Source organism: Pezoporus occidentalis, unplaced genomic scaffold (genome assembly GCF_034315485.1).
Source record: "Pezoporus occidentalis ecotype Australia unplaced genomic scaffold, CSIRO_AGI_Poc_V1 ctg31, whole genome shotgun sequence".
Classification (NCBI taxonomy): domain Eukaryota; kingdom Metazoa; phylum Chordata; class Aves; order Psittaciformes; family Psittacidae; genus Pezoporus; species Pezoporus occidentalis.
The window spans coordinates 2061718-2638433 of record NW_026915052.1 but is presented as its reverse complement, the minus strand read 5'-3'; the positions used below and the strand labels follow the sequence as shown (position 1 = coordinate 2638433).

At 40.6% G+C, this 576716-nt stretch overlaps 8 protein-coding genes and 3 long non-coding RNA genes across 37 annotated transcripts; 4 read left to right on the top strand and 7 right to left on the bottom strand.

Moving 5' to 3' along the window:
* Positions 1-19315: 19315 nt before the first annotated feature.
* LOC134168454 (uncharacterized) lies at positions 19316-28818 on the bottom strand. The gene is made up of 2 exons (XR_009966557.1): positions 28726-28818; positions 19316-19839 (listed from the first exon to the last, which is right to left on the bottom strand). It is a non-coding gene; the product is annotated as an uncharacterized LOC134168454 (long non-coding RNA).
* A 6071-nt stretch (positions 28819-34889) lies between these two features.
* Positions 34890-209055, top strand: BEGAIN (brain enriched guanylate kinase associated). Of its 11 annotated transcripts, XM_062627922.1 has the most exons (9): positions 34890-34998; positions 37660-37789; positions 82335-82363; positions 126104-126193; positions 139601-139762; positions 145916-145982; positions 200141-200248; positions 203667-203750; positions 206945-209055. In XM_062627922.1, the coding sequence occupies exons 2-9, from the start codon at positions 37742-37744 to the stop codon at positions 208319-208321; spliced, it is 1965 nt and encodes a 654-aa protein (XP_062483906.1). In that variant the 5' UTR covers positions 34890-34998; positions 37660-37741; the 3' UTR covers positions 208322-209055. The 11 variants fall into 11 exon arrangements, with proteins under 11 accessions (XP_062483906.1, XP_062483907.1, XP_062483909.1 ...); XM_062627923.1 differs by lacking the exon at positions 34890-34998 and having other exon boundaries at positions 37656-37789; XM_062627921.1 differs by lacking the exons at positions 34890-34998; positions 37660-37789 and adding an exon at positions 81867-81992.
* An 11410-nt stretch (positions 209056-220465) lies between these two features.
* Positions 220466-294425, bottom strand: WDR25 (WD repeat domain 25). Of its 3 annotated transcripts, XM_062627948.1 has the most exons (7): positions 294403-294425; positions 290879-291651; positions 261462-261609; positions 252044-252174; positions 239409-239579; positions 233320-233460; positions 231649-232932 (listed from the first exon to the last, which is right to left on the bottom strand). In XM_062627948.1, the coding sequence occupies exons 2-7, from the start codon at positions 291590-291592 to the stop codon at positions 232711-232713; spliced, it is 1527 nt and encodes a 508-aa protein (XP_062483932.1). In that variant the 5' UTR covers positions 291593-291651; positions 294403-294425; the 3' UTR covers positions 231649-232710. The 3 variants fall into 3 exon arrangements, with proteins under 3 accessions (XP_062483935.1, XP_062483932.1, XP_062483934.1); XM_062627951.1 differs by lacking the exons at positions 231649-232932; positions 294403-294425 and adding an exon at positions 220466-220520 and having other exon boundaries at positions 290879-294117; XM_062627950.1 differs by lacking the exon at positions 294403-294425 and having other exon boundaries at positions 233320-233364; positions 290879-294121.
* Positions 294426-294541: 116 nt separating this feature from the next.
* WARS1 (tryptophanyl-tRNA synthetase 1) lies at positions 294542-320212 on the top strand. 3 transcript variants are annotated; one of them, XM_062627958.1, is made up of 12 exons: positions 294542-294669; positions 296672-296727; positions 301433-301649; positions 302756-302963; positions 309099-309207; positions 310082-310201; positions 310618-310800; positions 312085-312185; positions 313453-313565; positions 314656-314829; positions 317707-317847; positions 319747-320212. In XM_062627958.1, the coding sequence occupies exons 3-12, from the start codon at positions 301536-301538 to the stop codon at positions 319903-319905; spliced, it is 1422 nt and encodes a 473-aa protein (XP_062483942.1). In that variant the 5' UTR covers positions 294542-294669; positions 296672-296727; positions 301433-301535; the 3' UTR covers positions 319906-320212. The 3 variants fall into 3 exon arrangements, with proteins under 3 accessions (XP_062483942.1, XP_062483941.1, XP_062483944.1); XM_062627957.1 differs by having other exon boundaries at positions 294669-294761; XM_062627960.1 differs by lacking the exons at positions 294542-294669; positions 296672-296727 and adding an exon at positions 294678-294761.
* Positions 320213-325504: 5292 nt separating this feature from the next.
* SLC25A47 (solute carrier family 25 member 47) lies at positions 325505-340970 on the bottom strand. 9 transcript variants are annotated; one of them, XM_062627971.1, is made up of 6 exons: positions 340949-340970; positions 328669-328712; positions 328302-328373; positions 328026-328044; positions 326552-326825; positions 325505-325804 (listed from the first exon to the last, which is right to left on the bottom strand). In XM_062627971.1, the coding sequence occupies exons 3-6, from the start codon at positions 328343-328345 to the stop codon at positions 325518-325520; spliced, it is 624 nt and encodes a 207-aa protein (XP_062483955.1). In that variant the 5' UTR covers positions 328346-328373; positions 328669-328712; positions 340949-340970; the 3' UTR covers positions 325505-325517. The 9 variants fall into 9 exon arrangements, with proteins under 9 accessions (XP_062483955.1, XP_062483953.1, XP_062483951.1 ...); XM_062627969.1 differs by lacking the exon at positions 340949-340970 and adding an exon at positions 334691-335013; XM_062627967.1 differs by lacking the exon at positions 340949-340970 and adding an exon at positions 334699-335012.
* Positions 340971-348306: 7336 nt separating this feature from the next.
* On the top strand, positions 348307-357443 carry SLC25A29 (solute carrier family 25 member 29). 2 transcript variants are annotated; one of them, XM_062627902.1, is made up of 5 exons: positions 348340-348425; positions 349949-349992; positions 351896-351930; positions 354432-354515; positions 355144-357443. In XM_062627902.1, exon 5 carries the CDS (start codon positions 355177-355179, stop codon positions 355885-355887), a length of 711 nt encoding a protein of 236 aa, XP_062483886.1. In that variant the 5' UTR covers positions 348340-348425; positions 349949-349992; positions 351896-351930; positions 354432-354515; positions 355144-355176; the 3' UTR covers positions 355888-357443. The 2 variants fall into 2 exon arrangements, with proteins under 2 accessions (XP_062483885.1, XP_062483886.1); XM_062627901.1 differs by lacking the exon at positions 351896-351930 and having other exon boundaries at positions 348307-348425.
* Positions 357444-360614: 3171 nt separating this feature from the next.
* Positions 360615-365054, bottom strand: LOC134168375 (uncharacterized). Its single transcript, XR_009966525.1, has 2 exons — positions 364094-365054; positions 360615-362770 (listed from the first exon to the last, which is right to left on the bottom strand). It is a non-coding gene; the product is annotated as an uncharacterized LOC134168375 (long non-coding RNA).
* Positions 365055-365778: 724 nt separating this feature from the next.
* On the bottom strand, positions 365779-389594 carry YY1 (YY1 transcription factor). The gene is made up of 5 exons (XM_062627961.1): positions 388517-389594; positions 378760-378922; positions 370024-370084; positions 367370-367528; positions 365779-366868 (listed from the first exon to the last, which is right to left on the bottom strand). The coding sequence occupies exons 1-5, from the start codon at positions 389211-389213 to the stop codon at positions 366686-366688; spliced, it is 1263 nt and encodes a 420-aa protein (XP_062483945.1). The 5' UTR covers positions 389214-389594; the 3' UTR covers positions 365779-366685.
* A 346-nt stretch (positions 389595-389940) lies between these two features.
* On the top strand, positions 389941-419073 carry DEGS2 (delta 4-desaturase, sphingolipid 2). Of its 3 annotated transcripts, XM_062627964.1 has the most exons (4): positions 389941-390557; positions 394345-394444; positions 409626-410368; positions 416756-419073. In XM_062627964.1, the coding sequence occupies exons 3-4, from the start codon at positions 409652-409654 to the stop codon at positions 416897-416899; spliced, it is 861 nt and encodes a 286-aa protein (XP_062483948.1). In that variant the 5' UTR covers positions 389941-390557; positions 394345-394444; positions 409626-409651; the 3' UTR covers positions 416900-419073. The 3 variants fall into 3 exon arrangements, with proteins under 3 accessions (XP_062483948.1, XP_062483946.1, XP_062483947.1); XM_062627962.1 differs by lacking the exons at positions 389941-390557; positions 394345-394444 and adding an exon at positions 396924-397787; XM_062627963.1 differs by lacking the exons at positions 389941-390557; positions 394345-394444 and adding an exon at positions 400120-400353.
* A 1763-nt stretch (positions 419074-420836) lies between these two features.
* Positions 420837-548308, bottom strand: EVL (Enah/Vasp-like). Of its 2 annotated transcripts, XM_062627975.1 has the most exons (16): positions 548092-548308; positions 544211-544321; positions 492501-492669; positions 484862-485039; positions 440752-440815; positions 437214-437275; positions 435054-435923; positions 432906-433135; positions 432128-432249; positions 428908-428968; positions 426812-426878; positions 425429-425495; positions 425263-425325; positions 422911-422977; positions 422476-422533; positions 420837-421444 (listed from the first exon to the last, which is right to left on the bottom strand). In XM_062627975.1, the coding sequence occupies exons 1-16, from the start codon at positions 548112-548114 to the stop codon at positions 421407-421409; spliced, it is 2250 nt and encodes a 749-aa protein (XP_062483959.1). In that variant the 5' UTR covers positions 548115-548308; the 3' UTR covers positions 420837-421406. The 2 variants fall into 2 exon arrangements, with proteins under 2 accessions (XP_062483959.1, XP_062483960.1); XM_062627976.1 differs by lacking the exons at positions 435054-435923; positions 544211-544321; positions 548092-548308 and adding an exon at positions 500818-500983.
* LOC134168376 (uncharacterized) lies at positions 440962-455523 on the bottom strand. Its single transcript, XR_009966526.1, has 2 exons — positions 455097-455523; positions 440962-441940 (listed from the first exon to the last, which is right to left on the bottom strand). It is a non-coding gene; the product is annotated as an uncharacterized LOC134168376 (long non-coding RNA).
* Positions 548309-576716: the final 28408 nt, after the last annotated feature.

Below are 576716 nucleotides of genomic sequence, written 5' to 3'. Positions count from 1 at the left end.
TCAGAGAATCATAATCTTTGGTGAAATGCATGTTATAATGTCCCTTGATGCATCATTAAGATGACGGACCACATCTAGTCACAATGGAAGGTAATATCAGATTACATTGTCTCGTTTAGGACAGAAAAAAACCAAAACCAAAACCAAACCAAACACAAACCAATCACAAAAAAAAAAACCAAAACCCCCAAAACAACCAAACCCCAAACAAACACAAAAACCCCAAACAAAACAAAATAAACCAAAGCTTTCCCAAGCTTTCTTCACTTTCTTCATGTGTTTCCCTGTTCGGCCTTTTTTTTTTTTTTATTTGGATATCTTAACTTGCATTGAAAAAAAAATAGAAAATAAAAATTCAAAATCATACACTTGGGGTTCTCAGTTGTTGAAACAAGGCTTGAACTGAACAGATACAACACCCAGCCTCAGAGAATGGGGAAGGAAAAACCCAGGCAGCTGACCCCCTTTTTCCACTGGCCACTGGATCCTTAAGAGTTGGAAGCCAGAGGAGATCAGAGAGGCAACAGCCCAGCAAAGAGCCATATATGTTATGTTGCATGGCAAGCCTTTCTACTGCCATCTCAGCACAAATGTGAGCTACCTGTGGAGGCAACATTAAAAGGCTGAGGAAATAAACAGGAAAAAAAAAAGACTTTTCCCTTCTGTCCTGGTTTCTATGTACCCTTTCTCCATGCTGCTTCTATTCATACATAAGCTAGAATTTCCCCTGAACTAATTAGGGTTTTTATTGGCAGAACCACAGAGCAGTACCCTTGGTAGAGTTTTCCATTAAAAATTTCTAATCTGCATGTTATCTGATTCTGAGCAACCTTCTTCTAAGTAGAATTCATGCATTCACTCTCCCTTTGAATGCCTCTTGAGACCAAATATATTACTATGTATAGCACTAATTCTCTTTTATTTCTCATTTATTAATAGAAAAAAAAAGCTTATATGTTTTTCCAAGTTGGATTCTTCGTAATGATTTCGATTAACTGCCTCAAAGCAGCACAGGAATACAGTGAGCAAAAGCGGCAAGAACAGCATGCTCATACAGAACATATTAGAAAAAAATATTGTATTTGCTTGGTTTAATATGCAATAAAATGACCACAGTGGGAAAAAGCCCTCAAGAAAACACAATTGTATGATGTTCAAAATGAAAATCAATCAACCAATCAATCAACTGGAAAAGAAAGTCTCACTACCTTCATAACAGAAGCTTCTTGTCATGTTTTTCTGTAATTTAGTGAACAAGTATTTACTTGGGTCATTTTCACACCATCTGGCTGGAAAAAAACATTTTTAGATCTCCCTGTAAAAAAAAAAACAACCCTGGGTTTTAAGGATATAATTATTATAGTAAGAAAAGAACAAAATTAATAAATCAAAAATCTTTTGAAAAACGCAGCCATGAATGTTGCAGCTGGAAGCCAAGGGGTGCTGAGTGCATTACATCTGAGCACAGCTTTGATGCCCAAGCACTGGAAATATGAGCTTGTGCCATTTTGGAGCTCTGGCTTTACTGGAATGGAGCCTAGAACCTTGTCTGGGAACAGTCTACACTGGATCACCTTCACAGCTCATCTTTCCTCCCAAGGAAAGCATTTGGCAGGAAGAGAAACGATTGGAAAAGCTGAATGAGTAGGTAGAGTAGGTAGAGAATTTGTGACTGGTCAGCTTTGACAGCTGTATAGAGGCTGTACGTTCAGTCATCTCTTTGGCTTTCCATCACCTTTTCAAAAACTTCAGATACAATCCATAATTTGTACTGACTATTGAAACCAATTTACTGCACATGGTGCTTCCACCTCATAGTTTTCAGCATCGAGCACTATGAAAAAGGTAACTGTATATTTGATCAGATCCCTGGGGCTTCTTGATGAAAACAAGAAACTCTGCTTTTGAGAAACAAAATTGACATGCGGTGATGTATTTCCATTAGGTGCTAGAAGTTGTCAAAACCCTGATTTTTGTCAAATTCTCTTGTGGAACAGTTCTTGTACAAAGAATTTACTTAGAAACAACAATTCAGGGACTCCGAATAAGGTCTCTTTAAATTAAAGGGCCATCACAGATTACAGGAAAAGAATGTGTCAGCTGCAGCTTCAGTCTTGCAGACTGAATTTAAGTCTCCTGAAGTTGGCTTGCACTTGGATCTCATGTAAGGCTGAATTTCTCTGTGCACCTTCCATTGGAAATCACACCGTTTACCAATGCCAGAGGCAAATTACATTAGCCAGAGTGAGGCAGTACTATTTGAGCGACTTATCAATTTCTTTTAGAATAAGAATCAAAATGATAAGTTTTGAATGCCTGTTGAAAGGATTTTTTACCCTTGAAAGCAGCGGTGTGTATGTGAACATGAGTAAAGGAACGGAAGATTGTGACTGAAAATATGGACCGAAAAGTTTAAGATACTTTAAAACACATTTATAAATGTTTCTCTGCTTGATCTAACAAGGAACACATCTCTCATGCTGATGCTAGAGCATGTGTTTCCAAACACCACATGGTCAAATTGTTTTGGCATTACTCAGATATTCAGCATGGCAATTGCCCCCTCTTTATTATCAAGCCCAAAGTAGTTTCTTAGTAAACCATCCCATGGGATAAGAAAACACCTTTCTAAGGGTGAGAAAGGTGTTAAAGGAAAGCTTATGAAGAAAAAGAAACCCTGATTGGTCATAACCATATTTATGTTACTGATAACTTGAACAACTGCAACATCCAGCAGGATCTCCAAGCACAAGAGACTTATTGCCCCTCTGAATAATGTACAACATTGTCAGCGATTTGACTCTATTATACTGGTTATAGCAGTCCTAAATTAGGACTAAAGTAACAAGACAGTCAGCTGACCACTGTCACTTCATCATTATGCTGCCTTATTCCCTCCTTTCACACTGCACAGTACCTGTCATTACTGCCGAGAAACTGCAGAGCGATTGTATCTCCTTTCAGACAGGCTACAAAGGATGCTTATTTAGCACATTCATGTAACTGCTTTTGACCTCATGCTGTACGAACTGTCCTTTCATGGATTTGGATTTTACAGATCCCTGATTATCTTCAGGGGAAAAAGAATTTAAATGCCTTTCTTTGGTTCACAGCCAAATGCTTTTCATACAACCTAAAAAACATCTTGCAGCTTCCTTCACAGCCCTGCCCCTTCCTCCTCCCCTCTTACATCTGCTGCTATAAGAAACAGCCTGTTCCATATTTCTAAAAACTGAAAACTAGATTTCTGAATCACTTCACCTTTGGTTGCCACTCAGTTTATTAATCCTTATATCATGAAGATTATGTAAGCAACTGTTATTTTAGTGTCTGACAGGCACAGGCTTCCTTCTCTGTCTGGTGACTTACTTACATTCCTTGTACACATTCCTGTATACTGGCTCACTACTGAAGCTTTCCCCAGCTCTCATTCAGACAAAATTTCCACTGAGATTTTAAAGGACCCCCTCGAATCTTCAGCATCGCTCTCATGTGTGCTACTCAGGATAACAGAACCTGAATCCAAGCCATTTGCACTAGTCCCTTGCTTGTTGCTTGTAGCATTCTACAGCTCCAGACAAGTGAAAATTTACCCTGATTGCTCTAAGAAGGAAACGATGCTGCCAAAGTCTTCCCAACACACTGCTTTTTTTTTTTTTTTCTTTTTTCCTGCCATATTCTGTATTTCCACAGTCCAAGATTACCCAGATTTGCCTCCTGGCAATCTCCAAACCAGAGTCTTTCCAGGGGTCACTGCAACAAGAATGACGTTTGACACTAGGGGTTGGACTCTCCTGCCCCTAATCAATATCCTTCTTGTCTAACAAGATGAAGATGACAGAAATGACCAGAAAATGAGTCACAGAGGGAGCCTACCTGCTTAGCACCCAAGGCCAGCACCTCTCTGATAGCACTGAAAGAAGGAGGCAGAACTGGCCTTGCTGGCACATCATCTGTGACCCCCAGCACCCTACAGTGCTTACCTTGCCAAAGTTACTCTGGCACACAGAGATTTTGCTGACCTGATTTCCACACAGAGGGACAAGTTGTCTAACAAAAAATGTCCACATGCAGCTCCAGGGAAGAGAGCAATGGAGGTAACTTTTGTTCCTCCACAACCAAAACTGAGTCAGTCCCTCACATCTTGCTTTGGAGCACTGTCCCACAGATATAAATATTTGAATGTCATTTTGTGCTAAGCACTGGAGCTAATTTTCCTATTCAGTGATTCTGTCATTTTGTAAAATGTCTACAACATGCAACATCATTTATTACAAAAACCAGAGAGTGCAAGATTAAAATTCTGACAGAGGAGTATTAGCTTTGCTTGGCAAAAGAAAAAACTTCATATGTTTGTGAATCATTCCTGAGATAATCATACTTATTTAAATGCCATAAAGAAAACAATGTTCATGTTTGTTCTCTAAAGCATCATGAATATTAATACAAGACAAATACAATTTGTCCATTTAGGAGAGTTACAAGGTTTTTTTCCTTCAAAAGATTTTGTAATGGCAGCATATAGATTTTGAAAGGCTAAAGACACTACTAATCTGAGACAGATTTGTGTGTGAACATTTGTACCATAAATCCGGCAGATATCACACTCAGTTTTAAAAATAAAGCCCAACTGGTAACTGTTTGAGTCACTTTGTATTCACCCCTCCTATGTGAGAAAGATGTAAAATTTTTGAGACAAGCTTATAGCAGCACACTGCCAATGAATACTTCGAGGAACTCTAAAGGTTTAGAACTTATTTTGAAGGAGGAAGGAAGAGTAGAAAGAGTATTTGTATTTAAAGAATTTTTCTTAACAGTAAGAGATGAGTCACATATAAGCAATGGACACTTTTTCAATAGAGACAGAGCCTTTCAGCTTATGGCATTCTCTATCAGCCACCTATGGCACAGCTGAAGCTTAATGTAAAACTCCAATGCCTTCCCCACTTCACTTTCCTGATCCTTCTTACTTGTAGTTGATGCACAGGATTGTGGAAACCTATGCTGAATTCTCATCTCCTCAGCAAAGTTTTATACAAATAGAGAATGTGTCATGTAACTTGTATTGTGGTTTTCTGACATCAACAGCAAGTTCAATGACACATTTATCAGTCACAAATATATTGAGAGATAAAAGAATTTTTTAAGGATGAAGAGAGAGTGTTTCTCTATACTTACAGCTGTCTTTAACAGTATAGTTGCTGAACAGACCTATGTAACAGGACAAAAGAATGCAAAAGAATTCAAAGATCAGGAATTATTCCTACCACTCACCAGAGAAGACTGCAGGGAAGAGTTTCAGGGAAATGGTCAAAAAAACCTTGTTAGGACACAAAAGCATCACAGATACACATGACAAGAAAATATTGATGATTAAGACATGGTTTACACTTAACACATTTACAAATGTCAAACTTGATCTGTGAACTTGGAAAAACTACTATGGATGCTTGCCTAATGACACCAGAATATAGGTTTCCTTCCATATCAGCCAGTTTTGATACAGAAGTACAAGATAGGTCACCATGTATCTTGCTGGTGGGAATCCCCCCTGCTGCTGCTGTAGACAATACAAAATTAAAGTCACAAGTACTACAGTTAGGTTATTGAGATAGTTGGAAAACAAAACAGAACAAAACAAAAGCAACCAAAATAGAAGAAGAAAACAAAATCCAAACTCCAAATGTTTCCTTCTTACATTATATCATGCATAATCATTTTTGAGAAAAAAGGAATGTGAAAGGGAAAAATGTCATCCTGGATATGGAAAGATTTCTAAACCATTGTATTCTGGTGACTACACAGAAAAGGAGGAAAGAGGGAACATGGCTGATTTTCTAACATCTGGAATTAAATACCACAACAAAGGGCCAGGGTGCTTGTTGATAAACTCTCATAAAGCAAAATCCAAATCATGGAGTAGAATTAATTAGACAGCCCAAAATGCAAAAGAAGAAAATTAAATAAAAACATCTCTCTCTCTTGCTTTTAAAAATGTAATCTAACACTTTGCCAAAAACACATTGAGCAAGTCTGAACCATTTGGAACTCATTCAGTATAGGGTGTATCAATCAACAGAGCCCACAATAGAGAAACAAAGCCCAAACACAGACAAGTGAATTCAATCAACTGAAGTTGCCCAACAGCTACCAAAAAAGAAAGCAGATAATTTGCACCATAGTATAGTTTTATGAAAGTCACATGGGTTGTTTCTCAGGAAGCATAGGGAAGGAGAACTGATATAAAACCAACCATTTTTTCCCACTGTGTTAACTGTAATGTTTAACTTGCTCACTGGAATTTTACAAATCCAAATGATAGTGCTGGAGAAAATATTGGTCAAAGACTCAGGATTTCCTTTAATTATAGGAGTTTCAAAATGATGAAAGAAAGCTTGGAAAAAAAATGCTGCAGGTTAAAAAAAAAAATCAGTTTATTGTGACCCAGAAGCGTCAATGGGAAATCTAAGATACTGAGAAAGCAACACCTAAGGCTCTAAAGGATAAATGTGGTTAAAGCCTTTAGTGATTATTAGCTTCTGGAATGATGATGTTGTACTGTTCTCAGGGAAAAACAAAATCTTATCTGTAAGTGTCTAGACGAAAAGCAAAATATTGTAAACCAAGTGGTTCCAAAGTGCCCTTTGGAAATGCTGAAGATTGAAGTTATAGACATGGAGAACTGCACAGGAGTATTAAGCTGATGTCTTTATCTTGGATCAAATAATGAAAAGCTATTCAAGGAGTTGAGCTGCTAGAACAGGAGGTTGTGACAATATAATCCATTCAGCTTCACAGGACCCCAGCTTTGTTTTGATTTAAGTTCAAGGACTGGAATAAGCCTGTTTCAAAAATAGAAGCACTAGCATCATGGCTTGATTACAGAAAGCTTCTTCTCCTTGCCTGTGAGCAGCTGTCAGGTATACCTCACCTTTGATCGGAGAGAGGGAAAATGAGTCCTTTTTTGCTGAGGAGCTGAGGTTTCTTGTCCTGTGACTCCTGCTTGTGCCAGGGAGCAACTGAGTATTGAAAGGAAAAGCCAGGCTCTTTCTGTGGTTATTACTGTGGAGGAGAGGTAGGCTTCTTCAAGAGGCAGGTTATGATAGGAGACCCAGAATTTATCTTTGGCTATATATTGTGGATATAGCTCTTTCCTACACGTTTGGCTGGAAGCACCATAGTGTTTATGCTGTAATGGAGATCATAAGGTGGCCAAGTAAACAGGTGTCGTGGTTTAAACCCAGTCAGGTAATTCGTTCGCTCACTTCCCCCCCTTTCTTGCCCTCCCCCTGCTCCCGGAGGGACGGAGAGGAGAATCGAAAAGAATGCAACTCCCACGGGTTGAGATAAGAACAGTTTAGTAACTAAGGTATAACACAGATCACTACTGCTACCACCAATGATAATAAAGGAAATAACAAGGGAAGAGAATACATCATCTCACCACCAGCCGACCGATAACTCGCCCCCCCCAGCCCGACCAAGCTCTGACCGATACCTCCTCCAACCCTGCAGTCTCCCAGCCCTTCCGGCTAACTCCCAGTTACATCCTGGGCATGACGTGCTGTGGTATGGAATACCTCTTTGGTCAGTTTGGGTCAGGTGTCCTGTCTCTGCTTCCTCCTGGCTTCCCCTCCTCCCTGGCAGAGCATGAGGCTCACAAAGTCCTTGGCCAAACCAAAACATCGCTTGTTATCAGCTCTGTTCCCGAGCTGAAAGTCAAAATATTGCACTGCACCAGCTACCAAGAAGGGGAAAAATGACTGCTACTGCTGAACCCATGACAACAGGTGAGGTTAATTCAAGCACAATTCAGGAGCAATCACCATTATAATAGCTTCTATAGCAGAGCAGCTGTATTACAGGACAGATTAACTTAACCACACTGGTTGTTAAAAGATTCTGGTGCAAGAAATAAATACTTGTCTATATGAACACCAAAATCACAAAGTCCAGTAGAAAATGTCAGAAATTGTTTCTGTGTTCCCTGGTATGCACATATATGATCATGAAATTAAAACCTGTGTCATAACACAGTTGCTTCATAGCACCTCTGCCACAATATATGTCTCATTTTCTGAGTATCCAGCTGGACACTGTAGGGTTGGATTTAAAGATGTATTTGATTGCTTGCAGATGTAGCTGAAATCAATAAAAGCTAAAACCTAAAGGGCTATCTTTATCTAAACATTCTTCAAGTTCTGACGTCTTAAGTAGGACATGGTAGAATAAGGCGGCACATTTTAATCTACCTCTGTCTCCTATTTTTATTTGTAAAATGCTTGATAATGTTTCTTCAAGATTCTCTTCCTTACATCAGCCTTCTCTTGCAAGCAGTTTATACCATGCCCCACTAACTCCATGTGTAAACTACACTTCTTTAGCTATCCTTAGCTATATCTGTGTTCTTAATTCTGTCTCTATGCAATCATTCCCTATCTGCTTCTTCATTTCCAGTTAATTTCTTTACCACTTCAGTTAACTCCTATTTCACTTAATTTCTTAATTATCTCACTGTCATAAGACTCTTTGTCCCCATCTTTCCATTTTGCAGTGCAGATTTTGTTCTCTCTACTTTTGCATCAGGTATTCTTCCTCTACCCCTTTCACCAGATGCAGGCACAGATGTCACAGAAGATGAGAAAAAGACAGAGAGCTTCCCTGCTCTATGCTTTAGTGCCCATGCTTCTGGTCCAGAACATCTATTACAGATGAAGTTCACATTATTTCTGCAGCCCGAGTCTGAATGTGTTCAATCATGATGGAATATTTGGACATTATCACCCAGTAAAACTGAAGTCTCTCTTGAGCTTATGCAAACTTCAATTACTTAAAGACTTGTATCTTGGCTAAATTCGTGCAGTATTTCAGGCACTGAAAAATACATTCTGACACAAAAGGAACTGCTACCAAATTTAAAATTACAGTTAAAGGGCTTAGAGGCACTATCAATGTTTTGCAAGTTTACCAGGATTATTTTTAAATTTAAGCTTGTTCTTATGAATGATTTCTTTTCCAAGATTGGCTTTAATAACTAGCACTTAACATTTAACCAAACTTCAATCTTATCTTCTCATTCCAAACAATTGAAAGCTTGATTAACTCTCAGAAGAGCCAGTGAACCAGCTCTGCCCATAAAGATTTCCAGTCAAAGAATTCTAGCTTTTAAGCAGATATTGTTTAGACTACGGTATATCAGATTAAAAGCTGTATTGGGCCACTACCATTTTTTCTGCCTTAAAATTACATCTAAATAACCAGACTGATTCTTCAAAATATATGCCTATATAAAACATCTGTTTTTTATAATCCCTCTGCCATGGCACTGCAATTACAGTCAAGTTAATTCAGATCAAATATTCCAGACTAATAAGGCTAAGGAAAGTACATAGTGCAATTTATTCTCTAATGATATTGTGTAAAGACAAACCTATCACTTGCTGCTAGTGTTGAAATGCATGGCCTTAAATGAATGAGGAAACATAAGTTAATTAAACACTAGAGGGTCAAGATTTCAATGACCCCCATCTACTGGGGAGCAGTGAATAGCTGAAATCTTTGAATAGCTGATTAGAACAACACTCATATACCAGTGATACTGTTTTAATTTAGTAGTTGGAGAGATGCTATGTTGGAAACGTAAGAATTCAGAGCAACGGCTCTTTTGCTTTACTACCCAGCAAATAACACATTGCACATAAAGTTTTTATAATTGATTGTGTATAAATTCATGTTTGCAGAATCTTCCACAGATCCAGACAGGTTAATTTTACAGAACCAGCTGCCTCCCTCCAGCTCTGATCGAAGGGAAAGCAGCAGTGGGTTAGCCAGCATGGAGCAGTCCAGCTACAAAGAGTGAAATGCAGATCTCCATTGGTCTGTAAGGAACACTGGCAGCAATTTTCCTCATCCAGCTAAAATGTCTGCACATCCAGGAATCCCTGGCTGGAACAATTATCTCATTCCAGTTACCTACAAAACAGTTGTTTCTTGCAGCCTGATCCACATGCTGCATCTCCATCTTCTGTTCTGTCATTGCTCTTACCTCTTTACTGAGGACAGGACACAATGCAGGCATTCTTCTCATTCCAGCATCCAGTTCACTGGCACAGCTCCCATGTTGCCCAGATGGCAACAAGGCTCTTCATGTCAAGCATGCACTCTTGAGTGCAAGTTGATGGTTCTAGGAATAGCAGTGTTTTCAGTCTGAGACACTTAATGTATTCATTTATGGAAAGCAGCATACTCAACAAACAATAGAGTTACATCTTCCAATTCAGTTTGAATAAGACATGTCAACTCTACTAGGAGGGCCAGCATCCCTAGAGGAAGTAAGAACAGCTGTCCCTTTCCTTTACTGCTCAAGTGGGACATGAGATACAGTTCTCTTTGATGATTCAGTGAGATGAGCCCAAACATCCTAACTACCAGCTTTCTCTAAGTAAGATGAAAAACAGTAGTTATTTGGGGATATACCTGCAATCCTTCTTTTTATGACCATAGCAAACAAGTCTCTGCTCTCAAATGCCTTCTGTACTAGTAAATAGGAAAACCCCATGAAGTACAGGGACAGAAGATACAGAAAATTATTGTTTCCTTCCATCTCTATAGTTACTTCCTATACTTAGTCCTGCTAGCCACCTTAAGAAGGAAGATACCAAGTAAAAGGACAAGCAATGTTGCCACACATGCAAGTGGAACTGTCTTCTCTACTTTTTGATTGGTCAAGGTCCGATTCAGGCAGTTATGGCTTTTAAAAGCTGCCTTAATTCCAATGAATTCCCATTCACAAGTCAACTTTACTATACTGCAGTCTCTTCATAGAATAGAATCATAGAATAGTTAGGCTTGGAAAGGACCTTAAGATCATCTAGTCCCAACACCCCTGCCATGGGCAGGGACGCCTCACACGAAACCATGTCACCCACGGCTTCGTCCAACCTGGCCTTGAACACCACCAGGGACAGAGCATTCACAACCTCCCTGGGCAACCCATTCCAGTGCCTCATCATTCTAACAGTAAAGAACTTCCTCCTTATATCCAATATAAACTTCCCCCTTTAAGTTTTAACCCGTTACCCCTTGGCCTGTCACTACACTCCCTAATGAAGAGTCCATCCCCAGCATCCCTATAGGCCCCCTTCAGATACTGGAAGGCTGCTACGAGGTCTCCACGCAGCCTTCTCTTCTCCAGGCTGAACAGCCCCAACTTCCTCAGCCTGTCTTCATACAGGAGGTGCTCCAGTCCCCTGATCATCCTCGTGGCCCTTCTCTGGACTTGTTCCAACAGTTCCGTGTCGTTTTTATGTTGAGGACACCAGAACTGCACACAATACTCCAGGTGAGGTCTCACAAGAGCAGAGTAGAGGGGCAGGATCACCTCCTTCGACATGCTGGTCACGCTCCTCTTGATGCAACCCAGGATACAGTTGGCATTCTGGGCTGCAAGCGCACACTGAAGCCAGCTCGTGTTAATTTTCTCATCAAGCAACACCCCCCAAGTCCTTCTCCGCAGGGCTGCTCTGAATCTCATCTTTGACCTACCTGTAGCTGTGCCTGGGATTGCTCTGACCCAGGTGTAGGACCTTGCACTTGTCATGGTTAAACTTCATAAGGCTGGCATCAGCCCACCTTACAAACGTATCAAGGTCCCTCTGGATGGCATTCCTTCACTCCAGTGAATCAACTGAACTACACAGTTTGGTGTCATCATCAAACTTGCTAAGGTGCACTCAATCCCACTGTCCATGTCACCGACAAAGAGATCTCTTATCTCCTGCTGTCATGGTGTAGACATCGGCACCATGTCACATTCCCTATCAGCATTTATACATGAAGCTCAATGGGCATAAGAATTATCCATGTTTGAAGTCAGGTGTTAGTCACCTGTTTTTCAGTATATAGCTAGTCTTGCTCACCAGTGAATAATCATATTCCCAAACACACTAAAAATGTTGCTGAATAAATACTGGAAGGAAGACAAGTTGTTTATTTGACAGTGATTTTAATCATGGAAGGCTCTTTTTCCTTCTTCCAAAGACACAAAACAGAAGAGTTTTACTATACTGCTAGTATTTCCTTGTCATACAGGAAGCCATATGTAGGCTTTTCATTCTGCACCTTTATTCTGCATTGTGTTTCAGAGAAAAATGGCAGGTTCATTCATAGGATACTCAAACTGCCTTATAGAAGGTTGCTTGGAGATTTGACATTGATGACCATGTTTATTGATAAATAGTATTTTGGAGCAACAGATTACAAGACACTGTAGATGAGATAAGGGTTTTATGTTTTCTGTAAAACTGAATTAGTAACGATCACATGGACAGAAAGCTGACAGCCAAGGGATTTTTTTTTGTCTTAGCTTAATATGAATGAATGATCAAAATATCCCACATTTTAGAAGGAAAAATTCTTTGATATCCAAGTAGTAGACTTCAGCCAGAACCTTAGTCTTGCATTATGAATAGTAACATTTAATAAAATGCTTGAGTATATGATAATGCATTAGTGACTCAGTGTACATCTCCAAACAGTGATTAAACTATTCATTATATCAAGTCAACATGATTGAGAGTCACTGGAAGTCACAAGCTGATTGACAGAGGTGCTTTGGGGAATGAAGCCTGAGCATGTTTTAGCAATTATGTAGTGAAGTTTTTTCTGCTGCAGTTTGCTCTGAGAATGCTTTTGCACTCTTTCTACAAAACATATTATTGTCAGATACCAGCCTGCTCAGATACAAGTCTGAATTAACGGCCAACTGTTAAAAACAGTGCCTTTCTTCAAGCCGTCTGGAAAGTTTCTTTCTAATCTGCCCTCCTCAAAAAGGAAATTAAAAGAACTCAGACAACTCTGAAAACTGGCTATTTCAGATGATGGTTCAGCATTCATAGCCCCTGATATTTCTGTTTTCTTATTTGTAAAAGAGAAACTCTTTGGGCGTCATACCAACTGATTTATGCAATGCAGTGGTGTATCAACAGCAGAGTGTATTCATGTGTTTCAGTTTCATTCCTCTCATACTGAACAGCATCTCTCAGTGTCTTCCTTGTTGTCTGCTCTCAGTGTGTCATAACTCTTTTACCTCATAGCTCATGGGGTCTTACAACTCCCCTGTAGTTCCTGGGCATTCCACTATCTGGCATGGTTCTTGTGAGGTAATTACATATTTAGAGAGAAATAACTGAGGTACTAAAGACTGACTGGCTCTCCCAAGCTCACACAGTAAGTAGTGGAAAGTGTGTACCCATTCTAAAGGCCATCTTATCTACCAAGCCACCTTTAATTTACACAGTTGCATCCTTTATTTTCATCTGACCCTGTCTTATCTCTTCTCCATTCTACCTTCTAAGCTTTGGAAAGGCTTTTCATTTAACCACATGAGAAATGCCTTTTCCCTTTTTCAGATCTTTTCAGTTCTTATCTCATTGCCAAAAGCATGCCCATAACTCTGAGCTTGTATTAGGCCAGTAATGATTCTTTATTTTTCCCAGATTCAGGAAAGAGTTCTTGCAAGAACAACACTGAAAATAAAGTAACTGTTAAAGGCAATTCTCCACCCTAGGTTTCCCAGAGAGGAGTCTCAGATATCCTATTCTTAGAAGAATAATTTAATAGAGTGGTACAGGAATAGGAACAGCTGGAGCTAGGTGCCTTCATGGAGACACTAAGAACAAAGAAATTCCTGGGTTTTATACCCTTACACTCTATGCACCTGACTACCACATGCTATTCATGCACCTTGCATGCACCTTTTGGTCCAGTGGTGAATTTTGGTTTGGGGTCTTTTCATCCAGTATTGGGTTCTTTCATTTTCTCAAGGTGGGCAGTAAATTTCTTCTTGGCTCTATGGCTGTTGCTTCCTGCTAAAGGATGCAACTCCTTTATCTTCCAATTTCCACTGGTCTCAAGGCCTTCATTTACATAACTAAGCACAGGTTGTAACTTCAGTTGGGCTTTAGGAGGGAGTTAGTCTTAGATTCTATTAACTTCCCATGCTAAGTGACTACTCATGCTAAATAAAACCACTTAGTTAAAAAAATACTCAGTTAAAGGAATTCAGCTAACTAATCTTTAACCGCAGAGAGACTTTTTTGAGATGTGTCTTTGGTGGCAACATTAAAATGGAAGCTTTCAATCAGCTGCAATGCTTTTCTTCACAGATCAGTTTGGTTTCATGTCAGCAATAATGGAAATTATGTTATTTTCTGTTTTCCAATAATACCTTTATAGCATAATGCTATTTTTCATTTTCAGATAATATTTGCAATGATAAGACAGAAATCAAGCCAAAGCAGGGAGACAACTTGATTGAAAGACGATTTCCCTTGCAGTGAATGAGTGACCTTTCTTAAAAAGTTTAGAACCTGTGCTGGAAAATCATTCATTCATTTTATCAAGTGATAAAAAAGTAGCTTCAACTTTGACTTGTTGCCAGCATCTCTGCTCCTCTCATTCAATTTTTGCATAATACATGAACTAACTATATTAGTTGATAAGAGCTGTTAGTGGTGTAAAATCAAACAACATACTTTGACAATTTCAGGATCTGGATATGAGAAAACTAATCCTGAGATATCTGAATCTTGTTGATTTTCCTCTGCACCCTTTTTTGGTGTCCTGGGTTCAGCAGTAGCAGTCATTTTTCTCCTTCTTGGTAGCTGGTGCAGTGCTGTGTTTTGACTTTCGGCCTGGGAACAGAACTGATAGCGATGTTTTGGTTTGGCCAAGGACTTTGTGAGCCTCATGCTCTGCCAGGGAGGAGGGGAAGCCAGGAGGAAGCAGAGACAGGACACCTGACCCAAACTGACCAAAGAGGTATTCCATACCACAGCACGTCATGCCCAGGATGCAACGGGGAGTTAGCCGGAAGGGCTGGGAGACTGCAGGGTTGGAGGAGGTATCGGTCGGTGCTTGGTTGGGCTGGGGGGGGCGAGTTATCAGTCAGCTGGTGGTGAGGTGATGTATTCTCTTCCCTTGTTATTTCCTTTATCATTGTTATTATTGGTAGTAGCAGCAGTGATTTGTGTTATACCTTAGTTACTAAACTGTTCTTATCTCAATCCGTGGGAGTTGCATTCTTTTTGACTCTCCTCTCCGCCCCTCCAGGAGTAGGGGGAGGGCAAGAAGGGGGCGGGGAAGTGAGTGAACGAGTCGTCTGGTTTGGTTTAAACCATGACAATTGGTCAATAGCAGTAAAAGAGATTAAAACAATTAGGAGTTTCCACAGCAAATGAAACTACTCTTCCATATGTCATTATAGCAGATGCATGCAAACTCTACAGTTTCTCCTTCTCCACCAACTTACTGAAACCCATCCAGATACACCCTTTGCAGTAGTTTGAACTTAAAGGAGGAAGGCAAAACAGGAAATACCAAAGTATAACCGCTAACCAAGGGCAGCCTTAGAAGAGCCATAGACAAAATTCCATTGTTCCCTTCCCCTTTCTTTACCCTTTCTACTCATTTTATCATACACAAGTACGCTGGTCCTCTCTTTCTTTAGTAAAAGATAAATCACTAGTTCTGTACCTCAGGGATGGATGCCATGGGTAATATTCTTCAAGACCTTCACTAATGAGCTGGATCACTGTATGGAGTGCATACTCAGCAAGTCTGTAGATGATAACAAAACTGGGAGGGGTGTTTAATACACTGAATGGTTGTGCTGCTATTTCGGGAGACCTTGACAGTCTGAAGAAATGGACAGATGGGAATGAAGTTCAAAAAAAGGCAGTGCAAAAGAATTCCTGCACTTGTGGAGGGATAACTCATGGTCTGGTAGAGGCTGGGTGTAATCAAGGTGGAAAGCAGATTTTCAAAGGAGCTGAAGCTCCTGGTAGACAAGATGTTGAACATGAGCCAGCAATGTGCTAAAGAAACTAATGTTCTCACAGAAGTGAAGGGGAAGGTCAACAGCATCCTCAGCTGCATTAGGATTACTGTTGCCAGCAGGTCAATGAAAGCAATTCTTTCTCTCTACTCAGCCCTGGTGACACACATGTGGGGAACTCTGGACTCCCCAGTACAAAGGAAGCTTACTAGAATTAGTTTGGTGAAGGGCAATGAGTATGATGAAAGGTTTAGAGCATATGTCCTATATAGAAAGCCTGGGTCAACTGGGATTGTTTAGAGAACAGTCTTAGGGTGGGGATCTTAGCTATCTGCATAAGAATCTGATGGAGAGGAGAAAAGAAGATGGAGCCAAACTCTTAGCGGTACAGTGACAGGATGAGAGACAATGGGTGCAAACTGAAATAAAGGAAATTCCCGTTAAACATAAGGAAAGATCTTATTGTGAAATTGGCTGAACACTCGCAAAACTGCCCCTGACAAGATGTCAGAACATGGCCTACCTCTGCACAGGCCTTGAATTGTTTTAAGTATTTCAGGATTTTCAAAGAAATGAGGCTTCTCCTTAGAATGTCTGATTCATTGATGTCAATGTGTCATCCTTCTGTGTCTAATAATCTCATCTAAATTAGAGTACTTTATACTGGCCTGACAATATTTTGGCATATATGTATTGGGGCAATTAATTTATTAATTTTCTTTATCTTTAGTTTGCAAGCTTTAAACAGATAATATATTTTTCTTACAATATGCTATATACCTCATTAGGCTCTTTCCCACAGAGGTGTGGACCAGATGATCTTTCAAGGTCCCTTCCAATCCGGCCTGTTCAATTCTATGATGCCACTTCCCCCTTCACCTTTTGAAAGCAGAAGCTGCTCCAGCAAACATTCTTTCCATTTCAACCCCCAAAACAGTATTTTTGAAGTGAAAATGAGAAACAAAGAACTTGACATAGCAACGTTCACTGCTGCCAAAAGATTGTAACGAAGGCAGCTTTCCATCTGAAACTAATTTTAATTAACACAGTTGAAACCATGGGTTTGAGATGTCTGAAATTCTTGAATGACCAATGCAATAACTGTAAGTACACACAGAACACCAAATTTAGTCCCTAATCTTCATAAGTCTTTATGCAACAAAAGGTATTATTGATGGGCTATTCACTTTGTTATGTAAGGATTTGTTATTATCATGGAGTATAGTGTAGCTCATAACACACATTCTTCAACTTTTCAACTATTTTGTGATATAATACGTTTTCCCAGTCAATAAGTCAACAAATAATTCCTGTAAGTTTCATTAAAAGTAGCTTAATAATAATTATGGCAAACTTTCTTTGGAAAAGTAATTTTCATACTAAATTTGGGGGGATTTAATTATCACCAGCAGTGAGAAGTTTACCTGGAGCAAGCTTATTCCTAGGCGTGGATTATATTTATATATTTATATATGGTGAGACAATATTCAAACTTAGATATCTAAAGGTGGAATTCCTAATCCATGCACTAAGGAAAAAAAGAAGAGCATGATGATTTTAAACTGTACTTGTTCTAAGCAGTGAACAGAACACATAAGTAGAAATACAGGTAGGGAGGTGGAGAGAAGAGGAATAGAAACCACAAGAAATTAAATTGTTGCTATTTCTGGGAAACCAGTATTATAGAACTGATGAATGCTGGTTAGGTAAAAGAAGCAGCTACTCAGGAGGACTTTCTGCATGGAACTCAGGAAAACACTGAGCTGAACCATTATGTTGCATTGAAGTTAATTAAAACAGCTAGGTATAAATAAAATAAAAGCAGCCCCAAAACACAGTGAGTGATTGTGACTCAAGCAGACAAAGAGCTCGCTAGATTACTCAATATCCAGAGATAATGATAATAGGTGCAGTAGCCTAGTTGTATGAAATAAAACAGCAGTAATATCAATGGTGTAATCTTACCTGAGTTTAGACAGCTGAAAACTGGGGAAGAAATAGAAATGTGGCAGAATAGAGCTCCTGTGGCTTTTTGATAAACATTTACAAGAAATGTAACTGTCTTGGTAGCCCAGACCTATGTTAGAGGGCAGTATGAAGAAACATTCCTAGGTAATACAAAACAATTGTCTATGCCACCATAATAACACATCTTTCACTCAAGATCTCAAGTCTTTTCCTAAATTATTCCTAGGAGGAGCCTAAGAATTGATACGGACAAAGGAACATAAAAAGAAAACATCTGCAAATAACTTTCCTATTTTGGAGGCTAAAAGAGATCAACAGTGTGGACAAAGTTATTCTGTGCCAGTTAGCCCCAGTGCTAGAGATGTTTAGTGTGTGGACACAATCTGTCTGATTTACAATAGTAGAGCCTGCAGCCCAAATCCCAGGTGTAGTTTGCTCATCGGTTTAGTGGGACCTCAAAATTGTTAGGCTGCAGTGGTCCAGAAAAAAAATCTAAAGAACTATTTTCTTTGATTATTTACAAGGGCTGTAAGTTATTTTTTGCTAAGATTAAGGTACAATGCACCTCTATTGTGCGTTCGAAAAAAAGGCTGTGCTTAGTTCAGTGAACTAGGTATTTCAAAACAGCAATGTTAATAGCAAAAAACATGGTGATTAAGCACGTTTAACATGGGACAGAGAGCTTGGCCCCTAAAGCGCTCCCTGAGAAACAGAACACTTTGCCTCATAAAGACACGTGACAAGTATAGAAGTGGAGGCTACATTGTACCGTAACTGTCAGCCAAATGTTTTGTTTGAGAAGCTACTAGGTAACCCATCCTGAGCAGAGCAGTGGGGCAGGCATTAATGGTAAAAGGCGTGATGCACGGCCAGTTGCTAACTTAAGTAAGGACTTCACAGTTAAAATTAGAACTGTCTTTTCTTTGAAACAAAGTGCACATTTGCACAGTGATGGCATTCAAGTAATGAATCCAGGAGAATCCATGCCATTTTATAAAATAAACTTTTTACATGGATAGCTTAACTCATCACTGACTGTAGGCACCTCAGGAAAGTCTGTAACAGCTACATAGCACAGTACTACATAAGCAGTTCTAGCTAAACAGCAGACAAAAGTAATATCTTTCTTAAATTGAAATTAAAGGGCAAGACTTATGAATGGAAAATTAAATTTCCCCAGTTGCACTTTGATAGTAGGTCTAGTCTAAATAAGCCTTGGTCAGAGTAAAACAGGAATCTGTCTTCCTGATACCATCTATTTCATGTATTAAGTATATTTTTCTGGAAAATGATACTTTAGATTTTATCAAAAAAGTGTAGATGAGACTCTAGTGACATAGTTTAGTGGTGGATTTGGCAGTCCTGGGGCAAAGGTTGGACTTGATAATCTCGAAGGTCTTTTGCAACCCAGTTGAGTCTAGGATTCTGTAACTAGGACTCAAGTCAAAATCTAATAAGGGTTTTTCACCTACATAAATATGAATTAACTAGATATTCTGTACTCCTGACAAATTCTGAATCTGCTGGTTCTGCATTTACTTATTTGCATTAGACAGGTAATTGCAAATACATTATTACCACAATCCAATCGTAGCAAGATACTATGCAGCATTTGGGAAAATATTTCACCTCCTTGTTTGCATCAACTGACTTGATAAAGTACCTCATATGCAGTCTTAGTATTTTATTGTAAGGTTATTAGCATGCTTGGTTACTAGGATATAGGATCTGAATATCTTCAACCGGAGAAAATATGTTCTAGGAAGTACTTTCCCTTCCTCTAAAGAAGCCTAATTTGATGTGGCACAAAGTTTCATGTGAGATATATGAAATTCTATTCACATAGGACATATAATTTTCCCCAAAGTTTCCTCTGGGGGCTGCGTCTTTGAATAGCTCTTTGTGGACCCACTAGAGCTGACTCTGTCATGTAGAGGCTCATGGAGCATTACTCAGATGATTCTGTCAGGCATTCAGCAAATTTCCTCTTGCTTCTTCTCTCTGAACGCATATCAAAACAACAATATTGTTCATATCTGGAAAAGACGGTAATAGATTTTACAAAAAAACTACTAGCCAAATTGGGTATCAGCAAAGGAGTGAGATGAAGGGATCTGAGATTATCACAGTGGCCCAGAAGCTCTCTGATACGCAACCACTCCTACAAGGCTGAGAAGGCCAAGTCTAAACACATTGCTAAAACAAGGACATCTACTGCCCCTGAGAAAACAGTTGACAATTCAGGGCAGCAAACACAACCAGGAAACAAGAGCCATCTTCCTCTGTGTACTAGTAGGTCTCAAAAAAATCCAGTGCTGACCACTTGGGTAGTACCATATTTAAATAGCAGGCATTTGATTGAATTTTCAATGACAATAGCACCAAACACTTATAGAATCATATAATCGTAGAATAGTTAGGGTTGGAAAGGACCTTAAGATCATCTAGTTCCAAACCCCCTGCCATGGGCAGGGACACCTCACACTAAATCACGTCACCCAAGGCTTCATCCAACCTGGTCTTGAACACTGCCAGGGATGGAGCATTCACAACCTCCCTGGGCAACCCATTCCAGTGCCTCATCATTCTAACAGTAAAGAATTTCTTCCTTACATACAATCTAAACTTCCCCTGTTTTAAGTTTGAACCCGTTACCCCTTGTCCTGTCAGTAAAGTTCCTAATGAAGAGCCCCTCCCCAGCATCCCTATAGGCCCTCTGCTGGTCACGCTCCTCTTGATGCAGCCCAGGATACACTTGGCTTTCTGGGTTATGAGCACACAGTGAAGCCGGCTCATGTTCATTTTCTCATCAACCAACACCCCCAAGTCCTTCTCTGCAGGGTTGCTCTGAATCTCTTCTCTGCCCAACCTGTAGCTGTGCCTGGGATTGCTCCGACCCAGGTGTAAGACCTTCTTATGGTTAAACTTCATGAGGTTGGCATCAGCCCACCTCACAAGCGTGTCAAAGTCCCTCTGGATGGCATTACTTCCCTTCAGCCTATCAACTGAACCACACAGTTTGGTGTCATCAGCAAACTTGCTGAGGGCGCACTCAATCCCACTGTCCATGTCACCAACAAAGATGTTAAACAAGACCGGTCCCAGCACTGATCCCTGAGGGAAACCACTAATTACTGGTCTCCAGCCGGACACTGAGCCATTGACCACAACACTTTGTGTGCAGCCATCTAACCAGTTCTTTATCCACCGAGTGGTCCACCTATCAAATTGATGTCTCTCCAATTTAGAGACAAGGGTGTCGTGTGGTACAGTGTTGAACGCTTCGCACAAGTCCAGGTAGATGACATCAACTGCTCTATAGCTGTCCATGCATTCCGTAGCCCCATCATAGAAGGCCACCAAATTGGTCAGGTGGGATTTCCCCTTAGTAAAGCCATGCTGGCTGTCACCAAGCACCTTGCTGTTTTTCATGTGCCTTAGCATGCCCTCCAGGAGAATCTGCTCCAAGATTTTGCCAAGATTTTTCACCTCTCACAGACGTGAGACTGACTGGTCTGTAATTCCCTGCGTCATCCATTATCCCCTTCTTGAAAATGGGGGTTATATTTCCCTTTTTCCAGTCATCGGGAACTTCACCTGACTGCCATGGTCTTTCAAATATGATGGCCAGTGTCTTAGCAACTTCATTTGCCAGCTCCTTCAGGACCCGCAGATGGATTTCATCAGGTCCCATGGACTTGTGTACATTCAGGTTTTTAAGATGGTCTTGAACCAGCTCCTCTCCTACAGTGGGCCCAAGGTCTTCATTCTCACAGTCCCTGCGTCTGCCTTCAAAGACTTGGGTGGTTTGGTCAGAGCCTTTGCCAGTGAAGACTGAGGCAAAGAAGTCATTCAGAACCTCAGCCTTCTCCAAATCCAGGGTAGCCAGGTAACCCCCAATAGCTTCCTGAGGGGCCTGCGTTGTCCCTAGTCTGTTTTTTATTTTCTACATACCTGTAGAATCCCTTTCTGTTTTCCTTAACATCCCTAGCCAAGTTTAATTCTAACTGAGCCTTAGCTTTCCTAACCTGGTCCCTAGCTTCTCGGACAACATCCCTGTACTCTTCCCAGGCCGCCTGTCCTTGCTTCCACTTATTATAAGCCTCTTTTTTCAACTGAATTTTCCTCAGGAGCTCCTTATCCATCCAAGCAGGTCTCTTGGCCCTCCTGCTGCACCTCCTTCTAGATGGGATGCAACACTCCTGAGCTTGCAGCAGGTGATAATTGAATATCAACCAACAGTCTTGGGGCCCCCCTGCCCTCTAGGGCTATGTCCCATGGAACCTTACTAAGCAGGCTCCTGAAGAGGGCAAAGTCTGCTCTCTTGAAGTCCAGTGCAGTGAGCTTGCTGCACGCTCCTCTCACTGGCCTGAGGATCTCGACTTCGACCATCTCATGATCGCTGCATCCAAGTCTGCCCTGGAGCGTCACATTTCCAACGAGCCCTTCCCTTTTGGTGAGCATGAGGTCAAGCATTGCACCTCTCCTTGTCGGCTCCTCTGTTACTTGCAGAAGGAAGTTGTCTTCTATACAACTGAGGAACCTCCTGGATTGCTTGTGCCGGGCCGTACCGTCATTCCAAGAGATGTCAGGGTGGTTGAAGTCACGCATGAGAACAAGGGCCTGCGAGCATGAGGCTTTTCCTATCTGTCTATGGAGTGCTTCATCCGCAGGTTCTCCTTGATCAGGTGGTCTGTAACAGATTCCCACAGTAATGTCTCCCATAGCTGTATTCCCTTTAACCCTGACCCACAAACTCTCTGTGGACTGCTCACCTGTCCCCAGACACAGTTCCATACTCTCCAGCCTATCATAAAGGGCAACTCCCCCTCCCCGCCTGCCAGGCCTGTCTTTCCTAAAGAGCCTGTAACCTTCCATCCCAACACTCCAGTCATAGGAGCCATCCCACCATGTTTCTGCGATGCCTATTATATCATACCCCCGTAGACGTGCACACATCTCTAATTCCTCTTCTTTGTTCCCCATGCTACAGGCATTTGTATAGAGGCATCTGATCCAAGTTCCATCTGAAGCCGGCTCATTGGCTGGAGCAGCTGGGATCTCTCTACATTGCTCCAAGCATTTATTATAGGTTCTGGCAACTGACTGGGTGTGTTGGAATGGAATGATGCTCCCCTCCCCCAACACATCTGGTTTAAAGCCTCCTTGACCAGTCTGGCAAGCCTCCTAACAAAACTGCTCTTTCCCTTCGCAGCAGCTCCACCAGCCCCCACTAGACCTGGCCTACAAGCTTGGGTCCCATGTTCAAGACACCCAAACCCCTGACTATGACACCACCCTTTTAACCAGTTATTAACCTGGCCAATCCTCCTAGCTCTTTTTAGGTACTCCCCTGTACCCTGGAGAATTGATGAAAAGACCACCTGAGCTCCAGAGCCCCTAACCACCTCTCCCAGGGCTCTGTAGTTCTTCTTTATGTTCCCCAGGGTACTACTATCTATATCCCTAGCACCCACATGTATCACCAGGAGTGGGTAATAGTCCGTGGGACTTACTAGAGCAGGCAGCCTCTCTGCCACATCCCTGATCCGGGCCCCTGGTAGGCAACACACCTCCCTTGAGACGGGGTCTGGCCAGCAGACGAGTGCTTCTTTCCTTTTCAGTGTACAGTCCCCTACTACTATGACCCACCGCTTTTTCCTAGCAGCACCAGTAGAGATCTTCTTTAGCAGTGCATCAGCCGGCTGTTTCTGCCTCGAGTGCTCTTCCTCATTAGCCCCCCGCAGGACCCCAAAGTGGCTCTGCGTGGAGACAGGGGATTTAGGGGGAAGCCCCTTGCATTTCACTGTCCTTTTCCTTCTTTTTGTTGTTTTTTTGTTTGGTTGGTTTGGGTTTTTTTTGTCAGTACTTCCCAGCTTCCCAGGTTAACGGCCTCCTTCTTTCCTTCATGAGCTAGAGGGGAAGCTTGAAGCCCCTACACAGTTTGGGCCTGGAGCAAGCATTCCTGCTTCCTCTCAGTTTCCCTGACATCTCGCAGTCTATTAACAGCATCCCGCAGCTCAGCCCGTGCAGCAGGACCTCCCCCAGGGAGCACCAAATGCAGCCCTGCCCATTGTGCACCCTCCCCTCACCAGACCAGTGCAGGCACTCTCTACACCCCGAGCTCTGCACTGCAGCCTCCCCTCTCATCGGCTCTGTCTGGGTGCCTACGCTGCCGCCTCCGGGGCAGCCCGAGCAGAGCTCCCGGACCGGGCCCCGGTCACAGGGCGAGCGCGCACCTCCCAGCACCAACTGCCGCACCGCGCTCCTGGTCCCTCCCGCTCCCTGGGCAGGTTTTTACCCAGTCAGGGCTGGTGCCGCTCCTCCTGGCTCCGCCCCCTGTGAGTCAGCTGCTCGTTCTCGTCAGCTGAGCTGCCGGCTCCTGGTCAGGAGCTGTCGAGGGCTCGAGGCTCCCTCGGTGGCTGTTGCTGCTCTGAGCTGAGGCTCCTGGATGCTGAGCTTCCCCCTGCTCCGGTGTTGAAGGCGTCCGCTCTTGAGCTACTCACCTCAGCAACTGACACTTCTGAAAACTGGCCTCCTCTAATGTCACGCAACTGTTTGAAATACTTAAGTTTGCATTCAGATCAGCAAAGCAACCTCATCCAAATTGCCCTGAAAACATCAGTATTTCTATATGATAAGTACACTAGACTAGATGAGAATTTAGCAATTTTCTCCATGAATCCACCCTTTCGGTCTTCCTTCTTTAACACAAAATTATAATACACATATGCTAATCTCTTTAAGCAGCTCCTTCTAGCTGCTAGATTGCCACTCTTAGCCTGTGGTCTACTATATTAGTTAAGGCAAGTTTTAGAAATTTTGAAGATAGATAGTTCATTTACAACCAGACAACCATTTCTGTTCATTCTAGGATTTGATATAGTGCTAGTCCATAGCTACTGTGTTCTTCAAGCACTACTATGTCTCAAGTAACATGCTTAGCCATACCTGGGAGCTCTGAAATGCTGCTCTAAACTTAATAGACATGTTAATATTCCTCAGCTTCCTCCTTCTCTCTCTTTTTCAAACTCAAAAATCACAATATATTCTGCAGGGAAAAAAAGGCCCCAAAGGTGCATATCCCACAAATTCTGTGTAAAATATAATTTTATCCAACCTTCTAACAATACAAGATTCATTTTACTTTTCTTAGTAGGAATGCAAGTAGAAATTGTTAGTCCTCAGAATCATAATATCATAGAATGGTATTAAGTATCATCTTTAGTATCATCTAGTTCCAACTAGGCTTTAAGTATCATCTAGTTCCAATCCCCCTGACGTGGGCAGGGACACCTCACACTAGACCAGGTTGCTCCAAGCCCTGTCCAACCTGACCTTAAACACTGCCAGGGATGCAGCATTCACAACTTCCTTGAGCAACCTGTGCCAGTGTCTCACCACCGTCACAGTAAAGAATTTCTTCCTTATATTTGACCTAAATTTCTCCTGTTTACTTTTGAGCAATCTTGGAGCAACATGCTATTATCAAAGTGAAAACTCAGCTTTCCCCATAAACAAATTTTCTCCTCTCAGAAACACTTTGATTCACAATTCTATCAATCAAAATAAACATTAATGCTCAAATTAAATACTCAAATACAAGCCCTATGATTGACAAGAGGGAAGGTAAGAGAAAGTATCCCATATAACGAAACAAACAAAAAAAAATGTAATAATGACAGTCACTGTTTTGTTGGTCCACTATCTATCATTATAATCCATCATCAATATCTGAATACTTTTACCAGACTGATTTTCAATTTCTATTCTGTATCTTTTAATGCAGCCTACTTCGTTATAATCCCCTTGACAGCACAGAAGTAAGAGATGATCTTTTTAGCTACCAGAAATGAAAGACATTTCAGCAGAAGAAAGCCTCTTTAAACAATATATTTCTTCAGGGAAATTCGTCGAGGACAGGAGCAGTAGCAAAGTAATTGTTCAGGAGTTGAGAAATGAAATATAGAGTGTAAAGTACAGCTTTGCTAAAATCCATGTGGAAGACTGAAATGCCACACCGTGTGGCAGACTTCTAATAAGGCACCAGGACAATCACAAATGGGAAATCTGTCAGTTCGATCACAAGTTCAGGCTAAATTTCTGAAGCTCCTTGAATTTTGTTGAAGATTGGAAATTGAAAATTAATCTGAACATTTCCATTTGGATGATGAAATTTTGAGTCTCCTCATTGCTACAAACATAATAAAGCTTATTAAAAGTATCTCAAGTATGTATGCACCTATAGGGGGTCACCTACAGTTTGCATTTTGGAGTTTAAGCATTTCTGCAGCAGATGCTACTACTTTTCCTCAGTAAAATAAAAACATGTTCAAGAGTGACTTGGTTTAGTCTAGATCAGCACTTTCAACACATTAAGTCTATCTGGAGCTGAATCATGGTTTTGAGGGGTTATGTTGTTTACACGGTATCCTGAAATACCTTTAAAGTATAAATTGCAATGTGGAAAAGACACCATTTCCAGCTAATGAAAACTAGTTTTATGAGTCAGGCATGACACTGATTAATTACAGTTTAAAATTAACATTGGATTTTTGTTTCAAGGTTTCATACTTCTATACCAGTTACAACATCTAGCAGTTATTCCTGATAAAGCACGGCTTCCTATTTTTATAAGTGAAATCCAAGAATCACATGATTCCATATCTGAAATTAAAATAAACTGTGGGGTATTTAAACTATAGAACATGTTAGAAGACTGAGAGATGAAGAAAATGGACTGGTTTACATGATAGGTGTATAAACATTTGAAAAATTCTTTTCTCTGTAAGAATTACCTGGGAGAAATCCCATGGGCAAGGCTGTTTGAAGGTAAAGGGGCCCAAGATAGTTGGTTGACATTCAAAGATTGCTTTTTCCGAGCTCAAGATCGGAGCATCCCGACGCGTAGGAAGTCAAGGAAGAGGACCAGGAGACCTGCGTGGCTAAATAGGGAATTGCTGGGTATGCTCAAGTGGAAGAGGAGAGTTTACAGGTCATGGAAGGAGGGGCTGGCCACTTGAGAGGAATATGAGGCTGCTGCTAGAGGATGTAGGAAGGCAGCTAGGATGACTAAGGAAGGCCTCCTTAGAATTAAACCTGGCGAGAAGGGTCAAGGACAGCAAAAAGAGCTTTTTCAAATACATGGCAGATAAAACTAACACCAGAGGCAATGTAGGCCCACTGATGAACGGGATGGGTGCCCTGGTGACAGAAGATACAGAGATGGCAGAGTTACTGAATGCGTTCTTTGTCTCTGTCTACTCTGCTGCAGGCAGTCCTGAAGAGCCCTGTACCCCTGAGACCTCAGATGAAGTCAGGTCAACAGAGCGGTTTGCCTTAGTCGATGAGGAATGGGTTAGAGATCAGTTGAGCAATCTGGACATCCATAAATCCATGGGTCCAGATGGGATGCACCCGCGGGTGCTGAGGGAACTGGCAGAAGTCATTGCTAGACCACTCTCCATCATCTTTGCCAAGTCTTGGGAAACGGGAGAGGTGCCTGAGGACTGGAGGAAGGCAAATGTCACTCCAGTCTTCAAAAAGGGCAAGAAGGAGGACCCGGGTAACTATAGACCGGTCAGCCTCACCTCCATCCCTGGGAAAGTGATGGAACACCTTATCCTTGGTGCCATCTTAAGGCATATCAAGGATAAGAGGGTTATGAGGGGCAGTCAACATGGCTTCACCAAGGGGAAATCATGCTTGACCAATCTCTTAGCCTTTTATGAGGAAATAACATGGTGGATGGATGATGGCAGAGCGGTGGATGTGGTCTACCTTGACTTCAGCAACGCATTTGACACAGTCTCCCACAGCATCCTCACAGCTAAAGTGAGGAAGTGTGGTCTGGATGATCAGGTAGTGAGGTGGACTGGCTGAAGGAGAGAAGCCAGAGAGTTGTAGTCTATGGGGCGGAGTCTAGTTGGAGGCCTGTAACTAGTGGAGTGCCTCAAGGGTCAGTACTGGGACCAGTATTATTTAATATATTCATCAATGATTTAGATGAGGGAATTGAGTGTACTATCAGCAAGTCTGCTGATGACACTAAGCTGGGAGGAGTGGCTGACACGCCAGAAGGCTGTGCTGCCATCCAGCGAGACCTGGACAGGCGGGAGAGTTGGGCAGGGAATAACTTGATGAACTATAACAAGGAAAAGTGTAGAGTCCTGCATCTGGGCAGGAACAACCCCAGGTTCCAGTATAGGTTGGGGAACGACCTGTTAGAGAGCAGTGTAGGGGAGAGGGACCTGGGGGTCCTAGTGGACGACAGGATGACCATGAGCCAACACTGTGCCCTTGTGGCCAAGAAGGCCAATGGCATCCTGGGGTGTATTAGAAGGGGGGTGGTTAGTAGGTCGAGAGAGGTTCTCCTTCCCCTCTACTCTGCCCTGATGAGACCTCATCTGGAATATTGTGTCCAGTTCTGGGCCCCTCAGTTCAAGAAGGACAGGGACCTGCTGGAGAGAGTCCAGCGCAGGGCAACTAAGATGATTAAGGGGGTGGAGCATCTCCCTTATGAGGAAAGACTGAGGGAGCTGGGTCTCTATAGTTTGGAGAAGAGGAGACTGAGGGGTGACCTTATTAGTGTATATAAATATATAAAGGGAGAGTGTCACGAGGATGGAGCCAGGCTCTACTCAGTGGCAAACAATGATAGGACAAGGGGTAATGGGTACAAACTGGAACACAAGAGGTTCCACTTAAACTTGAGAAGAAACTTCTTCTCCGTGAGGGTGACGGAACACTGGAACAGGCTGCCCAGGGAGGTTGTGGAGTCTCCTTCCCTGGAGGCATTCAAAACCCGCCTGGACACATTCCTGTGTAACCTTATCTAGGTGTTCCTGCTCCGGCAGGAGGATTGGACTAGATGATCTTTTGAGGTCCCTTCCAATCTCTAGCATACTGTGATACCGTGATACCTGAAGAATGTTGATCCTTAGTTGTTGCCATTTACATGGTGAGTAAGTATGGTGTTCTTTGTTGGCAGAAACAATCCATCAGTCAGTGAGAGACACTACATTTCAGCAAAGAAAATAGCCCACATTATTACCTGCAACTGTCATACTACCTGGTAGAGTGAGTTGTCATGTCCCAGTAGCAATATGTTAATGACACCTGCCCTGAAACAGAATTTTCATTTTTTCAGAGCTGATGGCTATACTTGGGTAACGGACAAGGTTAGGGTTCCATGGGGAACTTGGTGAGTTACAGCCCCTACAGATATCTGTTAGTTCTTCATATTCTCTTTTAAGGGAAAAACAGTTCAGGCTGTATATCAGGCTATAGAACACTAAACTTATTATGTCCTACGATGAAACACGCACCCTAAAACAATCAGTATTTCTTCAGGCATCCAAGCCAGCAAACATTATTTTGAAACTACTTGCTGATCAACTTCTTCATATCAGAGAGTGAGGATATTATGCCTAAATCACAAGTAATCTTTCCTACCTGTAATGCATTATAATACTGTACACAATTTAATTTTTATTCTTACTTTTGCTAAAGATTATAAAACACCAGTTAGAATAAGGCTAAAAAGGCAATTCTAAGAAGTAGCTTACATTCTCTGTCATTAGAAACAAGACAGATATTTATGGTTTGGAAGGCATTAGCTAGCATGATATAAAGCTGTAAAATCTCTCAGTCCTACCTTGAAGGGTCTGAAAAAGAGACTTATTTTCAAGTGAGTCAAATTTAACAATGTACAACAAACATACTTTGCGAAAAGATGGCTAAATAAAGCTTAACAGGCATTTGAATTTCTGCAAATCGATTTGGCATCTAGAGTCTGAATTTTCTATTTTGTCTTCCCTACACCTTCTTGAAGCAATTTTAGGAGAAAAAAGCAGAGAAGCAGTATTGACAACATATTAGAAAAATGTTGGTTACAGATGGTATAAAGAACACTACCTCATTGAAAATCCATGAAGACTCAAAGCAACAGACAAAAAGAATGGGATACAAAAATAGTTCTAGAAGCATTCAAGCTTAGTAACTTTATTTCCAGAGTTAATCAAATAATACACTTGAAATTTAAAGGTTAAGATTGCTAACAGGTCATGTTCTTAGCAATGCTGACCCAATGTTAAGTATTTTTTGCTCCAACCTGTATCAGAGTCAATAGCTTTAACAGGGTGTTATTATATCCCCTACATTTAATACCATTCTGAGGAGGCAAGTTTTACTGGAACACAAAATCTAGCCTACAAGTGTCCAGACCAACCATCTCCGAGTGAAAAAGCGATCTCCTCACAAACATACTTGTCCTGGGTTCAGTCATTTTTCTCCTTCTTAGTAGCTGGTGCAGTGCTGTGGTTTTGACTTGTGGCCTGAGAACAGCTGTCGTGGTTTAAACCCAGTCAGGTAACTCGTTCACTCACTTCCCCCCCCTTTCTTGCCCTCCCCCTGCTCTCGGAGGGACGGAGAGGAGAATCGAAAAGAATGCAACTCCCACGGGTTGAGATAAGAACAGTTTAGTAACTAAGGTATAACACAGATCACTACTGCTACCACCAATGATAATAATGATAAAGGAAATAACAAGGGAAGAGAATACATCATCTCACCACCAGCCGACCGATAACTCGCCCCCCCCAGCCCGACCAAGCTCTGACCGATACCTCCTCCAACCCTGCAGTCTCCCAGCCCTTCCGGCTAACTCCCAGTTACATCCTGGGCATGACGTGCTGTGTTATGGAATACCTCTTTGGTCAGTTTGGGTCAGGTGTCCTGTCTCTGCTTCCTCCTGGCTCCCCCTCCTCCCTGGCAGAGCATGAGGCTCACAAAGTCCTTGGCCAAACCAAAACATCGCTTGTTATCAGCTCTGTTCCCAAGCTGAAAGTCAAAACACTGCACTACACCAGCTACCAAGAAGGGGAAAAATGACTGCTACTGCTGAACCCAGGACAACAGCGCTGATAACACCGATGTTTTTAGTTGTTGTTAAGTCATGTTTACTCTGACCAAGGACTTTGTGAGTCTCATGCTCTACCAGGGAGGAGGGGAAGCCCGAGGAAGCAGAGACAGGACACCTGACCCAAACTGACCAAAGAGGTATTCCATACCACAGCACATCATGCCCAGGATGTAAACTGGGGGCAGTTACCTGGAAGGGTTAGATCACTGCTCGGTCGGGCTGGGTATTGGTCAGCAGGTGGTGAGCGGTTGTATTCTCTTCCCTTGTTATTTCCCTTATTGTTATTATTATTGGTGGTAGCAGTAGTGGTTTGTGTTATACCTTAGTTACTGGACTGTTCTTATCTCAACCCATGGGAGTTACATTCTTTCAATTCTCCTCCCCATCCCTCTGGGAGCAGGGAAAGCTGAAAATGGCTGATGTGCAAATAGCAGGCCATGTGTGGAGAATGGTAAACATGGTGGGAGAAAAGATCAGTGCACACATGAAAGGAAACCTGCTATATATTACCTGAATTTGCAGTACACCCCTTCTCTCAAGGTTATCTCACCTCTCCTCTCCCCATAGTTGATTACACTTGACAGAGTGATGAGTACTGCAGCCAGATGAGACATTGATTTGCTGAACAATCCCAGTGGATTTAGAAAGACAGAATAATCCCTCAGACAAGATACAGCTTAGGTCTTCAAGATACGAGCTGAGCATTTTTTGTTTTTTCTTTAAAAATGAAGGTTCAGAGCATCTGAGGTTATCTGTAGACTGAGGCCAAATTCAGCAAATAGCTTTAGCCAGATCTTCCATTTTAAAGGGATGACTTCTTGTTTGTCCAAAGTTCCTGCTGCACCAATGTAAACAATTTGTAGGATTATTCCTTTCTTCTGCTCCTAATGAGCCACTGCAGTCAACAACAGAATGACTTTCCCCAAGGCTGTTGAAGAGACATACACAGGGCAAACTACAGGGCAAACACAAGGCAATCACACTCCATAGTAGTTTGTCTGAGAGAAAGCTATTGTCTTTCACTTAAGAGTAATGCTTTATTTTGCATTGAATAGTTTTCTGGCTTCTAACTTTGGTTATCTTGTATCTAGATTTGAGGTGATGAGAGTATTTGTGACAATAGGGATTTAAAACATGACACTGAAAGAAGGTGAAACTGTAAGAAGGTGGCACTAATGGGTGCTAAGCTTTCCAAACCTTCTATTTCATCGTTCAAGTGTTGTTACTGTTTTCGCATGTATTATTTGAGATCGGTTGAAGATGCACTCTTTCTTCATAGGCACTTAGACAATACTTGGAAGTTACACAACAGTGTTTCTGTGGCAATCCCTGTTATTAATTCAAGTTGAGCTGAAATGTGTTGGAGGAGTTCTTATTTTGTTGGGTGGGATAAGAATTGTGTCATGTCCACATGAAACTACGAACAAATTAAGATATACAGCCATTGACCATCTGAACAATGGTATCAGTCTTTTACCTTTTGGAGTACCAACATTTAGAAATAAGTGCTTCACTGCATTCATTCTCTCATCCTTCTTCGACCTGCTCCCCTCACAGTGAATGAGTTTTAAAATACCCAGTTCATACCCCATAAAAGGGCAAGACCAAGGACACCAGCCATGTTACTGCAGAAATTCCAAGTTGATCCTTCTTTTCCTGCTGAAGGTATTGTTAGCAATTATTTTCCCTGAGAAGGGGGAGGTGGAAGAAAAGGAAAAAAGAAGAAAAAGAATGAGTGGTGAGATAGCAGCGTTCTGCATGATATACTTAGAATCAATCATATTACTGTTTTCTCAGCCAGGCTAGTCATCGTAAATTCTGTATCTTTCCCCAAGCTCAGTGGCTGTGCCAGCCATTCATTCTGAAATACTTCATATATCCTGTACAGGAATTCATAATAGGATTATGGATTCCAGAGGAAACTCTCCTCAAGGAGGAGCACGGAGTGAATGGAGACTTCTTTGGTACAGCACCGCATAACATGCAAAAGGAAAAGTAACCCAAGAAGATGGAGAAATGGAAAAGTATGTAGAAAATACAAGTTTATTTCTAGTTCATGTTGGGAATTTTCTTCAATGAGGAGTCTCCCTGAGCCGTATTACTTTCATTTGAAACTGGGACTGGAATTTTGTTGGGCCAGTTTGGAAGTGACCACTAACACCTGGAAATAACACTTTTATGCCTGGAAGACACAAAAGAAAAAAGGGTATACACACCAGGCTGGGCCATATTTTGTCTCTCTAACCTCCCAGCTCTAAGTATGGCAGTGGCAAAAGCAAAATCTGCAAATGAAAATATGTGTTTCCTCTCCTTTCATGTCAGAGCACAGGAAAAAAAAAATGCCATTTCTCATAAGAAATGCAATGTTCTTCCTCCCTTCCCCATACATGCCTTGGAGGTCCTGACACATAATTACTTACCATCTGTATTTGGCTTGAACTCAGCAATCTGTTCCTAATGTATAATGAAGCCTCAGCGGAAAGAATTTGCTACCCAAAAGATCTTATCATGCAAAAACCAGCTATAGAATTATGCAGTGGCCTTGGTGATCTGGAAAAATAAATAAATAGAATAAAGAGCAGCCAAACATTTTCCATGCCACCAGTGGTTAAAGCAAATGGGAACACAATCAGGGATGCAATTACTAGGTCCCATGGCTACATGAGAACCAATCTACTACTGAAGCTACCATGCACTGTAAGTTAGAAACTTTTGCTCTATGTCTGTATCTTGCAGCTATTAGAAACAATGAGTGCTGAAGTTCAGTGTCAGCCTAGAGGCATTTAAAGAATCAAGGTCTGTTGTTTTTTCTCTGGAGTAAGGGAGGTGCTGCAGTTGAGTTTGCCCCTAGGTTGCTGGGAAGATCTGCCTCGAACACCCAAGTCTGGGGCATTGTTCAATGTTCAAAATTCAGTGGGACCAATAAACCCAAATCTCCTGACAGCTCATGAGGACCAACTGTAAGGGGAAGCTCCTGAGCATGCCCACTATTTTCTGGGATGCAGGTAGAAATTCAACTGCATCAGTGCGATAACTTAACACAATGAATTATCATTCCCTTTTCCCAACACCTTTTTTTTTTTTTTAAGTCAAGGCACAGAGGTGTGGCTAACCACTGGTCACCTCCCACCTCAGGCTGGCAAGCTAATGATGCAGAATATGGGTGAAAACACAGTTCACCTCTGTCTTCACGTGGGAGATGAAAGGTCCAGTCTTTGGGACAAGCCAAATCAGGATAAGCCAAAATCTGACTACTCAGAGTACTTACCAATGGATAAACACATCAGAGATGTCTCCCTACCCAAAAGCATCCTTGGGGAAAAGACAATTTAAAGTAGAATGTTTCGAAATCCAGGGCTAAATTTAAAGAATGGTCTCTTCTCTGCAGTGGAATACTATAGAAATAATTGGCTATTGCACCATGATATACACATTTGCGTTGGGTTCTACACAGGCACAATTCTTAGAAAAATGTTTAAATACTTTAAATGGTGATATCACTAAAACTCCACAAGTGTGCATGGTTTTATTATTAAATATGTAGGTACATATGGGTGATTTTATAACAGTAATTGCATGCCTTTATAGTTGCAATTGTTTGTGTACATTCACAAATGTGATGCTTAAAATTTTGTATCCCAAATATCAGAGGGAAAACAGAATACTTAGTTTTTCACATTTGTGTGACCCTTTTTGGGGCAGAGCAGTTCTTTACATTCCTTTCTTGGGTCTGGAGCTCTAGAAGTAGTATGCAGCCACCAGAGTGGTGGAGAGTAGCAGGTACTGCATTTTGATTGTAATCAGAGCCTTTTCCCCTCTTAAGGGAATTCAGTGGGTGTTTCAGTTGAAAGATTTTGGCTCTACCCAGTTTTCTATTTATATTCACAACCAATACTGACTCAGTCATGTACACTTGAGATTGAGAGTGATTAACTAGTAATTTCTTGCATTTGTGACATACCATGACCCTCCTTGGTGCTGTTAAAGTTTATAACTACACAGTTAAGCACTGGTAAGTTGATAGTGAATGACCCTTGGTAAATTGTTCTGCCATTGCTTGACTTTGCTCTGCAAGTTTATGTTATCAAGCAACATGGACAGCATATCATTCTATGCTGGCTTCATTAAAAGAAAACGATCCCATGTTTCAGTTAAAAAAATAGAAAAGCTGTAACTGTTGAAGCAGCATGTACCTAATACACTACTTCTAAATCTGGCTCCCATCATTTCAATCTGTGGAGTAGCGGAACAGACCTTGCAGAATCTTTCTCAAGTAAGTATTGCTTTTTCTTAACTGCATGTTTGGTTTTTTATTTAAAATTGATAACAGGTAGTAAAGAAGTCTTCAGCATTGAATTACTGGTGCTGCAAGATGACAACTAAATGCCTGCTTTAAACATGAATTAACATGCTCTGTTGTTTCATTTGGCTGACATTACAGTCTTAAAAAGGAAATATTTAACACATCAAGGTACAAGACAGGAAATTATATAGACAAAGCTTCCAAAAGCTGCAGTGATAGAAAGCTAATGGAATGATTTATCATTTACTGTCACAATACATTCTTTTAAAATGAGTTATGCATCTTTTATTTCATAATACACATCATGGAACATGGATATCTGATCTCATCAGAATTGCAATATGTATTCCGAATATGCTACTGTCCATTAAGTATAAAATTAGCAAAATCATTTCTACTTTTAAGAAAGGAAAAAGTCAGATAGTGGCATTAATATTATTAATAAAGCTAATTGTGCACATTAAACCTACCTCAGGTTTGTATTAGATTCCGAAGGAAAATAGTTGTTATTGATGACCTCGTAGAATTACATAAAGTATTCATTAATCATTGTTAAACCCAGCAGAGTACATATGAAATAATTGTTTGCATGAGAAACAACATAAATGCATGCCATTTGCCAAAACAAACAAGACGTATTGTAGCATGCTTTCTGCAAGAGTATTTAAACAGCTTAGTTGAACATGTCTCTTTAATATAATAAAATGGGGTGGGGCTATGGGAGCTGAAGGGGAAAAAATAGCAGTATTTTGCTTTATGTTTTAATTGCAATTGTTATAGCAGAAGGAGTTCGGAACAAGCAGCCCACAGGGCTACCTTTACATTTGGTGTACAAACACATATCCATATGCAAAAAAACATTTTTTTTTTCTCATTTAGTCCTAGCTGCGTAGCAAAAATTTCCATGACATGCAACTCTGCAAACACGCAGGTTTACAGCATGCAGCAAAACTATATTGTAGCTGCATCTTAGACATTACAGCTTCGGTACTGATATCCTGGAAACTTTTAACACGAGTATGTCCTAAACCTTCAAATAACATAATTTCTTATGTAGGTAAAAAATACGCAGCAAAAGCTCAAATTGTTAGCTTCCACAGAATACTTTCCTCCTGCCCAAGTTATCCATCCCCCAGCCCATGACAACAGAAGTCAAGAAGTTACCAAAAAAATGAGAAGCCAATAAAGGAGAGGTTTAGCCTGACATCCCACAGCCCTTCCCCAAGTCTCAGGGAAACACAGGATAGTTATAACAAGGCCAGTAAGTAGTAAAACTTATGGGACCATCCCCACAAGACTAAAGAAGACATCAGTGAGTAGTAACACCACTAACAAGCTTTGATCGTTTCCACAGCTATTACTATTTAGCAACAAGAGGAAGCAGTCATTGGTAACTATTTTTGAGACAGAGTAGGAGGGGGAGGAGGGGGAAGAGGGCTGCATTTGGGAAGCCTCCAAGGGGAAAACAGAGACTTCATAATCAAGAAGACAGCATCGCCTAGATGAAAAGTCTCATTTCTTCCTTATCCTTTGTGATTTCCTAATTTTCCAAAAGAATGATCCTAATGAAATCCCAGAAACCTAGTCCAGGTCAATTGTTCTTACGGAAGTCAAGACCTCCAAGGGTTTGACTGCCTCTGAAGTATGAATTTCTGTATTACGCTCTCGAACAAATCAGTCTAACACAGAATTTCGTGATTTGGATAAGCTCACGAGACCAGGGTAAAAAAAAGAGAATATCATAGCAACATCTTATTCCTTTGTGGTTTATGCATTTGACAAAGACTTTCCTCCCGGTCTTAAACTGTCCTCTATGTTTAACATTTAATTAGTAGAATTACATATTCCTACAGATGTAAAAAAGATGACAAGAAAAATGCTGCTGTACTGAAAAATCTCTTCAAGACTCCTGGAAGCATCACTGGCATGGACTTTAGGTAGCCTTAATTCAAAAATAAGGTGGTATTACATCAAAAAGGGACATTATATGGCTTCTAAGACAGCAAAGCTTTGCAGACTGTGACATCCAGCATCAAAGTAGGAATGGAGAAGTAAAAGAAACTAAACTGGTGAAAAAAATATCATGAGTTTTAAAATAAAGCAGAATTCAGTGGATGAGAAATATTCTCATTCCACCTGGAGAAAAAGGAATTGTATTTTTATTTTTGTATTTGTGTGTATTTTATTTTTATTCCAAGTCTGATTTTGAATGAAAAACTAATTGCATTCTTTCACTCACTTTTTCTCTCTACGGTCTTAAATATTCTTATGATGGTCATAATAATAAAAATAATAATAATAATAATAATAATAATAATATAGGGGCTGGGAAATAGGAAGAGAGAAAAGGCAGTAAAATGATGAAAATGGTATACCTACTTTGGAAAGCCATATGACACTGCCATCCTACTTCAAAGAAGCACAGTTTTAAGAATAGAATCAATGGATTTGACACTTTCCTTAAAACACACATGTTCAAAGAGCAGTGAAAGAAACTACGACTCTGCATCTGTATATTCTCAGAAGGACCATTTATTTCACTGTCTTTTCACTAAGCGACTACAAAATGAAGTGGACCCAGAGTCAAATGCTAGTGTAATGCAATGACCTACAGCTCTACCCATCCTACAGCACGGCTACAAAGAAGGTACAGCATGAGAAGAAGAGCTCCTGGAGCAACTGGCTAAAGCAGAAGCTGAGCAAGAAAAAGCTGATGTTGGCAGAGGACAGAAGGCATTTTGAGGATTTATTCCCAGTCAAGGTATGCAGCTGCGGTCGGTCACAAAACACTAATCTGATAAATAAACTGTTATTTGCAGATGCTAACATTTTCCATTAGCTAGGAACTACATCTCTCTTCGATAAGGACAACAATTTCTCAGGCAGCTGGCATCATGAGCTTTTAGTGCTAAGAGGTTCTAACATGGAGAAAATGCTATAGTGCATTTGATCTGAAGTTCAGCCTAACTAGATCACAAATCAGCTCCCTACCTGTAGACCAGCCTCCATATCATTTTGCATTCCTCTCTTCAAGGCTGGTCGTTGTCTGAACTGTGGATAAATAAGAGATCTCTTAAAACCCTTGAAAAAATATCACATTCTGTGGCTTCATTTCTCTGGCTTTACTCAGCAAGTGTAAAATTTCTTTTCATGGAAGTCTGAAAAGGAGAAAGTCCCTTGGGAATGAGGGGTAACCAAATGTCATTTTCTAATGCTGCAAGTGCCTAGTATAATTTTTTTGGCAGCTTTAAAAATATACAGAACAACATGTGTCCACATTGCAATTTTCAGCAGATGACACAACAGTCAACAGCTTACAACTGATGCTAAATTGTCTGCTTGTTCAATAATAGAAGGTGCTCTGACAGTATGACACTGAAGGCAGTATGAACCTGTGACAAACAGATGGACTCTTTTGTTCTGTTGTATGAAAATAATTTAAAAATCAGTATATTAAAATATTTTGCATTTACATTTTCCTCTTCCCTTATTTCAATTCATATTTGAAGTCATAAATAAAGCTTGAATGTTAAATGGGTGGCTGGCTCAAGTTTTAGAATCATAGAATTATAGAATCATGGAATAGTTAGGGTTGGGAAGGACCTCAAGATCATCTAGTTCCAACACCCCTGCCGTGGGCAGGGACACCTCACACTAAACCATATCACCCAAGGCCTTGTCCAGTCTGGCCTTGAACACTGCCAGGGATGGAGCATTCACAACCTCCCTGGGCAACCCATTCCAGTGCCTCACCACCCTTACAGTAAAGAACTTCTTCCTTATATCCAATCTAAACTTCCCCCTTTAAGTTTGAACCCGTTAGCCCTTGTCCTATCACTACAGTCCCTAATGAATAGTCCCTCCCCAGCATCCTTATAGGCCCCCTTCAGATACTGGAAGGCTGCTATGAGGTCTCCACACAGCCTTCTCTTCTCCAGGCTGAACAGCCCCAACTTCCTCAGCCGGTCTTCATACAGGAGGTGCTCCAGGCCCCTGATCATCCTCGTGGCCCTTCTCTGGACTTGTTCCAACAGTTCCATGTCCTTTTTATGTTGAGGACACCAGAACTGCACACAATACTCCAGGTGAGGTCTCACAAGAGCAGAGTAGAGGGGCAGGATCACCTCCTTCGACCTGCTGGTCACGCTCCTTTTGATGCAGCCCAGGATACGGTTGGCTTTCTGGGCTGCCAGTGGACACTGAAGCCGGCTCATGTTCATTTTGTCATCAACCAACACCCCCAAGTCCTTCTCTGCAGTGCTGCTCTGAATCTCTTCTCTGACCAACCTGTAGCTGTGCCTGGGATTGCTCCAACCCAGGTGTTGGACCTTGCACTTGGCATGGTTAAACTTCATGAGGTTGGCATCAGCCCACCTTACAAGCATGTCGAGCACACTCTAGATGGCATTCTTCCCCTCCAGCATATCAATCAAACCACACGGCTTGGTGTCATCAGCAAACTTGCTGAGGGCACACTCAATCCCACTGTCCATGTCACCAACAAAGGTGTTGAGCAAGACCAGTCCCAACACCAATCGCTGAGGGACACCACTCATTACTGGTCTCCAGCCTGACATTGAGCCATTGACCATAACTCTTTGTGTGCGGCCATCCAGCCAGTTCTTTATCCACTGAGTGGTCCATCCATCAAATTGATGTCTCTCCAATTTAGAGACCAGGATGTCGTGTGGGACAGTGTCGAACGCTTTGCACAAGTCCAGGTAGATGACATCAACTGCTCTACCCCTGTCCATGAGTTCTGTAGCTCCATCATAGAAGGCCACCAAATTGGTCAGGCAGGATTTCTCCTTAGTGAAGCCATGCTGGCTGTCACCAAGCACCTTGTTGTTTTTCATGTGCCTTAGCATGCCTTCCAGGAGAATCTCCTCCAAGATTTTGCCAGGCACAGAGGTGAGACTGACTGCTCTGTAATTTCCTGTGTCAACTATTTTCCCCTTCTTGAAAATGGGGGTTATATTTCTCTTTTTCACCTGACTGCCATGATTTTTCAAATATGATGTACAGTGGCTTAGTAACTTCATTCACCAGCCCCTTGAGGACCCGTGGATGGATTTCATCAGGTCCCATGGACTTGTGTATGTTCAGGTTCTTAAGATGGTCTTGAACCAGATCCTCTCCTACAGTGGGCCCAGGGTCTTCATTCTCACAGTCCCTGCATCTGCCTTCCAAGACATGGGTCCTGTGGTCAGAGCATTTTACTGCAGATGTAGCATTTGTCAAAGAACAGGGAATGTTTTCAGGGTTGTGCAGTATTTATGCTATAAAACATCTCTCCTCTAATGCTCAGCACTTACATGTTTACCACAGCTCTGTCTAGTGTTCAGCTATAAATTAAACAAATCAGACTTGTGATTGTTTGCAAGAAATATGGCACAGTGATTTCTTGCATTATGTTTGGTCACCTTTTAGTTGTAAAACAGATAAATGTTTTCTTCATCATGGTGGAGAGGTAGATTTATGAGAATTTAAAGGAATTTAGATCCTTTAGATTTAGATTCAACGTCAGATGGAGACATTGTTCACCATGGAGATTCCTGCACAGAAGCATGAGTTTCCCCAGTGTCTCTGGTCTGTAAGACCATAGCACATTTTCATGTCCCTTTCATGCCAATAACACCTACTATTTGTAAAGAATCCAGATTGATTTAATGGTGACAATAATTGTCCAATTTTCTGTTTGTCATTATGTGATACTGTGCTACCAGCAACTGATAGAGAAAGGAAAAACTCATTTTAAGATTTTTATCTTGTTCCCATTAACAGTCACTGATTATAATAAAGGAACTGAACTTTCATTCTACTAGTCCTGACAACAGCTGGATCTTACAGAGTCAAAGCAAATATCTGCTGCAATTTTCCTTAGGACTGCAAGACTTTCAAGTGGAACCTAGTGAGGTAAAATGACTACAGGCAAACCTGGCTATATTTCCTGACCTTTTGAAATGATTTGTTCTGAAAAGAAAATTTAATTGTAAAACAGAAAGGTTCCATAAAACACTCCAAAATGAACTGAATTAAGTGCAAAGAGCACTAGATAATGTGTGACAAAATTTTTATTAAAAGCAGGAGGAAAGAATATACCTGCAAAATAATAGAGATTAGAAGAGTTAGGATATAGCTATTTTGAGAATGGACTATATGCTGAAGGATATACACATCCGTAGAGCAAACTGAGAACTTTGAAATGAAGTTCCTACTAGTTCCGGTGGGTTTGGCTCTGATGCTTAGGCAGTATTTCTGAGCAGCTGAAAGGCTGACTGAGAGGTAGAAACAAAATCGCTTACAGGAAATACACCTCATTATGATGGAAAAAAACTTACCCTTTGCTGCAACAAGAACAGCACAAACAGCATAATTATTGATCAAAAATCTTGGAGTCTACTCACTGACTACAAAAGGCTCTGGAACCAACCTTATTTGGAAATCATATAAACTCCAGTACTGTTTAAAATCAGATTTACACTTTTTTTCATTAATAAGCTAAAATTTTCTTATGAATTTCAAAATGTTGAAAACCCTTAGGCTTCTTTATTATTTTTAATGCACATAATCTGCTGGATATGTTATCATTAATATGGGGGTTGGACTGTATGACCATTGAAGGTCCCTTTCAACCCTAACTATTCTATGATTCTATGATTAATGTATCAAAAATTATAATTTTAGATATAGAAACTTTGCACACTTTTGTACTAGAACTGTTGAATGTTGTCTGCTTTGACCACAAAGTAATCATATCTTTCAGAGCTGTGTACAAAGAAACTTCCAGTTGTCATGACAACCTACTGCAGCAAATACAAGACGGCTTGTATTTGCTTTTGATACTATTAGCAAAATATTGAACTCTCCTGAAGTTGAAAACCCAGGGATATTATTTAAAAGGGAAGGGGGAACTAATATAACTTTCTTTTTCTTCTTAATTCCACAAAACCTCAGCTTTCAATTTTAGATCTTCAGATCTGGTCTATAGAGACATTACATAGCATCAAGTGATGTTTGCAGGTAAAGTAACTCTGTTAGGCTCCATTTTTACACAAAATATGTAGGTTTCTAATGACGTCTATGTAAAATGTCACTTTGAATATAAATAAGGTTAAAATAACCATTAGAAAAATTTTCATGTGTTTTCCTAAGTAACAAGTTTCTAAGACAAGTTCCTGAATGCTTCAATTTTGTCAAATGAAATACTGCATCATTATGAAAGTTCCACTTAAGCTGTGATCTTACCTATCATTCTGTTCTAAATGTTTCAGATTCAACGGTTAATTTGGCAGGGAAGAACCAGTAATGTTCTGTTTATATTATTATATTAATAATAAAATGAAATAGAACATCTATTCTGGGGTAACGGTTCAACTCTGTGATCTTAAATGTCTTTTCCAACCTAGCTGATCCTATGATTCTATCTTAGCCATTACACTAAAACTATACAAAATTACAAACTGGATTCACCTGAGTCTCTAGAAATCGTTCACTTCCAAATTATCACTATGGGAGCCTTAAAAGTATCAGGGGGTGGCACTTTGATCAAGGTCTTATTAAGAAAGATTGTGTACCAATGCAGAGAAAAAGACAGTCCTTCCCTAATTTTTTAAGGACAGTTAATGTTGACTACAGGAGAAAGTAATGGTGGAGCTGCTAAGAAAGGACATCTTATTTACAGTGAAGTCTGTCAGCTAGGTCAGACAGTTTTAAATTGATCTGCATGGGCATTTTTCCAATTATTCTTGTATTATTCCTGTATTATTCCACGAATTGCTTGTCCCCACCATTCTAAAGTAGAGCAAATTTAATGCATAAGTTTTTCTTTTATTTTAATGTTAATATGACAGTTTTGGAAGAACTTCGAAATCAGTCGAACATTCACTTAACAGAGGCATTTTAAAGCAAGAACTAGCAGAAGAATTTGTGATGTCTGAAGGTATTTATTCCAAGAGTACAGCCCAAACTACTGCAGTAACGCATTGCTATTCACAGACATACTTGCCTGCACTGGAAGGAGAAATTCTTTCAATCAGCAGTGTCTTCAAAGAGATTTAGATATACACGGTAAAATAACTGTAACACTTTAAAAAGTAAGTCTCAACATAATGGAAAATAAATCATGAACATCAAAAATTATGAAAGAATTCAGAGTCTCAAACATCCAGATTCTTAAGCACATTTTGGTTTGACATTCAGCTTCTCTATTTGAATATATGACTAGAGGAAATAATTTCTGTGATTCAGATAGTGTCTAGAGAATATTTTTGTGAATTTATTTAAACAAACCACTGAATAGTTAGTATAAACTTTGAAAACATCTATTCCGATAAAGACTGATGAAAATATGTGTATCATTCAGGTAAGATGATTTATTTATCATTTTGCAGCTATGGCTTAATTTCTTTTTCTTAATAATTTGATAGGTCTATGTCATTTGTCTAAAGTCATTAAAATCATCTGAAGAAATCATTTGAAGAAAGAGAAGCAGCAATATAAGCATTATAAAAAACCCACCGGTGCTATATACCTTACCTAGATTACCGATAATCTGCAACCTGTTGTATTTCCTGTTTTTTTTTTTTTAAATTACATTTGCCTGCTGCACAGATTACATAATTTCAGAATAAATAGGCTCATTCCTAACAATAGAAGAGAATGATATGAGCCACTTTTTTGGCTGTAACACTGACTTCTGTCAGATTCACATGTTAAAGTTTGCATATATGCAGTGGAGAGTTGAATTTGTGCTTCTAGTTAACACAGCTTTGTTCATGCACAAATGAACCCAATCTCTCATGAATAAAAAAGCTCTTCACCAAATATGTTCAAGCTATTACAGATTTTGGCTCAGCAATGACACTTGCTCTGTTTCTGAAACTGACATATTAATAAAGTTCATTAAAATTGCAGAATTCAGACTTTGCCAAGTGCTAATGGATCCTGGAAAGCAAAAGACTTAAGATGCATCAGCATATACCCCACCTATTTGGGGAATCCTGTTTGCTTCAATAAGTAACCATAAGTCTGCATTAGAATATACTGAAAAGCCCTAAATTCTGGTTTTACAAGAAGAGAGTAGTGTTGTATTGCTCCCTGACTGAATTGAAAAGGTCATGATAATCTTTGTGTTGACAATAGAAAGCATTAGCCAGTCCTTTAAACTGTCACCTTTCACATTCAAGTGACAGAGGAATAAATACATCTAAACCATCTAAAACAAGAGAGTGTGAACAGGATTTATTCATTTTAAGCCACTCTGTGATCAGGATAATGTTTGTAACATGCAATGGAATGGCACAGTCCCGTAGAAAATATGGAATAATTTCAGAAAGTAATTCCAGTAAAAGCAATTGATTTCTGATGTGTTAAAAGGATCTTCTTGTACCCCTGTTATTTGCAAAATTAATGCATTTACTATGTTAATTTCAGAGATTTGCAACACTTCAGCAGCTTTTATGAACTATGATTTAAATGAGTCCTGGAATTACCAACATGGAGACAATAAATTCTGTGCAGTGGGAAAAGTAAGTTTAACCAGGGACCTAAATACAATGTCTGCTTCAAAAGCTCATGGAACTGCATTTCAACCCAAGCTGCCAATGACCTGTAAGCTATGTACAATACAATTAAATGTGCTCTTCTATCAATTTCCCCCCCCCCCCCCCCCTTGCCACCTTCTCCTACTTCCTTGCTTGCTTCTCCTCACCTCAATCCCTTCTAGCAATCTTACTTAGGTCACCCCACCCCATTGTTTAAGGGAAGTCACTCAGGCTTCTGCTTTTGATTCTCTTTTCTTTCTTCTCCTGCTGCATTTCATCAGTCAGAAAACCATGGTGGTGGCAATGACAGTGATGAAAGCAGAGTCTGTTTCTCCAGACAAAAATGGTTAAGCAACTTACTTCACCCTTATGCTAAAGTAAGGAGGTGAAAAAAAAACAACTTTTGAGTTTCAGTCAATTCATTCTCTGATCAGTTTCTGTGCCAGCACATCATCAAGACACTCCAAACATTCATTTTGATTATAAATTCAGACTGTAGCCCTTAACCTCACTTAAACTAGCCTTCAGGTTCTCAAATATACAAAGCAAAAGTAGAAATTCTGCACTTCATAATTCAGACTTGCTTGTCTATAAAGGCAGCAAAGAATGGGAAGTGCTTCACATGCAAAGTACTGGAAGAACCCATCATTACTACTCCAGACTCATTTACAATGCTGAAATATTGCACCTCAGTTTGGATTCAAATATTATAAATTATTTTAGAATTATGATTATGGCAAGAATAAGCAGGTAGAAAGTGAGAACCACATTAGCTTTTGCCTCTTTGTGTCTACCAGATCTATCACTAAGCTTTCTAATAGAATAGCAAACACTAGTAACATTAGGAAATTTTAGTGTGACCTTCTCGACTATTGGATTTTAAAAAGCCCTGAAACAGAACTACTCCAGACTTTACTTAGTGAATATTGATCTACATCATGGTAGCTCGGTTTCCAGTTCAACAGACAGGAATGTATCATATGCTGCTTTGGATCAATGAAAGCCCATGCTCATCACTAAGCACTCAATACCCTGGAAAATCTTCGTGTCCTATAGATTTTGTTCATTAGTATGGCTAATTAAAATGATGAGAATGTGCTATTGATCTAATTATGAAACATATGCATAATTTGGGATGCATATGGGATAAATGTGTGGCTGCACTGTTATGCCTTTCAAAGCCATGGTTGTTGTCTTACAAGATAGAGAAGGATTTATGGGAATGCCACTTCCACTGATGCCAGCTGACATGCTGACACAAAAATAAATGGAGTCCCTGTCAAAGGGCTCCATTTCCCCTGTTAAGCCAGAGGGCACTGTGCCTGGAAGACCAGCAAAGCAACAGGGTGTTGGCAGGGTGACTGAAGAAAGGGCATGCAGTGCATCCACCACTCCATGTGTATCAAAAGTAGGAACTGATGCAGACAGGAAAGTTTCTGGAGATCTGACAATGAACAGTTACTCAAAACGCTGTAGCTCCAGTGAGGATAGCTTTGATTTACAGGGCAGTTCAAGGTCAGAAGGTAAAAGCTTTGTTAAAAGCAAAAATAAGGATGAAGGCTATCGACCCCATCGATCAAAGCCCTGTCAGAAAGGGAGTGAAAAACCCCATGGACTGGAACATTCTTCCCTATATCCAGCAGAAGTGGGAAATGCAAGCCAAAAGCTCCAGAAGCAGAAGACTCAGAAGAAAAGCAGTTCCTCCACATCTGATTTGAGCTTGGTGAGTCAAGGATCATCAAGTTCATTGTCTGTTGTAGAAGAGAAAATAGAAGCTAAACTCAAATTCTCTCAATTTATTAATGAAGTTACTTTCAGAGTGCTTGATCCCATGAGCCTGAGGGCATACCGAGCTGCTAAACTGAAAAATACCTTTCCATCCAGTGTGAGAAGTTTAGATGACTTGCATATTAAGATAAAGTCTCCTGAAATCTGGAAAGAGAACATTCTAGATGGGAAAACCCATGAAGAAGTAGAGAGTCTGAGAAGCGATGACATTGTGGCTGGAGCACAACCACGCAAATTAGAGAAATCTTTGTCCCTGGATACAAGCCCCTCTCTCAGGTCACTTGATAATGAAGCCTCATGCAGAAGATCTGGCCTACCTGTAGAAAGCATGATTTCCCAAAGCAAAGAAATGCCAGCCACAAAATCTGCATCTCTGCCTAGAAGTACAAGCATGGTGAGCTCTCTCTCAAATCATTTTTTCTGTGTGTGACAAGTACTTGCGCATTAATGTGACTATTTGAGAAGTGTTTCTGTCTTTCTGGGTGGGCTCTTACCATGTACCTAAATTTTTATCCAAGGTGGAAAAAATGTGGAGGGTTTTTTTAAGTAACTCAAGAAACCATCTCTAGAAAGCATGGGAAGAAGGAAAGATAGGATACAACTCCCTAGTCCTTTTAGTTGGGTGTCTAAAAGGAAGACTTTACGAGATCAAACAAGAAAGATATTCAGCCCTATAATGAAGCATATATAGAGAGAATCAGGACAGCTCAATATAAGCAGCCAAGGCACCCTCAGAAAAGAGTGAAGAGAGTACTGTGATAGACTATTCAGGTAGTTAAGCTCACTAGTTTAGAGCTTGCTCAGGTCTTTCTCTATTGAATGGGCATACTCAGTTAGTATGTTTAAGTAGCAGAGGGAGTTTTGACATCCTGAAAATGTTGCTAAGGTTTTTGTCCCTGAAGTTATTACATCTAGATTGATAATTTTATTACTGATTTTTCTGAACCCCTCTGCAGAAAAAAAAACAAAAAAAACAGCAAAAACAAAAGAAAAAAAACCCAAACAACAAAAAACCCCAAGCAAACAAACAGAAAACCCCAGCCAACCAACCGAACCTAAGAAATGAAAAAGAATAAAAAAAAAAAAAGACTGAAATTTTCTTCTATGGTCTGTTTACAAATATTTATGGTTTTAATTTTTTTCTTATCTTTTGGTTGGTTGAGGGAGAGGTATTTACACCTGTGGATTAAGGTAAAGAGAAATTTTTGTTCTTTTCCTGGCATTTTCAGAAATCCTGAGCTGCCAGACATTGAGCTGATACATTATGGTATTTTGTCTCCAGAGTAGTAGCTGTAATCTTGCTAAAACAATAAAGGTCCAGGAACTATTATATAAGACTATAGAAACGTACATAGATGTTGCTAAAATGGGAGCTGCTACAGCTGCATTATTCTTTTGAATGTCTATTCAAGTTTAAAAACATAGAAATGAAAAGTTGTCTATTTTCACAGAGGACTATAGCAAGGGGGAGAATATCACAGTCATAATAATTTCATTCAGTACTCAGCAACCCAAGCTTAGGATTTTATAGGATGTCCTTGGATGTTTTGATTATCACCTATCAAAGATGGCTGGAGGGAGAAGAAGTGAAAGATAATGAAACACTGAGAGAATTAGCACATTGTGTCATGTCACAGCTCCACAATGGAAGCTGTCCTGTAAAGGGGTCAGGAGGCTCCAGCGTAAATCCATGACAGGATACACTTTTTTTCACATTTCAATTAGCCATCTGTCAGACCATCTTTTCCAGTGGACTTGCTCATACTGTACAGATTGGAACATCCAACCGATTGAATCCTAAACGACTAAACACTGCCGAGTGCTCTGTAATTCCACTCAGTTAATATAAGAATCAGCCTACTCCCAATTTAAGCATCAGCCTGCTCTAAATCTAGTAATTTAAATTAAATGCATTAGTTACTAAGCACTTTAGCTCAACAAATAACGTCTCAGACTGAAGAGCTCAAGATGAGTGAAGAAAGGAGTGGCAGGGGAAAAAACAAAAGCAAAACACATTCAACCACATCTACAGATTCATGTTTCCTGCATGCAAAAATCTTTAATGCAGTTTGTTTTGTGCAAGTCCTTACCTAAAGCATGCTGAGTAAGAAGCAAAAGGGTAACTGCACAGTCTTGAGTGGCATTATTGTAAAGATTTAAAAAACACTTGGTTATGTAATGTTCCTTTGAATACACATATAGAACATTGCCTAAAGTTGTTTCATGTTAGGTTGTCAAGTTATTTTTCATATGCAGAAGATAATCTTTGGGAGAAAGAAATGGCTCTGGTTGCATTGACTTAAACATAAAACCAGGATAGCAGAGGTATCATCACACATCTGGAAGAGCATGAAAGAACATGCTTTGAGGTTAAGAAGGCTGAACCTAATCGAAAAATGTGACTTAGAAGAGAAATGATGTGACATTGGCTCCTGTCACATTTCCTGAAGAACCCTGAGATGTCCACAATTGTGTGCACTGCATTTGAGGATCTAGACCCACTAAAGTGATCTAGACTTTGAGGATCTAGACCCACTAAAGTGATTTTTCAACTTTCAGACTCCTGAGAAGTGGTCAGAATATTCAGGGACATTTCAGAAGCAAGTATTTATTAGTTTGCAAACAGCTGCCACTGAAATGAAATCTCACAGAGAAACCACTTTCACTGTAGATCTATACAGAGGAATTTCCAGATAGCAAGCAGGATCAAAAAGGACGCTCCATTTAGTGACTGAAGTTAAAGGGAATTCTTACAGGTATAAAGCAGTTACAAAGTACCATGAATATGACATTGCTATGGTCTAAATATTTTAGTAATCTAGCTAGCAGGTTGAAATTGTTTCTCATTTCTATGTATTGATCTAAATTTGGAGTCACTGGATAAATAATCAGGAAAGCAAATTGATTTAACTAGGTGAAAGCAATCCTCTGAACCTACACCAATGCAGAGCAGGGTGCATCACTTAAGACTATGTTATATTTTCAGCCTGAAATGGAAGGACCAGTTCAGAAGGCTGAAAAATGCATGTAAACAGTTGTACACGATGGAAAAATTCTCAGAACTAGGAAGACATGCTTGTCAGAATCTGTTAAAAGACGGATTGACACAGAGAAAAAGTGGATAGGGCTAAACAATACGTATTTTTTTCAGATCCAGGGTGTGTTTCAAAGAAAGCCAAGGATGAGAGGAGACTCACCTGTGTCTTTTGCATTACGTTTTATCCTAAATACATTCACTTCATGTAACCGATGCCTTCAGGAAAGGCTTTGATAGCGCTGCTATTGTTCCAGGAGGAAATATAGGTAAAAAATTAATTCTTAGATAAACATACAGGAGACTTGACTTCAGAACTGAGTATGTCTGAAACATCTTGAGATTTGAATCAACCTATTATATTTCAGCTAAATTTAGTCATGCGTGAATGAGGATCAACATTGCAACAAGTTCTCATCATTACATATCTACCTTTGCCTGCACAAGAGAACATATAACACAATATTAGACATCGATTTTTCTCAATCACAGGAAAGCAGTCCTGTATCTTTCTTAGAAGAGCTGTATCTTTCCATTTTATAAGAAACTATCAGTAGTAAATATTTTGTGTGCAAGAGATCTTAGAAGCACTTAATTACTGACCTCATCATTGCAATCATATGCAGACATATCCTAAGGAATTGTGCATTTGTCACCTAAGGCCATGCCTTTATCTCATCATGCAAAATAAGCAAGGTCAAGCCTGGTCAACACAAATGACTTGCTAAGCTGCAATATTCCCTCTGAGCTGCTAGAAATACAATATTCCAATTTGGTGCAGAGGATGTCTTAAAAAACAAAGTTGGATTGCTATAATGGTACTTCTACCAAACATTTTGGAAGTTAAGACTTCAGATGCTATAAAATATGCTGCCTGAAAGAGGCAGGTGGTGAGAGGGCAGAGACATGGCCTTGCTCCACAGAACTAACCATGCTTATGGAGCTGTGTCTAAGAATAATTTAGCCTCATCCACGTAAAACTGCACCAGTGAAGGTAAAGACAACAACAATTGCTTATTTCCTAAACAGCATCATTGTATGACCACAGACTCTTTCTGACCCCAGAGTGATGTGTCTGCATGGCAAAACAATAGGTGGGATTCTCAGCTTGGTTTGGCACCAGTTTCAAGGTTTCTTCTATATCTGCAGCTACCATGCTGACTGCATCCGTGCTTGTCTCACATCTCCATCTGTCCTTCGTCTCTCAAATGAATTGCACTAGTGTCATCACCTAGCTCAGGCTGATGCTAGAGCCACCTGTCTTGTCTCACCTGAAGAGTTACTGATGCAGTCATGATGCCTCCTGTGTTATTTAGTCCAAACTTTGGCTCTATATGAGCAATGCAATTTCCTCCAGTAAACTTAGCAAAACTATCTGAAAACAAAGTATTCATTCTTTCTCTGATTTAAAGCAACATATGCCTCAAAATATTTCATTTCTATGGTCCCCGCAGACAAGTGAAGCCCAAACTAGAATAACACCCTTTTTCATTTTGCACTAAAGAAATTAATATTACAATAACTGTTGTAAAGGAGAAATATGAACAGTGTAGACTTTTATATAGGATATCGAGAAGATTCAAATCCTGATGATGTATGTATCTAATCCAGATAGGCCATTTAATTCGTAAGGAACCCTATAGATATCCTGTTGAAGGGCCATAAACTTTAACTCAAATATGGATTGTAATACTAATTTTTGTTTTTTTCTGCTATCTGTCATGAATAAGAATTCTTGCTGTTCATTACAGGCTTTCTTGCAAGAAGACTGCATTAGGAGAGGCATCGTTAGAAACTATTGCTTCACAGACCTGAACTTTCCAGGCATGAAGGAACCTGTCCTGAAAAGGCTGTGGCAGAATGCCATTGCAGTAGAAAAAGCAACTAATCTTTCATTTTTAAAGAAACTCAGTTTCTAGGGCACATGAGTTCTAACAGAATATTGCTGAAAAAGCAGACAAGATGGTGATTTTTGTTGCTTTTGTTCAAAGTTCTTTTATACAATAAGGCTCTCAGTCGTCTTTCAGCACTTCTAGCTTGCTACCATGCTGTAAAAAAGGCAATTCCTTTGTTCTTGAATGGCTACCAAATCTTTAATTTCCATTTACAGCACAGTGATGTTTATAAGTAAGATCTGGGTTCAAATATATGATATTGAAAAGTATCATTTCACTGACTCACACATGAAATATGCAAAAAAAAAAAAAATAGTAAGAGGTGACACCAAAAGAAAAGTGCAGAGAGATGAAGTGAGTTGGCCACGTCAGTGATCAAGCCAGTAGCGCAACAAAGGCCTAAAAAGCCTTCCAGTGTCCTGTTTTCTGGTCTGCTCTTGCTCTTTCAAGCAGTCAGGACAATGTAGAACTACCTTCAATAGCAGAAATAATGAAGCTCAAGATAACCAGAGGAAGGTTAAGAAGAACTATATTAGATGCTTCGATTCTTTAGCAAATAACATATATGTGACACATTATATCGTTAAGGCCTTATATGAGTCTCATATAGGAATGGGAAATGCCACATGGCCACCTTTCCTGGCATCCTGGCGCCTCTCTTGGCATGCTACCCTGCTTGACATTGCTTTGATTTTGCTCCCCTCTGTTTTGCAAATTGAAGGTGACCATCAGGCTGTCAGTAATCTAAAAATGTTTTGTCAGAACAGATAGTAAATACATGACTTAGTTCCTTTACCAACGATTGGGATTTGATTGAAAGAAGATATCAGTCCCTTCTTTTCACTGTTTAGAGACATCACATAAACCCATCAATTTTAAGATTTACTAAACTTCTTATCATACACAATGAGCATAGCCACTGAGCAGCTAGCAACATAAAACATAACTTCTCTCTGATATTTTTTCTTCATCTGCACATCCCTGAAAGCAGGCTTTGTGTCTGGTAATACTGTATAAAATCACAGGTCAAAACAATTGAACTCGGGTATAGACACCCAGTGCTATATTTTTAGTCAACTGGGGTGCAGTTCCTCAGTATTTCCAAGGATTCTTGTTTCATCTCTATAACCTCTCTCTTTCTGATGCAAACAATGACTCTTTTTCTAACTTATACACCACTATTATGAAATTGTCACTCTGGGTACAGTAATAATAAGCACTATTGCAAATGTATGCAGACGTGTACACTTGGAACTTCCAGAGTAAGCAAATTAGCTTTCTAACACCTCATAGGTGTTAAGCAGCCACATACTCTAAGCTGTAAACTCTGATGGCTAAAAGAAATGGTAGCACTTTCTGACCTCACTACATCCAAAATCAAAGACAAACCTAATTTTCCACTGATGAAGCTATCATAAATATCTCCTCAATCATTTAATCCTCATGTTAAGTTTGAAGCATGCAGCAGGCAATCTGCGACAAGATGGAGCTCAGCAAAGACTAACAGTCTAAGTATTTACCCAGCTTCATCAGCTAAATACAGATAGCTGAATCCTTTCCTTCATTTTGTTTGTGACATTTATGTTACAGTCAAACGATATGGGAAGCGAAGAAGGCCATCTGCAATTTCATCTATAGTTAACACCTCTTGTCCCAGTAATCATAGAATCATAGAATAGTTAGGATTGGAAAGGACCATCTAGTTCCAACCCCCCTGCCATGGGCAGAGACACCTCAAACTAAACCATCTCACCCAAGGCTCTGTCCAACCTGGCCTTGAACACTGCCAGAGATGGAGCATTCACAACTTCCCTGGGCAACCCATGCCAGTGCCTCACCACACTCCCAGTAAAGAACTTCTTCCTTATATCCAACCTGAACTTCCCCTGTTTGAGTCTGAACCCATTACCCTTTGTCCTATCACTACAGTCCCTAATGAAGAGTCCCTCTCCAGCATCCTTGTAGGCCTCCTTCTGATATTGGAAAGCTGCTATGAGGTCTCCACGCAGCCTTCTATTTTCCATGCTAAATAACCCCAACTTTCTTAGCCTGTCTTTGTATGGGAGGTGCTCCAGCCCCTTATCATGTTCATGGACCTCCTCTGGACTTGCTCCAACAGCTCTATGTCTTTTTTATATTGAGAACACTAGAAACGCACACAGTACTCCAAATGGGGTCTCCTGAGAGCGGAGTAGAGGGGCACGGATCACCTCCTTTGAGCTGCTGGTCACGCTCCTTTTGATGCAGCCCAGGATATGGTTGGCTTTTTGGGCTGCCAGTGGACACTGAAGCTGGCTCATGTTCATTTTGTCATCAACCAACACCCCCAAGTCCTTCTCCGCAGGGCTGCTCTGAATCTCTTCTCTGCCCAACCTGTAGCTGTGCCTGGGATTGCTCTGACCCAGGTGTTGGACCTTGCACTTGGCATGGTTAAACTTCATGAGGTTGGCATCAGCCCACCTCACAAGTGTGTCAAGGTCCCTCTGGATGGCATTCCTTCCCTACAGCAGATCAACCAAACCACATAACTTAGTGTCATCAGCAAACTTGCTGAGGGTGCACTCAATCCCACTATCAGTGTAGCCAACAAGGATGTCGAACTGGATCTGTCCCAACACTGACCCAACCCCGAAGGACACCACTTGTTAAGTCTCCAGCTGGATATGGAGCCATTGACCCCAAGTCTCTTCATGTGGCCATCCAGGCAATTCTTTATCCACCGAGTGGTCCATCTATCAAATTGATGTCTCTCCAGTTTAGAGACATAATAATATAAATAAATAAATGGAGACATACTGTGGCATTGACTCCTTTTTCCACTGCTAAGAGGAGCGCGGCAGCCATGTGCTGTAGAAGATATCAGCCTAACATTTTTAGAATAGCAGATGTGGCATCACTTTACAAGCAGCAGTATGAGCAGATGGTGTTTAGAGAATTTTCCTTGCCTTCTCTAAAACACCTCCGTTGGGTCACTAATGGATCCTTCATCTAGTCAAACACAGTGAGTAAAGCTACAATGTTCCCAAGATGACGCATATGGTCATTTACAGCTTCTCAGCTCATCAAATACAAATTGGATCAAAATCTTTACAGTGCATAGACATCTATAAGCCAGTCTTAAAAGAGTAAGCTATTTATTCAAGACAGGATAAAATAAACATGGTCTGAGCTGCTTTGCAATAAAAAGAATGTGTTTTCAATGAAATTAGGCGCCTCACCATAAAGCCTGCAATTTTTGAAGCTAGGGTTTGTACTTGGATCATCTTCCTTCCCTGACCCCCCATTTATAGAGAAGAAGGGGAGCAGTAAGGGTGTCAGGAAGGAGATTTTGGATAAAGGAACAGACATTATCATAATAGTGAATTTCTGCACAGGATTCAGGGCTCCAATCAAAACACAAAACAACTTTCCAGCCAAATCTACTATTTGCCTTCAGAGGGGCAACTACTCAGTCAGAGAAAAATACTGAAAGAATACAATTCACATTGATTTTGATATCTCTTGGCACCAGCTACAGGAAAACAACCTATTGGCAACCAAAAATGTTTAGTGTTCCTTTTCCAGTGATTTTGTTAATATGACTTTTCTCCTTTGAGTTTGAAAATCACTTCTCAATTTCATTCTCCATCTTTGGTGCCTTTAGAAAGGAATGGTACTTTCAGAGTAATGGAAGCTACAACAGGCTTATAACAATTGTCATCAGCAGATATACCTAAAACTGCAGAGCCAGACAAGGGAAGTTAAAAAGCAAGAGATAGAAAAGATCAATAGCTCTTTTTCTCTGGCCCAGGTTTGGTCTGAAAGTCTTTCTGTATAATTTATGACAAAAGATTTAGAGGTGTTTCAACCCATTTTTCATTTCTTCCTTCAGCCAGCAGCCTGTGTTTGCCATGCTTATGATTTTTATTTTCTTCCCCCTGCCATAGCATGACTTTGCTGTATCACACAAGAAGACCTCAGCACACAAGAAGACTCTCTCACACAGATGTATGCAATAAGTAACTTAGATATTTTGTCTGGCCAACATAGCGAAAATCTTGGAATTCTACCAAAAGAAGGCTCAAGTGCAAGGCACTGCCCAGAGCCAGATGCTGCTCCGATTTATTTTTCATTGGTGACTCATATTTTTGCCCCCCTCATTCTAAGGTTTCAGCTCAAAATTCTGTTCACTGACGTACTTCATGCAATTAATAGAAATATAGATGTAACCTTATTCCCCTCCCCACCATGCTCTAATATCTGACCTGAGTAAAATAAAAGTTCAGTTCTTAATATGAACTTAGCACAGCATGCACTTTGCGAACAGAAAATAGGGAATCAGTATTACATTACTCCGCCAAAGTTGCACTTGAAATAGTGTTTTCTGTTTAGGCTTGGTGGTCTGTGGGTTTTAGTCCCACACCAGAAACTGCAGCATTAAAACTCTGAGACCAACAAATTTCAAGAACAGATAGTTTTATGAGTTACAGGATAGATTGGAGGAGTTTATACTAATTGTGGGCTTCAGAAATGAAGCCTACCTGCCCAAACATCATGACTCATGTTTCAGAATATTAGGAACCTCCAGCTTTGACCTCAGGTCTGATAAGGAGAAGCAGGACCCCATTTGGGAAGCTGTTTTATATTTATAAAATACGTATTTTTCCATAAAGCTCTAAAAAATTGTATTTTCACAGAGTAGCTCAGATATTTGTCTCCATAACTTCCTCTTTACAAAGGGGCTTAAATTTGACCTTCTCAGATGAAATTCTTCAGTGCCAGGAGTTTTAGATGACAGGAAAACACATTATGTGGATAAGGAAGAAGCAGCAGATGCCATAAATCTTGGCTTTAAAACAGTCTCCCATGATATTTCCATAAGCAAGCAAGAAAAATATGGGGAAAACCATTAAAAAGTAGAGGTAAAACTGATTGGAAATTCTTACTGAGAGGGTAGTTCATAATAGTCAGTTGAGACTGGGGTCTCAGGGGGACAAATACAATTTGGTATTAGGAAGCAGATGCATTTGTTTTAAGATGCCATTGCTGTTGAACTACAGAGAGTAAATAAAGGATAATTTACTCCTTTTTCTGATTTGGAAACTACAGTAGTGTATTTATGCACCTATGTAATACTCTTGAGAGGATGCTTGTGAAATTTCAAAAATGCTGACTTCCCAAGAATAAGTAGGCACAGATCAAGTTTAAATGAAGCTTTCCCATTTCTGAAAATCAGCCTTGGTGGAAAAGCCTTCAAGTCTTTTTTTCCATGTTGCACAAAACTTATTCAGTACCTAGAAAGGACAGAAGATTTTAGGAGCACAGCAGCCATGTGCTGTAGAAGATATCCATCTCGTCAGCAGGACAAGACGGCTATCTTGTCACTGCCACTGTGTCTCCCACCCCTGTGCCGCCCATCCCTGAAACTGATGCCCCTGTGTCTCCCATCCCTGAAACCACCACTGGATCTACAAGTAAATTTGTTTCATTTTCACTACCAAAAGTATATTCCAGAACTTGTTCAGACCTTAACATTAAAAAAACTCAAGTGAGCTGGATACAACAGCATTGGAATACCTATTGCTGAACAGCTAGCTCACAGACTATATTCTGTAAAGCCTTCTGTTCTGGTACTGTTGGCCAACAGTTCTTAATTTCTGACAGTAAATTCAATACCTGCAAAGACAAACTAAAATTATTCAAATGTGCATCTGTATCTGTTGAGCTTATGAGCTGTTTGCATTAATATTTGATGGTAGTTGGGCAAGAATAATCAGTGATATGGCAGTGTCTGCCTCCTGCTCCCTGCTTGGATAGCAAGAGCATTTTAAAAAAAGAAAATGAAGAATAAATACTAGGCCTGCTTGTACCGCAACACTTGTTCTGTTGAAAATAGAGACATTTCCCCCAAAGAACAGCTATTCCCCAGATAACTGTAGTAACAAAAACCTGCTGTTGGAACACGGTTAAAATGAGCAGCTATTGAGGATTCAAAAACTGGTTCACAACCACTTATTTCTACAGCAGCCAGCCAGACCTTTGCATGGCTTGCTATGCTGCGCTGCGCTGCTAGCTCACAGAAAGTACCAGACACATCCTATTTCTGGAAACTCAGAGCTGAATCATAGTCTTGCAACAAGGAAACTGGGACTGCCTGTAAGCTAGCAGATGAAACAAAACAGTGACAGCCGCTGGTGAGCAGTCACGGGCCAGGGGCACCATTAGTTCTTAATCGTCCTGACTACCTTAGGTGTCTCCTAACCTGTCTACAGCTCAGGTCCTGATGTCGGCCTCGGGTCCATCAGTGGACCCAGCAAGGCCACAACAGAGCAGGTCTCAGTTTCCCACGGTCTTGCCCTACCTGTAAAATGCAGTAAAATGCAGAAAAGCCCCTTCATTTGCTTTGATATGCTCATCTTTTCAGTATTTTGAGGTTTCCTCTTGTTTATTTTTTGTTATTGTAGTAAACCAAAATGGATGCTAAATCAGTCAGCAAAGTTAATGAGAGGAGTGTACAGTCAATTGCAATCAATGCAGTTAATTAAAAATTAAAACAGAGAGCAATGAGAATTGGAACACAATAAATGATTAAAGCAAAATTAGTTTGACTGCTTTGTTGAGCCACTCAGTCCCCAGTTAAACATAAATGGCTTTTACATCATTGACAGCTACAATAGCAGACCTTACGCAGGTCTAAGTTCTCCTTGCAGTGTTAGGGTGTAAGTAGAAAAGCCCCCCTTTCCCACTTTCTCCTTGCTCTCCTCTCCTTCTGCAGCCAGTCTGTGGAAATTCATATCCCAGCACTGCAATACTGGGAGCTGGACTTAGGAGCTGCAAATAACAGAGCAAGAAATAAGCATATGGTGGTAGAAAACAACAAAAAGCCTGTTAATTTCCCAACAAAATATGAAACAGCCCCCTGCAGCAGGGGGGAAGCTGTTGGCAAGTTATTATTTATCTGTTTATTTATGCTGGAAATAGGCAAGGGCAGAATGAAGTAAGATTGCTCCCCTCAAAAGCTACTGGTAGCATTTCTATGTCTTGCTTATAACCATTTTGGAGTATAGGAGCTAACAATGCAGGTAGCAACTTCGGAAGGGAAGACTCTGTTCTTCAAACACCAGGCCTTCAGAACAAATACTGGATACTAACACAGCTAACTGCTACATTTCTGAGCTCAGGTTTGTAGGAATCATTTTTACCGGTTATTGTGTCTCTGTCCAATATTACCACAGCAGTCTTACAGCTCTATAAATTGTGTATTGACAGCCATGGTTGGTCTCCTGTTTTTCCTGTATTCATTCACATCCTAAGTGTTCCTTCCCTCCTTGAAGGAAATACATGTCTCCCCTGCGTTGGCACATGTTAGTGACAAAGTGTAGGGTGCTGAGGAGAAAGTTTCATCTTTCACTTTACCATTGTATAACCTCTCCAGTTCTTTGAGAAGGAAGAAATAAATGAACACTTCTGGCTGAGTCACTATTCAATAACACAATAATTAGCTAAACATTATGACAGGTAGGGATTAAGTATTTTCCACTTTTATTGGACTTCTATCATTGGAAGAAAAACAACAGGTAACTCTTCTAGTAATTCAAAACAGTTATTTTGTACCACAGATTGATAGCTTGATTCTTGCATTTCTCAAAACTATGAAGCCTAATAGCTATAATAAGTATTAGAATGTGTCCTCTAAGCTGTAATGGAATTTTATGAAGGTGTATGTGAACTGCTGTAGTATATCAGGAAGAACTAACTAACAAATGTCTTTTCATAGAATCATAGAATAGAGTTGGAAAGGACCTTGAGATCATCTAGTTCCAACCCCCTGCCGTGGGCAGGGACACCTTACGCTAAATCATATCACCCAAGGTCTCGTCCAACCTGACCTTGAACGCTGCCAGGGATGAAAAATTTTATATCCTTACTTTCTGTTGAACAGCAACGGTTAACACCACAGCTGCTCCAGTGCTGATTTTTGTTTTGTCTTACTGACAACTATTTTCCAGATAAGCATTGCTGCAAAATGCAAGTAAAATTGAACATAGGTTTATAGGGTTTACCACTATGTCTGAGACTCTTCTATTAAATGTAGAAAATAATGGAAGCTCCTGAGACAGATGAAAGCTTTCCTGACATGGTCAAAGCATGGGAGGGCATAATACTGGCTTTTCTTACAATTACCTCCACTTGTTTGTTACATAACTTTGGTTAAAGGCCCATCTTGGCACTTCCTCAGTTTCTCCAGCTGTAAAATAAGAATGATTCTTAATCAGTTCTGTGTAGTGTTTCCAGATCCTCTCATAAAATGTGTATTTTGAAAAATATACTTTAGAAAGTTGAAGAAACTGAATCATAGAATGATCAATTAACTCCCTTATTTGCATAGTTTGAGGAGTCCTTATGCTATTGCATACTGAAGTTTTTCCTTTACCTATATAGTGCTTGCCAAATCTTAGGATTAGGAGAGTTTAGGAGCTCTTCTTTTCTTGCTATTCTTAAGTGTTTGTGGCTCACTGTGGGTTTTGTTAAAAACTTTTAAGATGCAGGCTGTTAATGAACTACACAATAGAAAGTTAAATTATGATTTAATTAGCGCTGGAATATCATCTAATCTTTATATCCGAGAGGAAATAACTTCAAGAACACTGTGCAGTCTGGTCAGCAATGTAAAGGTATACTGCTGCAAGATGCCTATTACGTGAAGGAATTATTTTAGTTTGATGGGAGCATAGGATAGACTTGCAAAAGGCACTAAGGGACAACTGAGGCCTGTGCTTCCTGTCACAATACCTCAAGATAAGGGCAACTGTTTATTTCAGTCCTCAGTTTCCCCAAATTATTTAAAATGAGCAGGCTTTATTCAATGGGCAGTTCTGCGTGTCACTCCCAGGTCCTTCTTTCAGCAACTAAATTAGCCACACATTCTCCATTCTCTGCAAACTTCTGTGCACCTTTCTTTTTTACCAGGTCAGGTTGATACTCAATTGTAACACTAATACCTTTTTGCTATTTCACACTTAATATAGCTTATGAACCTCCTAGTCATAACAGAATTTTACAAAAGCATGGGTATGTCCCTCTAGGATGACAGGAAGAAAAAACTAGGGAATGATTAACTTCAAGATTGCTTCAGTTTGTTGAAAGAAAAATTTCTGTATGGCAGTAAACTGTTCTTAGCTCCAGACCAGTAAGTCTGGTTCTTCCCAGGGTTACCTATAGCCTATTATCAAATCAAATCATTCTTTTTCTTCCAGATGAGGGCATCATCTCTGCAAACTTTAGTAACTGCATAAGTGTTATAATTTCTAGGGAGATCTCTTGGATATCAAATATAACTTAGCATTTTCCAATAACAAAGGTGTAAGATGTACACAAATATATCTCCAATACTGTCTTTACTGATGTTTTAAGGGCATTAAACTTATGAACACATGTGCCATCTAAATTTCTCTTGCTGGAGAAATTGTGTTTATGTAATTCCAGTTAGACTGTTTGTAGAAAAAAAAAAATAAATAAAGTCCACCTAAAAGGTTAGTGCACTGTCAAGCCCCTAAAAACTTTGATCTGTATGGAATGACTGCATAATGTGGACCATTAGATTTCCAGCAGTGGGTGCTGGTTTTGCCAGCCACAGCCCAGGACTCACAGACTCTGAACTGAGAGGCTGATGGAGTTCAGGCTTAGTTCAGTCACAGGCTTTCTATTTTTGCACTTTACATTTACAGCTCAAAGTTAAAAATATCGTATGTTTCTCTGTCAAGTACAGCACTCAAACCCCTATAATGCAGTTTTGATGTTAAATTACTTGGTCTGGATTAACTGTAAACTATTAACTTCAGTAAAAGTGCCGCAGAACTTGCTACTGTTAGATTCCCTCTGTTGTCCATTAGTTTCACAGACAATAGGTGCACCATCAAAATCTTTTCCGATTGTCTTCTGTATTTCCAGAAATATCAGATCTAGCAGACCTTGCACAGCTCTGCTTCTCTTTGAACTTTATGTATCTTTTATTTACAGCTGGTGCAATGGGTTGTTGCATGTTCGCTTTGGGGCTACAGAACTTCAAATAAATTCTCTTTTCAGTGATGCATTTCCACCTGTCTCCATTCAACAAAACACTTTAAAGTGACAGCCATGTTAGTGTTTTGTATTAACACCTTAACTCCCAAAACATGAAAAAGAGAAAACAAAAAAAAAAAGAATCCAGGAAAAAAAATATCCATTGCAAACAAGCTGTAGTTTTTCATGCACTTCTGGCATAAAATCCTGAAATGATCTATCACTGGGTTTTTATTTGTTTGTGGAAAAATATTATTTGAGGATTATGACAAATACTGTAAGTAGGAAAGTCTAATGATACTTGTGCTGCTATTAACAGTATATAATACATTATAGCTACTGTGGAACTGCTCATTACTGAGACGTGAAGTCAAAGGCAAATTGGTAGGATTTGGGAGCCTAATTTTGCAAACACTCACTGTGAGGCATTGCGCTTTCTAATGTGTTAGGCAATGAAAAGAATACAAGCAGACAGGCACTTGCATGTGCTTGGAGTCACCACTCTTCCTTATTCTTTGAGTTGTATATTAAAACTGGTTGAGAGGCATGTGACAGGTACTTCTTGGAGGTACGAGGGTAATAGCTTTAGGACTGATTCCCAAGAGGTAAATGGTGGTGCTTTCCCTAGGATCTCATCATATATGAGCTGGCCAGCTGGCAACCTGATAAGCCGGCAGCACCTCCCGTAAGTTTGTCTCTCCCACAGAGATATAGTCAGATCAGCCCAAATTCCTGCTCATCTTCCTGCTCAGAAGACACCTGCCTGCTGACCTCATCAGCGCTTGATGAGATGAGCACATCAGTCCTGAAATGTCTTAAAAACTGCCCAGTTACCATTCTAGTTGTGAAAATAAAGACATTTTATATAGGAATCAGAGAGAAGGGAACATGCTGTTGAGGCCACATGTATCTAAGCCTATAATTTCTTAATGGAAAAGGATGATTTCCATTCTGGAGCCACAGGAGAAAACCTGGCACTGCTAACAACCTTTGTAAACAACATGTTTTGGAGAATTTCACCTACAATTAGATGCTTTAATTTCTGATTATAAAGAAAGTTAAGAATTCCCTTTGGTTAAAAATAGCTTGCTTCTATTTGGTTATTAATAGTTTACCCAGCATTGATTTGAAACATTTTGATAAACGCTCGGAACTTCACAGCCTTATATTTGATCATTTATTTAACTAAACTACTTACTATAGAGATAAGAATGTCTCCAAAGCAGCAGCTTTTGCAAAACTCTTATCATAAAGGTATTGATTAGAAGTGGCTTGTAACTTTTTTATGGGTGGTCTAAAAAATGTTTTAAAAATATCTCTTGATTTAATATGAAATGAGTCTTTCTTTTAAAATATGGTTGGAGCTATATAATGGAAATAAATTAATTTTTTTGTGAATATAGATCTGACTAAATGCTCTCTAAAAGATTGTTTCAAAAGAAATCACTTTATAAGGATGTCAGAAATCAAGCCTAAGAATATTAAGATTTTTCAGTGGCCCTTGCCAAGAAACTTTTAAAATTATGATTAATTCATGGACAACACAAATATTCACAGTGTGGTAAGTACTAATGAGCAAAGAAAGTGACCTCACTTTTAATATTTTAAAAGAATATTAATATAGTCATAGTATCATAGAATCATAGAATCATAGAATAATTAGGCAATGATAAAATTATACATAGAAACATAAAATCATAGAATGGTTTGGGTTGGAAGGGACATCTAATTCCAACCTCCCTGCCATGGGAGGAACAACTTCCACAAGATCCAAAGCCCTATCCAACCTGGCCTTCAACAGTTCTAGGGATGGGGCAACCACAATTTCTCTGTGCAGTCTGTTCCAGTGTCTCACTACCCTCACAGTAAACAATTTCTTCCTAATGTCTAATCTAAATCTACCCTCTTTCAGTTTAAAGCCATTCTCCCCTGTCCTATTCCAATAGACCCTTGTATAAACTCCCTCCAGCCTTCTTATAGGCCCCTTCAGGTACTGGAAGGCTGGGACATCTAGGTGTAAGAAAGGAAGATCATACTTTCAGACTAGGGGACTGTAAAACATAATTTGTTGGGCGTCATGGAGTTCTGACTATATAGCTGAAAAGAAGCTAACATAAGCTTGGATTTAAAACTAGAAGGATAGGAATCTTACAGAGGTACCTTCAACTCTGTGAACAGAATAGGCAAGATTGATGTTAGAAAGACTGACAAAAAAAAAAATCAAGAGGGGGACTGAAAAGAGACCCAAGAATTACCCCACACCAGAACAAATCAATTTGCATGGAAGTGGATTCGAAGAGGATATGCTCCATGATCCTTTCAGTCACAGAGGTTTTGCTTGACTGGTGTGTAATTCCCCAACACTTCCTTTTCAAAGGTTTCTCAAAGTTCGTGTTCTCCAAGTCATTCCAGAAGATTGTATATGCTATATTTGCTAGGTCCTGGAGAGCTCTGTAGAGAAGAGGAGCTCCTATTAGCTGAATCAAGACAGGAAGTAGAGAGAAATAAAGTTTTGTTGTCATTCAAAACAAGCTAAGAAAAAGAAATTCTAAGACTAAATGGTCCAAAAAGTTAATGAAAGTTAAGGGTAATAATAGGTTAATACAGCAACTGGAGAGTCATACTTTAGCAATAATGTGGGAAAAACACACGAAAAGTGAAGGAAAAAATCCTTAAAGACAGCAGGCAATCAAGAGATGATAGATTGCAAGGAGAAGTAGCAGAGATAGATGAAAGTATAGCACAAGGGAAGACAAAATTCAATACTGACAAATCAAGTGTGCTTGCTGGCAAGAAATCTAAATTTACTGGGGGGGGGGGAGAGGGGGGAAGAAAGAAACAGAACAAAAAAACATCATAGGAAACTGAGTAGAAAGACTTGCTGAACACTACTGTAGTCAAAAAAATAGGTAGGAAAAAAACATTAATTTTGTGACTATATAACTCTTGTCTAGAGTACGGAAAAAAATTCTGATCTTCATCTTGCCAACACTATGCAGAAATAGAAAGATTTTGGGAAAGACAGATTAAAAGTATTTAGAAGACTTCTTTAGGAAAAGTCAGCAAAAATGGGTTACGATTAGGAAAAGCATACTAAACCACGGGTAGAAAACTGTCAGGTGTTCCAGTTTCTACCTTCGTAATGCAAGAATGAAAAACTCAGTGACGAGAAGGCAATAAATTCAAAACTGATCAAAAGAAGTGATTTTTAAGCAGAGTAAGTTTCATATGGAACTCATTTTCACAAAACAATCTGAAGATCTAAAAGATCAATAGGAATCAGAGTAAAGTTAGACACTTATCTGAAGGTATATAAATCCCCAGGCAGCAAGGTATAATACAAATTCTATCTGACAGGAATTAAAAAGTTAGTTCCTATGTATGGGCTATTGCATAATCACCCACTATGTCACTTCATACATTTTCTTGTGAAATATTAGGGATAAGACCTTTCATTTAGGTGCTAGGATACCAGGAGACAAAAATTTCAAAACTTCTGAGCAACTCTGCTGCGGGAGATTAGGGAAGAGGGGAATGTTTAGGTTATCACCAAGCTGAAGACAACAGCATAGAGTGGTAGCTAAGTATCAAATAATACACAACATCTATTTCATACACTTTTGCAGGAAGGGAAACAAAAAGGATGAAGCTTTCAAAATGTAAGGGTATAAATAGGCAGTGTATACAGGGCAAGAGAACTTCTATTAGGCCAAGTGATATAGCTGGGAAAAGAAAAAAACAAAGACTCTGCATAGTTTTAAGCATTTGTTTCTTCCAAATCGAATTTCAGGAACATCACAACTTTTCTGTTTGATTCTAAGAATGTACTAGTTGGTGTAATAAAATGTATTCATTCTCCCTAAATACTCATTTCACATGTGACAGTTATTGCTCTAAAGAGAAAAAAGCAGCTTTGTTTTTTTAAAGAATGACCTGACACCATTAAATACTTTTTTCTGAGGGTTCACTTGGCTCCACAACCGTAGCCAAGCTGCTAGACCTCACTGCAACCTAAAGGGGAAATGATTTTGACAGCCCTTTCTAGTGATGTCTGAAATGCAGGCTTACAGGAAAATCCTTGCTATCCCCTTTGGTTTAAACCAGAAATGGGTGACAACACCCCCTCCCTGATAAATAGTAATATCAAACTGGATGTTAAAGTGAATTCTCTACCCCAGAGGAATATGCCTGTTGAATGAAACTCTGGAAACAGTCAAACCAAATATCAAGAATCACAGAGGGATCAGTAGATGGAGAATTTCAGTCTATAAATTTAGTTCTTTTCCCAGTACAAAAAGGACATCAGAGGATGGGCTTTCTCTCACTGGTTCTGGCATTTTCCCACAGCGTATATGAAAAAAAGGATCATGGCATGTCAATTCTAATGGTGAAACCATATTAGTAACATATACTAAATTTTTTACTTTGACTGCTGAGCCTTTTGTTTTCTGTTTACTCCTAGATTTTCTAGATATGTCATTTTTAAACATTTTTACCCTAACCCTAACCCTTTCCTATTTTAGTTACTTATCTCACTCCCTTTTTTTTTATGCTTCATATGAATTTTTTGATTCAATGGATTCTGTATTCTGCCACAATGGTGACAATGCTACTTTCCTTGCCTCTCTTCCCTTAGTTCCTAACGTTTACACTGCTTAAAGAAGAAATGGACAACTGTGTAAGATGATAATACTCTACCTTGAGGTCTCACTGTGACTTTTTTTTTTTTGACATTCAGAAAGCTATTTTAAGAAAATACCCTTACGTAATTTGTAGTTATTTATGTGGTTTACTATTTATCAGTGCACCTCCCCCTCAGTTTATCAGGCTGATTAATTTCTCAAACAGATTTTCAGCCCTAAATTCCCATCCACTTTACTACAAAGCGTTTTACAAATGCATAGCCTCCCTTTGTTTATTTCTGCACAAGAGCAATTATTTCAATCTTGATATTCACAACTGTATTGTTACACCAAAGATCTCTACAAATATAAATGTGACTTCAGTTTAATTTATACTTAACAATGCCCCTTTTCCTTGCCATAGTCAGGCACAAGTGTTTTACAGATATGATTCTGCCTGTGATTTTTTCACTGAGTCCAGCTCCTTTTGTCTCTGAAAGAACTCCTCAGTTCTTTTCTTCTCCCTGCATATTTATGACATTGGAAAATGCAGCTTACAACCTTTGTTTTACAGGTATCAATACAGAGACACTAAATCTGTCTCCTGACTAGTCCCATTGTCACACAAAGACTGAGTTGAAAAGCAAGATTTGGGAAGCTAGATGAAATGGAGTCTTGAACCACAGAAACACCTTCCTTCTTCAATAGAAAAAAAAGAAATCTAAGTCAAAACCAAAACCTTTAACAGATACTAACTATATTTCAATTTACAGAGCTTAACAAGTTGAAGCTTTATTAGTCGTATATTCCTTGCTTTTTTTCATCAAAATCAATGCAGTAATAATAGTGATCTCCTAGCTGAAATATAATTAGGATAGCAACTGTCACTGCATGAATTGCTACATAAATATACAGGAAGAAACAGTGACATTTGTAATGCAGGTGCACTGTAAGTTATAGGATAGATGGAGCTTCCATATGTATACAGTTAACTATTTTTGCAATAGTAGGGTTCAAGAGGCTTACTGAAAAGGAAATGTATAGGAGATGAAGGAATTGAACCGAAGTTCCTAACACTCCCTTTTCCAGTTATAAACACTAGCTCCCTTTTTAGCTGACATCTTAAAGAAAGTCACTATGTCTTCATTTAACCTTGACTGGAAAGCCAGCATGTGGTGACACTACTACAAAGCACTGCTCATTAATTTATTAGGGTTCCACTCAGACATTCTTTGCTTCTCCAAACCTGTACAATATCCTCAAGTCTCTGCAAGTGACTGTCCTTGTTCATGTTTATATATTTGTCTTCCTGATGTCCAAACCTGCTGTTCTCCTACTAGTAGTGGACATAACACAGATTGAAAGATGCCCATCCCCTCTGAAAGAATAACTAAAAACCCCAACCCTCAAAACAGCAGTTCTGGTGGCAGTGGAAGAAATTCCCGTTGACTCTCTCTTTCGATTTGTACCTCCCCAGAAGCTCTTTGGAGTAATTAATATGGACATTCTGGCTGAAGTCACTTCAAAGTGGCCTTTTCAGTTCTTTCATTGCCACTTGGCAAGGGAGAACCTTCCCTGGCCTGTATGAAAAGATTTTCTTCTACAAGCACTGAGAGTCCAGTGACATTCTGTTGACCTCTGGTGAAAGACAGCCGTTCTGTAATGTCTGTGCAGCTTAGGAAAGGCCAGAACCAGTCTGTTCTCCACCTATCTTTGCCAGGTATACATCAGAAAACCATTAGCCTCGCAAAGTGCTGGAAGGCAATAATACTTCTACAAATTTCATCAGTGCAACATGACATGTTTGCAGGTATAAGCTGGCATTATTTGATAATAATTTGATAATAATTTGATAATAATTCTCCGCTCTATAGCCTTTTGTTAGGCTCTCCTTATATTTCGGTCCCTTTTTCTAGTCTCATTGGCAACCACCTGGGATGTAAACAGAAGACTGACTGACCTTGGTCAGTAGCTTTACATATGGTCAGTGGCTCAGAAATCCCTTAGAGTCACAAAGGAGGACAGTCTATATAATGTACCTACCATACCACAAGATATCAAACAACTTTCCTGTTCTGCTAAATTATGATGCAGGAATTATGAAAGAAATAAACTTGTTAAATAGAGAAAAAATTATTTCTTTACAGCTGTGAAATTCAGTCATTATTTTTTCCTAGATAAGGGGTTGAATAAAAAATGAAAAATATTTAGGCCTGCTTAAGATCTTGTTTTTTCACTTATAAACTCACTTATAGATAACAAGTTTTACTTTTGGACCATTGCAATATCTGACAGGTTATATCTCTGAATAGAACACACCAGAGAACTCACAGAAATTTCCTTGACTTCGCAGTAACTTCAGCAAGATACTGAATATACTGAATATCAAAACCCCATACAAACACACAGACATCTGCAATATTCCTGAGCAGTTTCAAAAATCTAGAAGAGCTAGAAGTACCTGTTTATAATTTCTCCAAAAAGGCCAGATTCCTCAATTAGAGAAGACTTCATTATCTGGAGGATCCTCCTCCTCTTTGCTGTAGCTTTGCTTACTGATTTCATGCATAGAAATTAGTAGCAGCTCTTTCTAATACACTACAAATAGAAGTGTTTTAAATAGAAGGAAAGTTCCCTTCCTTCTTGCACTCAGAACCTAGGCAGGACTGCTTTGGAGGAGACAAGCACAACACTGCCTCTCATATGCTTCACTTTTGTCATCTTTTTGTTCATTCTGACCAATTTTGTTCATTCTGACCAATTTTGTTTATTCATACCAATTGAGTAGTCTGACTACAAATGGTCATTTGTCCTTTGCCTATAAAAGCAATAGGGAGAGCCTTTTTATTCTTGGTAAAGCCTCTATAATGAATGTAATACAGACTGAACTAATAAGAAATGCTACCCTTTGTGTAATTATCACAACTGTCCTACAGACTTGTAGCAGCCTTATGTTCCATATAGCGCAGCTCCATATGGCAGGATCAAATTTTTGCTAATTTCAAGATTCCTGAGAACCTATTTCATAGTTTGCTCTTCTTTGAATTCTTTTGTCTCTTCATAAAGACATGGTTGAGGGTGAAGAATCCTTTTTAAAAAACACTTGTAAATTCTCTTCCTTATTTTTCAGAAATCTGGAATTTCAGTCCCTTCCAACAAGTTCTGCCTGGCGCTACGGTCCTTCCTGCTTCATTCATTAACAATAGCAATGCAGCAGCATGAATATATCCTTTGGGATTCTACAATAAATGCAGAGTCTTGCACCTCAGGCTGGCTTACATCTGTGTAGCCCTTTTGATGTCTCTTGGCACACAACTCCAGCTATCCCTCGTAGTAGGCATTTGAATTGATTAACACGTTTGCTCCTTTTTATTTTCCTCCTGCACTCAGGGCTGAACCCTGAGAGATTTACATACTTTGGAGGGGTGAGGCACTCTGGATGCTCTGAGGACAACATAATTGATGAATCAAAACCTCCCATGTGAATGTGAACTTCGAAATTTGCTTTCAAAGATTTAAATTCTCTATTTCTCAGCATATGTGTAACATTGTCAAAGAATAATCTCCTAATAAGATGCTTGTAGATAACCAGGAGGAGAGAAGCAGTTCTTTAAAATATTGTCTGCTAAAATTCAGACAGTAAATCTTTAGTCCTGCAAGTAATTAAACACATAAATAATCACATGAAATTCACTGGGACTACTAATGTTCAGTTATGTGTATAAGCATTTGCACAATTGGGATTTAATAATGAGAATCTAATTAAACAAAACAAAAAATGGTTAGCAACTCAAACTGGGTTGGGTCACTGTTGGCACTGTGCTACAGCTGCAGACTAGTGCATTGTTATTCTGTACTGAGAATATAAAATCAAAATTCCTTATTTCATTAGGTGTGGGTCCCAGTGTTCTATTTTGCAATATTTAGTGGCATTAACATATTTTAGGAACTATCAAAGAGAAGATTCTTAGAGGATCTTTGGTTGCTAGGAGACTGGTATTTCGTCCTGCAAATCTTCCGCATGGCAAAGAGCAAACTAGCAATAATCAGGTTTTCCTGACAGAGAGCACACAAACAATTGAAGTTTACAGCTTATTGTTTAAAAGTCATGATTTAACCTTAAATTTGTAGAACAGGAAAATTTAAGATTTTTGGATTTCTCCAGTAGGTATTTTATCTTGTATCTATAATATGTCACCCTTAAATCCTTTTTTAATCAGTAATGCCTTAGGTGTCTGATATCTAGAAACTTGATTTCAGTGTGCAGGAAGATTTCAGGCAGCATAGAAAGTGCTGAGCTCTTTTAAATCAGTTCACAGAAAGAGTTTTGCCACCTCCAACCTGCTATTTCCGTTTCTTTACATGCACAGCACCCCAAGCAGCTTCAAACCAGCACCTTTACCACCTGTGGCTCAATGCACCTTACAGCTCAATACCGCTTACAGCTGCAGCAACAGCAAGTGAACTTGTCTCCCTGGCACCTGAACATCTCAGGCTACACATACTCAGTGACAGGCATGCCATTATAGAGTTTGTGCCACACTGACCACATTTCCTAATTTTAACTTCATTAAAGGAAATATCCTGTATCTTCTAAATCAGAGTGCCTTTGTTACAGTGTCCGAGAGGCAAGAGTAAGAATCTTGAAAATCACTGAGGGCTATAATTTGGTGATCTTTAAAATTCTGTATTCTTCAGGACCAAGGAACTATGCTAAACATAAGAGAGCACTATTTTCAGTGAAATTACACTTGTGATCAGAACTGCATATGGGTTTTTTGCTTTGCTGGATGGTTGCCTTTAGTACTGTTTAAATAGGTATATGTTACAAAGGCATTCACCTGTGAAGAAATGTTGATTTTCTCATTCATGGCTTTTCAGCTGCTCAGTGTAACATCATAATATTAAGCCCCAGTCTGTAGCCCACTAGAGTCAGCCTTTTCTTGGACTTTGAACCTGATACAATTTAACTATAAATGCCTCAGTTTGGTAGCATCCACCAGAATAAGATAATGTTCTGATCTGATCCTTTACTTTCCTCTTCTAATACCACAGCCAAACTCTTCTCTTCTTCATGTAGCAGTGAAAGTATAAGAAGAAAGTGCCCATGGGGACATAAGGGGCAGGGGAGAGGGAAAAAGTGCAAAATCCTAGCTGTGGTCAAAGTGACCACAGTCAGTGTGGACTGACATTCCTTTCAGCAAAAATATAGCTTCCCCAGAGTCTTCTGGATAACCTTGTACTTATTCTGCAATGATTCAAACCTGGTTTGTAATTATATTTAAGCACTTCATCATTTCAATCTAAAACCTGACAGCTCCAAGCAATTCTATGTCCCAAATGTGGTATTTGTCCCCCTATGGTAAGATTATATAGTAATAGTAACAATGAACATGGCTGAATCATTGACAAATTCAACCTTAGCTGTCTTCTCTTGCTTTCCTTGACAACTAGACAATTGAATCCCAACAGGACGAAAATCTAAAAATAGCACCACATGAAGAAAGACTGTGAGCAAAGCCACCAGATAATACAGGCTCAATGCTCCTGTGAAATGTGACACGTGAAAAAGCCAGATGTAATTTTAACAATACAGCTTCCTTTTCGACAAAGGAATCTCCAGAGTCTGATTTAATGTCTCTACAGTAAAGCCTAACAATTCCACGTTTTATGTAGGAGTAAGAACAGACGTCTTTAAACTCACAGAAAAGGAATCCTTAGAAGAATGCTAATGCACTGCACAGTGAACATAAAAAGAAAAGACCTTTTATGACTCTGTAGAAATTAAGACACCATCCAAGACCAGTACAGAAGGCACCTAATACTTAAAATTATTTCAATTGCACAATTGGACTCAGCAATGCTGACAGAGACCAGTAACATTCTGGCTTTGCAGAAACCTAAATTGGTGCATCTTAGGAAATACTTTGTCTTACTTATTAGACAATATTGGAGTGAGAATCTGTCTGGCTCTTAAGCAGAAGTACAGAAAGCAGAAGGCAAAAGAAGCTTTTCTAACTTTCATATCCTGCATAAAAAGAGGCGAAAGACCTGGGATAGTAAGGTTCAAGTCTCTTCTACCTTTCAACATCACTGCCCAACCTTGGGAATCCCTTAAGGAACTCAAGCTCTCTGTAAAATAGATACCTTTCTAAGCCATATCTTACATCACAGATTAATTTGATGGTAATTAATATTCACCCTCTTGAGACTCTTAGTGAGTTATCCATATAAATAAATCTACATGTTGCATAAATATATGAATATAATATGAATATATAATGATCCCTCACCATTATTCATCCTCCAGGAAAAGAGCAGAAGAAACTTTATAACTGTGAAGGACTGGGGCATGCAACTTTTTAAGCCTGTTTTACAGATGCATTTTTTGCCTTTATCCTAACATTACTGAGGGCTCAGACACAGAGAATATGTCTTGCACTTGGTGTCATGTGGTGAAAAGAAAACCAGCATCAACTATCAACACTTCTAGATCTCTTTTCTTTCCCATACTTAGATTTTCCTGGTGTGTAAGCCGAAGTTCTGACTAGAAACAGTTCCTTTGATTCAAGTAACATCCTAATTCCCTTCTAGTCTGCTGTGGGTTTGGGGAGATATTTTTTTTTTAATCTCATCCATAATATTATTAGGAAGATCATATTCCTTTGGTGAAGAGACTGGTTTGAAGGAGGAAGATCAAAGATCTTCTTAATTTTATACTCTGGCCTCATTCTTCTATTGCTTAAGTAAAATTCTCTTAAACAATTACAGGCAGAAATCCAAATGATCTACCACAGGCCATGTTTTCTTATTCACTGGAATAACCATTGTTCCAGAAATAGATACAGACCCACTGGCATAACTTTGAAGCCAGCGTTGGTTGGAAATGGGATAACAAAAATAAGGTGAATCAATAGATACTGTTTTCCACCAGTGCTGTGTGACAGCAGAAGTGAAAGCTTTGAAGTTTAACTTTCTTTTCCAGAAAATATCTGTGACATTGTCTGTATGTTGCTACACCTTGTTAATTTTACTCTTCCCTGTCCACAGACAAGTTCATAAATGCTAAGGGCATGAACACAAATGTCTTGTTTTTAGGAGACTCACTTAACCTCCCAGTGCAGGGGTCCCAGAGAAGCAATTGGGCCTTAGGAACGGACTGATGGTGAAGGCAGTAAAGCATAGAGCAAATTCCATTTGTTGGAATAAATGTTTATGCTTGTTTATATTGTCCTTTCTTTGTGGGGGAGCAGGCATAGTCAGAAGAGTCAGAAAGGACTTTTAAAGGTGTCTAGTCTGTCTTCCCACCCCAAGGCTGTGAAGTTGGGTGTAAAGCCTTCTAAAATTTATGAGACATTACACAGCTATTATGGGCAATTTCTGTGACTAAAATAATCCCTTAACATTTTCTATAAATCTTTTGGCTTTACCTCGAGCATATTCTTTCCTATTCAATCCACACTGATCATAGAAAATGGTTTGTTTCTCTTTACAGCCATCTTTTCCTTGCATTAAAACAACTATCTTTACTTATTTGAGTCTTCATTTTACTAGGAGGATTTTTCTAGTTATTTTAGCATTCTGGTTGCCTACATTAGGGGTGGTGCTGAAAACAGGGCATGTGGGCACAAACCTAGTGACAACAATAGGGACAATAAAAAGTGACAAATTATTTAACAGAACAACAGGTGATTACTCTTATCACCTACATAGATGTAGATGTAGATGTAGATGTAGATATAATTAGAACAGAAAATGCATGTTTTGTAGCAAACAGTTCTACAAGTGTAGGATGTAGGAATTTTGAAGTTCTGCTCCCCCTCTCATCTTTCTCCCACTTCCCTTTGCCAACTTTCATAAACAAAACATCTCCAGTATGTAGAGGCATATATAGAGATATAAAGATGCAAGCACAGAAATGCATAGGATCAGCTATGTTAGAATTCATACATCATCTTGGGTCATGATGACTCAAGCTTTGATCCCACTCAGTATATGGCCATACTTAATGAGTCGGGGCAGCATACCAGTATAATGCGGTTACTCCTGACTGTCTCTGATATTACTTTATATTACCTATTGACAAACAGAAGCTTTTTAAAGGACAGCTGATGTGGCTAAATACTTTCATGCAGTGCATGTAACTACAGTGTCTGTAATATAGACACCCACACAAGTATACTGTCAATGTGCTGTCATTATTGCAATGTATTAGTTTAAAAGGCACAAGTTTGGTTAGTCAATTAGATTGCATTTTCCTCTGGGTCCTCAGTCTGTGCTCACGTATAATATTTACAGTTATACTATAGCTGGTGGGGTCACACTGGAGTCAAGCTAGCTGGAAGTGAAGCGTACAGAGGGTTAGTTGGAAAAGCAGTGTGGTTTCACCTCACTATTTTAACCTTTTGTAATTCTATGCCATCGTATGATGCTGAACAACTGTAAAGAAAACATGGTTAATCAAGCCACTCTCACATAAGTGCTGCTGTGTCTGTGCATTATAAAGGAAATGGAAATATTGCATGCATCTATTTTAGCTGGACAGGTTATCCAGGAAGGTCCTTCTTGTTCCTATGAGAAGTTTGTACAGCTCTTAGCACTACGGATCTTTATCTTTGCTGTCAGCTACAAGGACTACTTTAATACAAATGCATGATTTAAACACAGTAATTACATGCAAATTGTCTGATTGAGAAAAAGCATACTCAACAAGGAAAGTGCAGTCTGAACTCTCATTTTAAGGCAGAAACCCGCCTGTTTTCAATAGTCTTTGTTCAGGTTTCACTGGATGGTTTGCCAAGCGATGTAGAGAAGACATATGGGTTCTTTTGGGACTGTTTTTTGAGAGGGACTATGGCATTTCATGCTAGCTGAGAGTACTGGGTGTGACAGTGATGGGAATCAGCTTGACTCTCTGGAACAGCCAGTTAAGAGCAGACCCTCTAGTGGTATAAAGCAGCAGGGCTTGACTTCACTCGAGATCTGCTAATTTATCCCTATTGGGAATTTGGCTCTTGAGACTTCAGAGAGTGAAAATGAAACTAAAGAAGCAAAATAAAGATCCCAAAATATTCGGAAATAAAACAGTTTGAGAATGATATTTTTCCAAGTATGCAAAGAGAAGAATGTAGGTTACAGTTTCAATTTAATTTGTGGCTGTTTGATACGTGTTCAAGCATGTAGTATGTGCACAGAGGACCAAAAGGCTTGTCATGAGAAAAACACCCAAGATTTCTTTTTTCTTGTTTCTGTTGTGGTTACCCCCCAGTCTCTTTCAGCCAAAATTTCCATAAGGTAGGGCTTTATTAAGGATTTTTAAGAGACTAGTGCTAAAAGATCTGTTCATATGAACAGAAAAACAAAAGACCTAGTGTATGCTGAAGTTCAGCATAACAGAACTTCAGGATAACATAGATATGGTCCAATTATTAAAGGAATATTATGCCTCATCTTTCAGTAAGTATAGTGAACATGGGAATAATTGTAGGATATCCAGTTAAGAGTGAGCAAGGTTTAAAAGAAACACTACCATAATCATGGCAGTCAGGAGAAGTTCCTGATGACTGGAAAAAGGGAAATATAACCCCCATTTTCAAGAAGGGGAAAATGGATGACCCAGGGAATTACAGACCAGTCAGTCTCACCTCTATGCCTGGAAAAATCTTGGAGCAGATTCTCCTGGAAGACATGCTAAGGCACATGAAAAACAACAAGGTGCTTGGTGACAGCCAGCATGGCTTCACTAAGGGCAAATCCTGCCTGACCAATTTGGTGGCCCTCTATGATGGGGCTACAGAACTGATGGATGGGGTAGAGCAGCTGATGTCATCTACCTGGACTTGTGCAAAGCATTCGACACTGTCCCGCACAACATCCTGGTCTCTAAATTGGAGAGACATCACTTTGATGGATGGACCACTCAGTGGATAAAGAACTGGCTGGATGGCCGCACACAAAGAGTTGTGGTCAATGGCTCAATGTCAGGCTGGAGACCAGTACCAAGTGGTGGCCCTCAGCGATTGGTGTTGGGACTGGTCTTGCTCAACACCTTTGTTGGTGACATGGACAGTGGGATTGAGTGCGCCCTCAGCAAGTTTGCTGATGACACCAAGCTGTGTGGTTTGATTGATATGCTGGAGGGGAAGAATGCCATCTAGAGTGTGCTCGACAGGCTTGTAAGGTGGGCTGATGCCAACCTCATGAAGTTTAATCATGCCAAGTGCAAGATCCAACACCTGGGTTAGAGCAATCCCAGGCACAGCTACAGGTTGGGCAGAGAAGAGATTCAGATCAGCACTGCAGAGAAGGACTTGGGTGTGTTGGTTGATGAGAAAATGAACATGAGCCGGCTTCAGTGTCCACTGGCAGCCCAGAAAGCCAACTGTATCCTGGGCTGCATCAAGAGGAGCGTGACCAGCAGGTCGAAGGAGGTGATCCTGCCCCTCTACTCTGCTCTTGTGAGACCTCACCTGGAGTATTGTGTGCAGTTCCGGTGTCCTTAACATAAAAAGGACATGGAACTGTTGGAACAAGTCCAGAGAAGGGCCACGAGGATGATCAGGGGCCTGGAGCACCTCCCGTACCAAGATAGGCTGAGAAAGTTGGGGCTGTTCAGCCTGGAGAAGAGAAGGCTGCATGGAGACCTCATAGCAGCCTTCCAGTATCTGAAGGGGGCCTATAGGGATGCTGGGGATGGACTCTTCATTAGGGACTGTAGTGATAGGACAAGGGGCAAGGGGTTCAAACTTAAACAGGGGAAATTTAGATTGGATATAAGGAAGAAGTTCTTTACTGTAAGGGTGGTGAGGCACTGGTATGGGTTGCCCAGGGAGGTTGTGAATGCTCCATCCCTGGCAGTGTTCAAGGCCAGGTTGGACAGAGCCTTTGGTCACATGGTGTAGTGTGAGGTGTCCCTGCTCATGGCAGGGGGCGCTGCAACTAGATGATCTTAAGGTCCTTTCCAGTCCTAACTATTCTGTGATTCTATGAGTCTATAATTAAGGAAGGTTCAGATTGAGTCTATTCACCCTGTTGGTATCAGGAATCCTGTGATAATCCCCACAATCCTGATCAATTGACACATGAAGTATGAAGCGGTCAAGGAAAGCTTTTCACTCTGTGCATTGGTTCAAAAATTATATTCTAACTGGGAAAGAGAAAATATAACAGGAAGTGGATTGAAGCTGAGCAATCAAGGATACACAGAAGTGGTATAAAACACAACAGTTTTTAGCAAAAATAACTTTCTGCTAAGTGAACCGATTTCATACTTAAGGAACGTGTCTTGATTTATCTAGATTTGTATGAAGCAGTTCCTGAAGTGCTCAGCTGAGAATTACTGTCTAAAGCTGATATAATGGAGAGTAATTCAAGATTATTAACCAGAATGAAAATTGTATTTTAAAAAAAGTAGCATGTTAAAAAGGAATTCTGCCAGTTTAAAAAGAGGTTCTGGAATTTTGGAAGAAGTTTTTTGACACATCTAGTTACAAATACTTGTTAGTGATTTTGAGTCAATAAACAGTTTTGTCTAAATGATAAAGGCATTTGGAGGTATTGACAACAATTAGGAAGCTCATACAAGAACTGCTTTATTTATAAGCAGAATAGAAACAGGATGAAATTTAATGCAAAGACATCCATATAAAGATTTCATGTTGTGCAGCTCATCATTTGGAGGCAGCAGAGAAACAGAGAACTAGGTGTATTGTTGGACTGTAAAACAGCTACGAGCCTCCAATGTGACAGAACCATAGGAAATCTGAGACAAGCCTAAAATGCACTGCAGATATATTTTCTTTAGAATCACTGAAGCGTTCATATTATTATGCAAGGTACTGCCAAGGAGTACATGATATAGTGCTCTGTTTACCAACTTTCAAATCAGATTTGAGTAAATTTGGAATAGATATAGAGAAGGGATATGAAATAATTGAGGAAAGGGAGTATAATCTTCTAATGGCAGTTAAAGAATCATGTCTTGGTTTTCCTCTTAAATCAGGCATCTCTTCATACATGAATATGGGAATTTAAAAACAGGGTGCAAGTAATAAGTTTTAAACATAAAGTTGATATAAGATCAATCAGACATAAACTGATCATATAAAATCTAATATGGTTAAAAATACCCTCTGATTTCAATCAGTTTAGCAGTGTTTGGGAACACACAGGGAAAAAAAATTCCCACTCTTTCAAGACTGAACCCAGCATCCTTATGGACATCTCATAACAGACTAGTGGTGGTCTGGGGATGCACATTCAGGTGTGAAAATTTTGGATGCTCAACTTAGTCAACTGCTCTAAGAAATAAAAAGACAATTTATTTATTTCTGTACTGAGCTGAGTCCATTTATGCCATATCTTTCTTGTATGCAGTTAGTCACAAACATCTGATCTTCTATTTATCACCTAATTTCACTGTGGAGGATTTCTTCTTCCACCTTAAAAAGCATCAGATGTTGGCCCCAGACATGGAGGCAATGTTGGGTGCTGGGAAGGTGCAATGTTGACTATTTTGCCATTGTCTTGAGGTTGTTTGATTCATTAATCAAACATGGAAAGATAAAAAAATTAGGGGTTCACAGTATTTTTCATTTGCTCTGCTGACTTAAAAACAACTCAAGGTTGTCATACTGTCTGAAAAAGAGTAACCATATTCTAAAGGGAAAAAAGCCACAGTAAAATGCCTTGGGGTTTCCATTAACAGCATCCCTGCTTTCATTCAAGCCAATGAATGACTTTGTTCTCAAAGAATATCAACCTGTATCCTGGGTTCAGCTTAAACTATGACAACCTGCAATCTAAAATAGCTGAGAGAAGGAAGGGGGTAGACAAAAAAAAAAAAGGACAACTGATCTGCTTTTTGAATACCTGCTCCAAAATGGACTTTTAAATGCTCAGGGCTTCCAGAAAAAGAGTCTTGACAGTTGTTTTATACTTCTTCTCTTCAAATGCTTGGAAACAAGTCAAGTTTCTACTAGTACTCTTAGACATTGCCTGAAAGTGCTTCTAAGCAAAGTTGTCACACCAAGTACTTATGTAAAAAGGAAAATCTTCAGACTAGTCTTATTATTTTAAGTAGGAGACTGTATATGGAAATGTGGGGTATTGAATTACTGAGACTAAAGGTATTTTAAAAGAAAAAAATATTATTTTTAGGCTGATTAAATAAATTCTTATGTCACAATGCACTGATATTGTTTTAAAACCAGGTATTTAAATAACATCTGATTTTTCTGTAATTAAAGGCAATTACTGATACTGATCTTAATTAAAAGCAATTTATTTAAAAAAAATCTTGCTGCTTCAATTGCATTCCTCCATTCAGGCATCAAGAAGCACTTGAAATGAATCAACCCACTAGCAAGCAGCAACTTATGAATGAATGACAAACTGTAAAGGACACTCTTATACCAACCTTTACTTCAGGCCTTCTTCTTCAAATAGGTCCCACAAGACTTTCAAGACAAGGTTGTCCTAAAAATGGTCAATTCAGAGCTGTTTAGAATATATTTTAAAATCAGTTCAGTAGGATATTATGAAGACAGGAACCTTCATAGAGAGCAGTGGAAGAATGATGTAACTCTGAACTTCTACATCAGTGGTAGGGGCCTGGCTAAGAAATAGCAATTTTGTCTTAGTGAAAATATCACTTTACTGGATCAGAGCTGTTTCAGAAACCCATACTTTTTAAATAATTTTGAATTGTTAAGGTTTTTGAGGAAAACAGAAATGGAGAAAAAGTAAAAAAGGAAGAAGAGGAGGAAGAAGAAAAAGAAGAAGAAAAAAAAACAGGAAAAAGAAATGGATGAAAAAAGGATATTCTGAAAGAACATAGTTATCTGAAAAAAAATAAACTGCTCTGGATAAAAGCTAAATTTCTACAGCTAAATATCTTTGTTTTCACCATCTCAAGTTCCTATATGCTCATTAGACTCTCTAGACTGAAAGCGAGGACATTCCCCAAGGAACACAGACTCTATTAATTCTGTGTGCTCCTATATATTTACTAGAAGTGGATCCCCATCAAAAGAAGTAATGGAGCACTGCAGCCCAGAAAGGGCTCTGACCTGGGTCAGAGCAGCCTCTTCTCTTCAAGGAGAACTGAGCTGAACCCATTGCTCCCACATCAGAGAGGAGCTCTCTTTTTGCTGCACAAGCTGTGAGGGATAGGCAGAAGAGAACATTCCTAATGGTGCAAAGGAGAATTGGCCATGTTACACAAAATAAGCAGCTTTTACTGTGAGGAGGTAAAAAAAAAGCCCTACTATTACAGGAAACAAATAAAAGGGGGGGTGCGGGGGGAATAGTTCATAGGGAACTAATTGCAGATTTCTTTAGTTTTCTGGTTTCTTTTGGTGTCAGGCATTTGCTGAGCCTTTTTTCCCCACTAATTTCCTGTCAGGATTGGCAGCCAATGACTCACCTGCATTCACAGATGAGTACAGCCAGATAGCCAGCCTACAGATCCTCTTCTCCATCCTGTGCTTTAATCACACAAAACAACCCCCACCCCAACCCCATGAGTACAGCAATTCTCAAAGCACTAGGCAAAAGGAAGGACAAGTAGCTTTCCCTTATGTCTGTGGATATTGCCATAATAGAAGGACTGAAATCAGATATTCAAATTACTCTATCTTCATGGGTGACTCCCATAGCTTAAAGCAAAGCAATACCCCCTGGAGAAAACTATGTCCAGTCTCCTCAGAATGACAGGAACATGATGATTAAGGCAGTTTTTGAGAGTTCACCTCTGGAAAGCCAAACTGGCAAGTCCATGAGACTGCTAGTAGCTTCCCACACCAAGGGAGAAAGCCCCTGTGGTTCATTTTCTGGTCAGCAATGTTTATTTCCATCATACTGCGGAATGCACATGGATAGCTAGAAATCAGAGAAAGCAACTATGTGTCCCTAGGTTAGATTTTTTAATCTCAAAATCTGGAATCTATCATGGACAGCCTTGTGCTTCCAACAGGCATGCAGGGACCATGTAAACTTGTATAACATCTGTTACCAGGCAGTTGAGGAGGGCTTTTCCTGCACCTGGCCCCTAGTGTATCAAGTTATGGTGAATGCCTAAAATCCTTAGTGTATATCATCAGAAATTATCCTGAAAAAAAAAAACTCATCCAATAGGCGAATCAAAAGTTAATGAGAAGAAGGGAAAAGGGATGATCCAATGAAGAACCAACAATTTGTCATTTGGGATGATTTATTAGGCAGTTTGACAATTTTCCTGCTGTTTAACTGATTAGATTTCATTTCCCTATTTTTAATCTTATTTTATTTTTATGCTCAAACATGATTGTTAGTCATTAATCCGTAAGGTTTAAAGTGTTTGTAATTAATAGCAATACCTTCAGTATAAATAAGAGATTCTGTGATGCTGGGATTTATCTGGCTCTAGAGATTGCAGGACTGCTCTGAGTGGTCATTCCTTAGTTACAATAAAGTAGGGCCAGCCGGACTTAAGGGGTTCTGTGCCAGTGATGTGATAAAATGAAATGGAAGCAGATGTTAATGATCTGCACAGAATAACGAAAAAGAAAACAAAGGGTTAACAAGACTATGTTTTTGATATAAGTAATGGCAGAGAGATTAATGAGCGTCTATACTGTAGATAAGTAGGGATTTACAGCATCTCTTCAGTAAAAAGAAGTCAGGCAGGTTAATGAAATGACCGGGTATGTAAGAATTCAGTGTTACAGGAGCTCCAAGCTGCTGCCAGTGGATTAACGGGAGCCTGTCTGCAGCAGGGCAGAGGAGCCCAAAGAGTTACAAGCTGCAAGCTACAGCATGGAGGAGTATTGAAAGGGTTAACGAAAAGCCTCTCTGTATTGAGATGCTAATTGTCAAGATAGTGTATTACTTGAGGAAACTAATTTGATTACTCAAACTCCCAATAAGGAGGCAAGATTGTGCCCCTTCCATCTGCCAGGCTCCGCGAGAAATAATGAACTGAACTCGGAATTCACGTGTGATGAAGTCACTGTCGTTTTCCAGCCAGCAGAGCATTGCTGCCATGCCCACCGTGCAGAGGGTAGCTCAGCATTTCAACTTTTCCTCGGAAACCCAGGAGGCACAGTAACCTGTTACTTGCTGCTGCTTGCTTGCTTTTTTCCCTCCCCATTTTCTGCCTCAGCGCTACAACTGAGTCATTCTGTTGCCCATGGCTCGTGGGTATACAGTGCTCCTGCAGCGCGCTGCATTATTCCCCACTTCATCTGTCAACGTTATTTTCAGCTAATGCAGATGTGGGGTTGGCTTATCTTCGTTTTATAGACACTTGTCGAAAACCATTTGGAAAGCCTTAACTATGCATAAATCTGCAGAGTGAATGTTTTCTTTCATTCACTTGCTCCTATTATTTGATTTCTTGTAGGCCTCTGCGGCAGAGATGGAGAAAATAAGGTAAGTGAGACAGTTTATTTGCATCTCATTAGAGAGAAGAAATGTTCTGTTGCACAATGGACGATACAGGCACTTGGAAAATATTTTGCTTAGTACGATGTGTAAAATGCTGGATTGCATGATGATGCAAGGGAAGCTGTGTTTTAGAGACAAAAGAAAAGGAATGTGGTTATTCTAGTAAATCTTTTTTGCAGGGGTGTCTATTCAGAAAATATGTTTTAAACATAAACACTTTTTACTGCCAGATGCAGAGGATATGTGATTATATAAATGTTGTAGTCACTTGTCCATGTACTGCAAGAGCCTGCCATTCCTTTTAATGAGGAAAGTGGATCAATAATTCATGAAAAAGCTGAAGAAAATATAGGCTTGACTTCAAAGCATCAAATTACTGTAGTTTGTTTCAATATAATGCTGTAACATTGGTGTTCAATTTTTGGTTTATATTGTATACCAACCGGATAAATTTTGTCTCCTCTGTGTTTAAAATGTTGTCATACTGTACTAGTTTCTCAGTACATCTCTCTGCTTTAAGCAAATAGAGATGGCTTTTATAAACATAAGTTTTCCATCTCATGTCTGAGTACAAGTCTGCTTTGGGGGATACTGCTTTTGTGTATGTTGTTAAGACAGAAAAAGAAAGAAGAAAGCATTCTAGTCCTTTTTAAAAAATAAATTAAAAAATCCTGTCTATTAATATGATCTCCAGGTATTATCAAGGTGATAAGTAAAAGCTGAACTTCTTATTACCCTTTAAATACTTTATGGATCCTATTTTAATAACCCAAAACACTGGGCATGCTTTTATTTAGTTTTATTGGACAAGCCTGAATTCCTTCTCTGAACGTGGTGACTCAGTTTTGTAAGTGACAACTGTTGTCCAAGCACAACTTTTTAGATTCTTTGAGTTTGAAATGGCTATCCTGAGTTATTAGAAGTGCATTAAAGTTCTACAATTCTGTAAATAACTGGGAAAGAAGTGACAAATGTGAAAGAATGGAGATGGGACCGAGTGTTTAATGAATTCTGAGGTGGAAATAGAATCCTGTTTTTCATTTGAGAAGGAAGAGGTTAAGTCTCTTACAATGGACTTGAAGACGCATGTCAAAGTTTCTAATAGAATTTACTTATAAAGTGCTTCAGTTGTAAATTTTTTATACTTCTCATGATGATGAAAGGATTATAACTTACAAGCTGAAAAAAAAACAAAATCCAAACTCCTGTGCAGTGTACTATGGTTTTGCATTTATATAAGCAATATAATGTTAAAGCTGTGAGTTTTTCCTGAGTAATGACTGAGAAAGCACCAGGTATGTGGTCCTGTGTGTATTAAAAACTCCAAACAAGACCACCTATGGTATTTGCCTACTCACGTCATGAATTACTCTCTTAGAAAATGCAAGCAGATATATATTTACATGTTTGCTTGATAAAGATGCGAGCATAAACAGAACGCTATACAATATTTGTAGTATTTTCCTGAGCATGCCTTGGCCTCTGCTTTTAGAAGACAAGCTCTTTCCACATTTGCAATAACAGGCTGTAAATCCCAGGAGAATGAGCTCAGGAATGTACTGAAAAACAAATAATTTGCTATAACAAGAGCAAACAACCATAAAGCTTTATTGTCCTAGCACCCTAGTTTTGCAGGTGTGAGGCATCCATCGGCCCTCACCTCAGTACTCTTTGAGCACTATTGAGATCATAGAATCATAAAATCAGAGAATGACTTTGGTTGGAATGAACCTTAAAAGATAATCTAGTTCCAACCCCTCCTGCCACGGGCAGGGAGACCTTCCTCTAGACCAGGTTACTCAAAGCCCCAGCCAACCTGGCCGTCAACACTTCCAGGAATGCGGCAACCACAACTTCTCTGGGCAACCTGTGCCAATGTCTCACCACCCTCATAGTGAAGATTTTTTTTCTTAATACCTAACCTAAATCTAATCTAATCTATCTAAAGCCCACACTGTCCCACTGAAGGAAGTAGGAGTTTAATACTTAACTCCAACAAGCAAAGGGTCAGGTTGTGTTAGGAGTTTGTCAGTTAAGTTTTCTGTTTACAATTCTTATGTGTAAAGGTTGCTTCTGACAGACATTTGTCCCCATCACCTGACAGTGCAATGGCTCCCTGCACTGCTAAGCAGAGAATTGAGCTGGGTTTGGGGGAGGTTCAGCAGGACTGACGACAAAACCTGAGATGCTCCATCCCAGACTTTTCCAGGCTCCCTGTCTATAGTCATCATTATGGATGCAAGCTGACAGAAACAGTAATCAAATATGGAATTATTATTTTAAATACCTGGTGAATCCACAAGACCTGAAAGAATCAGATTTTTCCTGAACCTATTCAAGTCTGGCACCCAGGTCAAAAAGAAATTACCTTGTCTTTCAAGTACATTGGCTTTGAAGAGGCCATGAAGAGAATTAGCCTGAACCTCGGGGAAGGAAGAAAAAAAACCAAAGAGAGAACAGGGCAGGCCAGGAAGAAAGGTATTTTTGGTGGTTTGTCTTTTTTTTTGTTACAGGTAGAAACTAGTGTAATATCACAGGAAAAGCCGTTCCCACATAATACTTAGATTTGTTCTGCCCTATCCCCTGGGACTAGTTCCTTTCCCACTCTTTTTGCCACCAGCTGAGAATGTGCCATCCCATACCAGTTGGGATGGTATTGGCCCAAGGACTAGAGGGTGAAGCCTCATAAGCTGTGGAACTGGGCTGCACAGAGGGTATGAGACTCCTGCAAAAAAAAAGAGGAGAAGGGGGTCTGGAATTAGCAAAAGGGAAACAAACTAAAGCCTTGTTAAAGAAACAGGAGAAGAGGAGCAAGGTGGATAACCATAGGACAACCTACACAGCCACGCTGAAAACCCTCAGGGTTAGAAAAATCCAGGTTTGCATTCCACAATGCACTTCAAGATAAGAAAGTCTTTTCAATACAAAGAACAGGTGCAGAGATTCACAATTTTCAGAGGAACTGCTCCACACTAAGAGTCCTTGGGGGCTCCTAGGATGAAACACTTTAAGAAGGCAGCTCTGGAAGCCTTTGGGTGAGTTTTGCACATTCTCCAGCCCAGTGCATCTGAGGCACTCCCAGGGGCTGGAGTGGTCATGGCCATTCAGAGGGGCAAATGTAGGACCCTGCAAAATTGATCCACTGATCATTGATCCACATGACCCATGCTTTATTCGGCTCCAAATTCATTGAGCCAGGGCAGCACAAGAAATAGTACAGTGAACTAATACAGCTCTTACTCTTACATTCCTTCATTCAGAATCTAGCTGGAAATGCAATTCTTCTCACATAACAAAGTAATAATTCTCCTTGCAGACCAAGGAGCTGCTGTGATCTGCAATGTCACATCCTGTCCTTTTCAGCAGGAGTTTGTCATGACAGTGTTACAGGTGGAAAGAATAGTAGGAAGCAGAGGTAGGAGGTTATCGGTATTTAGCTTGGCACAGAGATGGACTTCCTCTAAAAGTGGAAACATGCTATTTTGTGCTAAAACTCCAACTAGACGAATCAGTTACTGCAATGAAGTTCTTAGTAGCACATAGTGTTTATAACACTGCAAGGTAGCAATATATTAGGCAGGAAGTAAGGCTAACTGCTAATCACAAACCTCTTGAGGACCTGCACTTATGTAGGTTGGCTGTGTATGGTTATACAGTCACTTTAAACATTAATTACTTCTGACTACAAGCTTTTAAACACAGTTTTTTAGATCTGGTTCTTTTTTGTGTCTATAAACAAGGGTTGAAAATGTTACTAAATTAAATGTCAAATATACCTGTACTATCTTATTTTGAAGTCTTTGCTGTATGTGTTCAAACTTACTTTTCTAAGCCCTTGCAGATCTGTACTCTGGAAGCTGCTCCTTTAAGTCAGATCGAATCCATATGATGTTTAGATGTGCAAATGACAGACCAGTTCCACCACATCTCCTGTACAAGCTCCTGGTAGCTTTTTGTTTGCTTCCATTTAATCCTACTTGAGATACAGGTTATAACATTTAATCTTTCAAGTCAAAATTACCTAAGGTTTGGCATAAGGAACCTCCATATATATATATATATATGTATATATATTTTTTTTTACACAACTATCGACCAAATTCTCAGTGTTTCTTGCACTGAAGAGGAGCTCACTCCATGGGAAATGTCATTTAAGGTGACAAATATTGTTCAATTGAAGTTTTTTCTGTCTTTAAATATGTTCCTAAAAATTTCAGTGGCAATTCAGAAACTCTATAAATCAGTGTTTTAGTTCTAAGCTTTCAAGACACACAATAGGCTGAACTGTGTATCCAAAAGCAAAGAAAACAGGACATTTCATCACCAGCATCAGCTGCCAGGCTCACATAATTAGTGTTTGTAAGGAAGCTGACTTTCTACTTTGCAATGTAACCATGATATTCTGCACCCGAGGATTAATTTATTTTGGTAGTGTCAATAGTGGCACTTTACCAGTCACCCAGGGATCTCTGAAAAAAATGATCCATGTCTCAAGGAACCTGTGAGGCAACATCTTCATTTGATTGTAGTCCTTGTTTCAGAACATATGAAAACAAAGTGATTTGTTTGTATACACAGCTAGTAGCAAGTCAGCAATTCAATCCAAGTCTTAAATTTTTGACTTGGACTTTTCTCAAGTATGTTTGAGTTCATCTGCAAGAATGAACTAAGTAATGCACTGAGGAAGGAGTATCGGTGTCTTCAAAAGAAAGATCAGAGGCATATGCAGTCCTAGGGAAAAGCTTCTGCAGCAGTTTATTGAAACTGTGAATACCTTCCAAAATGTCCAGTAGATCATGCTGCCTTTCTTGCACTTGGGCTCTTCATATGCTAATGAACACACTGCAATCTCCTGCTATCCCCACCTTGGTTTTGTTCCTTCACTCAGACCGTATCTACATTAATTTTACCATTGTTAGGTGAAGAGAAAGAGAAAGAGAGAATTATTTTTTTTTCCCCAGAAAGTCAACCAACAAACATGGCTTACTTCACCCTAGGTCTTGTCTTCACATCCAGAGCTGGTATGCTGGGATCCACTGCCTTATACAGTGGCACAATATCACAGGATAGCAGCTGGGCTGTGCAAGCAGCAGCTCCAGCATCTTCTCAGCAGTATCTGTAGGCTTTAGCTGATACTGGGGCTTGAAACCCTAACTGAGGACACAGGTAAAGAAAAGGCGAAGGGCAAGCTCAGAAGAAATAGAGCATAGGGAAATACTGGTGTGAAAGGTCCATAAACTTGAGGTCATTAAAAGTTATGGCAGAAAAGTCACCTAGCTGGGTGAATGCTGGGTCCATGTTGAAAGAGGGAGGGGGAAAAAAGAAAAGGAAAATAGAGCTGCCTAACATATTTAGACAAGCAAAGCAGGTTTTCATTTTATTCTGCTTTGCAAGATGTTTTCAACTCCCAGGCAGTGCCAGCAGCAGGACAGCTCTGCAGTGCCGTTTTCAGGGCATTTGGTTTGTTCATGCTGCCATCCAAGGGGTGACTGCAGCACAACTAAACCACACGTATCTCTCCCACTGAGACTATGCTCAGCTTTAAGTTTGGTGGTTGTCAGTGATAACCATGGGAGCAATGAACACATAAGGATATATTCACAGCCCCAGGGGAGCGATAGCCCTGGAACTGGGATCGACTGGGCTGCAGAGCTATGCTGATCTACTGATACTAGCACTTCTGAGAATGATATTAATGCTGTCAGGGGCACAATATGCTAGTGTAGCCCCTCCTAAAATCCATCACACTTCATGTCGACTATTACTGCTACCTGTGCTAGTCAGTCAAATCATGACTTCAGCTGAGGTAGGAGGGTTACTGTTATGTTGTCCTGTAACCCTGTGCACTGGACTGCTGTCTGCTGCTTGAAAGAAGGATCTATAAGGTAGTAATGCTACTATGGAAGGAATCATCTCCAGTCACCCACTGTAACCAGTATTGTGTTATAATATTTTTTAGCTCTGGATAAATATTCACTGGATACTGTGTCCAGCAAACAAGAAACATGACAGAAACAGGACAAAACAGATTGAATGAAACCAGGTATAGGTGTGTAAAGTGTCCTTCAGGGAAAAGTGGGAGCTGAGCAAACATCTGAAGAGACCAAGGAAGTGGGTAGGAGGAGATGAGCCATGCCATCGATTGTGAGCTGCAGTGAGTCACGGGGAAGAGGCTGGACCTGGGTGACACCAAGCTTACAAATAATGCTCTGCCTACCCCTTTCTTGCAAGGCAAAGTGCATCACTGACTAATACTATATGCTGCTCAAGAAAAAAATGGAGGGTGCATATTTGACAAATATTGAAAAATGAAAAAAAGAAGAAAAAAAGTGCATTTCTTACAGTGTTTGTAGTTATTTCAAAACTTTTTAGCTTCTAGAACAGTTTCTTTTGTTATTGTGCCTCCTCCTAAGTTGCAATGATCCTTGATGGTGAGGAAATTCAAAGGTGAGAAAATTGGATGCTCTCTGCCTCCCCCATTATTGCTAATAGAAGCTAGGCTTCAGTTAATGTAAGTGCTGTGACCAAAGCTACCGGGGGATATGGGCTGAACAGTGAAAGCAGCAACTTATACGTCAAACAGTGGCAATGAGTGCAGCAGTAACAAAACGATCTTCTAATCGGAAGATTATAAGAGGTTCCAAGCTGCAAACCCCAAATGGTTCAAGGGCAGTATAGTTTTTGAACCACACTTGAGTGTGCTCTGTTGTGAAATCAAATACAATTTGAATGCTTGCTGCTGCTACACTGCACAGACTGATGAAAGGAAGGAGATAACTTGTCTGCAAAACTTTATTACAGACTTCTGCAATTGCCAGCTCCGCTGCTGCTGGCATGGCTTAGGCAATTTAATTTAACAATCAATTCTTGATTTACATGCAAGTGACTTTGAAATGCTTTCAGATAAAAACTCTGTATCACCACATTTGATTCAATGTTCTTTAAAAATCAAAAGCATCTGAAATATACCCAAACTATTAAGTTTTTCACATTAAAAAAAATTGAAGGGATGAATAGTCTTAATGTTTTAGTGATAACCAAGAGCCAACTTAGCATGAAGAAAATATGCCAAAAAAATGGGCAGTAGAAAGTGAGCTATGATTGTGCTTTTAGGAATTCATTAATATGAAGGTTGTCTAATTTACAGAGCTCTTGAGTGGGATAGCAGGATCGTAAGTGCCTGTAGCTCCTTGCTGGATTTCCCTCATGTGCGTGACCATTCTTCCACTCATGTAAACTGTACAACTCTTGTTATTCAACTCTTCCAGGAGTAAAAAGATCCACCTCATTGAACAGTACACAGTGTCACTGCTCATTACTTGGTTGTAGTAAGGCTCATACTGGGCTAAAAAAGGCCTCCATTAGTATGCAGTTATATTGCCTCATGACTGCCTTCATATATGCATTTGTAAAACTCTGAAAAGCATTGAGAAATTGAGCTTTCATCCTGAATTTGCCCAGCTTTCACCTTGTCAGCAAAACCATAACTTAAGAAGTTGTGTGCAAGAACATATACACGCCTTATGCAGCAGATTTGCGTCTAGGAGGGCAAATAGTATTTCAGAGTAATATTGTTGGCAAAGCAGTAGTTGACTGACTTGCATGACATACTAGCACATCATGATTACAGAAAAGCTATTTAAGTTACTTGGAGCAAAATGCTTATTTTGACCACCTCACCTTGATTTTGCCCATTATTAAAAGAAGGAAAAGAAAGAGGTGGAGGGTTTCCTAGAAGAAAAGGGGCGCTTCAAACTTTTTCAGGAAGCTACTGGGCTCTTTAAGGAGTTCCTGCTATGCTACAAAACCCCTCATGTTCACAAGAAATTCTCATGACCCAAAACCTCCAAATTGCTGCCCTCTGTTCAACAAGACCAAGTTTCACATCCATGCCAGAGAAAAGACCTTTAACTCTGAAGTTTCTATACGAACCAAGTCAAACAAGCTCATTTTATGTTTTTGTTATCTGCAACTACTGTTTAGACAAGAGGATCAGTATAAGGAGCTGCTCTATTTTTAGGGCCTTCCAGGAGCTATACTGGAATTCCCAGCAATGAATGGCAACTTAATCTCTTCCCTTTACCGCTCCCCAAGAGATTCTTGCAGTAGGCAATTTGAAGAGATAAGCAATCAGCAGTGCTCTTTTCTGTGTGTTTCTCTTTAAAAAGTATTATATCTTTGTGCTGTTATTTAACTCAGGGATCCTGGCTCAACCAAGGTACTGCACAAATTAAGATAGTTTTCAGTGCTTTGTCTGTACAGAGTAGTATACAGATAGAAAAAGAAATTGTCTATATATCTGTATAATTGGTCTTACTGCCAAGAAGTCCTACAGATGTAGGTGCTTGAAATGACATTTAAATAGCAGTAACTTCATGGCAAATGACTTTGCACATGCATATTTAACTATGTTTGGAACTGCTGGGTCACTTGCCCTTTGAGATATTATTTCCTCATTGTATGAATTCCATCTCAGACCTGTAACAAGAAAGCAGTATTTCCAGGGAGTTAAACCAGAAACAGTCTCAAAAGACATGTACAAAATCTATTCCAAAACTTCATGCAGATTTATGAATTGCTTAAAAATAAATATTTTGCAGCTCTAACCAATATACTTAACTCAATGGGGAACTGATAACAAAGTACATTCACAGACAGAAGCACATCATGAGGAGAAAGGTACTGCTTTCTATAGGGAAATAAAGATTTTTAGACTTCATACAAACAATCTATAGCACTGAAACAGTTCTATTTAAATTCAAAATAAATTGTATGCTTAGTTTTGTCTCTCAGCTTGTGAATAGCATTGATGTTTTTTCTTGTATTTGCATTCCGATTTAGATTGATGAGGCACCACCAATTAAAGGTGAAAGATCAAGTGAGTCAAATACTCCAAAGATGCTATAAAAATGAGAAACCCAACAAACTGGGCGAAAGCAATGCAAGTAGAGTGGTGAAAGAGCAGCAATAATATTTAAGTAAATTTCTTGGAAAGCAATAGCATAGTTCAACACACATGAAACTTTGATTGTCCTAGTCAAAAAACAGAGCAAGACGCTTTCCTGCAAGTCCAAATGGGCCTTCAGTCCTATGCTTTTCTGGTGCTGAATTCATAGAAAAGCTCTAGCTAAAAGGGGTGCATGACTGGCCTGGCTTATTTTTGTCTGAATCTGCACAGCAGCTGGCCCTAGTCCTCCCACTCTGCCATCTTTTTGGAACCTCACAAACCCAGTGCCAGGCAGAGCCACACTGGGAAGCGCCTGCTTTCTTAACCCACATTGGCAGTGCAACCCTGCCAAATCTGAGCACCACCAGTTCCACTTCTTTCTGACCTCTCACAAGACTTTAGGAAAAGCAAAAATCTTCCTGGCTTATCCCTGTCTTTACTGTACCAATACCACCAAGTGCAATGGGCATGAGAGGCAGGCTTCTGAGAAGATTTTCAGCCCATTCTTTGAAATGTAATCTAGGATAGCCCAGTTAAAGCCAGTCTTTGCTCTAGAGCCCCAGATATTTGGCAAGCTTGCAGGGGCGGGCTGATAGAAAGCCCGGTCTGTCATTTATTTTGTTTCCATCTTCTCACTTGTGGAAATCAAAGCAGCACCTTTGCCCTGCAGCTAGAACTGACATGGTATATGCTGGAGACTCCTTGCTAAAATGACATCCCTAATTGTGGAGTCTTCTGAAGCATGTCTTCATGTTTCTTTAGTCCTTCACAAGAGGCCATCAGCTTGTGCCTTGGCTTTATGTCATTTATTGGCTTTATGTTATTTATTAAACTCGCTACAGCGAACAAAAAGCAGACAGGCTCTAGAAGATACAAAGCCCTCTCCAGTTCCATGTAAAGGAAGGGCCAAATTTGAGAGTCCTGGCTTTTCCATGAGGAAGGTTAATTAGCCCTTTGTATAACTCAAGGAGTAGCTTGGCAACAGAGCATACGGGCAGGAGAGGGAAGAAATGAGTCAGAGAAGTCTGACATGGTTTCTTTGGGCCAAATTTAGCTGACCTATACTGTTTGGTAACAAAGCAAATTCCCCGCCCCCTTTCCCTCCTTCTCAGTCTACAAGAGAAATCACATCCTAAAAGTCATGATTTCTTTTTTCTGACAAATTAAAAGTATAATAAATTATGGTACTAAACAAGTAGTCTGCTAAGAAATGTCAGTTTAGAAGAGTAAACCTGTGTTATCGACTGCACATGGTGCAAAATTTCTAGATAACGGGTAACTTACAACAACAGGAACATTTTTTTCTTTCTCTACCTTGACAAAGCTGCTGATGCAGATTTTTACAGTAACTGTAGACTTCAACTTGCTTTCCTTTAACCGTGCTATGCTTTCTAATTTGACAAAGCCTCAGCAGATTCAGATACTAGAACTGACGGATTTCACACGCTGTGAGCTTCTGGAGGGTTTTCTTTACAAACCAGGACTGAATATCATCTAAATGTAACAAAAAAAAAACCTCAGAGATGTCCCATTAATGCAAGCACAAAGCGCACTTGGAGCCAATTGAGAGAAACAGTGCTAATCTAACCAGTTTTGCTTAATATGCTTAGCTTTGAAGAACGTTTGTTCTCATCTGAAAGCTTTTTTGTTCTTTTTTTTTTTTTTTTTTTAATGCAGCAATAACCTTCCCACAGTCCACTGTGGAAAACAACTTTTATGATAACCTAGGAACATGTAGCAGATAAGTGACAGCTGCACATTACTTGGATTCAAGAATCATAGAAAGGTTCAGTAACAGTTTAGATAGTAAAATTCTAATGAATGCTTTGCTACTAATACAATGTGGACTGGAGTTTTCTACTGTGGGTATGCAGTTGCTTTGCATTCTCACCTCCAGCCTCTGAATTGCTCTCCAAATCCTATTGCACAGTAAAAACAAAGTTTACCAGGATTTTCATCTTGAGGTTCCTATGGCACTGAACTACTAATTATCATGGCACACAGAGCAGAAGTTCTGATTAAATTGCCAACCTAGATTTGTAGACCATCCCATCTCCTTATTCATCATCTCTATATACACAACATTGGGAAAGCATCTTAAGATATAAATAGGCATAGATATGGCTGCATGCTGAATTCTAAGTAACTGAATGAATCCATTACTGTATCCTTGAAGGATTCAAATTTTTCCCAGCACTACAACTCCTTTGTGAGTGTTATCTACCTCATTATGCATAGATTAGTTACATTACATATTGGTTTGCACAGACCACACTAGCTGAAAACAGTTGACTACAGTTTTGTAGAGAGATTAATAGAATCAGACACTTAAGAAAGCAACATATTCTTTTGTCTAAAGGGCAATGTTATTTATACTTTTATACATTCATGTGAAGAACAAAGCACTCGCGTGATACTCCTGTCACTCATATTTAGTGTTGCCTGCTACAAGTCTGCAGTAATTGGAAACATAGCTGGTGTATACCTGCAGCATGGATTAATGGCACAAAGCTACTAAACTATTTAAGGTTTCCAAAACCCACTTAGAACTTGTTTCCTTATACTTTTGCTATAAGACATTGAACTGAAGACTAGTTAACTACAGCTTTCACAGTGGCAGAAGGCATTGGTATTAATGGCAGAACTGGTATTAATTAATGGCAGATTGATATTAATGGCAGAATCTGTAAAAAGCAATGAAAACGGTTATCCTTTTACTAATGGTGGCTCTTTTGCAGAAAGCTGTTAGTTGCATTTTCTATTCTTACCCTGACTGTTTCCTTCAGCATTAGAAATTAGGACATTGGTTTGCAGAGTCATGCCCTGATTGCCAAAATTAAGGGCAATTATGCAATGGAAAGGCAAACTATAACAGGTCACAGATTACACATCTGCTTAAAATGCAGGTGGTGAAGGTGCTGCCATTACTTGGTTGAAAACATTGACTGAGGTTAAAGTTTTTGAAGCATCTGATGGTCTTACTATAGAGATAGGTTGCAGCCACAGCCATTCAGATTCTTTCTGAAGCACTGTCAAAGTTCAAAGAATTTTTTCTTCCCCCCCTCCCCCTTTTTTCTTTTTTTTGAGCACTAAGTCACAAACTTCTGTCTCCTCAGGGGAACCCTTTCTAGAGTAGAGCAATGAAGAGTTTCAGCTAGAAGCTGGCAATTTTTCATGGGCAATGTGCCAGACTATTTTTTGTTTCTAATTTAGAGTTTAAATATGTTGGTAGACAACACTGAGAAGCTGGGAGCCACTACCTCTCACAGATGCTTCTATCAAGATGCTATAGATCCCAAATCCCAGTTCTGTGCTCACTCTGTCAGACTTTGAGAAATCCCCTGATGTCTGCAGACTACTGGGAGCCCCTTAGAAGGAAAGTTTTATGAATGTGTAGAATACTGCCTTTTCTTTTTTTTTTTTTACTTTTATCCTGACTCACTCATTCTGCATCATTTGACATTTTAACATATTGCCATATTAGCCACCAAAAGTCTTATCTGTGAGCATGACTTCAAACCTGTATTTACAAGAGTAGAGAAGCAGCGGCATATGGACCACCAGCTGGTGAGAAGTAGGAATTGTACTTTGTGAAGTTTGAGTCACTAAGTGAATTAAAAGAGGGCGAAAAAAAAAAAAGGAACATCTTCTACACAGTCAAAAAGTTAGAGGGAAAATCTTGGCTCCTTAGAGCTGGAGTTGTTCTAAAGGACAACTACAACAAGGCCAGTTCTCAGAATGCACAAAATCTGGAAGTATTAAATAAACTAGAAACAATGTTGGTTATTATAAAAGGTATCTGCAAACAAGCTGTTTCCTGCTAAGGCCATAAGAGATAGTACCACAGAGGGAGTATGTAACACAGTAAAAAAAAAAAAAGAGTAACAGCAGTCTGTTTCTCTTAAACAGAAAGAATAAAAGTCACTTTGAGAGAGAGGGTGACGCTGGGGGAAGTGTCTTTTTATTGAGGTCATAATAGACTCAAATGCAAAATTCTCCAGCCTTTTTCCCCACCTCTCCCTAGCTTTATGCCTTTTTCTCAGGTATTTGACACCCCTTCACATTTTGGAGGGGTTCTCCTCGTTCCTCATCAAGAGCTTCACCACTTCCCAAATGATGACTTAGGTCTGCAGAATGTCAGCTTCAGATAATTCCCACCGAAGCAGGTGTGGGGATATTAATCACTCATTTAAGCTACCATCTTAAAGCTTAAACCTCCCACAAAGTGGTTGTATCCTCAGACTGTTTTTTTTCACCATTGTTACTCCAGGAACGTTTGAAAACTCCCTGCCTAAGGTCATGCAGCTGTAACAAAGATTAATTTTCATCAAACTTCAAAGACTGAGGTTCACTATATTCCTCAATGGCAGTCCATTTCATCAACCTTTTCATTTTACCTATTTCCCTGGAGGCCCACGTGAGTAGAAACCCAGACCTCCGAGGACAGTTCTGTGGTCTCAGTCTGCAGTGCTGCATACCACTGCTCTCCCTTCACTTGCACTCTCTTGCTAGTCCCACTTGTTCAGGAGCAATTCCTGTGTCTTTCTCAGAGAGATGCAAGAGGGAGCTTCCTGCAGCTCCATCAACACAGCTGCTAAGCAGAAGCGGTCTTTCAATAACTGGGATCTTTCTGGACAAAGTAGTAAACAAAAAAAAGAAAAACATTTGGCAAGAGGAGAGATTCATAGATAAACTTTTTTTTTTTTTAATGGGTGAAGGAGATACAGAAGGAAAGGCTCCTCCTTTCAAAAAATAGAATATTGTCTGGGGCCTATTAAGTAACAATACAACTAATTACCAAGATAATTATCTTCATGCTGGAACACCAAACGGCTGAAATACAGAAGCGGCTGAGAGCACTTACTATAGCAAATTACTCAAATGCTTCTCATGGTTTGTTCTGCTGAATTAGGGTACCAAAAGAAGTGTATTACATTATTTCTGTATTGACTCTTCCACATGTGATTATTTATTATTAGATTCATAAGTACAAATGAGACAGGAAGGTCAAGTTTCTAATGATTCTGAAGCCTCATCAGCTGTACAGCATTATCTACACTGTAAAGGTAGAGATATTGTTTACCTGCATAATGAGAGTGATGTGAATAATCATTAAAGTACTTGAATATCAGATACATAAAAAGAACCCCACTAGATCAGCATTAAAAATGTAAATGTTGTATTGAAGCTGTAACGTAAACAAAATATAAAGCATGCCTTTTTTGACTACCCTTCCTTGAACAAAGAGCAGAAGCATAGCAGAGAGATTGAAATCCAAAATCATTACTTTCTGCGTCTGCACTGTGTAGGTTTGTTTGGCCAATAAAGGAACACTTACACTTCTGGATGCTAACCATGTTTCAGAAACCCTCTGAGGCTCCTACAAGCATTACTGCCTTCTTAAAGGCAAGGCTAAGAATGGTTAAGCGACTTCTCCAAGTCCTTTGAGGGGCTTCTGTCAAAACCAAGAGAGTACATGCAAGTTATGGGGCACAAAACTTAGAGCAAGGGAACAAAGTTCTTGCTCCAGGAGCAGAATAACCATTTCTGGTATGAGTAGTTTTATCCAGCCAAGCAAGAGGAACAAGTTCCAAAGCATAGCATTCCTCAGCCAAATCAAAATACTCACAGTACTGCTGGCTTTTTCCCCATTACACAAATTATGTCAAAAATCATTTGTGACTGCTTTTCTTCTCATCACAATTTCATCTCCACAGCACAGTAACATAGAACCCTTATGAGGAAGGATCCAGATACACAGACTTGTCCTTAACTCATTCTCAAGCACAAATAATCTCAAAAAAAAATTGATGCTGTTCATTGCACAGACACCAGCTCTTAATATCACTTAGGGATACTGAATAAGAACTACTGCATACATTCTTGCAAGCCAAGTACCACCAGCAGTAGCTTTAAGAGCTAAATCCACCAGCAGTATGAGCAGACTCAACTGCATTCAGATGAAAATAGTTATTGCAGTTTCTATAGGTAATGTCTCTGATTTACACTGAGGTTTTCCTGCGCATTAAAAAAAAGGTCAGCCAATAAGGAATAAAACACGAAGTGCGAAATTAAGGCAATTAACATGACTTCCACTTTTAACAGTGGGGTTCCCCCCTCCCCTCTTCCTGACATCTCTCAGCTTCAGAGAGAGAAGCCCAACCCTAATGACCATTTCTGTATGCCATTTTCAACTTATGGCAATTGCTGTTGTGTATCATTGCAGTACTGGGGCTTCTGCCCTATCCTCCCCATTTTGCATAGGCAGCAGGAGGAGAATTTTCTTTTGATTTATTCTTCTAATAGCTTCAGTGATGTCAGAATATTAGAGCTGTCTGTTATCTAAATGTTTCACTGCAAAGTCACATTAAATGAAAATATAATTTTTCAGTCACTAAGGCACTGAAAGAAGTTGTGGTTAAAGGAGGAAATGGATGGTTCGGAAGCTTATCCATTACATTTAAAAACAAATTACAAGTGACAGAGGCTAGGTGAAACAGGCAGCAGAAGAAATCAGACTTTCAGATCCTTTTCTTCTTGCATAGACCACTAGAGGAGGCATTTAGAAGGATGTAACAAAGCGGAGAGTCTCTTCTACTATGTGGGAAAACCTGAGCCATTTTTGCTGCCCAGTCACTGAGGGTAATGCAAACTACATCTAGGCAGGAGGAGCAGGAGCGCAGTAGAGCTGTTGACAGAAAACAGCTGATGCCATAGGATACGCCATGCAGACAGACCCCTTACAGGCAAGGATTAAAGAAACCAAAGAAGGCTGTTTAGTATGAGGGACCATCGTACCTAAGCTCAAAGCATCTTTGCAGGAAGATTCTTGAAACAGGTAAGTTGAAGAAATTTACCTCTCAGAAACAGCAAATATGCAAATAGATAATGGAAACATCTCAGAGGGAATTCCAGATTCTAATGACTGTATGCACCTGACCTTTACATTTTCAGGCCTCAGTTTTCATCTGTAAAATAAGGATGATGGAGAACTTTTCTGGCCTAAAAGAACAACATTAATTAAGCCTGTACAAAACTATGGGGCAACTCCATTCAGTGGTTATCAAATTCAAATATATATTCAAATATATTATTAAAAAAAAACAGGTGATATAGGTAGGACATAGGAGTTTATTGATTAGTACTACACCAGAGGAAGATTCAGATCTGCAGATTGCATGAGTTAGTATTTGTTATCTGACTCTACATCATTATGTATACTTATGAGTTACTTCAGTCTTCATTAGATGAATATGGTATTGCAATACTGTCTATGTCGTTCTCCACATTTGAAGTTATATCCTTGCTTTGACTTGAAAAAAAAAACAAAGCAGTGTTCAAAGCCAGGTTGGACGAAGCCTTGGGTGGCATGCTTTAGTGTGAGGTGTCCCTGCCCATGGCAGGGGTGTTGGAACTAGATGATCTTAAGGTCCTTTCCAACCCTAACTATTCTATGATTCTATGATCTCTGTATCTTTTGCTCACATTCTCCAAAGTACTGTTTGGACTTCAAATTCTACATTAGAAATCGCATTCTTGATATGGATCTCCCATATTTAGGTGCTCTGATTGTTCAAAGAACTCTCCAGCTGGATAGCAAGACTATTTGAGTGCTAATACAGTGATTGTAAAGAATGGGACATCAGTTCCCATTTTAGAACATAAATCTTGGCAAGTTTGAATGGAGTATATTCAAATGGGAACAAATGGACATTTTAAGCATGTAATTTAAAACAAAACATTCAGCACTTACATGAAAAAGCTCAGCAACTGTAGTTTCCCTAGCCCAGCATCTAAGAGCCTATGGCTGTCAGTTCCAAGCTCATAGCCATTGGGCAGGCCATGAGAGCACCTGATCCTAGGGTTCAGCAACAGGAATCCTGCACTCCATGTTCCCTTTTCATAGCTGCAGCTTTCAGCTCTGATTTCTAAGGCACTCACCTTCCTTTCCTGTGTTCTAGACAGCCACCCCTAGCTTCTTGTGGTTTCCAAGAGGAAAACAGTCCTAGCTCTGCATCTATTCAAGTGTCAGGCTTGGGAAAATTGTAAATACACACTTGCTTATACACACACCCATTTCTAACTGCCACTGGATTCTCTCTAAAATATATTTAGAAAGTTCTTCCTAAAAATAATGTTAAGCCTGAGCTGCTTGCACTCTGCAATGCAGGCAGCAAGCCTCATCTTTCCAACAGAGAGAATGAGAGGGGAGAGGGGGAGAGAAAGAAGGAAAAACATCTGCGGAGTTCAAGGAAGTGACTTCCACATCGGGCTGCTTTTCTTCACAAGTGGGCACCTTGTCTGCTTGTGGCATTTTGCTGTAGCAGGGAAGGTGCCATGCATCCAATTTAAAAAAAAATCAAAGGAAGCAAGATTGGAATGAGAATGAATAAACACTGCAGCTGTACTCAGAAGAGTTGGCTAAAAAGCACAAAGCTGGGAGAAAGTGCCTTTGTGACCATTCCTGCAGTCACACCAGTGGCAATACTAAAGCACAAGAACAAAACTGGAATCAAATCCTCTTTTATTCTGTTCCTAAAATTTATTGGAAAATTTTGCGGAATCACTGGTTTGGCTTTGGTTTTGTTTTTCTTTAAATAGAATATTGCTTTTCTTGGTGTGCATTTTGTTCAGATTTAATTCTGCCTTTGGCAACAGCCTGACTAGACCACAGGGGAGAGGAAGAGTGATGTAGACTGCTTAAAGAAACTTTGAAATCTCCAGCCTTGAAGATTTTCAAAATATGACTTGCCAAGGCCCTAAGAATCCTGTTCTGACCAAATCTGCTTTGAACAGGAAGCTGGGCCACACGACATCCAGCAGCACCTTTCATCTAATTTATTCTATTGTTTTACCTACCCCCAGTCCACGTCTCTTATACACCGGAATTCCTATTGGAGGGAATTGGATTTTGAAGGGCAATATCTGTGTCAACTGCAGATGAATTTCATTTCAGTAGTTTTTCTTTTACATGGTTCAATGTAAGGGCATAAGTATTTCCTTTTTCTCCCCTGTGAAACATGCCATCCAGCAGAGTAATTTCTGATAAAACATCAAGCTCAATCAGTTATAATTATGTGTTTTTGCAACTCTATTTCATTTAAAGAAAAGCGTTTACCAAAAAGAGACAAAGTGTTTCTCTCCAGAAATGACTATGGCAAGTTTCCTATTTTCCTTTAGAAATTTCAGGTTGTGAACAGGTGTAGGCAGACATGAAGACACACACACACTTCTCATGTGTAGAAATACACATCATACCTTGTAGCTGTGGTCAGTTAGGTCACTCATTCCATGCCTGCACATACCAGTGTTAGATTTCTGTGTATCCTTATGCTCATGCATGAAATACCGTGCGCTGTTTTACCTGATGAGGTTCCTAATTATCACTGGAAAAATGAAGAGCTGAAAGTCTAACACTGGTAATGTAACTAGAGCCTTACTGAAGTCAATACAATGTAAGGATATAGTTGAAAGCCAGAGTACAAATACGGTAAATAAATACCAAAACACCTATAGAAAAATTTTCGTCTCCTGAGACATGAGAATATGGGTTGCTTGATAAAAACAATTATACAAAGTTATAACACAATTGAATGCCATCTGTTTGGAAGTATTCTGTCAATACTGTAGGAAACCAAAGGGAGGGGGCAAATGCACTTACATCTTAGTTTCATAGAACCATTTTAGTTTGGAAAAGACCCTTACGATCAAGTCAAACCCTAAACCTAACACTGCTATGTCCACTGCTAAACCATGTTTCGAAGTACCGTGTCTACATGTCTCTTAAATACCTCCAGGGATGGTAACTTCATCACTTTCCCGGGCAACGTGTTCCAGTGCCTGATGCCACTTTTGTTCATCTTATGCTAACTAATTAATGGGTGATAAGTTTCAAAATATATAGAAAAACCTTTTTGAAGCTTTTTTTGATCCAAAACTTGTCCCTCAAGGAAAAAACTCAAGAAAGCGCCCCTACAACTGCAGTTGAGGGAAAGAAGGTGCTTCAAATAACTTGATGGAGTATAGGGGTCAACATTTGTCCAGGACTATAGATGTATTATCTGACAAAATCTGAGGGCTGCTTTTTCATTTGGGGACTCAATCTAAGGGGCTTTAATGAGAACAGCAAGGAACAGAGTAGAGAACAGATGACAGGGTCAGACTTGGAGCCTCAGAAGGAAGGCTGCTGCAGCCAGTCAGTTTGGAGAGCACCTTAATCTGTGTCCTTCTATGCCAACCAAGGATGTGAAATGGTCACAACAGTAAATGCCCAAGAAGCTTTTGAAAGTCAAAAGTTCCATTTGCTCCTGCTCACCACAGTGACTCACAAGAACTCTTCTGTACCACCCCTGACAACACCATCTCTCGTAGTCCATTCCCAGTGTGCTTTCCATTCCCTAAGCACACTTCCTCAGAAAGCATTTATATGGGAGATTTAAAAAAAAATAAACCTAAACAAAACACCTAAATTTTAGAGCCTGTGCCCAGGGGAAAGTGCTTTTCCAGCTGCCAGAAAAGTGCACTCATTATATCACAGTTCCCAAAGACCCCAGTAAGCCAGGCCCCACATTTCCCATGAACATACAAAGTCCTTTCTCAGAGACTAAATAGAACAGGCTTGTAAAAGTCTCTTGTACAAAACACATCAGGATATGCATTCCAGCCCATAACACACCACTAAATACTTGCTGAAATGGCAGTTTGTACTGAATTGTACTGAATTATTTTCATTGAATATAATTACTCAACAGGAAGGAAAGAGCATAATTAATCTTAGTGTAGAACTCCATTTTAACTTAGTTGATCTAGTACTTCAGTATAATGTGGTTACTGTTTGATTAATTTTTGCTCTTCCATTTACGAAAGTGGATAGTCTGTATTTTCCCCAATTAGTTAAATAAACATCAGACACTTCTGAACACTGAATCTGAAAATGTCTAAATGTTGCAGTAATAGGTATGCTGGAAATACACAGATTAGCTACAGCTTAGAGCTAGAGAGAAAATTAATTGATGTATGACACACAGTTGTATAAAACTGGGTTTTGTTTGGAACTGAACAGTGGAATTCTTCATTCTTTTCCAATCACCCCTGCTAACACTGCTAAGGAACTGAACAGTGGAATTCTTCATTCTTTTCCAATCACCCCTGCTAACACTGCTAAGGAACTGCCATTACTACTAATAGATAGATGACTGTCATGTTTTACAACAGGGATGTGAATGGTGTGATTCCAGGCACAGTTATGTGCCTGATGCTGCAAAATAAAATAACAATAAAAGAAAATGCTACTAAGCTCTACACACCTACCTAGAAAAGATTATTACTTGTAGTACATGATGTTTCTTCAGTTCAATATTCCCTCAGAGCCCTTTGCTTTTATTCTATTACCCACATGTGCAGGCAAAAACCGCGCCAAGTCAGGGCTATAAAGCAGCCTGAGCAAAGTAGAAAATTATAAAACATGCTGGACTGGTTGCACTGCCCAATCAATAGGTCTTCCAGTATAGTGTAATCAGCCTGTTCATGACTATGCCTTCTTATCCTCCTCTCACTATAAGCTATTCATATAAATTTTAATTTATAAACACCACCTATTTTGAAAGCCAGGTGGTTTCAATCTCTTCCTAAAGAGACCTTACAGTAACCCATATTGATTTAGCATTGTGAGGAAATCTTTAAAATCCCTGCTCAAGATCCCATAAATCCATTCCAGCATATTCCAGGTTGCTCTGGAGGAGTAAAGTCTTTAAATTTTATTTTTTTTTTTTAATGAAGATTCCTGTACATTCTGTGACTCACAGAAATATTGTTTCCCCAACATGAAAAGTTGAACTTTTCCAGCCTATGAACACTACAATACTGCATTCAGCCTACAAGAGGAAAGAAGGTTACTTGGTTGTAGTACTACAAAACACCTGCCAAGAGGACTGTGTGTTGTTAAAACAAGCCATAACGAAGACCAGATTGCACCAAAAGTAAGAACAGTTGTGTCACTGAGTCAAGGAGTTGATGAGACTGCTCAGAGCAGCCAAATGCAACAACTTACTGCCAGAATTTTTAACCTTCATTTGGAGGACTTAATACTAACAAAGAAGGTGGTGTGGTTTAAGCCCAGCTGCTAATCATGTCTGAATAGGGTTTCCCTGTGCAGGATCGAATCCTGCTGAATGATGTGCTCTCGTACAGAAACCCCCTGTGGCAGTTTGGGTCAAGTGCTCTGTCTCTGCTTCCTCCCAGCTTCTTACGCCCCTCCTCACTGGCAGGGGATGAGGGACTGAAATGCCCTTGATAAGAGTAAGTAATAGCAACAACTCAAAAAGTTGGTGTATTATCAGCGTTGTTCTCAGACTAAAGTCAAAAACGCAGCACTGCACCAGTTACTGAGAAGGAGAAAAATGACTGCTACTGCTTAACCCAGGACAAAAGGTCATGAGACAAAAATTTTATTTGGAATTATTTTGTGCAGCTCACAGGAATACATGAGAAGATCAAAGTTTTTCCTTAGGACTGGAAGGGATTAAGTCACACAGAAAGTATATGCAAGGCAGAAAACAAACAAATAAATAAACAAATAAATAAATCTCAGAGTCTCCTTATCAGCTGCTCAGCCAAGATGCATTACTTGAACAAAAATATTTGAAGCCTGTGCTATAAACGACACAGCAAAATATGTGTGATTTGACATTTACAATACATGTGCTTCTGCCACAGAACAGGCTTGTTACTTGGAAGTGCTCTAGCTTAAGCCAAGGAATGGATTCTTCTCGGGGAAGCATGTAGCCTTGTTATGCAGGGAACATGTTACTGTTTCAGAGGAGTGATTCCTGATGAAACGTTTCTCATTTCACTGCGACCTCCCCAGGCCTGACTGCAAAGCACAGCAAAACCACAGACACGTGGGCAAAGGGTGCAGCACTGCGCACAGAATTCAGAGGCAAGATCTTACCTCCCCCACCGGCCCCGGCTCTGACACTGGGCTTTCAGCCCAGGTCTCCTTGGTTCAGTGCTGTCAAATTTGCCAGGAGAGACGATGCATTTAAAAACCTCACTGCATTGTTACTGTGATGATAGAAGTGCTCTGAAGTTGAGAGCAGTAAATGAACATCTATACCATTCAATCAGAGAACAGAGGAAGCAGGGTTTCAACAGCAGCAATCAGCAAGCCCTCTTTAAAAAAATTATCAAAATAACTATCTGATCTTTATGGATAAAACGAAACTGCTTTAGTAACAAAAGTAAATGGGATCCAGAGTTCACAGAAGAGAATGACTCTTCAGAAGAGATAGTCTTCTATAGAAGACTACCTATACAGAAGGGAAGAGATAGAAGAGGTCAGTCTTAAAGACTGAAACAGCAAGAGCGCTCTTGTCCTCACACAATCTTTGGTCAGTCCCTTTCCACCAGTGCCCTGCCTCAACTTGCTCAGTATACATTAACTATCCCCACGAGGTGTTAGGGTGCTCTTGCAGTTTTTCCTTACATTTCCCTTAGCTGGATTTCTGCAATTATTTTTTCATGGAGCCAAATCTCATGATCAGTTGATATACCTGTCTTAAACCAGCACTACCAGGAGGACAAAGGAGAACAAAATGTCCATCTCCAAATTCAAGAAATATCTCAACTACATGGACATGCCTTGTTAAACTTCAGTTATTCCCAAGTAACTCTTTTCACTGCCCTACTCCATCCCTCTCTTTCCCACCCACCTTAGAATCATAGAATAGTTAGGGTTGGAAAAGAACCTTAAGATCATCTAGTTCCAACTCCCCTGCCATGGGCAGGGACACCTCACACGAAACCATATCACCCAAGGCTCTGCCCAACCTGGCCTTGAACACTGCCAGGGATAGAGCATTCACAACCTCCCTGGGCAACCCATGCCAGTGCCTCACAACCCTAACAGGAAAGAATTTCCTCCTTATATCCAATCTAAACTTCCCCTGTTTCAGTTTTAAGCCGTTACCCCTTGTCCTATCACTACAGTCCCTAATGAATAGTCCCGCCCCAGAATCCTTATAGGCCCCCTTCAGATACTGGAAGGCTGCTATGAGGTCTCTACGCAGCCTTCTCTTCTCCAGGCTGAACAGCCCCAACTTTCTCAGGCTGTCTTCATACGGGAGGTGCTCCAGTCCCCTGGTCATCCTCGTGGCCCTTCTCTGAGCTTGTTCCAACAGTTCCATGTCCTTTTTATGTTGAGGACACCAGAACTGTACACAATACTCCAGGTGAGGTCTCACAAGAGCAGAGTAGAGGGGCAGGATCACCTCCTTCGACCTGCTGGTCATGCTCCTTTTGATGCAGCCCAGGATACGGTTGGCTTTCTGACTGCGAGCGCACACTGAAGTCAGCTCATGTTCATTTTCTCATCAACCAACACGCCCCAAGTCCTTCTCTGCAGGGCTGCTCTGAATCTCTTCTCTGCCCAACCTGTAGCTGTGCCTGGGATTGCTCCGACCCAGGTGTAGGACCTTGCACTTGTCACGGTTAAACTTTATGAGGTTGGCATCAGCCCACCTCACAAGTGTGTCAAGGTCCCTCTGGATGGCATTCCTTCCCTCCAGCATACCAAACCACACAGCTTGGTGTCTCCTTTACAAGTAGATAAAAGGTATGAATGAGCAGAGGGGGAGATAAATGCTTTAACCTGCAGGACAGCAAAAGTATTAAAAAAGAAAAATGAGCATGAACTGAGCAGGAATACATTCAGTCTTGCAGTTAAAATCTACTTGTAACCATAAAAATGGGGCTAAAGACTAAAACTAAATTTAAAAAAAATCCTCATCAACTGATTAAATGGATTATAGAACATGATAGTAGAGAGTACACCCTTGTGATCCAAGGTATTTATATCAGTCTTCAATTACTATAAAACCTGTGATACTTTTTTTAACTGTTTCTTTGTACGCTGTTTTCTGTTTAGATTGTCTGAGAGATCTGATTAGATGAGTAGCTGAAGAAAGAGAAACAGGGATATAAAAGGCAGAGGACAGATAATCTAGGAGAGAGGGAGATAAACTGTGTAGCCCACAGTGTATTCACACGACAAGATAAAAGGCAGATCTGATAAACCTTCAAGCATGAGCTTTCTTTACCCTGAACCGTAAGGGAGAGGGAGATTAGGGCAATAAGATATTTACCTTTATCACCGATAGCAGTAACAAAGTAATTGACCATTGAGTGTCCATTATACATTTATTGCTGTGGTTCACTCTCAGAAAACAACATGTCAGAAGGTACTCATAATTTAGGGTCCTCAGATTTGCTTTCCTTGCACCAGTTATATAATTTCAAAGCCTTATATTCACCAAGATGGTGGAGATTGGAAAATGAAGCACTCCTCTTGTATTCTGCAAATACTGCCTGTGATACTGTGTCTGGTTTGTGAAATACAAGAATTAAGCATAATACACAATACTATCATATATAAATGGCCATAATTTGCCCCTTACTGATCTTAAAACTGTTATGTTTGAAAAATGAAGCCACTGTGCTGCATTCATTTTTAATAACAGTAATGTACACATTCACTAGCCAACACAGCAGTGCTAATTTGGCCCACAGAATGTTTGCAGCCTGTTTGCTACAATGCATATCTGAAAGTGTTTCATGTAGCTTAGTTAGCATTTGCATAACCCTAAGTGCTTCAGGGCCAGGAGAGAAACACCAACACTGCATTTACATTGTTAAATATGGAGGTTTCCTTGCCAACTGTGTGACACAAACATACCTTCCATGGAAAGTGAGAAGAGCACATAAATTGAAAAACAAAACAAAAAAGTCCAGTAACTTTAAGTACATAACTTAAAACCTTCATGTCTGACATTTACCACAGGAAAAGTATTTTCAATCTGCCATCAACACTTCAGCATCAAAAGCACAGATCTTACCCAAGGTTCTTCAACATTACCCTAAACTTAAGCACACAAATTCTACCACAGTTTTACATCTAAAATGTCATACTGGAGTATTTCACACCAATGATGTTTCACTGTAGGGTTATTGTTCTAAGACTGCAGATACCTCAAATGTCTCTACCTCAGATTTTAACCAGCTCTCCCAGTCACACTAAATAAATGGTACGAGGAACAAAACCTAAAGTCATATTATAAACCTTATTTTTAAGTCAAACCAAAAGCTTACCTGGACTGTAGGTTCAATAACATCAGTCCTGTAAGCTGACAATTCAGCCTAAAGTTTCTCTGCAGGGAACCTTGGGTTTAGACTACTGGCTGTATTAGGCTCCACAAGGGTAGAAGTCTCTGCTTTAGGAGGGATGAAGTGTCTGATAAAGCTTACTTACTCCTCCTTTCCCAGGTTGCAGAGGACATATGAGGCTACAGCTGCCCCAGGCAAGACACCTCAGCTGTGGTGAATAAGGAGGCACAAATACCTAACAAATTGTTGGAGAACGAAGTGTGTTCTTTTTTTCTGTCTCCCATCTTTAACCTTTCTCCTTCAGTCCAAGCTTTCAAAATTGGGATTTCTCAACTCTTTCCCCATCATAGTTCATCTAGAGCAGCACAGACTGATGATAACCTTCTCAGGAGCTGTGTGTCAGGCACCTCTTTCTGCAGGCTTCCCAAATCCTAGTGGTATCTCAAGAACTTTTCATACAGTCCTCAGCAAATTCTGGAAGGATCCAGTGCTGGGAGCAACTCTCCTTTTTTTTTTTGAGTCAGTCCCCTTAGCCCACCTGCACAAGATAACCTGTAAGTCAAAGCCTTCCAACAAAGCATTCCTATGCCCCATTGCAGTCACCAGAGTCTGATGATTTGGTGGCCATGTATGGTGTAGGAAGCATACCCCAACACTCTTGGCCTGTATTCTACCTCCACAGCACTTGTGGTGGTTCACCGCCTGCTCCTTATTTGTCTTTAGTGGGGCTACCCATGTGTTTCCACCTTCTGAATTACTGGGACTGTCCATTTTAACTAAAAGCTGTTATATTTCATATTTATACTTCAATTTGCAGAGAAGAGAACAAGTTGTTCAGTATCTATTATTCTGTGCCACAGTAGACACTCTAATTTTAGAGTAAATCATTTTCATTAACACATAAGAAAGGTTTGTTTCTTTATTCATTTATGTGGGGCTTGACATATACTAGCAGGCCAGAACAGAAGGTATAGCTATAAAAATAAGAAAACATAATTTCAACACCATCAAGTGGGCTCAATAAATCCAGACAACTGCATTTTCTTTGCACCTACCTTTCCAGTTTCACATTTATTACTCATTTACTTTGTCGGGTCCAAATGATGGGAAAGGTGTTGGAATGCATACTACAAATTGCTGCCTACCATAAAAAAATGAATCTTAAAGTTATAGAAATTTAGACAGACCTTAATTTATTTTAAAGTCTTTTGCTGACTTGTACTGCCATCATTCAAGCTCATTTGAAGAAGGGAAATGGAAACGGAACATACTGTTAATTGTAATCAGTTTGACATCAACTTGCTAAGGATGCTATCAGGAAATTATTGTCCTGTAAAAAAGTGTAGAATTGGAAAGACTGAGTATCAGTGAAGACAAAAAAGCTATTAATATTTTTAGCATATCCATAGGAGCTGATGAGAGAGCAAGACTTGTCTGAAAGTCCTTTTCACACTGGAATGTAAAGCCCTTACAAATGGAAATAAAGTCTTCTTTTCCATAATGCTTAATGAAATATTTAGCAAAGGTTGAAATCATCACACAACTTGCTACAAGGTGCATAAAATCCACATTTATTTTAGTGTGCTATTCCCACACTTACTACTGATATTCAGTACACGAATTCTTTTAAAATCATACAATCATAGATTAGGGTTGGAAAAGGACCTTAAAATCATCTAGTTCCAACTCCCCTGCCATGGGCAGGGACATCTTACACTAAACCATGTCACCCAAGGCTCTGTCCAACCTGGCCTTGAACACTGCCAGGGATGGAGCAATTCACAACCTCCCTGGGCAACCCATGCCAGTGCCTCACCACCCTAACATGAAAGAACTTCCTCTTTATACCCAATCTAAACTTCCCCTGTTTAAGTTTGAGCCCCTTGCCCCTTGCCCTATCACTACAGTTCCTAATGAAGAGTCCCTCCCCAGCATCCCTATAAGGCCCCCTTCAGATACTGGAAGGCTGCCATGAGGTCTCCACGCAGCCTTCTCTTCTCCAGGCTGAACAGCCCCAACTTTCTCAGCCTATCTTGGTACGGGAGGTGCTCCAGTCCCTTGATCATCACATTTCCAACGAGCCCTTCCCTGTTGGTGAGCACGAGGTCAAGCATGGCACCTCTCCTTGTGGGCTCCTCTATTACTTGCAGAAGGAAGTTGTCTTCCGCACAATTGAGGAACCTCCTGGACTGCTTCTGTTGCATCATACCATCCCTCCAGCAGATATCAGGGTGGTAGAAGTCCCCCATGAGAAAAAGGGCCTGCAAGCATGAGGCTGTTCCTGTCTGTCTATAGAATACTTTATCCACAGAGTCCTGTTGATCAGGCAGTCTGTAACAGATTGTCCTGGGTTCAGCACTAGCAGTCATTTTTCTCCTTCTTAGCAGCTGGTACAGTGCTGTGTTTTTGATTTTCAGTGTGGGAACAGCACTGATAACACCGATGTTTTTAGTTGCTGCTCAGTAATGTTTAGCCTGAGCAAGGACTTTCTGAGTCTCATGCTCTGCCAGGGAGGAGGGGAAGCCGGGAGGAAGCAGAGACAGGACACCTGACCCAAACTAGCCAAAGAGGTATTCCATACCACAGCACGTCATGCCCACTATATAAACTGGGGGCAGTTACCCGGAAGGGCTGGATCACTGCTCAGGTTTGCTGGGTATTGGTCAGCAGGTGGTAAGCGGTTATATTCTCTTCCCTTGTTATTTCCCAAAAAGAGGAAGAGGACAATTAAAAGCAAGGGGCTTCCTCCTAAATCTGATGTCCCCACCCAGAGCCTCTTTGCAGTTCTGCAGGGGGCTAATGAGGAGACACACTCACACCAGAAACAGCTGGCTGCTGCACTGCTAAAGAAGATCACTACTGATGCTGCCAGGAAAAAGCGGTGGGTCATAGTAGTAGGGCACTCTACTTTGAAAGGAAGAGAGGCACCCATCTGTTGGCCTGACCCATTCTCAAGGGAGGTGTGTTGCCTACCAGAGCACAGATCAGGGATGGTGCAGAGAAGCTGCCTGGTCTAATAAATCCCACTGACACCCACTTATCTTCGTTACTATTTCCCAGCTTCCCAGGTTAATGGCCTCCTTCTTTCCTCCATGAGCTAGAGAGGAAGCTTGAAGCCCCTACACAGTTTGGGCCTGGAGCAAGCATTCCTGCTTCCTCTCAGCTTTCCTGACATCTCGCAGCCTATTGACAGCATCCCGCAGCTCAGCCCCTGCTGCAGGAGGACCTCCACCAGGGAGCACCGAGTGCAGCCCTGCCCATTGTGCACCCTTCCCTCACCAGACCAGTGCAGGCACTCTCTGCACCCCGAGCTCGGCCCTGCAGCCTCCCCTCTCACCGGCTCTGTCTGGGTGCCTACGCTGCCGCCTCCGGGGCAGCCCGAGCAGAGCTCCCGCACCGGGCCCCGGTCACAGGGCGAGCGCTCACCTCCCAGCACCAACCGCCGCACCTCGCTCCTGGTCCCTCCCGCTCCCTGGGCAGGTTTTTACCCAATCAGGGCTGGTGCCGCTCCTCCTGGCTCCGCCCCCTGTGAGTCAGCTGCTCGCTCTCGTCAGCTGAGCTGCCGGCTCCTGGTCAGGAGCTGTCGAGGACTCGAGGCTCCCTCGGTGGCTGTTGCTGCTCTGAGCTGAGGCTCCTGGATGCTGAGCTTCCCCCTGCTCCGGTGTTGAAGGCGTCCGCTCTTGAGCTACTCACCTCAGCAATTCAATTATCATGTTATAAACCAGAAATGCACAAAGCTAACTGAAGGTATCACTAGGTAATGTTTAAAATTTCCTTTTTCTCGCTCAGTTTCTCAATTCCGTAGCCTTATCTCAGATTACTTGTCCAAAGCAAATTATTTAGTTGAAATGTTGAAATGAGAAAGAAAAGCAATGAAAAGGGACAGCTCATTCTAATATGTGGAGGTTTTTGCAGACTCAGGTCTGATTAAGATGAACTAATCATCTTCCTGGATTAGTCTTCAGGAGTCAGAAAGCAACATGGTTCTGCCAGGATATAAATACGTAATCTATTAGTAGAACTAAGAGCATAAAGGTGTTCTCATATCATGAGATACAAGTGTTAAGTGTTAACTTTTGCCGCAGGTCTAGCTAGGAAACTCACCGGGAATCAGAGAAGAAACTCAAGTACAAATTCCCACTTCAATATTAACTTCAAAGGGAAGGAATTCATCCTTAAGTATTGAAATGTGCGTTTAAGACACATTCTATGAAAAAGAAATTGTGGATCTTCACTGCTACACCAGATGTTGGCTAGTGATGCAGGCAGAGGACCTGAGCCTCTACTCTTCCACCCTCTTGCTGTCCAAACAGTTTAACATGTCTGTATTCCCAGCAGTGCAGGAACTGCCATTTCTTTTGCACTTAACAGAGCAAGGGAGAAAGAGAGTAGAATTTTGCATTCTTCTTCCTTGTTCGTTTGAGGGTCCATAGGGAGCAAAGAAGCTGTAAGTCTTATCAGAAAAAGGCCAAGAAATACAGGTAGTGAGTATGCTTCAGCCCTCCTGCCAAGATGTCTAGAGCTCTTAAAAGTAAATTACATGAAAACAAGACAGGAACAGGATACTGGGCGTTAGACCGTGAAAGAATGTCACTTCTCAGCAAAGAGGTAGTTGCCAGTAAGTATGCTAAAATACACTTTGCAAAGGAGAGAGTCAGGAAGAAAAAATTTGTCAGAAGCCATAAGGACTTTAGCTGGATATTCCTGTGAGTACTCAAGAAGTACTCAAGATTGCTCATCTAAAGGTGTAAAACAGCTGCCAGGATCAAGCCTAAGCCTTCCACTAGCAATAGAAGTGTGCAGCTTCTTCCCAAAAGAAAATGGATAGATTGAAAGAGTGTCTAGCAGCTGTTGAAATAGCTAACAAGATTAACTGCTTAGCTATGCTCAGAAGCAGAGAAATGGGGAAAAATACATTGTAAAACACTCCTAAGTTCTAATACCAAGAGCTTGGATGTTCACTAGTTGCAGTGGTTAACAGTGAGCCAGAGCAGCCTCTGATGCTATCATCTGGTGATAGTCAAGATTGTCACCCTTTCTGCAGAATAGGTACTGCTGAGGCAGAATAGGTATTTCAATCTTTTCTGTGGTCTTGTGCTGTACATATGAAATATAAGGACATAGGAAAGTTAAACTTCTCTTTAATTTTATACTTTCGTTCTCATTATACAGAAGAAATCACAGGGGTGTTAGGAATGAGCAATGTACAAGCAAGACCAATGAAGTTGATGGAGGGTAGCCGTTCAGCTCCAGAAATTCTCTTTCTATATAGCAAAGTGAATATTTCACAGCAAAAAGAAAAGCTAAACTGTTCTGAATCAACTATCTAATAATTGTGGATTTACAGCTTTCATACCTGAGCTACCTTAAACATAGGCATAAGGTCATTCAACTTATTTAGGGCTTCTTTCTCCCACAGACACCTCTTCTCACATTCCCAGAGGTCCCTTTCAGACAATAATGTTATGAAGTAGTCACCAACTTCTGCAAGTACCACCCAGATTATGGGGGTTGAAGAGGACTATTTATCTGTTAATCAAGTGCTACCCATTTTCATTAGCTGAGTTGTGGTGTCTGTTTATCAGGCATGATGCTTTTCCCAGCTCAAAAGTAAAAAAAGAAAAAGCAGTTCTTTTACTTAGAGACAACCCCCCAATCTACCCTGGTTTAATCCAATACCTTCTACACTTGTAGGAGCCAAGAGGCTGCAGCTCTGGTCTGGAACTGGCAGGAAACTGCCAGTCTCTTTTGCAAAGAGACAAAACCCATTACCCAGCTACTAAGCAGTAACATATTTCTGCCAAAGGAGATGACACATTTTAGCAGAGACTGTGAGAAAGTTACAGGATCAGAAGTTACATGGAGTGAACAGAGTATATATAGTCTGCTATTCACAGGCATGCTTGACCTCACATCCCTAAAAAATTTGGCTAAATGGGCCACATGATACTTTTCCAGCTCCTTCAGGACTGACCTAGAGCCTCAGTATACATTAGGGAGGTATTATGATGCTATCCTTTGGCTGAGATGGGAATTTGATTCTAATTGCTTATGGGCAGTAAAGCTTGTACAAGTAGAAAACAGATTTCCATGTGTCTTGGCCCCACTATGATATGTAAATTCTTCCTCCCTGGCTTCCTGTACTTGTTTTTTGTTTTGTTTGAGGGGATCACGTACCAGATCAGACCTTCTGGTTTCCATGTTTGTACTGTAACAAGCTAACACTGTTACAAACCTCAGACCCAATTAGCCATCAGTTGCACTTTGCAACCAAATCCAAAAGAATGTATTAAAATGTCAATTATTTGCACAGCCTAGTTAGCATTAGCATACTGCACATAAGACATGCATGCTTGCTCTTCTGGTATGTGAGACAAATCATATTTTGGACACAAGGTACAAGCGCTGCACTTCCTCAAGGAGCAATTCCTGGATCTAGGGTGGTCTTTCAGATCACCTGAATAAGAGCTCTATATACTTAATCAGCTGAAGAGAAAAATATGATATTATCAAGGAAGCAAGAGCTACAGAACAGCTGTTTTTGTTTATTTGTTTGTTTCTCCTTTCTTGCTGGCTTCGTGACTTTGTGCTTCTAGTTATCCAGTGCCAGGTTTCAATGGAAGGCATGGAAATCTGTACCAATAGCCACCTAGCAACAGTATATTCTGTGAAAAGGTAGGAACAGGACTGAGGTCTTTCAAACTGAAACAAAGCAGTGTTCCCTGCACAAATCACCAGAAGTGTAGGATGTGTACTGTCACCACTGGGTACTTGCTAAAAAAAGAGATCACAGCTGCTGGGCTCTGTGCTAACTCTGTACTGCTTGTCCCTATGGGTTAGGTGGATTTGAAGCAGTGTGACTGGGTCAAGCTCCACTGCGGACCTATACCACTACCACAGTAGTGCTGGGGAATCCAGACACTTGGCCCAAGGCAGCTCAGTGCCTGTCCAACCTCCCAGGGCACTCCAGAATCGCAAATGTAGCTGTCTGTAAGACTGGTTAGAGAGAATAACTTTTCATGTCTTGAAAACAGGACCTGAACTTCAGCCAAATACTGATTCAGAGCCAGCTTCAGAGCCTGTCTTACCTTAAATCCTCTATATCCTCCCTTTGAAAGGTTTATTCCATGTCATTAAATTCTCACCATTACATATTCTGCATTTATATCTCTCTAATTTTAAAAGTATCCATTTGTTTGCTGTTATCATAGTTACACTTTGTCTATACTGAATAAAGCAGTCTTGTGCTCATGACTCACTGATGTACATCTGGATGAAGACTGAGTCTGTTTTTTGCAACACAGCCAGTTCTGGCAAAAGGAAGTATGAAGAAACACATGGCAGAACTTAGCCAAGCAGTAATAAGACTCACCTGAGTGTATACTTTTTTTAATTGCTAAATTAAATTTTAAGATAATTCATACCATTCATAATAGATTTAATTGTGCCTGATTGCACACCTGGCAATTTTGTTTTGCAATACTTATTTTTTCCCCCCAAAAGCACTTTCAAAGCATAGAATGGGCCTTGAGCCAGGTATAGTATATAATTCAAGCCCTGAAATGGAACGGGATTTGCAGAGCCAGCTCTTGATATAGACAAAGTATGCAGTTGCTGGGGCAGCTGCCTGTTTGCCTCTGCCAGAGACCTGCCACTGTTACTGCCAAAGGAAAGGATGCTGTGAGTAGACTGAAAACTCTTGCTCATCCCTCTTGCAGAGGCAGCACTCATGACCCCTTTTTCTGGCACAAGCAGGAACACCATTCCTGCTTCTTCATTCCAGTGCTACCATCTTTACCATCTTCCCTGGCAATTATCATTCACAGTCTGCTGAAATTGTGTATTTTCTTTACCTCTGAGCCTGCTCTGATTCTTGCATTATTCTGGATTCTGCCTTTTAATTGATATTTGTCTGGTTTAAAATGGTATTCAGGATAATGAAATATTTTTCAAAGCTTTCCTTTAGCTAATCTGAAATTTAACCCCAAAAAATTCTGATAGTATTGGGATGGTTTTCATGTATCTCAAGGACTGCCGTCCCTCAGATGTTCTCTTTCTAGCCTTTTCCTAGATTTCTCTAAAGGCCCTCCACTCAAGTGACCCCATCAGAATCTTCCTATCATTTTCTCTTTACTGTATCTCTTGAAGTCCCTCCTTGAAATAAGGATTCATTATACTGTATGTCACTCTCCCTAAATCCTAAGAGATTTCCTCTTCCTCAGTGAACTCATACTTTAAATGGATAAGAAAGGAAAAGGGTGGAAGAGCAAGCAGAGCGACAAAGAAGTGTGCTGATTTTCTCTACACTGAAAGTTATACTGTTTATTTGATGTATGGGAGAGACCAATGTAGCAGTCATGGATAGGTATCTTCAAAATTGATCTAGTATAACCTAAGACAACAAAAAATCATTTATAATAGAAGACACATAAAACAATTTCCGATAGCTCCAGAGTACAAGATGGAATGAGACAACATGATAATCATACAGGATTATCACAGAATCATAGAATCATAGAATGGTTTGAATTTAAAAGGACCTTACAGATCACCTGTCTCCAACCCCCCTGCTGTGGGCAAAGACACCTTCCACTAGATCAGGTTGCTCAAAGCCCCATCCAGCCTGGCCTTGAGCACTTCCAGGGATGGGGCAGTCACAGCTTTTCTGGGCAACCTGCATCAGGGTCTCACCACCCCCACTAGAATTTCTTCCCCACATCTAGTCTAAATCTACCCTCTCTCAGTTGAAAGTAATTACCCCTTGTCCTGTCACTACATTCCATTGTAAAAATTCCATCACCAGGTTTCTTGTAGGCCCGCTTTACGTACTGAAAGCTGCTCTAAGGTGTCCCCTGAGCTTTCTCTTCTCCAGGCTCAAAAACCCAAACTCTCTCAGCCTGTCTTCATAGGAGAGGTGTTCCAACCATCTGATCATCTTTATGGCCTTCCTCTGGACTTAGTCCAACAAGTCCATATTGGACTCATTTTGGAGGTCCTGGAGCCGAATACAGTACTGCAGGTGAGATGTCATAAGACTGGAGTAGAGGGGGAGAATCACCTCCCTCGACCTGCTGCTCATACTTATTTTGGTGCAGCCCAGGATACAGTTGTCTTTCTGGGCTGCAAGTGCACACTGCTGGCTCATTTTGAGCTTATTGTCAACCAACATCCTAGGTCCTACTCCTCAAGGCTACTCTTAATCCATCCTCCACCCAGCCTGTATTTGTGCTCAGGATTGCTGTGAGGTTCACACAGGCCCACCCCTCTAGCCTGTCAAGGTCCCTCTGGGTGGCATCCCTTCCCTTCAGCATGTCAAGCACTCCACACAGCATAGTGTCATTGGTGAACTTGCTGAGGGTAGTCTCAATCCCACTGTCCATGTTGCCAACACAAATGTTAAACAGCACTGGTCCCAGTACTGACCCTGAGGAGCACCACTCATCACTGGTCTCCACTTGGACATTGAGCCATTGACTTCAACTGTGTGATGTGATGATCCAGCCAAATCCTTATCCACTGAGTGGTCTGTCCATCAAATCAATGTCTCTCCCACTTAGAGACAAGGATGTCATGCGGGACAGTGTGAAATGCAAGGGATAAACTCCATGCCAACCAGCCCAGGCAATTCCACTGAATTATTTCATCAGAGGTACAGTCAGTGATGAATAACTTCTTCACTAAGAGACAATTTAGCAAAAGTAATCTAAATCTATGGTGAGAGGAGAGGAGGACTTGAGTAGGTTTCTGAGCAGACAGAAAAAAAAGAAACAATTTCTGAACTGAAATCTAGTCTCTTTTTTTTAATTCCTTCTTCTAACCTACCAAACCGTAACAGAAAAATAGCTCAGATTATACTCTGGGGCAGTTGTTGGCATATTTACCAATTCTGCAGTGAGCAGAATTCTGAAGAAGATCAATCAGTACTTAATTTTCTCAGCAAAATGAATGTAGAAATCTATCCACAGTGAACGCACCCATGCTCTTCAGACCAGAAGCCAGATCTGAAAAGATGTAGAATGCTCCTCATTTGTATTGATTTTAAGCTGCCTGAGAACATCTCCTGAGAATGTTTCTCTAGACATTATCTCTGTAATCATAGTATTCTCAATTGAAAATATAACTGCTCTGTTGCAGTGCGTTTGTATTGTAAACACATGAAAGTGTCAGACTGATAAATGCATTGCTAGTAGAGATAAAATGACAAATTCATTAGCTACATCAGGCTCTGAAAGGTAGAACTGGAGCTGGCTTTCTCAATGAGAATTCTTCCATTTCTGACTTCCCCCCGTTGACAACACTGAGCTGGTACCTAGTTCTATTCTCCCACAAGTACCAATTTACTTGAATATCACTGAACACTGAAGGGGATAAGATTTGGAAGGACTAATATCTATTTTTAATATAAATATACTGGCAATAACTTTTTTGTCCAAAAGCAGCATAGGAAAAAAGACATTTAGGAACCTGGATATTTTTTAATAGTTATCTGCAGTTACAGGCAAGTACGTTAATGCATCTTCTAAGTAGCTTTCTATCTCCTATTCTTATTGGTAGGCTGTTCCAGAATCATGTTGTTCTGTCATTAGAAGTCTTCTAATTCCCAGAAAAAAAATGTAATCGTGATCAGTTCAGTTCACTTTCTTCTTATGCCATCGCTTTTCTTTAGAGGAAATAATTTTCCCTCACTCCCTGTTGTATTTAAAATGGCAGATGTATCCCCACTTTGTTTTCTTGGACTGATCTAGACCAGCTTTGCTTTTGAGTTTGTTTTCTAACAAACATGACTCTTAAGTCTCATGAAAAGCCTTTTCTGTGCATCTCTGTGAGACTGAATCCCTCTCTTGAAAATGGGTGACAGGGATTCAGCATAGCATTCCCAGAGAAACATCACTGCCCTTTCCCTGGTATGACAGCCCTTCTCTTGCTGAAAAATCTCACACCATAGTTTATTGCAGCTGCTTAGAAAACAGATCTTTGCCTATGTACTCAGAGATTAAATGAAAGTTATTGAACTATAATTTAGTATATTTCTTTGGGGTAAAAGGAGTATATTTCAGTCTGAAGTGTTAGCTTTATTCTAGTTACCATGCAAAACGTGTCAATTTAAAGGGATGTCTTCTGATTATTGGTTCTTTCAGATTATCTGGAGGCAGCAGGCACGTAGTGCTGCAACCGTGCAAGCACAGACCAGTCTTTGCACAGAAGAGCTGATATTCTCAGTAAAGTTAATCCTATTCTGTATTCAGTATGATTTTGTTCACACATTTACATCCCTACTTAAAAACATCATACCAGATTTTGGAAAAGGTATGAAATACAAATACAAGCACAGTTAATGTCTGCAGTAAATACACCCATATACTTAGAAAAGTCCCTTACATAGTCCATTCCTAGATGACAAAATGAATCAGTGATTATCCTAAGCTCCCAAAATTAGAGGATCCAATAAAGGCTGTAGGAAAATGGGAAAAAGAGAGAATTACACTGGCAATAAAGGACTTAGAGGGTAGCTTTTAAGGTATTACTAGTTTATGCAGTGAATAGCTTAAGCATCGTAATATTCCATATTAGGAAATTAAAACATCTTTCCAAATTTGTCTCATTTAAATTGATAAAAATTCACTTTGAGACACAAAAGTCTCCTTGGCCACATACCTACTGACTGCTATCCTATAATGTTCTCCATGTTGAAACAAATCTTTGTTAAGTGCGCTCAGAGGGGGCAGATGGAGCTTTGTAAAGATTGCTTGAAGGCAAACCATAAAAAAGGGCAAAAAATGGAACTACTGCTGGGACACTGGAGCAAAGCATTTATGACAGAGGAAAAGTAGGGAGGAAATGATTCATGACAGCCTAATTACATTAGAAACAAGACTTATTCATCTATTTGAAGTAAAGAACCCAAGGGAAATGGAGGAAAGAACAGCACTTAGGTCAGTCTCATATTTGTACTCCTGCATGTGGAAAAGCATTCATGAAAACTGAGTTCTGCCATTATACAAAAATTCATAATCAAAATAAATGCCTCAGAGAAGCTGTTAGATGTTATCATTGCCAGCATTGGGGAGATGTTACTAATACTGAAAATTCATGAGAACTATAAAACATACAAGGAAGTGTACTTCCAATGGAAAATGTCTACAGACAACAGGTGTATTTTGGCACCTATGCAATGCATCTATAGCTATTGCTTCCCACAGGAAAAATTAAAATGCATTTAAACAGTATACAATCTGTAAGCCAACATTGAATTATATTGCAAAGATGATCTATAATCCTAAAGAGTGTGACTGGTTTTATTCTGTAGGAACAGTCTATAGGCTGCAAGACAGTAAAGCTAGCTAATGTTTTGCACAATATGCAGATGATCAGCTTCCCAAGTAGGAGACTCAAATGAAATGATATTAACAATTTATGATTATTTCCATGCAGATACTGAATGACTAATTCTTATCATATTTTTCTGTAGTTGCAGGAGGGAGTGTTTCTGCACCTGTTCCTCTTCCCCCAAATCCAGTCATCAGTAAAACTGTACTCAGCCAGCTGTTAAATTTCAGATCAGTTAGTATATTTCATGCATTTGTAGAATGACTAAATATGAAGTCATATAGCCACAATAAAATGCCACAGTGATACCAAGAGAAGTGATTGCAAAGCTTGCAAAGCTTTGCACAGTCTTGGATTTTGTTGTAACACATAACTAGATCCAAGCTAGTGGGGGATATTCATATGCAAACAAGGGTGCCCAGCTAATGAAATAAAGTTAGCAAAAGTTTGAAAAAATGCGGTCTTTTTCCATGGATTCGAGACCTTAAACTAATTGTTAATTATTAGAAATTTATCGAAGCTGATTAGCTCTTGTTGTCTCCCGTGCCATTATTCACAGAAGGTATGATGCCTTAGCATTTTGACAACAGAAAGTTCATTTATTCATTTAGTCATAAATCCTTACATTTTGTTGATACACAAAGGAATGGTACAGGCTCTTCAGGAAAAACAGGCAAGGGGAGATGAGGAGCGGGTGTTGTCCTCTATGTCAATGACCAGCTGGGGTGTGTGGAGCTCCACCCAGGAACGGATGAGAAACCAACCAAGAGTTTATGGGTCAGGATTAAAGGGAGCACAGGGACAAGTGACATTATACTGGGTGTCTGCCACAGGCCACCTGACCAGGAAGACTGAGCAGATGAGGCCCTCTGTAGAAAGATAGGAATAGCCTCATGTTCACAGCCCTGTTCCTCATGGGGGACTTCAGCCACCCTAATCTCTCTTGGAGGGTCAACACAACAGGGCGTAAGCAATCAAGGAGGTTCCTGGAATGCACTGATGATGACTTCTCCAAGTGACAAAGGAGCCAATGAGGAGAGATGTTATGCTGTACTCAGTTCTCACGAACAAGAAGGGGCTGAAGGGAAATGTGAAACTTGATGGACATTCCTAATCTCTTTATATTCCCAGATACTGCAGACCCAGATCTGTGTCTGCACTGTGGAGCTACTGGTCCAGTCCCTGCAGATTACCTCAAAAGGGGGATTGCACAGTTCCATAAGACTCTGTTTTTCAACTAGGGAATTATATTTAAAATATTTATTAAGATATACTGTTGCTGTCTTGCAGCAGTTTTACATTATTTAATGCTGAGGTCATAGACAGTTCTGGGTAACTCCAGGAATAGAGCTGCCACCCCCTCACAGAAAATGTATTCTTTGACATTTATATTAACTCCAGCCTTTGTTCCTTGGGGATGACAGCCACTTACCTACATTGGCACGACTGGTAGGAAAGTAGGTAGCAAGCACATCTGACAGCATCTTGCAAGTCTGTGATGCTATATCAGCATCTCTGCCATGTACCTCTTCAGTGAGGATGGGAGGCGGAGGTAGAGTCGTGACAGTATGTTCCAAGGTGTCCCGGTGGTTCTTCCACCTTGCTCTGTCAGTGTTTCATCTGGAGTTATTAGTGTTTATAAAAGCATAACCTTAAAATAGCTGCATGGTGTTAAAAGAAGAAAAAAAAAAAAGCAGCAGTTCTTGTGCTTCTTCATACTGGGGTAAAACAGGGCTAAATTGAGCAAGTATGGAAATCATAAATAGCACAATCCCATTAAAGGTGACTTTCCAATCTCCTTCAGATCTTAAAGAGCACTTAGTTAACCTAAATCAGAACAGGACACATTCTTTCTTGCTCTACAGAAAATCCTTTTCCCTTCAACACGTGTTAAGGTTTAGAGTGATTTTTGCTTCGAGACTGCTAAGGTCTATTCACCAAGTTCTCCACTTACAAGTGGAGCAACCATTAAATTCTCGAACTTCTGAAAGCCACATTATTTCAGAAGACTCATTCAGATTTGCATTGGCACTTGTAAAATAGCCATGTGTTTCCTGCTGTGGGTTGACCTTGACTGTGAGCTGGGTGCCAGATGCCTACCAAAGCTATTCTACCCCTCCCTTCTTCAGCTAGAAGGGGAGAGAAAATATAACAAAAGGCTCATAAGTCTAAGAACAGGGAGAAATCACTTGACAATTATCATCACAGGTAAAACAGACACGACTTGTGGAAATTAGTTTCGTTTATTACCTATCAAATTAGATTAGGATGAGAAATAATACCAAATCTTAAAAAAACAAACAAACAAACAAAAAAAACAACCAAAAAAAAAAACACAACAAAACACCAACACCAAACTTCTCTTCAGCCTTCCTTTCTTCCAAGGCTTAATTTTATTCCCAATTTTCTTTATCACTACCTGCACAGTGGCACAGACAGACAAGGAATGGGGGCTGCAGTCAGTTCATCACACTCTTGTCTCTACTGCTCCTTCCTTCTCAGTAGGAGGACTCCTAATGCTTTTCCCCTGTTCCAGCATGGGGTCCCTCCCATGGGGGACAGTTCTTCAGGAACTTCTCCAAAATGAGTGCTTCCTACTGGCTGAAGTTCTTCATGCACTGCTCCAGCATGGATCCCTTCCACGGGGAGTAGTCCTTGAGGAGCAGACTGCTCCAGTGTGGGTTCCCTGTGGGGTCATAACTCCTGCCAGCAAACCTGCTCCAGCGTGGGCTCCTCTCTCCACAGCCACAGGTCCTACAGGGGCTTCCCATGGAGTCACAGCCTCCTTCTTGCATCCCCTTGCTCCAACAAGGGGTCCTCCATGGGCTGCAGGTGGATATCAGCTCCACCATTGACCTCTATGGACTACAGGTGAATATTTGCATCACAATTAACCTCCATAGGTTGTAAGGGGACACATGGGCTCTAGAGAAATTTCTGCTCAGCTGCCTGAAGCACCTACTCCCCTTCTTCCTTACTGATCTTGGTGGCGTCTACAGAGGTGTCTCTCTAATATTCTCACTCCTCTGGCTACAGTTTCATGGGGGGGGGGGGGGGGCGTGGATTTTGCTCCCACTTCTTGACTATGCTATCCCAGAGGGACTACCGCTATTGTTGATGGGGTTGGCCAGCAGCAGTTCCAATTTGGAGCTACTGGCATTGGCTCATTCAGACATAGGGGAAATTTCTAATAGCTTCTCACAGAAGCCACCTCTGTAGCACCCCTGCTACCAGCACCTTCACATGCTGAGTACACCTACCATAAAAAGAGCAGTGGTTTTTGAGCAGCATGTGAATCAGGGATCTTTATACGTACCTGATGATGTAAATTATACTCACATATGAAATATGGAGAGGGGAGAGAACAGGAATTGTGTTTACTTTTTTTCAGTATTTCTTAAATAGGCAAAGCAGTCTCTATGAGTTTACTTCAGCCACAGTAAATCAATCACCATCTGCCTCCAAAACTGACAAATTGTTTCTTGCTCTTCTCTAGACATTGAAATAAAGTGTTGATCATGTTTAATTGAGAAATCAATGTTTTTCGAATCGGCTACAGGTCTGTAAATATTCTTTGTGGTTATTGTCACACAAGCCTCAGACAATATTTGAAGTAATGTACTGCATGTTCTTGGACAACACAAGGAAACCGAGACTACTACAGCAGTATGCCCAAATTCAAACCACTCTTGGCACTGGAGTCGGTCTCAATCACATTAGTGAGGGATAAGGGAAGCTCTGTAGGAAGAAGAAGAAAATTAGATACTTTGTCATGCTACAGCATCACAAAAAGCAATATTAAAATTTGATAATCTGAAATACTTTGTCATCACGGATTTTTGGACTGATATTTTTCCTGTAGTAAACTTCTATTTGTATACTTTATACAGTACTTTTTTTTAGATAGTTTTGTTCACTATTTTCAATACTTATAAGTTTCTTACAACTGTTATTTCAGAGGTGAAATAACACAGTAACAGAACTGTGAGCTTTTTCCATTTTGTTTCCTTTAAAATTTACAGCTGCTTTAAGCAAAAATGTTGGTTTGTTTTGCTGATTTCTTATTTTCCAATGATAAAACAATATACCACATAAATTGCAGAAACTGACAAATTATTTTTTGTGTTTGTAAATCAGGCAAATAAATAACTCTTACAGTTCCTAATTATTATCGGGCCTTGCACATGAGAATGTGATTAGACTGACTACAGCTGACACTTGTTGTCTGAGACATGACGTTAAGTCCCTTTGGGGAGCTATAGAATGACCACCACTTTTAGAGCAGAGAGATTTTCTCTGCTTTAGCTCATTTAAGAAGCAAATACATGGGACTTACTACCAAAAAGATGGCAGGAAAAACACTGAGCGAACAGCTGAAGTCGACTTTGCACACCTCCCCACTCTGTCAAAACATCTCAAAACCTTAAAGTGTTTTGCCAAGATTATCTATAGCAAAGCAATTTTTTATATATCAGGTAAAGGTATGAGATAGATTAAATCAAGACTACATGGAAGAATACTCACTGTATTTTCTCAAAATTAAGATTTCAAAGACCTTAGTTTTGTAAGCAGTTTACAATTTTGTACCTAAAAATATGCAGATGCAAAGTGGAGAGTCAGGTAGAGACCATTTTCAATTTCTGTAATCCTGCAATGAGCTGTTTTCCTGACACCCACAGTTGAGAACGAAATTACACAGTGAAGTACCACAGAACTGGTACGTATTAAATAAGTACACACCTATTGATGATGAGATTTGTAGTCTGAGATTGAGAACATCAGAAAAGATGTGAGAGATACATAATCTGAAGTGATACAGTTCGCTAAAGAGACGATAATACCAAGGAGTTACAGATTGCAGAGACTTATTCTCACCTCCACTTCAATTTTAAAGCTAATATCGCTGTAGGTGCATTTGATGACAACACCTAAACCTTGGGCCTCCTTACTTTTTCTGTTGTCTCTGGGTATCTTCACATACGTAATCCAAGTCTGGTATGGAATAATTTAAAAGATACTTAAATGTTCCTTCCTTATTCAATGAATAACTCTGTGGTACAAGTAATGTGCTGGAATTCACTTACTGCTTTTCCTCAGGGTGCTTTGAAGAGCATCATCTTGCTGCCAGTACTTCTTGACATGAAGCTGGTCCCAGGGTGGACTTAGAGCAGGGGCAAGAGTCTCCGCAGAGTTCTCCTTTCCCATAAACACTGAGATTCTCTGCTGCTCTCTGTAGCACAGTTCTGAAATGTGTCCTATATGTAAAGATGTGTTCATGGTCCAGGAGGTCCCTACTTTGCAGTACCCACTGGTAACTGATAGTGAAAACTGGAAGGTAGGATTTTCTGCATGTGCAGTGTTCACTGACCACAGGGAAAACTTCTGCAAAAACTCTGGTTCATAAATATGAATACATTTGAGTGAAGAAAAACTGATCTTTTATTGAGTTTGTCCTTCAAGGACACTGCATTTCTGCTATTGCAGAGGAACACAGCAATACAGTATGAGTTATTCAGCATGGCCAAATACTGTAGTCCTTACTCAGATTTTACTCAGGAAAAAACACCTTTGAATTGAGTGAGAATTTTCTTGACTAAGGACTGAACAGAGTGTTTTGAATCTTACCAGCATTGCTTGATGGTAATGTTGGGCAACAGTTCTCATTGCTAATTTGCCTGCCTTGGTGGCCTTCTCCTGGGTTCTGGATCTGCTTTTGCTGTGTGTTATTCATAGCTTATATTGCTAGTTCAGATTGCTTCTCTTTGTTCTTTTCATTTCCAGTAAATGTTTTGCAGCTATTGTTCTGCTGCTGGTAGATATGCATGGAACCCGGTATGTGGAAATTGAACCTCAGCCCAAATTTAATTAAAGCTGCTAAACATGTTCTCACTACTGTGCTCAGAAGGAATTTTGCTGACCCTCTATCAACAAAGGACAAATTTGTTTAATCTATCTGATGTGTTTAAAATGTAAAAATATAAGTGCTCGATTCACAAATCTTAATGCTTCTCCAGTAAAATAGATGGAGCAGCACCCATTTACAGCCATCATAAGGTCAATTATAAATGCTTATTCTGATCTACAATAATCATACAAGAAAATCACTAAATGTGTGCGCTGTAACATCACCTTGTTTTGTAGATTTAATACTGCTTTAAAGTAAGATATTCTGAATAATAATTAGTACCAAATTATGCCATAGCCTACTAATATGCAGCAAATCTAGCTAGGTTATCACTCGTATGTCTTATGAGCCATACCTAGCCATGGTTTATCCTCTATTCATGCTACAGGGTACGAAATTCCTGGGTGCCAACCTGCCTATGGCAACCTAGAATTCTCCAGGGCAGGCTCGCAAAATCTTCACCTACTCTCTGGGACAGGTAACTAATAAGTGATGTTTTGTGAAGTTATGCTTTCTTTCTAACTTTCTGATGTCCATAAAAATGTGTCATTTCTTCACGTCACTCTGTAGTCTCTCATCGTTCAGTTGCTCTATGTTTTCTGAACTAGGGGAATAGTAGTCTAGATGCTTGCTTCAGGCGAGCCTGTAATAATTGTTATTAAACAGATATAAAAACTGACTTTTTTTAAGAATCTAAAAAAGCTACAACTGACTACTACCTGTTATTTTTTTTTTTCTGGCTGAGTAGTTCTTATAATACAGATGCATTGCATTTTATGGTTGATGCTACAGTTACCCAGGCAGTTTACCCACCTTTTTTAACTGCTGGTATGTATGTATTTTCTCTCCTTTATCAGGTTTACATTAATTTTCTGTCTCCTGAACTAAGGATCTTTTCATGTTATAAGTACAGAGATGTCAAAAGGATGGAGGAGTTATGACTGATTCTAGTTTACACTCCTATGCAGCACATAGTAGAAGTTTAAGTAATTTTTCCATATTTTGCTTAGATTTTCTTCTGTTTTTCTCCTGAATATACTCTTTGTTCTTTGTCCTTTGACTTTGTTTCAAGTGGCAGGTATGTAGAAGAAATGTCATTCACTGATTACATAATTTTCAATGACATATGAAATATTGAAATATATTGCAAAGTAAGAAATTAATTAGATAAAAAGAAGTAAAGACAGGCTAAGCTTTAGATTGCCTTCTTGCAGTCTATTGATTTTCTTTGAATAATTAGTGTGACTTTTCAACTTAAGAGTGTTGCTGGTGTAAGGAAGAGGAAAGTGAGATTCTTCTGGATTTTTTTGGCACAGTCTACATTCTGTGGAGTGAAGAAAACAATAATGTTGGAAAAGTGTTTTGAATTCCTCTTTTTCAGTACCCTGGGGCTCTGTACATGCATTCTACTTTTATCTGGGTTTAGGTGAGCTTGATGCAAAAATAGCTTTGCTCTGCTGCTTGTCCTTGAAACCAGGAGATGACCAGTGAAGTGAAATATAATCAGGGAATATAAAACTGCCCTTCTGTAGGGCTCAGGGAAAAAAAAAAAAAAAAAAAAAATTCTTTTCCTACCTTCACTGTCCACTTCTAGTTCTTACGCTCAACAGAAAATAGGCTTACTCTTCTGGAGGAAAATATCAGTTTATCTCCACGTACACCAAAGATCAGGATATTTTGCAATTGCATAAAAAAACATAAACAGCCATTGAAAGATATTTTTCATTTCCCTCCCTGCATTTTAAAAGACCCACAATGATCTAAAATTTTAGGGAGATTTTAGTATTTCCTGAAAGCTTGTTTCTTTGCTGTTCATTAACTCACATTTTAGTCACACTGTTCCAAGATATCTAGATTTTAAAAATGTATCTGGAAACTTTCCTTCCAATTATATTAAAAAACATCAGCTTGCTGAAGGAACTAAAAAAAAACCAAACCAAAACAAAAACATTCATTTGTGAAAATGAAAGATAGTATTACAACTTTCACAACTGTTGGCACTTACAAAATTAGGATAGATTCTATTTCACCAAGCCTCATGCACCTTAGCTTTTAAGAAACTAAAGAGAAAGCAATAAAAATTTCAGCAGGAGTGTTAAAATAAGTCTCAATTCACAAAAAAACAAACAAAAAGAAACAAAAAAAGTGCCCTGTGTTTAGGTAATCCATATCTCAGGGCACAAGAGGAATTTTTGGCAAAGCCTATAGTAAGGGAGCTGCTTCTTCACTCTGGTTCATTAAGGTGGTGGTTCTGCAGGGTAGGTGAAATGAGAGGGCTCTTGGGTCCCCTCTGAAGAAGCATTTTGGGTATTGTTTTTCATATGAATAGTACAAGCATCTTTTCAGATTAATACCTGTTGCCTGATTTGTTCCCTCCAAGCTTGCATTTACTGGCTCAATCAAAAAACTACAAAAGAGCTAATGTCAAGGTTCTGGACTGCTAACCGGAGTTTGGAGGAATGCGGTCCTGTTCTCTCTCCATCCAGATACACCCACCAAAAAAAAAGACAACAAAACAGAGCCTTGCACTGAAAAGCCAGTTCAGCTAGGGGAGCAGGATGAAATAGACTTGACTGAACTAATAAATCATGACATAATGTTGGGAGGAAGATTGCACCAAATGATGACACAGCATGCTGAACAGTGGGCAACTTGCTAGAGGTGAACTCAATTATACTCTTCTGGAGTAGAGGAGTTCTCAGTTAACAAGTCCTAAAATAGTGTGCTGCAGTGTATAAAAACAAGGTAGGGCTTAAAATAATTAACCAAAGATGACAGATGGCAATTCCTTTATGGTTTTTCCCTTCTCTTCTTTTGCTGCAATATCAAGTTGATCAAAGAGCTGAGGATCATTTGTTATTGTAGGAAAACTAAAAATATCTTGAAATATTCAGGCAAAATAAGTTCATTCAGCTAGCAGCCAGTACCTCTCAATTGTTCCTGTTCAACATCTTATACACGTTTGTGTGTAGTAACAGTTTCCCTCAGAATCTGAAGAACAGCTGAGAATTTGGGTGTGTCCAGGCTAAGGACTATTACGTAATCAATTAATTAAATCGATTTATTAATGTATTTAATTTAATTATTTGCTTGTGTTAACAAATCACTGATCTATTCTACTGCCAGTAAACCTTCCAAAAAGTCCCTAGAGCTCACCTCTCTAGCATGTCACTTAAGTTATATCATGCAGCTGTTTGTGATGGCAGAATTAAATGATAAAGAACAGAGATTGCATTAGAACTGACACACCAATGGCTACTGAATGTGTCTGAGGGGTCAGTGCTGTGCCTCACTCTAACCAACAGCATCAATACCTCCCATGCTCTTTAGTAATAATATCTGGCAAGCATTGGCACTTTTTAAAAGTCACCTATGGATTCAAGTTAAGAGATAAAAGATGAGATCCTATCTTGTAGGTCTTCTGTCACAAAAGAAGATTAGAATGCAACTGACTAGATATAATTAAGAAGAAAATTCAGTCATTTCCTCAAAGAAGGAAATAAATGCTGCTTAGAAAGAAAAAAAGCAGCTACATCTGCAGTTCCTCCTACCCCCAGTCCCAGTCCCAGTAGTAATTCTGTCTGACTGGTCCTGAAGCCAAAAGAGTATATTTACTTTTTGCACCTGCTTAGCATAACCTTTCCAATGAGAAATGTTAAACCAGCCCACTAAAATGAGTCCCTTGAGCCAGACAAAGATCAATTTCAAATTAGAGGAAAGAGAAAAGGATTTGGAAAGCAAGGATATAGCTAAGCTGAGAACTTTGCCCATCTACCTATGTCTGTATGCTTTATGTCAAATGAAGCATGAATAAAATTCTTTCCCTACTACTAAAGCACATTCCTATAGTACTCCCTTATGCACCTCCAACCTCAGTCTTTTAATAGAAAGAGTAAGATACATTCCAGCTTGCTCCTGGGCAGTGGGTTTACTCATTCTCATTACATGTCCTATTGCAAATAAACAGCACAATTCAGTAGGAGCCACATACGTGTTCCAGCACAGCTTGATCCAGATGAATCAGGAAGGTAAAGAGACAAAAGCAAAACTGAGAAAGGTCTAATGACACAATTAAAATATAACTTTATAAGCTTGTGAGCTGATGTGGCAGGCTGCTTTCAGTAATTTCCAGGGGGAGTGCTTATCCATGACTACAAACCAAGACAATCTAGAAGCTGGCCACTCAAAGCTGTAAGGAGAGTTGCTGCAACTGAAGGCAGCTTGCTCAATTGCCTGGAGAGCTCTCTTTGGCTTTCAAATCATAAATTGAAGTCTACCTCTAATTTTGCTACCTCAATTTCTCAATACTTCATTCTTGGGTTTTTGATCCTTTCTCATCACTGCTTAGTAGTCTAAATTCCCTAGTGAGATGCTTGCAGACTGCCAGACATTAAAAAGCTGGCAACATCTGTTCAACAACTTTAAATCACTTTCTGTGTGAGACAGTTCCCCTGCCCCCCAATAGCCTTTGTTATAGAAAGAAGTATTTGTTGCAGTCAGCCTTTTCTCTCACTTTTCTTATCCTTTCGTACCCTGCAACTTTGCACTGTAACTTACCATTTCTTCTAACCAAACATCCTGGTTAGATATTGGCCTATGAAAAGACGGAAAACAGTGGCTCTTACAGAGATGAACCTTCTTCCAGAGTCATGTCAAGAGAAGTCTGGGCAGCAAGCAGTGTAAATATCCCTTCATCCCTAGGAAAAGAAAGTGTAGTTATGTCTTTACTCTCTTGTATAAATGCTGGCTGAAATTTGCCATACCAGAATTTAACTCTCCCAGCTTCACCAGCTGACTCATTACAGGTGTAGTTGACAGCACTAGGCAGCATTTGGATAATGCAGACAATTTGAAGTTAGGGCATGAACATGAGCAGACTCCTTCATTACCATGAGAAAATAAGTATACTCATCTTTAGAGTATGAGTCAGAAAACATGTATTCCTCCCTGAATTGCATGCTTTTTTTCTTCTGTTGTAACCTTATTTTTCACCTGTTCATCCCTTCATTTTCTAGAAACACAGAGAAACAAATTGAACAGAAGCAGCCTTTATTCAGACTTCTGTAGGATCACTTACTGAACTTAATGGTTTCCATTTAAGCCACTGACTATCTGCCAGAGCTGAAATCAGTTGGTCTGCACAGAGTTTAGGAAGATCCTAGCAGATGCATTGGAGGCAGCTTGAAACAAGGCAGAAATCATGACAGCTTCTGCTGCCTCTGCTTCAGTATGCTTTAGTCACTTTTGAATTTGGGCACAAGGCTCCTTCCTTTTCACTGTGCACTACATTTATTTCTCTCGTACAGCCAGCCTGACTACACTCCAGTATTTAACCCCAAAAGTGTCTCATAAACAAAAGCTGTCATCCATTAATGGGAAATAGAAATGTATTTTAAATACTCCAGGGCCAAATCAACTTAGCAGAAGTATTAAATCGGTCCTCATAGATCATGTGTCCTGGCTCAACTCTTCAGTCTCTATGGAGATCTCTATCAAGTACAGCGCTGGGCCAGCCAGTGCAGCTGCTTGTGCTGGATAGTGCACGTCCTGGTTTGTAGATCCACATTTTTCTGTCTCCATGAGCTGTTCTGTACCCTGGATTTCTTAGTGATCTGCACAATAACGTGCTCCCTTACATGCAGGTCTGGATTCTCACTGTTCATTTTCATTTGCCGTTTGCAGGTTTCAGCATGCTGGGGGAATCACAATAGCCTGCTGAAGAAACTTCATTTAAATCTATCAAAACACCTTTAGTTTCTGTTTCTCAAAGTTGTAATTTTATTCATGGTATTTCCATTCAATCCATTCAAAGCCTTAGGTTATGAATAGTACCTTTAAACAAAGGACAATTTGTATGTCTTTATTATGAGAATATTTAAAAAATCTTGATACATTCCACTGCCAATAATGGCATTCAGTTAAGACAACTCAGTGTTGAGAGCTGGTCCTCTAAGGGGATTTTGCATCTCAACATGTAACTGGATTTTCATATCTCAACTGCCTCACATTATGGTTAATATTGAACACTCTGTTGGATAGATGTGTCTGTGGGCTTCATATACTTGTTATAGAAGTCTTCCCTTCTGCAATAAAAGGCTGTCAGATCTGTATACCCAAAACATAATTAGCTTTTTTTTTTAACATAGTTGTCTCTTTTCTACCTCTTATGAAGAAGCCCAATAGAGTTTAGACATATTTATCATATAATATCTCTTGCTTGGTCTGAATTTTTAATTGTGCAAATTATGCAAGAGGCAGGTAGTCACATCCTAAGTGAAGAAAATCTACTTTCCAAACTCCAGCAGTATTTCTGTTTCAGGGTAGTTACATCAGCTCTCCAAGGTGCTGCAAATAAGCTCTCATATAAGGATCTGTCCCACAGCACTTTGGACATCAACTGCTAAACACCTCTTTTTCCCCACCTCCCCTCCAAATGACTCTATTGGTACTGATAAAGCATCCCTCCTCTCTGGTTTAGATTCTGACAGAATGCCTAGAACCTGAGAAAAGGACTCTGTTACTTGCTTTATGTTTCCATCAGTCATCTGGAAAATATCCGAGCTTCAGATTTGTATCACCCACACATTTGTTCCGAAACATATGTACAGGCCTTCTCTCTCGCAATCCAAACCCAGCTTCAGGTTGTTTATTTCGAAATGAGTACTGGAAAGAAAATTCAAATGGTTTAATACTTGCAAAAAAAAAATATCCCACACCAAAAACCACTCAGAAAGCTATCTATATATGTGTCTCTGTGTGTGTATATATATCTATAGGAAGGAAAGATATGCATGCAATTTGACAGGCAAACTGTTCATACTTCAAAGTTTCAAATATTTATAAAACTTCTTTGAAAGTAGTGGAGTAATTTGGTGGATGTGCTGTAGTGGAAAAAAAAAAGACAGTGAAAAGTTACAAAAAAGTAGGTGAGCTGAACAAAGTTTGTGTAAGCCTGAATTTATAGGAAAATACTTATTGTAGAACTTGGATACCCATTGCTGAGGCTTGTTTGGGTATTTGCTTGGGTACAAGAGGAGATGCTCAATAAAGAGCACAAGGAACTGCGATTTGTGGACTGGGCTCAGGGTCTAAGGTGCAGCAACACAATCTATTTCCCCGTAAAATTAATTTCAAGTCTGTGGCTGGAGTCTCAGAATCTAGATCTAGACTTTGTAATTTGATCCCATCCCTCTCCTAATCAGATGGAACAACTGTGAGGGTAGCCACAAAAACTGCTTTTTGAAATGGTGACCCCAATCATGTAACACGTAATCAAAACTTGATTAACATAGAAATCCAATTGCCACTTCATTAATGAACTTTCATTAACCTAGAAAACACTTGTAAAATGCTTGGGCTTAATTTCCCAACAACTAAAAATCTAAAAAATATTGCTGAGGGTTCAAATTTAGTGACACAACTACCACCTCAAAGCTATTCCTCCTAAGCCAAGGTTTGGGGTGCCTTTCATGCAGCACTTCTACCCAAGGCAGGATGCAGACATCATTTGACCCATGCCAGAGCCATGCCCTGTCACCAGCAGTAGGGCTGTGCTAGAATAAAAGGTCCTCAGTAATGCAGACCACTAGCCATGGATCAGCAGGAGTTGATGAAGTCAACATTCCCTGGTAGTCCCAAGATGAAGTTTGCAATGTAGTCCAGCTCTACTGAGCAGCAATGCAGTGGCACTAAGGACCTGTTGATATCTCTGCTAGATGAGAATGTCCCCAGACTCTCCATCCCTAGCTTTCTGCTCCCTCGGGTGTGAGCTACATGTCAAGAAGAGGTCCCTTGGGGCCTTGCCTCCTGCCTAGCTGACTGCTCTTGTCTCTGTGATGGTAGGCTCTATTCAAAGATCAGAAACAAAACCAGGGATGTGGCTGCTTGCACTCCTTTAGCTAAGCATCTCTTTTCAGAGGTCCACAGAAGTCTCAATCAGACATGTTGGGAAATTACTTCCAGACCAGAAAGTGCACAAACCTGGTCCCAGACTCTCTGGCTGCCCACCACACAGCCAGACTCCTGGCTGCCATTCGGTGGTGTAAATCAGCACAGTATGGCTGGATTCACAAGTGGTCCCTTGGCCTTTCCCAGATATTCTCTCCTGCTCTTCAGACTCTTTCACAGCATGTGAACAGTCACAGAGCTGACTGTTTTTTACTTTTCCCTAGATAAAATCACACAGTTTGGAAGAAGAAAAGATGCTTTTCAAAATTCTCTTTCAGAATGTAATTTTTAAATTTCCTTTAGTGTTCCCAAATTCCTGATCCTATGAAGTCCTTTTGCAGAATGTGACACATTGCAGACATGAAACAAATCTGATAAACACTTTGAAAGCATTTAGTTTGTTGTTTGGTTGTTTGTTGGGTTTTTTTTTTGGTGGGTTTCCACACAATCCAAACAAACAAGAAAGGGAATGCTATTACCTCATCTCATACACACAGTACTGAGTCAGGAAGAGGGAGAGTTATCTTATGAGATGCAGTTTTCTGTGTCTAAGCTATTTGACTAGATTCCCTTTGTAATTAATGGAAATGGGTACTTCCAGATTTGTGTCACCTCATCTAAAAGTAGTCTCCTAAAACAGATCAGATAAATTTCATCCTGATGATAGTGCCTGCTCATCACAGCTGACAAAGAATGGGAGCCAGAGCAGACCAGTAGTACTGACGTTTTTTCTGGTCAGGTCAGTCTTGCCATAATATACTTGACTGGAATAGCACCAGGCACACTTGTGAAAGCCAAGTACAAGACTCAGAGCCCCCAGACCGCAATCCCAGTCAATTGCTACTTACACATTCCCTCTTCCAAGGCAGGAAGTTTACCTGCGAAATGCTGTTAGTTTGAGTTAAGATTTCACAGCTGCATTAAAAGGTCTATTTCACTGCTCAGAAAGCAGAACTTTCAATATGCTTTTTTCAGTATATTTGATATGGGCATTTATGTTGCCATTGTTTTGCATTCCTTTCACTGCTAATTTCCTTTCTAATACCATTAATCATATTTTGGTTTACTCACTCCTAGAGCTACGAGAAGGAATGTAATCATTCAGGGAGAATTTCAATAGGTCAAAAAATGGGTTTAAACAACATCCCAGAACCATCTACAAATCAAAGCCCTGGAGTGGCAGACAGATGTGAAAGTGTTGCCGCTGAAGCAGTTTGACCAGCCAGGTGTAAATATGGGGTTTCCTGGACGCTGTAGCAATGGGGCAGAGCCATAGATATTTACTCTCAGGGAGTAACAGATCGGGGAGCACCCTCTTTGTGGACTGTCCAAAGATAACAATCTCTAGAAATCTTCTGGCCTCCAGGCAGCTGAACAGCCCCAACTTTGCATGCCAGCACTCCTCTGTCATCAGGCCACCTGCCAGGCAGATAAGCTGGCAGAAGATCAGACAGGTAACAGGTACAGCGAAAACTTGTTTGTATTCTTCAGAATAGGCTATCACCACACAGTACCTCAGCTTTGCCTGAAATGCTCTAATGGAAATATGTTCACCTGGAGCTTCCCCAGCCATCATCACACATGAATCCCGCCCAACAGCTGAAGGGTGATAGGTACATGTTGTCCATCTCCATTGCGCTCATCAACCTGCACACCTTTCCCTGGGGCTGAAGCTGTACAGAGTGAAACCAGTACTCACCTTAATATGCAGGCTAGCAGAAATATTTAGGGAAAATATTAACCATTTTGACGACTCACTGCCCTTTATGAACAGATGCCTACCGGAGAGGGAAAGGTAACACCAGGAATACAAACATCTCTGTTTCAACTTTTGTGCAAGCTGGGATGGCAAAATTTTAATGTTAGGAAAGTACTGAGAGTATTTGGTGGTATTTGAAATTGCCTGCACAGCCTTCTCACCTTCCTCCTGTAAAATAGACCTCTTTTCACTAAATGTAGAGCCTGAGCAGTACTAACTCCCACGTCATAATATCTCCCTTGAACAGCCCCTGAATTGTTGGTAAGGATCAACTCCAGCAATAGGATTCAATACTGAGGCTTGGAATTTCTCTGTAGGAACACTGTCTGAGGGAAGAGGGCTTTAAAGTGCCCTGCAAGGAGCAACTCCAGAATTTAAGCGTGTCAAGTATTGGCAGTGATAAAATACCTGGGATCACAAATTTCTCTGTCAACATATGTTTTCATATTTACTTTATATTTTTATGAGTATAAAAACAGCTAGTTGGTGAAAATATTACTTTAGAAAGTCTGAAGACCTGTTTTTAATAACCTTTAAAGTAGCTTCCCTTGAGAGGTTTTCTTTCATTAGTCTAAATATTTAATATTGTACTTACTGTTCTTGTTTTTTAGAAAAATGCTTTAATGAAGCAAAATGGCTAATGACTTGCAATCCACTGGTTGTACAGGAGCAGGACTTTAGAGCTTATTTAAAGGAATAGAGAACCACTTTTACAAAAGGTCCTACTCTACAGGTTTTTTGAACCCATTCTGTAATTCCACATTTCCTTCCAGCTGTCAAACTTTCTTCCTGAAACTTTGACCACTAAATACAGGATATGTGTTTTCTGAGACCTAGCACCAGATTTCCAGAGAACATTTTTTATTTGTGAAGTACTCTCCTTTCGACTGGCTATACTTTTTTCCATTTAATTATTTTCTTAGTTACATATATATATAACTATATATATATATATCTTCCTTCCTTCCTTCCTTCTTTCCTTCCTTCCTTCCTTCCTTCCTTCCTTCCTTCCTTCCCTCCCTCCCTTCTTCCTTCCTTCCTTCCTTCCTTCCATACCCATCTCCTTTCCCTTCTCTTTCTCCTTTTCTCCTTTTCTCCTTTTCCTTCTCCCTTTCTCCTTTTCTCCTTTTCCTTCTCCCTTTCCTTAAAGGTGGCTATAAATTTTCTGCTAATCAGCATGTTCATGTAAAAACATGATTTCATGGTTTCTAAAATTTTTATTTTCTGTTTAATAACTTGTATTTTAATAATTACTCACTGTTATCTACATACTACTACATCTTAAATAATCCTATCAATCATAAACCAAGTGTTACTGTTCTTGTCTCAAAGTAAAAAGTTCTCTCAAAAATAGCCAGCTGATTTTGTTTGTGTCAGATGAATCAAAGCAGACATTGAACAGGAGTTCTGCTATGTTTGGGATGGTATCAGGATGCCACCCCATCTTTCTAGCTTAGGTGGAAATGAGAAGAGCTTTTTCAGAATTATGGTTTGCTGAAGGAGAATAACTTTGATCTTTGAAGTTTCCTAACTTATGCCTTAACCTCTGGGGTTTTTTTCTTATTTTGTACAAAGTTACAGCTACGCTTTACTACCCAAAGCATTATGTGGAAGACTGCATGTATGTAAACTGTTTCAGTGAAACTTGTTAAAATAGGCTTAATTTTAATGGAATGAATAATCCCATTCTGAAAGTAAAAAAATCAAGGATACAAACTTTTCAAAGTGAACTTCAAGTGAAAAAAAGGCTGAGCCTGAGGTGAAGTATATCCTTCAAAAAATTTCTGAACTGGGACCCTAACAAAGTACTGCCTTCTACCTAAGGATCAAGATTTATCCAGAACTCAAGTTTTGAAGCCCAAATTTCCCCACATAGACAGGCCTAGGCACACAGGCATATGCAGAAGCAACTTCATTTCAGAAGTTGGGTGCTTTGTTCCTATCTAATCTTCACACAACTGAGACCCAAAGCAAAAAGGTACCTGCATGAGGAAGCAGAAGACAAAGTTATTGGAGGCCATTAACTTATCTCTTTTTCCTTTGTTAGACAGTTTCCAGCTATTACTGACTTCAACATGTCATTCCCAATATATTTGTACCCCTACAGCCCCTGTTCCCCCCAGAGGTCAAACTACCTGTGGCCAAAACTCCCCAGTGCATCAGGATGTTATAACCTCCCCTGAGATAGCTTAGCTTGCATTAACTGCACTTGCCTAGCATAAAGCAGCAGCCTTCTCATTTTTATCTGAAACTGTAGCTGGAGAATCTACTGTCTACTTTTAGTACAAATCCTAGTGGTTAGATTTTTAAAGCAGCAGACTTGAGATCAAATCTTTTTTTTCACTCTAAACAGTTTTGACACTGTAACTCCCACTTCACGGAAGAAAAACCAAGTTGCAAGGCTGCAGGAAAGAAAACTAACCACTATTCTTTCCCAAGATGAGCAGATGACTGGCAAAACCAAGCTAGAAGCAGAGCATGTGAAAGGCAGTATGATGTGGTAACATCATGAATGAGGACATGCAGAAATGAGCAGCATGGGTTCAGATTCTTACTTCCCTAGATAATCTGGGGGTTTAATTCACCAAGTGAAACATAAAAGCTAAATGACTACATTACCTGGAGCCGCATTGAATGTCTGCATTAGGTTATATTAAAAGAATATAACTACAAGTAGTAATCTAAGTATAACTGCAATCATGCAATATGTGTAATTGAAATAGAGCACTGTGTTGCCAAAACATTAGACTGTTTCCTGCCTCTAACCTGAATGGATCAAGTAAGCAGCAACTGTAAAGCTTTTGCATTAAGTTACTGAAACTCCTATCACAGCTTGTAGAGAAGGCAGTCACAATGAAGACAGCTAAGATAAGTGTTTCTTGAAGAATGGCATGTTCCCAAATCTCTTGTCTAATTAAAGACCCAAAATGTTATTCTACTGACAGCAGTACTCACTTGACATCAAAGGCAATCAAGATTTGCCATTCTTTTATGAAGAATTATTTTTATCATATGATTAAAAACAAGCAAGACAATTCACAATGCATCATATAGTAGCACTTTTGTCTGTGACAGCAGACTTCAGTTCCGTAAGTGTCTCAGAGGTCCCACCTGATGTCAAGAGATGAGCTCAGTACTGTAACTGCAGTATCTGAACCAAGTTACGGTCACCTCCAGAAAATACCAGCTCTGACCAGAACCCCGTCCTACTGTATAACTGGCAAACATGCTAGAAAACTTAGGAGCTTACAAACTAAATAAACAAGGATAAAAGGATTGTGCAGATAAGAAATGAGACAAGAGCAGACTGGCTTACCTGAAGTCACAAAGCCAAGCTTCAGTAAAGCACGGAAAGGAGCCTGAGGTTCATCGCTGAAAATCCAGAGGGATTATCTGGATGCAGATCACACTTTGACCTTCATGATAAAAATTTTGCTTGTATCTATCGCACAGCTTTATGCTATTTTATGTGACCTCTAAATGAAAGAGAAAAATAATAGTGAAAACTTCATTTCTCCAAATTCTGTGCCTAGCGTTTGTTTAGTCAAAATGTATGACTGAAGTTAGTTTACAAGCAGGGCATAAACTCTTTATTAGTGAAAGAACTGAGAAAAATTAAGGATCACACCTGTGTCATACTCTTTGCTCCCACAGAAGTGGGAAAATGGGGAAAGATCTATAACTTTAAAATTACTATAATATTAATTTATTACCATCTCCAGCAGCATTATGGCCAGGGATTAGGGTGGAAATTGAATCAGCTAAGACAATATTTTCTTTCTCCACAAAATATAACTTGTATTATTAGCAAGGAAATATTTTTGCACAGTTTATTTAGAAATACTTCTCTATAGATATCTGCTACTTCAGTCATGGTACATTAAGATAACTGTAAATAACAGGTCCTGTTTGAAACCAAACTCTACTGTATTTTATATTATAATGAGGATTCTTTTACAAAATATTAGTTAATGAGATATTAGCAACTAACGCACTGGAAAGGCCAGATGGGAAGATAGTCAACTGTCTAAATCAGATTTTCAGGGAAGTAAACAAATTACTAAGCACACTTATCTGGTTTAATGCCAACCTATACTCTAGGGAACTGATCAAAGAGTGGATCATGAAAAGCTTTTTGGGAGCAGCTAAATTCTACAGCTGTGGTCTTTGTTTTTCTAGTACTTTGCAAGAACAGAAGGGGGAATTACGAAAGCGTCTATCGTACACTACCCATAAACTGGAAATGCTTGAAACGGAATTTGATTCTACACGTCAGTATCTTGAAATAGAATTGAGACGTGCTCAGGAGGAACTTGAAAAAGTAACTGAAAAACTGAGAAGGTTAGTAACTTTTTGAAATGAACAGTCTTTAGGAATTTATAAGTGGCCGTGTTAAGATGTATGAATAAAAATATAATCATATAGTCTCAAACATACATATTATTCATTATGCATCATGCTTTCACATGGAATATACATGTTTCATTTATCCAAACATATATTACATACCACATTAAGTTATTTACGTGTGATATGTAAAATGTCTCTGTATTTATAGTAAATATGCATATAGAAATATACAAATATAAGTGCATATATGACACTTTATATGTAAATATACATGTGGATTAGTGCCACATTATGTTACACATACCAAGATTATAAGCATACTATATATATGTACTATATATATGTACAGATAAATCTTTTTTCATTAGTTTAGCTGCACATTTTCTGTTGTTACAGCATTGATACAACAGAATAGAATGTGGTCCTTCACAACGCAAAGCTGAGACTATGTACAATTCAAATGCTATTATGACATTTTCATTATGCTATAGCATATCATTCACTTTTTAGTCCCAAATAGATTGGAATAATACCAAAACCTATTATTATTTAAAATTGTTGAAGCTCTGGTACACAGCCATTGCAAATCGGGGGCCCAGTTAAAGTTAATGAAAAATTATATTACGCATGCACTGCTGACATTCCTGGTGCTGATTAAAATGGTCTGTAATCTAGCTTTAAATTTATCAGTGATTCTTATTATCAATTTTTTCATTGTTTGCAAAACTTCTGAACCTAAAATTATCCATTTATGCAGGAATGTATTTGCATTTCTTGTGAGATGTTTCTAAAATGATGTAGATGATTAAACTGTTTGATTTAGCTCATTGGATGAGTCAAAACAAAATTCAGAATGAATCATCCCAGGGCTTCATACCCAATTCATACCCAAAGAAATACCTTTTATTCCTTGCAGAAGTCAAAAATCAAACCAAAACAAAGCCATAAACCAACAACAAACTAAGTCAGTCAAATCGTGTGATCCAAATTTTAAAGAGAAGCCTTAAGACCTCAAATTAGGAAACAACCTAATGTGATCTTATAACTTAAACGCTTCCTTAACCAAGGACGCTTCTTGTGACAAGGCTAAAATCTACACACATGTATCAAGAGCAGTCTGGAGGTTGGTTTTTTGCCAACAGTGTATTTCCTATCACTTCACTGAGCTATGAAAAGGAACTTCACTCTTGACATAGGTTTGCTTCAGTACATTACAAGACAGGGATTGCTGGTACTCTTTTGAAGAATTATTTCAGACACAGTTGCCATAAATCAGCAGAGGTGCTGACCGCTCAACTTTTGTTAAAACAAAGGCGCTTCCTAGTCATTGGACACTGATGAGTTAAGCACCCTTCAAAACTCAGGCCAGGCAGTCTTCCTTTGCTCTAGGCAGAATCCAGACCAAACATCAGATTGGTAGAACTGACTTTCCAATCATCTAATGGGCCATTGTACCATATTACAAAGAAAACTTACATTAGAAATTATGTTTCAGGCAGGTGATTACTCCCCTAAAGACATATCATATTTGAAGCCCAAAATATTTTATGAGGTGAGCGTTAAAAAATGTTTCGATTGAGAATAGCAAGGCATACCACAAGTTGAACTAGATTTCCCAACCTAGAGAAGGATAACATCTAATACAAAACTGTCATCCAAATGCATGTCAGCAACATGTCACGAGGAAAATCAATGTGAGAAAAACAAGGAACTAGAATTAGTTTCAGTCATGTATCTCTTGCTTTATTCAAGAGCAACAAAGGGAGAGAAATTCACACACACAAACCCCAAAATAAATAAGCCCTGTGTACAGGATCCACTTGCATACTAGAGAACATTTCTGTTATTAAACTTCCACAACTAAGTGCAGAATTTTTCTGAGAGTCTGAATGGCCATCCACTTATATTCCTTTCTGAATGCCTTTAGTATCTTAATTTATGCAGAATTACCTATGTTGCTGCTAGGCCTCCCCTCTCTTAGCCAAACAAGGAGGTCACTTATGTGGCTTAATGGTCAAGTTTTTGACCTCTCTACAAAGGTTTAGAGGTGGCCTTTTTCTTTATTTCTGGTGGGAGCAAAAGCAGGACACTGCTGAGAAAGTTTGAATATATTAACTGTAAAGCGTAAGTTCAGCTTTGAAAAGTAACTGAAAAGAGATTGGGGATTTCATTTACCTCACAGTAGTCCCCTATCTGATGTGATCAGCATAACTCTTTTTTTTAGGATAAAATTAAAAAAAAAATCAAATACCAATCATGGAACCAAAACGGGACTCCAAATTTCATGCTGGCTTTCCTCCTTGAGACCCTACCTTGTACAACAACTTGGCCCTCATCATAGCTTTTACCAGAACACAAGAAATAAACCCATACAGAGATTCATACACACACACACACCAATTGTTTCACCAAAAAGCAAGGTATTTCATGGACAGGGTGTTCTGAACAGAAATCCTGTAGCTGTTTTAGTTTTGGAATAAGTGAAGGGAAAACTCCCTTGTTTTCGTGAGAAAGTCCAACTGGTGACAACAGAGAGAAGAAAGGTTTTTTGAACAAGAAGTTACTGTTTTAGCAGTCACTCTTCAAAGTTAAGCTGCACTTTGGGTGAAATTCTCTTCTTTCAAGGTCAGCTCAGGCCTGTGTTTTACTTTTAGATGTATTTCATGGCCTTAAGAGGGCTTGAGACTGAGTGGAAACAGAGGCTTTTGCAGACTTCTTCTTTAGTGGTGATCTGCAGTCTTAGAGAAGAGCGTGTTGTCTGCTGGGTTAGAACCCAGACATGTAATGTTCAATATGGTCCAAATATTTTTCATTTGACCCTAATTTGGTCAAGAATCTAAACATGCATTTAATACATGCCCATATATGCACCTGGAGGCGCATGGGTATCACCTAACAATACAAACAACAAAGCAAGCCATCAAAAAATGGTAATAGTTATTGATTCACAGGAGCTTATTCTTACAGCAGTTTCACAGGGTAGCAAAGCTGACCTACTGTTTGCTTTCATTACAAAGAAGCCTGATTTACAATGTTAAAATGTTTCATACAATTTTCAGGTTATCTGGGTGTATTTTTTCTGAAAACAAGGCTAAGTTACCATTTGTTTATCTGGTCATTTTCAAATTTGAATAGGTTTCCCAATATTTTTTTTTTTTTTTTACAGTGTTGCCCACAGATTAATTTAACTATTCTGTTCCTCCTTTATCCCTTTAAAACTTTCTTCCAAATATTTCTAGGTCCATTTCTCTCCTCACCACCTACATTTGCTGAAACTTCCTTTGGCACAGTGGATTTCCAGTTTGGGTTATATGCATATATGTGCATGTGTATGTGTACATGTGTTTCTTCTTATTTTGACTACCTTTGCATACTGTTCTCAATAGAAACACTTTTTGAAGTACAATTTCCTACTTAATGTGGATTTTTAAATTACACTGGATTTTATTTTACTGGGAGGTGGTCAGGTTTTTTCCATGTTACATTAATGTGTTAAAGAACCAGGGTTTGTGGCCTACTTTCTCCTAAACATACAACAGAGGAAAATTTGATGGTCAAAGAGAATAGAAATCAGAAGCAGAGAAGCAGACTGTGATAAGCTCTTGAAAAAATCCTTTATGGCATGGAAGTGTTGCCATCAAAGAGCAAATATGGTAACCAACCTTCCCATAATCTATATCAAGAGAAAAAGCGCCAACAGAAGCTGGGGAGGAAACCCAGTGCTGTATTGCCACCCTCACAAGCCAGATATGCAAGTGGCAATTAGCAGTTACTGCTGGTTTTATTAATGAACTCAAAGTTCTACACTGCAGAACAGACCGGAGTATGGAGACGCCTGAGCTAGAAAAGTCCTGAACCAGTATTTTTTTCCCCCTTTTCTTTCAGGAATTTATACAGATGGTTTTGAACTCATGCAAAATTTTAGGAGGTTGCAGGTGCTAAAATTTTCCATCAGTTTAACACTACCTCTAATTGAGCCACAAGCTGCCTGGGTGCAAACCAAGGTTAACCTTTTCTATTTTGCTTTATTAGAGAAAAACTGCAGACCATGACGCAGGAGATCAGACAGGCCTGGGGCACTTCAGGTCTCAGCCAGCAGGCCTTATCATACTTTTTAAATCCTTGTTCTCCACACCACGGTACACAGCCTTACCAGCAAAACATAACTATGTTTGTGCTGAGTAGCAGTTTGCAGGCAAAGCCAATCTAAGCCTTTTTACTTCCACTAATTTACCAAAATAATTTCTGATTTTGCTTGTGCCATGAAAAGCTGTGTACAAGGTACCCTGAGATTTCTCTCTGTTGTGTTGACAGCTAAATAGCCATGAAAATCCCAAGTATACCTAGATCTGCACAAATAAATGTCTATACAGAGGCTTAGTGGCAAATGCTGTGTTTAACTGGAGCACGGACAATGCGGAGATCCGTAAACTTCAATCAATCCTTTAAGTCACACAGATATTTACACAATGGCATTGTGAGAACTGGTGAGTAATGACCAAACCATAGGTTAGTTCAAGTCTCACAGATTTTCAGCCCATTTGGGTCACCACCTTAGCAAACACTGTACTGCAAATCCACCTTAGAGTGAGAAAATCTCCACTCTGTAGCTCTGTAAAATATACATAACACCGAAACTTCTCCCAGGCTCTCAGTGCACATTTGAAATGGATGGCCTGAGGCTGGGCTGACCCTTGAGACCCCAGGGAGATTCATCCATGGGGGTGTCATCATTTATGCCCGCAGAGCAGATGTCCTCTGTACAGAACTCCCCTTCCAGGTCTGTGGGGCAGATGTTACCATATTACTGGCAGCCTCAAGCCAGAGCACTGCATGCCTTTCGAGAGGTACCGTGAGCCACTGGCCTGTCCATGAATGGAGAATTTTTATCATTTAACTAGAAAGAAAATCTCCATGGCAACAGATACAGGGAGAGTCCTGAACCATCACATTGCTTCACTGCCACAAAGGGGCGAGTTGGACCCCTCAGTTTTCAATGGCATAATTCAAATGCAAATCTTCATTCCAGTTTTAAGAACCACTCCTAATCATACAATAAACCAAAGAGACTTCTTTAATCCCAGTCCCTTCCTGATCATCATGGAAGCTATACACAGATCCAGGCTTCTCAGAGCAGTGGCTTTCTGCTGAAAAAAAACATGCATTGAATCTGTGATCACTCGTACAGTGAACTAACCCTAACGCTTGCATTCTACCTAAAATCAACTCACTATTGAAAATATTTTGACCTGTTGACCTAAGATTCCCAGTACAAACATATAGATGTATTCAGACAAAGTTTTCACAGCTCAGCTTCCAGCAGCTGCTGAGGTGGTATGTACAAACATGACCATGGAGCTACCCTCCATACCTTCAATGAAGAGAAAAGGAAACCTCTCTCACACTTACCAAAATAATGATGCTTTTCCCACAGGCAGTGCAGCTTGTTGATTACAATACCAAGGTTACCATCTAAGCAGCCTAAAGATGTACAAATTGAAACTTTGGTGTATCTTTCTATAATAAGCAGGGAAGCCTCATTTTGTGAGTCCATTCAATCCCTTGGTGCTAATAAACTTTTTCCAGGCTAAGCTATCTGAATGTATGTCCTGGAGAAAGAGGATATGTTTAGCTCTTGAGAAGAGGCAATTCCTTGAACTTCTGTAAAAAGAAGGAATATTCTCTTTATATGGTGCTTTTGCTACAGTCATTAGGTTTCTGCTGCAATTTTCCTTATTAAGATTACCACACAATTTTTTTTCTGTACTAAAAGACACATAAGAAAGCATACAGCTCAAGCTTCCTCTCTAGCATATTACTCCTGAGCCTGATTTAAAGCTACAATATCTTTGTGCAAGTTCCCATGCTGTGATGCATGTCTGCACATAAGTGGAGAACAGCAAACATATTTTCACTTCCTGGTGGAATTTGCTGCTAATTATAGTAAGCAAACATGAAAAAAGAAGCTTGCTTAGGAAGTAGGTGGTAATTACATTTCAAAGGAACCAATGACTGGCAACAGGAGTGATAAAAAAGAAGATTTCAAGTACTGCAAGCCAAGGTTTTTTACTGATGTAAAAATTACAGGTAAAGAACAACATGAAAATCAATGCATTCAATTACCTTATATCATCTTTGTTTTAGGATACAAAACAATTACCTAGCCTTACAAAGAATTAATCAGGATCTGGAGGATAAACTTTACAGAATGGTAAGTTGTCATAAGTGAACTTTCCTTTTAAATTAGATGTGGTTTTATGGTTCTTAAATCATAGGACAAATGTATATGTAGCTGTGACAAAAAATAAACACCCTAATGCTCCAAACGTAGTATGCTTTAAAAAGATACTGACTTTATCAGTATCAGCTTTTAGAGCTAAAGCTGTGTGTGGTGGCATAAGTCTATCAGTTTAAACAGAAATTTCACTGGCTGATGATCTGTATGAAAAAATTGTACCTTCAAAATAATTCTGGTTAATTATTTAATAACTTCATGGGTTTTAAATATTTATGTTTTCATTAATGACAAATTTAAATAAGGTAATGCAAGGTTTTCTCATGCTTCTTAGATGCTTTAATACAGCTTTTGTTAAGGGATTTAATAGAGCTTGAATGGTCTGACTTTTATATGCTGTCATAACTCTCAGTCTCAGTGTATTAATTTCCAATCTGCATGTGTCTGCAACTGCAATGTCACTGTCACAGGCCAATTTATAACTCAGTGAAGAAATCACTGTGCCATTTATGGGCTTCACATCTAGGACTAGCATTGAAAGACACAGCTTCACTCATCCAAAATAGTATGAAGATGTTAAAAAGAAATAGTGCCCTGGCTCATTGTTAATGCTGTGGGGATATCAGACTTGCTGTTAGGAGAAAATCTATAGAGAAATAGATAGAGAAGGGTTTAAAGAGGAAATTTTTAAACTTCCAAAGATATAATTCCAAAGGTTGTAATTGTAGACTGACCTGCTTCCTCCTTTCCTGGGTCAGGATGATCAGTGGTCCTCTGTTCCACTTCCACACAGCCCAGACCTGGTGTGGCCCTAGAAAGCATAATGCATACATGTAAGCACACAGTTTATAGGTCCAGAGTCCTGATGTACAGCTACAAGGATAAGCCTGCATTTTACACAAGTATCATATGTAACATTTGCATAGGTGGGCAGCTTAGAATGAGTGGGACAGGTTATTGTGCTTTCACAGTAAATAGGGACTGTGGCAACATACTGGAGAGATACCAGCCTTTACTAAGAAATGTGAAACAAATCTTTGAAAATAACATCATTCTTATCTCGGCAGTCTGTTGAAATAGCTGACAATGAATAGAACATTGATGCCTTTGTAACTGGCTAACAACAGGGCAAAGTTACACCTGGGTTATAGCGATGTTTGTTCATAAATTTATACAAACACTGTGCAAGTATAAATAACTTTTTTCTCTTGTTTTTTTTTTCTTCCCTCTTCTTTTGTTAATTCTTTTTCCTTTGGGATTTTTTCTTGATCTGTGGCCTGAAATTTATTAGATGTGCATTACAAAAGTTAAATAAAGTAGAGGCATTCTGACCGGTAAATAAAATAAAAATATTACAAACATAGAAAGAAGGACTCTAGAAAATCCATGCTTTTTTATCAGGTATTTCAGATCAAAGCAAAGAACTTTTAACCTGCTGTTTAAGTATCCACTTAAAACCCTGAGAAATTATTTCAGAGCACAGTACAGAAAGAAAGAAGGCTGGTTGCATGGAACACTCTACCTTTTTATATCCCACTAATATGACAGTCATTGAAGGCAGCTTTAAAGGCTTGAAGATCAACCAGGGTCTGTACAGCACTTAACTCCAGACTGCTTTGCTGTCTGAAAAATTGAAACTGAAGACACAAAAGCAGACAGATGTCAAATTGAAATCCTATTGAAAGCAAAAAGATGAGGAACATACTACCATATTTGATTTAGATAAGACAAACCATTTGATTTTCTTGGGCACTTGAAAACCCCTCAATACTTCAGAGAAAGTTGGATTAAATAACAGCTGGTCTGGTTAATCAACAGCTTATGGTGGACAGAGCTATTGGATACCTTTCTCTCCTTTTCCTGCTTAGGAAGAACAGCCATGTATATTTGTTGTTTAAGTTACTCAGTTTGTCATCCCAGAGTCACAAGCCTTTGATTTCTCTACCTTTATACATATCCAAATATACAAACTATGTGTTTACATTCTCCCTCTGTCCCCCACCCCATCTCTTTATATACACACATACATTATGTGTATAAACACACACATATATGTACTCAGACTCGTACACAAGTTTTGACCATTTTATGTGTCCAAATGCAACAAGTAGGAACAAGAAGATCCCTGGGGCAGTGGTCTCTCACTCTCCCTGTCTGCAGATGACCTGGGATGCTCCCAAGAGACCATGTTCTCTCTGCCCTTACAACACCCCCTCTACCAGTGACTGGCACCAGCTCATCATAATTAATCTAGGACTTACCTTGGCCACCCTCTTCTAATTTTTTGGGGATCCTGAGTGTTAAAGTCTTTCATTTCTGCTCTTGGTATAAGGGATGTAAAAAATAATCATTAATTCCTTAGCAGTCACAGGAAAGAACCTGAAGTAGCTGTTATTTTTCTTCTAGGCTCTGCTTCCTTTTGAGTGCTAGTCTATAAAATATTAAAAAAATATTTGAGAGCACACTTCTGATCATGGCAAATTGTATCCAATTGAAACTTCTGTCACATCGACACTGGAAACAAAAATATAAAATATAAACCAGTCTGTGTTGGGAGAGTTTGCTCTATTAAACTGGGCAACACCTAACATATAGCACAGTAGAGGCAGATGTAGCACAGAACTAAAATTCTGCTGTCACTGCTCATAAAATTCTCGCTCTTACCACAGTCTGGGTCTTTAACTGGAGAAGATTTGTTTCACCTTGTAAGCACTGGTTAAATAGAGGAATATACAGGCTGTCTTCTTAAATATTTGAGCTTTCTATCTCTTTTTTTCCATTAAGATGTGGGGAAAGACTAAACAGATTCCTCAAATTTTGCACTGTGATTACATCACAGGACTGTTCAATTAAAGAACCTTTTATAATATCTAGTTCCAGTTGTCACAAGTCGTCTGCATTTTCCCTTACACTTGTCAGATTTTCCCAAGGATGCTCTGCCATGGTCTTGTTGCTCACAAATAGCAATTACAAGTAGATTATACAAGTCATTCCAACCACATGTTAATAAATCCTGTATAGGATCTCAGTCCAACAGTATTCCCCATATGATCATCACTGGAATTAAGCAATGTATTTTAAAAAGCTTTTGAAGTTCTACGGCTTTTGGTTGCAGTTAGTTCTGTAATTTTACCCTTAAAGCCAGATTTTTAGTGGTATCTACATTTGGGAAGAACCAATACCTAATAATAGCTGCTTAATAAACCTAATTGCTAATGAAAATCTCACCCATTTCTTCTCTCCCATCTGTATTTTGAATGTTGCTGAAAACTTTACCATGGAAATCCAGCTGCAAAAAGCTCATGAGACCTTATTCTCCAGAAACACCCTAAATTTTGTCTTTTGTAATTATAAAGCAACAGCTTGACAGACAGACAGCTTGATGGTATAAGCTCGCTTCTCATGCAAAGTCCTTCAAGAAGCCAAAATGTAAACCCCTGTTCAGTCTAAAATACGTGCTACCTGCAACTAATGCAAAAATACACAGGCAGCATTAGTGGTGAATATGGAAGGTGACAGCTGTATGGTTAGGAACAAAGCCCTCTGATGACCCGGGGAAGCAGCAGATAAATCAATGTACCCAGTTCATAAACCCTTACTCCCACATACCCCTTGGACTGCCAACTCATCTCCCTCAAGCATACTGCCAAACTCTGGTTCTTCAAAGTCCTGTTGGATTTGGTTGCTGTTTTTAAGGCAGGAAATTGTTTTTTTCTCCCTCAGCATCAGAGCAGGACCTTTCGGTAGCGTAGGCAATACTGAATGCTGTCAGACATCAGTGACATGACTGGACTCTTACGCTTTGTTGGGTAGGAGATGCTGCCCACTGGCTCCATCAGCCCTGCAAGGCTCCCCACTGTGGCCATAGCTACTGGCACTTTGGTTCCCTCCTCTGCAAAGCAAGCATCAGGCATTATACATTTTATCATCTGACAAGATGAAAACTGTTACATCACATTAGTGCCTGATTTTTCATTTACATTAAGCAGGCTAGAGGGTGTGACTCTGCCATAAATTTGGAAGTAATTATTATATAAGCCAACAGTAAAGGGGGATTTGTGTTAAGGATAATCATGTTTGAAACGCTTAACTATCTGAGCACTACACTGATTTTTATGCTGTTTCTTACTCTGAATATGAGCTCAAGGAGGAGTACAAGGTACAGCAAATAATTATGCTCTCTGCTGATTGATGAGAGTTATTTATCCAGTTCTTCAATATCTTTGGCTTTCTGGTCTGCTGGCCATAAGATATTCCTAAGCATCTCTATATGCGGAAATCCAAAGAATAATTATTATGAGTTGGACAATTTTAAGTGGTGCTCTAAGACTTTGCATCAGGGAAATGTTGTTTTAAAGGAAGCAGCTTGCTGGAAGTCCAGGCCATGAAGGTAAAGAATATGAACAGCTGTGAGGAATCTGATGAACAATTTCATTCAAGAATGAAAAGCATCTAATTAGCAGGGTGAACCCATCGCTTTGGCTTTGGAATTTAAACCAGTCACTAGATTGTACCTGAGTCTCCCAAGACAGCTACAAGACAGCTACCAGTCACCCTTCAGTGTGGTTTAAATCATATATGAAAGATGAAGGCAACGAAGAAAAAGCCCGTTTCTGACACAAACCTAACAAAAGCAGAAGCCCAACATGTTTATGTTTCAGCCTCATCCCTGGAAGTCTTCAAGGCCAGGTCGAATGCGGCTTTTGGCAGCCTTGTCTAGTGGAAGGTGTCCCTGCCCATAGCAGGGGGTTGGAACCAGATGATTGTCGTGGTTTAAACCCAGTCAGGTAACTCGTTCGCTCACTTCCCCCCCTTTTTCTTGCCCTCCCCCTGCTCTCGGAGGGACGGAGAGGAGAATCGAAAAGAATGCAACTCCCACGGGTTGAGATAAGAACAGTTTAGTAACTAAGGTATAACACAGATCACTACTGCTACCACCAATGATAATAATGATAAAGGAAATAACAAGGGAAGAGAATACATCATCTCACCACCAGCCGACCGATAACTCGCCCCCCCAGCCCGACCAAGCTCTGACCGATACCTCCTCCAACCCTGCCGTCTCCCAGCCCTTCCGGCTAACTCCCAATTACCTCCTGGGCATGACGTGCTGTGGTATGGAATACCTCTTTGGTCAGTTTGGGTCAGGTGTCCTGTCTCTGCTTCCTCCTGGCTTCCCCTCCTCCCTGGCAGAGCATGAGGCTCACAAAGTCCTTGGCCAAACCAAAACATCGCTTGTTATCAGCTCTGTTCCCGAGCTGAAAGTCAAAATATTGCACTGCACCAGCTACCAAGAAGGGGAAAAATGACTGCTACTGCTGAACCCAGGACATTATCCACCCCTTATTCCATACCATTCACGTCATGCTCAGATCCCACATTTTCAATATACCATCACTCTTATCTCAGTGCACTCTTATCTTAGTGCATGGACCAGTCCCTATAAAGCTGCTGCGTCCATCTGGTCCATGATGCCAGGCTCCATCTCTTGTAACAGTCTTCCAGAGCAGGAGAGACTGTGTGCAGTGTTCACACTCGTGAATAACCTGGGCAATAGTGTCCATTGCTAAGTCCACCCCTCGATCATGAGTCCATCTCTACGTTGCATCTCTGCTCTGATGGCCTGAAGTGCATTGGGCCCATCAGGCTCAAAATAATTCACTGTCCCCTTAAGCAGTTTCTGCAGCTTGTTGCTGGGGACTCCATACAGCTGCCTTCCATCTCCGATGCTTCCAAAGCACTGGAGGGGCCCAGTGGACTAGATACTTGCCCATACTGTCACACACACCCTGCCACTCCTGGCTGTCCAGCCTTGGAGAAAACCTCTTGGTCCCCCTGTATTGTTGTCTAACTGCAGACAAGACCCAAACCTGACTCTGCTTAACTTTTGAGATCAGACAAAATGGTTGTGGGTAGAACACAGCCTGTGTGTGTGCCAACATGCTGATCCCCATCACAATCAGCAGGCAGGTCCCAAGGATACCCAAAGGCCATTCGAAACCTTCAGAACTCTCAGTTGATGCTGCTGTACTTGTCGCTGGGGCTGGTGTAGCTGCTGTGCTTGTCACTGGGGCCGGTGTAGCTGCTGTGCTTGCCAGCTCTCCCACCGCCAGCTTCTCTTTTCCTGAGTCCAGCTCTTCCTCCTCTGCCTTGCTGGGAAATGCTGCGTGGTCTCCTGCGTCCTCCTGGGGCTCGGCGGGCGGCTTCCGGGGAATGCTCTCGGCCGTCGCGGGGCTGGGCTCGGCCGCGGGGCTCGGCTCCTCCGCGGGGCTCGGCTCCTCCGCCGCCTTCTCCCGCTGCTCGGCAGCCGCCTGCTTCTGCTCCTCGACTGCCCCGACCTCCTCCACCGGCAGCCGTCCCCTCGCGGCCTCCGGCCCCGCTCCCGCCGCCGCTTGGTCCCCGGGGCCGCTCTCCCGGGCCGCTTCAGCAGCCGCCGGCTCCCGGGGCCGCTCCCCCTCAGCTCCCCGCAGCCTCACGAAGATGGAGAGTAGGGTGAGGGCCAGGATGGTGAAGAGCAGCCGGACGGCCAGGTACAAGTCCACGGCCACGTCCGTCCCGCCCTGCTGCTGGAGCCCGCCCGTATTACAAGCCATTGCCATAAAGCACAGTGAGACAAGAACCTTAGCCCAAGCCCCATACTTGATAAACACTATCACAGCAAATACCGGCTCTACGTAAGTTACAACATTCTGAAGCTGTGAGATGAACAAGAACAACTCTGAGAGCCAATAAATCAGCATTGTGACAAGTGACTATTAATTCGGTCAGATCTGTTGTTATCTCAACCCTTCGTGCCCCACGTTGGGCGCCAAAAAGAACTGTCGTGGTTTAAACCCAGTCAGGTAACTCGTTCGCTCACTTCCCCCCCTTTTTCTTGCCCTCCCCCTGCTCTCGGAGGGACGGAGAGGAGAATCGAAAAGAATGCAACTCCCACGGGTTGAGATAAGAACAGTTTAGTAACTAAGGTATAACACAGATCACTACTGCTACCACCAATGATAATAATGATAAAGGAAATAACAAGGGAAGAGAATACATCATCTCACCACCAGCCGACCGATAACTCGCCCCCCCAGCCCGACCAAGCTCTGACCGATACCTCCTCCAACCCTGCCGTCTCCCAGCCCTTCCGGCTAACTCCCAATTACCTCCTGGGCATGACGTGCTGTGGTATGGAATACCTCTTTGGTCAGTTTGGGTCAGGTGTCCTGTCTCTGCTTCCTCCTGGCTTCCCCTCCTCCCTGGCAGAGCATGAGGCTCACAAAGTCCTTGGCCAAACCAAAACATCGCTTGTTATCAGCTCTGTTCCCGAGCTGAAAGTCAAAATATTGCACTGCACCAGCTACCAAGAAGGGGAAAAATGACTGCTACTGCTGAACCCAGGACAATGATCTTTAAACTCCCTTCAACCCAAACCATTCTGTGATTCTATGATGAATTTGACAGTGACTTTGAAAGGAGTGATTTAAAGCACATCTTTTTAATTTTCTTTTCTTTATGAAGAATAACTTGCTTCTCCCCCTACTGTATGTCCCATGAAAATCAAACAGAGATGACCTAAATATACTTAAAAGGATTTGCATCCCAAAGACAAGAAAAGTTTAGAGTCAGCTCAACCTGACAGGCTCATTTGCTCACATTCAGTGAAGACAGCTGTGAATTTCAGGAGAAATTTATACTGGTTGGTTAGTTAAGGCAGAAGCCAGAGAAGGTCCATGCTTTGTGGACTAAAACAACTACAAAGAAACATTTCTAAGGAAGGAAATGACTATAAATGCCACAGAAACAAATCATTTATAAAAATAGTAGTTGAAAAAAATGCATTTCTAACAGGACCTTAGGTTTTACCTTTTTATGCTTACAGGCATTTTGTACTAAAGAACTCCATCTCTCACTGGCTATTCTCACACTCATTTTTCGAGTAAAAAATTATTGCCAAATGGACAGTAGAATCAGCCTTTTAAACCTACCCACATTAAGACCTGTAGCAACTACATAGGCTCAGACTGAGTAGATCCATTAGTTTTGCAGTCAAATAAATGAATCCTTCTGGATAAATTTGGAATATGTCTTCTCACATGAGCACACAGGCTTTCAGTCATCCTCAGTTCTCTCTCTGAATAGAGATTCATTTCCCATTGTTATCCCATTGTTATGTGGCTGGCAAAGCAATCCTTCTTCCTCAGAGACTCATAAGGCCATCCTCTTCCTAATTGTAGATGAACATGACATCATAAGAGACTGTTCTGAAAACTGGTTTCCATTTTTTCCAAAGCCATGGGATTATTCTTCTGTTCTGTCTCTCCCTCTCAGTAGGACTTCTTCCACAGGCATGACCACAGCCTAAGAAAGCTATAAAGTGGTGGTGGATGCTTCTTGCTTCCAACATCATCTCTATTACATGATGACAGAACTCTTTCCTTCTCAACATGTGTCTTATCCCTTATCCGCCAGTATACATTTCTGATACCTGAGGTTTTTAATTGTCTTCTTCATCCTGATCTCCATGGTTTGGGCTCTGTCTCCCAGGACACCCCCTGGGGCTACCATTCCTGGGAACAGAAATAGCTGTTGTTTTCAAAGTAACTGAAAATAATAGAAATACTTCTGGGATGTAGGTATCTTTGGCCTGTGCCTTCCTTGTAAGTGTCTTCGGCCTTTGAGTGTCTGCCAACTCACCACAAATAAAGGGAAATGAAGAAGTAAGAATAAGCCTGAAAAGGCCTTCTGTAGAAAGCTCTTCACATCTCAAAGTCCTTAATGAAAGCTAGCATCACCAATAAATGTGGAAAATAAGGCACAGAAGAGGAAAGTGTCTTAGCTAAGGTCATTGAGAAGCAAGAAGCAAATTTCAAAATAACTTCAAGGCCTTCTTTATCCAAATCCACTGCCTACAAATAAGATCAATGTATTTCCTAGATTCATTTAGATTTAATTTACAATGCCAGTTACTTATCTCCTGTCTACAAAATAAACAGAAAATGGCAGACAGGGTTTATCATAGATTGAATAAAAGAAAAAAAAAAACAAAAAAAAAAAAGAAAGGAAAAGAAAACCAAATACAAGTGGAGTACTGGTACATTTAGTCCAGGTTGCTATATGGGGGTTGTGTCACCTGTTTCTATAATACATTTTATTTCTAAATAAAGAAAATTACTTTTTGGAAATCATATAGCAGCTACACAACTCAAAACCATGTTATTTTATCTGTACAGAAGGGAATATGGAATTAATTGGATAAGAAGACAATTATTTTTGTGGAGAGAAAATGAAAAGAGGGATGGAGAAAGACTAGTTTGGATAATGTCTTGTTTTAATTGCATTCCTTATGCTCAGAGAACAGTGTCAGAGGTGTATAGGATCGTCAACATAAGATAGAATTAAACTTGACTAGGGATGTTAAGGATAACAAGAAGGGATTCTATAAGTACGTAGCTAATAAAAGACAGACTAGGGACAACTTGGCCTCTCCAGAGGCTACTGGGAGAACTGGCTACCCTGGATTTGGAGAAGGCTGAGGTTCTGAATGACTTCTTTGCCTCGGTCTTCACTGGCAAAGGCTCTGACTGCACCACCTAAGTCTTGGAAGGTAGATGCAGGGACTGTGAGAATGAAGACCTTGGGCCCACTGTAGGAGAGGATCTGGTTCAAGACCATCTTAAGAACGTGAATGCACACAAGTCTATGGGTCCTGATGAGATCCATCCACGGGTCCTGAAGGAGCTGGCAAATGAAGTTGCGAAGCCGCTGGCCATCATATTTGAAAAGTCATGGCAGTCAGGTGAAGTTCCCAACGACTGGAAAAAGGGAAATATAACCCCCATTTTCAAGAAGGCGAAAATGGATGACCCAGGGAATTACAGACCAGTCAGTCTCACCTCTGTGCCTGGCAAAATCTTGGAGCACATTCTCCTGGAAGGCATGCTAAGGCACATGAAAAACAACAAGGTGCTTGGTGACAGCCAGCATGGCTTCACTAAGGGGAAATCCTGCCTGACCAACCTGGTGGCCTTCTATGATGGGGCTACAGAACTGAAGGACAGGGGTAGAGCAGTTGACGTCATCTACCTGGACTTGTGTAAAGCGTTCAACACTGTCCCACACAACGTCCTGGTCTCTAAATTGGAGAGACATCAATTTGATAGATGGACCACTCAGTGGATAAAGAACTGGCTGGACAGCCACACACAAAGGGTTGTGGTCAATGGCTCAATGTCCAGCTAGAGACCAGTGACAAGTGGTGTCTCTCAGGGATCAGTGTTGAGACCGGTCTTGTTCAACATCTTTGTCGGTGACATGGACAGTGGGATTGAGTGCACCCTCAGCAAGTTTGCCGATGACACCAAGCTGTGTGGTTCGGTTGATAAGCTGGAGGGAAGGAATGCCATCCAGAGGGACCTTGACACACTTGTGAGGTGGGCAGATGCCAACCTCATGAAGTTTAACCATAACAAGTGCAAGGTCCTACACCTGGGTCGGAGCAATCCCAGGCACAGCTACAGGTTGGGCAGAGAAGAGATTCAGAGCAACCCTGCAGAGAAGGACTTGGGGGTGTTGGTTGATGAGAAAATGAACATGAGCCGGCTTCAGTGTGTGCTCATAGCCCAGAATGCCAACTGTATCCTGGGCTGTGTCAAAAGGAGCGTGACCAGCAGGTCAAAGGAGGTGATCCTGCCCCTCTACTCTGCTCTTGTGAGACTTCACTTGGAGTATTGTGTGCAGTTCTGGTGTCCTCAACATAAAAAGGACATGGAACTGTTGGAACAAGTCCAGAGGAGGGCCACGAGGATGATCAGGGGACTGGAGCACCTCCCGTATGAAGATAGGCTGAGAAAGTTGGGCCTGTTCAGCCTGGAGAAGGCTGCGTGTAGACCTCATAGCAGCCTTCCAGTGTCTGAAGGGGGCCTATAGGGATGCTGGGGAGGGACTCTTCATTAGGAACTGTAGTGATAGGACAAGGGGTAGTGGGTTAAAACTTAAACAGGGGAAGTTTAGATTGCATATAAGGAAGGAATTCTTTCCTGTGAGGGTGGTGAGGCACTGGAATGGTTTGCCCAGTTTCGTGGTTTAAACCAAACCAGACAACTCATTCACTCACTTCCCCCCCTTCTTGCCCTCCCCCTACTCCCAGAGGGACGGAGACGGGAGTCAAAAAGAATGCAACTCCCACAGGTTGAGATAGGAACAGTTTAGTAACTAAGGTATAACACAAATCACTACTGCTACCACCAATAATAATAATGATAAAGGAAATAACAAGGGAAGAGAATACAACACCTCAGCACCAGCCAACCGATAACTCGCCCCCCCAGCCCGACCAAGCACCGACCGATACCTCCTCCAACCCCGCAGACTCCCAGCTCTTCCAGCTAACTCTCAGTTACATCCTGGGCATGACGTGCTGTGGTACAGAATACCTCTTTGGTCAGTGCGGGTCAGTTGTTCTGTCTCTGCTTCCTCCTGGCTTTCCCTCCTCCCTAGCAGAGCATGAGGCTCACAAAGTCCTTGGCCAAACCAAAACATCATTGTTAGCAGCTCTGTTCCCAGGCCGAAAGTCAAAACACAGCACTGCACCAGCTACCAAGAAGGAGAAAAATGAATGCTACTGCTGAACCCAGGACATTATCCACCCCTTATTCCATACCATTCACGTCATACTCAGATCCCACATTTTCAATATACCATCACTCTTATCTTAGTGCACGGACCAGTCCCTATAACGCTGCTGAATCCATCTGGTCCATGATGTCAGGCTCCATCTCTTGTAACAGTCTTCCAGAGCAGGATAGGCTGTGCGCAGTGCTCACGCTCGTGAATAATCTGGGCAATAGCGTACATTGCTAAGTCCACCCCTTGATCATGAGTCCATCTCTGTGTTGCATCTCTGCTTTGATGGCCTGAAGTGCCATGGGCCCACCAGGCTCAAAATAATTCACTGTCTCCTTCAGCCGTTTCTGCAGCTTGTTGTTGGGGACTCCATACAGCTGCCTTCCATCTCCGATGCTTTCAAAGCACTGGAGGAGCCCAGTGGACTAGATACTTGCCCATAGTGTCCCACACACCCTGCCACTCATGACTCTCCAGCCTTGGCGAGAACCTCTTGGTCCCCCTGCATCGTCATCTAACCCCAGACAGGACCCAAACCTGACTGTGCTTAACTTTTGAGATCAGACAAAATGGTTGTGGGTAGAACACACTGTGTTTGTGCCAACATGGTGATCCCCATCACAGTCAGCAGGCAGGTCCCAAGGGTACCCAAAGGCCATTCACAACCTTCAGAACTCTCAAACGATGCTGCTGTACTTGTCACTGGGGCTGGTGTAGCTGCTGTACTTGTCACTGGGGCTGGTGTAGCTGCTGTGCTTGCCGGCTCTCCCACCACCAGCTTCTCTTTTCCTGACTCCAGATCTTCCTCCTCTGCCTTGCTGGGAAATGCTGCGTGGTCTCCTGCATCCTCCTGGGGCTCGGCGGGCGGCTGCCGGGGAGTGCTCTCGGCCGTCGCGGGGCTGGGCTCGGCCGCGGGGCTCGGCTCCCCCGCCGCCTTCTCCCGCTGCTCGGCAGCCGCCTCCTTCCGCTCCTCGACCGCCCCGACCTCCTCCACCCGCAGCCGTCCCCTCGCGGCCTCCGGCCCCGCTCCCGCCGCCGCTTGGTCCCCGGGGCCGCTCTCCTGGGCCGCTTCAGCAGCCGCCGGCTCCCGGGGCCGCTCCCCCTCTGCTCCCCGCAGCCTCACGAAGAGGGAGGCGAGAGCGAGGGCCAGGCCGTTGAAGAGCAGCCGGACGGCCAGGTACAAGTCCACGGCCACGTCCGTCCCGCCCTGCTGCTGGAGCCCGCCCGTATTACAAGTCATTGCCATAAAGCACAGTGAGACAAGAACCTTAGCCCAGGCCCCACACTTGATAAACACTATCACAGCAAATACCGGCTCTACGTAAGTTACAACGGTCTGAAACTGTGAGATCAACAAGAACAACTCTGAGAGCCAATAAATCAGCATTGTGACGTGTGACTATTAATCCGGTCAGATCTGTCATTATCTCAACCCCTTGAGCCCCACGTTGGGCGCCAAAAAAAGAACTGTTGTGGTTTAAACCAAACCAGACAACTCGTTCACTCACTTCCCCCCCTTCTTGCCCTCCCCCTACTCCCAGAGGGACGGAGAGGGGAGTCAAAAAGAATGCAACTCCCACGGGTTGAGATAAGAACAGTTTAGTAACTAAGGTATAACACAAATCACTACTGCTACCACCAATAATAACAATGAGAAAGGAAATAACAAGGGAAGAGAATACAACACCTCAGCACCAGCCAACCGATAACTCGCCCCCCCAGCCCGACCAAGCACCGACCGATACCTCCTCCAACCCCGCAGACTCCCAGCTCTTCCGGCTAACTCTCAGTTACATCCTGGGCATGACGTGCTGTGGTATGGAATACCTCTCTGGTCAGTTCGGGTCAGTTGTTGTGTCTCTGCTTCCTCCTGGCTTTCCCTCCTCCCTAGCAGAGCATGAGGCTCACAAAGTCCTTGGCCAAACCAAAACATCATTGTTAGCAGCTCTGTTCCCAGGCTGAAAGTCAAAACACAGCACTGCACCAGCTACCAAGAAGGAGAAAAATGACTGCTACTGCTGAACCCAGGACACCCAGGGAAGTTGTGAGTGCTCCATCCCTGGTGGTGTTCAAGACCAGGTTGGACAGAGCCTTGGATGACATGGTTTAGTGTGAGGTGTCCTTGCCCATGGCAGGGGGGGTTGGATCTAGATGATCTTAAGGTCCTTTCCAACCTTAACTATTCTATGACTCTGTGATTCTATCTTTGGTCAATTTTTTTACCACAAGTGGCCTGTAGCTCCAGCAGAGTCCGTTTTGTTCACCAAGATATAATACATAGTCTTCTTTTTCTTTTTCCCTCTAAAAACAAACATTTCTTCTTTCAGCCTATTGTCACTTACACAGCCTGAGAAGATACTATTACATTGACTTCAGCATCAATCAACACCATCTCTATTCCCTCCAGCTATAATTTATTTAGCATTTTATTATCCAGTAGGGCTCTACCCTGGCAAGGAATGCCACTGATGTGAATTATGGGAGATAATAGGTACATAGACTATAAGCACATTTTGTCAGCTTCATCTAAATTGCTAGTAGAAAGAGCAGTCTGTGAAGTTGACTAGCCAGCTTTGAAAGGCTTTTAATAAGTTGATAGGTAAGATACTTTTTCAAGAACTTCAATGCTGAAGGAGACCGAGGGAGGTTATGGTAAGCAAAACCATCCCTCTGGCTTCCGGTAAGTCAGTCCTGCTGTCAGTGAGGTTAGGCAATGAACTGGTTATGTGTATAAACAGCAGATCCTCAGTACTGAAGGTTTCATAAAGAACTGGCCTTAAGCCAGCGAGATAAAACAGTTATAAACTGAAAAGAATATTTTTGCCACAGCAGATATCTAGTGCCTGGAGTAAAGTCCTGAGCACTTGAAAAGAATGAGCAGCCAGCTAATTCATCCTTAGAGGAGCAATCAGGATATGCAGTAGTACCCTGTTCATCCATATTTTATATCAGAGTCTATCTAAGTAGAACCGAGGCCAGGAATGATTGACACAACCCTTCCTTAGCATGCTAAGACCAGGTTTGCAGTCAGTGAATTTAGATAAAGTTTCCCTGTTTATAACGTAAATTTGCTGCTCAGATTTCCATTCCAAAAGAGCTGGGTAAGAGGAGGCAGGTGCCTTTACCCCAAGCTCATATTAGGCACAGGGTACTCATTGAACTGAAAACCTCACTAATATTTCCAGGTGACACTGTGACAAGACCAGCTCTAGCAGGAGGTGCAGATGTAAGCAGCTTTTATTATAATATTCTTTTGCACAGTGTATGCCATGTATGTTGGCCTTATTTCAAACAAGGAGCAAACCCCTACAGCTATCAGTGATAAGTCGTGTGAACTGATGTACACTGCTCAGAAAGGCAATACTCCTATTGACCTCAGTTAATGTGTGCTTGCCCCATGAAGAAACACTGAAGACCAGCACTAGTACTTTTTTATATTGGAAAGAAAAGTAATTATCTTGTATAAGTTTTACAAATCACTTGCAAGGAAAGCATGCCTTTACTTCACAAGCAGTGTCTCAACAGCACTTCACTAACCAGAATTCTTTCTGTGATATGTTATTAATTATATACCAGTGTCAATTTTGTTTTTTCCTTTACTGCTATGGAATTAAATTACAAGCCTGTGACATTGGGTAGTCAAGGAAACAAATCTTTATGAGACCTTTGCTAGTAGAAGGTTGAATTTGATGTTAAGAGTGAATCTTTCTTGAACTGAAATGCCATAGAGCATAAGATCAAAATCATCAGACAAAACTCTATAGCCCCACAATATTATCTTTAATAACATTATATTGTTTGGAAATCAAGAAGAGAAATTGGATTCTGCTGCATGTAATTATTAATCAGAAAACAATGTTTATTAAAAAGGATAAATTCTATAATTTAACTCTGATGGACAAATTAGATCAGATCAGTAATTTAGATTTGAGACAACACATTTATCAGGGAAAAGATATGGCTTATTTCCATAGCTCTGTTTTGCAAAATAAATCTTTTAAATTGTTATGGACATCTATATATTCAGTTCCTCTGATTTATCATAAAAAAAAAAGAAAATACTAAGCTTGAACATCCCACTATGAATTATATTCCTGTATTTTTTTTACATCAAGAAGTCCACAGTAAGCAGAAAAAGGTGCTAAAAAAGCACCTAAGCCTAAACTCTATCATCCTCCCTTGTAACTCTTTTAGTGGAAGGGCAAAGTGGATTACAAAAACTTCAGCTGACAGATAAATCTCTTGCCTTACAAATACCTTTCTTGCTTTTCCTTGGTATGTCTTCATGAAATCCATCCCCAACTCTAATTGACTTTTCCTCCTCATTCAAGCCAATTTTTTCAGTCCTTTATATCTTGGAATACCCTTGGTCCTGGAATTGCGTCTTGAAACCAGCCATCCAGGTGCATGAAAGCACACTAGTGTCTCAGTCTCCGTAAGGATTTTCTCATTCTTCTCTTCTGCGATTTCTTTGATATGTCTTGACTTTATTTTCTGTTTTCCCTCTGATAGCCCTGATCTCCATGAAGGCATTGTTTGAAGTAGCTTGCTGGTCATGTGGTATGCAGATTTCTCTATCTTGTCTATAAATTTCCTGGATTTTCTTCAAATTATTTCTTTCTTAGCCTTATTTTCAGTCTTGCCACTTCTATACACTTCTTCACTATTGCAGAAGATATATGTGGAAAAATAGATCTTTTTATTTTGGAAAATGATGAATATCCCAAACATTCACAATGTGACTATGGATTTTTTCAATGAGCTTAAATTAACTAAATTAATACTTTTGACTATTCTTCCCCAATGTACCATAGAATAATCTGGCATGAGAAGGATTAGAGAAGACTTGATTTAATTATATGCTCTGTCTGAGGAAATACAATTCAATTAAGGAAGATGTGATTATTAAATCTAAAATGCATTAGCATGCATCAATCAGCTGTATGAGCTTTAAATTAATAAATAGTTCTTTTACAGTTATCCAACTACTAGACAGAAAATCAGAATTAAAACCTCTAATAAAATTAGCCCAAGTCTCTCAATGCAGTTTTTAAAGCATAATTTACTGAATGGATCTTAATGCATCATCTTTAGTAAGCTCAATGAAGTTTGTTCCAGTGTTGGGTGGTGTTAAAGTATCAGAGGATTCTGTTTTGTCACAAAACATAGTTTTCTGTATTGCAGGCTTAATTGAAGAGAGCACAGTACAATATATTGGGATTTTTTTTGTCTCAAATTACCTTATAGTTCAAGGGTTGGGGTTTTTTTCAAAAACTTCTATACTTTCCTGTTTAAACATTTTAGCAATTTTTCTCTCAAATTTCTGGTGTGGATGCAGAGAGATATCGAAGAATGCAGTGCATACATAAGCAAAGGATAAATAAAGTGAAACTTTAATTTATGTACACGATGCCAGGAAAGCAGATTAAAGTCTATCAGAAATCTATCTTATCAAGATAGATTTAATTCCTTCTAATAGGATGCGATCGTTCAATATCCAGCTCAAGATGCTAATCAGAGAATGTAGGGAGTGCAAAATACGGCCATGTAACCTGTTTTGTCAAGATTTCCTGTATGTAAAGCTATGTATCTGACTTTATCAACCTGACATGAGGAGTATCTGAGCAAGCAAAACCTTCTCCTGGAGCTACACCAAGCCTACCCTACAAGCAGGAGAAGCCCTTATGCTCATACTGCCAGCAGAAACCTGAAAGCAGAACTTTTTAACCTCAGGCTGAATGTTTTCCCTTGATCACTTCTTTTTTAACTCAGTTACATATTTCTTCCTCGAGTGCACGGAGGAAGGAAATAGATACTGATAGCCCTGTGAGACACTTTGCAACAAGGAAAGCAACTCTCTCCTTTTCCCATCCCATGGTGACTGGAGAATTACCTCCCCATTAGATGCCTCCTCAGTACCTGCTCTGCTCCTCCGTGAATTTTCATACTGTTATAGCAATGTATCTACATCTCAGGGTTCCCAGTTACAGTGACACATCAGCTCAGTACATGTAACATCACAGGGGGAAACCACTTGAACAAGGCTTATTTTACTCCATGGTGACACATGTAATTGATTTCATTCTCTGCAATGAGATTTTGGTAAGCCTTCACTACGTGGTCTTGGCCAGCTTTCATTGCTCAGCTTCCAGGAATTTTTCTTCTGGGTAAATAGCCAGAGGTGAAAAATAAAGAGTGAGAATATATTGCATGAGGAAGAAGAAGAATTACAGGCCAGAAGTCCTTTTGGAAGAGACTACTAAAGGAGTATGGGTCTGCTTCTTCCAACATGATAACTACATATACTCTTTCCTAAGCTGATTTAACACAATTTTAAAGACTCAGAGATTAGAATGAGGAATTTTAATGGTAATTTCCCCACAGGGGTTAATGACAGTTAGATTTATTGTCTCCAAAAGAAGAGTTCTCAGTAGAAGGTTGAAAGATGGAAACCATCCCTATAATTCCAGGTCACAGAGCCTCCCTATCCTGCAAAGAAAATAGAATAGAAAGAACAGGGAAAAAAAAATAGACAGAAAATAGAATAAAAAGCAGGAAGAGAGTTGCTAACTAAGCGTGTGGCTTTAGGTGGCAGATTTGGGCTCTGTGGAATCCTGATCTGTTTGCCATGAGGAAAGAAGCTGGTTTGGCTGTACTCTGCAACAGCAAATAGGAAAGTACCGTCTGTGGAACTTGTGAGCCAGATGTCAACCAAAATAACAAACTGGGAGTTGAAAGGAAAAAATCAAGCATTCTTATTTGCCATAATATCAAGATGTTAATGATAAAAACAATCCAGTCACCAAAGGGTATAAGAAGAGCTGCCTATTATGCCGGCATTAAGAATCTAGTCATAAACTAGAAAAATTGGAAGCAATGCATGTGCATTGGTGCCAGACTATGACTGAAGCTCATGGAAAAGACTTGTGCAACTAAAAAGATTGAATTAGCTTGTTTAGGATAGATCAAGCTGATTGCAGAGCTTGGGAAGAGTATTTTGTATTGCCCTTGGCAACTCTAAAATAGTAGTCTTGAATATTCCTCAACTATTAATAAAAGGCAGAGGCAGATCACATGCTGGTCTGTGCCTGCTACAGACCATAACATTGCCACAATTTGTGCAATAGAAACAGCTATTTGTAGCCCACAGAAGAAAAAAAATAGTGCTGTTGTCTTCACCTTCAATGACCTATGATCCTGGTCACTTATGGGTAATAAAGAGCTCTTTAATAGTGCTAAAAAAAAAAAATAATAATTTTCTGATTATGAAAATGCTGCATTAAACATGAAGGAATTTTCTCTTTGCCTTCATTATAAGAACAGAGACTCATCTTTGAACTAAAATGAGTTGTGTTTTAAGAGGTAAGAGATCATGAATTTATTACATTTGCTATCTGTACACAAAATAAAAGCCAAACCTTTAATGTATTTATTTAATGAAAAAGAGTGAATCTTGCAAAAGTGACCATTATTTTGAGCCATACCATATGGAAGAAAAGATTTTAAACACTTATCAATCACCATTCACATTGTTTTGCTACAAGTAGATCCCGCATTTAAAAATTAAACAGAAGAAAGCTATGATTAAAAACCTTTAAAAGAAGTATATATGTAAAATATATATACTTCTATATATACTGCTATATAAAATGGAAATTATGCAAGTAGAAGGTGGAAAGAGGAACTAATAGCAGTCAATACACCAATTACAAGCCCAGAAATAGAATTGATGAAGGAAGCAAAAAGATACAGGAAAAGAGTTAGCAAGATATTAGGTATAATAATGCAGCTGAAGTTTATATAACTAGAATAAAATTAAACAATGACTTTGGTATTTTACCTACTAGGCATGGTGGTTGTGCATTGGCTGCTGTAATGGAGAAGTCAATTAGGTTTTTGTGTTTGGGAAAATAAAATGTTTTTATATCATGAGATGACAAAATATTTTTTATTTTCATAGTAACTGAGGTTGATAGGAAACAGAGATAACTAAAAATGGATGGTTTTAACTTAGCAAATCTTATAAACACACATTCAGGGTTTGAAATGACCATATAAATCAGGCATTTGAGGTTTTAATATGTATTTTAGAACCATGGAGAATTTCCAGATGATTGAAAGAAAACTAAATGCTATTATAAAAAATGGAAATGCAACGAGCCCTGAAGGAGAAATCTTATTCTTTTCATTTTTTCCAAAGAGCTTCAGTCTTGTCCACCGACTAGATTTTCAACAAAGTTAATGAAAGAAAGCACTAGTTGGAACTTAAGACAAAATGAGTGTTTTCATGTCACCTACTTCAGGCTTAATTCAGCATAAGGGTTCAGCTAGTCCCTGGGCTCCTCTCTTGTTGAGTAAGATGGAAACACCTCTACACCATGACTGTCATCTTAAAGCAAGTGTCTAAGCACATGGGCATAAATAACCTTTGGGCACCCCTCTTCCACTGACTAAAGACTAGAAACAGCTTTATCCAGTGCCTTACTTGCAGATGGTGAGGTAAGGTTAAGTTATGAGATAAATAGCAGGCTCCTGTGACAGTGATAATACTGTGTCATTTAAAGCTATGAATCCCTTCTTCTGTTCACCCTGGATATCTGTGTTTCTTATTTTGTGTCCTAAAAGAGAAAAACACTTAAAATTATCCTTCTTAAGAAGAAAAAAGACTGAAGATTCAAAAATTTAAGAAAAAAAGTCCAATGCATGAAAAGATGGTGCCATGAAATTTTATTTTCTTGAAAACAATGTATCAAACTGGGAAAAGAAGCAAAAGAATCATTAAAAACAAGTCAAGAATTATTACTCAAGTATGCAGAGCTTTCCTCAAGGGCCTGAAGCATATGTCCTTTTCTAAATACAGTTTTCATATTTACTGTGCTCTATTCAGCCAAAAGAACTGAAGAACTAGCAGACAGCTACACAGTGCCAGTGTATTTATGATGAGAGCTTTGCATGATTTTCTTTTTCTGTACATTATCTAAACATTAAACTCATATTGCAGGCATGATTCTCTAAGTTCAGTGTCAATAACTGCTTGGTAGTATGCTAGGGTGAGATAATATGGTCTTGTACAAATGACTATACAAGTAGCATCTCTAAGTATCATTCTGTGTTTAGCAGGATACAAAATTTCATTCCAGGAAAGGTATACCTTCCTGTTGTTCCAGCTGTGCTTTCTAAAACAAAACAGTAACTTTACCAAGGCCTGAGGGTTATAAAAGCCTTGATTTATTATAAAGGAGAAATCAGATTTAACCTGAAGTGAACAAATGCTTTGTATAATATGAAGGGGATCCCTGTGACTTAAAGCCTGGGGCTTCTTAAATCAAAATCTGATGAGCTCTAACAGCTTTGATCATCGCCTCCTAATGTCTCAACTGTTGGAAAAAGCCTCAGAGAAAGGTCAATTCTACAGAGATCTTCTTACAGATTTTCTGAGCTTCTCCGCCTGCTCTCATCCTCCTTCTACTAAAGACACTAAAGCGACTCAGCTTTGTAGCAGCATATTGGGTTTTCATGAGAGCTGCTGTAGTCTTATGATGTGAGTTTGCAGTGTGTCCAGGTATCTTTTCGCATCCTCCTGATACTCTGTTCTCTCCTCCTGCAAAAGCAACAGGTGCCCTAAGTAATTCTGAGGAGATTTCCAATAGTGCAGGATGGTAAAGTCTTGGTCACGATGTTAAAATTTGCTAACGCAATTAAGAGAGACCAAGATTCCTGAATCTGTCTTTCAGATAATCTACTTTTTCTTAGAACTTTCCTTCTGTGCTATTACACAACCAAGTGAGTTTTAAGGAAGTATTTGGCTAAAGAGGAAGAATGACAAGGTCAGGTTTAATAGTGTCAATGTAGTTTTCATAGTGTAAATGCGGTAGTTATTTTTAAGCATAGCCCTGCATCCATAGAATTCAATAGCAAATGCATGAGGAGTAGATATAGATACCAAAGTCGACTGTAGCTGCAGCTTTTTCATGTTGAAAATTACTTAGTAATTGGATGAATACTTCCTTTGATGAGATCCATTATTTTCTATTTGAAACACAAAGCTCTACCCCACACACCTCTCCTTCTGGGATATGAAATGCTTTTATTGGCGTATAGCTGCTGCAGGAAATGGCAGGGGGGGACTCTTGGCAGAGGATTGCTGCTTTTTGCTCTTTTTTTTTTTTTTTTGACAATACAGTTTTTGTAGGCTCAGAAGTCTGTAAATCCTTACAAAGATACACCACTTCTTATGGAGTATGAAACACTGGATTTTCATACTTCCTCCAGATTAGACACTTTTGCTGCATATTTGTCCTGTTAACACAGTCACCTGTGTGTGCACAAGAAAGTGGCCTCAGTAGGTGTGTAGTTACAGAATAGGACCAGCTGTTGTCCTACAGAGGACATTGTGGTTACACAAGTAAAGGAATCATGCTTACAGTGGCTGAGGATAGAGTAGGATATTGCTGATGGGGAAAAATGCTTTGAGTCCAGACAGGGTGGTTGAATCCAAAAGTCTTCAAATGATTGACAGCCTTAATGGGAACAGGCTGGTGGTTGGAAAATGGTGGCTAGAGAGAAAAGCAGAATGGTTTCTCTATGACCACAGTTTGTTAGTAGGGGGTCTGGTCTCATACAGGAACAGTGCAATAGATTGGAAAGTTGAAAGAAGTAACAAGAATTGAAAGCAGAAATGAGGAAGGAGCAGAATGGTGATACAAACTGCTGTCTTTATAGTAAAACACGATCCCGGAGAATAACCTGTTTTCATAGATTTTCTACTAGAACTCCTGAAATACAAACACCTGCAAAAATGAAAGGTGCCAGGAGGAAGGGGAAATGCTTTTTGTTGCTATCTTCTACTTTAATGTGCTTAATAACTGTGTAGCTGACTCCTGCAAAGCTTAGCTCTGGCAGCCAGGGAATTTTAATACCATAACAGACAAGTTAACTGACAATTTTATAGAAAACATTAACATTGCAAATACAGAGATTAGCAAGTTTGGCAACTTTGATAGAGGCTGTATCAATCATTTTTGTTACCGTTGCACTCAAACCTTTCTGCCCTGAATCTCTGGGTAGAGTACTAAAATTCAACAGTACAAATATTCAAGCATAAGCCAAGTTAAACAGAGGGAGATCTTAAATGTGAACCTTCTCAGCAGGACCTTGTTGTACCAGGAGAGAATTTTAAATTCAGAGTAAAAGCTCTTAACCAAAGTGACTTGGTAATTAAGGATAATCAAAGGGCAACATAAATAGGTATTAAAGTACAACTTATTACAGCATACACCGTGTAAGACATTCTGAGTTGTATTAAAATTGTATACTAAGAATTTTAGAGAAACACAAATTGTTTCACAGGGAAAGGATATGAAAAGTCAGTACAAGCAAGGTCTGGAGATGTATCTTGGACATGACATTAAAAGGAACTTTGAAGGCAAAATTTTGTACATGATTGTCATGGTTTAATCCCAGCTGGCAACTAAGCACCTCACAGCTGGTGTGGGATGGGGAGGAGAATGAGAAAAAAGTAAAACTTGCGGGTTCATATAAGAACAGTTTCATAATTGAAATCAAGTAAAATATAATAATAACAATAACAATGATGATAATAATATTAATTTAAAGAGGGGAGAGAGAGGAATAAAACTCAAGAAAAACAAGAGAAGCACAATACGATTGATCACCACTCACTCACCCATCCCATCCCATTCCAAGCAGCAATCGGTGGCTCCTGGCCAACTCCCCCAGTTTATGTAATGAGCGTGATGGGGGCATGGAATATCCCTTTGGCTAATTCAGATCATCTGCCCTGTCTGTGCTCCCTCCTGGGTTCCTGTACTCCACTGGCAGAACACTGGAAACTGAAAAGCCTTTGATTTAGGGTAAGTACTACTTAGGAACAAATAAAACATCTGTGTGCTATCAACTTATTCTCATACTAAATCAAAAACAGCACTGTACCAGCTACTAGGAAGAAAATTAACTCTATCCCAGCTGAAACCAGGACAATGATCTAGCTGGGGTTTCAACAAATTCTGTAAAGCCAAGCATATAATAAGTCTGTGAAGTGATCAGAGTAGGAATAAATTTTAGCACCCAATTAAGGCATACAGGGTAGAAAGCCTAGGAACATAGCTGTTAAAATATCACAAGCATCTGTCAATCCTGTCTTGTCTGCTGTGTCCATTGGCAGCTTTTCCTCTCCCTGTTAAGGTACCTTAAAGCTCTCTCTAACTGTATTTATTGTAGGAAGACAGATGGTCTGACTTTTCAAAGATGTATATTTCCCTGATTATATCACAGTTGTGGAATCTGCTGGTGGAAGAAAAAATTTGTGTGTAAAACAGTCTGAATGAGATTCATTACTAAATAAAATCTCTTCTGACAGTAGTAACACAAAATCAGACCTTACCCTTCTGAGCTAGGAAAAACCTTGAACACACTTTGAAACTTGCTGGAGTCCTCCTTCCCTGTTAAGCTCAACATATGTTAACACTCTTCCAGTTAATAAGTAGATACTACTATCCATTCTCATTAGACAAAATCAGTTAGCTGGGAGCTATCCCTATAAACTGGTGATCCTAATTAAACTCTTTCCAATTAACTTGCTCTTCATGGTGGTTTTAGCATTATCTCACTTAAATCCAGAGACTTTTGCTATCCTGTGTGAGACTTCAGCAGCACTTTCCCTACTAATAGGGGTTGAAGAATGCATTCCAGAAAAGGGATATATCTTATGGAGATAAGTCCTGGTTGAAACGATGACAAGCTTCTAGTTTGCAAAGCACTTCCTGATATTTCAAAGTGTGGGGGTTGAATGGCAAAATGCTTTAACTGGATGTGAAGAACCACAGACTCAGTCACCAGTTCCCATGTATGGTTGTCTTATTGCTTCCAGGGACTCCAGTCTTATTTCTCCCAGGCATCTTCACCTTTCCCCATGCCATCAGGTTTCCTTCCCAGAGCAGACGTCTCTAGCTGTTGTATGCTAATGAAGAAAAATTACAGCTTAGTACTTTTCAACCAGACAGTGTTGTATGTAAGCCCCTGTTAAATGCTGTTAAAATGACAACCCTTAAGAATAGCAGCCATTACTCATAAGGGACTGGCTTTATACTTGCAGCATGAAACTCAAACCTTTTTGCCTGCTTTGCCATAATGAAGCATGAAAAATATTTTCCGAGACAAAAAGGACATTTCTGTGCATTTGTCAACCCTCCCCCCTCAACTCTCACATTTGTTTTTTGACTCCATCTTCCCTCAAAAAAATAGTCGACGGATTTAATACATAATCTGTGTTTTTAACAAGCAAGTGTAGAAGTCAAATAATTCAAAAAGGTAATCTACAGGATTCATTTCTTCATAATAATTGAAAAATCACATCACGTTTGGAAAAAAAAAAAAAGAGGACAATTTAAATATATTTGTACAAAAGCCAAAATAAAGGACAAGTAAATCTTGCATTTCAGTTGTCAGGTTAACATGAACATGTAACTGGGAAAATACATGAACACACTGAGTACAGGCCAACACTCTACCAAAAAAAGCATATGATTTAGGCCAGTAATTTTTTATCCTTCATTTCTTGCAGAAGATGCCTTCTGTATCTCATCAAGCAAGTACTGAATTAAGAGGAACAGAGTACTCTTACTAGTATAAGAATGGGCTTGTGGGGTGATAGATTTTAAGAGGACAGATTTGGAATTGGATAGACTTGGAAAGGTAGACACAAAAGCTTTCACCTCCTTCATCTTCCTTATCCTCTGCCAAGTGTATGGGAAGGAAGGAGGAAGAGTAAGGCAGTTCTTGTAGGAAACAGTCATCTACATGGCAGTGAGGCGAGATGAAGCTCCATGCTCCAGAGGAATAGGAGAAAGAGGGTAGAAGCCCAAGGTTCTTGTGTGGATCACCCTTTAAAAACTCCTTGCCTTCTACTCCACCATCTTCAGTTATTCCAAAATTCCAATATGACCTACCTCAGTGCGATGTTTGGTCAGTTTTGTCACTCAGATATGAGGCTGTCCTCTAATTCCTGAAGAGAAAGAGTGAATAAAGAGTGGCTTGATGGTGGCTCTTCTCTCTTACTTCGCCAGCTTTCTTTTTAACAGTCTGTTATTCTCTCCTCCAAGTAATATCCTGGCTGTGAGAAAAAATGTGTTACCTGGTCAGCCTGGGAGGAGAAGATACCAAGGAAAAACAGATACACAGACACTTTCACAGGAGAATAAAACTCATGGGAGACATGACAGCAAGTTCTATGTCTGAAATCAACTGGGGGGGGGGGGGGGGGGGGGAGGGGAAGGAAAAAAAAAAAACAAAGAAAAACAAGAAACAAAGCAACCAAGAGAAATTCACAAAAGAACCCAAAATTTATTTTGACAGGGGATACAACAAAATTCACATACATTATAGATATTCCTCAGTAAACACATACTGGTCTTAATGAAAGACTGGAATTCAATTAACTAATTTATAGATGAGATTATATTATCTGATTTATCATTACCTTTAAACTCTTAAGTCTATGACTCAGTCAATTTTAGATACCCTTCCTCCAATAATAAGGTACACATTGTTCAAATATTTGCTTATACATAAAGCTTTTCATAATAAATGGGCTAAAATTGTTCTTTTGTTGTACTTTAGCAGAGAACAGATGCATCAGTTCAACAGCCTTGTGATTTTTCTGCTCTTCAAGGAAGAGTTTGCTGCCAGAAATATCATTGAATTTCTGTCTGAAATTGCCCCCTCAGGTCACCACTAATGTAAATCTAATAGATAAATCCCTCACTTTTTAGGACAAATCAAAAAAAAACAAAGAAATAAGCACTTATTGTGAATTTCACTAGCATGAATAAAGCTTTTTTGGGGAAAACCTTGCAACACAGCTTTAACAGCTCAATCTTAAAGTAGCAGTAGGGCAAGGAAACAGAAGGAGATTCCTTTACCAGAGAAAAAAAAAATGTATTAGCTTGCAGAAAAGACAATCCCGTTGTTATATTAATTTCCACAGGGATTTACACTTCATTAGATGTGCAGATAATTACCAAGGTAGTCCAGATACTTTTCAGAAACCTTTGATTCCCACTATTTTACTGTCTTTACATTTGTTACCTCTATTTATTGTTTGTAGAACTGCACAGATCAGAATTATTATTATTATTATTATTTACAGTGCTACTAAGCAGTACTATAAACCTTTGAATGACCTTGGAGACTGTCCAGCTCACCCACTTTTCACTGAAGTGGCTCATTCTATCAAGGACTGAGAAGATGCTCAGAGCTATTTTGGTACAAGATGTATCTCCAGGGCTGAGAATTTCTATAGCGACATAGAAGCACTCAGATACTCTATGTGGGAAATACACCACACAAAAGCCTCATGTACAACTTAAGCTCTGCAATGATGATTAAAGGGGCTTGAAGGCAAGAGTAAACAGAGCTTTGTGCAGGCTCTTTGCACCTGCATGAGCATTACTTTAATTGCTTAGGCTTGTTTACTTTTCCTCTCACAGCCAGAACCTAGAGATAAGCTCTCACTGCAAATCAGCCTGAAAAAAAGCAGCCTGTGCCAACAGCAGAAGGAATTGAACCCATGAATGTGTTCATTTTACTTTGCAGGCATGAACAGTTCATTATTACAGCCAATTTTTCCACTTCTTCTCCAACCAAACACTAAGCAAAGCATGAAAATTAGAGCTTTAAAGTTGGTAGTGCATGTCCTTAAACAGAATGGGATACCAAGCAGATGACTGGTGAATCGGGGAGAAATGTCATAGCCTTAGCTTTCCAAGATGTCTTCAACATCTAAAGACAAATTTTCTCCAAAAATAAAAAAAGAATGGGGTAGGGGGGATGGGATAACATGGACACAACACATGAATGGACATGATGCTATCAAATGTCTAAACAAACTGGTTAGCCCCAGATATATATCTTCATACTCATTACGTCTAATTGTCTGCACTGGAAATGCGTGATGTGGAAGTCATGGTATGCACCTAGTAGTGCTTACGGGCAACCAGAATAAAGACAATAAAGTTGTTATTGTATTTTTGAGCTGTGACTGACAGCTTGTCAGAAACCCAGCTCTAACCTCACACGTGCCCTGTGATCATAGAATCATAAAATAGTTTGGGTTGGAATGGACCTTTCAATGTGATCTAGTCCAAACCCACAACAGTGATCAGGGACATCTTCAACTAGATCAAGCTGCTCAGAGCTCAGTCTGACCTGACCTGACCTCGAATGGCTCCAGGGATGTGGCATCTACCACCTCTCTGGGCAACATATTCCAGTCTTTCACCACCTGCTGGCCAGCATATTTTGATGCAGTGAAGAATCCACTTGGCTTTCTGGGCTGCGAACTCACCTTGTTGGCTCATGACTAGCTTTTCATCCACCAGTATCCCCAAAAAGAACAGAATAGGAACATTACTATGCTATTGTAAAAGTTTATGGTGCATCCATAAGCTGACTATTGTGTATGCAGCTTAGGTTTCTCCATCTCAAAAAAAGATATAGGAGAAATAATAAAATAGAACTCAGAGCAACAGGATTAAACAACTGTGGAGAATGTTCCGTGCAAAGTGCAAATACACAAACAGGACTCTCCAGCTTGTGGAAGAAATGGCAGTGAGACGAGGCTGTCAGGAAAGACATCTGAAAAGTCATGGGAAAGCAAGGAACAAGCAAACAGGAATGATTTCTCATCCCAGCCAGTAAAAGAAGCAGAGGACATCAAGTGACAGGAGCAAGTGACAGATTCAAAACAAAAAAGGGGAGGTACTTATCCACATAGCACCTAGTTAAAGATATTCTTGCCACAGGATATTACAGATGCTAAAATCACATCTGGATTAAGAAAGTGAGAAGAAGATACTACTTAGATGTAGTATCCACCTATAAGTAAGGAAGTCCTTAAATTGCAAATTACTAGAGGCTGAGAGGATATTCTGTGAAATTACAACTCCATGCTTGCTCTGTTCTTGTACACTGCTCAGGGCACCTCTTGAACAGGTAGTAGGCTAGATACACTTCTGGCCTGACTAGTACAATTCTTCTGTTGTTTAGACCTCTTATTGGTTTCAATAAAATATTCAGTTTGGAAAATGTAAGCTGATGTAACCTAGAAGCCAGAAGGGTAAACCATGAAAACAAAATAAATGTGAGAGAGCAACAGCTTATATTTCATTCCTTCCTGGTTAGGCACATTACCAATATATTTTTATGATATTTTTATATCCACCTCCCACAGTTTTTCCTGCTCCACCTTTTTCCACATAGCCCATTAGAAAACTGCTACTCCATTTATACGGTGGGACTCAGTTAGAAGCTATGTCCAGCTATTTGCAAGGGGGAAAACCATAAGTAAATGTATCAGTAAAATTTAATCAGAGTTTGGATATGATTCAGAAACATCCAAGACAGACAGACACCTACATTGCTCTCTGCAGGGGTGGATAACTTTAACTTAGTAGAAACAGAGAATAAAAGCCTAGAAGATCTTCTATAAGACTAGTAGAAAAGTTCTGTTTAAACTCTTTCTCAGTGGAAAATTACCGAGTCTGATCCTTGATCTCCAATATGATAATGGACTTTTTTCTCAGAAAGTGTCAGATTTTTAATGGCAGACTTTAGTTTTTAATTTAGAAAATAATTAAAAGGTGTTTAGTTTGTAACTGCAAACTCAACACTCTGTTTCAGAAATGGCACCAAAGTATCTCAGGAATTTGTCATTTGCGTCCTTGTCTCACTGACATCTCTGCACCATCTGCCCTGAATGAGCAACAGTTCCCATGAGGTACAGCAGTGATTCAAAGCAAAAATAGACTACAGAATACATCAGCAGCCCAGGGATCCCACTTCACAAAGCAGAAGCATGCAGGAGCTATCTACACTATAGGTCTCTGGAGGAAACCCTTCTGAAACCACATTCTGAGCAAAACCAGTGAATTCACCTCTCTTCCTCATCCTTAATTTTTGCAGCATAACTCCTGAATCTGTGCAAACCTATATGATTTGTCAGTGCGAATAAATAAGCTTTTCTTTAAAACTTTGTATGCAGAGGTTGGGTGAAAAGCAGTGGCAGACTTAGGAAGAGTTAGGAGTGTATCTAGCAAGATTTCTCTGCAGTGATTAAGAGTCACACTACCTAAGATTTTTAGAGCAAAAGCTGTACTTTGATGAAGCTTTAATTCTATTACACCTTGCTATTTTAATGCAATATGAAGTCAGAAATGTCAACAGATTTGAATCTGGAAACACCTAACATTTCAATGTGTTGAGACAAATGTTTTTGGTTTAGGTATTATTCTTCTCCCTACCATCAAGTTTTAAATATTACAATTGCTTTTTCCAAACGTTGCCCTTCCACTTTGCTTTATTAGCTGGTATTTAGGTGCTAAATAGTAAGTAGCATTCAGTCTACTGAGTTTTGTCACATTCTGCAGTTTGAACAGAAGTAGCTGAAGCATCATTCTTTAATAGTGGCATAAGTCCTTGTATGAGTAATAAAAACTGCCACTTTATGAGGCAAGCTAAATGCTATCAAAATGATGAATGAACTATTCCCTTTTATTTGTTCAGCCTTTCCCAGTGGTATTCCCATAACCTAATTTAAATCACCAGCTTGTATTCTACTTAAGTATCTATGTGCTTGAAATACACAGATGTCTGCATAAAAGCCCTTCAGAATGGGCTGAAGGGCCATTTAACTGTAAGCAAACAGTTAAAGAGTTGAAATGGAGCTGAAATACAGAACTAGGATTAATCCCCATGTTCTGAAACAGCTCTTAAGAGAATTTTCTAGGTAGTTTAAGAGACCATCCTGTTTTCAGCCACATGCTTCTGCTTATCCATGGGAAGCTGAATCCAAGACTGATCAGTCCCCCTGGACTGTAATACAGAACAATAATATTCAGATCAAAAGCATCTTGATTAGATGTAGCAGATTTTTTTCCTCCTATGAGGATGAAAAAATCTCCAGATTTACCTTCTTTCCAAAATTAAAGGCAAACATTTACTTCCAGTGACATGTTTATGTCCTATAAATTTGTTCCTACAAGGATAGCTGAAATCCCAGCCCTGCTCTAACACGCTTCAAGGAGTTAAAATTACCTTCAGCCAAACGTCCCAGGATATAAACTTGAAAGAAGTCAAATATATCTCACTGGAGTTTGACGGGATGATCAAATATGGATCTCCAAGGTCCTAGCTTTAATGTCGGTGGAAAAGAGGAGGAGAGGAAGGGAGAGAGAAAGAGCATGTAAGTGAGCACATCAGAACAACTAAATAAACAAAGAATAAGATGTCAACCAAAGTCTGTAACCCATGGCTTATTTTAAATTAGCACATCCATGTGCTGTACGTCATCAGGAAACAGAAGCCTGCTCCAGGCCTTACTTGTACAGGAAGATTTTTAGCTCAAGTCTTGAGTTTTAGAGATCCTCTGCTCAATCTCCGGTGTATTAGGACATATGCCTAAGGAATGGGCCTAATTGGGTAAGAAATTGTAAGAAAAGATAGAGCTAGGATAGTAATTTTCTATGGATAGCACTGTAAACCTAACAAGTTGTCCTGGGTTGAGCTGTAGCAGTTATTTTTCTCCTTCTTAGTAGCTGTGTTTTCAACTTTAGTCTGAGAACAATGCCGATAACACACCTATGGTTTTAGTTGTTGCTAAGTAACGTTTTCTCTGATCAAGGACTTTTCAATCTCATGCTCTGCCAGGGGGGAAGGTAAACTGGAAGAAAGCAGAGACAGGACACCTGACCCAAACTAGCCAAAGGGGTATTCCATACCACAGCGCGTCATGCCCAGTATAGAAACTGGGGGGAGTTACCCGGAAGGCCCAGATTGCTGCTCAGGTGGAGCTGGGTATCAGTCAGTGGGTGGTGAGAGGTTGTATTGTGCATCATTTGTGTTTATTGTTTTCTTTTCCTTTTCCCCTTCCAGTTTTATATTCTCTCCCCTTGTTATTTCCCTTGTCATTATTATTATTGGTTGTAGCAGTAGTGGTTTTGTGTTACACCTTAATTGCTGGACTGTTCTTATCCCAACCAGCAAGACTTACATTCTTTAGATTCTCCTCCCCATCCCTCTGGGAGCCGGGGGTAAAAAACGTGTGAGAGTGAGCGAGTGGCTGAGTGTTTCTGAGTCACTGGCTGGGCTTAAACCACAACACAAGTGAATTCCTAAATTTTCTAAGTTTCCTTTACTGCTATGCACCCCATCATTTCAGTGCAATTAGCTTAATCTACTTGAAAGTCACCCAATCAGATGAGATCTGCATTAAAAAAAATCCATTTTTTCATTCCCTCCCCACAAACCCAAGAGATATAACTCTGTCTGAGCTGTAATTATAAACTCAGACGAAGAGCTGAGAAATTGTTCATTTCCTAGTGATGTGAATGGTCTGGAAGAACATTCCCCGTGATATAAGTATTTTCTTCCACAATTCTTCCAATACAATAGAAAAGGTAACTAAAATCCAGTAAACAGAAATGTGGGATACTGCTTAGGCTAAAACTAATTCACTGTCTGGGTTGGGAACAGGTACGTACAACCACGGTTAGAAGCGTAACACAAGTTTATTTCTTTTCTTCCTTACTTGTTACTAATTTTTATCAAAGTATCTATTGAAGACACTTTCTACACAGAGCAGGGAGTGCAATTAGAGGAGATTGCTTAGTCACTACAATGTCACCATGAGCTCAGTGCACATAAAAGGTCCACACAGTTGTAAATGGGATATGATCCACATCATTGAGAAAAAGTACTTTGAGAAGCTCAACTAGTACTAACTTGCAGAAGCACTCAAATGGTTATCATTAAAGAATAAAATTAATATTTAGAAATACACTTTTTTGAGAGATACCGTAGAGACAGAGTAATATCAGATTTGTATGTGCAGATCTGACTTTGTTTTCTGCAGCAGAATTTAGGGATATTAAAACTATTCTGGACGGACAGAATTCAGGGGAATTAAGATGACTGTTTAACTGAACTAAATTCTAGAACCTGCAATGTGAAAAAGGCCTGGAAGATCTCAAAATCAGAAGATACAGGATTGTTCGCAATGAATTAGAGGGGGAAAAAGAAACGTATAGAGCAGTTCTGAGATTAAATGAGGAACTGCCTCCCAGGTAATATTTTGTATACAGTGCTTCTGAAAGGATTGGAAGGAGAAACCTGTATTTCATAAGCGCAGAAATAAAGTAAAAGCTGCCAAAACTCAAGGTGAGCTTGACTTCACCATGGAAAGTAAAACAAGCAGAAGGAACTTTGTCTGTGTAAATAGTAGGACAAGAAAAAAATAAGTTGTTTAAAAGGAAAGTGGAGAAATTAGTGGTCAGAATAGCCCGAAAAGAAGTTCACATGAAACAAAGTTAAAATAATGACTTGTACAAATGAAGATATGAAATAGAAAATTACTACATGGATGCAGGATATAATCATGCTGAGGGAAAAGGCAACTGAACCACTGACATTCTAGGGAACCAAGAATGCAGTTTTATGGTCAGAGAAAGCCAATTTAAGGTCTTTTTACAATCAGTGATCACTTGTCCTGCATCAGTTCCAGCATATATGCTCCCATGGTGGGAACTGGAGAGCATATGAGAGAATGGATGCCCCTGGGTCATAGGAGCAAGATGAAATTCTGCAGGACACACTACAACTCTGGCAAAGGGCCAGATTAAGCCCACCTAACCAAGTAACCCAGTTTAGGAACATGATATTCCCATGTTCCTTCTATAGTCAACAGGGAAGGACAGACACTCCCAGCATCAGTTTAACCACTGTCAGCTTCTTAGAACGACGTGCTGTGTTACTCCAGTAACTACATGAGCAGCAAGGCCCTTGTGCTTCAAAAGTTTACTCAGGTATGTGGCCACCTGTAGGCAGGACAAAGCTATGGCCAAGAAACTAATGAAAAAAGTCTGTTACAAATAAGCGATCACCCATTGGAGGTGCCAGAAAAGAAGAAAATTCTGGGTTGATTATTCAATCATAGCTGGAAAAGTAATTTGGTTTCAGATGTCCCTTGTGAGGCATTTTTAGAGAACAAGACCATGATGAGGCCATCTGGAATACAATATGCAGTCCTGGGCACCCAGATGCAACGAAGATTAATTCTGTCTGCAACAGGACTACAATAATCAAGGAAATGAAGAATCTATCTTCTGAAATGAGATTAAAAAATGCTGTCTTGTTTAGCCTAAGAGAATAAAAGTTGTGAGGATTCTGATTGCTTTCTATAAACTCATCAGTCTAAGTTTCTATAAACTTAGCAGAAGCTAAGAGCTATTTAAACTAAAAGACACTGCTGCTACAATAACAAATGGATAGACACTAACCATTAATAAATTTATCCTGAATATTAACAAAGGTTGCAGATCCCTAGAGGACTAGAACAACTTTTATTAAGGGCAGCTAAACTGCTCAGCTACATTGATGCCGATCAGTTTACATTTAGGATTTACAGCACAGCTCCCTGCACTAGCAAGGATTGTGACTAGCTCACAGGGTCATTTCTAGCACAATGCACCGTTAGCCTCAAGCATTTCTCTTTGTGAATTGGGCATTTTCTCTGCATTGCTCTGTATTCAATGCATTTATATGTGTAGTGCCAGATTTTCGAACACCTTTGTGCCTCACAGAGGCCAAGGCCAAATTTTCATAGGTGGTCTGCAGTTGCAGGGCTACTGTCCCTGGATATACATACTTGAGTGTGGTGATTGTTCAGCAGATGATGACCTTTCTTATCATATACTCTGTGCCAGAAATGAAAATAAAGGCCTACTGAGAGCTTACAACTAAAATAATCTAAGCCAGTGAAAAAGGGTCCTTGTTTCGTTGATATTTAACAGAAGTCAGGGAGTCAGCTGAAAGCTGGCAGGCTGCAGGCTGAGTCTGGCTAAAGCAAAAGTGACAGGGGTTGGCTGTTTACAAAGAGGAGTTGCTGGTGGGAGAGAAAGTAAAACAATGATGAAGGCTAAGAGTAGATACCGTGAATTACCAGCACAGAATTTGATACAGAATTATATCCAAAGACATAGAAACAGGTCCTAAAATAGAACATAAAAGTTAATTTCTCTTCTTCTGAATACTACCATTCAATTACGTTTTTAGGTAATCATCAACATCTCCATGACAGCATCTCCTGTGCAAGGCAGCAGCCTCCACCCATCACTCTTTGAGCGTTGTTTACACGAAATGTGTACATGTTAGCTGACATATTAGAAACATTCCAGATTTTCCACCATGTGAAGAGGTCTGTGAATTGTATGTCTTTGGCAAGAGTCATCCTTTAAGGGTGAATCCAAAGGAATAATGCAGATATAATAGCTCAAATCCTAAAAGGTTTTCTTAACAAAGAAAACCAGGCTCATATCTACAAGAACATAGGATTTAGCTGAAATATGTTTAAGTGGTTGAGGCTTACAATGATCCCCACTGACACTGGGATCGCTTAATTTTTTTTTCTCTGCATGGCATTTTGCTCCTAACTGTGGGCATGGTCCATGAATAAGGCTCCCAGGCACTACTGCAATATTAGGGAATGCGGTAGCAACCCAGCAGTAAATTTCTATTCACTTCAGTGTGTGATCGTCTTTGCACTGTTTGTATACGCCATAACACCATATGGCACCTGGACTTTTTCTTTCAGTATTACTGTCATAATTGACTTTAATTATTTTTAGTTCTTCCTAAAGGGCAAAATACATTTTATTTGTCCTGATCTCAAAAGGCATTTGAGAAAGCCGGAGTATTAGTTAGATCCTCATCACTCTCAGGCCATTCATTTTCCAGATCTAACCACTGAATTTCCTTTGCGCTCAACCTGAGGGAGCAGGAGCATATGCAGTACTTGTTAACCCTTGGTTTTTCATAGTTAGAAATAGCAGAACAGTGGGGCGTTCAGGGTTCTGCACAGGTTGAGATACAGAGTAACTTCAAGTAACTTTAAGAATGGGACCTGATAGTAGGTATCATTGAAAACTACTGTTGCATGTAATTAAGGAGATGAAAAATGAATATTCTGACTGGATTTTCAATTCTGACTCTTATCCAGCAGATAAGAGGGACTTGGGAGAGGAGAGGAGGGAGGAGAAGAATTAACATCACTGTTATGAAAAGGTTCAGGTTGGAGGGATTTTACTCACACACACACGGCTTTTTAATTTGGAAATTCCTGTTTATCCTCACCAGTTGTATGATAAAATGGTTCTCTCATCAAATCTGCTTTGACATAATAATATTTCCCAATGAGACTATTCGATTTTCATCCTCTTTTAAAAGAAATGTTGTGTGTCTCATTCATGTTATGAACACAGAGTAATGTTTTCCAGTTTTAAGCCTGGAAAGAAAATTCTATTTTAAAGCTCTATTTTTTCCATTGCATTTTGTAATACAGAAGAGAGTTTTTATGGTGACAATTTGAAAAAAATCTTTTAGAAACACATGAATAATGGAAAACTAACCTTAGAGAAAATCCCTTAATATATCTAAATGTTCAAGCCACTTTATTTATGTAACACTAGAACAACGATGACAAAAATAAACATCTTCTAGAAATGTAGAAGTTCTTGAAAGGGTAAGAGACTGTGTGGGTTTTGGTCTGTGATTTTCTGATTGAAGCTTGAAAAGAAGCCATAACTCAAGCCTTTCTTCTGCATCTACATCACATCAACACAAAAAATACCGAACAATCAGAATCAGGATATAAGGATCTGACATGACATATAGTTTAAACACTTGTAAAGTTTTGCTTCCATCTCTTCCTTCCTAGTCACAGAACTCTTGAGCATCTTAACTTTCTGTTCTCATGGTGCTCCACATCTTCCAGATAATCTCCTAGCACAGAGCTTTGATGTTCTTGTAATGTCTTTTCTTAGACTAAAAATGCAAATATGATTTCAGCTTTCATTCTCCAAAATTAGGAGTCACCATCAGTTCTACTTGATATTTAAAATATTGCTAGAGACAGAAACAAAGCTAGATGAAGATGAATTCATACTGTAGAAGTCCATTAGTAGGACTGTTTCCAATGATTGCAATTAGAATTAGGGATTCATAAAAACACACCAGTGGAAAAGAGTGGTAAAGATTGCAGTTAGCAGCAGACTGATATCACAGGACTCTAAATAATGCATAGAGAAGCTGAGTCACCTGTAGTAGGAACATTTTTGGCTGGTGCATAATTCAGGAGATTTTGTTCCTATAAAGACTACATTAAGGTTCTCAATTCTGACAGTGATAAATAATGACAATTAAAATAGAATCGTAGAACGGTTTGAGTTCGAAGGGACCTTAAAGATCATGTAATTTCAAACCTCCTGTCATGAGCAGGAACACCTTCCACCAGAACAGGCTGCTCAAATCCCTATCCAGCCTGGCCCTGAACACTTCCAGGGATGGGGCACCCACAGCTTCATTGGGCAACCTGTGACAGTCTCATCACCTCTGCAGTAAGGAATTTGAGTGGTTTGAATGCAGCACTTACTTGCTAGAGATGACAAAGGCAAAATGTCATTGAGTACCACAACCTTCTCCATGTCCTGGATAATCAGGTCTCCTTTTTACTTCTGGAAAGAGCCCACATTTACCCTAGTCTTCCTTTTATCACAAACATGACTACTGAAGCTTCTCTTGTCAAGGATGTCCCTGGCCACATTTAATTCTACTGGAGCTTTAACTTCCCCAGCCTGATCCCTGAAAGCTTGAAGAGTTTCTTTGTATTCCTCCCAGGCTACCTGGCTTCCACTCTCTGTAGGCTTTCTTTTTGTCATGGTGCTTGCCCAGGAGTTCATTCATGCAGGCCTTCTGGTGTTTTTGCCTGACTGCCTCTCTGTTGGAATGCATCACTCCCGAGCTTCAAGGAGGTGATCCTTGAATATTATGCAGCTTCTTTAGGCCCCTCTTCCCTACAGGGCTTTATCCCATGGTACTCTACCATGCAAATCCCTGAAAAGGCCATTCTCTGCTCTCCTAAAGTCCAGGGTGCCAAGCTTGTTGTGTGCCCTCCTTGCCGCCATAATACTCCACCACTTCATGATCACTGCAGCCAAGGCAGCCCTTGAGCTTCATGTTTCCCCCTCAGTAGGTGAGAACAAAGTCTAGCATAGCACCTCTCCTCATTGGCTCCTTTGTCACTTGAAGAAGGAAGTTATCATCAGTCATTCCAGGAATCGCTTGGTTTGTTTATGCCCTTCTGTGTTATCTCTCCAAGAAATATTGGGGTGGCTGAAGTCCCCCATGAGGAACAGGGCTGTGAACATGAGGCTGCTCCTGTTTGTCTACAGGGGATTCATCTGCTCAGTCTTCCTGGTCAGGCAGCCTGTAGCAGACCTCCAGTACAATGTCACCTGACTCTGTATTCCCTTTAATCCTGCCCCATAAATTCTCAGTCAGCTCCTCATTCATTACTGGGTGGAGCTCCATACACCCCAGATGGTCTCTGACATAGAGGACAAAACCCCCTCCTAATCTCCTCTGCCTGTCTTTCATGAAGAACCTGTACCATTCCATTCCAACACCCCAGTTACAGGAACCACTTCACCATGTCTCCATGATGCCAATAAGATCACAGCCCTGGAGGTGCGTGCACGTCTCTAACTCTTCTTGTTTATTCGCCATGCTATGTGCATTTGCATAGAGGCACTTATGTTGGGTCACCAATGAAGCTGACTTATTGGCTGGAGTGGCTGAAGTCCTTTGCACTGCACTTCAGGTACTCTCCTGCCGACCTGAAATCCCTCTCCAAGCTCTAGGCATCTACTGCTGCCACTGGCATTAAAGTGATAAGAGTGGGATGGATTTATCTTTCCCTCCTCCAGCAGCTTTAGTTTAAAGCCCTCTTCACTAGTCTGGAAAACGTATGATTGAAGACACTCTTCCTCTTCTCTGACAGACGGACCTCATCAGCCCCCAGCAGACCATATTTCTCAAAGCAAGTCCCATCGTCTAATTCGCTGAACCCCTGATTGTTGCACCAGTCCTGTAGCCATTGTACTGATTACCCAGATTTAACTGGCCCTTTCAAACCCTTTCCTTTGACCATGAGGACTGATGTAAAAAACTACCTGCACTCCAGAGTCCCTTACCACCTCTCTCAGGGTTCTATAATCATTTTTGATACTCCTCAGACTCCTGGCTGTGAAACAACAGCAGCAGATATCAGCCAGTGGACTGTACAAGGCTTCGTGATCTCTTTGTGACACCCCTGATATGAGGTACACAGCACACCTCTCTAGAGAGCATATCAGGCTGGCAGATGGGTGCCTCCAACTCCTCAGGAGAGAGTTGCCTACTAGTATCATACATCGCTGGCTTTTCTTAGTTGCACTGGTTGTTAAACAGGGAGCAGATCAGGCTGTCTTATTCAGCTCCAGCGTCTCTCCTGATGTGACAGGTCTTTCCAGTCTGCAAAGCAACGAGGCAGCCCTGCAAGGGGACCTCATGCTTTGGGGGAAGTCTCTGTACATGTTGTAGTTTAAAGATCTCATTGTTAGACTTTTATTTTTCATTTCCATTTCTCCTACAGTCCTCATGCTCCCATTCACATTTATGTCAATGATATGACTCTAGGCCCAAATCAGTGGCAGCCTTTCTTCTTACTGAAGCTGATATGGGGTGACCCTTACCAATGCTTTCCCAGGGAAGACTGGACAGACTCATATGGCCATTCAGAGCAGCCCACCACAGCTCAAAGCTTTCACAAAATGCCAAACCCAAGGAGTGAGTAGACATGCTGCTCCGCTAATGACCTTCTGCTACATGGACCAGTGAGACACCTCTAGGGGGTTCTTACTGCACTGGGTCATGCCAGGGACATGTACAGACTCAGCCTTCTTTAACTAGGTAACAAGCATCTCACAAAACACTAGCCAGCTTTCTGCAGGATCTTTCTATCAGTTACCAATTGAAAAAAACATGTATTCTTCAAACACAGTAATTGCTGATTGAAAAGTAAATGGCATGAGTGAGATGGATCAGATGAGTTGATGAGTGGTCTTCTTGCTCATAGAAAACCCATTAAAAAACGCGTTTTTTTTACTGGGTTATCTACATTGTTTATGAATGGACGGATTTTCACACAAGACAGATTTAGAGAACCAATAATCTGACACAGCGCTTCCTGCCAGTTCTTAAGTTTCATTTTTGTTAGCTATCAAATCGCAATTAGAACATTGCTTTCAGTCAACCTTCTGTATCTAATCTGCTGGAAAATATGGACTTTGAAATCATGCCAGAGAGGTAGGAAGTGTTTCTGTACCTCCCAAGAGTGCCTAGTTTTATTACCACAACAGTTAGAACAGGCTGTGATGATGTTTAAACAGTATAGATCTTCCATTGCCTGCAATGAAAGGTTTGCTTTTTTTCCATCTTACCTACGTGTATTAAATTATACTGTAACACATGTAAAAATATCTATATTAGGATTGGTTTTTATTTTTCCTACAGCTATAACAGGTACATTGAGAGGGAATCAAGCTGTAGTTTTGCTACTTTAAGTCATTAACTGGGGCTAGATTCTGGACCACGCATGTGGTAAGGACCTTTCCCTACCAGAGCAGGTTACAAAAAGGGATTTTTTAAAGTTTTGATTCAGAATGTATTTGACCTCCTTACCTTTATGAATCACTCCTATGACTTCTGATGAAACTTGAGAGCAGTGAAAATGCATTCAACACTACTTTTTACCTTTCAGGTTGCCTGAAGTTTAGCCTCTTTGTAGCCTTACATATACTCACATATGGAGAAACAATTCTCTTATTTTGGAATGGCAGAACAGAGAGAATGCTTGTTAAGATTCAAAGCCAAAGCTAAAAATTAGGATAAAAGAACCCTTTATACAATCAGAGATTTTGTCTAAAGCCTTGACTCAATTTTTTTATCACTAATGAGAATTAAGACAGCTCTTCAGTGTCCTTCTACATTAGCATATTTCTCTAAACAAAAAGACCTCAGTTACTGAATAGGAAATTATATTTCTATTCTTAAAGCATAAAATGTTATGACAGGAACATGTAGAAAAGGACCAGCATGTTAGATGTCAGTGCTGAAGGCAACTAGGACATGCAATATATTATGTTGTGTGGAGGATATGTTCAAACAGAACAATGTGGAAATACAAGGAAAACAGAAGTCAATAAAGCAAGTCATAAACTACAAGTTGAGGACAAAGTCAGACTAATTAAATCAAAATTTTCCCTGATTTTAAATTCATATTCCTATAAATACTTTTGAACAACAACAAGATGGAGGGAGGAAGAAATCAGAAGGCAAGAAACAGGAGGACTTTTCTAGAGCAGTGCTTTCAGTCCTGGCCTCCATCCTTTAATTTTGTGGTGGTATTCTCTGACAAATATTTCCCATTCCTTCCCAAACTTTATGATTATAAAGAGTACCCCAAAAGTTCTTTTCTGAGATCAAAGCCATAGGCATCAAACAGCACTGTTTTCAAGCACAAGTCTATTCTTTTTCCTTCCTTTTCCAACAGATTTGGGGCCTAAATTCCTGCCCAAAATTTATGTTTCCCATAGGCTAATAAAGTCTTACTCTTCACAGTGAGAAAAGTATTACTGGTTATGCCATGTAAATCTCATTTTCTGAATGCCAGAGAATAGTTTACCTTTCAGATCCCCAGGCCTGGTCATATTTCCTTGGCAGGAAGAAATAGCTGCCAAATGATTTTGGCATCCATGACTGAATGACCATCCCTTAGAGAAAGGAAAAAATCCAGATTAACGAAAGAGCAAATTAAAAATAATTAACTTCTTTAACATTGTGTGTTTACCAGGAAGTTTTGTGGTTTGGTATGCTTTTGGGTCTTGTTTTTCTCTTTTTCCTAGAAAGCTGTGTCTGAAAGTAAATTAATTAGTTATAAGCAGTAATTAACTTTCAGAGCAATGTCACTTGACAAACAGCACAGTAAAAAAGAAAAGAAATCAAGTGTGTAAAGGTTAGACTGAAAAACTCATTACAGACAGAGTTTCCATCTCTGATGCTACTCAGTGTAACACCCAGATATATACTAAATGCTTCTGCTGTTCTACCTCAAACCTCAGGGTCAATAATACTGGGGAAATTTCTGTCTTGGTTCTGTAGGCCTGTGTTTTCCAAAATCGAAGCAGCTCCCTCCTGATTATACTGTAATTGCAATGTTCTTACACTAGCTTTGCAATGCCACTACTGTAAGCAGTGCTCGAAAATACCTCCTTCTGACCTAACTGGGGTGATTCATGCCACTTGCTTTGCCACGTAGGACAGAAACCAGTTGATCCTCTTTCCTCTTCATTTAGGTGCTCTTAGAAGAGGCCAGAGATCTTGTGACACACTTTGCTTTAGGCCAGAACATTCTTTTACTACCAATTGCAATCCAACTTCCAAATTCAATGAAAACTACAGAAAATGTTGAGCAATATGTCTTAGGGAACACTTGCAAAAAATATATTGTTTTAGAAAAGAGCAGCCTACATAAGCTTCCACCTAAGAGTCTTAAAAGAGCTGGCTGAGCAGATTCCCAGCTTCCTATTCCATGCTAAATTAAAAATACTTATTAATGTGTCAAACTGATGTTTATTTTAAATAAGTCTCTGAATGCTGGGATTATTCCGAGAGGTGGAAAATTGCTTGTCTGCACCAACATCCAAGAGATCAAGCATAGAATGGGGTAAATAGAGGTAGTACAAAATGCAAACTGATTGTTTATGACATTTAGCTACTAAAAAAGTAAATCACAGGAGTATAAATAATGGAAGTCAACAGATTTTTATGAAAAATTGTTAATAAACCACAAATGCTTTAGCAAAGCCAAACAGGTAGATATACTTGGATAGTAAGACATGACAAGCACCAGTTCATAGGACTGTGATAATAAAACTATTGTAATACACTATCAAAATCAGCTAGTAGATGGGTTGCAGAATTACTAAAAAGCCGCATTAAAGAAGTAGCAGGCACTGGGGTATTTCCATTATAAAAGAGTCCTTTCAGAGGACTGGATCAGGACAGCCCAGTGATTGATACAGTTCTCAGTCTTATTCAGTGTTTCCAACAGTTTCTTTAAAGTAAACATGAAATTACTGCTGATAAAATGAGACAAAAAGGATTAGCAACATTCTTAATTGGTGATAGAAAAAAATCATTCAGAATTACCAGTCCCTTTCAATACATTTGCCCATTCAGTCAAAACATGTTTTCCCACAAACACCTAGAAGCATAAAATCTATGAGGTGCTTTGCAGACCATATCAAAAAAATGGAAAGCAGGAAGTGGAGGAAGGAGGGGGTCATACACTGAAATGCAGAAACTCAGGAAAGGTCAGTGACTCTGAAAGTCAGACTGGCTGAACAAATCAAGATGAGCTCCCAGCAGCATGCCATGACAAGGACAACAAAAATAGTATTTGTATAACCATGGAAAAAGTGAGTATATTAGAATAATAATTTTGCCGCAGTTTCAGACAAGAGAAAATCTGGTTTGAAGACAGTGGATGAAGTTCTGATATTTACATTTTTTTAAAGGGTGTGGAAAATCACTCAAGCTGCTTGACAACTGAAAAGTGAGACTGACAATTAAAGAAGCTGCCTCAGCAAGAGACTGAAGGAACTCAGTGTAGTGAAGAAAGATGACTGACTTGTATAAGTGTCTTTACAGGGAGAAAATGCTAAATATCAGACAGCTTTATAATCAGACAAAGCAAGAACGATGACTACACTCAGGATCCAGACCTGTTCAAACAGGGAAAAGTGTTTGCAAATGCTGAGACATAGAGCTTCTGCTACCCAGGGAAGTAGCATATTCTCTGTTTCTTGAGGTTTTTCTCATTAAAGCTGGCAACAAGTTATTTCCAATCAACTTACTGAAAGTCTGTCTCAGCTAGATTCACATTAGTTGCAAAATCCCTTCACACTGCTCTTCCCTGGGGACAGTTACAGACCCAGAAAAGCAAGCCTCCCATGAATTACGAGACTTATGTCTTAGGAGATATGGGGATAGAGATTCAGTCATTTCCTCTGCCAAACATGATTTGTATGCCATTGAGCTAGTTACTTACAGTAAGCTTCATTTTACCTGGTTTTAGGTATCTAAAAGCTAGTTCTCTATTTAGCAAGTAAATGTCTGAAGCATTATTATCCTCAACATCTCTGTCAGCCAATGGAGAAAAACAGACACTGTTGAAGAGCTGTTCCTCTGACAATTCTCAAAATTGAAAAAAAAAAAAAGAAATCACTATACAATGAGAAATTTCATGCTTTGAAAAAATCTTTATGCTGACTGAAAGAAGGCAGGAAGGTGACTGGCTTAGACTTAACGATCCTCCAGACATATAAATAAAGGGAAGGCCTGCCTTAGCCTCTGCTGAAGAGGGTATTAATATTCATAAGCTGCTATGAAAATAATACCTTAGACACTTAATATAACTATGATAAATGATATCACTGAAATCACAGTATTCAAATTTTTGCAAAGCTCTAGGGTGAAATAAAACTGAATTCTGAGATAGTACAGGACAGTATTCAGTCTGTGAGCCAGATCTCTGAATGCCACGAAGAAATACTGAGGGTATTGAATCCTTGTATGCTTTCTTTAATGGCAAAGATAGCTGAAAAGATCTCTTTCCAAAACAAAGGGGTTTTTCCATTTTAAGGGGTTATTTTTCATCAGCCTGGCTTTCAAGATGAAAAGAAAGTTGTGCCAGCATATCTGATGTGCCATGAAATGCAGTGTGGCAGAAAAGCACTTTTAAAGCAAAATCATGACTGAAAAAAAAAGGACTGTGGAGTTACAGTATAATGCAGAATAGTTCAGGACACAAATGAAATTCCAGTGTAGCTCTGAAATGGCACAGATGAGAGTAGAGCCGATTCAAACAAGACAGTCGAAGAAAGTTTATGATGTTTCTCTTGACCAAAAAGAGTTTCATCTACTCAAACTCTGCAGGCAGCAGTTCAAGTGACCACCGTGAATGGCAACATAGGGAACATACAGCAGTGAGTTTCCTATCTGCTTGTAGGAGCAAATTCTTTCATAAAAATATGTGTTTTCTTTTCCTTGGATTTGATCCCAGCAGTCAGATGGGGAGGAAGTGTTGCACTTACTGTATAGTAAATCTTAATCATTACATCGGGAGAGCCATTCTGCAGCCTTTCCTTATACCGGAATAGTTTACTCCTCAAATAGTAGTCAGCAGAAACAGTGGCCCTAATATGAGGATCAAACGCGACTTACCTGACAAAGCCGTATGTGACCACAACCATGCAGCAAACTTCACCTCAGCTTTCTAGCATACTCCTGCCTACCTCTCCACCCAGAGTATCTCAGCAATTCCAAAGAGGCACAGTTAAACCCATTTAAACAAAGCCCTACAAAACCTACCACTAAAACAGCTCTGCAGAGAACTGCATTAGGAAGCAGAGAAGATTTGAGTCATATTTTAGCAGGACTGGAAGCAAAATTCTCTCTTTGTTCAAGCAATTTACATAATGACTCTTTCCCTTTTTTTTTTTTTTTTTGGTCTTTTTTTACATTAGTTATTTAATACAGCCATTACACTTGGTTATGGCAGTTTGAATTGTTATGCTTCCAAAAGACACTATTTAGCAGGATCTGAGGGCCTGGATATTTGAACAGAGCATTTTACTTTAATGAACTTTCCCTGATCTGCCTTGAAAAGAGCTTATAGGGATTCTCTTAGACTGTCCTCAAGGACCTGAGATTGACTGGGGAGAAAAAACCCCACCAAACCTTAAATAGCTTTACACATCATGAGATTTCACAAAGTAAATAGCAGAGATGTTTTTTAATAAAAAAGGAGAGACCAATTCACACAGGGAAAAAAAATGCATGATGTTTATTCTCTCTACTGACTTGCAGTTTTTCAGCCAGCTTACCAAATCTTTCCAATCAATATCCAAGTGTATATTAAACAGATTTTAGAGATAAGCAGAATATAAAGGTGCAGACACACTGGATGCGGACATGTTTATAAGAGCTGAATTCAACAAGAGGAAGAGCCCTAGATGTGACCTGGGGTAGTCAGGAGACAGAAGCCTGCAGGATGCCAATAATATAGCAATCAGACTAATACCAGGATCACTATCGTGACAAGAGCTGCAAGCACAGCAGACCTGTTGGGACTGGTTCTGAGCTGGTCAGGCACCACCAAGCAGGGCCTGGAAACAAATCTTGCTCAGCACAAGTCCTCACTGCAGAAATGAATATTGTGCACTCAAGGGCAAGTATAAACCTAGAGAGGAAAAGTCAGTCTTGTCACAGGAGTGTGATAAATCAGAGCAAACTTTTCTGAGAGAAGTATCTTAATTCCCATGAGGGAGCATTTAGCTGAACAGTTATTTTAAGGCAGCAATTACAAGGGGAAAGGGAGGGGAGTTTATTTTTTCTTCTACCCAACTAATTATTAAGAAAAAATGTCAAAAGATGACAGGAAATGTGAATTTAAAAATTCCTAGAGCTGAACAAAATATTAAAGAGCAAAGTACTGTAAATAGTCTATCCTTAGTTTTGGTTGGGAAATTGCCCTTGCTTAGGTACTCAACTCTAATTAGAACTCACTTGCATATTAAAATGATCTGCAATTAACATGAATTATATAAGAGTCCAAAGTTCAGAATCCTATCTTCTCCTTCCTAAGCCATTTTATTTCTTTACTCAGAGTAATTAACGCAGCTTTCTCTTCACAGTCCATTTAAGCAGAGTCTAAGCAATAACCTTTCTCCAGTAATTTCTCCGTTTCCATGGCTAGTAAATTTGAGCATCAAACAGCCATTAGAATGACAGCTTCAAGCTGCAAGCTTGATGAGCCTACTTTGTGTGGCCTGCAGTAATGATAGTTTTCTTTCTCTACTCAGTCACATAACTTCTTTTTCTTTTTACAAAACATTTTGCTCTTTACAGTAGCTTAGTTGAAGCCTCTATTCCTTTCATTTCACTATGACCATATAATTATTTTTAATTATTTTGATGAGCTCTTAGGTAAAATTACAAAATTAAAAAAACTTAATCTATGGCAAGGGCAGACAATTGAGTTTTTTCCTGAGCCAACCCAAGGCTCATACAACTCTCACTTCCCTTTATTCCATATGTTCACCATAAGAAAGGCCTGTCACTTTGGAATAATGTTCCTGCCACTCTTTTTCACATGGAAGGACTCCAACACAACACAGATTTTTGCAGTAGGTAAAGCCTTAGGCACAAGACATATCAACAGCATATCTTCTCTGACCCTCCCTGAAAAAAAAAGCATTTTAAAATCCTAATGTCATATATTTGTCTCTGAAGAGTTCAGCCTTGCCTGCACCCTTGGCAGCTTGGAAACAGAAAATCACTTTAAATAAATATGTAATATAGCATAGAATAAATATAATAGATTAGTCACTCCTTACTGTAATGTAACAGCATTCCTGAAAGCCAGGCTCTATTAACATTAAGAAGAGGTGTTGAGACAAGGATGGGTGTTCTGGGGATTACTGCAGTGGGAAGCAAAATGAGACAGTGGCATATTATGAAAACCAGTCAGGATGCTCCTACAGCCTCTGCATATGTCCCTACATATTCCTGCAGGAGTTTTTTTGTAACTTAACAAAGCATTACCTCATAAATTAGCTAAATATTTGTCTCTCTAGTTGCTTGTAAAGAGGCACATTCTTAAACAGACTAGTGGGTTTAGTGAGTGTGTAAGTAAACAGCTCCTTTCGATACTCATTTTACTGTTAAACCAAAATCAGACCATTATACAAAGAACTAAAACCAAAAATGCAATAAGCAGTAAATGGTGCTCTCAACCAATGATCAGCATCAAATCCTGCACCTCAAGGATTATGTTATGAACTGGTATCAGTTGATGCAGTTTCATTATTTATTCAAACGTCTTTTCATTATTCTTACCTGTTCTCAACTTGTCAGGTTGTTGTTTTTATCATAGTTTCTGCCCATGGGTGCAAGTGATTTTTAGTAGGGGATATGCATAGCTAGGCTCTTAACTGGCAGATACACTTATATAGCTCCAAAGCATCCATAAACGTGCACACACATAAATGTATAATCTGTCATATTAACATGAAGATCTGCAGAGCTGAAACTAACATGCAGTAATGCTAAAAGTCAAGAACAACTGCAGAGAATATCCAGTAATACCTGCAAATCTAAACCGTATTTTGCTTTTTTATGAGCCAATTGATAAAACATGATATGCATATGGTCTATGGGGAAGTACTGTAAATAGTGCAAGCTGTTAACAGTAAGTTACAATAGATAAAAGGTTTTATTTCCACTACAACTTTTCTAATTCTTGTTTTCTTTACACTGTTGGATGCACTCCTGGCCAAGTCATCCCTCCACCAGCCTGGTTTCTATTTAAGACCCTGCCAGCAAGCTAAGAGGTCTCTTGGTTTGAGGACTGTATTTCAAAACTGTACCTTGCTCAGCAGAGACCATGACACAGCTGGATGGAAAGAAGAGAGCACATAAGCTTGAACAAAGCTACATTCTTACCTCTCTAACAAAGAAATTTTCCACACCTGGTGGGAGAGACTATTACATACTCTCCCAACTTTCAGTTCCACAGGGGACAACTACTTTATTTATTTCTCGGCAGGATCTGAGATATGCACTGACAGATGCTATAAAACAAATTCATCCTTACTCATCATTGAAGTGTTGTCACTGAACTGTCACTGAGCATGCATGGAGCATCTGAGTGCCCTTTCTTTGTGATAGATAAAACACTCTCATACTCCATTATTAGTATAACTATCAGCATTAATTAGATGCTGCTTCACTGCCTCCAGAAGATATGAATTCACATGCACCATGTCTAACCTGAAGTCTGTTTGAAGTCTCAATGGAATACCAGGAAAAAATATAAATAAAATTATGCCGTATTCAATGCATACTTGTTCCCTATTTTATTACAACCTAGTGATGTCTTAATTATATAGTCAATCTTTGAATAACAACAGGAACATTCACTTCTATGGCAGATTTCATTATTTGCTAATAACAGGATTTTAAAATACCATACATTGTAACAACCCCAGATGCTGAATACTAGTTATCACAGCAGTCAAATGAAATATGGTAGCAATAATTTGTTACAGAACTCACAGAATCACAGCATGGTTGAGGGTTGAAGGGACCTCTGGAGGTTATCTTGTTCGGTCCCTCTGCTCAAACACCTAGAGAAGATTGCCCAGGACCACATCCAGATAGCTTTTGACTATTTCTTAAGATGGAAACTCCACGACATCTCTGGGCGACCTTTCCCAATGCTCAGTCACATTTACAATAAAAGTATTTCCTGGTGTTCAGGGGGAACCTCCTGCGTTTTAGTTACATTCATTGCTTCTTATCCTATCACTAGGCAGAGTTTCAAAGAGCCTGGCTCTGCCTTCTACCCTCTCTTCAGGATTTATACACATTGATGAGACCCCCCTGAGCCTTGTCTTCTACAGTCTAAGCAGTCCCAGCTGTCTTAGCCTTTCCTCATAACAGAGATGCTCCAATACTTTAATCACTTTCTTGGCTATTTGTTGGTTCCTCTCTCCAATATGTCCATGTCTCTCTTGTACTCAGGACCTCAACTAGATACAGTGCTCCATGTGTGGCTACACCAGTGCTGAGTACAGGGGAAGGGTCATCTCCCTCAACTTGCTGGCAACATTTCTAATGAAGCTCTGGTTACCTTTTGCCTTCTCCACAGCAAGAGCACATTGCTGGTTCATGTTCAACTTGATGTCCACCTGGTCCAGGTCCTTTTCTGCAAAGCTGCTTTCCAGCTGGGTGGGTCCCAGCATACATCAGTGCATGGGTTTGTTCCTCCAAATGCAGAACTCTTCCCTTCTCCTTGTTGAACTTCATGAGGGTCCTGTCAGTCCATTTCTCCAGCCTGTTGAGGTCCCTCTGGATGGCAGCACAATCCTCTGGTGTATCAGCTGCTCCTCATGGTTTTCTGTCATCTGCAACTGCACTGTTTTGTCCTTCATAAGATGATTTCAATGAGATTATAATGTGCCTCCTTAAAATGTGCAGACCTTATATAAAGAATACTCCTGTAAGAACTTGTTTGTTGACTGTGATCCACAGAACAACAGTAAAATACACTGCAGTTGCTTAGCAGGCACATTACAGCACCTATTAATATTTACAGAGAAAACATCATGAGTAGTCCTCTGTGAGAAAAGTACTAAGGTAACAGTGTTACACTGGTCTAAAAAAGGTGGGGAATTTCTCCCCTGGAAGTGCTGTCTTCCTCCTGGACAAGCACAGTAGTGAAGAAAAAAGTTCTGCTTGTATTCTGCATCCAGAAACATCGGAGTAAAATTCTGTCCAGGCATTCAGGACGGGGTACCTTTGCCAGTTGGATGGTATTCATTACCGAACAAGTCTCTCTTCTTGCCTATCATTCAAGCGTTACTTATGAAGAGCTATTTCCAAAGGAATGCTTCTGACCACTAATACCTTGATGGTCACTACTACCACCATTGGATTATTCTCACTGTATCATTGAAATGCTATACATTGAAATGTTCCTTACAGGAACATCAAGAGCAGATTTACTTTGCCATGTTTGAAAAGGCTGACATTTCCACAGACCTGCATTGTTCATTTGCAAAATTGAGACTGATTTCAAAAAGTCTCTACACATCTCAAAGTTCCCACAGGAGAACAGAGGTGACAGTAAGCAACCTAGCCTAGACTAATAGGCTGACACTGCTTTAAGGCAGGACACATTCCAGATGCTGGAAAACCTTAAAGGGAGATCGAAACATTACCAGAGAGACAGCCAGCTTTTAGGCTGCTCCATTTCTGCTGAAGGACTGGAGTAGGAACCTTTGCAGATCAACTAATAGGAAGGAAAAGAAGATCTTTTTATCCAGCTTTTGCCCCTTTCCAAAATATACTTCTATATCAAATATTTCATGCTGCATTAACCTACCAAAATTTTTTTCACCCTGTTTATGCCACAGATAACAGATGCAGCAATTAGATTATACCAAACACTTTTGAAAGTGACACCTTATATTTTTATGGATCTGTAAATATATGAGGGATGTTGTCACTATGATAGATACACATTATAATAAAAACAAGGTTTCACACAGAGATTATATCTTTTATTATATCATTTGATCTCTCTGTCAAGAGCAGATACCAAATTCTTTCATCAGATCTGAGAAGTAAGCGGTGATGTTCATCCAGGCTAGGAACAAGGTCTCTGAGCGCTTGCATCTCCCAACACTACTATGAGGGTTGTGTACTGCTGGAGTCACCCAGCAGTACACATTTGTTCTGACTCAGATGTGGGCACATGATTGCAGTTCTCTCATGTTAGTCAAACACTATGGAGCTGTATTCTTTTATGCTGGCTCTGTGCCAGGGAAGGAGGCAGGGTCAAGATGCACTGAGCTGACTCAACAAAGATTTCTGAACAAAGATCCATCAGAAGCTGAGCCCTTTCCGGCCTATAGCTATGGCATTTTGGAGTGGACTTCAGGAACCCTCAACCCAGCTGCAAGCTATTGGCATATCAATAACATCATTAACTTCATCTGTTACTGAGTTTTGAGAGAGAGGTTGTTAGCACCTCCAGGGCAGGAAACAGTGCCAAAAGGAGAGAAGAGACATCACTGTCCTTATGGAAGAGCAGGAGGACCAGGCATCTAAAAGCTACCAGAAACAGAGGAAGCTGCCAAAAGTGTTTATAAGTGAAATAAGCATTTCTATTTGTAACTCACAATCACAGCATTGATATTATGATTCCCATCCTCCTTTCATCCCTCTCTGACATCTATACCTGATGCTGAAAACATGATTGACTGGAACTGGAGAGCTCAAAGTTGCAGTCCCCAGTAACCAGCAATCCTTCTAATGCAGTCATCCAGCACTACCATCTACTCCAGCTGCACTGTTTTTCCAAGGTGGTGTCAGGATTAAGTCTCTGTTCTCTTGTTGCCACCTCTGGACCACAGTAAAATCCATCTGAAACCCTGAACTTTCAAAGATGGACACACAGTATGTGATCCACATGCAAAAGCCTTTCAGGGTCCTGTCCATCCTTAGGCCAGTTCATTTTGCTACGAGACAGACTCTTTGCTTATGTCAACAACACTAATCTCAAAAGCAACATGCACATGCAAACATATACTGGTGAAGAAGACTGGGAATGGCCTCTTTCTCACTCTGCCTCCTCCACAGCACTGCTGAGATGTTCATTAGTTCGGTGTTTATCTGCTAAGAGTATAGACCTGTAGAGTATAAATTTGGAATCAGGTAAATTTTACATTCAACAAATACAGAATATTTTTTAAAGTCACACTCGGTCAGAGAGAATGCCCAAAAGTTATCGTAACTGAAATAAAAGGAAACCATAATTCAGTCAAATTCAGCATTACTCAAAGCAATGGAAAGTACTGCATCCAAGGCTCGATGCTTCTGTTTATGAGTTTCTTTCCGCTGAAGACTATAAGTCATCGATCAGATGATCTTTCATGACCTGTAAAATATATGTCAATATATAGTTCAATTTAGTTAGGCAAAAGCAACACATACTGAAATCAGAGAGACCTAGAGCAAAAGGCAGTCCTACAAATCAGCTGCCCTGTCACTGACAACTTTTCATGCAAGGATTGATAAAATCTTTATTTGGAAGATTAAGTGTGTACTCAGTGGACCTGGATCCTTCAAAAGCATGAAATCACTTGGAAAATTGAGGGGACATAATTTTCCCAGGTACTTAGTCACTTGTCTACCTCATTACGCAGCTAAATACCTTTGAAAATATAATCTTCAGTCTTACTCTCAAAAGAGTCAGATTTCCAGAGGTGTACAGATGTCCAGGAAGTCTACAAAGTGCCTAGTTTCTTAGTTCACAACAAAATCAATAAGAGTTAAGGGCTTCATATAAAACTATGTCCATCTGCCTAATTAAAATACTAGCTCCTAAAATCATGTGTCTTGTTAAAATCAGTGAGGTTGGAGCTCTTGCAAGCTCTGCAAACCACACTTTGGCTTTCCATAATATAGCTCTCCAGGCAGATAGCAGGGGCACCTGATCCATGGGAACGAGGATGGGAGAGGTGTCAAGCCTGAACCAACCTCAAGGCACAGCTGGGCTGTCAGGACACAGGTCTTGCAACAGCAGGGAACAGATAAAAAAAAAAAAGCTGACATAGACACAGGCTAGTCCAGACCTTCACAGACATTTAAATCATATCTGTGCTGTTTAAAGCAAGCAGTGGGCGTGCTTAGACCATTTGAGAAGATGTTTTTCTTTAAATAGCAACTTAGCACAAGAGTTGCAACTTCCAATTTAGTCACCCTTCTTTAACATAGCATGGTGCCTTGCAGCTGGATAATTAACCTTGATATTCATTCAGACTTCAAAACATAGAACTCCCATTGCTGTCAATTAGCTGACAATATCATGTGTGCATTAATGGAAGATTTTTGTGTGACCCTAGAAATACTGCATTTGGGAAATTTCAGTAGCTAATACAGTAATCCCACTGGAGAAAGTCCTTCACAAATTACTTTAACAATTTTAGAATGGGAAGTGAGATTGTGAATTAGTCACTGGATTGAGTTCACAGAATGAAACAGACGTACACTGAAGTTTACCCTCCTTTTTATTCTTATTGCAATGCTCCAGATAACTGGCAAACCTTCTTGTTATCATGGTCTTGTACAACTCTGAGCACAAAAGAAGATGCCTTGATCTCAGCTGGAGCATTCAGAAGCTACCATACTTTTCAACATTAACATATGCCTGGAGGCAGGATTATGGATGATTGTTTCAAAATAATTTTGATATATGAGGCAATGCAATAAACACTGCAACATGAAAGTGGGACACAGTATGGGACGGACCACTGGCACTTTTCCTACTGATTTCTTTGCATTTATAATAAAGAATTACAGCCTACTGGTAACAAGATTAAATAAGTGGGCAGCTAGAGGTTTTCCTGTTATCCCACAGGGGGCTGCATTCTGCTAATGAGTGTTAACCCTACAATCAGGCAAACATTCACATTGAGAAATGAAAAACTTCATTCAGGGGTTTTAAAGCAGCCAGAGCAGCCAACAGCTAAAAAGGAAATTGGCTCCAACACAGCTACTTTCCTTTTTCAATACTGTTATACCTCTCCAACAAGAATGAGACCTAATGGCACAACTGAAACATTCTTGTAGCAAAAGCCAACATCAGGCCAAGTCCCTTCCAAGTTAGAAACCCTGTCTTGTGATGAAGAAAGAATAGCTGATGCTCAATCAAATGCTTTTGCACAGGCTAGCTATGGCCTTTTGTGAAGGTTCCTAATGTGAGTTCAATTTGACCTGCATATTATCAAAGTACTTTGCCTCATTTGCTGAAGGAAAACAGTAAAAAACAGGGAGGAGGGGGGAGATCTGTTGTGCTTTTTCCTGGATTTGAGAGTTACATCAACCTTTGGGCCTTTTTCTGAAATATTCTGACAGTAGAAAAAATACTCACTACTCCATTTTCTACACAGGGTCAACATTATGAAGAGGAAAAACGGGCTTTGAGCCATGAAATAATTGCACTCAATAATCACTTAATAGAGGCCAAGGTGACAATAGATAAGTTGTCAGAAGACAATGTAAGTATCTAATTATGGATACATCTTGATACTATATTCAGAAATAAAGCCATGCACTGTCCATGAATATAAAGAATAATTTCTTATTGTTTATGCAAAATGTAACTTGTCACCTTGAAGGTTATAATTCATGTTTATTGTTCCATTTTTTTGTAAATTTACAAAATCCTTTATGCAATAGGATTGGGCTTAGACTTTTCATTGATATTTGTTTCCTTATGTCAAACACAAAACTGATGAAAAAAATGTTCTGAGAAATGGCAGTATTCCTGCATTGATTTTGCCATCAGTTTCAGTCTGGTACAGCAAACTGGTGGAAGCACATGCTCAGAGCTGTTATGTGGACACATGTGGAGTGAGACTTGACCATAAGAATTTAAGTACGGACCCATACATTTGCTGCAGGTCCTCTGATCTTTCAGTCTTTGCTCACTGAAATGAAATGCCCAGCACAAGTGAGCCTTACTAGCAAAAGGTAGGATTGAACCAACCTGGTTGCTCAGATTATTGGAAGGAGAGGGAGTCAGGTTTTCCCCAGCTGTGGTTCATGTGTGACATTTTACTTGTCTCTGTGTGGAATGAAAAAGGGAACGTCTCTTGCAATTGTCACCCTGCATCTCATTAAACACTGCTGAAAACTGGCATGCACACTGCAGCTGGCAAGATCATAAAATCCTTCCGGGGCAAGAAAGGCCACAAAGAAAGGAAGATTGCAGGCATTTAGTTCATTATTATGCCATTCCTTAGACACTTAATAAAAAATTCATCTACAGAAGACATGTTTCTGTTAGCGCTTATTTTTCAGTATCTTACATTAAAACTTCCCATATTTCATATGAACTTTTCATCATACCAGGGAGCATTTGATCGTATTAATATGCCTCTTGATGTGAATTGTGCCTATGCAATTAATAGCTTTCCAACGGAAACAAAGAGTTCACAATCTGATCCTTTACTTTGACAGAAATTGTGTTGAAACAACAGTTACTTTATAAATCTAATAGCTGTAACTAATGGAATGTGGTAAATGCAATGGGCTACATTTAGATTTTATAAGCCCAGATATACATCCAGAGGAACTCAGCTGAAATCAGTGGAGTTATTTGAGATTTAAAATAGAGGGGGAAAAATAATGTAAAATTCTCCCAGTAAGTATGCATGCATTTACACTACTTCATGGGGTCAGGTTTGGGCCCAATTTGAAGAAGAGTTTTCAATATTCATGGCTTTTAAAAGGCAGCTTACACTGATTCAAAAGCCTCAAAAAACAGTACCATTTTTTTATACTTGAGGTTGATTCACAGACAAAATTCTGCCCTTAGTTATGCAGCATCACAAATGAAAGTAAAGGATAAAGTCCAAATTTTAAAATAAAGAAGTATGAAACGAACTATTAAGGTTATACCTAATAAGTAGAGTTGGTGTTAAACTGAAGAATCCTACATGAAGAGAACATCCTTTTGTCTTGCCAGTATTTCTTCCTTCAATTATGTTACTCCTTATTCTTCTGACAGATATGTAAAATTATGCTTTTGATGCAAATACATCTTTTAGATTATGGGAAACATTTTTGGCATTAATTGCCAATTACTGTTCTAGCTGCCACATATGTGGCTTGTTACCATTCAGGTAAACTATAAAGGACAGAGTCACTCCAGTCTAATGTACCAGCATACGGAGAACAAAGTACACGTGGCACTTTTAACTCACATGTCATTTTTCTGTAGTAATTTTTAAAGCTCCTAAAAATAAAGTGTCAGAAATGCTTTTTTGTACTCTCCATGACAACCACTTCACAGAAACAGAGGCACACAGCTTTTGAAGAAAGGATTTGATTTTGGAGTGATTTCGTTTTTGTGTGCCTACTAATGCCATAGGGGACCTGGAGTTCTTGTCTGTTATACATTGCATGGCATTATGCATTTAATGTGCATGTAACATATCAGGATCACATGTGCACACAATGTATTTTGCTTCTAAATTGAATTCTTGGATTCCTACTGTTTGCTGCTTCACAGGAATAAAAACAGGAATAAAACCAGAAATTTTTCAGGAATAAAAAGAGTGTCTGCTAATATACAATCTAAGACCTACATAAATGAATGCATCTCCCCAGCACATTTAAGAAGTGTTGTGCATGTAGGCATACCTAGACACAAAAAAAAAACCCTAATAAAAACCAAGAGTATCTACAGACCGTTGAATATGAAGATATAATGAACTAAAGGTCATAGGAAAACTGCATTTACAAACCCCATGCCTCACAGACTCCCAGGAACATCTTTGTTGCACCTGATATTACAGAATACTTTTAAAATGGCATTTCAAAGCAGAGAGAATTTCTACCTTTACTTTTCATAGAAAACTTCTGCATATGATAAAATCAGAACATTAATTCCATAGAAAAATTAAATAGTTAAATTGTTTCAATATTCAACACCTTTTCTCTATAAACATTTTCTGATTTTCACAGATTAACATGGCCTAGTGTCCATACTACCATTATGCTTTCTCTATTTATGCTCACCTATAAAATCAACTCCTGAAGCCAACATTTTTGTAATGGCATCTAGATCAGGGAAAGCAACATACAACTCTTACCTCCCGGAACCCAAAGATGCTGTTGAAAAATACACTTACACAGCCATTAAAATCAGATGAAGAGCAAGTCTATTTAGTGAACTTACCCATTAAATAGGCTGTGGGAGCTATTCAATACAAAAATAGTATAAGCAGCTTGCTTAAATTTCCTTTTTCCCTGTGTGGAATTCTCATGGTAATTTCTTACATGAGCCAGTAAAAAATATCCTGTTCTGCAGCTCAAATATTTGCAGTGAGATTTAATATAATTGTATAGCCCTGTTCTGCAAGACATGGAAGGAGTCAGGAACCAGCAAGGAAGTTTCACAAAGAGACAAAGGCCTTCATTTAGAAAACAATATAGTGTCTATTTTTGCAATAAATTTCTCCCACAGTCTCATAAGATTATTTAAGCATTTTCTAAAGTAGCATCTTGTAGCATCTAATCTGGGTAATAGTAAAAATTGTCTGTTCTTAAATTTTCTTTTTACTTAAAAGATCATATTTATTTTAGCTTTCATAGCACTATGCATGCTAACAGTATAAAGTCCAGCTCCTAATGGTAAGTATCCATCTATCTTTTGAAATGCAGATTACTGTTCTGTAGTAATAGTTCTCAAATTTTTCTTTTTAGTGATTTTATCAGCTCTCAGGAGAAAAGGAACAAACATTTCAGGACCATGCAAGAAACAAGGAATCTTAATGCATGTAAAAGTTAAACTATGCTCCAAATTTTCCCCCAAGTCAATTTTTAAAAGATTGTGCAGGCATGGAAGAAAACGGAAAGCCACAAGCTATTTGCAAACTTTAAAAAACAGGCTATTTTTTGTTTTTCTAGGAGCTCTATAGGAAGGACTGCAATTTAGCTGCTCAGTTGCTCCAGTGCAGCAAGAATTACGACAGGGCACATAAGCTTTCAGAGGTAATGTGACTGACCTTGGTGAATATTCAAAGAAATAAATATTTTATGGAAAACAGGTTATTTTATATGTGTCAATTCCAGAACTTGTTTGCCCTTAAGGCTTTGCTTTCCACAACCCCCACCCTCTTTAAGCAACAGGAGGGCTTGTGCACCTCCTGGTATTCAGTGCAGCTGAGGGAGGTGCTGATGAAATCACAGGCAGCGATGGAACTTGGAGGTACTCTCTTCCCCAAAACCTCTGCTATCCAGTAGAAAGGGCCTGCACTGATCACATGAAAAATAAAGGCTTTAGCAAAACCAAAGTGCTGAGAAATCTGGAATGCAAAATGCTGGGAGGAAACTGGGACGTGAGAGCAGGGAAATGACATGCTACCAGCATCAGAGATTCTGATACTACCAATTTTCCTCCTGAGGCTATTTTCCAGTCCAGCTAATTTCTAAACCTGAATTTTAAAATGGACTGACAGAACAAATATCTTTTTCTAAAGCAACCATAGCACTGAATGATTGATTTCCAAGGTGTAAACTTTAATTAGTTGCTTCCAAGGAAACTAGGCTTGAGAAACACTCTTTAAAGGGGAGGTAAATATTCTCTTAGTGATGAAGGCTATCTTTGGGGATGCAGGCCCTACACAAAGCAATAGCACCTCCCTCATGTACATTGCTTTGATGAAGGTCACAAGGAAAGCCTTCCTTTCATCAGTCCCATCAGGTTAATGTCTCTTCAAATGGTCTCCCTTGTGCAGTTCTGCAATGGAATGATGCAAAATTGAATGTGGAATGTATAAACCATTTCTAAGGCAGTAGATGGCTTCAGAGCACTAAACAACCCTGGTAAATAAAGATACGGCAAGACTCTTCCATCAAATGGGCAGTGATTTTCTGGAATGAAGACTGAACTTCCAAATTAACCATTATCTTGGTTCTGTTATTTTTTCCCAGTTACTGACTTCTCTTAGCAATTCATACCCAGAAATTATCATTGCTCACATTGAAAGCACACTACTTGTTAGCAAGAATTAGGACCTTAAAAGTACTTAGTGATTCACTTGCAGAAAACTATCACAAATGTGGGACCTCTCAACAATTTCCCAGACTGTCATACACTTGATTAAATAGGCAAAGTCTTCACTCATAAATCCATGTATTTATTAATTTAGTAAGTGTGAATATACCATCACAGGCAATAAATTCCTTACAAATTTGAATATTGCCTGACAAAGTATTGTATATAATCCAGAAGCCTAAACTATAGTACGATATAATAATGAGACAGCAATGTCATTTTAGTAATTCCAGTTTCCAGTGCAATGCCCAGAAAATGTTCTTTTTCTTAATGCATTTCACAGTCTAAATAGCATATATAAAATAGATCAAACAGTGGTATTACAGGATACTAAACTAATAGATGCCCCATATAGCAGTCTTATGTTAAATGAACCGTATTTCTTTGCCTCATTTCTGTGGCAATTTAGAGTAGCCCTATTTTATAACCTGTTTATTCAATCTTTGTTGCAGCTGTACTTGCCCTAACTAATATCACTGTCTGCCAGCAGATTGGCAATATCGTACTCTTTATTTCCAATGGAAGACATGAGCCAATTAAAAACTTAATGATTAATTGAAAATCCTGGAAGGCCTGTTGGTTGAAAAAACACTCATCCTACTCCACATTAACAAGAATGCCATTTCACAACATGCCATATTTTGAATACATTGACTTTTGGGGATTAAACCAACTTCAAAAACTTTCCAGTGAAGCTAAAAGAGGAGCTCTATATCTTGTATATCTATACCATGTAAGATGGTTACAAGGAATAGGCAGCTTAAATTTCTCTTGCCTAAAGTAGAGGGGAGGGGGATGACTTCAGCATTTTTAGGGTTGACTCCCCTAGAGAAACAAAGTAAAGGAGGGAGTGAGATCCTTAGGGCTAGAAGGATAACCACTGATTACTTGGTAGAGGAACAACTTAAAATAATAAAGTGCTGAGTCATTAAAAATTTAGCCAGGCATTCAAGGATGAAATTCCTAAGTGGTGCAAATCAACATGGATTTCAAGGGAGCTATCACAGTCACAAACTCAAAACTTAATCTAAATATGAGTTCTGATTTCCAGCAGGAAAAACTAAGTGACAAACGTCATGCAGCTGTCTCTTATATCCCTGTCTGATCATTGATAGAGATCTGAAATGAGCAAGGCAGATAAAAAATGACTGGTGATACCTGCATAGACATTAGCTACCAGACTTTCAAGCCACACCAAGGAATGTGGTCTCTGAGTCTCTTCTGGTCTATATGACAGAATGGCAGGTGGAACTGCCAAGAGCTGATCATGACTTTCTGCAAAAACTATATAATTTCTGATGCATAGCAGACATTGATTAATTCTGACTACTCCATCACAGGACCCATAATGTAAATTCAGGCCTTAGCTCTTATTTTTGTCAGTGTAGTAAAGAAACCAGAAAAGCAGTCAGCTAGCATCTGCTGGAAGATGGGTACATGTTGAGGCTTATGTGATTTGTTGATCTGACAAGCCCATATCCAACTGCTGGGGCAAGGAAACTCGTCTGATTTTCTTCTTCCCAGCTGCTGTCATAGCAGCAAGTACCACTGTTTTAAGTGTCAGAGAAACCAACCTTCCTACCTCTTCAAACAGCATTGTTTATCAAATGTGATGCTGGAGTGCAGCAGCAAATTTGGCACTGGGTTGGAGGCAAGATGAGCTCAAAGAAAGGCAAAAGAAAAATAGAATACACCTGATCTCTTTTTGTGTTTCCTCTTCCAAGCAGAGACCTCTGTACCCCCACATTCAAATGCAAATCGCACCCATGCACACTCTCTGGAAAGTGTTGGTATAGGCTGCAGTTCTCTACCTGCCTTTTTAAGACTGTTTTTCACATTCTTTATATCATTTCTATCCAACCTGAATTAATTTGAAATGAAACCTTTCAGAGGGGAAGCAGATGAATATTTCCAAATGTTAAGTAAATAAATGAAAGTCATTTGATCGTGTTTGTTTTCAGAAATGCACAAAGATTATGGCCATCACATTAGTCAAAGAACCACATATTGTGAGCTATGTAATCTTATAAAGAGCACTCATCTATCCATGTTGTATTAGCCCAAGCAGACAACAGTACTGACATGTACCCTATTCTCCTTTCCCCTTTGCCATCTTTTTATGTTACAGTTGCCATCTGACTTTCAGGAAAGAGTCAGCATCCATCTGGAAAAACATGGGTGTAGCCTTTCTGTCCCCTTGTGTCACCCATCTTACGCTGATTCCATACCCACTTGTGTCATTGCCAAAGTACTGGAAAAACCAGATCCAAACTGCTTGTCTTCGCACTTATCAAGCCCATCCACAAGGGATCTCAGTTTTCAGGACTCTGATGGAAAACTTGGACAACGACCCCAGTACAAGTCAGACATTTACTGCAGTGACACTGCCCTTTACTGCCCTGAGGAGCGGAGGAGGGAGAGAAGGCAGAGTGTGGACACACAAGTGAAAGACATGGGGCTCCTGCGGTCCCAGAACTCCACAGACAGCACTGTTGAGGAAGACGGTTTCCATTCCAGCTTCTCTCATGAAGCCTTCCCGGAGTACATTACCTCTCTGCCGACCTCCAGTTCCTATTCCAGCTTCAGCGTCACATCTGAGGAGAAGGAGAATGCCCAAGCTAACACACTGACTGCCTCTCAGCAAGCAATCTACATGAGCAACCGAGACGAACTATTTGAAAGAAAGTCATCTGCAGGTTACGAGCAACAGGGAAGTCCTAGGTTTGCCAAGTCCAAACCTGCACAGCACATGGAGCTTGCCACAGACGACAATGAGAACTCACCCACTTTTACTAGGACTCTGCCTCCATATGCAAACGAACCTTTTCATTTCTCAGCCATAACACCACAGCAGGCTTTAGCGAATCAGAAAATGAGGAATGAGTGCAGGAACACCCACCTTTCAGAAGAGGATTTGCCTGGGCGATGGAGGCAGTTGAGCGTGGAAGACATTGGTGCATACTCTTACAGGAACACAGACAGGCTGTCACCCTGTAGTTTTTCCGAGCAGTACTACAGCAGCCCTATTAAGAAAGGAGACAGTCGAACAAGCCCCATCTATGCTAGTTATAAAGCAGATAGCTGCTCAGAGGGAGATGATATCTGCCAAAGCAGACTTGTGGATTCTTGTTTCCTGAGAGCAGAGAGTGGCCTAAATATTGACATCAGCACTAGCTGTAAACAGGACAAATTGCCCACTTACAAAACAAAAGAATCAAGAGACCAAAAAAATGAAAGGATCACCGTCCAGTTATGCAGTAGCAAAAACATTGAAAATAGCCCAGTACTGAAAAGAGAATATGTGGATGTGAGCCCCAACAGCTCAGCAGAATCCCTCAATCAGAGTTCAGTGGAGGCTTCAGAAATCCACCAGTCTTCCATGGAGCAAGGGAGCCATTCGGGTATTCACAGCAAGCAGCAGCAGTTTCAGCGGACTGGGAGTACTGGTTTGACTCGGAAGGACAGCCTTACAAAAGCACAATTATACGGAACCCTTCTGAACTAAGTGTCTTCCAAATCGGCAATAAGACAACAAGCAAAAGGAAGCAAAGAGCATTCGATACTTCTAATGAACAATAAGGTTCTAAGAAACAGGATTATTATAAAATATATATTCATAATGGTACTATATGTTTAAAACAAAATCTCTTAAAAAATGTTATACAGCACTTTTCACTTAACATCCTTTCCACATGGGAGACTGCCCCCTTCCCTCTTTTATAAACCTGAAATATTTTTATAAACAAAATGGTATTTATTAGAATATGCTAAGCTATTTGAGCAGAATTCTTTTCCCTTCAAGCAGGTTTCTTATTTATTTTTGTGCATGAGGCCATCCGTGCCTGAACTCTAGGAGGAAAAGGGTAAAATCATGACAGCAGTGATAAAAAACAAATCCACTTGATAAAATACCACAAAATGTCATGCGAAAACAAAGCAAACAAAGATGGTGAATTTGAAGAAGTATATTTTTTAACAAGAATGGAATTGTATCTTAAGTTATTTCATACAAATGTATTTATGAGTGACTAATGTATGCACAAAGTGATACTAATATTTTGTTCTTTCAATCCACTGTGTTTCTGCTTTCCTATTTTTCCTTGTATACTACCTCAAAAGTAATTGAGGGTTTCTTTGTCACACTTTCTGTAGGCTTGCATTTATATTGTCTAAAATGCATGTAGTGTCATAATTAATACTGTATTTTGCATTACTTAATAAAAGACACCAGTGGAGATATTTTGGGGTTTATTTCCCTTCCTTAAAATATATCCTGGACAATAGAACATGGGATTGCTCTGGTTGGCATCAATCCAGCAAAACTTAATGAGTGAGGCTCCTGGTTCAGACTGTCCTTTCTCTGTAAGTTCCAGAGAACTAGTTCTTAGTCTGGGTGCGGAAGGACAGCTTCTCATCAGCCTGTGAAAAGTAAACAAGGAAAACTGTTTATCAACAAGCTTGTTCACTGAGCAAGGCTCTGCACACTGAAAAGAAAATTGAAAACTACTTGAAAACTTTTGACTTCAGTACCTCCTCTATTACACACATACTCAACACAATCTTTTATGTCTTTAGGACTGTTACGTTCCACAGCTGCTCTTTTTCCTATATAGCTTGGTATTTCAAACAAAAGAATTTTTCTAAATCTTAAGGAAAGTCTGACCTTCTGCAGCATATGGGAATTTCACCCCTAGCTCTGAGAAGCCATAGCTTTACCTGTACATTTTGCATTTCCTCCATCAAGTTTTGTTTTTCACCAGTTCACCATTAAGGAGTGTACAACTTGGACAGTAGCAGGAGGGAAAGAGCAAAAGGAGAAGAGGAGAAAAACAAAAAAGAGAAAAAGGGAAATCATGTGGATTTCCTTCCTGGCTTTAGTATTGCTGTTTGGTAAGAGGCAGACTACAGAAATAAATGTTTAACAATTCTTTTGTATTCATGGAACACATATCCTGTATTTGAAATATTGACTCTCACCAGCTCATGTATAAGACCTTACTTAGTGCAATCTGTGGTAGCAATCAGTGATATCACTGTGGAAGTCTAAACTAGTTCCTTATAAAGCAAAATTAATGGCCTACCATTCAATACCTGTTAAGAAAATATATGTTTTCTGTGGATTCTCTGAAAGCAGTTACCTGGCAAATAACTATGAACCAGAACTATAGAAATACTAGTTTCCTACATAAGTATATTAAATTACGAGGCCACGGAATCAGTGCATCTGGCATCATTAATTCCCATTGCTCTCTGTAGTCTTCATGGATAACATAAGAATTTGACTATTATTGATGTGTGCAAGTACTTACTATGCTGTTTGGAAGATCTGGCATTGAGTCTGTAGAGCTCCTTCGAGATCTGTAGCCACATTGTGAAGAATAATGGTAGATAATAGTATCACCCACATAAGGAGCAACATAACTCTAAAGCAAGGCTTATTTCAAGACAAAAGCTGTAACACACCTTGTGCTTTTATGCCTCCATACTTGCTCACAGTGAGTATGAGTGGCAAGTCATGCCACGGGTTAATTCCACGAAATCCATAAAAAACCCACATAGAATAAAGCTTCTAAAGGCCAGCTGCTTCTCATGGCAGAATCTGACAGGCAGTAAATAGACCTCGAGATCCAGAAAAGCTATATTTTCACCTTTGGAATGCTAAGATAGAAAACATATAAAAAACCTTCACTGCTGACTCATTCAGGTATATAAAACTTAGACAATGTCTAAGGCAAGACATTAATTTCTGTGGTCAACAAATAGAAGGATTTGTATGCAAGAGGTGAAAATTAACTGTTATCTCACCTAAGAAAATACGTAAGCTATGGAAGAGTAAATAGTGATATTTATGAACTGGAACGCAGTATCAGACTAATTCTTTTATAATACCATTCATATTTGAGACTAAACTGCTATTTTGGCAATTACACAAACCTAAGTTTCTGCTAGATATTATGTCTGACTATTTAATACCCTGTTCTATTATATTCTTTTATACTGCTGCAGTTTCAAAGTCTGCTTCTATGCTTTACTTGATGCTTTTTCCCAGTCCATGTGCACTAATATGTTGATTGAAATCAGTCTTTTCAGCCAATTAATACTGGGTTTTCCTTGTAAAATAGTCTATAACCTTGTAACATTTTTCTATAATGAATTCTGTTAGAGAACAATATGTAACCCTGCAATGAATTTCATCTGAATCGATCAAAATGGCTGGAAAAGCTCTTCAGCTTTAATGTGTTAATTTTAATTTCTCCTTATTTAGAAAAACTGACAGAAAGTTTCCAAATTTTCTATGAATGTGAGGAAAAAAGATTAAATTATCTAAATTTTCTCAGGTTTATGGGTTTAAGTATGGCTTGGTTTAATTTTCCCAAAGAGAAAGAGCTTGGAAAGATTATAATAAAGGATTTTCTATCTATTTTTTCAGTGCATTCAGTTTAGATTTCTTGAGATAACCACAGAGAAAGACCTGAGGCATGAGGCTAGAACGGCACTAGGTGTTTGCGCAGTAGCTTTATGTTTTCTTTGTGGTGGTGTCTTAGTTTTGTGCTTACCCTCAGTTTTCATACTGGGAGAAAATCATCCCAAAAACCCTGCCATAGAGAAGATTTTTGGAGTATGTAATTGGAGATATTTAAAACCAACTACCCACTTGCCTTCACTTGGTCTCTCAAAACTCACCACTGTGCAAACTTTTGGAGGGCTCTGTTGTGCCATCAGAGAACCTGCTGGTGCCAAGTACAGATTAAATTTTCACTGAGGTTTTGGGACATTGAACATCATCAAAAATAGACAAAGCAGCAGATGGGAGAGCAAATCAACGACATCTTGTTCAGAGGGAGAAGATACACTGACCCAGATGAAAGGGATGGTAGACCTCTCTGCCACAGTGCTCCTCAGAGCACTGTCTTTCTGTAGGACATTTCTGATGGAGAGGAGCACTTAAAACATTGTCCTCAGAACAGCTTACTTCAATTTTTCATTCAAGCAGGCATAGTTTGATGAACTTGACCCTACTGTTATGTTTGTTTAATGACAAATGTCTCCAGAAACACAAAACACAGATCTTCAACCAAAGAAAAGTGTCGTAGACCTCTCCATTCTAGTTTCTAATAATTTACCTCGAAATAGATTTTTCCAAGGACATAAATGTTCAATTTTCTCTTAAGAATTATAAAAATGCCAAGATAGCTCCATGTTGCTACAAAACTTCAATTTTCCAAGTAATGTCTGAAGTAGTCAAATTCTGTATGGAGGGTCTATAGGTACCTATAGCAGGATTTTTGCTTTGATTAATTATTTCACTTTCCATGAGTAAGAATAGAAAGGGTGAGGAAAAGAAGTGGCAAGTCCTCAACAGTGCAGTGAAGCAGAAGATGAGAAATGTCATTTTAATGAATGAAAACTGAAAGCAAAATGTACATGACACAGAACATTGATCAGGGAAAAACAAAGTGATCAGAGTGAAGCACATAAGATCATATAATAAAATAGATAAGAATACAAAAAAGATACCAGGGAAATAGGATACGATTCACTAGGAACATAGGTGAATAAGTATTATCAAATCATGAAAAGTAAACGTGGTTTTTGAGATGTGAAAATAGTTTTTATCACTCCAAATTAAGACTAAAAAATAAAAAAAAAGCAAAAAATCTCAATGATTTTAAATAACACATATGACTTTCTTTTAAACTTTTTAGACGTCTAGAAATAGCTATATTTCTGGGTTTAGATCATGACAAGCCACAAAATAGGTAGTTTTCAATTCAACAGTTTCTAACTTCTTCTCACAAACTAGAACATTTATCAAATTAATCCTTTCCCCCTCCAGCACTTTTGATTAAAAAGAATTTCCACTCCAACATCTATCAGAGAACATGATTATATAGTTACTTAGATTAATTTTCCCCTGTTGAATTTTAAAATACTAATTGACATCCTTTGGTCTTTCTTAGAGAATTCTTATTCACCATTCATGTTTACAACCTTGTAATCCTTACAGGATATTATCTCCCCTTAAATAGTGCTTAAATTGTGCAGATGTAGTCCTATCAGTTTTTCCCTGAAAGTTACTCCCTTCAGGTCTCTAGCTCTTTCTAATTCTTTTCAAGAAACACACTCCTCACCTTTCTATTGCTGAAAACCAGAATATTTTCATACGAACACTGAGTTGTTCAAATCCACTGTACATAAAGCAGTACAAGAAAAGGAGAGGACTATGCAGACTACAGCAACTGTGTGAGTGATGCTCCCAGCACTAAAATTCTCAATAAACGTAGGTAGTTGGTCAGAGACATCCTTAAGAAAAGCCTTACTCAAACAAAATGTATTTTCATATAGCCAAATCTAAAGATTTGCATTTTGATGCAAAGAATGCCACACCGTGTTTCTAGAATGGGAGCTTTTCTCCTGGAAATCAGTGCATTTGAAAAGCAATTATTTATATATACTTCCCTTCAGTGTTGCCTAGAATTTCTTCAGCACTTACACAGTAACACCTGGATGTCCTCAAAGACCTTTGGGTTTGCTCATGGGAGACCTGAGCCCTGTAGGTTTGTTTTGCATTCTTCTTCCATCACTGGTAAGTTTGAGGATTTGTTTCAGCTATGTTGTTTTCAAGTCCTGCACTGAATTTCAGTTGCAGGTTTGTTAGGCTCTAGTGCCTCCCCAAATCAATAGATCTGAGGCTCCTTAGTAGCAGGTTTTCTAAGCCTGTAACCACCATACAGCAGTTCCAGCCTTAGAGATCCGTGTGACTTTTCTAAAAAGAGCTAAGTCAACTTTTCACAAGTTGGGTCTAACAACAGTTCTCAGTGTAAGCAGCAGCTTCCAATGGCTGTCAGCCAGATCTGTATGCATTAAATCCTGGCAGTTCCTGTCTACATGGTCTTATATCAACATTATCAGATTTTCATTGGTTTTGCCATCTTTCCGCCATGTCTTTTTAAAAAACCTCGTTGTTATAAAACAACATAACAATTCAGTCATTCTTTAACAGCCTGTCACTCCAGCTTCTCTCTCAGGTTGTTTTCTCTTAGGTGTTTTATTTTGACTGCGTTAGCAAAGCTATCTTAGTCACTGAGAGGTTTTGTTTAGCTGAAGCTAAAAGGAATAACTTGAATTCTCATGCAATAAATGGGTTTGCTGCTTGCGCAGTGAATGCACTTCCACTGACATTCAGTCTTGCCCTTTTCACTTGTTGGTTTTACACTTTTATTCTGTGGAAATATATGTCACTTTTTCTCTCCTTGCTTGAGAAAGTTTCAAGTCAATTATTCTCCAATTTCAGTGAACAATCTTTTATAACACTTGGATCCAAGGGCTGTCTCCCTTAAAAAGCCACTATTATCTCTTCTCAGTCTATTTTAATTCCTCTATATGCACATTCTATATGAAGTAATAAAGTCTTGAGGAGAAACGTGACCTGATGATCATGTACTTAAGTGATCAGCTGAGCAAAGTCCTGTGTGATGTGATTGTATCGTTACCTGTAGATGTACAATCATCTGCAGATCCACTAAGTGCCATGAGAATTTGCCTGAATATAAGCAATTTATCCTAATCATAGAATCATAGAATAGAATCATAGAATCGTTAGGGTTGGAAAGGACCTTAAGATCATCTAGTCCCAGCCCCCCTGCCATGGGCAGGGACACCTCACGCTAAATCATTTCACCCAAGGCCTTGTTCAACCTGGCCTTGAACACTGCCAGGGATGGAGCATTCACAACCTCCCTGGGAAACCTATTCCAGTGCCTCAACCACCCTAACAGGAAAGAATTTCCTTCTTATATCCAACCTAAACTTCCCCTGTTTAAGTTTTAACCTGTTACCCCTTGTCCTGTCACTACAGTCTCTAATGAAGAGTCCCTCCCCAGCATCCTTATAGGCCCCCTTCAGATACTGGAAGGCTGCTCTGAGGTCACCACGCAGCCTTCTCTTCCCCAGGCTGAACAGCCCCAACTTTCTCAGTCTATCTTCATATGCGTGGTGCTCCAGTCCCCTGATCATCCTCTTGGTCCTTCTCTGGACTTGTTCCAACAGTTCCATGTCCTTTTTATGTTGAGGACACCAGAACTGTACACAATACTCCAGGTGAGGTCTCACAAGAGCAGAGTAGAGGGGCAGGATCATCTCCTTCGACCTGCTGGTCACGCTCCTCTTGATGCAGCCCAGGATATAGTTGGCTTTCTGGGCTATGAGCACACACTGAAGCCGGCTCATGTTCATTTTCTCATCAACCAGCACCCCCAAGTCCTTCTCTGCAGGGCTGCTCTGAATCTCTTCTCTGCCCAACCTGTAGCTGTGCCTGGGATTGCTCCAACCCAGGTGTAGGACCTTGCACTTGGCATGGTTAAACTTCATGAGGTTGGCGTCAGCCTACCTCACAAGTGTGTCAAGGTCCCTCTGGATGGCATTCCTTCCCTGCAGGATATCAACCGAACCACACAGCTTGGTGTCATCCGCAAACTTGCTGAGGGCGCACTCAATCCCACTGTCCATGTCACCAACAAAGATGTTAAACACGACTGGTCCCAACACCGATCCCTGAGGGACACCACTCATTACTGGTCTCCAGCCGGACATTGAGCCATTGACCACAACTCTTCGTGTGCGGCCATCCAGCCAGTTCTTTATCCACCGAGTGGTCCATCCATCAAATTGATGTCTCTCCAATTTAGAGACAAGGATGTCGTGTGGGACAGTGTCGAACGCTTTGCACAAGTCCAGGTAGATGACATCAACTGCTCTACCCCTGTCCATCAGTTCTGTAGCCCCATCATAGAAGGCCACCAAATTGGTCAGGCAGGATTTCCCCTTAGTGAAGCCATGCTGGCTGTCACCAAGCACCTTGTTGTTTTTCATGTGCCTTAGCATGCCTTCCAGGAGAATGTGCTCCAAGATTTTGCCAGGCACAGAGGTGAGACTGACTGGTCTGTAATACCCCGGGTCATCCATTTTCCCCTTCTTGAAAATGGGGGTTATATTTCCCTTTTTCCAGTCATCGGGAACTTCACCTGATTGCCATGAATTCTCAAATATGATGGCCAGTGGCTTCGCAACTTCATTTGCCAGCTCCTTCAGGACCCACGGATGGATCTCATCAGGTCCCATGGACTTGTGCACATTCAGGTTTTTAAGATGGTCTCGAACCAGTTCCTCTCCTACAGTGGGTGCGAGGTCTTCATTCTCACAGTCCCCGTGTCTGCCTTCAAAGACTTGGGTGGTTTGGTCAGAGCCTTTGCCAGTGAAGACCGAGGCAAAGAAGTCATTCAGAACCTCAGCCTTCTCCAAATCCTGTGTAGCCAGTTCTCCTGAGAGCTTCCTGAGGGGGCCTACATTCTCCCTAGTCTGTTTTTTATTTGCTCTGTACCTGTAGAATCCCTTCCTGTTATCTTTAATACCTCTAGCTAAGTTTAATTCTAACTGGGCCTTAGCTTTCCTAACCTGGTCCCTAGCTTCTCGGACAACATCCCTGTACTCTTCCCATGCCGCCTGTCCTTGCTTCCACTTATTATAAGCCTCTTTTTTCAATTGAATTTTCCTCAGGAGCTCCTTATCCATCCAAGCAGGTCTCCTGGCCCTCCTGCTGCACTTCCTTCTAGTTGGAGTGCAACACTCCTGAGCTTGCAGCAGGTCATCCTTGAATATCAACCAATCAGCCTTGAGCCCCTCTGCCCTCTAAGGCTGTATCCCATGGAACCTTACTAAGCAGGTTCCTGAAAAGGCCAAAGTCTGCTAAAAAAATCCTTTACAGCAGCAAAGTGTAGATATACTCTGTCTCTAAGTAGTAGCTACTGACCATTTTCATGCCAAGCTACACTGTTGAACTTTTACCTACAAATCCCATAACTTCTTAATTGCCTCAAAAGAGTTAAAATGACATTTCCCCACAGTAAAGCAATTTTAACAAACAGGTCTTAAATTTAGGTTTCAAAATGCAAACAGATTTATTAAGACTTTACCTTGTAAATTCCTTCTTTCTAAAATAACTTTCCTTCTACATCTCCAAATACCCACAAAGCCAAATCCCCACAAACCTCTGAAGAGTAGGACAGAACAGATAAGAATTCCACCTTTCTGGGAATAACAAAGGAAACAGGATTCTAACATTATCTTTACTGCCATGTAACACTGTCAAAGTTTCCTAAAGCCTTGAAAAGTATAACTGAAATTGCAGCTTGCTATATGTCAGAGTCCCAGAGAGATACAGGAGTAAAGCACCCATCTGCAGCAGAGGTGAACAAAAGGCTCAGATGGTGAGCACCAGTGGTCCCCAGACAGCTTTTTATCCCGCAATATCTTCTTAGACACTAGTTTGTTGTCTAAGGCCACTGTGTCTTCCTGATGACCTCTTCGCAGGTTTCGGAAGGCTGCTATTCAGAGCCCCATGAGCTTTCTCTTCTACAGTATAGATGCTGCAGAGAAGTGCACTCTGCTTTCTGCTAGATGGGAGCTACTCAAGGCTGCTGACAGCCCCACATCCTACACCTATGGGATGTGACAAGGTCCCTCCCACCCCTGCTCCTCATTTCCGAGGCAAGAGTCATCCTTGCAGACAATTACTACATCCCAGAATAAGGAGAATGTCTTTATCTGCAAGGGCCAAAACTGTGACTTATACAAGATGTAGTCACTGGAAAACATCCCTGATGGGAGAGAAATGCCTGCTCAGCAGCACAATCATCACTAACATATATATATTAATACTCTAACTATGATTATTCGACAAATTCTCATTTTTTAAGTCAGCATTAATATTTAAATCTATTCACCCATCTAGATTTGCTCCTTATAATTTACGAATCAGAGAAGACACCCATACAAACTGCAGAGCCACGCCCATATTTACTATACCGGGCTGAGCAATGACAGCTCTGTGATTTAGAAGAGAAACAGCAGCAAGTCCCAAAGTAATTATATTTGTAATGTCAGTGTCACTCAGCATCCTTCCCCATTCCAGTTCTTCACATGACATCCTAAAACAGATCGCAAGGAATAAATAGTATTCTCAGCACATAAGGGCTATGAATTTCAGCAGGCTCTCATTCAAACCCTCATTTAGCTTTTCTGCTACGGTAGAAAGCCTCTTAGTCTGGACACCAATTGTGTAGGGTGGTACGAGGACGAAGCCCTACACTTAATGTCTGGACAACATGCAACCTTTCACCTGAAGGAAGTTAGTGCACCACTGACCTGAGCAGGTGGAGACAACAGTAGCAGCACTTCTAACTGAGGAATTACAAGGGTTGACTCTGGTGGGATTATTTTTGGCAGGGAGATAAATCAGGGTTTATTATTTACTTGACCGTAATTTGACAGATTACTTCAATGGACCTTCAGCACCTCACAGTCTTTATCTTCCACAAGTGAGGGAAATGCTCTTATCCCCAAAGCCTAGAGAGTTACACTAAAATGCCTAATCCCAGCGAGACAGTAAGGAACTACTTATTTTAGTTTTAACAGATTTTAAGGATCTTGGCCTTGTGTTTGTATCTTGAGAAATAAAGAATGAAGCTCAAGTTCTCAAACTCAGTCTTAGCACAGGAGCTGAATCACCATTTACTGATTCATCCCCACTCACCTGTGCTTTCAGAGTCCACAATAGCCTGAAGGTGAGGAAGTCAACAACTGAAACTGGAAGGAAGAAAGAAAATTCAAAAATTACCCTGTGCATCTAAACTATTAAAATGTCAAAATATTTCTAAGACATTGGTGCTCACGTACAATAAAACAGATTTTTTTTCAAATTTTGCCCAGAGAATACACACAATGGAGCTGCCCAGAGGAAATGTGTAACTGAGCTGAGAACTTGCACCTTGCTGTTTTGGACCAGCTTAAATTTTCCTGACAAGCTGCAGGATAGATAAGGGAATGGAGGCTGAGCAAGGATGATGGCTGTGTCAGCACAAAATTCAGTAAAACATTCTGGTCACAACATTTACTGCGTTCCCTTGATCTTTCAGGTACATTATGAAGAAGTCCCAGAGAAAAGCTTTTAGCAACAGAGACTATTTTCTTCATTCTCATTTTGGCTTCCTCCCCCCCAAACCCCTTTTCAAACAGGAAAAAATAAAATGTCTTTTGTAAGCTACAGTGATACAGCACTTTTTGCTAGAGCTGTCAGTCTTGCCTACAATGACCTGACTTGTGGCAGTAGGGAAAAACAACCCTGAGACTTAATCAGTTTAAAAGAACATTTCTCACTCAAGGAGAAATGGTCTAATTGAAAAGAATGCCAGTAAACAGCTCATGGCTGGGATCTCAGAACCCAGAAAGCCGCAGTGTGGAAACAAAATTAATCCAGTGAAGTCACACTGAAAAACCCTGAACAAGTATTTTCTTTAAAATAGGTTTAGACTGCCTTTCAGTTTTCTTTCATTCTCTATTGCTGATGAAGTTTAAATGCACCTTTTAGCACTCTAGACGGCACCAATTAAACTTGATTTCTTGCTTAAGCTCCTCATAACTCCACTTGACTCTCACTTTTAAGACTATTTTGGTTAGAGCTATAAATTTCTGCTTTGTTTAGAGAGAAAATGTAGCTTCCACTCAAACAACCTACCTTGTAGCTCATGAAAATACACATATAATTCCCAAGCCCTGCCAAATAGTTTGTCCAATGTTTGTATTTTATCCTTAAGAAAAGTTAGTATAATTCTTTTTATCCTGTAAGTGTATGAAGGATGGATTGTCTCTTATTACTTGATTTTACAGCTCTTGACATAATAGTCTCTTGATTGTAATTGCATAGGCCATGCATATTGCATTACCTGCCTAGCTTTACCAAATATTATATTTTCTTATCCTTAGGTTTTTTTCCCTTTGGATATGAAATCTAAAATTTCTTATTCATAGGCCAGACCCTGGGCTAGAATACCTCACTGCACAGCTAAGCATACCTCACACATTGGATGAAGTCCAAGTAGACCCCTTCCTTTCTCTAAGAAGAGCAAATATGGTATACTTTGTGCTTTCCGAGGCCAAGTATGTTGTTTAAGTCTGAAAACACAGTTAAACAGCTAAATGCATGCTCATCCTCTTGCAGACCCACCTCAGCTAGAACGATTTCTTTTGACATGCATGTGGCTGCCTGCACTTCACTACAGTGTCACCAAGAAACTCCCCCTGCATCTTGAAAGTCTTTGTGGAAACTGCTGCAGCCTCTGTGATTCCAGCCATAGTCCTTTCAGTCCCCTAGGCTAAGCAGGAGATGAAAGACAGAGCTCCTCAGCGCCAGGGAATCTGGTATTCACTTTTGGGTGCCCTCCAGTGTTTGCAGATAATTTGTTACTGTAGGCCTTCCTTTCTCTTGCTAGTACTTTCTCCTTATAAAGCTTCCTTAAACTGAAACAGAGCAAATGTCTCAGTGTATAGTATTCAGAAATTACTACAAAGCCACTGGGCTCCACCTCATGTTTCTACAAGCACTGACATCACAGGTAACACATCTTAAACACTCTTCAGTTTATATTTATACTCACTTGCAAGCCAATGCTATTTCTCAATTCACACAAAAGATCTATTTGAAAAAGGCACCATCCTTGCCACAAACAACCTTGATACATCTGCACCGACTTCCAGTAGAGCTACCCACGCTAGCTACACATTGATACTTACAGACTGCTTTGAGTCTTCCCACATTCTCTTGCTGTGTGGATAAAGCTTCACACAACTGCTGAAAGAAACAGCTCTTCCTGGAAAAAAAAAAAAAAAGAGGAAGGCTTCAAAGAGGACGGACTGCTCTGAGATTTCATTGCACTGGTACAGCTATTAACAAGGCAACAAGGAAGTACTTCCCAGAAACACCCACTTCGTTGCAGAGCCCACTCACTCTCTTCAGCAGGTGGCTAACTTGCAAGAGCCTACAAGAAGCCTCATGAATGCAATACTGCTGACAGATGGCAACAAGCAAAGTCTTTTTTTCAGTAGGACTTTCAGAGGCTGGCGACAGTCAGATTTTGATCACATTTACACCCTTACAATCTAGGATGATTCCTTTAAGGCTCTCGGTTGCTATACAGATGCTGCAACATTAGTTGTACTCCACATGGGAACATTTCCTCATTGCATCAGTGACAAAGGTACCGTGGGCTGTCTGGGCAGGTTTTGACATTTGTGGCATGCATAATGCAGGGGACTGCATAGCTGTGAATACTGGGGGTGGAAAAGGAGGTAAAAAATAAGCAGGAGCACAAGAGAGAAAGAGGCATGTCTACAGTGTCTTGGGGTATACAACTCTGGCTGAGGATTGTACATCAACAAACAACAAACAGAATGAAGTGAGACACATCATAGAACAAGGGAAAAACAGCAACTAAACCTGAGGACATCCCAGAGCCTCATGCTGCAGTTAGGTTTACCATTATTGTTGCTGAACCTATTGCCTGTTGTCCAGGCAATAGAGCATGGGAACCAGGAGAGGATCAGTTCTGAGTTTTCCCACAGGCTGACAGGGAGACCTGAGAAAATCATTGTGCTGTAGCCCTGTATCTGTGGGCTAGGGCAGCAGCTCCTCAGAAATGTAGGAAAAAAGATGAAAAACCTATATTATATAGCTCAACTTGCCTCTGAATTTTTTTCCTAATTAATGGTGGTGTCAAAGTCAGGCTTCTCCCTCACTGTTGTAGCTGAATTAATCAATTTTTCTCTGCTCCAGCCCTATGTGTGTCAGGCAGGAGTTACCCACTGCATTCAAAAATTATCATTTTGACATTCATCAGCATTTTCACTCCTCTCTGGGCTCTAGTGAAAGTTTTCATGCCATGGTTTATTTACAGTACATTCAACTCATGCCTCTAGCGATCCTAGGACATCCCACACACCAAATCTTATAAAAGCTTTAGGGCTCATTATAATCTTACTGATGATACACAGACTGTGCTATCTGGTGGTGGAACATCACATTTAATTGCCTTACACATCTGAATCACATTAAAATTATTCAGGAATTTAGACAAATACAAACTGCAGATAAACTACACATCTTGATCCTTGTCAGTATAACCTCCCCAGCAGCTACCACAACCTGCTCTGAATTCTATTTAACAAACTAATTTCCGTTTGACTGCTGTATTGCACTGCTTGTCTAGAAAAATAGCAGAGATTTTTCCTGCGCCATTCATTTATCTTTGCATGTATACCCACACCCCTGTTAGGAGGAAGATATTTTCTAACAAAGATATTTTCTAAACCTGTAAACTTGCATGCATTATTCCCAATACTTAAATCATTACAATTTCCTTACCATTAAAAACTTTGTATTAATAATTTTGATGAGTTTCAGCCCTTCAGCAAGAGCATTTGATATGAAACCTGAGAATTGGCTGCATGAGAAAATGAACATGAGCTGGCAGTGTGCGCTTGCAGCCCAGAAAGCCAACTGTATCCTGGGCTGCATCAAAAGGAGCGTGACCAGCAGGTCGAAGGAGGTGATCCTGCCCCTTTGCTCTGCTCTCGTGAGATTTCACTTGGAGTACTGTGTGCAGTTCTGGTGTCCTCAGCATAAAAAGGACATGGAACTGTTGGAACAAGTCCAGAGGAGGGCCACGAGAATGATCAGGGGACTGGAGCACCTCCTGTATGAAGACAGGCTGAGAAAGTTGGGGCTGTTCAGCCTGGAGAAGAGAAGGCTGCATGGAGACCTCAGAGCAGCCTTCCAGTATCTGAAGGGGCCTATAGGGATGCTGGGGAGGGACTCTTCATTAGGGACTGTAGTGACAGGACAAGGGGTAACAGGTTAAAACTTAAACAGGGGAAGTTTAGGTTGGATATAAGAAGGAAATTCTTTCCTGTTAGGGTGGTGAGGCACTGGAATAGGTTTCCCAGGGAGGTTGTGAACGCTCCATCCCTGGCAGTGTTCAAGGCCAGGTTGAACAAGGCCTTGGGTGATATGATTTAGTGTGAGGTGTCCCTGCCCATGGCAGGGGGGCTGGAACTAGATGATCTTAAGGTCCTTTCCAACCCTAACGATTCTATGATTCTATGATTATAAAAGCTGGATGTACATTTTTTACCCCAGCCACATTAAATGCAGGCTGCCAACACACAAATAAAAGCTTAATTTAAAGAAAGAAAGCTATCAGTATGGAGAACTGTACAATGACATTACAGTGAGGAACAAATGAGTCAGTAAAGAGGTGTAATTCCTTGAAAGATGAGGGTTTCGTTCCCCCGAAATTCTCTCTTTGCACAAGGCGCTCCTACCCGAAACGGCTGCCAGTTAGAAACTGGTTCTTGTGCAGCCCACAGCAGAATTCATTATTTCAGGCTGACATCCAATGTGTTCAGCCTCCTGGAGTATGGGATCTACTGATTATTTCCCTCTTCATAATAAAGGTGCAGGGCAACCTATTAGCTCTATTTCTTTTATTTTTACACTAAAGTGTTCAAAACATTTCCTGAGAATGGTAATATAATATAAAAGCTCATAGGAGTCTGCTTTCCTTCCCCAAATACTAGGTTTCCCCTTCTGCAAAGAGACAGTTTTATCACAGGTTTAGATGGGTCAAAGATCAAACTCTAAATTAAAGGTGCTGCAATACATCACTGCATACTCATGCTTTGGAACCAGGTAGACTACATGACCAGTGGGGATTACCAATGCCAGCAAGACTTCTCACTGCAATTGCCCATAAATATGTCCTGAATGTTTAGTCCAGGGCCTGCACATCCTTTTAAAATGTTTGCTACCAAATCTTCCAAAACCCAGTAAGAATAGCTCCCAAAATACAGATTGAGAAATCTGGCTCTGCCTGCCCTTCACAGGGCTCTGCATGATGTTCAGGCAGACCTAGGTCCCTGCTGTTAAGAGGACAAGGCTCTGGCACACAGCCTTCTGGCACAAAGGACCTGCAATGTAATCACGCAGCTGGAGCTCTCCTAGGAAGTTACAGAGTGAAGTGGCAAGCGCATTATGCATTTCTCACCCCAGTGTCTTCTCCTGTGAAGTCATCCTCTGCAAACAAGGCTTCAGGACCTTCTGTTCTATAACTAATCTAAGAAAAATAACATATGTTTTTACCTTTACAGTGTGTTACAGGAAGAAAGCAGAAGAGGTTCAAGCCTATCACCTATGTCCTACACACATATAGGTGAAAGCAGTACTAAAGAGAAACCAAGTTTTATCATCTGTCTGGTTGCACGTGCCATAACATCATAAAATGTTCCTAAACAGTTGCCTAGATGACAGGCTGTTCTGAAGGCTAGCTTCCGGAAAACTAGCCAGCACACCTAGATGAACAGGAAAGAATTTGTCTCATGTATTCACAAATGATCCTATTTCTTGGTTGACGGAAGATGGCGCTCAAAATAGAGAGATCAACAATGCCACTATTTTGCTGATATGTACTTAATAACTTCCCAGTCATAGCTACCACCACCATGCTTTGGCACACTCTCTACAGGCCAGACAAACTGGTTTCTTTGTGGTTATGCTCCTAATGAGAAAGGTGCATTACAGGAATTCAGCAATGCAGTGGTCCTTGTCCTGAAAAGCCACTAAGGACCGACAAGCAAAAACAGACACAGGGAAAAAATAACAAGAAAATATGGGGCGGTTTAAAACAATGCTTGAGATATATGGCAGAAGTTACTTTTAAAGGCAGAAAGAAGAGATTTGTGCAAGAGCTGGTGAGGGTTAGACCTGTGCAATGATGTTGTGTGGAAACCTGTATTGGAATTCCTGTTGAGTTGTCTGTGTCTGACAGAGACTTCAGCATGGATGGGACTGTGCTCCGCGTGAATCTAAAAATAAATCGCCCAGATAAAGTAATAATACTTCAAATGTACTTAATTGTCATGATTTTTTCTCACAGAGATCTACAGTAGTACTTGATCAAAAGGGAATGATTGTAGAATGTGAAATGTAAGCATTCAGAGAGAAAATTAATGTCTAATTATGAATGCTAAAAATAAAAACAGAGCTATTAATTTCAGGAGCAAATGATGAGCCCTTATGTTATGAAGAAAAATAACATCCCTCTAGAATATGTCTGAAGAATCCATTGATATTTTTGTCATAATTAACTCAAATTACTGCCGAAATTCTCCTCTGACAAGTTATCTTAAAAAACTATTTTGCATTCCCTCATACAGTTGCCACCTTCCAAGAACATCTCAGGTTTAAGAATAATTCATGCAAAACTAATGGGAATTTAATAAACTAGAGGAGTTTGGTGGAAAGTTAAGTACAGATGGACTTCCTACCTTGAATAAAAATGCTATCTTAAGATTTCAGTGTAGATTGTGAAGAATATGATTTCTCTTAAAGGTCTCCCTTGACAGACACTTAAGTAAAGGACACTTTAAAACACACTGAGAAAGTCAATACCCTTTGGTTTCTCTTTTTTTTTTTTTTTTAGGACTGCAGTCCCCAAGGGAATGTTTCAGCATCCTTTAAAATCAATGGAAAATGGGAGGGTAGAGAAAAAAGTGAGGAAAGGAGGCTCAAGTCTACCTGTTATTTGTTCCTCCAGCAACATAACATGAACAGAACAGCAAACCCTACACTGCCAAGGCCAGGAACATCAAACAGTCAAACAGCAACAGAAAAGTAGTTTTCATTTGGTGGAATACCGATTCCAAACACCACTTTACATGTCAAGTAATTGTATGAGCATGCTCAAGTTTGGACACAGGATTTTTGTTTTAAAGACCCGTAAGTACTGGCCAAAATGCAGGCATTTAAGCCAAGGGCTGTGTTTTGCCCAGCTACTAGGAACGTTTTCCTCTTATAAAAAAGGACACATTTGTCTGTTATCCCAGTGGCATTTTGTTCATTTGCACCAAAGACAGCATTCAATTTAAGCAATTGCAAAAGTAAGAGGAGAAATTGCCAGTTCCATCAGAGAAACGTCATCAGACTTTGCACTTGCAGACCTCCCTCTCTCTGTAGGGCATTCAGAATGCATCAAATAACAAAAATCCCTGAAGGTGCAGAATTAATGCAGTAGTTCAGCTAGTGTGTTGAAAAACAAGGAAAACATTCTATACATCATTAATAAAAAGATTATTAAAAATTGCACTTCTGAAGTAGAGACCAGAGGTCCAAATGTAAATTATGTCAGACACTGGAATCCCCAAAGCATTGTCTTTATTTTATTAATGATACAATATCTTCACTGCCTTCCCTGTAAAGCTCTCAAAATGCCAATTACCCAAGGAAGTAAACATCTTCTCCAGTGAATTTTGCAATTCACCTGATGTTGAAGCAGCCGTGACCAGACTGCTATAGTAGCATCAGAGTTTACTAATTGAAAACTAAAGTGCTGCAGGGCTGTGCTGCAAGCACAGCCACAGACCTGTGGCAAATTTACACTGCCTTTTATAGATAGGTGCAGTATGGGTCAAAGAAAGGCTCTCAGCTCTGGCTAGCATGGCAATCCAGCCTGAGCAAGCTAGAGGCAGACTTATTAGTTAGAGACTGTCACCAGTTTACTGCAGCTCCACAGTCACAGGATGGTCACAGCAAGGTCACAGGATGAGCACAGTGAGGTTTGTCCATTTGAAAAGGAACATGGAGTAACTCCTGGCTGTAGTAGCTTGAGACTTTGATGAGAACAGAGGCTCTGCTTGGGTCCCTCCTCACTCCAGGAAGCCTGCTGCCCAGAGACTGTGATCACCTAGCAGCTATTTTCCCAGCTTCAGTGATTTCAGCTTGCTGAAGCATGAGAAGCCCCAGCCTGCACATGCTTCCCAAAGCCACCCTCTTGACCGAGGGTACAACAGGCCCTTCGCTAGAAGATAAGGTTTGTGAAATTTACTAGACCCTCACACTTCTTTTATTCGTGTCTCATATTTGCCCTCACTTTTCACAGCCAGGCCCGCTCCTTTTCCTGATACAACAGTCCTGTGTCCATGTCTGTGAAGAGTGCTAAGCATTTCACATCTCCTTCTCGTCTGATAATTAGCCACATCCATTCTTTCCCATCTTCATCTTGCCTTTCTCATCTTCTCTTCTGCTTTTTCACCTCACGTTGCTGCTTATCCTCCAAGCACATTCTCTCCCTTTTCCTTCTAATCTCCAACTACAAAACTTTCACAGATTGTGCTTCTTACTGCATGCAGCCACCTTCCCTCCCACTCCAGGTATACATCCACAAAAGTCAGTGCTACAAAAAAGTATTGTGGAATTGAATCTTGCAATACAAGTTTTAGGGGCTTGGTATAGGTCTTTGGTTTACATGGTGATTTAGCAGCAAGAACATCCGTATATATTCAGATCTGTACATACCACACATCCTATAGAGAGCATGCAATGACTCAGGTATCTTTTTACATGAGGGTGCAATTCACCTGAGTATTCACCAACAGCCATTTAGTTTCTGAAGCACTAAAAACTAGGAAAGAACACAAACTGAAGAGAGTTTGAGATCAGTACCAGTGAACTGACAGAGGTGTTATTTCCTTTGTACTTGTAGACGGAACCCTGTGTCTCTTCTTCCCTCACCAGTATTACAATCTCTCAGGATTTTTGTTTTCTTAAATGTCTCGTGTTTGATGTTTGAGAAAAGTACATATGATTTAAGATTTCACTTCATTGCTTTTGCCCAGATTCAGAGGACACATAGAGGGTCAAAACATTACCTGTTTGAGATTACAACAGATAAAAATTAGTGCATGTCATGCCTACAGTTCACAGATTGCATGTTTCATGTTAATGGCATAATATTAATTTTCATTTTGTACTAAAACAGTACATGATTTGAAATGGGTTCTGCATTTCAAGTAATTTTATCTATTAAAATAAATAGCAAAGGTGTGAAATTAACCATCCAGACTGGCTGTGGCTAATGGATCTTTTATCTTGACATATAAGAGACAAGAAAAGCTTGCCTTAGCAAGGCAACTAATTTGCTTTATAAAGTATGACATTCTTTACCTAGTACTCAACTTAAATAATTTCCTATGCACTATGAGGTAGAAGGGCTCTAGAATTTCCTTGTATTATTTATTGAGGATGTAACAAAGGAGGTGGTTATACAGTAACATGCAGTAAAACACAAAAAAATAAAATAATTCATGGGTGACATATTTAATGATATTCTGAGGCACTTCTTTGCTACTTCCTTATAAGAAATTGGTAACAATCTGAACACAGGAAAATTGCTTTCTTAAGCTAACCACGTCTGTACCAGGGATGGTATGCTTACGCACAAGTTGTACATAAATAGCTCTTCTGAGGACACACTTCAAACAATTTGTCAGTATAAATCTTACACAGAACTAAGAAGGATACCTGAGTTTTATGGCCCTGTTAATAGAAATTGGAGACAAACTGAACAGCTGAAGCTGTCTGGACTGTAACTTTGGTGAATTTCAACCTTCTCCAAAATGTTCCTGCAAGAGTTTTCAGATTAATTTTAAGAGGCACAAATCCAAAATGGTGAAGATATAGGGAGAAGTATATCTGGATAAACCTTCATCATTTCTGTGCAGTATAGAGGTACTTCATAGTAGGCTTCTAAATAAGCTTGCGTAGAAGGATACCCAGGGACTGCAAAAGAGAGGTGTATAAGCTAATTCCTTTAAACCTCCATCTGAAACCAGCAAAGGGAGCCCTACTTCCATCTAAAGATCCAGCATTCTTATTATAGACTAGGCTGCTCTGTTCCAGCTTGGAGTCATTCCTCACATGTGGCAGAATTCACCAAGCTCTGGGCAGAGGCCAGTTTGTCATACTGCCACTGGAGATCAAGTGCTTCTAAAATTACTTTATCTTCCCTTCATAACTTAATCTTCTGTATTTCCACTTTTTGAAGGGTGAAAACACAGATGTATGACACCCTGCAGAGAGCGGTGAGTCATGAAGAGACAGGTGAGAGATTTATCAATGGGAAAGTGCCAAAGGCTCTTTGAAACTCCTGAAGCTACGTTTACATTAGCAAGTAGTAGGGCTTAAGAAGAGTAAATTTGTAAAGTTTGAATCACTTCTGAAAATGCAGCATCTAACCTACCTGCATTTGGTAGGGGTAGGGATAGTGTGAACTATCTCCAGTTTAGTCCCACCCACTGGGACATGTTAAGTATGGTCTTTGAGCATATGTCCTCATTCAGGTTCATTTGAAAGAAGTATAGTTTATGTGCTATGTGAACCAAAGCATTATAAAAGTGGCAATAACTGGGAGACTTTTTGTGCTTGTAATTATTTATTCCCCAAAAGTACACTCCTGACAAACTAAGACATTGATGTAGGTACGCCTTGTAGGAGCAGTCATAATACAAAGGACCTGTAAAGGTCCTGTAATGGAAAGTAGAAAGAGTGGTGAAGCAAGGACAGAAAAACTGAAAAGAAAATGGTGAGGATGACATAGTCGTCATCTTTACATTTGCCTGTCCCCTGCAGAAAGAGTCATCCAATTGTAATGCCATACCTTCTTTCCGTGATTAGGCCTATAGTTGAAATATAGTGACTTTTCAGCTGAGTGAGCACAATGATTTTAATAACTGTCTGCTAATTAACAGGTTTTTTGAGATAAAGACAGTTGAATAGCTGCATCCTCTGACATCCCAAATTAATAACGCTTCAGTAGCAAATAATAAAGTGGTAGAGATTGGAATTATTACTGGTTTGATACAGCAGAAAATAGATTAAAATGAATCTGACTTGTTTATCTATGCAACCTAGACCATTTCAACATGCTAAAGATCTCAGCTCCAGTATATGATGCCCTAGAGAGCTTTATATAAAGGTAGAAAAACTGCTCCTGAAGCAAGATTCAAAAATTTCTATATTATAACTTTATGAATAAAATTAATTAAGCAACAATTCATTACATTCTAAAAGCATCACTGGAACATAATAATCCTTGTTTGCAGCCCAAAAAGTATTTGGTAATTACGGAATCATGGAGCAATGTGGGTATTTTTTTATTACAGTTCATTACATAAGATTACAAGGAAGAATTTGTCTTTGAATCATAATGAAAACTTAACTGACAGCACTATTCTAAAATATTTCTAAGGACTAAGTTTCAGTCTGTGTCTTAATCAATTTTATATTAGAAAGAGATTTTAACAAGATAATGCTGTGAACATCATTTCACTGCATTATAAAACCTTTGGCTGAATCTTGTAAGTAATTAAAACTCCAGCCATCTTGGAGATCTGACACAAATGCAGTCCTAATTTTAATATTCTTCAAGATTATACAGTTTCAAGTTTCTTTTATTTTTCTTTACCACCTTTAATCAAACTTTAGCTTTTCCCTCACCCACCTACAAATAGTCTAAAGAAGAATAAACGCTAAACATCAGAATCATGCCTTCAGACATAAGTACTTCAGACATAAGACACACGTAATATTACAAAATGCAGTCACTTTTCTATGCAATATGCGCAATGATTCCCAAAGACTGCTCTTTCAGATCTTTTACTCTACCCAAATGTGCTCTGAAATGGGGCTGAATGTGCTAAGAGCTCATTCAGTTACAGAATAGTCTTCACCTAAGCTGGGGCTTCACCCAATAAAGCATTACTACCATGAGCTCACATTCATTTCAGATGCCTTTCTCAACACTATTTAATAAAATAAGAGGCAGATAATGTCCTGTGCAGATAACAGGACTACAATGCTGCCCATACAGACAAAACCAGTTGCCAGAAGTTTTAAAGAGCAATAGCACATTTTGAACTAAAATACCTGGAAGGAAGGACACCTTAGAAAAGGTTGTGCCATCATTCATCCCACACAGTGATAGGCAACTATTACTTCACTCTCAGCTGAACTCCTGACATCTATGAAGATCTCGTAGCTTGAATTAGGAGTAACTCGTCAAATCACTGAACCAGTTGTCATTTAAAGGGTCCAGCTGCCTTGTATGCTAGAGGCAGTCATGAGAAGCACAAAATTCAGGCTCCCGTCAAACAGATAATTGCAAAATAAGGAAGCAAGAAATTAAGAACAGTCTGAAAGTAACAAACAAAAGTTATTTGTGCTACATTGCATGGTTCATTAAAATGTAATGTCTGGTGTTAAAACTCATCATAACTGTTGATATTACGATTAAAACCATGGAGCTACAATATCTTGGTCCACATACCAAACAATATAATTGTGGACCCCCAGTCTTGGTACAGGCTTATTGTGGAACATTTTGCTCATTAATTAATTAAAATCTGCCATTTGCAAGAGTGTTCTGAAAAATTTTCTCCAGGAAATCTGTTTTAACTGAGTATGTGGAAAATGGATAAAACCCGCTTTTATTTGTGCCAATAAGAAAAGATCTGAAGAATAAAAAGATGCTACACAGGAAAAATTGCTATTATATATGACTACTGGATTCCATGACAGAGACAATTTACTAAACACAATTATCCAAGTGTATGTTAAAATATGTTTAAAGACTAATCAGACCAAAACAAACTTATAGCACTCACTGCAAGGTAACACATATCTATAGGGGCTCAAGGTTGGGTATATGGTTTATGTGATGAACAGACATAATTTTTTCAGTGATATATATACATATATATGTATACATACACAACCAATACAAGTGAAGGGTATGCAAATTTCAAAGACATTTACAAGCAATCTATACATATGTAAACACACAGTTATGACCTAATGAATTTTCTATTTGCTGCAGAATAGCCCAGCTCCTGTCTGAATGTGGAAAAGAACATCCCCTGCACTAAATAGCGTTATGACAATTTTCTGTGTCTGCATGACATCAAGAAGTATGGAGGAAGGCATGTGTGTTCACAATAAATTAGGGTACCATATTAAAAGTTCTCCCCTCCCCAGTTAGCAATTCCATAATAGTCTTGGGTACTGACTTGTCAACAACAACAGGAGTAAAATAGTGAAATACAGAAACCATGTATAAAAAAAGCCATTTATTTTTTCACTAGAAGTATTTACATATAGTTTTGCTTTGTTTATGTACAGTTGTAAATGTAAGTTTAAAACTCATCATTAAACACCAGGATTTCAAGAACACAAATTTACTGACCTCAAAATTAGCTTCAAATTATCTGGCACACCTTTCCCTGGAACTCACAGAAGGCATTTTACAATAAATTGAGCTGGTGACAGCCACCCATTTCCAAAAGAAGCATTCCCACCTGCCCTGTGATCTTCCCCCTTTTTGTGCACAGAAGTTGTTTTACCTTGAACTACACTAGTGCCCATCAACCCTTCAGTGACCAGGTCAGGGAGCAAACCTAGTGAAAATTAGTTTAAACCAGTGAAAAGAAATCCAAGGAAGATCAAATAGGTATTAACTGATCTGAATGTCATCCTCTGTTAAATAATATGTCCTCACCAACTTTTGGTAAGGAAGAGAGGAAATTTCCTCAAGTTGTACCAGGAGAGGTTTAGACTGGGTATTAGGAAAAATTCCTTCATCAAAAGGGTTGTTATGCATTGAACCAGGATGCCCATGGAAGTGCTTGAGTCACTATCCCTGAAGGTATTTAAAAGATGTGCACATGTGGCACTTAGGGACATAAGGTGGACTTGGCAATGCTGGGTTAATGACTGGACTTGACGATCTTAGAGGTCTTTTCCAATCTAAATAATTCTATGACACAGCCTGGTTTAAGAAAGCTGCATTGAAAAGCACCATAAAAAGAGCAATAATTTTATTCAGTTTAGCTACTCAAATCAGGGTGGGGCCAGATGAGTAGCAGAAGACACAAAAAAATTGTCACAGGCAGAAATCTGTCACCAGGGCTGAGGGAGAGTAAAATCACTTGCTAAGCAGCTAATGACAAGACCATCTTAACTGCATTATGAAAACATACACTTAGAGGTCATAAAAGAAAAGGCAACAGCCTCTTCTGCTTACCACATCACAACAAAATTTCACATTGCATACCACGGTTTATTTCCTATGCCTTTGACAGACTAACAGGTGACAGCCTGAAAAGTAACTCTGCTTGTTATTGCCAGATCTTGACTTCTCCAGCCCAATCACATGTTGCAAGGAGTGATGGCAAGACTGGGTGAAATATTGTACTCACACAAGCTTCTTTATGTGCAGACAAAGTGCGAATAATCCTAGCAGTATGATAGTTATAGAAAAACACTTTGCCATCTGAACTTCCTGTCGCCAAAAGTGTTCCATCTGGAGAAAATTCACAGCCCACAGCAAAACCTTCCACCTGTGAAAATCAATAACAGTGTAACTCCTGAAGCTGATAAGGAAAGGTCATTGTGATATACTGAAAAAGAATACAGTACCAAAAAAAAAATTGTATCTTTAAATAAACTTACACTAAGGACTTCTCCAGGTGTTTAATAAGACACAGCTACAACACAAACTTATTTAAACAAGCTGTTAAGTATTCATAGTGTCTTCTAGTAACTATTTTCTTCAGAGTGCATATGATTCAAAATAGACTGGCACATGGAAAAGCAAATGAAGCCAATTAATATCTATCACTGATTTATAATCAACCACTATTAGCAGACATACTAAAAAGCACACATACTTTGCTAACCATCTTGTTTCTAGATTTGGATACTAAGTTCCCAGTAAAGAAGGATACCTTATGTCCTTCATATCTTTTCTTCTTGTTGATTCGGTAAGGTCGCTGCGCAGAAAACAAAGCCATGTAGTTCCCATTTGTCTGAGCAACAAACACAGACTCTTTTGGGTGCAGAGTCAGACTCGGGCAAGTGTAACGCTCCTGAAAATAATTTTAAAGAAAGTTTTGTATGAAACAAAAGATTTGTTGAAATGATTCAGGTTATCTTATCACATTTTGGAAGACCATAAAAGGTAAGGTATACATAAGTCATAACCACAGCATACATTATAGAAAAGATATTTAACTCATTACAATCCACTGAAAGTCTTACACCAAGACAAATTTTAAATGAAATATCTACCCTGGTTTCATAGATGTTGACCAAAATCTCTCTCTGAACCATAATTACACTGCAGAACAGCTGCAGAAAGGTAACTCCAACTTGATGGTACTGAATAGCCTACTAAGTCAGAAGTTCTTTATGACAGTGATTTGCCATGTAAGCTATTGCTGGCTGTAAATTCATAAATATCTTCAAAAAATTAGTAACACTTGGCTTTAGTCTAGTGTTCCAATTTAAGACTGAATTAAGATTACTTTTGAAAGACTGCATAGCGACTGCACTAGAAATCAACTACTCTCACAGTGTTTTCACCAGGTCCAAAACCTCTGCTAGTTTCAGCCTAACTTAAAGGCACAGTGCTGAATTTTGGTGCCATGAATACAAACTAAAAGAGCGTTGGCTGTAGGATGTATCTGCATGTGATGTCATTAGGCAGACAGTGACCACTGGAACTCACAGGCTATGTGGCAGAACAGGAAGAACATCAGACTAGTTTTATCGTGTGGCTTGGAAGTGATGAACTGGGAAGGAAGTTCTGGGTACTGTAAGGTACTGGGAACAGAAATCAAAACTGGATTAGGCAGTGTGCCTGGCTGGGAGTATGCTCCATGGCACAGCACTGCATGCTTGTGGGGGGAAACTGGGTCTAACAGTAAGGGATCAGAAAGCACAATGTAATCTACAGGAGCGATGTGCTGTTATGCTGGTATTCTGGAGCTTGCTCCTATTCCAGTGCAGTCTGGATCAGTCCATGAGAGATGGCAGGGCTGTGTTTCCACCCCAGGGCTTTCAGTTCCAAGTGTACTGGACACCCCTCCAAGTTAAAGCGAACTGTGGCCTGCACTCTGCTGCCAAAGGGATTGAGAAAGATGCATTGGCAATATCAATCGTGGCATACCACTTGGCTGCCTTTGACTCTAGTTCATACTGAAGTTCTAGCATGTCCGGTACGGCAGCACTCAATGGTGGTGTGACTTCATTCAGGCCACGATAGTCTACTGTTAGTCTCCACTCTCCGTTAAACTTTTGCACTGGCCATATGGGGCTATTAAAGGGCGAGTGGGTCCTGCTGATCACTCCCTGACTCTCCAGTCTACGGATCAGCTGATGGATGGGGATCAGCGAGTCCTGGTTGGTGCAATATTGCTGCTGGTGCACTGTTGCGGTCGTAATTGGCACTTGGTGTTCTTCAACCTTCAGCAACCCCACAAACAGAAAGATCCTCTGAGAGACGAGGCAAGGTGGACAGCTGCTCAATTACCTCAGTCTCCAAAGCAGCAATACCAAAAGCCCACCGGTACCCTTTTGGGTCTTTGAAGTACCCTCTCTTGAGGTAGTCAATGCCGAGGATGCATGGAACCTCTGGACCAGTCACAATAGGGTGCTTTTGCCACTTCCTCCCAGTCAAGCCGATTTCAGCCTCCAGCACAGTCAACTCTTGGGATCCTCCTGTCACTCCAGAAATATAGATGGGTTCCACCCCTTGACAGCTTGATGGCATCAGGGTACACTGTGCACCGGTATCTACTAGAGCCTTATACTTCTGTAGGACTGATGTGCCAGGCCACCTGATCCACGCAGTCCAGTAAATCCAATTGTCCCCTACCTCCACCTGGCTGGAGGCAGGGCCCCTCTAATAGTCATCACAATATTGGTCACTTACGTCTGGTAGACAGAGATTAGTCTTCTTTATTATAGGAGCTGGAGTAAAAGCAGTTCTTCCACTCCATCTGCGAAACTGCTCACCAAAGACTGAAGCCTCAGCTTTCATGGGATGATCATCCTTGACCTTTGTTCTTCTCTTCAATTCACGCACCCATTCCTCCAGAGCTGAAGTAGGTTTTCCATCCCACTTCCTCATGTATTCTCCGTGATCCCGCAGGTAAAACCATAGGGTGGCCCATGGTATACACCTTCTATATCTTCTCTCTTGAGCAGTAGGGCACCTCTTGTTAATAGCTGAGATGTGTGTCGGTATACGTGAGGAGCTGGATAGATCAGATAGATCGTCTCTCAATTGTCTGAACTCCTGGGACAGTTTTTCCACAGCTGAAATGATGGTAGGGGTGAGATTGTCTTTGAACTCTCAAAGTTTATGAACCATTTCATCCACTGTTAGTGGTACTGTGTCATTCCAGGTTACTGTTGCCAATGAATGTGCATATGATGATGGTGCACTTCGTGTAAGTTTCCACCACATGGGTTGTGTACATTCGACTTCATCTGGATCTATGGGTGCATCCCTGGCATTACCTTTTGACAGATCATCTCTACAATGGCTGATTCCCTCAGAGACTGGATGCCTCTCTCTAGAGTAGTCCACTTGGCCAAACGACTTATAACATCATCTTTGTATGGAAACCTTTTTTTCACAGCTGCCAAGAGCCGTCTCCAAAGGCTGAGGGATTGTTTCTCTCTTGCAATTGCTTTGTCAATTCCCCCTTCCCTAGCAAGTGATCCCAGCTGCTTAGCTTCCCTACCTTCTAATTCATGACCATCAGCCCTATTGTCCCAGCATCAGAGCAACCAGGTGATGATGTGCTCCCTTGGTTGATGGGTAAAATCTTTTCGTATATTCCGTCTCTCGGTTGAGGTCCGGGATTGAGAAGTCACCTCTTCTTCCTCTGATTCATGTGATGATGACTCCTGATCAGATGCTGTCCTGGGTAGTAAGTGCACTGGCATTGCTTCTTCATCTTTCTTGTCTCTTTTTTGCTTTTCCCCTTGCATACAGGGGCAACCGATATTGGCAAAAATTGGTCCTCTGGTTTAGCTGCAGTGATTATCACTGTGATTGGAGCGGCTGCAGTATCTGTTGTCAGGGTTTGGGTAGCTGCTGTACTTGTCACTGGGGTTAGTGTAGTTGCTGTGCTTGGAGCTGGAGTAGCTGCACTGTCTGTTGTGGTCAGAGTTTGTGTAGCCGCTGTACTCGTCACTGGGGTTGGTGTAGTTGCTGTATTTGGAGTTGGTGTAGTTGCTGTATTTGGAGTTGGTGTAGTTGCTGTATTTGGAGTTGGTGTAGTTGCTGTATTTGGAGTTGGTGTAGTTGCTGTATTTGGAGTTAGAGTAGCTGCATTGTTGATTTCTTTGCCATCAGATCCAGAGACATTTTTTTTTCCCTCTGAAGGTGCTAGATGGTTTTGAACAGGGCTCTGTAAGCATAGGTCAAGCCCCAGCACGTTGCCATGATTTGTCCCTCTCTGGTATGACCAGGATGACAACACACCTCATTTAAGTGTTTTACTAATTTTTCTGGATTTTGTACTTGTTCAGTGGTGAAGTTCCAAAGCACTGGAGGGGTCCACTGGCCTCATACTTGCCCATACTATCCCACATACGCTGCCACTCATGACTGTCCAGCCTCAGGGAAATTCTCTTGGTCCTCCTATATCATGGTCTAACCCCAGACAAGGCCCAAACCCAACTCTGCTTAACTTTTGAGATCAGATGAAATGGTCGTGGATAAAAAACACTCTGTATGTGTGCTAATATGGTGATCCCCGTAACAATCAGCAGGCAGGTCTCAAGGGTACCCAAAGGCCATTCAAAACCTTCAGAATTCTCAAATGATGTTATAAATGGTCTGGTAGGGGGGCTGGGAAGGTAAGGGAATGTCTCCTTCACAGGTTGACCACCCGAGGAGGGGAAAAAAAGATGTGTAATTGCTAAACACTTCTATCATATACCTCCCAAAGTATAGAGGTGGTGACCACACTCAGAAAGCAAGCCAGGTCAGTTTCACGATCAATGAATCTATTGTATTAGAAATCATTACCATAAAGTACAATGAAACAAGAACCGTAGCCCAAGGTCCCCAGCTGATGAACAGTAACACAGCAAATACCGGCTGTAAGTAAGGTACGACATGCTGAAACTCCAAGGTCAAGAGCAACAACTTTGAGAGCCAATAAATCAGCATTGTGAGGAGTGACTATTAATCCAAAACAATGAATGCTTATCACAGATATGTTTAGACACACTCTGGTCAGATCTGTCGTTATCTCAACCCTGCGTGCCCCACGTCGGGTGCCACAAAAAACTGCCGTGGTTTAAGCCCAGCCAGTAACTCAGAACGACGCAGCTGCTATCTCACTCCCCCTCCCCCTTCCTCCCCCCCCACTCCCGGAGGGATGGGGAGGAGAGTCGAAAGAACGTAACTCCCACAGGCTGGGATAAGAGCAGTCTGGTAACTAAGATATAACACAAACTACTGCTGCTGCCACCAATAATAATAATGATAAGGTAAATAACAAGGGAAGAGAATACAACCGCTCACCACCTGCCGACTGATACCCAGCCTGACCCAAGCAGTGATCTCACCCTTCTGGGTAACTGCCCCCAGTTTATATAGTGGGCATGACATGCTGTGGTATGGAATACCTCTTTGGCTAGCTTGGGTCAGGCGCCCCGTCTCTGCTTCTTCCCGGCTTCCCCTCCTCCCTGACAGAGCATGAGACTCAGAAAGTCCTTGGTCAGAGTAAACATTACTGAGCAGCAACTAAAAACATCGGTGTTATCAGTGCTGTTCCCAGGCTGAAAGTCAAAATCACAGCACTGCACCAGCCACTAAGAAGGAGAAAAATGACTGCTACTGCTGAACCCGGGACATGTGCATACTATAGTAATGGGCTATTTTAGAGCTCTTAACTACTCATTTGTTAAAGCAGACAAGCAATACATCAAGTTCTTTTGGGGTCTAATCTGCCTGAAGAGCGCAGGGGTTCTCTCCCACATTGAAAGGTTCAAAGGCGAAATTCAGAAAAGTGAAGAAGAGTTTCCAAAATCACCTTGCTTATTCACAGTGCAGAAAAGGGGAGAAAAAGTCTGTTTCAGAGCCGCTGTAGTAGTGAGAAGGTAGGCTATGGGGGGTTGTTAGTTGGTTTGTTTGACAGGGGATAAAGAGAAGAAAAATTATTTGGTTGGTTTTACTTCTTAATACTGAACCTGACTGATCTGTAATTCATATGTTCACAGCTTTTTTGCTTTTCCCTTATTGTCTATCCAAGATGTTGATAGATCCAATATTGGATGAAGACATAACTGTGGAAATTAAACATGAAACAATCAGACTAGATCACCAACTTCATGTTCTTGTCAGCAGATAATTTCAGCCAAAAGCATCTGTATATAATCCAATCATCTTACATAGAATATTAGACATGGGTTTCAAAAAAGACCCAGCGAGTTAGAATTATCTGTTAGCTTCCTTAGTAATCTCCTTTGAAGCTGTCAGGCTTTTCAGAAAATTTAGTCCATTATCTTGCCTGGATAGATTACGGAGAGAAATACTGCACCTGCACTGTTAAAGGTAAATTTTGCCCCTGTGATTGTGCCGTACTAGGTATCTATAGGCACGTATCAGGTTGCTATTACTATGCAAATATTAAATTTGTCAATAGCCCTCATTGTAGCTGATGAAAAATGTATGAAAAAGTGTGGGAAAAGAAAGCAACTACTGCCATGCATCACTGGCAAGCTAGACACTGCAGTGTCCTTGCCTAATTATAGCTGAGTTGTCAGTGAATGAGCACCAAAATGTAAACATTTTTAACACAAAGAGACCTAACAGTGTTCAAGGTCATTTTTTCAGAATAAGTAAGTGCTTTTAATATACATTATATATATATACAGAACTAAAGAAAGCCCTCAACTTACAGTAAGAGCATTTTATACATCACATAATCTTTCAGAAAATCAAGGTTTTTTTACAACACTGACAAGCATGAAATACTAAATCCCAAACAATACCAGTTGTTAATCTTACATGGAAAATCTGATTGGAGATTTTTGCAGCACTGTGGAAGTCCCATGCAATAATGGTACGATCAGCTGAGTCACGGCTTACTGCATCTGTGCTTGTAAGAAATTCTTTTCCTTCTGGGAGAAAGAGCATGTCCAATGTCTGTTGAATGGCAGCTTTGTACACTCTTAACACCTAGTGGAAAAAAAAGTTTGTTATTTTTGACAGATTAGAAGAACCAATTACTTAAATTTTCTCTTTGTATTAATAACCAACATATTCTCTTTGTATTAATAAACAACAAATGTAAAATGTGAAAAAGCACCTAATTTTTAACTGGTAGAAGAAAAAATACCCCATTGGCTTAACTGTTAAGTTTGCTCAAAACCAAAAGAGAAGAGTCCCAGAGATGGAAAAGTGGAACCACTGAGAACTACAAGAGCATTGCCTGTGTGCGCAGAGGTACAGCTAGAAAAGCAAAAGCTCAGCTTGAACTGAAATTAGGTACATAATTAAAATTGGGTAACTAATTGAAATATTTTCCCACTCTTGAACACGAGAGGTGAATTAGTTACCAGCAATGCTGAAAGGCAGAGGTTCTCAATGCTTTCTTCACCTCTGTCTTTATCAGCAGTTGGGCCACAGGCCTTGGGAACAAAAATCCAGCCTGATGAAAACACAGGCCCACCGTCAGTGGAAAAAAAAAAAAAAAAGATTTGGTATGTCAACTATTACAGGAGCTTGACCCCTACAAATCAGTGGGCCCTGACGTTATCCACCCAAGGGTAAGAGCCAGCTGACACCATTGCAAGGATGCTCTCCATAATCTTTGAGATTGGGGGACATTCTAGAAAACTGGAAGAAGGCAAATGTCAGTTCACACCAAAGTGGGTTAGATCCATACAGAAATGGGTCCTCAGCCACTAGATGCTGAATCTTTTAACAGCCTGTGAATTGGATCTTAAAATGTAACAGAGATTTTGAAATATTCTAAAGAATATATGAACTATTTAAATTTCCTTTCTTTCCACCTTTCTTCATGAAATTCTGCATCTGTGTTGTCTACTTTGAATTTTGCAAATCAATATTTCTGCTTTCTTTTGCTCTTATTTGCCTCCAGTAGAGAGCAACTTCAAGGCAAATGGCCAGATCAAAAGAATCCATCTCTCTGAATATGGTGATCCTTGAAACTAGGACACTGGAAGACTCTTACTTAATATCTAAATATGTATCTCTCTCACCAAGACAGCCAAAAAGTAGCTGCCTGCATTTCCAACAGGGTGTTCAGAGGTTAGTCCTTCTAATGTCACTAGAAAAAAAAACAGAGCAGGCAGAGCACTTGAAGTATTATACTGAAACAGTCCCCAGCTTTGTGAAGCATTTCAGTGCCTACTTCATATCCCTAGCAACATGGGACTACTGATTCCAGGGCCCAGAACTTTTACAGATACCATAAGCACATGCATTTTTTTATAAAAATAATTTTCAGGTGTCACAGTGAAATATCCTGGATTATACCTCTGCTTTACACTTTAACCAGTAAAAGAAAAATAGTTTCAAATATCAAACACAAGAACTTCCTGCTTTCCTTCCTCCAGCTCAAAAGTCTGCAACTACTTGGAAATGTTCAGATCTAGCAGATCCTGCTTTACAGTAGCAATATACTAGATCATCTCCTTAGGTCCCTTGCATTTCTGCTTCCCGTGATCTTGGCATGTAGAAGGACAGCAGCAACAGCTGCTCCGACTGCTTTTCATAGGCTCTGTGAAATGTATGCTTTAGAAAGACAATGTCTGCATTCACTGAAGAACCTCACTCATGCAAGCACACTATACACCCTGTAAATTCATCAACAAGATCTGAACCCGCAGACTCAAAAACCTGGCATGCTTTTCAGCAATCTGCCTGCATTTTTAAGATAATGAATATACAAATGTGTTACTTGCTCTCATCAGATTTTTCAGCCCACGAATCCGCATGATATACAAAGCAATTAGACTTTGCAAAGCCAACAGTTATATTTGCCTCCACTTTTCTTTATGGAGAAATCATCATGCTATTTCCTCAAAGACTTATAAAAGGAAGTCCATAGTTCATTAGTAAAGTAGAATATGAAGGTATTCTCTAGGAGCAAAAATAAAAATAATAATAAAAAATAAATAAATAAACCCACAAAATACAATAGCTGCCTGGAATGAGAAATGAAAAATCATACAGGAACTGCAGGTGTCCTGAAATAAAGTTTAATTGAGAGGAGGGGGGGTACAAAAGGCTCTACCGCCCCAACAGACTGAAGAGACAGCTACTTAGCAGCAGGCACTTTCACAGATGTGACAAGTCCCAACTGGAGAGTTGGCAAGATCAGTGCAGAGTAGCATATACAAGTAGAAACAGGGACAGGAAAGCAGAAACAAAGGCCAATTGGTGTTGGGAAATGAAGAAGAACCATACAGAGCAATAAATGATAATAAAGTCCCAAACGGTGCTTCATGATAGTAATTGGATAATATTCTCTTATTTTAAAGGTGAAAAACTCAAATGTACTGTTTAGGCCTTCATCTGCAAAAAAAAAAAAAAAAAAAAAACCCTTGTGAAATGTATGTATACACATATCCATACATACACTGCGTTCAGCACTGTTAAGGGGTTTTTAGGCTTGGGACTTAAAATTTTCTGTTTGAAGCAACAGTAATCTCTCAGTAAGGAAAAAGTAAAGGTCATGCAGTAAGTAACATGCACATGCTTTTAATGTTTTGCTGAAATCCTCTTGGGCTCTCACATAAACTGCCACTAATAATCTAAACATTTTCATTGCTAATCATTACATATGTATGGTTGTCTGTTAATAGGACATCTAACCAAATTACCCATGGATGTTAGCTTTGCAACAGGAAGCTCCGTAAAAATAAGTAAAAAAAAAACATTTTTTCTGTAAGCACCTCAGAAAAACAATGCTATTTAATCTTCAAACCACACAGTAAGAGCTGACTCAGAGAACAATAAACTAACATTTTGACAAGCAGCTGGGAACTTGATATACATAGTATTTAAATTCTTCCATAAAGATAGCTTTCAAATTTTGCAACACCCCTGCTCAGAAAAGTACTCATAATTAAACCTGATTTGTTCTACCTTAGACAATTAATTCATGACATGCCTGAGGAACTTGCTTGGGGAAAGCACCAGTTTCCTTACCCTGCTGGCTTTAGTTTGTTAATAATAGCTTTTGCCCTTTTTCTATTTGCAGATTTATCACCAGTAAGCATTGGAAATCCACAGTCCACTTCGTCAATCTAAGCATTTCCTATAAATAAAAGAAATAATTTCAAAAGAAGTCCTAATACTTTCTGGTGTCAACACAATCCAACATAATAATAAAGCTTCTTCACTAAGGCAAGAGCTCATGGCTGCAGGCATTCAACAAGAAAGGTAATTTAAGCAAATTAAGTCAGTTTCAAAGAGATTCTTAGGGTTCTGATGATTTGAAAACCATGCTGTGATACGGAATTCAAGGTATATATTTCAGATGGGTGTTCTATAATCCTTTGCTGCATAAAGTACATGCAATGCCTGGTATTTTTTCTGTCAAGAAAGCCCAAAGCCTCAACACAAGCAGTTCAGAAACTGCTGCTCACCCAAGCTCTGAGCTGCTCACCTGTAATGTATATGCACTGCACTTTCCTAAAAAGTCCCTCAAACTTTAAGCAAGTGGTGAGAAAGAAACGTGCTTTTATAGTCATTGTCCTGAGCATCAGCAGATGAGATCTCAAAACAAATCTGACAGGACTACATGTAATCTGGATGGTCATGGAAAAAAACCTTAATCAGCCAGTGCCATGCCTTCCAACCTATAAAAATGGCCATATTTTTATTTCCACCTCTTGTCCTACCTTTTTAGATTGAGTGCTTTGGTATGAAACTGTCTCTTCCTGCAGGCATGTTGGGTAATTAAAGCAATCGTGGACTGATTTAAGTTTCCTCTGCGAAACAGTAATAGAGCACTACTAGTAATAAAAAGTGCACTTTAAGAGAAAGTTAATTTTGCACAAAATAGAAGCTTTTTTATCTACTGCAGTGCAAGCCATTTGTGTCGATCTATTCTAGAGAGTAAGGTGTTAAGCCAGATGACTACTATATGAACAATGTACTCTTTTTTTAAGTCACTTCAGATTGCTTGAGAAAGCACAGGATTCTTGTGATGCAAAGTGTCAACCATTTATTAGAAAAAAAATATTTTCCCATCAGAATTTTATTTAAAATTATCTCATCTCAAATAGGATAAGTGAAATCTGTATACAGGAAACAGACGAGGAACATCCAAGATGCAGAATGGCTTTTTTATGAGAAGCAATAACCAAGGACTTTACAGTACAGAAATGGACAACCATGGGGAATTTGAAAGTATCAGAAATAAAGTCTGAGTGGCATGGAGAAGGTGACCGATTTCTTCCATGATAAGAATTCAGACTCCAAACTAGCAGATGGCAGATTCAAAACAAGATGCTTCTTCCCACAATACATATTTAAATTGTATTTTCTGCTACAGGATGTTGTAGACATTAAAAAAAAAAAAAGAGGGAGAAAATCAGGAACAACCAGTTCTACAGTTGAAAACTTAAACAGACCATGAAAGACAAAGACAGTATCTGCAGTGCAAGAAGTGCCCACACTCTACATTAGAAAGGTCTGGGTAACCATTGCTGGGAATCGAGATGGAGTTTGCTGTGCTTTCATATTCTTGCTTGTTTAAAAGTATACTGGTAGCTGCTGGGTGTTTAAAGTTTGTCTAGAAACGAGCTGAAACCAGAATGGCTATTCCCCAACAGCTTCTCATTTGAACACTCACACTCCACAAAGAGGCATGTTTTGTCTCTGGCCCATTTCAGTCTCCTCAGGAGCAGCTGCTATGATTGTCTGTCACAGACAGACAGGTCTATGATTATCATCTATGATATCACCATATGAGGTTTCCAAATAAACACAGCAGGACTGCTCATGTATATGATACAGCCACATAAAATGTGTCCTCACACTCAGAAAGGACTCCAGAATGTTCACATTTAAAACCAAATACCATTACACAAGTACAAATATACTCCTCACCAGATTTCTTCAAACTTTTTGTCCATAGATTCAGTCAGGCTTTCTCAACTGTGAGAAGAATATCTTCAGTTTTCTAAAGAACTGAATAAATCATCTTATTTTAATTACATTGCTCTTCCTAATACCATCGGTACATGACAATGTAATGGTTGTTTCTATAGAAACCAGAAGTGCAAGTAATCACCAATTTCTACAACCTTTTTTCATATTTATATGCTATCCAGAGACAAATTCATTAGTGTCATAGTTTAAGTTTCCTAAATGCTACATGCTACGGAAATTGACAGCATCTCATCTGAAAGAAATTGCAATAGAATGTTTCCAAGGAACTAAATGCACTGCACTTGCACTCTCAATTCATTAATTTTTAAACTGTCTTTTAATGACTTTGGCTTCTTTCTTTATAAACTCAAGTACAGACAAATAGCTCAACATAAAGATTTCTTTTTTAAGCATAAAACTATATATGATAGTTGAAATTTTGTAGCTAAATGATATTCAATCCAGAGCAATAAAGCAAGATTGGGAGATAGGGGAGAAGCCCCTGTTTATACTCTGTGTTGGCCTCTGATAATAATAAAAATCCTGCAGTGCATTTCTAGACTAATTTTAAAAGCTCAGACTAACTGCTTCCACCATTTTCTAGTAAATATGTTCTATAGCTTGTAAGACCTGAATTTCAAAAATGGGAATTCTGTGTAAATATTCAAATCTAAATTTTCCTCAAATTTGCCTATCACTCCAACAGACTGACTTTGTATTCATCTTTTTTGAAACCTTGCTTATGTCCTGACAAAATTTTGTTATTAATCTCAAAAGGCTGAATCTTTGCATTCATTTGTACTCTTCCTATTACTAGTAAGTCATGGGCATTTTCTCTGCATGGTATTCTATCCCTTTTTTATTATCATTGATTGTGCTAGTGCAATACTTTCTGTAACAAGTATTTTTTCAGAATTAAAATAATAAATGTTGTCTCCATTTGGAGCCACACCTGAAGCATGTCACCAAATACCTCCCAGTTTCCTTTCTTGAGTTCTCCTCTTTAGCTTTTCTCATTTTACAGTACCTACATTAGTCTCTGCTTCTTCAGCTTCTCTAATTGTTCAAAAAAGTCCAAAATTGTGGAGTAACATCAAGTAAACTTCACACAATCAACCTTCGATTAACTCCCATAATTAAGGTTTTTTTAATAATTTCATTTATTCCCACATTTATAACCAATCCTTCCCTCCAAGTCTGTTCTGTGGCTATGTCAGGTCATACTACTTGGTCTCCACTGGTGGATGCCCTTCCTCTCTTTTCCTTCCTTGTTTAATATAAGGAGTGTATTTGCATTTATGGAGGTCTAAGACCTTCTAATATTATTTAAAGATCAGAGCCACAGCCCTGTCACCTTCCACTTATTCCCTCCCTGAATCATTGCACGGTGCTTCCTCAGGACTTGCCGTTCTGACAGCTACAGCAGATAGCTCTTGCCAGAGCTCCAACAGTGGTTTATGACACAGAACACATGAACTGAATACATCTAACAGCTGAATAAACTATTCCTCTATTTTTAACAGAGTCCAAAAAAAAGTTAGAGATCTCCCTGCCTTTAGAGTTCCTTGCATTTCTGTATGCACATTATAAAGAACTAGTTCCTGAATGCTTACAAAATGTTTTGTCAATCAAAGCAAAATGTAAATAAAAGGTGAAATAAGCAAAACTTTAACTATATGGATACATTTAGAAAATGTACATTAATACATTCAGATGCAAGTTCTTGAGTGTTCTTTGTCCTTTCAACAGAGATAATACTATCCCTGCTTTACACTATGCAAACCTTGCTGGCATGTGTAAATAAATCTTCAACTCAGTTTGACAACTTACACTCATGGTGTAAAGAATGTTAGCTCCTTTGGCTAACTTTAAATTATCAGTAGAGCTGTAGCGTTGTTCTGATATTACATCTGTGTAAGCTTAGCTAAAGGATACAGGTCTCAACCCTATGTTCTCTTTGGTGCTTCGAGAAATATCAAAATTTCAGGTAGAATAAGTGTTTGGAACATATATTGTCTCCTGTCTGAAAAGCTAATATAGTTCAGCCAAAACGGAGAGTAACTGTATAATTCAACTGGTTTGTGCTGAACATCTTAAGAAGTTCTTCCACAGCTCAGAGAAAGGAAATACTTCCAAAATACGTAAGTACTTTAAGGTCTCAGTGTTATCGCACAGTTCTTTTTACAGGGCATTTTACAGGTTTTTTTCTAGGTTCAGCTCCGAGGTCCAAAGATCCCACAGCAGCTGTTCAATATGATTCTCTCTCTATGGTAAACACTGCAGAGATGGTTTTGGTTTTGTTTTTTTTAAACATGGCAGCTCACTTCCAAGCTTTCTGGTCTTTTCATAAAGTCTCTATAAACATTCTCCAAGTGTTTCATAAATGTAATGAATCTGTTATACAGCAATGTAAGATCTCCAGAATAATCCCTTCACCAGAGACAAAACTGGGTTTAACACAAAGGAATACCACTATAATAAATCTCTACATGCTATTCAACTGCCTTTTCTATTCTTTCATTTTTTTTCCCCCTCAGGCCTTGATTACTTGTCTCTCTAAGTTTGAGATGCCTGTGTATCTTACATTTCACTGAGCAGTTAACAAGCTATGCCATCCATTCATTTCTCTGAAGTATGTTGCTTAGCTTTACCTTGAAGATTTTAACTCCCGTATTGTTCTTTCATTCTTTCTCTACCTCAATGCACAATGCTACATTTGAAATCATTTTGCTTGTTTGTTCAACAGAACAGGGATAGCAATAAACATCTTTCAATATTCCTTCTTTTTTTTCTTTTATATGTCTGTCTTTCTGATTAATAGCCTGTGTACATTTCTCAGTGTATTAGTAGCTGAAAGACTGCCCCAAAGCTATCATCATACATTTTCCCTGGGACTCAGAAATCCAGTATTCATACCACATTCAATACATGAATAAATATTAGTAACTTGGTCTACAAACTTATACTCTATAAAATCAAAGAGAAATTTCAGAAGTACTAATTTGGAAAAATACCACTATCAGCTATTCTGTGTCATTTCCCACCAGCAGCCAATGTGGCACACTGGCATAGAACTGCACATTTCAAATACTGCATGTATGTGTAATTGGATAATAAGTTTTGTTGTCATTCATTCCCTCTATGTCCATGATGCTTAATGCTTTGGCCTGAATTTCCACCAAAAATCCCTCATTTCCTGATATGCAATTATTATTTTGCCTCACATAGTTAAGATGTGCAAGTGGATAGTTTGTTAAAACACGTGTATATCCTAAAGAATGACCTCTGAAATAGAATTACCAGTGAATGCTGAAATTGAGTTTTCAATGGGCAATGACTAACAAGACTCAAGCTCTTGATTTAGGGTACTCACTCTATTGACAAAATATGCTGCAAAGCCCAAAAATGCTATCAGGAGTATGATAATGGGAACAAAAAGAATCATTAGTTCATTCATACATCATTCCAAGCTGAATGACAGGTAAACATACTTGAAGGAACCAGCAAAACAGGAAAATCTTGTAATGAATTAGGGTGAAAGCACTTTAAAGTTTGCACCAAAACTGAAACAAAGTGGTAAGAGGCCTCAGACATCTATTTCAGTTAAGACCAAATGCCATTTGTTAGAACAGGACTGGCCAGGACACATCATTCAATCAATATGGCCATAACTGTGTAAGATGAAAAACACATGAGGTGTGCTGGTTTTATCTTGTGAATAAGGATAACAATATAAGCTGAAAGTAGGAATTCCTGAAGAATCCACTGAAATCCTCCAAACTAGCAAGAAACAGAGATATTGATGATATGATAATTCATGCCTAACCGACATACTGTTCCATGACTAAGAGCTTGAAATGTAACATTATTTTGCAGTAATAATGCATACATGATACTTGCCATTCTGCAAGAAGAAGCCATAAACAATCAAATCAGAATTTTATATTTTCCCCACTCAGTTATGACCTTCCACATTCACTCGGTACACACACAGCTCTAATTTTAAAATCAATACAAACACAGGTGTCTAACAATCTACATCTATCACTCAGCTACAGCTACCTTGTATCATGGAAAAAATATCAAAGAACAACAGAAGCTCTCTCCCCCTTTTAGAAAGGTTTCAGAGTAAGACAGTAAACCACATTGCTGCTTTAGACAATCACAGTATATACAAAATTACAGTTTTCAAATGAGCAAACATATCAAACAAACAAAAGAAAAACGGATCAGTATCTGTTACCAGGCTAAACCCAAACTTTCCACTTTCCAAGGTGATTAGAGACTGCGTATTATAAAAATTAATATTCCTTGCGCACTACTTAATTAGCTAGTTTTCCAACTGGTGAAATTCTACATGAATATAATTATTTCCTAATGAACAAAGCAGGCAACAGCTTCTAGAAACTTCTAGAGAGAACCCAGTAAAGGCTCTGTACAAAAGAAAGAGGCTGGGGTTTTTGTTTTACCAAGCCTAAAAGGTTTCCTATTTTACCTGTTAGAATATACATTCATTCACTTATTATTCTCTCAGAAAGAAATTATTTTTCTGTAATATGGTGGGATGTTTCCCTTATCTCTTCATTAGCATCAGTTTACACAAATGGAGTTACAGACAATCTTTTTAAGCACTGGAGTATTCTGCAGGTAGAGAGACCACCACTGTGTGTATTCCTTAGAGATCAACAGCTCTTTAAGGCAGCTTCCAACACTGGAGCTTGAGCATTGCAAAATGAGCTTATGGTTAGTAACAGGATACAAATGCATTATTCTGTTAGCCTCATTTTAGCTGTATACAGCATTCTGGCCACAGAAATGTACTGCTTTTTGAGAAAACACATCGCAAGATGGGATCAAAGAGTGTCACAGCATGCAATGTTGTGACATGTTGCACAACAGCAATACTCACAATGAAAAAGAAAAAACTCATAATGTAACAATCCTGAGCATCATACTGTTACTTTGGCAACAGTATTAGAAGTGGACATGTAATGGCCTATGGAAAGACAAATACACTATTGTACCCATTCAAAAAAAGCACCGTGCCCAGATAAGTAAGCAAGGAGTCAAAAAAAAGAGATTTGGGCAGTAAAGCATAAAGATACCATCAAATTCTGTTTGAATCTCATAAAGACAGCATATTCCCTGATTAGTAGAAAACATGAGGGCTGGTTTAGACTAGATGTACCCTCAAATTAATAAAATGTTAAGTATTTCTGTTACTATTCTACACAGATATAAATAGGTTTTCCTGGTGTCTGTTTGTCCTCTGGAAATGAATCACAAGATGTCGTCACCTAAAGCATTCACTACTGGCTCTGCCTGCATACACACACACAACTTATACGTTATCCCCTGCAACCTAAACAAAGGCGGTCCCAAGCATAACTATTGTTTCTTATAACTGAGCAGTGGTAAAGTACTGAAAGTGCAGTTTTCCTCTGTAATTTTGCTAGACATGTAGTTTACATAAAAGTTACTATATCAGAACACCATCTCAAGCCAGGCTTCTGGTAGTCAGAATTACAGAATATATGAATGGGTGAACTAGTCTACAGTTTATCAGTATGGTTTTGCTCTTTTGCCTTCTGACAAGGCCTTTTACAAAGACCAATACCTCACAAATTGCACACTGCCCCTTATATTTCCATCGTCTACTGTAAGCTTCATTTCAACACACTTGTCTGCTCCTCACTGCAATAATGACTCATGCAAACTATGTTTTACACCTCTCTACACTTGCCTTCTTCTTGTTCCAGCAAACACCTTTCATTGGTGAAGGACGCATTTCCTCTCTACTGTTACTTTTCAGGAACAGTTTCATGGAGAAGACTTTCCAAGACAGTGAAACCACCCTTTATCAATCAGAAAACTCCAGTCTTGTAGCATGGACATGCACACATTTCTGTAAGAGGCACCTTCTGTGAAACAGCAAGCTAAGGTGGTTGGCAATATCTGGCAATCACAGCCTGGGATGCACAGGCTGCTTTGCAGCTTCTGTCCAGGTTAAGAAGAACACGCTGTCTGAGACCTGCTCCTGTCCACAAGGAACTGTTTTGTGAATATATATTTACACAGGCCTGAACTACAATCAGGTCTGCCAGACATATCAGTTGAGCTGAGGCACCACCAGAATTTAAAACCTAAGGAGCTGCTTTAAAAGATGAACACTTTTATTGTCTTCATTGCTTGGAATAAAACATGGCTTGATATCTCATCTTGTACCAAGGGAAAGGACTACTGAAACTCTGACACTTCATAAATGGGGAAAATGACCAAGAACAGCATTTTTCAAGCCATTTTTCTTGGTGACACCATCTGACACACTATCTGTTCCAAGATAAAACCCAAATACCACTGATTGGCAGAGATACTGACAATAGGAGAGAATCAGACTCAGGAGATGACTCAAAACTAACATCTCCACAAGCATTAATGTGTTATTTAGGCCCCTAACTCTGCCTGAGTCAATGCCAATTTTGCATAGTCCTCAGGGACATCATCACAGTCTCTGGTATCAGAATTGCTGGGGTGAGGGGGTCAGGAATAATCTTTTTTGAAATGTAACCTTGAACTGCAAATATCACCTGTGATTGATCACCTGTGAGGGAAGCCTATGGTATAGATCCCATGCAGTTAAATCCTCTTCTCAAACAGCGACAAATCTAAAAGAACATCTGCAGCACAGGAACTAGATTCTTAATTGTACAAGAATACTGTGCCTTCTCAGTACTGCAACTCCCATAATGATTTCAGAGCTCTCCGGTTAGATCCCTCATACATGAAATGTGTCTCCCTACATCTCTCACCTATTATTCCTAGTACATCAAAGGCAAAGTTTGGATAAACAATCTTATCTTTTTCAGATCCCTTCTGTCACCCTCAACAGCAAACAGATGGCTAAGATGAGTAGGAACTACTCGCATAGAAATTCAAAGGAAAACAACTCACTTTACAGTCACTGCTGCTCTTAGAGCTGTTATGTCAGCTTGCCTTATGCTTCCACTGGCAGAGTACAGCACTGGTCTTACCTGAGCTCTGAATGGCAGCTGGAAGCACACTGGTTTTGGTGGTTCACGATGAAGGCACAGGCTATACAGGCCTCTCTGTGACCCTTCATGAATGTAAATATTACTCCAAGCTTCTATACAAAAGATACAGGTAAACACATCCTGACCCACATGCAGCAGCTTGAACAGCAAGTTAGCTGTACGGCTTCCTAGTATACAACTGCTTTTCACAATCCTCAAAATGAGCCTCAAAAAGGCTTCCTAACTGTATGTTAGTCATATTTACATAAACAAACAAAAATATTTTTGTGTACAATGTTCCTCTACATGAACTTTACAAATGTTCATATTAATAAATGGCAACACAATCAATGACAAATGCAAAATATTTCAGAGTAAGATTTCACTGAAAGACCAGTACATCTAGCAGATTAGTAATGCATAGCACATCCAAGCTAGAAAATATTTTAAAAGAGAAACAGAAAAAAAAAAGATTTCCATTACCTTAGAAGTCCTTATATCCCAAGATTTAACTTCTGGGCTGAACCCTCCACAAATGAAAATATTTGAGTCTGTAGGGTGGAACTTCAGTGCGCTGATCCTAAATTCATTTTTGCTGCTAAATATCTGCTTCCCTAGAATAAAGTAAGAAGCAGAGCTTAACATTTGAGCAAAACCAAAAATGAAATACGTTATTCATTTCAACCTGGTTTTAAAAATAGCAATGTTACCAAAAGTGAATATGTTTATGTGAACACATTTCAAGTATCTAGGACCAGTCTTGTATTTCCAGTAAATCAAGAGTAAACTCACTAACTTCTATACATGTGTAACTACTCCTGCTCATGGGCTTCTGCACCACTGACTGCTTCCTACTGAAAGGAGAGAACAAGCAGTTCCCCATACTGAGGAGATCCACCGAGGTCCCAGTTCATTTGACATGCGGGACTAAATCCACAAATCCAATGACTGAATGTTTCCCTAGAGAAGGCATAGTCTTTCTTTCAGAGGGATAAAAATACCTAGAACAAAACATTGTTTTACAGAAATACCATACCCAAATTGCACTACAACTCTTGTGATGTTTACTTATCTTTCTGTGAAGGTAGGAGTGAAACTTCATCTTGAAAGTAGGAAATAATTTGCATACCATCATATGAAGGCAATAGCTGTTCCCATGGATACACTGTTCCCAACGTTTAATTGTGTACACTAATCTCTGCAGGATCCTGTGGTTAGCATCAACTGGAGTGTCGACACTTTCAAAAGCAACAGCATTCAGCTAGGTTAATTTATGCGACTTTTCCACAGTCAACTGCTTCTTTTAATCCTAACAAATTCATGATACTAATGCATTTGCTGAAATACATTTTTTAGAAGAGCAGTCTGCACCATGAAAAGTACATTTACTCAGTTTGCAATTTCAACTGTGCTTTATTTTCTACGTATCACACATAAAGATCTACAGTAAATAAAGTTACTGCTTTAAGCCACAGTGAAGAAGGTACTGCAGATGTAAAAACAAATAAAATTTAAAAAAAAAAAAAATCCTACACATCAAACCCTTAAAATATTGTGGCAAAACTCCCTAAAATATTCATTAATCTATATTTTCAGCAAGTGAGGCTTAAAACAGGCTTTCTTAACTGAAAATACTTTGAGCTAAAGATGCTGGTGATGGATAGATTTACTTATTATTAGATGAATGTTCATTCATATAGAATTTTTTTATGCTTAAGTTGGAGCCAGTTTATTTGATTTCATCATCAGTTCCATCTGCTGAACTCTATTTACAGTCAAGAGGCTAAGACTTGTCAATTTATTTATTTATTCATTTTAGAGAGGAGAGATTTTACTTCATCACACATGTTCTTTGAGCTAGCAGGGTCAGGGAGAATAGACTGCAGGGAGCACAAGGGAGGGGTGAGTGTTGTTCCATGTGAACACTGTTTTTTTGTAGGGGTTTTCTGTTCTTTTTATAAAGATTATCTACTAATTACCCATGCAAGATCTAAATGGTCTCTCTGTCACTACTGAGTGAAAGACTTAATTTAGTCCTTAAATACCTTCCCCCAAAAGAGAAAAAAGTCATAAGGGCAGCAGAGTTTCTCTTTACAAGAAATATGCAACAGTGACCATCTCTCACCATGGGAGCTTTCAGGACCCCAAAAGCTACAGAATCAGAGAAAAAAACCAAACAAACAAAAAAGAAAAACCAAAAAAAAACCAAAACAATAAAATTCCACAGGGAAGGAAGAAAATATTAAAATCATTAGTTATAGGAGCAAAAAGATATTGCTCTCAAGTACACCACTACCAGGCATCGTTTGCAAGCTTTAGAAAAGTTATATACACATGCTTCTTCCTCTCATCCTCAACACTTGAGAAAATACTGGATTTCCCTGTGGAGACACCCTAGCCAGTTTAATAGCTCTTTGCTCCTAAAGGAACTTGGTTCCTAGTAGTATCTAGTTTAATAAACAATCCATGAGTATAGTCACCAAGTTTTAAATGGCACTGCAGCCAGAAATTAACAAAAATACAGCTTACCTGTACTAATCCTGTCTAACAGTTTCATACAGCTTACTTGTACTAATCCTGTCAAACAGCTTTATAAAGGCTGCATCAAGCAGTTAATACTCTCCATAAAATACGTCATCCACACAGCATTAGACAAATTAGTGATTCAGCAGAACTCATCATCTAACCTTGCAACAAACATTAATTGTTTAACTACCTTTACTAAATAGGTTTTCACCTCCACAATACTTCTGAAAACTGCTTTTTCTATAATACGCACATATTTCTTTCCACTGTACTTTCTAGCCTAAGATATGAGAAAGTCAGGTAAGACAAAATCAAAAAAAGATGTGTACTAAATTCAAGACGCATTTCATCTAATAACTACAAGATCTGTTACCTTTTCCAAAGAAAGATTGATTTAAGATCATTTGTTTGTTATTAATTAGTCCATCTTTCAATCTCTTCCCCAGCTACTTCCAATTATTTGCTCAATATTTATTCCAGAAACAAAAATTCTCTATTTCCCTCTTCTCTCTCCTCTGTTTTTAAAAGAAGTGGGTACTAGTTTTGCCCTTGTCTTCTAGAGGCTGTTATTTATCCAAAAGATTGCATTGACAGCACACTGTAATGATCTCACTACTATGAGTTCTATTTTATAGTCTAATAATAAATAAAATTCATGCAAACAACCATGCAAACAAGAGTATTTTATTCATCTCTATATGCTCTAACCTGCTACTTTATCCTATTTAAGCTGTTACCTTACTGTTTGATGCAGATATTACCCATGCTAGCTTTTTAACTGGTCTGAGGAGCAATCACAATACATTAATCTTAAAAGCCCAGGCTCTCCAATTAGTACTTTGAAGTAAAACTTTCTTTCTCATTCTCTCACCCCCCAAAAGTGAAATTCAATTGAGCATCTCTTTTTGGAAACTCATTATGCTGTGTTCTGAAGAGTTGGTGGTATTAGATGTATATTTGAATTTCATTCTACTGCCACATCACAGAAAATGAGAAAAAGTCTGGAATGTGGAAGAGCAAAGGAATAGCAGCAGGTAACATGCTCAAAAGGGGAGGATCACAACAGTACAGAAAAGAAACTCTCCTATTGACAGAACTTGAATTTATGAATAATAAAAGAATCTAAATCAGACTGCTTATCATGCAAACATGCCTGAGCCCATCTAAATGAACTTTACTAACATTTATATTAATATGTCCCTTGAACCTTTCCATTTTACGTATTAGGACTGCAGAGCTGAAGTACTCAGGCACATTCTCTACACAGTTATGAAATCTCTATCACTGTATATCTTTCTGAACTTCAGAAATTTAGGAAAAATATCCAACTGAGAGACAGAACAGATCACTGCAGAATACGATATGGGGCAAAATAGCTCATGCAATCCAGTGTTTTAAAACAACAAATTCAACTTTTAGTTCTCTTTTGTGAAGACTTTACTTTGTGTGTTTTACTACCATGAGCAGAATTTCCTGCTTTCCAGGCTGCAACTATGCTATGATGGATCTAAGCCACATGGGTTGGGAAATCCAGCTTCAGTGTTTGTTGGAGATCCTGCTTCACCTTCCTGGAAGTCGGTATTTACAGTTAGGTATATTTTTCTCTAAAATGATACAGCTTATTAACATTAAACATACAACTTTTGGGGGCCTTATTCTATATGTTGCGAAAGATGTTCTTTGAGCAGAAGACTCCCTTATCCACAAAAGAATACAACAGGTATAATTCAGCAAGCTTGTATATACCTTTATTGTGCATATATTTATTGCATTTTAGTTCATAAAGGCAGCATAACAAAGATTCAACCAACTCACAGACTGTAGAAAATTATATCTTCTGAAAAATCTATTTGGCTAATAGAGGGAAAATCTATACCCCATATCATTTTCCTGTATAAGAGGTTGTTATTCCAAAAGCAGAGAACAAATATTTCTCTCAATCTTTAAGTTCACAATTTCAGTAACAAGACCTACCTCATCTTTACAGTGTGGTTTTTATTCTTAAAGTGCTTAATTCAATTCTTCATTTATTAAAGGCTCACCAGTAAAATACACAGTATGAAAAAGAAAAAAATCTTTTAAAAGATCTTGAACATATGTTTCTGGCAGCCTACTGTGAAACTGCTCAACTATGAAATCAGATATTCTAAAGGCTATTTAACATGGTGAATTTTTCAGAGAATATCAGCACAGTTACTGAGCACAGGATGCTTCTGTAACTGTGTTTAGTGGTTCTCAGGTTCACACCCCTACCTGCATAATCCAAAATCATTCACTTCCTTACACTATTCTATAGGAAAAGTGAAGCCACATTACAAGGACATGAGAGTAAGCTCACTTAGCAGAATAAGCAGAACTTCCCTGACTGTATGCATTTAAAAAAAAACCAAACAAAACCATGTCAACTGGGCTTTTTCTCTGAAGTGTCATAGAAAACTTTTATGCATATTAAAACAACATACTATCTATTACTGGGAGAGAAGAGGTGGAATAGAATGAAGTCACAGCTCTCCTGAGGTGATGCTTATGTATGAGCACTTGTCCTGGTGAACCGGAATCTCCTATGTGAACAAATACGATTATATTTATTAACAATAATGTTATATCTATAGGACTACCACATTAGAATATAAAAGAAAATACAGAAAAACAAACCTGCACCATGTTTTTGGAGGGTACAAAATATTCCATTAAGAGACTCTCAAAATAATGCAAAAATTTTGTTTTGTTTTCAAAAACCCTGACGGATTTAAGTGACCACATTATATAGAATCTGAACTTTCCTTCAAAACCAACAGCCTAATTTCAGTATCCTGGCCATGGTAATGTGAAAACTTTCAAAATAATGGGAAATTAAATTTCCCATTATAAAACTCTGAGGAAGTTATATTTGAAATCAAGCTCAGTCCATGAACTAAAATATAACTGCAGCATTTGGCAACACAGGAAATGTGCCAGAATGTCTTGGAAAATTCCCTCTGTCATAATATCAAAGAAATGAGAAGTATCTGTAATACGCAAATAGAACCAATCCGGCCAGTGTTCTGCCTATGCTACTGTACCAGTTATTTGTGTCTAATAAAAAAAAATCCACTGATGAATAAAACATATATTCCAAAAATAAAATAGTTATAAATAAATTTTAAAATTAAAATTAACTTCCTAAAGTTGGTAAAGCATCTCCATTACATCTGGACATAATAAAAGCTAAATGTCAAATGTACTTGACCAGGAATTGTTTTAAAAGCTTTTTTTTTTTTTTTCAGTGTTCTGTGAATATAGCACTACCTACTAATCTGTAAATAACAAAGTGTCTGAACTATCACTAGTAGAAATGACTGCAAGTGTGGTCTTAGTAGAGATGAACCAGGGAGTCTAGCTGGTTCAGACTGCTACATTATTATCACATTTGTGAAAAAAATTCAGAAAGTTTTATTTTTATAAAAAATACTTTATATAAAATAGGACAATAAAAAATATTAACAAGTAATCTTTACAGGCAGCTCAGCTGCAGTTTTTGGATCTACTAATATTTGTAAAACTCCACACTGCAGTACTGTACATGCTTCACGTAAATGGCAGCCAAAGAACTACTCAAGCAAATGACACATGAATAACCTTGAGTTCTTTAAGTATTTTATGCGTATTTCAGATCAGACATATGCACTGAATACGTACATCAGTTTTTAAGAAAACTGAATTTTTGTTGTGGAAAAACGGACCACTTGCAGAAAACTGGAGCATCTTAGCTTGACTATCCTGAAGTTAGAAATAGGGATGACCATTTAAGATAATAAATGATGATCTATAAGAAACAAATTTAGAAAAAGAAGACTTGTACAACAGCATCTACTTCATCAAACCAGGACAAGTGAATTTGTTGTACCACAATAATTTGAACTCTTCTCTTTCCCTGCTCTTCCATCATAGCATCAACAAATCGTACAGGCTGAACCTCCTGGGGGCATCTAGTCCAAATAGGACTAGACACTCACAGGTAGATCCAGCTGCAGAGGGTTACTCAGGGGTTACTGAAGTATCTGAGTATCTCCAAGTATAGAGACATTAAAGTCTCTCAGGACAGCCTGCTTTAGTGTTTGATGACCCTTGAGTTGAGCCAAAAAGTTTCCTGTGTTCTTACATTTGTCCTTTGCCTCTCATCCTTTAACTGCACATCTCTGAAAAGAGCCTGGCATAATCTTCTCTATGTACTAGGTAAACACTTACAAATCTGGCCCGAGATGAAGGTAACCTTTGCTGCAAGAAAGCAATGCTGATTCATCTTCAGCTTCAGAACCCCCAGATTTTTTCTGCAAAGCTACTTTATAGACAGTTTAGCAATGGCCTCTTCTGTTGCATAGGATCATTCCATTCCAGATGCAGGACTTTGCATTTGTCCCTGTTGAACCTTATGAGGTTCCTCTTAGCCCATTTTCCTGCTTAGACCTCCCTGTATATAAGAACTTTCATTAAAGACACTTGACAAGCGGAAGCAGTTTGATGGTGTAAAACTGCAGGATAAGATTTCATGCATGTGTCTTCTACCCTTGCATGACAATTTCTATGCCAACAACAACAAAAAAACCTGCTTTGTGATTAATGAGATTTCAGTGTCTGCTGCTATCCCAAAGTTCACATCACAAAGATTAAACCAAAAAAAAAAAAAAAATCCCTCCAGAACATACAACCTCTTAGGACAAGGGATACCCAAACTTAAGTCCAAGCTTAGAAACAAGATTTCCAGGGAAATTTATTCTTTCACTGCTTGTTACAACATGCTGGCACATTTCTTGAAGAATCTTGTAACTAGCTGTCGTCAGACCCCGAACAAACAATTAGCTAGACTACAATTTTGATTTAATAGGGCAGAAACTATGTTCCTGACAGAAAAACAACACAAAATGAGAAATGAGAAAAAAAAAAAAAAAAAGCTCCAACTAAGCAGCTCAATACCATGCCTGTTCAAAGCTCCATTTGCAATCTTTCCTAAACTTTTAAAAGTAATTCTCTTCAGACTGTTAGGTTTCTTTTGGTGAAGGGCATGTAGAAATTTTTATAGCACAGATGCAATATATAGAATCCATACTGAAAAAGACAAGAAAGATTAGACTTTGGCAAACATGACTAGAAAAATGCTGAACCAGAACAACCTACAGAAGAGACAGAGCACAGAGCCTTAAAGACAGCATTATTATTTATAAAATCTCATCAGCATGCTTTTACTGGATTTAAACACACTGGTAGTTAGCTCAGTCTAGCAACAGACAGTAATTAGGATCAAAATCCAAAAATGTATCTAAAGTTCTCTGTGAAGGAACAGTTCTAACAGCTATCTGAAGTTAATCAAAGAAGAAATCATCTCAGCACTGATGAAGAGTGAGGAGGAATGAATGATTCAGTGAACTAATGTAAATCAAAACTTTATAGCCATCTTAGTGTTTTTCAAATGGAAATGAGTCTTTTTATATCAAATTGATTTGGATTCCAGAGGGAAACTGCTTGCCCTGTTTCTCTGAAAAGAATTGACAAGAGAGAAGGAAATCAGAAACTGATCTGTATGTATAGAAAATGACAATGAAATTCTGATCACTTGTGTGATTTTTGCAAATGAAGTGTGTGTCACTAAGTCAGGTCTAAACATCAACATTACAACTGCAGTTCGCATGAGTTACAAGGAATCCCGCGTCCTTGAAATAAGGCAATAATGAATATCTGGTATTTGCAAGGATTATAAGCATTCATTTTGCCTTTACACATAGTTAAAGTAGTCAGAAATCCTACATAACTCACAAGTTGGTTTCAAATTTGTTATTGTTGTCATTGCCTAAAACACGGAAGTACCTTCGTCCAAATGAACCACTACCAACAACATAAACCAGACTACTATCCCACTACTGGACAGTTGAGTCAAAAAGACGTTAGAAATTAAAGCATATAATTAAATTATATCATTATATCTTTGGAATCTGTTCTATTTTTTTATAAAATGAGATTTTCCCCACAGTAATCCCTTCAAATGACTCAGGCAATCAAATTTATTCTACTGCTATAAACCCCATTAAGAATGTAGCCATTCTGTTTAGAATTTGTAAGCACAACTTGCATTAGTAAGATTCAGATATATATGAGGCTAAAAATTAGAAGGTTGCTGCAATGAGACTGAAAATAAAAAACAGTAAGTCTAACAAATTAATGACTTGGTATATTAACCTCATGCAATATTACTACATCAGATATATAAAGCTCTTTTCCCCATTACAAAACATGAATATTCTAAAAAAAAAAAAATTTGGTAACTGCGTCACAGGTTTTACATTCCCAAACTCTGGCAGCTCCCTTCCAGTCACCACTGAATTTAAATATTTCTGGTATGATAAGTGTTGAGAAAAATAAAATCTTAGAGCATGGAAAAGAATCTTCTTTTCATGTGAACAATATTCACAAATTTCCTTGGCCACTTTCCCAGTTCATCTGAATAGGATTACTGCTCTCCAGATATTCGCATACAATGTACTTCTTTTACATAACAGAGAACCCTCCTAGATGAGAACTGCTTGTAATTTCTGTAAGTATTTCTTTTGTAGTCTTACCAAAAAAAAAAAAATTGCACCTTTGCGGGAGTTAAACATTTAAAAGTAAATTAAGTGGAAAAAATAAAATTACATCTCTTCAGCTGACAAGCTACTATTTTAGGTCTAATCATTTATACACACGCAGAGGTGTCCTATTATGTACAGCCCCAATGAATGCTGCCGTTTGAATGCAGGTAACATGCATAAAGGAGAAAAGAAACATAGCTAATAGAACCGCTTTAGTGTGTGAAGGCAACATGAGGAGAGATGCATCCTGGAAATTAGCTGCTAAAGTCACAACATTACAATCCCAAATCAAATTCACAACTGCATCAAAACAACACAGGTTCAGTCTCAAGGTTTCATAACAGAATTTAAGTTTCTATTTAAAAAAATAGAAAAGTTATTAACTTTAAGCACAAACTTAAAACCAATCCCACTGAGAATGAGATACAAGCCTATATTTAAATTAACCATATGTATATATGTTACTGAAGTCAGCTTTAAGAAGCTCTTCAAACACTTTAATGAACGATCATGACACAGCATACAAAAAATACACATTCTGTATCTGATGATAGAAATTACATATGTTCATGAAGTTAAAGATACTTGAATTTTCTTAAGTACCTCCAACTACCCTTAACTGCTGAGACTTTTTAGTGAGGGCATGTTTCAAAAATTCTAACTTGGAACTACAGATTTTATCTATATTTTTAAAAGAAAGAATAAGGTTAGTAAGATACAAAGTTATCTGTACTCAATAAAGATAGGGCTATAATGCACCCTTACGCGATCTTTACCTGTTTCTACATCTGTTAAATGCAGCATGGAATCAAAGCCCCCACTAAGGATCCTTCTTCCACAAGACGACCACCGGGCAGCTCGAACAGCACAAGAGTGACAGGAGTATGTTTTCAAACAGCAGCCTGTATCTACAGCATCCCATACCTTAAAAAAAGGATAACAAAAACCTCATGAAGAATCATGGTATTTTTTTTCCATGTATTGATAAGTAGCCACAGCAAATCACTGTGGCTGAGAAAGCTTTGAATTCTGAATTCAAATACTGCCAAGCTGTAGAATTCTGTTTGAAATAATAGCATGGTTGATAAGAATTAGCACATTTTATTTACAAGGCACAAATCACTACTACATTTCTACAGAAACATAGAATGGTTTGGGTTGGAAGGAATCTTAAGCCCCCCTGCCGTGGTCTAGTGCCCTTCCACTAGACCAGGTTGCTCAAAGCCCCATCCAACCTGGCCTTGAACGCTGCCAAGGTTTATGACTTTATGAGTTGTTTCATTTCTTGAAATGTCTACATAGCTGTCAATGGCTATTCATGTAATACTTTCCCATTCATAACACTGTCCTACCTCTGTGCAGGAACATATCCAAATACACTTGCCCTTAAAATAACTTTTCTTCCAAATTATTGTCTCTATCATGTCTTTGCTTTCTATTGAGTAAAAGGAATGCTAGCAGATTACAGCTTTCACATCTGCCTATAGATAGGCTACTACAGTATTTCTCACACAGTTTGTAATTCACTTCACTGAGGAGGCAGATAGGAATATCATCATGCAACTACATGGAGACTTCTAAGGAGTGGCCTAAGTAATTTTTCAGTTTCTTCTGGACAGAATTAGGTTGATGCTGAGCATTTCTAAAAATCATGTTCTACCAGTTATCCTTTTTTTTTTTTTAAAGTACAAAACGACTAATATTTTTAGAACAAAGATAGACCTGCTCATAAGTTAAAAAGAATCTTTAAAGAGAAATGCAACTGTTTCCCAATAACATATTTTAGAGAATAGAACTAGTCTGAATTACAATTTCAGTTACCACATATAGTACGTAATAATCAAAAGCACATCCTTTCCATGGTGCTCTTTTTGTCAGTTTTAAAATTAAAAGTTTAGCAACAAATGACCCATAAAAAGATCCAGTATGCTCACCTCTGAGAGAAGGATAAATATCAAAACTATTTTCCCTATCAAAATTCTGTTTCAGTAAAAGATTATAAAATAATTTACGATTGTAAAATGCAATATAATACCTGTTGAGTTGTCTAATAAAATAGATAACAAATGCTATAACCATACCAGTAAATCCTACATTTTATTACTTCTAATATTAGTAGTGCAAATAAATCAATGCTTTGACAGTGCTTCATGACAGTTTTATTGCAGTTTCAGTAAACCCAAGGAAGTTTATTGCTTTAAAGTCACCGTTTTACTTCATGGTACTTCACGATGTGTCACTTTCTCCCTGCTGCAGAATGAAAACAACACTGCTGAGGAGCTTCAAAGTTTGTTCTGAATTTTGTCCATTCCAATCAACTTCTCAAGTCTAAGATCATTTCTATAATGCTAGGAACAGATTAAGCAATTAACAGAATACAAAAAAAAAAGACTTTTTTTTTTAAAGTGAGAAACAATTCAACCTTCATGTATGTCAGCACAAGAGCACTGGAGTTAGCACTAAAATAAAATTGACTGCATATCTGTGCATTTTAAAGGACATTAAAAACAAAACCAACTTGGTAAATCAGAAAACATAAGCAGACATTTACTTTGCTGTGGGAACAGCACAATTCACAATACAAGAGAATGTAAAGGGGGATAAAAAAGCAAGACTCTTGGTAATGTATTTTTATCTTCAATCATATTTTGTTCTTACTGAACAAAAAGGACTCGAACACAATATCATTCTTATATAGTCCAAACTCAGCAGATAGCATTCCACTACAGAAAATCATTTCAAAGAATCTTCTAGCATGTAGCAAAATTCTGCAATGCAAAGCAACCAATATCATTAATTACTTTAACAGTCAGGTAAGACTGGAACCGTCATGGCCATACTGTAAGTATTCTACCCTATCCACAGGAAAAGAAATCAGGAAAATCTTAAACTGCTTTTGAAAGTAAGTTCCTCTGCTTTAATGAGTTTTAATGATTATTTCAAGATTCACAGTATTAAAAAAAGGGTTAGTTGTGTCTTGGAGGGCTTTGAGGAAGCTAACGAATGAATCAAGATGAAAGGAAAAAAAGGATGGTACATGCTTCAGATATTTTTCTGTCATGTTTAATGATTAAGGATGAAAACTCAATTTTCACAAAAGTATGAAGCAAAGCAAGTTCAACAGCACTTCTGAGATCCTGCTTGATTAAAAAAAGTGTATAAATGGAAAAAGCACACCCCTAAAACTGCACATTTCCCTTCATTAAGTGAAATGCAATAAGCATCTACTGTATTTCATTACAAAGGAAAGATGTTTCAACTCTCATCAGAGGATCATCGCATAGCCACCATCAAGTCTGCATTTTCCAACAGTCTCTTAAGTAGTTCCTTAATCCTGCATATTTCTACTGCTTAGTCACAATTAGGGGAAAATGTGGCTAGAGGGAGAGTTCTAACATAGCCTATCCAAAGCTTAAGACTAATGTCTACTCAGCAGTTGGTGTTTACTCCAAACAGGCAGCCACTGTCATGTAAAAAATTATATGAGTCCTTCTCACGTGAATTTGCCTCTGACAAACACGCAGATGTCAGCTTAACAGATTCTCCAGGATGGCAGGCATTTCAGAAGTTTTCTTGCAACTGAGATAGCCAAGTGCTTCAAGAACAATGTGTGTGTGGAAATTCATTTTTTTCCTAGTATCATTTCTTCACTTTTTCCATATGCTGGATATGCTGGCTCAAACTAGGATAGAACAATAAGCCTAAAAGACTGCATGGCAGTAACCAGCAGAGTTGAGGAAATGACCAAAGAGCATCCACCATGATGCCTGAACCCAGAAGCACGTTCTCTAAATTACCAAGGTAAACAATAAACAAACAGTTACTAACCAGTAGGCTGGATTGTGGCATTTCTGCTAGGAATATAGAACTGGGTTACAATACAGCTACCAGACTTCAGTCTCAAAAGAAAAATTTTTAAGGGCCTGATACAAAACAGGGGATGAGATCTCCCTAGGAATCAGGGCCACTAAAAACGTCCTATTTCAAATGAGTGGAGATGCTGATCATGCTTTATCTGCCAAAGAGGAACATGAATCACAGACTCTTTCCCAGAAAAGGATCCTAAACCCATTCTTCCGTGTGGCTTCAGAAAAAGGATTTGTACCCAAGAGCAGTCTAACGCTGAAGGCAAAGGCTGCAACACTATAAAGTCATGGTTGTAACAACCACAGCTTTATTTTCAAAGTGTTTTTAAGAAATCAGATATCTTTGAACCGTTTAGAAAGTCATATTTTAAATACCAAAGGCTGCTGAACTTTAAGTGTATCTAATAACAAATGCTTTTAAAAAAGTTTTATAAAATAAACTCATAAGATTTACCTGGAATAAAGCCTTACATATTTAGTACATAATAAATTACTTGGGCAGGGGGAACAGTTCATTAAAAAATACACAGGCTGAGATACATATATATTTCCTTCACAGGCATTGAAATGTTTATCAAGCATTACAGGACTAGACGCTATCATGCATCTGCCAAATGAAGACAGATTTATAATCAACTGTTTTTACCGAGAGATCAACTGCTTTAAGTGCTTTACTTCAAAACTCAGCTCTTACAGAAACTCAGTATTATTTCTAGATGAAATATTAAACCTGGTGTTTCTCTTTTTATCTTCTGATGTCAGATGTGATTTTAATTGCTGAGCTAAGAAGTTAAAAGCACACATTTCAGCCTGCTATTCTGAAAATACTGCTTATTGCTATAGATTCAAGCAATGTTTTACATTATAAATAGTAACCAGTCCATCCTTTCCCCTGATAAAGAACCCCCAAAGCAATGAAATATGCAACTCTTATTCAGAAAAAGACACATATTTCTGTATTACCTCCCCTAAACCTACCATTATAAACTAATGAATTCTGCAATATTTGAAAGAAATACATAGTCAAGACTCAAAGCTTTGAAATTACCTAGTTACTTTCAACGACTATATTTAATGCCTTTCTGGCATTAAGATATCATGAACTTTTTAATTCCATTTTTTCCAGTCTTATTAAAATTGGCTTTAAGGTGTCAGCTCATTCATATTTCCCTACTAGTTCTTACCCTTATGTACTTCACTATTTATAAAATTGCCTATTTCTTTTCCATCAATAGCTTTCACTTCATTTGATTTCCTCTCATATTATAGAAAGTATGATGATTACATCGTTATCTGCTAGGATTAATATATTGTGCCAGAATGGCAGATACAAACATTCAGGTGACAAGATTATACTAGAGATTCTTTTAAAAAAGCAATTTTCTTTTTACTTTCTCCAAGGCATATTGTAATTCAATTGCTCTTTCACATTCTGCATGATACTTGGAAATAAAGGCTTTAGAAGTTGACTGCTTTCCCACATAGCTTACGAATACTGCATAAAAACTGCAAGCAGCATTTTAGGTAACATAACCAGACCTTCCCACCCTCAAGATCAAAAGTTCACAAATCACATAAGCAACCAAGCAATACAGCTGATAAGATTTATTACAGATGATGTGTTTCCAGATCCTGTTTTCTGACTGAACGCTTTCAGGAAAACAGCCCCTAAAAATAAAGTACTTTGGGTTGAAGATAATACAAAATCTCCTGGTAAATCGCTAAAACAAACAAACAAACAAAAAAAAAAAAAAAAAGAAAAAGGAGGGTAAGCGCTTGATACGTCAATGAATAGCAGCCACAGAAGAATGTTCAGTAGTCTGCTATGCTATCAACCAGCCAATAGGACACAAAATAAAGGCTTTTATCTTACTTACCATCCAAACTAGGCATTCATTCCTAGAAAAAAAAAAAAGCCACAGCAACACAAGCAGAGTAACAAAAGTAACGTGAGAGCTCATAAAGCATATGGAGACTGATAAATTAGGAACTGAGCATGTCTCTTCCATTGTCATTCTATGATTACCTATAATATGCTTGCCTCCAAGCAAATCTGGTTGCAGTAAAGAAACTACTTTTAGGAAGAGAAACGTGCATCTGTTCAAACAGACAGTCACTATAATTGCACAGTGAACCCAAGAACAACAATTAAGTTGTGATAAATTGTTACAAATTAGAGGCTGGGAGCAAGTATCAGGAATTAAGTTGTATGTATTTTGAATTTGGATGCGTAAAGGAACTACAGCAGAGCAAACCAAGAATATTAAACAAGAAATTACTTTCTGGAGCATGTATAACAAAATTTAAAAATTTTTAATGGATAAATTCAAGTTAATTTCAACATAACATCCATACTAAAATAACAGAACTCTTGCCCCTCAATTTAAGCAAGTTGTGTCATTCTTCTGTAATTACCAACTTCCTCTGTCAATGGCTCCTACTACATGGACAACAAGAAATCATTTCAACTTCTCAATTAATCTAAATACAAAGATGGCATTTAAGAAAGAGTCCTGTTCTAGGATGATGTAGGATAGTAATGAGTTACAGAAAGAATGAAGAATTACTATGCTTTGACTAGAATATATGCTGCTCCCTTCCAAAGCATGCTCAGGTTGCTCCACAGACTTGTGAAGCTGAAGAGACATGACTCTCTGCTTTTCCATTTTTCTAATACCATTGCTCCCTGGTATGTTTCAAGGAGGAAAAAAAAAAATATGTACCTGCTAACTTGACCGGATTTAAGAGAATGGTACTCTCTGAACCATACTGCTTTTCTGCCCTCATTAATATCTAAATCTTGTAATTTCTAACAAATACAGCAAAGGAAGCCCTGCACTGTCTCCAAAAAATCATGCTTTTTCTAGTTTGCAAAGTAGGCTCAGAACTGTAGTTTAAAAGATTCTTTGAAAATCAATGGGCCAGAGGGCAGAAGTAGTCCCACAGTAAAATTAGAAAAATACATTTGCTGCTGATGCTGCTTCTTCAGATTTCCCCACTTGGATGAGGTGCAGATTTGGGCAGGATTGCAAGTGTTAAGTGTCCCTTAAGTATCTCTAACCAATAGCAGTAAGGATAAGAAGTCACTCACAAACAGGTACATTCTTTTGTTTAGAGAATTGAGGCAAATGAAAGCTAGGAAAAAGAAAAGGAACAATAGCAGAAAGGCCATAAATAGCCAAGCACTAGAACTAGTAGGTGTACCTAAGCTTCTCCTGCCACCATGATTGAAAAAGTTCTGATCTCGAATGGCATGTAATGCAATATATATAAATTCCTAGAGTAACTACAGGAAGATTTAGACTTTTGTTGCTGTTTCAATTTGTGTCTTCTTAAAATAGTGACCTAAATATTCTAGTTTAAGTAGAAGGTAAAATTTGTTGAAAGGAGAATTAGAAAACAGGTCACTGTCTTTGCACTCTTTTGTCTAAACATGTAGTTAAACTGTGTAAAAACCAGACCTAAGGTCTAGGAAAAACTATGAGCTAAGGTCCAACTTAGAATGTAACCTCTAAGCATTAATAAACTTATTTCTGTACAATCATGAAGGGCATAAATAGATATTCAGATAGACTATGACTGATGGCATTTGGGCATACCAGCTTAATTTGTAAGACAAGTATCCAAAAAAAAAAAAAAAAATTTTTCATCAGGATTCTGTAAAGCTAGATAAAGCTAACACATTTTCAGATGTGTTGAACACTTGCTCCAGGAATTTTTAAAAGTGTGCTAGGGAACATATTTTAAATGATATCCATCTTCCTAATCTAGACATGGTGTAAGAAGCATATATCAATGCTGTCATTTGAGAAAGCACTTACATATTTCCACTAGCTTTCTTGTTATAGCAGTCATAACTCAAAACACAATTATCTTACTAACCCAAAGCACAGGACTAGAGACCAATAAAAAAGAGCCAACCTTATTATTGTTTTAATATCTGTGTAAGAGTTTCTATCTGGATAGTTTATTACTAGACTATCCTTATTACTACAGAAACAAGAATGGAAAGTAGCAAAATATAACAAATTTAATTAGCTAAGACAGCCAGCATAAGATCTTACTTCATTTTTTTCCCCACCAAGAATTTTAATATTAAAATGTTTCAAGTACATTCATCAAACCAATCAAGAGGAAAATCCACTTTATAAACAAAAAAAAACAAAAAAAAAGGCAAAATAAAAAAAAACACAAACAACAGAACACAAAACTCAAAACTTAAGATAGCTCTTTTTTTTGTAGAGGGCTTTACCCAGGCAGAGGCATTTTGAGTTATAATACAAGTAGCATACTACTAACCAAGGCAGCAAGTACTGCTAGAAACTAGTCAGTAGTATGAAAACTGATTTGAAAAACATGTCAGCAAGCTTTAATTCTGGTGAATCCAGCAAAGGCTGAGTTAAGTACAAGCACTACATTTAGCTTCAGGAGGCAGCACTAATATACTAAGCATGCCTATGAAATACATTTCCAATTATTTGGTGTGTTTCATTTTAATCTTCCCTCCCACAGAAACTCAGCAGCCCTTTTGCCAAGGAAGGCTCCATAAATGTTAATTGCGAAGCTTCATTCAGGTGGTTTTGCCATTAACAGGAAAATAAAAAACTAATCAAAAGTGTACTTTTAGCTGCCATCATCCTACTAAATGATTTTAAGAAAACACTAATAGAAGAGAAAACATTGACATTTTCAGCTGGCAAAGGGGGAGACAAAAGAAGTAATGCAGAACTGTTAAAAAAATAAAAACCACCACACACCACTATCACAAGAGGAATCCGACTATATACAATAACAGAACATTCTTGGCAACGCTTTAATAACAAGAGCTAATACACTTAACCTAAGCTTGTTTATTTGCCATCTACTCTTGGAAATACACTTAGTGATTCCATACTTCAAAAGCCGGCTTGTAGCACATGGAAGATCTAATCAGCCAATTGATATTGAAAACATACAAGACTTTAAAGTATACAAATTGGCCAGTTTTTTTTCCAATATAAATAATTAATGTAGCCTCCATGGAAGCCTTTGAAGTTAAAACTGGCAAACAGAGCTCTTAAGAAACATGTAAATTACTTTTAAAAAGGGTTAACAGTAAGAAACTGAGCAAGACTGATATGAACATTTCACAGACATTTCTGCTTGAGAATTTGTTAAATTATATATTGCTATTGTATCAAAAGCTAAAGTTTTACCCCATTTCCTATATTCTTCTCAGGACATACTAATCTCACATGCAAATAACTTTTTCCATCCTTGATTTAAAAACGGAAAAAATAAAAAAAACGTGGAAAATAGTGAATTCCTATTTCCTCGATGTTATTCATGACTAGAATTACAGAAAGACAGACAAGATGGATAGCTGGGACAACGCACTATTTCCATTTGGTGGTTTTCAATATTTTTCCCCTGTTAATTATATGCAATTTCTAGACAAACAAGTTCAATCCTCCAGCATTTCACCACCTCTCAGAGGGAGGCCTTCACTTTCAATTGCCTGGATGGCACGTACACACACATTTCCTTGTCCAGAAGACATCGCTAAACACTGACAAGCGACGCATGCATGGACCTTCTTACATGATATATCAGAATGCTAATAACATTTAAACACTTGCTTAAAGTAAATGCTAGAGTATTACATAATTATCCAGAAATAGGCACCGATACCTTTAGAAATTGAAGCTACAGATTAGAATTAGTTTGTTTATAGAGGATGTTTACCCAAAATTAACATCTCTGTGATGAGAACTGAAATAAACTGTCAAAGCACGAAAAAACACAGAATGAAATCTTGGCCTGTCAGGTCATGTACATGGAAACACAGTAAAAGTTTCAAATTTATTCAACAGCAGCTATATCAGAGTGCTTTCATGACACAGCGACTCATTGTAAAATTCCCTTTTTATTGGGGTATATCTACAGCTGTGCCTGTTGCACTGAAGTCATGCCAGATTTATAGTGAACTATTTTCATTCAACACCTAAGCTTCACAAAAATAATGAAGCTAAACAGGCACCTTCTTTCAGGCTACTTGCACAGAATAACATAAACACTGGATACATAACAAACTACTTCGTCATGACACCTAGCTTCTGAGTCACACATACACATGAAATAAAGAGTGCATCATTAGAAATTCTCCTAAATTCAATACACACAGTTGTTAAGCAATGCAGACAAATTTTACAAAACTCAGTTACTACCTTATTATTGCCAAGACAGACAAAAATCATTGAATCATAGAATAGTTAGGGTTGGAAAGGACCTTAAGATCATCTAGTTCCAACACCCCTGCCATGGGCAGGGACACCTCACACTAAACCATGTCACCCAAGGCTCTGTCTAACCTGCCCTTGAACACCACCAGGGATGGAGCATTCACAACTTCTCTGGGCAACCCATTCCAGTGCATCACCACCCTTACAGGAAAGAACTTCCTTCTTATGTCCCCACCCTAACCTTTCCTTGTTCTTGAACCCATTACCCCTCATACTACCACTACAGTCCCTAATGAAGAGGCCATCCCCAGCATCCTTACAGCACCCCTTCAGATACTGGAAGGCTGCTATGAGGTCTCCATGCAGCCTTCTCTTCTCCAGGCTGAACAGCCCCAACTTCCTCAGCCTGTCTTCATACAGGAGGTGCTCCAGTCCCCTGACCATCCTCGTGGCCCTCCTCTGGACTTGTTCCAACAGTTCCATGTACTTTTTATGTTGAGGACACAAGAACTGCACACAATACTCCAAGTCAGGTCTCACGAGAGCAGAGTAGAGGGGCAGGATCACCTCCTTCGACCTGCTGGTCACGCTCCTTTTGATGCAGCCCAGGATACAGTTGGCTTTCTGGGCTGCGAGTGCACACTGAAGCCAGCTCATGTTCATTTTCTCATCGACCAACACCCCCCAAGTCCTTCTCTGCAGGGCTGCTCTGAATCTCTTCTCTGCCCAACCTGTAGCTGTGCCTGGGATTGCTCCAACCCAGGTGTAGGACCTTGCACTTGGCTTGGTTGAACTTCATGAGGGTGGCACTGGACACCTCACACGTGTGTAAAGGTCCCTTCCATCCAGCATATCAACCTAACCTCACAGCTTAGTGCTTTCAGGAAACTTGCTGAGGGCGCACTCAATCCCACTGTCCATATCGCAGACAAAAATATTTCAGTGTGGAACATAAACCTAATACAACAATTAAAAAAAAAAAGGCAACAAAACAACACTTCCTTTATTTCACAGAATGGTAACTTAGAAGGTTTGTTATATTGAAAAAAACAATGAAAAAAAATAAGGAGACCTTAAATTATGCTGCTACAGTCCATTATGAAGCACAATTATAAGAAGGTAAAATTATGTCAGTGCAAATCCTCAGAGAGGCCATTAAGGTGTCATTAAAAGACCATTATAACATTTAACTTCAACACTAAAGCTACGTCATTACAAGTCATACCATCATTTAAAGAGCGAAAAGCAATTCTCACCAAAAAGAGGTATTCTAATTCACAATAACCACATCATTCTCCTTTCCGCTCTTTTATTTGCAATTTTAAAGTTTGTTAACCTTCTTCTTGCTCATCTAAGAATTAAGATCCAAGTGGTCCAATTTCCAGTTGTGCTGGCACTTACACGAGTCATTAATGCCAATGGAAGTTGATGGTGGGGGGTTAATAAACTTTAAGATTTGGATTTAGTTTGAAATTTGGATTTTAATCTCTCAATATTATAGCTTCTACTACAATTTACCCTCCTGAGGGCATATTAACATCACTATTCTGATTAAGCAATTAGTGGTTTCATACATATAAAGCATAAGCGTGCAGTTAAGAACAATTAGACAATATATTTATGACCACTTGATAAACATTTGTGTCTGGAAGAATACTAAAAAATTACTTTTACGTTCATTAAATACATAGTGACTCTTCACCTTTAGGTACCGAAGATAGCTTCCCTTTTCAGTGAAGAGATTCTCTAACCTTAGCTTCACTTTCCATCAGAAAGACCATTCCCCTCAAAGGTGGAAAAAGTCATTCCTTGAAAAGCTTGGGTTATTTCAGATGCATTTACAAACCTAAACTAGCAGTTACTTCAACATGGCTCTGCCATGTTGAAGTGACTGATCAATAAGTTTCACAGACAGGAGACAGGTCAGAAAGAGCTGTCTAGGCCTCAGCATGACACCACAGCATACACAATGCCTACAGAGCAGCATCGTGTCTCCATACACCAGCACAGCCACATCACAACACAAGTGACTTGCTGCTGAATGCGGACCAGATGTGTCTTCCTACGGATAAACAGAGATGACACAGGCACCACTTGGGAGAGGGGGTCAGGGAAACAATTTTGGTCCCAAATATGTTTTTAAAAGCGTTAAAGAGTGTGTTATAAGTGGCAAAATCATCAACAGCAACTCAAAAAAAAAAAAAAAAAAAAGCAATACTAAAATGAGTTTCAATCTGTTTCAGTTTCCGGAACAGAAAGAAACCCCCAGTGGGGATACAGACTATGCAGCTACCTTAAACCCTTAAGCAGAATGCCAGGTAATGCACTTTTCTTTTCACAGATCTCTTAGAAGTAATCTGTGTTCCCGAGGATCCAGTAATCACAGAATTAAGACATTACTACTACATAATAAATTATATTTTTAGAGTATCATTACATTATTGAAGTATGATCGCTACTGTGTGAGCTTTGGCCTATCATTTGTTATACAGGTACTTCAGCTTTGAACTTCTTACCCAAAATAAATGAAAATTGATTATCTTCAAAAGTAGCTGATTTTTCAGCTCTGATAATTACAAGGTGAAAGCATGAAGGGTGGTGAGACTCAGAACCAGTGCATCTTCCTTGAAGAATAAATTATTCCACACCATTTAGAAGTGAAAATTTTTTCCCCAGCCAACTCAAAATACATTTCAGAGTCAAAGTACTAATCATCTATATACATATATATATACACTGTTTAAGCAATATCTACAATCATGAGTTTGAATAGTGACAACGGTATTATGAAACAGCATAGACAGATCTAGGTTCTACAAATGAAAGAACTGTCATGGTTTAATCCAGCCAGACAGCTCGTTCACTCACTCCCCCCTTTTCCTCCCTCTTTCTTTCCTCCCCCCCCCCCCCCCCCTTTTCCCCACTCCCAGAAGGATGGGGAGGAGAATCAAGTTGAGACAAGAACAGTCCAGCAAACAATGTACAACACAAATCACCACCAATACCGCTACCACCACCACCACCAATAAGAGAAAATAACAAGGGAAGAGAATACGATACCACCCGCCGAAAAACAAGCCAGACTCGGAAGACCCCGTGTCCTTCCAGGTAACTCCCAGTTACCCCTCCCCCAGGCATGACGTGCTGTGGTATGGAATACCTCTTTAGCTAGTCTGGGTTAGGTGTCCTGTCTCTGCTTCCTCCCGGCTTCCCCTCCTCCCTGGCACAGCATGAGCCTCAAAAAGTCTTTGGTCAGGGTAAACATTACTGAGCAACAACTAAAAACATCGGTGTTATCAGTGTTCTCAGGCTGAGAGTCAAAAACACAGCACTGCACCAGGTACCAAGAAGGAGAAAAATTGACTGCTACTGCTTAACCCAGGACAATATTCCATAATGTGTTGCATGTCTGATATTAAATACCACATTAAAGGACAAGATAAAGCAGCATCCTATGTTTTTAAGTATCATACTTTAAGGATCAATATCTGCTTTAATTCTTAAAAGCTTTGAACACTATTTAAACAAACAGCTTTTAAACTTGAGGTTGTCTTTTTTTTCTAAAAAGATATTTTTAAATTAAAAGAACATTTTTAAATGCTGGTGTAATCCCATATTCACTTAACAAAACCAACCTGTAGTTCATTGTTTGAGAGGACTTTGAGTGGCTTTGGTTTGTTTTGGTTGTTTGGTTTGGTGGTTTTTTTTTAAATGGGTTTCATAATGCAGTCATGAACCATCTGACTTCAGTTCACTGTTTCCATAGCAGTGAACATCTAGTTAAGGCTTGGCCCCAAGCTTTGAATTTCATAGGCACAAAGTTTACTCATGTACAGTGTGTGTGGCACAGAAGTTTGTTTTTTTAAAAAAGTTTTTACAAGTTTCAAATATGCATTTATTTTTAATATCAAATTGGAATACAGGGCACATTTAAAAAGTGACAAAATCCGTTTCAAGAGATTAAATACAGTAGGAGCTATACGTCTTACTTGTTTAATGAGAAGCACAAGTAGCACAGGTTCAACCCCTCGAAAAGATATTAAAACAAGATCACTAAGATAATCTTGCTATTTAAAAATACTTCCAAGGAAGTGGGCAATGAAAAGCAGTACTAACACAATTCAGCGTTCCTTAGACATCACCTGAATTTCTCTACAGGACTAAGTGCTGAACAGCGAGCTATCAAATTTTATCATCTCTTTAAACTATAACCAAGGTGAGCGAGTACACAGAGTGGTGTGCAAAAGTAGCTTAATTTCTGGTAGTACATATTAAAGGTTTCATATGTTGGTTAGAACCTATGGTATAAATCTGTTCAAAACACAATTATTCTGCAGTTGCTAGTGCTTTTTATTAGTTACATTGCACTGTTTCCTGCTCTTCACATGCATGTGTGCCTACACTAAAGAGAGGAGCACAGTGCTGGCTTGTTTCCCCAGTTGGTAAAGCCCCCACCAGCATTACTCCAACTGTCTCAGGTTAACTGAGACTTGATTCATTCACAGTAATTTTAGTGCAGATGTACATCAGCTGTGTCATCCTATTCTCTTTTTAAATATATTCACTTTTCAAGTGAAGTGATTACAGCAGCTCCTCTTCTCCGAGCAATTTACACAACATCAACATGTATCATTAGATGCTCAGATTTATTTTTTTTTTTGAGAGAACTCAAGTATCTACATATTAACAGCTTTACATAACACGAAACTGATTAGCTTTTGTTATTTCTCTTTTGCATATCTATGCAATCCATTTGACAGAAAGAGACCTGGCATTCATATGACAAATAACAAGATTGCAAATATGTTCAATATTCTTTGTACTATAGTTCCTATAACATTTAGATTGCCCTACAGTTTCTGTACTTCATACTTTAAAACAATCTCTCTCCTGCAAAATCTCAAATAACAACCTATTACATAAGTCAACCCAAAAAAATACATAACTCTATAGTAATAGTTTAGACATTAAGTAACAAGATTGCACACTTGTGGTTGTGTCATATTAAGGAGACAGGATTACTTTACAGATGGTATAAGAGCATACCTTTGAAGCTGGAAATGAAAACAGTAAGACTTCACACTAAAAATCTAGAGCCAAGTTAAAAGCTAGCTTTTTCCTATTTGGATGTTGACATAAAACTGTGAATTAATGACAGAGTTATCAAGGAGCAAATATGAACATACTGACATTTACAAACATTGTCTGGCATTTACACTGAACCATTTGTTTTTAACTATGTAAATAAATGTAATATTTAGATACCTGTAAAATTAAGACCACTGCCCCTCCTAAACACTTATTTTCTAAAGCCTGGTGAACACTTCATGTTAGAAAGTGAGAACGCACAATTATTCTATTGTATCAGTCTGCCTCTGCTTACATTCGCATAAGCAAACCTACTCGATCATCACATCAGCCCAGTGGTAGCACGAGACATCCCACGGTTAAACTCATCCCAGATGAATACCTCTCCGCCTCAAGAGGGCATCACACTAAGCCAGCTCTGCAGCTCCTAGTGCCCAAGCTGGCTGACTGCTCTATGCAGAGCAACACTGAAACATACGCATGAACTCAAACTTGTACCACAGGTCCCAGAGTGCTCAACTCTTTGGCACTACTGCAACATAAACGTTTAAGCCATACAACCACTCATCAGGTAGAATTTGGTTCAGCATTTCTCACAGCAGTATGACACATCTAGAGGAAGTGTTATTTCACTAACAGAAGTATTTAATTGTATTTACTTCACTATCACTGCGGAACTACGAAATAAATAATTTAAAAAATACAAATTAATGTAAATATTTTGGGTTCAGCTTGCTTGAATTTTCAGCAAAATTACAGGCTTCTGCATATTAGCAAAACTTTAGGATTAGTGGCCAATTTTGAAAATATTTTTCAGTATCTAATTCCTATTTAAGCACATATAAATGAACAATTTATAAAATAAACAATCATCATGTCACCAGCTGCATATCAAGTTTTTTGGTAAGCCAGGCTCTGTACAGAAATACCCAAAAACAGATTTCTCATCAGTCCTTCTGAGGAAAAGAGTCCTTCATGTATAATGGTGGGAAAAAAAATAAGCAGTGTTATTTGTTTCAACCCATTTGACATAGCAGACATGGTGAAAGCTTTTTGACATTCAGAACATTACCATTCAGTTAGGATGGGTCTATGATGTCCTCCAAATACTTACAGTTGTGAAAAGCTTGTTTTCTCCAAGTCATTCTACAACTGGAAAATTATTATTGGGAAGTTTCTCCAACAAAGTGCTTACCACTTCCAATGCTATTTTCACATAATACATTGAAGACCATTCACCATCAAATTTGTGTCATTATTTCAGCTTTCTATCACTCAGCTTCTTCATCTGCATTGCCATTACTTTCACCACTCTAATCAATACTGATCACTCCCTTGGTTATGCCTTCACCTACCTGCAGTTATCTCCACTCCCACTGCACAAAGCACAGATAATTAGTTTAATTAATCTTCACGACTGTTTCTAAAATTCAGTAGCTTTTCTTGCTGTTCTCTGAATAGCTTTGAATGGATGTCTGAGAATTCAAACATCTGTTTAGCATGTTGCAAATGCTGTCAGAAGTTAAAAACTTTATTGTAAGGCACTTAATGTATTTCACAAAGAAAATTTTCTGTAGTTATACATTACCAGGATTTCAATGGACACCCCATCCACACAGCTGAATGAAGTGTGCAGACAAAGAGAATATCCAGTTTGTATTTACAAGTAACTGACAAGTGGTTTTCAGCTCATTTAAATCTCTTTATATATAAATCTCTTTATATATATATAAGTATATAATGTGACACAATCACATGTAAAGTGTGCTTCTGCAAACAAGCAAACAAGGAAGAAAGATTTATTTTTTTGAAGGAAAAAGCTTGATGAGAATCCCTTGACATCTAAATTACGTTTCTAAGTAGAAGGCAGAGAAGATAGAAGAGGGAAGCTGGAAACTCAGAGAGAGGATTTTCTAGGATCTATGAGGGTTTGGGGTTTGTTTTTTGGGGGATTTTTTTATTGGGTTGTTGTGGGGTTTTTTTGCTTTTGTTGCAATGTAAGCTATCTTAGCTTGTATAATGCTCTTTGCCAAGAAAAAGAATCCTTCCAGAGAGAGACATATGGAGCATAGGTGCTATGGCTGAAAAAAACCTTCCAGTACTATCATAAGACATATTTCTTTAGCTAAATATGTCAACACACCTTTGTAACACCTCATGATGGGTCTAGACTGCCAGTCTAATTTGTTACTGTTTTTCTTTCTCTGCTAAAAAAAAAAATAAAGAAAAAAAGTGATTGCTTTTTTCAAAAAGCAAAATAACACATACAGCCTGATTTGGATGTTAAAAACACTGCCCAGATGTAGCAGAGCAAATGCAATGCAACAACTGATTCTCCTTGCAGTGCCAGAGGTAACATACCAAAGGTCTAAGCAACAGTAACGCTTTAAGAACAAGTAAAACCTGTTTTTTATACTGCTAAACCTTTAGTAGCAAACAACATTTTTCACAGTGGGTAAGAAATTCCAGAAATGTAAGTGCTACCTTGAGTAATTATTGTTAATTAACTAGCAATGAGGCACTATTTCCAAATGTGACATTTAAAGCACATAATGTGATTGTGAATATTCACAAAGATAATTAAGTTCATCTGCTTCAAGCCCTTGATTTTAGCATATCTGAAAACACCTCTTAAGCTATCATTAGACCTGTAATCAAGTATTTTGTTGCTCTGGAAAACTGGATACCTTTGCTTACCTGCAAATATAGAGATATGTGTTCAAAGGCAAGTATGTGGCTTTTGTTAAGAAACTCCCCTTCAGGCAAAAAGCTGAAGGAAAAAAAAAAGTCACTAATTCTAATTGTTTTCTCAGAAGAGACAGTTAAAAATAAATTCCTTACAACATCAGATGGAAATGAAACTAATAATGACTGAGCTTCCTTAATTGAACTCAAGAGCACAAGACTAATACGAAGGATCCTTGTTTGAAAGTATTCATTATCAAGCCAAGGATACCACTACTTTGCACACTGTGTAGCACATTGTACGCCCTACCTACATTGTATACTTTCATCAGTCTTGTTTGCAGCCAAGTCAAATGCATTACCAAAAGAAAAATTCAACCAAATTCAGGGATGAAATACAATGTAAAAATATGAAAAATCAGAAAAATCATTGACACAATTCTGTTGGGAGGAAAAAGTTATAACCATTACGGTCTTCAGAGAAGGGAGGAGGCTTTATCAGGACACTGATCTTGGTCCTGATCAAGACTTCTTGGAGAAATAAACCCTGAAAATAGGAAAAACCTGACCCCCCAAATTATGGTGTCAAAACAGTCATGCCTTGGTATTTTATCCTTTGCTCTTTTAGGAGTAAAAAAAGCTTCTACTAGAAGAGATTAATGGATAATGTGCTCCAAGATGGAAAAGAAACATTTAGACAGCATTCTGAAGTACAACAGATTAAGTTTACTCTATTATTCTCCAGCTATTTAAGACAGAAGATTTTTAATCAGCCAAAATACCAGTGTGAATAATTATATGCTATAAGGATGTCCTACTGGTCTGTATCTCTCAACCCAGTCTGACTAGCAGTTTTAGTCTATACCTGAAAAGTCTCTCCTGGTGGAAGTTTTGTCAATGTTTAAGTTTGGAGAGAAAAATAAGGTGAAATCTGTCCAGGTTAAAAAAAAAAAAAAAAAAAAAAAAAATCAAATGTTCTGAAAGGGCATAGTGCCAATAAACTCCTGATCCTGTCTAAAAGACAGTTCCTGTACTGCCCAGCTGCGTGTGCCCATTTAGTGACCTGCTTCAAAGGCACATTACAATCACTGGCAATGCCAACTGCCCAGAGAACAGAGCAGGGTATGCAACACTCAGTGCTGGTCATTAATCCCCAAGACCGTACCCTGGTTATAACAGTAGACATTGCTCAGGAGGATGCCATCCTCCAAGAAGGCATTGGTCTTTTTCTCATCAGCAAAAGGAGATTACCCGACCTTAAACAGCACATACATCTCAGACTCCTAATTTCAGGCGTGGGGAGAACTTCAAGAGATCTACATGTTACCCATCTTCCACAATATCTGTTTTCTTAAACTGTAAATGGACTAAGAAATTAAAAAAAAAATGTTTATAAAATCTCTGGAGATGAACAACACTGAAAATTAAGACCATGTTGCTGTCCTCCTACTAAAGACAAGTTCAGATAAAAGCGATCTTCAATGAAACCAGTCAATAAAATCACAACTGTAGGTCTCCAACAAGTGCTCAATGCACGTCTCAGAGAAAAAAAATAAAGGAACCTACTTAGGCTGATCAAAAAAGAAATACAGTGGAGGAGTAAAATTTTGTATAGATATTTCTTGTCCCTCTCTTTATTTTGTGTAGGACCACCAAAAATACTGTTGAAATGCTTTCTTACAAATTCAGTAACAAGTCACTTCTGGAAAATGTAATGAGACCTACTTCTGATCCCAAATAAGTGGTCAGCTGAATAAAATGGGCAGTGGGAAGTTACATTACACTAACATAACTAAACTTAAAAATTTTGGTTAACCCTAAAACAAGCCACATTGCCAAACAGACATTAATTGAAGGCCAACTGCTATGGCACATGTCCTCAAAGCTACTGCAGCTTTTAATCCCTACAGAGCAGCTGCGCACTCTCCAAGGGGTACTCCCTTTTTAGAATAACACAACCACATAACAGAAGGAATAAATAAGAAGAAATTTTCCACTGCTGAAACTATATGGGAAAAGAACAACATGACATACATTTGGCAGTTTCTCTTTGACTTTAGACTGCAACAGTAGTATGTTAAGAATGACAGAAATGCGTTCAGAACACCTAAAAAGTACAGTCACAGTCGTGGCTATTAGTAGTTAGTATTCATGCCTAGAAAACACTTAAGCAATCAATATCTTACCAGCATGCAAAGGAGAACAACTTCAAATGTATTACAACTCCCCAGGAGATAATTAGCTAAATAACTATAGCCATTTATTAAATAATCTGATTTTCTCTTCACCTCTATGTATCATATTCATTAGCATCAATCGCTTCCTCAAGTCACATACATTTATGCTCTATTAAAGGGACCCTTTAAGTGTTAAACACCTCAGTTTCAGCCTTACAGCACTTTGGAGGCAAACTGTCTGAAGTGTCCTGAATTCCTACACGTAACTAAGGACTGGACAGATACGTTCAAAAAAACATAGCCCATAGATACTTGCATCTCACAGATTTTGATCACCCACTGCTGGAATAAGAAACACTGTTCAAGTACAGTCTTAGCAATTGTACTCCCCAGCTTCTGAAACATCTATTTGCTGCTGACCTATGACTTAGTCCTTGAAAGCAGGAGACAGAAAACCAACACTGACCAACTCTGAAGTTGTTTGTTGGTTTTGGGCTTTTTTCCTTAACCTTGGGTTAAACAGTGGCTATCAAAATTCAAAACTTATCTATTTGTACTGTACTTCAATATTATATTTTTCTTAATATAAAACTGTGAATCAACTAAGGCTACTTGTGCTTTACAATTTTATATTGATATATTCACATATATGAAAATCTGATAACCATCTCTTCTATTTGTACAGTCAATAAAATAAAATAAATAAGCACAAACACAACAAATTAAAAGGAGCAATTTGAGCTGTCTCATTCTTGAACATTATCTACTGGGAGAACCTGTCACAGCAGGGACAACAGCTATGCAGGAGCTCCCCTGACCAAACATGAGAGAAGTGGCAACTGCTTGACAGCACAACAGAGCTGGATACATTGTAAGCAGCTGCACAACTGGAAGTATTTGTGCAATAGCACAAAGTAACACATTGCTACAACAGTTCTAAAAACAATGGTAACCCGTTGTACTTAAGGACAAATTTCTATCTTTGAGAAATAATCTAAGCCACATTTATAGGCAAGTCCTGTCCCATCCCCAACATTCACCAGGTAGCTTTCTTATTTTAAAAGTAGTTATTACAGACTTATTCCCACAGTTGCATGTAGTATCTATGAGGGGCTGCATACAGTTAGTTACTTAGAACAGCTATCTAAAAATCACAGCTTTAATGAATCTTGCATTCATTTATCAGTGAGCCTGGGCAAGTAACACATTCTTTACAACTCTTCATTCTTTCAATTGAAAAATAAATTGTTTCTTATTCCCAAAGCTATGTTAATAACAGGGGAAAAAAATAAAATCCTAGGCTATGGTAAAATAGATGCAATCTGAAACCCACGGATGTCACTGACATAACCCAGTCTCAAACGTGAGCACAACTAGGTATTTAATTATGAAAATAAACTACTAATTATGTTAAGCAGCTATGTGTTTTGCTGGCAGTGAGAACATTCATAACTAGCACTACTTCAATACTAGCAAGCAGAGTAAGACTGAACCACCTAATTAATTTTAATTTCTTTTACATTGTTAACATAGTGCTAGCTTTAACAGATCTGCCAACCCTTAACATGTTTATATGACTATGTCATCCCTAACCACCTGCATCCTTAACTGCCACCCTTTCCATAGGGAACCAGCTGTGGTGGCCTTCTTCATTGTGTAACAATATAGAATTCCAACAACTAGTCCCAGTATTCAGAATGAGAATTATTTTTTTTTTTAATGAGGAAATCACAATCTGGAAAAAGACAAGATCAGAGAACAGGACAAAACCTGACTTTAGAAAGCAATGCCTTACAGAGTTGGCACATACATAATATACAAGCACATGCAGTCTTTACTATCTGTCATGCCCAGTATCTTTAATCTATTAGCCCACTGACATTTGTATAACTACATTTTTAGATGTGTCCCAGAGAAAAATCAGCAGTTTTCTTTAAATTAATAAATAAATAAATAAAAAAGCCTCCACAAGCACACTGAAGGTGAATTTCAGTCATACTATCTGAATCAGCCAGTCAGCCAGCACAAAGGTACTGCAAGACAAATCAAATGCAGTTCCAGACTAGCCACAAAATGCTTTTCTTTGCACAGGGATGATTAATGCGATGAAATATGTTCTGCATAATAAAGGACAGTAAGCCATTAGTTCCACAGTAGTGAAGCAACTTTTCTAAAGAACAAGGGAGTTTTTAATGTTTCTTTCCCCTTTAATCTAAAGAGAATCTACAACTAACAGTTGTCTTTATAGAGAGAAAGCAAAATGGCATTAAAGTTCTTTCTATCAGGCTTCATCTAAAGAACAAGTGTTAACAGTCTCTCGTACATTCACTAATATTATGACCTTACAGATGCAGATATTGCACACGTGACAAAAAACAAAACCTGCTTTAAAAAAAAAAAGCAAGGACATGAACATACTAAAAAGAATAGAAACTTCAGGCAATTTTTTTTTTCTATTCCTGATGCTAGATAAATCTTACACAAGTAATCTCTCTGTAGAACCTGAAAAAGTAAAGCAAAGCTTCTCAAGAATTTGTTTCCTTGACAACATCAACAGACCAAGAGAGCTAAGGAACTGAAGTCATAAGGTGCCTTGTAGCTTCGTTAGCAGATTATTAAAAAAAAAATAGCAGTATCAAAGATGCATCTATAAAGCTAGACTGCCAGAAAAGAAGCAAAGTCAGACTGATATTATTTATATTTTTAAACAGCAAAAAACTTCACAATTTCTCAACTGTTTTTAAAAAAAAAAAGGATACTTCCATAATGTATTACAGTCACTTAGGAACTTAAAACTATCCTAGGTCAACATTTTCCAAGCACTAAAATCTTAACATTTTCACCAGCAATCCCACTGAAGTATCCAAAAGGGGGATAACACCATCGTACATTTCTCCCATCTCAGGTGACACTGTGATGTTAGACTGCACAGTAGCTGCCCACACAGATCCTACACATAATTGGAGGGCTTATTTTATGACATTATCAGTTAGACTTTGTTAGAGACACTACTTCATAGACATCTCTGTGACTGTTTCTACCTTGGTAGAGTGGCATGCTGGAGGGGAGGACAAGATTGCTTATTTCTCTACTATAGGCTATTTCAGATACACTTAGTACACAGCTGGAAGAGTTCTCAGTAGAAAGGAAGTGAAGAATTCAGCCATTCAGGACAGATGGGTTTCTAAGAAAAATAGATAAAAACTTAATATTCTTGATTTTTCTGTAAGTAGTGACACAAGTAACTAAAACTCTTTTTAGGTAACATGAGAAACCAGAATCTTTTCTTCCGTATCACTGTTAAGAATACACAGAAGTCACTTTCCACCCTTTTGAATTTCCAGAGAAAGAGAGGTTTTTGAAATAACACTGTCACAAAAGCCATGCCCCCAGTGCATGTCACCTGCGGCCACTTTGCTCCTATTGGTCAATGTCAACCAAATTTCACAGAGGCTTCAGTTATTTTTCCCCTCAAGACTTGATCAAACTAAGCAGCTGAATAAAAAACACGGCAGAAGCTTCAAAGGAAGAGAAATTGAAGAGGATCTACACCCAGCCTCAAGATACAGCCAGACTCCATTAACTCTACAGCTCTTAGAAGAGCTATATTTTCTGAATTTTTCTCTAATTCCCAATTCTAGGGGGGAACACAGGCATATTAGCTGTGCCATGAAATAACAATCTTCACCGGCTCTTCTCCCCCATAGCCACATCCTCCAATATGACCTTAAAGCAGTCAAAAATGCTTTGCAAGACCACCTGAGGTACTACTTTTGTATTCTTTAACTAGATAGTAATTCAGGAGACATTTCCAAGTGTAAAGAAAAACTAATGCCCTTACGGAACTGAAAACCTAATGCAGAAGCTGAAAGGTTCACTGTATTTTTGCCCTGGGGGGGGGGGGGGGGGGGGGCTGGTTTTGGTTGGTTGGTTTTGGGTTTTAGTTGGTTTTGGTTTGGGGTTTTCGTTTTGTGTTCTTTTTAGCATCAGTTTTCACACAAGTGTTAAGATAAATTCTGATCCAAAGCAGTGCTGATTTTAGTTCTTGTTACTGAGAAGGAAAAAAAAAAACAATGGCCTATCAAACAGCACAGAGATCAGGATGGTGTTATTTATACAGAAAATGTACTCCTTTGAAAAAAATCCTTTGAGGCACAAGAGTGTGTCAACTACTAAAAACATAAAATAAACTATACAAGTCATCTCCAGCTGTGGATTCTGAGAAAGTGAACAAAGGCATTACGAGGATCTCTGTTTCCCTGACAACAGCATTGCTGGAAACAAAATAATTAAAAAATACATCTCTATGTAGCAGTGATTTCCAACCGTATCTAGGTATTAACATGCCAAATGTGGAACAACCCTTACCTACGCATACCTTTGGGATGAAGAGACCAAAATCCACCACCTTCAAGGACCGTTCTTTGCTGACTTGTGTTAATGGCTTTTGCAGAACAGTTGCGTGAGAGCTAGCTATTACATCTTCACCTGCATTATCATCTAGCCATAAGCACAATCAGAAGCTTTAACTTATGGTCAAGCACATGCCTTCCATTAGCAAGCTTAGTGATTCAAAAAAATATACTTACTTCTAAATGGACAAGGGAAGAAGGCCAGAACAAGGCATCATAATAGCTTCGCTATTTCAGAATAGCTTAGACAGCGGCCTCTTCAACAAGAAAGCAAAGCTTTTCTCACACATATAGGTAAGCAGCACACAAGCTCTGGAACACAGGTGTTTGTCACTTCCAAGATAAAGGCGAGAACTGGTTATTTTTAAAATAAAGGATTAGAAACATACCAACATCAGATATATCTGTTCTAAGTTCCAGTTAAAGTGGAATATATGTATTAAATGGTATGACTGCCCCAAATTCTCATCTTATGCATTAGCTACAGTCAAAGGAGCATTGCCACAATTAGATTTTAAAAATTAATCTAAAAATTGCAATACTTAGGGTACCAGCAGCATGATAGCTAATAATACTTAGGGAAGACTGAATCTAGCCTAGCAGTGACAGGGCTATGGCCATTTGACAGCTATGCATGAGTGTATAGGAGATATGCTGGCAGTTTAAATTTATTCCTCATTAAAAACGCATCTGACAGAACAGTGAAAGAAACACTGCCTATTTCAAGTTAATTGTGTGCAGAATGGTTGAAAACTGAAATGTTAGTTTGTTACCTCGAGGCAGAGTAATAGCAGTAACTAGGAAATCTGCATTGCTACCATCAGTGCTACACATATTATATGGATGAATGGAGGTTACCATGTTCCACTGCTTTCAGTCCAATACAAAGGACCAAGAATAAGAAATTCCTGGAATAAATTACTATGCTATCTTTCTCCTAATGAACACAAACTGCAAAATACTAAAAGGTTTTGAAAGTATGAATAAAAATGGTATTTATCATAGTACTTGATATATTCCTGGAAGCAAAATCATTAAATATCACCATTATGGGTAATATACCACTCTTGACCTAATGATCACCAAGTCTCATAAAACTGCAGAAATAGCTGAAAGAGAACTCTTCAGATATCAAGCTACAAAGATTAATGACTTTGGAGTTCAGAAATCCCCTGATTTGAAAATAAGCCGAGACCAGAAGAGGACTTAAAGGCACTATAAACCTTTGATTTGCTCTTTTTCTCTAGGCATCAGCTTATGGACCCTACTAGAGACTGACTACTGGGCTTAGACAGAGCCTTGATCTGACTGAACCAGTACAGCTGTTCTTGTGTTCTTAGTCATGAGAAGTAGGCAACACCTCTGTTCAACAGGCTGACATTTTTAACTAATTTTAAAGACTTTTATTTTCCTTGTACAGATTTAGCTACAAATTTATAGATTAAATGGAAATACAGTTCAACCAGTCAAGTAGGGAAAAAAATACATTAGAAAAACTTCCAAAAATGTGTACAAATCATCCCATTAAAGGGCTATTAATATACATTTTGTGTACTGAAGAATCACATTACTTTCTTTTCTTGGTCCTGTTCATCAATGGAGGATTAAAGCGCTGAAAATTTAAAAGAAAAACAAAACTTTGCAACAGATAGAACACCTGCTGTAACGCTCTAAACAGAAAATCAGGAACACATAAATAAAAGTTTAAAGATTATATGAAGATGTTACCCTAATTTTAAGACAAAAGAGGAAATATGGAATAATGGTATGGGAGGCTTGAAGTATGAACAATTGCTAAAAAGCCAAGTCCAGTATCAGTAACTGGTGAAAATGTTTACATCTCTATGGCTATGTAATTACAAGGTCTTCCAAATAAAAAATACTAACAATACGAATGCAAGATAGTGGTTTCTGCAATTGGTAAACATGTCTTGGAAGAGACGTGCTACCTAAGGCAAATAGCTGTATTCAACAGTAACCTATGATTTTGGATTCTATATTTGGGGTTCTAAACCAAAAACACATTAACTATCCACACTATGGAAACATAGTAGTAACTGTGTTGAGTCTCAAAATTTATGGAAAAAATACTAGATGAGATACTAAAATCACAAACACTATTTTGGGGTTTTAAGTAGGCAAAACCAAAAACAAGAGTAGTACCCTAATTTTCATTTACGGCAGCTATTCAAACAGAAGATAGAGAAGAAGTGTTATCCAAAGAAAACAAATTTAATCAGTTGTGTTTCACAATCCTTAAAATGTATACTTAAAGTAAAAACATAAGCCACTGACAATACATTTAAAATGCAATAGTGAACAGCACTGTCACAGCAAGAGTTTTCAACAGTACTTTCACTAAGAATCAGGTTTCTTGCCCCTTTCTCCAACTACCTAGACTGGAAGTACTATCTGCTTCACCTCCTTGGAATTCTAAGAAAATAGAAGGTAAAAGACTTGTCAAAGCCTAAATCTAAGCTTCCCTCCCCCATTCCTTACAAATTTAATATTTAGCATGGAATATTCGTGTATTAATGCTCCGGATTTGAAGAGCTGTGGGCAATTAATCTGCAATATGTATCACTTCCCATATGAAGCTCTACCTTAATTCCAGGTTTCTACGAAATCTTCTTATACTTTTTGCAACACAAGCATAAACTTTCAATTTTGGTCTTTCAGCACACAACATGGAGGCAAACATTAAATCGTCCCAGTCTTTAGAGGCACAGTTCAGTCACCATCCCTTTTTAAAATGCTGAGGAGCCCCATCTGCTGGTAGAAGTATTACTCTAGAGAATTACAGCCCTGAGCTGGTGATTTTTTTTTTCAATTGTACCACTTGATAACTGGGTTTTTTTAAAACGCAGCCATACACAAAAAAATTAAGAGCAAATATTTTAAACGAAAAATATAAAATTCACTGAAATAGTACGTGAAAATTTTAAGAGGAAAATAAGCACATAAGAATGCATAAAAGATGAAAAACTGCAAAACTGTTTGGCTAAATACTACAAAAATTGCATTCAACTAAAGATCTTTTTATTTAAGCACAACTTAAACTACCATACTGAGTCAGATATGCTTAGACAGAACTCTTAGTTCTGAGAAATCTCCACCAATATTGGACTATTCAAAAGATATATGTCTCGATGCATAGGTTGAATGTAAGGATTAAACCCAAGATATTTACCCATTAAAACATTCAGTCACATCTATTCACATGACTAACTGGAAGTAGAGTTTTGCGGCCATGGATTGCCTACTCGCTCTGATCATACAGGGATTTTAGGCTTCTGAGTTTTATCTGAATCACATGTTGAAAATAACTAGTGCAAGCATCCTGAGTGTCTGTAAACTTCCATTAAAGAGGACCACCTTCCACTGCCCAGATTTAAGCTAGCAATTCTAAGCAGGTGTTTTTGGATGAAAACAGCAAAAAAGGTAAGCTGTGGGAAGGTACAGGATCAGGAAAAAAAAAAAGTGCATCTGTATCTTCAGTCAGTTGCTTTATGCTTATATCAGAAAATGCAGAACTTCAGGCAGCAGTGGGCTGTCACAGTCATTACAAATTTATGGACTTGTGACCCTAGAAAGTTGAAGAAATTAATTTCGTAACATCAAGTCAATACTTTATCTAAACGTGCCCTCTACTGGCCTGAAAGGTACTTGTGTAAAGGTGCAAACTGAAGATCCTACTGCTCATACCATTACAGTCTTCAACTTCATTAATAACAACAGGAAGCATTCATGGGTATTTCTCTACAGGTAACCTTCCAAAATACAGAAGTGTGTTTTCATATACTTTGTAACAGTCACATTATTACTTTATTAACTTTTTACTCACATGCTCTGAAGTATTGCTGCCTTTTATATTAAATTACCATGGTTTGGGGCACCTACAGCAAGTAGATTTCTTCAAAAAACAACTTTAATGTTAAGGAATGCTTCCAAACAGTAATCTTTCTTTCTGCTTAGAATACAAGACAGGCTATTAATTCCATTTTTTAATAATTTTACATTGCAAAAACAACTTTGATTTTAGATTGTTTTACCAAACTTAATACATCCATAATTCCTCTTATCAGTAAAATGAGCCTCTGGGGTAGTAAACAAATATTAAGCATATTGTGTAACAGTTTAAAATAAAAAGTCAAATTCAGACATATTGAAGTTAGAGGTGCATAAAGTTTCATACAGTCCTAATTTAAATTGCTATTTACCAAAACCATCCATCAGTACTTTTTGCATATCTTAGTGTCTTCCTTCTAAGTCAGTTCTTCAAGTAACACCCAAGATTTAACTTATTCAATAGATCAAAGAATACCTGCAAAGAAAAACAAAAGTGCTTTTTTCCTCCATTTAATCTTTAAGAGAAAGACATAAAAAAATCTTGGGAAAGAACATGAAGGAGGAATTACCCACAGTTCAAAGTATTCAGGCTTTGGTGTGATATGTTATGCTGACTACAGAAACAGTGAAGTTATTCTAACTGAAGATAAGGCAACTGAGAGGAGTAAATTTGATTCATGCTATAAGTCTGGACTTTTCTGCAAGCATCAGTGATTTAATAGACACTAGGAGAAAAAAGCAAAAACTCTGTCCAACATTCAAGAACATCACTGCTTCAAAGATGAAAAGTGAGCACATATAGGGTCCCATGGCAAAACTGGGGAAAGAGGAAAAAAAAAAAAAAACTCATACAAAAGCCAAACTAAATGAAACTCCAATTCTCCACTACAAGTTAATCAGCAAAATAGTTTAAAAGAAACAAACGATCTCAATTTTAAGAAGAGAATTTAACAGTATTTTTCCTACGTGAAATCAGAATTTAAAATCAGGTTTTAAAGTTCTAAAACCTCTCCTGATGTTTTAGAAGCATGCTGATACAATGGGTGTTCTTGTCTTTACTTATTAAGGCTTACTTTAAAGGGTCAAATTTTAAAATAATTGTACCTGCTATGTTAAATACAATAAAGCATGCCTTCCACCAAGAAGGACACTTTCTGTATGCTCTTATCAAAACCATGTGCCTGTGTAAACCCACTTCAGACTACCATTTGAACCCAGAGGTGGCATTAGCCCTGTATCTGGGAAAACACACACATAAAATACTTTTATATTACACAATGTTAAATAAGACTCATTGGACTAAATTAATACACAAAAAACTGAAGTCAAATTTGCTAAAGGAGGAAATTTCACTTTAAGTACTGAACGATTAACCCTTGAAACAATGTTAAAGTGGGAAGACTCCTTAGATCATGCCAGGACACCTTTCTGGGATGCAAAACATCAGTTCAGATGAAAAACTGAACTGTCAGACCTTAGGCCTGACAGAAAGGTAAAGTTCCTCAAAATATTATCCCAGTATTGGCAGTCAATTGTTTAATGACTGAAGGCAAAATCTGTAGTCAGACCATGGTGCCTATGGCCATTGTGAAACTAAAGTAGAACATAATGAAAACATTAATACACATCACAAGAAATGACCCAGCAGAAATATAACTTAAGATCTGAAACACTGACATGCCCAATACAAATTAAAAAAAAAAAAAAAGTAGGTATAGTGAAGGATCAGGCTACAAGTTCATAACTTGCAAATGTACTTAAAAGCAACTCCTCACATTCCGAATACACTGGAACTGTTAAACACACAGACGTAACTATGTTATTCCCAGATCATTATTTAATGGCACACTTTAAAGTTTGATGATTGATCCGCAAAACATCTTGTTCTACATTACCTTGACTGTTTTGTCCATAGAAGCAGAGAGAAGCATGTGACTTTGTTCCCGTACAGGACACCACTGGATTGCATTGACAGGGCCACTGTGTTTAGACATGAATATTAAGCTTTTGGGGACTTCAGTTAATTTATATTTGGATCCCAAATATGGCTTAATTAATTCAGAGATCTTTCTCAAAGTCTGCTCTCTTGATATGCCTAGCTTAACATCGCAATCTGAGTTTTCTCTCTGATCACATTCTTTTTTCTCAGGCATACTGGAATTTTCTTGACGCAACCTTTTAGGGATATACGGTCTAATCCCTTTTATGGCAGTAGTACTGTCTTTATGTATTCTCTTGTGGGAAACACCATTTCCAGAGTTTGTTGAAGAGCTTGATGCTTGTTCATAGTTTTTGTAGGACATACATAATGCAGTATGGCCAGAGTATGCTCTCTTACAATAAGGAGATGTCAAATCAGCGTTGTTATTCTGTACATAATGCTCAGAGGCATCTTCACAAGCAGTGTTTGTGCCAGAACAGTCCATGTTCCCAGTAGGCTGCATTTCATATGTAGATTTTGTACCCAAACTACCAGGTGCAAAGTACTGAACACAATTCACAGAAGAACTTGGCTGGCTTGCTTGTTTGATGGAAGTATTGGGGACTTCAGTGTTTTCAGTTTCTGTCTCAGAGTCTGAATCATCGTAAGCAACCAGTGACAAACTCATTATGGCTAGACACAGCAGACTCCAGAAATCTCTGTGCTGGAATCCTCCAAAAATATGATCTAAAATAAAGAATCAATTATTCAGAGCAAAATCTATTAGTCTGCAACTTGAGTAACGTAAGGATATAAATATGCTTTTTTTCACAGAAAAACCTGTAACTTTTATTACTCTTTATTAATGGAATTTATTCCTTTATTATAACACATATGCACATTCAATTATGCACCACCATTTGCCTCCAAGCACATTACATACATTTTTAATGCACTGCAGAGATGCATTTGCATACCATAAAACAATGAAAATGAGTATGAAAAGGAAAACAAACTTGCAGAATAAGTACTGCAAATCACTTTCACCTTACTTGCTGCAGCACTTCCTCTCATACATAGAAAAAAAGATGGTAATTAATTATGCAGTGTTTTGGTGTGTACATTTCAAATAATACAAATACTACAACTATTTTGGAGTCAGTCTAACAATATATATTTCTTAACAGGGCAGATGACTTGAAAGAAGTATGAAGGGGTTCAACTGGCAACTAAAAAAGTAAACGTGTTTTTGACCCTATGATTCTACAACCCATTCAGCAGTCTTCCAGTGTGAGGAAATTCTCCAAATGTATACACACAGCAAGGTCCGCACAGCCTTTAATCTTACAGGACGGAATTATGCCAGAAACTATGCTGAATTTTCTGTTTGCATTTACTCACAGAAAAATAAGAGCATAGATGCTTGTTTACTGTGGAATAAATTTTTCCAAAGTGTCTGTGAATTAGAAATCTCATACAGAGACAGTGTATGTAACATGTTGAATTAACTCACCACCATAACAATCCCACCAAGCTTCTGCTAATAATTTGGATGAAGCATGTGGACTATAGGGTTAACTACATTCAAATAATTCATGTGTCTGCAGAAATAATCTTTCACATTCTGCTGTTTATAGTCAAGAAGTATTGCTAACTTTCACTTGCTAAGATTGAATAAATGGGACATTTCATTTCTGCTTTGTTTCCTTGCCCAGCTGCTAGCACTCATTATGCTAAAGTGATTTAACCCACACCACTTTGAGATCAGCTGCTGAAAGTCTTAGTTTAGGTCAACATATAAACTGTCCTTAAAAGCATCTTGATTAAAATGAGAATGCTGTATGAAAGTCAGTATCTACGTAAGCATCTGCAGAACTGATGCCACAAATGTAGGTCCTCCAAATACTACCCCAGGAGTAGTACTACTCTGGAATTTGTAAAGATTACTCACTGAACTTCAGAATTAGATCTATTTGAATTAAAACAAGAATGCTTCACTTAACCTACAGAAGTGTTACATTACTGGCTATGGTCTAAATTCTGTAATGAAATTCCAAGCACAAACGTGGAAGACAGGTTCCTATGAACCTCATAACAGATCTTTCCAAGATAAGCGATCAAGAGTTTAACTGGAACAAGGTGACCAACATTTTGGCACATAAAAGCACCAAGGTCTCCCTCTAGAGGACATTTTGTCTGTATCTGAAGTTTATGACAGCTGAAAGTGAGAGCAACTAAGAGCAAGGAAAAGTTATTTTTCTAATAATACAACTTCCTTTATTAAATCAGCATCTCACTTAAACAGCGTAAAGGAAAAAAATAAGTAGTGATTCAGGAAAACTTAAATAACTATTCAAAAACAGTAAATTGAAGACTAGTAGTAAACTGAAATTTCTCAGCAAATCAATAGTAACTTTGAAGGACTCCAATAATTGAAACAAGTAGTTACTATTTGTATTGCAGTGCTGGAAACAGGATGCAGGCAAAAAGCATCGTGTTTAAGGCAAAAATAGAGTAAGAAGCTGACCTCTGGCTGAAAGCTATAAATGAAGATACACAACTGGATTGGGTTGGACTTTCAAAGTTACTGGAGTTTGGTTTAACACCAAGAAAAACCCTAAGCTGAGATTCAGAGATGGTGTCTTGCACATGCAAGGTTAAAAAAGTTTCCTATGACATACTGGAATGAAGCTGTCCCATTACGTTTGGTTAGTAACGGGTCAGGTAACTCCTTCCCCTGACACACATCACTCATAAGCATTAGTATTTTTGTAACAACACCACAACTCTGCCATCTTAAGATTTCCCATTCAACATCTGCTTCTAAAGAAACACCACCCCAAAGTTTATCATAGTGCCCCAACTAAAGAAAAACACGGGGGGGAAAAGGCAGAATGTACTTCACTGGAAACATACTGTAAGTAGACCGAATTTACTAACAAGAATTACAATGCACTGAGCTAACAAGGAAGTTTATGAAGTTTTGGTTGTCTTTTTCCCATGGCCGATTTATCCGAACGCATTAAATGAAAGAGCGTTAGGCTTGCACGCACAACGCCACACACCAGCCAAGAAACCACGAAAGTCACCCGAGATACGACATAAGAGGTAGGAGCAGCACTGCCAGCCGCTCACGGCGGGATTAACTCGCACCCCGGCCGGACAGCCCCGAGTCCTCTCCAAGAGCTTCCTCGCTCCCGCCGCCCCACAGCCCCGAGGCGGGGAGAACGACCCCCAACCCAAAGCCCGAACTGCCCCGCCCGCAGGAGCAGTACACCGGTCTCCAGGGCACCCCGACCCCGTTTCCTTCCCGTCTCTCCCGGCACGAGAACCGGTGTCGCTCCCTCCGCTCATACGCACTGTGCACCCACCGGCCGAGGCCACTAGTGGGGCCACCTCTACCGCTGTCCCTCCGCGGAGCCCGGCATCGTGCCCAGGGCCGCCCCGCTCCACCCTACGGGTACCTACACCGTACCGGCCGCTTAGGCCGCAACTCACCACCCAGCCTACAGAGGCTCCGTGTTTAAAAGCTCGCCGGGTGGAAACAAGGCGTTCCGTGCAAACCGTTCCACGTGTAACAGTTTTTGACTAGGGGCCGCTTCTTGGGAAGAGCAGGGGTTAGTTTGCGGTTGTCTGTGCGTATAAGAGCTCTTCTACCACCGTTGTGGGCGATGTAGAGGGGGGTCGTTTAGTTGGTGACTCTAGAAAGTAGAAAGACAGTGGGAAGCAATGGTTCCGCGGGCATGCGTTTCCCAGCCGGGAGGGGTGAGTGCCGCGCCGGTGGGGGGTGATGCAATGGCAGTGACAGGGAAGAGTTGAGTTGAGTGCAGTCGGGTCTGGCTGTGCTCCGGCGGGAGGTGAGCGCAGGGCCAGGCCTGGGGCTTGGGCGAGACACCCGGGCGGGAGAGGGGCTCTCGGGGCGGTTATTGCGGCCTCGTGGCCAATACGGTGTGCTGGGAGCGGGATTCTCTGCTGGGCACCTTCTCTCCGCGGCACGTCCGTAATGCTTGAGGGCTCTTTCCTGCGCTCCCTGCGTGGTCGCAGCCCCCGTGGCTACGTCTCCGGTGCGGCAGTAGAAAAAGCCCTTTTCCCTGGCGAGCGACGGGGACCGGGGTTTCTGGTCACTGGAAAATGCGGCCCAGCCCAAGCAGGCGGGGACCTTTGCTTTGGCCGGGCAGGCGTGTGTGGTAGAGAAGGGTTGGCAGGTTAGAAACATTAGCTTGCTGGTTAATGTCATGCATGACCATCCCTGCACAAGAACTTGGCTGTTAACAGTTGTGGGGTAGTAGAGATTCATATTGGACTTCCTAAAGATTAGAGTGGTTGAGTGGCCATATTATCATCTCAGGAAATCGCCTTGCACACTTTAGTGTTTTCATACAGAAGCTGATGATTGCCATGGCTGGGAAGGTAGGGCTGCTATAAAATGCAGCCTGTTTTGGAGTACTTACGGTATATTTCTCACATCTGTGTGCATACTAGCTGCTTTAATTTCAGTTTTCATTTTTTATTTCCAGGAGGCAGGACAGTTTTCGGGAACATAAGTGCTGTCAGACTTAAATTTGCATTCTTTCATTCATCATGAAAATCTTTTCAGGACTTCTGTATTGCTGTTCTCTTTTATGAAATGTTTGTCATGAAAAAGCTTTTCTTAGCATAACGTGAAGCCCTGTTCTTTGATTCTCTGGTCTCTAACTTACCAAATCAGATAAGAAACAGTGAGAATTATCATAGAACTGTGATTGTCACCCAGCTGGAAAGAGAGGAGGACATAGTTGTTTTCTGATATCTATGCCAAGGATTATTTTTGAGATATTATTTTGTCTCGTGATGATCTAATGTTCTGAAACAGTCGCAAGAGCAGTGCCCCGTACAAGTTACTATGCATTGCATAAATATAAAAAGCACACAATTCTTGGCTTTTAAGTTCACACTGTGAAACTGTGCTGAGGCGTTTAAGTTCATTTAAGACCCTGGTCCTGAATATCCTAGTAGTCCATTCTCAGGTTCTCATGTATCATTTTTTCCTTCCATATCTGTCTGCATACAATATCTAATGTGGGCATACAGTATCTAATGTGTCTAACACAGCAATTAAATACTGTGTCTATATGTTAGACGCATGTGTCTAAAACCAGCAGTATCTAACTGCTGGCTTTTATAATATCAATAAGAGGGCAAGAAAAAAAGCCCTGATAAAGTGCAGAATATCCAAATGTTCTTGTAAGCAGTTCACAATTGCAGTTATGGATTTCAAAAGATATAGACCTATTCCATATTACTGAATTCCTGGCTTGAATTCCATCAGCAAGTAATGACAGTACTGAGGTAAAAAGAGGTAAGTTTTATGTAGCAGTCAATATCTTTTACATTCTGTAATCATAATATCTCTTGTTGCAGTGACTAGATAACTTTTGCTGCTTCTTAATGAAAATGCACCGTATTTTGTGATACTTTGCTCAGCTTAAATCCCTAATATTCCAAAATCTTTAAAGAGTCTTTCTCTTTCACCACTCTCCACTATATGTGCTCAGTTTCAACTCTGCCATTTCAGCCTTTCTGAGCAGATGCAATCTGTCAGTAACAGTGTGCGTTCAGAAATTAAGCTAAAACACCAAATCACAATTTGTTCTCCACCAAAGGTTAATTCTTATTTACTTTATTCTATTTTGTAAAATTTGAAGCCAGTAAATATAACTGGCATATTCTTACAGAAAGGGTGTAATTCTTCATAAACATTTTCTAATATAAATTTACTGTTTTCCAGTTAAATATCTTGTGCTCATGAAAAAGAGGAAAACGCTAGTATCCAAATAAAAGAATGTAAGTAAACTGCAGGAATACATCAGAGAATTGTTTATATGCTTCAGATTACCTCTGCAGAATAATGCTGTCAAATTGCAAATAATCAAACTTGAAAGGATCGAGATTAGGTTAAAAACTAAGTAATACATAAGTATTACTGATAATATGTTAGTCTTATTTTAGTCAATTATGTCAGCCCAATATGGTGTCAATGTTAATAGACAAAGTGAATTAAATTAGTAAGTGGACAGATATGCTTTTTAGCTTTCTTGGGGTATGAAACTGAAGCTCAAATCTGGGAATGCCACAGCTGTCTGACAAACAAAGCCTTAATGGCAGATATGTTTTGGTAGCCAGCAAGTTACCAAATCAACCTGTGTAAGTTTTCTAGGCAGGTGAAGTCTTTTTACAGCCTTTAAATATATACTGTGTAAATATAACCAAGGTTGTGATTAGGCTGATTGTTTTTGTAGAAGGAAGGCTTTGAAATACTGGTGAACAACTAATGCAACTGCTATATGCTTTTGTTCCTTCTATTTTAATTCTGGGAAAAGGGAGCCAAATGAATATGTATTTTTATTAACAGCTTATATGAGTCACTTATGTATGTAACTTGTAACTCAGTCTAGTCATGCTCCATGCATAGCAATGGATTCATAATATGCTAGGGAGTGTCTCCAGAGAGACATAATCCTTTACAAGTCAGTAGGACTTTACATGGGCACAGAGTTCTTCCTTCATAGATGTGGGCATAGAATCATAGACTCAACTAGATTGGAAAAGACCTTTAAGGTCATTAAGTCTGACCTTTACCCCAGGACTGCCAAGTCCACCACTAAACCATGCCATGACAGCGAATACTCCAACACCCTGCTGTTTGCAACTCAGAATTCAGTTACCTTTTGTTGCATTTGTTGCTATCATGTCTGAATACAGTGCGGGTAAAATAAGCATAAATTTATGAATTAAGATGACATCACTTTCCTCAGGTAAAAAAGCTATACAGTAGCTTGGGTGATTGCAGAAATTGACCACATCAGTTTGTGAGGCAGCACTTCACAACACTGGACAACTTGCAGTGATAGTTTTCATGGAAAATGTACTTTTGTCACTAGGATCTGCACTGTTACCTCATTTTAATAGTTTATGAAATTCTTTTAAAATTCTCTCTGTGCTTCTCTATGTACTTTGTTATTATGGTATGTTCATCCCAAATGGATTCATCTGAGATAGTTGCAGTTTCACTTATGTCCTGGGTTTAGCAGTAGCCGTCAATTTTTCTCCTTCTTGGTAGCTGGTGCAGCGCTGTGTTTTGACTTTCAGCCTGGGAACAGTGCTGATAATACCGATGTTTTCAGTTGTTGCTAAGTGATATTTACCAGGACCGAGGACTTTGTGAGTCTCATGCTCTGCCAGGGAGGAGGGGAAGCCAGGAGGAAGCAGAGACAGGACACCTGACCCAAGCTAGCCAAAGAGGTATTCCATACCACAGCACATCATGCCTGGGGTGGGGGTAACTGGGAGTTACCCAGAAGGACATGGGGTCTTCTGGGTCTGACTCGTTTCTCGGCGGGTGGTATTGTATTTTCTTCCCTTGTTATTTTCTCTTGCCATTGTTGTCGTTGGTCATAGTGGTGGTGATTTGTGTTGTACATTGTTTGCTGGACTGGTCTTGTCTCAACCCGTGGGAGTTGCACTTTTTCGATTCTCCTCCCCATCCTTCCGGGAGCGGGGAAGAGGAGAGCCCCCGGGGAGGGGTGGGGGGGGTGGGCGGGCTTGATTGCTTCTAGCCTGGCACCACTCACTGGGAGTGAGTGAACAAGCTGTCTGGCTAGGGTTTAAACCACGACAGTTCTTTTTTGGCGCCCAGCGTGGGGCCCAAAGGGTTGAGATAACAACAGATCTGTCCAGATTAATAGTCACTCGTCACAATGCTGATTTATTGGCTCTCAAGGTTGTTCCTCTTGATCTCACAGTTTCAGTATATCGTACCTCCATCCGGTATTTGCTGTATTAGTGTTTTTCAAGTGTGGGGCTTGGGCTAAGGTTTTTGTCCCATTGTACTTTATGGTAATGACTTGTAATACAATAGAATCATTGATCGTGAAACTGATCTGGCTTATGTTCCCAGTGTGGTCACCAACTTTATACTTTGGGAGGTATATAATAAAAGTGCTTAGCAATTACACATCTTTTTTCTCCTTCTCGGGTGGTCAACCTGTGAAGGAGACATTCTTTTACCCTCCCAGTCCTCCCCCCAGATCATTTACAGCATCATTTGAGAGTTTTGAATTTTTTGAATGGCCTTTTAATGCTGTTGAGACTTGTTTGCTGATCGTGATGGGGATCACCATGTTGGCACACATACAGAGTGTATTTTGCCCACGACTGATTTCAGGAGTTAAGCAGAGTCAGGTTTGGGTCTTGTCTGGGGTTAAACGATGATGTCGTTTTTTAAACCCTAGCCAGCCAGCTTGTTCACTCACTCCCAGTGAGGGGTGCCGGGCTGGAAGCAATCAAGGCCCCCTGCCCCAGGGGCTTTCCCTTCCTCGCTCCCGGAAGGATGGGGAGGCGAATCGAAAAAGTGCAACTCCCACGGGTTGAGACAAGACCAGTCCAGCAAACAATGTACAACACAAATTGCCACCGCTACCCCCAATGACAACAATGATAAGAGAAAATAAGAAGGGAAAAGAATACAATACCACCCACCGAGAAACAAGTCCGACCCAGAAGACACTGTGTCCTTCTGGGTAACTCCCAGTTACCCCCACCCCAGGCATGACGTGCTGTGGTATGGAATACCTCTTTGGCTAGCTTGGGTCAGGTGTCCCGTCTCTGCTTCCTCCCAGCTTCCCCTCCTCCCTGGCAGAGCATGAGACTCACAAAGTCCTCAGTCAGGGTAAACATTACTTAGCAACAACTGAAAACATCGGTATTATCAGCACTGTTCCCAGGCTGAAAGTCAAAACACAGCGCTGCACCAGCTACCAAGAAGGAGAAAAATTGACGGCTACTGCTAAACCCAAGATTACTTACAATGTTGTTTTTCTGACAGATGGTGTTCTCCTTACCCATTTTTAACACTTATTTTCTTCTGTGTAAATATGGCAAGCTCACTATAACCAGAACCATAATGGTTTTAAAATTCTCTTTGCCTATCAAGTTAACGCTTGTTTATCCTCAGTTATGAATACTTAAACAGTATGATGCTTGAATTTTTATGAAAGAAATTATTTAGAGCATCTGTAGTTCTAAAGAAGTCATCATTTTGTAGAGAGCTGCTGAGCATGAATAATTTCTGAAAATAAGGGCTTTTAAAGATAATTAGTTCTTCTTTTGCAGTTGAAATGAATTTTTATTCCTGGCAGGTTACTAATGTTCACTGGATTTCTTAGACGTAAATAAAACTCTATTTTTAGATCAGAGGTCATCTGAAGGCAGTTTATCAGATAACCTCAGAAACATTAGAGGAAGAAATTTCTGGGATACCAGTAACTGCTGTGCCAGCCTTTATGGGAGGCATATGTAGTAAAGTATGAGTTAATTCAATGCAATCCACGTTACAGGCGTTTGTGTCTTGGATATTACTAAGAGGTGTTCAGTGTATTCATTAAACTTAAGTACAGCAGAGCTCTTTATAACATTTTAGATTACAACTGATGGGAAAAGATCAAGGTATTTCTGAGGTAGAGTGAAAATCATTTTAATGCTTTTGATAAGAAAACATTACACTTTAAGTATGTTTGTGTTAAGTAAGTTTAAGTATGTTTATGCTTTAAGTATGTTTTATGTAAGTATGTTAAGTGTGCTTACTTAACAAAACAGCATTATTTAACTTCCTGTACTTTCTCTGTTAGTGTACTGTAAACTATGCAGTTGTAGTTTACCGAAGTCTCAGTCACTGTTAATTACTAGACTGGTAAGAAACTTTGAGATGGTGTTATTGTTAATATGTACAATGATATTAGCCTGGAAGGAAAGCCCATTTGTGGAATCATGGGAATGCTCTGTGCTAAGAAACTCCAATGAACAAGGTGTATATGTTGGACATAGGAAGGCTGCTGTGTTATTATTCTTGGCTATCTCATCATCTAAGCCACCTCCTCTGATTTTTCCTATGCTCTGCTGAGAAACAAAATAGTTCCTTAAATTTATAGCCCGTTGCGTACCCAAGGACTCTTTGGAAAGCAGTATTTCTCGCTAATAATCAATGTGTTTTGTAACCTCTAGAGGAAAGCAGTAAAGATGACTAAGCTTTTCTCTTGCATATCTTTCTTTGAGCTGAAGTACTACATTACATATATTAAGGCAAAATTCCATATGACAGTCATAAAAATCTCATCATTCAGAATTTGACAGGATATCAAGTAGTGCAAAACCATTAACTAATTGGGAATGGGATAACCTCTACCAACTGTTCTGCAATGCTCTAAATCATAATGTATTTAATTATTTTTCCTTTTGGCAAGAGTTTGTCTTTGAAAAGGTGTTCTTGTGTTAAAAACAGACAACATTAAGAGTGATCTCTAAATTTATTGGATACTCTTGTCAGTCTTGGTCCATTTCTGTGTGAAATTGAAGCTTATTGTGTTGATGCCTCCACATTTATCTATCTGATATGAACAGAATTAGGTCAATATAGTTTTTGTATTCTTATTCTGTTCTTCTAGTTGGCAAGATAAACACAAAAGAATAAAATACACTGTTTTTTGCCTTACAGTTTTCCTTGTTGTTGCTGCTGTTTGGAATCTACAAGCCAAAGAATTGGAAGACAATAAATTTACTTGAATTGTAAATAAGCAAGTCTTTTGCAGTCTGGCAAAATGGCTGATAGTCCAAACTGTGATTTGAAATCTCTCAGTCCGCTCCAGCTGTTTGAAAGAGTAACTGAACAAGGAGAGAAAGTCAGAGCACTGAAAGCAGGAAAAGCACCAAAGGTATTTTTCTTTCATGTTTTGAACCCATCCTTTTCCAAGTTAGGTCTGCCTTTAAGAATGCTGAAGAATATGATTGTTCTAAGATCTTTTTTTGTATTGCAGTAAGAAAAAAATCTTTTTAAAAGCATTTATGTCCATTTTGTGAACTATAGCCATACCTGGAGCAAGGTAGTCACTAGCAAGAGCACTTTTTATTCCTGAATTAAGAAAAGAAAGTCATAGGCTTAGAAGTCTGCTTTAGCCACTTGGCATGCTGTGACAGGATTCAGAGTATTTGGTTTTCAAGTAAAATTTGTGTCATTCGCATTTTTCAGTGGTTTTAGATGCTTCATTAAAATCTTCTTCTTCAGTTGTATTTGTACATACTAGTAAATATGCCTTTCTGTAACTGTACTGACAATCCCTGCTTAATCTCATTTAATTAATTTAGTAATTTGCCATTAATTTCAAGTTCCCTGTTCTGTCATCGCTATGTTGGCAAAGAGAGTTCAGTTTTAATACGGGCTTTCTTAATATATTGCCTGTGGGAGTAAGCCTTGAAAACTGGGAGTCAAGTATTTATATATTTGTATTATCTATTATTTATTGCCTGTATGAAATATTACAATAGTCTTGAATTTAAAAGGTCATAACCATGGAAGTTGTGAAGAAATTTTTTTTCTAGTTTTTCTTAAAATTTGTCAGTTAATTTTAATGAACAGTTTTAAGGTGAGCCACTAAAAGCATTTTAAATTAAATTAGACAAGAAGTTATGTTTATGTATCTTAGTAATTTGTGCTTAAAATGTTAAATTTGTTATACCCCTGAAAAGAGAGGAAGCATTTTCTTTTTCCGTCAGGCAGAAATTGAAAAGTGAGACAATGGTGCTTTAAATATATTGGCAGTAGTGATGCTCTAAATTCTGTGAAGTAAGAAATGGTTACCTGCTACTTTTTTTTTGCCTTTGGTAGTAACGCTGCAAACATGTAAATAAAAATTTAGAGTTTATGAATAATGCAGTTAAAGTCAAAGCATGGATGCAGGATTTTAAAAGGTTAGGTAGGACATTAATGTAATTACCTATCCTAAGTATGTCAAGGCAAACAGGTTTTTTTCCCTTTATTCAGGATGAAATTGATGCAGCAGTGAGGATGCTATTATCGTTAAAACTGTCATATAAATCAGCAACAGGACAAGATTATCAAGCAGGCTTGCCTCCAAGAGATCTTGTATTAATAAGCAATGGAACAACTAAAGAAGAGGATGAAGATTTTGTGGACCCCTGGACAGTGCAGACTTCAAATGCTAAAGGCGTGGATTATGATAAACTCATAGGTACAACTCTTTCTTTACTGCTACTAAGGAATTTAAGCTAAGTGATCCTAATGATCATAAATACAGCAAGGGATCACAAAAAGTCCTGATCAAAACCATCATGACTATCATGATGTCACTGTAAATCAGTTCTCTAAAGCCATGTTAAAGCCTGACAGCAATGCCCTTCTTCCCAGTAATTGTTTGTGTACGTGTGTGTATGTATGAACTTTTGATCTACCCTAGAATGGTGGGTTAGGTTAAGGGTTTTTACTTACAGTACTAGCAGATTGGGGAATTTGGTGGATGAGTCATTTTGTTTGTTCAAGTGATGTGTTGGAAATTTGTCAGAGAATGCTAGCCTAGCAATTTCAGGTGGTGAAACAGTTACTGCTCGTTATTGATAAACCTCCTCTTCTTCCTCCCCATCTTAAAATAATAATAAAAGATATTGGCCAAGAAATAGACATCTGATAGATCTTACAATAAAGGATATTTTTGTGCTACCTAAAATCTGTTTATTTACCACAGAAAGTTGCCAGTGTTCTTGTGTTTACTCAAACAGAAGAAAAGTGCTAAAAGCACTATGTCATTGAAAGGGATATTTTTCTCAAATGATTATCCTAGATGCACTTAAGTGTATGTTTGCACAGCAAAACAGCCTGAAGGTATTTTGGGAAGAAAGTTTCTGTTAGCTAAGCACTGAACATGAACATCCATAGAATTTTTGTTTTGTTTGTTTGAGCAGAGGGCAGAGAGGTGAATGAGAGAGATTTGTGTGTGATATTATCAACCATGCTGGTAATTCAGTGAGCTGAATATTGCAAGTGATAGCAGTTAGTTGCCAGGGAATTTTTTGCAGGTTGTCTAGTCAGCCCCCAGCCTCAGAGTCAACTGAAATAGGTTGCTTAGGACCCCGTCCAGTAGGAATTTTATTATCTCAAAGGTTGGAGATTCCATGATTTTCCTGGGCAGCCTGTTCCAGTATTTGACTATATACACAATATGGAGTTTTTTCATATGTTTAAATGAAATTTCCTTTATTTCATATAGTGCCCATTGCCCCTTGGCCTTTCACTGGGCATCACTGAGAACAGGCTGGTGCTGTCTTCTTCACTCCCCACACCTCCCCTAATCACATACTTACACATACTGATAAGACCCCACCTGAACCTTCTCTTCCCCAGGCTTAGCAATCCCAGCTCTCTCAGCCTCTCCTCATACAACAGATGCTCCATGCTCTTCATCCTTATGGCCCTTTGCTGGATTCACTTTGGGTGTCCTTTTTAAGCTGGAGCTCAGAACTGGATCCAGTGCTCCAGATATGTCTCATCAGTGCTGAGTAGGGGGGGAGGATCACCTCCCTTGACATTGTGGCAGTGCTGTTCCTAAAGCAACACATAAAGCGTTTGACTTTCCAATGTCACAAAACTGCATTGTTGGTTTATGTTCAATTCCATCTTATCAGGACCCTAAGGTCCTTCTGTGCCAAGCTTTCCAGTCAGTTGGCCCCCTGCCTGTACGAGTGTATGGCATTATTCCTCCCCAAGTTCAGGACTTTGTGTTCTCTTTTGTTGAACTTCATTAAATTCTTGTCAGCAATTTCTCCAGCCTGCCAAGGTCATTCTGACTGGCAACACGACCATCTGTTGTATCAATTACCCCTCCCAATATTGGGCGATATCCACAAACTTGCTGAGGGTGTACTCTATCCCATCATCCACATCATTAATGAAGATGTTAAATAGTTTTATTCCCAGTAGCCAATACTATTGGGTACACAAATAATGTTGGGCTCCAGCTGGATTTTGTGCTGCTGGTCACAATCCTTTGAGTTTGGCAGTTCAGCCAATTTTCAATTCACTTTACCATCCACTTATCTGGTCCAGACTTCACGAGTTAGCTATGAGAATGAGAAGGGAGATGGTGTCAAAAGCCTTACTAAAGTTGAGATAAAAAATATCCACTGTTCTTGCCTCATGTACTAGGCTAGTCATATCACAGAAGGCTATTAGGTTGATCTGGCATGATTTTGCATTCATAAATCCATGCTGACTACTCCCAGTCATCTTCATGTCTTTAATAATGTTTGGGAGTGGTTTCCAGGATTATTTGCTCCATCACATTCCCAGAGATTGAGGTGAGGCTGGCCAGCCTGTAGTTCCACAATTCCTTCTTCTTGCCCTTCTTTAAGGTGGGAGTGGCATTTCCAGCCCCAGGAGCCTCTCCCAGTTGCTGTGACTGTTCTGTCTGTACTGGCCTGATCAGTAAAGTTACTGTATAACAAATAGTAGGGTATTAGTTTCCTGTATGCAAATATAATATGGCAATGGCAAAGAGGAAAAGTACACAATAAATTTTCAGAAAATGCAAATATGCCATTGAATATGACAGGTCTCAGGACTTCTTACATACAGCAAGTTGAAAGCTATCTTTTGGTAAAAGCTAGTAAAACGCTAGTGTAAAAACACTAGAGATCAAAAGCATGCTAAGAATTTTTTTAAGGTTTGTTAAGGAGTAGAGACTATGTCCTTGTCAGAAGCTGTTTAGGAAATCAGATTCTTAGTGGATAGAAAGCCTAAAATGTTTTGAACACCTTCATGAGAGGAAATAGGTAGGAAAAAATTACCCTATTTTTTAACCAGGAAGATGAAGATGGGCAAAGAAATGGGAGTTGTGCAGCCTGTGAATGTTTGTTTAATGAAGATATTTAGGCATTTCCAGTGAAGTGCTCTATATATCAGAGACTTTTTAACCACTTTCCATCGCAATATACAAATATTTCTGGGGTGGCTAGCTCATTAACCTTATGTTTTCTGTTTCTGTGAGATTAGCCTCTTACCAGCTGCTATTGTTCTGCTGAATCAAACATTTTCGTGTTCATTTGTTCTCTTTTTAGCATTCATCCAGATTATAATTAGTTTGCCATTTTGTAATGCCTTTTATTTGCTAGAAAGAAATTAATTCAGTAATTAAGGTTTGCTTAGGACAAACAGATGTGATAATGCTTGGAAAACATATGAATTAAAGCAGTGGTTGCTGAACCATGTATCAGCATTTGTCTTTTTTAGTTACATTTATTTTAATGGGTCAGTATGATACCCTGCTTGATTCATCTGGAGTGAATGAACAATTCTAAGCAAGAACTCATTTGCCATTGGATAATGGTATAGACACCAAGCTGAGTGGTGTGGTTGGCATGCCTGAGGGACCTGGACAAGCTCAAGAAGTGGGCCTACATGAACCTCATGAGGTTCAACAAGGCCAAGGTCCTGCACCTGCGTTAGGCAGCCTGCAGTATCAAGACAGGTTGAGGGATGAAGGAATTGACAATAGGCCTGAAGAGAAGAACTTGGTGGTACTGGTGAATGAAATGCTGTACATGAGCCTGCAATGTGAGCTCACAGCCCCAAAAGCCAACCGTATCCTGGGCTCCATCAAAAATGTGGCCAGCAGGTAGAGGGAGGTGATTCTGCCCCTCCACTACACTCTAGTGAGACCACCTTCTAGAGTAATTCGTCAGCTCTGGAGCCCTCAGAACAGGAAAGAAATGGAGCAGGTCCAGAGGGGCCACAAAGATGATCAGAGGGCTGGAGCACTTCTATGAAGACAGGCTGAGAGAGTTGGGTTGTTCAGCATGGAGAAAAGAAGGGCTCCAGGGAGACCTTATTGTGGCCTCTCAGTACTTAAAGGAGGCTTACAAGAAAGATGGGGACAAACCTTTTAGCAAGGTTTGTAGCAATACAAGGGGCAATGGTTTTAAACTAAAAGAGGGTAGATTTAGATATAAGGAAGAAAGACTTTACAGTATGGGTTATGAAAACACTGGGTCAGGTTGCCAAGAGAGCAACCTGTAGATGCCACATCCCTAGAAACATTCAAGGTCGAGCTGGACATGGCTCTGAGCAACCTGATCTAGTTGAAGATGTCCCTGTTTAATGCAGGGAGGCTTGGACTGATGACCTTAAAAGGTCCCTTCCAACCCAAACCATTCTATATAATATTCCTAGTTTTCCCTCCTATTTAGAAATTAATTCCTACTAACTTAAAATTTAATTGCATATGCAAAGCCTTATATTAATGCCATGCAAAACCAGTAATTCTCTAAGAAAATTAAATGGATAGAGAGGGTCTGGAACAGCAAAAGTGCATACCTCCAGGTTGATGTTCAAATTGGGTACATTATCACACTTCTGTCAAAACTGAGTATTTCAGTGGGGATTGTGATTTTTGTTTGTGAAAGGTTGTTCATATAACAAAATTAAAAAAAAACAGTTCCTGTAACAAACTTAAACACAGATCCCCATTGTCAGCCGGAGTGTAGAAGAGGAATTCCCTGTGCTCAGAGCTTCTCTGCATTGCAGTGCCCTAGGGTACATATTGGTCTGATTCTTCTGTCCCATCCCTCATAATCCCTAGGGAGCACTGCAGTCACAATGATTAGGATGGTCATGGTTTTAAATAGTTTGTTTTGAGATGTATGTAAAGCCTTAAAGTAGCCTCCAAGTTGTTCTTAGAGAACCTCTGCTGTAAAGGGATCAAAGGTCTCTTTCCCTTTTCTGGGGAAGAAATTTCTCTAGTCTACTGTAATACACAAGTTGTATCTGAATATTTACTTTCAAATTACACCAATGTGCTTAATATTCCTTGCTCCCCCAGTGGGTTAATTTTCTTTGTAAAATGATTTGTAGTACATTGGGTAACCAGCACAAGTAGAGAGCTCTGCCTCCAGCTAGAATCAGTCTGTCTCTCTGTTGTCCAGTGATGTAAACCATTGCACTGTCCAGCTGGGGATTGTTGCCATGTGCTAGGATGTAACATTAGAAGCCTACCTGTTCAACAAGTATTAATAATTATAAATACAATAATTGTTATTTTTGTTAATGACAGTGTTCTTGCAGGAAGGCTTTTAATGTCACTGGGTTTTGGCTTGGAAAAAAAAAACCAAGAAATAATAATTGAAAACTTAGGAATATGCTGTTTTCAACAGAGCAGAGCTAAGTAGTTCTGTAAGCCGTAATTTACTAGCTGCATAATGAATGGTTTAAAATTAATTTCTCTGTTTCCAATTTCCTTAGGAAACTGTCAAGATATTTGAAATCTATCAAGTGTCAGTGATATGTCCCTGTGGAATGATTGTTTTCTGTTATAGTGAGGAAGACCTGAAGTGCTTCTCCCATGTGGGTGTGTGTCTTATAACCATGGAATTTGCCAGCGCAGTCTCTCTTTAATAAGAGAGAGATTTAGATATTTTGTGCATATAAAATGTTATCTTTACATCCAGAGTCTGTTTTGTTCTCTTGGATACTTTGGCATTTCCAGTAATTAAAAGTGCAAATTGTTCCAATGCTGCATGGACCGCAGTAGTAGCAAAGAGTAGATTGTTGTCTTGACTTTATCAAATGTTTATCAAATCCAAATCACAAAGCATTGATCCGCTTGTTAGGGTCCAAGAAATGTGACTGGAGTATAGGAAACTTTACTGAAGAAATAAAAGGCTTCCCCAGTTCAGTTTGGAATAGGAAAAAATACTGTTATTCCACTCTGTCAAAACCTTTTTTGAATGAAATGACTACATCTGAAAATATTGTTTTATTAATCAGCTGATTTCCTGAACCACCGAGTAACAACTTCTGCTTGGTTGCCATTAAGAGTATTATGCATTACCTTTTTAAGCCTCTTGAGGGGAGCAGTGTCTGTAATCATATCCATATGAAAGCAGAATTAAGTTTGCAGAAGAGCATTTGGGGTTGACAAATAAAAAAAGTGAAAAATCAGACATCAACAGAGGGACATTTAGAGCCTCACAGCTACTTTTATCCTATGGCTTACTTAGGCCATGTTATTGACCTAAATATGTTTCTTTGTAATATTTTTTGTGCTGAATATCAATACTTCATCTGTAAGGAGACTGCAATTATAATCAGTAATGGATAGAACAGTACTACACGTTGTGAATGGTTTGGGTCTCCTAGCATAGAGTTATTTCTGGGGATGGATAACTACTGGGACTTCAGGGAAGAATCAGGAAAATCCAGCCTTTTTACCTGAGATGTGAAGATGTTCTTTTTAATCTAGGCTGCATCGGTATGTTCTTGGTGATGCAAAATCTGGTTGCAAGTGTGCTTTAATTTTTTTTACATTTTATGATTATAGTTCGGTTTGGCAGCAGTAAAATTGACACTGACCTGATCAATCGAATAGAAAGAGCTATTGGGCAAAAACCTCACCGCTTTCTACGTAGAGGAATCTTTTTTTCTCACAGGTGAGTTTTTGTTGGTTTAGCATTCAGAGAGGTCCTATTAGACTTTCTGTGAGCATTTTTGGGAGGAAACCTGTGACTAGCAAAAGGCTATGTTCTTCTATAACAAGGAAAACCAACTCTGTCATTTGAAGTTAGCAACTACTGCAGATTTCCACTGTCAGCATTTGAAACCCCTGGTTGCATTTGTTTCTGATGTGTCCTCACTAATCCCAAATTCAAGAAGTGTGCACAGGATCTTTGCTTTGTACAGGTTTCATTTGATTCTGTGATGTTAGCAGCCAGACAAAAGCGTTGTTCTAGCAGTGAACTTAAGGGCTCATATGGTGTCAGTGCTGATTTAAGCAAGGGTTGACATGGCCTGTTGGGACTTGTGCATCTGTATTGTTATATAAAAAAGACTCAAGGAATAATCTTAAGCACCAGTCTGCCAGTCATCTACACTGTTTAATTGTTAGCACACATGGCAGCTAGCACATTTCAGCTAAGTGCCTAAGTAGGATACAGGGCATAGCCTCCACCAGATACCATTTCAAGCTGGTTGTTTGAACCTACTTGAGAAATTATTCTGGCTCTTTTAATTAGGCTTTAGAAATTATTATCCAATTAAGTAACTCCAAAAGTTATCCATTTTCTATTTAAATTTAAATATTGATTTTTAATTTCTTTTTTTCTTCATTTTCATGAAGTCTGAAGGTGACAATACATAAATTAAAAAATGAACAAACAAAACCCTTTTGTTTCTAGGACATTTAACATACCATATTTTATTTATAAGTGTGTTTGGCCTCAGAAGCAGTCAGATTTTGAATAGAAGCTTTTTGCTGTGATGTTTCTTCCTGAAGAGTTGCATCTGTTTTCTCTGTTTTTTCTTTAGAGATATGGACCAAATCCTTGATGCTTATGAAAATAAGAAGTCCTTTTACCTTTATACAGGCAGAGGGCCGTCCTCTCAGGCAATGCATGTTGGTCATCTTATCCCATTTGTGTTCACAAAGTGAGTTATTTCTACTATGTGTGTTAATCAAAACATTTTTTCCTAAGGAAATACTGACCATGGTTTATGGAACTCCTTACGTGAGCTGAATATTAATGAACTTAAACAATGCAGTCTTACCTTTTCATTAAAATTATCATTATCCCTATGTTGCCATGAAGCCCTATTCCTTGCACTCTTAGCCCTGTGGCATCCCTTAGAATTTCTGCTCTTCTTAAAAATGAGTTTGTGGTGAGACTTGGTAACATTGCTCTATAATGCGGTTTCTGTTCACATCAACAACTGCATATGCATACAAAGAGGAGAAACAGGCCTCTTTATACACTTCTTTTTCAATGTATAAAAATATTTTATTTGCATGACTTAACGTTTTCATTTTAACTTACTTTGTGATAAAATCTTCCTGCTTTTATTAGGTGGCTGCAAGAAGTATTTGATGTTCCCTTAGTTATACAGTTAACTGATGATGAGAAATATCTATGGAAGGACATGACAACTGAGAAGGCATATGAGTATGCTAAAGAAAATGCAAAAGACATCATTGCATGTGGTTTTGACATCAATAAAACCTTTATATTTTCTGATTTAGACTATTTGGGGTAAGTATCAATCTTTAGGGCTCTAATGAAGAAATGCCTTTATTTTCTGTCAAACTTTGACAGCCAGCAATGTTTTGATAAATGTGTCTAAATTTGAAAGCTTCAAGACAAGTTTTACAATACTTACAATAGAAACATAATTAATTTTTTGGCTGTCTAATATTTTGTGTATATAGTATTGTCATTCTCCTGTATAACATATGAAAAAATACTTTTGTGTGCAATGCTTAAATTTAAATTATGAAAAACATATTAAACCAGCTAAATTGTGAAAATAGTTAAACCTCCAAGAAACCTCCAGATTGATTTAACATTGTATCCAAATCTTTGTGGCGTGCTTCCACTTTATCTGTGTTAACAAAGGGCATTTCAGCAACTGTGGTTAATTAATTTAATAATAGAGCGTGCAAGATTATTATTTGGACTTTGAGTAAAGTTTAATGAAGATTTAAGAAAAAGAAGTGTCTATTGGAACTGCCTTCTCAGAAGGAATAAGTTTTATGACAAGAGTTCAGAACCAGAGTTATGGGCTTTGTTATACCATGTGGGGAAATGAGCTTCCCTAAAGACTTGGATGAGAGAGTGTATATTTTAGAGATGAACTGTATAACATACAGCCCCAGAATGTGGAACCTACAAAGCAGCTTTTCTTCCTTTAACTCCTGTGATTTTTCTTGCCTTAGAAAAGTGTCGTTAACACAGATCTGCCCTATGGCTGAATAAGGCTGAATAACAGAATCGCTGTTTCTTTGCTTCAGCTCCTCAGCAGAAATAAAAAAGGAAGAAGCTGCTGAGCTATTTTTTGGTTTGGAAATACAAGCAGGGAACTTAGCCTGTAGAAAACAAGAATTTGGAGGATTTGAGCTACTATTACTTTGACAAAATGCAGTGTCCTGTATGGGATACACACTGGGGATGCCAAGCAACACAGAAGACATAATCCATTCAGGTTGCCTTAGTTCACAGAGAAGCATAAGGATAAGTAAACTTCAGGTTCTGTGAGGCATTTTGGCACCATTTCCAAATCAAAGTGTTTCTGGGTTAACTGCCTAGTTAATTGTGACAAAAAATGTTTGCAGTAAATGTTGAGGGGAGGGAAGAATAAATTAAACTTTCAAGGAATAAAGTTCTTGTTTGTAAATAATTCTGTAATTATTATCTCAGTGGGCCACAGAAAATCTGAAACAGATTTAATCCTGCAGGGTTTTTGACATTCTTATCTTATAGTTTCTGCCTGCAGTTTTCTGCTCTTTTCATTTTATTTTTCTACTTTATTTCTCACAGGACAAGTACTGGATTCTACAAAAATGTTGTCAAAGTTCAGAAGCATGTTACATTTAACCAAGTGAAAGGAATCTTTGGCTTTACAGACAGTGATTGCATTGGTAGGAAATAATGGGTTACTGGAAGTGATGATTGCTTTCACTCTCTGTGGCACTATTTAAGTAATAATTTAAAGAGATTAGTATCATGAAATGGATAGAAAAAGCAAGAAGATCCATTTCTCTAGGCTTTTCTAAAAGGGTTTTATTGTGGTTCCCTCAATATCGAAAACAATTTACAGTGAAATTTCTAGTGTGATTGATAGCTACTTTTTCAGCCTTAGTAACAGCAAAATACAAAAGACCAATGTTGAATCCCCAAGGTAGAGAACTGTTCTTTTCCCTTGGTGGTTGGTTTTTTTTTTGGTTTTGTTTTTTTTTTTAATAATGGAGTTATAGTCAAGTATGCCTCCTAGAAATTTTTATGCCAGATTTATATAGAAGCTTTTCTCTTTCATATTAATACACACATGCATGCATATGCATGTATGAAAAAAGTTAAGGAGTGCTCAAAAGCCTAATTATCAAGGTTCCGAGTAACTCTGTCTTCCAGTTATTTCACTGCAATTGCAGGTTTCTGTAACATTGGCCAAAAAAAAGTCAAATATGGCATTAAAACCTTGGTGTCCTGAGCACTAACGTCGTTCTTTGACCAGTAATTAGGCCAGTGACAGCTTTTAGGCTTCACTGTAACCGAGCAACAGATTCCTGCTTGTTTTAAACATGCTCTAATAAAAGTTGGTATTGTGATAATGACTTCATTATGTGTTTGAAAAAATCTGCCCTTTGCTTTCTTTCCAAGAGGATTTTGATCAAGGAAGTATCTTGGGCACCTTGTGACTAAGCACTGTATAAAAAAGAAAACTAGGCATATCTGAGATGCTTCATAAACATAGCATGCATATAGCAATGATTCTAAGATCTTGGAGCCGAACTTGCCTAATAAGTAGCTCTAGAGTCATTCTCACAAAGAGTTAAAAGAAAAAAAGAGCAGCTCAGGCTGATGATGTAGTCAGCTGAATTTCTGGGGAGGGTAGATAGTTCAATGATGAAGAGATTATGTGCTGATGAACCTTTTCTGAAACGTTTGTGATCACAGCCTGCCTCTTTTCATTAGTTTCTATGTTACTTTGAAGGTTTTTGACAACATAGAAGGTAAAGATTAAAAGATTCCCTCAGATAAGGCAAGACTGCTTGAGAAAGATAGCTGTTGGTGTTCAACTGAGTATCTGAATGATTTACTTGTGCATTTGACATATTTCAAAATGTTATCTCTATTTATCATTGCTTGTATTGGCTGCTTAGCTTTTCCAAATATACTCTTTCCTAGGAAAGATCAGCTTTCCTGCTATTCAAGCCGCTCCATCCTTCAGTTCATCATTTCCACAGATATTCAATGGCAAGGAGAACATTCAGTGTCTTATCCCATGTGCTATCGATCAGGTAAGAAAATCGTATTACTTATTTTGCTTTTCATGGACTTGTTTTTATGATGTACAATTCAAGCTTCATGGTGGTATGGTGGAACATCTGTAAAACATTCCTGCAAGCACCTTTCTGGGGCAGAAGCTGGAAGAGCTAGAAGTATGTTGTGCTGTGTGCTGACAAATATGAAGGCTTAAGCCAGCTATCTGTATTTGTGCATTACTCATTCTTGCCAGTCTTGGATCTTTCTTGATCTCAGCCCATTTCACCGTGAGCTGAAACCTGTGAAAGCAAAGACACTAAAATTTATGCAGAAGTTTACTGACATGGGTCTAGGAAGAATCTTTGGCCACCTCTGTGGTAATTGGGACAAGACTTAATGAGCTCAACTTGCAACACAAGAGATTTATATCGAACCATAGGGAAAAATCTTCTATCAGTAAGTATAAAGAGGCATTGAAGTAGTTTGCCAAAAAGGCTGCAGAACCTTGACAATTTAGATCTATATAGAGAGACTGGAAGAACATCAACTACAAATGACAGTGGTAGTGCCATTACTTTAAATAAGTATTGTTTCTAGGAATCAAAGTCTGCACTGTCTGAATATTTAGCTATTTTAGTCACAGGGTCAGTGACGTAATTATGCTCATCAGCCACAATATTATGTACTAATATTATAATTGGTTTAAGTCAGATCATCAGCACAGCACTGCCAGCTTGATCACTGATTTATTTCAGATTTTGTGCTGGTTCTTAAAAGACTTTGAGAGAAAGCTTGCATCTTAGTCTTCATCCATCTGCTGGTATACTAAGCATAGTTCTCACAACTATTGGAATTCATGTAAATCTTTGTTAATATGCCTATTAGTTGGGGGAATCAATGTGTATAACAAAACTATGGAGATGGAAAAAATAGATTTTGTTTGTTTGTTCCTCTGGATGAATTGGATTGGAAGTAGATTCTGGAAAATATTGGGGTTTGGGGTTTTTGTTTTGGGTTTGGGTTTTTTTTGAGACCACCTGCTAAAGCCTTAAGGAGTCTGCAGTAGTCAGCTTTTACATTACATTTTTCAGCTTTATTCTGTATTTTTATTGATGGTTGTTCTAGGATCCTTATTTTAGAATGACCCGGGATGTAGCACCTAGAATTGGACAACCTAAGCCAGCCTTACTGCATTCAGTCTTCTTCCCAGCCCTACAAGGAGCACAGACAAAAATGAGTGCTAGTGACCCTAACTCCTCCATCTTCCTCACAGATACACCCAAACAAATCAAGACAAAGGTAAGGACCTACAAAACCTGAGAGTTAAAAGCTTTATAACAAAAATGAATGGTGGTCCTCATGGTTACAATGACAGTTTTCTAATGTTATCTTCAAACATATCTGAATCCTTTTTCCCATACATTTCATGGCAAATCCTCCTCAGGAATTGACTGAGTTACGCAAATTTAACTAGCCTATGAAATATATCCTTTTGCCTTGCCAATTAGTCAAACAGTACAAACATTAGCTAGAATAATGGACAAAACATCATGTTTATTTTTCTGATGTCTGCATAACAGTGGTGTAAGAATAAGAGCTGTGGAGGTTCCTGCTCTGAAAATAATGTTGCCATAGTTTTGAAATCTGACAAGCCATGATATAAATCTAATAAACAGCTCTTTCTATTGACTGCCTCTCCATGCTGGGAGCACCAAGTGTTGCACAGTGTGAGTTACAACACAGGTTAGGCTTTTCCTGCTACCTGGGGATCTGCTGCTGCCATGCACTCCAATTGACAAACAAATACTGTGTTGAATTTCACCTAAGATTTAGAAGGGGTATTTTCTCCTGAGTATATTATGAGTATTTTTTCAAGCTCAAGGGAAAGTACATCTAGTTTGGCAGAAGTCCACCTGTGTTGTGGTATTTAAAAAACACAAATATAAATCAGTCTTTGCAAAAGGATTTATATAGGCATGATAACTAGACATTAAGTAACTGTCAGAACAAGAAAGATGTGTATGCTGTTTTACTGGGTGGGCTTGGATTGGTTCTCTTATGGTTGATGAACCCATGGTGGCTCAGATTCTTCTACAGCCATCTTGTAATGATTCATTATCTTATGAAGAAACTGATTAAACAGAACTGTTTTGAAGAATTGGAATTCTTCATGTGTTTGGATTATAATAACTCCAGTTTATTTGCACAGTTACAGAGTTGCCTTTTAAATAAAACTGTAATTTCTGAATAGAGGATACACTGTTAGTGTCAATGTTGGTAATATTCTTCCATTCTTTACCTGGCAAGTAGCTAGTAATCTGCAAAAAGATCCAAGATGCCCTGTGTCCAGTTAATAAGTCCTATTTCTGGTATATTTAAACTAGTTGGAAAAATAAAAAATAATTCTAGCTACTTGGAGTGTAAAAGCTATAAAGAAAAAATTCTGAACATAATGGCAAGTATTGAGTAACAGAGGACAAACTGAGATTTATTTCAGCTTCTGAAGCTTGTCATAAACAAATCTTTATGGAAATAGAGCCGGAGTGAAAGATCAAATATCGTTATGGCAAATAAAGTAATGATGTTCAAAAACTTAACAGGTAATAGTGGATGGAAAACAAACTAGATACTGAGAAAGGCTGAGAAGCTTCTGGGAAATCCAAGGAGATAAATGTCAACATTATAATAAACTATTCTTATTGCACCTATCAGCACCAAATTACAGCTCAATTATTTGATTTCCTAGAAAGTGTTATTTAGATTCTGTCTGTACTAATTCAGGGAAAAGGTCAGTTCATCATTATAAATAAATCGTTGAAACTTTCAGTCAAAGACTAAGTGCCAGAATATGTAAAAAATAAACTTGAAATTCATGTAGAAAACGCTTCATATAAAACAACAGTGTGTCTTCACCTGGCATATTGTGTTTAATTCCTCTCCCTTTAATAAGAAGGCAAACTGTAGAGATGAATGATAGAAAAGATTTCATACCAAGGCTTTCAAAAGTCTAGTAGAGGAGAGAGAGGCAAGTGCAAAATAATATGTAAAAACTTAGTTTTACAGATACTGAGACAGATCTTCAGGCTGTCCTGCAATATAAGAATAGATGTGATGTGGCAGATGGCAGTTCATTTTCTGAAGATACTCATCAGCGCATCATTTTTTTATGGAATTCGTTGCCACAACATCATCTGTAATGTGGTGGTTAGAAGGATTCAAAAAAGCACTAGACAGTCATCCAGATAGTAAGAGTGTTCAGAAATTGTAAATGCATAACAGCTCCTAGGTACCAGAACTGAAAAAAAAAATCTACTTCAGATGTATGTGTGTCTCTTGGCTGCTTGATGGTGATATCTGAAAAGATACAAGAGCCAAATGAAAACTCCACTTATGGTTGAGAAATACTTTTCTTCCTTTTCTGGCAATTTATTTTCTTTAAATTTGGAGGAAGATTAGCATGCTCTGAGAACTCTATACATGTGTAAAGTTTTAAAATACGCTAGTGGCTTCTGAATTTACTGGGAATGGGATTAGCAAGTAGGTGTATTCACCAGTGCAGTTCATCTGCCCATGGGAATCTATGCTTAGAAAGAGAGGGGAGAGAGGAAGGAAGTATTCCATTTTCATACTGAACAATTAGGCATTTTCTGATTTTAGCCATTCTAGCCAGACTTGTAATCTTTAACTTCTCTTCCTCTTATTTTCCTTTTCACTGAAAAGAGAAGGAGCCAAGGTTCTCTCTAGGATTTCTTCAAAATTCTCCATGCCTTCTTCATGTCTTTCAAAATTAATTTCTTGATGAAGTGAATATCTAATTTTTCTTTACATGAAGTACATTTCCTGTAAGCGCAAATTCTATCCGAGAGACAACTGCTTCAGCAAAAGGGACTTAAAACTTTTTTGATTAAATCTTGGGTGGATTATTTTTAATTTTGCTTTATTTTCATTCTGATTATGCAGTCTGAGGAATATATATGTAGCCATTTTTGTCTTTGTATTCTAATGACCTTTTGCCTCCCTGTGTTGGTCCTGAGGCTCTGCATTAACTTGCACCACCCTTCACCCTTCAGCTTGTCCTTAGTATAGAATTTTGAGGATCATGATACACCTCTGTTTACAATAGAGCAGTGCATAATTTAGGAGAAATTATACCATAAAATCTTTATGTTGTTTCAGATTAACAAGCATGCCTTCTCAGGAGGCAGAGATACCATTGAAGAGCATAGGAAGTACGGAGGTAACTGTGATGTTGACGTGTCTTTTATGTACCTGACTTTCTTCCTAGAAGATGATGACAGGCTTGAACAACTGAAGCAGGTAAGTAACCAAGTTGACAATAATATTATTCATTCCTTATTGTAAGGACAAAGCTGTAACCAAGTCCTCCTGTGAACTTGCTGCACAAAGGTAGTTGTGGTGTTACTCTTGCACTCTCCAGCCCTTGCAAGTCTCAATATCTGTATTTGTTTGCAGTGTTCTTTATCACAGGCCAATCTATCTCTTCTTAAAAATTAATAAATAAAAAAATAAATAAACTCCTAGTGTTTTCATAAAGATCTCCAACACTGTGTAGAACATCTCCCCTACCTTTCAAATGAAGCCACCTTAGGATTAGTGTTGTTTTTATTGTATAATGCACTCTGCCTGTTCCTTAGGTGCAATGTACCAATATACTGTGCAAAAGTACGAAAGCTTCACAGCTGAACTTGCTAGGATTTTGGGTGTTTTCTTATCACAAGAAATGCAGTAGCTATGAGGAATTGATTCTCTGTTCCCAAGAAAAAAATGCTTCATGTAAGTGGCATTTTCCTTAAACCTATCTGGCAGACTTACGTCCCCAGGGGTTGGTAGCAAGATACTACACTTCCTTCAGCTGTATGTTTGTCATCAATACTAGGCAGTAAGCATTCTCTGGAAGGCAGTATCCACAGTTGAAAGTACCCATGTCACATTGGTTTCATAGAATCACAGAATGGTTTGAGTTAGAAGGGACCTTAAAGATCATCTAGTTCCAACCCACCTGCCGCAGGTGGGGACACCTTTCAGTAGACCAGGTTGCTCAAAGGTTTGGCAGCTTTGGGAACAGCTATGAGAAAGTCAACAACTGCAGATTCTTCTCCAGCCCTCTGGTATATTTATATTATTTTATATAAATTCCACACAAGAGCAGGGTTGGATAGCTGCTAATCCCTATGCAGATCATCATCAATTTCTTATGGAAATCTGGAGCACATTTGACTTAATGAACTGTTTGCCATTAGTCTCCAGCCACTGCAACATTATCAGCCTAACTGCAACAGAGCACAAAGCCTAGACCACCACTAGCAGCTTGCTGCAATGTTAGCCCAGAACCAGATTAGAAAACATGAAGTAACTGCTTATACTGGCATTAGTGGGGCTGTTTCAGGTATGGTACCAGAAGTAGCTTCCAGAGAAAGCAATATTGGTGTTTTTATAACAGAAAAATCAAAACCACAACCCAAAAACCACCACTGAAGTTACAGTTCAGCTCATTGTTGTTATCCATATTTTACTGTTGCTGAGTAAGCATCAGCAACAATTACAGCTTGAATTGGTATTACAAATGGCTTAATGGCAAGAGAAGGTAAGATTGCCATTTCATATCATAGCTGAACTGCCCCAGCCAAGGTTGACCAGGGCTGAACCTGTCAGCAGTTAGCCTGTGCTTTTAGCTAAGTATATTTCCAATATCACAGGAACTGAATGAGTTCCCAGCTGTGAACCTGACTGCTAGTGTGAACACAGATTCTGAGTGTCTTTGCTATAAAAAGGATATTTTAATCACATCTGATCTCATACCTAAATGAAGTGAGGAAAAAAAAAAAAAGTGAGAATTTGTACTTATTGCAAAAAAAGCTTAAGGTGACTTTTTTTGAACTGGGATTCTGGAGTGAAAAATACACCTTTTCTTTCAAATAATTACAGGATTTCCCAGTTAAATTCTTGTGGATGTACCTTATTTAGTCCATATAACTTTTCACATATGAAATTGCACAGCTGCCTTAATCTTTCAGAAGGCAACAAGCAATTTTGCAAGTTACATCTTCAAAGTGATGCCATATAGTCTTCTAAGGCATGTGCCTATTTTTAAGACATCCAAATCTGTATTTGCTAGGGCCAGGCTCTTAAAGCAATACTTGTCATGAGTCTTTTTCCATATGGCACCATATTTAGCAATCAACGCTTCCTTGACAGGCATACACAAGTGGGGAATTGCTCACGGGGGAGCTGAAGAAGGTACTCATTGAAACACTGCAGCCCTTGATAGCAGCTCATCAAGAGAGACGGAAGCATGTCACAGATGAAATCGTGAAGCAGTTCATGACTCCACGGAAGCTGGCTTTTGAATTTTGAAGAAATGTGTATGTAACTTATCACCTGATAAAACCAAGAATAACTGTTGTCTTCTGTTGTATGTCATCACTCCCTAGTTATGTACAGCCTGCAATCAGTGCTTTATAAATACTGCTGTTAATGTGTTAATTAACGTGTATGTCAGAGTACAGGAAAAGTTTAAAATAGGAACTTGTATCTATTTAAAATCAGAATACACAAGCTAGAATTGCCCAATCTTGCAGAAAAGCATGTCTTTCAGCACATTGTTATTTTATTGTATTTCATGTTGAAAATATAAAATAAAAGTTCCATTTTGATGATAAAACCTAACTTGTAAATTGTTCTAAATACATTGGTAAAAGGTCATACCTCAACGTAATAACTAGTAACTCCATTTTCTCTTCTACTGTGTACCTTGATATAGTAGACCGCATGTCCTTTTGAGCTACTGGGAACATGCTGCGCACAAAAAGATAGTGAGGTTACAAAGCAGATTATACAGTACTTAGGCCTGGGACTGATGCAGAAAGAATGGAGATCTGCAAGTTGAGCATGAGAGAAAGAGCATCAGACTGGTTTTGTTACAGCCTTCCTTTCTGACCTGGAGCAAGTCACAGAAATCTCACTGTACTTTTGTTTCTGCAGCTATTTAACTGGTCTGACTGCTTCTGGAGGGAGGAGGTTATCATAAGGTTGTAAAGTTTGTTAATGTTCTCAGGTGCAAGCTAGTATAGGCATGCAAATTTTTGTTTCTAGTTATAAAAAATATCAAGTGTTAAATCATACTGTGAAAATGAAATAACTGCTGGATACTTCTAGTACTGTCTGTTCTATTGCACCAGGTCATTTAAATTAGGGGTACTTATTGTAAGATGTATTCCAGTGAGAAAGTATAATTTGTTAAAATACCTCACATACTATTTAATTATCTCCTTTCTTAAAAAAGAACTTCAATGGCTTTGCTACGATTTATGAATGAAAAATTCATATTATTGGCTAATTTGGTTTGATATGTACAGTGCTGAATGCAAACTTAGATCTATCTTGGTTTTATATAGAATAGAAATTTGCTAGCCCAGATGTAGTCTTATCTACATCAAATAAAAATACCTTTCATAACACAGGTGGGTAATGGTGTGTGGTATTTTTAAATCATTTAAAAATATGAGGAAGGTAGTTTGAGGTGTGAAAGATTTAAGCTTGAAAAGGTTGTGTACTGTGGAGCCTAGTGAACATATATTGACTGTAGCATTCTTAAAGAGACCCAAAAAAGCACACTTTTCATTTCACTGTAAACCTTTGAAGTCAGCTGGTTACACTTGGGTTAAGGGAGCATTTTCAATGGTGAGTCTTCTCACTGACTTCAACAGACCTTGGATCAGCCTGTTAGTATGTGAGAACATGCTGGGCTGCTCATGCTGCCTGAAGCTGATGCTGCTGCCATCCCACCAGTAGCGGTTCTGTAACGCAGCATACACATCCTCTCTGGCAGTGACCTTGCATTTCTGAGATGGAAATGTCTGGGGGCCAAACTGTATGTAAATTACATTTGTGCAAGGGACCAAGAAAAGGCTGAAACTCAAGGCAAATTTAGTCCTATTATTGCATGTGTTTCAAACTTGTGCTGAAAATAGCACTGCTTAGCTTTTGTCCTTTTCTTTACAGTTTACATGTGCTGGCATCACTAATGTCATTGATTTGAATGTATTAAAGTAGAAATTTACTAGCGACTGTGTCTTTATAACCCACAGACATAGCATCCACATGCTAACAAGTGTTTAACAATTAGTACAAAAGCTGGTTTTTGTAAAGTGGTGGAGCAATTCTTATGGACAGAAAAAAAAAAAAAAACAACAGCTTCTTATTTCCAGCAGTAAATGAACTAATTCTTAGTTACTTTAGACTTTAATTAGGACCTTCCTGTTCTTGCAGTCTTCTCATGACCATCTTTAAGATACATATGAAAGATTTCTTCTTTAAAATCTTGTATGCAGATTTGTCCTGCAAGATTTCATTAACTGTGAATTTATTTAGTCATTTAGGGAAGGGAAATGTGCTGTAGGAGAAACAAATAGTGGTGGTCTAACTAACCATATGGATTGAGTTTATAACACAACAGTTAAAAACTGTTTTGAACATTCTAGAAAATAAAGTGATAATGAAATTATTTGGTATTTGTTTACTGATCAAGAGCCTTACTCAAGTACTCTGATGAATTCTTACAAACATGCTTCTGAAATGATACAGTTTCTAGTTTCTCAGAGGAGTCTTAGCAAATTCCTAAAGCTGTTACAATTCACGTCCCAGAAGTATTTAAAAGACAAGAGAAGGCAGTCTTCAAAAGTAGGTGTGAAATATCTAAGAATTCCTCAATTTGCTCATATTTTGTTCATCTCACTGTAATAAAAATGTAGATAGAAGTTTACATTAAACTTTTGATTTTATTCTTTTTTTAATATATTTTTTATTATTATTTATCTTTTATTTTAAAAGGTTTTGTTTGCACTTACTCTATTTTTGACCTCTCTTCCTACTCTTTTAGGTGTTGATTTAGTCATCTCATGGATCTGGCCCTTGTTTTGATGTCCAGTGCCGTTTAAGTAGTGAAATAAGGTGCCTTACAACCCCCTCTATCCAATCCTACTAGGTGGACTTCAGCTTGCTCCCAGGGCAAGCTAATAAGAGTCAGTTCTCCAGATTAACTGATTGCAAACAAGACTTGATGCAGAATTTCCCTGTGCACAACAGCCATCTCAGAAATAGGGCAAGGTTGATTTGACCCATTTACAATGATGCTTCAGTAGGTTTTGCATAAAGACTAGTACTTAAATGGAAACATGATCCTCCACAATTGCTGTTGTCTGAAAAGCACAGATTCCAAGTAGCTTCACATGACTCCTCCATAGACACCAAGAGACCTCCTGAAACCTACTTGGATATCCATTAACATTCTCAGAGAAAACAGGAACTATCAGCAACATGAAAACATGAGGCAGAATGTGCCATCTAAAAGAAAGAGGCACATTTTCTTCTAAAGAAAATTCACTTGTTTTCAAGGCAACCAACTTTGTTACTAGAAGAAAACATCTATACAGCAGTCTGCAGTCCCCTACAGCAAAGAAACCCAACTTCAGCACAACAAATGTGGTGTCTTCTTTCTGTTAGCTGGCCTTCAGCTAGCTAGTTTGTCAGAATAAATTGTTCTATGATTGTCAGAGCAGCTGAAGGTCAAGGTAAAATAAATCAGAAAAGAAAGCAGTTAAATTCTGAAATCCAGAAGCCAAACACCCGGCTTGGGGGTGCGTGTGGTGAAGTACATAATATGTAACAGTGTGTCATGTTGTTAAACAAAAATCAGTTCATGCTTATGTGCCCGTGTTTACAGGACTGTTACAGTCAATTCCTGTACCTGTTGATAGTTTGTATCAGCATGAATCAGAGGAGTTCTTGCTCTAAGGCAGGTTGTCCCCCATACGCTGTGTATCTTTTTCCTGTAAAGGGCTGTGAATAGGATGGATTGCAAAGTGGTTACCTTCCTGAATACGCTGCCTGGAGATACAACTCACCTCACGTGTAGCATTTGTTCAGACCACATGAGAACCTACTTTTTTACATGGTGCTGGATACCCTGAGGCTTACAGTTCTGGCTTCTGCAGTCATTCCCACTCATTTTTACAATTCATCTGTAATTGCTGTTTCTTGAAACCAGCTCTGTTTCAGTTACACCCACAGGAAGAGACATTTTTAGTTATCTGAATGCTTGAGCCAGTTAGGAAAGCTGAGCTACTTTACTTTCAAGCTTTGGGCTGACCATGGATGGTATCAACACTGCCTAACAGTAAATGGTTCTTTAGTCTGATTTGCAAGCATTTTGTAACTGTCTGTGTTCAGAGGACGTGATGCCTGAGAAGAATACAGCTTAAAGGAGTTCGATTCCAGAAAACAACCAGGCACAGGTGGGACAGCACTCAGTGAAATGCGCCCCTTGCAGAAAGAGGTGAGGGTAGGAGACCCTGCCTGGTGTTTTAACCCTGCTCTTGGATCAGCTGCAAGATCTGGGTAGACTCAACTTTAGTGACTGGTGGATAACATGTCTGTGAGCATGTTTAAAAAGCCAGTTGAAGGCCTAAATCTCAGAAGGCCATTTCTGGAGCTTTTTACTGGTCTGTCTGGAGCTGAAGAGGTTCCCTTTATTCTTTCCTAGTAACACCTGAGATTTTTAAACTTGTTCTAGCACAAGAGCCTTTTTTATACATCCGGGGTAGCTGACAAGTCCTGCTTGCTGCAAATTTGCTGTCAGTGTAGTCAGAGCCATGTTAACTGGTAAAAGTGGCCATGGGCCAGAAGGGCATCAACCCTGAATGTGAGAACTCTAAAAATACAGGCTCCCTCTTTCCCTCCAAAAAATGCACTTTCAGCAGAATCTGACAGAGGCTGGATCCAGTCTGCTCCAGATGGCGTCATCTAGGGATTAAAGCAGATACAGAAAATACATGCTGTATCCGGAACCAGGATGAGCAAATAAAAGTATTTCTGGGTTTAGGGTTTTTATCTTCTGAAGCAATAGTGTGGATTTTGTTTTCTTCAAGTGATGTGTTGATGAAGCTTTCTACCTTTGTGAAAAAGAGCTGATAGAAAAGTCAGAAATTCTTTTGAAACATACCCATGACAAAAAAACACTTGGCTGCTCCTGACAGCATAGTGTAAAGGGAGAAGAGTATGCACCTTTAAAAAGTTGTATATCTTAATTATACTCTACAACTTTGCAACTTTCCTTTAACTTGCTAGTGTGGAGATTTTATGGCAGCCTTCCTTTGAGAAGCAAGGAGCTTTTGCATCTCTTCCTACCCAGGATCAGAACAGATTGTCTCCAAAGCTGTGCCAAGCTCTTGAGAGCTGCAGTACCATCAGCCTGTAGGGTTACTAATGCTGTAGGGCTCGGGTTTGTACAAGGAGAAATCACATGGCTTATGGGAAACCGTGCCTGGCTTCACTTTCAGTGAGGCCATTAGTACAATTATGTAAACAGGACGTGTCTGCCACTCATTAAATAATGTCAGGAAAAAGCAAGGAGAGTCATGTTTCAGCTGCCACCAAAGGGGTATAATTGTAGAGTACTTTGGGAGAATTATAGCTGTGAAAGAAAAGTTGCAGCCTGAAGCACAAATATGCAGGTTACTCAGTGAATGTGATATGGGCATTATATGTGAAGAGCACACGCTGGAGAGTATTGAATCTTACACAGACTGCCCCCAACCCTTGCCTTGGTTGTGAGGATCTATTTCTGTGCCAGTAGAAAACAAAATTAATCCTTTACCAAAATCTCTAATCAGACTAGCAGCCTTTTAGAACATCAATATTTGCAAATGTTTCAAGGGCCTAAGCAGTGGATACAGTCTAAATACATTAACAAGATAAAAGGGAGGTTGTCTGTAAGTCCAAGACTCCCTGGTGAGTTTGTAATCCTATAAGAATAGGACAAAGGTGTCGGTCATCTAGCTTTGTGCTGAAATGCCCATGCTTCTTATGCTGCCCATGAAAGGAGACAACATTCAGCAGCTGTTTGTGGATGTCATGTTACAAAAAAAAACAATCTAAATAAAACACACCTCAGAACAGAGTGTAACAAGCTATTTTTTGTTTAAATAATAATCTGTACATCTCAGTACAGCTTCATACGTTACAAACACCACCATGTTCACAGGAAAGGCACGAATGCAGTTTAAACCCAGTCCTTTGAAGAGTACTTTTGCACCCTCCTTTCTCACACTTTCCCTAATGCAGTGGACAAGGCCTTTGTACTTGTGCTGGTCCGATTCATCTGTTTGCATCCGTGATTTGATGACATCCATGGGAGTAGCAAATCCCCAGGCCAGGACTCCAGCAAAACCACCAGAAAGCAGCACAACGAGGAAATCTGCAGGAGAGAGAAGGGAGGAGCAGTTAACTCCCAGCCTTGCACTCATATGGCCACAACCATCTCAGGTTTGTCAACTAATGTTAACTTCAATGGTTTTTAGCAGTTTTTTTGTCCAGCTCTTCCAGTTCCAGTGATCTCACACAAACCATGTGCCTCTTGATTTCACAGCATTTTTGCTGTGGTTTGCACAGCTTGCTTGTGCCTACATGATGCTTTTAACACTGCACAAATTAGATGTGATGCAGCCTGAGAGCTGATCACACTCTCTTCAGCTGGATCTACTGATTCTTAAAATTCTTAGAGAGAATTGTCACCTATTTGATATTTTCTCAAAGTGGATAGGGTTTTTTTCAGGGCCAAATCACAACCATGAAACTGAAGTGTCTTTAATTCTGCCCCTGGACTTCTGGACTGATCCTGACCTGTGCTCCATGATGACTCCTGGGAGGTTTGACCATGTTTCATTTCTAGTTATGTCCTATTTCTGCATTAAGATGATTTCATACCCACATACTAGGCACCAGAGCATGCCATAAATACCCCTCCTGTATGGAGAGGAGTAGCTGCTGAGGGGCAAGGTCATGCCAGCAAAATGGCCCTGTAGCACCAAGAAGCAAACAGACCACATCTGGGTGAGATTTTATAGACACTGGCTGATTTTTTGCTGAGAGCCTGATTTCCCTCTTAGTGTGGTACTAAATAAGCCACTTTTGCAGGTAATGCCAGATGCTTTCTGGTGCCTACCTGGTTTATTTTTCCCAGCTGGTGTGAGCCAGTCACATAGAGCAGAATAGGTGAGGAAATATATTGCAGAAGAAAAGCAATCCCTGCAGAGTAATGCAGAACAGCCCTTGTACAGACCCCCAAAACCTTCCTGCTTGGCAATCACCTTCAGACAGTGCAGAGACCCTTGGTACTTTGGTTTGGAAACAGGTTGGGGAGATGTGATGGAAGGATGTGGGTTCCTCTGAGTCTGCATGCGAACTTTGGCCACTTCACTAGGAGCCATAAACAGAACCTGGAACATCAGAAGATGGTATTTTAACCCTTCACATTTAAACAGTGGTTTGATCCCCCTCCTGCAAATTGCTTGTCTCCCACCTTTTCAGGCAATAATATTCTCTGAAGCCAGGGAGTTCCAGCCTCCTTCCCTCTGTTTGTCCTAAATCTCAGCCAGCAGCAGCAGGACACATGTCTGAGCTGCACCATGCTGAGTGGAAGGCAAGGCAGAAATCAACAGAAGGTATCGTATACCTGTAACAACTTGTTAAACCACATGGGCATGAAAAGGGGATGTCCTCAGCTATGGGGTAGCATACATCAGGGCTCTTGTATCTATATTTGGAACCAAGGCCATAAAGACTAAAAAAATCAGCCCGTGTAAAGTAGAGTCACTGCCTGCTAGGAAACATCTAGAAACCTGACCATCTGGACTGTTCTGTAAGAGGATTGCCTGTGACTGGATATGCATCTCTGCCCAGCATGCCGTTGGGTCACTGGGGTGAGCTCTGCTGCATTCATAGCACCTGCAGATGCTCACAGAAATCCATCTGCTTATGGGAAACTGTTCCTGGATTCAGCCTCACCTCCCTATCCTGGTATCATGCACATTTGCCAGGCAGCATCAGTTCTCAGTGATGCCTTGCTGAGTTTTGAGTCCTGACAAGGCAGAGTTTATGTACCACCTATTTCTACAGCAACACTGTACTGGGCTTGTGCTGTAACACACTGAGTTAAGTCTTGCATACAAACACACCATCAGAGTCACTTTGAAAGTTTGCTGCCCAGGCTGTTTTTACTTCCTTGTCTGTGCTGCCAAGGCCGATGTCATTCTTAGCAACATGCTCTTAAGTGTTTTGGCACTCTAAACCAAATCCAGCATGAGCTGCACAGCAGGAATCAGCCATGCCACAGGGCTGACCAGAGAAGGGGCAGAGCATGACCCCCGTGTGAAAACAAAGCCTCCTGGACAGCAAACATTCACTGCTTTTCCAGCCTCCTGTGTCTGCTAACAAGATCTCTTCTTGTGCTTTCCCTTCCAGCTGTTTACCTACCCGGACAGCACCAGCAGCACCTCTGGCAAGAAAAACATCCAGCTTGGATGGCTTCACATCTGCAGCCCCGTATCGCAGCTTGCAGATGCCACAAAGGAAGTTTTTGTACATGCCAAATGAAACAGAAGAGATCACTGATACCGTGAGGACTGAGGCAGACATACCTTTGTAAAATCCCCAAACCTAGTTGGAAACAGAGGAAAAAAAACACTTTTAAGAGGGAATGGCATGGGAAAGCACCTACTGGCCACACATAGCTGAGCCAAAACTTACTCGCATCTTACAGATCATTGGCAAAGCTAAGTTTCATCCTGACCCTTCTCCCAAAAAATGACTGTATGCAACTGCTGCCCATCCTTCCCAAGCTGGCAGAGGCAGCTCTGTTTATCTCAAACAAGGATCCATAACTGCTATCAGAAATTCTGATGGGAGGTACTTACTTTTTCTGTCCTGTATGTTTCCTGAACACAGTGCCAAATTCCATTGTAACGCCTCTCAGTCTGAATTCTGACCTAGAAATACAGGAGCAAATTTAAAATGCAGATATCAGACTGAAAAAAAAAATATAATCAACAAATGCCATAGCAACAAACCAGCCAATTAACCATAAAATAGCATCACCAAACAATTGACTTCTTTAATTCTTTAAGAGAAAAACAGCACAACCAAATAAAGTGAAATGTCGACATAACGAAAATGAAAGCATTGTCATGGGAATAGTGTTTTTTTTTTAAAAAAACGAGGGGGAAAGCCAAAGGGCCTGTTTGTTTTCAATCTGTAGTCAAGAAATAAAGCTCTAACAAGTACCTTCACTGTGTCCAGCGGGTAACCCACTGCTGTGCTTAGACCACCTGAAACAGAGAGCGTATAGGAGATGGTTAACAGCACATGGCACAACAGACTGTTTTCCCTTGTCAGAGAAAGGCATTAGGGGAATGACAGAAAAATGCAGCCTCGGAGCCACGCCGTGCTTGGCACCAGACCTCTCCCGAGCTCCAGCGCTCACGTCTGGGCCAAGAATGACAGAGCAGAATGCACAGATTTCTCTGCATGACCAAGGCTCAGAGGAGGAATCCGAGCGTCATGGGAAACTTATCAGGAGGAATAACACCACAGTGAAAGCTGGGACTGGGAGAAACACTGATAGCACCTCTGAAGGAAGGTTGAAGGGATTACTTGTATATTGGACTGGTTTTGTTCCCTCTCTCAGCTTAGGGAGTAACGCATCTTTGGACTATGACCAGGCATCCTCATGTGAGGTGCAGAGTGCCCACCCACACAAGAGGGTCTCTGGAGCAATTTTGGTTCTCCATGATTAACTTGGAAATGTTAGAGAATAAAAGCAGCTCTCACAAGGACATCTATAATAGAGGGATGACCCTCACACATTACAGGTTCTGAGCAATCTGTCTGGAGGTCAGAAGAGGTATTCCTGCTGCCTCCTGCATGCCAGGGACTGGATGTGCCCTGGCTCAAGTTTACAAAGCACATCTAGCACCTTGGGTGAGGAATTCACTGGGTACTAGGGTCCATGGCACCATGCTGGACTAAGCCTCTGGAGCACATCTCATCTCTTGTACATACCACTGCTTCAGAAAGCAGAACAAGGAGCAAAAGCAAAGGCTGCTGGAGCCCTGGCAGGCTGGTGTGACAACCAGTGGTGCTGGTCTGTGGTGCCCCCTGCCCTCCGCTGCTCAGGGATCAGAAGGATTAAGGTGCAGTGAGGCATCAGTGCTGCGTGTGCAAAAGGTTGCATGGCCTGCACACCTGATGAATCCCCACCTGCAGCACTGATGGCATGTCTGGCATATGAGGGGGTCAATCCTCTATCGACACCTGGTCTTCTTTTGAGACCTTAAAATAGCCACTGGAGTTGGAAACATGTTAATCCCATGAGACAAAGTTACTGCCTTAATGGCAGATAAGGAGAGTAAAAGAGCTCCAATGTGGACTTCTCTTGGTCACAGTAACAAAGAGATCACCCATTCCTGCCCTTACATCACTGCATTTCCCAGCTCTGGTTTAAATGCATCTCGTATCTATTGTTGTATTGTACATCAACAGATGATGAAGGGACTGACCAGCTAACTTCCTCCTAGTATATAAACCACAAAGTCATCTGAGAGGAAATCAGGCTGGGGGATGACAGAGCTACATCCATATGAGTTACTTAGAGATCAGTTCATAAAAGTGCTGGATAAGCCCTATGGGGACCCAGGCAGTCAAAGATACAGTACACATATGGTGGCTCACAGGTTGGAAACTACTTCTGATTGAGTCCTTCTTTAAAAACAAAAACACAAAACCCAAGATACTGAAAAGTATTAGTAGCCCCAAGTATTTCACAGGGCATGTTCATGTGTGGTTACACGGCAGCTTGGGAGCTCTGGAATGCTCTACTTTGTTTTGGAAAAAAATCAGCAGTTGCTGGTGTGAGTCACCGAGAGACGATCCCCAGGTGTGTTACTCAGGAGAAAACAACCAACAGTATCTTGCTTGCAGAAAAATGAGGTTTATTCTTCAAAAATCTCTATCAAATCTGCCACCAGATAAACAGCAATGAAGATGAAAAATGGGTCCACCTTCTGTATTCCAAAACTAAAATGAGATCAGGCTGGAAGAGAGATAGTGAGGGGGAATATACCAGCAGAATAATATGGCTGGAAGGAGCAGTGCTTCTAATCCGAGCAGAGAGTGACAACGCACAAAGTCACCCAGGGCCACCTGCACCGTCCGGGATTCCCTGTCATCGGGCAGAGACAGCCTGCAAACATGGACCCTGCCAGCCAGAGAAGAGCAGCACATAAGCCACTTTCAGTGTGACAGCCCTGACCTCAGAGGTGCAGTGTCCTGGCCCAAGCACCCTGTCCCAGACAGAAGGATTTGGCATTGCATCAGCTTCAGCCTTCCTCAACCTTAGAGGCAGTGGCCATGAGCTGACCAGACACTAGCTACACAGGGTCACTGTGAGCCTCTCACAGATCAACACTGGCTTGACCCACAGGCTCAAGAGCCTTGGCTCATGAGCATCAGGAGCCAGGGCTGATTGGATCAGCCTTTGACAAAAAGTTGTGGATGCTCCATCCCTGGCAGTGTTTAAGGCCAGGTTGGACAGAGCCTTGGGTGACATGGTTTAGTGTGAGGTGTCCCTGCCCATGGAAGAGGTTTGGAACTGGATGATCTTAAGGTCTTTTCCAACCCTAATTGTTTTATGATTCTACGATACTAAGTGTCCTCCCTTCTGCAGAAATTGCCCAGTTTACACATTAAGTTGCAGAGACAACAGCAACATAGACAAAACAAGGCAGGTTTGCCCTAAACCAGGCTGTTTCCTGCTTCTTCTCAGTCCTAAGGGCTTCCATGCAGATTGGTTCCAGCAACGATCAAAATCCTCTTGAGAGGAGGCCATAAAGATAAGTTTTTCACTGCTGCCACCAAAGTGGAGATGTGAGCCCCCCAAACCTCTAAACAACCACAGCCTGCCATGAACCAAACTCCGTAAGAGCCAAAGCACTCAGCAGTTAACTTGTCAGAGCTGAGGAGCTCAGCCAAGTCCATCAAAGGCCAAGGAAGGGCTCTGCACAATGTCACACAGTATAAATAGCCCAGGATGAAGACAGCATGACCCACACACACCCCGTTTGCACAGCAGAATCAAGTAAGACCAGCAATGTATAGCATGCATATTGGGGAGGGTTCCTGTGGGAGTCCGGCTGAGTAATGCCGCACAAGCTGTGACAAAAATAACTATCAAGATCAGGTGAATGATCATTCTGGGGATTAGTGAGATATTTTTTATGCCTACTTTATCTGAGATGTTCTCAGGTATTGCGCAGAGGTTGCGGCATCCCCTACACACACAGAGCGCAGGTACAAAACTCAGCTATTCACAGTCTCTTCATGAATCAGGTGGCTTCAACAAGGCAATTCAAAAAAGAAGGGTATCCTGGCATGGTGACCACCACAATGGCAATCAGCAGAAAGGAAGCAGCAGCCCAGCAGGCTGCCACAGTTCCCAGCTGTTGGCAGCCCCCTGGCTGAGAGACCCACAGAGAAGCAGGGGTAATGGTCCACATGCTGGATGGGTAGACAACAGCTTCCAAAGTTCTGTGAAGAGCTGGGAACATAAGAAGTGCCCCATAACCTAAGCAAGCTGAACTCCACCCAGTAATGTGACCCTGGCAGTGTCCAGCAGGAGCTGCTTTAGTTGCATGGACAAGACAGCATGTTCCCTCCATAAGTGGACTACTTTATCTATCCTTGAACTGCATGTGACTGGGTATGTAACCCTGCAGCAGGATGTGGAGAAGCCTGGGCATGCTACAGACCCTGCTGCCCTAAAACCATTGGGTAAACCTCAGTTTCCCCTTCCCAATTCTTTACACCTGGCATAAGGGTCAAGTCATATCCTAGTCATAAATAGCCCTAATCATCAATATCCATCACCTGTCATGGCTCAGGCTGCTGCTACAGCAGGGCTAGAAAATACATGAGATCATAAGAAAAATTGAGTTGGAAGGGATCTCTTGAGGCTTCTAGTCCAATCTCCTGTTCAGCTTTATTGGCCAAGGAAGACATCCTTACAGATTAGCTGCTTTCTCCAACATGCAGCCTCATTTGGTTGTTATTGAAAGTTTCCACAGTCATTAAGCATGTTCCTTTCATGGTTTTTTTTTCCATCTGGAGTCACAGTAGATCATTGTTTCCTGGGCTGAAGATGCTGAGGTTATCCCATGGCCACAGAAGCAATAGCTCTGTGGAGGAGATGCTATATTTGTGCACGTGCCTGAGCCAGGCTGGATAGTTACATGGGATTAAAACAAGCAGCATCTCAGCCATTTATCAGAGGTGCTTAAGTCACACTTTCTCTAAAACACTCTGAAAATAGGTCAAGGTCACAAGAATGTAATTTACTAAACAGAAACTCTGTTATTATCTGTGTTGCCTCTTGAGTTGTTTGATGCACTTCAGCTGGGTTTGTAGCCCTTATAGGAACATGAAAACTGCTTCAGCTCTGACATAAGCCATGAAATAAGATCAGCACCAAAAACATCCCAGTTCTTGCAGGAAAGCTGTCCCACCCCAGGAAGCTGTCCCATGGTGGGGTAGGGACCATGGCCCTAAAGCCCTGCACAGGTACCTCACACATGTTTATGTGCAAGCTCCCAGCAGGGATAAGTATGCCAGAAAACACCTCTGTCTGCCAGAGGAAAGTTGCATTAACCCTCTTAGAAAAGCCATGAGCTGGACACAAATGACAGGATAGAAAATCTTTCTCTCTGACACCCTGAGATCAGTAAAGTGCCTTAAAACATGCAGACATTTCTGGTCCTCACTGGAGCTCCCCAGCTTGCATCCTCCCAGGCTGAACCTGTTTCCAGGGCACCCATGGGAGATGCTTGCTACATGGCTGGGTAGCACATGATGCTGGTGCCAGGATGGGGGGCACCACACAAACCATGGCTTTGCATAGAAGTGGGGACAGAATGCAGGTGAGCAGTCACTTTGAAACTGTGTTTTCAGCTTTCCAAATTCTCTTGCAAAACAAGATTATCCTTAAGTGACCCAGCTCCAACTATGCCCACAAAAGCAAAGGAGTCCAAACAGCAAATGCAGTTGTCAATGCCCTACCATTAACATGAAGTCTCAGAGGAGTTTTGGTGGATCCCTACAGGATGGACATGCAGTTGCCAGCCCCAGCACAGGGCTCCCATCTCCACTGGGAAGTCAGTAAGGAAAGAGGAGGAGAAAGGGAGGCTGTCATGGAGGGGCTAATTGTATCCCCCTCTCCCATGAAAGGCTGTTGCCAAGCAGGGTCCCCCAGTACCCCAGGAAAGCCAACAGCCCAAGCAACAGGCACCTCCAGGGCTGGATGCTGCTGAGACACCAGACCTTGACCTGCTTGCACATTTTGGGTGATGAGCAGTAAGGGGCTGCAGGGTAAAAATCATCGGCATGCTTTCCAGGAAACGCACATCTGCACCAGGACCACAGGCTGCTGTTCCTGGTGAGGGAAACTGCCAAATTCCAGCCGAGCTCAGTGAGATCAGATATCCAGGCTTGGACTCGGTGTCTCAGGTTTACCTGGCCTTTCTGGCAGCAATGCCAAGGCTCTTGTGTTGGTATTTGATACTCCACTAATCTGACAAGATTTCAAAAAGCAATTAAACCAGTGGCTTTATTTTGTTGTTTAAAGCAGAGCTGGGTGTGAGCAGCATGTCCTCTGAAAATGGCTGGAATTAAATAACACTTTTCTCCTTTTACTTTTTTTATTTACAACTAACCTCCTTTCTCCCAGATCAAAGCCTGCTCTGCAGCATGCCTGCACTGACACTACCATCACAACTGAAATACATCTTAACCCAAGATAATGCAAAGGTCATTCATTCAGACCTTCTTCACTGCAACAAAGCCATGCATCCTCCCTACTGTCCCACAATTCCCATCCTCAGTCCTCCAGAGCCACGACCCCAGCAGCCTACCAGCACCCCCAGGCATCAGACACATGAGGTTTTGCCCTCCAGGCAGTACTAGCCCATCTGTATCTGCACACAACACGTTCCACTTTGTCTCTTCCAAACAGAGTTTTGCTCTGCCCCACTGCAGTTACACTGGAGGAGACTGCAGGGTGATGACCTCAGCTGACCAAATTGCAGCACTGCCTCTCCAGTGGCGCCGTGAACCTGCTCGGATGACATTTTCCATTTAGTAAAGAATGCACTTTTAACAAGCCCCCACTGAAAGACTCTCAGCTCTGCAATGAGACCTGCCCATTAGCTGGACAAGAAGGAAACACAGCAATCTGCTTTCATCCACAAGCACTACTTATGTATTTACCTCCAATGGCCCCGGCAATGAAATCCATCCAGACTGACTCTGCTGCCTTAATTACCCCGATTAAGCGTTAGGGAGGTAGAAGAAAGGAGGATACTAGTTCAGCCTTTCCAGAGACCCGCAGATCCTTCGGAGAGAGTGATTTGGAATATGAATCCCTTTCCTACTCTCTTCTCTTGCCTCTAGGGATTGTGAGCCTTGTGGATATCTGATGAATTTGCACATTGGAGGCAGAGAGGGGAAGCCTGGAGCTGTTCCAGGCACAGTGAATAAGTAATCCTGTGAAGCCCTGCAACGCTGTGCCAGAGCCGCTGTTCCCAGTGCCCTTCTGCTTGGAAAATCACGAGGGGTGGTGCCTTGCAGGATAAAGCTGGATGTGAAGGGACCGTTCCCCATTGTACTTATTAACCCTAGAAGACAGGTTTGCATGCTTGTTTGCCAGAAGTCACTCTTGCCCTGTGCTGTGGAGAAGTGGCATCTGTGGCTGGATATGGGACACTTCCCCCATCCCATCCCACCCCTCCTCCTTCAGATGGAGCAGACTCCTATCAAGGAAAATTCTTTGTGCCCTTTCTACGGATTTTTCTTTGGGTTTTCTAACCCACAGAGCTGACCCTAAATCTCTACCCAGTTCCCCAATGAATTATTACCTGCTCATTGTGTATACATGTGGTGAAGCCCAGAAATTAATCCAACCATATACAATGTGCTTGTTTCCCTTTCAGACTGCAGGGTAGTTCCAGTTTTCCCAGACCCTGGAAGGAGCTTTGCTTCTTCACTTCTTACTCAGTCTCCCAATCTCCTTTCCAGTGTCAGTTCCTTGCTGAGTTTAGTGGTGGAGCAGGAATCGCAATTACTGCTGCCCATACTCCACTGTTTTATCCCACAGGGGAGATGGGAGGTGGATTTTGCCAGGGGTCTGGTCCAGGACCTATTTTTTTCTTCCTAATTTATACCCAGCACAGGGCAGTGTTCTCAGCAGGGGAAAGAGAGAAGCACAGAGAGAGACCTGCTAGTAAAGAGCTCAAGATAATGCCATATTGCCTATTTTTGCACAACAGCCACATACCAGAGGGCTGCCACATCTACATGGGAGAGGTGAAGTTTTACCCCCAGTGAACCTGGAAACCAAAGTCCTAACGCAGTGAGGGGCTTGCCAAGTTGTGACCTGAATTGTACTCCTCTTGAACAGGTTTCCATGGGCCAGAGCCAAGGCTCACTGGCAGCAAAGGGAAAAGAAAATTTCACAGCTAATCGCCCCCCAGGTTGGCTGCAGAGAGGAGCTGAGGACTTTGGTCCACAGTGCTCTCCTGCGCATTTCACAAGAGCCTATTTCTCAGTGAGGTACCTATTTTAGATAGGCTGATGTGTCAATGACTTACAGCACAGCTCACTGCGAGGCCTCAGAGTTTCTGGGAACTGAAAATTAAAGGATTTTAAAAGCTTGTTTCCCATGATTTCTTACATGTCCTTCCCTGAACATTTTCTGTGCATGAGAGAACAGCTTATTCCAGTGTAACATCATGCAAAGACAGAAAAAAATGTCAAACCAGAAGTAAAATATTATCTAGAGAGGTAGCAATCTGTCTGCTAAAACACACTGGGTTACTCAGTAGCCCTTCCTTGTTACACCTGGTGACCCCAGGGCAGTTTTTAATGGTTCATCAACAGCGCGCACATGCCAAGTGCAGGGAAAGGTGACATTTCCGCTTCTCCAACCATCCATTCCCAGCTGCTGTCCTTGCAGGCCCCTTCCAGCAGCAGGACCGGCTGTGGCACCTGCTGTGTCAGTGACACTTGGGGACAAGAGCACAACTCCCCTGTGGAGGGGCTGCGCGGGAGCCTTCAGCCTCCTGGTTCCTGCAGGGATTGGGGAACCTGCCGAGCTGTGCCAGCCCACACCGCAGCAGCCACTGCTGCCTTCGGATCACTGTTTAGACACCACTGTTTAATATGGCTTTTCTGGGAGCTACTTCCAGGCAAAGTGAAGAAATTCATTATGTTTCCAACATGAAGGTGTCACCATGCGTTCCCTCCCATCACACGGCCAGGGTGTCATGTTGGGGGGAGGATTCTTGTATGTATTTCATAGAAAAGATTGCTTTATTGCACTGGTGCAATATCAGCAAGAAAATAGAGACTGGATGTCACATCACACTGTCTGACTGGAGTGTCAGTATTTCCCATGAAATGTCACAAGACCAAGCAAAATGTCTACCTTCTTTAGCTGAGCTGAACAGCTCAAAGGGGGTCTTCCTCAAGAAACCTTCTGAGATAGTAAAACAACCAAGCAACACAGCCCAGAACCTTCTCTTTGCAACAGAAAATTAACCCTTTTTAGTATTTTAACTTTCATTCACACTGCTTCTATCAAAATGCTAGTTTGCTTTATGTAGCACAAAGATGACTCCAAATTCAAGCATTTTGATAACCTTCTGATAATGGTTTTGGATACTGAGGTATACCAGGACAAGTCCCATTTTCCACTTGACTGGATTTGCTCTGTAAATAAAGGCTGCTCACAAGGTGGACATTTGAAAGAAGAATATTTTGGGGCTTGAGATGTTTCACCTTGTCCCATAAAGGTGTCGCTGGGGACAGCCAGCTCATAACACAGCTACTTCAGGGACATTTGCCTTGACAGGGTTTAGCAGGGTAACATGAGCCTCAGGCAAACACAGTGGCCACTGCTGTAGTCTCCAGTCTTTATTCCTGGTGTCTGGCTAGGACTTGGACTTGTGTGACCTGATCTGACCCGACCAGCCTAGCTCCCACGTGATGGCGGTGAGGGCAGAGCCTTCTGGAAAAGAAGCCCCATGCAAGTGTTGAAGTGTTCACACACAAGCAAGTACAGAGAAGGTGCAATCTGGCATGAGGGAAAAGCTGTCTGATAAATGAAACCTGTGTTACTGCATTTGCTGTTGCCCTCTGACGTGCCCCAAACAGTACAGACCGATTCCCTGCTAAAGAAAGAGATCCTCAAGGCAGCCTTCCTTGACAGGAGTCCTACTAAAGGTGTGGAGTCCTTGAGGTCTCACTGTTCTTCATGCTTTGCTAAAGGACCTTCCTCCTTCACCCCCTCTTCTCCAGGTTTCAGAGATATACCAGCTCTCTGATACCAGCCTCATTAGAAACACTTCCCAGAATCAAGCCCCCTAGTGCCACAGGTCAACAGAGACAGCCCAAAAATCCCAGCCCAAAGAAATCCTGAATTATCAGGAATATCTTCAAGACAACTCAAATATGAGTCATTCCTGTCACTCTTTGATGCAATGTCCAAGGACTGAGAGATCACTGCTAGTCCACCTTGCAAAGAAAAGCTGTCACATCTATGCAGGGTGTCCCTGCCCGTGGCAGGGGGTTTGGAACTTGATGATCTTAAGGTCCTTTCCAACCCAAACCATTCTGTGATTCTATGATGAACACAAGTGCCTGGTCCCAACCCAGGTGGTCTTCTCAAAGCTTGCCCTGGGAAATAACACACAAAACACATGCTTTGAGCCTCCACAAGGGATAGTACTCCACAAAAAGACCTCACAAATCCTTTCCTCCTGTACCAAACTGTTTAAGAGTGATTTGTTCAAAATGGCTGAATTTCACAGGGGATTTTGAGAAAGCAGAGTGTGGAAGGTGCTATCAGATGAAAGCAATACAAACATATGATACAAAGCAATCTGCGACACAAAGCAATCTCTGAGAAATTATGAAACTAAGTCATAGAGAAGTGAGGAAGGCCTTAATTATGCACAGTGCATGATGGATAAAGCATTCCATTTGCTTCACAGGAGGAGGCAGCTGCCTGACCACCCAGGCAGAGAGAACTGCTCCACAGCTACAGGAGCAGCAGGTTTAAAGGACTGATAAAAGTATGTGGAGCAAAAGGAAACGTGAAGAGGGAGACTTTAGGTTTGTAATTGTGCTGAATAACGTCTTCTAGGTGAGACAAAAAACAGGGGCATCCCTTTACCCCTCTCTTTCCACAGCTCACTCCCAGGACATTTCCAACTTCACCCATCCTGCAAAGCAAGAGAGAAGCCTGTCCTCTTGGGACTCTGCAACCACCTGATAGGTCGTCAAACCAGATTTGCTGCCATGATTTGCTGCCATAATGTGCTGCATTTTCTATTGCCCCAGTGCTATGTGGTACCACACTCGTGCGTATCCATTAGCTCTCTTCCAGTTTATTTATTATACATAAATATTTATAATACATAAATCCTTGACTGAAAAGGCTGCTCAAACAGCGTTACCCTGCTACGTCACGGGGCTGTTCTCACATCGCGGAACAGGAAGGAGTGACGCCAGCAGTGCTGAGCTGGCAAAGCCTGGCGCTTGGCTTGCGTGATGGTGGGTGGGAAGGGGGTGGAACCGTCTGGCTGTAGCTGTAGCGTGGATTTTCAAACCGAAGCTCTTCACTGTCCTTTACCTCAGGTACTAATGAAAATTCAATTAATTCCAAGGACTCAAACATTTGCAGTGGGAATTTCACAGCAAAACAAACAAAACTGGTGAGGAACCCGTTCTGTGCATTGGCAGCTGCATCACTTTTAGCCAGGTATAAGTGATCAGTGATTTCACTTCTGGAAAGCTGATAGAAGGTTGTAATGTTTCTACATGCATTTCCAAGGGAAGGGAAAATGATACATTTCCAAGAGGGCTGAAGATGATTGCAGTAATTTAAGAAATGACACAGATTTTCTGGCTTTGGGCAAGTCACTCAATCTCTCTGTACTTAATCTCCTCAGCACAGTGGTGTGTGTCTACTGTCATGAAGTCACTGCAAGGATTCAGGCACTTCTTAGAAAGCCGTAAGTCTCTGTTTGGTAACAAATCATGTGAAAAGTTAGAAGTAGCAAGATTAGCACCCACCCTACATGAACACCCATGTGAATTTATCTATCTATATGTATATATATATTAAAAATAGCATTGCTGTCATGGTTCTTTTAAAATGTTATATAAATCTTCCCTCTAAATCCTGATCTTTACAGTAAGAAAGAGGAAATGTGACAGTTCATGCACCACTGTAGTCAACTCTGGGAAAGTATTTTATGCCAGGCAACATTGCTAGCACTTTGGAATGATTCCTGGCTGTGATGGAGCAAGGGGATTTCAGGACAACTACTGACTTACCAATTGCACTTTGAGCCTCTTTTCTGACCTCTTGCGCATTTTCTGAACTTTGATGAACAGAATACATAGTCAATGACCTTGGATGGCCAGGAGCAGAGGGAGGCACTTACCTTCCTGGCGTCCTCCTCCCCACCAAGCAATAATATACTCTTTATTATGATATTAATGTACAACTCTCAACCTTTTCAGTAGCGGTAGTTCAGCCATTAGGCAGTAAAACATAGTTGTTGTGGTAAGAACAGTGACAAGCCCCAAAACTACTGATAATGCTGTTCAATATCAGTGCTCCCTCCAGAGGCTATGCGTCTGTATCTTTTTCTCAATATTCTCAAACTATGTCTCATTTAGATGTCTGCTATACACTGGTGAAAAATGTCTGAGATGCTACATCATTATGACTAGCTGACAGTCTTTCTTCCCTTTGGAAGTAGCTGATTTGATTTGATTTATTTTAGTAACCTCAGAGCTACTTGGAAATTTGGGAGAAAACTCACCTCTAGAATTATAAAGCATTATTAGTTAGGACTTTGATATCAGCTGCTAAAATCACATGGGAAAGATTGCTATAAGTATACTTAACTGGCAAACCTGGCACCAATGAGTTTGGAAGAGAGAACTTTTTCTAAATACCAGCATTATTATAAGCTTATGTTAAGAGGGGATATACACAAAACAATTCAAGACTTTTTATCTTGCAGGAGTGGAAAACAAGTGAAATTACACTGAGTTAATTAATGCATTCAAGCAAAACAAAAGCATCTCCCTTAGAAATTCTGCTACAAAGTAAGTTTCATGCCAGAGGAGATGCCCATATTGTTGGGGGGCAAAGAACTGCTGATACCTATGCTAGCGTGATCATTACTAATTCAGGGATCTCTGCTGTAAATCTCTGTCAGCAGTGTGCACTGTCCTAATGGAAATAAAGACCCATTCCATCAGCAGGTTTTCAATCCTGTGCTTCCAATGTTAACCTGACTTTTTTCATTGGCTCGCAATGGAGAAAAATTGAGGTTCCTCTCCTCTTTTCAGGAACACCCTCAGTATTAACAAAGAATACCCAGATACCAGTACTAACAGTACCAGTCTCCAAGTAAAATATGAAGCTCACGGCCTCACTTACCACTCTTGTCTTTTCCCTGGTGTTAGTTCAGGAGCCGTATGAGCGCCCATCTGGCAGAGTAGTTGAGATGTTTCTGCAAAGGCACATTAGTCATTCTGCTAAACCTGTTCATTCAGTTTCTAAGAAGTGGGTGCTTTTCTGTGTGACTAATGCAACAACATGTTCCATATGACAGCTGGAAGCCTACATGTGACCCAGCAGGAAGCTGCCTTGAAGACAGGACAGGATATTAAAAATGTGTTTGTACATAAACCTTAGTGGCATTGCTTCACAACATATTCCTGTTTTTATTTCTGCTGTCTCTCCTCATTCATTACCAACTGGTGCATCATACTCTGTGTCTGTGCTGTTGAATTACTTAGCACTTAGATTCAGCTGGAGACCTGTTCCCCCAGTCATTGACTTTGCATGTGGATATAAACTGTGCCAGAGGATTTGAAGTACATGGTATTGAAGATATATTTGTATAGCTGTTGGCAGTGAAAAACAATTTGCTTCACAGATACGTTCCTGTAAGAACAAGGTGGCTTAAAAACAAAGACAGGAGGCAGGCAGAGGAGGCTGTCCTCCCATCTCTGCCTCCTCTTTTCCTAGGTCAAGTCAGTTTTACCAGTTTTCTTATGGATAAAATGGGCATAAGTGTACATTTTTACTTAGAAGCAGCCTGAGGCTTAGGCTGTATTGTCTGTAAATTTGGACTGGAAAAATACCATAAAAATACCAGCTACTGAGTTGTTATCTTCCTTTTCTGAATTATTTCCCGATGGTAGTTTTTGCTCACTGTCACCAGTCACAAGTTCATTTGGTGAGTGACTGAGTAATGTGAAGAGGGAGAGATGCATAAAGTTGCTGAGCTGATAGATAGTTACTAATTCAAGCAACTGGACTCAGTGCTCACCCACTTATCTCAGCATGCCTCTTTGTGGTCTCTGGCATCTTAAAACTGGTCTGCTAAGTAGCTTAGCATTTGGGTGCTGCTGGAGACCTGCTCTCCGTATCGCTGACTGCATGCACATGCAGTTTTCTAGTCTTCTCCAAGGAAGGCCAGCAGCAAAGAAAATAATTCCACCTGCAGCGAACATAAGAGGACATAGTCCTCATAATACTTCAGGTGCTTTGGACTTGGTTCCTTTCCCCAAACATACATAAAAACCAATTGTCATGTCTAAGCCATCATAGTACTAGAACAGGCCAGAGAATAAAGATGGGAGCTATGATAAGAGAAGCCAAGATCAGCACAGGGTTGTGTTTGCGCAGGTCTGCTCTCTCCAGCCTATTTGCTGGATGCTTAAAAAAAAACACAACAGAAAATGCAAAGACTCAGCAGTTTAGTTAACAGAACTCGAATTATATATGATCTTTGAAATTAAAGATAATGCCAAGGAAAGGACTTTGGACTAAATGCTTGTAGGCAGCTTTTTATGAATTTTTGGTCTATTTCTCAGGGAAGTACCCAGGGCATCTGTTATAGATTTGTATTTCAAATAAAGCACAAGACAACATACTATGAACAGGGATGAATTATTCCTCAGAGTGATGATACATCAAAGAATGGTTTGGGTTGGAAGGAACCTTAAAGATCGTGCCAAGGACAACGGCTTCTACTAGACCAGGTTGCCTGTTGTTGACTGTTAAGTGCAGGTTATTCTCCTTCCTCTTGCCTTCACCAGCAGACCAGTATATTTAAAATCTCAACCCAAACTAAATTGCTCCTCCATACACATGATATCACATGGAGCAGAGGCTGAGACAAACAACAGAAGATGCATGTCAGAATTTGGCCACTTCACTTAAAATGGCAAGGGTCAGGATTTTCAGAAGATATGTGTGCTCAGTAATGAAAATGTTTTCACTTTATCAGGATAAAGCATGGAAAGTTGGAGCTACGGCAAACTTTTCAGGGCACTTTAAAATTTATAGCCATACTAAGACACTCCCTTCCTGCAGCACCTCTTGCAGGCTCAGCACCTGAGATAAGCAGCTTAGGCAGTTGTTCAGCTGCCATGGCTCTCCTCGGAACAGAAGGGGTCTCACTTCCTGGGATCCTGACCAGGACATCTGGGGGGATAACAAAGCCCCTGCCCATCAGCAGATCTGTAAGCAAGGCACCTCTGTTTCAGCAGCACTTGTCTTTTGTACAGAAGAATCAGTTACATATCATGCTTTGAAACACCAGTCTTAACAAGGGATTTGATGAGGCTTGGATGTTTCAACATTTGAAAGGCAATACCTTTGAAGTCAGTGGGATAATAATAACAGAGAAAACCCACCCAAGGTCATAAAGTTAACAGATAATAAGGCATCTAATCCTCTTTGAGTAACACCTTTGCTGCTCTGTCTTCAAGCATAGCTGCATCCTGAGGATCTGGGGGTATCCTAATGACTTGTCTCAACATAACATTGAGTGGGGCAGTGAGTACAAGTGGGGTAATGAATACAACTGTGTTTAGGAAAACAAAGAAAATGGACTTGAATCCACACAAAGGTATCCAGTGAATTCACCTGGAGAAGATCCTTTTCCTGACACTGGTTGTTTCCACCCAGCCCAGCTCAGCTTCTTTCTTATGCACTTATTATTATGTCCCAGTATTTTTCTCATTCACCATTTTGATTTATTTTTTACTGCTGTAGATAAGTCAGCCATTTGGTAAAGCACTAGCTGATCTTCAAGCCCAGTTATGCTGGCCTGCAGTCTCTGGAAAATGCAAGGTTTTCATTGCAAGCAGTTTGCTAGTGTAAATGCAACGTTCAAACAGCTGCATGTATGCAGCCTAGATTCACATCATAAATAGGGCATAGAGAGAACTGCTGCCCCAAAGAGCCTTTGAAGAGTGATTCAGGATGCTAGGAAGATCAAAATCCAGTCCCCACTCAAAATAAAAAGAGAAATCAATGCATTTTTCTTGATAACATAGTGAGTACTGAAGTTGTGATGATGCAGCAGAAGATAAAGAAAGGGCTGAGGGCAGAAGGCTATATGAAAGGAAATTCTGCCATGTAATCCCAGAGCTGGCCAGGCCCCACTGAAGCTGTGGGGAAGAACTGGGAGAACCTCAAGACGTCCATGACCCTCCACGTTCTACTGGGACATGTCTAGTGGGACACATCTAGTGGGACACGACCAGTTGTTGATGACAAATTCACAAGCAAACAGAAAGATTTTGAAACATCTGAGTCAACAATGTGCATTTTATTGTATGCCATTGCCACCAGAATTTCTATGAGTTTGTCACAGCTCCCCATTCCTGTTCCTTTCCTTCTTCACTCTGCTTTTGCACTTTGTGTTTCATTTACCTGCAGTGTTAACTCTGCCCTGCTGCTTCTTTACTTTTGCCCTTATTCTGTTCCCCTTCCTACACTCCCAACTCCCTTTCCCAGGTTTTTGTTAGGGCTCACCTTTTCCCAGACCTGGGTGCCATCAAGAACAACAGACAGCCAACAGACTCACTTCTTGCCACAAGAATGAAGGGAAACCTCTGTTATCTCACCCCTCCAGCATCATCTGCAAAACCTCTTCCACCTTAACTTTCAGACCTGAAGGACAACAGGACTAAGAGAAGGGGGTCTTTGAAGGATAACATTAAATTATAGCTTTAACCTTTTCTCTCAGACATGTGGCAGTGCAGCTGCCATATATGCTGGTAGACTCTATACGTGTCCCAAGCTGCCATTAGCTCTTTCTTCTCTGCTTTCTCTATTTCATAAGCCCCCATTTCATTATCCAGCAGGGAAGCTAAGTGCTCCCAAAGATGGAAAAGCACAGCTCCTCACTCCAGCTTTCTAGCAGATGCATCTCAGCCAATTGCCTTAGCAGAATAAAAAGAAGGGTGGTCACAGGTGAGCTGGATCTATGGAGCCTGAAGGGCACAAGAGCTCCCAACAGATGAGTCATGCTTTCAGCTGGAGGCATCACACATCAACAAACTGGATGCAAGATTAGACATAGCTTTTGAACTATCTAAAAAAACAGCCTGAGAGTAGAGTAGAACCATTAAATATGGGTTTTCTTGAGTGTCAGGTTAGCTCTGCTCTCCAAAAGTATGTCTCTACTGCACACATAGGGCCCTGGATCAACAGCAAAATGTCTTGTCTAGCCTAAGTAATACCACTAAAATATAAGAGCTATATGACCTCCTTCCCTTTATTGCGAAGCTCCTATGGAAGCCACGCACAAATATAAGCACATGTATTGATTCACTGCCTCCACCCTCCTCTTAATAAACTCCTATACATTCATACAACACTGCCTCACAAGTGTAACTTGAACCAAAACCAAAACCCCAAGCAAGAAAAAGTGATCAAAAGGAAACTCCCCAGTGGGGCTAAAGCCATGCTCATTTCTTAGTGAATCGACCCCTGATATCTCAAACTTTATACCCAGGAGCCCTTGATGTTCTCTGCACTAGTATACAAAGCACATACACACACACCTCCCCCTTTGAAGTACGTGCCTCCTCCAGTGGGGTTCAATAGCATTGAATAATTGAGCAAAACATTCCGTAGCATTGAATAAAGTTTAGTAGGAACAGCTCAAACATGCAGGAATAAGGCAGGCCTTTGGAGATTGCAGCAACCTGGGAGGGGCTGCACAAACATTAACAGTAAGATTAGAATTCAGATGATCTTGACAAACTGGAAAAACAATCTGGAAAAACCCATTTAGCATGGACTGCTAGAATGTAGGAAGGAATGGCAAGTACAAGACAGGGAACACTGTGGCACAAGCTGATCTACTGGAAAGGGTCTGGGGTGCTTCATGCATCACAGGCTGCCCATAACGAACAAAATGTTATGTCATGATTCTTACAAATATCTGATCTCATATTCAGATGTATGACAAAGAGTTTTTGTCTGCAAATACCCAAGATAATCTCCCAGTACTCACTCAGCAAGGCTTTAAGGATTAGTTCAAGGAACTCCAGATCAGCTGAAGAGGGGGTTAGAAGAATCAGAGGTCAAAAGATAATAATCAATATAATTCAGAGAAGAAAGTACTAATATTGAAACTGTCTTCAGATAACCGAATAAATGCCTGCAAAGAGAGAGGAAATGTTTTCCCTGTCCATTGTGGGCAAATATTAAAGTTACAAAACACTTCTGGGGGAGAAGGTAATTTCTCTGAGGCAGATTGCTTGGGAGATCAGAGGATTTAATAACAGATTAAAACCACTTTGGCCAGGAACACTTTGGCCAAACTGATCCTTCCGAGGTTTGTCTGCAAGGCAGATGTACATAACATCTGGACTTTCACCTGCAAAGCTGTGTACATGATTGTAGTTCCTCTCATGGATGCCAGAGCAGACAAGATTCCCAGAAATTCACTTCCACCTCTACTTAGAGAAAATATTTAAAGGAAAAGGACTGTCTGGGGCTTCTTGTCTTATTTCAAGTACTGGCTGCCAGTGTATGGGCTCAGCAATGTCTAAGGTATGTGTCAGGAGGTAGAACAGTGTGTGGTACAACAGGAGCGGGCAGCTCCCAAAGCCCTCTGTGCTGTGGCAAAGGGCAAGACCAGCCTACCTGCTTGCTCTCTAACACCAACTGCTTGTCCCCAGGTAGGACAGGTATGTGAATCAGAGAATCAAAAGCATCCTGGAGACACCTGGGGGCTTCTTTTGATTTGACAGAGTTTAGAGATGAGAAGGGCCCCAAATGAGTGTCGGGTTGGAAGAAGGTATGGGAAAGGTCAGGAATTCATTGTGTGCTTTGCATTTTCATCTTATCTGCTTATTAATTGTAATGATGGTCCAAGAGCAGCTAAATCTGGGGGAGGTTCTCAGGTTTTGTTCTGTAGTAGTAATTTCTGACCTCCTGGGAAAGATCCTTTTCTTTGCTGATTTGCTGTGTGTTTTCTGTTTGCACAGAAAGGAAAAGCTGACTTAACTTTTAATATGCTATTCCACTGCAAGATTTTATCAGTTTTGTATTGAGCTGCTACATCAAGGAAAGGGCTGCCATGACAATTGTAAAAAAAAAAAAAAAAGAAGAAAGAAATCCAGCTGCTTTTCCATTCTGCTTCTAGAAGTTACTCTCTCTAAGCAAAGCTTGAATAGGCACATTGTTGTTCCAGGCCACTGGTATGCCCCTTTCTCAGACATTGCCTGCAGAGACAAGGAGTGGCTTAAACAGGGCTCCCTTTTGAAACTGTCAACAGCTTGAATTTCCCATTTAAAGTCTCTGGCATCAGCAGGGCACCTTGTAGCCAGGTAGTGTTAGTAGGAAAGCAGTTAATACAAACCAAGAAAAGCCTGAGAGGAAGGTATGGGAGAAGCCTCTTCGACAGCAATGTGTAATACTGAGATCCAGGTCTCTGCTAAATCCCATGGGCAACAGGCTACTGATTTGTGGCCATGATCATCAGAGGTAGAGTCTCATCCCTGTGCTTCCAGCTGTGCCATGGGGGCAGGAGTTGGCCTAGAGCCCACATCTGCTGGTGCAGCCTTTCCTTCCCTCTCTGGTTTAACACTGGTGAGGGAGTCTGTTATAGAATCACAGAATGGGTTGGGTTGGAAGGGACCATAAAGCTCATCCAGTTCCAACCCCTCAGCCATGGGCAGGCACACCTTCCACTGGACCAGGTTGCTCCAAGCCCCATTCAACCTGGCCTTGAACACTGCCAGGGATGGGGCAGACACATCTCCTCTGGGCAACCTGCGCCAGCGCCTCGGCACCCTCATCTTAAAGAATTTCTTCTTTGTTTATAATCTGTATCTTCAGGTTTAGGGCTAAATGGTTACTCCTTCTTCTACCATTTCAGACTCTGGTAAAAAGTCTCTCACCATCTTTATAAGCCCCCTTTAAGTATGGAAATGCCACAACAAGGTCTCCCTGTAGCCTTCTCTTTCCCAGGCTGAACAACCTCAGCTCTCTCAGCCACTCTTCATAGGAGAGGTGTTACATACGTTTCATCGCTATTAAAAAGAGACACCCCCTCCAAAATCCTCCGGCATAAGCTCTGCAGGCTTTCCAACCACCAGCGCCCAGGGATGCCTCATCCAGAATGCAAGACGCCGCGGACAGCGTCCCTAACTACCCCAAACATCTCGGGGTGTTGATGCTCAGCGGGAGGGATGCTCTGACTTCTGATCGCCCTCCCCAGACCACCACATCCCAGCCTCCAATGTTTATTTCTGCCTTTACATCAGGTTAACCGCTCCGATATAGCTGCAAAACAGACCAGACCAGTCCCGTGCGGCTCCAGCCCCCATCTCCTGTAGTCCCGTCCCGCCTTTTGCCCGGAGCCGCCCGGCGCAGCCGCCAGTGGCTGCGATCCGCGAGGGGGAGTTGTCCCGGTGCCCGCCCCTCCGCAGGCACGGTCCGGCCCCCTGCTGCGGGGGGGGCGGAGGCTGGCGGTAGAAAGGGCGGTCAGAGGGGCGGGCAGCGGCAGTGCGCGGAGCGGCATCGCGCAAGGGCCGGGCCCCGCTGGGGACGGAGGGCGCCAGCATGGCTCTGGATTTCCTCGCTGGATGCGTCGGAGGTGAGGGGCAGGAAAAGGGGGCAACGGGAAAAAGGAAAATAAAGAAAAAAGGGATGGGAGGAAAGGAAAAAGGGGGGAGAATAAAAAAAAAATAAATTGTAAATAGCGGGGAAAAGGGGGTGAGAAAAAGGCGGGGGGCGGAGGGAGGGCAAGGCTGGACGCAGCGCTTTTATTTTGGGAGCGGAGACCTGAGCAGGGCACAGGGGATGCAGCGGCCGCCCCAGCGCAGGTAGTGCCGATCCCGGGAAAGGGCAGGGGGAGCGGAAGGTCTCGGGGGGTTCCCGCAGGAGCGGGGCCGCGGCCGCCTTGCCTGTGGCAGAAGCCGGCCTGCGCGAAGGGGCTGGATGCGTTGGCTGGCTGGGAGAGGGCTCTCGGGTGAGCACACGAGCAGCAGCAGGCCCGTAGCGGGGAGGTTGAACACGAAGAGGAGAGAACGCTTATGCTCGCCTTGCTCGTCCCTGTGCATCTGCTTACGGCCCTCCTATTTTTAGCAGTTGTTAAATTGCATTCAGGAGATTTATTCTCGCGTCTTTTCAGATATTCACGTTTGATGTTCTCCTTGCCACCCTGGCAAAGAGAATTTGTTTTTTTTTCTTGCAGCTTCTGACTTCATCCTAGTGATCCTTGCTTCATCAGGGATCCCACAGGATTGGTTGTGCCACCAGTCTTTTCATGCTGAACACAGCACATGGCTATTTTTGTGATTTGGACTATCTTGCCGTTGTGCTGGCTTTGAACAACCTGGACTACACCATCCTAGAGTGGGCACTGTATTTCTGCCACATCCTCTCAGGAGAGGGAGGGATGTTATCTGCCAACGCAAGAAGGTGCACTGAACCACTCTTTGTAGTTCTTGCTATTGTCAGCAAACATAAATGGATCGATGGTTCAGAGAAATACAGAGCCAGAGGATTCCTTGCCTCAGCCAGTACTTGCCAAATGCATATATCCAGATTAGTATAACTAACAGGCCTGTATATAACTTCTAAAAAATCCTTTGATGCTATAATAAAGCAGAGGGCTTTGGTAATGCATGGTCCTTCTGCAGGTGCTACCATTGCATCTGGAAGGGCTGTGGGCAGAGTGCAGGGATGTTTTTTCTGCCTTTAGGGAAACTTCCAGGTTTTCTATGCCATCACAGGGTGGCTGGCATCTATGAGAAATGTTTTGCTTCAGAGGAAACCTGTGACTTCTGCCCACTGGACTCACCTTGGGCTGAGGCTCAGAATCACTGCTGACCATCCTGTACAGTGTGGCATGCTCTGTAGTCACACACCTCAACCCCCACCTGGGGCCCAGGAGCTTGACTGGAGCATAAAGGCACCAAGTGTTGGCTTAAAGGACTGAACTGTAGGTGTCTCATCTTCTGACTTGATAGGATGCTCTTTCCCTGGCCTACCAATAAGGCTCTGCCTCAGTCTGTGGAGGTACTGCTTGGGCTACTGCAGCCCCAAGGATTCAGGAAGAAAACTGATGAAAGAAGAAAACTGTGAGTCATAACCATGGCATTTGTTTTATTTCAGGTGCTGCAGGAGTACTGGTAGGACACCCATTTGACACTGTTAAGGTGGGTTGATTATAAAATACCTTTGTCTCTAGGTAGGATAAGTTTTTCAAGGAGTGGAGGAGGAAAAAAACAAAAATCCCCAGACACTGTAGGAGTATAAATCCGCACTGGAAAGCCTGAAACAACCCTCCCCAACCGCTGTTGTAGATCTGCAGCTATTCAGAACTGAAAAAAAACTATGTATGATTCAATCCAGGAACATGACAAATATTTTGTTAGTGTAGTAAAAATGTTGTATTAGAAAGTACAATCTTCAATTTAACTTAGTTTTGTCCTAAGCTTGCTTCTCTGCAACTGTTCATCACTAACTGCTAAAACTGCCTCCCCTCTGCTTTTGTAACTCAAACCTGCTTTGTTACTAGGTTGAAACCTTGTGTTTTGTTTTCCCCTCAAGCATTAATTTGTTACACTAGCCAAAGGGTGTAAGTGCATAAAGATCCATAGCATGAAGTTTGTCGGGGGCTTTTTCCTCCTTTTAATATATTTTTGTAACTGCAAGTTAAGATTGATTTTCTGATGGTCTGGGAGCTGTATGTATCATACGTACTACGGGTAGCTCCTTCAAAGATAAGATTTGAAACCTAAAATCCTTGAATCCAAAGTCTCTCACTGGAAGAATCGAAGAAGGCATGTCAGTATATTCCCTGCTGAATTAATACAGCTGATCACTTGACTGCAGCAGGCAGCATGCCACCCACTAGACCTATATTTGGAATAACTCTACCTTCCTGAATTTAGATATGCAAACGGCTGGATAGTATTACTGAGGTCATCACCATATTCTGTGTTCTAGCTAATTGAACTAATTAGCTAATGGCTAATTCAACACAGACCTTCCTACCTGGATATTAGTCTTTGCTAGTCAAGTGCAAGCTGCTCATATAGCAAAACCTGTATGTTTATTGGAATATGGCACACTTAACTGTTAAATAATTGGGTTGGATCCTAGTATATGTTTTCAGGAGCAGTATTATGCAGACTTGCACATTTTCTCATGGTGGTACAGGGCCAGCTGTCTCTCTTCGCGTACCCCATCCTGCCAAATTTTACATGCTTAACTGAAGGTGATGGGTCATTTCATTGAAGCCAGCAAAACTGCTAAAATTCTGTGCTCAAACTGAAGTTAACCATGTGTGGGGTCTTCCTGGTTTGTAAAGTGGAATAGCTTCAGTGCATGAAACCAAACATTGCAGTGTCTGCAAAACTGCAGCTCCCACATTAGTTCCAGCAGATCTATTAATGCAAATAGATGTGTTGGCTTTAGAGAAAACATCTTGCTTTGAAATAGAGCAAATAGCTTGTTTCTGGATGACTTTAAATGTTTTATGAAATATAGCATGGCACACTATATTTTCATACCCATTAGAAGGCATTATAAACAATTATCTCTTTTTGTTAAATACTAATGTTTGTGTTATTAGCTGACATAGCCACCACTCTGTGTGGGAAAACTAACACTATAACTAGTCTATTAAAAAAAAAGACATTGCATAACTAGTTGTGTACGTATGTGTGTTAAGAATTAACCTCTTTTATAGTTCTGTAGCGTTTAAAGGGCTAAGTGGTAGTCACCTTAGACCATAAGTTCTTAATGTAACTGAACAATGGGAAAGCTGTTTAGATAAGCCAGAATTTTACTTCTGTCTTGGCTTTAAAGCTCTTTGTTTTTGGCTGTTGATCATGTTTCACATAGTGGGGAGGGGGATGGTGGGACACACAGGGAGAGATTAAGCCTGTGAAGTTGCCCTGCTAGACCCACAGTTGAGCTGCTCTCAGAACTGGCAAACTCCTTGACCCTGGTTTGTTGTATAAATGTATAAAATTGCTGTTTTGCTTTTAACTGCCTTTACTTTCTGAGCTAGGGGCTGTCTTCATTAACAGCAAAAGTGTTACTTTGTTGTAGATGACAGATAAGCCTCATCACGGGAGAGTTAACTAGTAAGTATAGCCCAGGTGAACACTTCTGTTTCTCTCAGTCTTAATTTATTCCAAAATGTATTAGTTCAAATAAAGACCTAAAAGAATTATGAAGTTTTTCCCCTTTTTAGTTTTATACTGATGTGTCCCTCTTCTACAGCTAGGGCATGGAGGGAGTGGGGTTTAAAGATACAAATTTTTTTTTAAAGTCTTATTCTGAACCTTCTTTCTGGTATGCATTTCTGGCTGTACACATTTCTACATACAGTGGCTCTAAAACAATCTCAGGTACACTGTCATTGAGGTCTTAAACACTGCATATCCTTGGAGGTCGTTTTCATTGCTCAAACACTTCCAAATGACTTAATTTGCATATTATTAAATGTTTGGACTGTTGTGGGGGTTGTGGTGGATTATTTTGCTTAATCTTGAGTACCTCTATGGAAGTCTTTAGTGGCATGAAATTACAGTGTGTTACTATTAGACCTAAAAGTTTAGTACTAGTGGTTTCAAATAAGGAGAAAGCCAGAATATTATGCAAGGAACAGAACAGAGGGTTAAACTTTGCACATGATTCATCCTTCCAATAGTTTTACACATTAAAGAGCTTATTGAATATGGCATTTTAATACTAATGAAATTGCCTGGCCTGGTAGTTTGCTGATGTGGGTACCCCTATGCAATCATCACTGTGCTCAAGTGAAAGAGCTGGGTTTCATTCTTGGACCTAGAGTGTTAGTATTTTCTAAATATTTTATCCCATAACAAGGCTTCATTGGTCAATATTTCACAAATTATTTAGACAAAAACAGTGTGAGCTTTATGCCACTAGGAAATTCAACCTATATACAGAATATGATTGATTCTAAACTACTGAAGACATGTATAGGAGCACTAAAGCAAGAAAGTTCCTAAGCTGCAATTCTCCCAAAGCCCATACACATGGAGGTCCCCTGACTTTACAGATAGGGTTTGAAATCATAGCAGTAAACTGCAAATGGAATAAAACCTTTGTTTTGCCCGATTCTGACAGCTTATTGAGATTTATGACCTTGCCTGTGGATAAGGTTTAACAATCTGCCTACCCCCAAATGTCACTTTGGATAACAAAGGATTTGTTTTCTTTGAATTCTACCCTAAGCCTACTTTTGATACTAAAATGTTTTAAAGCCCTCTTCCATCTTGGAAGATGAAGTGATCTTGGCCTCTCAGCATGGCTAGCAAACACTAATGTGCATATTAAAAAGACATTGAAAACTAAACTTTGTTTTGTAAATCAAAAGTCACATGTTGTAAGAATATAAACCCCCTAAAATATAATATTTTTTTTTTTGTCTCAAAAAGAAAGCTACCCCAATTATAGAATTTTGACAAACCATGTCCCCAGATCCTTTTCTAGGCCAACATCATTGTGCAGGGCTGTCATCTCTGGGGTGGTGTTTATTACTACTCTAGGGAAACAATGACAGAAAGATCATAAAGTCAGGAATTTTTCACACAGATCTGATATTTTCTTCTGTTCAGACTAAGAGACTTAAAGGTTTTTTTGCCCTGGAGCTGCAGCAGCATTAAATGGCTGATAAGCATCTTTTCTGAGGAATACTGCAGCTCTCCATGCTAAAGATCAATGACAGATTCCTAACTTTGCCAATCAATTTATTGAGTTTACTGCAGTGTAGGGCTTTGCATGAACTGGGCAGCTTTGAGACTTTAAGTGTGTCAAGGACAAATTAGCAGCAAAAAACAGGAGTGGACTTTTCCATTACAAGTTAAAAAACATCTAGAAAAGGGACTTTCCCCTCATATTGCCAGTTACAGTGACGTCTATCTGTCCAGCAGATCATAACATTTCCATTTTAGAAAAGTTAATTGATTACTAACAATAAAGCTTTGAAATGGCCACACCCTCACCAATGGTTTGTGTTCAGCAGGTTAAAAAAAACAGACTAAGGTTTAAAAGGACAAGTTGATTTTTACTGTTATGCAAGGACACATCTTAAAGAGTCACTTTCCAGCTACCCTCTGAAAAATACCAGATGTTAGTGAAGGGTCCCCAGGTTCAGCAGCAGAAATACTATGGGGGTGGTATTGAAAGTTCCCAGCCTTTTAAAAATTATCCTTATTTCATGCTTAGAATTTTATAAAAATATTTACATCAGGTTTGTACAGTTATTCTGTAGTGTGAACAGAAGTATTTTTGGCAGCTAAAGAAAGTAATTTTTCTAGTCAGTACTGGAAACTCCTGTCCGAAACTCTAGAGAATGGTGTACCCTCTTGTACTTCCACATAGTGTTTTTCTATTATTCACAAGTAGTTAATACTACTTTCATGTTTTCACCCCCAAAATTAAATCAAAACACACAATACTTCTAAGTTATTTTGCCACATGTGGTGTTCCAGTGTCCAACCTGTGCTCTTGCATATACACTGCTATAGCAAATCTCCATACATACACAAGACACTAATTTACCAATTAGGCTGTTCTTGACATACAAATCGGTACCTTGTACAACTTTTTATAGGTTCGTCTGCAAGTTCAAAATGTAGAGAAACCTCTCTACCGTGGGACCTTCCATTGCTTTCAATCCATCATAAAACAAGAATCTGTAAGTACAAAATTAATGCTTTTCATATTTTGTATCTTCATGTATTTTCAATCAGAAGGGTGGGAAAGCTGCTAAAACCCCTACAACTATTGAAGAACGAGAGACAGGCATACTCTGAACCTCACTTGAGCATAGGGCAGAGAGTGTAGTCAGAAGTTTGCCAAAAACTTCATGAAGATCACTAAACTGAAAGGTGCTATTTTGAAGGTAACATTTTAATTAAGTTACTTGAATAGCTGGTTTTCTGAGAATCCAAGCAATCTGAGCAATGAGTGAAGAAACTGGTGAAGGGAGTTTTTTGCTGCTGAAGCTTAAATACCATAACTAAAAGGGTGGCTTTGGGCTTTTAGCTACTTAAAGTGTAAAATTTGCCAGAAAAACTTTTCTGTGGAAGGACTGAGATTGTTTTCTGGATGTGTTCAGCATTGTATTTGTACTGCTAAAAGTGGTTAGATTTTTGTGGTTTAGGCAGCAATTAAATTATTACAAAACAAGATGGTACTCGTCTCATGGCCACTACTAGAAAATTAGGACACGAGGGAGAGCCAGAAAAGCCACATTCTGCACAGTTTCAGGAGGTTTATGAATATAACTGTTGAAAAGGGGTTTTTCTTCCTTCTTCCATTAGGCTTTTGGACTCTATAAAGGTATTGGGTCACCAATGATGGGACTCACCTTCATTAACGCGCTTGTGTTCGGTGTACAAGGAAACACACTTCGTGCTCTTGGAAAAGACACTCCTCTAAACCAGTTCCTTGCAGGGTCAGCAGCAGGGGCTATCCAGTGCGTCATCTGCTGTCCCATGGAGTTGGCAAAGACAAGAATGCAGCTTCAAGGAACAGGCGAATATAAACTAAAAACAAAGAACTACAAAAATTCTCTGGATTGTTTGATCAAAATCTATCAAAAGGAAGGGCTAAGGGGTATCAACAGGGGCATGGTCTCTACATTCATAAGAGAGACTCCAAGCTTTGGCTTTTACTTCCTGACCTATGACTTAATGACCAGGTATTTAGGCTGTGAAGCTGAAGACAGTTATGTTATTCCAAAACTGCTGTTTTCTGGAGGGATATCAGGAATAGTATCCTGGCTCTCAACCTATCCCATGGATGTGATCAAATCCCGGCTTCAGGCTGATGGAGTTGGAGGCGTTACACAATACAATGGCATTTTAGACTGTGTCAGAAAGAGTTACCACGAAGAAGGCTGGAGGGTGTTCACAAGAGGTCTTACTTCCACACTTCTCCGTGCTTTTCCTGTCAACGCAGCTACCTTTGCTACTGTCACTGTGTTCCTAATGTATATGAGGTCAGAAGACAATCTTCGTGAATGTGAACCAGGTCCAGTAATCCAGCAGCCTTCCAGTTTGTGAACCTTATCTGTTTGTTCTCTTCATCCAAAGCCTGGCTACTTGGGATTTTTGAGTTTTAACACGACCCACACAAGTGGTGTGAACGTATACTATCTGTATAAAGAATTCCTAAATGTGTCAAGTCAGGATTTAATCTCATTACTTGTATAAAGTACATACTGCCTTACTAAGGACTTCATATCTAGTAGTATGCAAGTAAGATGGGAACCTGCCTTTAGAAAGTCCTGTACAGTCACTGTTGCAGCTCCAGATTTGGATCTGAAGAATGTTGTAGTACCAGAAGTCAGGTTTTCTTCCACTCATGTTCTGAATGAGTTGAATGCAGAAATGTTTTCAGAAAATAAATGCTGGTTTTTGTATGTAACAGGAAGAAGTATAGTTCTCTAAGGTGAAGTGTGGGGAGAAATGAAATGTTGGAGGCATTTTGCAGGTAACCCTGAACTGTTTAAGACATGAACTAGCATTCAGCTAGCCATGTTTTACTTTTCTTCTGCCTTTATATGTCAGTATTTTAGTAGCAACTTTGTTCATACTGGTTTGCTAAAAAAAAAAAAAAGGCAAAAAAGTTATTTGTTCCTAAGGCACTCCCTTACCTTTCAGCTTTGAATAAGTATCTTAAGCACAAAGTTATCATCTGCAATCATATGCACTTGTTCCTTTAATTCTCAAGGCTTGTAAGGGTTTAGGGAAACTCAAATCTAGCAACACTGATGTTGTTTGCCTTCACCTCTATTTCTTGTTTGGCAGTGCACGGATTCCATTGCCACAGATTCAGCCCAAGTAGACTTTGTTCTCCAAAGTTAATGCAACTTTGCCCCCTTCTCCCAATATGCCCCATAGCAGCCAGTGATGTACAGAAATCAAAGTCCTACCCGTGGTATTGCACAAACGTTTGTGGATGCAATGTTAGCTTAGCAGCTTGATGTACAGCAGAAATATGTACATGTTTAGAACTGGCAGTTTTATACCTTCCCAGAAAATAGGGGTGTAAGCACCCGAAATGGCTGATGTTCAATACACTTGTATTCTGAATTTAAACAACACTGATTTTTATGTGTTTAGTTACAGTGCTACTGGATAGAAGCCTGAATAGAATTTGGAGAATTTTCTTGTTAATCTGCTGTAATTTCTTTTTCTTTAGCAGTCTGCTCAAGAGGGACTGTATTAGTTCAAAGATCCATAAACACTTATTTAAGATTTAAACTACACGTATTTAGCACAAATAGTCAGGAGGAAGGAGTGCATGTGTGTGAGGAATGTTCTGAAACATAAACTAGTTCAGTAAGTATAACTTGTTACCCTTTTGGTTGGGACAAGTGCAATATGTGTTTAATTTATGTGAATTTTCTAAAGAAACCTTATTTCATAGCTTTTTGCACTGTAACAAAATATGCTGGAGAAACCTGTAAAACTGGTATGTCTTTTTATACCTTGGAGGTATGTTGGATGTTTTAGTGCCTACTTGCACTGAGATTCAAATTGAATGTTAAATCTGTCTACTAAGCTGCATATGCACAACAACTCACAACAAAGACCATTTACACCTTTGTACTGTATATAAAATTGAGGGAATTACTGTATATAAAATTGAGGGAATAAATTTTTTTTAAATTTTGACTTTGGTTCTTTTAAAGTTTCTTCTGTTTTGCTCAGATGCTTCACTGTGTTAAATCTAGCTTGAAAAGAGTGGGGTTTCTGGCTCATACCTGAAGAAGCTTGTTCCTCATCCACCTTCCATACACCACCAGGAAGTGCAGTGCCTTGTTCTGGCTTCGTGTTCACTGAAGCCAAGGAGGGAAGTTGCCTGAACTTGCTTCTTCAAGCTGGTGTTTTCAGTGAGTACCTCACTCGAAGATATTATAGCTACTAAGAGAAAAATCCTGCTTTTAGAGCCAAAGAGCTAGCAGCATGCCTCACCCTTTCATATTATGCATTTATTTGGTTTAAGCAGTGCTGATCAACATCAGGGCTGCACAACTGCAGCAGTCAAGGGTCCCTGCAAAGCAGATCAGAATCAAGTACGAGGTGTGCCAACAGCACCATTCATACCTAAATCAGAAGAATGCTTGGCTCCAAGATGTACAAGTTTAGCAAAAAGCTGTGTCACTTGTAGCTTTTTGTTTCTAGACAGCACAACTAGCTCACAAAGAGCATCAATATTCCAAATAAAAAGCCACACAGACAAGGTGCTAGATAAGGGAAAGGCCACCACTTCTCCAACTAACCCTGACCAGGAGCAGTTCCAGTCAAGTACCTAATGTTCTCTGAGAAGGAGCAACAATGTTTTGAACTATGGCACCAAAATAAGTACTCAGAATAGGCAAACACTGTGTCCCTAAAAGACAGTAACAGAAAGGGCCATACAATGTTCTACTTGCAGTATTTACTAAAATTCTCTCCAGAAATTCATCCATCTGGAACTTAAAAGAAATAATCAGTAGCAGAGACTAGAGGTTACTCAACAAGCCAAAGAGGAGGGAGAAAGCCAGCTTTCAACCTAGTCTGACGTTAGCTGCTCAAAAGCTGTGCAGCTTCTAATTATTAAACCAAGGCTAGGCAATAGTTTCAGCCTTTTTAAACATGATTCCGTTTCTTCCCACTAAATTGGATGATATGTCATCCAATTTAACCAAGTCAGACAAACTGTATTCTGCCTTGACAGATCCTCCTTCCTACAAGTATTATCAAGCATCATAATATTGGGTAGGAGATGCTCTATTAATACCCTAGCAAGTGAAGGGAATAAGATAAAATTAACCAAAAGTAAAACTCACCTACTATCAACTCTCCATACCCTACTCTCTTATGACCCACCCTGCTAGTGGATGGGAGATACCAGCGTCACAAGTTGCAGCCACAAATACAGACAATTAGGACAAGAGGAATAAAAAGTAGACAGTTAACCCCCCACCCTCAAGTTTTAAAGAAGCTATTTTATCATGGCTGCAACTATAACACAACAGTATTTTTTTGCTTTTCTTCCTTGCCTTTCTCTGCATACCGCTTTTTTTTTTACAGTTCACATGAAAAAGTAGCATGACATTCAGGGGATGAAAACCTGTACACTGCAGGTGCAGGACAGGTAGCATGCTGGGAAACTTACCACAGCACAAGTATAGAGTTGACCTTTCAGAGAAGAGATCTGTTTGTTCTCGGAAATTGAGTATATTTACTATTAGACTGGAAAACAGGCATTAACAGCTGTTGTTAGCCAGGCTTTTGATCTGTGGATAGTTAAAGAACAACCTGAAGGCCAGAAGTGTGCCAAACACCATTAGATTAGCAGAAAGTGCATGCAAACCCTCTTCTGCCAGAAAAACAGCTAGAGAAAACAGAAGCTTTAACAAGGCAATGTGATGTATCAAACACCACAGTCATAGCGATAGATGAAGGATCCAAGGGACTGTAGAGAGTAGGGAACCAGAAAACTTTCTTGGCCAAACTTAGCTGAGATAGGCTTTGAAATCCTAAGGAAGCAAACTGCTTGTCAATGTCCAGGAATTTATGGAATTTCATGGTCAGTAAGGGAGTGAACCAGAGGAAAATAAGCCGTTTTCAAACTCCCAGTGCAACTGCTTTGCAATTTTTGTACTAGTGTTATGCTAACTACAAAAATGGTTATCACTAACAACAAAAAAAATGAATAGTGACATAACAGCCACAATAACACGTTATACAGTAAAAGTTTGTCTTAGAGTTTATTATCACTATTATTTGACCTAGAATGTGCTGTTAAGCTTTAGTTTCAGCAATAAATTAAAAGCAAGCAAGCAGAGGTCTGCAGTGAAAAATAATACCATATATATTGATATAAATGGAAAAAAGGCAAGTCCTAATGTTCACAAAATACCCTTCAAGTCAATAAAACTTTTAAATAACACAGTTAAAATTCTTGGCATCATTTGACAGGCTGAGAGAGTTGGGGTTTTTCAGGCTGGGGAAGAGAAAGCTTGGGACAGACCTTACTGCAGCCTTCAGTACCTACAGGGGACCTACAGAAAAGCTGGAGAGCAACTCTTTACAAGGGCATGTAGTGACAGGACAAGGGGGAATGGCTGTAAACTGAAAGAGGGTAGATTTAGATTAGACATTAGGAAGAAATTCTTTACTGTGAGGGTGGTGAGACACTGGAACGGGTTGCCCAGAGAAACTGTGGCTGCCCCATCCCTTGCAGTGTTCAAGGCAAGGATGGACGGGGTTTTGAGCAACCTGGTCTAGTGGAAGATGTCCCTGCCCATGGCAGGGGTGTTGGAACTAGATGATCTTTAAGGTCCCTTCCAAACCAAACAAATCATTCTATGACTATATGATCAATCATTATTGTATTTTGACTGATTTTTCTTACTGAAACACAGGTTTTTTTTACTAACAGTAAAATAGAGTTGCTCCATTTCAACCATATCTAGGTGTCAATCAATAAAATACTAAAATCATAATGAAGGTTGACCTCATAATCTGCACTGCTTGCTAAATATATTCAAATAGGAAGAACTGCTGCTGGAGTAATCTGACTTGGCTAGACTAAAGCTGGTATTAAATAAGATTAGTACACTTTTTCTAGGACCCAATCTGCACTATTCATTGCAAGGGGGTTGGACTAGATGGCCTCTGAAGGTCCCTTCCAACCCAAAATATTCTATGATCTATGACTCTAATCTAGTTGCCTTAAGCAGAGATTTGTACTAGATCAGGTATACTCAAGTGTTGCAATCAACCAGGCCACACACCTTGTGCAGTGATGTATTTTCACTTAATACCATCTTTCACTTAAGAAAGAGTCTACAAAGGTAATTTTCAAACAGGCTAGTAATAAAGTCCAAGTATTTAAACTGTAACAGAAGGAGGTAAAAGTAAAAATAACTCTCACCCTCTATTTCCTCCAGGCAGATACCTGCTTCCCTGCCAGTACTGTACACTTTCATTTCACACACTGGAAAAAAAATGAGATGAAATCCCCTATCCCTAACCTATGCAAGAGGAAAGAATAAAAAAATAAACAATAAACCACACAAAAGGAAAATACTATGGCCTATCTGCAGGTTATTCCTTGCAATCCACTTCCAAACCATGAACATTGGCAAGCACTTTCAGGCTATGGGAGAATCTTCTGTTTTGCTAAGAAAAATAGAAACCTGTTAAAAAATAAGTCAAAACATAAGCTGCATGATGACCCATGTGAGAGACAGGCAAAAACACTGCAAGCCCAAATTGCAACTGGCACCATTAGTGAGGTTCTTGGCAAGTATCTCGCAGCTCTAAAGGACACCTGACTTCATGAGCCTTTAAATGAAAACACTAACTAATAAGACAGTTTTATACAGATTTGTCCTGCAACTGACTGCTGGGATGAGCTTTAGCTAAAGTACATTACACCACATCTGGTCACCAAGTTTTTTTGTGTATGCATCTTTCACCGTTTAACAAGCAGCCCATCTTATGCCTAAGTATTTATCTGCTCTATGATGTATCTCAAAAATATACCTGTTACTCATGAAAAACATTCTTCTGAAATACACCTTTACTGTGGGCCTCGTCTGGAGAGAGAAGCAGTCTGAGATCTTTGATTCCCTGAAGAGCAACAACATAGGGCACTCAGAGGGATCTGTCCTGCAGTCCCTGCAATTACCTTGCAATCATTAGGAAGGAACACAGTGAAAGGAAGTCAAATGGCAAGGTCCTAACTGCCTCAGGTGAGCTGAGACTCTTCAGGAAGCCACTGCACAGGTGTTTTACATGTCTATCAGCTAACTAAAATAGCCATTTACAGCTAAAAGCACATTCATTAACACTACAGAACATTAGATCTTCCAAGTCTGTTAAGGTCTGCTGAACACCATAGGACACCCTACACACACTTGACCTTACAGGGGCAGCCTGACACTTTGCTATTCTGTCTGCGCGTCATGCTGTACAAACTGGTAATTCACTGCCATCTCCTGGCAAACTACTATTCAAGAGCATCCGTAGAGCAAAACAAAGCATTGACATAGATGCTACCTAGCATCAGCCCAGTTAGAGAGAAACTTTCAAGAACACTTAACACAAAAGTGGTTTTAAGAGAAGCATACAGAGTCCTGCAACAAGCTCAACAACTCTCCATCCCTTTCTTCCCCTAATCGACCATTTCAACGGAACTTCAGGCACCCGCCTGAAGAGAGCTTCCGGTTTATGCTGGAACCTGGTGAGAACACCGTTCACAAGAGGGACATTATGTCCACACTGTAACGTACAACAGAAGGAATGGTATCCAAACAGCATTCAGTCTTAAAGCTTTTTTGTCAGGAAAAATCAACAGAAGATTTAAGCCCCAAAACTGGAATTGCCTAAAAAGCAGTTGCTACAAGTGATCTTACTTACTTACCTACAGCAAACAGTGCTCTTCTGACAACTTTAGGGGAAAACAGCACCTGAAAAGTTCATATGAACCCTTACATTGATTCTTATGTGCTTTCTCCAAAAGGAAATTCAATAATCTCCAGATTGCTTCCAGAGGAGTAAGAAAAAAAATCTACACAAAAAATATAGGATGACTGTAAGTACGTATAAACATGCCCAAGCTTGTTTATTTTAGGCAGAGAGAATAAAAATGAGTGAAGGATCAGAGATTAAATTACCTTACAAAATGAGACTGGTAGCCACTCAGGTGTTACCTGCATTGCTGTAAATGCCATCTTCACACTGTTAGACTTCTGCAGCTTGACACTAGATCAATTCATATGATCAAAATGAATACTGAGTCTCATGATAATACAAACACATACATTTATCTTCTAATTTGTTTATACCTTTGTGGATCACTGTGTAGATGTTTCTGCTTGTGCTCCACAGCAGGGTCTCATGCCCTCTTCCTCACATCACACTCCCATTCTTCTGCACTGGGACTCTTCCCAAGGACAGTGCTACTTTTTAACCATTTCATTTACACAGTTATGAAGCAGCATACTTTCATTTCTGCCTGAATAAGAGTCCAACTTCTATTCCTTCCTGAAAAACTTACACCCAATTTACATTGTTTTAAAATCCACCCCAAGTTCTGAAGCTTTTGAAAGACCTTTGATTTCCCCCCAGTTTTAAGCAATATGGGAACTCTTGTACATCTACTAAGTCAAAGCTTAATGCTGAAACAAGCATTGTTTATTTCCCTCCTCATCTCAAGCCACTGTAACAGACTTAAGAAAAGCACTGTACAGATGAAGAATTTATTATTCCAAAATGCTGTCATAAAACAACTGATCAACCAAGGCCAGTAACAGCTACTGCTTGACTTCCAATAGTGATTTGTGTGGCCCTAATAACCTGATTTTTCTTCATTTCTTCTAGGCATTAGAGAATCACATTTTGAAGAACTCCGTTCAGCATATACTGTCGAGTTTGTGCATCTTAACCGAGTAAAAAGACTGACTGGTCCATTTCTTCAAGGCACACACTGATACACTATCCTGTGATCACTTTAGGGCAGATGATGACCACGTGGTAACACCTTTTATTACCACCGCCATTCCTCTTCATCTAGTACTTTGAAGGGATCAGCCTTCTCCGATATTTTAAAGCCTCAATATTTTTGCCATTTCTGTTGCTTGTTTTGGATTTTACTGTGGAGTTAGCAGAGGGAAAGGATCTTTGATTGCATTTAAAACTGTGTTACTGCTGATAAGCTATGTTGTTATAATGTGTTTAGGACCTGGCTTTGTTGATTGACAATTTGTGGCCACTGGGGTGGGGGGCATGTCAAATTGCACCACCTCAACTCAATAGTGAACCTCTTCATAAAGATAGTAACTTAAGTGCAAGTTCAGCTGAGGTCCTGGCATTCCATTTCACTGATAATTTATTCACTTAGGTGTTTCAAATCTGTAGCTGGGCTCCTCCTACAACCTTTTCAAGAAAAACAATTTCCAGAAGTAACAGGTATTTAAGTTCAGTTTGTCTTCTATTTAAAGCAGGACTTACTGCTACTGGCAGACCACAAACGTCACAGCCACTTAGTCTAGGCACTTCTACCTTTTAAAAACTCATCTGAGGCCAAGAGACACACAGCTACAAAATTTGTCTCCTTCCATTTCAGGAGCAAGAGAACGAGGTGAGGCAATATGAAATGTTAAGATCAAATGAGCAGAATAGGCATGACTAGTAAATACTTAAATGTTTTTGCCAGCTTTAAACCCACTGTCTGTACCTCCCCCACCCCTTACTCTCCTCCCTTTACCTGAATTTGCGTTGAAGTAGGTGATCACATAAAGCAGAAACTTGCTGACAGCAGGCCGGCAATGGTGGTTGCAAAGTCAACTCTGTTGCTAATCTCCATGCCTGCAATTTCTTCATTGCAAATCCATAAGGAAGACGGGAATCAGCTAAGCATGAACTTTGATCAACAAGATGTGCCAATTATACTCTAAAAGCTTAAATAACTTACAGAAGATGCTCAATGCAAGTATTTATTCACACCCAAGAAGAAATTAGCTAGTTACAGAGCAAAATCTTTCGTGTTACTAAGTGTTGCTACTTACACTCAGGAGTGTATTGAATGCTACTCATTTGAAGCCTAGATGAAAATTTTTAGATTTCGCTTTGTAATTAGATACAATATAACTAAGGGCAACAGAAGTTTTGGTTCCAAGTTAATCCTCAAATAAATATTTAACAAATAATTTAGTCTCAAATGTATGCCCAGGGATGAAGCACTGACATGACCAAGGAATCTCTTTACCTTGCAATTCAATGAAACAGATACCATTATGACATAGGAAAGCAAACCTGAGCAAGCCTCACACCATCATATATACTGTTTAAGAAAAAGAAGTCATTTAGAACTAGACTAGACTAATTTTATTTCCTTCCAAGAATGGACACTAATTTAACTGTATACAGAATTTAACTATAAAAGTCTCAGTATATTGTCCTATTCCAAGAACTGCTTTTATATATATATATAAAAATTACTGCCAAAGTTCCAAAGCATACTTTATAATTAAATCAATTAAATACCCATCTTTCCTTACCCCTAATAACCTCAGACTGGAGCTGCCCTGTTCAGATCAACCTATGTCCAGATGAAAATTCCCTTGGTCATAACTATTGTTTCATTATTACCTATGGCTTTTCCACTACCACCAAACTGGACTCAATTAGCAATGAAAATTTTGAGTAACCTTGTTAAGAATAGAATTCAAAGACTGACAACAATTTTTCCTATGTTAAGATATGCTGCATGCATCTAAAAAATAATACTTATGCATTTCTGTGCATATTATGTTTATTAATCTGACACATTTTACTATAATATCTGCAAATTTCTTACTTTGAACACTCAAACAAATGAGCAGTAACCACTTTTAGTTAGACCATCAAAACTCCATCAAGTTCTCCTAGAACTCCAAGATGCTGTTTTGAAATAAAAGATGTCCAACAAGATTCCAAGAATTTTCATCATTATACTCAGTCAAATAAGTCAGCCAAAAGACAAACACGATTTTCTTTTTTTGGTGATATGACCACTCAAAACCCTACCATTCCCTGACTTTGCATTCCTATTGCATGTAAACCTGCAAGATCCCTTACCTTGACTAAACAAAGGTACCCACTAGTTATTTACTGTACTGTTTCACCTAGCTGTTGTCCAGGCACACTGAAAACTCATCGCTACATGGCCAAGCCTCCAAATCCACTGCTCCAGTTAACATAAGTCTAGGTCACTCAAAAATTAGGATTACAGTCAGCAATTCTGTCTGGGTATACCACCTGACATAGAATTATGTAATTTAATCACAAATTATTGCAATTGAATGCAGAATAAAGGAAACCTGAGTTTATTAAGCTTCCAATTTCTGCGAGATCAAGAGGAACTAGGGCTGCTCTAGACAAAAAAAAAAGAAAATAGACTGTGCTTGCAGATCATTTTCTGCCATATTCTTTCTTTAGGACCACTGTTTTATTGTTGCCCTTACCATTACATGGGATGTACATATTATCAGGTGTTAATAAAAGGTCAGTGCCTGTACAATACATTCTACAACTGAGCACCACTTTCTGTAACTGAACAGGCAAAGAAATTACACTGAACATCAGCATCTGGCAGTATTTCTCAAAAAAAGTGACTAAAATGGGTTTAAATTGATTAACACTATTAAATCACATCTAATATTTGATACTACATTATTTCATTACAGCTATACGATACAATTATACAAAATGTGTTAACATCAAAGAATACAACCAAAATTAAGATAGCAAACAAAACCTATATAACTTTTTCTTTACAGGAAAATACTTTTGAAGTATGCATGTAACTGCCCATTCTTTTAAAGAAAATCTACCGCAAGCAATGTTATCAACCTCCAGAAAATCACACATAGCATTACCACGCATATCCCCAAAAAGTGTACAATATGCACACTTGGAAAATACAAAATTAAAAAAATTGTAAGCAACAGGTGAGCTTCATATTTATAAGAATGTGAAAAGAAGTCCAATTTTAGCACTGTTGTATAAAGAATTGTCTTTTTTTGATGCAAGTTCATGAACTGACCCATCCGGTTGGGGCCACAATTTACAAAACACCGTGTTCTTTTGAAACAGGATTACAGAGCAAGGTAGAGCATCTTAGCAACGTCACCTTAAAGTTTTTTTGTGTGTTTTTTGTTTTTTATTTACTACTTATCAAAACACGTCCTTTAGGTTTGTAGGGTTCTTTTTTAAAATTCTTTCCTAGAAACAATATACAAAGGGGAGGCATATTTATTTCCAATTCATACTCCTGTAAGTAAGATGCTTTGAGTTCAAAAACTTTCTCCTCCAACTTTCACTGGTTGTTTTTGGCCTTAGCATGTGTTAAGATGTGAGATTTCAGGTTAGTTGATTGCGCAAACTTCTTATTGCAGCCGTCAAATGGGCAAACATAGGGCCTGTCGCCAGTATGAATTCGCACATGTGTGCGTAAATTGAAGTCCAGTGAAAAACGCTTTCCACATCCTTCAAATGTACACTGTTGAAAGGAAGACACACTCCATTAGCTAACAAAATATTACTTATTTCTATCAACAATATTATTCTTTAAATCACTAGACTGCCCACGCATGAAGCTAGATGCTAAATGTTATCATCAGTGAAGCTGGGAACATCACTTGTGAAATGTATTAAAAAAAATACGTATGTATATCTCAGGTTGCTTTACCACAGTAGTATGTCTATTTTTCAAAGAAAGAAATAACTTTCAGATTGCAGGCAAATGCTTTCACTAAAAAAACACCTTTTCTGCATCTGAAACTGTATTTTGCTATGGCATACTAAAACCAGAAAAAATGTTTTATATATATATTTCCTCTTTTCAGTGATAATCTGCAAAGATTTGCTCTCTTTACCAGCTTTACTTTTAGAATAGAGAAACATAGTATCCCTAAAGTCATACAGAAGCTAAGTTAACAATTACAGTCTACACCTGTTCACCAAATAAACTGTGGTCCATAAGTCTGAGAGTTAACAATACCTGAAAGGGTTTCTCTCCAGTATGAACTAGCTGATGTCGCTTTAGTTTTGAACTCTCCACAAAGGCCTTGCCACATTCCGCACATACGTGTACTCGAGGGCCATGAGTGTGCAGATGCTTCCTCATGGCAGAGTTGTCCCTGAACATCTTTGTGCAGCCCTTGAAAAGAACAGTGACACTCAATTAGTAGAACCTTCTTTATCAGCACTAGCTTATCTATCTGCTATAGCATACACATTTAAATTCCTTTTTCACCCTGAGTGCTGCCTTAAAAGTTGGCTCTCAGAAAAAAAAACCCTTACATTTATTAAAAAAACAATAAAAAATACCAAAGATAACTAATCATTTGAATCATCTGAAAAGCTTACCAAAACAAACACACACAATCCCAAACAAAGACCTCCAAAACCATTTCCCCAGTATTATGAGCCATGTGCAGTCAAGTGAGTAACAGGACAGTCTCATGGAAAAGATGCAGCTCTGACAGAAGCAAATGAATAAACCAAACAAAAGCTCTTACAGTTTAAGGGAAGGAAAAAAGGGAAGGAAAAAAAAACCACCCCCAAAAAAAGACAGAATGATAGTTCATGGATACCTATGATATATTCTTCAACGTGCTATTCTGAGTACTACAATTCAATGCGCATTATATTCTCTAATATACTACAGATTATTCTGTAGTACCAATTTGCATGTGCACCACTCCACCTCCCAACATTCTGTCCACTTCCTTTTCTGTCCTTCTCACTGCTGAAAAGAAATGGGGCAAAAGGGTTTCCAGCAGGTAACAGCTTACAGAAACTACCTTATCCAAACTGGCAGCAGCAGACTGATCACTACCACCTTGAGATACAAAGAGATTGTCACTGCTTCTACAGTGTAAACCTATAAAGTGATACGGGGCAACTGAATAAGGTAGAATACCTAAGTTATTGCCAGCTCAACCTAAAAGCAAAAGATACATTAACTCAGGTACAGCATTGGAAGTCTTAATCTGGGGTCCATGCTGCATCAAAATTTTGATTCCAGAGTACACTTCAGCCAGCAGCAACCTGGGGTTCTCTTTACCTAATCTTTGGATACCTTCTTATTCCCCCCACCTCTTACTTTTTAGTGACAATATACAGACATCTATCATATGGTTTATAAATGTCTTCCTCAAGGTTCAAAATCCCCCATAAAATTCTATACACAACTAAATTTTATCTGTAGTCCACGTGATGCTGTTTAAACTTCCATAAAATAGTCTACCAGCATCACTGTCATAGGCATAAAATTCAACAGAACCTAAAAGGAACATTAAATCACTAGTTAAGTTCTGCAAGCTTTCTCTTTGGATTTTCTTTTTTTTTTCCTAATAACCACATTTAGGTATGCCTTATTTCTTAAAAAAAAAAAGGGAAATGACACTTTCATGAAGAGTTTGCTCTTCAGGCATTAGAATTTCTTTGGCTAATTTTAAGAAGCATTGTGCCACCATTCATTTCATGTAACAGAACTGCTGGCAAAGCAGCACCAAAATAAATACACCATCAAGTTTCCTGCATTTATTTCAAAGCCCCTCCTTGCCTCCGAGAGAAGCAGTTACATCTTCTACAGTATTTTTTTTTTTTAAATTGAAGTAATAAATGCACAAAGCCTAGAAACACTAGAAAAGAGAAAATGGAAGGACAGAATATTCTTTTTTTTTGTTAATCCCTGTTCAGATAAGTTGACACTATGAAAAAGTAAATCAAAGAAATTAAGGCAGCATTCCTTAGTATTGTAAGGAGTAACTGCTCCTGTATCTCCACATAATATACTACATAAATACATGGTATTTGTAGAACATAAAGAAGTTGAAATAAATGTAAGCACAAAGAGGAATCCACCAGATTCCTTGGACTACGGCTGTGAGAAAGCAGTCTTCTATTCATGCTCTCTAATGTGTACTATTAGTTATCTGCCCTGATTATCTGGTTAGGCTCATCACTTATCTGGACCAGAAGTCAGCAAAATTGTATTTGCCTTTTTTCATTACAGACTAAGTCAGCTAACAGAAGCTCTACAAAAGCTGGATAATGCAGTAAAGCAAGATGCTACCAGTCTAGGTGACTGGGAACATTTACTCAAGATAGAGGCTTCCCCACTACCAGTGGGTCAGAATCGTTATCTCCAGGATGCCTCTCTCCGTCTTTCAAGATGATGCACCTTCCACCTCTGGAATATAATTCAAAGTCTTCCAATAATGCTGACTTTGGCATCTGCATCATAAATTGCTGATTCCTGATCTAGACTCCAAATCTGTCATAGTTTCCAAGCAGAGGATATATAGATCTTAGGAACGTACTTTGAACAGCTTTCAGAATATTCTTTCAAGTATGTATTCTTGGGTGGCAGGAAATCACAACAGTAAAACCAGCATGTTAGGGACTGTGCATCATGGTTACCAGAAGATTAGGGATGCACTAACCTTAAGACAAGGAATGGGAATAATATATTATTCAGTGAAAGGTTTTTAAAGCAGCCTCTAAAGAATTATAACTAAAATACAGTTAACAGAGTGTAGTCTATTAACAGTAATATATTTCAGTTATTCATTCTCAAGAGAAAACACCAATAGAAAATTCTGGTCTAAAAATTACTACCTAGTCAGAAGCTGAGCCTGCACTTACTTTGTGAGGACATGCTATCGTTCGTGGAGCATCATCTTCTTTAATTTTTCTTGGTTTCATTCTTAAAGATTAAAAACAAAAAAACAAAAACAACACCACATTAGTAGAAAAATTAGTAGACAGCTCTTTTCACATAATGGCCTAGATAATGCACACATTTATTTGATAGCATTACATGCATCAGTTACTCAGCTTAGTATTTTCAAAACCTTCATAATAAAATTAATAGTGTAATTTGGCATTCAGAAATTTCAGCTTTTCCAGAAGGACCTCAGAAATACAGAAGAAGACATTTAATACTACCTTCTTAGTCTTTGAATATGTAGAAACAGAGTTGAGTTTTTTTCTTAGACTAATTGTAAATAGGGTTGGTTTTTTCTGAAAACTCTATAGATTTCTTGTGCTAGTACCCACATAGCCTATTTATCTTCACTTTCTCTCACCAGGATATGAAGAGCAGAGTAGCCTCAATCATTTTTTCAGTATTTCACCACACAAGACTTCAGAAGAAAACAGTACAGAAGCAGGGAAGGCAGGCAAGTTGTGGATTCTACACAGACAATGTAGACATCCATCATAACCACAGAAAATGCAGTTATTTTTACTTTAAGTTACTGTACACATGGATTCCACTGCTGGCAACTGACAAACAATCATCTATTTATTCTTGGTTGCTGATAGGGATCTTCACCACTACTTTATGGGTGTCATTAGTCTTCACCAACTACATAAGCAGAAAAGCCAACTACTGCTTGAATATATCATATGTTTGTTTCAAATATAATACTCAGAAAACAACGTTAGAACAGTCGTGCCATAGGCATCTGTCTGAATGTCCATACAGCTGACTTCTCTGACACTATTCCAGGGAAGTGCACTGCACTTTTACCTATTTTTATTTCTCAGAAGTGCTGTTTTCAAAAAAAAAAACAAAACTGAAAAAGAAGTGGATTATATCCACCTTATAATAGAGGCAAGTAGGTGTAAATAAACGCACCTCATACAGCTGGAGATTCACTTCAGTAAGTAATGAGATTTTGTGCATTCCAACACCTTGCTGTAGAAGCTAGTCTGTTTATCTGAGTTCCTGAATCACTTCTCCTGGTACAACATAGTTATGTATGACAAGGTAACTACAAATGGCTATTTGTAAGTTAAACAAAAAGTTTTCTGGTGTAGTCTCTACTTGAAATGAAACAGAAATAAGTGGCTTTTGTTCTTTTCTCTAAGTGGATGCTTAGGAAACTCCTGTTGGCTCAGCACCTCCAGATTACATTGAATATATACAGTGCTAACTAAAGAATACTGCAGCCTCCTGCAGGGTTAAAAATACAAATGTTACAAAAATAAAGAAACTGGAATCACATCCAACAATTCCTTTATCCTCAGATACTAACAGCTCCAAAAGACAGGTACGAAATATTTGTGTTGAAAAAGCTCCTCTTGTGCCATTGCCAGCAGCATAACTAAACATTTTGTCAATTTAAGGGCAGAAAAATCCTGAACTCCGGAAGCTGTATCTGTTCCTGTAAACCAGCCTCTTTATTAAATCTCCTTCATAACTTTTCAACTCAGATGGACTTATTGATTAGATCTAATTTATAGAATCATAGAATCCAGTTGCAACAGAGCATGATTGTCCTGTGTTTAGTTTACCCGACCTCTCTAAGTATCAAATACCTAAATCGAAAAAAGTGATTGGGATTAACTGATTGGCTACATTCTCCAGTGAGATTCTAGACTGATAGTACTACAGGCACTGATGCTATAGAAAAACACACACACAAAGGCTTTCTTTCAGTACCCCTACAGAAAGCTTCCAAGTACCCTTTTGCACAGGATTCTCCTTATTATGTCTTTATGCTTTTTACAAAAGGAAAAGGCATAGACATGAGTGCCTGTTATACCAAAATGGGCACATAGAAGAATGCCTTGACAAGATGGGACCTGAAAGAACTTAGTGCCTTGTTAGAGAACAAACACCCTTAGGGAGCAAAACTGGTGCCAAAACCACCTCCTTTACTTCCAACCCTATCAACTTGTTAAGTGTTGGCTGAGTCATTCCCTCAGCCCCAAAAAAGCAAAGATAAAAATTCCTAGGCCTAAAATCTGTGTTGTGACATCATCATAATGAATAAAACCACTATTGTTCTGAAGTCCTAAATGACCACCTGTAAAAGGAGAGAATAGACAGAAAAGGAATCACTAACAAAAGATGTGGTCAACAGCTTTAGTGGGCAGCGCCTACATTTTTTACACTTGGCATAAGATCCCAATGATCATATTAAGTGTTACTGATAACTCTTGTGTGTCTTGCCCCTGTTATTAAGACAGTCTTTGAGAAAGTGTTATCTGTAACAGGCTGTCAAAGTAGACTGAGAGGTAAAATACCCTGGCCAGTGTAGTCAGGAAGCTTCCAGTTCAGTGTAGTCAGGAAGCTTGAGGAATCAATCACAGCTGAACTGGAGGGCCAGACATGGGACAGACTGGAGTTTCAACATACACTTTTCAGTTCAGTGCCTGAGCAGGCACATAGAATTGTAAGTGTACATTCTGGAATAAGCTGACTTTTTAATTTTCAAGCTTTGTTTCTCAAATGAGGAGTATCAGCCCAGAAGTATACCTGGATAGAAACATTTAACCCTACTGACTACAAAATGACAACAAAGTTTAGTTAATAAAGGGGCAGATTTAAAATCTTTTCATTTCTCCCTCAAGTATGGGAAGTGGGAAACTTAAGCTTAAAAGGCAAAACAAGACTATGTATTCCATAGGCAACCAAGCTACTCAGTAAAACAGAAGCAGGCATTTCAACAGGAAGAGGTGGCAAACAATATCCTGGTTACATCTCAGTGCCACATGCAGGAAGAAGCTGCTGGACCCTTGGAGCAAAGGCACAAGGGCATGTACACCACAGGCACAGCTACAACAGATCATTTTGCCAAAAACATCATCCTGCTCACAAGGCTGTGGAATCCATATGGACAATCACCCAAAGCAGGATTTAAAGACTTACATATTCAAATGCATTAGAATAAAAGATTTTGGTCTTACTTTAAAATTAACTTTCTGCAAAAGGAGACCAGATTAGAACCTGGGCAGTTGATCTTAATTACACTGTTGCAGGTAGCTCTTGCTGGTGGTTAGACTTTTGGCTCCCACCCAGTAGAGCATCTCTACCAGCTCCGTCCAAGTTTTCTTAGCCTGAAACATTAATCAAAAACAGAACTCTAACACATACCACTATTTAAAACGACTACAGACACACACATTAATACCTGGGTGGAACTTCTGAAATGGCTGCCTTTGCAGAAAGTCAATTTACATGGCAAGACCAGAATTTTCATTTCTGCAATTAGTTTATATGGGCCATGCCTAGTAGCAGCAACTGCAGAATAGCTAACCTTTCGGGTCAAGGCACTGGGACACTGCAATTAAAGGCCAGGTTGGTTAACTTGTATTGGGGAGATGGAGAGAGGGAATGGGGGGCAGCAGAGGGAGTAGGAAGGTGTGCAACCCAACAGCTTCACAGAATGAATTCCAAAAAAAAAGCACACCCTCTTATCCATGCATAACGATTTGAGTAAAAAAAAAAATAAAATATAATCACAGGTATTAAAACACTCAGCTCCTTAAAACAGAGAAAGCAACTCTGTCACAGTGCAATATCAGAAAGTAACAGTTACCTACCTCTTTTCATCTTCCCAGCTGAACTGAAAGAACTGTACCCTTGACATAACCAATCCCTACCTCAAACTTCTGTCAATCTCCACAACCTATTGTTTTACAGACAGATCCAATTTTAACAGTTACAACAATGTTAAGGCTAGGAATAGAGGAAATCCCCAAGTCAAAAAAACAGTAGCAGTATAGAATTTCCTCCTTGTTCTACCATCTTCCTTTTTTATCTCTGGTAAAATTCTGTGTTCTCACATCCTTTCTTCTCCCTTTATACATAAATCTAACCTAAAGAGCATTACTCTCTCTCAGGCAACTCCTTTGACACATCCTAGGGGTCCCCGATGACAAACAGTGATATTCACCTGGGCCGATGACCATTCATAAGAATAGTTAAGAGGAGGAAATCATTCCCTATCAGCAGCATCACTGCTGCTTCTGATCTGTTCCCCCACTCTGCCATTCCCCTTGTACCGCCCTGCTGAGGCGGAAATAAAATGATCATGGCCCTGCGCTGCTGCAAGAATTTATTTGTGCTGAAGAACTCCTGAAACTGGCTAGACTGGCATTTGCATAAATAGACAAAGGGGGAGTGCTGCAAGGTGTTCTAGGAATCTACCTACAACCAAAGTACACACATCTAGTGAGTTACTATGCTACAGACAGGTAGAAAATGTCATAAAAAGTTCTCTTTCAGTCTAAGATTCTGGCAAAAATAATTACTGGCTTTGTTGTGAAGAATATCACATGTACACATAGCAAGAGATTTGCCCTCCCCTGAAAGAACACTTTGGCTAAAGCATCAGTTTACTGCCCTTTAAGCATCTCTGTAATAAGAACAAAACCAATACAAAAGTGCACAACTTGTAAAGAGGCCCAAGTTGTAAATCTAGGAGACCAGAATGTTTTGCCACTTTTAAGAAGGGCATCTTATTTCAAACACTCCTTTTGTTTTCTGTTTTGTTAAGCAGAGAGAAAGAAAAGGCAGTTCTCACAATGGCTCTCAGTCTGAAAAGGTACTAAGAGGAGCAGAAGATAAAGCCAAGGACAGTGAAGTTTTTACCACTAGGATCCATTACTGTGCCAATTTTCCAGCTCTAGCATATTCCCCTCTTTTTTATTTATTTATTTTATTTTACTGATGCCTGTATTTTGCCATCTTTAGCCAGTTCAAGTCATGCATCTGTCTGGAGGGTAAGAGGGAGGAAGCGGACAGTCAGGAATAGCCTTTTTAGTGGCTTTGTTAAGAAGGAATTTGCCATATGCACCAACTAGATATATGTGTGCTACTTCCCCAAGCTTTTATTACCAAGCAGTTACGACTTCCTTACAGCTAACTACGGAATTACTTGTAATCAGTTAAGACTTGGATAAACCATTTTACTTCACTTGAAGGGATTTCCAGTGTTCAAGTCTAAGGTATCAAATGGGAATGTGGTAATTTATTAGGTTTTATTTCTTTCTGAGCAGATCATTCACAACTAATGTTTCACATTCTGATATGACTACCTAAGAGAAATACACTTTTTTACTGCATTTTAAAGCATATGAAAGAAAATGCATGAGTCCTGCAACAGAACAAAATAATTTGTAAAGGGCAATAAATTGCCCAATGAGGTATAATTTATGGTCATTCAATGTGTTACTGAACACATCTTAATGTTCTGACAAAGCTTGTTTATTCAGTATTTTCAATAGTTTTAAAATGTATAAAGCCTTTTCCAGGAAAGGCTATAGGAGTTCCAGTTAAAGGACCTGGATTCCTCCTACATGACTCAATGACAAATGCACTAAAAGAAAGCAGTGAAAGCAAACGGTATCACAAGAGATAGTATAACTGCTCACTCTGCTAGTGCCACCCAGTTGCTGAGCAGCAGGAGTCCACTGCAGATGCTGAATTACTATAGTTTTTAAATCTTAATGATTTTATATTTATATATATATATATATTTGTTTACTTATTTTTAGGGCTGCAGAGCTACAGGACTTCAAGCATCAAGTCCACCCTGCCTTATTTTTCACTAACCAAAACCTTGCTTGAAATCTATTACCACTAGAATTCAAGCTTTGCCCATTTAAATTTAACCTCAGAACTTTGTTCCTAATAATTGATGCCAATGTATCTTAATCAAAATAAGCTGTCTAGTTATAAACAGTGAATCTAGTTTTGTTTTGAGTAGCTAATTTCTACAAATACATAGTGAAATTCTTCCAAGAACCTTCATGGAAACAAGAAAGCAGACCAAAACAACTTGCTCTCAACTGCACAAAATACACTGAGTATACAGTTTTACTAGCCAGTTCATGCTTCCTTATACACAGGCTGTGCACAATTCTTTTTTCAAGTCACAAAAATACAAATCTATTATTCAAAAACACTACAGCACATGAAGCTACTTAAGTTTAAAAGTAAGTTTCAATTCACATGCTGCTCAAAGTTTTCTGAATACAGCTACTGAGAATTTCAAAACTGTGAACTGTAAAACAACCAGCAATGCTTGAAACTTTCAGAGAACTTTACACTAAATAAACATATTCTTTAAGCATAAAATATTCTAGGACCTCCAAACCCAATTTCTGTACACATAAACCAATTTTTTTTGTTTGCCATGCAGTGATGCTGCACAGAGCAACCTAGATCAACAAGACAACTGATCAGTATAAAAAAAAGGTTTATAGGCAACAGTGCTTGAACTAATGTTATTAGCTAAAAGGAGTCCCTTTAACATGCTTCACTGCAAGAGGACCAAAATCTTAACAAGCGATAATCAAATTCTAATATACCCATATTCTTCAGCCTCAGCTATACACAATCATTTAACATAATCTAACAGTTTTCTTTTTCTTCTCTCTTTTACTCTGGCCTCAGAAAATTTGATTCTGAGCAAGGAATAAATAAGTAAGTAAATAAATAAACAAAAGAACAAAACCTAACCCAAAAACCAAAACCCAACTTTCTTACAAGATTCTTGAAGTTTCTACATTATCTACAATTAAGATATCAGAACAATTCTTCACAGGTTTGAGCAATTTGGGGATATTGCTAAATGTGATATCCCCCCAGTTGCTTACTCTACCACCATATATTTGTCTTATGACTGAAGGGGTTTGCATTTTATCTGCTGTACAGAAATATATTAATAGAAAATTGACTGTACACATAGAACTCAATCTTTACATCATCTGCTAAAAATTCTAGCTCTAGAACTTCCTAGAACATTCTACCATGAATAAAAAGTGGTAATTTTAAATTACTGCCAGCTGCCACTATTTTCTCAACAAAAAACTAACTAAAACCCAGAGATGCAGTACATTTTACAACATCAAGAAATATGCAGACAGATCTAACAGAAGCAATCTGATCATTTTGAGAAGCCCATATCCTGGCAACCTTTTCAAGTACTCAGAGCAATCTGGAAAAAAAATATTCAGTATTTGCATGGAGAATACCCTATGAGAAAATATTTAAACTTCCTTAACAAAAGACAGCTATTCAGTACTTAAACATTTAATAGAAGCGGAGGTTTCAGCATGTTTTAAAATAACAATACCATTCTAAACACAATGAGCAGAATCAGAATGCTGGGTACTGTTAGTGGTAGAGTATATATAATACTTTTATATAGAGAGTATATATAGAGTATACTTTCAATGATACTTATAGAGTATCACTAAAAAAGTTATTGAGCTTTCAGCAGGTCTCAGAAGAAAACACAATCATTTTTATCACAACAGTAAAACAAGTAACAGTATCAACAGCTAGAACCACCAAGCACTTTAGACAGAACCCCATTTTCAGCTGTTAGTAATGTGTTTTGACACATTTCCAGATCAGATAACCTGAAGCAGGGAGCAAGTCCTGCAAAACTATCTTACTATGAGTCTTCAAAATGCATAGTTCAATGACTTTACTGAAAACAATTGTGAGACAAGGCTGTGTTGGTAATCCTCCAGCAGAAAGACACCTAAGAGTAACAGAGAAAGCTTGTATAAAGCAACAAGATTAAAAAGGTGAAACAACAGTAGATGCACACAGGAGACACCGAGATCCACCTACCCAAGTAGCTAGACCAGAACTTGCTTCAATAGGTCCTGCCATTTAGTAACTACCTGAAAAACCCAGTGGTAAAGAAAACAAAAAACCACTAAAACAAACAAACAAAAAACCCACCACACATACTTCTTGCTCTATTAGCTAACCCAGGAAATAAAAGTAACAACATCCAACCATCCATCTGTTCTGTCAGAATTGTGCACCAGAGCCCTGAAAAACAGCCAGCTGGTAAATGAGTACATACTACTGGCTCTCAACATGGGGAAAAAACTGGTAACAGCAGCTGCAGAAAGCTAACAGTGGTGCTCAAATATTTAGAGACACCAGACTAACACTGCCCATGCACTGAGTGGAGGAGAATGCCTTTGGTAATTACAAGCATATGCACACAAAGTAGGAAACCAAATAAAGGCTGCAAAGACAACTCTAATATCACAGTTCCCAGGTGCCAGATCAGGCTTCCCTGGTGACCTCGCGGTTGCCCTCCGATGGACCCCAGTTGCCCTGAGCACTCAGTACCACAGCCAAAGGCTCTGAAGAGGGAGGGGGGAAGAGACACATGACTCAGTACTTCCTGTAGAACAGAGCTTCAACCACTCCACCTCTATTTGAAAAGGAAAGTAACCTTGTAACTCGGGTCAAGGTACTGATATGTAAACGAGTGATAGTGTACTCTAGATTTCTAGATCTTTTGATGCTGAAGAATTTAAGGATACTCACATGACAGCTACATTCTCTCATGTCAAAGATGCAGTCTATCAATGTATTTAGATCCCGTCTTACCCAAGAGAAACTAGAGACCAGAAGTCATTGAACAAGTGAATATAAAACCCAGTTGCTTTAACACAGTATCAGCTACTCTGCTCTGAATTAAGTCACTTGTTTTAAAAAATGATTAAATGGAACATTAAGCCATACTAAAACTACCATTTATTTTGGCTAACAGTTTCATCATTAAACCAGGAAAAAGAAAACCATTTTAAGGATACTTTCTTCCTACTTACCTAGCAAATTCAGCCAGTTGTTTGGGGTCGGAGAGGTCAATGCCAGGTATTCCACCAGGAGGAAGTTTCTTCCCTGTCATGTACTCTGAGTAATCTGGAGGAGAATTCTCTCCAATGATCTGCTCTTCCACCACTGTTTCATGGTCAATATCTTTTTTATCATCTGAAACACACAAAATACCAAATTCAATACATACTAAAGATCAAAACAGCATATAAACTATTAGGCTATATCTCAACAGAAATTTCCCACGGCTGCACACTTAAAAGAATACACTGCACTTGCAGACTTCCATGCCAATTGCAAAGAGCAAAAACACATCCATATAGTTACAGAATGAAGAACACAGGAAGAACACGGTGAGAAAAAAAAGAGAAGCAAAAGTTGCATATCTAGCTAAACACAAATAAGTATAACAATCCTATGAATGTTGGCTGTGTTTAAAAGATAAGGCACTTTTCCTAAAACATATCCTAAATATTTAATTCCCTTAACCTCTTAAAGACTAGCGTTCACCATACCCACTTTGGATCTCAACAGCAGTCAGTAACTAAGCAAGCTTATCAGAAGAGTGGCAGATACTTACCCTGTGATGTCAGGATTACCGATTTTTACTTCAGAGCCTTCAGACTCCACTGACCTCCAACAGAAGTATCACAGAGGGACAAGAAATTTAAAAGTAAATGCTAATGGATTTCAGCACCTGCCCATAAAACTGAAGTTTTCCAACTCCTGAAGACAGGTCTGAAAGTAACCAAAAATCTAAACGGTACATCTCTCTCCCAAGGGGGCTTCTTTCTTCTGTGGCAGAGGCCAGTCTAAGATCTTTTCCACTTTATTATATAAACAGCAGACAGATTATTCAGAGCTTTGATCTGCAAACCATTTAAGTGCTACTGTATCTGCTCTAGAGCTCCTCCTATGGATTTGTGCTGAAGGACTGTAGTAAGATCACGTGGAAGACCTGCTGTTAGCGGCTACTCACATCCAGACCTTAGAATATACCAAGATACAATGTTTTCCTCTTTCATCTTGCCATTTTGTATCAGAAACCAGAGACGCACAAAGAAGACAGAGAATGGAAAGAATGGAAATATCCAGCTATGCTCCTCACTGCAATACTCATACCAGAAGGAAGACAGATATGGGATCTACCCTGGTTTACACCCTCAAATACACCTAAGACAATAAACATACGTATATACACATGGTTTTAACTACTCAGCTAAAAAATTAGTAAACTTGCCACTACACTACTTCTTACAACCTGTGTATGGGAAGCAGATTCTGCAAATCACTTTATACACAAGAGGCTTTAAAAAAATTATGGGAAGTTTTTTTTATGAGTAGTGTTTAAGGAATTGAAATACAAGGTAGTAGGACAGAAATAATACTCCCCCAATTAAAAAATAAATAAATAAACACCAAAACTTAAGGCAGAAAACAAATGAAGCAACATTTTTCTTTCTGTTTTCTTCCACAGGAAGTAACATTATTCATTACTCAGTAACTTACTGTAGGAAGGAAAAGTCAAGACATATGCAAATAAAAGCTATATACTAAGGACAAATTTCTACTCAATTTGTAATGCCTGCCTTTTATGTTTGCCACCGAGCTATTTCTAGAAATGCTACTGCCAGTTTGGGGTTTAATCTGATCTACCAGATCAAATAGCAGTTCAAGTATATGTTCCATGGTGAAAGAAGAAAATAGACTGCAACACTGACACAAGACAGAAATGTTCCTAATAAAATACTGTCTGCAGCATTAAACTGAAAACAAACTACAAAACTGACTATTTGGACATTTTTTAAATTTTAATCTAGCCTTCTACTCACCACACTACCTGACACTCTTTACCAGAGCTTTAAAGAAAGCAACTGAATTTACCTTAAGCAAAGATTATATGGTAAATTTAAGAGCATCTGCAGGAGTTACAAATTCAAGTCAATAAATCTCCAATTTGGCAACAATGTTTTGTTCCAAACAGAAGCCTTAGAAAAGATACTTGGCAGTGCCTCTGCAGGCAGAAAAGACATTATGAAACTCAGAAGAGCACAAAACTTCTGGAAAGCTAAAAGTGACACCTTTGCCATGCACCAGACTAGAATGAGATCAGCTGCCTTCAATGCTGCCATTTCAACAGGTCCACAGAACTTCCAGTTTGACTGACATTTGTAACAGAAACAAGTTTTCATTTCCTCCCTCAGATCAGATACACTGAGTCAACAGGGAAATTTCGTATACATTCCTCAAGATCTTTTCTTCCATGGTGTAAAGACTCACTATTCCACAATGTTTTCTTCCTATGTGAGGGCAAAACTGAAACAAAGGCAGCCTTTAGTGCCTTCACTTGCAAAAAGCCCACCCACAGAAATCAATTTCACAGCTATTCAATTCCATGGGCTACTGAACTAAAACATGAAAAATTATGAATACATTAATACAGTAGAAAATAAGAAAGTATCACTTCATATATTGATAATTATGTAAGAACAAGAAACAAGCAAATTTTCCTATATCAAAAACCTCTATCTCTATGGCAGCACATAACAGCAGTTTTAAAAATTAATTTAAACCAAAACAACATACCAGTAACCTTAAAGTGTTATGCCAGGGTAACATCCTTCAAGATAGAAGGGCCTGACTCACACCAAAAGTCAAATACTTTTTCTAAAGTTGCAGCAGACTTCAGCAGCTGGTTAGTATCCAGACCATCCTAGTTACAGACCATCCTAGTTACAGACCATCCTACAACACTATGAACTCATTGTAAAAACAAACAAAAAAACCCAAACCCACACACACACTTCTTTGGAAAACTTTTGGAAGAATTCTATCAATGTCCTCTATGCACAAATTTATCGCAAGTTCATTTGTGATCCCCTACCAACCTGCAATAGGCAGCTCAAAGTTTGGAGAGTAAAGTCCAAGCAACTTTCACTCAGGCTGACAAGTTAACCAATATTCTCATCGCAAACAGAGCAAGCTGATTGCTTGATGTTTTCTGCCTTCAAACAAGCCCTGATGCTCAATACAACCAAATTACTTTCCTTTTTTCCTCTCGTGAAACAGAGGATCAAACATACTGCAAAGCAAAACACAGAGACACAACCCTGAAATTCTAGTGACACCTCTGGGAAGTACAAAACAAGGCACAGCTCCTCTCTGCAGTTTATGACCATGCCAAATTAATCTGGATGCCACCCATGCAAGCTAAATACAGACAGAGCCATGGAGGCAGTCAGTAAACGGGTATTAACTGTTACATACTATCTGACCTTCTTTGTCTTGCTCCTTAAAAATAATTGAGAGTATAGCAGACTCAAATATAAGGCATGCTGCTTAAATGTGTATTTAGCACTATTCTGAGAGTTCTAATGCAGCCTACTGTGAGGGACCTGGGAGTACATTTTTAGTCCAGTCTTTTGAAAGATACGGAAGATTTGAATGCATGTCAGTCAGTTAATCACTTTGTCTTCACAAAAAACATGCAGTACCAGTCACTGCAATAGCTATGTCCAATATTCACCTATCTTACAAAGCTGTGAAATACTAATTTCTTAGAGACACCACAGATAACCCCAACACCTTTTCATGCCCAACCACATTAGGTATTTAGTCTAAATTGGGTTGGTCTATGTACCTTTTTACGACATATTCAAACAAATCTTCATGCTCAACGTCCTTCCATCCCCACCTCTCTCATGCCCTGTATACACAACTTGAACTGGAATCACTTCAGCACTTCAAAGCAAGCATGCAAGATAAGCAAACATGCATGTCTGGTTGGGTTTGGTTTGGTTTTTTTCCCCCTAAGACCAGTGAAAGTTTAGCATTTTAGCCAGCCATATCTTTTGATTAATACTTAGAACAGATTCCTAGTGGTGAAATAACCAGAAGTTTCAAGAGTATCAAGCCCAAGTACCAACTGAAGTAGGAAGAAGCCAGACTACTGGATAAAAATAACTTGTAGATGGTAACTGCAGATTCCATGCAACAGATCAATGACAAAAGATGGCAGACACTGTTTCCAAAGACTTTATTACCTTTTGCTCTTATTACCATGCTTTCTGAATCTCTTGCAATCCTTCTGTTGCACAGAAAACCCATCCACTTCAGAACCATTATTTCACACATTTCTAGAATAGTAGCTAGCTCCAGATGACATCTCTGGAACTCCCCAACTTTGTAAGATGACCCCTTTAACTCTCAAGAAGCCCTGTCAGTTATTCTTGATTTCAGGCATGGTACTTCACTTTCAGATCTCCAATTCTCCAAGCCACCCTCCTCCTCCTCCTCTATTACAGAGCAGGGAGAACACACTGTTATTCAATCAATCTTTCTCTATGGAAAATAAGGAGGGCAGAAAGGAATTCAGAAGGCGTACTTGGAAGCAAAGCAATGAAACCTAATCTTACAGCTTTCTCTGCAAGGTACCAAGTTAAGAGACATTCTGCTTACCCACTAAAGGATGAAAGACATTTCAGCTTAAATTTTCATTTCACGATCACATGGTTAAGCACATTTGTTTTTAGGAACAGTTGAAATGCAATTACATGATAAAAGATGTATTCAGCAACAGCGCAATAACAAGGCACTGTGGTAACAGCTTCGTTTCTGCTACCACACTGCAGTCTCCTCAGGCAAATTAGTTCATTGGTCACGTTTGGAAGCAAAAGACCATAATTAGCTTGTTAAATAAGACAGTTATTTAGCAGAAACTTCTGAATGTCAAAATTCCATTTTGCATAATATGTCAATTTTTATCCTAATCAGCTGTTAGGCTACTTTCTCTCTGATGTGCCTTGCACACACAGATGGAGAACAGGTTCTTCTTTCCCCATGTCACCCATCTCTTATTTCACATCACCGAGACATGAACTGACAAAAACACTGCATACATCAATAGTCATCAACTGACTTCAACACTTGTGAGACACTGTGCTGAAGTACTATGACCTTCTGAATCATCAACATAAAAGTGACATGGACCTCTCACGGAAGGATCCAACAGCAACTTAGAGGACTCTAGTTTGAAGGTGAGAGGCAACTTAACAGATATTTTAAGTAATGAACCACATCCATAGACCACTTTCAAATCTAAAAATATATGTAAAACAGCTGCAGGAAAATATCTACCACACTCTAAGGTTCACTGGCAAAAACGTCAGCGCAGACTCAATGCTTATGGATACCAAAAGCCTATATTACTGTCTTACTCAGAAATAATTATCATCTTAACATTTTAAAGGAACCAGACAATCACTTTCTGCCTGCATTATGAAAAAAATTCATACAAGAAGTTGATTGCCTATCTGTCATCACAAAGACTTTTGGCTATCTTTGACACAGGCCCACAACAGAACTGACTCGTCTATTATTTATACTATGTAAAACGACTAGTCAGACAGTAGATGATTATCTTTCACACCCCTGCAACCTGATAAAAGAAAAAAAAAATAAATAAATAAAAATCGAAGGCTTTTAATTTAAGACATTAAAAAGTTTTTTTTAAGATGCTCTGAAGAGCCTTCTAGAAACCCAACATGAACTGCCTGAGTTTTCAAATATGGGTCCGCAGCAATGGCTTCCTGAATTATCAAAAATCATTTCCAAACCATACACTTTGTCTTTGCCGTCTAGGAAAAACTTTGTCTTTCCCATCTAGGAATAGGATACTTGAGCAGTTTAACATCTGTGGGCAATGTTTAGTTTGGTTGTGCTATTTCAGCCCTGACCTTGCAGATTATTTATGCTAACAATAATAGTTTAAGCTAACACCTATTTTAGGTTTGAAAGCTTGACAGAGTCGAGAGTCATTACCTAGAAGTAGATGTACACTAATACATTTCCCCCCCTGCAAAAATAAGCCCCAACTGCTTGAAATTCCAGTATTTGGTAGAGGCAGCATTTCAGCACCACCCTTCCAAGCCATCCCGCATCCAAGAATCAGTTTTGCAAGCACAATCTAACAAAGTTGCTAAGGAACCTTCCCCTCTCTCATCACTATTGTGTACCCAACCTGCTGACAGTCACTGAAGACAATGATTAAGTTGAATCTAGCAAAGACACAAATATATTCCACTTAATAAAAACAATTTTCCTGGTACAAATTGGTCTCTGTACCTGGAGAGCCCCATTAACTGTATACAATTTTCTAAATCTATTACAGGATACCCAAATGAAAGTAATGAGACAGTACAGTGGAAACACACTACAGGAGCATGATTAAAGTATCCATCATATACACCTCTTGAACCCTTTCAGAAAATAGAATGCCTTTGTTCAGTTCCTATTTTCACATGTGAAAACAGACAAATAATTCCATTCTGAAGATCTAGAAAGCTAATCTGAACTAGAACAAAGCATTCCTGTTTCAAGCTAAACGCGTTAAAGTAATCGCAGGTCACAAGTTTGATATCACCATAGATACCAAGGTGATAAGAGAAGTTACGGCAAGTCTAAACCACTGCCAACAACACTACTGCAACTTCTAAGTATCCAAGTAACAAGACAAGGACTGAGTAGTCCCCTTTAATCACACTGATGTATATTTCACAAATTATTTCTACACATTTCAAGAGGTGCTACCAAACATGTTATACTCATTTAGGGAAAGAGATTTATGACTGGCTAAATTTGGTACCACTCGTGTACAAGCCAATATTGCTGCACTAGAAAACAGTAACAAGAAATTAATTCATATTGTCTTCCCACACAGTAGTGAGCCAAGTGTCCTTGTTCCAAATTCAAATACCCATGCACAGCAATATAGGGCTCATTGTTTTATCTTGATGCAAAGCCATCTTTTGAAAAACTTTTTGCTAAGCATTTAAACCAGTCAATTACATCTGTGTACAAGCAAGTCTTCAAGCAGGTCTTTAATTATGTCAAAATATAGAGGCAAAACCACTATCTTTGTTCAAAATGAAGTATGTCCAGTTCTGCAGGGGAACTTTAATGCAACTACCCTTCCGCAAGTCAGTGGCTTGTTCTGGGTCATCATGCCCTCTCCTCCGTGCCCCCCCCCCCCCCCCCAGTTTTGCTTCTTTTGGAATTTTTCTGGCAACCATTCCCCCTCTTAAATTTCAGAGAACAGACAACAAAGCCTCAGCATTTGACCACTTCAAGCCCATTCAATAAGTTGCATGAGGAAGCACACATACATGCAGAAAGGGGAGGTCAAACTTCAGTACTTTTCTTTCACCTATGTATTTTGTGGGTTTGCACACCCCCACCCCTTTTTTTTTTTCCTGGGAGGGTACTTTTGGGGCATTAGAAGTCAAGTCAGAATAGGTATTCTGTATCATGGATATTGACATGAATGTAGCAATGCAATTCAACCCCCAGTAAATTACAAGTGGGTACTGCTCCCCACTGAGCTTGCACAGTTAGGCTCATAAAGAACAAAACCACTGAAATCAATAGGGCTGCCCTGCTGTAAAAGTTGTGTATGTGGGAAGAGAATCAAGTGTATTGATTACACACATGCTTCACTTCACTCAAGTAATAATTAGCACGCAGGAGCTCTAAGGAAGCATCCTATCAGGCACTCTGAAATTCAGAGTGCAAATGTATGCTAGAATTTGTCAATTCATCTCAGCGAGGTCCTGTATCCTGCCAGCTCATGAGTCATACATCCACTTGCATGCTGCTATCTTAGGCAGCTTCCACAAACCAGAAGACTGTATTAGTTTCTGTATCTTTTCGCCTTTCTTGGATGGTCAATTCTAAGAAAAAAACCCAAGTAGATTTATTCAGGTTTCATACAAAAATACACAGGAGCATACAGAACACCATTCTACTCTCAAATAGTATTTTGGAAACTCTTAAATAAAAGTTCTTTTCTGTTCATCAAGAATCGATAGGACTCATTGGGATGTCAACTGACTATACACCAGAACTGTTATACACACTGTCATACTTGCTAAGTAATTGCTTATATTTAAAGAGAGTAAAATAAGAATCACCATACTATCCATCTTTTCAGACAAGTCAATTCAGCCATCCAATAGTCTTCCTTTGACGCTGCCCTTTGTAAGAACTACTGGTAATTCACAAACACCACAGAGAGCAAACATTTTAGACTACACTAGAATCTTACAGAGTATCCCTATCTTACTAGACTCGATCAGTTTCAAAGGAGAACAAAATTTACAATATGCAAGATAGATTACCAATCGACTATTCAGAGACTACACACCCATTTATATGTTGCATAAACTGATACTATTTGACCGCTTTTTTGTGCATTTACACAACTCAGCACAGAACTCTGATTACAGAGCCTAGCTGCCAGCAGTACATTTTCTGAAATCCAGAAAACCGCCACCAAAACAAAACCACCAAATCCCCAATCTAAACAAAAACCCCAATGTAACACTTCTACTGACTAGAAGGGTTCCCCCCCCCCCCCAAACCATTAAAGGAAAGGATCAGAAAATTGTGGCAGGGCAGGCATACGCTAGTTTTATTCCAAGCCCCGCAGATGCTAAATACCTTCACAGAATTTTATTCATTCCAAGACACACTCCCACGAAAAACCCAACTCCTCAAAACCATACGCAACCGCACAAAACGCAGACGCCCTGAGCCTACCTAAAAAGCCTATTTAAAGTGCTAGACCTAGCCGAAGGAAAGCTGAACAGCCTCCGAGAACCAGCCAGAAATTGATCCATTCCTCCCGGCAGCTCCCTGGCCTGAGCTCTGCCTCCAGAGAGCGGAGCCCCCCCTCCCCGGGCTGTCAGACCCCGGCTCATGACAAGGAGCTCTCTGGAGGGCCGGTGGTTTGTGGCCGCCCCCCTCCGCGGCCTGCGAGCGGCGCGGGCAGCCCCCGCGGGAGCGAAGAGGCGCTTCCCCCTCGCCAGCACCGCTGGCCTCAAGCGGGGAGGCCCCACCCACACCCCGCCTGGCTACCGCAGCGGCCCGCCGGGACGGGCGGCCCAAGGCCCACCCCACCGTGCGGACGGTAAAACGGTATTTCGGGGAGATGGCCATCCCTGGGCCGGGGAGCGCCGGCGGGGCGGGCGGCGCTGCAGCGGGCGGCTGGCTTTTCCCCCGCACATAACGGTCATGGCCCGGAGCACAAGCCGTACCCGGGGCCCCCGACCGCGTTCGGCATTAAAACGTAGCCCAATGGGGCCGCGGGAGGGCAGCGCCAGCGCCGAGCGGAGGGAGGGAGAGGTGCGGCGAGCGGGAAGGGAGGCGGGCCGGCAGCGGCGGGTCGGGAGACGGGAGAGAATGAGGACAGAGGGCGCCGAGAGGCACCGGGGGCGGCGGCCGGGGAAGGAAATGGCGAAGGGCAGGCGTGGAGCGAACGGCCGGTCGCCGCGGGGAGCGGCGGCGGCAGGGCGGGGACGGGGGGAGAAGCGAGGAGGCTGGATTCGCCCCGCACCCTGTGCCCGCCCGCACACCCCGCCTCCCCCTGCTGCAGAAACTACGCCATTGCGGCCTAGTGCTGGAGTCAGCGCCGCGCTGCCTCCCTCCCTCTCGCACCCCTCTCAGCCGCCATCTTGGCGGCCGCCGCCATCTTTCCTTCCCCCCGCCGGAGCCGGGCAGGAGTAGCGGCGGCAGCAGCGCAGACCCCGCCATCTTTTCGGGGAGCCGCCATACTTGCCCTGGCGATGAACATGGCGGCGCCCATCACACACATCAAAACATGGCCTCCCTTCAAAACAAAACTGTCCGAGGCGAACCGGGCAGCCGTCGGCGGGGCCCGGGACCCGGGGAGGGTGGGGTCCGGCGCGCACTTACCCGAGGCCCACATGGTGACCGAGAACTCCCCCTCCAGGGTCTTGATCTGCACCTGCTTCTGCTCCCATTTCCTGCCGCCGCCGCCCTCGGCCCCGCCGCCGCCTCCCCCGCTCAGGTAACTCTTCTTGCTGCTTTTCTTGCCGCTGCCGCCCTTCTTAACTCGGCCTCCTCCGCCGGCCGAGGAGGAGCCGCCGCCTCCGCTCTTGCTGCCGGCAGCGGCCACGGTGACCAAGGTCTGCTCGATGTACTCGTCCTCCCCGGCGGGGGCCGGCACGGGGATGAGGATCTGATCCTCGAAGCCGTCGTCGGCCCGCAGTCCGTCCGAGTCATCTCCCCCAACCACCTCCTCACGGGTCTGCACCAGGATCACCTCCTGGTGGTGGTGGTGCAGATGAAGCTGTCCCCCGCCGCCACCGGCCGCACCGCCGCCCGCCCCGCTAGGGTCCCCGTCCGAGACTAGCGGCTGCAGCGCGATCATGGGCTGGTGGTGGTGGTAGTGATGGGGTGGGTGGTGCGGGCCACACTCCTCGCAGCACTCGTCCTCGTCCTCCTCTTCCTCGTCCTCCTCGCCGCCCACCACGGTGGTCTCGATGGTCTCCACCGGGATGGTTTCCACCTCGATCTCGTGCAGCTCCACGATCTCGGCCGGCATCTCCGAGCCATCCGTGGCGATGTACAGGGTGTCTCCCGAGGCCATGGCGGGGCGAGGAGGGGGAGAGAGCTCCGCGGGCAGCGAGGGGACTCCGGTCCGCTCCCCTTAGCGGATGGTGGGGCTCGGGCTCCTCTCTCTTCTTCTTCTTCTTCTCCTCCTCCCCCTTCCACACAAACACCAGCTCCTCGCAGCCAGCGAGAGGGAGGCAGCCAGCCGCCAAATCCCGGCTACGTTCCCTCGCGAGACTTCCGTTGCTGCCGCCGAGACGGACCCCAGCCCCGGGAGGCCGCTGCCGCCGGGACCCGGCCCCCCCGCAGCCCAGCGGCCAATCGCACCGCCTGGCGCGCCCACGGCTCACCCAGGACAGCCAAGTAGCCTACGAGGGCGCGCCGGGCCGCAGCCGCCCGCCCCCATTTACTGCCACCGGCCTATGAAAGAGAGCTGGGAATACGGAGCGCACCTCCCGGCGCCGCGAAGCCAATCGGCCGGCGGCGGTGTCACCCTCCTGTCCCCCCTTTGCTGCCCCGCCTCTCCCTTTCGCCCCTCCCCGCGCGGAAGCACCGCCCTGCCCCTGTGCGGGGTGACCGTTCCGTCTTCCCCTCCGACAGGGGCGCGCTTTGCTCCCCGAGGTGGCGCACCTCCACGGCGGCCGTTAACGGATGGGGCGCGGCCCCGCCATCGGGGCCGAGCGGCGCGTGAGCTGTCTCCTGATGCGGAGGCCGGGGCTCCGCGCTTAAAACACAGGCCGGGAGCAGCGGCCGCGTCCCGAGCGTTTCCCAGCCGGGCTGAAGGCTGAACCCTCCGCCCGGGGCCCGGCCCTTGCCTGATCTGCGGCCGACGGCTGCCGGTGGGGTCTCGCTGCTGGGCGGGCGGGCGCTGGCTCCGGCGGAGAGCTGGGCTCGGCATGCGCAGTGGCCGGAGAAGCCTTGGGGTGGTGGTGGCGGGATCGGCGTCTTTGAATTCTGCGGTTGAACCGCTACGGGCAATTGGCAGCGTTTCTCTCTCTTCTCTTGGTGGTGGTGTGGGGGCAGCGTTGGGGACCGCGCAGCGCTTCCCTGCAGACTTCATTCCACTCGAACTTGCCCCCCGGCGAGTTGGTCGCTTTCGGAGCGCCGTGTCTCGGTTCCAACTCGCCGGCAGCGGCAGCGCAGTCTGAAATCACAGCCCGTGGAGATCAGTAACCAAGTTCGTGTACTCGGTTACCCGGGAGGTCTGGCCCCTTACAAGGCTAATTACCAAATGAGTGCAAAATACACTCAATTTTTATCTTTATTTCCCACTACATCACTGCTTTGCTTGCTCATATCCCAAATTGCCAGGATACAGAAACCGATAAAAGATTCCTGCTAAGAAATACTTTCTTCTACCTCAGCATGAAGTGTTTTCAAGGTTAGTCTAGTCCAAGTCTCAAGACAGCAGTACTGAGCCTTGGGCTAATGATGAGATTAGGAAATTAAGTATTCAAAATAGCAACAAAATTACTTAACTTGTGTAGATCTGGGAATTCCTTCCCTCCAATCGTTCTCAGCGCTCCCATTTTAACAAACAGCAACATGGGGTTTATCATTGCAAAATTCCCATAAACTGAAAGGTTATTTTTAGATCCTGTAAAGAGATTTCCAGACTGTTGCATATAGATTCTGCTTCTCTCTCTGTACTTGGAAGGGCAAATGTAAGAGTGTGGGAAAAATAGTGCTTGTAAGTTTTAAAAAACTATTTGAAAATTAGGATGAAGTCTCTGTTGTCCCACAGTAAAAGTTAAACATAATAAAAAATGGTGAGTCATTACAGGGCTCATTTTTATTTATTTTTAACAGGAAAAGTGCACAACTCACATATACTTTTTATTCTAAGCTTGTTTAGACAAAATAGTAGTCTCACTTACATGTTCAATGTGCACTCTGTACTGCTCTTGAATTCACACCAGAGCTGTCATTTACTAGAGTAAGTGAGATCAGGCCCTGGGTCCATTATTTTGGGTGAAGGTGTTAGTGTAAATGAGCTTTTTCAAATATAGGAACAAAGTCACAAATCTCTCTTGTTTATCAATATAATTTTTTTTTGTCTGGGTCAGTGATAGTAGTTTAACAATTTTATACAATCCTATTTCATTTTTGTGGTTTTATTGCAAACAAATGTATAACTTCGGACAAAAAAAGGCACTTTGAAGTTTGTAAGCATCAGAACCAACTTATTTCGAATGTTGCTAGTGTTTTCTACTTTCCCCATACTTTGGCCTAAACCCAGTGTTTTAATATTTTGTTGCAGCATTCACATTACATTATTTTTCAGAGAAACGTTACATGAGGCAAATACTCTTCATCAGATCTTGTGTTTTTTCCATTATACAGTTCTCTTCATCCCGAGCAAGATAATCTGCTTAACTTGTATATGATTATTTTTCATTAGCTGCAAGAATTAGACATAATTTTTCCAAATGCTTGGTGAGAAAACAAATACAGCAACAAGCAAAATTAAAGATGTGCAAGCTGTCCAATGAAAAAGTGTTTTAAAGAAAATGCTGTCCTCTATCCAAATAGCAGCATTTACTCCCTTGATAACCCCTTATCTTCCTGCCTTCCATACCTCATTTTCCTCCCCATCTTCAGAACTCCAGGTTGTTTCTTAGCCATATTTAAAAAGTTGGAGGGGAGGCAGGGGAACTTTATTTAAAAAAATTAAAACCTTCAATTAGAAACAAAAGTTATTTTTAAGCTTCCGTAACAAATAAGTTTATAAGAATATATATTCTTTACAAGCTCTAGATGCCTCAGATTTATCTGTTTGTTTGTTTTTTTTTTCCTGGTTCCTTCCTTAAAAGTAAGGACTACTACAGTTGCTGTAGTAAATTGTCATCCCCATCAGTATGCAGAAACCAGCCTGGAAAAGAGGAGGCTGCGTGGAGACCTCATAGCAGCCTTCACGTATCTGAAGGGGCTTACAAGGATGCTGGGGAGGCACTCTTCATTATGGACTGTAGTGACAGAACAAGGGACAATGGGTTCAAACTTAAACAGGGGAAGTTTAGATTGGATATAAGGAAGAAGTTCTTTACTGTGAGGGTGGTGAGGCACTGGAATGGGTTGCACAGGGAAGTTGTGAATGTTTCATCCCTGGTGGTGTTCAAGGCCAGGCTGGACAGAGCCTTGGGTGGCATGGTTTAGTGTGAGGTGTCCCTGCCCATGGCAGGGGGGGTTGGAACTAGATGATCTTAAGGTCCTTTCCAACCCTAACTGTTCTATGATTCTCATTTCATACTGCAGAACTAATTGTTCTAGCCTATTACACCTGTATCAAGCCAAAACTAGGTAATTGTTCTTTTAAATAAGAATTACTTCTTATATACATAAGTCTGTTGTATTTTAAGAAAAGGAAGCTCGCAGAAAATAAGTTAGTCTTACACAAATTATGAAAGAATGAACACAAAAATCACTTATTTTCTAATTTTTTGTTTTGTTTTGTTTTAGTCCTGTTCCTTTCCCCTTCAGCTTACATGGAAGTGAGAAAGAAAAAGAAATTTGAAGTGTGAAACTTGAGAAACAAGTGACCTTTTCACAGTCATCATCTACAGCCTCCTCTTTTGCCTCCAATGGGGTCAACATACCCTTTTCCCAATTTGTTTCACTCAGCCATTCAAATCCACTGATTTGGAAATTTCTGATGCCCCATTTTTTTCTTCTCATTCTCACATAATTTGCCTGATGTTTGAGCAGAAAGATTAGCCCTTCTATTGTAAATCTACACCAATAAACTAAACTGATAATACTTACCTATCTAGTTAAATATGTGTCATGAATAGCTTTAAAGGTGCTTTTGCTCTTTCATAAAGAAGACCATATATAGAGTCACTTAATGGAGGAAAAGAAAATCAGTAGTTTATAATAAGTTGCTCTCTTCTTAACACCTGTTAAAAACCTAGGTAAGACAAATCAAGAAGTTCTGCCAATTTAGGACATTAGGTTTTTCTTCTGCATCTAGAATGGCTTATTAATCAATTAAAATGGGAGAGATCTTGAAGAAAAAATACAAAAATCTCAGAAAATCTAAAGGAGGATTTCCAGTGCCATTAAGGCAATTCACTAATAAAGATGCTAATTAGCTATGCCACCCTTTCCCAGAGTCCTTGTCCTAGCTCTTTGCAGCTCTGTAAGAAATGCAGTTTTAAATTTACCTTTGTAGTCCTCTATAATTTAGCCTCCTTATCTGCAGCTGATCTAATATAGCTACCACCATGCCTGGCCTTTATGGCCCACTAGCTTCTACCACAGATGTCCCTGTCCTCTCTCCTCAGACTGCTAGTTAAACATGAGGGAAATCCCTGATCCCAATTTATGTATGGACTCCTACAGAACACATTTAAAGGTTCATTATGAGCGTAAGGTCCTGCTTGCTGAACATGCCTAGGAACAAGCAATGAATTCTGTGTGCACCTCTTTTTCTCTTTCTTTCCCTGGTGCTTTTAATATTGTTTTCTTTGCTGTACCACATCCTACTTCAGATTCCCCTCCTAAAAATAAACGAAGAAGCTAACAAACCTACACCAACCAATTTGCTGAGATTTATTGCGTTTGTCGTCTGCTTGCATCTTTGAGACTGAGCACAGCAAGGAAGGGTTCTCTCATCTGTAATCTTGCAGAGGGAGGGAGATAGAGCTTGCACTGCCACCATTCCAAACTAATTTCCAAGTTATGGTCACTTGTCAACCCAGTCTCATTGAACAGGTTTTGTTGTAAGGACAAGATCATGTAATTTGTCTTTCTTACTGTATGAAAGAATACATGAATCAGTGGGCCTAATCCTTGCCCCAGAAACATTTAACCCTTTAATTGTGTGTGGAAAACACAAATAATTAGTATTGAGTTGTAAAGCTGATGATCAAAAATGTAGGTTTTCTCCTCCATTCCTGATTTGGTGGTTGAGGATATGAAAATACTCTTCAAAAAATCCTCAGCCTTCTTAAACTTATCAACATAGGATGTGTGTGGTCATCTGAATAGGTTGTATCTTGTAAATCATGGACAACACAAGATGCAGAAGCTTCTGGGAAATAATACATCATCATACATGAAATCATGACAGCATAGGCAATATGTGTGCATTTGTATCCTAACTGCTCATTCTGCATGCTGGGAGCAAACCTACAGCTCTCATCCGTATAATTTATGTTGTCTTACAGACTTCCTAGCCCTCTTCCTGCATGTGTGTTTGCTTGGGTTATGGATGCCAGACATGATGCTGGGAAGTGCAGAGCTCTGAGCTTCCATTAAAGTCACCAGGTATTGATAGATCCCAGTAGCACTAAGAAAGAAATACCCCTAGAGTTCATATTACATTTTAAAAGAAAAATAAATCTTGGATTGAAATGAATAAGGGTAAATAGTTGGAAATAAATAAGATCTATAAATCGCTGCAGTCTCAGTGAAAGCCCAAGGGCAAGTATGCTTTTCTTAACTTATCTAGATTTTCTAAGCGGCAATAGACACTGTGACTCAGTTTTCTCTGATAGTTTGTTAAAATCTGAGTATAAAAACTCATACTCCTTAGGTGTAGGCAAAGCTGATCAATATTTTTTTCTAGAGTGCTTATAATAGAAGGATTTATAACCCAAACTTATTGGTGGAAATATTGTAATTTTACTTCATGGTTTTATAGTCAAATCCTAGTCCATTCTGGAGGGACTGTATGTGTTACTACAATATAAATGAGGGCTAAAAATATTTCTCCTGAGCAAAAAACAGAGACTGTATGACACAATCTATACATTTAGCACAGTTTGTTATCAAAGTTGTTCTCCAGCTGTTCCCTGCAGCGGGAATTCCTCCCATACTTCCATCCACACATGCATACACATAGGCACAACCAGCCATTTTCAAGTGGCTTTTTTTTCCCTCTAAGCTCTGACTTCAAGAGATTGAACAAAGGCCCTCTCATAACCCTGTGTCACTCCTATTGTCAGAGTGAGCTCAGCAGCACTGAAATGAATCAGGTTTTAAGTGTATTGGGTTGAAACCTGAGTGTCAGGAAGGGTGTTTGAAAGAGGAGATCTGCTCTGGTTAACTGTCTCCTAGAAAGAACTGCTGTACCTTTGGTGTGTGGCAGCATGGGGTTCTAGAGGAGAGATTCATCAATGCTTAGAGGGGGAGGAGAGAAACCCAGTGTTAATCTGATGTCTTTCTTCACAGGACTGACATCCTTTCATAAACCTGACACTCTGTACCAAAAGGGAAGCCCTTAGGTTCTCATGTTTGGATAATCAATTACAAGTGTTGCTACTTTTTGTATATAGCTTTTTTGCTGTGGGAGTCTAGTTAATACACTCCGTTCAGGTATTTGTACTAGGATGCTCATAAAACTGTTCCTGACATGCCAAGATTGCAGGGAGTGTAGGGTAAGCTACTCATGGGATAAGTACTTCTCGTGTGTAAAAGCAAATACGTATCATGGTAGAAAGCAATTGCAAACACTTTGAACAATATAAACCACTCTGTGGAATAATTTACATTCCAGAAAGATTGTGATTCTTTGAAAAAGCTAAGAAGCATAAGAGTAAAATGTAACATCAGAAAAAAATATTTTTGTAGAAAAGGAAATTGTTTCCGTTTGAATTTTCAGAAGTGGTCCTGAACACATTTGGTATTTGGTCATTAATTGCAGAAGGCCTACATCTGCTAAACTTTGGTTGAATGGGGCTTTGATCAGTCTGGCCTAGTGGTAGGTGTCTCTCTTTTTGGCAGGGAGTTGGAACTAGGTGATTTTTAAGGTCTCTTCCAACCTGAATCATCCTATGATTTTAAAATTCCTTAAGCACGTATTTCTAAAGGAGATGAGAACACCTGAGTGCAACCAACTCACATCTATTGCTCCCGTGAGATTAGCCCTTCATCAGCTGTAGTCTCCCCTTTTGCTAGCTTCCGTTGCATCCACAGGACAACGAGACTTGCTGGAATAAAAAAACCGCACAGCTGTAGCAGGCGAAGCACGCACAGCATTACTACTCATGGCCCGGAGGTGGTTCCTAGGGGATTCACCTCCAGGATCCCGCACACGCAGTACCCCCGCGTGGTCCCCCCGGGTCGGGAAAGATGCTCTTGTGCGAACCGTGGGGTGAGGGCAGTGCAGGGCGCGGCAGGCCAGGGCACGGCAGCGCAGTCCAGCCCAGCCCAGCCCAGCCCAGCCCAGCCCGCACCTTGCCTGCCAGTTGCTCGCTCCCCTTCGGAGCGGGGCTCCGCCGCCGCTGGGCGCGCCCGGGCCCGACGAGACGCTGCAGTGGCGGCGGGGGCCGGCAGGGGGCAGGCTGCGCTCGCTGTCGCCGTTGGGCGGGGCGTTGGCCTCTCCGCGTTAGCGGCGATCCCGGCCGCGGGAGGGTGTCTCTAGGCGCGGCACAAGGCGGTGGCCACGCTCCGGGCTCGGGCCTGGCGGAGGGCGACCGCTGTGCGCGCCGCAGTGCGGGGCTGGGTGACAGCAAGGGACGGCAGGGGTGAGCTGGTGGCGTAGGGAGCTGTTTCTGCCTTGGAACCTCGCCTCTCATTCTGGGAGCTCCCGGGCAGAGACGCCGTGCGCCAGCCTGCGTCCTGCAGGATTCGTTGAGTGCGGGGCAAATGTGGCTTAGTGAGAACCGGCATGAAAGGTCCGTGTCGCTACCGGGCGGGTTACATATAACAGAACTAAACGTATCTAACAACTTATACTGGCAACAGAAAACATCTTCCTCCCCCTAAGATTCCGTAACACCTTTGTTCTGGCGTCACGTTATCCCAGTGGAAAGAGAAAGGCAGAACTGGCCAGGGAAGGGCCAGCACAGGTAAGAGGGGCATCAGAAGATACAACTTGTTGGCAAATTATTTCCCCTGAGTGAACTCTGGTGGGAGTGTATGTTGATGACGTGGCTCGCTGACAAATTCCGCTGCCTATGAAAAATTGACTTTGTGCAGTAGAGTACATCACGCTGTAAATGTTGCTAGTTACATCAACACAGAGCATGACACCAATTTGAAATGACTGCAGGATGTTTTCTAAACATGCGAACATACAGCTATGTTTTCTTCACATAATCAATTATGAAGGCAGGTGCAATTTATACAGGCAGAGAAGAAGCTAAGTAATGTAAGAACTGAAAATACAAGCTTGTCATCAGACATGGAGCTCTTTATTCTAGAGGGAGAAATACTTACTTGGAGACAAAATTGCCAAACAACTTTGTTTTACTTCCAGAGCATTAACTTTAACAAAGTTTAATCTCTGGCAACCAGAAGAATAGGAGTTAAGGCCTGCACACCAGGGCAGAATTAAGATGCCTCAAACTCCAAGCCTGCTTTTTGGGCTGGCAGTAGCCACTGGGAAATGTGCGGGTGTTCCTGCTGAATTTACTGCGTCACCTGTTCTTTTAGTAAGTGGAAGGAGGAAGTTGCCGGGTTGCGTACAGAAATACATTCCTGCTGGAAGCCAGCTGGTGGAAAGCCACCTTTGGGTGGGGAAACATGAGTTTGCCTGGCCATGTGGAAGAGAGGACCAGGAGTCTTGTTTCAGAGCTGCAGATTGTAGGTCATGTCCTCAGTGCAGCAAAGGATTTTTGTCTTTTTTTTTTTTTTACCATGGAAATTGCCAGCTGGGATGCTGAAGGTGAGCATGATGTGTACTTGAAACGAGGTAGATGAGATATTTGATGGTACACCCCATAGTGTCAGCAGTTGTGCTCCTTTTGTTGAGCATGTTAGGAATTTCACTCAGGTAGGCTTCCCATACAGACAGAAATCCTGAACTAGTATAGGAAATTGCTGAAGAAAGGAAGGCTACAGCTGGGAGAGCATGTATGAAGCACATTTGAATTGCCATAAAGTGTAGTGAGTATATGAACCTGTGGAGTTCACAGCATTCATTAAAAGGGCGATTATTCCCAGGTGACATTAAAATACCCCTTCTTTTTCCTTTGTGAATGATTGTAAGCCTGTTTGCACTTTACTAGCATGCTATAAAACTAAGGATGCTAAATGGTCAGAGCTGAATGATAGTTCTTCCTACTCTAGAAAGTGGTCTACAGCCAGCATTTCTCATTTGTCTGGCATTCACAATTACTCTGAAATTAGTATGATTTGTTTGGCTTATTACAGAAAAATAAAGCACGAAATTCTATTCTCAAAAAGAGATGGCAACTCACTGGAGACAGAAAAGCTTTCTCTTCTTCTGATGTGGTTGGGCTGAGGCTATAGTAATAAGCTACATGAAGACAATGCCATTGCCTGCAAAGGAGATACTTAACTTTCCATGCGTAACTTACCATATGCAATAGCACTAGCCTATTGAATAAACTTCTGGGGATTAAGTCGTATTTGTGTTCTTTGTAACTGCATGGACTTCGCCACTAATTTGGTTTTTTAGTCACCTTGAGCACTCCTGAGCAGGAAGTGACAGAAAGGTGTCATCACATTCATGTTGTCATTGGCTTCTCCTCCGAAACTGTCAACAAGCCAAAACATTTGAGCCAATTAAAGGTTTAGGCTGAGATACACTAATTCATTCCTTATAGAGACATGCAATAACCTTAACTTGGGTTAACAGTCCATTAACTGGGTTGGGCCCTGCAACTTTATGGGAAAACATCAACCTTATGCTGGAGCAGAGGTGAAGAAACCACTGTACTTACAGACAGCTGACCTTTAAAAGAAAAGTGGTTAAATTCCTGCTCTGGGTAAAGCTGCTTACATTTACCCCATACTCCTTCCGCTGAACCTGCTTTGGACATTTAAGCATTCAAGGGTTCGTATTTAGACCATTTCAGGAAAAAAAAAAAATAGAAAAAGAAAGAAGGCTCCAAATATTTTCTAGCAGTCAAGAGGGAGGGTTTGGGGCTTGGGGTTGTTTTTTGGTTAGTGGTTTTAAACCCATATCATTTTATGTGACTGTGCTACCAAGACATCTTAAATATCTAAACTAGGCTAAAGTAAGAGGTGACAGTATTGCCAGTGTTTGCCAGTTATTGCTGAAAAATACTCACATTTCACATTTGCAAGGCTGCGTTTTTGCCCCTTTTCACTTCCAGGTGTGATAGACATTGGTAAGGGTAAGAGAGTAGGGAGGGGGCTAAAGAGATTCATAATGAAACAGAATGAAACAAAGTTGTCTTCAGAGCATGGAGCTGACCCAAATGGGATGTTGTCGGTGGCAGGAATAATGATTAAGGATAGCAAACACTGCAGATGGACTGTGGGTCAGGTATGGGCTTGCAAAAGAGCATAGTGGGAACAAGAGCAACACTTTAATTTTGGGTTGGGTGTGTGGAGAAACATCACCGTGTAACTCTTTGTGAATCAGAGAGGTTAAAGGGGTTAGAAAGCTTGCTTTGGTTTTTAAGGTTAGCCAGTCCTTTGCCTGGCTTTGTTACCAAGGGATTTCCTCCTTCTTCAGCCACGATGGTGCTGGGCCTGGGAAATGCACCACAGACTCCCAGGAGGGAAGCGTGACCCAGCCAAAGGCTGGATGCTACTGGAACAGCTCACACAGGATTTGTCAGAGGGCCAAGGAAATGTGTGTCAGGCGTCGGTCATTTTTGCACTGTCCCAGGTCTTCCACCCCTGGGAAGAGCTGACGTGACTGGTCTTCGCCCTAAATTATGTTATGCTTAGGGCTGTGGTGTTGGATTTATGGCATTTGGACTACACTTGTTTTCTAAAAGTCTTGTCTGGAAGTGCCCGGGGACCAGTCTGCACTGCTGGTGCTGCTGGTGATGCCTGGCTGTCTGAGTCTCCCCCAGGAGGGGAAGGCTGCGGTGGCTATGTTGAGCTCCAGTGGGCACCACGGTGTTGGCAGCAGCATGATAGGTATCCTGCTGCTCTGCAAACCACCCCGCACTCCTCGCTCTGCTGCCTTCGGAGCCCGCACGGCACGGAGAATCTCGGTTGAGCGTCCTCTGCCCTCCCCCCCGAGCCAGTCCTGAGGCAGCCCCGATCCTCGCGCACCTGCCTCCGCGGCCGCCCCGTCGCGGCGCAGTGCCGGCGCTCGCCGGAGGCGAGAGGCAGCCGGCAGGGCGGAGGCAGACGGCGGGCGGAGCAGCTCCTCCGCTGGTCGCGGAGCTAAAAGAGCAGCGCGGAGCGGAGCGCAGCGGAAACCATGGGAAACCGTGTCACCCGCGAGGACTTCGAGTGGGTCTACACGGAACAGCCCCACACGCAGCGCAGGAAGGAGATATTGGGTACGTCGAGGGGCTCGGAAGCGGCTGCCGTCGCGGCTGGCCGCCGGGTTGGATTGCAGCCCTGGAAGGGGAGGCGCGGGCGGAGCTGAGGGTCCAGCACGGGTTTTTCCAGGTCGGTGCTGAGGGCGGCTCGGGGCACTGGCTAGGCTGTGGAGAGGGAGGGCTGCAGCTCGGTGGGCTCGGAGGGGTGCTTTCCCCGCGGGTGCTGCTCTTCCAAGCTCCCCCGACGCCGCCTCACCTTACGGCGGCAGCGGAGCGGAGCAGCGAGGGCACTGGCGGCTGGACGACGTCCTGCTGCACCCGGCTGGCTCCCGGCGGGGTGACACTGTGGGGCGACCCACCGCACCTGCGGCCGCTGCTGCGACCACCCTCCCCGCGCTTCCCCGTGGGCTGCCGGCCCAGCTCCCCGGTCTGCGCGGAGAGCGGCTGGAGCACCCCACAGGCAGGGTTCCCCGATGTCTTGGTAGTGCAATAAAACAAATGAGGACGTGGGTGAATGTTTGCTAGAGAAAGTGCCCGCCGCTCATCAGAGGTGAGGTACTCTCCTATTTCCACCTTGTACACACAGGGATTAACTGTGCGCATGAACGTGTTGGGTTGGGAGGTTTTCACTATTGGGTTGAGGCTTTTCTGAAGATCATTTCTGAGAACTAATAATTCAGAATTGTTGCAGAGCATTGTTGCATATCTCCTGAAAATATATTTTTGACTTTTTATTAAGAAAGATTTGTTTTTCTTCTGTTTTTATTTGGGTTGTTTACTTGGGTTTTGTCTTTCCTCTAATGAGTAGGATAAACTTTTAAAAGATCTTTTATAAAGGAAGGCGCCAGAGCTTGTGACTGAGGTGCTGCACAGGACCCATAATAATTAGGGGTATTTTTTTAACTCCCCACAATCTAGTAGATTAACCCAGGATTAATTCAAATTACAAAAACATTTCCATGGTGGATTCTCCTGGTCCAGATTTGAGTTACATCCAGGAAAATTATAATTATTTTACTATGCAATCATGATAGAGAGTCAAATGATGTAATTATATAAGATGATGCTTCTTGGCATTATGCTACTCACCTTTCCAGTCAAAGGAGCTATGTTTCAGTCAGCTATGGGTGGGGATGTGTATGGTGGGTCTCTCTCCTTGCTAATCTTTTGCTTTCCTATCTTGTTATAGAGTGGGGACTGCAAACCATGATGAAGTTGTATTGTAAAGAAGGGCTGTAGTGGTTGGACTCCTTTACCCTTACTGCAGCAAACTCTTTTTAAGATCTTTCAACTGCATACTTACGGAGGTTTTGCCCCCACTATCTTTGGGTTTAGAATGAGCAACCGGAATCAAGGTCCATCTCCTTCCTCACAGCCTCCATCCCAGCTGTGGGAGCAGAAGGAAAGGCATAAAGACATATAACATGGAAAGAGACATGGAAGATGTGAGCAGGAAAATCTGTATCTGCCTCTGACGAGGCAGAATGGATCATGAAATTAGTGTCACGAATACCAAATTGTTACTGAAAGTTATTGAAATGATCATGACATCGCATGTAATATTGGTATAATGATCATCACTGCATTATCCAAAGCCTGAGGGTCAGCAAACCTATGGAATTTAGAGTATGAATTTGCCAAAGTGTTTAGTGTCTGTTGAGCTGGAGTGCACTGTAAGAATCCTACATACATATGAACAAATATCTACAATTGTCCATGTGTTGTGTATGTTTCCGTGTATCGCAATGCCTTGGGGACAGCATTCCACACTGGTAAAGGAAGTATTTCCCTCCCAATAGGTTAATGATTTAGTTGCTAGGCTTGTTTTCTGTTTAGGCTGCAGCTTTTTAAAATGTCGTTCTCTCTCAGGCATGGCTACTTGATTTAAATGCAAATGGAATTTATCCATTAGGAAAGAAATATGGGCAAACACATAAGGCAGTTTCTTTCTACATAAGTGGTCTTTCCTTGAGCAAAGTTGAATGTTGCTACAGAGCAACTGAGAGATAGTAATTGTCCATCATGAAGTTGTATGTCCTGGCTTGAGAGTTAGTAGCCCAGGTGTCTATAAGAGTTTTGTAGTTAGTGACAATATGTCTGAATGATAAATCTGTGAATCCAGTCCTCTTACTATGGCCAGGAACACTTTTACTAGTTCAGGTTGCTCAAAGTCCTGTCTAACCTGGCCTTGAACACTTCCAGGAATGGGACATCCACAGCTTCTCTGGAAAACCTGTTCCCTTTGGGCAGCAGAGCTATGAACTGTGTATGTCAACTGGGCTGACTGGCAGCTAGCTTGTGGCAGGATGTTTTGCACTAGATGAACCTATTAGGGATGTGATTCCTAATGGCAATAATTATATCATCAAACAGATCAACATTTTGTGCAAGGGAGAGGTGATACTTTCTTATCTCTTTGTAGTATCTTCTTCTTAGACTCTAGGTATTAAAATGTAGCTTGTGCTTGGTACTGTTTGGGTGCCAGCTGCTTCTAAGTTACAGTGGAGATCTCTTGCCAAGCTGGCACTTCTCTCCTGATCAGGTTATTCATGTTCCTGAACATGTTATTCATGCTTTTCAGTTTATGAAATGGAATTGTTTTGTTGCTGTTCTCTCACCCTCTTGTTTGTGAAAAGCCTATTACTGTCTTGTGTCAGGGCTAAGATTTGTGCAGCATTGAAGTTAGCTGTGTTAGGGAAAAACCTGGTAAAAACTAACCTGATGGAAGAAAGATTTTTCATCAGGATCTGCTTAGCCTTGCTATATAGTTATACAAATGCTATTAGAGGTAGGTATATCAAAGGGTATAACATAGAGAGGGTAACTACTTCTAGTGTAGAAATAAGTAGTAGTGGAAGTAGAATTTCTACTTTAGTGGTGGTAAGGATCTGTTGGATTGAAACACTTAGAGAACTATGGACTTGCAGCAGGAAGTGTTGGTGGTTTTTTGGTCTTGAGAGCAGATGAAAAAATCATTGCTCAGATGCTGGTAATACAATAAGCACACAATGAATGGTCATTTCACCTGCAAACAGTTTTCAAAATACAAGCAATGGAAAGAATTGCATCTCATTTATGCTGTGGATTTGATCTAGCTTTTTAAAATTACTGTAGGTTGGTCAGAAAATGCCTTGCCTCACAGGATCCTTAGGGAAGCGCTGTTTGCTGCTGAGGATGAGGGCTGAATCAGTGCTGTGCAAAGAGCATCCAAAGATGATCTAACATCCAAGAATAATTATTAATTATATAATTGGGGTTTTGACAAGTTATTTTAGAGTGGAAATGGTGAAAATGTTTTATATGAGCTTTATCCTGTAGAAGGGCTGAGATGTTAGTCTATGGGGGGAGGAGTTAGAACAACTGAAAAAAAAACAAATTTTATTTTAGCATTTAGCTGATTTGAATATAGTAGCTTCCAGCTCTGTTCGCTTATCTAGAAATTAGTCTGCTGTTTCTACCAGCTGACTCTTCTGTTGCATATTTAAACTTTATTTATGAAAATTCTGATAAACTGAACATACCAAAATGGGCAAGATGTCTATCTCCTTAGCTTAAATCAAAGCTTTTAATTACAGACGCTTCTGGTAAAGAAACTGAGTTTGTTTCCCCTTTATGTTGCAGTATGTGGGCACAGTGCTGCCATTGATGTGCATGTTTTCTGATGAGCACATTCAGAATAGCTGCTCTTTCATCGCTTATGCCAATTTCCTGTGGGGATCACCTCTAAAATACATCACATGAGCAGAAAGTCACTGTTTTAGGCACTTGTAGTCTTCTGCTGAAAACTTATCAAATACAGTTGAGAGCTTCAGCTTACACCATGCTGCAGGTTTTTGTTTCAGAGGAAGCTGGAAGCCCTCTTTTAGCTTTCCCTACATCCCTTTGCTCTGAATCTGCTAATAAACAAGTGTAAACAAACAGGTCATAGCTGCTGTCATAGTGATGTGCTGACACCATCCATCTCTGTTGTCACCAACCATGTGGCACTGTTGCAGTGCATTGCCTCTGGTGGCCACTTCTGTGTAACCCAGCTCCCTTGGACCAGCTAGCACAAAGTGATTTAGGAGCTTGCAGGTGGCAAATACAAAATTAAGACCCTCATCCTTTCACAGTGGATATATAAAACTTTAGTATGGTTAGTTGGGCCAAAAAGGTTTCTTAATAGTTTGCATAATAAAGCGGGCAGGAAATTATGCAAAGCCAGAATCTTTTGTCATGCACATTGTCCTTTGCGTGTGTCCTGGCTTACGTATGGTTTGATTTAATCATAGAATAGTTTGGGTTGAAAGGGACTTTTAAAGGTCATCTAGTCTAACCCTCTCTGCAGTAAGCAGGGACATTTTCAACTAAATCAGAGCTAAGAGCCCTGTCAAACCTGACCTTGGATATTTCCAGGGATGGGGCATCAACCACCTCTCTGGGCAACCTGTCCCGGTGTTTCATCACCCTCATAAAAAAACCTTTCTTCCTTATATCTAGTCTAAATCTACCCTCTTTTAGTTTTAAACCATTAACCCTTGTCATATTGATACAGGACCTACTAAAAATTTGGCCCCATCTTTCTTATAAGCTCCTTTTAAGTATATTGTAAGGCTCCAGTAAGGTCACTCTGAAGCTTTCTTTTCCCCAGGCTGAACAACACCAACTCACCTTGTCTCCATAGGAGAGGTGCTCCAGCCCTCTGATCATTTTTATGACCCTTCTCTGGATCCACTCCAACAGGTTGATATATTTCCTGTGCTGAGGACTCAGGTGTGCTGTGCTGTTTAGGAGCATGTTTATGAGTTGAGCTGCTAAAACACAAAACACTGTCATGTCAGCAAACTGACTTCTTTTGTTTTGTTTATTTTGGTACAAATACCAGCTCCAGCATAGGGCATGACACAGTAAAGCTAATATCTTGTGCCCGTTGTCTCTTATTTGTTCTGGCAGGGACTTAGAGTTGACAGAACATGGTCCAGGGCAGCAGGATCACAAGAATCCCCACACCCCTTTCTTTATAACAGGCCTTCTAAAATTCTTATACTGAGTACTATCTCCACTTGGACTATACCTGTATACTGCACTTGTGGTCAAAATAAGGGAAGATGAGAAAATTAAACTTCTTCTCTTGTTACTACTAGCTTCTCATGGATGCAGGCAGGGCTGTGGCTCTTTTAAACCTCCATTACCCCTGTGTTTGTGGACAGCTCCTGTTCTTGCCCACATCCAAATCCAATGTATGTCAAAATGTGAGAACTAAACATGTGGTGTCACATCAATGAGAAATTGTGTCTGGTGCCATCGCTGAGGTCTAACTGGGTCTCTCCTGAGTCATTCTAGGAACACGTCAGTAGGAACAGAGGGTGAGTGAGGGTTCAGAATAAGATACTTCCTGTCTCCTGAGGAGGAGGAGCACAAGGACCTAGCAGCTGATGGCTTCTTGAGGAAGAATTACTCCAGTCCTAGCTGAGGGTCAGCGTAGGGCTATGGTGAGAGCTCCTGGATCTCCAAAGAGGACCATCAAGGTAAAAAATACGTAGTCAGAGTAACCTGTCAGGAGTGTTTCAGAGGGAAGCATGGCTCTACAAAAATGGCTGATGCTTACACACAACAGTGGCGTGCTCCCTGTGAAGTGCTAATTCAGTAAATGAGTTGTTTCAGAATTATGAGTGATTCTGAAAATATACTTGCAGCATTCGTTGTCTCTTGACTGCTGTCCTTTCATCCACACTGTTGTACAAATGCGAAATGCTGTCTTTCATTGTCATGGTACAGACATGTTATGGTATAGAGACCATGGAGCTGGCTGGGCAGAATTATTAAGTACATCTACCCACTATACTAAAGTGCTTGCACTGCATTTGCAGTGTGCTGACCTCGGAGACAGAAAAGTCACGCTTCTGCACTGCTGTACATCTACACCAGTATCCCCATCCTCTCAATTACATAAAGGCTCAGTCTGGACAACTAGAGGCAGCACATGTGGATAAGCTATCCGCCACATGGAGCTAAGAGTCTTTCTCAATAAGCTGCAGGCTGGAAAACATGCTGTGGAGTCAACAGAGTAGCTGGAGCTGTTCTGGTTCCATTTCCCTCTACCTCCTATTCCTGTGCCCCTTCATGCCATAATTACACATAATGAAGAGCTCAATACAGATTACATTTTATGCCCATCATCATGCATTATCCCTGACCCAGTGCTTGTTGGGAAGCAATGGACTCTGGTCATATAGTTGATCATTTTTGTAATGGAAAAGTGCTGAGGAAGACCAATATGGAAGCAATTCAGGAAAGAGCAGCATGATGAAAATCTCTGCTCATATGCAGTGTGAAAGTTTTGCAGTTTCAAGAGTAGGTGTCTGTTTACTTTTCTGAGTGCAATGTGTAGGAGATGAAGGTGGTCTTTAATGTGTAGCTACCACAGGTCTGATAGTCCTTTATGGCTCCTGGTTCAGCACCGCACAGTAGCCCTGTGTCTTCTCTGTTACATTTGGGGTGTGCAGATGGATGATGTCTGGTTTGAGCAGCATCTACAGACACTTGTCTCAGCAGTCTTACAGGGTTACCCAGGTTCTTCAACTGCAAGTGCTCTATCTTGCCTTACTAGCATTGCTTCAGCTAACTGCAAGGAATGAACATGAGGGAAAAATAAGATGCATATTGATGTCACATTTTTGTGTCATCATGTTATATATAAACCGCAGTCATCAGGATCACTTAATCTGACATTAAATATGTCTTGCTGAAGAGTATGTGGCCTCAAGTTTTGAAAGGGTCAGCATTCAACATTTTGCATGTGAAGTGCTCCTGAACCAAAAGGTCTACCTACTAGCAGGCTACTCTACCAGTGGGGGTTTTAGCCTCCTGTGAGCCAAGCAGACCTAGCTCTCCTAGCTCCCTGAGGTTCCCCCATGCCACGGAAACAGGAAGGGTTTATCAGTATTAATGATAAACAGACACAGTCTTGTGGTTTAACCAGTATGCAAAAATTTACTGCTGGAGAGGAGTTAATAATGTGTTGAATTTAACATTAAACCCTGTCAAGTTACTTAATAGCTGTCACCTGTGATAAATGCAGCCTACCTGCACTGCCGCTTTCAGGCACTGTTGCTGCTGGTTGGCAGTCACTGCTCTGAAACCTCTTAAATCTAATCTGCAGTCCTTGTTAGCTGCAACAGAGAGAGATAGGTTGAAAACTCTAATTTTCCTCAAACTACAATGTAAAGCATCTCTTAGTCATTTCCTTATCCCATTAAAACAATATATATTTTTTTGTTTGGTCAAAGTGGCCTCAATTTGACCAGGCTGAGGAACAGATTTAGTTGGTTTACCTTTCTTCATCCCTTCTGGTGACTGCAGTAACTTATCTCCACCAACCACATGACTGAAAATTTGAGGTGGTTTGATTTATTAAAGGGTTTTCCCGGTGTCAGACAGATGCCCCCAAGCAGGACACTAAGCTTCACACAAAATTCTATTTCTGTAACAGATTTTCTGGCCAGGTCATTATATCAAGTTATTCTCTAGAGTGGATATACCAACAGTTAGTGTAAAATTTTGGTACCTGTGTAGGTACCAGACAGCAACTTCTAGTATGTTAGCATTCCTGGTGTGAAAACCATAGTTTCAAAAACTGCAAACTCAAGGACAAAACCAAAACAGCAAAATAAAAACTATGGGCTTTCCAGAGATTTTTATTAAAAACCTTTCCCACCACTTAGGGTAATAGCTCTCTTGCTTGAATACTCCTCATGGTGATTTTTGCCCCTTGTCCTCACAAGAGGAAAAATTAAGAATATCTCTTTTTTCATCATCTTCCACAGCATTTGTATCATCTTTATTGCATCTAACCTTTGTCAAGCTGGGCTGAAGTGGGCCAGAAGGCTCAAAATTTGTTGGAAGCATCAGCAGAGCATGACCACATCAACATGTTTCCTTAAGCAGTGTTTCATGTCTCTGATGAAGCACCTGCAGACTTGTCAGGGTTCACTTCTATGAACAACCTTCTCTGAGTCTGCCACTGAGTACCTGCCACTGCCTGCAAGGTCACGTGAAGTTATGTGTATTGTCTCCAGTGTTTGTAGTATATACAGCTGCATAGATGAAAATCATAATAATCCAATTTTATTGCGTTGATACCATACTGTTACAGTCAGATGATATTCTCTATCATAGAATCCATAAAAGTTTTCTAGTTGTAAAATTTGCCCTTCAAATTTACAGGAACACTAACCTCAGGGTTCAGAGTGAGTGACTTGTCCTACAGTCTTATCTGTGTAAGCTGTAATTACTGAGAAATGCAGAGTATGAGCTAAAGGAAGGAGGCCAATAGGTGCCTAAAGGCCATAAAACAGTGGAAAAATTCATGTGTACATTAATAGTGGAAGTGAGAAGTATGGGTTTGTAAAGAAGAGACCCGAAACAATGGACAGCACCTGGAAGATAAACTGCACTTCTGAGTATTTTCTTTTTCTTAAAAGGCTAAACAAATAGCCAGTAGAACCACAGATCAGTAACGTGGTCTTGTCCTGGCACAACTCAAGCCAAGCCATGTCTCTCTGATACTGTATTGTAGCGTTTGTGAAGCTGCATGAAACTGTTGCGCTCTATGTGACTTTCATGCCTGGTTTTGGTATGTGACTTGGGAACAAGCTAATGAATGAGAACAGAGAAAAATGTTCTGTCTTACAAATTCCTGATGATTTTGCTGACTTTCTTGTGATGTTACCATGTGTAAGGAGTTGTACATGCTGTAAGCACTGGTGAACACTCAAATACTTAGGAATTTTATTTTTTTTTAATGCTACATTTGTCATCTAACCACAGAGCAAAACCTGACAAGCCTGTTGCTCAGCCTTATTTCTCTGCTGCACATCTGAAGCAACAGTGTGAAAAGGGCTACAAAGAGAGCAGTTGTATCCCTTTGTGGAATATAGCACCTGGGCTAGGCAAAATATAAAAGGAAATAAAAAACTTACAGAAGGTGTTTCTTAGAGCTTAAACCTGATGGGTTTGGCATATTAATACTCACCATTCTGAAGGCACATATTGACCATCAGAGTAGTTTTTTTATGTGACTCTATACGTTTATATTTAACAATATCAACCACAATTGGACATGATGCTGAAAGTGGGAATAGAGGCCATACATTAGTAAAATTTTCACTGTAGTGGCAATTCCACTTTGGAATAGCCATTTGATAAATCTAGGGCCTCAAACAGAGGGTGATGAAAATAGAGAGCCCAGTGGTGATTACATATACCTGACTGTGATCTAATGAGATATTTCTCTTCATATTTCCCTTTAGCAAAATATCCAGAAATCAAGACTCTCATGGGACCAGATCCACACTTAAAGTGGATTGTATCTGGAATGGTTTTCCTGCAGTTTCTAGCATGCTACCTGGTAAAAGACTTATCTTGGAAATGGATTTTTTTCTGGGCTTATGCTTTTGGGGGTTGCATCAACCACTCACTGACCCTAGCCATCCATGATATTTCACACAACGTCGCCTTTGGGAATAAGCAGACAAAATGGAACCGATGGTTTGCAATCTTTGCCAACTTGCCTATTGGCATCCCTTATTCTGCTTCCTTCAAGAAATACCACATCGACCATCATCGGTATCTTGGTGGGGACAGCCTGGATGTGGACATTCCCACAGACTTTGAAGGATGGTTTTTCTGTACGCCGCTTCGGAAACTGCTTTGGCTTTTTTTCCAGCCTCTGTTCTACAGTCTGAGACCACTGTATGTGAACCCCAAAGCAATTACACAGATGGAAATTTTTAATGCTCTTGCCCAGTTTTCCATAGACCTTATAATTTATTACCTTTGGGGGCTCAAACCTATTATTTATTTAATAGCAGGTTCAATTCTTTGCATGGGTTTACATCCCATTTCTGGACACTTCATAGCTGAACACTACATGTTCTTAAAAGGGTATGAGACATACTCTTATTATGGACCTCTGAACTGGCTCACCTTTAATGTAGGCTACCACATGGAGCATCATGACTTCCCCAGCATTCCCGGATGCAGATTGCCAATGGTGAGTATGGCATGAGCACAAGTGAATTGGATTTTTGTAAAAGCTGCTAAACTGTCTCAAAGAAATCACTCCAAATCATAGCAATGGATCAGTTTTGAAAAGAAAAAAATATTTTGTTTTTCATTTTTTTCTAATTCTTCCATTTCAAGCAGGAGATTGAGAGAAATGGCTACCAAACTGCTGTAATATTTAGTTTAGTTTATGGAAACAAGAACATCTGAGCCTTACAGGTCTTGAGGAATACTTTTTGATAAAACCCTCCAACAACGCTCTAAATTTCTCAGTTTTCTTCCTTTAGCCACTAGCTTTTATCTCTTGGAAAGTTTAAAGGCCCAGCTAAAGGAAGGCAGGTGGCAATTACTACTTGAAATTTGTCTAACAATCAATCTGCTAATTATATTGCTTGACTAACATCAAACAAAAGTCTTTCTATATTTGAGATGACGTAAGTATTGGGGCATGTTCTAGGCTGACACAAATAGCACTAGAAAATAAAGCTCCGCTCTACATGACTTTTTTTAGCTCTGCTGCCCCCCCCCCCCCAGAAACTGAGGGTGATCTGTCATTCGGAAAGTGCTGCGTCTTTCCTCTTTTGAAAGTCAAGCCACTTTTTGTTTATGTTTTATCAGTTGTGGGAATCAAATTTGCAAAGCCCAGGTGTCTAGGAATGGTTTTCAATCTGCCTCCAGGTACGTAGCTGCTCTTCTGGGTTTTAATATGAGGGTTCCTGAACAGGTGCTCACAGTGTTAGAGGTACGTGACTTCAAAGTATTACTCCTACATACAAATCCTCTGGCGTAGTAGGAAGGAAACATCTTCTGTTGCTGGTCTGATGCAAAGTTGGGGGCTACATCCTTATGAGGTGGAGATAGAGCTGAGGAATCTGAAGTTCAGGAGCTGTGACCTCTTGCTCCTGTGTAACACGTGCAACTTTTATGATGGTATGTCCAGGCAAACCCTGATTTATGGTTCAATGTAACAGAAACACTGTCTGAGAGGAGATTTAAAGCAAGAGGAGATTTTCTTGTGGTGTAGAGCCACAAGTGTGGGGAGCCCCCATATAGCCTGTAGTTCTGTTTTAACACACCTTTACTGCTGGAAGTCTGTCCTGAAGAAGCTGGCCATTCTTGGCAGGGTTCAGAGCAGCTGGTAAAGCAGCCCATGTTCACATGTGAAGTTCTCCTGACAGGCACTCCCATTGCTGATACACCCGATAGCTCAGTGGGGAAGTGCCTGAGCTTAGCTTTAATTTGAAATGTTCAAACTTGTTAGATAGGCTTAGATACTTAAATTACTGAAATGTAAATAGAAGAAAAATTTAGCTCTGTATCTTATACAAGGGAGGTGAGTGACTAATTGAACTTCCTGGGAGTGTTGCTCCAGACCTGATTGAGACCTGCAAAGCTCTTCCCCACCCACCGCACAGTTCAGCCTAATTCCTTGAGGCAGTGTAGCAGCTGGAAGTGTCTGCCCTCCTGTCTGAAGAGGAAAGAGTTATTAGTTGAATTTGATGGGCTCATGTTCATGTGTTTCTCACTCTCGGGCAACTAAGACTTGCACTGCTGGTGGAGGAGATATCAGGCTTGTTAATCATTGTTGTCTGTCTGAACTATGTGAAAAACTGAGTCTTTCACGAGTGATCAATCACAAGTGAGAATGTATTAGGAAGTGAAAATCCTTTGGCAAACAGTTACTGAAGAGAATCCTTTGTCCACTAAAACAAGTTGTTTTTTTTTCTTTTGCTATGAAATGAGAAGAATTTAGGAACTGTAGTGATAGGACAAGGGGTAACAGGTTCAAACTTAAACAGGGGAAGTTTAGACTGGATATAAGGAAGAAATTCTTTACTGTAAGGGTGGTGGGGCACTGGAATGGGTTGCCCAGGGAAGCTGTGAATGCTCCATCCCTGGCAGTGTTCAAGGCCAGGTTGGACAGAGCCTTGGGTGACATGGTTTAGTGTGAGGTGTCCCTGCCCATGGCCAGAGGGGTTGGAACTGGATGATCTTAAGGCCCTTTCCAACCCTAACGATTCTGTGATTCTATAAGGAAAAAATCTCTGTCTCTGGTGGAAAGACATAAGGGAACAGATTCCCTCTGGAGAGCTTTAAGGTTTGAACTCCACTGCAGGTAGGGGTAGAATCCTCCCCTTGCTCTCCTCTGCTTAACCTCCCAGCAAATTCCTCACTCAACAGAAGTGCATTTTTTTCAGATCTAGTCTCTTACACACTTCAAATAGCTGAATTGTGAAATATGGCTGACCTTTAAATCTACATATTTTAATTTTTAATAATTGGCAAGTAAAAAGTGAAATAAAGATCTTTATTTAGTTCCTACAGGATTGAGAGCAGGGGAAAAAGAGGATCAGAGAATAACTGGATCTTGGAAACTAACTGGCTCTTCTGCTTGCTTATCAGAAAAGTAAATTCAGTTTTGTCCTTTGTTACAGGCGTGTCATTCAGAATGTTCTGAGTAATGTGTTTGCCACTGGAAAGACCTTTGAAAGAGGAAGAGTTAGGCTGTGCTATAAACTTACAGATATTAAGGATGAGTGACATAAGGGTGCAGTAAGAACTTGTCCCACTAGTGTAAGAGAGATTATGCAAAAGACCATGAACTTTAACATTACAATGAAGGACCTGCTGTAAAAAAAAAAAAAACTAGGACGGGATCAGTCTTTTCATGAAGCCTTATAATTATAAAACATTGCATTGCTTATGAAATGAGTAAAAGAGCCATTCTTCGTTATCTGGAGGATTGAATATATTTATCAGAGAGGGGACAGGAGGAGGAGAAACTCAGTACTTGTCCTACAAACTGCAATAAAAACTGCAGCACTACCAGGGGCAAACTAGTTACTCATTAAGCTTGTGGGAAAAGACATGGTATGCAACCAGATTTATTAGACAGACAAGACTGGAAAACATGGTAGATGTGCTGGTTTTGAATTGCAGATTGCCTTAACCCTGTGATGGCCAGGAAGGCTAGCTTGAGTGCTCCAGGGCTGGTCAAGGACTATAGAATAAGCTTCTGTAATGTGCTTTCTAGCATTCTAAAAAAACTTTTTCAGTCTTGTCGTAAGGATCTCTAGTTTATGTATAGGTCCAGGACAAAGGGTCTATAACAGCTGTGGTGATTACTAGGTCGCATTTAACTTTTGCACCTACCAGATACAATGGTGTTGGATTGGAGTCCTGTTCCTGGGCTCTGCAAGCACAAAAGCAGAAGAAAACTTTCAGTCTAAAAGATGTGATTTCTTACCTACCACCTTGATCTGTTTTAAGAGAAGCCTAAAGATACCAGATGCCAAGTGCCTGATAAACTTCTTGCAGATTTTGAGATCTCTTGTTATCCTTGCATGGACCCTCTCCAAAGCAATATGGAGAGCTTGATGGGGAAGTCAGGATCAGAATTTAGGAATACTTTGTCACAGTGCAATCCTCTTTGAGACTATCTCTAATCTGGCTGCAAAACTTGCAATACGGAAACTGCAGTTTTTATACTGCACCCAGAATGCAACATGGAGGATGACTCTTTCAGCCTCAAACATACTTAATAGATTTAGTTAAATGTTGTATTTAAAAGGGAATCTGCATTTAAACATAATTACTTTCTGTCTTCCCACCCCCAGATTTTATGGTAGGTATGGAGGAGATGATAATTTTGTTTTACATATGGAGATGCTGAAAGAAATTATAATAGATGAGCTGGTTTTGTTGTGAAACTTCTGCACAGATTCATTGTAAAAGAGAAGCCATTTCAAAAATTCTTTCCTGCCATGTGATAGCAAAATGGGAACATGCATGTAACACACTTCCTTGTCTTTTCCATAAGAAAACCCTTATTTTCCATTTTCCCGATTCCTCTGTCGCAAATATTTTACTGTAGTTTACCTTCTCCTCTCTGTTGTTTCAGTGCATCCCATACAACTGCCCTGCCCAGAGCACAGGGACCTTCCCAATGGTGGAAGTGCTGCCTGCTTTCCTGCACAAGGTGCTGCTGGGCACAAAGCCAAGCAAAGAAAAGAATCACTTCATGTAGGTGTGAATCACTGTCCCATGGCTGATCTAGGGTGACACACTCCAGTGCAAGTCTCTGATTATCTCTTGTGGTTTCCATACTGACCTTCTCAGCCAGAATGAGCTGCCACCATATGCTGCAGGAAGATGCTAAACAGATACACTTCGTGAACAAGCAACTCTTCTGCCAGCTGATGCTGAAGCAGGCTGCCTGCTTCCAGAATATGATGTGTATGAGCTTCAAAATTCACTGCTGATTATTCTTATTAATCATCTTACTTATGAAATCACACCTGTATTCTAGGTGCCCATTTTAAATTCATAATGCAACTGCAGAATATGTGTATGGAATATATTTGAGTTCAATTTTCCAGACCTGTATGTTGTGTCCACCTGAGCTTTTCAGCACTATGCCTAGACTATATTGCTGCTCGTGTTTGCTGAAAACACAGAAGTTACTGGGTTGAACATAGATGGGCTGTTTACTGGCCACTTCTTGGAGCCCTTTATTTCCTGCTTCATCACTGGGGTAATTTTTAGTTAGCCTTTAGTGCCAGAGGGCACAGCTGTTCCCTGAAGCGTTGTTCCTAGGAGCTGAATTGTTTTTTGTTAATCTCCAGCCATCTGCTTCCAAGGGGCAATACAGAAAGACTTTCTGAAGCCCTCATAGCCATCAGTCTAACATGATCAAGAGCTCTGCAGATAACTAGCTGAGAAAATGTGTCTGCTTCAGAGCATTGTTTCTGTGAGCAAGAAAAAGCTCTGGAGGGGAATGGTAGACTTGTTAAATGAACTTGGCTAGTATGGATGAGGGCTAAATTACTGTTGCAAGTCAAAATTCAGGCAGAACTTCTAAAATGGAGGTAGGAGGGAAGGTCTGTAAGCAGCAGTGTGCTAGGGAATGACCATGTCAGAGCCGGAGTGAAGCTTTTGGGGCTGGGTATCTGAAACTCCCTCTGTGTTTGCAGCAGGCCTTAGTAGTGGCTTTCATTCAAGGGAGTCAAGGGAGCTTACAGACCTTCCCTTGAAAGTAGGATATAGGGAATTATTAGAAAGTTGGAGGTATTCAGTGAAAGGCAGAATACAACCAGACCTGAACTGAATCTTCTGCCTCCAACAGAGCATCACCATGCCATGAGCACAGGGAATGCTTAGGGGCTGAGGTAACAAGGTAAAAGATCTTAATGAAACTTGTATGTTACCAAACTATCTCACAGAGAAGTGTCTCCTAGGAAGCTGAATTAATGAGGTAATAACTATCAGTGAACCATACTGACTTATAATTTAACTTCTGCTGGGATTCTTACCTTTTTATGCTGTGTTAAGATTCCACTGTTACAGCTCAGATGCTGATGAGACTCTCCTCCTGGATGACAATTTCTGTGTAACCCTTTTGCTCTTCACTGGAAACCTATGCTGTGCTCAGCATAGCTGGCTTTAAAATTCTGCAGTTTTTAAAGAGAGGATTCATGCTGTCCAGCAAGACAAACTACTCTAGAATAGAGCTGTGTGTCTGGGAGGTGGAGCTGCAGTAAAACCATGCCCAAGCAGTTTATGTGCAAGTGTACAATAGTTAGCAGACTTTGCTGCTTCGTAAGTGTGTTCAGAAAGCAGAGCATCTAGCTAGAGCAGGAACTACTGACAACTTGGGAATCCTCATAGTTCCCTGAACCTGCCAGGTCTGAAACCTCTTTGTCTTCTGGTTCCAGCCTTACTCCTCATACAAGTGCCGCCCCCAATGGTGCACAACGGTTCTCTGATGGCAACAGTCCTAAGGCTTGGGGATTTGTAAAAGGGATGAAATTTTATTAGACTTTTGACCTAATAATGAATCTTGCAGCATTTTTAACACCAGACTGAGGGGGACAGACCACCCTTGCAATTTCCTCTGCCTGCTGGAGGAACCCATCTCTCAGATTTGAAACACACTAGCAGAATCAAGATAAAAAAGCCCTGAAGTGCAGGTCAGGCTGTGTCTGGTATTTTCTCAATTGGTATTTCTCTCCTACCCAGAACCTTCCGAAGACAAGTATTATGAGTGGTGAACAGGGCTTTAAATATAGGTTGGTTCTCAGTCATTTATAAAGTGGATTAGGCATTTTATTGTGGAGATCACTCCACCACCAAAATGAGACAAAATAGCTCTGACTGAAAGCAGTGATCCATCATCTTTCAAATTCTGACATTGTGAGGCAAAGTTTACATCAGAAATCTGCTAAGAAGTATCTAAATGTGTTGGCTGAACTTCAGAAGCTCACAAGCAGTTAACAAGTAACTTCAGGTTATGGCTGTGCTATCAGATCTAAATGCAAGGACTGAAACACACCTGACACTGCAGCTAAATAGATCTTTCTCTCTCTTCTTCTTCCAGGTGAAGAAGATTGCAGCAGAATATTATGATAACCTTCCACATCACCAGTCCTGGATTCGGGTTCTGTGGGACTTCATTTTTGATGACACAATTGGTCCTTATTCAAGGGTTAAGAGACTATGCAAGCTGGCAAAAGAAAGCTAACAGACTAGCTCTGCCAGCTGCATTGGTGTTTTGTTTGTTCATTTGAATGACTTCTCTGCAAAGTAGGAGGATGTCTGTGTGTGCTGAATTAGCATTGGTGTGTGCTCCTTAGACGAAGAGGATAAGTATGGAAATGAAGCAATTGGATGCACTATTTTAGACTATTGATACTTTTTAATAAAGGATATTTGTGTATGTAACCTTGAGAAACTAGATTAGAGTAAGCTATGATTATGTGAACTTTTGGCCTAGGCTTAGAATTAACTTCCTGGGCCACATGTGCCTACATCTGAGTTTTGGCCTTATCTGAATGTAGAATGCTTGATGCGTGTATGTGTGAGCATGAGTGTGTGTAGTTTTGGACTGGTTTCCCTTCATGCCAGGTAAGATGTAGATGCTCTGTGTGCACAGGACTGTGGAAGCACGGAGGACTGCCACACAGTAGTAAAAGATACTTTCTGGAGAACACAAGAGTGCCTTTAGTTCAATGCCATATCTAACCCAGTATCCTCTGATAATTGATGGTAGCTGAGATTTTGTATATTCATTGGAGTATGTGTATGTTTTTTGTACATTTGTATCATTATTTCAGTAGCCGCTGTTTGACCTTTACTCCAGGACTTTGTCTAAACCTTTTCTGAATGCATTTCTATTCATCAGATATAACTCATTGTACCTAACTAGCAGAGCTGAACTGTGGTGTGGAGAAACCCTTCCTTTAGTCCTCTGCTGGCTGCCTCATCAGCAGCAGGATGTGCACATGGAGAAACCAGGCAGTCCTTTCTCACCCACCTGTTCAACAGTGTTCAAAACTTTGTGTTTCTCATCCGTTTCCTCACTGTAAGTCTGTTTGGAAATGGAAGGATTCTCGTTTTAATTACTGCTTGCCAAGGTTGTTAACATTCCTGATCACCTCTCTTGGTCTTCTCTACATTATACCTGTTTCTGTGCATAAGAGTTAGGAGTATGTGTCAGTGAAGACATGGAGACATTACGGTGGTATTTGTTCCTAACTGCTTTTAGAATAATTGGAAGTTTTTTCCTCTGTCATTCAGGCACACCAACTTGACATTTGGGAAGCATGTGGTTCTCCAGCTCTTTAGAAGTTGCCTCTGATGGTGTTAAAGAGATACACATGGAGCTAGGGTTGTTTCTCTCCCTACATGTCTTACTTTGGGCTACTGACATTAGCCTTCACCTGCCATTTCCACCCAGTGGAACAGTTAAATTGTCCTGCCTGAACTCTCAAACTATAAACTTCTGCTATCATGAATAATTCTGTATCATCAAAAATCTTATTCACCATACCTTTCTCCAAGCAGAACAGTATCTTGGGGGTCAGGAATTCAGATGCCATCTAATAACTTTGCTCCACCCTGGAAAGCTGATGACTTATTTCTATCCTTAGTAAACGGTTAAAAGAGAGTTCTATAAAGGCCTTCTTATACTCTAACCCTCTAACAATTTAACTTTTATGTTTTCTCCTGGAAATCCATGTCTGTAGCAAAGGAAAGGATTATAGTGCATTCTCATTGGTTCCTCAAAGTATGTTATTAGATCTGGGAAGCCCAATTTCCTTAATATGCATAATTTCATTCTTTCCTTCTACAGCACTGGATCCAGTAAGCCTGTCTGTTTGCTACCTGGCACATCAGGCAGCTGAGCTAGTCTGTTCCAATTCGGGTTCCTCCTCCTCCATTTTCCCCTTCTCCATTTTTCTCATCTGTCCGATGAATCTGGTAAATACACAGGTTTGCTCAGTGGTGCAAGATCCTTTGTGATGCAGGGAGAGAATACCAGTTCATTCAGATACTATTTTGGTCAGTGGGTTGTGCTTCTGGAAAAGAAGAGGAAGACTGGGGCCTATTCTGACACTTCAGACTTGACTGGTTCTTCAGTGAAGAACATACTTAAGATGTTATATCTTAATTATTAAAGCCTTTTTTTTTTTTTTTTTTCTCCCAGAGGAAGAGGTTTTGGTGTGGGAATCTCCATTAACTTCATTGTATCAGTGCTCATGTCAGGAAGCTTCAGGCTTTTATTAATTCACTTCAGAGCTGCTGGCACTTCACAATCACATACTCAACTTCATGTATGCTTCCTGAACTCTCTTGGCTGACTTAGCAAGTTAATATAAAAACCACAATAAAGATTATACTATCTATCTTCCTCAACCTGACTATTGTCCTCCTCCTCTATGGCAACTGATCTTTCTATAGTTCTTTACTCAGCTGTTTCATGATGAACAGACATATGCGGTCTACAGATTACTAGCCTAGCCTGACACAGAGGCTATGCTGTAAGCATGAGTAACCAACCTGGCAACTGCTTCTTGTCCTGCTTCCCATCAATATTTTCATCATGGTCCCCGCTTGCTTTGCCCGGGTAGTTCCTGCTCTGTGCTTTCCACCTCCATGGGAATTTGAAGTGGCTGGAAGCCTGGTACGGGCAGATGTGTGGTGTGAGCTGTTTCACCGTGTGGGTGTTGCTGAAGAAGGCTGTGATCTCATCCTTTGCATGGGCATTTGTCTTGGCCACGACCATTAATGTTGGCAGCAGGGTTTTTTTGATAACCACAGAGTATGTGGGTCTGGGTTAAAAGTACATTAGGGCTATGTATAGGTTTATTCTCTTCACTTAATAATAAATTCAGATCCACTTCACTGTGTGGCCACACTAATGCTCTAGCAAGAAGAGATAGGAGTAAAATTGCTGTATTGAAGTCAGGAGTGGAAGTTAAAGCCTCCTTTGATTTCTGCTATGTAAAATGCCTATGGCCTGCCCTGTTGTAGCGGCTCAACAAGCCCAGCATGAAAGGACACCCTTCTCCACAGAGTAAACAGGCAACCTGACTTAGTGTCTGGGAGGTGAAATCCTCTGGCATTGCCACTACTGCAAATAAGCCACCCTGGGCACCCATCCCCATAAGCTGGGAACCAGCAAAGTGCTAGTGCTGGCAGGTCTGCTCTCCTGCTTCTATCAGCCAAGCTTTCCCTTCCACTTGGGCACACCTTGCTCCTACAGCTATTAAGTGGCAGTGTGCAAACTTCAGCTTATTATGTCTTAATTATATGAGGCCTGCAAAGGCAGAAGAAGAATGTAGTAAAAAAAACTCATTTACAGCGGGTGGCTGATGTTAACAGAGGGCACACCATATCCAGGGTGTACGCTCGGCCTGAATTACAACATGGTTATTACTGACCTCAGGCATAATGCCACATTCCAAGAGAGAAAGTGAGCCATGCCAGCCCCCAGCTTCCTCAAGCTTAGTTAAGATTATGGGAGAGTTTCACAGAATGGTTGTGATTATCTGAGAGGCAGCAGTTTTGAAAAATACTTGACATTGTCAGGTTTGCCATTAAATGGGTTTATAATTAAGAAACACATGAGCTACTGTATGAGATCATTATAATCGCTGCTGTTACTGATCCTTGCCTGTGCTCTTCATACTGGAAAGGCTCCTTCTTGTGCTTCGGGGGCTGTTGTCTGGGGTGCACATCAATGTCTGACAGCTTTAATTCCCATGTGGAATCTTACCTCACTGTTTAACCTGTCTCTCACCTCCTGCTGGCATTAAATGGCTAACAGCCATCAGGCTCAGGCTGGAGCTCACTGTTGCATGGACTTCTGTACTTAATCTGCAGTAGACCCACATTGTAAAGACCAGATTGTCTTCTAAAAGGCAGACTTAATTTGAGGAGTGCTAAAGAGCAGTCCCAAGCCTTTCAAGCCAAAGCAGGTAACATTTTACAACTAACTGCAAAGCACACTTCACCCTGTCTCCTCTCCTGGGTCTGCTCAGGCTCTCCTGCTCTGTGGCACTGGCTGGGCAGAGCTGTCAACCCGCAGTTGAGTCTCAGTCACTTTCCTCTCATCATTAACTCAAGTGATGTAAAAGTGCAGCTCAAGTGATGAATGAAACAAAGAAAGGCAGGGCCATGTGGACAATAAACAGTTTATTACCAATATGAACACAGATACTGTGATGCACTGACGTACCATTTTTTTATATTGTGATAACTCTGAGACAAAGAACTTGTTGGCTGACAACTAACATGTCTCTGTTTCTTCTTGTGATGCCTCAATACGTTTCTGTTGGCAAAGGATCTTCATTTACATTGCAGACTACTAGTAAAATTACTTTGAAGTCATCTATCAAAAGCAAATGGTTCACGTGTGTTCTTATCTACTACTAAAAAGAAAGGTAATACATTTAAATAAGCAAATACAAAATACAAAAAAGGCTGACAAATCCAATGTGCAGTGTCAGATGAAATCTAAAAAATCCAGAAATTTAAAATTTAATATTCTTTAGATTAAGACTTTTAAAATGAAGTGAATCCAAGGCAGCAACAAGCTTCAAAGTGTGCTGAGTCTGCTAATAAAAAGGGTATAAGAACAAAGACAGTGCCGGTGTCCTCTCTCACCATCTTGCATGACCTTGGTACACTTAGAAATGATCCGATCTTCCTAGCATTCTTAGTACCGTCCAAATGCTTTGCAATCATTATGTTGTACTGATTCTACTCAACTCCTGCCGTATGGCTAGAAAACCAAACCAAAAGGTTAATGAGTAATGTCATACCCAGTGTGATGGAAAACCTTAAGTATAGAGGTTGCAGAAAGTACACGCTGGTAAAAGGATGAGTGGAGGGTAAAAGGATGAGTAAGGATAGGCAGCTGTTTGCTTGCAAACTGCAGTACTGGTGTAAGAAGTTGCATCTGCGGTTTATGTGAATGTCTTATTTTGCACTGGAATGAACTAGGAAGGCTCTGAGGGCCAAGCTGCTGGGATGGTAGCAAGGGTCTCCTCAACTGCAAATTGCCCAAGGGTTTGTGAGCACACAGGTCTAGAGCAAGGGGACGGGGAATGGATTTTAGCTGTTTTACAGTCTCCTCTCTTTCCCCTTCTGTGTGAATCTAATATGGGGAGCACAGGGTGTGGAAATGCATCTTCATATGCCCTAATGTGGGCTTCAGATACGGATTTTGCTGTGCATTTCAATAATGGCCCTGAAAAACACATTTAGTTATATATTGCACAGCAATTTGTAAAACAGTACTGATACATTTAGTACAGTTGTACTTTTCAATAAGTTATAAAAATACATGGCTATTTGGAAAGCTGGAATTGAATGAAGGTCAGAAATAGCTCTACAAGAATAGGAAACCTACAGAAGATGCTCGGGATGGATTTTCAGTTTGGTACCTTTGTCCCCTCCTCATCCCAACCTGTGTGGCCGGCTAGTTACAAGTGATTTCACACTCCCTGATTGTGATAAACTGACATGCTACAGGAAGGTCATCTCTCATCCTCTCACCTGTGAGAAACATCAGCCAGTGAATTTCTCACAGGCTGGGAGTGAAAATGCTCATCAACAGCAAAAAAACAGAGGATGTAAACACAGTGTCACGATCAGAGCTCAAAGTAGATGCTTGTTCTTCAAATGTGTATATAAATCAGAGCTGCTCACAGAAGTCTGAAAACACCAGGGAACTCTCTGCAGTTCCTATCATCTTATCTATGGGAAATTAGTCATAAAGATGAGAAAAATAATAATTTTTCTCTTTCTTACCATCAATTATCTCCTCTTTCACTTTGTGTAACTCTCTTACAACTTCCTCCAATATTTCCTGATGAGACAAAACACAAGTCAGCTGCTCAGAATTTCCTTCTAACTGGTGGAAGAAAATGCAAGTTTAATACGGTTGTGCTTGTCCCCCACCTCCTCTGATGATCAGAGCCTAGCACTACTAACAGCTACATCTGCACTCCCAGGCCAAGGATGCAGAAGATACTGGCATATTTATTTGCACATTTATGTACAGACATCTTGATGAAATAGCAGTGAGATTGTGCTCTCTTGCTGCTTACCATCTAGTCCTCCTCTAAGCACCTAGGTGTAGAGGAAATCAGAAGACTGAACAGCTGTTTTGCTTGTACAGCGCATGCATGGGGGAAAATGGGTAGCTCATCAATCCTCTGAGGTGTGAAAGACCTTTACACTCACCTGTTTCATTCGATCAAAATCTAAGGCATCCATAGCCACATCATTGCTGCTGCTCACTGGCTTCATCCTGGAAAAAGGGAAAAAGAACATTAAAAAAGCCCATCAGTTCCTTGCAGTGGACATTAAGCTACACCTGCCTGCTAGTGCGGATGAAACACACCCCAGAGCAGGAGCACCCGTGTTTTGAATGCTGAACCAGAGGCTCCCTATTGTGCTGCTCAAGAGTGTTCAGCAGCTGGCGAGCAGCACTGCTCCTGTTTGCAACCTGACCCTCAAAGATACTGCTTTCTCCTACTGCAGACATACTGGAGGGGGTGCAAAGAAGCTCAATTCATTGGTTTGTTTTTTTTTTGGTGTTGGGAGTCTCAATGATTTCAGACTAGAAAATGCTGAGATGTCTTCAGGGGATAAAGCCTGTTTAACGATATATTTCATTACAGCATTTGAAATTTGCAAGCTGGATGTCTGGTTTTCTCTCAGTCTGTTTTCTGTACAGCAACCCTCTCTTAGCCACCTAGACTTCAACTGGTGCTAAAGTAATAGCAGAAAACAAGTTAGAAAAATATTACAGGAGAAGTAATAACCCAGTAATCCTTTCCTTGGAAGGCCTGACTGAGTCAAGTGGAGCTTGTTGGTAGCACTGTGTAGCACAGGTACTTTTTCTTGAGTCATAAACAAAACCAATCTGGCTAGTACACTTGAGTGCTGTCGATCTTCCAGGATGTTATTAAGTCAGTGGGCTGAACTCTGATGATGGCTGATAAAATAAATGAAGGACAAAGAAGCTGCTTGACTTTCTCTTTTAATCAGTAACTTCTAAAAAACTTCAAAAATTAACTATGCTATCTAAATAACAAGAAAAGCTTCAAATAACTTTGCCATCATCTTTGGGCCCAAACTGAGGGATGGTGGAGATTCTGTCAGTCCTGAAAGTATGCTTGGTCTAGCAACCCCTTCTCAGAAAATCTTAACAGGTCTCCTACCATCTCACAGCTAAGCTGGGAATTAAGACACATACAAATGCCATCAAACTGAACAGGAATGGAAACAGGTCACTGCTGAGGGAAGGCTTTGAAAACCTGCTCTGCTTCCCCCACAGAAGTTGTTTGAGCAAGCAAAGACTGAGCACCACTCCAGATATTAGACTAAGAAAGGATTTTTTCCCGCTGAACTAGTCCTCCTCCCAGGAAGGAACGGCACTATAGAAGATAGCTGGTGAAAACTTGATGGCTGTTTTAAATAGCCCACGTTTCATTCCCAATTGAAAAAATGAATGGTATTTCTATATTGAAACTCTCACCTATTTCCTAGAAAGAACATATCCCATTGGTTTTAGGAGAACTGGAGAGACTATATTTTGTTCTAGTAACACTGATGCATCCCTCTGAATGTTTGGGCCCGGCATGTTCCCGCATCTTTAACACAGCAGCAAGTACATGCAGATAGTTGCCTTTGGCAACTTTCTCCCTGCAGACTATCAGCTCCGTCATATACATAACAGAGTAAACTAAAGGACATCTCTTGCAGTGAATTCTAAACATACATAAGCCTGTGTTCTGCCTCCTTATTCAGTTTATCCATCCATCTCAGTGTCCACTACTGCAGTAACACTGTGTCATTCAAGACCAGCACTGGAAGGAAGTCTCTTTAGCTGCCCAACAAACTTCATCTCAATCTTTGGGGTGTTAGGAATATGGGTGATAGAACTGCAGCTTGGCTGTTCACATTGATAGGACATTTGGAGTCCTACTCTAGGCTTCTTGGATTTGACACCTGCCAGCTTTTATACCCTATATTTCTGAACGCCTTTTCTGTGGCTAGAACGTTTTACAGCTTGATGTTATTAACATATTGCACCAAGCTTTGCTGTTCTTTCTCATGCACCACTGCAATTGCATGGATGGAGGAATAACTTCTCTTCTCCCAGCTGCAAGCTCCTCAGATATTTCTGCCTTGGCTTTGAATTTCTGCAGAGGCTGGACAATGAAGACCTCTTCTATTGGCAGGGTCATCCTGTACCTGCTGTAAAAAGATGCTCCAAAGCCTGCCTTTCACATGGCACAGTGCACTGCCAAGCTCATGCCTCTGCTTCACGAGCATAGATGCTTTAAGTGCTTGCTTAAAGTGTGATTAATGTCTGTGATGCCTGTGCACACCCGAGCAGGGGGCTGTTTCCATGGAACAAGCCTTTGACATGACACATTCCACCTTCACACTTTGTGCAGCGACAGACAAAGCAGAATGTAAGAGAATGAGTAAAAGACGTCACAGAAGACAAACATTAGTGCTGAACGATGGGATTAGCCAAAGGACAAGCCAAGACGGTTACAAAGCTAGGCTGTTAGCCAGTACCTAGAAGACATGTGGGATTGTGTGGGGCTCTTAGCTTCACAGCTCTTCACCACTGATGGATTTCTATAGCAATGGAATGAAACGAGAAATGAGTTGTGCACGTGCCACGGGACAGCGTGACCATCCCAACTGCTAGCCAGCCAGAGGGACACCCCATGCAGCTCACCTAGAAAGTAATGAAGATACAGGTTTTTCAACAGAATTGCTCCTTTCCCATGGCTTTTTCCCAGAGTCTGGAAAACAAAAATGAAAAGTTACTGTTAATTATTTTTTCTCTAAAGATAAAAATATCCTGAAGTTTATTGTCTTACACAGCTGCTTTCATTCAGTAAGGATGAGCGACTTAGAAAGATCCAGGAAAGCAGGACTGATTGAATGAATGAATATTGAATGAATGTAAGAGGTTGCCTGTATTACAGAGAAAGCATTGGCAAAAATCTGCATAGTGATCCCTTTAATTAGGCACCAGATAGTTAAACAATACTAAAAAGACATGGAACTGGATCAGTAAGAGGAAATGCATAAATCATTTCTATTAAGAAATACAGGCTAATTGCTACAAGGCTTATTTTATTACATACAATCCTTATTTATATTTTAAGTTAAAAAGGCCTATTTTTTTTTGTTTGCATAGTTGGCAGAAAATATGGGTGTATCTAAAAATAGTGAGACCCCCATGATGCAAATCTCCATAGAGAATTTAATGTTGTCTAGATTTCTAACTTGCAGAACATTCCTAAAAGCTGCACTAAGCAACCTGTTACTGAAAATGCTTACTATTGTTTTAATCCCCTCCTAAAATAAAGTGAACTGTTTCAGAGACTTCAGTAACACACAGCTTCATGCACAAGGGTTTGCTCCTCCGTGAGGTCCTAAAAAACTCCTTAAAAGAATTATGTCACTCTCAGGAAATTTCTAGATATCATTCTTCATTTACATGCATCTTTCTCCTGGCTTCTTCCCCTTCCCTTGCAAAGCATGCAAATAGTGGCTTTGTTCCAAAAGGAAGCTGGTATGGTTAAATACCCATTCCCTTCAGAAAGGTTTCTTTCAGCACATATGAAAGCCAAGACTGATGCAAGAATGAATCTGACTGGCTTGCATCTTATCTACTTGGAGACAGTCATTTCAACTCATCATAGGAAAAACATATTTTGGGGGCTCCTTAATTTCACCTAGCAAACCTCGGGATCAGGCTCACTGCAACAAGCTACCAAGACCCATTCCCCAACTGCATAAACCAGGAGACAGCTACACTACAAAAAAGAAAATAATACAGCTTTTTTACTCTTAGAAGATTTCACAGTGTTGAAGACACAGATCCTTAGCTACATGACTGGACCCCGCTAACTAAATTGGCTGTATTGGCATTGTCTTGGCTGTGAAGTGTATAAAATCACAATTTCTTGCTGAGTATAGTTTTTAAAACAACAGGTATTTGAGAATTTTTCTCTTAGTTGTATTCAGAAGTAGGATGATGAACCCAGAGTCTGCAAGTGGTGGAAAAGACTAGATTAAGAAGACAACTACAACACTAGTAGTTTAATACCTGATGAATTTTGCTGCTGCTGGGTGGAACCTCGTGTACTGGGTGAAGGAGAGGTGCTAGCATCATCCTACAAAGAGAAAAACAGGACATTACTGAATTCTGGAGATGAAGCAGAGTCCTCTTCTGCTCTGTAGACCAGTTGCAGCACAGGTGGTACAAAATCGAGTTTCCTCCAAGCATGTCTAACAGGCACTGCTGCCAAGGTATGGGCTCAAGCTCATTTAAACGTCAAGCTTTCTCTCCCTTTAGCATGGCAAAATATATACTTTTTAACTTTTGATAAAATGGACATTTTTTCACAATTCCACTGAATCACCCTCATCCCTGTACACCAAACCAGGCTGCATTACCACTCTAAAGTTCTGGCTGCTGATGTTTAAATACAAGCCACCCACTTCCCAAATTTAGATATGGGAACTGAGCTGTCTGAAGGAGCAGTAGGTTGGATCCCAGCCTTTTAGTCCAGGAGAACCACTGGTATTAATAAGAATAGTCCAGGTACTACCAAAGGTAACTAAGTAATCCAGTACCCCTCCTAAGTAGAAGATTAAACACTACATCACATATTTGGACTCTTTTTTCTGAGATTTATAACAGATCATAAAACATTCACCTCTGTATTTGATATTATTTAGCAACCCTCACAACACACTCAGGAAAAGCATTAACTCTGCATTGTAAAATGGAATTGCACCCAGTCTGACAGAAGATCCCTCACCACAAAGTGTCCTCAAGATACATGTCAAACAGATGTTCTCTAAAACACCTTTCTGAACAGTTTGGTGCTATCAAAAAGTTTGATTTAGGATGTAAACTAATGCAGAGTTTCAGGGGGAGAGAAGAAGGGGCAGAAAGACAGCAGAGGCTGAATAGTTAGAAGCTAAATGGTGCCTTTCATCTCTGAGTACATGGCTCAAAACCAGCTTTGGGGCAAAATTTAGAGCAATGGTTGCATAGCGGGGTCAGTAGGCAAATTCCATGCTTAAAGCATCCCTTGAAGAACAAGCGAAAATAGCTGCTTTTCTCCTTAAACAGTGCAAAGTGCTTATGCCTGCTCTTGCTACAAACCCTTCAGACTGGGGTGAGGCCTACATTTTCCAAATAGATTTCCTACTGAGCAGCTGTTACTTTGTCTTTGGAGGCAAGATCTCTACATAGGTGATACAAGGCACACACGATGCTTTACAAACTTGCAGCCATGACAGAGAGCCTTCATGAGGGTGCTGGTTAGCAGCAGGAATGCTGTATGAGCAGCAGCCCAGAAAAGCACCACATGGGAAGGGACACAGTGTATATATCCTGGCCTCTCTTGAGACTAGAAAGGTCTCCCACGCTTTATCAGTTCAGTGGGTAAAAAATAAGTATTTTAATCTGCATGTTGAACTCAAAATTGGTGCATCAAGTTCAGCGTAAAGACTGAGTAAGATAAAACCGCTTATTTGCTTTTGTGGACAACATACAAACAGAACAGTTAAAACAGAGGTGAATCAATGTTCTCTGAGGCTCTTCAAGCTCTATCATCTCATTTTAGTGCAGGTATCATGAACACATATTTTAATCTTTGAATGGTCTAATGGTTAATACACTGTTGCCCATTCACCCCCCCAGAGACATTTTGCATGTGTGCCCTGGGGCCTGAAGTGAGCTGATTCTTGCTTTGCATGGAGGCTAGCAATCCAAAGTTACACCACATGGTTGGTGATCTACTTCAGCTTAGCTGAAACTGCAAATTTAAAATAAGAATCATAAACTTTATCTCAAATTTACTTATCAGAAGGTTCAATGCATCTTCTGATGAAGCAAGAACCTACCATACCTACAATACTTAGATCAGACCATGAGAAAGCACCTGTTAACCTAGTTTGGACAATAACCTCACTTATGAACAAGGCAGCAATTCTTGCTTATAGGCTGCTGTTCCCAGGAAAGGTGGAAGCAGTTACATTTAGCTTTTGACTGAATGTGCAAATCTATTCCTGTATCAGCACTGCTTGTCACTGCCTGCCACACACAGTGAATGAGCACAGGACTTTGGCTTACAAGGCAGCACATCAACATATTTGCAAGAGCAGAACAGTGAGGAGTCTTTCACTTACATTCTGGCTTTCCTCTTCCTTTCTGTCAGCTGGCTTGTCTGACTGCGACGCTGCTTTCCTCCTTTGTAAAGGAACATGAGATAGGACACACAGTCAACCCTCTAGAAACATATCTTCCATGTGGGAAGGCTGATTCAGGCTCTGGTGGGAGTTTTTATTTACTTAGTTCATCCGAGGGGATGTGATAAAGGCTGATGTGTTTGGTTGTGCAGGATTAGGGTGGGGGGAGGAATCCAGACCTTGGTGATACAACTCAGGGAGAAGGGCAAAATTATGAGGTGTTGTTTAACAGAGGAACACAGGGTGCAGAGCACAAGGAAATGTGTTGCAGTGGAGGAAGGAGGCACAGCTGGATATGAAACTGGGTGAGAAAGGGATGGCTTCTCTCTAGGGCTGAGGAGATAGATGGTGGTTCCCGTGCTCTAACACAGGATGAACACCCCAAATCACCAAGGGTTTCTGAAGACCAAGCTAACTCTCCCCCAGGTGGCTCAGGTGAGTATTGCAGAGATGACACTTCTCAGCGAGCTCCAGGATCATTTTGCCACCTTTATCCCCCCATCCCTATACTCATTCAGAGAAAGGGCTGTGGCAGTGATCCCATGTGATTGGATGAGAGTCAGAAAAGCCCTTCAACTCACATCCATCTGCACTGGAAAAGATCAGGCACTGTTTCTGCTCAGTCAAGACCCCTTCTCCCCTTAGAGTGAGAAAGCTCTGGCTGGAGACTAAGAGCCAGAAAACAAGTGCACCAGCCTGGGTTTTCAAGTGCCTTTGGTGAGTCTCAAATCCAGTTCAAAGGCAGCAGATCTCCTAAACCCCATGCCAATGTTGGTGATGCCTACAGAAGTTGAGTGAGCACCTGAGATTCTCACACTGTCCTGCTTCCTGAGGAGAGGCAAAACTTTCTGAGAAGCAGTGGCAAAGAGCTGCACTCCGTTCACTGGATCAATTGGACGTGAGAGTAAACAAAGATGTTGGTTGTTTATCTTTGAAGAGCACATGGTAAGACTTCTTGGGTGTTAACCACACTGGCAGAGGAAAACCAAATTCTTGATTTTCAAGCCCTATTTAGTGTCTAAAAAGTACTCCAGTGTGCCAGGCACTGATTCTCTGGACATCCGATTTCCCATTTTAGACAACTAGGGGAACTGCGGCTCTAGTCTCCACATGAACTTCGGTTGCGATGATCCTTATCCACCTGTGAATGCTACCCTTAGCAGATGTTTTTTAAAACACCAATATGATAGATTTTTCATTTAGTCTTGCTTCTGAAGTGGAAAAAATTAATCTCACAGAACAAAAAATCCCAATGGCACTTAGAAAGGCTTCTGACTTTCAAAGCACTGCTACAGATTTGTCAAAGGATTTTTTTTCATATCACTGGCAAAAGAAAAGCCTCACTGGATACAAAAATTGGAGGCTTTTATGTAAATTTGACAGAAAACTAGGAGTAAAACACATGCATTTGTAGGACACGGTGCTCTGTGGGAATTATTTCCAGATATTAAACTGAATTAATAATTTTATTGGATCAGTAATATTTTTTATATTCTTTTTCTAATATTGACTTGATTCTTCTGAGAAAAAAGCTTACAATGATTACGAACTTCAGTGAGGGAAATACTTCCCCAGGTGAGAGACCAGTGCTAGATTTACGTCCTGCAAGAAACTTAACTGGGCTAGAAATTATAGTAGTTTGTGAGAGAGTTCATTATTCTGCTTGCACTTCAGTCCTGAAGCAAAGGGCTGTTCTCACGGGGGCCACTAATACTACAGAGCACCTGACCTCTTAGAAGCGTTTTCCTTCATTACTTACCCAGCATTAGATGCATTCCTGGTTTCTGAGCATATGGTTTTCTGCTCAGCAGAGGGCCCCTGGTATCCCAGGCTTATCACTCAGTGATTTCTGTACTGAACATGCTCAGTTTAAAGAAACTGTCTTTTTAACTCCTGCCTGCCAGCTCCGTAACAGCAACCTGAAACACAGTGCCAGGTTCTTCCCTTTTCTATGTCATCACAAATAAAAAGGGCTTTGCAGCTGAAAGAAATCCTCTCAGTAACAGTTTAACAGCATGTGCCCAGATTTCACCCTTGACTGAAAATTCATTACAATTCCATGGCTTTGTGAAGCAAAACTTGGGAAGCAATTCTGTTGCTGTCAATGTCCTGGGAAAGGATGCTTATGGTAGTGCAGGTTCTTTTGCTAAGATACTGAGAGAATTTGACCCTGAATACCTGAAGACACCAGAACCCACTGCCAAAAGCTATACTGGAGTACATGTTAGACTAGAACCACAGAAATCTGCAGGATTTCTATAACCAAGCATATGAGATGTCGATTTAACTTGTTTGCTTGAACAGAAGGAGTTACCCCAGCATCTAGTCATGGAACCTTACTTTGCTTACAGGCATCATTCAGTTCAGCAAAGTCAGTCTTGACAGGTAGCAGCACAAAATAGATCAGAAGGTGAACCAGTAAATAACTATTAAAAGCTGTTAAGCTATTTTAGTTCAGAAAAGAAAGTGATCTGTACCTACTCTTTGTTATTTTACTCATCCTTTTCTTTCACTATTCATATGTTGAAAAAGATAGAGCTAAAACTCAAACATCTAACACTAGGAGCTTAGGAGTCTGACATAACATTATTGATGGAATCAGGGGAAAGCAGAAAGAAAAAATAATTGGAATAATTGAGTGTCTTTTGACAGCTGGTAGCTTGATACATCATGACTCGCTTTAGATGGGAATAACTTGGCTAGCCTGTCTGAAATGCACTGAGAATCAATAACAAGTCACCTGCCAAGATGTTGCCTTTTATTGCACTTCTGTTAATGTTTTTAGGTTCAACATCCTGAATGTGTTGCATAAAGAATAATTTGTTTAAGTTCCTTTCATAGTTTACTTTATCTGAATACAGTAACTTTGAAATAGATATGGTAAAATGGCAAAAGTCAGGAGGATGTATTTGTCACCATCTTTAAAGGCTACCACACTGAAGGATTTCTTACAGCAGCAAAACTCTGCCAGGCATCATTGCTGCAACATCTACAGTTTCAGATATACACACAGTTTTACCCGGCAATGCTGGTGACTAGCATCTATGTAGATCTGGTCAAATTTCAAAGAAGCACCAAAGTGACCCACTGATAACCAAATCTTGCTCCACAATTTGTTTCAGAGCTCACGCTAGTGCTTACTTGAAGTCTGAATACAAACCTTTTTGCCAGCAATTTATTCATTTCTTCCATTAGTCCTCCTCCGCCTCCTCCACTACTTGTTCGATTGGCATCACTTTTAGAGACCCCACTGGGGCTGGACCCTCCTGAACCATCTTCTGGCTTAAGACAGAAATAAGCATTGGAATTAATGAAAAGTTTCATTTACAACTGCACCCTCAATGATCAGTTTTCCTAATTATTAGGAGAAGTGATCATCACAGCCCAAAATACAGACATAGGATGTGTTCTGCCTTGGAATAAAGACCTTACTAAGACTAGGAGCTGTCTGGGTGAGGCAAATATATGGGCAAATGATGAAAAACCCCAGAGTTTTCAGAGCACCCCCAGAGTGCTCTTTGTTCATGATTATGTTTATGCATGCTTATGCAACCTTTACCTAAGTGGACACCTATTGGTGTGCTGCCTCAACAGTCTACACTGTTTTCAGTAATAATGATGCAGTTTTAACCACTTATAATGAAAACACTAACAGTGTAATGGTGGGCTTTGCAGAAGTACTGAAATCCTGGCAACATGAGAACTCACAGTGATTTGATAATTCACATTTTCTGAGGAGAAGGAATTCCACCAAACATCTGCTGCTCAGCTGTATTTGCACTACAAATTCACATTTCAACGTTCAGCTAAGGGGGGGGGGGGCAGCTGAAGCGTGTTTCACCACATTTCACACTGGATTTGCAGATCATTACACCAAGCTGCACCAGGCTTTCCCGCAGCAAAGAGACCCTGGGGGAGTCCCAGTGCCACCTCCTTACCCGTTGAACTCTCCTTAGTTTGGCACCAGCCAGAGCCGCTGCGAGCCCTGACACTGACCCATCTTCAGTGCCAACCCCTTGGCCAGCACCTGCCGGCAGCGGGGGAGGTGGGGGGGGCGCAGCTCCCATGGGTGGTGGAGGGACTGGGGGGGGTGGCGGAGGTGGGGGCCCCCCGGACGAAGTGGGGATCACAGCAGCGCCACTGGGATGACCAGGTGGTAGTGCTGGGCCTGAAATGCAGAGAATAAGAGTTACACTTGACATACTATATTCTCCAGCCTGTATGCAAGGTCATGTTTCTGCTCCCAGGGTCATGACCTGACTGCATGATGAGTGATCAATGCAAGGAAGCACCAAGCATACAGGAAAATGGGAAACGGTAGTTGCATCAGTGGTCAATCAGCTACAGGTGTGTCCTCCTGCAACACCCTGTCACTGATAAACTAGCCTTTTCCCTCCTCCCTGGCTGGGCTAGTGTTTTATTGTGTGCTGAACTCAAAACACAGACAGCACTTCCCAGTTCATAAGTAGCATCTTCTGCTTGTCTCATAGCTTTCTACATGCAGATAACAAACAACATCAACCAACTCCATGGACTTTAGTTACCATCAGTTTTTCACAAGACTCGTGGCCTACAGTGACACATCCTCCTTTCTGTTAATGCAAGGTGTATGGCCTCAGCCAGTCTTCAAAACAATGGGGGAGACTCCAGCTCCAAGCACCCCGAGGTTCAGCAAAGCTCCTCAAGCAGCAGCCTGTTGGAGGGGCTGGTGGTGGGTAACTCCATTGCACTGTTTTGCCTGTCTCTAATGGGTCAATTGAACAAATACACCTGCCTAAGGGTATTTCGCCACGTTATACTCTCTCAAAACAGGCTGCTCCTGATATGTAATCAAAGCCCAGTTGTTCAGTACATGTTATTTTGGAAGACAGACAGGTTTTGACTGAGGAACATTTGGGAACTGTATTTAACGTCAACAGCCTGTTTTTCTTCTTATCTAGGTTTTCTTACAATACTGCCTTATTTCTGTGGTTATTTCTGCCATTATTTCACACTCCCAATTCCATTCTTGAACTGAACCATAGCTGCTATTAGAAATAATTTAAACATTTCAACCCCTCTTTGGCTCACAGACATAACAGCCAGTAATTCATTATGGGCACATTTAATTGTAATTGCAAAACTACACCCACCTAATTAGAAGACAGCCTGAGGCAAAAATTGAACTGAGTCAAAATAATGGACTGATGTGAGCTTAAAATAATTTTATTGAACTAAGTAGATTTCAAGGGCTTATATCAGCAGGACTGAGCCTCTAGTGGCTGCAATAATATTTTTAGCAGAAAGCGAAAGGAAATGTCTCAGTTTTCTTTCTTTTCTAAGCACAATCATTTAAGCATTATATGTGGTTATGAACAGGAATGGATCTGCATGCAAAAATGTATGAACTGAACTGCAAATAGGCATTACTTGTGACTGTTCTAACTCCACAGGCTTTAGATGAACACTAGAAATCAAGACCATATGCAAAATGGCAGACCCAAGTTCTTGATCTGCCTGCAATGAAAAAGGTTTGCTGGAATAGTTATAGTAACAAGTCCTCCACTACAAATGCAGTTTATACCAGGAAGTTACGCAAGCACAGGGGATTCTGTAACAAAACCATGCTACATCTTCTGCTAGTAACAGAAATACCACTGAAGAAAAAGAATAAAAATCACAGCCTCTACCAGTACTTAAGACAACTAGTCAACCGCAGACCTGGCCTCCAGCTTCAGATGAGCCCATCCACTACATCTGGACCAGCTGAAAATAGGTTTTGTACTACAAAGTGCAATTTGACTCTGCTGAATGATAAAAACCTCCTTCTGCGCTAATACAGTAAGAATATGCATTGCAAGATTCCAGCTACAGGGCTCTGGTCCTGTAATTCTTGTTTTCTGCCTTACTTTTAGCTCAGAGGGTCCCTGGACCAGTCGTGAGTCATTTCGGTACTTTTACACCTTTCAGAAATGACATGAAGCAGAAGTAGCCTTTGGTCTCTCGGCTCTTTTTCTAGTGATCACAGGCAGTGCCAATAGGGCTTTTTAAACAGCTGAAAGCTAAGGCTTTGTACAGGTCACAGTTCATTCAAAATCAGTACTTACTCAAGTGAGCAATGGCTGATGAAGTCATGTAAGGAGGGGTCCTCCCGAGCATAGTCACCTCAGACACAGCAGCGTAAGAGGGAGGCAATGGAAGACAGTGTGACATGGGCTGATACCACTGCTGAGGAGGACGTGATGATGGATGGGAGGATGGGGAAGGAGCCTGGCCAAAGGAGCTGGGGGGGCTGGTGATGGTGGGCAGTAGGGAAGAGGATGCAGGTCCTAGGTGTGGAAAGAAGGACCCATCCACACTTTTCACCTGGGTCACAGAGGGGCCTAAAGCAATTTGTTCTTCAGGATGGCCATTCAGAGGCACATTTGCCAAGGTCTCCTGCCTTGCTTTATCTGTGGGTCCTTTGACCCTCTCAGGCAGGGCAGGAATCAAAGGCAGGATGGTGGGACCTTGTGGTTGCGGGACATCACCCCTCTGCAGAGGTGGTGCATTTGTGGCAGAGGAAGCAGAAGACCAAGGAGAGCATGAAAGAGAAAGGCGCCTGAGAGGCTGGCGAGAGGCAAAGGGGAAGTGGGAAGGATGGGGAGGTGGTGGAGAGAGTGAGGTTTGCCTGATGCCTGGCATTATGGTCCTGAGGTTTGGGCAGGCTGGAGAGGGGGAACCTGGGACTGTTGGCGGCTCAGAAGCTGAGTGACTGTGCAGGAGCTGCGGTGTGTCTTTGGCTCTCCACAGGGGTCTGAAAGAGAATGGACGAGTGGGCTCGGGGACAGTGGGTGCCGAAGAGACAGCACTGGCATGAGGTAGTAGCACTGGTAGAGGCACAGCACCAGAGGCAGGAGCACCGCAGTCACTGCAGGTGGGAGGAGGAGACTGGGGCTGAGAGGGGGGAGAGCACACGCTTATCTGACGGGTGGAAACTAAAAGAACAGAAAAGACAAATGAAAAGAATAAGATGGATACACGGCAGGAATGAAACCAAGGCAAAGCGGAACGGAGAAAAAGGAACCGTGAAGTAAACGCAAACAGAAACTCAAACAAAGCAAAGAGGAGATGGTGCAGGCACTGGCATGGGGGTTTCCAATCCTCAGCAGAACTGAGCCTGTGTTGAACAGAACCCTGGCAGAACGGGATGGGCTGCGTGCTCCAGTGCCAGTGAAGCTCCTCCAAGCCCCATGTGAATCTGAGTCAGGATCATGAGCACCACCCTTGCAACAGGGGAGCTGCAAAGGCATGCTGAATACTGCAGTGGCCACCTTGCAGCCAGGGAGGGAACAGCCAGAAGCCCCTGGGAACCACATCCTGCTCCTCACAGATGCTGAGGCAGGATTTTGGCTATGTTCCCTATGCAGACTAGTATGCAGTAACCTCTGCCGAAACAGAGGCCAACGACTTCTGTTGCTGACTAAGATATGTGTGTATGTCTGAACTGGTTTCAAGCCAAAACCTAAAAAGTTGTAACAGCTGAGGGAAAACACTGCACTTATGTGGCCAGATTAACTGAAAAAAAAATCCCCAAAACAAAAGCCCAAACACAAGAGGGCCATCTTGGCTCGCTTGCTCTGCTTTCTTTCAGAGAGACAAAGCCATACTTTGTTGTTATAAGCTATTCCTGTCATCTCTCAGCTTAATGCAACTTAATATGCCATAGAAGATTTTTTTAAGCTCATTAAATATATATATTTTTTCCTTCGAGCCTACAGAAGACTCCCCACTTCATGACCACAAAATCCCGATCAGTTTGCATCTAGAGCTATATTTTCCTCTGCGCTGTAGTTTGCTTTGTGCTGCAGAGTAAGGGGAAGCACCTGACCTGGCACATCCAGCACATTAACCGCTGTGTGCTGACATTCCCTGGAAACGTGGAATCAACTCTTGTGGAATCAACTCTTTTGGTGGCTGTGCTACCTGCTCTCCTCATGGGGGTGGAAGAAGCATGGCCAGAGCCCCTTGGTATGCCCTAAAGTCCCCCTCAGCTGTACAAGTTCTTTGAAGTGCTTTTGCACTAGCTCCACTTGATGCCCCTGTACACGAGCCTCTGCGAAACCATGCCCAAATGCATGTAAGTCTCTAGCTGAAAATGCTTTAAAATCTAATCATAGCTATAACCACTTGTAGCAGTCTAGCTCTTGTATAGCACCACACAAAACCAAAATACACCTAGAGAAAACAAGCGAGAAGAGACTGTATATGCTTGGTTTGATACATGCCTGTGGTAGAGGTTCTTCTTTCCAGAGATTCCTGGCGCTGTTGCTGTTGCTCCATCACTTGTCTAAAACAGCAATACAAAAACCCTCAGTCATTATGTATTCTTTATAATTTTGAGTAAAAGCTTTACACACTGAGAAGCACTCAAGCTGTATGTCTTCGGTGGTGTGAGCCAATCCATCACAGAAATGTTGACCCCTTGAGATGGAGGTGGGTTTGATTTCACTTGCCCTAGCTGCAGCGATGGCACTGCACGTGTTGGGGAAGTATAACCAGGACATTGCCCTGCACCTGCTGGACATGGCAGGGGTTGGATGATCCATTTAAAATAGCTCTTCAGTGTGAGGAACAGTCAGTGCCCAAGGCCAGGAAAGCACAGCAGCCATGAGTGTTGCTAACCTGAAGTGCATGAGCATTGCTAGGAAAGATTAAGGGTGTCTCACATAAAATGACACAGTCCTGAGTCTTTCATGATCAAGAGCCCACAGGACTTGTGTAAGAATGAAAACATAAGGAAGGTGTTAAGTGCTGACTGTAGGACACAAGGTGCACACCCGAGCCCTATGTTGGTGTTGCCAGGTTGGCTGCCAGCCTGACACACCACGCCCCAGCACAGCCTCTCCTGGACCCCAGCCACCGTGTTTCTTCCACAGATGAAAAGCTGATCTCAACACTGCACTGCTTCTTTTTGGGCACCTTATTGCCCAGGAGTTGCTCGCTCCTGCGCTCCCCAGGCCTGGTGTCCCACACGGAAACGCACCGCCAAGCCTTTTCCCTGTCCCTGCTTCCTAGAGATGTGCAGTTCCCAGGCTCTATCAGCAGAGGTCTTCTCTCGCACGCTGCAAGCGGAAAGAGCTGTACCTGACCTCTGCCACAAACCCACCCTGTCGTTTCCCTCGTTAAGAAGATCAATAGCTAAACCCTAGAACATTTGCCAGGCTTTTTTTGATATGGGCTAAAGGTTTCAACAACACTAAACCAACTCTGAAATTACCTTACTGAAGCACTGGGTAATAAGGCTTCTTGTAATTTTCTTCCATGGTTTCTAGGGAAAGTTTGCCTTGAATATATTTGGTCCAGCCTTAACTGCATAGATTTCTTCCTTCTGCAAAGGCTTTATTTCACGGTCTGTGCAGTGAGGCAAGCTTAACTGTAAGCAACACTTCTATTTTCACTCCTTACATAACATTTTAGACAGATCTCCCTGTTAATTTTTTTTACTTTTCTTATTCTGAGTCTGCAATTAGAAAAAAAAAAAAAATCTATCTTACTTACATGCCAAGAGCAGCTTTTTTAACAGGAAAAAAAGTCCAGAAATATAAAAGGTATATTAGGTAGGAAAAAAAGAATGTCTTAATTTGCAAAATAAATTTCCCAAATTTCAATTTAATTCAATAGATGGGAAATGAAAAACCACAATTTCACTGTGGAAGGATCAATCCTAATCTAGTTTTATGTTTAGGATATGCAGTCCATCAAATGCAGGCAATTTCTGGAAAGCTATTCTAGGCATCTGAGAAAATTATTCCAGGTGTAAAGGGGGCAGTTTTGATAACAGTCTTAGATGGCTGATTCTACTAGTTTCATTTAAGCTCTGACACTTTAAACCAAATAAATAGAAATCTTTACTTTGATACATACCCTGGCTCTTACTTGATAGTTATGGGCTGAACACATGCAACAGCATCAGCTGAACTGCTAAAATTTCAATTGTAAACACATGTACTAAGAATTTCCTAAGCATACTATCCCCTACCTTAGCTTGGCATTTATTAGCAAAAGCTGATGACAGAAAACAACTTGACACACAGATTTTAGACCTTAGACCTGGGGGAAATTCTAGACTTATCTGGAGGACAGACTTGGAAAACCCCAGCCTGACAGCCCAGGAAAGAAATATGAGTAAGACATCTTCAAGTTGTTACAGCTGCTGCAGAGCAGAAGAAGTGCAAGGTGCTCCCCAAAATAAGGGTGAGCCATTGCCAGTCCCGTCTGCACTTGGGCAGCAGTTTATACGTGTCTCCCACACTAAAGGAAAAAGGAGATGTTCTAAAATTTAGTGCTAAAGAAGTGCTAAAAAGAGAAGTTCCTACACTCTTAGGAAGTCAGTTTATTCCAGTGGAACTAAATAAAGCCTGACATTGGCACAAGGCTGCTTAAGGAGTGTGCAAGGAGTAAAGTACGAGAAGGGGACAAATTATATTCTGACCTAAAACTATATTCTTCTAACATTTGTGTAAAGGTCTCTAAACCCCTTTTAAACAGACAGAGGTGCAGGGTAGTTACCATAACTTAATTTTCTTGCCTGCTTATAAGATGTTCAAAAAAAGCTAGGCCTAAAATTAGGTCTGTTCTCTTATAGAAGGCATCAGCATAATTAAAGCTGAAAATCCTCCAGTGCAGAAGCAGTGCATCTACTGGCATAGCTTATTCCAGCCCAGTGGAGCAAAAGAGGCTTTCCAAGAACCATGTGCCCTGTAGCAGTCAGACAATACCTATGTAAAAGGCTTTTACTGCCTCTAAATGAAAAATAATATTTTTTGATATATATATATATTCTTATTAATGTAGTTAAGCTGCTCACACTTTAAATGTGCATGACACCTAGACACCTAAATTTGGGGTCTGAGTTACATATGGTCTGAAGAATCAGTGATTTCTATTGGTTAAATGAAGACCTGGATGAGGCCTTTCCGCCAGGTGGCAGGGAGAGGCAGCATCCTCCCACCTCTGGGTGAGCAGGAGCTCTCCTCTGGCCTTTGTGACAGCTTTGCTGTCCCATAGTAAATCTTACAAATCTCAAGTGAAATATTATCCGCTGACCCATTCAATAGTCATATGTAAATCCCTACGAAACCGTAGTCCTGGGATACTGCTGCACCAGGTATTTCTATTGCTGCCACAGAAATCTGGCCTGAATCAGCAAAGCTGCCATGAGATGGGCCTCATAATTTCATTGTGGAGATTCCTGCCCACCTCCCCTTTGATGTCAAGAAGAACACTCTTAGCAGCTAGAGAAAAGGACATGTGTGATAATGGCACCAAGTCTAATGTAAGTGTAAAGGTGAAGGGCATGACTTTATACTTTCATTTATTATTTTTGTTTAGAAAAAAACACTCATGAAAGGAACAGCATATGTTATAGGAAACAGCTACACACAAAATGGGCCTAAGCTATTACTCAGCGTGCAGTCCATCAGATGCTCTTTGGGCAATATGACTGTCAACCACCAGCAGATGATCCAGAACAGGAAAAGGCTAGGCTTTCTTAATATGCCTGAGAAACACACACTCTACAAATCTCTTTTAAATGTGTTTTGTCTTTAACTCTGAACATTGCTTGCTTTTGAGCAAAGAGTTTGCCTAGAGCTTCAGTTCACCTCACCCTTTAAAAGCCAATACAGAATCATCAGCAATAATTGCAGAAACTTAGAATCAGATAAAAATAGATACAAGTAAAAAGAACAGCTTATTGCTGAGCAAGGCCTGCACGTTCATCCAAGCTACAAAGTAGAACTCTACCGTAATTGATGAACTCACCTTCTCTGTGATTCCATCTCATCTGGAGATGGCCCATTCTGGACCTGGCGCTGGGCAGCTGGACCTACAGAAGAAATGAGAGAATGCTATTAGGAAAGCAAATGTGGCTGACTTTTCCAAAAAATAGTGCCACTCAATGGCTTCTCCATCTTACTGTGAGAGAAAAACCTCAAGAATTATTGTCCTCTTCTTGATTTTTTTAAATTCATATTTTCCTACTACACAAATCATAGCCTCCTATAAATCTTCAGTCCCACTGGGAGAATCCAATGCCTAAATGTGTGAGCAGATTTGCCCACTGTTCAGAAACCTGGCATCATCGAAGCTGTAGACTATATACTAACCCCTTGGAGACAGTGAAGACCCATAGTGTTGCAAAAAATATCCTATGGAACGACAGTCCATCGCACTGGAGTGCGTCTCTAGCTTCTGCAGGGTTCAGATCTAGTTCAGATCCCTGGTTTATTCTGTGCTTGCACAGTGATTCAGCCACAATACTGAGTTTATGAGCATACATGCTAGCTTGTGCTGCTTTGATGCTGAGCTAGTGATGGACACCCATCACCAGCTACCTGGTGACGCTACCTGATGGAAGGTGTAAGGAAATACAAAATTAAACATGCCTTGTACAAAGGTGGCTTTTCTTTTTTACAATGCTGTCAGTCTTCTGCTTCTGCAAGATCCACATCAAGGTGAGCTTTCACTGGTATTCACCAACGAAACCCAAGTATGCATGTTGCCCTTTAATTCACATCTCCTCTGTTGACTCTGATCATTTAATCTCTGTTCTTGGACATTTAATCAAGTGTACTGACACTACATGCTATTTTCAGAAATATTTATTCTGAAAATAACAATAATTCTTGGTAACATAAGCGACAGTGGTCCTGCATTTGGTGGAAGGAGGATTGTTCCATTAATTTGAAGAGGGGTTTCAAGTGGGACTAAAGAGAGGAGAGTTCTAGTAAATGCAACAGCAATATTCCTGATAAACAGCACTGAGAAACAGGTCACTTATATGCTCGAAAGTATTATGTCTATCTTATTCCTTTCATTTTCAAATGTAAAGTTTCATCCTTTTAAAACTTATCCAACAAGAATTAAACACAAACCCAAATATGTCACTCACAAATTGTTAAGGATATTTCTCTCCAGTTTCTTTACATGTTTCTGCCAGGCAGAATGTCATCTGGAAACTAATTTAGAAAGTATGACTGTGTGAAAACTGGCAAGATGGCAGAAATGCATCGCAGTCAGAAATTCCAGAGCTGACTGATCCTGATGAAATTGTGCATATTTTTGAAATGTATTTAAGGACTAACATTTGCAGAAAGGGAACACAGCATTTTCTGGAAGTAGGGCCCATGTATTCCAGTTTTGGGTATCCCAAAAATGGAGCCAGTGACAACCACTGAGTCAAATGCTCTGACATTTAAAAATACCTTTGGATTGGGCATGAAGTGAAGACATTTCACTTCTTTTATGTCTCATGACTGACAATATCATTTACCACAGGCCTTCAGCAAGCTGTTTAGACAGAAATGCCACATTTTGTAAAGATCACATGAAACAGTGAAGCGGGGGGGATTAGCTTTTTTGGAAGCAAGCCTCAGGAAAGAAAATTTGCAGGTGTTTGGGAAGCACAGAGCAGGAGGCTCGCATGTTTAAGGTGTAACCAGGATGTCATGTTACTGTGTAAATGCTTGTACTGTGCATCTTCACCACTGAAGCGAAAGAAGGCCAGAGCTACCCCTGAGCAGCAGTTAACAGTGTGAATGTAAACAACTTGTGACTTCAGTAGAAAGACAGGTAAGGAATTGATCCAGACTCTACACAGTTATTAGTATCACTGTTTTGGATCCTGGCTCTGGTGTGTGCAGGTAACATGCACGTTCACAAGCACATAACTGTGACATACTTCAATAAACATACTTCCAGGTGAAGGATGTTCAAGGTTTAAGTCAGTTACATTTTCCTCACTGGGCAACAAATTCCACCATGAAAAGCCTTACCATGCTCATCTCTGCATATGATTTAATCACAAATGATTTCCTCTGTATAAGGACTCAGAGTATCATACAGAAGATGGCACCTTGATGGAAAGAGGGCTAAAAGGCCAGAGGATGACACAGCAGAAACAACAATTATTCCCTGGCTATAAATCATGTCAAAGTGTATAGGACGCTCTAATGATGCCATCTTAATCCAGTACTTTGACATGAGTCTTCTCTTGGGGCCAAACGCCCAGAAAAATAAGGCAGTATGGCCAGTTTGACTAATACTAGACACACAGAAGGAATCAAACACCAGACTATCAATACCACATAAAAAAATCCAACTTCTTTTTTCCTGTGGGCACTGTCATGAATTGGATATATAAGATGAAAATCATACAAACCCAACCAAAAGAAAAGGAAAGAAGCTACTTAAGACCTGACTCAGTAAATAGACATTTGAAAAATCTTTGTATAAGTGGTGACAAATTTGCAGGTATTTTTATTTGCACTTTAATTTAAAAAGCCAGACAACTTTTTAGATGCACATGTATGAATGTATGACCCCCAAAGCAACTTAATTCTTTCACCAATATCTTGAGCATGTGTGAGAGACTGAACTAAAATCAGACTCCATTGTCCCTTGTCTCAAAGATTGGTACAAGAAGCTGAGTTCCACTATCTTGAACATGGGTGTGAGAAGCTGAGATGGGACTCCACTGTCTATTGTCTGACAGATGGATGTGAGCAGCTGAGATGGGACTCCATTATCTCAAGGACTGGTGTGAGGAATTGTTGCCCATTATCTCCAGGATTGACGCAGACATGTGCAGTTGAAGAGCTGGCAGCAAGACCAGCGAAACTGGTCCACCAGGAATGGGCAGCACATGACATTAAGAACAGAAGTACTCCCACCAACACATAACAAAAGGGAAAAAGGTCATCTCCATGCGGGACAGGCTCCACTGATGGCGACTATGGACCCTGGGGGACTCCCACCAGTGAAGACGATGACTACAGACCCTTGGCAAACCGCTGGATCCTCGGTGGTAACTATCTTTCTGCACTCTGAATGCTTGCTTAATTTCTATCTTTTTTCTGATCTGTCCTATCACAATTTTTTTTATAATAATTTCCTTTTTTATCATAATTGTCTTTTTATAACAAACTGATTGATTGTGGTACTTGACCTCATTTGGATCTTAATTTCACTCTGGGAATCATGAACGCAATAGGTCTGACACTGGGTTTTTTCTGACCCTGACATGTAACAAGATTTCTGAGTAATGACTAATTCCTCTTTTACAAGTTTGGATATCTTACTCAATCAACACACTGCAGTAAACCATCATTCATTTATTTAAATCTTTTCCAAACTCATTTTACTTCTATTTCACTAGTGACCAGTAGTGAGAAGTAAACTGCATTCACTGCATATACCCCATCCTATTTTAAATGTCCTCTTCTGCACATTAGTTTTGTTTAACACAATTTTCTTCTCCAAGTGCTTTAGCAGCGAAGTACCTTAACAAAGTCAGGAGGCAGAAAAAGGCAAGCATGAACAGAAAAGGAGGACTGAAGCTGTAACAGGTAGCTTATCCTCTCTCCTGAGTAAAACAAGAAGCTGTGGGGTAAAAGTTGGTAAGATAATGCTACCTGAGGAAAAGCCTGGACCAGCTGCTGAGGTCAATCTCAGCCTGTGGGAACAGGGATACCTGTTTGCATTGACTGAGAGTGGTTGGAAAAATTTGAGGGAAGTTGCATGTGGACACCAGGGTGTTAAGGGCAGTCACACTCCAGTGGGCTTACAGCTCTTCTTGCCACCACGGAGGAAACGCACCAGTTCTGTTTGGCACTGGTTGTTTTATATGAGTTACTCATGACTATAAGCAATAATTCCTTCTGGTATCCTGCTCGTGATCTTTTTCAAACAAAGCATTTTTATACAGTAATATGAAGTCTTCATTTGCAAACCCTAAAGTAAAAGGTTGGATGTTTTCTGTTTTGGCCTGCCCTGATTTTGCCTGAGAGTGGGCAATAGATCTAAAAGTCCAACCCAAGCTTTTGGGTCTGTTCATTGCCAGAAACATAAATTCTACTGGATTTTTCTCCCATTCTAATCCTGACTTCTCAGCAGACCCAGGCAAAACACCATCTGATGTGAATTCTGAAAACTTCAGTCTCTGTAATGGTGAAGCTTCTTGTTTCTCTCATCCTTGAACTTGCTCTTAGCCTGCTCAGCCAAAGCTCATACCAATACTGAAAGGCAGGGTTTATTTTTATGCTTGGTTCCCTATGTGTATTCTCTGCAGTGCATATACAGCAGACACCTGTTTGACTGAGGGTTTTTTAAACACAAGTGGATTTCTAGGTTTAACTCCTCTCCAAGTTTTTAGATATTTCTCAGACCTGGGGAGACATGAAGTGTAAGTACTCTTGGTGTTGGCATCCTTGCTTAGAGATGCTTCTCCATTTGCCCTGTGAGATACTTCTGACCCTGACAGCTTTTGAGATCATTCTCAAAGAGAAAAGTGCTTCTCAGCACCATAACCAGGAGAGTCTATTTTGCTACTGACCAGTTTGCAGCTTCACAGCTGTTGCAATCTACATTTTAGCAACTAATTAATGCAGGAGATACGCTGTGAATGTCTGTGTTTCCTCATTTCCTTGATTAGTAATAATTAACCACGTTTTTATGTAAGCATCTTGTGATTCAGCTCAAGGCAAACTTGGGAGCACACAGTTTCCATGTTTGCTCTTCCTCCTCCTGCTCCTCCACATCAGCACTGGCTCTGCCCGTCCCCAGCTTGTCCTTAAAGACAGTGATGGGGAACTCCTGGCACAAGGCACTGCTTCACAGTGGGAGTGATGGTTTCCATATGCCGGTGGCCAGTCCTGCACTACTGCAACCTACTACTGCTTAGAGATGTCTGGACTCACGGCTAGTCACAAAACAGGATCAAAGCTGTCACTGAGGGAGAACCCATGCTCCGGTTTCCACTCTGTTATAGTTGTGGCAGGAAGGCACAAGAAGACAGGAACAATGTCATCATTTTTCTCCTGCTGGGAGAGCCCCAAGCAGTATTTCTTTTTCCTCTTTTACTTACGCTACGACAGCGAACACTCCTGATTGTATGTACTCAAGAAAACGGCAAAGGTAGGCCCATTTCCATTAGGAACCAGGATTTTGTGCTTCTTCAATACAGAAGGTCCATTCTAACCCATTTACAAATGTTTTATTCATTATAGACACTGGATGCAGACCAAGGTAGGGTTTCTGCAACCCCTATAGCCTCCATGGTGCTTATGGATCAGTGTGATGAATGTGGTGGGCTAAGGAAAGGGTCCCGAGTCAGAGCCAAGTAAGAAATATATCTGAGTTTTAAATTCATGAGATGGAAAATTTTTGTTCTGCATATGAGCAGAACAGGATGATTTTGTGTGAATAAAAAAAAATACCAAGAGCAGACCACAGGAGGAAAAGAAGTGAGAGACAGACAGACAGACAGCTCTCCCTCATTGCTTGATGGTTTCAGCAGGTACTTGGATTGTGGACGATTCAGGTTCAGGCACCAGGTCCAACCCATTGTCGTTTGTATCCCAGGGATGTGACAGAAGAAAAAAATGGTGCGTGAAAAGCATTTCTGACCAATTCTAATCCCAGTGTCCTCTTTCAGGTATGGCCTGGGCCATGGTTCCTCGTGTCAGGGCACTGGGGAGGAGCCCTGGACAGGCTGCAGCCAGCTCCTGGGGCCAACCTGCAAACGCACGCCAGGACTCAGCTGGGTGGTGCATTTTGCTGTCTTCACCATAACCTCTCCCCTTCACCTCCACAAACTTGGGGGTGTTCCTTGGCCCCGGCAGTGCTGCTGCTTGATCCCCTCAACCATCCCACAGCACCCCGCAGCCTTGCAATGTGGGTGTGTGGTCAAGTGGGCTCCGGCTGGAGGGGAGAAGTTATGTGCCTCTCCTTCACCACTGCTTCCCTCCATCCACAGCCTGGCTGTAATTTTAGCTCTCTTGCTGTTGTTGTTGGGCAATCACACTGCTTCTGCCAGCACTGCCAGCACCTTAAACATCTGCCTCTGTGCTGAGGACCTCAACCTGCTCTTGTCCCCTTCAGTCTGCCCTGATGGGGACTGCACAAGCCAGAGACATCCTGGCACAGCCACATGCCACAGTCAGTGCCCACTGAAGGAGCCAGCACAGGAACCAGGTGCATCACGGCTGTGCTGGTGACACTGCACTCTGATTCATTAGTAGAGATAATTATCCTGGACAAAGCACCGACCTAATTAGCCTAGATAAGCATGCAGATATGCCTACTCTACTTCTGGGGCCCAAGCTAGTACAACCAGGCCATGTGGACCTAAATGTCTATGGTGAGTTAAACGGCTTGGAAGAGGAATCACCCTGCTCACTGTGCCCCATCACTGCAGCTGAGCAGAGCCACAGGCCCCTCACGTCTGCTGCCACAGCATTTCCATGCTGGGGGGGTTTAGACTCTTACACGTCCTGCAGAGCGACTACAGGATCCTGCTGGATCATCCGATTCACGATTCACGGTAAGCAAAACCACCCTGGCAAAGAGAGAGGGAGCACACCCACTGAAGGGAGGGTCTGGGTGCAGTGCCACAAAGCCTGCTTTCAGTCAGTGTTTGCCTCAATCCTATTAAACATTAACTTGAACTAGAAAGAGCTTCAGAGAGAGTTATTCACAGGCTGGGTGCCTCCATAACATTTGTAACAGAGTACATTAAATACCTTCTATAACATCATTTACACATGGACCAAACCTTTCCTCTGAGAACTGCAAAGAACTTTATCAGTCTTAATTAAGCTTCACCAGAAGGCAGAAGTTAAGTGGCTCAATTACACCATGTCTGCACAAGTAAAATTTGGTTGCATCAATTTACCTACAGGTGAAATTTGCTACTGACACAGTTAAACCTATGCAAAAGGTCACCTTAGGCACTCTTATTCTGATGCAGACTAAATTTGGTTTGACCTATGGCAAGAAGAGTGCGGTGAAATGAGCATTTCCAGCTCTGTGCCAGAAAACTTCTCCACCTCCCTCCCTTGTCCCTTGGTGACTGACAGTGCTGCAAGTTTGTGTCAGTGCAAAGTAAACCACATCCTCTTAAAACCAACCCCTGCAGTGTTTTTTATAACCTCATTTTACTTTATACTACACTAGACAAGGAGCTGTGCGCATCCAGGAACCAACTCTCAGCTGAACTGTAGAAACCCCCATCTTAGAAGCTCTTACAAGCACCATTCCCAAGGTTGCTTTATTTTGTTCTTTCACCTTTTACCTGTAAGATTACATTAATCTAACATGAAACAGGCCCTCCTTAAACTGCAATAAAGGTGTGAGCACAGGGGGGGCTGTATGAATTTTGTTCACTCAAACTAAAAACTGATATAACATTCACCACTGAAACTTTCTGATGTAGATAAGATTTAAGGACAGTGACAGAGCTGGAAAAACAAGCCTGGTATTTAACATGGGAGTGCCCTACCCTATCATTAGTTCAAGTACATAGGTACAGGTGTGTGCATTGTGCACAGTCCCTTTTTTATCTTTCTAAGGAAAACCAACAAATGGAATTGCAGGGGTCCCTACGTGCACAGGCACACAGCTGTGCATGTGCACTGAGATGCAGAGAGGAGTTACTGAACAGAAAGGTCATGCAAAGATCCAGTGCTGCAAGATGATTAGAAATAGTCTTCAATTCACCAGAAGTGCTACTGAACACATGAACATGAAACCAGCATGCCTTTGACTGAACTGCTAAAGCTGTTAATTCAGTTATTTTGCATAAAATATGATGGCTATTGTTTGATCCTGGCTGTTTATCCATCACAGCACTGGCACAACATTTGATGATTTTTCATGCTGGTGTCCTGGTTGAGCTGGAGGAGAAAAACTTATTTCTTTTAATTCTGAATGCAATAAAAATGAGACGATGCTAAAGCAGCTTCTGCAGTAAACGACCGCATTCTGACAGCAGGGATCATATTTAATATGTAAAGGACATGGCTCTGCTGCATTTATCTCAGCATCAGTGCCTCAGCTCAGGAGCACAGCTTGGTTTACTTCTCCCATGAAAGACAGCACAACCAGCTTTAAAAGAAATTAAAAAATACATATAGGTCACTGTGCAAAAAGGAAGCCTTCCACAATGAGGTGGATCCAGGGCTACCAGGGGTCAGAATGCAACCTGACGTGGGAGGCCTGCATCCCCACAGTTAGGGCATGCACCAGGGGTAAGGTGTCCATGTGTCTAGTCTGGACTCCCTGTGTTTTATCCAGTGACTGATTAACATAAAATATATGAATTGCAGGAGGGCTGGGAATTATTTTCCTCTCAGCAACTCAGCCCTAACAGGAAGAAAAAACCGCACAGTGATATAGAATAGCATGAACTTGTTGGGGTGGGAGGAGGTGGGAAATTAAATGTGCAGTTCCCTCTGGGCAGGGGAAGTGGCTGAACCTTGGTCCCCCACTTCCCAGCAAAGTGCTTCAAGCACAAGACCCTTCAGAGTGGCAGCAAAGCAGAAGGTGATGTCTACACTGCTAACTGGATAGGGCCCCAGTGCTGCAGAGCCCAGTGAATGTGCTGGGACAGGACCAGACCCTGTGCAGTGCCAGCTTTCCAAGAAACTGAGAGAATGGCCAGTAAGATGAGCACAGGAAACCTGTGTAGGGTAGGCGAAGGTGGAACTGGAGCATCCCGGGGGGATTCTGTTTGCTGCACTGAGCTCTGAGCAAGAAAGAACTAATTCAGGAACTGCTCAGTTATGCACTAATGAAATAGAGGCAGATAAAGCAGCCACCTGCCATGCAGCACTGAGGGGGGACTATCAGCACCTCCCTCCTTTGCAGGGGCTGACACTGGGGCTCTGCTGCACTTAGAGCCTTGTTTTCACAGGCAGTTTCATGATAAGTAAGCATCCTCTTTAGTTGATGACCAATTGCTTTTGTTCTGGGAACTGCCTCTGGCTCTGAGAAAAACAGTATATGCATGGAATGCTATGGGAATAGTTCTTTTTTATTTAATATTTCTTAAGGGAAAAAAGCTATTGATGAATTTCTAAGGCTGTGATTCCAATGTAGCTGGCTTTATAAACACATACAGGAAGATGTCGACCAGTGCCATTAAGTGAAAAAAAATATTCCATACAATTCAGGACCGTAAGACTAGCTAAAAAAAAAAAAAGTATTAAACAAACTCCACAGTTACTAGTATTAAATAAACAAGCCCACAAGCACCTCAGTTCTTTTCTGTTCCACACCTTTTTTCATTGTTTTTTAGAATGTGCATCAAGCCTACTTCCCTGCACACTCACGTTTGAAACTTTTCAATAAAAGTTAAGATTAACTCATAATCTTGTGCCTTTAGACAGTAATGGAGCTTCAAGAAAAATGGCAAATATCATCAGACTCTTGTTAAAATTGAAGCACTGGCCATACTGAGAAGCTTTCACCTCCCCACCACTGCATGGGGATCTGGTTAATGCCAGAGCCAAGGCAGTAGATGCTCTGAAGCAGCCGAGGGTGTAAATTAATACGCAGCATCTAAAATATAGCTTATATTGCAAAGATATTTTCCTGAATTTGGTTTTAATGAGGACATGAATTGTTTCACTCCAGTTGACAGTTTGCCAGGTGCTGTCCCAACAGAGAAGTGACCACTGGCCATGCTGGCCTTGTGCTCTGCAGCAAGAGAATTACTGAGCTAAGAAAGCACTTTCCCATTGACACCTCAAGCCCAGTGCAACTGTTCCACAAAATATAAACTGAGTATCTTCCTTTAGTTAAGTCTGACCATGTGTGTATTTGCATGAAGACATACATATACCTGTTAATACCCACTTCATGCTTACAATTCCTTACATCAAATAAAAAACAGGAATTCAAGCCTTTTTGGGGACAAATTGAATCCCTTAAAATCTCTGAAGCTACAGGGAAACAGGACACGTAAAGAAGTTCAATCAGCTATTTATATACTTAGCTGGTCAAACATCATCTCCAGTTTTGCTTAACAATAAGACTTTTGACATATTAAATCAGAAAAATATAGCTACATAGCATAGCCTGTAGCAGCACCTGAGATGCCTAGAGCACCACAGCTCAGCTCCACAGAATCTTGCAAGTTTTTAAACGTCTCCTTCCTTTTCCACTCTCCGGTGAGACAGTAAACTCCTTAGGTGGTCTTCTCCACGTCATGGAGAACAACAGGGTCCCAAATGTGCACCAAAGCAACACGCACATGTACATAGAAAACACCACATTATAACCATTAACTAGATGCAAATTGGGTGTTTAAGATCCATTTTACAGAGATTTAAACCCACCAGTGCTGTAAGATAACTAGGATGGGCACCTGTACCTGGACAGAGTGCTGGAAGGCAGAGTACTTTTCTACAAAACATAACTAAATGGAGATATATTTGAGGATTTATGAAAAAAAAACAACCCACCAACAAACCCAAAACCAAACCCATGAAAAATCATCATTAGAAATGGGCAGTACTCCTTGACAATAAACTCACAAGTCTAATAAATTCAATGGATAAACAATAACCACAAAAAAAAATCAAATACAGCACCTGATCCCATTCACACTTACACCAAAAGCCAAGCTCTCTACTTAAGGGAAGTAGAAGTCCCTGTAATCAGGAAGGTCCATAGTAAATCTACCCATTTTCCTTCAACCTGATCCCTCAACCCTACACAACCCTGCAAATCCTCATTTCCTGAAAAGCTAACAGTGCTTGGATCTCTCAGGCAGGTCATTGTGGAGAAAAAGACGCAGGTAAATATCCAGGTATCTATAGCAGCTATAAAATGCTGCCCTTGTTCATAACTATTTTTTTTAAACCAGTATCTATTCTGTGAGTACAGATGCTATTCATTAGCAAATAAAGACAGAAGCAATCCAACACACTGATTCAGAAGTCATCATCCCACATTTTTTCTGTAATGACTTTCCCTGATTTAACAGCCCTGACTAATGCTGGTGCCATCTGAACCTAACGGGTCATTTCACAGAATCATAGTGAGCATCCTACTGCCCGCCTGCTGGAATTAAAAGCAAGCAAAAGACAATCCATCAATGAACTACAGCTGCAAGCGATTTCCCAGCACAACTGGATAGCACACATTACATGCAAAGCACCCTGGTGCAAGAATCCCTTCCCACTTCCCAGGACAGCTCCCACCAGAACATGGCATGCAAGGGATGGGGCATGCAAGGCAGCAGATAGGTTCCGTAACCTACAAGACATGCGGCACAGAATGATGCAGTCACAGTGGCAGAGGCAGAAGCAGTGCCAAATCCATTCCCTGCTGACCATAGTATGGCAGCAGCCACCTCAGCACACTCCTCCCTGCACCTTCTTCATGCCCAGCACTTACCAACCACCCCGCTACAGACCAGGTTTCATCAGGTGTAATCTATCCACTGCTGCAGCAGCAAAGTGGGCCCAGCCACTTAAATATTTAATTGGATCCTCTGCCTCACCTATCACAATGCTTCAGGGTGTCTGAAGCCAAACTTCATTGTCTGGACTTTCACATAATACCGGGCAAGTCATAAAGAAATTACATTTTCTGCCTCCTGCTCCAATCAGACCACCATATGTTCGCCTACATGCAAATAATGACAATAAATGCAAAGTGTGAGTACGCAGAAAGTTAGCTTGACTGCAAATGAACATGCAGGATAAGTTCAGTGGCGGTGTAGTTGCTGAAGTCAACAGGTTTACAACAGCGATGAATGTTGAGCACTAGTCTGAAAATTTAAGTGTGAACAAGCTGGATTTAGAAATGTATGTGTGGCTTAAAATCCTGTCTATTGGCTTCCAGTTATTTTAAGCATTCCTGATCTCCTGTGATCCCAACACTTCTGTCCCTTTCTGGTTTGCCTGCTAATCACTTTCCTCTTCTCTGTGTAAGTACAGCAGGTCTCAGAGGCAATCAGGTTGAAGTTAATGGACCGTTTGTATGAGGAGGCTGGCTAAACAGTATTTAGATTGTCACCTTTGCCTTATCGCCAGTCCTTTGACCCATTTATTTCCCTTCTCCTTGCCTTTGCATTATTCTATCTACAGTGGACTTTACACAGCCCAAGCTTGTACTCCCCAGGCAATGTCATAGCTAGTTTAAGGGGATGTATCTCAGTAGCCCTCAGTGACACTACTCTGATTTAGATCAATTAATGTTTCGACTCACTGAACTCATAAGGTAGCTCTTTTATCTAACATGTAATTTCTAGAATATACTGAATAAAAACTATAAGGCTCTTCCTATGGGTACGGCAGGTGAAACCCCAGGTGGAGACAGGTTCATAACTACCTTGCAACGTATCAGAACCATTCCTATCCTCAAACGATACATATTCAGCATAACTGAGTAGTTGTTCTCTCCCTGCACCTTGCCTCCTACAACATAGATATTCTAATAGCAAAGCTGCTTATCATATGTTTTCTAATGCTTGTTGCTATGAATTATTTATGTCCCATTGTAAGTCTACAATATTGATACCTCTTAGGTATGCTCCACTATCAGATGCAGCAAAACAAATATTAACTATTTGAGGCAGCAAAACCTCTGTTAATAGCAAACTATCCTTTCCACTATGGCACACAGATGGTCTAAATTCTGCCTGCATATGCTCATTGTTTTCTGCTTGCTGGCTTATAAAGCTATTAGAGGCACATAAGCAAACAGGAATATTACATCCAAACCTGAGTGTAAATTCAGGCTCACATAGCCATAAATGCCAATGGTCTTACATAATTACTTTCTGAAGCTTTTAAAAAAATCCAGAAATACATTTAAATATACAAAATTGACATATAAATGATAAAACTGTAGACTATGTTTTATCATTAGGACTCTTCTAGAGAAAAAAGTATGATCAAACCATTGCATTCTCAGTTTTGAAGACACTCCAAATCCTTTATGTTCTGTGCTTTCCTCCCATATCTCACAATGAAGAGAAGCATCTAGCTGGTGTATATAAATACCAGTTCTCATCTCTGAAGCACTGACTTACTCTGTGCAACCTCTAGAACCACCTGCTCTTTCAAAAGAAAATAGTACTACACAATTCAGACAATTAGAAAAAATATACCAAAAAAATGAGTGAATCTGTAAACAAACTTCATTCTGTCATAAGAATTCATCTAACTCAGTTACTTAATTGGCCAAAACTGATACCCCGCGTTTTCTTTATTATTGTCTTACACACTAAGATTGTGGTGTCTAAGGAGTTAAATATGCTCATGACTAATAGAAAGCTGAAAAAATATCCTTCAAGGCCAAACAGCATCTCAGACTGATCTAATAGAGATTAACAAATTCCTAAAGATCCTTGTGCAGATTTACCACTGGCACAGTAAACACACTGCCAACAGTCTGCCATGCAACAGGAAAATGAGTAAATGAGTATGCTTACTTCTCCCTCTACTTAACCCTAAAATTAACATAATATTTTTAAATAGCCCATTTAAACAGAAAGTGGGGCAGCAGAGCCAGTGCCACAAGATGACTGAATGGCACGGCATGGCTTTAGATGATCTGCAAGGAAAGCACATATAGACAGAAAACAGGTTCCCCCAGGGACTCCACCATCACTTCTGACTCTAAAATGAAGACTGGGATCCACAATCACATCAGTCATAAGGTGACCTCCCAGAAGTGGGAAACAGCAGTGTGGACCACAGGAAAAATAACTAAAGAACCTGAGAAAGCAGCTGTCCTGGAAGTATGACCACCTCTGCTTTCTACTTTGGACAAAGTTATGACTTGCTGGATGCTCTCAGTGTTGGTCTAAGTATGGGAAAAAGTAATTCATGTGTGGCTGAAAACACTGGGACCAAATGTTTTTATAACACCTGTACTGGGATTCCTAAGGTGTGGCACATGTGCCACCAGCTGCATGGAAGTCACTTCTAAGTGATAATCTGCCATGCAGCGTTTGGTACTGGGCATGAAACACTTAAAAACCTACTTTCTTACTATCATAATTTGACTCCTGCCTTCCCAAAGGTTTCAGCCAGCTTGCTTGTGACAGGACAGATGATCTCCGAATGAGCAACACTTGCAAAGATTTTACGTAACAACTCAATTGACCATCTAGTACTCCAGTATAAAAACCAATCTTGACCCTATTTTGAGCACGAGCCAATACCAGCTGACTAGAAGGCAAACACTTCCTCACCTAACTGCTCCTGTAATCCTTGCAAGAGGATATCAATTGTGCAAATTGCATTCTGACAAATATAAATCACTACTGAGTCTGTAACAAAGGCTGACAAATCTTGATGCCCAGCACTTACCTGGTGCAGCAGTCCTCTGAAAGGAGATGTGCTAGAAAAACGCTTCTTTTTTCCAAACAGAAGTTGGAAAAGTGTGATTCCACAATCTGCAGCAGTAAAAATAAAGAACAACTCTGATCCTGCAAGTGGTAGCAGGCAGGCAGGTGGCTCTCCTACATGAAGCCTTTTACAGGAAGACTGTAATTATCTGTTTGAGCACCTACTGATTGTATCTGGAGACTGTGCACATAGAAGCCAATAGACAGCTGATAAAACTTGTGTCATTTACTTTCTGTACATTTTGCCCTTAATTGAAAAAGTTGCTTTCCTTTTTTAGTCCAAATATCTATTATCCATGCTTGGGGAGGCACTGAACAGCACATAGACAGCTAAGAACTCAGAGGCCGTGACAAAAACTGAAGTAACACTAGGAAGTGAACTGAGTGCTTGGTTTAAGGGTTTTAGTAGTGTCTTTATCCACTGACACTCTGAGGTTTGTACCCTAGAGAGCTCTAAAAAACACTCAAGAACACTGAACTTTTAAGTTCCTCAGCTGGGCAAATATACTAAAAACACCATCATCATGCCATTGCCCAGATCATTGTAGTCCTGAAGATCAAACCAGTTTATTTTATTGAGACTCAATGTCAAATATTTTGTTCTATCTGTAGAAGCCAATTACACTGAATCAGGTTAAACCTGTCTTTCTCTGCTCTTCACATCCATTTCCATTGTCACTTCCAAAGGACTCCTGGGTGCCATGCCAAAAAGAACTCAAGTGTTCCCCATCACATCGTCTACAGACACCACATTCACACACCCCAGCAATATGGTTGCAGTAAGACTGTATGGAGCAGATTTAAGACTTTGGAGAAAGCACCCCACTCATCTTCACACTTCATCTCTCCGGAGCTGCTCCCTGCACAAAGACCTTGGCTGAGCCCATACTGATGGATCCTCTCCTGAATTTCACTATCTGCAATACTGGCACAAGGGAGTGAGACAGACCTAGGAATTCAGCATGTAACCTTCGTTTCTTATATGGACAGTCCAAATTCAGGTGCCTGAACTAAGACTCACCCACCAGAGTGAGAAGACCCACCTGGCACAGCATCTATTTCAAAACTAGAGCATAATATATATTTCCAGTTACAAGCAATTTTCAATAGGATGCAAGACTGGAAGTTTCTGCAAGAAACAGAGAGCAAGAAGCATTCCAGGCAGGTGCAAGTCTCACAGACTGTGCCCAGAAACCCCCCCATAAACTCAAGTAAAGATTACAGCCACCAGAAATTTATCTGCATTGGAGCATCTTGTACTGATGGCATTCTCTAACAATATGCTCTGATTAAATCAGTGTTTGTGGTACTAAATGGAACTATTTAAAAAAGATATGCTTGCACTTTACATATATTCTTTTTGCAGGGTACTGCTAGGGGCAAAATAGCTGCAGAGGGCAGATGAAGGCTGGTAAGTCATTTCTGATGACAGTTGCCCCACTTGCAAGTTATTTAAGCTGCTGCCTGTCAGTAGCCCATAGCATGGTAACAATTAAATGGTTACTAGTAACATATCTGTATTACAACATATTGCTTTCTAAATTGTCTTCGGCAAAAAATTTTCATGAATTTAACTGATGGGGACTTTTGAAGTCTGTGCTACACTGCTATTAAGATCATTTGGTGTAAAGGAAATGCATGGTTTTGATACTTCTCAGAGGGCCTAACTTTAATTAATTTAAACCTGCAAATTGATTATGATTCACTTGTAAATGTTCAGAAAGTGCATTCTGTTCCCTGAGAATAAGAACAGCCATTTTGCAGGAGACTATGATGTATATTTCATATAATGCAGAAAGCTTGACACCCCAAAAAAAGCCCCAAACTCCTGTAAAGAGCACAATTAAAAATGCTTCAGCTTTGAAAACTTCTGGTTGTGTCACGAGCCTCCTAAAACCTCCTCAGCTATCAGTGCCAATCTGAAAGAGGGATGAATCCTCCCTGGAAGTGTGTGTCTCTGCTGATTACAGGAGGAGCCTGGGTGAGACTCCACACCAGACTTTCAGTTGTGTAAATATAGCTGGGATGAGTCTAATCCTAAGAGACTAAGCCACAGACTCTACCAAAATACCCATAGATTCAGGGAGGGTTTAGCAAACAGAATGCCACTCTGTATTTTGGCTCACCATCTTGTGTACCACTCGTGACTCACTGCTGGGTGTGCCAGAGTAAGCCTTGTGGGGGGGCACGGCATGCAAACTCTCCTCTTAGTGAGTAATAAACACCTGTTTGGCTCTGTCTTACCATCCACACAATGGGACCATTCCTCCTAAATGAAGCAGGCTTCCCTCCTCCCTGTTCATCCCCCTCAAATGAGTGGTTTATTAATCATTGAGCTTGGGTGACCAACTTTCTGTCCTATTATCTGGCTTTCCTTATTGAAAGAAGGCTGATGAGGTTTATGGTTGTGAGACAACTCTGACACAGGGTACATATCTTCCCTGGCAGCACAGGGAAAAAGGACTTGCCAGAATGAGAATTAAAAATAGCTTGTTTGCCTTAAAGGGCGTATTCACTTTGAAACACAGGAAACAAGTCTTAGCTGCCACCTCTAATATGACAAGCATCTTTAGCAGCCTACTCTCTGTCAAAATACCTATTGCCCTGCTCTTTTGTCTTCTCCCTAAATTTTTACCATTTCTAATTGTAGGTGTTTTTTACTATGTTATGAGAAGCTTGGGGGAAGAGAGGGCAGAGACTGCCTTCTAATTAAAACCAACCTTGATCACACCAAAAAGGCTGTTCAAGGTTATTTCTTGAAATCTAACATAGCCCTGCCTTTCTTCCCACATTTCTTACAGCAGTGCTGTTTCAGATCCCCAGCATACCCCTGTAGCCCCTCTCTGTGCTGATCCCCCGCTTGGAGGGCATGTTGGCGACATCCCGCCCAGTGCTGAGATGACTGGACAGTCCGGTTTGGAAACCGCGTATCAGCATCAGCGAGGCAGGTGCCTGAGCTCAGTGCTCTCAGAGGTAAGGCGTATCTTTTCAGATATGGTATTTTATCAGTGATGATAATGAGCCAGTTGGGAAAACTTACCTGGGGAAGTGATAGATTCTCTATCACATGCAGTTATTAAATCGAGACCGTGGCTTTCTAAAGTATGCCTTTCTAGCACAAACAGAACATTAGCTTCCTGGTAAAGAATTTATGTTCAGAACACTGTAGGTCTAAACACAGAGGTTACAGTAGATGTCTTTATTGATCTCTTCTGACTCAAAAATCTAGGAATCTAGCGTCATCTGTTATCACTTCCTTTACACCAAAGATCTCCTTGACTCTTGTGGGAATCCATTAAAACTAAAAAGCCTGCCAAGCTGAGAAAATTACAACAGTATTTCCAGCTGCTTTCCCCAGAATTTTACAGTAATCCTTCCCCTGGCTCCAAGCAAGACTTGCCACTTTTCTTATGAGCAGCTTGAGCAAGAAGCATGGTTAGGTTGTTCCTCTACTGCTCCTTATGGGCAATCCCCTCTTAGGTGTTGCCAAGCCACTGAAGGAATTCAGAAGTTCCCCTTGCCTTTCTTGACATGGATGTAAGAATTTCTTTGCAAGTCTAGAAGCTGGCACCACAATTCATACTGAAGAAGCAGCTGACACGACCAAGCAGAGCCTACCAGGCCTGCAAGCAGCTTGCAGATTTAAGTGGTAGCCTAAATAAGAACCACTCTTGAATGTCATTCATAACAAAGCCAAAAAAACTAGCAACATCCTGCACTTTTCTCACATGCAGAAGTGCCAAGCAGGAGGCAGCTCTTGTTATCTGGCTGCCAAGGACAGGACCTGGTTGAGTACTCCCTCCCCACCCCCAGCACAGACCCACCTGAGCAACTGAGAAACATGAGCGATTCTGCATCATGCTGATGAAATTTTTAATCTACATGTCACCCAAGCTGAACCACAAAACACGGCTGCCTGCCCTAGTTATCAAATGACCTGAAATTCAGCACGATCATCTGCCGTAACAGCTGGTTCACTGACACTGAGAGAAACTCCTGCCTCGCTGCTGAACCAGAGGCAGGGCCAGGAGACCAGGGACCTGGAATGCACACCCTCCAACACCGAGATGCTGCTCCCATCCCCCTGCATGGCACAGCCTCAAAATGTCTTGTGTTCTTCAAATTCTGCATGCTGACTTCTTCCTCTACATATTTATTTCTCATCTGCATCATTAAAAAGAGATTTCAGAGACCTGCCAAAGTGATTTCAGAGTGATTTCAGTGCCGAAGAGATTTCAGAGACACTCCAAAGTGGGGGAAAATAATGAAACATCCTTCCCTAGGAATTAAAGTGAAGGTGAGGTTGGATCTTATCAGTTTTCTTTCTTTCTGCCTAGGGTGCTACATAAAAAATACACAGCACTAACAATTTTATTTCTTCTAAGTGTAGCAACTTACAGAGCAACACAGCAGAAAACATTAAAATGATTGTCAAGAGATAAGTATCCAAAACAGGCAAAGTTACAGAGCTAAATAACTTTGACAGATGGTATGAATGCTTTTTTAAGAATGACTCATGCTCAAACACAGTGATACTTTCTGAAGTTGCTTTGATGCGTACACCAAGTTACATTTTTCTATTCAATTAACAAAAAAAAATCTAATCACTTATTAGTCTATTTTTACAGTTTTATTACTGTGAAAGGTATTATTAGTGAAATGTATTACTCCTTAATAGTATAATGTGCAGAATTAGATGTCTTTTGCACTTCTTCCCCAAACAGGAATGAAGAGTGAAAGTTACAAATAATAGCAGCCTTCTGGGGCCTACAAGGGTGCCAGAGAGGGACTCTTCATCAGGGACTGTAGTGATAAGACAAGGCATAATGGATTTAAACAGAGTAAGTTCAGGTTAGATATAAGGAAGAAGTTCTTTACTGAGAGGGTGGTGAGGCACTAGAATAGGTTGCCCAAAGAAGTTGTGAATTCTTCATCCGTGGCAGTGTTCAAGGCCAGGCTGGACAGAGCCTTGGGCTACATGGTTTAGTGTGAGGTGTCCCTGCCCATGGCAGGGGGGTTTATACTAGATGATCTTAAGGTCCTTTCCAACCCAAACCATTCTATGATTCTATGACAATATGTTATTGAAAACCAGCCCCTCACCTGGAACTCAGTGGTACTCCTTTGAATCCAATGAACATGATTTCCTGCTAAATTGAGCCTAGATGATGATGATTTCTGTGCTGATGTATTCTCTTGGGTAAACAGCATTTTCCTATTCCCTAGCTGAAATGAGAAATGAGGACTGCACATGTTCTGAATGTACTAAGTCCTTGAAAGTCCAGTAGTTTCACATTGCTAAAGTTGTGCTTAAGCAGCATCTGCCCTTTGATTTTCACACACATAGCTGGTTGTAGCTATTGCTACAGCCCATATGTGCATAAGCAAGACCAAAGTTTGGGCTGAATGTATGCCTTATTTTCTGTGTTTACTTCAAGGTATGTTTCAGACTCTTTTCTTTAGCAGAGAGAACATACTTTAAGTGAGAATATAACTATTGATTATGGACATACGAAAAGAATCTGAAATCATATGGTACCAAGACTTTAGCTTAAGTATGCATGAACAAACAATGTAAGTAATATTATATGTATGCTTGTATTTTTCTTGTTCTGCAGTCTTTCCTACACATCATCTTGAATTAAACAAATAGAAACTCCACACTAAGCAGCATCATACCTATTTGTAGTGCAAAACATTTCTCCATTGAATTTCAGTTTTTATATTTTCTCCTACAAATAGTGTTACCATTCTACACAGTAAACACAGATTATTAATATATATGGGTAATTTATATTAAGCCCATTATTTGGCTTAATATTCTTGTTTGAAAAAATATTATGAAAATAAACATTTTTATCCATATTAATAAATCTTTTACTTGGAGGCTACTGTCAATGATGTCTTGGTTTTATTTTTAGATACAGTTTACTAGGTGATGACAAATACATGCATGGAGTTACTCCCTGTCCTGAACTGATCCTAATCTAGGCAACTAAGTCTTGATCTTCTAATAAAGGATTCTCATTTGCAAGGCAGGGACACCCTCCGGCCATACTCCCATTAGGCAAGATCACCCATCAGCCAGATGGGGAGGAGTGCTGCCAAGCCCTGAGCCTTGCAGTGTCCTGAGCCTTGATTTGTGAGACACACACAAACAAAAAATACACCAAGGATGCCTCAGTGAAACCCAACGCACAGAAGTCTTCCCACTTGGGGTGTTTGTGCTGCTGTTGCAACCATAGGGAAATCCCTGTCTCTGTCAATATCCTTGTTTTCATCTCATGGAAGAAGGCAGTGGTGAAGACATCTTATTTCACAGTCATGTGCTTGCCTGATTTGGGACAATATGCTTGAAGTGGTAGACAAAGACCCAGTTCTGCAAAGAGCTGAGTTGTGTAGAGCAGGAGCCAGCACCCTGCCTCTCCTGGCATTACAAGGAGTCAAGAGAACATGAAATCAGCACCGTAGTATATAAATCCCTCCACAAGTACTCCTTGCCATTCATCTTAATCCTACCTAGAATCGTTTTGATACCTGGAGGATGTGTCACAAAAGCCTTTTCTTAAACCCCTCTGTCGTTCATTAGCTGCGCTGGAGCAGAAGCCAGAACACTGGTATTGGACAATTCAAAGTGTCCTGAAGGTTTGTATTACTTTTTCACCTTCTTAGGGCATTTGTTAGACAATTCTTTCCATGTCTGAAGTCAGATCAGTTTAATTTGTCTTACAATTGTTTAAAAAAAAAAAAGTGTTCTTTTATTTTTTTGGCTGGTAATAGTAATACAATTATTATAAAGCTCCCTGCAGCAGAATTTTAGTCTCTACATGACACACAATCTCAAAGTGTTGCTCTGTGAGCTACAGACAGGCTACTTGGGAAATGTCAGATGAGGTGTTTGGCTTTCAGCTCTATCGCAATGGACAGCTAATTAAATGCTTTGCTAATAATAGTATCCTATATTTGAGGAGATGAGATTAATTACTTGTTAAATTTCAGTGGAGTTCTGCAGACATGTCTGCATATTCCTGATAGCTAAACCAACTTTTGTTTAACAATACAGTTTGCTCTCATTCCTATTTCTCTAGTTCAGATGTATCTTTAATAAACATAAAATGTCACTGATGGAAAGAAATAAAGGAATCTGGTGTTTCTTAGCTAAAGCTCTGTTACTACACAAAAAGTAACCATGAAGTCAATACAGTAACAGCAGACACTCATCACACAAAACCCCCAAGGGAAGTCAATGGAAATCCTTTTACTGACGTAAGGAGAAACAAGACAACACCTAAGATTGTTGTAATTATAACATTATGTTTTCAATTTGCATGTAATCTATGGTTGCCACAATACTGACAAGTTCATTACTTTCAACATATAATTATCGACACTTTGACAGTGAGCAGGTAAACTAGAAGGCTCTTTGGTTCCCAGGTTCTTTGGGAAACACTGGAGTTTCTACCCTACACACTCCACATTCTCAGGAAGCACAGCTGTGATTTGGAGATATGGTATATACCCTACATTAAAAGAAATACTTCTTGTTCATGGAGCAGTAATGTCATTTGTTTCATTTCCTTAGGGTATGCGTACTCAACATGGCAGGGTCATGCCAAGGGGGCACGGCAACCCAGGCAAGCTACCTAGGTGCAGGGTAAGTGCTGTACCCCACTGGGTGTGCTTCTATTCCCACACTGATTTCTGCACTGTGCCAGGGAGATGCTGACTCCCCCCATGTTTGACAGGATGGAGCTTAATGTAGAAACATTCGTGTTTTGCTATTCTCACCCTGACAAGATATTTTAAATACTGGCCTGGAAGGAGGAAAGCTGAGATGAAAGGCAGTATAACTCTTCTGTACCTAACTGGCCTTGAGTCAACTCTGCACCTGTAACACTGGGTCCAGCTCTGGACCCTAATACAAGAGAACCATTGACACAGTCATATGATCCAGTGGAGGGCGACGAAGATGCCTGGGGGATGCAAACGGCACATGCAAAGGGGCCAGGAGAGTTGTCTTGTGCAGCTCAGTAAAGGGAAGGTTGAGGAACAATCTCACTGCTGGTGCACATGCTGAGGTGTTTTATGATGGAAAAGGCACAGCCCTGGAACAAGGGCTTGGACATGTGGCCATTCTTGGCAATGCTCACTGGGAAAAGGCCTTGAGCAACCTGATCAAATTCTGAATTGATTTTGCTTTAAGCAGTTGCTCGGAGTAGATGATCTCCAGAGGTTCCTAAATAGCTGTCTGAAGACACTGAGGAAATTAAGGAAGCAAGTATCACTGGTCTCCACAGCATATGGAGAGCAAATAAAGGAACTTCATCTGAACATGCTTTTTATTGCAAAATGAGTTATCTCCCAATGCCGTGGGGTCCACTGAGCAGCTTTTACATCTTAATTAAGGTAGGTACTTCAAAGATAATTCAGCATTTAGTACATAAGTATACTTAATATTCTCCTAAATGGTTTCCTGAATTTAAGCTCTGCTGTTACAGATGACCTCATATGAAACAAGGGACCAAAAGTAGGATGCTGATTTAGTATTAAAATTCAAAAAAAGACACAATACTATTCTATATGCTACAGCAAAGTAGTCCAAGCCAAACAATTTATGTTCATTTAATAATAAATAATTTCATGAGAATGTGACAACTCAGGATCTTTGACCTGGAACACTGTTTGCAGAATTCAGAATTCCCAAATGAGGTGGTGAGCTAAATGAAGACAGCTTCTCCAGTGCTACTTTAAATCTTTCTGTGTCAAAGAAGAGTTGTTCTAGGTTATGATTGCTCGTGTAATTAAAAGGGGGTTCTAGTATAGATAAGGGCCTCTACTGCAAAACAGCACTCATCTTTGTAAAGGAAAGTTAAAAATTGAGAGCTAAAATTGATAGTGGTAAGAAAAGGGAAAGAGATACTGAAAAAAGAGAACAGCTAGTGGCTTAATGAAACTTGCCTTTGAGCTGCATAAAGAGACACATCTACAGCTTCTTGCAGCATGTAGGAAAATGCCTTGAGCACATGCGATGCAGGGGTTACCATGGCAATTTACACACAGTCATACATCATACAAGATCTTGCAGCTCTTTTCCAGTTTAAACTCCCAACTGAAAATATAGGACTAGGCACAAACAAGCAATCTCTTCTCTGTATTGGTGAGAGATTATTCATGTGTGTACTTCCACAGATGCCAACTCATGACCTGCGGTGAGCGACCATCCTCATATGTGCAGGGGTTTCCAGTCTGGAGCAGCTGGTTGCGCTATACCTCCATGCTGCCAACTAAAAACCAAGCGTGTGTGTGTGTGTGTGGAGTACTGCATAGGAAACCTCCTCTCTGTAAGAGATGTGACTGAATACAACATAGAGATGCTCTTTCTTTCTACCCCTTCCACTTTTTTGCATGGCATTCTATTTCACGGTAATGTACAGCAACTCCTGTCAAACTTTGTACTGCACCATGTCTCTAGGACCCAGCGCTGCTTGCTGTACCTGCAACCTGGCACTAGAGAATCATCTGTTAGTGCTTTGTGCCTGCCTGAATGCCCCACATGCCCATCCTTGCTCAAGCCCTTCCTGTCCAAAATTAGGGAAGAGGGGGGCAGAGTAAGGAAATCTGGGGGACAGCTGCAAGACTGAAATGACAGAAGAATCTTCCTGTCCTGTGCCTCTCTCATTGCGTGTCCTCACCAACTGACTGTGGGCAACATTGCTGCCTGTTTGAAGACAAACTGAAGATGAGGCAAGAATGTGCCAAGCTCATGGAGGGGATGCAGGCTGCAGGGTCAAGAATGGTGACAGGCAAGGGAGGAGGCATCCACCACCATGACTGGCAGGTGATGCTTCACTGATTTGGGTTGCTTGGGAGCCTGTGTGGATGTGCAGCTGGCAGTGCTGTAGTCCAGGCATCTCAGCCGTGAGCACCCCAAAAAGCCCTGCCATAACTTGAGAGAGGGTGCGTGTGAAAGACCAGAGTCTGACCCAGGGACAGCACAAGAAGAAAGAGTCAACAGATCTGGACATGCTCAGAAAGGATGAAAACAGCAAAAAAAACAATGTTATTCTCAGGTCTATGCCCAGAGGAAAAGTAAGAAGAAAAATGGTGCATAGGTCAGGGCTCTCAGCTGCTGGGGCCATTAACAGAGGGACAACAGAATGGGTGAGGGATTGGGCACCGCAGATAGAAACTGCAGCTCTGCTCAGGGAGAATGATCTCAATGTCTCTCAAGGGCATGCTTCCTTGTGATCTTTCTTTCTGACAGATACACATGCTGTGTGCAGCTGTCATGCTGTTGTGTGATATCTTGATGAATAAATAAAGGTATGCTTGACTGAAGATGGGAATGACAAGAAGCAACAAATGACAAGGAAACACAAAATGAAAAATTCCCCTGATGATGAAGGTCTCTCTCTTCCAGAGGTCACACTCTCATCAGTAACACTGCACAATCGCTGAGGTCACAATTTCACTCAGTGAAACAGATCTATAAACTACTTCTCACCTGTGATAATGTGACTGTGCCCTGAACTGCAGAGCTCATGGCAACAGAGCAGTGTATGGCCTTTGTGGAGCTGTCTCGTGGCCCATCTCCTTCCTGTCCCAGGGGTTTAGGACACTTGGGAAAAAAGTTGGCAGCATAGTGAGTCCTCTCAAACCTCCCAATGCCAACACTTTGCTTTTCTGCACTGTGATACTACAACACCATTTGGAATCTTACCACTTAAACAGAAATCTGACCTGTTGCATTTGACAACTAAGCAAACACTCAGCTGCAGTCCTGAAACTGGGGTGGAGTGAATAAATACAAGTGATGCATTTTAACAGCAGACCTGGAAGCATCATTATATTGTGCTTCCACTTTAACAACTGAAAATAAATAACTTTCAGAATATGGATGTCTGAAAGACTTTATGTTGCTTCTGTGCCAAAGCACAAGATTTTTTGTCAGACTTTCTCTACATGTCATCTTTTACTGTCCTAAAAAAGGCACAAATTAAAAAGGAAAATATTTCTCATTTCTTGGTCTCTTTTCAGTTCATAAGGAACCTTTCAATATCATTTAAAAAATGAAATTATACTCTTTCCCCCCTCAGAATGGGAATTTTAACTCAAATAAACCTTGGCAGAATAATAAAATCTATTATTTTTTTCTAAGACATCTAGTGCTTTTAGGATGATTGAACTAAAAGCGTGGAAACCAAAGCCTATCCTCTTCTCATTGACAAGGTTTGATTTGGAGAGGCTGAATACATTTCTGCTTCCTGACTAGCTGATATGCTTTACTCATGGTTTCCATTCAAATAGGACAAATCCACAAGGCAGGCTCTTTGGCTTCAATCCGGAGACCAACAGACAGCTTTTTGGATACACATTCTGGACCAGCTGGAACCAGAGGGAAACCGGTACCTGTAGGCTCATAAAAAGGCAGACAGGGCTTGCTTTTGAAGGAGATGAAGAGTTTTTAATTCCCAAGACAGCACAGAGCACTGAGCTGCTCAGGTCTTCTCATATAGCCGCATAGCAGTCACTTGCTCATTCCTGAACTGGACTTCTGTCTTGAATGGAAGTTGAACAAGGGAACAAAGAAAGAAAAAAACCCAAGAAAAGTACTCCATCCTCCTCCTAGTTCCCTCAGCAGTTACTTACTCCATCCCATCAGACATTACACATACGTAACTTACTGCATGCAACTACACATACATGACTGAGCTTGCTTTAAATGGTGTCCCAGAGCAAACACATCCTTCCTCATTTCTGCAGAAAGCACAAGGAGAGAAAATGCTACCAGAGCCCACAGCAGGCCTGCTGTCAGCTTACTACAAAAATATCAGAATATTCTAATAAACCAACTATTAAACCTAACTTGCCCTGTTAAACTTGCAATATGCACTTGTTCTAAGCTGGCACTACAAATCACCACCAATTCTCATGGCTGAGATAGGCCATCCCTTCTGCTTGGATCTGCTCAGAAAAAAAAAAAAAAAAACGAAAAAAAAAAAAGAAAAGAAAAAAAAAAGAAGGAAATAAAAATACCACACTTTACAGCTGGAAAATAAAATGTAGGTATAATTACATATCCGCCTTCTGTTATACAGAATTTAATTATATAATGGCTCTGTGAATCTCTTCACAAAGCTCAAATGCAAGCGAAAGGTGAAATTGAGCAGAGGTCAGCTGAATTAGCAAGTAGAGACAGCTTCTCAGGCAAGCCACATTAAAACAGGCCATTCAGAAAAAAACATTCATGCTGCAATCATTTCATGTATTACACTCAGTCTTCAACAGGAATAGAGAGTGTTTTATAAACCTGCTAGTCTCAACAGATTTGGCTTCCACCAAATGTGTAAATCAGAAGATACTACACAAAGCCAGTGAATGGTACAAACCTATAATTTATTTGAAATAAAAATCTGTGTGAATATGGAACATTATTCACATATACAATGCAAAGCCTATTTTTATATCCATTGCATATACCAAAGGATTTTAATGAATGGGAGCAGGCACTTTCATCTGATAATATGTCACTGCAATTCAACATAGAAATCCATCAGAAAAGCACGTACCTTTCATAACTGTGTTTAATTCACACAGGGAATAGCATAGGACCTTAATCTGACATGCAAATGAACATAAATCCTGAAATAATACTCTCTCGACATAGTCATCATTGTAAACGTGTCCACATCTTCACTACCCCAAAACAAAGATCTATTCTGAGAAGACAAAGCCCTGCCAATAACTCCTGAAAGTCAGCTAATGAAAGATTTTCATGGAAGACAGTCATGACAAAGGACTTCTTTCCTTAATCTCTGCAAGGCATTTCAAGCCCACAAGGTGCAGCTGTTATTCCTCTTTTAGAGACAGTTTCACACCAAGGGCTCCTGGCTATTAAGATTGTTTGGCCATTTGACTGACTTGGGGGATTTAATTCTTTTCCAATGTACTACAAGCCGTGTTCACTGAGCCCTATCAAAATGCACCACTTGATTCCTAGCAGTGGAAGTATCTCCTTTTAGGAGAACTGTATATACCATGAATGCTTCACCCTACCAACAAGTTGAATCTCAGGTTTGCTCTCTTTTAAATAAAAAGCCATTGACAACAGGACCAGAACACTTAAGTAAAAGCACTGGAAGTCCATTCTCTACCAGCGACAGGGAGAAAAAAAGATTGATTTAAATTTGCTCAGGCCAACCACCTCTGTTGACAAAACCATTGCAGAGGACATATTCTGAACAACTAGGGTTGTGGTGGCAGAAACCCTACAGGCTACAGTTCATCCTCAAACGCTTACATTAATAGGAAGTTGCATGAAGGGAAAAACATGCTCCAGCTGAAAGAAATGGAAGAAAATGAGATTTAACAGTAACTTCTGTATGCACTGAGCTCAGTGAAAAGGCTGAAATGTGGTGAGGAAAGCCCAGGTAAAAACACTTCAAAATCTCTGACCAAGGTTAAATTGAAAATAGCCCAAACCCACTTAAAGCACATGTAAAACAGAAAACAGAGGCATCCTTATCCCTTTCGCAGTGCTGAAGAAAAAGGACAATGAAACCCATAAATCAGCTGATTAGCACAACTGCTTATAAGGAACACAGGATGAAACAGCCCCAGAAATGACACCTCAAAATGATGTGTTTCCATCCATTCTGCACCCAGAAATAGGAAGGCCAGTAGCAGGGACAACCCTGGGCAGGCACATGTGGGCATGGCCAGGGGGCAAGGGCAAGGGCTTCTGATTTATACAGCTTTCTACTCCTTACATCTGCCTTCCTTCAGATTTTATGTATACATTTGCTTAATTTTATATTAGCAATATATTTTATATATATAATAGTTTATATTTTATATTGCAAGTTTCTCCTCAAAACCACCAATGAAAAAAGATACCCTTTCAGAATCATTTTAGATGATAAAAACACCAAACACCCCACTATATCTGTTTCTCATGTAATTTGAGAAAATACTGGTTTAATTTATGTGGTGTGAAAGCTGAAAATATGTTTTGCAGTTTTGTTTAAATAGCTACTGTTCTCACGTTAGCTGCAAATGAATATTACTGCTAAAAATAACCCGTTAATAAAAATAATGTGAAATCCAGCAATTCAAGATACTGCTGACCAGGAATCATTACCGTGTTACTGCTTCTAGTACAGCAGTGAAAAAAGAACTTACAGCAAAGTTCCCAGGTTTAATTTAAAAATTTAATTTAAAGACAATTTGTGAATTTGAATAGAATTGTATGGGGGTTTGGTTTTGAGTAAAAGATATTCCTTTTCATTAAAAATATCACAATGTTTCATTCCAGCTTAAAAAAAGCAACAAAACCAGTGTTTTCTTCATGTTTTTGTAATTTACTTTGAATTTCAGCTTTAAAATGGAAACAAGAAATAAAGAGTAGCTTGAATTTCTCTTTCTTCTGAATTGGAAAGCGGAATTTTGTTATTGCCCTCAAAATAACCATTATTTGCATTTGAAAAGAAAAGCGAAGCAGAAGGTAATTTGAGAATGAAAAATGCATGCTTTATCTTCTCAGGAAAGTCAAAAGTTCCATTTTGATTTTACTAAAATCATAGGTACAATCAGATGTAGCACATTTCTGGGTAAAAGTTTTGGTTTCTGTTAAGAGAACCTTGAAAACCACTGAAAACAATTTTCCCACCACTGGTGAAATGGTGACTTTGATGAGAAGTCACCATTGATGAGAATGATGAGAAGGCTGCGTGGAGACCTCATAGCAGCCTTCCAGTATCTGAAGGGGGGCTACAGGGATACTGGGGATGGATGATTCATTAGGGACTGTAGTGACAGGACAAGGGGTAACGGGTTAAAACTTAAACGGGGGAAGTTTAGGTTGGATATAAGGAGGAAATTCTTTCCTGTTAGGTGGTGAGGCACTGGAATGGGTTGCCCAGGGAAGCTGTGAATTCTCCATCCCTGGCAGTGTTCAAGGCCAGGTTGGACGATGCCTTGGGTGAGATGGTTTAGTGTGAGGTGTCCCTGCCCATGGCAGAGGGGTTGGAACTAGATGACCTTAAGGTCCTTTCCAACCCTAACGGTTCTATGATTCTATGACTTAAGCCCCACCCCCCCCACCCCCCACCCCCCATGCCTAGTGTAGACCTTTCGGTGAGTTCATCAGGCTTGATGGGCCTCTAGAATGCTCCAGAAGAAATACATAAATCTGTTGTCTCTGTAATTTAACTTTAGAAGCTGAAGAGAAACTAGAATGAATATAAGCTGTGGCACTGAAATGCATGAGAAAACCTGACTATAAAACAGACTGGACCAGCACTCGCATATTCAGCCCCCGCTGAAGGGCCCAACACACTGAGTAGCTGGCCTTTACAGCATGGGCAAAATACATCTGTGCACTGCTCAGGTTTTTTCAATAGCTTCTCAATGTATCACTGTAAAAATAGTCTCCTTGTGTATCAAGGCTTGCTGACCAACCCTCCAGCCCCCAACTCTAACAGCTGAATTCAGTTGTCGCCTGCCTACAACTTTCTGCACCATTTGCAGTGTCAGGGAAAACATTATTTAAAAATACAGCGGTGTTGAAAGATCTAACTGCAAAATAATCGGATCTAAGGCAAGAAATATATACAGCACGACTCTAGCTGGGCAGTTTCTGGACATGCCAGTAAACTCTGATAAGCAAAAAGAATGCAGTTTTGGGGTGCACTCTCAGGCTGATGAGATAATGAAAGGCCACCCAGGGGCAATTTCATCTGCAAAAATATCACTGCAAGAAGAGTCAAAAAATACAGTTACTCCTGACTTACAGGAATGTCACAGCAGATAGCAAAAAAAGGAATCAAATGCCAGCTCGCTAAAGAGCGATACATCTATGTTTATTGTTCAAGCTTAAACCTGGAACTCTAAATATTAGATTTAGAGTGATCAGAAAGGTCAGAGAGCTGAAGAATGAAATAATAACAGAAAGCATCAGGCATGCTTCCCTTTGGATCCTCCTTTGTTACACTTTTCAAACCCTTCTTCCTTTCACAAACCAGGGGTAAATTCCTCACTTATCTCAAAGGATCAGGAGTTTTGCTGCTGACTCTACAGGGACCAAGCTTTTTCCTTGTGCTTCCTGCCTCTGCTGCAGATCCAGAAACCCTTCCACACTTTGGCCCTGCATCTCCAGAGTGCTGCAGGGAGCAACTCACATGCTGCTGGTTCCCTTTGGCTCCCTACATCCACCCATCCCTCCATCCCCGCACAAGGGTCCCCCTCCTGCAGTGTTGTGCATGCCAGCCTTTGCATTAGATGTGCCACCTTTGTTAGTCATCATCAGCACTTAGTGATTTGGCAGGCTCTGGAGGACACAGAAAGGCTTGTTTCTTTTTGTCCGAGTTCAGTTAGCCTTGCTCTTTTGCTGATTCAAAGTGTTTTCTTTTGCATTTAGCAACGATCCTGTAAGATTTCCTGGCAAAGCACTGAGAAGTGAAATTGAAGTGTATGTATTTGTAAATGATGAAGGGGCATTAGTTCTAAATGTGCAAATAAGCACTCAGATCTAAATGTGCAGTGTCATTTCTATAGTGGATGACAATACTGGTTGCCTATGGTACACCAGAAAAAGAAAAAAACAAATGTCTGTAAACTAGAATTAAACATCCATTAAAGTTCAGGACAATCCATATTCAGATGAATTTCTGACAATATTCAACCTTCTGAACATCCTCCTACCCCGGTCCACAAAGCACTAGGCTGGCACGTGGGTAGCTGCAGTCCTGCTCCTCTTTGCCATGCTGCAGGAAATGCTCAATTTCTTCACAAGAACAAGCAAATTACATTTAGTGAGTTCAAGCAGTCAAGAGGTGACAACCCCAATGACTTGTGACCGTATGTTCGTTTTTAAAGGTGTGAGAAAAGCCAAGATACTCCTCCTAGTGAACACCCCCGTAGGCTGTAAGTACAGACAACACCAACTTGCATGCATCACCAGCTGCAAAGACACTGCCACACTGTATGTCGGCTTTTGTGTTGCAACGGCTACATTGACAGCACCAAGAGAAGCCACACAACCAGCTATGGGTATGTTAAGCCTGCTCCTTCCCAGAATGATACCTCTGAGCTTTGTACCATGGGAAGTTTACTATCAGGTTCCACCTCTTGTAAGTTTGAGCTCAGTATTGAGAGTCTGAACTTACCGTCTGAAGTCTACGACCACAGAAGACAAAGTCTGAGGAAGCCTGTAGCAAGAACATTGCCTGCATTGGCCAGGAAAAAGGGGTTTGGAAACATTAACTTACCATAGCTAACTTTGGGGATCCAGGCCCTTCTGAAAATAGCAGGTGTTCTCTAATGTCTATATGGCTGGCTCCCTCCCACCTAACCATTCCTAACTTCCACACTCTTTCAGGAGAAACAAGATAGGAATGTCAGATCAAGACTATCAGATCCTATACTTCTCCCAGTTCCCCCAGTGTATGTCTCTAGCTTGTATGTCAAACCTTTAGCTGGCAACTTCCTCAGCATGGCCAAGGCACATACTCTCAGTTCAAATACTAATACAACAACAGATTTACCCCAACGTTTTTATTTGCAATAATTCATTGCAGAAAGCCATTCACAATAGTTACACTAATTTGCTTTGACAACATTATACAAGAGAACACTTGTAGATGACAAATCATAGCTCACTGCCACCTACTACAAACAACTGATTCTAAAATTTCTGCCTTATAAAACACATTGGGATTGTCCCTTTTGCATTGTCTCCTGGGCAGTGCTTTAGAAGCCTGCAGACTTCACGTGCGATGTAGTTTTAGAGCTGCTCTTCTGTTTAACTCCTGCAGTTGATAGTGGGAGCATGTTTATGAGAAGCACCACTAAGCCAGCTGCCTTCCAAGTTCCCCACAGCAGCATTCTGCTAATTTGCAGAACACCACTAGAAAATTAGAAGAATTAAATTTGTAATTCCCTTAGCTCCTTCTCATACCCTCTGAGTCTTGTGTAAGATCCAAATGAAAAGGGCTTCCATACATTGAATTATGCATGGTCTTAGAGTCAAATAAAGTTATGTTCCCATTGTAAGAGTGATAGCTCCACTAATTATGTGTTAAAATACAATCATCTCGCTATCTATTGCCTGGATGGTTGTGGTACTCTGTAACTATTGGCCTCAAATTCACAATCATCTCCTACACAGAGTTGAAATAAAATTTACTTTTCCCATGATATGGGTACCTGGTTTTGCAAAGTACAAAATTTGTTTAATTATATTGTTGGGATAGGATGCCATTAGTACAACAATAGTTCCTTCATGGATGCCTCTGTCAGTGCATATTCCCCTCTCTTACTGGACCTTCAGATGAGGAGCAGTGGTGGATCAGGGTGCTCAGTGCTTACCTGCAGACCACGGGTGAACTGCCTTCGGGGCTTGCCACTGGTTAAGATAAGGGAAGATATTAGTACATATTCTTGTCTATGGAAATGGTTATGTGTTTATGATGTCTCCATAAAGGAGAAAGGGAGACATAAAAAAGGACAACTTAGAAAGGACTCGGAGGAATGCACTGGAGATGAGAGCAAAAAGCACTGGGTAGTTACAGTAGCACATGGAACTGAGGGCATCAGTCTGAATGACTATGAAGTATCAGCTCTCTGGCCCACATATAAGGACTAATTTACAGCCAACACCTTTTAGTCTAGCTGTCATGGGTGATTTCTCAGAGGATTCAGAAGTGTTTGGTTAAACAACAGAGATACCGGCAGCAGATACACAGAGAGTGTTCACTGCTTCAGAGAAAAGTGAAGAAATGGAGCACTGCTTTGCAGACACAAAGAGGAGGATGCTTCTTCACATGTCTAAGACAGGTGAAAGTGCAGGTGTTGAGCATTTACTTGTGCCAGCAAAGGCAATGCTACTGGAAGGCCATCATCCACCCCACAACCCTTGGATCCCACCAACCAGAACTGAGAACAGAGCACTCAGTAGCTCTTGGGCACTAAACTGGCACCTCAGTGAGATTCTGGGGAAATTAAGAGGAGCACAAGATGAGTCTCTTATGAAAGAGTTAGTCAATATTGGAAAATGGCTTATTTAAGCACTTGATTCTCTCCCTTAGCTTAAAGAATAGGCTTGCATCAAAATAGCAAAAAACGAGTACAGTAAGTAATTGCTGTTAATTTCCTTGCATTTAGGGAATAAGTAAGTTTAATTTTCTCCCTCACACTGCTGTGCCTGTAGCATCTACCCTTATTATCTATGTGTGGCACAGACGAAGACGTACACTCAGTTTCAGGTGCTGCACTAACCAGCAGAGGGAGGCCCTGGAAACCAGCAGTGAAGGGAAAGGAATTAAAACTGATGTTTTCTATAGAGCACTCTGGAATACTAATCAAGACCAACAGATAAAGCAATCCATGCAAGTCAGATTGATGGTGATTGCTTTGCAGGGTTTGTTTTTTTTACCAGTAGAATTGGAGCAGACTCTTAAATGCACCTTCAAGACCTGAATCACGCTGCCTTCTCCTTGCTGTGCAGCTGAGCACGTACAAGTGCAAATGCTAGGCTCTTTGTGAACTGAAATCACCTGTTAGCAGATTACTTTCTTCCTGAGCTGCAGGATGACTCAAGATTGTGCCATTTTATCACGGTTGTGGATTGCTCCCTGCTGTGTCACAGGGACTGTGTGGCTTGTTGAGCCACCAGCCAGCAGCACAGGGCTGCATCCACACTCATCACCACCAGGTGAGCCGTCCTTGCTCCACGGATTGGAAAATATACAATTGTTGTAGGTGAGATGCCTAGAATTTACATGGCTGAAATTCAATGAAACGAATCCTATTTTCAGCTGCATTGCTTCATTAGGATTTACTGGAGAAATTACAACAGTCATTGCCATAAGGGTCTGAAATGCTGCTTGTAGAATGCAACACAACCTAGAGCTTTCAGGTCCCTGGCAGTGAAAAATAAGATGCTGGATGACCACATGGAGTCATCTAAGCAGGCAATTAATAGACTTTGGGTGAGCTCCTGGGGATTACCAGCCAGCAGCAGAAGCTGCTCTACATGCTTTGCTGGCAGCAGCATATGGCGATTCACTCGGTAGGTTGGAATTAAGCAGTAGACTTTCCCCTCAGCTGAGCCTGCCTCTGGAGAGGGCTGCAGAGCTGTGTCCTCCCTCCTCAGCTGCACTGCTGGCAGTGCCTGTTCAGTTCTCTGGTCCGAAACACTGTGTGTTTTTACCAGGGACACCTTTTTAGTGAGTGTTGCGCATACAGTGTTCTGTGGCACATAATGAAAGCAGAGTTTGAAAACAAAATACAAAACATGATCAATTTTACACGTGAAAAATCCTCTCAACCCAGCAACTTATTCCTGACTTCTATCTATATATGTGTGAATTCCTTGCTGAGGTCACTCCTGGTATAAAATCCAAAAATTAGCATGTACAAAGACTTTCTGTTTGCAGAGCTCAGGCAGTCGGAGAAGTGATAATCTGATGTGATGAACACACACATGAGGACACGCACAACGCACATGTATTCCTACAAGTTTTCACTAACTTTCCAAGAGAAATCCATGGAGCATCACGAAAAATACAGTTTATACACATTATTTCCCACATCCCTAATTTATTACTATTAAACTAGACGTTTAATTATTATTGCCATTATGAATTAATTATAGCATAATTAGGAGGAATTAATCCATTAATTAGAAAGTTTGGGAGAGTATCATAGCAAAATTTTCATGAACCAAAGAAGGGTTCTTAGCAGCAATCCCTTACAGTCAGTGACAAAAAAGAGAAGAAAAATAGGCTGAATTTCGCTTACAGCTGCCTGATAGAGACGCTTAAAATGTGTAACTGACTGTCCCAGGAGCATCTGTTACTGTTCCTTGGCCACACAGACAGCCCAGCTCAGGTACAAAACACTGTGCTACAGATGCCCACCTTTTTACTATCGTCAATGGGATGATTGTGGTCACACAATTACTACTTGTTTGGATCAGGATCACAGCTAGGAGAAGTGTATGAATTATTGTGTAGAGACAAACTATTATAAGGCCTGGCTCTTAGCTAGGAACCTGGGAAGTCTACTAAATAAAAAAAAAAGAACCAGCTAAGCAACTAATAACCTAAACCTATCTTAATCCCCACGTGTTTGGATATCTCATCCCAAATTAACCACTGTTATTAATTATCTAGTACCCAAAAATTAGCATAGCATACCCATGAATAGTATAAGTAAAGGGGAGGGCTAAGACAAGAATCAGACATCATTGTCATTATCAGAAGGCACCATTTCTGCAAGATGATTTAAAATGAATACAATATGTATTCCTGTGTTATGTATATTCAGATACTGTAGTTTCCATACAACCTCTTAGAAGTTTCTAAGTTTCTTTTTTTTTTTACTTTTTTTTACTTTTTTTTTACTTTTTTTTACTTTTTTTTTACTTTTTTTTACTTTTTTTTTACTTTTTTTTACTTTTTTTTTACTTTTCAGAAAATAAAGTGCATTTGGAGGAGCACAGCAACATTGTGAAAATCAGTTTGGCTTGGCTGAATCAGGTTAGAAGTGCCTATCAGTAGTTGTCACTCTTTGCGCATCTGGATCTGTGTAACTACCACCACAGCACAACACGTGGTCATTCATTTCTTTTAAGAATAACAGGATCCCTTACAGTATTTAAAATAGTTGATTTATTTTCAATATACTTTCTCCTATTTTCTTCTAGTGAGAAAAAATTTATAGAATGCTCTTTTCAACTTATTCTATAACATTATATATTATGGACTATACCAATATTTAACTTTAAGAATGGTGTGAATCAATTTGAAGAGTGGGGTGAGATGTTCATGTATGTACAGAGACAGACAGAGCATTGCTCTGCATGGAATTACAGCACCTCTAACTCATGTATGGTCTGAAAAGGAAGACAAACTGCCTTAGAAAAACAAATTCTTCTTTTTACACAAATGAAGTCATGTTATTTTAGAGACTATCCCAGGACACCAAATATCAAAGCACTTTAAGAATGACAGAAAAGGAACATAACATGGAAAGAAGGTTTGTTAAAAAATCAAATCTCTTCCAAGAAGCAATTTATCTTTCACTGGAAGAAATCAGATGCCCAATCAATAAATAAATGTGCCACAGACTATTACTGTTGAGCAAAACAAAATGTACTGAGATTTAACATGCCAAATATGGCATTGGAAAAGGTAAAGGGAAAAATACTGTTCTCATCACAAAAAAGCCATTTGCTTTTCATATGCTTGTTTTCTGTAGAGCTGTGGCCTGCAAGTGCAGACTGTGTCCTCATGAAGAGGGTAAGAAGGCAGGCTGGGGTGTAAATGCATCCCTTTGCTCATTGCCTGCACAGGTCAGTGGAGCAGAGCCAAGCACAGTTTCAGAAAACAGGGTTTGTGGGCAACAGTGCTAAAGAACCTTGCTAGCAGAAGTCTTCACTTCCAGTGTGCACGAGACTCTCTTAAATCTCTCAACAACTTTCTCCCCCCAGTTTCCTTCCTGAAGCAATTTTTATCTAGTGAAGAATTCAGCAAAGCAAAAAACATCAGCGAGAGACTCAAGAGCCATTGGATTTGTTATGCTCTTCAAAGAACAGAGGCACCTTTTGTTGTTCGACATGCAACAGCAGCTCCAGCGCTGCTGCTGCTCTAAGCAGGGGTATAATAGAGTCTTGCAGAATAGTGGCTAAGATGCATACAAACAACATGCCACGGGCTTTTATTAACATAACACTGGGAGATTACTTCACTGCCCTGGAAAACTTTCTGCTGTGGATCCTGTCCATTGGAGGGATTGAAAAACTGATTTGAAAAAAGTGATGCCTATTTCTATACAGCAGAATAAATAAATAACAGTTAGAGACTTCCTGACAGATGAATAATAGGAATGATATTTACAGTTCTAACACTGTAACTGAAAGGAGTCTGTAACCCCAGTTTATCTGTTCAGGAGTTCAATTCACACCCTGTGCTCCAGTCAGCTGGAGCTAAACTAATGCAGAAGATTAACCAGCTTTACTCACTGCTTCTTCCAGATGGGTCAGCCTCTTTCAGTTCTGTTTTTAAACATGTTTCTCTTAACGTGAACTCAACTTATGAAGAGTGCTCAGGTTCACATAAATGTCATATATAAATGTTCATATAAATGTCATATATCCACCACAGGAAACACAGGTTAACCTGAGAAGAGGGCACTGAGCTGTTCTGCAGGCAGGGGAGGTTTGCAAGGATAGAGCCCATAATTCCAGGAGGAGAAGTGTTGGTTGATTTGGAAACATGGGCAGTGGGCTTTTTTTAGGACTGTCAACCCATCAGCACAGTAAGAGCCTTGGGAGCATGACACAACAAGTGCTGCTATAGCCCGAGCTGATGTTTTTCAGCTGGGGTCACAAGGGACTTATGCCCTCAGAGGGTCAGGCAGAGGGGGATGCACTGAGCACATGGCAGGGAAAATAAATTCACACTTAGTTTGCTGGGTAACAGCTCATCTCTGTCCAGTTCGCAAGGAAAGAAATTTATTCCTATAGTAAGAAATATACTAAAAGATTATTTATAAGTCAAGTGGATTTTTTCTGGAACAGTTCCAGAGATAAAGCAATGCAGCAGATGAACAGAAAAAACTCAATCTTACTTGAATTTTCCCTTCCTCTTCATTGACTTACAAAGTGCAGCAAGTTAGATCAGAAACTGCCCTATCTGCAGAGCATTTCTGAGCAACCAAAGTTCATATTGAAACTGGAGTAGGCTGGAAACCTGTGAAATTCATTTCTCTAAACCCTTCTCTGGTACTTTGGAAAGATGTCACTTGGGAAAGATTTATTCTCCTGGGAAAGCTTCTTTGTTTTCTAAAGGAGCAAAAGCTTTTTGTACTTTTAACATACACCCAATTAACCATTGCCTGTGGGTTGCTATTTTGGCTTGCACTAGGTGTCTGACCACATGGATCATATTTACACTAGTAAGTTTAAACATTTGCTATTTACAAGTTCTCTAAGCCTGCATTATAAATAGGGGCAACTTCTGGAATGATTTGGGCAGCAGAATGACACACTTACAGTCCTGCATTGTCTACACAGCATGAAGTTACACAAGTCTTTAAATACTATTAGCACACTTAAAAGTACAATGTGCACAGAATATACCACCTTAGTGGTTTATAATCTGCACCAACACACCTGATAACATGGGAAATGAGTCCACAGTGCAGTATGCGAAGCATCTTGCATTCAGCACAGATCCCTTTACACCAGCACGGTTTTGGAACCAGCTGGCTGCAAGTGGACTTTGTGTTCTGTGGCGGGTCCCCTCCATTATTGATGAGTTATTTTATGTATTATGCAGTACTGTAATGAAGATGCAGTCTTTTGTCTTCCCACACTGTGTCCTCTGGGGTGCTGGGGAGTCTTGGGGCAATATTATCAAATAAAACAGTCACTGCATTGTAGAAGATGAATGAATGCAGCTGACTGACTTTCCCAGCAGTTACACTTTAGTGACACCGAAATACAAAGAGATGTGGGACTAGTTGAAAAATTCTAATGAAAAATGAACTGAATATAACATCACAAAACTATACAAAAAAACCACAACTTGTGTAGACTTTCATCTGAAATCCAGTGACCATAGTCTCCACGCACAGCCCGCACTGACACAAACCTTGCAATACTTAGGGCATCTAACTTGGAGAGTGAATGTATGCTATATGCTGCCAATTTACCTGCTGTTTGATGAATTAATGCTTTATTCTTCTATTTCTTCCCTTATTTTGGAGGGCTCAAAGTGCTTTCCAAAGAATTTCCTCCCAGCAATACAGAAATGCAGTCATTTCTGGATGAGGATACGAGCAGAATGACTGAAGGAATGGAAAAAGATCTCAAACTCTGAAGAACTTAATCAAATCCATCTATGGGAAAGGGGACTGGAGAAATACATGTCAAATAATTCACAATGGTGGAAAAGAAAAGCCAGCAGATCTGCTAATCAGAAGAGGAGTGAGGAGCAATCCTTCTGAGCGCCAGAACGCCCCCCCTGTAGATAAAGCTGGGTCTGTGAAACTCCGTGTCATAAAGCATGGGGCTGAACTCTGCACTCTCCATGACCTATACGTCTGTATTATGTGGTCTGTGAGCCAGAGCAAGAAAATAGCTTTCTTACAAGCAATAAAAAGAAAAAAAAAATATAAATCCATATTCATTTTCTTCAAATCTTTCCCCTACTCTTTCATTCTTGCCTGCAACTTCTCCATTCTTAGAGAAGACAGCTGACCTCTTTAACTAACTCTGCATCAATAAGGCTTTCTAGCATGTAGTATTTACATTTTAAAATAAGGGGGGGGGGTTGCATTGCAAGTCAACAATAACTATCCAAGTCCCCGGGGCAAAGACATGAAAAGAAAAGCAAAAGTCCATGATATGTTACATTCCCTATGCCATAAACAACATTTACCAGTAGGTTGTATAGATCAGACTCCCACAAATTCTCCAAGAGATACTAAGCCCTTAAGCCATGGAAGCCCAAGATGACCTCAGAGCTGATCACGCCAAGCCACAAAGCCAAGCCACTGCCTCCTTCTGTGGCATGGAACCATGGAGGTGCTGTCAGGACCCAGCAGGGAAGCAAGGGCAGTGTCTGAAGTAAGCAAATAAGGAAGGGAAGAAATGAAGTCATTCCTTTGCATGTCCCAGGCAATCCAGGAAGCAAAAAGGGAGAGAAAATAGTCTCAATCTCCGTGTCAGGCAAGTGTAACCACTCACTGGCAGAAACACACAGTGTGTATAGGCTCTGTTAAACCCCACAGAAAGAGTTACCTTCGTCACGGGCACCAACAGCTTTTCTACAAAATTATGCCAGGGAAGAACTTACCCACTTTAGCTTACTGATTTCCTCACCTTATGTCCTACTTCAATAACCGTGCTGTGCTGCCACAGGTCATTGCATTTGTTAAAGCTAAGAGGATATAAGCCCTGAAGAACATGAACCTTATCTGCTTACCAAACACCAAACAGCCTGCAGGCAAGATCTGTGCAAAATGCCTTTCCCACAGTATCAAGAAGGGGTGATGCTCTGTCCCTAGTGTAACCAGGCTGCAGGTGACAAGGTAAGCTGGTGACACTCCTTGCACGAGGTAACTTATGCCAGTAAAAGGTCTGGCTTCACGAAGTGAACACCCATGAAAGAAAAGCAATTTAATGGCAAAGTCACTTGTCATATTAATGGTCTTACTAAATGACACCATTAAAGAACCATAAGCAAGAGACTGGTAATGAGCAAGTCAATGTGATCATTTGCTCTCATTTTCCAGGCTGGCTCAGGACTAATTCTTCATTTTTTCTTGTAAAGGAGAACAGATTAAAGAGACTTGTAAGGAAATCAAAATAATTAGGCATATAAACAAGCTGGCAGGTAAAAATTGTGATTCAGTGAGGCAACTGTCAACCTTCAAAGAAAGGATGGTACACATTTGTACTATTACATCTTTTTAGTCCTATTTGATCTCATTTCAGAATACTCCTAACATGATCATTAATGTCCTTACAAAGTACAAGTCTGAGCTGAGTATGTGTTCAGCTCCTGCAGTGCAGGGCTTGCTTCACCCCACCCTGAGGATGCACACTGGGAGAGGCTCCCACCACAGCCCAGCACTGAGAAACTTGGCCACATGTCATATGGCCAGCCCTCCCCATGGGTAAGAGTATGAGTTCATCCACTGCAGAAATACAACTACACATCAAGTTGAGAGTACGGACTTTTTCCCAACTTTCTCAAACTTTGGGGTATCACACTTCTGGGAAGAATCTCTCCCCTGGGATGATTTTGGCACGCAACCAAGGTTAACACAGGCTGGATATAGGATCTGATTCAGCCATTTAACTGTAGGCATTTAACAAAGCAGTTCAGTTTTCACTGGTGCCCCATGTAAGTAGCAGAGAGAGATCAGCACCTGCAGTGAATGATCTCTGATACTGTAGTCTCTTGTGAGGAAGTGGGACAGTATAGTAATTCTCAATTCTAGTTCATAACTGTATATTTATTTGAAGTGATTCATTCATTTGAAAGTCAGCATGGCCTAAAAATTATTTCCAGCTCCCCAAAACACAGACTACTATAATTTCTTTTAAACTAATTCAGCCTAACGCACCATTCAAAAACCCACACCACTGCTCTGCAACCGAACTAGTTATGTTCCCAAATCTTATAGAACCCTGACTCCACGTCTGCTGAAGGTATGATGCAGTCTCAGATTTTCTGCTGTAGTCTACCATGATTAATTTTAGTCTATGTAAGTGGGTGGTAGAATGAAAGGAGAAGCAGTCATGGAAGCCAGAATCTGTGTCCAACTATGGGAAGATTAGCAGTACCTAAACACAATAATATCTCAGCAGGGAATATATGAAACGAGTAAACATTAGAAATAGCACATAAGAAATAGTGTGTGTAGCATATCCCAGTCTGTAGAGCTACCAGACAGATAGGGTATTCTGCACTGTGAATGTGCCAGAGGGAACCTCTATTTAACTCTCCGGGTTTGATTGAGGGTTTTATTAGCGTGTAAGCTGTTCTGTATGTACAAAAGCATTCCTTAAAGCCCACATCCATCTGCATAAGCACATGAGCAACTTTAATACATGGGTGCATAGACATAATACATACTTTCTTTCCTAATGATTTTTCCATGTGAAAAAGCAAGCCCTAATGCACCATGTAGGCAGCAGAATGGACGGAGTATGCAGGCAGTGGCAGTGCCTGAAAAGATGTATGGATATGTGTGTTTATGTGAATTCCTATCTGCATTAATTCATACCCACAAAAACTTATGGGCTGTATGAGCCTAGAAGAGCAGATCTGAAAAAACATTTTACACCTTGTATCCGCTATGCACTTCTGCTGTCAACTCACATGCTGAGATCACTGCAATAACTGGGAAATTTATTATGACATAAAAGTCCTCAATACAATCTGTTCTCAATGTGTAGCTAATGTAATTTTAAAGATAAATATTTATATAAATAATTTTTATTGATTGATACAATTGACAAAAATGCATATTTTGTGAATTGGTTTTATAGAATTAGAAGTTTTTACTTTGGTGTGTAAATGAATAAAACAATACTCCACAAAATGCAAATTATTATTAGCTGTATATTCATAAAGAAACCTAACAGGCTTTTCAAGTACTCAAAAATACTTCCTTAAAAATTCCTGTTGTTTTTATTAGGAGTAGCTAACGTAACTAAAGTATCCAGTTTAAGATAATTTCTTTCATTTTTAGCCTAAGACCAAAAAAATCCTTATCTTGAGACTTGTGTTTCCACAAGGCACTTGCCTGGAACAACCTCAAAATCCTGTGAAAACCTCACTCCCTTTGACAGAAAGAGATAGATGGGAAGAAAAAAAAATCTACAAAACAAACTTAACAGCTTTTGGAAGAAAGGCAGACTCATCATAGACAGTAAACCAATCACTACATCAAGATCACAACTGAAATATCCAAACATTGGGAGTCTCATCTGGTGGTCTAAAAGGGTTGAGCACATATGAGTAACCAAAGAGCTCTGCACTCTTTACACTTGAATGAGTTTAGGACTGGTGAGTGTTAGCTAGATTTCCTCCTGAAGTCTCCTGCTGTGGCACAACTGCAGCTGAAAAGGTTCAAGCTGAAGAAGTCAGAATTCAGTTCTAAATATAGCTCAGAATTTAAGTCATCTATTGACTTTTGATTTGTCAACTTAAGGGGATGAATAGGAACAGCAAAAGAAAAATACAAACTTTTATATCATAAATACACCTCTTAGGAAGGCATATTTTTGCATTGAAGATTATCAGGAGACAACCCCTCTCTAGGGAGCTGCCCTTCATCACCACTTCAGTGAAACCTGGGTGGCAGCAAGTGATGCAAACATTGTCTCACTACATTTTCAAAGGGATAGTAGGGCTGCGGTGTGTATTTTGCAGGAAAAAAAGACATCACACAGGATTCTGTTCCCAGCCCAGGAGCTGCAGGGAGGTCATAGGTGTGTAACTGAGGACAGAATTTCATTCAGATACTGCAGACCAGAAACTGGTTTCCACGGAAAAAGAAGGACTTCATTCTGGGCCATCTGATGCAGCAGCAGCAAGCTACTGCAATGACAATTTCATCTAACAGTAAACTTCACAAATTTCAGCTACAGTCAATATGGCACTTAGGAAGAACATCAGTCAATGTCCAGAGTACAAGCCTTTGCATTTTACCTTATGAAATAACTGAGATGCCACACACTCCTCTTTTTGAATGCCAGCTCACAAGAGCCAATGGCTATAGCTGACACCGAACACAATGGAAATACCAGCTCTGAGTCCTACCTTATAAAACGTTGCTAATTTAGCTTCTGCTTATTGAAAGCTATATTCTGCCTTCTTACATGTAACACAATGCACATGCAGATGCACACAAGTCCGTGGGCTACCTGCCTGCTGAGGCATTCCCACATAACTACTGATTTCCTATCATGAGTTAAGGCACCATGGAAAATTGGAAGGGAGGTGAGAAAAACCTGAACGCATGTACGATTCATACCACAGCAAATGCTGATCAAAAGGCTGTCTACCAGAGACCAAATTTTATATATATATATATAATAACATGTTTTATAACAGTGTACTATGCAAGACAACTGTGCCAGGTGATTGATAACAAGCACTGTAAAATGTCACAGATTAATAAAGAGTGTAGTGGCTGCTAACTTACCTCCATCTTGTGAGTTCATGATATTCAGAGCAAATAGCATTGCATTGGAGAATGTGGTGGCCTCTTCTTTGCTTGCAAAATTCAAGCCATAGACCTGCCGTGCGTCGCGCCATTGATGAAAGGTAGGTGTTGCTTGATTGTACTTCAATCCTTTCACAATTGAGTAATTAATCACTACCTGTGATTTGAAACAGAAGCAACATTAAAAATAGTTCTGTCTTCAGTGGATAAAAATACCCAGCCCTTTGGTAAAGGTTAATTAAATTGGTAGAGGCAATTTGTATGGTAGCTCCTACACAGCCGTATGGTAAGGCAGTCTGTGTTTCAATGACAGAAGACTCACATCTGGGGGTGAGATTTACAATGGTTCAATTCAGCCTCAGGGGCTTGCAAGCTAGTTTTGCAAAATCTATTACCTGATTGTGCTTTCTAGAGCACCTCTGCAGGATACAGCTGTGCGAATACTGCAGACAGATGCCAGCAGCCAGTGCCAGCAGCTGTTGCCTTCTTTTGGAGGATGATCTTGCACAATTGTCAGAAAAAGAGCCAGAGAGAGCTCTTGGCACTAACCCTGCCATACAGCAGACAAATGTTCGACTCATTGCACCAGCTCTGCTTTCGTCCTCTCAAGTGCTTGATCACCACCAACTTATGTTGAGAGAGGGTTTTTTTTCTCAAATCAGGTAGGCAATGACAAAAGCAGGTAACAAAACACTTCCTCTCCCATCTCTTCCCTCGGTGTATGTGCTATTAATTCCAGGTAAGAGGTGGTGGCAGTAGAAGGATGTTTCTGCATGTTTTGATTTAATCTGCTAAATACAGTCATAGAATCATAGAACAGTTAAGCAAATGCCCTGTTATCCTGGGGCAAGGCACATGGGACACCGGAGATCCAACCAGAAACCCCCAATGCAAAACCCCCAAATGCTGCTCTAGCTGAAGGTGGAAAGGTAGAAGTGGCCACTGCACCACTAATAAGCCAGAAGAACCCACAGAAGAGACTGCACCCCTGAGATACCCCTCTGTGGACTGACAACAGCATTCTATTGTGATGCAAATTTAAGAAACAAAATGACAACAGAAGGGATCATAATTATTCTCATAAATAGGCACAGATAACTTGCAAACAGAGAAGAAATAGGAAATGGAGGCTCCCTCTTCATCAGTTGACACAGGCTGGGGGCAGAAGGGAACCAGGGACAGAGAAACTTAAAATGATGAGCAGGGACAGTCTGAAGTTCATTATTCAAACACAGCAAACCTGGTTTTCAATATTTGAGATTGTCTCTACAAATGGAGTTATTTTGACTGGAGTTTTATCAAAGCCAGAACAACCCCACAGTTTCTGGTCCTTGCTGAAAGCCAGTCAATGGAAATCTAACTAGTTTGTACGGCTCATCTGTAAACTAGCCAGGCTGGATAGCAGTAGGAGGAGGAAGTAGAGGTAGGCAGGAGTAGGAAGAGGGACCTTGGTGCACACTGTCAGGGAGCTCACTGTTAGGGCAAATCTCACCATCCTGGATTTGCTAAGATGGGAGCAACAACTGAATATAAGGGAACAGAGAGCCAGTAATGAATAAATGCTGTACACAGCATTTACTGATACAGGCAGACCCCACACACCAGAAAACTTACAAATACATCTTTTTTACAGTCTGATTGACCAGTATTTTGGAAAGTTTTATCGCATCTAAGAAACTCCCAACGTATTTATTTAGATTAGCAATATTTTTGCTAGATGACTGATAATTCTTCCCAATTATAAAAGCTAGTTTGAAAACTAATTTCAAAGATGAATGACTCCTACCTCTGAGGTTTGACTTTCCAGTGGATTGCTAATTCAAATTGTCAGAAAAACATTGGACAGTCGCCTAATACAAAAAGAGCAAATTGTTCTTCACACATTCCTATTTTTGAAGGATGACACTGTCTCATAATAGTTAATATGTCTGATAATTATACTATATTAATATATAAAAATATGGAAATCAGCAATGAAGCCACTATTCTAAGTATATAATTACAGGTATACTCTATTTGAACACTGCATTTACCTACCTGAGCCAGCATTAAACAATGACAACAGATAGTCTTTGAATACTTGGTCTAGCTTTAGGTATAAATTATCCTGATGGTTATTGAACATTCAGTATCTGGTCCAAGTGTGGCTCCCAAACAAGTTAAGTTCCCATGTAAATGCACTGGGCAGCAACCAGACCTACACTCTTTTTTTTTGTGACATTTCATAGATTCCTGATCTGTGATCCAAAGGGAGATGCAGAGCAGTCTATATTTGGCACGTAGGTTCCTAACAGTTGGTTCCCTCAAAATGGGAACCACATTGCCAGCATGTAGCATGAAAAGCCACCCACAAAAACCAGAATGATGCGGAAACCACTTTGCTCTGATCACTGAGCAAAGCCATGAACTCTCACAGCTGACAGCTTAGATAGCCCTTTTGTCTGGAAAAATGGTGACATCACCCCCATTCTAACGCTGAGCACTGGGAGAGCCTGGACCAATGCTGCTCACAATTAAGAAATCTTTGGAGTATCAAGTAGACTCATGTCCAGATTACTAACCCAACAGTTTTAACATATACCAATTTTTACGTCTTCCTTCCGCTTCCAAGAAGCTTAAACAAGGGAAGGCACGCCTAGTATCTTTGAGTAAATGTTTAGAAAGACTGTGAGCTTCTGCCAGGCTTTGCAAAGTATTTCTTATCTAGTGAAAGAATCTTCTGTTTCAAAGGACAGCGCTATTAAAGTCCAAAGAGCACAAGAGGGTGTAGTGCAGTTTTAAAATGAAAAACAAAAACTGCTAAAAACTATGCCAAAACCTGTTCGATAGCAGTCAGGCAAAGTGTTCAAAATTTGCTTTCCTAGAACATTAACCCAAGGAACTGAGAGAATCCCTTCCCTTCTGAGGGTTTGCCCCCTTCAGTTGAATAAAGACAGAATCTGAATATTGACCTTCAGTAATCATCAGGTGCCTACACATGTAATACCTTGTTTTCAAAGTCAAAACAGAACGTTTAAAAATGGGAAATGAAACATAAAATAGCCAGAATCTTATGTTATCTCCTTTGGCTAATGTTTCTAGAAAACAGAAAAAAGAGGCTTCTGCTGTTGTTAAGAATGAATGTACAACGGTATTTTGTACAGATGGTGTGGAGACTCTGCAAGGCACGTGATGACAAATAAGTGCTTCAGAGCAGTAACCAAAACAAAGAAGGTCTCTCTGTTTGGATCATAGGAGGGTTTTTACAGGTGTTTCTAAGGGATCTTTACTCTAAAGCTTCATATGTTAGTACGATAATATCTGCCATGCTGAGCAGACCAACAGTTCAGCTGGTAATCTTCAGCTGTATTCTATAATAGATGAATTGGAGAAACTTACTGGAAATCTTGCAGAAATAAGTAATGGATTTGTCTATAACAAGCACTTCTTCCTATACTCTTCACCTGGATTTTGTCTTAAAAGATGAAACGTGACATATTATGTGCCTTTTTCTTTTCCACCCCTTTTAGTATTTTCTATCCTAAAACACAGTAGTCTCATTACCGATAGAAATGTCGGTGTTGTTTTGAAACCTATTAAATTCTGGATTTGAGTGATCTTATATGGCAAGGAGTTTTACAGACCAGTTGTGCATAATGTTAATATGTTGACACCTTTCAACGTTCCCATCAATATAATGTTAAAAGAAGATTTGCTTCACTTCTACCTGGTACTATCTTTCACTCTTTCAGCTCAGTTTGAAACTCAGGCTCTCTGGGGCAGGCAGGGAATTTTGGGATCTATTAAAAAGCTCAAAATCAAGAAGCCCTTCCCTATGACTGCAGTTTGCAGACTGCTGAGTTGTAAGTTGTCAGCAGCGATGATGGTGGTGATTGACAGGACTCACAGGAATGGGGCTAGAAGGGATCAAGCTGGCCTCAGGTCTGCATCTGAGGTGTAACCACAAGGAAGATCACAGGAAGAGCTTTTACAGTAGTCTTACCACCCATACTCTTGTTTATTGAACCAGAACAAGACATTTGTCTGTTTCTACAGAGCATGAAATGGTTCGCAAGTTTCATATGAGCTTGGGGCCTGCTGCATTGCCAGGGCTCAGACTTTTCTCATGGAGAGCCATACTGTGGCTGCTAAAACAGGGAGGATATGGTGTAGCAACTAAAACCTGGTATAGTTGAGACAAGATTCTTAATTTCTGTAAGCAGGCCCAAACCCGACCAACTTCTGATAAGTCACAGCAATGATTAATTGGTTCTTTATTTTTCAAAAAATGTGGTTTAGTTTATACCCCATGAATGCTGTCCCAGTTTCAGTTTTGGCTTCAGCTCAAATGTAAAATGTCCTACCTTTCCCAAGGCCCTGTTTTTACATTCACTTCTTAGCCACATCAATACACCAAACCCTCAGGAGGAGGTATGATTCACTTTTGACTTGCACCCTCCTCCCCGCCTATTTGTTCAGCATATGCCTTCTGTTGATGAGATCATGCTGAGCTGAAGTCACTTGATGTAAGACCATAACTTTAAGCCCTTGGTTGATCAGGACTCTGAACTGTGGAGGTACGGCTTGTCAGTTAAGCCATAAAGATGGACCACTTGCATGTTTTTAGTTTTGTGAACTTCTTGCATGATGACTGAAGCTTCACCTTTACAACAGGCAAGGTTACAAGGACAGCTGGCAAGCTGCAACAAGAGGGTGAACCATTTGCTTGCAACTGTTGGGCTTCGAGAAAACGAAGGCTGCAAGGAAATATCAAAGCTCATGATATGAAATGATTGTACTACTGATCCGGCCTTAGCTTCAAACCAGTTCTAGCCTCTGTGGCTACTTCAAAGCTTCAAAAGTCTATTTCTGGCTTTCTGAAGATTACCATTCATGTCAGCATGAGTCTATGCAAATGTACACATTTGTGCAGAGCAGAAAAGGGAATTCATGTACCACTGGTCTGTAACAGCACTGCTTTTGCGTGCAAGCATGCGATAAGCATGTCACCCACACACATAAGGAGAACAAGAGGTCGGGTGACCACTTCCTGGTGGTGAGAATGACGCTCAAGTTGCCACTCTAAGAACCATATTTCTTAGCAGTAAACTTTTTAGACACTGTCAGCTAGAGAAGATAAATACAGATAAGGTAAGCAGCATGTGAAGACAGTATCATAAACTCCAACAAGTGCACCAAAAAAACCAGCTAGAAAACAGAAAGGCAGCTAGACAAAGGGAATAAAGGAGTCTACAGAAAAAGACATGTTGGGGAAAAAAAGAAATGAGAGTTAAAGAGTGGGGTGTAATATAAACTAACAAAAATTAAAAGGGAGACATTAAAGGCACATGAGGGTGAAGTCATAAAGATTACTCTGGTCTGCACCTCGCCAAAGAGTATACAATAAAACTTAAAATTGTTCCTCTGTGGTATTGTTGTGTGATGTTTTTTAAACTAGTTGCTCAATTCTTGAAAATCTGCGCAGTTTCATTATATGCCAAATCACATATGATTGGTCCTTTTCAGAAAAATATGGCCTTCCTGGCAAAGCAACAGCTTTTACTGAAACCTAATTTTCAGTGTGATTTAGTACAACCTGAGAGCAAGCATGAAATGGCTTGTAGAGAATTTTTTTTTAACTGGAATTAATTTTTGTTCTCATTAAATGCAAATACTTAGCAAGCTTATGATTCCATGTGAGATGCATATAAAATATACTAAGTTCTGAATCTTGAGACTTTCAGAATGTTCCTTTTAATACTACTATGCTACACTATCTTGAATTCATAATACTGTTTTTTTTTTTGTAATCATATTTAAGGTGAGTACTTTCTTTTAAATGGTTTTAAGTGACTAAGATAAACTGTTTGTTCAAGGGAGGAATTTTAGTCTTTAAAGTCTAGAAAAAAAAAATTCTTCTATCTGTTTCCTTCTGAATTGAGATGAATTTTAGATGGCATGCAGCCTCTTCATAAGAAGGAACATTTGCAAGCAAATGCAATGTTACACTTAATGCAAAGCATATTTAAAGTACAGATCAAGATTTGATTTTTTAATATATCTTACTTTTTAAATTGTATACTTTGAGTAAGACAGACCTCTAGTACAGAGTATCCCTTATATATATATATATGTAGACTATGACTTTTGTTTGTTTTACATAGCCTAGTCAGACCCATCTTAGATTGTAGTCGCATGAAAATAATTTACATTCACCTGCTGTCTGTACAAAATGTATCAGCATGGCCTGTTACAAAGCAGCACTGGCTTTCACAACTCACTAAGAAGTCACTGTATTTCACTTATTGTTCAAAATATTTTCTGGTTTTGAAATGGAAGTACATTAATATGCTGCCTTTACTGAGAAGCATAAAAGCAGTGGCAAAAGATGTGGCAGATGTTTCAAAAGTGCACTGCCAGGATCTGAAAACCAGTGGGCTCAGAATCCCCACCTATTTCAGTTCTGCTTTTCCTTTTTTAAAATGATGACTGTGTATATGGACAGCATAGCGGTCATTAACACTTCCAGTAAGCAACCTAACTTTTCCAGTTGGCCCAAGCATCATTACAGCTGAGGGACATCCTCTGCATTTCCATGAGCCGATCAGTCGATTCAACATCTGTGGCAGATGAGAGATGGCAGTGGCCCAGCTTCCAGCTCTCTGCCCTGGCTTGCCCTGTGTTGCCCTGGCCCTGCCTGTCTCATACTGATGGCAGTGCTCATCACATCTTCTCAGAAAGTGATACCGCTCTCTGAACCAACAGGAAATCAGTTGCCCACTGTTTCCTGATTCTTCTGCCAGGGTGAGGGCTTGAGGTGAGCGCAAGAGGCAGGCAGACTGGGCAGAGGGGACTGCCACCGCTGTACCAGCCTCATGACACCACACAGAGGGAGTCCTTGACTCCGACATTTCTGCTCTAAAATGCAAATGGCACTATAGTATAGCACTGCTACTCCACCCAAATAAACTTCTGTAATTCAGGGTCTAAGCATGCCTTTTAGTTACAGAGCTTCTGATGGCACATGCTGCTCAGCAAATCTGCAAGCCAGACTGCCCAGAGCCATGCCATGGCAGCCTCAGGTTGAGCACAGTGCTTTGGTGGCTGAGTGGGGCCTGATCCCAGTTCTGGTAATCTAAATCCCATTCAACTCCTTTAATACCTAATGAGGCCCTGCAGACTTAGGCTGCCATAAATCAGATCACAGTGTGCACCTAGAATTTTAAAGTGCATTACAAGGAGCTAATTGCTTACCACAGCAATGTAACAATCACTCGAGATGGCAGTGCAGAACAATTGCTTTTTTTTTATGGAACAAAAACAGAGCAGAAAGTAAGTCAGGTGGAGCTAAGAACAAACCCCGCAGAATGAAATAAGACTCATTTCACAAGCAAAACCGAAAGGGGAATAAAATTAAAATCCTTGGCACATACCAAAAGTTGTTTGCAAGAAAACACCAGTAAATCACGATACATTCTGTGTGCAAAAAACCTATACAGAATCTGAGTAAGTGCTGTAAACAGACTCACAGGCATCTTGCAGGGAACAGGAAATATTGCTAGACTGCATTAAGCATAGAACTGATGGTATGAAATGAGATTAAAGGTTAATTTACAGGAAACTCAATACAGTTACTCACTTGCTGATCTTGCAGTTTAACTCCAACTACCCTGAAGGTGTTAGTGGCTGTGTTGTGGTATATGTTGATTCTGCTGAATCCCTGCTGTCCAGGTTTGATTGGCACCCATTTCTTACTGGTATCATCATAGACCATAACTGAAGCTCGGGCTTGGCAAATACTCTGTTCGCTGGAGAGCAAAAACAACAAAATCAGGAAAAAAAGCAGTGAATTTGCTGTATACTACTGAAAACATCTAAAGGAAAAGAAACCAACAGAAATTATCAGCACTGCTTACAACATATGTTTCATAAGAGATCTGCTAATCCTTTGAGTGCAATCTCTCTGCTAAAGCTGGCTTGTATGTGTTCATAGAATTAAAAAACCTCCAGCATGCTGCTGTTTTGAACTGATAATCTATTTTATATAAAAATATTAGGCCCTGAGGAATAACCTGTATCACTTAAATGCTATGAAAACTGTCCAACAGTACAAATGCTCCATTTATTTTATGTGCCTATTGGCATGTGAGGACTTTTGCATTTGCATGAAAACTTAGCAATATTTTACAGCTTACTGAAACAATAAACATGACATCCACAGCTGAGTTACACATCTAAAACTGGAAGCAAGCAGATCTTGAACCAAAAGCCATGTTAGGTAAACTGAGGAAATCAATTATGTTAATCCAGCTAGCACCTAATACCCAGACATGCTGACGCACTTAGAATTCCCAGAAAACACGGCAACTCTTTTTTCCTTCATCCCAGTAGCAAAGAAAGTAGGAAAGCGTTATCCACAAATGTCTCATCATTTTGTACGGCATTAATAACTATCTTTCTTCTGTTGACTCACATAAATTCATCAGTTCTTTACCTCTTGCTTGCATATTCATAACAAACATACCTATACTTGATTCACACCAAAACACACCCTGCATGTGCAAGAAATTCCACTGGCAAATACTGCTGAGCTGACATGTCGATACGGATCAGGATTTCAGGATTTCAAATTGCCACCCTCCTGACTTCCCAGTCACTTTTCTTATACCAGAAGATACAGGAATTCCTTATACAAAGGAAAAAATAAATCCTCCAAACTTTGGAGATTTGAGATCTTCAAATATAATAGAAATTTTCAACAAGCAAATAGTGTATGTTAGGGCTAAATGAAACTATTAAGATTTAAGACCTTGCAAAAATCATGACCATCCTATTAACTTTAGACCTATATATTTACATACACCTCCCTTCCTTAGCCCAAGCTGTAATAAATAATTTTCAGCAACGCAATGTCAAGCGGTAATCTGCTTTGCACAAAAATCCCCTTTTTCCCCTCTTGCATATATGTCTTTGTTTTGGCTTTGCCTCAGTAATGCCTCACTAGCACACAAAGAAATGAATAAGAAGCTCCTGGTTGAACTCTTGTCCTGGCTGCACTGCCACCATGCCAAATTATACCACTCATACTAACTGCTGCAAACCCAAACCCACCCAACCTCATCACTGTCATCATTGTAATGAAAGGGAACACGTTACTGTAAGTATTAAGAGGATCTGGATAGATTACAGCAGCAATTTACAATCTTTTCTGATCTGTGGGTCTCAAAAAAGATTTCCATGGCAGATGCATTCCCCATCGTACAAACTAAAGCCTACCGACCCTGGCTTGTTTTATCAGTCACTTTCCATAGCCTCCAGGCAGCCCACAGATCTCCTCCAGGCTGCGCGTAAGAGCCTGAAAACTCTTCACAGTGTTTACTGAGGGAGCAACTATGCTGACAATCATCTCCCTAAAGAACAAGGTAAGAAAATTCAGAATAAATTGTATTTTTATCACATAGCATGGAAACGCTAGATTGTGGTACTGGAACAATATATCCAGATCAGAAAGACTAAACTTTTTATTATATTCTTCAGAATTTGTTAAATCAAGTTCATCTACTATTTGCTGTTGCTTTGCTACACACAACACGTGGAGAACAGCTGTGGCTTTGCTGATACACTTACCAAGAAAATACCTCTCCCTCCCTATTCTAAGGTAAGCTAATGTCTTGTGGCAGCTTCTCCATATCTGAAACTAGCAGCTGAGGGATTTGAGCTCACTTCAGCCCGCCTAATCCTCCAACTGGTGCAAGAATTGCAGACTGGCAGCAGCAGCGACACTGCCTGCATCCTCCAGACGTGCCCAGGGATGCCCAGTCAGCCTCGGATTCACAGATGGGGAGGATGGGAGAGACATGCATCAGCAAAAAGGCAAGTATATGGGATTAGCTTTGCCATGTGGAAGTGCAATGGCTAAAATCAATCTCTGGTACGGTCCTGTGGCTGGATGGTGCCCATGAGGTGCTATCCTCATGGGTGCATTGGGCTATCAGGTGTCTCATGCCAGCTCCAGCACCAGAGCTGGTGGGGGGATCAGCTACCTGGGCCACAGCAACCCCCTGCCCAGCAAGTGTGAAGGCTCCCAGGAAACACGGTTACTGGGTGAGTCACACTTGGTCAGTGTGACACCATGTCCTTCTCCTCAAGCCTTGCTGGTCACTACAAACCTCACCGCACTGAAGTAACCAAGAGCACATCACTGGTTTCCTTAGAGCCAGCCGGGGACTCAATGTTGTCTCCATTTCAGATTAATTCTGGAACCCACAATTACCATGGGCTCCTTAATTAGTCAAAATTAATTAAATTATACTTACTTAACAACAAAGAGAATGCACCTAACCATACAGACATTATGGCCTTATTGTGATGTTATTCATAATGCCATATCCAGATTCCAGTAGATCCAGAAACTTTGCCTTCAAAATTTGCTGTCACTAAAAACTGCAGCAAAGAGCCCCACTACAACCCCAAGGTTGAAATATGGATATAGACCCCAGGAGTAATATTTAATGCATGACAACGAATTGTTACTGTAACATGAAGCAACACATCATGCTCAATCCCTGCTCTCCCTGTAGTCAGTGGAATTTTTTCATCATCCATTTAAATGGAAACAGGATTAAGCCTGTTACTTGGCCTCCAGTGAAATAACAGAAAGGAAAATAAAACAAGTACAGCATGAGGGGAGTCCTTTCCTACAAAGCACTTAATCAATCTTTCAAAACCTAAAATGCCCCCAGGAGCCCATCGCTAGCTTGATGTCTCACCCTAAATAGAGCTGTAACTCTATGCCTGAAGACTCTTTACTTGTCCTACCCATGAAAAGGACAACTGTCCCACTGCCACTTTAAGGGACCTCCCTGAAAACAGCCCAGAAAATGTTACTCTTACAAAGGTCAGTGAGAATCAATCTATTATTCTCTGTGGAGTCTACTATTTTAAATGTAATCCAACAACAGTGGTTTCAGGAAGATCCAGCAAAATTGTTATTTTTGGGACCCTACACCATTGATACTTACGCCAACTACACACAACAGGTAATAAATATGGGGTTTATTCACACTTTTGTTCATAGTCACAGGTCTTCTCCATGAGAAGTTTGGCAGGTACTAGAGTTCATACACAAAATCATTATTGTAGACTTCTAGAAGTTGCCTTCTTTTCCTAAGAATACACTAGAGTTACTGAAAAATGGGTATGTGTTGAAGAAGATCCATCGGGTTCCACATATCATGCCAAATATTACTAACTCTCCTAGGTCTTTATGTTACATTAACATGCAAGTGGTCAGACTCATCTGCTGAGTTTCCACTACAGGCAATTATGTGTAAGAAAGATAAAAACTACATTGCAAAGGGAACTTAATTAATTACATCATTGTTCAGGTTTGTGCATAACATCTACTCCGATGTACTACATTTTGCTCTAGGGCAGATGTAAGACATCTTATTCAAATGTGGAGGGGAAGGAGCTCTTCCTAGGGATGCCTTACATTCAAATCCTAATACCCACCCTTATTTATTCTGAAAGCATTTTCTCCTCAGTGCTTTACATCTGTGGGATGGCAAACCTCTGCACCAGGACCACTTGTTTGCCTGAAGTTAAAGCAAATCTGCTTAACTTCCTATCCGATAGAAGCAGGCTGCACTGGGAAATCCTTTGTTCATAGCTGGTACCTAAAATCCAGCATTCATTGTTGAGATTTATTGAATATTGCTTCAATATTATGAAACTATAAATTGAAAAAGAAGTGTCTGCACATAATATTGTTTGCTTAATTTTGTGTAGCCCATTTTCACAGTCTCTTCTGTTTAGTATTTGTCTTCACAAATTAGCAGCTTAGCTGATCTACAGTTAATCCTTCCTGGAAGGGTTAGCTTTGACCCTTCTTTCTCAGCCCTGGTGGGAGTAGGCAGCCAAGCACATGCTGGCCACACAGATTTGTTTTATCCTCCTTGTACTGCTAGCTACAGCACGAGCAGCACTTACAGCGCCAAATGAGTCACATCAAGCTTAAAGGTTCCAGTTAATATACAGAGAATGCTGCACTTCGAAGAGCAGTCAGGGGCAACAGTAAGCCTGCACTTCAAGACACTGCTGCAGTGAAGATGGCTTCATCCAGAAATTCTCTCCTCTTCCACCTTCACAGAACTTGAAAACCGTAGCTCTTTCTTTCTGGTTTTATAGTAAATTTCTGATTATCAAGGTCTAATAGCCCTAAAGGAGCCACCAGGGAGTATGGAAAAGATAACACAGGGAGTCGTAGGGAAAAAATATCTGTATCATGAGACTTAATGGATTTGTTTGGCTGACTGCAAGTAATTAAATAAGAGGAAGAAACACAGAGGGGCATGATATGACAGTAATGATTGTGGAGGCTGGGAGTGGGGAAACCATGGAGCAGGACTAACTAACCAACTTCAGGGTTGAATATCAGATTCTGTGGGCTCTACTCAGGCATGTCAGCTGGACCAGGAGACTTCTACTACCCTTTGTATTTACAGACACAACCATTTCCTCAGGGCAGACATTCACTTAGCATTGTGAAAGCTCCCCTGATAGAAATCAAGCTACCATGCCTTGAACTTATTATGGATTTTCCTTGTTTCTTAGCTGCTTTTACAAACATTTATCTTATTTTTTGCTTCCATTTCCCATCCATCCACCCCCCCAACCTTTAAATGATTAATAACTAAAATTTTTGGGGGACTTATCTAGTAATCCTTATTAGTGTCATAAGTCGATAATATTCATAACATAAATAATACAATTATTTAAATATAATAATATTCACACAGAACGTGAGATAATTCACAAACCATTTAACACATCTCACTCTATGTGTCCACTGAGTTTGCCTACAGAAAGTCGCAGTTGTGACTTTTTTCTTGAACCACCGTGGTTAAACCTGGTGTGCAACAAATTGGTGCTGGTGCTGATTTAAGAAGCTGATAGAACTCTCTCAATGTCAGTTTAAACAGCTAATATAAATACAAAATCTGGTGTACGGGGATGTGTGGTGTCTGCTAACTTCAAAATGACTAATGTAAAAGTCATGTTCCTGGAGCATTTAAAGAGTACCACAAACTCCAGTGGACCAATTTGCTAAACTACAGTAAACAGTAATGACTGGGATGCCAGGAAAGTGTTTTAGAAGTAGTCTTTATAGAAACAGGGGGACATTTCTCTCTGACAACTGGATTTACAGAACAAAAAAACCTGGGAGACCCTCTGTACACAAGTCAGTCAGGTCATCCAGGCTCATACAGACCACATCTGAGATCCAAGCTCATTACAGATAAAACCTGCTGTAGTGCAGTGGCTGTCCAGCTTTCCCACCAGAGATTCACCGCCAGCTTGCCTCATGACCCCATTTCTATTTGGGAGCCTCATTTCTCCAACACATCATTAGTCATGCTTGTGACTCCTTCCGGGACCTCCTATTTCAAAGTCTGCTTCCCTCTGCAACCAAACTGCAGGACAGTCAGTGTCACCATCGTTCACTCTACCCCTGTCCCAGAGCACTGAAGAACTTAACACCCCCAGCAACACAGCAAAACCTCATAGTGAAACAACAGTACCCAGCCACTTGATCACACTAAAGGACAGCAGAAGCCCCTAGGGACTTTACATCCAGATGGGAGCTTTTAATCCTCAGTGAAATGCAGACCTCTGAATATTGTCTAACAGACATTTAGAAAAGTATGTGTCACAGTTTCATATATAACATGGAGGTACCACAATGACTACCTCAATTTGCTTTTCTGAGTTCCACTTCCTGGGACCCCTTGAAAAATGAACCCAGCTGGGAACCAGTAGGTAGAAGTCCTCAGCTGGCACTCATTCCTGGTTGCCTGCAGTGCTGCCCCTGCCCCAGTCAGCCTGACGTGAAACTCAGTTCCCAAGGAAGCTGCTATTTTTTTGGTCTCCTGCCCATCTTGCACATACACATTGCAGATCTGCCTTTGGTGCTGGGCTTTGGCTGCATTGCCAGTGGGAGATGAGTGTTTTGCATTGAGCATCTGCTGTAGGTGACTGGCCATCACCTTTCTCTGCAGTTAAACTCCAGCAACTAAACAGTTCAATATTAAATAATGACAAGAGAATAGTACAAAAATAAAGCCTCCTTTATAAGCAGCTATCAAAACAGATTGATGCTGTTAAATAAATTAATGACACACCTGCAAGATAAATACATATTTTACAGAGCAGGAAATGGAAACACTGGTACCTGCAGCATTAACAGGAGCAATATGAACACCAGTTCACCTCCAAAAGGAAGAGTATCTAAGAGTTACTCTTTTTTTCTGCTAGCAGTAAGACATTCGTTTTGAATTCTCCCTTATTACACTGGCATACCCAGTGGGAATTCCCTTGTCCAGTATCTGTTGCAGACATCTACTGCAGATACTTCAGCTGCAAACCAGAAAAGAGACAGTTTGTGTGGCACGCAGGTCCCCCACTAAGCCAGGACTCTGGGAGACGAGCTGCTAACTTTGGGAACATACATGCAATCCTGGCATGCCCAGAGAAACTTGCATAACCTTCTGTCACCCCTCAGTGCTCTTGAGCATGGGAGAAATGAGCAGGATACAAAAATCAAGTATGCAAAATGACAGCGCAGGGGAAGAGATGTTCCACCTGGGCCTGAGCATCAGTCCAGAACAGCTCTGACCTCAGCACCACCAGTGAAAGTCCTCAGAGAGCCCTGACCTCTTGGTGTCTGCCGTGGCATGTAAATAGCACATCTGCCAATTAGTGGAGATTTAGGGCCAGCGGGGTGGCTGCAGATTGATGCCCTTGTAAAACAGCACATCTGCTTAGATTGTGTTGCAGAGATTTTGAAACTACGCGGTGGAGTTAATTTTAACCCACCACTTTTCTGGTGGGTTTTGCAAACTGATGCGGAAGAGTGCAAATGATTCTAAGGGGAACTCCAGCCATCAGTATTTCAATATGTTAAAACATGCCTTAAGAGAACTGCTTTGCAAAAGGCACTTCATGCAGGAAGTGTAGTAATTCTGAGAGGACTCCCAGAGCCATGCCATGCTTCAGGAAACATGCCCTTCAGCTGCCACCTGCTCCAAAAAGGTAGGGTTGTTGCTGTCTCCTAATGGAGAAACTCCACTAACGCTTTCATTCACACAACATTTGTTTCTGCAATGAAGTGTGGTTCACTTTCAGATTTTGCATACCACCTTGAAGACACACTTTGGGAGTTCCTAAAAATAAAACCCAAGTAAATATTTAGAATTTCCTAAAAATTAATCTAGCAAATGGCCCAGGGAAACACCATCGACCCAATTAATCAAAACCAGTAAAAAAGCAACTTGACTAGATCAGGTTGCTATTAATATAAGCTACTTTCCCTCACCCTTAAATTACAGAAATAAAACCAAGAAGTAACTAATCTTGTAAAATACACATTATTCAAAACCCAAAACTGAACTGTCAAGTGAAAATACATGACTTAAGGCTCTCACTCGTGGGCTAGCCATACCCATATTTCAGGAGAACAGTACCTTAAACACAGGTTTTGAAAGATCATAATCATTAATAGTCAGGAGAGGCAGACTCATACGTGAGTACAGGAAATCAACATAAAGATCTTTCATTAAAGCTGGAATTGCTTTGCTTTGGTTCCCCTTCAATCCCAGAAGAAATGCAAATAAACCTGCGACAATTCCCCTGGAGCTCACAGAGGCAGACCAGGAATGAAAGAGGATCACTCTGTCAAGTCAACCTCTCCCTCACTGCTAGGGGATGCATTTTAATGTAGCATTTCCATAAAAGCTTAATTTCCATTTTATACAATTATAAATTATCTTATGAGGCTATCACCAAAAAACACAGGCCTTCTGTATTTATGACAATACATGCTCTCCTTCCCATCCAGTCACATTAACACTGGTCAACAAATTCCCTGCCTCCCTGCTTGGTCTCCAGATACTTACATGCCTGCCATTTGAGGAAGACCTGGTCAGGTAATCCCGCAGGAGTGTACACTCAAATCCAGCACGTGTAGTTAAATCAAAATAAGACTATTTCACCTGATTACTGAGAAGACAAATTTGGCAGGGAGACAAGCCAGGAGTCTCTATGAAGGCTTATAACCAAAACAGGAAAGGGAAGCGCTACTGAGAGAGCAGAAGGGCAGGAAGTTAACACTTGTACAGCAGGGGCGGGGAAGAGACTTTAAAGAAGAAATGTATTCTTTCTTACAGCTAATTTACCGAACAAAAGTCCAAACAATATAGATTAAGATTAGATGCACTGCCTTTGTCTCATTGGTGGCATGGATATTAAAAACTTTTTTTGCTTATTTTCTCAAGGCACAGGTTCACTGTCCAAGAGAAACCAAAAGCAAACAAACCTCAGGCAGAAAATATCGCTATTACTCATTTATGGCATGGGCGTTTGCACGCTGCAGAACCAAACCCAGGGGCCCCGGTGGTACCGAGGGCCCCCTCCTGCCTTGCAGCCAACCAGTCTCCATCCCCAGACTCGAACTGGCACATCACGGTGCCCAGGACACTGCATGCTGACTCTCATCTCCCATGAGATGATGAGATGAGATGAGATGAGATGAGATGGGAGCTGTCTTGCACCTGGCTAACTCAAAGTCCAGCCAGAGCGAAAGCTTTTTTCTGGTTTCTCTCCAACCCTAGGATCCTACTTGGGGCATCACCATAAATACAGAAAGTAAGAAACTCATCTTCCCGGAAGGAGGTAGTTGATCAAGCAAATTATAGAAGGACATGGGAGAAATCTCTAACATTTACAAAACAAGACAAAGTTTGCCCCATGGGGTGTGCAAGTAGTGCGTGCCTGCCCTCCATCACCAGCAGCTGCGAGAGCCCATGTGGCTCAGCAGCAGGCAGGCCTCCAGCCAGCTGGGGCACCTGGGGATAGCAAAGATGAGACTATCATGTGTCCCCTGCCTGCCTGTCCCATGCTAAGCCTCCCACAAATGGCATATGGGATTTAGCCTTAAGTAACCACTGTGGAGGTCATAGCCATAAGCAGTAGGATATCTTATCTCACAGCTTCTGCTGTAGAAGATGTGCCATCCACTGATACCTTTCAGGCAATTCTGTCCACCCTTCTGCCTTTTTTTTAATGGAATGCCTTGCAAAACTAAGCCTCCTTGATTGCACTGTGCCTGCAAGAGACTCCTGAGAGACTACAAACTTTTGTTTCAACCCTGCCATGAGCTGCCCACATATGTGTTTGCATGCATCCACATTCCTGTTAACAAGGAAGTTGGGTTTTCCCTGCAATAATGCTTCCATCTCCTTTGCTGTATCTCTATAGGCTGTCATTTGCTTGCTCTGCCACTCCATTAACTGGGTATTGCCATTTGGCTATGGCAGAAAGATGGCCTAGTAATACAAATCAACTTTGCAAATTTACATCCTTTACCTTAATAGCACTTTTTAAATTCTCACTGATTAAGAAAACACTTCTACCATGCCACTACTTGAGCATGTCATGGTATGACCCAAGGAAGGTAGTGCAGGATCAGCATGTGGAAGGATGGAGGGTTCCCACCCGCTTATGTATCTCTACAGCATTTTGCTGAGCCACTTTGTGCCCACCTGGACATTGCACAAACCAGAAACGGGTACATTATATAATCTAAACCCAGTTTCCCTAATTGCAATGCAAATGAACTAACTCCCTTCTCCAGAGCCTTGCACAAAATCTTATCTTTCTCACCTACTTTGATGCCTTTTGCACATCTGCCCGAACTTGGCCTCTAATGACAGTAAAACCTGAAAACGCCTGAGAAGACCAGTCCTCAGGAGATTATACAATACCTCATGTCCTTGCAGTGGTTTCAGAGTGTAACATACATGTGAATAACCTTAGATCCTCATTTAATATAGCAAGAAGAGAGGAGTGTATGAAATAGGCTTAATTTGGCAGGGCACACCAGCTACATAAACACTTCAGCAGAGCTTCTGCTGGGGAGAAAGGGCTGCAAACGCCACTCTACCTGAGCAGAGGAGCAGAGTGCTTTCATGTTCTCTAGTTTTCCTGTTACAAAAGATTACTTTCATGGTCTAACTGAAAGATCTGCAGAAACTGTTGATGAAATGGCAGCTAGTGAAAACATGGGTGTCAAAATTTACTTGACCTCGTAGTTGCTAGTCCATCACTCGTTCAGCTGTGGCTTCCAATTCCTCTGCAGTAAATCTCTGAACAACTGAAGGGTTTCAGTTTTCAGCTGGTGGGGGAAGTTTAAAACCCAACAACAAATAAAAGTTCTTGCTGACATTCAAGTAATGCTTTTTCTGTTGTGCTTTTCTTTTTTTTTCCTGTTTGTTTTTTTTTTTTTTGTGTGTGTGTTTTTTTTTTCTGTTTAATGAAGCATTTTAGTATAATTTTTTCTGTGATTTCAACTTGGCAAGTGGCAGTTCCTCTGTACAGCTCACACACTGCTTAGACTATTATTGTAGAGTTTGTGCAAACAGTACTTTACTGCATGTCTTATAAAATAAGGACATAACCTGAAAAATGTATCTCCAAATACCCGTGGACTCAAATCACTAATTGTCCAGATCAGCTCCACTGTTCTAGGCATAGAGATGCAGGAAAATGGACTAAGGAAAGATCTGAGCAGCCTTTTTATTTCTCTGATTTCATGTGTCATGGATCGACATGGTCACTGATTTTGGGCAAGGAGACAGCGCTTTGCTGTCAGAACAGTTTTCCTGCTAAACCAAGCAGGTATGATTCTCCTTACACACACAAGTATCAGCTACAACAATATCAACTAGAATAATCTGGGTTTAAAGATTCAGTTCTCCCGAACAAAATAACTCCCAGCTTCCCCCCAGCTCCTGGTAGGACTGTGCATGTGTGAAGCACAGAAAAGAGTGGGTCACTACTGACACTTCCAATGTCACGCTGGGAAACAGTGACAGTGAGTGGGACAAAGCCCAGCGCTGCCTCTCAATGCTCCCGTCATAAGCCAAATTAATTTCATTAAGCACTACAGCATACATTCCAGCAGAAGTGCTTCTAATCACCTCTTTGCATTGCTAAAATGCCTCCATTGCCCTGAACTAGAAAGGGAGCACTTAGAAGGAAACAGCACTCTGGGACAAGTAAGACCCAGTAGCTGATTTCTATCCAGTCCTCACAAAGGACCATATGCTGGATAAAGAGATTATTTCAGTCATGTGTTGAGATCTGTGTGAGAAGATCAGGATTCCTGAACACAGAAGCAAGGCTCTTGTTGCAAGCATGTGAATACTCCCACAGGTTTTTGAGCAGCATGTCTGCTGGCCGTGTACTTGATTTTCATGTTGCAAAGACATCCACGTACCGCATCCTCTTTTTTTTTTTTCTTTTTTTTCAGAGTGCTTCATTACCAGATGAAACATGATTTGTGTAAGACACATTACATATTTTAAATCCTTAGAGTTATAAACTGAACCCAGAAAGGTAAGTATCTCAGCCTCAAAAATGACTCATCTCTAAATACAATGATTTGGAGATGCACTGTAGAATGTGTGGTGTGTACTCTAAAAAGACTATTACAGTCATAATACAAAAATAAACCTGTAACCACCTAGGAGTTATTTGAAGGCAGACATGATTAAAACATTCTTTTCTTAATAAACATGTATTTCACACCTTAAATTAAGTTTTTATACATGTATCTGTTGGTTTTAATTCACTGTTACTCCCAAAAGGCATCTTACTATATTGCACAGAATTAAAAATTCACATATGGCAATGGCTTTTGTTTAATGACCTCATAATTAAGGAATCAGAAAGTTCACACTGAAACTACACTCAGATTTCATAAACTACAAGGCAATTGCATCAATATATGCATAAATGCTACATAAAAACATAAAATATGCCGTTCAGATTTGTAAATATATTCAGATTTGCAGAATTAATTTCACAGCTGTTAATAGCCTTTGAATATAAGGCATTTCCATATACACTGAGATTTGCAACTGCTAAACATGCTGATGAGACAAAAAAAAGATTCCTTGTTCTCAGAAGTTTAACCCTGTACACTGATATATGCTATTCCTTTCTCAAATCTGTTTTGTTTCATGCTCTCCACTCATTTTAAAGGAGCAGGAGAGATACTGGAGAGTAGAATTTACTTATTTAGTACTACAAGAATTAAAAATGTGAATAAGGTAAGGTACTAACTGCCACTTTGACAGCAAAACAATTATCCATGAGAGTCTTCCTGAGACTATTAATTTAGGGTGCAGTCCCACCACTGCTGAGGTCCAAGGAAGTTCTGCATGGACTTAAGAGGGACAAGACTTAACCCTTGGTATTTCAAGTAGAGATAAATAAACATATGCCAGGAAAAAAATAGACATATATACCAAATCCTTTAAAGGGCCTGAGTTATGCAGGATTTGGGGAGCCCTATTGAGTCAGGGCTTCCCTGACTCTCAGTTTATGCAGTGCCCTTTTCTAAGATGATTTCCTCTCCCTCTGCAGAGGGAACACTCAGGACTCACCTGCTTTCAAGAGGACTATTTTGGCTGATGCAAACAGCTTAAGTAATGCATTAAGGAAATAACGGTATTGCAAAGAATTAAGTCTGTGGCTGCCTTCAATTTTCCTCCCTATAAACTGTGATGAGCAATGGGCAGTAAGCCCAGACCCCACGTTAAACAACATGGAACAAGTTATAGACCATATGGAGAGAAATAAACTGCCACTTCATACACAGGATATCTATATTGCTTTTTTGCTTGAGTCAGCTAATTGCACATCCGCAAATCAGCACATTTATAACGAATGGAGCATTATGATATCATGTGAAATTTATTTCATATGATCAAAATTTCCCAGGAAAAGTTCCCCTGGAAGTACAAAAGTACTTAAGAGTCCTGAGTGCCTGGGACATTTTACAGCCTGTATTAAACAAACACACCCATGTTGTTTCATGACAGCCAGTGGTACAAAGGCCTGTATCTTCTAAGCCGTCATGTATCTTCTCACTGCAGCCACCAGCACAGGCATCTCCTTGCAGCAGGCAGGAGGCACCTCCTTGCTCATAGTTAGAAATAGCCACACCTGCTCTAGAAGCAGTTAATGCTCCCATCAGTAGCCTCAGATGTAGCTATGATCTCCTGTCTTGTCCAGAAGCTGAGAATTATAGTACATACTATTATAAACCTTCGCAGAATCATAAAACAGTTAGGGTTGGAAAGGACCTTAAGATCATTCAGTTCCAAGCCCCCTGCCATAGGCAGGGACACCTCACACTAAACCATCTCACCCACGGCTCTGTCCAGCCTGGTCTTGAACACTGCCAGGGATGGAGCATTCACAACCTCCCTGGGCAACCCATTCCAGTGCCTCACCACCCTCACAGGAAAGAACTTCTTCCTTATAGCCAATCTAAACTTCCCCTGTTTTAAGTTTTAACCCATTACCCCTTGTCCTGTCACTACAGTCCCTAATGAAGAGTCTCTCCCCAGCATCCCTATAGGACCCCTTCAGATACTGGAAGGCTGCTATGAGGTCTCCACGCAGCCTTCTCTTCTCCAGGCTGAACAGCCCCAACTTTCTCAGACTATCTTCATGTGGGAGGTGCTCCAGTCCCCTGATCATCCTCGTGGCCCTCCTCTGGACTTGTTCCAACAGTTCCATGTCCTTTTTATGTTGAGGACACCAGAACTGCACACAATACTCCAAGTGAGGTCTCACGAGAGCAGAGTAGAGGGGCAGGATCACCTCCTTCGACCTGCTGGTCACGCTCCTTTTGATGCAGCCCAGGATACAGTTGGCTTTCTGGGCTGTGAGCGCACACTGCCTGCTCATGTTCATTTTCTCATTGACCAGCACCCCCAAGTCCTTCTCTGCAGGGCTGCTCTGAATCTCTTCTCTGCCCAACCTGTAGCTGTGCCTGGGATTGCTCCGACCCAGGTGTAGGACCTTGCACTTGGCATGGTTGAACTTCTTGTGTACTGAAATTTTTAAGAGGTGTACTTTGCTTTTCCACATATTTTTACTTTTATGTTAAAGCAAAGCGTAAGGTGTCCCTGCCCACGGTAGGGGGGTTGGAACTAGATGATCTTAAGGTCCTTTCCAACCCTAACGATTCTATGATTCTATGATTCTATGATCTGAAGAGCTATTAGCAATGATCTGAGTGTCAATGTATTGACTTACTTGGGTTATCAGCTGAAAAACGTTCTTGTGTTTATGCCACCAAACGCCTGCTAATCCCCAGCATTGCTCCACAGCAGATATATTTTCACTTTCAGCTTGCATTTCCCTTATACTTTAGTAAACATGTTGATTATCATGAGTGGTTTCAGCAGCTGTGGGCAATGGTGAACTGAACTGCATACATTATTTTTGTAGCTCCAGATTTACAGGGAAGTCATATAAATTTCTGCGATTTGGATGTGAAACAAGAAATACCAACTTTACCATAGTCTTAAAGTGAGGTTAGGATGTTCTCACTCCAAACTAGCACTTGCTCATTTCTAGTACTAACCTTTGCTATTTAATGCTATCCACCACTAAGTAATGTAATTCAAATACCGTGTTTACTGAGCAGATAAGATACTTGCATTATGAGACACCTCTATAGCATGTTGCTGGTCACTGCAACCCAGTGGAAGTGTTTCTATCATAAGCCTTTTAGAGGCTCATGGATGGGTGAGGTACAGCCTAGCAGGTGTGAAGATAAGGAGTGTTTTTCTGATGTTTCTGATGCAGGAGTGAAGAGAAGGCATATAAAGACAGCTTCAGGGATAGAAGGGCAAGAACCTGACAAAAAATTATCAGAAATTACATTTAACTGCATTTTTATTACTTGAAGTTCTCTGAAGGCATGTGCCCCCCTGATGTTGAGGCTGCCACACTGAGAACATTTAATATTCATTGGCAAAGCACTTTTCAGGACAGCAACACCACCTCTTAAAAGTCATCACAGTATCACAGCATCACAGCATGCTAGAGATTGGAAGGGACCTCGAAAGATCATCTAGTCCAATCCCCCTGCCAAGCAGGAACACCTAGATAATGTTACACAGGAATGTGTCCAGGCGGGTTTTGAATGTCTCCAGGGAAGGAGACTCCACAACCTCCCTGGGCAGCCTGTTCCAGTGTTCCGTCACCCTCACTGAGAAGAAGTTTCTTCTCAAGTTTAAGTGGAACCTCTTGTGTTCCAGTTTGTACCCATTACCCCTTGTCCTATCATTGTTTGCCACTGAGTAGAGCCTGGCTCCATCCTCGTGACACTCCCCCTTTATATACTTATAGACACTAATAAGGTCACCCCTCAGTCTCCTCTTCTCCAAACTATAGAGACCCAGCTCCCTCAGCCTTTCCTCATAATGGCCCAACGCACAACAGCAAAGTGAAGGCCATGCTGTGCAGGATAGCTGCAGAAGCTGGTGATCTCTACTGCTCAGGGACGAAAGATGTGCTACGACGGCATTTGTTAAGGCTACAGGAGGACAAGAGACTGCTTCACACCATGATGAAGAATGGGCTTATGTCTATCCTTGCTTCTGATATTTGTGCTTCTTGGAATAGGACAGGTTGGGAACAGTAGTCTGAAGGGAAACTTCAACTTGCAGAAGGATCCCTGAAGGTGGAAAGGGTACAGCCAGAAGTTTGCCATGTCAACTCACCACATCTTTCACCACCGTGCAACACACTGTGGCACACACACAGAGGGAAGGTGTCTCTTATAACAATACTAGAGCATCCATATTCCTTCCGCCTTTTCCTTGTCTTATAGTACATAAATAGTAGCTCTTACAATTTCCCTTGTAACATTTAACAGGATGTTGAGCTAGTTTTATGTGACTTGATACCTGCTCTATCCTTGCTGAAGTTGGTGGGAAAATTCAGCTCCATCAGAAACTTATCTTTTGTATCATCTGTGTATTTGCAGATATGCTTCAGCTAGGAAGAATAAGAGATTATGCCTGGGCACAAGAAACAGTCTGTGCGCCTGAGTCATAGTATGTTTTTAGATTAAGTATCTTAATTCTGACAAAAAGTGAACATAGCAGGTCTGATAATTTGTAGATTTACAACATGGAAAAGGTATAGCCCTCTTCAAGGTGGGCATAAACCAGCAGCAAATGTAAATAAACTGTACTCAAAAACCTGTATATTAACATGCTGTAATGTTCTTTTACAAGAAGAATGATTTTCAGACTATTTTAGTAAAAATAAACACAAGGAGAGCTAGTGAACAGAGATGCACAGTAAGAAAATCCTTTGTCCAAAACTACTGACAATACTTAACAAAACAAAACAAAAATTACCCCTGCAGCCCCTTCCTTCCCCCCTTCCCTCCTTCCATTATTTCTTGGCAAAGGTTTGCCCCCATTGCCTGGCAGATAAAAATATTTTATGAAAGCCAAAATTGAAACAGGATCCTTGAGCGCATTTGTGCACCAGACTTGTTTGTGTGCAGTGTTTGTCAAATAATGGCAGAAGTATTCCTGCTTTCCCATGATTTTTCCCCTAGCAATCTTCCTTACCTCTTCTAAAATGATGTTCTTGACTTTGATATGTCCCCTGTGACATTCCCATCCTGCAGAGACACCATACAGCAACACTTCTCAGGGGTTACGTGTCTACTAAATGGTCAGCTACAGAACACATGCAGGTTGGCAGCAAGTGGCTGGTCATCTAGACCGTGTGCTGCCTTTATCTCAGGAGGAGCTTCAGTTTGAATCATTCTCTTCTCCACTCACTTTCTGAGTCTCACAAATCAGTGAGATTTTTATTCCTTTGTCAAACTAGACTGATGATTCTGAGTCTGCTGCTCAGCTACTGGGACAGCTGAGATCAAAAAGGATGTAACAGACACAAAAGTGAAGCAACTGCATAAGCCTTATTTCCTTCAGAAAGCAATCTAAAGAGAGGTTGGTCGTAAGGGGCTCCCAAAGAATTGCTGCTCACCTTCACCCATGCTCTCAGCTCCTACATCTGCAGCCAACAACTGCCAAAGCCTCCGCAGTGGCATGCACAGTCCCTTTTAAAATCAGCTTCAGGCTATTGCCAAATACAATTTTACTGCTGATGTCTATGTGTAACAGTACCCAGGACTAAACTTCTACTAAAAGCACTTCAGGCAATAAATTTAGGCATTTTAGCTACACACAGCCTGTTGATGATTTCATTAAATCTTATGAAAGCAATCCCCAGTAATGAAAATGTACTCCCAAATTTTTCGACCCCAAACTCCTATCAGAAAAAACTTCATTCACCCCAATATATACTTCTTTATAAATTATATACATGTACTACTGAGGTTTTAGTATCTTCTTCCCATACCCCAGTGGACTGTCTTTGAGACCATTGTGTGGTTAAGACGACAAATAATACAGACCCTTATCTGAGCTCTAAGAGAAAGCAGGGCTAGAAAAAGTGTCAAGACTTTGTGAAGCAGCATCCTCTATTTCTACTGAGCCACAGTGTCCAGCAAAGGGAAATATAACAGGACTGGAAATTAAAAAAATCTAAGGCAAAGCAATTTTCAGTAAAATTTCCAGAACTGTAAACTAGAAATTTAAAGTCCCTCTGCCAATCAGGAAAGCTATAACAATTTAAAAGAAGGGGGATGGAATGATTTTTCCTTAAGTTAATGCTGATTAAGAAGTATAAAGAACCAAATCATCTTTGAATAACCATAAGACATGGAAGACTCAGTTATTCTGTGGTGCTGAGCTGTAAAAAAAAGACTGCCTAAATTCCTTTGACTGCAAATCTACACTTGCTAAGTTGCAGCAAACACAGTTACATCTTATAAGTGTGAAAGTTCATTCTAGCTCCTAGATTCTCCATTGTCTTCTCATTTGCATTGGGAATTACATACTTTTTCGAAATAAGTATAACTTTCTAGTTCTCTGACAATTTTTAATGCCTAATATGTGCAAAATTTTTATCAGCACTCCAGACAGACTTGCCAAATGATAACCCTTCCAGCTTAATACAGAAGTTCAGCCCTTGAGCCAATACACAGACTGGGAGCGTTTGTTCAGCAGCCTCTGTGTCAAGATGCGCTTTCATAATAGCACTCTGTTTTTATTATAACAGCACTACAGAATTTAGAACTGTTCTTTTGCATAACTGATACAATGCTTTGAAAAAAAAAAATTAAAGAGAACAAAAAGTTACCCCCAAGAAAACAGGTTACAGCAAGGAGAGGTTGGTACAAAGAGCAGGAAAGTTTCAAAAGTAACTCAACTCTTCTTTCCTGCTAAAACCTTCCTGAACTTCCCAAAGGTCCATCATCTCCAAAGATAACAAATTCAGGAGGGCTGAGATGAGGTGGCAGTGGATTTCTAAGAAGCAGCAACATACTACCTGCAGTACATCTTCCACCTGGCCAGTGCTAAAGCACCCTAGCCTCTACAGTGATGCTAACTGCCATGGCCAGGTGGGATCAAAAGGCAAATTCCTCTTTCAGGTGCAGCAACCATTATTTTTCACCCCTGACAAGAACATGGAAATCAGCATCCAAAGCTGTACTATGATTAAATTGTTAATAAAAAAAAAAAAAAATGAAACAAAACCAAAAAAAAACCCAAAACCACCAAACCAAAACACACATGATTTTTGAAAGATTTAATAAATTGCCATAACCTCCAACATCTTCTCTCTATATCCATGCTGCCTTCTCTCTATATGCTGAAGACCTTACCAAAACCAGAACTGATGCAGAAACCTTCAGCCAGTTCACAGCAGGATCTCTCACAGTGAACTTTGTAATTGCTGTGTTATCAGCTGAGCAACGTTTCAGCATTATTTGGCCTGCTGAAACCAACTCCCCAAAGTGCAAACATAATATAAATCAGGCGAAGCTCTGACTTGTCCCTTGGACTGCATACTCAGTTTAGGCAGTTACAACTTAATGGATAAAACACTGACCTCTGAGACCCCTATTCAAATCCAGCTTGTGTTCCTGTGATGGGCACTGGAACTGGGTTAGGAAGCATAGTTTCAAAGAAGCATTTTCCTAAGTATTGTCTGCATTTTTTGCCACAAGCCTTTCTCTTCAGTATTTCTGTCTGTCCTTGCCTGTCTCATCTCTTTCTGCCTAGGCTGACTAGCTTCTAACACCCAGACAATGGTCCTTATTTACTTAATAATACAACCACAGCTGGAAATCAGACCTTGGATTTGGGGAATGCTCCTCCAAAATACACGATGTGTGAAAACAAAACTGCCCTGCCTCACTCCGATGGCTATGGTAGCCTGCACAGGGAACGATTTCCAGCTTCCAGCTTGGAGTTACACAGCTAATGGAAGCCTTAGCATCTGTCTGGATTTCCATCTCTCCCTTGTATCTTTACTGGACAGTGGTATTTTGCTCTTCAGGACTCCTTCTGCCTGCCCCAGAACAAGAAAAAAGGCCAAATAGAATAAAACAACACCTATCAATTGATGTGCCAAATGCCTCATTGCTCTCAGTCTCTCATTTCCACTGCCATTTAAAAAATGAGAATAAGACCTGCTGATACATGAGGTTTTCTATGTCTTGGTTTCTATGCAGGCTCTGTTGGTCTCTGACATGCCTGAGGCAGGTACTGCCAAGCCCTTGCCATTCACACTGCCATACTCAGTGCTGCCATGTTCAGTTCCCAGCTCTGACTTTGGAGTCTCAAGGAACTGCATGGAGCAGTGTGAGAGACATTACCACGTTACCAGGTGAGGGAGGGAAAGAAATGCCTCCTGCTGAGCAGGGTTACCAGCAAATAACCAGGGTGCAGACAGTGTGTGAGCTGTGGAAACCCCACATTTCCAAAACAACAGAGCTCCCCAGCTCATTCCTAAAGGTAGCAGCCATCTGTGACCATCTCCGTGTCTCCTTTGCTCAGGGGTGCAGAAAGCATCACTTAGCCAAGAGCCAGAAGAGCCCACAGGCCACACTTGTACTCAGCTAATATGAGCCAAAGTATGCAAACTAAGAAACTGGTTATACTTACGTATAATTTTCATGTAAAACTTCTTTTACACACAACAGACAAAATTATTTCATTCTATTTATTTGCAGTATTTTGGTGGACATACAAGGACATTCTTATTCTGAAAAAAAAAGGGGGGGGGAGGGGGGGAAGGTATACCTTAGTCCTTCAACTTATATTCAATAAGAAGTGGAAAACCTAGTTAAAAGACACCAATTGATACATCTGTCCTGCAATAACAAAAACAAATTAAACTTGATTCAGTTATTTCAGTTCCATTTGTTTTTTAGTGGTAAGACTGGGATTTCTTAAAGTACATTACATACCACTCTAAAATCCAAGGGAGACTCAGCACCTGGCATCCTCTGCCCCAGCTTCTTTATAGAAGCAGTATTAACAATACTGGAAAAGTGTTGAATAGTTTAATTTCAGCCTATTGAAGAGCAGCCTCCAGGTCATAGATCTGCTGCAGTTAACTTGGCAGAAGCAGCAGTGGCTCTTCAGAGAAGGGCATAATAAATTTGCAAATACAGCTTCTGTCTGGGGGGGATGAACAGCTTTAATTTTCTACGTTACGACGGTCACTGAGCAAATGTAGAAGCAAGCAAAACAAAACAAAACAAAGAAACTTCAAGGACCCATGGTAGTAAAGCACAGGTCCTCCAACAAACGGAAGACCACCCCTCTGCAGGAGCCTCAGCTCCCCCAAGGTGGCATGCCAGCACGGTGCTGGGGGAGCACAGTAGAAAGGGAGAAGAGACTTTTTTGATTGAGACACTGCAAGCAATTTCAGGTTCTCAGCTACCAATTCAATCTATGATGAATCCAGGAGAAAGGAAGCACAAGGCATTGTGCCAAATGCTAATGAGAAAATAGAACAGAGAAACCAGGCCCAAACCATCGATTGTCTGTCTGTCCTAGGCACTGCTCTTCAATGTGCTTTTCTTTAAGGAGGAAACATTGTGTGACTTTCGCCTACTGCTGTCACTCACCTTCCAGAGAAACCACTAGGCAGATTAAAGTAGCTCTTGCCTGGGTTAGCTCATTTGACTTAGGAAAAATCCTGCAGTTCTGAAATCTGAGAATATCCATTAGAGACTCACTAACTACTTATCCACAAGAAAAACACAGAAATAAAAATATTTTAAAAAATAGTTTAAATGTATTTTAAAACATTTAAAAATTATTTTATATTAAAAAAATGCCGAACCCGATGTCTAGTTAAAAATACTTTCCCATCTATTTCCATAATGCCACAGGCAATTTCAGTAAAGCAATTTCAGAGAAGCAATCAAAAACTGTCAGAAAAATAAATGTGATAAACTGTAAATAGCAATCACATCTTTCAGATATTCAAGATGGTCAGTATTGGTTTCTTGGTCTTAAATGAAAGATTTATCATTATGGAAATGGTGCTAAGTTCTACTTAAAAACAAATGAGAAAAGGCAAAACCAAAGTGGTGCCTCTAGTATAATACTGAAATAAGGACAATCATGACAATTTTGCTTTGCATCAGTTAACAGAAAACAGTTTTAAAGGACAGCACTATATTTCTCTACCTTCATAAGCTTCTACAGCTTACAGTACTACTAGTATTTGAAGTGTCTCTGGGAACATAGATTTCTTGTGTTTGAACAGAAAGAAATCCATGTAGGTCAGACCTGCAGTGAGCTGGCACTGCTGGGGAAGGTTTGCTTCCCAGCTCAGGTGGCTGAGCGGGTTGAGGGACGATCTCTTTTATGTATTTCCTTTTCTACATAAAGCAAAAATGCCCCACTCTGAAAAACAGCATTTGTAGGTTGTCACAGGATAAAACAAACCTTAAAAAAAAATCCAGCTTAACAAAGGGGCTGCTTCTTAACATGGCTAATGGCTCAGGTTCCTCTACAGACAAAGACACTGTTTGACCTACTGCTCTAATTAGAGGAGTAGTGATGTTGACATTTATATTGTATAAAGTAGACATGTCAACAGCCAGAGGGAAAGCTGTCAGTGCCTCTAAAGATCACAGCATTCATGGTGATGCACAGTGCAGCCTTTAAATATTCAAATAATCAATTCAATGCTTAACTTCTTTCAGAGATTACAAGGAACAACCTCCAAATCCCCAAAAACCAACCCCAACTTCAGTCAGTGCTAACGCTGAAAGATTACGAGGCAATACATGAATCAGTTTTATTCTGCCGAGTATAGTATTTCCTTCCAGATTGTATGTAATCCAGTTTTGTCATGAAGAAACACAAGCAATTTGTTCTCTCTGGGTTTTTCACTTAAAATTATGACAACCACCAGAGACTGTGGTTCATACATTTGCATGTGTCAAATTCTCTTAAGGATGGAAACAGATACCTCTGCTCATTTATAAATACACAAAGTGAGTTTTAATTTAACTCTGATCTATTGCATAATATTCCCTTGACATGAGCCGCACCATTGCTACAGACAGGCACTTAACATTTTACAGATCGAAATCCCTGCAGGAAATCCTCTCTGCACAGCACCCAAGTACCCTAGAACAATGGAGAGCCCTTAACACTGCAGCTCAATTAGCTACAAGCCCCCCCTCAGATATGTTCCCCAACATAGGATGTTCTCAAGCCCACTTCTACTCAAGGCAAAGCAGAATATTAAGTATAACAGATGGACAGGAGGTTTCCTACTGAAGTTCAAGACCAAAGCTCTCCATTCTCACCTCCTCTATCCTGAGGAAAGAAGTCTCCTACAGCTACAGAGAGGGAAAGAGACTCAGCAGCACTCATCACATCCCACAATATGCTGCTTGCTGGACACAACCTATCCCGGACACTCTTAGAGCCTGTTTTGTAATTAATTTCTGCAAGTGGGTAATTGACTCATTAAGATGAATTAGAGCTATATGATAATGCACAAACCAAAAATGTAATTCTTATTTATCTTACTGTTCAGTCCAGCCTTCAAAACCACTGCAATGCAATTGCTATTGTCAATTATTTCTGAAGGAACCAATTTAACCTTTAACTTTTAACAATTTAAGCATGCTGTTCAAGCTTAAAAAAGTAAGACTATGTAATATGTAGATTACACCAAATGCCTCCCATTCTTTTATGAATACTTTCAATTTTTTTCCCAGCTTTTAAAGTCTATTCCATGTTGCTTCGCCTGGCATCCCCATGTGGCCAGCATCGCTCTAAGGGAAGGCATGCGAAGCTCATGTCTTTCCCATGAAGCTCCAAATGCATCACATGGACATATATACATATGAAAGGTAATGAGATGATCTTAAAACACATTAAGGTGAAGGGACTTGTGAGCCTGCAAACATGCTTGAAAGGCTGATTATGAGAAGACATTCCCCTATGAACAGTAGCAAAATTCTGCATTGCCTCAATACTGTGAAATCAGCACCTTGTTTGTTGGTAATCAAGAAAAATCAAGCCTAAAATAACACTCATGTACAAAGAAAATAAGGAAACAGGGCCATGGTACACTATACATTGCAGCAGGAGAGAAAAAGTTAAGTTCATTATCATTCACTCTTCACTGCATAACTGCTGCTATTCCCTATTGATCTCCCCAGTAATTGTTAAGTAGCCACAGAAAGCCATTTCCAACACCAGGATAGTGCTTTCCAGCAGCAGTTTTGCTGTTCACAATGCTTTGGGGAAAAAGACAGGAATGTGGAGGAATGAAGGAGATTCTTCTCCCTCAAATTCACTTTATACTGCGGAAATAAACTGATATTGTAAGAGGTTTTTTTCTCATTTGCAAGGACATATCCTTCCATTCCCTGAAATTCTCTTCTCCAAAACTCAGATCATTTAAGTATAAACTGGGACACTAAAGGCAGATACCACAAACGCCAGAGGAAAGGGTAGACATACACATAGCAGCAACAAGATACTAGGATACAGGAGGTACAGCTACTACTAATGGATCAAGAGAAGGGAGGCAAGGTGGGTGATGCAGCATGTGCATCAAAGAGGAGATCTGCCCCAGGTAAGAACCTGACCTGAGAAGGATGAGTTCAGAAATGCAAAGCCCCTGCTGCCATCTGTGGAGTCATTCATCTGCTCACTGAGAATGGTCTCCTAAAGAACAGAGCTGACACCATGTCTTGGAGAAGAGGGCAAAGCAACATTTTGTAGGCAACAGAGCTGGAGACAGAGTTTGGAGACAGATTTGTGTGGAAGGTTGTAGATGAACATTACAACAGAGAAACTAAGGATGGTGTAAATGTACTCTCCAAGTAGTCTGTGAGAGAAAGAACTGGCCTGCATAACACCATCATGCACGGCTTAGTTCACAGTTAGACAGTGTTATGGTGGTATTCAAAGTCCAAGACCCTCTTCCCACATGTCACCATTCAGATTTGTCATAGCACAGGAGATGCCTCTTCCTTTCCACCATATCTTCTTTTTTTTTAGGAGGAAAGCAGCTTTGCCAAAGCAGGCTCAGAGCTAGCAAAGGAACAAGCTATATTTATCCTAGAACATTTGCAACTCCTGATAGATCTAGAACATACCATGGTAAAAAGAAATAAACGCTACTTTCCGGTATTGCTGTCAGCACTTGCACAAGCCAAGTGTTACAAAACAGCATCTGATATGACAGTGTTTTACATAGTCCCTGCAGGGACAAACCACCACGTGGAACAAAACAGGGAGGAATCAAGCCCTTTATTAATAGGAGGCCCAAAAGACTGATACCTCAGTGAGAAAGTTTTGTAAACCTATTGCACAAATTTTTACTCTGCTTCCTCTTTATCTGTTTAGCATGTGACTGGAACACGATCTCCAGGCATCACTATAAAGCAGTATCTCTCTCCAGACAATAGGAGAGAGCAGAAGGTTCCTCCAGAGCCTGTCCTGCTCCTGCTTTTAAGGCTGGCTACATGCAACCACTGCAGACTATGGCAGCTGGCAGGACCAGAAATGGAGCCTGCTGTGAACTACTGTTAACAAACACATTTGGTTTTATTAAGCCTTTTTTCTTCCTCCAAAGTGTTACAGTTGTGGTTTCTGGAGTAATCACAGGCTCTATTTAGAAACATCCTGGGAATGAATGCTTGAAAAGTCCTCACGAGGCTCATTTCAAAGCTGTCGGTTTTACTGGCTGCAGCCTACAGGGTCCAATGCTTCCTGGAGGGATCAGTCTCAACTCCACAATCCCCAGAAGCTTCATCCAGGGTGTTCCAGTAACACCAGTAACATACTTGAAGTAGTATTGCTCACCTCTCAGAATTTCCATTGGGAAATCTGTGAGCTCTTAACTTCAAGTGTTCATAAGGGGACCATGCCTATGGTTAGGGGGAGGGCTGTCTAAAGGATGCTACAGGAACCCACACCAGGAAACCAGTGTTTCAACAGAATTATACGCTCACAAGCCACAGTCAGGGTTTTGCCTGGGCAGTCACCAGCAAATAGGGCTGAGGAGAAGGGACCAGGGCTGCCAGGCAGGGTGCAGGGTGACAGCAGCATGTAGGCCAAGTTTTCAAGAGGTTTACCAAGTCAGACAATAAGTTTTGCATATGCTGAGCCTGCCATACCAAGAAGGGATGTAACTTTGCAGCTGCTGAGGCTGTGAGCCTACTGCCCTCCAAATGGATCTGCATCTTCCATTGCCAGCCTGAAATTCCAGGCTTGGTTCACACCATGTTTAATTAAGGTATTAAGGTTTGAAGCTTTCTTTTTTTTTCTTTTTTTTTTTTTTCCCCTCCAAAAAGTCAATACTGAACAGTAACACTTCTGATTAGCCAGCAAAAGAGATGACTGCTACTGGACTGAAAGCTATAAGGTATGCATAAAGTCTCACAAGGTACCAATCTGGGTACCAGTCTAATGCAGTAGGAGAAAATATATAATTGCAGGCTCATAGACCATGAATTCAAAGCAAATGACCTGCTGCTAATGTCTTTATAGCATTGATGCTGGGGGTGGAGGGACGGTTGCCAAATGGAAACCTGTTCAGCCTTGGGAGCCAACCGACGTTCCCATACCCAGGAATCACATTGTAGATAGTCACAGCAGACGGAAATTCACGGCTGTAATCTCCATGAGAAGGATGCTGGCTGCACTACGGCAACCCTGCTACCAAGCCTGTGTGGCATGACCATCAATCTGGCGTGTGTTATTAGCACAATTCAAGGTTGCAGACCATTGCTGGAGAAATAAAAAATCCACAATGAGCAATTGCTGAGGGAAGCAGAGAGAGAGGATGGCAATTTTTGCCCATTCTCTGGATGAAGATATGACCCTTGAGCAGCTCTGAAGTTAACATATGGGTATTAGAGGGACATACATACATTTCTGTTCCTATAGCTACACAGTGCGGTTCTCTGCCTGTCCAGTTGCAGCACCAGTGCAGCTCGTTTTTACAATGCTGGGCCACATAAAGAGAGAACTATGAGAGTGGAGATGACCTTTAGTGCAATAGTGAATTTAGCAAAATACTGTTCAGCTCAGCATAAAATCAGTTCTGTGAGGTACAGACATTATGAAGAATGATGGCTGGTGCTATGCAGGGAGCGCTGCATGCTACGTCCAGCTGCACCAGCAAGCAGAGTACCCCCACATGCCTCATGGTTGGCACTGCTGGCTCAGGAGGCTCAAGGCTGCCTTTGTCTCTCTGACTTTCTAGAAAAGACAGAATCAGGGCAACTAACCTTTTGCCATGTGCCACGTTTGCTGCCGGCACATTTTCTAGCTTGTATACAGCCACAGAAGCAGCCAGATTTTGTGTTGGGTTCCCCATCCACCCCGCATTTCAATGGCTAAATAACCTATGATACATCGAGATAAATTTATCTTGGGTGTAACCTCTGGAATGGCACTGTGGTAAGGACAGAATTATGTGGGGCATAGTACAGATGAAACCATGTCACTGGGGAAAATAATATCAGATGTATTTCTCCCATGATTAATAGCTCCTAACTTTTTTAGAGGAAAGAAATGTTGAGAATTTTTTACTAAATGCAAAGTTAAAAGAAAATAGAACATTGATTTTAGAAAATTATTTTCAAACGCTTGTGATGATAAAATGCTCTTTTGATACACAGTTCACAAAGATAACCCCAGGCCAGGGTAGGTGGAGACTAAAAATATTGATTTCATCGAAGGAGACAGAGTATGCACCAGTTTGAAAGCTGGCCTTATCATATTCCTTCTTTGAGTTAGTAGCAGAATGGCATAATAGGAAAGCATTTTTTAAAATATCCACTGTGGCTGACACAGCTGAAAACATGCTCTGAAACAGCTCTGATGACATACAGAGTGACAGAAAGCGGCACTTCCTATACAGTATGGTTTACACAAACATCCTTATTAGAACACGAGTTACTTCTTAAGATAGTCATCCTATAATGATTTACTGCAATTCTTAAATTAGAAACAAACAGGAAAAAAAATCACTTAGAAGCCCATAATACAACACACAGTTGTGTTTATGTTCTTTCATTTTGGTGTTGGTAGACACTGCTGCACTGCGCTTCCTGTCATAAGAGGACATCTTGTGTATTCCCCCAAGCCTAGCAGCAGGGGCACATTCCATTTCAACAAATTTGCTTTGCTCTTAAAAAGGAGTATGAAGGGACTGTAGAAAGCCAAATCAGCTGGTCCTGAGCACTGCTTTGTAGTGAAATCTGCCTTCCAATTTCTATGAGAAGCTGTGGTTGAACCTTGTCGTGGTTTAAACCCAGTCAGGTAATTCGTTCGCTCACTTCCCCCCCTTTTCTTGCCCTCCCCCTGCTCTCGGAGGGACGGAGAGGAGAATTGAAAAGAATGCAACTCCCACGGGTTGAGATAAGAACAGTTTAGTAACTAAGGTATAACACAAATCACTACTGCTACCACCAGTGATAATAATGATGAAGGAAATAACAAGGGAAGAGAATACATCATCTCACCACCAGCCGACCGATAACTCGCCCCCCCCAGCCCGACCAAGCTCTGACTGATACCTCCTCCAACCCTGCAGTCTCCCAGCCCTTCCGGCTAACTCCCAGTTGCATCCTGGCCATGACGTGCTGTGGTATGGAATACCTCTTTGGTCAGTTTGGGTCAGGTGTCCTGTCTCTGCTTCCTCCTGGCTTCCCCTCCTCCCTGGCAGAGCATGAGGCTCACAAAGTCCTTGGCCAAACCAAAACATCATTGTTATCAGCTCTGTTCCCGAGCTGAAAGTCAAAACACTGCACTACACCAGCTACCAAGAAGGAGAAAAATGACTGCTACTGCTGAACCCAGGACAAACCTCTTCCAGTGTTGTCCTCCACAGAGCAGTCCCACTGCCAGGGCTGGAAGATCTTCCTTTCCATGCCCACAACCAGCTGCAGCATGAAACCCAACACATTATGCAGCTACCAGATTTCACTGTAGATTTGGTATTTTGATAAGGCACAAGGGTTATGCAGCACACATTACTGCTAAGGAATCATTTGCCTATTCAGAGCACACCATTTACATATTCTGGAGTATATTAGCAAGGTTGCCTGAAGCACAGTAGATACTACAATAAAACATTCAATACATAATGAAAAGTCACCAGTTCTTTTATTTTTGCAAATTGAAGGGTCACTTTCAATGAAGCAGATGTGTAATTTTTTATTTCTTGTAGGAGTCTTGAAGTGAGTAACCATCCTTTAAATCTGATGGCAAACTCTCTCCAGCAACGAAGATATCCCTTCTGCATCAGAGGCATTTCTGAGGATTTTGCAAGATATCCCTATCTCTGCCTTTTCTATATGCACCTCTTCTCTCCTCAGAGATCCTTTTGCCCATCTCATACATTCATTCTGCAGCCACATCACACATCCACACCAAACCCAGTTTCTGAATCTGCACCTCAGATTCCAGTCAACAGAAAGGCTCTCCCCCTCCCTCAGAACAAGGGATATTGTTAGTTTCCATCGACCTAAATGTATTTAAGTAGAAGTTTTAGATATAAAGCGACAAATGAAAAGCCCAGAAAGACACAACAGTGAAGCATCATCGTCGCACGTGCAGACTAGCCCCAAAATGATAAAAGCTGCTGTAGTAGAGATTATGAGTCCTTTCTGCAAAGGAGAAAGTAAAATTTACATGATGCTACCAAAAAAAAAAAAAATCCCACAAAAACCAAAACTAAAAAAACCCCAAACCCACCCCAAAACCAAACACCCCCCCTCCCCCCCCCAATTTGTGTTGTGACAAAAAGGAGAAACAAATTATCCTTGTTTTTCTTGTCTTTTCATGTATGCTATCCTCTCCGTATGGGCTCCTCTGCCACTCTGTGTACAGGTTTACTACTGCCTTGCATACCACCAGAGTGTCCTGTGTTTCCAACAGAGCAGGGACTCTACCACCAGCAATCTAGATATGAAACCTTTCCAAATGCCCAGTGGCCTTCTGGAGCTGACCAGAGTGAGAACAAGCCACTTCTGCCACACACAGCCTCAATTTTTCAATTCTGTTTGAATTAAATTGGGATCATCACCACAACACTCCCCTATGGGAGAAACAAGGAAGGGAACAGAGAAGAGAATCATTCTCTCCCAAAGGTACCACTGTTCATGAGACAGAACTCCTCTCTGTTGACTCCTCTCAGGAACACAGTATTGGAGTGCTGTTAATTATTTGCCTCTTGGCTGATGCGCTACAAACTTTGCTTGGGAAAAGCAGGTTAAGAAGCATGGGAGGCAACTTATGTGGTTTGTGGTAGTTCTTTCTTAGCATGTTGGTTTTACTGAGGGTTTTTTGTTTCTTTTAATGAGTCTCTTCTTTCTCACTGTCAGCTCTGAAGCAAGTCTTCCCATACAGAAAGTCCAAATTTTCCACTGCAGAGAGACATCAGCACAGATACTGCACCACCCAAGACTAAATGCTACCTTGCAGTTACTTCCAGTTGGTGATGACAGAAGACTCGCCCAAAGCCACCATGCAGGTGAGCAGCAAAGCCAGAATCAGACAAGGAGCTCCAGACCAGACTACATCACAGTTCCTCCTCTGCTCACCCTTTTCAAGCAAACCACTACGCTTACGGGGAACCTCACCCCAAACCCTAGACAGCTACATATGGCTGAAGGAGAAAGGAAAAGGAGAAATAACAGTAGTAACAGGAGACAACTACAATGTCTAAATTGTCACCGTTTGCATGCTGTACTTCCTAACAAGGTACCTCCATAAAAAGAAAAGCATTTTTAATAATGCTGAGAATTAAATCCCAGTCTAATACAACAAAGAAAAGCTTATTCAGAAACTGATTTACTTCTTGGAGATTAATGACACTTGAAAGCGGAACAAACCATCGCACTACAATAAACAACTGTAAGGAGAAATCAGCACATAATGGTGATTTATTTCTCTTACAGAAAACAGAAAAATTGAACTATTATAGATGAACATCATAAAAAAAATGACAAATAATAAACCCCACAATTTTTCCCTACAAAATCCTTTTATTCACATTAAACTAGAAACTAAGTGTTGCTTTCCAATTTGGGATACTTTAAAACCTTTCTAATAAAAGCAAAGGCTAGTTTCATAAGAGGACTTAAGAGCACGATTTCACAACCACTGCAGAAGTGGCCTTGGGTCTGCTCCGCAGGTCTCTGTCCTGGCCAGCTCTCTTCCCTGGCAGTGAGAAATGCTTGCAGAGATGCAGTGAGCTGGGGTGAGTGCTGCTGCCCAGGGTACCACCTCCCTCTCCACTGCCCAGGCTCCTTCTGAGCCCACTACCTTCATCTCTATGGAAGCCTGCAGATTGTTCTTGCAAAAGCATTAAGTACATGGGTTGACCTGTATCACTGATATTAATTATGATTATCATCTCCATTTTGGCTTGCATTTTTGCTTTTTTAAGCTCTTCTCCCAAAGGAAACTCACATTGGTTAGAAGAAACTTAGTGCTTTCTTAGGTGATTAGGAGAATACATTACATTGTTCTGTATCTAAACACAATGAGGAATTACACAGATTAAACATATCTTTATTTAGAATTTTAATTTTTACATTAACTTAGACAAAAGTGAATTATGTACAATTTGCCTTTTTTTTCTGGTTTTGATTTGCCACGCTATGTAGTGATGGAAATTTTAATTTTAATTTACAACATAGAAAAATAAGCCTACATAACACCTTCCATGCCATCTAAAAATTAACTTTAAAAATATTACCAAATAAAGATAAAATAACATCTGCCATCACACTGAACTGACAGACTTTCAGCTTGGTCTCCTCCACAGCTTTAGCGCTAACAGTTCTCCTTGATTACATTTTTATTCATAATTAGAACACCAGGAGGAAAGAAAACCAAACCAACCAAGCAAAACCCCCAAACTCTGATTTTATGTTTATTCTATTCAGTTTACAAGTTTTTAATTTGCATTATTCAACTGATGCAGGTGAACTAACAGGAAGGAATGCAGTGCGCTCTGTCCTTCTGAAGGAAGAGGTAATGGTGGTTTAACACTCAAATGCAAACTACTTTCAGCCTCCCACCTTTTCTGTAAGTAGATATTCTGTATCACTTCAAGAGCCAGCCTGTAGCTCTGCCTATAAAACATCCTAAAGTGAAGTCAGATTTTAACAATTCTTTTTTAGAGGTAAAAAAAAGCAATCAAGCAAAACCTTCATCCAGCCAAGCAATGAGCTGTGGCACACACTGACAAAGGCTCTCAAACTAAAAGAAGTATAAAATACAGTTTAGACATTACCTTTTACATATTTGAGGTTTATTAAAGGTAAAACCCAACCCCTAAGTCCTTCTACTGGGCTGCCTTCTTGTATTGGTTTTCCACCCTGTGTGAATTTCCATTTTACTTAATTTTAACAACAGTACATGTTCAAGAAAAGCTTCCCCTCTTGTTTCAGAATGAGATCTAGACATTAATTTCATTTCCATAGTTCACATTTACAGGGGTACTGATTTCTGATTTCAGTCATAATTTACCACGGGATGCTGCTTCTAACCAAGTATCAGGCAAAGAAGCTTCTCCCAGCCTCTGAAGCTGCTCAGCCATGCATTGACATGTAGCTACAGAAGTATCTCAACACCCGTAGCAAAACTTCACAGTGGATCTCTTACACCTCCCACCTTTTGCAAACAGTGTTCAGAATAATGACCAGGTCATCAGATCCATTAATGGCAGCATATAATCTAATAACGGTTTTCTCAGCCTACAGTTCTTTCAACACCTCTTTTTCCTGCTGTGTTTCCTATTTAAAACCTCTTTTTAAATAAAAGCAAGTGCTATTTGCTTCAAGTCCTCATTTTAACCAAGTCTGCTGAGTATGCCATTATTAAAGTCCCACTAACAGAGACACCAGGATAAATAAAAAATTACAAGCACACCTTTCAAGATAAATTTTAATCCCCAGTTAACTCCATTACCTTCCCTATTTGTTACAAATTTAGCTGTCTTCTTTACCTGTCTGCTCATATTTTTATCCAATTAAAAAAATCCTGAGAATAAATGCATTTTGCTGTTTATTTCTTAACTTGGCCAACACTAGGCTGGCGATATCCTCCCATCTAAGCCTTCTTTGCTGGTTTATGAGACACTCTTTTTGCAGCAATACACTTGACAGACATGCAAGACGGTTCAGCCACAGCTAGCACCTGGAAGAGCTCTATAATGGGTCCTCTACAAGGACTTGTAGATGGAACTGCACCACCAGAAGGCAAATGTCCAGCTGGCACATGCAGTCCAGGAACAAGACCTGTCAAGGGGCTGCTCCAGGGTCTTGTGCTTCTCAAGCTCTTCCTAACCTCACACACAGCTCAGCTTTACAGGATCACTCCTGCAATGCCAGTCCAACACTTCTCCTGTGCAACTTGCTGGTGCCAGCACAGCTGTTGCATGCCTGTGTCACAGAAGTTCACCTGCCTCGTGGCAGTTTTCCATCAACCTTTTGCAACACTAAAGGCAGTATTTGCTTCCTGGAATACTGAAGTGCCAAGAAGGCAAAATTGTTCTTGTGTTACCTCAGCCAAGCGACTGGACTTACAGGTCTGCTCTCTGCAGCAGGAGAGAGAAGGGAGAAGATCAGGGAAATGATGAAGGGGAAAGATGCAGCAGGAAGGGGCAGGACAGATTGCTGAGAGATGGAACAGAAGGGGACATTGCTTGATAGAAAGAAAACAAGTGGGGCTTTTTGGGTTTAAATTAATCTAGCTGTCCTGGGTCAAATCCAGAGGAGGCTGGCCAGCTTCCATTAGCTAAGCAAGCAGCCCACTGCATATTCCGCTTGGGGATTGCTGTCTCATTTCTAGAGGCCTTAAAGACACCTGCTAGAGCTCTCTGCTACTATGGCCAAACATTGCATGCAACTACAAATATGCTTTGTTTGTTTGAAAGAAACTTAAACATACTGCAGGGCCTGCGGACTGATGTCAACAGCAGTGAATCCCTGTTTACCCACACAACAGGTGCAATGAAAGCAAGGGCACTTCCCTCCCTTGGCCTGTAGCAGGGCCCTGGCAGCAGAAGGAAAGGGAAAACCCCCCAGGATAAGAGATAGCAGGCCTGAGGGATCAAGAAGGCCAAGAGGGGGAGATTTCTATCTCCCTTCCCAAGGTGGTTGCTATCCCAGAGGATGAGATCCTACATTTGCTCTTGACCATGAGATATGATAATGCTCTTTTAGCATGAAGATCTTGCTAAGTGATACATTTTTAGGAGATTTTCTAGACATCTCCTTCTGCACCATGCCCTGGCATTTCTCCTACTCCACAGCCCTGCACTCCAGCCATGCTGGATAGCTGGTCACAGGCCAGCTGCAGCTGTGGGATCCCAAGCTGTGAGGAGCCCTGCTGCAGCACAGCTCTGTAGGCATGTGAGATACGGCACAGCTGCAGGGAAGCGTGAAATGGGCGTCCAAAGCATGAGTCACACGTTCCCAGTGCAGGCTGCACACTCAGGAGACAGGCCACTCCTGCTTCTCCTTTTTAACCACTGCATTCACTCTGCTGTTTGGAGCTAGCTGCCTCTTCCATGCTTAGGCAGTACACCCTGCTCAGAGGTAAAGTGTGCTGGCTGACAACTGGTACGTTTGGGAGGAAGTGGAGGAGCAAGAAGTCTCATCTTGCAAGAAGCCTCATCTAAGTTCCATCTTAGTTCATTCCCCCAACATGAGCATTTGGAGAGAAACACAAGGACAGACACTCCAAGTCTGGTCCTTTTTAGACAAAAAAATGCCAGAGACCCTGGGAGCAAGGTGCCGCAGCTGGCAAATCAGAACAAGAGTTACAGGAAGAAAGAAGAGAGGATGTGTGAGTGTGTCCTCACAACACCAAATATAAGCCACACAGGACTCCAAACCACATTAGAGCAGGAATATGAATAGATGTTTAAATAGACTCTTGTCATCTAGTACATCTCACAAATCTAATCAGGAGTAACTAACGCTGCAAAAAGCTTCTTGCAATGGCATCAGATGTAGCCTTTAATAGTCAATTTGCAAAGGCTATTGGCACAGCTGATGTGTTTAGCTATGTTTCTTCGAGGTCCTGCTCCTCTCCCAGTCCATATTCACTTCTGTTTGTAACTGTATGGATGCTTCTCTCTGTTACCCATTCCCCCTCTTCTTTCACCATCCACTAAATCTCCAGGGTGTTTCTTTACTCACAGTGTTGGACTGTGGCAGCTGTGCATCTCTGAAAATAAATACAAAATATCACCGAGTATCTGGATAGGCAAATTTGCTTACCCAAGCTCTACCACCTAACCTCATCATTACAGTGAGCTTCTCCACCAATCTCCAGGGTTGCATAATCTTCAGATCGGATTCACAGAGCAGAACCCTGTATTAACAAACTTGTCCAAAAGCAGAGTAACCTTGTACATTAGCTAAGTTCAGTTTGATAAAGCAATGAAGATGTGTTTAAGCCCTAAGCTATCATAAAACTTTGAAGCACATGCTTTGAACTGAAGTGTACACTCAAGTTCTCTGTAAAACTTGGGTCCATTGTCCTGACTTGAATCTAACTCTTCTCACCTAGCACTGATCAGCTGGAGAGTAAGACTAGCAGGATTTGCAAAATCAGGATCAGATCCCCTACTTCTCCACGACAAAGTGGTTCAATTCATTAGCGTGAGAGGTACTTGCAAATCTAATGGAGGCAGTGAAAAATCTCAAAAATTAACAGGATGATTTGCTGCCAAATCAAGAAATCTTTACTTGAACTGCTGCTGTGCCCCATAAGCACATTCGCAGGCAGAACACAGTAGTAGTAGTAGTAACAATTACTTGCAAGCAGGAAGACACACAGGAAATGTTGAGACACACTTTTAGATGTGTGTACAGTTAGGAACTTGCTACAAAGCCTGCTGAAGACAGTGGGTTTGAGAACAGTCTTCAAGCCCCAAATTCAGGTACTCTGTTAAAAAAATATATATAATGGATGTATTTGTGATCCACGACTGAATACAGCTAAAGGGAATTGGTTTTCCTAATTATATTTATCTGGAGAATCTTTTTAACAGTGGCATAGCTGTAACAATGTTATCTAATTTTGGCAGAGCAGAATAGAGTAGACTGACTAAAATTAGGTTTGCAAACATGCACCAAGAGACACAAGGCTACACATGACTCATCTACTTCTCTAACTAACAGCATCCCTGATAGACTAATGGAGGAATCCTCAACAACAATAATAATTTTCTCAATAAAGGCAGAAAATTTAAAGTGACTGTGTTATGAGCAATAAGAAGATACCACATTTGCCTGGAGGTAGCACATTCACTTTGAAGACATCTAGCAATAGAAAACCTCTTATCTGGAGAAAGTACTTTTAAACATTTTCATGGTAAGGTAGCTAAATTTGAGTTAATGTGTTAAGCCTTGTATCTCCTCACCTCCTGCACAGATAGGCTTTTCTGGGGAGTAACATTATAAAGCAGTGTGACATGTAAACATAGAAGCAGCTTTGTCCAGGAGGGGACATTTAAAAGAAAAATGCCTAAGTAGAAGCTGTTTCCTAAAGAAGAGTGTCTCAACCTTAGTCGGTTTATACCCCAGAAGTCTCACTTCCCCATTTTGCAGACAGTGAACCTGTTTTGCCCAAAGTCGCCCTAGTGTTAGCACAAACCTAGGAAGAAACCCCAGGTCTCCCAAGGCCCTGCTCCAAATCCACTCACCACATCCCACCATCTCCTTTCTGAAACCTATCCTGACTCTAGGTCTCTGTAACAGGAGTGGGAATCAGAATAAATCCAACAATCCTCTGCACTAAACTGCTGAAGTTGCTGAGATCAGTACTTTCTACCTTAGCTCTTCAAACTCAGTGAAGGGCTCCTGCATGCCATACATGCCTCATGTTCTCCAAAGGCTGGGCCAAGACACAACACTGCTAGAACAAGGCTCTTATCGTGCCTCCAAGACCATGCAAGCATGCAGCAAGGTTATGATAATGTGAGACACAGGAGGCTCTCTCCGATGATACATTCTGGAAAATGCGATCAGTTAATCAAAACAACACTGGATGACGCACATCAATGTAGGAAAGACAAACTGTTTCACAGACAAGGATGGCAGAAGGACAAATACTGCACCTCGCCTGCAAACAAGAGGTGTGACTTCAAGTTCTATGCTTACAACTCGGTTAAAATTTATCCCGGCACTGATAGAGCTGTGATCACACCAATGCACATACTAAGCTCAGGTTAGTTGACTGCTATCTGTCCAGATGAATTTCATAGTCTCTGCACAGCCCCACACTGCTGTGGAGCATCAGACAACAGCCTACTGATACATAGGCAACCACATCCCACTGACAGCTGCAGAAGGTCTTAACAGCACTTTTGAAGTCTATGATAGATAGCTGACAGGCAGGGAAAGTAGGCAGGAATGACAGCCCTGGGGGTAAAAGTGATGAACTGACAGCTGGCAGGGCTCAGGGAAAGATGAAAAAATGGTCCCCACGAAGGGAGGAATCCATGAAGGCTGAAAGGTGAGGCCATGGAAAAAGACGGAATGGTTTCATACTTCCAAAAGGATTTATAAGTCCTAGATGAAACTTTTCATGTCACCCACCTACCTACCTACCAACCAGCCATTTCTGACTAGACTCATAGGTCTTTATTCCAGTAATGGCTTTGAACTGGGCAGCCAGAAGAGGGAACAGGAGAATACCCACAACTGCTCTTTGTTCTATACTCCTGCAGGTTCAACTGTTCTGGCGACCCTAGTCCTCCCTTTTCCCGCAGCTCTTGGGTGCCTTCTGTGAGGAGCTCTCACCTTGGGCACAAGGTAATATAAAACTGCCCTGGTCTTTGAACTGTGAGGGGAGGCTATAAAGAGCTTCTGATGCTGGAGGCTGCAGAAGAGAACAAACCTGTATAAAGTAGGGGTGTTTCAATAAGAAGGAAAGTTCCTGTTTAATTCATTTAATTGGTGTAATTGGAGACACCATGCCTCTTTTTACTGTTATGGGAATATGAAATAGTAACATCTCGTTCTCCCTCCCACCTTATAGAAACATATTATCCTTCTCTTCACATGTCCAAGTAGACCTCTTACAGAAGGTTTCTAGTAAGTTTTCTTCCCTAATATCCCAACAAAACTGTAGAAGTTCCAAAACTCACAGTTTAAAAGATTTTGCTTGCAGAGATCAAGCCTTTTAGTTGATTAAATAGACTTTAAGCAACAGTTTAGATTTTGGGTAATACTAATTCAATTTAAGAAAGAGTAATTGCTTCTTGTAATTAACAAAGAGTATTTTTATATAAAATATTTTATTACTGAAAGAGCAATTTCAGTATTATACTGAAAGAGGTAGATTTAGATTAGATATAGGGAAGAACTTTTTTACTGTGAGGGTGGTGAGGCACTGGAACGTGTTGCCCAGAGAAACTGTGGATGCCCCATCCCTGGAAGTGTTTAAGGCCAGGCTGGATGGGGCTTTGAGCAACCTAGCCTAGTGGAAGGTGTCCCTGCCCATGGCAGAGGGGTGGAGCCAGATGATCTTAAAGTCCTTTCCAACCCTAACCATTACATGATTTCTATGCAGTCTGATTTTCTGTTAGAAAGAAGTCTTAGTTCTGCAGCACCTTTTAAACACATGCTTCCAGAACAAAAATATCTGCCACTATAATTAACAGTAGGGTGTTTAACTAAATATTTTTGTCAGACATTCATTTTTAAATGAAAGTTTGTTGCCATATTATGCCATTTTAATATCGGATTGCCCTCAACCAGAGCACCCGCGTATTTAACCAGCTGCTTTAAAAAACTGCCTTCTTTAAGTAAAACAGGTTATGTGTTTTATTACAGCCAAATTTCACCATGAAGTTCATTCTCTTCCATGCCATAACTGGCAAGAAGAAAACTATCAATTCATTTCTAAATTAAACAAAAAGCCAAAAACCAAACCAAAGGACAGCAACTAGGTCATTAAAACTGCAATAAAGATGTTAGCACAGTAATATTAAAAATCGTTTACATATTCATGTGCTTAATATTTAATTAGACAGCTGGAAGCATGCCCCAGTAAGCAGTCAAGTTCACTCACTGCAGCTGGCAAGAACAGGGGAAGAAAAGATCAGCTCCTGTAGGCCCGTGTAGGTAATTGTAGCTTGCAGTTCAACATAAGCTCGGCTGGTGTAACTGTTGGCTTAGGATATTCACATGCACTTTTCAAAGCATGGCAGCGTCTTTCAGATTAGTGAGAAGCTTAGTCAGATGTAAGACGGTATATGGAATGTCTTCTCCCAGAGCTCAACTTTTAAAGCAGAGAGTTATTAGTTAGCCTTGTGAGAAGGGATTTAAAATGTTATCTAGATGTAATGAGGCCACCTGCCCAAGTTTTCAGAAAGCACGAGCCATGTTCAAGACCCATGCTGGAGCTCTTTGCTTTCATTATTCCTTGTTATTTCACTGGTTAATGAATTGTAACCCAGAACAAGGACAGGAATAAAGTAGTATTGCATGGAGAAGATCCCCAATTTCTCTACACAAAACACAACAATCTGAGAGTTTGACAAGATGATGTCAACAGGAGCACGGGGATTATTTTCTTGAAGCAAATTTCCTTTCTAGTGTTTGGGAAGTGGTGCACCAGTGAAACTAGGCTGGTCTAGGATGACATTAAAAACAAAACACTTCAGAAAAACAAGTGGTTTCAGGCAAATGTCAGCTATACCACTTCATTAACTAATTGATTCAAAGCAGAAAACCAGTAACATCCAACTGGTATTAGAACAGTTACAGATTGCCAGTATAAGTCACAGATCAAGAGAAGCTCAGCTGACACTTTAACATATCGACTTTTATGTTTCAGTTGTTTACTACACCAAGAAACTTCCTAAATCCCCTGCAATCTCTCCATGACTTCTCCAGCATCCCAATGAGCAGGTAGGTAGATCATGAAGGAAGCTACTCTCAGAGTCTTCCTCATTTGGATAGGTTTCACTACCCAGGCACAGGTAGCTCTTTGGACTTTTAAATACAGACATTTCAGTGGTTTAGGTACCTGTTCAAAAGACAGCCAAAGCACAAAAAATGTCTGCAAACTACAAGGCACATCATACAACTCAGCACACAGGGAGGGCTTTTACAAATAGGCTGTGTGTGAATACATAGTGACATGCAAGATCAGGTAGGATACATTAACCTGAGAGTATTGATGTGGTAGGGCTTCGGGTACCTCTATAAAGGTGGTCTTCAGATGGCTGTGTAAGCACCACAGACACTGCATTAGAAATGTATTTCAAGGAGAATTTAAAGTAAACCTAAAGAACAAGAACATGCCTGGGGCTGTGGTCAGCATCAGAGAAACAAAGGACAGAACTGCAAAACGTTCACTGCAAGAGAGCAGTAGGTGAACTTGTTTGAAGAGGTGCAATCAGAGCAGCATGAAACATCCCAAGTAACACTGAAGCCATTCTGTATTTTTCTATTTGTACCCCAATCACAAGCTAAGTTCTGTCTTGACTAACACCACACTTTACAAGGGAGCTTATTTACTCAATTTCCTGAAATAAGAAAGATTAATTCAAGCAATAAGCCTAATTCAAAGCTGTGATATCACTCAAGTCAATGAGGCAGTACCTGGGTCATTCCCATGTCTGTACCTTTAGTTAAAGCTAATGGACATTAAACCACATGGGCCAGAACTTGGAGTAAAGATGATAAGAAAATGAAAGTACCACATGTAAAACCCCACTATAAAAAGGTAAACTGCTGTAAGCCACAGTTTGGGCCAAATGATGTATTAGAGCCACTTGCACTGTCCTGAGTTCTGCTTCACCTCATCCACTGCAGACAACCTGTAAGTTTCAGTTCATAGAATCATAGAATCATAGAATAGCTAGGGTTGGAAAGGACGTTAAGATCATCAAGTTCCAACCCACCTGCCATGAGCAGGGACACCTCACACTAGACTATATCACACAAGGCCTCGTCCAACCTGGTCTTGAACACTGCCAGGGATGGAGCATTCACAACCTCCCTGGGCAACCCATTCCAGTGCCCCACCACCATAACAGGAAAGAATTTCCTCCTTATATCCAATCTAAACTTCCCCTGTTGAAGTTTTAACCCGTTACCCCTTGTCCTATCACTACAGTCTCTAATGAAGAGTCCCTCCCAGCATCCCTATAGGCCCCCTTCAGATACTGGAAGGCTGCTATGAGGTCTCCACGCAGCCTTCTCTTCTCCAGGCTGAACAGCCCCAACTTTCTCAGCCTGTCTTCATACGGGAGGTGCTCCAGTCCCCTGATCATCCTCGTGGCCCTCCTCTGGACTTGTTCCAACAGTCCCATGTCCTTTTTTATGTTGAGGACACCAGAACTGCACACAGTACTCCAGGTGAGGTCTCACAAGAGCAAAGTAGAGGGGCAGGATCACCTCCTTTGACCTGCTGGTCATGCTCCTTTTGATGCAGCCCAGGATACGGTTGGCTTTCTGGGCTGTGAGCGCACACTGAAGCTGGCTCATGTTCATTTTCTCATTGACCAGCACCCCCAAGTCCTTCTCTGCAAGGCTGCTCTGAATCTCTTCTCTGCCCAACCTGTAGCTGTGCCTGGGATTGCTCCAACCCAGGTGTAGGACCTTGCACTTGGCATGGTTAAACTTCATGAGGTTGGCATCAGCCCACCTCACAAGCGTGTCAAGGTCCCTCTGGATGGCATTCCTTCCCTCCAGCTTATCAACCAAACCACACAGCTTGGTGTCATTGGCAAACTTGCTGAGGGCGCACTCAATCCCACTGTCCATGTCAGCAACAAAGATGTTGAACAAGACCGGTCCCAACACTGATCCCTGAGGGACACCACTCATTACTGGTCTCCAGCCGGACATTGAGCCATTGACCACAATTCTTTGTGTGCGGCCATGCAGCCAGTTCTTTATCCACCGAGTGGTCCATCCATCAAATTGATGTCTCTCCAATTTAGAGACAAGGATGTCGTGTGGGACAGTGTCAAATGCTTTACACAAGTCCAGGTAGATGACATCAACTGCTCTACCCCTGTCCATCAGTTCTGTAGCCCCATCATAGAAGGCCACCAAGTTGGTCAGGCTGGATTTCCCCTTAGTGAAGCCATGCTGGCTGTCACCAAGCACCTTGTTGTTTTTCATGTGCCTTAGCATGCCTTCCAGGAGAATCTGCTCCAAGATTTTGCCAGGCACAGAGGTGAGACTGACTGGTCTGTAATTGCCTGGGTAATCAATTCTCCCCTTCTTGAAAATAGGGGCTATATTTCCCTTTTTCCAGTCATCAGGAACTTCACCTGACTGCCATGATTTCTCAAATACGATGGCCAGTGGCTTCGCAACTTCATTCACCAGCTCCTTGAGGACCCGCGGATGGATTTCGTCAGGTCCCATGGACTTGTGCATGTTCATATTTTTAAGATGGTCTGGAACCAGATCCTCTCCTACAGTGGGTGCAAGGTCTTCATTCTCACAGTTCCCGTGTCTGCCTTCAAAGACTTGGGTGGTGTGGTCAGAGCATTTGCCAGTGAAGACCAAGGCAAAGAAGTCATTCAGAACCTCAGCCTTCTCCAAATTCAGGGTAGCCAGTTCTTCTGAGAGCTTCCTGAAGGGGCCTACGTTGTCCCTAGTCTGTTTTTTATTTGCTACGTACCTGTACAATTTCTTCCTGTTATCCTTCACATCCCTAGCCAAGTTTAATTCTAACTGGGCCTTGGCTTTCCTAACCTGGTCCCTGGCTTCCCAGACAACATCCCTGTATTCTTCCCAGGCCGCCTGTCCTTGCTTCCACTTTTTATAAGCCTCTTTTTTTCATTTGAATTTTCCTCAGCAGCTCCTTATCCATCCAAGGAGGTCTCATGGCCCTCCTGCTGCACTTCCTTCTAGTTGGGATGCAACACTCCTGAGCTTGGAGCAGGTGATCCCTGAATATCAGTCTTGGCCCCCCCGCCCTCTAGGGCTGCATCCCATGGAACCTTACTAAGCAGGTTCCTGAAGAGGCCAAAGACTGCTCTTTTGGAGTCCAGGGCAGTGAGCTTGCTGCACGCTCTTCTCGCTGTCCTGAGGATCTCATCATTTGGACTCCATTAAAATCAGGAGTAATAAAGCATTTCTAGAGCATGCTTCATCTAATCCTAAAGTAGGTGGATAAAACAGGTCAGATGAATCACATTAGCAGCAGCTTTTTCTCTCCATTGCTTACACAAGTAGCCTACAGGGGCCAGGTTAGGTGTAGACATTCAGAGTTAGGGGAATTAAAGCCCATCTCAGACATCTGCAGAACTACATCCACAGCATTGCTTATTCTCTCATGGGTGAAAGTGGGGCTAATTTCCACTGCAGAAAAAAGTCAAAAGCAGAAGGCTGCCAGCTTTCTGAAGAGCGATCTCAAATCTCAATTCCCAACATGGCAATGGCTTTCTTTTCATTCAAACATTTGAATTAAGACTATGGGTTGAAAGAATCTGAGTAATGATCCCTATTACCAGCACTACATCTAGTGTGGAATCTGACCTTTGGCACGTCATTTAACTTCATTCTTGCTACTACCTGTAAAGCAGGGATAATTACGATTCTGCAAGAACAGTGAGTCTTAATAGATGAACATCTTTAAAGTGTTCTGGGATTCCAGTGCCCCTCATCAAAACAGAGATACTGTTATGAACACTATCATGATTACCATTACAAAGTCAGCATTTATCTGATATTTACCTTTAAACCAGCTGAAATTATTTTACATGTGTGGGGTTTTGTGGGTTTTTTTTTTGATAGTTCTTGTCAGTGGTGTTCACGTGCCTATTTCTCTGGGATTCGTATCTTCTGATATGACGCTTTGCAAGTTTACCAACATATTCCTTTTATTGTTGCTCATTAAAATCAAGTGCTAATGGAAAAAAACCAGCCTTTGCTTTCTGCAAATAGATCTATATATTTACGTAAAAGCCCACACATTGTGACATTAAGTTTAGCAGACAAATAGATTTGAATTTTTGTAATGTAAACAAATCTGCAGCCTTCTGTCAAATTTAATGGACAAATATGAATAATTCCTGTCTAGAAGCCACACTTGATTCACTCTACACAGTAACTTGGGCTAGAAATCAGAATAAAGTATCATTGTCTCCATCTTCTAATTCTGACAACTGCAGCAAGGAAAGCTCAAGGAAAGTGCTCACAAACACTTTAATCTGAAAATGGCTTCCATTTACAGCACAACGTAAAAACACACGCACAAAAATATACAGACATGTAAGTATGTAAATGCATATATACACACATACAATCTCGTTTCAGAGGGAAGGCATGCTTGGACCAGAGGGACATGCAGGTCAGGGCCACTGGAGCCAGGACCTCACTCATCAGTGCCTGTCTGGATTTAGAACACCCTGTACCTCCAGTTCTCTGGCTTTAACACATGCGTAAGTAACCTCCCTCTTCTTTGACATTTATGGTTGAAAACATCTCTGCTCCTTTTAATTATTGCCCCACAGTACCACGCTCTGGGAAAAGCCTTGGGACTGATCCTACACACGCCCCAGCACCTTGTGCAAAGCAAAGAGGGAGCTCCTGTGGCTTGCAGAAACCCTGGGGCACCCCAACGAGGTAGGCTGCTGGCTGCACACTGCCATGTTGAGGGGAAGAAGACAGCAAGGAAAACTTTTGGAGGAGCATGGTGCCAAGGCAGACTCCTGCAACCACACTCATGGCATGAAGGATATGTGTTGCAGTGAAAGCAGCATGCTGACAGCAACTGAGACCAATTTCAGCCCAGTTACAACTGTCAGACACTAACTTCTGCCTCTCCCAAAAAAACTGTGATCACATCACTGCTGTGCTGCCCCTTTCTGTTTGAATGGAGGCCCCCAAGCCCCTGAGTGCTTCCAGCCCTCGTGCAGGGTTGCCTCAGCGAGGGGCAGACAGAGCTCCAGGCAGGTACCTGCTGTGGTGCATTTAGTCTGAAGCACGGTGCCCCGTGTCCGTGGGCACACATGTACCATTTCTGGTAGCATCTGCACTAAATCTCAGCATTAGAGACAAATCCTCAATTCTCTGGCTCAACCATCACTATTTGATTTGATCCCCCCTCGAAGTTACAGAGATTTTGGACTGAAGACATGAGTCTGCACACTAAACACCGATTATGAAAAACAGATGACTCCTCCAGCCCATGTTCCTGGATGAATGGCTTCCAGTGACACACATTTCTGGGGGTTACAGCAAGCACTGGTGTGAGAGGCTGATTCCAGCCAGGTCAGTGCACCTTCCCCTCCTCACTTGTCCACCAGCTCTGTCCCTGCTTGCCTCAGCTTGCATGAACATCGAAGTAAAACTCAAAGTGACAAGCAACACCTGTTTCCACAGCTATTTTCTGCACCCAGCTACATCTAATCCTTGCTTCATTGCCTCCTTTAAAGTTTAATAATGGTTTCAGTGAGCAGTCTGAGTTAAGTTTCTGACTTTTTTACTTAATGCTTCCATGGCTTAAGTGAGACATCTGAAGGAATCCGTGTTTAACTAATCTGCTCAACACAGAAAACCCTGGAAATATGCTTTTTACTCATCATTTTAAACCACAGATGCTAAGCTGCAGTATGGTGTGTATTTTTTCCACTGTAGCAACACAATGGCAGGGTTTTGCTTCCATTGCATGGAATTTTCTCAACAGCTCCTCTACCAGATGGGCTCAGTAAAGAATAAAACAGGATGCATGTCTCAAAATTCATTCTTACAATTCAAGTTTCTGTTCATGGTACCTACCAAAAGGCTCTGTATCATCCTTTTAAACTACTGTCAAATAACTAAAGACCTGACTGCTTTCCTAGATTAGTTGTTTTAACTTATATACATTCAATTTGCAGACAAAGAAACCTCAGAAGGCCTGAGAAAGCACCAGAAACTTTAATTTGCCAGATGACCAACTGAGTGCTGTACTTGGATCAAACACATACTGGAGAAACTGATGGAGGGGGAAAGCCCAAGAATTAAAATCATAGCAGGCTCTCTGACCTTGGCAGAATCCCAAACACAGCAAACCCTGTGCATGGCAGTAAGGAAGCAGTTGCCCAGCCTCTCTGCCTGATCCTCCAAGCTGGGGCTGCTGTCCTCAGCATCACCTGGCCAACCAGACTGAACTCAGATACTGCAGACAGAGCAAACCAAAAATAAAGCAAAGCAAAACAACGTTCCCGACCTCAGAAGCCAAATCACGCATCCACAGGAAAACTGGTCTTTATTTGACCCCTTGCTCTCCCCTTGCCTGCATGCACAATGGCAGCCCGCTGGCAACAGAGGTTACCCTGATGTAGACCCAGTCACACAAGAGTGGCCGGAGCTCAGAAGGGAGGCAGGAAGCTTCAGGGACTGAGCTCACACCCACACCCAGCACTTGCGCACTCAGGCATAGATGTGATCCTTTTTGGGGGAGAGGGGAACTTTACCAGAAAAGAGTGCAACTGCAGCGGGAGTGGAGGCAATGTCAAGTGCACTGCATCTCCCCCCAAGCAACCTCTTGATCTCCTAAATCTCACTGCTAGGAAAGCACATTGTATTTCAGAATTGATTTTCTTTTACTGTAATCTTCAAAACTAAGATGTTGTTGCACCTTTGTCAGCAATGCCAGGATTTTCCACAACTAATCAGACATCTTTTACATGTAAAATTACCTAGGTAACCTACATGTGCTGCATCCTGTGGGTACATTTTCACCTTCTGTAATAGGACATTTTCTTTCTCCTCCTTTCTAAGCTGCACTTTATAAATGGTTTACATAAATGCCTATCTTTGTTTAATTAGCCTGTGCTCTCTGAATGCATTTTGAAAATACTATTAGTTATATAGAGTAGCTAAAAATTACTATAGGGGACAATTGCCATAAATGAGTTACCTATTATTAGCACCAAATATCTTGTCTAACAAGCCAGTACAGTCTTTGAAGTGTCATCCTCAAGCTCAGAAGGTGATCCTTTTCCAAAGGTGGTGGTGGATTTTTTGCTCACCCTTTATATTTCTAAGTACTTCAGATTCCTAAATCATTTGCTGTTTCTCTTGCAACAGAAGTGTCCCAATACTGTAATGAGATGAGTCCAGTTGCACTGCACAGCACACCTACATTTGACTCAACAGCTGCCTTACTCACTTTAAAGCATGATGAAGCTTGAGCTGTGTTCTCTATTTTCAAATGACATACAGTGATGGTGCAATTATCTGGCTTAACTGGGACATGCATTTATTTATGAGCAAACAGTACTGTAACTGTGTGTGTCCTAAGGCACAGGCTCTAGGCAAGAACCTCTTTCTCTGGTAACAAGGTCACAACCAAAATGCATTTCATTTGCTCTAACAGCATCCTTCTGGCTTACAAGTGATTTTTTTCTTGACTTTGTCCCTCTTGTATGTGCTTCTGAAAAGGCTTTGACCACCACTGCTTACCTATACTGCTCCATCAAACATTTACTAATACGTCTCACTGACGATGTAGAAATCACACAGGAGATGTTACAGCTTGCCAGTTTTAGCGTGTTCCTGTGGAAGAAGTCTTCATCTATTAGACTTATTTTCCCGCAACAGGATGCACTGAAAAATCACAGATGTAAGAAAATAGCAGCTTCTACAATGTTCTGTAGCTGCTCCCTCCATTCTGCAGCACACACAGACAAGTTTGAATCACATTTCCCACATTGTTTAGCACTGAAAAACAAACGAAGAGCAGTCTGAGGCTTTACGCCATTGCTAATAATTGATACTTTAATGAAAAGAGAAGTTGAAGTTTTACTTCAGAGAATTAGTTTTCTCTGGGTGACTTTGATATGTTTTTCTTTGTTTGAAGCTTCCATCTCAGATCTGCAAAGCGCTTGCATAATCATAAGCTTGCCTTTTTTTGCCAATTATAGAAGTAGGTTTAATAAGAGATATTCCCTCTCTCCTCCAACACTGCTTCATTTATATCATTTGACCATGACCACTACAACAGCACTTCAATAGCATGCTTCATGGAAATACATTGGTTTCCATAAAGACAACACAATCCCTCATGCTCTGTAGCGAAATACATGAGACACTTGCCTAAGATGTGGAGAATCCAGATTTAAAACAAACTCAGTGTGATTTTAAGAACAGTTTTTCATTCCAAGTCATCCAGAATCTGGCAAAGTAGGATTCTAAGCCTTCATATCCTGAACCAACACAGGGAAAGCATGCATCTGATCCATTCCAATCGTACTACAATGGAGAGTATCAAAGTGGGTAATTTCATTAAAGAAGAGCTGGAAAAGCTTTATTCTCATTCAGTTTCAGACTCAAATCCTCAACTCTACATCTATGAAACAGAGCCCTCAATCTCAAGCCCAGCGTAGCAATCCTCTTTGCTGGACCATTACCCCCCAAACTTCATGGCACTTCAGAGTATCAGCTCCATCTGCCACATGCATCTTTTGGCTGGGAGTTTTCCTCTACTTTTGTTTCATCCTTTCTTCTTCAGAACTCAGCTTTGCTAACATTGCACCTAGACAGAAAGAAACAGACTATTTCACAGACTTTTCACTCTCCTCACCTTCCCCTGCTCTACACTAGCTGCAAGTGTAAAAAACCCAAGTGTTGGCTTTCTCTAACTGGTTTTGAAAGGTAATACAGCAAATACACAGTCAATGGACAATTTTTTCTTCTCACATCCTTACTTGAGCCACATTAGTCTCTAGCAGGAGGCAGCAATGATTTCTAAAGGACAGAGACCCAGCAGTGCTATGCAGTCCAAAGCATGAAACTAAACCCATATTCCCCTGGGTGGCATGAAGAAGCTCTCCAGCCGCTGGTCAACTAGTAATCTGCAACTGTAAATATTACCTTAAAGAGAAGAAACTCTAAACACTTATTTTAATCCTTGTAATCTCATAAGCAAACACAGCAGCACATCAATATGAAGAAACTTCAACATTTGTTTTGAACTTTGATTTTTCATCTGTCCTATTGGCTCCTGTGTGTGTTTTAACAAACCTTTATGAAGCTTTGTGTAGGAATGGCAGGGAGCAACTTCTGCTTTCTGCCTGTTCTCACACAAAATCCCAATGGGAGAGTAAAAGGCTCATTGCTTTCTTCAGATGAAAAGTGCTTCTAATAACACAGCATCACCTTTAGTGTCAGTGTTTGTCTCCCCATAAGCACCATATCTTCTCCACCTTTAGTTGATTAACATAAAGCTTATGAGGATGGGGTCTGAGCTCATGCTATGTGTTGTCAGCTTCTCCTAGCAGCAGATGTTGTGAGGTACTACCCTCCTTCCTTTGTAAAAAGACGGAGGCATGACTCACCCCATCCAGCTTTGTACTCCTGATTCTGGCAGGAATCAACTAAATTCCCAGGAGAAGAGGGTCATGAGTCCAGCCCAACTCATGCTAGAATAAGTAGAAAATAAATTTTCCCCTTCAAAGGCAGTGATGACCTTTAAGGACTAAAATGCATCATAGGAAGAAGCCCCCATATCCCGTATCTACCTTACAAATAGCAGAAACAGCAAGATCAACAATCTGACCTGTTTGGACTTGCTGCACAAAAAAAGGCAAGAGGGAAGCAGGACATCCATAACATCATGTAGTTGAAGTTAAGATACAGAGATAATCAGCATCTCTGGAAGACACCACAATAGCAAAATCAAGCATCCAACCCTAAGAAGCTGGCAATGCAATAAGGAGCAGTGGGCAGCAGTCGTTTTCCATGAAAGTTCAGCTAAGTCCTTCAAATCTTTTTAGACTTTACATTAAGGCTTAAAAGAGGCAGGCAGGACTGAGAATAACTTGTTATAATGGATGCCCATAGGTGGACTTCAATATTATCATAAATTCTGTTCTTTTAAGAAACCATCTGTACTCGTGTACTCACTTTAAAGACATCAATTTCCATGTGTTTTCATAAGTAGCTCCGGTTCTGAAAAGTGGGTGTGGATCCTCATCAAACAACAGCAGCTAATTCGTGTTTGTATTATTGCAAGGATTGTTAAAAAAAAGGGGATGAGGGGATAAACATGCATAAGAGATGAGAGAGACAACAGAAAAATGCAAAAACAGGTTACCATGCCTAGAAGGCAAAGGAGCAGAGAGGAAATCTCTTGGTTTCACAAATCAATTCTCCTGCAGTAGATCTCAGGTAGCCAAACACAGCCTTTGACACCAGTGAGGCTGTTGTTCTGTAGGATGTACAGTTGGATCAGGGAAAAGGCGGGAACACTTCATAATTCCACAGACAGCCCTATGTTTCAGGCACCAAATACACACCCCACAGTTTACACTGATTTTAATGTTACTGGAAATTACCTCCTAACATAAACACCAGAGCTCCTCTAATCCAATGAATATCCCAGGATAAATCTCCTTTCATGTTTGTATCTGGGATAAGATTATACTGCCAGGCATCAGAATATTCTCCCCTTAAAATCTGTCCAAACCTAACTCCACCATCAATAACAAAGAGTCTCTATCTTCCTCTTCAGCAGAAATATTACAACATAGCCACTGTGAGACTAGTAGGTGCTTATCTTTATTCCCAGCAATGGTATTCTCACATTACACCCTTAGAAGTATTTCCCTCCTTCTCTTCAAATGTCTCTGTGCTAAACAACTAAAATATGTGGCAACTGCAGTGTCAGTTGTCACAGGGAAAAATATGTCAGCAAAAATATTTGATTCAATCTGCTGTTTAAGGAAGCCACATTTCCTCAGGGTGTATGCTTTGTGTGGATAAATAACAACTGTCCAAAAATAAAGGCTCTAAAATCAATTTTAAATACCAAAGGGCAGATTTCAGACAACTACCTTCAGCAAAAGGAAAATGCAAAACTAGATCCTTTTCCTCCTTTTTTAATTTAGTGCAAGTTTGTGTCAGGAAAAACACACAGCATTTAGCTTCTTGGTCACAAACCAAAGGGTAAAACTCTTAAGAGACGAATGATGCAAAGGGTATTTATGGATATACAGGAATCATAACTTGCACCCCTCTGGGCACATGCATTTTCTCTGATAAGATGCATCGTATGGAATGTTCACATTTGCAATGTGAACAATGAGACTTGCCAATTCCTGTGTGCAACCAAAAGCTTCTGTCTTAGCAATGTATTTTTATCAAGTTTTGTATCAATTTGCCTGTATCCACCTATGGACAAATGAGAGGCACATAGCCAGCTGGTTCCCTGGTGGAGGAAAACCAAAAAGGAAGCACTGAGCAAGCAGAGACTAGGCAGGCCTGGAGCACCATTTGTCTACTGAAGATGGACTGGCCACTTTAAGCTTTTGTTCACACATTTCTGGCTATTTATTAAGCACCTGAAGGATAGTTTAAACATGACAACGCAATTGGTGAGTTCAGCAATGCAGGTTATAAGAGGCTGAGATACTGATTTTGGTTTGCCAAAATACCACCCTTGGGTTTTCTCCATTTTAAACTTGTTTTCTCCTTTCTGTGTTAGCACCTTTTGACAACAGTTACACTCCAATTCTTTTTCTCTCTTGTCAGAAAAGACTAAGTGCACCATTTGGTGTGTTTTTCACTAGCTGCTCCATCTAACCTGGGAGGTCAAAATCACCGACTTGGAACAACAATTTGTTCCACTTATCTGTAACGCTGCAACCCCATTACCCCTCTCCACAAAAACTGCTCTCTTGTAGCAACCAGAATACTCCTTTGGCAACTTTCCTGATGCTTCCTGCTCATCAATATGATCATATTTCTTGTAGAAAAGAACTGCAATCTTTTCATGCTGTTTTTAAAGAGCAATTCATGACACAACTAAATCCCTTCAAGTGCTTCTCCTACAGCTTCCTAAAGCTGCTTGTCTATTTAGACTGCAGAAGTTGCACTTCTTAAAATCAGTTTATTTAAAAGGCCCCCTTCTTAGGAATTTTCAGCAGGAGACAGTCCTGTCTGCAGCACCAGCCTTTTGTTCCTTAAATCATCTTGCTATTTCTTTGGGGGAGAGAGAAGGAAAAGACACCTGCATTTATGTTTTAATATCATGTCCACCTTCACAAAATTATCATGCTCACCCTTTATACTGTTCTTCAATAAATGTGCCACCTACCCAGGAGGTAGCTGAACTCTCGGCTGTGATGCTGTGAATGCTGCAGCTAAAGTCAGAGCACACATCCGATGGGCACCTGCCCCAAGGATTCAATTTGCAGGATCTCATTAAACCCAGAATTCTTCACTAATTTGGGGTATTCAGTTTTTCAAAGAATCGCAGAACTGAATCAGGTTGGAAGGGACCTCAAGGATCATCTGCCTGGATCCTTCAACCCGTCTTGGCAAAAGCACAGTCTAGACAAGGTGGTCCAGCTTGAAAGTATATAGAAGGCACCAAAATTCCTAGGTGCTGAACCAGTTCTGCAGATAAACTCTATCATGAAATGTTTATAGTTAAGGTAAACTCAATGCCTGCATTTGCTCAAAGACACAGGGGATCACCTACTCCCAGGAGGTACCACCTGACTACTGCTTTGGGGACCAGCAGATGAGAGGTGCCACATGTACCACTGTTCATTTTGAACTTTGCTTTCTATTCACCAGCAGGTTCCTTTTCCACTGCTCATAGCCAGCTTACTTTGAGAGACTCATTTTCCTTCCTGTAGCATTCTCAGTTTTGCTCAGTGGACGGGGGAATAGAAGATGCGGTTAAAAATACTGCGATGCTATGGTGGGCGGTGTAGCAGAAATAGACAGACACTAGCTCACTGCGAAGAATACCAAGTAATATCCCAGAAAGATAAAAGCATGGCAACAAAAGAAAATGCATTTGTGTTCTGCTGCTAGAGAGCTAAATCTGAAGATACCAAATGAGGGGTACTGCTTGTGGCCAACTGTACAACCATCCTGTTTTGCTTCATGTGCAAAGTCATCTGACAACAGAGTGGTCAGCAGGGGCTCATGAAAGTGTGGCTGATGAGCAATCTTACCTCCAATTATAAACAAAATGTACATGAGCTTTGGGGTTTTATGAAGATGGAACAGGAAATTAGTAAGAAAATGAACCCAACTGGTATCACATAGAAACCAGGAGCCTATATAAATTCAGAAGGGCCTTAACTCCTTTAACCCTCACTTTAAAAGCAATTGAAGTTTTTTCAGGAGATATTAGGCTCTTCTCAAGAGGAAGATAAACCAAGCTTGGCTGATACAAGGAAGTATGAGATTATTTGATGGATTTATCCACTGTTTTTTCTGAGGGTTAAGTCTCTGTTCATCCAGCCAGTAAGTGCAGGACTAGTATTTCATCCCAAAGGGCTTTACAAATCAGTGTTTCACAAACAGCACACCAAGGTCACTTAATAGCCCTTAAGTGAGACACTCCTGCAGGGAGATCCAGCAACTGCTTAACACTTCACAAAAATACCCCAGCACTGTTTCACCAGGGAAGTGAAGAAAGCCATATCAAACTGAAACCAATGGGGAACTCAGGCAGCCAGGCTGTGGTGACACCCCCTGGCACTGGGCCGGGGTGCCACAGCCCCCACCATCCGTACGGGCAGTCCTGTGCTTCTTTAAGGCCCAGTGTGAAGGTAGAAAGGAAAATGTAGGACAGCACATACCAAAATGACATGCAGGGGTTTCCATGAGCAGGCACCAGTGGGATCACTGCTTCTCAAGATACTTGGCTACTCAAGCCCTGTAGCTGCACTGGAAGATGGAAACAGCCACACTTCTGCAGCATGCACATGAGCACCAGCTTCACGTCAAAGTCAAAATGAGAGGGAAGTGCAAGCTTATGTTTTATGCACATGGAAAAATGGCACCTGTAAAGAGCATGGGGCCACTAAGGACATGGGGCCAGTAATCCAGAGAAGAGTGCCATCTACTGCTCCATCAACTTTGCTTCCAGGAGTCTGTGAGACTGAGACTTACACCCCACTGCTCTAAGAGACCCTTTTTCTCCTTCATCTTGCAAGCTATGTTTTGATCCCATCAAAATGTAATGTAGCCACAGGCATGAGAATAATCATACCATAAAAGAAGCACCAATATGCAGATACAACCTTAACAAAACACCATGGAAATGCCTAATAAAATAAATGCCATTCAAACACTGCTATACAGAAACCACAGCCCTACCAGTTAAGATTTAAAAGAAAATGTCTACAAGTCTGCACATCAAATGTTAATACTATTTTCAAATCAAGTCTAAGAGAGGAGGACAAGTAATTTAATAAGCCTAATGGGTGTGTAATCAGCATTTGACCATTCTTGCCATAAAAGTAGGTGTCTTCCTGCCCCAAGATGCCTAGGAAAGTCACTGAAAGACAGCTAAGGCTTTTAAAACAAAATTTTTAAAATACCTATTTTCTTCTTTGTAGATTTATTGAGAGTTTCACGCTATTAAGAATAAGACCCAACCAACTGGGTGAAATACAAATAGCTCTGTGGGCATAGTAAATGGCACAGTAAGTTTGGGGCCCATTTGCAGCTTAATTTACTGCCAACAATCAGCTATGTCAAGATTTCAAGCATCTCCTGACAGCCCTATGACAACAGCAGTTACACAGCATTATCTGGTCTTCCAGTAAAATCTTTTCCCTCAGACAGCATCATACTGCATTTCACAACAAAAGTAGACATGATCAGCCTGTATCTCCTCAGCCCTTAAGGCTGGAATCAGGACATCTGGGCGGGTGGGGGGATGCCTTGTACCTGCTTTTACTGCTTTTGACACCACCTAATTCCACATAGAACCAATCACCAAGTCACAAGATAAGGGAAATTGCCAACGCATTAAATGCTTTAACAAAAGGTAGAAATAATGTTAATATTTAATCTGAAGTTAGAATGTTTCATTTGAAAATATTTGCTAGAGAATGCTCATTGTATATACATTATATATACAGAGAGGATAGATCCTCTCCTCTAGTTACACACTTGATCAAATAATCTCTTTTTCTGAATCAAAAAGGAAAAGGTATTTTTAAGATACATTATAATAATGATATATAGACAAACATATCATGAGGTGATCACTAATGCTGTTACAACCTTGTCACCATTTTACCTGGACAATTTTATAACATGAGTTACAAGAACTGAACATACTAAACACAATAAATAAAAAAGTGAAGTGAAACCCACCCCCCCCCCCCCCATAACTACTGACCAGAATTTTTTCAAGTCCAGTAATGTTTTATTGCAGATAAAATAATCACCCCTCAGAGTGAGGGCAGAAATTCGGTTTCATGTCTTAAAAAAATCTGTTATGGTTTTAAGAAACCTCAATACTTGCAAAAGGATGGAGTTATAGTGAGGGTGGGACTGAACGAGCAGAGGGGGCAGAGGCAAAACTGAGCAGAACCAATATCAAATAAAAGGTGCTAATTTTATATCCTAACAATCGCAGTCGCTCAAATGTTTGCAAACAACAAACCAACCCCAACAAACTTAACCATATTGTTATTTTAAATGTAACTCATACAGAATTCTGCAGCTACAAGATTATGAAAAAGAGACGTATACTCTGCAGCAGCATAAAAGATAATCCTATATACAATCCCAACATCAAATTTCTCTTCTCAATCACAATCAGTATTCTACCTCAAATGAGCATCTGCCAGATTCTCCAGAACCAAAAATAGCAAAGACCCCTTTTAAACAGAACAGTTTCTGGTTTATATTTATAACTAGGCTGTACTCGCTGCTTCTGGCTGCACAGCAATGAAATCTGTGCAAGATATAATCAATTACCCAGCTTTGCACTTCATCATGCGGTTAGCTACCGTTACCTGCATCCTATCCCTCAAGCACTTCTCCCCATGCATAGGGTAGAGATTTTAAAACACAAGAAATATTTGCACATGAAGGACTAACTGAAGAGCTGACTGACATTACACAGCAAAATCCTTGTGAGAACAAAAACCAAGCACACTGATGTATAAAACAGAGAGCCTACCTGAATTCTTCAAATGCATACATGGCCTAGTAACTACACAAATGCTCTGAAATTAAAAATAATCTTCTTAACGTGCAGGAGGACCATTTAGTTTGTCAAGCTGCAGCAAAATGCATAATGACGAGACAGTATATTTGAAATATTCTGAAGAGAAAGGGTATGCAGATACTGGCCTGCAGCCTACAGCTCAGCCAGCTGCTGACAAGCAGCAGCTAACAGGAAAAGGCGATAGAGTACCATGTGATCATTCCTGCAAGTCTGATTAATGCAGTATACTCCAAGAATACAGGCTGATATCTTTATTATTCAAGCCAAATAAGTCAAATACTGTTCATGACAGGCCCCACGGCCAAATTATCATTCACATGCTAAATTAAAATCAGTAAATGCAAGCAGAGGATGCTAAAAAACTAAGTATATATTGTAACCAAAGAGATTAATTAGGCCCATTCAAGCTGATTTTCTTACCTTGCAGTGATATTTTAGTCTGTGTTTTTATTCATATGAACCATCACTGATGGAACAAAAGACTGCAGCCACAAACCTCCCCTTCCATGAATGCCAGAACATTTTAAGTAGTTTATCTGCTAGAAATCATTTCCTCTGTAGTCTATACCCAACCACTTTAACTCCTTCAGCCCTGAACTCGTTGCCATAAATCCTGCTTGCAGTGCCATGCAGGCTTTTTAGGGTTTACAGGGTTAACACCACAAAATCGCAGCGGTGCAACTGAATGAAGTGGGATAAGAGCCAAAGGAGTCATAGCTGCGAAATCAAGGAAGGGAGACAGCAATGAGGAAAGTTGAGAATTTCGTGGCATTGCAGTGTGCAAGTGAAGATGCTTCAGCTGCCTAGCAACAGCACACGCAATCTCCATGGCAACAGCACAGTGAGCCCTGGGGTCAGAGCATCACTGCTGCACACACACCCAGGGCTGATAAACCAGAGCCAATCTCCCCCAGGCCAGGCACACCACCCCTGTGCCAGGCACCCTGCACCAGCAGGACCAGCTTCAGTGACAGCAAGGAGAATTGGAAGCAACAAGGCACCCTGGACTCAAGGGTGAAGTCTGCACCTACTCTATGTAGGGCAGGCCCACTGAAGTGGAGTATGGGAGCAGATGGGCATGTTCCTGGAATAGCTCAGCAATGGACAATGCATCTGCTCCTCCGAAATAATGTGGCCTGTTGCACACCCTGGTTGAATAAACACAGCTCACAGTGCAGGGGAGCAGACCCCGAAACTCCAGGAGCCAGAGCTCACCATCCCCACAGCAAGATCCTTGGAAATTTTGGATGTAAAAGACTCACAGGCTGGACAAATGCCACTACCCATTCGTTTAGGGACTGCATAGGTCTTATTCATGGGAGAGACTGGGAAGACTTTGCCAAGGCTGCCAAGAGCCACAGCTGAACTCTGAGGTGGTGCTCAGGAGGGACAGAAGGAGGCTTTACCATGTGCACCCACTAGCTTAGCCTCAGCATCTTTGCCACAACAGTGGGCAGCCACCTAAGGATGCCAGCATAGTGCAGGCAGAAATGGAACAGGTTCTGCCACTTGGCTGCTGGATAGAGAGCAGATTAAGGGACAGGACTGCTGGAAATGACAGAGATTCAAATCCTGGGAAATCAACCCCTCACCTGGGTAGGAGAGATAATGGGGCAGTGGGAGAACACACATCCTCTAGATCTGCTCCCAACCTTGACTTGCCTCTTTTACTGCTAGGGCTGATTTCCAGTATAAGGAAATGGTTTCTCATATGGAGGATTTTGGCTGGAGTCTGAAACATTCTGACCCAACTACAGTGCCTGAGGTTCACCCTGCTTTAGGGCAGTGGCTGCCCCACTGAGCTATGGGATTCAGAGACTAGAAAAGCCAGCCACATCTCCTGGACACAGTGATCTGTGAGAGGCAGAAAGGGCTGGAGTAAAAGGGAAAGGCATTCATGGAAAAAAAAATGCACCAGCACTGGAAACAAAGAAAATCCGCATTTATGTGGGACATGATGGTTTTAATGTAGAAGTGACCTTGGGTTTTGTTTTATTTCCTTTTAAACAAATGTGATAGTGTTAAGTGACAATAAAGGCACGCTGCAGGAACACCAAAACACATGCAGTCACACCATCTGACAGAAATTAATTATTCCATAAGCATCCAGGAAAAGGACTGTGAGGTAGGTGCTTCTTGCTACAGGCTAATGAAAGATTACAGCTAGCAGAGAGGAGAAAAATACAACTGGCAAGAAAAGTCACCTTCCATGTTTAGGCCGAATTTCACCAGAAGTATGCTTACTGTATACAGTACCCAAGCAGCTGGACATGGGTGAAGTGGCCCCTGTCAAGCAAGTGTTCTGCTACTGACTTTGTAGGAAACAGGGTTTTACCTTCAAAGTCAGAGCTAGCCAAGATTCCTCAAGGGCGAACGAGGGAAGTCTGATCTTCTGTTTTCTTGTTCACCCCAATCTTCCTCTAACTTGAATTCAAGTGGAGGAGGGCTGGTTTTTACTTGAAATGTGTTTATTTCTCATGCTAGCTAAAATAAAAAACCCTGCACAGAATTAACAGCAAATGTACTGTTTCCCCTATAAGCATTCATTCTTCTTGAAACACAGTTGACAAAAATCACAGTCTGGTCTTCCAATTTCTGCAATTTCTTAAGAGCCACTACGCAAATAAATAGCCAACTGTTCAAGTCAAGGCTTCCAACATCAGTGAGTCCACTGTGAAGGACTTGGAAGGCAAACATCCTCCAGAAAGCTTTTCTGTTCAGTAGAGGTCAGATGCCGAAGGTTTCAGTACGATAACTTTATTTTTTTAGCCAGCATTTTCAAAACGCCCCATAGCACTACAGACAGCAAGAGCAGGGCTCCCGTCCTGTGAGATAACCAGTAGTGTCACTTCTGGTTAATTAATTACTAGGATTCCCATATTAGATGGTAAGATGTGAGACCATCATGTCATATTGTTGACATGAATGAGGCTCAGCATGCAATTAGCTAACAGAACCTGCAGAGGCTTCGGAAAGTCACATGAATGCATGCAGTGGCAAAACACATAAATAAATACAGGATTATAATACCTCCTTATGACTTCTTAGCAAAGATGACTATCTTCTCATGCCCTGGGCCAGACTGAAGGTCTCCAGAAGCAGAGAGAAACCACAACCAGCAACAAAATTTCTAACAAGGAGTTGTTTATTCCCTGCCTGCTGTATAATCAGCCCAGACCTTTGATGAAAAGTGTCACACACTTTGCCATAAAACCAAATCATGTCAAGGAAAATTAAAATGACACTAAAGATTGGGTGGGACGGTTAATGTAACGGGCACTGTAGGACCCAGATCTCACCTTCTGATTCCAGGCCAGATAGATGCGACAATGAGGGCTCCCCTACCACTGAGGATGATCAGTGGCTTTGGAAAACTTATCGCAGATGTAAGTCCAGGCTCTAACAAACAAGTGTGACTGTGACTGAAGTTGTCAAACTTAATGAAAGCTTGACAAGGGAACAAAGGATATAAAGAAAGCCCAGAAATAGACAAACCAGAACAAGGCAGAGGATAACAGTAAAATTTCTGGCTTTAGCTAGTATTTAAGTGGCCCTTGTATGCCACATAAATACTAGAGGGTATTATGATACTAATGCAGGCAGGCTATCAACACATTAACAGGTATATGCTGATACCCTGCATAAGAACCTAGTTTCTGCAAGAATAACATCTTGCATTATTGGTATTCAGCGTATCAGTGTATTTGAGCCGAGATTCCACCAAAGCCTTGGTCAGATGCTAGATGACATTATCAGATTACAAGCAGACTGAGGTATTTTAATGAGTTAATTATCTATTCCCTTGCTGAAGTAAGGAAAAGGCTGCTAAAACAGTGGACTTCTGTCTTTAAGGCTGTATTATCATTACACTTAAGTGATATCTAGACCACTCTAAAAAAAACAAAACCCACAACTGCACTGAAAAATACAGAATTTACTTCCATTCCTGAGGAAGAAAACAGAAAGGAGAAGGGAAATGAGCCAACAAGAGCATATATAATAGCTATACATCCACAGCAGCTCAAACATTTCTGCCTAGTGGAGGATAAGGTGATCACCAGCAGCATCCAAGAATATGTTGAAAAATCTCCTTTCAATAGGATTGTCTCCGAGTTCAAAAGTTTTTCTTGGGCTTAAGAAAATAAGATTTAAAAGGATTACTGAAATAGAAGAAGGAATAGCTACCTTAGTTTGTGGAAAGTTGTAGAAATAATTACAGTGCCCTAAAGTTTACAGAGCAATGCTATATTCAATATTGGAGTATTAACTCAAACCTTCAGCTGTTAAAGGAAAGTGTGGATATGTCAGAAATTAACATTATTATTCCGCTTTTCATCAATGTGATTTCTGTCATATGTTGCCTTAAAATACTAATTAATTTTGATCCACAAGAATAGTCTGATCCACATTCAGACAGCTCCTTTCACTCTCTGGTCTCCAGTTTGACCACTAAAGTTTGATTCACCAAAAAAAAATCCTGCCTGTGTTCCATCCTCATTTATGTAGCTTGAAAGTATCACAGCACATGCATATTTCCCCAGCAAAAATCGTATTTGTCCCAAATATGACTTATGCCTTGCAACTCTTGAGGCTTGGCCTGACCTCAGGACAGCTGACGTGAGGTCTCCCCATGTTTTTCTCCCACAGCTTTACTCTTATCATACTGGGAGTAGCACATACCATTTTCATTAACACATACTCTGTATCAGGTGCAGATGAGCATACAGCATTGCAAAGGGCTGAAACGGGATGTTTTTCCAAACACAGCCCCATCTACCTTATTCTAGTGCTTAAGGGAAGATGCACTGAAATGAACTAGAGAGAATGGGATTCTTACTGATTTTCTAATCAGCATTTGGGGATAGCACCAAGTCACAACTTGCAGTCCAACAGAACTGAGCCAGTCAGGATGAAAACTAAAAGCTCTATACGGATTGTTAACATATGGATCACTGCAATGGTGCCTGAAATATCCAGGCAACTTCATGACTGTATGGTGCTGATTGCCATATAAAGCTGAAAATGGAAAAGGTCCTTAGTACTTTACACAGACAAGACGTAACAGCCAGCAACAGACAAGGATATTGAGATAAACATCAAATCACTAAAAGAAGAAATATGGGCAAAGCACCAAACATCCAAAAACTAAGATTCAGTCTGTACAGCTTGCAAATGTTGGTTGATATGACCAAGACTTGAGTATTCCTGCCTGCTTATGAAAAATGATTTCAAAGCATACAAAATCCCTTACAAGGTAAGACACAGGGCTAGATGAATACGAAGTGCAAGGGAGTAATGTATTATTTATTCCAATTATCAACCACAGCCTTTTCAATACAGCACAGATTAATTAGAATCATACTGCACAGGGAAATCCCCTTAAGTAATTATGAATTATGCTGCCTCAATATTCACCTGACAACTACACTGTCTTATACCTTCCATATCTTTGCTGAATAGCATCTTAATCTTTACAAGCACAAAGCAGCAGACACAGAGGACTCTTTCAGAGAAAATAAAAGGAATTGTGGGCTTCCATTTGGAAACTTCCTTCAAGGTAGTTGTAATCAGTCAATTTGATTTTTTCCAAGTTGTGAGGGATTAAGCGTGAAAAAAAGAAAAGTGGGAGGCTGAAACTAGACTTGCATTATCACCACTATCAAATGAAATGTCAACGGATATGAAAGCAGTACCTGAATAAACCACGGTCACCCACTGAAGCACACCTTAGGTATTTGTTTGCCTTGTATACGTCATGTATCAACAAACACAAACCTCTGTACTTTAGACATGAATACAAATAAAGGTATTCACATACTACCATAAACACCCTAACTTCTAGCCATTTTCCAGGAAGCCAATGGCCCAGATCTTACAAGCATTTAAATTATACAGTAGCATGTTTGTAGTGAAAAGCAGCAACCAACATGAAGCAAGCAACTTCCCACACGCAGACAAGCACATTAGTGCCTACTGAACTGGGGACTCATTATCACGTTTATTGGCAGGCCAGAACTTACTCTGCATGGAAAATATCTCATCTACTTGACCTCTTCTCTGGTAAACATTAGAAGAGTACTCCTAGTAACAACTGAGTCTTCTTATGCCTCTGTACTTCCTAGTTAAATAGTAGAACATAGACAGGAGAGAAATCAAGGCTAAGTTTTATACTTCTGCTTCTGTCTGCCAAAAGTAACCTCATGCCAGAGTCGATAACACTCCATGGTTACCACGCATCTGTTGAGCAAGCTCTCCGTAGCATAAGATCATAGCACCAAAGTCTTATACGCTCTTAGCTTACAGGGACTTTACATGGACATAATGTCAAACTTCAGATCAGATCATGGCCCAGAATTTCACCTGGGACCTACAAGGCTGGAAAACACTGATGGTGAAGAATTTGCCAAAACTTAGGTGCACTGCTGTCACATGAAGATGTACACTGCCCCTGCTTCCAATAACAACAAAAAAGAATAAATTTTTCTTTCCCTTGCAACTGATGCAAAAGATGCTAGAATAAATGTGTAAAGTGATTATTCATTACTGTGGAATTCTTTGTTCAGAAACGGCTTCCGACAGCAGCACTGGACATAAGCCATGGCAGTTTCAGCACATAATTTGTTCACCCCCATGAGAACATACAAAAGTTTTGATTCCTCAAGGCCCATCAGCTGTTTTATACACTAACCCACTGCTGGCAGGAGGGGGATGCTAGTGGTGTTGATGCTAAGGGAGCTATGCTTCTACACAGAGAAAACTGACACCATCACCTGACACAGGTCAGGTTCTGGCCTACTCTGCACCAAGTCTTGACTCCAGTAAGGCTTTTGATGGTGTCTCCCATCACACCATCACACCCTTATAGACACATTCGTCACTGTGAATGTAAAAATACATGAGGGGGGAATAAAGAAGATGGCCAGACTCTCCTCAGAGGTGACAGGACAAGAGACTGAGGGCACAAATTTTGAAATACAGGAAATCCAATTCAAACATAGGAAGAAACTTTTCTACCATGAGGGTGGTCAACACTGACACAGGTTGCCAAGAGAAGCTGTGGCATTGCCATCTTGGGATACATGCAAAACTCAACTGGACAAGGTCCTGAGCACGGCTTGGATTAGATCATTTCCAGATGTCGCTGCTCTGTGAGCAGGACCTTTGCATCCCTTGGGCATAGCACAGCTTGCTCCCAAAGTGTGCCTGGCTGCTACAGCAACTGCTGCATGAGAAATATCAGGTCATTCCCACAACCTTTTCCTTTTATGAATCATGGGATTTACTTATTGACAAGGCATGCTCCCTAGGCACAGAACACATAGTGGAGAAAGATTACACACAATCTGTAACAAGAACCACCAATGCATTCAGACTACAACTCTGGGACTTCATGTTGCCTTCTTCCGAGTGGCCATGAGCACATTCTACAACACAGGAGCCAGCTCAGAGATGCTCTTCTCTAAAATGCACATCGGTTGGCCACACTGCACTCTGCAAAGGGTCAGTGCAGCCAAGGTGTGGGTTTCTGCCAGCTTTACCAACTTATTTGCAAAGCACCAGGAAGACCCAATGTTTTTGAGCCAGGTATAGCAAGGAGATATGTTTTATGACATTCCATGGCAAATCAAAATAGCAGGCAGTTTAAGTTCCAAAGTACTGTTTTGAACACCATGTTTGCATCCTTTATTCTTCAGATGAAGTGAAGATTGAAAAACTGATTTTTTTCTTAGTATTATTTTTTAAGAACCTGAGAAATATCACAACTCTTGCTCTTTGCTGCTCCTGCAGGACTCTTGGAGAGGGTCCACTGGTTTTCTTAGTGAAATAGTATTAGGTCTGACACTTTAATTAGAGGAGGTGTCAAAATGAATACAAAAGTATCTTTTTTACATATGCTGCATGTTACACTTCAGAGTCAAATGCATCTAAATTACAAAACCAGCAAAAGCCATTACACAATCCATGAAACCAGGCAGCTTTCAGGACCCCGTATCATCTGAACATCATCAGTTCTCTAGTTTCCAATAGTAGCAGAGATGAGATTCAGCTTCCTAACAAAAGGATAAACACTAACATTCACAATGAAGCAAACATAGGTTTGAGGCACCTTGCTTTGCTTTCTATGTCCAGAATTTTCCATACCTCTCCTAATTTTCTTATGACTTATCTAATAAGGTCCAGATTTCTGAGGTGGGGAATGGGAGAGTGAAGGAAGTCACACTGCTTGCTTCAGGACTGCATAGTAAAGTTACTGATGAAACCTGAACTCTCATTTTGGCTCTGACAGACCTCTGCTCACAGCACTAGCGGTAGCTTCAACACATCAAACCAGTACTGCAACCTGTCCAAGTAGCCCCCATGTCCTGGCCATCCACCTCTACTGTTCAAGACATAGCAATGTTTCTTGCAGCCATAAGAAAGCAGGAGAGCTCAGGAGCAAGAGCAAAGTAGGAGGTCACACATGCATACAACTTGGCCAGCAATAATTGCACAGTTTGTCTTTTGTCAACTGAATGATCTCATTTTCCCTACCTTTAAAAAACCACCGACTTCGGCTATACAACTGTAATTAACTACCTATGGTAGAGCTAGCAGCATTTTTACAGCCAACTAAGGAGCCGCAGTACAAACTGCCCTACACTACAATGAATCAAGCTTAGTACAACAACTATTGCCTCTCTATCTGTGCCGAGTCGGTACTTTTCATCCCTCAGGCTGGAATACCAGGCATCCCATGAAGAATACATCCAGTCTATCTCACAACTGGGTCGCAACCTTGGGAAAAGCAATGGGATACACTTTTGTCCACCTCAAAACTGTACAAAGGTGGCGTACAGGACCAGGAAACGACAGAAGGGAAAACCAGGAGTGTGTTTTGCAATCAGAGTGATCTTGACTCTAGATCCACTGACTCATATTTGTACACCAAACCTAGAGCAAACTGCAGCAAACAAATGCTTTTTCCTTCAAACTGCACTCCTGCTGTAACACTGCACAGTCTCACTGCCATCCTGCCTAGCATTGCTTGGGGCGCAAACCAGTTGCCTAAACCCAGGTGTCCAAGCACATATACAGTGTCTGGCATTGAGCTGGGCTCTGGTGTCCCACAGGTCATGACCATCAGCCACCCATCCATCATTTGAGTATTTCAGATCATCTGCAATGGAACTAGGCACCAATTCAGTTTAGACTACAGACTCGTATATTTGTGTATTAAATATTTATTCATGAGCCAAATCCTACTTCCCTCATTTTGGAGGCAAAGAGAGGTGAGCATGACCTGTCCTCTAACATGAGATAGATTTGTCTTTCCAAGTATGAATGACTTCCTGAAGGAAATGGTCAGGTCATCATAGGTAAACATCCCAGTCAAATCATGGCTTAGCTAATTTCTAATAAATGAACCGACAGAGCAGTCAGTGCATCCCAGTGACCCTGGAATGGAAGACAGAAATAGCAAGGCTCTGGAAATGAATGACCGAGACTCTTAATATGAGAGATAATCACAAAACCTCAAATACTATCCAAAACTTATTCCCATTGCTCACAAAATTCCTACTAAGTATCCAGCCACAAACAGGCATTCTTCCACATTTTGAACTCATTACTATATCAGAGCACTGCAGATCAGCCTGTCCCTGATGCCTGCTCCTTCCAGCTTCGCATTCCTAATTGCATTCCCCATATAGTCTGCAAATAGCTCCAGCTCTCTTAAGTTACAAGTATCCTGCTTTCCCATCTGCTGCCATGGGTGCTACCACTCTTTGCTACCTCAGACTGCTACTAGATGAGCATAATATTTAGTGATATTAGGATTATCAGACAGTGTTGGTGCCTGGGAAGCACAAGTAGTGCTGGACCCTTGGGCTGTCTCTGCTCCAGGCTCACCACCTCCTCCACCTGCCCTTTCTCCAAATACATACCAGCACTAGCTCAATACTATCTTGGACACTACAGTGGCAGGGCAGTACAAGAACAGATCAAAGCAAACCTAGCAAGGATAGTGGAGGAGAGCATCTGATATCCTGGGGAGATGTGTACCCTTCATGGGATGTAAAATCTGATGGGTAAGTACCAGTCTTACAGCCAGACTATGTTGCCTCACCCTCTGTCCCTTGACTTCTCAAGGTCTCCAAAAACTAGTATTATTTAACATTATCATTGACGCTTGAGGGTGTCCTTTCTGGTATCAGTCTCATGACCAGATCCATGTGATGTTGCTCACCGTTGTGCCTCAGGTCTCCAATGTCAGTGTGGCCTGGAGGTCCTCTTCCCTCAGGACTTCACTAAACTGTGCAGCTTAACTCTCTGCAATATTTTCATATGCCACTGGTTCATCATACAGACAGGAGATTCAGCAATGGCCACAGCGATTTTTAGCTTATAATCACAACTTTCTTCTCTAATCCCTATTTCTCTTTCAACTACTTCACCTGAAATCATTTTGAAATACTGCTGTGATAGTCTTCTCATTCTCCCCATACAACTCCAAGATTAAAGTGCTACTGTCTCTGACACCTTCCCTTCAGTTTATCATTAATCTTTATCATGCAGGCTCTTTTATCCCCCCACAGTTCCTAAGGTGTCAGGAACATAAAGGAAACATTCCCAACAAGAGTAAGGAACAAAAGGGTGATGGCAGACTGGATTATTTCTAAACAATCCCACACTTACATAAACAGAAGGTAGCACTCAGCAAATGAGTAGTGAAAAAAGAAGGGTATGGATGAATAATTATGATAGAAACATCTGTGAATCTGCTCAGGAATACTGAAATACCAGTTTTTCAGTTCACCTTTGAAACCCTACTTTTTTTACATACTCTGGACCAGACAGAAGTCCAAAGGGGTCTTTGGCCTCTTTTCACCAACATACTGGGTTCTCCTCCAGCAAATACTCCGGGGGAGGGGAAAAAAGGCACACAACACTTACAAGTTATCACTGCAGAAACACAGGTGATTCCTTGCTGAAGAACCATATAAAGAAAACTGTCACAGAGCCAAAATATTCTCTTGCGACAGCCAAGCTTCTTGCAACTTTCCAAATAAGGCCACGACTTTAAAGAGCATGTCTTTTCAAAGCCCCAGTGATTTTCATTGCCTCATGAAGAAGCACACTGTTTATGTGTCTGGGTGTGCTGATATTAAAACAGGATGAGAACAGGCCACAGTTCGGTGGTTTCAAAGCCTGGTTTCTAGACAAAGCGAACCAAATAATCACAGGAAGGTTCAAGAGGCTGACAGCACCCCTTTGGCTACTATTTTGGAGTGACTCCTTGCGCAAGCTGAAACTAGGAGGTGTGAATCACAGAATCATGGAATCATCTAGGTCAGAAAAGACCCTTAAGAACGTCAAGTCCAACCGTTAACCCAGCACTGCCAAATCCAGCACCAAACCATGTCCTTAAGTGCCACATCTACCCATCTTTTAAATACCTCCAGGGATGGTGACTCCACCACTTCCCTGGGCAGCCTGTTACAATGCTTGACAGCCCCTTTGGAGGAGGAATTTTTCCAAATATCCAAGCTAAGCCTCCCCTGAATACAATGTGAAGCCATTTCCTCTTGTCTTGTCACTTGGGAGAAGAGACTGACACCCACCTTGCTACAACCTCCTTTCAGATCATTGGAGAGAATGATAAGGTCTCCCCTCAGCCTCCTTTCCTCTAGGCTGAACAACCCCAGTTCCCTCAGTCAGTCCTCACAGGACTTGTGCTCTAGACTTTTCACCAGCTTTGCTGCCCTTTGGACATGCTCTATCATCTCAGGATCTTTTAGGTAGCGAGAGGCCCAGAACTAAACACAGTATTTGAGGTGAGGCCTCACCAGTGCTGAATACCAGGGGATGATCACTTCCCTAGTCCTGCTGGCCACACTATTGCTGATACAAGCCAGGATGCTATTGGCCTGAAGACGCTAACATGGACAGCCAGCATTTCCTAGTACTCTGGGGATAGATTTCAGGCAAATTTTGAAGCACAGTATATTCCTTCCAGCCTCTGAAAGTTCAAAGACTTTTGCATCAAAGTTAGAGCTCATGTTAAAGTTCAAGCCAGGTTTCAAGTCATTACTCTACTTTTCAAATACTAGTTTACTCACCTTCAAATAAAGAAAAAGAAAAAAAGTTACGGAATTAGATCAACTTTGCTGTATCTAGTTCATATTTATTATCCTTTTTCCTTCTGAAGCTGCTCCAACAGTTGCAACTTGGCAAATTGTTTAAAATGATCAGGTGCTTCAGTTCTGATACTTGCTTTACAGTTGAAGCACAGCACTATGAAATCAGACTTTTTTGCACAGTCCTTTGAAAATAAAACAAGCCTTTAAAAACCAGCATATGCAAAAACTTGCATGTCTCAGCTATTCCAGTTATTCCATCTTTGCAGTTAAAATGTGTCTATCCCTGTAATAATCATATGGCAAAAATTATACTCACAGAACTTTAAAGCCATGGACAGAAGAGAAAGTAAAGCAGTAAGAAAGTGGGTCAGTAGAGCTTGTGTATATTGAAAGCACAAGCTATTTAGGTGATGGCTATTCAGAATGTACATGCTATAGTACTACATAGTCACAAAGGAGAGAATAAGTCAAAGGAGAACAGTACAAGCCAGAGCCAAGTAATACACGACAGTTGCACCTAACCACCAAGCAAATCAAACTTGGTGGTACTTAACTTCAAGAAACTCCAGCACGGCTCAGCACTTCTAGTATCTCAACTACGTAACCCAACAGAGGGTGAACTTGCAGCATATGAGTAGCGCTTGAAGCAAGATCTCTTGCACAGAGTGTTGACCTGAGGTGAAACAAGTCTCAGCCTCTCCACCTTGATTACACATTCGCACTCCTGCCTTTACCCTGAGGAGCACCATGCAGCCACAAACCAGGTCAAAAGCTGGCTGATCCAACAGAAAATTGATGGATTTTCTCTGGCTGGTTTAACAAGACATCCAACAGCAAAACGCTCACAAAGTCCTACACAAGGAGAGTGGTGGGAAGGTCATTCTAGAGCCAGAGGGAATAAACACACAATTACACCAGTTCAGGCATAACAAATAAACTGCCCTGTAGGGTTTACCTGCATGAGAAAACTATAGAAAGGTAATCTGAATTAACATTTCTGTAATGAATCAAACCACATCAGATCCCTGCAGACACACTCATTATTAATTAAATCAACCCTATCTCATATTTAGTACAATTTGCTTTGATGTGAATTAAGCTTAATCAAATTAAGGTCACTTGAACGCTGAATCGGAAAATATATACAATGGTTTCGTTTAGTTTACCTCATTTACTTTACATTCACATTTTAAGCAATTTGGATTAATTTTCCTTCATATCCTTGTGCAGACAGCTTTAGAACAGGGAGAGAGAGCACAGAGAACAGAAGAGCTGGTGGAAAAGTCCCCCTAAAATCAAAGTTTTGAGCTGTCAAAGAATTAAATCCCGAGGAAAGGGGTACTAGAAGCTGTGTATCCTGCTGATGACACACTGGCAGGGCTCACTCTCCATGAAGGCTCTCTCCTGTCTCTCAGTCTTTACTAAAGATCCTCTGGAGCCCAGAGGCTGGAGAGAGAGAATCAGACTGCAGGTCTTCTCCACCCTCCTGCATTTGCAATAGCTGGACAGATGGTGGGTCATAAGAAATGCATGTCTTGAAGAAAACTGAGACGATCCTCAAGGAAGCTGAGGTATTTGATGTGGTTAGCTTGTAAGTAGCAGCTCACTAAAATATTTTATGTCTTTTGTACCATTAGGAAAACACAGAAGTTACCAAAGTTGTTTTTAAAAAATAACAAAAATCATAAAAGTCTGGTTCTCAGGCAGATGTGTTAAAACTACTTGTCATGATTATTCACAGTTTTAAGATCTTTTACTTACTCTGCTTCAGCACTTACAAAGTCATCACTGAGTCTTCTAGCACACTCCCTCCACATTCCTCTTACGTATGTGTCTATGCTTTTTACCGTTAAAGAGATTTTTCTGTATACACAGATCTGTAGACAAATGCACTCTGAAGTATTTAGGGCACTAGTCATCTAATATTTTCTGTGATGCAGGTACCATCTGTGAAGCTGAACTGCAATTCAGGAATATCATATTGATATGGGTGTTGGGGAATCAGAGATGGAAATTGGTATTAGATTATAATCTCACTGTGTTCAAATACAAGATAAGGACTCCAGCAAGGTCAGGCTTAACCATAGCCTCTAAAATACCCAAGCATACCTCTAAAATGTTTGTTCAGGGAACCTCTAGCTGTGTTGTTTTGCAGTGTCCACTCAGTATTATCATCTTTCAAGGATCACAAAAGGTGTCCAAGCCTTTGAAGCAAAAGGATGATGAACAAACACTGATGGCAATAACAGATGACAGCTGATACCAGGGTGCAACTAAGTCTGCAGTGACAGATTTTGACCAAAGTGACAAAGAGATCAAAGACTAGAGACCAGTGTCAAGAATAAGAAGCCACACAAAGCATTCCTGAGTAAGGAATTCAGCATGGTAATCCTTACCAAACCACTGGGTTTATCAGACCATGCAGTAATTTCAACTTGATCTTGAGAAGCATGAAGTCACCACCGAGAGGAGGGTTTGACATGGAGCATCATTTCCACTCGGGCTGCCCTGACTGCCCTGGCCTCACCACAGCCTTCCCTTCCATGCCCTGCAGCATCGCTGGTGTGATGCTGACATTTACACACCTCCATGGTGAACTGGTTTAGGGGATGGAGCCAGCTGAAAACAACACTCTGCTTTCAGGCTGAGAGCACTGACTAAACCAGACCCACACCAGTAGCAATGCCAGAGCCCCCACCATGCTCAGGACAGTGGTTAACGGCTAAATGCATGATGCGAGGTGTTCACCCTGCACTCTTCTGAACAAGCTTCACGGCTTGAGACATATGTATTGCCCTTACAAACTCATTTCCATTTCCCTAGCTTGCTGCCTGGCTCAGTCTCCCCTCTGCTATTTCTGTAACACTCTCATATTTAATACCATGAAATTTTAAAATAGTCTGCTGGCTCAGGGTTTTGAGCTCCTGCAAAGGGCTGCAGTCACGCAGCTCTGGCACTATTTTTATTTAGCAAGACAGGACAGAAGAGACAAGCAGGCCCTTGAACCTCATCCTTGGGTGACATCTTGAAAACTGCAAAATGTTCCTTGTATTCAGCAGGACAGGTGCAGTGAGACCCTCACCACACACACACATTCCTCAGTTATGCTAAATTCTCTGCCCACCCTTCTGTTCACTTCTCATTTTCATTTGTGCTCACGAACCCCCAGAAGGGAAGGACTCACCTCACCTGCTTTGCCAGGATGGCTCCACCGGCCCCAGCCCTCCCCAGAGCTTCTCAGCACACCGTGTACCACACACCTGCCTCCTCCGCTCCCCCGAGGGCAGGGGTTAGTTTTGACATACTGCCAGGTTTTCAGTTAGTAATAGTTTATATGGGGAGGGACTATTCTAAACAAGAGGTGCTTACGTTCCTATCTGCATATGCTGAAAGTGGGGATTTCCATGCAAAGGACAGGAATAGAGTAGCTTTTGCCTCCCTTCCTAAAAGCTACAATATTTCCCATGCTGCACTCTGCCCTCAAGAAGCAAGCCTTCACTGCTCCATCAGACCCCAGACCTGTCAATACTTGCACATGTACTCACATTTATTACGGTCACTGGTTGTATCACAACAGTCATTATGTTCACAAACATCAAGGATGCTGTTCCCAGTAATAAGGTCACGAATGTGTACAAGTCTTTTCAAGATTAGGGCCTTAATGCCGTAGCATCAGCTGGCTTTCCTCCAGCTTCCAGCATCAGACATGGGCAGCTGAAACACCCGTGGATGGAGGGGGATGGCCATTTCCAGGCTGACCTGCAGGCACAGCAAGGCACCGCACTGGTCTGCTCCTGGGCGTGCAATGAGCTAGACTGCCCCGGAGATCACCCCTCACCACAGCAATTCAGGCGGCAGTTGTATGTGATTCATACGCTGGGAACTCGTGTTTAACTGCTCAACGCCAATTAAAACAAATAAATACAAAGGCAAGAGTTGGCAGGTCAGGCTCTGGGAGGATCCATCACAATGCCAGGCTACCAGTGGAAGCACAGGGAGGACCCATCACAATGCTGAGCTACAGGTGGAGTTGCTAAACGACGTTGTGAGTTACAGATCACTTTGGCAGCAGCTGATGAAGCAGCACTTCCATGAACTCCTCTAATGGAAAACACTGAATGTGCCAAAGCACAATGAAGGAACATAACTCCTCATTTCACCTACTCACAGATGGCTCTTACTACCAGACAAACGAAACAACAGACAGGGACAGATATAGGACATTTAATAAGCACACAGGTAAAATGAATAGGTAAGTCCATGTTTTCTCTTTCCCATGTATCCAACTAGCGAAATTAATTAATTGCCTGAGAATAGCAAGGCTGCTTTATTTGGACGATTCAAACCCTTACTTCTCAATGTAACAAATGTGGGATCAAAAATTGACTTAGGTTCACCTAGATGATGTATTCAGTTATTTAATAGAAAGATTAGCATGCAAATATATTGCAGCACTCAACACTAATTCATGACAAAGTCATAATATTAAAGTTACCTCATTCTGTCAAAATATGCTAGTCCAGTATTTCTCTCATTTTAAATCACAAATTCTTTTCAAAAAGCAATTCACAAATTACCTCAAATCCCAGTACTGTTTGGCAGGTGGAAAGTGAGTGACAGACAAAACAGTCATTTAATAAAACGATGATTTTGGTTTCAAAAATATTTGAACTGTAATAGAACAGTAAGGAACTAGTGGACATGTGTACATACATAGAAACTGTATGAAATATATATGCATATGTGAATTACTTTAATTTCTTCAATTCTGATTTTTAAAGGTGTTTGCAGGCATTTTTGAACTGTATGTTGATGTCCTCTGGACCACAAACCACAAGTTGAGTAGCGCTGGGCTAGTCAGCGCTAAAGACATACTCCTACTCATCCAGCACACATGTAACAACCTTATTTCCAATTACATCTTTTCCACTTGAATTTACTTATTTAAGCTAACCTTTTGTCATGAGCATTCACAGTCCTGGTTGTATTCAGCTGTTCCTGCTGTATGCAAACATACACTCATGGAACACCCATGCAGCCAATCTCCTGATCTGTGTACAGCTACAGAAAAGAAAGGATACAGCACACAATTAAAGGGATTATGGTGACCACGGCCCTGCCCCTGGCTAACACCATTTCAGTGTATTTTCTGGATCTCTTCATTACTGTGGGAGTGGCTTACTGATGAGGGATAAAGGAAGGAAGCACAGGAAGGAAGCAACAGACACACTGACTAAAAAGAAGCAGTGAATGATGGGAAAGGGAAAAGAAGAAAGGGAAGGAGGGAATGAACGGATGTCAATACATGAAGAAATGTACTGTGATGCTCAGCACTTAGCACAAATGTGCTCGTCATCCTCAGAAATGCTTTTTGAACAGGAGACTCCATTCTAGCAAAGCAAGGACTTCAACAGGACCAAGCTTAAGCATATCCTTAAATCCTGTGCTAGGCTGAGACCTAGCTACTTTAATTATCTTAATTCCCTCTCAGGTGAGTACTGCCATCCTCTAGCAGATAAAGAAATGAAGCCAAAAAGGTAAAGAGATATAGCAGTCGCAGACCAGCTGAGGAAGCACAGCATATCTGCACCATGGAGCTCATCACATCGACAAAGACCAGGCCTGAGCAGCTTTGCTGCAAACTGTTACGTCTTCGTCGTTGGAGCATCCACCCATGCCTGCACCCGTGACACACTACAGTTCATGGTACTACATTAAGCTGAGCTGCTCTAAGAAGCTTACATTTTTTTGTCTTTCCAGTAAATCAAAGAAATGATCCATCCTGGCACCTATGTAAATCTGAAGAACGTCAGAAGAAACCTATGAGATATCAAGTTGCAGGAATGACACCTACTGCCTGAGAAATGAATTGCTCACCTAAATGAGATCTGCACTCAATGGTGAGTGCCTTCCAGGAAATAAACCAGCACATGGACATGACCCAGCAATACGCATATGCAGTCCAGAAAGCCAACTGTATGTGGGGCTGCATCAAAAGCAGCATGGCCAGCAGGTCGAGGGAGGGGACTTCACTTTTGTGAGACCCCACCTGCAGTCCTACATTCAGCTCTGCGGCTCCTAACATAAGAGGGACATGAACTTGGAGTGAGTCCAGAGGAAGGCCACAAAGATGATGAGAGGGCTGGAGCATCTCTGCTATAAAGCCAGGCTGAGAAGGGTGCTTGGAGAATAAAAGGCTCTGGGGAGACCCTAATGTAGCCTTTCAGTAATTAAAGGGGGCTTATGAGAAAGATGGGGACTTCTTTATTACTAGGATGTGTAGCAACAGGACAAGGAGAAATGTTTTAAAATTAAAAGACAGGGAACATGGTTAGTAGTTAGAAAATACTCATCCATACCACCAGCAAGGCTACAGAGTTTGTAGTGCAAGCACTGGGAAGCCTGAGTAAGAGGGTCTGCTGCCAGGAAGAGCAGGAGCAGAGTCTCAGTAAAAGCCAAATTTTAATTTGCAGCAATAGCATTCCCTGGAGAAAAAGTTTTATGAGCATTTCTGGTGGTGCCAGGGAACACTGCCTCAACCTTGCAGCCTCCTGGTTGCTCCTACCCTGTATATACACCCTTTGTGCATGGAAAGTGTGAATTTTCTTTTCTTCTGTCTTTGTATGTCAAGACTTCATGATCTGATTCACCCTACCAAACCACAAATGGCTACGTTGGCATAGCTGAGGGGAGCAGGAATGAGAACTCAGAAGAAATGTATAAACTAACACAGAACTTGAAACAAATGTAAGGCTTGGATGCCAACATCAAGAAGGAAAATCAAAAGTTTCTGGCCCCCACATGTCTCTCCCACTCCAGGACTGTGAAATGTCCTGTGAAATACAATGCTTCTCTACTTGCTGTGATGTTACAGAATGGCACTTTGGATAACCAGAAAAGTGAAGGGGGTTTCCTGGCTCAAATTTCTGGTAAAGACTTGCCCAGTCTGTCTTCTCTGATTAATAGATACTCTTAACACTCTTAGAACTCTCAGGTAAAGGATAGTTTCAGAAAGACTGTCAAGACCATCCTGAGTGTTCGCTCAATGCAAATATGCAGGCCCACAGGAAGAAACATTCTGCAGTGCTAAATACCTCAGAAATTAAAAATAAAAAAAGACCATAAAGAAAGACCCTATTTGAACTGTTTTCAATTTTGTACAGTCACAACCCCTGCTGAAACACATTGAGTGCTACCGGATGATGTACCTACACACCCATGAACATACAGCCATTACCAGGGGAACGGACTGGGTGAACCATCAGGTTACTCCACTACCAACCATGCAGGCTAGAAACAACCTCGCTGGGCCAGGGAGTGGGAAACGGCCTATCCTTACCCTGCAAAGCTCCCCTTGGGCTAATTAGCCAGGAGCACGGTAGATGAATCCAAGCAAAGCTGTGTGCTGCCATGACTTACACTCCAGGGGCTTGATGGCAGCATGCCTGGAGGTCTGGTGTCTTCTCCCTGGGCTGCATTATGGCCGTACTCCTGAACGGATGGGGCTTTGCAAGGCTCAGATGCATCCTGGTGGAAGCTCTGAGCTGTAGTAGGGTGGCTTTCGGCTGCTTCCCCTCATTAGAGTGCATTAGATCAAAAGGCAAAGGAAATGGAAATCTTGGGTAGGTGACTGTCGATGAAAACTGCCTAAAGGCAAACAGTGGGGCAAGGTGAAGAAACAGTGGCAGATACCCCACCTCTCCTCCCTGCTCCTGAGAAACCGAACCTAGGTACGAGGCTGAGGAAAAGAAAAAGGGTAAGCACTGTGGATCTGATTGTACTCTGCAATGGCTGTGAAGAAAACAGAAAATACTTAGAAATACATAAATACTTAAAAAAGAGAAGTGTTCAACCAACCAAAGTTGGTTTAGCCAAGTTCTTTGTACTAGCCACATACAAAGAAAGACTATGCAGACACCTTTAATCATGGCACACTTCTAATGGAACTGTTCTGCATTAGGATGTCTGTTGTTTAACACGGTCTGAGTGATCCAGGAAAGGACAGAAGTGAAACACCACACAAAATCACATCTAGCTAAACAGACCTGCACACACTTGAAAGACTACCTTCAGCCTTGATTATACCACCACAAGAATACAAGACAAAATGCTTCAAAACAGACAGAATGTATAAAAAGTTACCCAGAGTTTATGCTTTATTTCAGAGAGGGGGAAATAAGCTTATTTTTTAAGTATACAGAATAACAATTCGCATGAGGGAGGTACAACTGGCCTGACTGTTCACATATCCTCACAGTAAGGGTATGTTGATGGAAACCCATCATTGCTTGGTTCCAAGTGACCCACTGCTCCTGCCTTTGCATGGCCTTAGCCAGCATGGTGTGACCTTCAGCAGAGCCCAGCAGTTGCTGACAGAGGAGTTTGTCTGCAGCTAGAGCTAAACTACCCCTCTACAGATCTAAGCTGAGCTAACAAAACCAATTTTCTGGCAGCAGTACAGTGTCCACACTTGGGATTTTGCTGACAAAACCGTGACTGCCAATGCACTGGGCGACACCAGCATAACTGCCTAGCACAGATTTGGCTTGAAAGGCTGCAAACCTAAACATACCCAAAGGCTTGACAACTCCCAACTATCCCCAGGACCCCACAGCCACATACATCACGACACCAAGGCTCACAGAAGAAGTTAGAACATGGCAGGACATTAAACAAAAATCAGCCAAGTTACAAGTCCATCACTCCAGCTCAGAAATCAGTTACTAAGTGACAAGGTTCAATGAAACTTTATAGACAACTTGATTTTATTATCCATCTCAGGGGATGCTACTGTTTTCCTGCAGGAGACAGTACACTGGGCTAAACAGGCCAGTAGTCCAGTGAGGTCAGTAGCCCAGTTGTGACATTATAAACACAAACACCGCATTCTGTTGTGTTACAAAAGCAAACAGAAACAAACAGTAAAGAAAAAGACAACTCAGAAATTCACACTTCATACAAACAGCTCCCGCTACCCTCCAAGCAAACTAAAAGCACTGTTAAAGCGCCAGGGTTATCTCATGAACTGCTTAACAAACAGAAAACACGGAAGATGATGAAATGCTCAATATATTGTGTTTATTGGAACAAACTCTAAGATGTTGCTTGCTTATGTCTGAAAACAAAAGGTTTAAAAAGAATGATGTATGTATGCTTCCCGTTATTTGAACATGTTTATACTACGAATATTCAGTTCTCTTTCTCAGGGTGTTGCTCCATCCCTCTAAATTAGGGCTAAATATGACAGGTTTTCAGGACTTCCAGTTGGCAGCTATACAGAAATGTCAGAACAAAAAGGCTGACTTTAGCTAGCAAACTCTATAAACGTGAAGGTGCTAAGGGACAGGGCTCTCCACAGCAACTTCTGTACTGAAGTCCTTACCTTGGGTTGGATTAAAGCACGTGCTACCACAAAAGAGTAAGGAGGTATAATTTTAACCTGAATAATCCTGTTTAGAGGTTGTTTCCATCTCTGGATATTCACTGTATGCTCCGTTTAGAAAAAAAGAAAGTGCTTAAAGTGGGAGGCTTTCCCCCCTATCACTGCCTTGGGACCACAGCACAGGGAGCCAACTTACACTCACCACAGTCATGGCAAGGAGAGGGAAGGAAGATTTCTTTCAGGGAGACACCAAAAAAGCTGCAGCTGGTTTTTATTTTTAAGATTAGAGTCCACTGAAACATAGATGCCTTATAAACAATACGTACAACTAAGAAATGCGAGATTACACCTCTGTGGACAGAACGTAAAAGACCTTATTTTGATCTGTGGCAATTTTCATAGACATTTTCCCAAATATGAGCTAATTCTGTTACTTCCATGAATAAAAATCTGCTGTAGAATAACCTCAACATTTGTTGTACCAAAGCAGTATTTTTAACACTAAGAGATAATAACACCTCTGCTCTTTAGCATTTTCTACCCAGGAATCCTAATCCATTTTTGAGATGATAGAACATCTACTATAATCTGTTTCATTACTAAGACCTGTGGTACACCCACTATGCACACACTTCATACCTTTGAAGTGAAGGCATAAAGAAATTATCAAAAAATAGAAACCACCACATAAATGCAATTGTGTAATCTATTTACCATAAAAAGCAATATAAATAAAACACACATGGCTTATAGAGCCTGCCAGGGTCTTTTGGAATGATACAGCCTATATTTATTGAACAAGAATTTTTACTTAAAAATATTTAAGGTGATTTATAGACATATAATTACTGATAAGTACAATCTATTCAGAAATATCTGTATATGCAAGGGGAAAAAAAATCATTAATAGAAACCTTTACAAACAAGAACTCATTCAAACAAAAAAACAACAAAAAAAAAGCAGGTATATTAAAGTATAAAAGTGGCATTAATAAGAAAAAACTATGATAAGTGTGATACACCTGCAGATGTCAAGTGTCATACAGGGAAATCAGGGAAGGGCACGGTGCAAAGCCCTTCACACACAGCAGCACACACAGACCAGCTCGGGGTGCTAGCTCCCTTCATCTATACCAGACACATCCCGGAGTTAGGTGTCCAACTAGAGAAGCACCCCTCCTATCAGTCTCAAAAGTGAGGACATGGGGAAGTCCTGAAGCCCCTCCTGGAGTTAAGCTGCATTTTCTTTCCAAAACGCCCTGTAGCTCACACCTTCTCTGAGAGCGCCCTAGCTCTCCTGGCAGGCATTACTTTGGGTGCATTACAGTACCCTAATTCACAGCCTGTCTCTGTGGGTCTCTCTTTTTCCTGTTACCTCTTTCAACAAAAAGCACAACCACCAACTGCAGAAGTTTATGTGGAGCACGGTACCTTCAGTGGGAGAAACTCAGAATTGTTGCAGCCTTCCAACTAGCGTATGGTATGTTCTCGGGGGTGAAAGATGTGATATGAGTCAGAAAGTCAGCTTCCTCACGGGCAAGAGCTCTACCAACCTTTCATCGTGGGGAAGACCTCTTCCAACTGGGCTACTAACTGAACGGGAGTGAGCAAGGGAAAACTTTACAGCCATCTGTTGTGTTTGATGACTTATCTCTGGAGGTCTCTGAGCAGCATCATGATCAGACCAGGGTAGACTGATGCAGATATCCCTTCTGTGTGGAGATCAGAGGGGTCTAGGCCACTGGTCACAATGTGACACTCCCGGCTCTTGGCTTTTGCCCCTCCCCGAGAACATAATTTTAAGCAACTCATGAAAACTAAGGGTAACATAAATGACTAACTAAATCACTGTAGCTCCAAGACTTTGACACACACCATAGTGTCAGGAGTAACTGTAAATGCAGGCGAGGGCTTTTAGACTTCCACTGTGCATCCTAGAAGCAACGCCAACCTCACAATTCAGAGATCAGGCACCACAGAAAGGTAACTGGCTTCAAACTGTTATTGCAATTTTTAAGCGGTTTTACTTTACTAAAGGTAATAATTAAGTGGAAATAAGCACTAGTATTAGACGATGAATCAGAGGCTGGGTTGCTCCGAGATACTGACAGTTCCAGTGAACTCTTGAATAAATGAGGGAAGAGAGAGATTTGGAAGAGTATGAACTAAAACAAATAATGTCTTCCTTCCTTCCTTCCTTCCTTCCTTCTTTTCACAAGGCGCTTCGCTGGCTGCAGGAAATCTGTGGGTTGGTTTTGTTGGGGCTTTTTGTTGTTGTTGTTTTGCTTCTCATATTCACAACAGACAAACTGACCTCGATCAAACTACGAGCTGGAGCACCCGCTGCCTGTCGAGGGAGAGGCTCCGGGAGAGCCGGCACGACCTGTGCTGGACGCCGGGGAGCAGCCTCGCCCGCTCTCCTCTCCGGAGCTCCCCGCACAGCCCAGCGCGGCCCCAGGCTCCCCGGCCGGGATGCCCCGCAGCACCGCTCCCGCAGCGCTCGCAGCCCCCTGCAACCGCCCCGGTTATCTGTCACTCGGATTCAGGCACCGGCAGTCAGGCGCGCCAGCGATGTCACCACCCCCTCGCATTATCCATCCGGTGAAGGACTAGGAAGCGCCGCATTGCCTAACCTCCCCTCCGCCTTCCCCTCGCACAGGAAATCCCCACCCCCCGCGGCATGACACCAGCGCGGGGGGGGACGGGACCCGCGGCACCCCCTCTGCGCGCTCCGCATCCCCGCCCGCGCTCACCTCATCTTCCCGGCGGGGCGCGGCGGCCGGGGGCTGGCGGCGGAGTGCGGGAGGTGGGGGGGGGCTCTAGCGGCGGCGCCGCCCCACCCGCAGCGCCGGGCCCCGCGGCGCTACCCGGGCAGCGCGGCGGCGGCGGGCAGCCCCTGCGCCGGCCCGGCCATGTTGCCGGCTCCCGCCCGGCTGCTGCGTGTGCCTGTGTGCGCCTGTGGGCAGGACAAAGCGCCGCCACCGCCCGCCCCGCGCCGCTCCGCTCCCACGCGCGGCGGGGCCGCGGCGCCGCCCCACCCCGCCCCGCGCAGCCTCCGCGGGCGGAGCGCTGGGGGAGCCCGGCGCGGGCCCCCTCGGGCAGCGCAGGTGCAGCGGGGCGGGCAGCGATCGGCGGCTCCGGGCAGCTCGGGCGCGGTGGGGGATCGCGGAGCTGACGATGCCGCGTCCCGGCCGGAGCAGGGGCAGTGCCGCGGGGGCAGACCTCTCCTCCGCGAAGTGCCATGGGGGTCCTGTGTACCGGTGCTAGGAACCGGTGCTGCTGTGAATGGAACCAAGGGCAAAAACTCGATTTCCAGCTGGTATTGCGGGGAGCTGAGTTTCCTGCCCCTTCACCCTTCCCGCTTGCCCCAGAAGTTTCCTAGCGAGGTCTCTGACTGCTGCCAGCTGAGTCCATTCTCCGCATCTTGCCTTTCCCCCGGGCTGCCCTGGGCGGGCTTTCAGCCCTGCTGCTTCTTCCCTGGCAGCTCTCGTTCCCCACTCCACATCTCAGCCGCCTGCTCTTCTTGGAGTCACCTCCTGACAGCTCTCTGGTGGAGCCTGAAGCACACGGCGATCATCTCCACTAGTGGAAACAGCTTCTTTACTGGTCCAGAAACTGAAGCTTCCCCTGCCCCTCTCTACATCTGTTTGCTTCCTCCCATACACCCACCACCCATTAGAAAAAGATGATACTGAGAATGGTGTTGCTTGGATATGTTCAAGGATCTGGCACAATAAGGGATCAAAAACTGCAGTTGTTTCTCAAGTTTTTCATACATTGGTCACCATCCTTTTATTGGCACTTCTCAAGAGTAAAGGCTCTTCAGACTGACAGTCTGTGGGTTCCTCTCCCCCAGATCTCCCCCAGTTCTGCAGCATCCAATTTGGACACAAAAACCCACTCCCAAAAACCGCAAACCAGCAGCCATGTAATCTCACAGCAAGCAGTGGGTTTCCAGGCAGCCAGCAAGTGTGTGCACAGTGCGTCTGGAACAGAACTGATTTCTGCCCCTCTCCCTCCCTCCCTCCATGCATCTGTGCCCCAATTAACACTGCTTCAATCGCTCCCTGAGACCCACCTCTGTCCGCTCATGACGTGCAGGGCAAGGAGGCCAAAGCTCCTCTTCCAGTGTGCAGTGGCAGTTTCAGGGAGATGGGCTGTGGGCACCCATGTACCCCTGGAAAGCTGGGCCAAGTGTCGGTAATGTACCCATGGTGCAAAACAAGCAGGCAATGTGGCACCGCACAGCCTGTGCATGGGGTACAGAGCAAAGCTGTGGGGGGCCATTTTTAATATAAATACTTTGTCATTTTTTTCTGTTTCTCTGAAAAGTTGAGGTTTCCAAATATTCAAACCAATACAACACTTGTTTTTACTGTAATAGCAGCCTATGCCTCTAGAATAAATGTTGTAAAAATCAAGCCCATGGATTTGATGTCCTAGAGACCTATTTCACTATTGGCTTGTCAAGTCTTGCTGCTGCCAACGGCAGCTCCATTCCAAATAAAAATATACTACAACAATAACAACAATAACATGACAGCAACAAAACCCGTGGTAGCAATAATGTGTATGCCTTTTATTCAAGGCCATGCTTGTTTCGTGGTAGCTAATGCAAATCTGATAATTGCTGTTTTCAATGACCAGTAAGATGGTAAAAAAATAATTGAGGACAGAGTTACTGAAGGGTCAGGGGGATGGAGCCCCCATCCGTTCTGTACCTCACTAGGACAGAGTCCCCTGGCAGGTCTGGGCCACCCTCTTCCCAAGTCACCCCACCAATTAATCCAAGCTCCTTTCAGACAGAGGTGGTCTTTCCGACAGAAGCAGCTTCCCCTGTTACTAAGGGGCCTCATCATTTGTTTGAAACTAAAGCTTATAGTCCTAAGTTTCCTAGAAGGTACACTAGGTGTTGTTTGTATAAAGAAATAACTGTGTCAGATCACAGATCTGATATGCAGCCTCTCCAAATTGACAGTGGCTTGGAGAATCTCACCCACATAATTTGCAATGGGGCTGCTGAAGGTAGCAAGCTTACAAAGAAATAATGAGCAAAAATAAAACCTATTTTCTCATTACTATCATCTGACTAATCCTTTAGAGTGTGGGTCACTGACCAGCGCATGCAACATATGGGAGACAGCATAAGGGAAGGAAGATGCGTATTAAAATAGAAAGTTTCATGGTAATTGCACTAGGATTTAAAACACAATTAAAAGAGCAAATCCATATGTGAGTTCACTGGTAATGTGGGTTTTTTTTTAATGTAATGTCTTTCAGCAAGGTTTATAACAGGCACAAATCAAATAGGCAACAAAATGTACCATGGTTTATGATCTAAAACTAGAGTGAGCAAAAACGTCTTCTGCAGAGACTTTATCTGAATGTGCAGGCTGCACAGCAGAAAGGGGCATCTGATCCTGCAGAGACACTCGTGAGTCTTTACAAAGAGCTAAACTAAACCCAGTGCATGCCCCGGTGCTGACACATTCAGCTGCCCACAGGGGACTGCAAACATCCAGGCAAGCCACCACCACTTGCAGCTCCGTACCTGCATTGCCTCCTGAGAAGAGGTGCCGTCCTTGGGCAAGTTGCAGCACCTCACTGGCTACAAACTTGTGCAATGTCTGCTCTTGCAGAGGCCTGGGAGGCTTAATTGCCCATGAGGCAGTTTGAGAACTGATGCAGAAATGCAGAATGTGTAAGATTACTGGTCAATTATACTACCTGCTTTATTTATTCTTACATAAAGAAGCAAGAGAGAAAAGGAGAAGAAATTTTATGTAGTCATACGTGTTAATCTTGCTGGCCACTAATGGCACAGAAATAGGGGATCAGTGTTAAAAAACTCCGTTGTATCAGAATCCACAAGGCTTTTTCATACAGGTTCATGGGTTCAAGTGCCCACCAGATCAGTGCATCGATAGAAATTCATGACTGAACTGTGTAATTATTTTGCTGGGACACATCTCACACTATATTGCTATAAGAACAGTAAGACTTCCAAGAGACTTTAAACTGTTAATTTGTATGAACAAATACATAACCCCAGACGTAGTCCTGCCAATTTACCTGCTCTTTGCCCAGGGTGAACTGCTGACCCAGCAGGGTGTATCTCCATCCTGCTGGCCTCGTTGGCCTTCCTGCTTCTGCTCACACCCCTAATTGTGAATCCTCCTGCAGAGCTGACAAAGACCTGCACAAGCAAACTGCTGTCCCTGGGTGTGTCTTTCCTGGCTGAGATCTCCTGCATGGCAAACCCTGAGGGATTTTTCCCCTCAGGGTCCTGCTGCAGCAACTGCCTGTTGCCACTTCAGAGATTTCATGTTAGGAGAAGGAGGAGGAGGAGGAGGACACCCTCCCTAAACAGTCATGCAGCCTTGGGCAACATCCTCTGTAAATATCCTCATATCAGGAGCTCAGGGTCATCCAGCTGTTCTCAGTGAGTCAATGCCATGTGCAGAGCTACGTGCCCTTGCTGCAAAAGTCTTGTAGGAATTTTTTTCCCCACTGAATTTGTCCAGCTCAGAGATTTCTCTTGAAACTCTCAAGCTTTTCTGTGGGCCATACTATTGTCCACAATAACCTGGTTTACACAGGTTTTTTTGGAAGGCTTTTCCTAAGCATGGAGGATTTAGCCTTGTGGAAGTCGCCCTTGAAAGGAATTCATTATACCAATTCATTATACCATGTCCGGCAATACACATACACATCTATTTCTAAACAATTGTTCCTCAGACAGCAACATGACTTTGCCAAAGCTCAAGTCTGGTTTCAGTTGCACAATTTCATGGGCACCTCACTGGGGCAGAGAGAGTACACTCACCAAATTCGGGCACAAAGTGTGATTCAGTGATTCCCAAAACTCAGAGGGGTTCAGTTTGGTTTCCACCTATCACCATGCCCTTGTGCTTGGCCACTTAAACATTCCCTGTGATCTTCAGGACCATTTGGCAAAAGTCTAAGTTCCACCTCTGATCTGTTACGGGAGCCCAAAGGGCAGCCCTTGTGAAGCCCTGGCAGCAAGAGAGCGCACATCACCCACTGCTGCACAGGCAGCCAGTGTGGCCCATGCT

Bases quoted from the DNA above. Each gene is read 5' to 3' on its own strand.
- BEGAIN (XM_062627921.1), top strand. From the start codon at position 81,933: ATGAAGTCACTGTCGTTTTCCAGCCAGCAGAGCATTGCTGCCATGCCC. The intron at 145,983-200,140 runs GTAAGTTGTCAT...TTTTCTACACAG, and splicing joins AGGATAAACTTTACAGAATG to GGTCAACATTATGAAGAGGA. The intron at 203,751-206,944 runs GTAATGTGACTG...TTTATGTTACAG, and splicing joins GGGCACATAAGCTTTCAGAG to TTGCCATCTGACTTTCAGGA.
- WDR25 (XM_062627948.1), bottom strand. From the start codon at position 291,592: ATGAGTTTGTCACTGGTTGCTTACGATGATTCAGACTCTGAGACAGAA. The intron at 261,610-290,878 runs GTAATGTAGAAC...CCTTTTTTTAAG, and splicing joins CTATGGACAAAACAGTCAAG to GTATGGGATGCTGTAGATAC. The intron at 239,580-252,043 runs GTAATGGAAATC...TTTTTCCACTAG, and splicing joins GGGATATAAGGACTTCTAAG to GTGTTAAGAGTGTACAAAGC.
- WARS1 (XM_062627958.1), top strand. From the start codon at position 301,536: ATGGCTGATAGTCCAAACTGTGATTTGAAATCTCTCAGTCCGCTCCAG. The intron at 301,650-302,755 runs GTATTTTTCTTT...CCCTTTATTCAG, and splicing joins AAGCAGGAAAAGCACCAAAG to GATGAAATTGATGCAGCAGT. The intron at 313,566-314,655 runs GTAAGAAAATCG...TGGTTGTTCTAG, and splicing joins TCCCATGTGCTATCGATCAG to GATCCTTATTTTAGAATGAC.
- SLC25A47 (XM_062627965.1), bottom strand. From the start codon at position 334,726: ATGGATTTCATTGCCGGGGCCATTGGAG. The intron at 328,045-328,301 runs GTAAGTACCTCC...GTTTCCAACTAG, and splicing joins AAACATACAGGACAGAAAAA to GTTTGGGGATTTTACAAAGG. The intron at 325,805-326,551 runs GTAGGCACCAGA...TCTCTCCTGCAG, and splicing joins AGCTGGGAAAAATAAACCAG to ATTTCCTCGTTGTGCTGCTT.
- SLC25A29 (XM_062627901.1), top strand. From the start codon at position 348,392: ATGGCTCTGGATTTCCTCGCTGGATGCGTCGGAG. The intron at 348,426-349,948 runs GTGAGGGGCAGG...GTTTTATTTCAG, and splicing joins CCTCGCTGGATGCGTCGGAG to GTGCTGCAGGAGTACTGGTA. The intron at 354,516-355,143 runs GTAAGTACAAAA...TTCTTCCATTAG, and splicing joins CCATCATAAAACAAGAATCT to GCTTTTGGACTCTATAAAGG.
- YY1 (XM_062627961.1), bottom strand. From the start codon at position 389,213: ATGGCCTCGGGAGACACCCTGTACATCGCCACGGATGGCTCGGAGATG. The intron at 378,923-388,516 runs GTAAGTGCGCGC...TGTGTGTTTCAG, and splicing joins GGTCACCATGTGGGCCTCGG to ATGATAAAAAAGATATTGAC. The intron at 367,529-370,023 runs GTAAGTGCAGGC...GTTCTTTTCAAG, and splicing joins CGATAGCATGTCCTCACAAA to GGCTGCACAAAGATGTTCAG.
- DEGS2 (XM_062627962.1), top strand. From the start codon at position 397,646: ATGAGTTTGCCTGGCCATGTGGAAGAGAGGACCAGGAGTCTTGTTTCA. The intron at 397,788-409,625 runs GTGAGCATGATG...ATTTCCCTTTAG, and splicing joins TGCCAGCTGGGATGCTGAAG to CAAAATATCCAGAAATCAAG. The intron at 410,369-416,755 runs GTGAGTATGGCA...TTCTTCTTCCAG, and splicing joins CCGGATGCAGATTGCCAATG to GTGAAGAAGATTGCAGCAGA.
- EVL (XM_062627975.1), bottom strand. From the start codon at position 548,114: ATGTATGCATTTGAAGAATTCAG. The intron at 544,322-548,091 runs GTAGGCTCTCTG...TCCTTGGGGCAG, and splicing joins TATGCATTTGAAGAATTCAG to GTGCCCATCGGATGTGTGCT. The intron at 485,040-492,500 runs GTGAGTAACTGT...TTCAAATCACAG, and splicing joins TTAAACTGCAAGATCAGCAA to GTAGTGATTAATTACTCAAT.